Genomic DNA, 521,378 nt, shown 5'->3' on the forward strand with positions numbered 1-521,378 from the left:
AAAAGTCTATAGTATCCCTAAGGAAATTCACTTCCCATTTGGACTGATATAACAACAAAGCAAGAAAAGGTTATGTAAATGTGGGATGTACTGGAAAGTATTCATATGCTTAAGACATTGGATTATAAAACTCATTTGCATTGCAAAACAATGCATTTATCCACTTATTTGAACAGTTTTTTTTTTTTTTTTTGCTTTTGCTCCCCAAATCCCCCCAGTACATAGTTGTATATTTCAGTTGTGGGTCCCTCCAGCTGCGGCACGTGGGACGCCGTCTCAACATGGCCTGAGAGCGGTGCCACATCTGTGCCCAGGATCCAAACTGGTGAAACCCTGGCCGGCAGAAGCAGAGTGCGCAAACTTAACCGCTTGGCCACTGGGTGGCCCCTGAGCAGTTTTTTAAAGATACAATACACATACCATACAAGGGAACCCTGTAAGGTCTACAACTCACTGGTCTTCAGTATATTCACAGATACTGTGCAATTATCACTGCCGTCAATTTCAGAACATTTCCATCACCTAAAAACAAACGCCTCCACCCTTAACCTCTCGCTGCCCTGTCTTCCCACCTAGTTCCTCGGAGCACTAACCCCAGACAGCCACTAATCTATTGTCAGTCTCTATAAATTTCCAAATTTCTTGACTTTCAGATGAATGGAATTGTATAATACCTGGTCTTTGTGTTTAACTTCATTCACTTGGTATAATTTTTTTAGGGAATTCTACATTGTAGCATGCATCAATACTTCATTTTTCTTTTTCTTTTTCTTTTCTTTATTTTTATTAAAGATTTTTAAATTTTTTTCCTTTTTCTCCCCGAAGCCCCCCGGTACATAGTTGTATATTCTTAGTTTTGGGTCCTTCTAGTTGTGGCATGTGGGACACCGCCTCAGCGTGGCTCCATCAGTGGTGCCATGTCTGCGCCCAGGATTCGAACTGACGAAACACTGGGCCGCCTGCAGCAGAGCTCACGAACTTAACCATTCCGCCCTGGGGGCGGCCCCATTTCTTTCTTTTTAAAGTTGAGATATAATTGATTTATAACATTATATTTGTTTCACGTGTACCACAATAAGGTAACATCCATCACCACACAGTTACAATTTTTTTCTTGTGATAAGAACTTTTAAGATCTACTTTCTTAGCTAATTTTAAATATACAATTCAGTAGTATTAATTATGGTCACCTTGCTGTACATTACATCACCATGACTTAGTTTACAATGTGGAGTGTGCACCATTTGACCACCTTCTATATATTTTCCATAAAAGTTACATCTTATCCATATTTAAGTGTATAGTTCAGTAGTGTGAAGTACACTGACATTGTGAAACCAATCTCCAGAACTTTTCATCCTGCAAAACTGCAACTCTGTACACGTGAAACAGCAGCACCCTACTGCCCTGTACTCCAGCCCCTGACAACCATCATTCTGCTGTCTCTATGAATTTGACCACTCTAGGCACGTCACGTCAGTGGAATCATACACTTTTTGTCCTTTTTTTGACTGGCTTGTTACACTTAGACTAATGCCCTCAAGGTTCACCTGTGTTGTAGCATGTGTCAGAATTTCATTGCTTTTAAAAACTGAATAATAGGGGCTGGCCCCGTGGCCGAGTGGTTAAGTTCGCGCTCTCCGCTGCAGGCGGCCCAGTGTTTCGTCGGTTCGAATCCTGGGCGCGGACATGGCACTGCTCGTCAGACCACGCTGAGGCAGCGTCCCACATGCCACAACTAGAGGAACCCACAACGAAGAATACACAACTATGTACCGGGGGGCTTTGGGGAGAAAAAGGAAAAAATAAAAAAAAAAAATCTTAAAAAACAAAACAAAAGAACTGAATAATATTCCGTCATATGTGCATATCACATTTTGTTGATCCATTCATCTGTTGATGGATGCTTGAGTTGTTTTCACCTTTTGGCTACTGTGAATAATGCTCCAAGAACACAGGGGAACAAATATTTGTTTGGGACTGTGTTTTGAGTTCTTTGAGGTATATACTCAGAAATGGAATTGCTGCATCATAGGGTAACACTCTCTGTAATTTTTGAAAAAGTGCCATACTGTTTACCACAATGGGGACATGATTTTACATTCCCACCAGAAGTGAACAAGGATTCCCATGGGTGTTTTCACTTTCTTGATGGTGTCCTTTGAAGCAAAAAAAAGGTTTAATTTCGATGAAGTTCGAAACTTTTTTTTTTTTTTTACTGTTTTTGCCTTTATTGTCACATCTAATAATTCTTTGCCAAATCCAAGGTCATTTTTTCCCTTGTGTTTTTTCTAACAGTGTTATAGTTTTAACTCTGGTTTCAGTCTTCAATCCATTTTGGTAAATTATTGTATGTGGTGTAACGTAAGGGTCCAACTTCATTCTTTTGCATGTTGCTATCCAGTTGTCCCAGTACCAATTTTTGAAAAGAATGTTCTTTCCTCGTTCTTGGCACCTTTATTGAAAATCACTTGACCATAGATGAGTGGGTTTATATCTGGACTCTCAATCAAATCCATTGATCTGTGTGTCTGTCCTTGTGTCATTATCTCATTCCTTGGATTGAGTAGTCAGATCTGAAATCAGGAAATGTTAATCTTACTACTTTGTTTTGCTTTTGAAGATTTGTTTGGCTATTCTGATTTCCATATAATTCCATATGACTTATGAAACATTTGCCAATTTCTAATGTCAACTTAAAAAGCAAATTTGCCACTTATTTTATCTCAAAATGAGTTTATTCAAGAGTAGCCAAAAGAATTGCAATTTGGGATGTGAATGCTTTGCAAACCAGAGGCAAATCCAGAAAACAAAGAAAAGGAGCTGCTTTTATAGAGAAAAAGGGAGAGTAGGGAGGGGCTGTTCTAAATGAAAATACTTGGGGGAAATAACAGCTCAGGGCAGCAATGGCTCTTCATTGGCTGAGGTATGGAATTTCTCATTGGCTGGGGACATGCAATTCATTTATATTTCGATCTTGTATCCTACAACATTACATAATGCAAGTGTCAGTTCTAGTAGTTTTTTTGGTGGCCTTCTCAGAGTTTTTGATGTGCATTTGTAGGGGCAGAATAATTCCTCTTCTTCCCTCCCGGGTTCTTTGGTCTGATAATTAAAACGACCTAAGACAGATTAACAGAAGGAACACATATTTAATTACCTACGTATGGGAGCCCCATAAAAAATGGGACTCAAAGAAGTAACCAGAGCAGGAAGCTTTCATGCCTTTTAGGCAAAGAAACAATAAATTGGGGAAGAATTGACAAGGCAGAGTACTTTGGGCTAGTTGTAGTAAACGCTGAAGAAATAACAAGGTTTGTTTGTACAGCCTTCTCAGTCCTAATTCCCTGTCTCTGATCATAAAGTTGCCTTCTGCCCTTCTGATTCAAGGAGGATACTTTTCACATGGAAAATCCATCTCCAACTTTCTTGGGGACAAAGGAGGGCCAGAGTGTCGTTTATTTATTTATTTATTTATTTGGTGAGGAAGATTGGCCCTGAGCTAACATCTGTTGCCAATCATCCTTTTTTGCTTGAGGAAGGTTGTCCCTGAGCTAACATCTGTGCCAATCTTCCTCTATTTTGTGTATGGAGTGCTGCAAAAGCATGGCTTGATGAGTGGTGTGGAGGTCCACACCTGGGATCTGAAGCCACAAACCCCAGGCCACCGATGTGGAGTGCACAAACTCAACACCATGCCACCAGGCTGGCCCCCAGAACTTCTTTACTGAAATGTTTCTCAAGTACATTTAATTCAAAATAATCAATATGTCACTGTACCATATTTTGAGGTGACATATTCCAAATGCCCACACAAGATACCTCATCTGGAAGTAGAGAGTTTTACATCTTCCCAACCAACTTACTTGCATTTTATTTCCTTTTCTTGCCTAAGGGTTCTGGCTAAAATCTCCAATACATCCTAGAGAGACATCCTTCTTTGGTTCCTTATCTTCAGCAAAAAGCATTCCAGTCTTTCACTATTAAATATAATAATAGCTGGGGGTTTTGCATAGATGCTCACTATTAAGTAAGGAAATTCCCTTCCATTCCTGGTATGCTGAGTGTTTTAATCCTGAAAGTGTACTGATTTTGTCAATTATTTTCCTTGAGTCTATTGAAATGATCTTGCCATTTTTGATTTTTACTCTATTGATATCCTTTGGTACATTAATAGATTTTGAGATGTTAACCCAACCTTTCATCCTTGGAATAACCCCACTTGGTCATGGTATATAATTCTTTTTATACGTTGCTGATTGGCCTCACTAGTATTTGTTGAGATTTTTTGCATTCATATTCAGAAAAGAGAAGTGTAGTTTTTTTGGCAATACACTTGGTTTTGGTATCGGAGTAGTACTGTCTTCACAAAATGAGTGTGAAGTGTTGTCTCCATGCTATTATTTAGAAGAGCATGTGAGGAATCTGTAATAAATCTTCACTTAGTGTTTTTGGAGAATTCTGAGTTGAACCCATCTGAGCCTACACTTACTTAGAGGGTTTTTTCTTTACTGATTTAACTACTTCACTTTTCAAGTTCTGTTCAAATTTTCCATTCCTTCTTGAATTAATTTCAGTACTTTCTGTCTTTTGAGGAACTTATCCATTTCATCTGAGTTACCTAATTTGTGACCATATGATTGTTCTTTGAATTCCTTTATAATTCTTTTTATTTCTGAAATATCAGCCATAGTATTCTCTTTTCTCTTGATTGTATTGATTTGAATCTTCCTTCATTTTCTCTGGTTCAATTTAGGTGAAGATTTGTGGATTTTGTTAATCTTTCCATAGAACCCACTTTTGGTTTCATTGATTTTTCTCTTCTTTATTTCATTAATTCCTGCTCTGCTTTTATCATCTCCTTTTCCCCTTGCTGTGGGTTTGGTGCTTTGTCTTTTCAAGTCTGTTTAGGTGAGAAGTTACATCATTGATTTGAGATCTCTCTTCTTTGCTGGTACAGGCATTGATGCCTATAGATCATTTTCTATATTGGTTTTGAGAGGCCACCCATAAACGTTGACCCTTTCAGTATGATATAATGTTCCTCAGTATCACTAGTGACATTTTTTTGTTATCAAGTCTCTTTGACTGGATATATGTATTATCTCCAGCTACCTTGAGGGTGCTGTTTTCCAATGTATATTTCCCATGCTTTTACCTTCAATCTCTTTGTATCTTTGAATCTGAAAAGTGCTTACTGTACACAGCATATACTTAGATCATGATTTCATTTCTTTTTTAAATCTGAGGTGACAATCTCCTTCTCCTGTTTGGATAATGTAATCCATTCACATTTAGTACTATTGACATACTTACAGTTACATCTGCCACCCAGTCTTGAGATGGAACGAGGGTGATCAGCGCCTAAGTATTGTCAGCTCACCACTCCAAAGGCATCACCTCACTTCCACGGTAGGGACTGAAACAATGGTGTCCCCACTTCTCAAGCACACTCCCCCAGCACTTATTTACTCTCAGCAACAGGTAGCTGGGCACAAGGTTTGAAATGTTGATGTCCTGTTCTTTCCAGGAAGATAACCCTGTCAGTGGGAGCTGTGGTGACAGGGTGCCCCATGTTCTAGACTGCAGGGGTCTGGAGTGGAGTCTCCACCAATGTGAGCTGGGAGGGGTTAGGGAGGCAGTGCTCTTGGTTCCAATAGCACAGACTCTCATGTTTCTTACAAAACTTCATAGCTTTTCTTGAATAAGTGTTCATCATTTCCTGTTTGCCTTTAGGACCATTTCCAGTGGCTTTAAATGTTTATTAAAATAATTTTCACCAGTTTTATTGGGGAGTAAGTCAGCAGAGCTCCTCTAACAGTTATGCCACCCTAATACCTTTAGAGTGGAGCCCATTCCTCTCAATATTTACAAGTGTGAAATAGGATGGAAGAAGCTCCAATATCACTTGTCATTTTATATGTGAACAAAACAGAAAACTTATTTTTTATGGTTTGCAAAAATGTATTGAACACTTCATAAAAATTATTGTTTAGAGAATTAAACAAAATGGCTTCCCTTTTAAAATTAATGACTCTTTCAACTTATAAAATACTAAAAATAAAACATAGTGTTAGTCAGGGTTCATCAGGGAAACAGAACCAACATGACATGTGTATGTAAGTGCCTGTGTGATCATACATATATGTCATTTTTTCTTTTCTTTTAAGGAAGTGATTCATATGAATATAAAGACTTGGTAAAGTGAAAAATCTGTAGTCTAGATGAGCAAGCCGGGAACCCAGGGGAAGACCTGCAGCTCAAGTACAAATGCAGTTTACTGGCAGAATTCCTTCCTGTTGTGGGAAGGTCAGTCTGTGTTGTATTAAGCACTGGAGTTGACTGGATGAGGCACATCCACATTGGGAGGGGGCTGATTTACTCAGCCTCTATCCGTTGAAATGGTAATCTCTTGAAAAAAAAAAAAAAAACCTTGCACAGAAACATCCAGTAGAATGTTTGAACTAATATCTTGGCGCTATGATTGAACCAAGTTGACACAGAGATATTGGCTTGTAGTTTCCTTTTCTTCTAGTGTCTTTGTCTGACTTTGATAATCAGGGAGATGCTGGCCTCTAAAATGAGTTTGGAAGTATTGCTTCTACTTCCAGTTTCTGGAAGACTTTAACAAGGATCGCTATTTATTCTTTGAATTTGTTGTTATTTGGTGTTCATATGCTCAGGTTTCCTAATGTTTAATTCTTTCTTGGTAGGTCACATTTTTCTAGGAACTTATCCATTTCTTCTAAATTATCCAATTTGGTTGCATATAAATTTTCATAATGGTCTCTTTTGATCCTTTTTATTTTTTTGAGGAATCTGTTGTAATATGTCCTTCCTTTCCGATTTTAGGTCCTTGAGTCTTCGCTCTGCATTGTTAGTCTATTTAAGGGTTTGTTGATTTTGTTTACCTTTTCAAAAAATCAAAACTGCTGTTTTTCTATTCTGTATTTCTCCTTTAAGATGTATTATATCCTAGGGCCAGCCCCGGTTGCCTAGTAGTTAAGTTTGGCGTGTTCCGCTAGGTGGCCCGGGTTCAGTTCCCAGGCACAGACCTGCACCACTCATCTTTTAGCAGCCATGCTGTGGCAGTGGCCCACATAAAAGGAGAAAAAGGGGAAGACTGGCAACAGATGTTTCCTCATCTGTGAATCTTGCTCACCAAAAAATATGTATATTTATTATTTCCTAACTTTAAGCTAATGTTGGGTTTATTTTGTGCTTCCTTTTCTAGTTCCTTTGTGTGTGTGTGTGAGGAAGATTGGCCCTGAGCTAACATCTGTTGCCAAATCTTCCTCTTTTTGCTTGAGGAAGATTGTCACTGAACTAACATCTGTGCCAATCTCCCTCTATTTTATGTGGGATGCTGCCACAGCATGGCTTGATGAGCGGTGCTAGGTCTGTGCTCACCATCCAAACCTGTGAACCACAGGCTGCTGAAGCAGAATGCATGAACTTAACCACTTCATGACTGGGCTGGCTCTCTTTTCTAGTTCCTTAAGGTGTAAATTTAGGTTGTTAATTTTAGAACTCTTTTCTTAATATAGGCGTTTTTCACTACAAATGTTCCTTTTAATACTCCTTATGCTGCATCCCACAAGTCTTTCATCTTTGTGTCTTAAGATATTTTTTAAATTTCCTTTTGCTTGCTTTGGCAGCAGATATATTAAATTCCCTTCTGATTTTGTCTTTGACTCAGTGGTTTGTCCAAGAGTGTGTTATTTAATTTCCACATAATTGTGAAATTTCACAATAATTTTTGAGATAAATAGGCCTTTAGTGTAATGTGTCATTACTTCTTGAACAGATGTCAGACTATGTTTCGTGTTTGCTGCAGCTGGAGGGGTCAGGGGCTTCATGGTCTGCAGTGTCCTTGCACTTATCTCCCTGGTGTGTTGGGTTTCCCTAGAAACTCATTCTTAAGTAGAGTCTGTGTCTTGCAGCTCTGTTTTCATCCACTGTTTTTATCTTGGGACCTGCGATATGGTGTCAGGTATCTGAAAGGGAAATGTCCTCTTCTGTTACGATGAAACCTGCAATGTTGGCGGTAAAGAATCCCTGGACTGTGAACTTCAGAACAGGTTCTTAGCACTTATATTTCCTCCACTTTGCTCAGAGAGGAACCTGAAGTGACTGTAGGTGTCTGTTTGCACTTTCCCAATCAGAGAAGACTTTGCACATTAGTTTCCTCTGAGGGATGGTCTATGTTACAGACAACAAAAAGCTTTTTGTGTACATCAAGATGTTTTCCTCCATGTCCTGCACGAAGCAGGAGGCAATTTCTCCTGATCTTCACCATGAGAACTGGGTTGGGCTGCTGAAGGGAACATTCATGAATTTTGAGGGCCCCCTAAGACTGGCTCCTCCTAGAGTTTTTCACTCTTAAGATTATCCATACTGTGTCTCCAGCAGTTCATCTGTTAGTTTATGTGTCCATAGAGAGTGGCTGACTCCAGCTATTTCTCCTCCCAGTACCCAGTAATTCTCTATGTTTGCCTCTCATTTTGGAGGCATTGCTTGCCATGTAACCTCAAATTTCTCATATATCTAAGAAGAGTTGTTTCTTTTCAGAGTTTAGTATTTTTATTTTTGTGAAGATGAGCGTCATCACTCAGCAGAACAGAACAGAAACTATCGATTCACATCTGTTGCCCTGTATTTTCCCTTGTGAGACTACACCATTTTCATGTATTAATTCCACTGCTAGAGCCATGTGGGCAGTTTCAGAGTTTTTCTTTTTTTTTTCTGCTTTATCTCCCCAAACCCCCTGTACACAGTTGTATATCTTAGTTGCACGTCCCTCCAGCTGTGGGATGTGGGACGCCGCCTCAACGTGGCCTGACGAGCGGTGCCATGTCCGCGCCCAGGATCCAAACCCTGGGCCGCTGCAGCAGAGCACGTGAACTCAACCACCCGGCCATGGAGCCGGCCCCTCAGAGTTTTTCTTTTGTGTTCAATACATGTAAAAATATTATCACACAGGGATCTCTGCATTTGGATTCTTTTTCCTCATCTTATAAAAATTCCCTACACTGAATACTTGTGTATCAACCAAAAGATTTTCAATGGGTTACATTCTGTTGTATCATTGCCCTTTGGGGGGCAGGATTGACACCTCGCCTAAAATGGGACTGGATGGCAAGACTATGTCACCGCATATAGCAAGTGAATAGAAATATGTTTATTATTCACGGGTACTTTTAAAGGCAAATATTGCAAAAGTAAGTGGATTGAGGTGGCTCGCACAAAAACACTGGGTTGGTTCGTTAAGGCAGGAGAATAGGCTGCAGGTCTTTGAGTTTTTACCCTCCTACCCACTGACACAAAGAAAAGTGGCATGTGAACCTTCCTGACTTGTTCACCATTGTGGACCAGGCAGGGTGAGCAGGTGTCTAAGGCTGATTGAGAGGCAAATATCAAAGATGATGTCAGTGTCTTTATTAGACTCCTGAGGTTTGTTGACTGAATAATGACACAACTCATTTAAATGAAATTGATTTGAATATTAATTAAAAAGCCATGTGAAAAACACAAGAAAGTAAACAAGATGAAAAAGCCTCAGAAAAACATTTGAATCCAGTCATTTCAAAGTATTGGAGAGACCCAGAAAACTGTGTCAATATTGCTTCAGAACTCTGTTCAAATATACTGGTAATGTTATTGTTTATTTTAATGTAGTGTCTCATTTGTTGTGTTATTGGTGGCACCTTGCCGGTATAGCCTGCCCACATGCAGCGAGCAGCCCTTTTAGGGCTGTTCAATGGGCTTGAGGAGTTTGGAGGGAGCATGACCAAAATGAAATACTGACACGCAGGGCACACAGACTACAGGTGATGTTAGGAGGAAGACCCAGGAGTGGAATATAAGAGTGGTGGTCAGGGGGCACTATTACAGTAAACCAAAGACCCGTAGGAGTGACCATTCTGACAGAGATGTCTAATATAGAAAGGCTGTACTTACAGGTGCCAGTAAGTCTGATGATCAGGACCAAGTAATAGATCCTAAAGACTGGGGATTAATCTAACTAATGACTCAAACAGCAGGAAGATCTATTTAGAAGAAAGCAAGGCCGCCTAAGTGACCTATTAGGCCAGCTTATGAGGCGGGCCCAGGGTTGTAAGAGAGGTATGAGGTTCATTGAATACTTTTTCAGGAGCCCAGTGTTTTGTATGTTGATAAATGAGTTGATATGATCGATAACTTCTAGACTCTCTTGATCAGTCTGTGCATTTTGGTTTCAGGAGTTTCTATATGATAGCATGAGTAATTTTTCTATATAAGTTTCTACCATGGTCTCTGCATAACGAGTGCGCCAGCACAGAGGGTAAGGGTCCCTACAATGTCTATTCACCATCAGTTGTAGGGATCCCCTCCTTGGCCTGCAAGGTATGTCACTTGATTGTATTACCAGTGACTTGTTTTTTCACATTAGCTGCTTTGGTCAGTCACGAAGGTAGCTATGGCAAAGGAGGGAAGTCCCTTGAATTCTGCCTAAGCTTTTAGCTTAGAAATGTCCAAGTGGTTTCATATTCTGTGGGATCAGAGGGTCAACGTCAATACCATCAGGTCTGAGGTGTCAGTCTGTGTCTCAGAAATTTGGGTCAATTTATCACCCTGAGCAATGACATGAGCCTCTGCAGATTGAGGTTTAAATGTGCAGAGTAGAGTGAATGATTTGTACTTGGCTATCATGAGGCAAGATATTCCCAGAATCCTTTATGTGACCATAAATAAGATGTTGTTAGTGATGGGACGAGACAGCTAGATTATTGGCAATTTCCAAAGGATCTGTAAAAATGTGCACATAAGTTCAATTCTCGGCCAAGGACTTTTCTATTTTTAGCATGACTGTCTGGAGTTTGACTAATTTACCTGATGCTTGGGTCCAATCTTTGATCAAAGATGGCCTGTTTGATCTAGGAGAAGAATGCAGCATCTCTACACTGGATGCCATCACGTGTGGTGGCAGCACACTGTCTATAAAGGAAATGAACACCCTGGTTACTCCTGTGCCCCCAAGTGACTATCTGAGTGGCCATTGTGCCTGAAAAGGGAGTGACCTCCTTCAAAGGGATTATGTCAAATAAAGAGCAGAACGCACTTTCTACTTTTCTAAGTAGGATATTCCAGAAGCACCATCTTTGGCTCTATTCTGTAGGTATCCAACTCTCTTCAATGAAAAAGCCTCTGATTAAGAAGCCTGAGGGCTTGTGCATTCCTGATCCAAGGCACAATGAGAAATGGCCTGTGGAAGACCATCAGCTCAGGCCCTGGGACAGCCTCCATTTACAAGAGACTATGCCAGTTGCCATTAGTGGTTTCCCTAATTGTGTGCAGCAATGGATGAGAATACCTCTGGCACAAGAATGCCTTGGGCAATTTATGTCCACTGTGAGAGGTTTAGAGCCTCTTTAATGCACACTGGAAGGCTGCTAAAACCTTTACGGTAAAGGGATGTGTCAAGGGCGGTGCTGACATAGGGACTGTCATTTTGAAAACTTCTACAGCTGTTTGTTGCCCAATTCAAAGACAGTCAATTTCTAAGTGTTGTATGAATAAGTAAGCAAGATCTCTGATAAATATGGGATGTCTGTGGTCATTGTGGCTGACAGAATGTGCTCACATCATGGGTTCTACCACTGCTTCTGTCACCCACTCAGCACAGAGCCCCCTTGAGTTGCCTTAGAGAAATCTTCCAGGGGGTCATGTGTTGATTTCGAAAGATGTTTCCAAGTCAACGGGCAGAGAGTAGGTTTGAGTTGGGAAACGAACAGCTGGAAAGAGTTTTTGGATGGCAATGAAATGATGCTGATGCACAAGAATAGGGATGTCCCCAGGCAGATCCCGCTTCAGATACACTTTCATGTTTTACAACCATAGTATTTCTCAAGATCTGTCCACAGAAGCTGTTTTGAACTCAAGGACAGATTCTGGGAGCCTTGTCACTTCGTTCTTGGTTATGAGTATGAGCTGAGGGCAGGTGCAACCCTAGAGGTTGTTTTTTCAATTAAGACAGGGTTGCAAGAAAGGCCTGTTGAGGACTGACTCCTTCTTGCCCAGTCCTTCAATTCTTCCTAAGAAGGATCCCACAGTACTAGAAAGAAGAGTTGAACATATAAAAACCAAGGCTCAAAAGAGCTTAACAATCTTCTAGCATATGAAAGCAAGTATGTTATTCGTTTTCTAATAATTATGTATTTAACATATATTTAAACATATAAAACAGTTGAAGAGCTCTCATGAGCTTTCACAAATGTATACTACCATCAAAAGATGAAAACCATACCTTCACTCCAAAAGAACACTCCTGTGGTGCCCATTTGAATGACACCCCTCCAATAGATAAGTTAACACTAAAAAAATGGAATACATTCCATTTCCTTTGCAGTTTTAAACCTGGAATCTGTTACTGCTGTTTCCCACTTTTCCATAACATGTGCTGGATGTCTAAGCATATGGAAATGAAACCTGCGAACAGCTAAAGGTGCTCCAGGGCTTTGTGGATCATTGACACAAGAGACTTCCAGGGACTCCTGTGATGAAAAGATGTTTGGAGTTTCCTATTTTTCCTTTTGTACTCAATCAGGATGTTACTCAAATTGATACCCTCTTTCTGGAGCTCACCTCAATTATTCCTTAGAAAATTCCCTCTAAACACCCACAGCTCTTTGTGGTGTTTCCACTGGGAGATCACAGTGCACTCACATAGATGTCACTCTACCTACAGAATACACTCAGGATGAGCTAGAACAGTGCAGATGAAGGCACGTACTTCTCTAAATGGGAACAACTCCATGGTTTTACTGAACCCAAATATGAAAATAATAATTCACAGGAAAGTATGCTCTGATAAACTTGCCATACATAAAAATTTATTCCAACTGTTGAACAGTACAGAAAACAAAAGAAGGCAGCTATACCCACCACCCCAAAATAGGACCTTTCTCTAAGAAAGGAACAATATATACAATGGATTAGGCATTTCCAGGATGGCAATGCAAAGCCAGTAAGAAAATTCCAACAAACAAAAACTATCATTTTTCAATGGTCCCTTAACACAGAACAATTAAAACATTATTAAAAAAATTAAAGAGAAAATATTATTAACTGATTTAAGGAAAAAGTACTCTAAGATGAAAGATGACTTGCAAAATTATCTCACCTCAATATTCATTTCTGAAAGTAATTAATAGAAATCTAGAATCCATTGTTGCAGTTTAAGAGGCTTGCTAAGCACAATATATTTACAACTTTTATAACAACTCTTTCATGTTGAAAGTTTTCTAGAATATTATACAAATTAATTTCCATCAAGCTTTCTCACATGACTTACATTTATATTTCTTTTTGGTGGGGATTTCACATAGAAGGATGTCGGCCAACTGAAATCTTTCCCATGGTATCTACATTCAAGAGGTTTTTGTCAAGTGAATCCTTCCATCCCTCAGAAAGAACTCAGATGACAAAAGGCTTTCCTACATTCTTTACATTTATATGGTTTTTCCTCTAGTGTCATTCTTGCATATCCTCAAAAGTTTTCATGAGAAATAAAGGCTTTCAGATTTTCCTGACATTCACAGGGTTTCTCTCCAGTATGAGTTCTTTCATGTAGTTGAAGAGAACTGGAAGAAATGAATGCTTTATTGCATTTTTTACATTTATAGGGTTTCTCTCCAGAGTGAGTTCTTTCATGTCTTTGAAATGATCTGGGAGAAATGAATGCTTTCTCACATTCCTTACAATTATAAGGTCCATCTCCAGTGTGAAAGATCATGTGCGATCGAAGACTTGAGGGAGCAGTAAAGATTCTCCCACATTCCTTACATTTATAGGGTTTCTCTCCAGTATGAATTCTTTCATGTATTTGAAGAGACCTGGAGGAAGTGAAGGCTTTACTGCATTTTTTACATTCATAGGGTTTGTCTCCAGGATGAGTTCCTTCATGTCTTCGAAGAGAACTGAGTCTACTGAACGCCTTACTGCATTGTTTACATTCATAGGGTTTCTCCCCAGTGTGATTTCTTTCATGTATTTGGAGAGCTTGAAGAGAAATAAAAGCCTTACTACATTCCTTACATACATGGGATGTTCTCTCTGTGTGAGTTCTTTGGTGTATTTTTAAGTTAGTGTACAAACTGAAGGCTTTCCCACATTCTTTACATTCATAGGGTTTCTCTCCAGTGTGACTTCTTTCATGTATTCGGAATGAACTGGGATAAATGAATACTTTGTCACATTTCTTGCATTTATAAGGTCCATCTCCAGTGTGAGTGACCATGTGTAATCGAAGGTTTGTGAGAGCAATAAAGGCTTTCCCACATTCCTTACATTCAAAGGGTTTCTCTCCAGTGTGGTGTCTCTCATGTGTTTGAAGAGTACTAAGACAACTAAATGCTTTACTACATTTTTTACATTCATATGGTTTCTCTCCAGTATGATTTCTTTCATGTATTTGGAAACCTTTAACAGAACTGAAGGCTTTCCTACATTCTTTACATTCATAGGGTTTCTCTCCAGTGTGCCTCTTTTCATGTTTTTGCAACGCACTGGGAGAAATGAATACTTTCTCACATTCCTTACATTTATAAGGTCCATCTCCAGTGTGAAAGATCATGTGTGACTGAAGACTTGAAAGAGATGTAAAGGCTTTCCCACATTCTTTACATACGTAGGGTTTCTCTCCAGTATGAATTCTTTCATGTATTTGAAGATAACTGGAAGACCTGAAGGCTTTACTGCATTTTTTACATTCATAGTGTTTCTCTCCAGTATGAGTTCCTTCATGTCTTTGAAGAGAACTGAATCTACTGAAGGCTTTACTGCATTTTTTACATTCATAAGGTTTCTCTCCAGTATGAGTTCTTTCATGTCTTTGAAGAACACTGGGAAAAGTGAAGGCTTTCCCACATTCCTTACATTTATATGGCTTCTCTCCATATTTTTGATAGTCATGTGTGTGTTCAGTGTGACATCTAACATGCCTACTAAGGGATGAATGATGCCCGAAGACTTTTCCACATGCACTGCATTTGCATGGTTTTGCTGCAGTAGTTTTCTTGTTCAGATTGAGATTTGGAATACGGCTGAAGTTTTCTCCACATTCACCGCCCTCTTCACTTTCACAGTCTCTCTCTACCATGTGATTTCTGTAAAAATGAGGAGCAAATTATTAATGATTTCTTTATAATGTTATTATATTTGTTATATTTATTATGATTTATAGGAAAAGTTTAGGTTTTCCATCTTATCTGAATTCTTTGAAATTGAATACACTGAACGCTTTGCAAGAGGCCTTCACCCTTCCTATTATCCAAACAGTGATACTCCTATATAGGGTTTATTAATACTTTGTCCAAGTGAATTATTTTCTAAAAGCTGAACCTCTATATTACATTTCAGAAGGTATGTTTTATGAACATTTTCTAAGAATAGCTAAACCTGAAGCAAAGGTTATTTGTTTTCTTTCTTTCTTTCTAAAATTTCATACTTACCAGGATTCTCACCTGAGACACTGCTTTCTATTGTGAGTGTGACTTACCTTAGCTTGCTCTCCTGGTTTTTGTACTGATCTTCAATACGAAGAATTTCCCTTGTTCGTCCTGAAATGCAGACTGAAAAGGTGACACCAAAGATATTAGTAATGATAGAAAAATTCTCAGATTCTAAGTCCATAATGAGCCATGACCTTTCTAATTTATTTACCAACATCCCCTCCTTTCCACATTCTACATCTTCAAACAATGTTGATGGGTGAGAAACACTTGTTTTCTAATTGACAAAGTGAAGAAATATCCTCATTCTTACCTATTGATTCAAGGTTCTTGAAGGTTTCCCACATCACTTCTCTGTAGAGTTTCTTCTGTGAAGAATCCAGTAAAGCCCACTCCTCTGGGGTGAAGCTCACAGCCACATCCTCAATGGCTACTGAGTCCTAAAATATCAGAAATACGTGCAGAGAAGGCTGAATAAGACTGACAGCACTGGAGATCTATATTCCATTTGTAGGAAGGTTACGTATGATTCTGTCATCGCTAAATATTTATTCTATTTTGTGATCATCAAAAACTCACTGCTTTTCTGTACATACTTCCTTATCAATTTAACAGCATCCTCAACACCACAAAATGGAAATTATTTACACATTTTTACTGTTATCACATTACATCATATTTCTGTGTAACAGCAGGGTCCAGAGTATCTTGGGAAATGACAGAAATGTCATACAGATGAAACAAGTATCATTTTAAGACTAATGATTCCTTATGAGAAAAATTCCTTCATCTTCTTCCTTCTTACCCACAAGTTACAGCAGTTCATAAGGCAGAGGATAAAATGTGCATGAGATTTCAATGGATAATGACATAGTGAAGAAGTGGAAGCTTTTTTGTCTACTCCCATCACCAAACAGAAAGTCCAGGAGACCTGTAGAAATCAAACTTTTAACAAAGCACAGCTGGCCACATTGTTTTAAGTACTCCAGGAAATCATTACAAGTAAGTAAGCAGATGCAGCTGGCTGAATGTAAATATTCTTGTGGGGAAGTATCACTTTTAATTTGAGTAAAATTTATCATAGACTCAGTTCTTTTCTCTACATGATTAGATGGGGCTAGAACATTATTTGGAACTTAGAGCTCAGAAACAAGGAAGAAGGCATGACAACTTAGACCATAAGATCTCTATACTCATGTGCCTCAAGGCTACTTCCAACCAATTTTTAGAACACATAGTGAGATAATAATGTGCCATAAGAGCTCTTTCCAGTCAGTTGCTAACAATGTACCCTGGGCGTTGCCGCCCTTGAGGAACAGGTTAAGAGCTGCAGATTGCATGGGAGTTCACTGACGTCCACAAAGCTTTGATGGTCAATTTGCCCATGATTATAAAAAATGTGAAGGATTGATTAGTGTTTTCCTCCAAAAAAAGAATCTCCATTCCTGAACTTCAAGAGGAAGTGTTTCCCATTCAGCCACTCTAGATGACGCCCTGCCAACTTCTGATCCTGCACTTAAGGAACTTAGAAGCTCTCATTCTTGATCTCACGAGAAGAAAAATGAACAAACTAGAAATAAACAACTCTTCTTAGATGCATGAGAGGCTTCAGGTCCTAGGGCAAACCAGTGTCTCCAAAATTAGGGAAAAGGAAAAAAATGGCATTTTGGACTATGTCTCAGATATTCTGTTTTCATCAAGGCCTGTACTAAACATAAAACCTATTTCAACGAGAGTCCAATGCAAGAACAAAAAGAAGACAATTTCCATGAAATTTATGACAACTCTCTTTAACAGAAAGTTTCAAATATACATAATGGGAATATCTGAAGTAAAAGGAAGACAGAAAGAAACAGAAGAAAGAAGTGAAGTATTAATCACCAAAATATCCTAAAATTAATGAGAGCTGGTAACTGCACATCCAGGAAGCTCAGAGGACACTAAACATGATAAATTACAAAAGGGCACGACCAAGAATATCATATTCAAAATAGAGAAAAATTAAAGACCGAGAATATATTGAGAAACACCAGAGAAGAAACACACTTTACGTATAAAGAAACAGATTTGAAATAAATTGGAGTTCTTCAAAAACCATGCAGGCAAGAACAGGGTAGAGCGAAATATTTAAAGTTTTGAAAATAAAAAAAAGTCTCCTAGAATTCTCTGTCAAGCAAAATTATCCTTCAAAAACAAAGGAGAAATAAGGATTTTATGAGAGAAAAATTGAGGAAATTTGTCATGAGTACATCTACATTGAATGAAATTTTCAAAAACTTAGAAAGAATGTAAATAATAAAGGTAGAGGATTAGAAAAAGAAAAAAATTAAAGTAAAATATCATTTATATTTCTTATAATTAATGTAACAGATGACTTTAAAATAATATTAGCAACAATATATTTGGTAATGCGAACCTTATGTACAAGTGATATAAATGATAGCAATGTGACAAGGGACATGGATGGGGAAATTGGGAAGAATGTGTTATGAGGTACTTGCACACAGAGAAGTGGTATACTATTATCTGGGAGAGAAGGTGGGTTACTTATAAATGTATGCTGAATACTCAAGGGCAATCATCAAAAAATTCCTTTCTAAAATGTGTGATATGTTAAGAGAGGAGAAAAAAACAATCAGAGAAAATGCTCAATTTCAACAGGAGAAGGTAGAAAAAAGATGGAAGACAAAAAGAAACAAAAATCAAGGGCAAAAAATAGAAAACACTAAAAAATTGGGTAAATATTAATCCAGCTATATCAATAACAATTTTAGTCATCAATAGTCTCAATACAACTGAAACATACAGTAACATCAGATTTCAAAAACCACAATTATATCTTGTCTACAAGAAACCCCACTTAAAAATAAAGACATAGATAGATGAAAGGTAAAGGGATGGAGAAAATTATACCATACCAATGCTGATCAAAAGAAATCTGCCCTGGGTATACAAATTATAGACGATGTGGATTCCAAACCAAGGAAAATTCAGAGATGGAGAGAGGCATCTATCAGTAGATAGAGGGGTCTATTCTCCCGGAAGGCACAGCAACCCTTAGTGTGTACATGCATAACAAGAGAGGGGCAAAACACATGAGGCAAGAACAGATAGAATACAAGGAGAAATAGATGAATCCAGTAGTATAGATGTAGAACTCAACACCTTCTGATCACGGATTATAAATTCCAGGAGGCAGGAAAAGAGGAAGACAGAGGTGACCCGAACAGCACTGTGGAACAACTGAATTTCACTGTAATCTATGGAATACTCACACACAACAGCAGAATATACACTTTTCTCAAGTTCACGTGGAAGATTCAGCAAGATAAACCACACTGTGGGATATAAAGCACACCTTAACAAATCAGAAAGAACAGAAATCATACAAAAGATGCTCTCACACCACCTAGACATTCATCTAGAACTCAATAACAACACGATAGCTGGAAAAACCCCATATATGTGGAGATTCAACAACACACTACTAAATAATACATAGGATCAACAAAGAAGTCTCAAGAAAAATAAAACCTCATTTTGAACAAAATGAAATAAAAACACAACATACCAAAGGTTCCTGGATGCAGCAAAAACAGTGCCTAGGGGGAAATTTATGTCATGGAACAAATATACTGGAAAACCAAAGATCCATAAACAATAATGTAAACATCTACCTTAGGAAACAAGAAAATCAACAGCAAATTAAACCCAAAGTAACGACAAAAAAGAAATAATAAAAATTAGAAAATAAATTAATATCATTGTGGAAATCACCAGAGAAAATTAAAACAAAAAAAGTCTGTTTTTTTGACAGACTAATAAAATTGATAAGCCTCTAGTCAAGATAAAGAAAAAAGGGAAGATGGAAATCACTAATATCAGAAAGGAAAGGAGGGGAAAATGAAAATAAAAAAGGATTTGATAAAATACAACATCCACTTATGATAAAAAAACAACTAATAGCGGGGAACTTCTACTTAAGAAAGAACATCTTTATGAACCCTGTAGCTAAATGTATAACATCTGATCCATATGGCATGATTGTCTCTGTGAAACCTCTGAAAGAATTTACAACACATCCTGGAATTAATGAGCGTATAGCAAGGTTGAAGGATATGTGAGTGAATTCATTTCCTTAGAGACACACACAAATAGAGTCAACCGATCTTTGACAAAGAAGGGAAGGCAATTCAAATGGAAAAGAAAGTCTTCTAAACAGACAGTGGTGGAAATGGATATCCACATACAAACACACAAAACAAATGTAGACACAGGCCTTACATCTTTCACAAAAATTAAGTCAAAACTCATCACAGATCTAAATGTAAAATGCCAAAGGAATACACTCCTGGAAGATAACAGCAGAGAAAATCTAGATGACACTGGGTTTGGAGATGACTTTTTAGATACAAAATCAAAAAGGAAGGTCCACAAAAGAAAAAAACAAAAAATTTACTTCATTAAAATGAAAAACTCCTGCTCTGAGAAAGAGTGTTAAGAGAATAAAAACATAATTTACAGAATAAGAGAAAATCTTCGTAAAACATCAGAAAAATGAGTGGTATTTGAAATGTCCAAAGAACTCTTAAAATTCAACACTCAGAAGACAAACAACCCAATTTAAAAACAGGGAAAAAAATCTGATCAGACAGCTCACCGAAGACCATACATAGATGGGAAGAAAGCAATATGAAAACATGCTCCTCTTCAAATGTCATTGGGAAATTGCAAATAAAACAACGAGGTATCATTAAAATCTTATTAAATGGGTTAAAACTCAAAACACTCACAACACCAAATATTGGTGAAGATGCAAAGCTACAGGTAATCCTCATTCATTGCTGGTGGAAATGGAAATGAAATTTCGTATGCCACAGCGGAAAACGGGGGGTTTCTCTCAAAACAAAATACATTGCTGGTACAGAGAGTAAGATCCAGCAGTATGGTTCCTTGGTATTCTTCCAAATAAGTTGAAACTTTATGTTCACACAAAACTGACATATGAGTGTTTATAGGTACTTTATTCATAATTGGCAAGAGAGAGAATTTTAAACAAGATGTCCTTCAAGTGTTGAATAGAGAATCAGTGGTGCCTCCATACAATGAAATACTGTTCAGTGATAAAAGAAATGAGGTATCAAGCCATGAAAACACATGGAGGCACCTTAAAAGCATACTGCTAAGGGAAAGAAGCCAATGTGACAAGGCTATGCAGTGTATGATTCCAAGTATATGACATTCTGGAAAAGACAAAAGCATGAGCCAGTAGAAAGACCTTTGGTTGTGAAGGGTTTGGAGGTTGGAGGGAGGGATGACTCAACAGGTGGAGCACAGGGGAGTTTCATGGAAGCGAAACTACACTCCATGATACAGAAACGATGGGTCCACGTTATTATACATTTGCCAAAACCCACACGTTGTACAACACAGAATCAATGCTAATGTGCACTGTGCACTGTAACGCATCAATATGGTTTGGAAATTGTAACTAATGTACCACAGTAATACAAAATGTGAAAAATAGTGCAAACTGTGTGGATGCAGAGAGAAGGGTTATTGTGGGAACTCTCTGTAAATTCTGGTCAATTTTTTCTGTAAACAACTGCTCTAAAAGAACTGAAGTCTTTCCAAAACAAGATGAAGACAGATGCATTACAATTCACCCCTGATAAGTGAAACAGGACATCTGTCATTCAACTGATCTCAACAAGCCAGTCTGGTGCTCTATGAGCCTGAGACCCATGAGGGAGGGGAAACTTCCATCGAATGCCTTTTTGGGGAGCACAGCACTGTATCCTCTGAGAAGCACCATGGTCACTATCAGTAGTGTCAGAACTCCAAGGTGGATGACAAGTGTCCTGGTGAGTCCTTGTATTGTAGACCTAGTAATGTACAGACAAGTGTTTCCTGGATTTCTATATTGGGTATCTCTGAGTCAAGAGATTCCTATAGTTCTTTTACCACAAACAGGCATCTCTCAGACAACCAACCAAGAGGTTATGAACATATGCAGATGAGGCCAATTTTTGGCCAGTAGTTAGATGACTGCCTGATGTTTGGTTAGCTCTTGCGACACCTGGGTTTAGTTCTTCATCTGGGATGTCCCAATTATGGGTTAAAGAGCAGCAACTCTCCACTGAGCTCCATCATGTATGAAGGTGTATTGTTGTCCTCAAAGTCCATGCACTCCCCAGTGCTGTGCATTCAGGTAATCCCACGGAACTACCCCGGGAACCAAGGTGTCTGGGAGATGGCTGACCTCCTCCATCACCCTCACGGCTTTTAACAACTGAAGAAAGGCCCTGCCCCTCCTGCAGGTGGCATAATCTGCAGGGCCAAGGTTAGCCTCTATCATATTATGAGGCTGTCCCCAGGGCCAAAGACATAATAGGCACCTCGGTAGAGGGTCACATGCTCAGTTCTTATGAGAGCCTCTATTTTCAAGAGATCTCATTACCTGGTGATAATAGCAGCTCTAATGACATATAGTGTGGGACGTGGGGCAGTTATTTGCATCAGAAGCCTATGGACAACTTAAGGTCCTCCTCTGAGAGCCTCACATCACTGCCGTCAGGGTCAGAGGCCTCCTCCATGACAAGTGGTTGCTTTATAGAGTGTAAGGAACCCAGGCCTAAGTTGGTTTTGAACTAATCCCTTTGTTGTGCCAAACTCAGACTCTGGGTGTCCTCCATTCTCACCCAGAGGGTCAGGATCTTTCTGGTAATAGATGTGGGGGCAGCAGCAGAGTTATTTAGGGGAACTGGTGAGCCCTCTGCAATCTTGCCACCTACTGGCTGCATTTTCCTGTCTCTTCTTTCTCTCTAAAACAATTGCTCTTTAACCAGTGACCACCTGATGGGCTCAGCTCATTCACAGGGTATGATCATCCTTGAAGCCCCAGACTCCTTGTACTGACAAAGTGACTCCAGCCTCAGTCTCACCTTCATTCTAAACACATAGATACTTTCCAGCAAAGACATAACCCAGGACCACGTTAAGGAGGGCTCCATCCCCAGACTCCTGCTCCCACGGGAACTTAAACTGCCAGCTCAGAGTCCTCTGTATATAGAACCCAGGCTTGGTGGGGTCAACAATGCCACACAGGGCAGCACAGCGCCCAGGAGGAGCTGCCCAGCAAGCAGCAGCCCACAGTACAGGAGCCTCCAGGCTTTCTTCATCAGCCTGTCCAGGGAAGAAGGCCCAGGAGGAAAGGGAGGGGGAGGCTTACATTTTCCGTGGTCAAACAGCAAATCTGTGAACCCTGGCTACTCATTACAAGAAAAAATGGCTAAGAAAAATAGGCATTCATACTGGCTTGTTTTTATATAAAGAAACACTAACAGGATGGTGAAGCAGTGAGCAAAACGGGTCACGTGAGGGAGGCTGGAGCAAGAACAGAGGAGCAGGGCAGGACGCGCAGGCGGGGAGTTAGTTCCTCAATTAGGAATTTTTTTAATCTCATGCATTATTTATTTAAAATAAAGAGAGAAATTTATATACACATATCTTCCTATGGTTGATTATTATTTTTAATTAACTTCTGCTTTTTAAAATTAACTTTTCTACATAAGAAACCACTCCAAGATATAATCCTTTAAAAACTAATATAAAACTGCAGAAAATAAAAACATTACAACCCCTTTCTAACTTATAGGACAAGGGGCATGATAGTTTGTCCCTCCACTATATTTACACTGGGGATATTTTCAGGAAGGAGCAGCATATTATATTACAGCAGGGGCTTGCAATTAAGCACTGAAATAAACTAGGAATTCCAAAGATTTACCTAAGCTTTTACCTGTTTCTTCAGATCAATGAAAAGAGAAATCTAAGTACTTTTCCTCACATCCATTAAAACAGGAATTCATTTTCCTTAGGAATAATACAGCCTTTTATTCTTTTTATTTCTTTTAATTACTTTATTGAAGTCATAGTGGTTTATAACTGTGAAATTTCAAGTGTAAGTTATTATTTATCAGTTGCTGTACAGACTGCACTGTGCTAACCACCAATAATCTAATTTTTATCCATCACCATATATTTGTGCCCATTGTCCATGTATTTGTTTATCTTCCACATGAGTGAAATCATGTAGTGTTTGTCTTTCACTTATTTCACTTAATATATCTCAAGGTCCATCCGTGAAGTCTCAAGTGGCACAATTTTGTCAGTTCCTAAAATGGCTGGAGACATCCTCACTGCTATAAATGCACCCAAAAAACCTACTTATCATGAATTGTCCCTTTGCTTTTCTATCGTGGGCTCAGTGAGGGGACCAAAGGTGAGCATCTCCTCGCTCAGCCCCCATGTCCCCTGCTCCAGGCTCCTTGGGAAACATCAGCTCTGCTGTGGACTCACATTCCTACAGACCTCACTCCGTCCTCCCACGGTGGCTCCACCTTCTTCACTGAACACTTTCTCCTCAGGATCAGTGTCCAATTTGTGCCCTTGAGATTTTAATTTATGGAAGTGACTAAGTGACAACATAGACTGTTCAATGACATTGAAAAATTTTGTTAGTTACACTTCTCTAGATAAGGAGCACACCGTGCCAGGCAGGTGACAGGGGCTGCATCAGGGTTGCTCAGGAGGCAGGATCAGGAGTGGGACACAAACCTAGGCCACAGCGTTCATTTGGGTCCCACAGGAAATGTGAGTCAGGGCAGAGTGAGCAGCTCAGGACTGGCTGCTTTGAACAATCCCAGCAGCCTCTGGGGCCTAGGGACGGTCCTCAGTCATCTGGCACCTGGCCCTGGGTGGGTTTAGGGCAGGGAATACTGTCTGGTGTGTGAGAGGCAGACAGGAGGTCTGTAGGGACAGGGCACTGGATCGGGCGGTATGCACGAGAGGCCTGCTCCAGACAAGCTGTCCACCGCCAATGTGGAATGAGGTGCCCCTGGGAGGGGCAGGGTCTCCCTATGTCTGAGAGGCCCCCCAAGATGTTAAAACATCTTAAGAGACAGAAAATAAAACACATGACTGATACAATCAGAAAGAAGACAAGGATTTGTCTGCTCACGTCAGTTCATTTCAACATGGTGAGGGAGGAGCTACCAGGGCAGTTAGGCACCAAATGACATAACAGCGTTCCAGATTTTAAGGACATACACACACAGCCCCCCAGACAGACAAAATCACACAGGCTTCCTCACTGGACACACATGTGCACACACCCACACACAGACACCCAAAGTTACAGATCCTCAGAGATAAAAGCCCAGAGACACACAGCCCAGGCCCTGAGAGGGAGAGTCAGGGCCCGCGATGGCTGCAGTGATCACTGTGTTCCAGACCCTCACGCTGCTATGATCCCTTCCAGAAATGCGCCCCTCACCACCTGCCCCTTCCTCACTTTGCTTTCCCAGTGGAAGTTCAGTGCGGACAACAAAGGTCTGTGTGTCCTCACCCAGCCACTGTATCCTCCACTGCAGTCTCTGAGGTCTGAGACCCAACACTCCGTGAGGTCTCACCTGCTCAAAAACCTCACAAGGGTCCTTACCAAGGCCTTGATCACTGCCCTCCCTGGAATGTTCACTCGTTGGGGTGGAGGCCTTGGGACCTCAGACCCCAGTTCTCTCAGCCACAGAGACATCACCTTGTGGATTCAGGAAAGTACTAGAAGTTGTTGCAAGAGCACATTGAGATGTGGCCTGGCTCATTTCTGCCTCTTCCCTTCAAGAAACAGTGGGCATGGTGTCCAACAAAGTAGGGGGCAACACCAGCGCACTTCAGGAAAGATGTAAATCCCCACCATTTGTGCCACATCTTTCGGCGTGGGATCCAAGTGAAGGGAGGGGGGCCCCCAACTGCAGAAAGTCTGGCCGAGATCACCATTCCCCACAGGCCTCAGGGCTGGAACTAATGAGGATGAGTCCTGTTCCCAAAAACAGAAAGCACCAGCCTTGGTGGGTGGGCTCCAAACTCTGGGGGCAGGTTCTGAGGTGAGGGAGCCGGGCATGGTCAGCACATGAGCCACTGAAACCACAGGGTGGAACGTGCCAGAGATCTCAGGAGAGTGATTTAGGTACAGCTGGGCACCTGAGGGACTCCCAGAGCTCGGACAAGGCAGGACATCACTTTGACATTATTGGTGGTATTGAGACTATACAAGAGTGAAACTGTGCTTGTTGGTGCAGAGGGGATGTGTATGTGACAGTGGGGAGTACTGTTCCAGGGGCCTGTGCCTCATGACATGGGTTCTGGGTTCTGCCATTGCCTCACTTCACAGTCACCTGGGGTTGCAAATGTGAAAACAAATACAGGAAATCTCATTTAAAATGGAGTCAGGAAGCCCTGAAGGGGGAGATCTTATGCACTGATATTCACCACACCTTGCAGGCCTCAAACGAAAGAAGTGAACCTCCCTTTCCCCAGCAAGAGGAAGCTTACTTTATAGACCTCAGCAGGAGGATGCAGAATTTCTCCTTGCCCAGCAACAGCCCAGCCAATGAGAAGCCACCACACTCAGCCACTCTCACCATGCTGAACTCTCATTCTCCTTCAATGGACTGCTGTTCCAAACAGCCCCTCCCAGCTTCCTCCTGTCCTCTATGAAAACAAGCCCATCTGTTCTGTTCTCCCTACCTGCCTATGATTCACCACAGTTTGCATGTCCTGAATTGTACCTCCTCTGCTATTCCCGAATAAACTCATTTTACTTGTAGAATAACTGGCTCTTTCAGCTTTAAGGTCAACACCACAGAGAACATTTGCGGAGTGGGACAGGTGTTGCATTTAAACATGTTCCCAGCAAGGAGGCACAGAGTAGGCTTGAGATGGGAAACTCAAGAGCTGGAAACGGCCTCAAGACCCGCTCTGGGAAGACATGAGGTTGATGCCCAAGGGTTAGATGAGGATGTACCCAGGCAGATCCTATGTGTGGAGACGTGTCAGATGCACCTTTATGTTTCAGACCACCGCATTCCCAGGATATGACCTGAGAAACCGGGTGTCAACTCAAAGATGGAGGCCAGGAGCCCTATCACTTTCTCACCAGTTATGTGAATGACACCAGGGCAGATGTAGCCCTAGAGGGAGCTTTCTAACTTCAGACTGGGCATCAGGAACAGTCTATAGTGGCCTATGTCCTTCTTCCCCAGTCCTTCCTCTTTTTCTGAAGAAGGAACCCAAGGTGGTGCAAGGAAGTGCGGCACACATAGCAAGCAAAGCTCAGGAGAGTTTAACATTCTCCTAGTATGTGAAAACATTTTTGTGTTGTTTTCTATTAATTGTTTTCATATATACACATACTATTTTAAGAGTAGTTGTGAGATTTCACACATGTATACTTATACCACCATCAGGATGGAGAACACTCCATCACCACAAAGGAATAGTCTCGTGGTGCCCCTTTGTACTGAACCCTCTCATGCTTAAGAATTGATCTGTTTAGGTTCCTATACCTTTGCTTTTTCCAGAATGTCATATAAGTAGAACACCATGTTGTCTTATGAGTCCTACTTGGAAACTCTGATGCCATATTTGGAAAACGGTATAATTATATAACCTTGTGCTGTTGTGAGTTTGAAGTTTTTTACATTGCCCAGGACAGGGCACACATTATGCCTTCAAAACTAAGAGATTCCACTATTATGAGCTATGTGAATTTGGGCAAGACCCCATGCTTAACATTCTTCGTTTGCATCAGGGGAGAAAGGATGGGGACAGGGGTCAAATGAGATACATAGCTATAAAAATACTACACTGCTAAGAAAACACAAATGAACACTAAAAAAGGAACAATTTTGGATTTTTGTTGTTGCTTAATAAAACAAAAGCTGGCATGTTTTACCCTGTCTTCTAAAACATCTCCTGGAAATGTAAACATATGGAAATGATTCCTGAAAATAGCAAAAATGGGCTTTGGGGGCTTTGTGAATCATTGAAACAAAAACCTCCCAGCTACTCCTCTTATAGAAAGGCATAGAAAATTTCCCAGTTTGAGGATGACAAATTCACCTCCTTTCCCAGCACATAGGACATTACTCAAAATGATACTGTGTGTCTGTCTACAGCTCGCCTCAGTTATTGCTTGGATCATTACCCTCTAAACACTCATAGCTCTTTTTAGCACTGTGACCAGACATCATATTGAACTTGCATATATGTCACTCTACTCATAGGAAAACGTAGGATGGGCTACCACTGTGCAGATGACCAGAACCCTTCCTGAAAACAGGAGAAACTCAAAGGTTTCATGGGGTTCAAATTGTGTCACCCAGTATGAATTGCAGCAAAATGATATGCTGTATCAAAAGGCAATTCAATCCATAGGTTATGTTAAACAGAAACATAAATATCACAAATATCCATGGGCCAAAGCAATTGGAAGTGTCAATTTGCAGATGACCATGTGTCTGGATCATGATCAAATAGCACATGTAGGGAAACGTTTAACTATGGCTAAAATGATGATGAACTATGTCTATCTCTTTATCTTTATGGGGAACCATTGCTTTTAATCCCAGAAATGCAGGACTTCCGGTATTGCTGTCCATTGTTTACATCTACACCTGAGCAGTTCCTCTCACAGTGTTTAAAATGTATTGGATGGTAGGAAAACAATGATCAATGATGAAATGGGTGACCTCCTTCAAAACGACCTGGCAGGAGAATGAGCACAGGGAAGACCACCCCCTCCTGTAGGTAGGATATCCCAGAGGGCCCAGGTTTGGCTCCATCCTTTCTCCAGGGGGTCTCAGTAGCCATGCTGAGCTCTTAGAGTGCTGCTTCTAAGTCCCAAGGCAAAGTGGGTTGCTGGATAGAAGGTCACAGCTCAGGGCCATCTACTTTCAGAATAACTTCATAAGTAGAGGTCACTGCGGCTCTAATGGCATATACAGTGTAGGGCCTACGGCAGGTTCTTGCACCAGAAGCTTATGGACAACTTAAGGCCACAATAGGGACCCCAGGAGGCATGACAGAGGGTCACTGAGGCCTTCATAGTGAAGGAGTCTCTGAGAGAACTAACAGGAGTGTTGGTTGTATGACAATTTGGAGAGAGTCTCCACACTTTCATGGTAGGGTGCCCATTCTAGGTGGGAAATTTGCAAGTAACAGCACAAATGGGCTCAAGTAAAATTTGTATATAATAAGTATGTTACCTCTGGAACAAAAGAACCTAGTAGATGTGGTTGCTTAGAGGAACAATACCTATTTCTTCATGGTGTCAGAGAAGGACTGAGTCTCACATCATCAAATGATTTCCAGAAATTTAACCAAGTTGTCAGGGCCTCACATTATATGAATGGCAACATGCCATCCAGTTTTCGTGACCTCCCTTTTTCAATATTTGTATGTTCTGAATGTCCTCAGAGGAGATGTCATTAATGTAATGTCATACCTGTGTTCTTGCAGAAAGCAGGATGCAGTTCAGATCCCTCCTGCAATGACTGTGGGAGGGCACAGGTGTGGAAGATCCATGAGAATAACCCAGTAAAGGGGCATCCTGTCCCTTCAGAGGGGAAGGCCAAGTGCAGCTGAGAGGCTGTGGACACAGGACTGGACAGAACAGACTTAGCCAGACCTGTGAGAGCAGGATATTTATCAATTGCTGATTGGCTGTGGTCAGTAATTTCCACACTGTGGGGACTGGGGACAGAGGTCTGTGTGGTGCAAACACAGCCTCGAGTTGAGGTAAACCACTCTGAGGGGTCATCCATTCTTTCCAGGTTTAATAATAGGACAAACTGGGCTGTAAAATAAGCACTAACCCTTCACTAACTAGATTTTCTTTTTCTTAAAGATTGGTCCTCCGCTAACATCTGTCGCCAATCTATTTTTTTTCTTCTTTTCCTCAAAGCCCCCCAGAATATAGTTGTATATTCTAGTTGTAGGTCCTTCTAGTTGTGCTATGTGGGATGCCACCTCAGCATGGCCTGATGAGCAATGGTAGGTCCATGCCCAGGATCCGAACCAATGAAACCCTGGGCCCCTGAGGTGGAACGTGTGAACTTAACCACTCGGCATGGGGCTGGCCCCAACTAACTAGGTTTTCTATACAGTTTTCAATCCTTCAAGGCCCTGTGTAATTTATATTGGGCCATATTAACTACTTTCTTTTGGGGGTAAGGTCACTGGAGTCCCAATTTGTCAAGCCAACTTATAAGTGGCAAAGACTTCATTTCATTGTGATTCTTGATCATTCATTCAGAGCTTCCCAGCTCACTATGGGATATTTTAGGACAATGGGTCTTAAGACCATGGAGAATTCAGGTGAGACCATAGTTCTGATGGCTAAAGATGAAATATTTCTATTTGTCCTCTATATCATATTCATTAATACCCCTAAGATCATCAGGGGCCCCTTCCTTAAATTTAGTGGGATCCCAGGTATAACTGTCATTTGACACCTAGTGTTGATTAACTGCTTGAAGGTTTCTGAATTGGTGCATCACATCAGAGAGCAAAATTCATTCAGAACCTAGGGTGTAGAGGCCCAAAAGCCACTCAGTGTACACTTATCTGTTTTGCTATGTAAATTCTTTCAGTTTATTCTGGATTTCCAACTAGGTCAAATTGTGGACCCTGTTTCAGTATTTTATCTCTTGTTTCCTTCCTCCTAATCTTTCCTGTTTTGTTTCCTTCGTCATGAGAAAAACCAGGGGAAGGATTGTCTCTCTACCCGGGTATATATAAATTTTTTCCCACCCAAGAGCCTCAAAGCAGTGCCATCAGGGTTAGGAGCATCCCCCGTGACAACCGGTTGCTTTATAAGGTTTAAACTCTGGGCTTAAGTCAGGTTCGAACTAATACCTTGTGCCAGAGAGGTGCCATGAGTGTGTCCCCTCTAACCCTGAAGGTCAGGATCTTTGCGGCAGTAGAGGCAGGGGCAGCAGCAGAGGTACTGAAGGGGCCTGGGGAGCCCTCTGGTGTTAGGAGTGTGGACTCAGCCTGCCACCTGCTGCCTGCCTTTCCCCCTCTTTTTTTTAAATGACAGCCCTCTCAGAAGTGACCCATCTCCTGCACAGGGTATAGTCCCTGTCTGCTACCCCCATCCCTGGGTATGTCAGGCCCACAAGCATCTGTCACAGACTCACCCTAACACACAGGTAAATCCCAGCAAAGACACTGACCCAGGACTCATTAAAGGAGGCCCCAATCCCATAGCTCTGCTCCCAAATGCTTATAAAGTCTTGAAACTGCCAACTCTGTTCAGCTGAACCTAGAAGTGAGCTTGGTGGGTCAACAATGCAACAAGGGGCAGCACAGCTCACAGCACAGGCTCCCCAGCAAACAGCAGCCCACAGTGCATGCCGCCACCAGGCAGCAGACCAGGGGAGCAAGTCAGAGCAAGAGAAGACAGACCCACAGGTGGAAGTCAAGTTTGAAAATGCTGCTCAGGGCGCCAGCTGTTATGGCCACCTGCAGAGTGGTGGTTCCCTTGTTGAGACTGATGCCAGCGTAGAACACACAGCCCCCCACACACAGGGTAGGAAGAGGCTTAGGACTCACATAATAGAGGTCTGAGGAGAGGGCAGGGCCGGCCTCTCACGCAGCTCCGACAGGGCTCAGACAGCAAAGAATGGAGCCTGGCCTGGGGGTGGGGCCGGGGCAAGAGCTCTGCACACAGGCAGGGGCTGGGGTGGTGGGAATCTCCTGCCTGCTCTAGAGGAGAGAGCACCCAGGCTTCTCCTCAGCTTGTCCAGGTGGGGGCACGAGGGGAACAGGGTGGGTGAGGCTTAAGCTGTGAGCAGTCACCCAAAATGTGGAGTCTGACTGCTCATTATGAGGACAAAGTGTGTAAGAAGAACATGCATTCTCAATTGGATTATATAAGCACTAACAGGATCTCAAGAAATGATCAAAACTGTGTATTTGGGGGTGGCTGGAGTAACAGCGCTGGAGGGGACCAGGATATGGCAGTGAGTCTTCTTAAGTTAGATTTTGCTGTCTTACAGATTTATTTCAAATAAACAAAGATATTTATAGTCTTTAATTTTAACTCATACCTAAGAAACCATTCTAAGATTTAACTCCTTTACACACTACCAGTTACAAAAGTGTAAACCATAGAAAACAAAATTTTTGGACCTCTTTTTACTAAAAGGATATGTAACATCCTAGTTTGTCCTTCTCCTATATCTCACACTGGGAGTATTTTCAGGACTAAGTAGCATGTTATAACACAATCAGGGATTGAGTTTAAAGTCTTAAATATATTCGATTTTCGAAGATTTACATAAGCTTTCAGAAGTTTTCCTCACATCAATTCAAATAGAATTTCAATTATTTTAGCCTTTTAAATTTCTGGAGTCTGTAGAGGCATGCACATAGAAAAGCTGACCTAAAACTGGAAAATATTCTTGCTTTCCTCACATCCTCTCTCTCATCAATTCGCAGTCTCAGGGCCCATGTGCTGAGGGAAACTAGAGCCAAAGGGCTGCCCTAGTCCATTGATAAAGGAATCCAAAGGGAAGAAACACAAATACTGGAATCAGCTCAGATGAGCAGCCTGCTTCCCACAGGACAGAAGGAAAGCCACACTCAGAAGGTCCCGTGTTCCTGACTCTCCTGGTGGAGACAGAGCCCTGGAGGGGGTCAGTCCCTGGAGAAGGAGGGGAGGGCACCTGAGCAGCCACAGGAAGGAGCTCTGGGAGCCCCACACACCCTCCTCTCCCCAGGGAACAGTGCACATGCTCCCTCTCTCAGGCTCCATTCTCACAGTGAGGAAACTCAGCTGGATCCAGTTTAAGGTTCTGACTCAGATGGACCCCCCAGATTAATGGGCCCTAATCCAGGACCCAGAGCTCCTGACTCTCACAGACTTTCTCAGTGTAAACAAATTACTCTGAGTGCACCTACACTGTGGATGCAAAACTCCAGTTATGTCTAGAAACAGGCCCAAGAGGACCACAGTGACAACCTCAGAAAGGGCGTCACTCCCCACCCCGTGAGCACGTACACCTCCAGCTTTCCAGGGCTCTGCAGCTCCTCTCAGGATAAAGGCTCCTTCCATGGGGGTGTGAGCAGTAGGACACCTGCAGGGGAGGCTCCCCAGGAAGAACAGCTGGGCCTTCAAGGCCTTCCCTCTGCAGGCTCAAGGGGGCCTCAGCTTAGAGACTCTGCTCTCAGGCCTCTGCCCCCACTGGAATTTTTTGGACCATCACTGATATTTTAAATACACAAACCCAGTGTTTGAACAATCCAGCTAAAACACTCAAACCAGTCTTTATGTGGAAATAAGGGAACAAAATTATATGGCACTTGGCTGACTCAACAGGAAACCCCACAAGAACATGTTGCATTTTGCGGAAAAAAGATGTTAATATAGTATTATTTCTATGACAAGAAATTTTTAATAAAAGATTAATCCTACTTGAACACTTTAGGTCTGCAAGTCTAAGCCCTGGAAATCCATTTGAACTCACCCAAAATGAAAGCACAGCACAACCAGAGGCACTCACAACTAGAATATACAACTATGTACTGGGGGGCTTTGGGGAGAAGAAGAAGAAAAAAAGAGAATACTGGCAACAGATGTTAGCTCAGGAGCCAATTTAAAAAAAAAATAAAGAATTGCTGATGCTGATTAAAAAAAAAGAAACAGAAGTCAGAATATTACTACCCACAATGGGAGGAAAAAAAGGAAAGAAGAATTTAGTACATGCAATGTAAAACTGGAATATTTTATTTTTTCCCAAATTCACCTCTTTCTTGCCTCTTTGGAAATATTTTACACTGTTTTTCAAACCATATTGATTACATAAATTTTTATTCATTGAAAAATTGAGACGAAAATAAATTCATTGTCATTTAAAGGAGACCAACTCAGGTAGGGACAGTGCTGACATGACAGATCATCCAGGAAACTTTCTCAAGAGGAACCTGCACCCAGAGGACTTCCCACAGGATGTCTGTGCCCAGGAAGATCCTGGGGGAGACGCACGAGGATTTCATGCAACGTACTTCCAGGCGGTTATAGGCTGCTTTTCTCTCATGTAAAGTATCCACACACACGAAATAAATCTCTTAAAAACAGCCATCCCTTGACCGTGACAAAATGATAAACAATTAAATGTTGGATCTGTTTCAAATCTGCCGAGGACTAACAGTTGATAATAATGCTGTGAATCGGAGGCAGAAACGTGGCATTTAGGAATGTAGGGAGAGACTGAGAATTCAGGCATTTGTTGTCAGCCCTGGGAAGACCTAGACTGGGGGGACAGGGTCGTGGATTGAGACCCTGCTCCCCAAACATATGGAAAATTCAGAAGAAAACGGTTGCCCCTTGGGAGAAAGGAAGCACTGGGGACCCACAGACCGCAGCCCCTCCGCGCACGGACCCGGAGACCGAGGCCCGACTGTCCTGCGGACCCTCCCGCGGGCCCCGCACCATCTGGGACACACGGGGCTGCGGGCGCACAGCGGCCCAGAGACGCTCCGGCCCCGGTCGCCGCTCTCAGGGACCACAGGACGCCCGGGGCCCGGCTGCCGGCCCCGTCCCCACACTGCGGCCGGAGGGGCCCGAGGGCCGAGCGGCGCCACCGCGGACTCGGGGCAGCAGACCCCGGAGGGGACCGCGGGAGGCCGGGCCCGCCCGGCCGCTTCCCACCAGCCCCTCCTCCCGCTCCTCACCCCGGGGCCGCACACTCACCATTTCTAGGGCTCCTGGGTCCCCTGAGTCCTTCCTACGACCCCCACGGCCAGTGCAGGTCACAGGGTGACAGGGGCTGCTGCAGAGCCACCAGGGACCGTTAACGGCAGGAGCGGGAAGGGAAGTCCACGTTGCACCAGACACGCCTCCCCCAAATCCTGACTCTGGGCCCGAACTCTCACCATTTCTAGGTTTCCTGGGTCCCCTGGCGTCCCTCCTATGACTCCCGCGGTCGGTGCAGGTCACAACTCAACACAACAGGCGACACAGCCAGGTAGAGCCTTTAATGGCGGGGAGACTCGGTGCCCAGCGTAGCTGGAGCGTCAGCAACTTCCGGGTGGTTGGAGCTTCGCCCCACCCACCTGCTCTGGCGCCGCCTCTGATTGGACAGTTCGCGAGACTCGCCCCCTTGTGTGTCCGTGACGCCCCCTGAGGTTAGGTGTCTGAGCAGAAAGCCAACCAGAAGTTATGCTATGCAGGGACATTTGCTTTGAAAGGTATTGTTGGGAGGCGACTTGTGCAACTGAGATCTTTCTCTATAAACACACACAACAGAAACTCATCTCACCGTATGCAATAATTAGTCTCTCTCCATGTTGATCTTTGTTGACAGCTGGAGTCTGACAGTTTTGCCAGATACGCACACAGGCACAGACACTGTGACCAGGGAACTAGGCAAAGAAAGAGTACAGAGGATCTTATCAAAACTATTATCCGTTGAGTGTTTTGCAGACAGAAAGTTTCAGGAAGAGCCTAACCACAGAAGGTTCCCACAAGCGAGCTAGCTGAAGCCAGTTCTAGCCGCCTCAAACTGCACTGTCCCTATTATAATGTCAATAACATTTTAAATTCTTCTCCTCTGAGAGGGACCAAGCGACCATTTCTAGATTATGCAATATACATAGTACCGTGTGTACATCTATGCATGAGGCTTAAAGGAACATGACTGTTAGGCAATAAACCCTGATCTCCTGCCTTTTCCTTAACTGAATATTCATGGACTGCACTAAGACTTAATAAAGGGACCCGCTTAAACCCTTGTTTGGGGAGACACTGCTTTGGCAGACATCCCTGGTGTTCTCCATTGCTTGTGCAAGTAATAAACCTTTCTTCACCTACTTCTGCCTTGGTTGTGCTTTTCTGCTCTGCTCTGGTCAAGAGGCAAACCCATTAGTTTTGGTAAAATACCAGGGGTGCATTAGGTGGGCATCCTTACAGCTCTTCAGTCAGATTCAGCATAAGAGCATTGAGAGCCAAAACAATCCCTCATTTCAGAAGAAAAGTGACTTCTGGGTACTCAGAATGGTTAACTTTAGAAAGTGTTTCTCACACGAAAATACTTGTATCCCATGGAAAATATAAGCAAAGACTCTTTCTCACTCATGGTTAAACCACTCTCCATGGTCGTGATCTACCCCCTACCTGTGGTTACGCTATTTAATCCACCTATAAAGACACTTATCAGAAGTCTGGGTTTTCTCTGGCTAATCATCTCCCTGATAGGTGAGTCTATGATACCAGAGAATAACGTTCATTCTGACAATGTTGGAATCACTCCGTGACATGCATCCTCTCCATATAGTCTGCACAGATACTATTTCTGACCATTTCCTGTCCCTATTCCCTGAGGAAGTACCCACCTTTGATGTCATCTGAGTCAAACAGCCCCACCCAAGTCCATCTGAACTTCAGCAATTACTCCACCACACCCAGGAACAGAAGCATCCCGGGAGGCCATCTGACAGAGGGAAACTGAGGGACAGAGCCAAAGAACCATGAGTGATCTCAGTGAAAACAGGAAAGAAGCACCCAGTTTACAACCAGTGGTCATGATACAAGGGGGAACACTGCTGGGCAGTAGCATCATCCGTCAGTCTCCCATCCAATGTAGGAAGAAAAGTTCTGTGGATATTCAGCCTCAAGCATTGAGAGATGGAGAAGATATTTCCATTTTGTTATCTGTTTTTCATCTTCCCTGTAAGAATGAATTGGAAAACAGTCAAGAAGCAAGTTTCCTGGAAATCACTCTCATTTCCTAAGTTAGGAAGGCCTGTTTTATTGGTTTTAACTCCTAATTCCTCATCTCCACCTCAAATAAAGGACACACCATACAAACAACGTGCTTTCAAATGGGAAGATGCTTAAGTCTGGCTCTCCTCTCACACTGTGGAGCCTCAGAAACATGGTACTGAGGAAACTACATTTCATCACTGCCCTTCCCCATGCTACTTTCATTTGCACCGGTGGGAATTGTACAGTTCCAGTAGAAGGCCACATCTGGGCAGAAAATAGGGATGTGCTTCCTGCGCTGATGAATTGCTAAATTGTTCTGCTTCTCACAGTTAGCAATAGGGACAGTCTACCTCTATGTGCAGTCACATCGTGGTGCTCTCAAGGGTCCTTTAGTCACTGTGTTTGGCACCGTAGACATGATATCTTAAGGCTGTGGTAGGTAAGATCTCGTGTTTCCTGTTAATCTCCATCATGGCAAACATGAGGGTCAGAATATACTTAGAGTGCTGGAGCATCCACCTGCACTGAGGGAAGCCCATGAGAGCTCAACTCATGCTACGACATGGTCTTCTAAGCCAAACAAACAGCTCCACTTAAGAAGTTCAGTGAATTCTTTGTACATATGAAGAAGGATATTTTTCCCATGACCTTGCAATATGCTTCTAATGGAATGAGTTACCCAAGGTTCAGGAAGCGGCTCTTAGCTCTGAATAAAAACAAGGAAGCAATAATCTTTCTTCTGCTGGGAATCATGAAGAATCTTTAAATGGCAGAACATCAAGATATATGTTTCCTCTTTAAAAAAATATTTTCTCTTCATGGTCTGATTGAAATGTTGACATGGTTTTGGAGGGAGTACTGGGAGGAAGAATCAACCAAATTGTTCTATCTAGTGGGGAAGGCATAAATTACCAAAAACTAATCAGCACGGCATTTATTTAGTGAAGATTTCAAAGTATGGGAAAGTAACCACCCACAGAAGAAATGAAAATAGTCATCACAGAACTTTATTAAAAGCATTGGTTCTCAGTGGATTTACAGGCCAGGTGCAACCTTACATGTCAAGGAACCATTGGGTCATCTGCAGTGTAAAATGTTGTAGATTCCACAGAGAGAATTCTGCTTTCTAAGTCGTTATGAAGATGATGATGACAATGACAGTGAGAATAGTAGCAGGAGTGCTGACACAGATAATAAAGGCACTTTAGGGAGGCTTACTGAGTGTGAGGGACGGCACTCAGCACCACAGGTGGACTGGCTCATTCCTTTTCATCTGCGCAGACTTCTAACAGGGAAGCGCTAGCATGATCCTGTTTGATAAGAGAGGAAACCGAGACTTAGGGGAGCTGAGTGACGGCTGTGACTTTACACAGGCAGTCAGGAGGGGGCTCGGATTCATCACCAGGCTGCCTGACTCAGACCAAGCTTTGCCTCTGAGCATTCTTTACCTCATCTTATGAAATTAGGGATAAATGTTCATTGACAAGGATGGACTTCTTTGTGCAAATCAGAAAAAAATTTTATTCTTCCCTGCTAGCCATATTAAAATCACCACTATGGAGTAGATGGCCCTTGCCCTTGTTTGAAATCTGAAGGATGCCACAGTATTTTTAGTCACTTTTTTGTTGTTGTTTGCTAGGGAGATTGGCCCTGAGTTAACACCTGTCACCTACCTACCTCTTTTTGCTTGAGGAAGATTGTCACTCAGCTAACATCTGTGCCAATCTTCCTCGATTTTAGAGCGGATGCTGCCACAGTGTGGCTTGACAAGTGGTACTAGGTCTGCACCTGGGATCTGAATCTGTGAACCCCAGGCCACTGAAGCAGAACATGCGAACCTAACCACTCTGCCACGGGACCAGCCCCTTTAGTCATTTCCTTCTATTCCCATCACCAAACATGAGAGTCCAAAAGGCCTGGGGAAATGAAGCTTTCATCAAAGGCAGGTGACCATATTTAAAGTATTCCAAGCCATTAGAAGTAATCAAATGCCACTGGTTAAATATAAATATTTTTGTCAAGAAGCATTGCTTTTAATGTGTGTAATATTTATCACAGATTCAGCTCTTCCTTTCTGTATGATTTGATCCAGCAAGAAGGTTGTTTGGAACTTAGAGCTCACACAAGAGGAGGAAAGCATAGCAACGTCAGACTAAAAAATTGCTATACTCATGTGCCACAGGATGGCTTCCAGCCAAATTTTAAGACACACAGTGAGATAATAATGTGCCATAAGAGCTCTTTCTGGTCTAATCCTAACAGTGCACCCTGGGCCTTGCTGTGCCTGAGGGACAGGTTAAGAGCTGCAGATTGCATGGGAGTTCACTGAAGTCCACAAAGGTCTGATGGTCCATTTAGCCTTGATTATAGAATAAGTAAAGGATTCAACAGTGCTTTCCTCCAAGAGAACATGAAATCTCCATTCCCCAACTTCAAGAGGAAGTCTTTCCCAACCAGCCACTCTAGATGATGCCCTGTCAACTTCTGATCCTGCACCTAAGGAACTTAGAAGCTGTCATTCTTGATCTCATGAGAAGAAAATGAACAAACTTGAAATGAACAACTCTTCTTACATCCATGAGAGCCCATAGGTCATAGGGCAAACCAGTGTCTCCAAAATTGGGAAAGAGAAAAGAAAGATGGCATTTTGCATTAAGTCCCAAATATTCTGTTCTTGACAAGGCCTGCCCTCAAATAAATCTATTTCACCAGAGTCTAATGCAAAGACAGAAAGAACGAAACGGAACCCAATATCCATGAATTCTAGAACAACCTTCTTTAACAGAAGGTTTAAAATACACATACTGGGAATACCGGAAGGAAAAGAAAGACAGAAAGAAACAGAAGAAGTAAGCACTAAGCACTGAAATTTCCTAAAATTAATAATAGATGACAACTATAGATCTAGGAAGCTAGAAAACACCAAACATAAAAAAAAACCCCTAAAAATGTGCACCCTAGTACATCCTATTGAAACTGGAGAAAAATCTAAGAAAAAGTGAACATACTGAAAGAAGTGAGAGGGGAAATCAGACCTCAGGTATAGAAAAACACAGATTAAAATGAAATTGGACTTCTTTTCACAGGAAAGACTGACAGGAAGATTCACGCCTCGGAACCAGACCTGGGCTGCCAACAGAGAGCACACCAAACTTAACCACGAGGCCACTGGGGCTGGCCCAAAATAGCTGAAGTTTTTAAGTTAAAACAAACACTCATAGAATTCTGTGTCAAGCAAAATTATCCTTCAAAGTAAAGGAAAAATCAGAACTTCCTGTGACAAAAATGTAGGGAATTTGTCTTTAGTACACCTACTATGACTAGAACATTCAAAAATTGATCAGAAAGAATGCAAATGATAAAGGTGGAGGATTAGAAAAGGAACAAATGAAGGTAAAATATCTTTCATATTTCTTATCATAATTAACATAACAAAACTCTTAGAAAATAATATTACTGTGGCTGGCCATGTGACTGAGTGGTTGAGTTCACTCATTCCACTTCAGCAGCCCAGGGTTTCATGGGTTCAGATCCCAGGGGCAGACCTAGCACCGCGCATCAAGCCAAGCTGAGGTGGCGTCCCACATAGCACAACTAGAATGACCTACAACTGGAATATACAACTATGTACTGGGGGGCTTTGGGGAGAAGAAGAAAAAACAAATGATTGGCAACAGATGTTAGCTCAGGGCCAATCTTTAAAAAAATAATAGTAATATTAGCAACAATGTATTTGGTAATGATAAGCTTATGGATGATTGAAATAAACAATGATGGCAGGAAGGGAGTGGCCTCCTGTTTCTCGAATAATTTTTTTAAATGTAACCAATGTGTCTGGACCTCATACTATGAGTAGGGCAATGGCCCATCAACTGATTGTGAACACGTTTATTCAAAATATGTGTACCCTGAATGTCAAATGAATGGCCACAAAGGAGAATGTGGTTAATGTGACATCATACGTGGGGCCTTGGTGCAAGGCAGATGCAGTTCAGGTTTTGCCCACAGGGACTGTGCAGTGGTGATGGTGCTGAGGCTCTCTGAGGGTAACCAGGTACAGGCACACCTCGGAGATACTGTGGGTTGAGTTCCAGTCCACCACAATAAAGCAAATATTACAATAAAGCAAGTCACACAAAGTTTTTGGTTTCCTAGTGCAAATGAAATCTGTGTTTAGGGACTAGAGTGTCAGGAAAGACTAAAGATTAGATTGTAAGAGGAGAAAATAGAATCCATGTTTCAAAGACCTGTATTGCAGGTTCTTCACCAGTTGGTAAGACATGAGTCTGAAACAGCTAGCAGCTCGATTCTCAGAGGATCTCTGAATCCTGTGCAGTCACTTGGACAAGTGGATCAGGACCCCGTCACGAGACAGGTGGAAGGAAAAGACCCAGTGACAATATCTTCTCTAGGAACAAATGAGATGTGGCGATCAGGGGAAAGTGAAGCACAGCAAATGGGTGATGTCGGTCAAGACAACATGGCACAGAATTTCAGTATCCGGCCAGGCCTCGGAGACGTGGCATATGTGAAAAAGGGTCTTGAATTGATGTGGAAGGGAGAGTAGACTATGGAGGATACAAGGATAAAAGCAATGTGAGGTGACAAGCAACAACAACCAGAGCTGAGAACATTCTATTTCTGAGAGACCAGACAAAAGAGAAGGCAAAGAGTGCACGATCTTCTTTGGCCCTTGTTTTGTGCAGTCTCGTATGCAAATCATGTGTAATCTTTATAGTTTCTAAGGACAAGAATTAAAATATACTTTTATATATAAAGAAGTTATTTTTACACTATCCTGTAGTCTATTATGTGTGCAATAACATTATCTCTAAAAAACCAATGTACATTCCTTAATTAAAAACTACATTATTGTTAAAAAAGGATAACCATCATCTGAGTGTTCAGTAAGTCAGAATCTTTTTGCTGGTGGAGGGTCTTGTAAAAATGAAATATCTGCAAAGTACAACAAAGCAAAGTGCAATAAGATGAAGTGCAGTAAGACAGGGCACGCCTGTGAAGGTGAGTCCCGTCCCCTCAGAGGGGAAGGCCAAGTGCAGCTGAGAGGCTGTGGACACAGGACTGGACAGAACAGACTCAGCCGAGTCTATGAGAGCAGAGTGTTTACCAGTTGCTGACTGGATGGAGTCAGTGATTTCCATGATGTTGGGGACTGGGTACAGGGCTGTGTTTGGTGTGACCACAGCCTCCAGGTTGCAGTAATGCACTGTGAGGTGTCATTCATTCTTTCCAGACTGAAGAACAAGCCAAATTCAGCTGTTCAAAGGAGAAACTCTGCGGATAATCACTTCTTCCTAAGCAGGTTTCTTACAACAGTGTTCAGTCCTTGAAGGCTCTGTTCAGTTTGCACTGGGCCATGTTAGCTAATTGAACTAAGGGGTAGGGACCATGGAGCCCCATTTTGGAAAGCTAATTTGAAAGGGGTGAAGACAATTTAACTGAATTTTAATTTGTGAATTATGGATCCAGAGCTTTCCTCCTCACTGTGGGATATTTTGGGACAATGGGTCCTGGCTTGGAGGCCTGGCAAAGAGTTCTGCTGGTTAAGGTGAAGTATAGCAATCCGTCCTCTGCGTTATACTCAGTAACTTCCGTAAGATCATGAGTCCTTTGCTTAAATTTACTGAGACCCCAGCCAGGTGTAGCCGTAACTTGAGACCCAGCATTGAGAAATTGCGTGAAGGGCTGTGAATTATTGCATCACGGGAGATGGTAAAACGAACTCAAAACCTATGTTTTAGAGGCTCAGAGAGCAAAAAGCACCCTTTTATCTTGGTTGTTGTGTAAATTCTTTTAGTATGTTTTGGATTTCCAGTTGGGTCACATTGTGGACCTTCTTTCAGTACATTTTTCCTCTTGTTCCCTCTCTGCTGTCCTTCCCTGTTCTGTATTTCAGGTCGCTGGATATACTTTGGGGGATGGGGTGTCCTCTGTACCCTGGTATTTCTACATTGTTCTTCCAGAGGGCCTCACATCAGTGCCATCAGTTAGGAGCCTCCAGCATAACAACCAGTTGGTTCATAGAGTTTAAGGACTCCAGTGTTAAATCAAGTTTGACTAATCCCTTGGCTGTGCCGCACAGGTGCCATGGCTGTTGTTCCCTCTAACCCTAAAGGTCAGGGTCTTTGTCACAGTAGAGGCAGGGGCAGCAGCAGAGGCACTGAAGGGGCCTGGGGAGCCCTCTGCTATCAGGAGTGTGGACGCCACCCTCCATCTACTGGCTCCTTTCCTGTCTCTCTTCTTCCTCACTTTCTCTCTGAAATAACTGCTCTTTGAGGAGTGACCGTCTGATGGGCTCACCTCACTCACAGGGTATAATCATCCTCCTACTCCCCTAAGACATGCCCCTAGTGTTGGGGTAAACTCAGCCTCAGTCACAGCTTCACTCTAGACACAGAGAGATTCCAGACAAGACATCGACCCAGGACCACTGTGCTGAGGGCCCATTCTCATACTCCTGCTTCCAAAGGATAAGGAGTTACAGAAACTGCCAGCTCAGAGTCCTCTATACACAGAACCCAGGCTTGGTGGGTCAACAACGCAACACAGGGCAGCACAGCGCCCAGGAGGAGCCACCCAGCAAGCAGCAGCCCACAGTGCAGGAGCCTCCAGGCTTTCTCATCAGCCTGTCCAGGTAAGAAGGCCCAGGGGAAAAGGGAGGGGGAGGCTTCAGTTTTTAGTACTCAAACATCAAATATGTGGACCTTGGCCACTCATTAGGTGACCATAGGCTTCCCAGGACCACTTCAACTGACCCTATCTTATCAACAGAGTAATTAAGAGTGGTTTTTCAGGAACTGAGATCCCTTGTCTTGTCCAGGCTGGTTGAGACCACCAGCCCACCACCTGGGTTTGCGCAAATGTGGGACAAGTAACTTTTTGATGTCAAAGAGCTATAAACCTCACATAGCAATGCTGCCATTTTGTGAACATGGGTCCTATGAAGAGGCATGGAGCTTGAATACCCTTGCCCAGATCATCAACTACCTCACTTCTCCTCACCTCCAATCACCTATTCCCAGACTTCAGACCACCTTGCCACCTACCCCATAAATATCAGTGAGTTTCCATTTTCAGGGAGCCAGATCCAAGATTTATTCTCCCACCTCCTCACTTGGCTGCCTTGTGATTAAATCCTTTCTCTTTGCAAACTCACTGTCACAGTGATTGACAAAATTGTGTGGTGGTCAAAACAAACCTGGTGTGGTAACAATTACAACAAACAGGGGTAAGAAAAATAGAAGTTTGCACTGGCTTGTTTTTACATAAAGAAGCACGAACAGGATGGTGAAGCAGTGATCAACACTGGTCACATAGGGAGGCTGGAGTCAGAGCAGAGGAGTGGGGCAGGACGTGCAGGCAGGGAGTCTCCTTAAGTGAGTTTCCTCTCTTAGGAATATTTTAATCCTTCCCATGCATTATTAATTTTAAATAAGGAGATAAATTTATATATACCATATTTTCCTATGCTCGATAATTATTTTTAATTAACTTTTGCATTTTAAAATTAATTTCATAGTAACTTTTCTACATAGGAAACCACTCAAAGATTTATTCCTTTAAACACTAATGTATATGGAACTGCAGACAATAAAAAATTTACAAATCCTTTATAACTAAAAGGACAGGGGCATTATCGTTTGTCCCTCCACTATATTTCACACTGGGGAGATTTTCAGGAAGTGGTAGCATATTATAATACATTAGGGGTTTCAAATTCAACCCTGAACTGGACTGAAAATTTCAAAGATTTCCATAAGCTTTGCAGTGTTTTGCTCATATCAATGAAAGTAGAAATTCAACTGCTTTTCCTCACATTCATTAAAATAGCAATTCATTTGCCTTAGAAATACTATAGCCTTTCAAATGTCAAAGTTCTCTAGGGACAGACACATAAAAAAACTGACTTAAAAATGGAAAAATCACCTGAAAACTCAAATGCACCCATCTCACATCTTGAGGTTCTCTTACACAATAAAAGAAAAATTCTATTTGGTTCTACAATTTTCTTGCCTTACATCGTATCTCTCAATTACCCTGTATTTTAAAAAGTCAAGCGCTAATGGAAACTAGAATCAAAGGGCTGCAATCTTCAATGAATAAAGGAATCCAAGGACAGAAACATGAATATTCCAATTAGCTCATAGAAGCAGCCTGCTTGCCTACAGTTCAGAAAGAAAACCCACGTTCAGAAAGTCACCATATTCCCAGACATGGGGTCTAGACATTTTCAGATGTGAGGTAATCCCTGGAGGGGGTCAGTCCCTGGAGAAGGAGGGGAGGGCACCTGAGCAGCCACAGGAATGAGCTCTGGGAGCCCCACACACTCTCCCTCTTCTGTGAGCATGGAAACGCTGCCTCCGCCTTGCTGTGAAGATGAGATGATCACTCAGAGCTCCTTACACATTGGAACACAAACCATCCATTCACTTCTGTGGCTGTATTTTCCCTTGTGAGACTATGCCATTTTCACTTGTTAATTCTACTGCTGGAGCTCATGTGAGTGATTTCAAAGTTTCTCTTTTGTGACTAACGCATCTAAAAACATTATCACACTGAAATTGCTGTATTTGGATTTTCCTCATCTCATAAAAATTCTCTAACCTGAATACCTGTTTGTCACTGGAATGTCACTTTCCATTGGTTACCTTCTGTTTTATCATTGCCATTTTGGGGGAAGAGTTAACACACTACCTAAAATGGGATTGGATGTCAAGACTATGTCACCATATACATCAAATTAACGGAACAATATTTATTAATCAAAGGTACTTTCTGAGGAGAGTAGGGTGAGGGTAAGTGGGTTGGGGTGGCCTCTGCAAAGGAGAATGGCTTTATCCTTTAAGGTGTATAGGGGTAGAGGTTTTCAAAATTTGACCCTCCTGTTAGCATAAAATGGACAAGGGTCAATCTTCCTAACTTATTTACCCACTGTGAGCCAGACAGGACGTGTAGGTATGTAAAGCCCATGAAGACTTGGATATTAAACATGCGGTCAGTGTCTTTATTAAAGTTCTCTCCTGAGGCTTCAGCAAATGGCACATCTCATTAAATGAATCTGATTTTGAACATTAATCGAAAAGCCATGTGAAAAGCATGAGAAATTATAATTAGGGTCACACAGCATCACATAGCCCTTTTAAGGGAACAGAACTCTCCTTGGCTGGTTAATAAAAAGTCCAAACTCACGTAGTCAGCAGCTACCACGGCTGCCAGGGAGTTTTCCTTCATGGAAAACATCTCAAACACTAGCTGTCTGCTACATGTATTTTGAGTGTTTGGGACATTTCCTGATTGGCAGTAATGATGATGTTGAATGACACGTGTGCCCAGGTCAGTACCAGTTGTAGCCGCCCCTGACACAGGAAGGGTTAATAATCACTGGAAAAAGCTTGCCAACAAACTGTGACCCGGAGGTGAGAAGGCCGGTTAGCCAATGACGGGTAAGACCCCCTGGGGGGGGCAACCTAAGCCAGGTGGCGGCCGCCCGGGGGCACAGATGGAGAAACAATATCAATATCGGGAGCAAGAGGGACCGTTGCCTAAGAGACCTTGGCTGCTCCGAGATAAAAATATAGGAGCACAGCAATAACATGTTAATATCAAAACAGAGGCCAAGGGAGGGCTCCTTGAGAAATCACTAAGAATTCTTGGCATTCGCTAATTACTTCATCCAGAACACCTGTGTATGTTTAACAGCTGCAAGCTATGTATATATTGAAACTGGTTATAATAAACTCAGAGTGGCCATCAGCCCTCTCTGCATCTATCCTGATGTGTACATTGGATTGCGACACCGACACCAGTCACTCCAGTGACAATGAGCACATGTGTGGAAATGGCAGGAAAAGAGCACATTTGTGTTGGATGGACAGGAGGGGCTTGGAGGGTGTCCAAAATGAAATATTACCACACAGGGCACAGACTAAAGGCAATGTTAGGAGGAAGACCCTGGAGTGGAATGAGTGGTGGCCAAGGGGGCACGATTACAGTAAACCAAAGACCTGAAGGACTCACCCATCAGACAGACGTCTAGTGTAGAAAGGCTCTACTTATCTATTGCCAGTAAGCCTGATGATCAAAACAAAATAACAAGCTTCGAAGACTGTGGATTGAATCTCATCACTCAAACAGGAGGAACATCCATTTAGAAGAAAGCAAGTTTTATCTAAGTAAGGCATTAATCCTAATAAGGTTGCAGCCTGCGTCATAAGAGGTATAAGATCCATTGAATACCATTTTTTTTTAAAGATTTTATTTTTTCCTTTTTCTCCCCAAAGCCCCCCAGTACATAGTTGTATATTCTTCGTTGTGGGTCCTTCTAGTTGTGGCATGTGGGACGCTGCCTCAGCGTGGTTTGATGAGCAGTGCCATGTCCGTTCCCAGGATTCGAACCAACGAAACACTGGGCTGCCTACAGCAGAGCACACGAACTTAACCACTTGGCCACGGGGCCAGGTCCCATTGAATACCATTTTTAAGAACCTAGTGTTTTATATTTTGAGACATTGGTTGATAATATTAATAATTTCTACAGTGTCTTCATGAGTAATTGATTCTGGCTGCAGGAGGATCATGTATGACAGGAGGAGTAATTTGTCTATAAAAGGGTCTACCGTGGTCTGAGCACAGCAAGCAGACCAGCAGAGGGGGTGAGCAGCCCGACAAAGTTTATCTGCCATCAGCTGTAGGGTCCCCTCCCCGACCTGCACTTAATGTGCATAGATTGTATTACCTGTGACACGTTTTTCACATCTGGTGTGTTAGTCACTGAGTTATCCAGGGTAGGGGAGGGAAATCCCTGGAATTCTGCCTAGACCTTTAGGTTTGAGGCCTCTTACTGGTTCCATATCACAGGGGCCCATGGGCCAAGCTTAATGCCATCAGGTCTGAGGTGGCAGTATGTGTCTCAGAAATTTGAGTGCATGTATCACCCTGAGCAATGAAATGAGCCTCTGCAGACTGAGGTTTAATATGTGCAGAGTAAGGAGTGACCTGACTTGTACTTGGGTGTGTGAGGCAAGGTATCCCAGAGTTCTTTTAGGCAGAGGGGCAACCTTGGGTAAGAAGGTGTTGCTATTGGTGGGATGGGACAGCTAGATCACTGGCAGTGGCCAAAGGATCTGTAACAATGTGCAGGTGAGGTTGACTCTTGGCCAGGGAATTCTCTATTGCTGGCACAATTATCTGGAATTTACTAATCAATCTGATGCAATGTGTGATCAGGGCTGGCCTGTGTGATCTGGGGAAAGGACAAAGTGACTCTGCAGTGGACCCATCAGGTGTGCTGGTGCACACGGTGCATAAGAACTCCATGGTCATGGGTCCCCAAGTCACTCCTTAAGTGCCAACGTGTCTGAAAAGGAGGGGACCTCCTCCAGAATGAATTACGTCAATTAGAGAAGAGGGGAACACACCTCCTCCTGTAGGTGATATGCCAGAAGCGCCGTTTATTGCTTTATCCTGTAAGTTCCCATATCTCCTCAAAAGGAGTTCTCTATTTGGCAAGCCTGAGGGGTGCTGCATTCAGGCCCAAAGGCAAAATAGGTGCTGGCTGTGAAAGACCATCAACTCAGGCCCTAAGAGGGCCTCCATTTACAAAAATAGTCTGTGGGTTGACAGCAGTGGCTTCTCTGTGTGCAGCACTGAATGAAGAGAAGTTTCTGGTACAAGAATGCCTGGGGCAATTTATGTCCACAGGGAGAGGTTTAGAGACTCTGGATGCAGAATGGGAGGCTGCTACAGCCTCTACGGGAGAGGGGTGTGTGGAGGAAGAGACTAATGGAGGGACAGTGATTTCAAAAACTTCTAGAATCATTTGTCACCCAATTCAAACTCTGTCAACTTGTAAGTGTTGTATGAATAAGTAAGCAAGCAGATCTGGTAATTATGTGATGTCTGTGGTCACTGTGAGCGACAGAATGTGCCCAGGACATGGTTTCTACCACTGCTTCTGTCACCCTCTCAGCTCACAGCCCCCTCCTGTTGCCTCAGAGAAATTGTCCAGAGGGGACTTGTGTGGATTTCTAAAGATGTTTCCAAGTCAGCAGGCACAGAGTAGGCTCGACTTGGGCAGTAAACAGCTGGAAATGGCCTACGGACGGCACTGAGAAGAAATGATGCTGATGCCTATGAATGAGGATGTCCACAGTTACGTCCCTCTTGGGATACACTTTATGTTTCAGAACCACAGTATTTCTACAGATCTGTCCACAGAACCTGATTTAAACTCAAGGACAGTTTCTAGGAGCCCTGTCACTTCACTCCTGTTATGAGTCCGAAATGAGGGCAGGCGCAACCCTAGGGGGTGTTTTCTCAGTTAAGACAGGGTTGCAAGAAAGGCCTGTTGAGCACTGAGTCCTTCTTGCCCAGTCCTTCATTCTTCCTAAGAAGGATCCCATAGTGCTAAAAAGAACTGTTGAATGCATAAAAACCAAGGTTCAGGAGAGTTGAACATTCTCCTAACACAGGAAATTGATTCTGTTTTTCATTTTCCATTAATTATATACATTTATGATATTTTAGGTATACTTATGAATTTCCACAAATGCATACTAATACAGCTGTCAAAAGATGGAAAACATGCCATCTCCAAGAAGAACTCTCATCGTGCCCATTTGAATGAAACCCCACCAATACGTAGGTTAACACTAAAAAAAGTTGAGCTTACTGGTTTCTTTTGCTCTTTATTAAACCTTGTAGCTTTTACTGTTGTTTGCCTCTTCTCCACAACACGTGCGTCTAAGCATATGGAAATAAAACGTATGAACAGCAAAATGGCTTGGAGGGGCTTTGTGGAACATTGAAACTAACAACTTTCAGGTACTCCTGGGATAAAAAGACCCTATTTTCTATTTCTCCTTTTATATTCAAGTAGGATATTACTCAAAGTGACACCCTCTCTCTCCAGCTCACTCAATTATTCCTGGGATGGTTGCCTCTAACCATCCAGAGCTCTTTGTGCTGTTTCCACGGAGAGATGACAGTGGACTCACAGAGATGTCACTCTACTCATAGAACTCACTCAGGATGAGCTAGAACAGGGCAGGTGAAGGCAACTGTCTCTCTAAGTGGGAGGAACTCCATGGTTTACTGGGGTGCATGTTGCACACTCCAGTCTGTAGAGCAGCAAAACGAAAATGCCAAAGACTGCAATATTTTAAGTATTTAAACGTAAAATAAAACTCCTTTCAAATGACATTTAAAACAAAGACACCACAAGTATCTGTGGCTTAAATCAGTAGGAAGTTTCAGGTCCCAGACACCAATAATAATGACATCCTCACTCACTCCTATCCTCATAGAAAAGATACATACACACCTCAGCCTCCCCATTAGCTCATATAGCTTTCTACTTTCCTTCAAAGCCGTTAATTCCATCTTATCAGATAAAGCTTTAAGATTTATTAATCACCTCTCTTTCCCCACAACATATAAGCACAAGGACTGCAAAAACTTGTTTGTTTCCTGCTGTTATATCCAAATCCCACTGGGCCTTATTTCTGCCACATTGGCTACATTGCCTCTCAAGTGCATGGCAGATGACGGATGCTGAAACACTAGCATCAAGAGCACAGTCTCTGAGCAAGAAAGGCTGGATTGGCACCATGGTCCTGTCTCTCTCCCTTGCTGGGTTTGTATTGTCTTATGATTTACCTAAACCCAAAGCCCTCGGGTGAGTCATAAAGATACTAAAGATATTATGTGGTATACTAAGAACTGAATTTATATAATGTCACTGAGGTACTTCACGGTCAACACTGTCTAACACACTCTAGGAAATACATCAGTGCTTTGATAAGTAGGAAAGGCAAAGCTGTTCCAGAGGACCAGGAGCTGGCTGCATCCACTGCAAGGCCCAGTCTTATTCTGCTGAAGAGAAAAATGTCCCACACCTTTTCATCAAAGGTACATGTTCACTAAGACTAAACTAAGGGTATTTTGTAACCATACCAGTAAAAATGGTAAAAGATAAAATTCTAAATCATAAAGATGACTAATAGTCCCTTTTTACTAAAATGACTGACTGGAACTTCTTACAATTTAACCTTAACTCCACTATGTTGCTTTTGCCTCCTAGAACACAATGATTAGATTTACCAAAGATAAAATGCTCACCAGAAACAAAAGTAAACCTCCTCACACACTTGATACAGAAAGTGACCTGCCTCCTTGAATAGCAATCACATCCACAAACACAGGCCACACTCTTGTAAGCAGTCCTTCTGAGCACCCTGCTGCTGTTACACCTCACCGTCCTCTACGGCCTGTGGTCATTCTTGCTAGAATCTGTTACAACCCCCTCTTTGAATACAGGTCCAATCCTGCAGGTCACAAGCAAGAAAGTACTGAAAACACAATGACTGTTAAGTTTTGGGTTAAGAATAAATGACAAATTAGTTTCATGACAGAAATTGTAACTATAAAAGAATAAAAAAGTTAGCCTGAGGAAAAAAACATTTGAATTTGTCTGCGTGTACTAAAACAGACTCATAATGAATAACAGTTACATGAAGAAGATTGCAAAAAGTCCATAATTAAGATGATTTTAATATATTCTGAGAAAATGAAAACCACAATATTTAGTAGCATATGATAGATTAGAACAGTTGATGAAATGTATCAATGAAACAACTACAGAACTGTTTATTTTTCAAGGAAATGTACCTAGTTTAATGACATACAATCAAACATTATTGAAAACAGATTGAGGGAATACATTCAGCTACAAGAAAGAGGAAATACATGTCCTTTTCCTTACGTGAGAAAGGTGATTGTTCTCACGTGGAAGAACTGGGTCCAGGCAGCTGCTGCACAAGGCAGCAGAGAAACAGACTCCTAAGTCCTGTTTATGCCCCATTGTACGTGTCATGGTGAATCAGGAAAACAAGCTCATTAGCACTATGAACAGCATAAGGTGTTTCCTATACACATTAGACCTGATTCAGGTATCATTTAAAGAGGGGAATCAGAGAATATTCTCCACCACAAAGGTCTGAATTAGTTTCATAGTGGACACAAGAGACCTCAGAGAAAACCCCGAACTGTAATGGATTTTTCATGTTAACCTTGTATAAACATCAGGGAAAAATACATGTGTAAGAAAATGAAAACCAAACAGTTGATGGTGGTTTTCAACTTGACTAGAAGGTCAAAGAATTCAGAAAATGGGATGTAAGATGGTGTCCTCAAAGCTCCTATGCAACTGTCCCTCTCCCTGTGTGGTGGCTCCAGAATCTGCCTAAGGCCTTGTGTGCTTCTGCCTTCCAAACCTCATGCAAGTGAGGCTATTGGGGAATTCCAACATGGAACCATAAAGGGGATGGATTCTTAAAGATCTAGCTCTTAATATTATCCTCATTTACATAACACAATACAGAGTTGGTATGTCCAGCAATAGATTTTGTTGCCCTATCAGAGGTCTCTACTGAATTCAGTCTACTCACCAAATATCAGTCAGAAGGAAAGACAAAGAACAAAGGCACAAATTTGAAAATAAGGATTTATAGGAAAGTATACCCATTGATAAACATCATACATAAAAACTTATTCCAACTGTTTAATAGTATAGAAAATAGAAACAGGCTCCAAAAAAGGAGCTTTCTCAAAGAAAGGAACAATACATACAGTGGATTAGGTATATTCAGGAACTGCAATACAAGGCCAGGAAGAAAATGCTGAGAAATACAAACAGCCATTTTTCAATGGTCCCTTAACACAGAGAAAATTATGAGAAAACATTAAGTGATTCGAGTGAAAAGCAATACCAATTAATCTTTATGTACTATTGAATAAGGATGACTTGCACAGTTATCTTACCTCAATATTCATTTCTGAAAGTAATTAATAGAAATTCACACTCCAAAGTTTCACTTTAAGACAGACACTTGGTAACCACAATATATTTACAACATTTAGGACAAGCCTTTCAAGTTGAAATTTTTGTAGAACATAATACACAAATTCCCATCAATCCTTCTCATATTACTTACATTTATATTTCTTTTTGGTGGAAGTTTCACCTAAATGGATGTGGGGAATTAAAGTCTTTCTCACACTGTTTACACTCCAGAGGTTTTTTATCAAGTGTGTCCTTTCATGCCTTCAGAAGAATTGAGATTAAAAAAGACTTTCCTGGGGCCGGCCCGGTGGTCGAGTAGTTAAGTTCACGCGCTCCACTGTGGCAGCCCAGGGTTTCGCTGGTTCGCATCCTGGGTGCGGACATGGCACCACTCATTAGGCCATGTTGAGGCAGTGTCCCAAATGCCACAACTAGAAGGACCCACAACTAAAATATACAACCACATACTGGGGGGATCTTGGGGAGAAAAAGCAGAAAACAAAAAAAAAAGGCTTTCCCACATTTAGAGTTACATGACTTTTCCACTAGTGTGCATTCTCCCATACCCTCAAAGTTTGCCTGACAAAGAAAGGCTTTCCCAGTTTTGACATTCATAGGATTTCTCTCCAGTGTGAGTTCTCTCATACCTTTGAAGAGAACTGGCAAACTAAACGGTTTACTGTAATTTTTCCATTAATACATTTTCTGTCCAGTAAGATTTCCTTTATGTATTTGGAAAACTAGATGTGAACTGAAGGCTTTCCCACATTCTTCACATTTACGTGGTTTTTCTTCTAGTCAACACTCTTCAATATCCTTGAAAGTTTTCATGAGAAATAAAGGTTTTCCCATTTTCCTGATATAGTGTTTCCCTCTGGTGAGAATTATGATGTCTTTGAAGTGATCCGAGAGAAGTGAATGCTTTACCGCATTTTTCCCATTCATATGGTTTCTCTCCAGTGTGAGTCCTTTCATGTACATGAACATGACTGAAAGACCTGAAGGCTTGACCACATATTTTATATTCATAGGGATTCTCTCCAGCATGAGTTCTTTCATGTTGTTGAAGAGAACTGCTGCAACTGGAGGCTTTACTGCATTCTTTACATTCATATGGATTCTCTCCAGTGTGACTCCTTTCATGTATTTGTAATGCAATGGGAGAAAAGATTACTTTCTCACATTCCTTCCATTTATAAGGTCCATCACCGGTGTGAAAGATTGTGTGTGACTGAAGGCTTGAGGGATCTGTAAAGGCTTTCCCACATTCCTTACGTTCATAGGGTTTCCCTCCAGTATGAATTCTTTCATGTACTCGAAGAGAACTGGAATAAACGTATGATTTACTGCATTTTTCACATTCATATGGTTTCTTTCCAGTATGAATTATTTCATGTATTTGAAGAGAACTGGAAGAAGTGAATGCTTTACTGCATTTTTTACATTCATAGGATTTCTCTCCAGTATGAGCTCTTTCATGTACATGAACATTACTGGAAAACCTGAAGGCTTTACCACATATTTTACATTTGTAGGGTTTCTCTCCAGTATGAGTTCTTTCATGTTTTCTAAGAGAACTGGTACAACTGAAGGTTCTACTGCATTCTTTACATTCATAGGGTTTCTCTCCAGTATGAGTCCTTTCATGTATTTGAACTGCAGTGGAAGAAATGAATATTTTCTCACATTCCTTACACTTATGGGGTCCATCTCCAGTGTGATAGACCATGTGTGATCGAAGGCTCGAGGGATGCATAAAGGCTTTGCCACATTCCTTACATTCATAGAGCTTCTCTCCAGTGTGAAATCTTTCATGTCTTTGAAGAGAACTGGAATAAGTGAATGCTTTACTGCATTTTTTACATTTATAGGGTTTCTCTCCAGTATGAGTTCTTTCATGTTCTTTAACCTTACTAGAAAAAATGAAGGCTTTACCACATATGTTACATACATAGGGTTTCACCCCACTATGAATTCTTTCATGTACCCGAAGAGAGCTGGAAGAAGTGAAGGCTTTACTGCATTTTTGACATTCATAGGGTTTCATTCCAGTATGAGTTCTTTCATGTATTTGAAGAAAACTGGGAAAAGGGAAGGCTTTTTCACATTCCCTACATTTGTATGGCTTCTGTCCATGTTTTTGATACTCATATGGTTTGCGTTCTGTATGACATCCAATGTATCTTGTAAGGGATGAATCGTGCATGGAGACTTTTTCACATGCACTGCATTCCCATGGTTTAGCTCCTGTAATTTCCTTGTACAGACTGAGATTTGGAATAAGGCTGAAGTTTTCTCCACATCGACTACCCTCTTCACTTTCACAGAGTCTGTCTACAATATGACTTCTGTAAAAAATGAGAACATTATTAATGTTTATTAATGATTTTATTTTCTTATATTTTCATGATTTACTGAAGAAGTTTAGGTTTTCTACATTGTCTGAAACAGAATATACTGAATGCTCTGCAATAGGAATTCACCCTTGCTATTATCCAAACAGTAGTATTCAGATACAGGGCTTATTAATACTATTTCCAAGTGACTATTTTGCAAAAACAATCTCTACATCAAAGTTCAGAAAATACATTTGGTAAAAATTTTCTAAAAATAGCTAAATATAAAGCAAGAGTTACTTGTCTTGTTTGCTTGTTTTTTTTTGAGGAAAATTAGCCCTAAGCTAACATTTGCCACCAATTCTCCCTTTTTTTTTTTTTTTTTCTGAGGGAAGACTGGCCCTGAGCTAACATCTGTGCCCATCTTCCTCTACTTTATGTGGGACGCCTACCACAGCATGGCTTGACAAGTGGTGCACAGGTCCGTACCCAGGATCCAAAGCAGCAAACCCTGGGCTGCCAAAGCAGAAAGTGCGAACTTAACTGCTTTGCCATCAGGCTTGGCCTCTTGTTTGCTTCTTTTTAAAATTTTATAACATACCAGGATTCTCACATGAGACACTGCTTTCTATTGTGCATGCAACTCACCTTAGTTTTTGCCCCTGGTTTTTGTACTGATCTTCAACACCATGATCTTTCCATGTTCTTCCTGAAATGCACACTCATAAAGTTGATTTCAAGGTATGAGAAATGATAAAAAAATTTTTAGATTCTAAGCTCATGATGAGCTATGACCATTTCTACCTCATATACCAACATCTCCCCCATCCACATTCTACATTTTAGAACAACGTTGAAGGGCAAGGAACACTTGTTCTCTCGTTGGTGAAGGGAAGGAATGTCCGCATTCTTACCTATCGAGGCCAGGATCCTGAACGTTTCCCACATCACATCTCTGTAGAGTCTCTTCTGTGAAGAATCCAGTAAAGCCCACTCCTCTGGGGTGAAGTTCACAGCCACATCCTCAATGGTCACTGAGTCCTAAAACACCACAAATATGCGAAGAGCAGGATGCATAAGAGTGAAAACACTGGACGTCCACGCTCCATTTGTAGGAAGGTTATGTACAAATCCCTCAGACCCAAACATGTTTTGTATGATTTGATCATCAAAAACTCACTGTTTTTCTATACAGTTTCTCTTCAATTTAACAGCATCATGAACACATGAAAATTATTTACATGTTTTATTGTGATTACATTACATCATGTTTCTCTCTAATGGCAGAGTCCAGGGTATACTGGGAAATGACAGAAATGCATACAAAGTAAACAAATATTGTCATTTTAAGAATGATTATTACTTGTGAGAAAAATTCCTTCATCTTCATCTTTATTACCCACCAGTTAACAGCACTCCATGAGGCAGAGGGACAAATCTTCATAAGGTTTCCATGAAGAAAAACAAAGAGAAGAACTGGAAGTTTTTTTTGTCTATTCCGTCACCATACAGAGTCCAGGAGGCTGTACAAGTCAAACTTCTAACAAAGCCCAGCGAGCCACATTGTCCTAAAGTATTCCACCTTATTACGAGATGCAGCTGGCTGAATGTAATGTTCTTGTGGTGAAGCATTGCTTTTTAACTTGTGTAATATTTATCATAGGCTCAGTTCTTCCCTTCTCTCTCTGTACAATTAGATGAGGCTAGAAAGTTATTTGGAACTTAAGAGCTCAGACACAAGGAAAAAGGCATGACAACTTAGACCACAAAATCCCTAAACTCATATGCCTCAAGGCTACTTCACATCAGTTTCAGATCAGAGTGAGATAATAATGTGCCATCACAGCCCTCTCCAGTCAACTGCCAACACTGTATCCTGGGCCTGGCTGGCCTTGAGGGGTAAGTTAAGAGCTGCAGATTGCAAGGGAGTTCACTGGAGTCCACAAAGGTTTGATGGTCAAATTGGCCAAGATTACAGAATACATAAAGGATTCAACAGTGCTTTCATACAACAGAACATAAAATTTCCATTCTACAACTTCAAGAGGAAGTGTTTCCTCACCAGCCAGTTTAGATGATGCCCTGCCAAATTCTGATATGACACTTAAGGAACTTAGAAAATATCATTCTTGATCTCAGAAGAGAAAAATGAACAAACTTGAAATGAAAGACTCTTCTTAGATCCATGAGTGCCTGGAGGTCACACGACAAATGAGTCTCTCCAAAAGTGAGAAAGAGAAAACAAACACAGTATTGTTTTTCCTTTTTGTTTTTTAAATTACTTTATTGAGGTCAAATGGTTTATAACTTGTAATTTCAGGTGTAATTATTATATATCAGTTTCTGTACAGACTACATTATGCTCCCCACCAATAGTCTAGTTTTAATCCGTTGCCATGTATATGTGCCACTTTACCCCTTTCGGCCACTCCCCTCTCCTTCCCCTGCAATAACCACTAATCCTTGCTCTCTCTCCATGTGTTGGTTTATCTTCCCCATATGAGTGAAAACATACAGTGTTTGTCTTTCTCTGGCTTATTTCACTCAACATAATATGCTCAAGGTCCATCCATGTTCTTGCAAATAGGATGATTTTGTCTTTTTTAATGGCTGAGTAGTATTCTATTGTATACATACACCATGTCTTCTTTATCCATGCCTCAGTCAATGGATACGTGGTTGCTTCCACGTCTTGGCTACTGTGAATAATACTGCAACGAACCTAGGGGTGCATAAGTCTCCTCGTATTGTTGATTTCATGTTCTTTGGATAAATAGTAATGGATTAGCTGGATTCTGTTATTTCTATTTTTATTTTTCTGAGAAATTTCCATACTGTTTTCCATGGTGACTGCACCTGTTTGCATTCCCACCAGCAGCGTATGAGGTTTCTCTTTTCTCCACATCCTCTCCAACCCTTGTTATTTCTTGTCTTGTTAATTATAGCCATTCTGACAGGCTTGATGTGGTATCTCACTGTAGTTTTTATTTGCATTTCCTAATAATTAGTGACAGAGAACATCTTTTCACGTGCCTGTTAGCCATCTGTATATCTTCTTTGGAAAAATGTTCATATCCTTTGCTTTTTTTTTTTTTTCTTTTTAAAGATTGGCACCTGAGCTAACATGTTTCCAATCTTCTTTTGTTTAGTTTTTTCTTCTTTTTCTCCCCAAAGCCCCACCAGTACATAGTTGTATATTCTAATTGTAGGTCCTCTAGTTGTACTATGTGGGACACTGCCTCTGCGGGGCCTGATGAGCAGTGCCATGTCTGCACCCAGGATCCCAACTGGCAAAACCCTGGGCTACCAAAGCAGAGTGTGTGAACTTAATCACTCGGCGATGGCCCCATTTGCCCCCTTTGCCCATTTCTTGATCAAGTTGTTTGTGTTTTTCTTGTTGAGTTGTGTGAGTTCTTTATCTATTTGGGAAACTAACCACTTTTCTGATATATGATTTGCAAATATTTTCTCACTGTTGGTGGGTTGTCTTTTCATTTTGTTCTTGGTTTCCTTTCTCTTGCAGAAGCTCTTTAGTCTGATGTAGTCCCATTTGTTTATTTTGTTTGTTTGTTTCTCTTGCCTGAGTAGACATGCTATTTGAAAAATAGCTGCTAGGGGCCAGCCCGGTGGCGCAGCAGTTAAGTGTGCATGTTCCGCTTTGGTGGCCTGGGTTTCACCGGTTCGGATCCTGGGTGCGGACATGGCACCACTTTGCAAGCTATGCTGTGGTAGGCGTCCCACATATAAAGTGGAGGAAGATGGGCATGGATGTTAGCTCAGGGCCAGGCTTCCTCAGCAAAAAGAGGAGGACTGGCAGTAGTTAGCTCAGGCCTGATCTTCCTCAAAAAAAAAAAAAAAAGAAAAAGAAAAAGAGCTGCTAAGACTGACATCAAAGGGTAAATTGCCTATATTGTCTTCCAGGAGTCATGGTTTCAGATCTTATGTTCAAGTCCTTAATACATTTTGAGTTAATTTTTGTGTATGGTGTCTGATAATGCTCTCTTTCATTCTTTGCCTGTGGCTGTCCAGTTTTCCCAATATCATACATTGAAGAGTGTTTCCTTTCTCCATTGTATGTTCTTGCCTCCTCTCTCAAAGATTACCTGTCCTTAGACATGTAGTTTTATTTCTTGGCTTTCACTTCTTCTTTTTTTTTTTTTTAGAAAGCACTTGATACATGGTGATCTCATTACCCTCTGTCATTTTTTTTTTTTAAAGATTGGCACCTGAGCTAACAACTGTTGCCAATCTTCTTTTCTTTTTCTGCTTTTTCTCCCCAAGTCCCCCGGTACATAGTTGTGTATTTTAGTTTTGGGTCCTTCTAGTGCTGGCATATGGGATGCCACCTCAGTGTGGCCTGACGAGTGGTGCCATGTCTGTGTCCAGGATCCGAACCAGCAAAACCCCGGGCCATGGAAGCGGAGCGCGTGAACTTAACCACTCAGCCAGGGGGCCAGCCCCCTGGGCTTTCACTTCTGCTCCATTGATCCGTGTGTATGTTTTTGTGTCAATAACATGCTGGTTTGATTACTATAGCTTTTTAGTATATTTTGAAGTCAAGGATTGAGATGCCTCCGGCTTTGTCCTTTTTTCTAAAGATTGCTTTGGCTATTCAAGGTCTTTTGGGTTTCATATTAAGTTTAGGATTCTTTGTTTTCTATTTCCATGAAGAATGTCATTGGGTTTCTGACTGGGATTGCACTGAATCTGTAGATGGCTTTAAGTAATATGGACATTTTAACTATGCTTATTCTTCAAATCCATGAGCATGGAATCTTTCCATTTCTTTATGTTATGTTCAATTTCTTTCAATAATTAATGTCTTCTAGTTTTCAGTGCATGTCTTTCACCTCCGTGGTTAAATTTATTCCTAGATACTTTGTTTCTTTTGTTGCAATTGTAAACGGGATTGCATTCTCGACTTCTCTTTCTGCTAGTTCACTATTAGTGTATAGAAATGCAACTGATTTTTCTAAGTTGATTTGGTACCCTGCAATGGTGCTGCAATTATTTCTAACAGTTTTCTGGGAGATTCTTAGAGTTTTCTCTATATTGAATCATGTCGTTCACAAACAGTGGGAGTTTTACTTCTTCGTTTCCAATTTGGATACATTTTATGTTTTTTCTTGCATAATGGCTCTGGCCAAAACCGCCAGTACTATGTTGAATAGGAATGACAAGAGTAGGCATGCTTATCTTGTTTCTGTCCCCTGACATATGGGTTTCAACTTTTCACAGTTTAGTATAATGTCGGCTGTAGGCTTCTCATATATGGCCTTTGCTTTGTTGAGGTGCTTTCCCTTTATACACATTTTATTGAGAGTTTTTTTTAATCAAAAATGGATGTTGGATGTTGTAAAATGCTTTCTCTGCATCTATTAAGATAATCATGTGATATAACACCTCATTTTGTTAATGTGGTGCATCACATTGATTGATTTGTGGATGTTGAACCATCCCTGACTCCCTGATATAAATCCTACTTGATCATGTGGTATGATCCTTTTAACATATTGCTTTATTTGGTTTGCAAATATTTTGTTGAGGATTTTGGCATCTACATTCATCAGCAATATTGGCATGTAACTTTCTTTTTGTTCTCCTTGTCTGGTTTCAGGATCAGTGTAATGTTGGCCTCATAGAATGAGTTAGGAAGCATTCTATCTTTTTCGATTTTTTCTAATAGTTTGAGAAGGACAGGTATTAAATCTTTTTTGAATGTTTGTTAGAAGTCTTCAGAGAAACTATCTGGTCCTGGACTTTTGTTTTGTGGGAGGTTTTTGACTACTATTTTAATCACTTTACTTGTGACTGGTGTATTTATATTCTCTATTTCTTCTTGATCCAGTTTTGGGAGCATGCATGAGTCTAAGAACATATCCATTTCTTCTAGTTTACCCAATTTGTTCATATCTAGTTTTTCATTGTATTCTCTTATAATCCTTTATCTTTCTGTGCTTCCTGTTTTAATTTTTCCTCCTTCATTTTTAATTCTGTTTATTTGAGCCCTCTCTTTTTTTCTGAGTCTGGTCAAGGGTTTGTGAATTTTGTTTATCTTCTCAAGGAACCAGTTACTAGTTTCATTGATCCTTTTCACTGTTTTTTTTTGTTTTTTTGGTCTGTATTTCATTTTTTTATGCTCTAATTTTTATTATTTCCCTCCTTTGGCTGAATTTACTCTTTCTTTTCTCTTCTCCTAGTTCTGTTAGGTGTAGTTTAATATTACTTATTTGAGACTTTCCTTCTTTGTTGAGGTGGGCATGGATAGCTATAAATTAGTCTCTTAGTTCTGCTTTTGCTGCATTCCATAAGAGTTGGTATGTTGTGTCTTCAATTTCATCTGTCTCTAGGTTTTAAAAGTTTCTCCTCTCATTTCTTAATTAATCCAATGGCTGAACAGTTGCATGAAGTTCAGTCTCGACAAATTACTGACTTTCCCAATTTTTTCTTTGTAGTTGATTTCTAGTTTCATAGCATTGTGATTGGAAAAGATGACTGATGTGATTTTAATCTTCTTAAATTTATTGAGACTTATCTTGTTTCCCAACATAATGTCTGTCTTTGAGAATGTACCATGTGAACTTGAGAAGAATGTGTATTCTGCTGTTTTTGGATGGAATAGTCCATAAATATCTATTCCATCTGGTCTAGTATTTCATTTAAGACTACTGTTTCCTTGTTGACTTTCTGTCTGGTTAATCTATCCATTGATGTAAGTGGGGTGTTGAGGTCCCCTACTATTATTGTATTGCTGTGAGTTTCTCCCTTTAAGTCTGTCAATAGTTACTTTAAATACTTTGATGCTACTGTGTTAGGTGTGTGTATATTCATAAGTTTTATGTCCTCTTGGTGGAATGTCCCTTTTATCATTATATATTGCCCTTCTTTGTCTCTTGTATTTTTATCTTTAAGTATGCTTTGTCTCATACAGACATGGGGAGACCTGCTTTTTTTTTTTTGCTTGCCATTTGCTTGTTGTATTGTCTTCCATCCCTTCACTCTAAGCCAATGTTTGTCTTTTAGCTGAGATGTCTTTCCTGGAGGCAGCATATTGCTGGGTCTCATGTGTTAATCCATCCAGACACTTTGCCTTTTCGTTGGTGAATTCAGTCCATTTACACCTAGAGTGATTATAGATATATGAGTACTTAATACTGCCATTTTATCTCTTGTTTTCTGGCTGTTCTGTATTTCTATTGTTTCTCTTCTCTTGTATTTCTGGCTGCCATTTCAGTCTGGTAGTTTTCTGTGATGGTTTTCTCAGTTTCCTCTTTGTTTATGATTTGTGGCTCTGCTCTGATTTTTTGTTTAGTGGTTACCATGAGGACTGTATAAAGATCTCATAGATGAGACAGACAAATTTCTGACAGTCTCTTATCTCCGTTACTGTGAGCAGGTTCCATCCCTTTGCCTCTTCCCCTTCTGAGTTATCATCACAAATTATTGTTTGTTTTCCTCATTAATTTAAAAAAATTTTTTTGAGAGTTTGTGTTAAAGTGAGGTATTTATGGTTATTTTTGATGCTTTTCTTTCCTTTATGATTTATGTTACAATTATTTGCTAACCTGTTCTGATAGAAAGCTGTGATTTTCTGATTTTGTCTATTTTCTTGATCAAAGCTTTGTTAAGCTTCGCCTTTTTGTTACAGGTAGGAGGGCTTCCTTAATTGTTTCTTGAAAGGGAGTTCTACTGGTGATAAACTCCTCAGCTTTTGTTTATCTGGGGAAGTTTTTATTTCCCCATCATATCTGAAGGATACTTGAAAGAGGAGCCTTGGCTGAAAGTTTTTGTCTTTAGTATTTTGAATATATCATACCATTCTTTCCTAGCCTGTAAGGTTTGTGCTGAGAAATCCATTGAAAGCCTGATAGGTGTTCCTTTGTAGATTATTTTCTTCTGCCTTGCTGTCCTTAGTATTTTTTCTTTGTTACAGTTCTATTGGATTCCTGTACTTGTAAGTACAGTTCCTTCCCCATGTTTGGGAAGTTCTCAGCTACTATTTCTTTGACAAGCTCTCTACTCCTTTCTCCTTCTCTTCTCCCACTGGAATAACTATAATCCTTATGTTGCCTTTCACAATTGAGTCAGATATTTCCCAAACTGTTTCATCATGTTTTAAAAACCTTAGTTCTCTCTCTTCCTCCACCTAAAGCATTTCTAGATTTCTATCTTTTACGTCACCCATTTTCTCCTCCATAAGGTCAGCTGTATGTTCTATGGTTTTTAGGATTTCTTTTATGTCATAAATTGTGTTCTTCATATATAGAATTTCTGTACAGCTTTTTTTGAGGGCTTCAGTCTCTTTGTTGACGTATTCCTTCTGTCGATTAATTTTATTCCTGAGATCGCTGAACTCTTTTTCTGATTTTTCTTATAACTCTGAGTATCTTTACTACAACTATTTTGAATTCTCTCATTTAGAATTGCAAACTTGTTTGGTTTCTGGAGCCTTGTCATTTTTCTTCTGCTCTGAAGTGTTACTGTAGTTCTTCACGGTTTGATGGATTGATGCTGTACTAGCACATTTGTGGTAGTATCAGGTCACAGATTGTACCAGCCACTGCTGCGGGGAGCAAGTGCTGTTTTCTGATCCCACCCTGTCTGCTGGAAGTTGTGTGGGTAGGGCTGCACTTCATTTGTTTGTGTGGGCAGGCCACAGCCATTCAGCAGGTTGTGCTCACATGGGAAGAGCCCCTGCACTGGGTGGCCAGGTCACACACTGTAGGAGGGGCATCTGTGCTTGCTCTTGCATGCGGGGGGGGACCACTATACTCAGCAGGGGACTGGCTGTGCTGCAGCACGAGGTGGAAGGGGCACCTATGTGAGCACTGAGCCACCACTCAGTGGGTCTCATGGGCTGCTGTGAACTGTGGGCCGAGCACCTTCTGAGTTGGTGGACACATTCTAGAATTTCCTGTGAAGCAAAATTATCCTTTAAAAATAAAAGAGAAATAAGGACAAAAATTGAGGAAATTTGTCATGAAAATACCTACTGTGAATGCACTGTTCAAAAGTTTATCAGAAAGAATGTAAATGATAAAGGTACAGGATTAGAAAAGAAAAAAATGAAGGTGGAATATCTTTTGTATTTCTTATAATTAACATAACAGGTGACACTTTCTTTAAAATACTATTCACAACAATGTATTTGGTAACGAGAAGTTTATGGACAAGAGAAATAAATGGCATTAGTGTGACAAGGGACAGGGGAAATTGGGAATACTGTGTTAAGAGGTACTTGCACACAGTGAAGTGGTATACTGCTATTTGGCAGAGAAGGTGGGTTAGTTGTAAATGTACACAGCAAACTCAAGGGCGACCACTAAAAAATGTTTTTCTAGAGAATGTGTAACTGATACACTAAAAGAGGAGACAAACAAGAATCAAAATAATTGCTAAATTTCCGCAAGAGAATGCAGGAAAAAGGTGGAAGATAAAAAGAAAAAAAAACAAAGGTAAAAATGGAAAACAGTAAACGCTTTGGAAAATATTAATTCAACAATATCAATAACCACTTTAATCATCAGTGGTCTCACTACAACTGAAAGATACAGTAATACCATATTTCAAGAAACAATTATATGTTGTCCAAAAGAAACCCACTTTAAGTATTAAGACACATATAGATGAAGGGTAAAGGGATAGAAAAAATAGACCATGTGAACACTAATCAAAAGAAAGCTGCCATAGGTATATGAGTTATAGACAGTGCAGATTCCAAACCAAGGGAAATTCAGATACAGACAGGGGCAGTAGATACTGATAAAGAGGTCTACTCTCCAAGAAGGCACAGCAGTCCTTTATCGGTACCTGCATAACAAGAGAGGAAGAAAATACATGAGGCAAGAACTGAAAGAATACAAGGAGAAACAGATGAATTTAGTGTTATAGCTGTAGAATTGAACACTTTTTACCATAAATTATAAATTTCAGTAGTCAGGAAAACAGCAAGAACACAGGTGAACTGAACACCACTGTGAAACAACTGGATTTCACTGTAATCTATGGAATATTTCACACAAGAAGAGCAGAATATACATTCTTCTCAATTCATACGGAACATTCACTGAGACAACCCACATTCTGCACCATAAAGCACTCTTTAACAAATTTGAAAAAACAGAATTCGTACTGAATTTGTTCTAAAATTAAATACGCATTCGTCCAGAAGTCAATAACAGCAAGATAGTTAGAAAATGTTCAAATACATGGAGACTCAATATCACATAGATAGGATCAATGAAGAAGTCTCAAGAGAAATAAAAAACTATTTTGAACTAAATAAAGTAAAATAAAGTAAATAAAGTAAAAACATGACATAAGAAAGGTTCTTGGATGCTGCAAAAACAGTACCTAGAGGGAAATTTATGCCATTGAACAAATATACTGGAAAAACCAAAGATCTATAATCAATAATGTAAGCATCTACCTGAGGAAACAATAAAAAGAAAAGCAAATTAAACCCAATATAAGCACAATAAGAGAAATAATAGGGGCTGGCCTGGTGGCACAGCAGTTAAGTGTACACTTTCTGTTTTGGTGGCCCAGGGTTCGCCGGTTCAGATCCCAGGTGCAGACATGGCACTGCTTGGCAAGCCATGCTGTGGCAGGCATCCCACATACAAAGGAGAGGAAGATGGGGCACGGATGTTAGCTTGGGGCCAGTCTTCCTCAGCAAAAAGAGGAGGATTGGCAGCAGATGTTACCTCAGGGTTAATCTTCCTCAAAAAAAAGAAAGAAAGAAAGAAAAAAGAAATAATAAAAATTAGAAAAGAAATCAATGTCTGTGGGAAATCAATGGAGAAAATTAAAACAAAAAATCTGGTTCTGTGACAAACCAATAAAATTGATAAACATCTATCAAGATAACAAAGAAAAGATGGAAGACAAACATTACTAATATCAAAAAGGAAAGAAAGGGGAAATAAAAATAAAGAGATTTGATAAAATATAGTATCTATTTATGATAAGAAACTAGTACTAGATAGGAACTTCTACTCCTTGATAAAGAACATCTTCATAAAACCTGTAGCTAAATATATAACATTTATTCCATATGACATGATTGTCTCTGTGAAACCTCTGAAAGAATTCATAGCAACAGAAAGAACTCCTGGAATTAATTACAGAATATAGCAAGGTTGAAAGATATGTGAGTCAATGCTTTCCTTATAGTTGCACACAAGTATTGACAAGGAAGGAAAGGCAATTCAAATGAAAAAGAAAGTCTTTTGAACAAGTAGTGGTAGAAATAATGGATATCCACATGCAAAAACACACAAATACATAATGAATGTAGACCTTACACCTTCTACAAAAATTAAGTCAAACCACATCACAGATTTAAATGTAAAATGCAAAAGGAATGAACTCCTAGAAGAAAACATAGCAGAAAATCTAGATGAGCTTGGATTTTGAGATGAAGTTTTAGATACAAAACCAAAAAGCAAGGTAAACAAAAGAAAAAAAGCAAAAATTTTACTTCATTAAAATGAAAAACTCCTGCTCAGAGAAACACAGTGTTAAGAGAATCAGAACACAATTCACAGAGTAAGAGAAAATCTTTGTAAGACACTTATCGGATGAATGATGTATCTGAAATATCCAAAGAACTCTTGAAACACAACAGTCAGAAGATAATAAAAATCCAATTAAAAAATGGCAAAAGATCCAAATAGACACCTCACCAAAGAAGATACACAGATGTGAAATAAGCGATATAAAACACGCTCCACATCAAATGTTATTGGGAAATTGCATATAAAACAATAATGAGGTATCACTAAACACTTATTAAATGGTTAGACCTCAAAATACTCAGAACACCAAATGTTGGTGAAGATGCAAAGCTACAGGTAAGCCTCATTCATTCGTGGTGGAAATGGAATATGAAATGCCTGCAATGGAAGACAGAAATTTTCTTTCAACACAAAACACACTATTGTTACATAAAGTAAGATCCAGCAATCACATTCCTTGGTATTTTTCCAAATGAATTGAAACCTATGTTCACAAAAACCCTACACACGAATGTTTATAGGTACTGTATTCATAACTGGCAAGAATTAGAGTTTTGCACAAGCTGTCCAAGAGTCGAATAGACTAAAACAATCAGTGGTGTATCCATACGAAGAAATATGTTCAGCGGTAAAAAGAAATGAGGTATCAAGCCATGAAAACACATGGAGGAAACTTAAAAGAATATTGCTAAGGGAAAGAAGCCAATGTGACAAAGCTATGCAGTGTATGATTTCAAGTAGATGACATTCTGGAAAAGACAAAAGCATGAGCCAGTAGAAAGATCTTCGGTTGTGAAGGATTTGGGGCTTGGGGGAAGGATGAGTCAATAGGTGGAGCACAGAGGAGTTTTAGGGAAGTGAAACTACACTCTATGACACAGAAATGATGGACACATGTCATTAGACACTTGGCAAAATCCATACATTGTGTAACACAAAGAGTCAATGCTAATGTGCACTGTGCAGTGTAATGCATCAATGTGGGTTTGCAAATTGTAACAAATGGGCCACAGGAATACAAAATGTGAAAAACAGTGCAAACTGTGTGGATGCAGAGAGAAGGGTTATGTGGAAACTATGTAAATTCTGATCAATTTTTCCGTAACTCTAAAACTACTCTTAAAAAACCTGAATTCTTTCAAAAAAAGATGAAGACAAACTCATTATAATTCACCCCTGATGACTGAAACAAGACATCATTCATTCGATTTCAATAAGCCTTATGGTGCTCTATGAGCCAGAGATCCCCAAAGGAGGTGAAACTTTCACCAAATGCCTTGTTGGGGAGCACGACACTGTATACTCTGGGAAATGTCATGGATACTTCAGTAGTGTCATATCGCCAAGGTGGATAAAGAGTGTCCTGGTGAGTCCTGTACTGCAGACATAGCCATGTACAGACAAGGATTACCTTAACTTCTGTTTTGAGTATCTCTGATTAAAGAGATTCCCAGAGCTCTTTTACCACAAAGGGGTGTCTCTTAGACAACTGTCTAAGAGTTTGCGAACATACGCAGATGAAGCCAATTTTGAGACAGTAGTAACATGACCGCCTCAAGTTTGCTTAGCTCTGGTGATCCCTGTGTTGGGTTCCTCCTCAGGGACACCCCAATCAGGGATGAAGAGCAGCAACTCTCCACTGAGCTACATCATGTACAAATGGGTATTGTTTGTAAAGTCTATGCACTCTCCAGGGCTGTGCATTCAGCTAGGCCCAAGGAACTACACAGGGAACCAAGGTGTCTGGGAGAGGGGTGACCTCCTTCATCACAATGGCTTCTTTCAATGAACTGAAGACAGGCCATGCCCCGCCTGCAGGTGACATAAGCTAGTAGGTGTCAGTAGCTGGGCTGAGCCAGCAGGGTGCTGTTTCCAGGGCCAAAGACATAAGAGGCACCTCGGTAGAGGGTCACATGCTCAGTGCTTGTGAGAGCCTCTATTTGCAAGAGATCTCAGGGGCCGGCCCTGTGGCTGAGTGGTTAAGTTCATGTGCCCCGCTACGGCGGCCCAGGGTTTCACTGGTTCGGATCCTGGGTGCGGACATGGCACCACACGTCAGGCCACGTTGAGGCGGCATCCCACATGCCACAACTAGAAGGACGAACAACTAAAATATATACAACTATGTGCCGTGGGGCTTTGGGGAGAAGAAGGAAAAATAAAATATTTTTTTTAAAAAAAGAGATCTCAGTACCTGATGACAGTAGCAGCTCTAACGACATATAGTGTGGGACGTGGGGCAGCTTCTTGCTTCAGAAGCCTATGGACAACTTAAGGTCCTCCTCCAGTGAGCCTCACATCACTGCCATCTGGGTCAGAGGACTGCCCCATGACAAGTGGTTGCTTTGTAGAGTTTAAGGAATTCAGGCTTTGGTCGCGTATGAACTAATCCCTTTGCTGTGACAAACTCACACTATGGATGTTGTCCACTATAAGCCAGAGGGTCAGGATCTTTGTTGCAACAGATGCAGGAGTGGCAACAGCAGCAGCGTTATTTAGCAATCCCGGTGAGCCACTGTAACCTCACCACCTACTGGCTGCATTTCCCTCTCTCTCTCTGAAATAACTGCTCTTTAAGGAGTGACCATCTGATGGGCTCACCTCATTCACATAGTCATCCTCATAACCCGAGACCTCTCCCAATGTCAAGGCAACCACAGCCTCAGTCTTGCCTTCACTCTAAACACACAGACAGATTTCACTCAAGACACTGACCCGGGACCACATTAAGGAGGGCTCCATTCTCATAATCCTGCTTCCAAAGGATAAACAATTATCAAACGTACCAACTATGAGGCCTTTGAACCCAGGCTTGGTGGGGTCAACAGTGCAGCACAGCGCCCAGGAGGAGCTGCCCAGCAAGCAGCAGCCCACAGTGCAGGAGCCTCCAGGCTTTCTCATCAGCCTGTCCAGGTCGGAAGGCCCAGGGGAAAAGGGAGGGTGAGGCTTAAGTTTTCAGAAGTCAAACAGCAAATATGTGCACCCTGGCCACTCATTACAAGAACAAGTATGGGTAAGAAAAATAAAATTTCACACTGGCTTGTTTTTACATAAAGAAACACTAAACGGATGATGAGCAGTAACCAAAACTGGTCACTTGAAGGTGGCTGGAGTCAGAGCAGAGGACCTGAATAAAATATGAGGGCAAGGAATCTTCTGAAGTTAGTTTCCTTTCAAGAATATTTGTAACTTTCACATGTGTTATTTACTTAAAATAAGGAGAGAAATTTATATACATCTTATTTTTCTATGCTTGATCATTATTTTTAATCATCTTTAGCTTTTAAAAGTTAACTTAATTTAAACATTTCTACATAGGAAACCACTCCAAGATTTAATCCTTTAAACACTAATGGATATAAAACTGTAAACCATAAAAAGGTTACAATCCCTATCTAACAAAAGGACAAAAGGCAGTATTGTTTGTCCCTTAACTATATTTACACCGGGGATATTTTCAGGAAGAAGTAGCATATTATAATACATTAGGGGTTTGCAATTAAGCCCTGAAATAAACTCGGAATTCCAAAGATTTACACAAGCTTTGACCTGTTTCTTCCTGTCAAATGAAGATAGAAATTCAAGTGCTTTCTCCTCACATCCATAAAAGTAAGAATTCATTTACCTTAGGAATAGTATAGTCTTTTAAATGTCAAAGTTCTCTAAGGACAGGGACACTCAAAAACTGACCTACACGTGGAAAAAGCACCTGACAACTTAAATACACTCATCTCACATCTTTAGTTTCTAACACCTAAATGCAACAAAAATTCTATTCGGTTCTGCTATTTTCTTGCTTTATTCACATCATCTCTCTCAATCAACCTACATCGTAAAACCTCAAGTGTGAACGGAGACTAGAATCAGAGGACTGCAATCTTCAACTGATAAAGGAATCCAAGGACACAAACAGGAACATTCAAATCAACCCATAGAAGCAGCCTGCTTGTCTACAGTTCAGGGGGAAAACCCACGTTCAGAAAGTGATCGTATTCCCAAATAGAGGGTCTAAACACTCCCAGTTGAGATGTAACCCCTAGAGTGGCCTTGTGCCTCACGAAGGAGGGAGGGGACCCCCGGGCAGCCATGGGAATGCACTCTGGGAGCCCCACACACACTCCCTCTCCTGTGAGCATGGAGGCACTGCCTCCCCCAGGCTCCCATCCTCACAAGTGAGGAAACTCTCAGCTGGATTCAGTTTAAGCTTCTGACCCACATGAACTCCAAATTCATGAACCCTTTGTCCACAGGACAGAAACTTTGATCTTCACAGACTTTCTCAATGTGCACAAATTGCTCTTGGTGTACCTACAGCGTAGACGCAAAACTCACACATGACATCTAAAAATGTCCAGGCCTAAGGAACCACAACCACAGCCTCAGAAAGGGCGTCACTCCCCACCCCATGAGCAGGTGCACTCCCAGCTTTCCAGGGCTCTGCAGCTCCTCTCAGGACAAAGGCTCCTTCCATGGGGGTGTGAGCAGTAGGACACCTGCAGGGGAGGCTCCCCAGGAAGGACAACTGGGCCTTCAAGGCCTTCCCTTTGCAGGCCCAAGGGGGCCTTAGCTTGGGTCTCTGACTTCAGGCCTCTGCCACCCACTGGAGATGCTTTGGAACATAATTATTCTAAATGACACAAATCCACTATATCCAATAATCCAAGAAAATCATTTAAACCCAGTGTTTCCGTGGAAAATAGGGAAGAAAATTATAAGGCACTTTTACTAGTTCAACTACAAAACCCCAAATTTCTATTCCTTTCAGAAAAAAATTGTCAGCTAATTTTTATATCCATGGCAAGAAATCACACTCGAACACGTGTGGTCTGCACGTCTAATCATTAGAATTTCATTTAATAACATCCAAAAGTAAAGGACAGGCCTCAGAAACTTACTACACACATTAAAGGGAACAGAGAGTGAAACAAGTATTCTTAACAAACTGCAGGTAATACAGGAATATTTTATTTTTTCTGAAATTCACCTCTTCGTTGTCTGTTTTCAACTATTCTATATGGTCTTCCAAGCTCCACTGACCAATATATTTACCCTTAAGGAAAAAGTGAGACTTAAGTAAGTGAATAAACCTTTTCAGGTCACAAACCTGGAGAAGGGCAATACTGACCGAGCAGATCACCCAGGAAAGTTTCTCTAGAAGAACCTTCACCCAAAGGACTTCCCATAGGATGTCTGTTCCTAGAATGATCCCTGGGGGAGACGCACAAGAGTTTCATGCAATGTAATTCCAAGTGTTTATTCTCTGCTTTCCACTCATGTAAAATATCCACAGACAAATATAATCTTTAAAAAAGAGCCATCCATTCCTCTGGGGAATAATGATAAATAGTTAAAATATTGCGTCTGAAATGCCCCATGGGGGATGAACAGTCGATATGAGTTGCTGTGAATCAGAGTTGGCGTTGGGAACGCAAAGAGGGATCTGAAAACTTAGAGACTTATTGGCAGACCTGGGCTGGGGGAACAGGGTTGTGTATTTCAGACCATGCTCTTCAAAGTGTTGGAAAAACCAGGAAAAAACAGATGCCCCCTGGGAAGAAAAAAGGCACCGAGAAACATACACACAGCTCCTCCCGCCCACGAACTATGGACACTGAGTCACGACTGTCCCTGATGACCCTCCCAGTGGTCACCGCACAATCTGGGCAGACACGGGGCTGCGGGCGCAGAGCTGCCCAGAGAGGTTCTTAGGCCGAAGTTGCCGTGCACATTGACATGCATGACGCCCGGGATCCTGGCTACTGGCCCAGCGCCTACACTGTGGGCCAGAGAGGACTGAGGTTTAAATGGGGCTATGGGTGGACTCAGGAGGTGATCATGGGGAGGACAGGTTCCCCCCGCCACGGACATTTCTGACCAGCCCCACCTCCTGCTCCTCTCCTCATCCTGGGGCCGCACACGCACCATTTGTAGGTCTCCTGGGTCCCCTTGGGTCCTTCCTATAACATCCACGGCCAGCACGCATCACAGTGCAAGAGAGGCTGCAGCACAGCCACCAGGTAACGTTAAGGGCAGGGAACAGTGCATCAAGAGCAGGCCATGAGCAATCCATCACTTTGACGTGGCGCATTGCCTCACCCACTTGACCTAGCGCCTCCCGATCGGACACTAGCAGTAGGCCCCACCCCTCACGCCTGACTGACAGTGGGCGGTAGGCTGCTGGCTCAGCAGAACCCGCCCAGGCTGGAAGACCAGAACCTGCGTCACCTGGCGTATTTGCATTTAAACAGAACTTTTCTGTACCTGGAACTGCCTCTATTGTTTTCACCGACTCTTTGTGAACACGTGGGCACCAGTCTGCAAAGGGAATTCCCAATTAACCTTCCAAATGGAGCAAGTAAGTACAGACCATGTGGGTGGCCCAGGCCAGAACACACCGAAACAGGGGCTTCAGTCCTCTAGGGGTCAAGGGCTTGGCAGAAGGCTCTGAGGTCAATCACGGAAACGTGACCCTTGTTTAGAAATGCAGACACTTAAATGTTTGAGTCAGGCTCCATTTTAACCTTTGACTCTTACTAGGGATGAGCCTTCTACCCATCCTTTCCCCACCCCCACTCATGTGGTACTCAAGATAAAAAATTCCCAGAGCTCTTGGCTCTGGTGGGAAGTTTGCATCCCACACCCCTAGCCTGGGCACAAGGACTCTTCTCAGTCTAATCACAGGATGGGATGTGTTATATATAATTCTGTATGTTTAAAGATTACAACGTGATGATTTAGTATACACATACAATTTGTATACTTGAAATTCGCTAAGTCGGTGGATTGAGATTTCTCACCCCCCACACACACACAAAGTATCGAAGTACCTAGGAGTGGAATTGATGGGTCATATGGTAATTTAAGGTTTTATATTTGAGGGACTCCCATTTTTCCACAGTAACTACAACATTTTATATTCTCACCACCCATGTATGAGTTTAAATTTCTAAATATATCAGCAACAGAACTTATTGTCTCACTTTTTGATTCTACCCATCCTAGTGGTTGGGAAGTGGTATCTCACAGTGGTTTTGATGTGCATTTCCTTGATGACTAATGATGTCCGACATCTTTTCATATGCTCTTGACCCTTTGTCTATCTTGCTTGCAATATAGTGTATTCACACTCTTGCCATGTTTAAATTGAGTTAACTTTTCATAATTAAGTTTTAAGACTTCTTTAGATTTATTTGATAAAAAGTCCTTAACAGATATGATTTGCAAAAATTTTTCATTCTGTCAGTTGTTTTCACTCGTCTTAAGAATTTTACTTTTAATTGTGGTACTATACACACGCCATAAAATATACATTTTCACCATTATGTAAGTGTATAGTTCAGTTATAGCACATGTCAGAATTTGCTTTTTTAAAACTGCATAATAAGCCCTTGTATGTATATGCCAGATTTTTTTTTGATCCATTCATCTGATGAGCACTTGTGTTTCTTCACCTTTTGGCTATCACGAATAATGCTAATGTAAACACGAGTGGATATGCATCTGTTTGTGTCCCTGCTTTCAATTCTACTTCAATTCCCAGAAGTAGAATTGCTAGTTCAGATGCTAACTCAGTTTACAATTTTTGGCAGAATCATCATGTTGTATTTCATATTGTCAACAAAATATTATATTCCTAGCAATAGTGCACACAGGTTCCAAAGGCTTTTTTCACTCTTGATGGTGTCCTTTGAAGTACAAAAGTCACTAATACTATGAAATCAAAATTACCTTTTTTCCCCCATTTTTGCTCTTGCTGCCTTATCTAATAATTCTTTGCCAAATCCAAGGTCTGGATTTTTTTCCTATGTTTTATCTAAGTGTGTTATAGTTTACTCTTATGTTTAGGTATTTACTCTTCCTGGTAAATTACTGTATATGGTGAAGGGTAAGGACAAAACCTCTTCCTTTTGCATATGGCTATCCCGTTTGCCTCCCACCAATGTATGGAAAGAATATTCTTGCCCCATACTTGGCAGTTTTTTTAAAACATCAGGTGACCACAGATATATGGGTTTATTTCTCAAATCTCAATCTATTCCACAGATCTGTATGTCTATCTTTGTGTCAGTACCACAGACTCTTGATTACCATTGCATATTGCATATTTTGAACATAGGAAATGTTAATCCTACCACTTTCTTATTCTTTTTCAAGATTGTATTCGCTATTCTGGTTCCCTTACAGTTCCACATAACTTTATGAAAGAGCCTGCCAGTTTCTATAAAGGAGTAAGCTGGGATCATGACAGGTATGTGCCGAATCTCAGATCATTTGGGGACTAGTGCCACTTTAAGAATAAGTCTTCAGATTCATAAAATTGGTATGTTTTCCAATTTATACATTTTTTGTTTCTTTTGACAATATTTTGCAGATTTCTGAGTATTCATTTTCTACTTCTGCTAAATTTATTCCTAAGTATTTTATTCCTTTTGATTTTATTGTCAATGCATTTCTTAATTTCATTCTCAGGTTGTCCATTGTATGTGTATGAAAATAGAATTGATTTTTATGTTTTGATCATAATTACCAGTTCTACTAGTATTTTTTAGTGGATTCCTTAGAGTTTTCTAAAATGAAGTTATCTCAGCTGGAAGGAGCGATACTTTTACATCCTTCTAACCAATCTTTATGCATTTTATTCCTCTTACATAACGGCTCTGGCTAAAATCTCCAGTAGATTCTAGAAGTGGCCAACTTCTTTGGATCTTTAGGGAAAAGCATCCAGTCCTTTACAATTAAATATAATATTAGCTGTGGCTTTTCCATAGATGTTAATTATGACATTAAGAAATTTCCTTCTGTTCCTGGTAATCTGAGCGCTTTAATCATGAAAGGGTACGGGATTTTCTCAGTCATTTTCCCTGAGTCTGTTGAAATGATCTCCCATTTTCCTTTTTATTCCATTGACATTCTTTATTACATAAATGGATTTTGGGATGTTACCTCAACCTTTCATCCCTGGAATAAATCCCACTTTGTCATAGTGTATAATTCTTTTATATACTGCTGGATTGTGTTTGCCGGTATTTGTTTTACTGGACTCACAAAATGAGTGCCAAGTTTTCTCTCCATTCTAAATTTTTAAATGAATGTGTGAATAATTGCTATTAAGGAATCTTTGAATGTTTCAGAGAATTCTGTGTTGAAGCTATCTGGGCCTAACTTTACTTTGTGGGTGGTTGTTCACTAATTCAATCCCTTCCCTTCTTATATTCAGATTTTCCACTGATTCTTCATTTATGTTCAGTAGTTTGTGTTTTTTAAGGAATTTGTCCATTTCATCTCAGTTATCGAATTTGTTGCCATACAGTTGTTCACTGAATTCTCTTATTAGGATTCCCTCTTTCTTTCTGATTCTATGAATTTGAATATTCTCCCTTTTGCTGTAGATCAGTCTAGCTAAAGATTTGTCAGTTTTGTTAATCTCTCCATTGAACCCACTTTTGGTTTCACTGATCTTTACTGTGGCTTCTCTAGTCCTCATTTCATTAATTTCTGCTCTAAATTTATTATTTCCTTTTCTCCTTGCTTTGGGTTTCAGATCTCATCATTTCAAATCTGTTAAAGTAAAAGGATAGGTTCTTGATTTGAGATGTCTCTATTTTGTTAGTATAGGTATTCATGGCTATAAATTTCTTTGTACTGTTGTAGCTGCAGGCCATAAAATTTCACCCTTCAATTATGATATAATCTTCCTCATTATCTGTAGTAATGTTTTTTGTTTTAAAGTCTACTTTGCTAGTTAATTGTATCATCTCTCCAGCTTTCCTGTGGGGAATATTTCCAGATGTATATTTTCCCATGCTTTTACTTTCAATCTGTTTGTGTCTCTGAATCTACAGTGTGCTCCCTGTATATAGCATATATTTGGGTCATGGTTTCTTTTTTTAATCTTAGGGAACAATCTATTCCTCCTGTTTGGATATTGTAATCCATTCACATTCAGCATTACTGACATAGTTGCAATTACACCTGCCATTTTACTTTTTTTATACAATTCTCATGATCTTTTTACTTTCTCCGCTCCTTCTTTTTGGCCTTCCACTACATTAACTGACTGTCTTCTAATGTAGCATTTTAATTTTTAAATGACTTCTACACTACATTTTTGAAGTTATTGTTTGTAGGGATCGCTCTACTATTTAACATATACTCCTAATTTATAAGGAGCTGTTTCAGATTCATACTAAGTTAATTCTAGTGATAAATGGAATCTTTACTCATATATAGCTCTATTCTCTCTTGCCCATTTTATGGCGTTATTGTCATGCAGATTAAATCTATTAATGATTTAACCAATAATATATTGTTACAGTTATTTCTTTACTATCTGTAGTCACTTCCTTAGCCCCACACAGCTTTGCTCCCACCCATGACCTTTATGCTTTTAATAAGAAATAAATTACACATATATTACATTTCTAGACAGAATAAGCAAAACAGAACATTAAATATAGTATTTTATAGAATTTCTTTGATATCATCTAAGAGAAGAAAGGAGAAAATAGGTATTTATTCTGCCTTTCATATTTACATAATTACTTACACTGGTGTTTTTGTTTCTTTATGTTGATATCAATTACCATCCTGGGTCATCTTGCTTTCAACCTGAAGAACTCCTTCAGTAATCTCCTAAGACAGTTGGCTATTAATGTACTTTCTCAGTTTTTGTTAATCTGGGGAAGTTATTATTTCATCTTTATATTTTACAAGGTAGTTTTAGCAAATACAGAATTTTTGCTTGACAGGTTTTTTTGTGCACTTTGAATATGTTATCCTTCTGCCTTCTAACCTCCCTTGTGTCTGCGGAGACATCACATACATATTACTTTTACTGGGGTTTCCTGTGCAAGTTGGGGAATTTTTTTCAATTGCTGTTTTTTCCCCAGTGTATAGTTCCTACTTTCCTGTATCTTTGCATATCTCATATTTTCATGCAAATCAGATGGTTAGGTAATATACCGTAGCAACTCTGGCTACTGATCCTCTTCCTATTGAGATTACTTATTGTTATTAGCTTATTTATTTGTTTAGTGACTGGGTGGATTATTTTAAGTCTATGTCCTCCATGGAGTGAAAACTCTGATGTAGCTCCTAGAATCGGGTATAGTTTTGTGTATGTCTACTGTCATGAGACAGTGGTAATGGTGGGATTCTACTCCTCTTTCATGGACACACCCTATGGTTAAACAAGATTAATTGGTGGCTGATTGCTCTACTGTTTTCACCAATGTCATGGGGCATAACTTGCTCTACCAAATACTCCAGTGAAATTCCTGCTCCTGTGTAGAAATGGTTTCTGAAGTCACTGTTGGATATTTGTTCTGATCCTTGGAAGCCTCCTCCCAGCAGTCTAATTTCCTGGTTCTTTCCAGAAAGCCAGTCAGGCTACAGTGTTAGCTATATGTTCATTAAATACACAAATCTACTACTTTCCTTTCACTTCATTCTCCACTTTGAGAGTGTCCTTAGAGTTGAACTTTTCATGTTTTTTTGCTGGCCAAGTTAATCCCTTTGGGAAGGAATTAAAAGCTGTGTTTTACGGCTGCCTTCTCCCTTGTGTTCAGGCAAAATTCTCTGTGCCCAGACTCTGGAGCTGTGGTGGGAACACCAGGAAGCCTCTCTCTGGGTGACAATCCCATTCTAGGGGCTGAGTGATCAGTGCAGTGGAGAGACAGCAGCCAGAGTCCTCTTGATTGTCTCATGTTACAGCCACCTCATGAGCTGGGGAAAGAGTGGTCAGTGCCCAGCATTCTCAGCACAGCAGGAGCACAGCAGAGCCTTTGTACCATGAGGAGGGGCTGGTGCAAGAAGGGTGTCCCCACTTTTCACATGAACCGACAATTGGCCGAAATTCAGCAATAGGTAGCTGAGGGCAGGAGAGGTAATGCTGAAGTCCTGCTCATCAGTAAAAAGCCCCCCTTCTGGAAGCTTAGGGAGAAGGAAACTTGCCTTCTGCTTCTCGGTTAAGCGCTCTGGAGAGGAGTGATCACTTGCTGAGCTGGGATCAGAGAGGAGGTGGACACAATTCAAATGCCACCAGTCTCCCCTTTCTCACAGAATTTCCACCGATTTTCGTGAATAGATGTTCCTCATTTGCTGTTTGCCTTTAGGACAATTTCCAGAAGCTTCAAATGGTTGTTTTAAAAGAATTCCCACCAGTTTCACTGGGGAGTGGGTCAGCGGAGCTCCTCATATTGTTTTATACCCCCTAGCGCATTGAATACAATGCCCACGTCAGCAAACCCTCTCCAGACTGATAGACAATGGCACTGCAGGCTGTAATATCATTTCTCATTTTATAGAGAAACAGAATTGACAAAATTAACTTTGAATGGTTTTAAAAATGTATTGCCTGCTTCAAAAAATTATTGTTTAGAGTATTAACAAACACAAGTGTGGCTTCCCATTAAAAATACCTTAGTCATTTGATTAGAAACTATTGTTAAAAAGAAAACCACAGGCCCAAAATGGAGTCACTTTTGCTAGTCCCACATCACCAAACTGGGGCTCAATACCTAACCTAACTGCAGCTTCAAACTTCCCCAGGAAAGTAGTCTTACATGGTCATTCTGTGATTTTCTGATCAGCACCAATGACGTAATCTGCCACATGGGCTCCCTCCATCCCCCAAAGGAAGATGAGGTGGTCCACATAATAAGACATTTTTGTTCCCAAGGGTGATAACCTTGTCTGAAATAATCCTTTTTGCCTGTTTATGACTTCCCCTCCTGCCTTTAAAATCCTTTCCCTGTCTGTAGCCCTTTAGAACTCCTCTCTACTTGCTAGATGGGATGCTGCCCGATTCTTGAACAGCTCAATAAAGCCAATTAGATCTTTAAAGTTTACTCAGTTGAATTTTTGTTATTTAACAGGTTTGATGGCAGTAACAGGATTCAAAGCAAACTTTGGAAAGCATTTGGGACAACGATGAACACAGGAGTGGGACCCATAAACCTCTTTTGAGTTCTCTTTCTCACCACTTCCAAAGGCTGTGGATAAATTCTTTCTGGGTTCTGAGGTCCACATTCTCACTTAAAGCCCCCAATCTAATTGGCTTTCCAGTCAGTTCCCCATTTTTCTGGATACACCAGTGCCACATTGGGAACTGCTGGTAGCTCAGACCACAATTCCCCATTTGATTGGAAGCCCCAGCTCTTGATTCTGTCCCCAGATACCATGCTGGGTACTGCCCGTGGCAGCTGCAGTTTCCCATCTACTATTTGGCATCAGTCTGCAGTCCCTATTTGTTGAGGTCTGCTGGTTCAATTCCCCACTCCCAGGTTCCACCTTGGGAATTGATGCTGTGCATAGTGCCTTTCCATGGTCAGTCTGCAGTAACATCTTTTGGTTATTGCTGGTATGTTAAGGTGCACATGTTTATTTTTCTTGTTTTATGTAAATAAAGGCTATTGCTAAAAAGGATCTGAGAGATCAAAAAGTTGCAAAAATTGGTAGGTAGAGGTGGGGCAATTAAAACCTGTTAGAGTGCTCACCACCTAAATAAAAGGCTCCCATGTTAGGATAAGTTGGTCATGGATTGGGTCAGAATGACTCTAGGTCACCCAACAACCTCAAGAAAATTTCCATGCAATGAGGTCCACTGTGAAATCACACAATCTCCAACCCAGCGGAACATCCCATTGAGTATAAGTTTGTCTCTGAGAAGCCTGAAAGTTTAGCTAAAAGAAACAGAGTCCTTAAAAATCTAAAGAGCTAAGTGTGCCACCTTCAGGCACACATGCTTATTTTATATCTAAGAACTATGGTGCCAGAAGCTATAAACCTGTACAAAAATGGCAAAATCGTACTAAGATTTTTTTTGTATCCTGAGAGCTTGGCTTGGTAACTATCAAGTTGTGACCCCCAAAACAAGGTTGGGTAGAAGTGTGAGCTGCCCCCCATTTGCAGCTAGATCAGGCTGGACAGAAATGTGAATGATGCTGCATTTGCAGCTACGAGTCCTGCCAAACTGCTATCCGTCTCAGGGAAATATCAATAGCTATTATGAGGAATGTCCCATTCAGTAAGATCATCTAAGAAAGGCACTTAAAAACACATATGCAACATTCCATAAATAGCTTCACTAAAACTTTCACTGCAAAAAGCTAATGAAAAATTAAAGCTATAAGATATACCGAAAATAAGACTACATGACCATAAGCAAAAGTTCACCAAGTTAATGGCCTTACAGACTCCCCATATCTACCTTCAAAGGTGGGCCACCATATATGCTCCTCTCAAAGTTAACTGGAATCTGAGGGATTTTTTGGTAAACTACTACATTGTTTCTTTAAAGAGTCAAGAGAAACTAAAATTAAAATTACTGAAAAACCTTGCCAAATTCTGCTAAATACCAGAGCTGCATGCTCTATTTTAAACACCTCTTGGAGCCTGCAGATGGGATCCTGGGAGAACTGGCAAAAACCTGCTTCTCCTAGATCACTGTCTGTAGCTAAGTTGAGAGGGAAATCAAATTCCACGTTGTCCCTTCCTTTCCAAATCCAAACTAATTGGTTACTGACCCTTTCTTTCCCGAGGACGGCTACTGCCTTCTGGCTTCTGTCCTTAGAACCTGGTTTGGCGTTCTGCCTGCCTCATTCATGCAAGTTGTCACTTACTTCTTTTGGCTATCTTTAAGAGGGACTCTAGAACTTGTGAAGACAGTATCTTTTGCACCCTCCTTGGGGATGACTCTTCAGTCCAAGAGGTTGTTCGATATTGCCAGAAGGATTCACTGCTTGTCCTGGCCTGTCCTGGCTGAAACCTGACAAGATGTTCCAAGGAGTTAACAACTTTATAACCAGAAATTTGGCCAAATTGCATTTGTACTCAGAGTCTGATGGAATTTTTTTCTTTTCCTTTTTCTCTAAGCTAAATTTACCCAGAGAGAAAGGAAAACATTCCAACACAGGTGGATGGGTGTGTCAGTCCTCTAGCATCTAGGCAACAACCCAATTCTTTTTTTTTTTTAAATTTTTTCCTTTTTCTCCCCAAAGCCCCCCAGTACATAGTTGTATATTCTTCGTTGTGGGTCCTTCTAGTTGTGGCATGTGGGACACTGCCTCAGCATGGTTTGATGAGCAGTGCCATGTCCGCGCCCAGGATTCGAACCAAGGAAACACTGGACCGCCTGCAGCGGAGCACGCAAACTTAACCACTCAGCCACGGGGCCAGCCCCCAACAACTCAATTCTTTGAGGAATTGAGAGCAACTGTCCTGGTCTCACAAATCCTTACAGAACTAGAAATACAGCTCTAGAGGAAGTTAAAAGTCCTTTACCAATCCCAAAACCTGCCCTATTCATCTCAAAAGGCTTATAAATTTTTGCTCTTAGGAAATCAAAGTCCTTCTTGGACAGATTTGCATCCCTTCCCTGTGCCTCTGAGATGTAAATGTTAAAGTATGAACTTCAGGGAGGTCATTTTTATCAGGAGAAAAACGAAATAGGGAAAGGTTGCTTGAAACTTGGGCAAATGAAAAAACCTTTTTTAGTGTCTCTCCACAGATATCAGTCAAACGCTTTAGCCATCTGAGTAGGTAAACTTAACTTATTCCATCTACCAGAAAAACAAATTAGATTCAACTTTCTAAAAACTAGTGGGTTTTAAATTATCATACCTGTCTCATGGCTAAAATTTTTAAATGAAAACTATAAAGTCTCTATTTGCATTCTTCTGAATGTGTTATAGATATGTAGGTATTTTTCCACCTGTGGATGGTATTACAAAAATTAATTTGTAAATAGTTCTATTTATTTGGCTTAAATAAACAAGCACTTAGTATTCAAAAAATTCTCAAAAATATAACAGAAACTAACACAAATGCTTTTCAGGTTGACATGATCTTGGAAAATATTCAGTATTAAAGCTAGTTGAAGTGTGTTGATTTAATTAAAATAGACGTGTTTAGAGTTATGAACATTCAATGTAACGCAGGCACACAATTCTTTATTCTACCTCGGTTTATTACTCATGAGTCCGTGTTATCTGTTACAAAATTTTTCAGCAAGAAAAATTAGTTTGGAATGATGGCTGACTTTTTCTACTGTCTAATGAAGTTTTTGTGGGTAATCTAAACTTAGTTGTTAAGAACAAGGAAAATAATAGGTGTAAGTAAGATAAAAAGTTCTAAGTGTACTTCTTAAATAGTCTCCCCAAATCTTTTTGGTAACCTGTAACCTTAAAGTTCTGCTGAGTTAAGTTACATGATGAGTTACGTTAAACTGACTATCCAGATCATTTCCAAATAAAAGAAAATACTGAAACATTAATTACTGAACACGCGTTTATCCACTTTGGCTTTCTTCTACAGAGGAATTAAAGATCTTTGTATCTATTAGTAAATATGTCTTGTGTCATGCTGAAAAATGTACCAAGAGGAAACACATGTTTCTAGAAACTATAAAAAATATTTGTGGGGCTGGCCCCGTGGCCGAGTGGTTAAGTTTGCGCGTTCTGCTGCAGGCGGCCCAGTGTTTCGTTGGTTCGAATCCTGGGCGCAGACATGGCACTGCTCATCAAACCACGCTGAGGCAGCGTCCCACATGCCACAACTAGAAGGACCCACAATGAAGAATATACAACTATGTACCAGGGGGCTTTGGGGAGAAAAAGGAAAAAATAAAATCTTTAAAAAAAAAATAACATTAAAAAAAAAATATTTGTAAGTCTGCCAATCCACACAATGCTAATGTAAAGACAGTTCAAACTTGTTTCCTTCTTGGTTTTCAATAGAAATTAAAAATTTCTGAGTTAAAATTCCTACTACATGTACTTAAAACTACTAAAGATAATAAGGAAATGGAATTTTATTTGTGCTCAGAAGTGCCTAAGATTGGAATAAATTTAATTAGGCAAATGAGTTTTAACATCAAAAGTTGCTGCTGCAAAATTAGTATCTGGTTTTCTCTCTATTTAAAGGACAAAGTTTTCTTGAATGATTGGTGTGCTCTTGCTAATCAGAGATTATAAAAAGTTTGTTTCTTTCCCTTTTTTAAGTAATCTGCCTAGAGAAAAAAAAACAAAGATCTTGTGTTTTGCCAAAATAATCACCTATGCCCCATGTTGTCTTCATCAGGTCTTTGATTACTTGAACTCAGTACTCTCCATATTAAAAGAGCTAAATTTTCCTCACAACTATGTAAACTTAGAAATCTTTATTGTCACTTTGGTCAAACAGATAATTAAGTGTTGGTTCATAATGCTCTGTGATCTTATTTAGGCAAGTATCTCAAACTTTTTGATATTTTGACAAAATTCTCCAAAATCCAATTCTAAATGAAGTCTTTCCAACTTTGAAATAACTGTGAGTTTTCCTAGAAATCCCCTGGAATAGATTTGTTCTCCCTCTTTATAAAAAGGGACATGTTAAACTAATTAGGCTTATTTGATAATGTGTAATTAGATGGGAAGCATTGGCAAATAAGAAGTAACACTAAGCCTCTTTATATTGTGTCTGCATAGGTAAATGTTCTAAGTGTTCCAGAAATTGTCTGAGAGTTCTGGAAATCTGATATGTCCTGCTATTATGTTATCAGTCAAAATTCCAGTTATTATCTTAAAATGTATGTTACAAAAATAACCAATTTTCCTTGTTAATTCCATTATAATAAACACTCATCGGATCTTTAAAAATGGGCATTTTTAAGTCTTTGTCATTTGCAGAGAGTTATTGTTTTACTCTGATGCTTTTACAAAAGTGTCCCAGCAAAAATGCTTCATCTTCAAGGAGATACAAGGAAAGGACTTTCTGACAAGTCTAACTTTCTAGTAACATTAAGATTGTAAAAATGAATTGCTAAGAATAAAGACTGCTCTTAAATCTCCTTGGAAGAAACTGTACCAAGATGTCATCACTACCCAGAAGACAACAAAGCTTGGGGGGCTCGAACCTTGGACGTGGCCCTCCCAGCTCAAGCAGGTTCCAGCTGTCTTCTGGTCCTGTGCATATATATCCTGGTGACCTCCGAAACAAATTGAAAAGGAAGAAAAGCAGCTGACATGGAAAAGAAAAGAAAAGACTGCTTCCTTCCAAGATGTCTGATCAAGGATTCTGACTGGCTAAATTCTTACTTATAAAACCCTCATTTTCTTTCTTTCCTTTAGCCTGGCATTGGCCTGGAGAGATAACACCATCAGTTCTATGTTCCAGGCCATTGCTAAGAGGTGTAACCTCTGGAATCGAGACCATTTTATTTCAAGGTAGGAGAAAAATGACTTCTGGTTTTAATGGGCAAATGCAACACTCCCTCAGAGTTGATGACTCAGAGACACACAGATGTTTCTTCCACAGACACACAGAGCCCAGGCCCTCTACACTCCTTCCCAGTTTTCTTTACTCTTTAGGGCCAGTCACCATCAGGCGCTTGGTATAATTTTACATATATATCTTCTGTCTTATCTCCTAAAAATGCCAGCTTTAATGTGAACAGGATAATTGCTCTGCTTTGTTCACCAAAGCACCCTACCACAAGACCTATCACACCAATACTTCTTGCATATCGGGGCTCACAGAGAGACAGACAGATGGACAGACACACACGCACACACACACACTCATATGGAAGCTTTAAACAAACCTCATCACAGGCCCAGATCTTCACAAACTGTGTTGTTCTCACTCCCATCCCTCCTGGTAGAGGGGTGTCTCCTGGCTCCCAAACCAATCCCCAAAGAGGGGGTCTCAGCCCCTCCAGATGGGGAAGGGATTTCACCCTTCCTGACACCACACAGTACAAACAGGACATCCCTACAAAAAACACAAAATGGGAGACTGGATGGCAGTCAGGGTCCAAAATGGCTGCAGTCATGATGTTCCAGCCCCTCTCACTGCTATAAAAGCATCCAGAAACTCCCTCATCATGAACTGTCCCTTTGTCACTTTGCTTTTCTATTGCGAGCTCAGTGAGGGGACCAAAGGTGAGCCTCTCCTCGCTCAGCCCCCATGTCCCCTGCTGCAGGCTCCTTGGGAAACATCAGCTCTGCTGTGGACTCACATTCCCACAGACCTCACTCCGTCCTCCCACGGTGGCGCCACCATCTTCACTGAACACTTTCTCCTGAGAATCAGCATCTAATTTGAGATTTTAATTTATAGATGTGAGTAAGTGACAACATGGACAGGCCAATGTCATTTAAAGATTATTATTACTTACATTTACCAAGACAAGGGGGCACGCCATGCCAGGCAGGGTCCCAGGGGCTGCATCAGGTTTGCTCAGGAGGCAGAATCAGGAGTGGGACACAAACCTAGGCCACAGCGTTCATTTGGGTCCCACAGGAAATGTGAGTCAGGGCAGAGTGAGCAGCTCAGGACTGGCTGCTTTGAACAATCCCAGCAGCCTCTGGGGCCTAGGGACAGTCCTGTCATCTGGTTCCTGGCCCTGCGTGGGTTTAGGGCAGGGAATACTGTCTGGTGTGTGAGAGGCAGATAGGAGGTCTGTAGGGACAGGGCACTGGATCAGGCAGCATGCACATGAGAGGCCTGCTCCAGTCAAGCTGTCCACCGCCAACGTGGAATGAGATGCCCCTAGAGGGGCAGGGTCTCCCTATGTCTGAGAGGCCCCCAAGATATCAAAACATCTTAAGTGACAGAAAATAAAACACATGATTAATACAATCAGAAAGAAGACGAGGATTTGTCTGCTCACGTCAGTTCAATTCAACATGGCGACGGAGGTGCTACCAGGGCAGTCAGGCACCAAATGACATAACAGTATTCCAGGTTTTAAGGACATACACACACAGCCCCCCACACAGACAGACAAAATCCATAGGCTTTCTCACTGGACACACATGTGCACACACCCACACACTGACACTTGAAGTCACAGACCCTCAGAGATAATGGCCCAGAGACACACAGCCCAGGCCCTGAAGAGGGAGAGTCAGGGCCCACGATGGCTGCAGTGATCACCGAGTCCCAGCCCCTCACACTGCTATGATCACTTCCAGAAACACGCCCCTCACCACGTGCTCCTTCCTCATTTTGCTTTCCCAGTGGAAGCTCAGTGAGGACAACAAAGGTCTGTGTCCTCACCCAGCCACCGTGTCCTCCACAGGGGTCTCCACAATCTGGGATCACCCCGTGAGGTTTCACCTGCATGCACACCTCGAGCAGGTCCACTCAAGACTGTCCTCAGTGAGGTCCTCATCACTGCCCTGCTCTGGAATGTTCACTGATTGCAGGTGGAGGCCTCAGGACCTCAGACACCAGGACTCCAGCCACAGAGCCATCACCTTGGGAACCTAGGAAAACACTGGAAGTTATTGCAAGAGCACATTGGGACATAGCTTGGTTCACTTCTGCCTCTTCCCTTCAAGAAACAGCGGGCCTGGCCTGCAACAAAAGTCGGGGTGTCACCTGTGCCTGCGCACTTCACAAAAGGTGGGAATCCTTGCAGTTTCTCACCACTTCCCTTGCCGTGGTGCCCACTGCATTCTGGGAGCCATGATTAGGGAGGGGGCCCTGGGACTGTGGAGGATCTGGCTGAGATCACCATTCCCCACAGGCCTTGCGGCTGGAACTCTGCAGGGTGAGTCCTGATCCAGAGAAAGTAAGCACTGGCCTTGGTGGGTGGGCTCCAAACTCACTCTGGAGGAGGGTTCTGAGGTGGGGGAACTGGGCGTGGTCAGCACATGAGCCACTGACACCATCGGGTGGAATGTGCCAGAGATCTCAGGGAGAGTGATTTAGGTACAGCCAGGCACCTGAGGGACTCACAGAGCTCAGACAAGGGAGGGCATCTCTTTGAGACTATTGTGGAACTGTGCTTGTTAGTGCAGAGATGATGTTCCTGTGACAGTGGGGAGTACTGTGTTCCAGGGGCCTGTGCCTCATGACATGGGTTCTGGGTTCTGCCACTGCCACACCTCACAGTCACCTAGGGTTGCAAATGTGAAAACAAATACAGGAAATCTCATTTTAAATGGAGTCAGGGAGCCCTGAAGGGCGAGCTCTCATGAACTACTACTCACCAAACCTTGCAGAGCCCAAACAGGAAGGAGTGTCCCTCCCATTCCACAACAGGAAGAAATTTACTTCACAGACCCCAGTAGGAGGAAGGAAGAATTTCTCCTTGCCCAGCAACAGCCCAGCCAATGAGAATCCACCACACTCAGCCACTGTCACCATCCTGATCTCTCCTCCTCCTTCCATGGACTTCTGTTGTGAACAGCCCCTCCCAGCTTCCTCCTGTCCTCTATAAGAGCAAGCTCCTTTGTCTGTTCAAACATTTTGCTCATTGGCTCATCAAATGTAACAAATGTACAACAGCAATATAAAATATACAATAAACCACAAACTGTGGAGGCAGAAGGTTTATGCAGGAGATCTCTGTGCTTTCTGAGCAAGTTTTCTGTAAACCTATTAACTGCTCTTAAAAGAACATACAGTCTAATAGGAATAAAATAAACACAGAGACATTAATATTTACCACTGATGACTGACTCATGACAGAAACAGACCACCTCTCATTCAATTAATTTGAACTTATTTCAATAAGCCATGATGGTGCTCTATGAGGCTAGCACCCTGAGACATGGAAGAGAGGAGAAACTTCCACTGAACGCCTTGTTAAGAGCCCAGTATATTCCCAGAAGTGAAATGAGTGCCTTCGTTACTATCAGTAGTGTCGGCAACTCCCAAGTGGATAAAGAGTGTCCTGGTGAGAGTTTGTGTGTGACCTTCATATGTGTAGAGACAAGTGTTACTTTGACTTATATTGAAGGTAACTGTGAAGCAAGAGACCCCTGGAGTTCTTTTTCCACAAAAGGGCAACTCTAAGGGAATCATCCATAGTCTATAATGTCTGCAGCTGGAGCCAGTTGTCCAGTGCTAAGATAACTGCTTAATGTACAGTCAGTTGTGATGACCCTTGGGTCTGGTCCTTCATCACAGATGTCCCAATAAAGACATGAAAGTCAACAACTCTGCCTAGGCACCATCATGTACAAGTGTGGTGCTGTTGTCCCTAAATTTTGTGAGCTTGCATTGCTTTTCACTCAAGGAGTCCTAAGGAGCTCCCCAGGGAGCCAGGGGGTGTCGGAAAGGAGTGACCTCCTTCTAAACCATGACGCCTGGCAAGAGACTGAGGTCAGGGAAGACCACCCCCTCAAGCAGGTAGGATATCCCAGAGGGCCCAGGTTTGGCTCCATCATGTCTCCTGGGGAATCTCAGTAGTCATGCTGAGCTCCTGGAGTGCTATTTCCAGGTCCCAAGTCAAAATGGACTGCTGGATAGAAGGTCCCATGCTCAGGGCCATCTACTGTCAGGGTAGCATTCTAAGTAGAGGTCATTGCAGCTCTAATGGCACCTGGTATGGGGCCTAGGGCAGGTTCTTGCACCAGAAGCCTACGGACAACTTAAGGCCATTATGGGTACCCCAGGAGGAGTGATAAAAGGTCACTGAGGCCTCTATAGTGAAGGAGTCTCTGAGGGCACTAACAGGGGTTATGGTTATATGACAATTTGAAGAAAGTCTCCAGACGTTTGCAGTTGGAGTGCCCATTCAAGGCGGCAAATTTGCAAGTAAATTAGCAGCACAAATAAGCTCAAGTAAGATTTGTATACAAGAAACAAGTTATGGGGCCAACCCCATGGCCAAGTGGACTCCGCTTCAGCGGCCCAGGGTTTCAACAGTTCAGATCCTGGGTGTGTACATGGCACTGCTCATCAAGCCATGCTGAGGTGGTGTCCCACATGCCACAACTAGAAGGACCCACAACTATGTACTGGGGCGGGGGGGGGGGGGCTTTGGGGAAAAAAAGGAAAAATAAAGTCTTTTAAAAAAAAGAAAGAAAGAAATATGTTACCTCTGGAACAACAAAAGAACCTAATAAATATTGTGGGTGCTGAGAGGAAGAAAAGCTATTTCTTCATGGTCTCAGAGAAGGAGCGGATCTCAGATTATCAAATAACTTTCAGAAATTTAACAAAATTGTCAGGGCCTCATATTATATGAGTAGTAAAGTCAACTCCACTTTTTGTGAGCTCCTTTTTTCAATATTTCTATATCCTAAATGTCCTCAGAGGAGATGTCATTAATTAACATCCTACCTGTGTTCTTGGAGAAACCAGGATGAGTTCAGACCCCACCTGCAGTGACTGTGGGAGGGCACAGCTGTGGAAGATCCATGAGAATAACCCAGTAAAGGGGCATCATGTCCCTTCAGAGGGGAAGGCCAAGTGCAGCTGAGAGGCTGTGGACACAGGACTGGACAGAACAGACTTAGCCAAACCTGTGAGAGCAGGATACTTATCAATTGCTGATTGGCTGTGGTCAGTAATTTCCATAATGTGGGGAGGTGCTATAGAGGTCTGTGTGGTGCAAACACAGCCTCAAGTTGAGGTAAACCACTCTGAGGTGTCAGTCCTTCTTTCCAGGTTTAATAACAGGACAAATCAGGCTGTTAAAAGAAGCACTGGGAATAATCAACCCCTCACTAACTAGGTTTTCTATACACACTGTAATCCTTCAAGGCCCTGGGTAATTTATGATGGGCCATATTAACTCCTTTCTTTGTGGAATAAGGTCCCTGGTGTCCCAATTTGTCAAGCCAGTTTGTAAGTGTCAAAGACTTGACTTAATTTTAACTCTTGCTCATTGGATCAGAGATTCCCAGGTCACTATGGGATATTTTAGGACAACGGGTGTTATAACCATGGAGAATCTAGGCAAGACTGCAGTTCTGAGGGCTAAAGATGAAACATTTGTCCTATTTTTCCTCTATATTATATTCCTCAACACCCCTAAGATCATCAGGGGCAGCTTCCTTAAATTTAGTGGGATCCCAGGTATAACTGTAATTTGACACCTGGTATTGATTAACTGCTGGAAGTTTCCTGAATTAGTGCATTACACCAGAGAGCAAAATTAATTCAGACCCTGTGTTGTAGAGGCCCAAAAGTAAAGCCGTGTACCTTTGTGATTTGTTAGGTAAACTGTTTCAGTTTATTCTGGAAGTCCAAGTGGGTCAAATTAAGGACCTTTGTCTCAGTATTTTATCTATTGTGTCCTTCCTCTTGATCTTTCCTGTTTTGTTTTCATCATGGGATACACTTCAGGGGAGGGAGTACTTCTCTTCCCTGGTATTTACAAATTTTTTCCCACCCGAGAGCCTCAAAACAGTGCCACCAGGGCTGGGAGCCTCCCCCATGACAACTGGCTGCTTTATAGGGTTAAACCCTGGGCTTAAGTCAGGTTTGAACTAATCCCTTGTGCCAGAGGGGTGCCATGGGTGTTGTCCCCTCTAACCCTGAAGGTCAGGGTCTTTGTAGCAGTAGAGGCAGGAACAGCAGCAGAGGTACTGAAGGGGCCTGGGGAGCCCTCTGGTGTTAGGAGCGTGGACTCACCCTGCCACCCACTGCCTGCCTTTCCCCATCTCTTCTCTTGACTGCTCTTTCAGGAGTGACCATCTGATGGACCCACCTCTTGCACAGGGTATAGTCCCTGTCCACCATCCCCTTCCCTGGGTTATGTGAGGCCAACCCAGCTTCTGTCACAGCTTCACTCTAACACACAGATAAAGCCTGACAAAGACATTGAACCAGGACTCATTTAAGGAGGCCCCAATCCCGCAGTCCTGCTCTGAAATGCCTATACATTCTTGAAACTGCCAACCCTGTTCATCTGTACATAGAACTGAGGCTAGGTAGGGTCAACAATGCAACACGGGGCAGCACAGCTCACAGCACAAGCTCCCCAGCAAGAAGCAGTCCACAGAGCATGCCGCCACCAGGCAGCAGAGAGGGGGAGCAAGTCAGAGCAAGAGAAGACAGACCCACGGGTGAGGTCATGTCTGGACATGCTGCTTAGGGCGCCAACTGTGATGGTCCCTGCAGAGGGGTGGTTCCGTGATGAGACTGATGCCAGGGACACACACAGGGTAGGAAAAGGCTTAGGACTCACATAATAGAGGTCTGAGGGGAGGGCAGGGCCGGCCTCTCAGGCAGCTCTGACAGGGCTCAGAAAGCAAGGAATGGAGCCTGGCCTGGGGCTTCAGTGGGCCTGGGGGTGGGGCCGGGGCAAGAGCTCTGCACACAGGCAGGGGCTGGGGTGGTGGGAATCTCCTGCCTGCTCTAGAGGAGAGAGCACCCAGGCTTCCTCCTCAGCTTGTCCAGGTCGGGGCACAAGGGGAGGAGGGTGGGTGGGGCTTAAGCTGTGAGCAGTCACCCAAAAATGTGGAGTCTGACTGCTCATTATGAGGACAAAGTGGGTAAGAAAAATATGCAGTCTCATTGATTTATATAAAGAAACATGAACAGGAGGCTCAGAAATGATCAAGACTGTGTATTTGGGGGTGACTTGAGCACTAGCGCAGGAGGGGACCAGGGTATGTTGGCCAGAAGTCTTCTTCAGTTAGTTCAATCAAACAAGGAATTTTATATTTTTTAATTTTAACTCTGGTATGTAGGAAACCATTCTAAGATTTAATTCCTTTAAACACTACAAGTTACAAAAGTGTAAACCATACAAAATAAAATTTTCAAATCTCCTCTTTCTGACTAAAAGGACATGCAGCATCCTAGTTTGTCCTTCCGCTATATCTCAATCTGAGAGTATTTTCAGTAACAAGTGGCATATTATAATGCAATCAGGGTTTGTGTTTAACCCCTTAAATGCATTGGATTTCCAAAGGTTTACATAAGCTTTCAGTCTCCCTGACATCAATTAAAATAGAAATTCAATTGCTTTAGACTTTTAAATTTCTATGTTCTGTAGAGAGATGCACAGCGAAAAACCTATCTAAAAATGAAAAAAATTTCTTGCTTTCTTCACATTGTCTCTCTCAATCAACTTAAGGACCCAAGCACTACGGGAAACTAGAGCCAAAGGGCTGCATTATTCCATCAATAAAGGAATCCAAAGGAAAGAAACACAAACACTGGAATCAGCTCAGATGAGCAGCCTGCTTCCCACTAGACAGAAGGAAAGCTACACTCAGAAGGTCCCGTGTTCCTGACTCTCCTGGTGGAGACAGAGCCCTGGAGGGGGTCAGTCCCTGGAGAAGGAGGGGAGGGCACCTGAGCAGCCACAAGAAGGAGCTCTGGGAGCCCCACACACCCTCCTCTCCCCAGGGAACAGTGCACATGCTCCCTCTCTCAGGCTCCATTCTCACAGTGAGGAAACTCAGCTGGATCCAGTTTAAGGTTCTGACCCAAATGGACCCCAGATTAACGGGCCCTAATCCAGGACACAGAGCTCCTGACTCTCATAGACTTTCTCAGTGTAAACAAATTACTCTCTGAGTGCACCTACACTGTGGATGCAAAACTGGAATTATGTCTAGAAACAGGCCCAAGGGAACCACAGCTACAACCTCAGAAAGGGCGTCACTCCCCACCCCATGAGCACGTGCACCCCCAGCTTTCCAGGGCTCTGCAGCTCCTCTCAGGATCAAGGCTCCTTCCATGGGGGTGTGAACAGTAGGACACCTGCAGGGGAGGCTCCCCAGGAAGCACAAGTGGGCCTTCAAGTCCTTTCCTTTGCAGTTTCAAGAGGGGCCTTAGATTCACTGGCCTCAGGCCTCTGCCCACACTGGAGTTATTTGGAGCACCACTGATATTTTAAATGACACAAACCCAGTGTTTGAACAATCCAGCTAAAACACTCAAACCAGTCTTTATGTGGAAATGAGGAAAGAAAATTGTATGGCACATTGCTGGCTCAACAAGAAACTTCATAAAAATGTATTGCATTCTGGAAAAAATGATGTTAATATACCCCTACCTCCATGACAAGAAAACTATTTATAAACTGTTAATCAGACTTGAACACTTAAACTCTGCAAATCTAAACACTGGAAATCCATTTGAACTCACACACACACACACACACACACAAAACAGACCTCAGAATATTACTACCCGCAATGGAAGGGAAAAAAGGAAAGAAGAATTAAGTACATGCAATGTAAAACCGGAATATTTTATTTTTTCTCAAATTCACCTCTTTCTTCTTCCTTTGGGAATATTTTGTGTTTTAAGTTCTATTGATTAAATAAGGTTTTATTCATTGAAAAACTGACACTAAAATAAAATGAATACATCTTTTAAAGGTGACTGACTCAGGGACAGCGCTGTCTGGACACATCATCCAAAAATTTCTCAAGAGGAGCCTCCACCCAAAGGACTTCCAATAGCATGTCTGCGCCCAGGAAAGATCCTGAGGGAGAGGCACAGGGATTTCACACAACATAGTTCCAGGTGGTTATAGGCTGCTTTTCAGTCAGGTAAAATATCCACGCACACAAAACAAATCTTTTAAAAACAGCCATCACTGGCCGTGAGAAAATGATAAACAATTAAAATATTGGATCTGTTTCAAAGCCACCAAGGAGAACAAAGACTTGATAATAATGCTGTTAATCAAAGGCAGGAATTTGGAATTTGGGAATTGGGTGAGAGATTGGACATTTAAGCAACTGTTGGCAGTCCTAGAAAGACGGAGACTGGGCAGACACGGTTGTGGATTTGAAACCCTTCTCCCCAGACATTTGGAAAACTCAGGGGAAAACGGAGGCCTCCTGGGGAGACAGAAAGGACTGGGGACCCCACAAACTGGGGGCCCCTCCGCGCACGGACCTCGGAGACCGAGGCCCGACTGTCCTGCGGGCCCTCCCGCGGGCCCCGCACGGTCTGGGACACGCGGGGCTGCGGGCGCACAGCGGCCCAGAGACGCTCCGGCCCAAGTCGCCGCGCGCAGGGACCACAGGACGCCCGGGGCCCGGCTGCCGGCCCCGCCCCCACGCTGCGGCCGGAGGGGCCTGAGGGCCGAGCGGCGCCACTGCGGACTCGGGGCTGCAGAGCCCGGAGGGGACCGCAGGAGGCCGGGCCCGCCCCGCCGCTTCCCACCAGCCCCTCCTCCCGCGTCCTACCCCTGGGGCCGCACACTCACCATTTCTAGGGCTCCTGGGTCTCCTGAGTCTTTCCTACGACCCCCACGGCCAGGGCAGGTCACAGCGGGACAGAGGCTGAGGCAGGGCCACCAGGGACCATTCCCTGCAGGGACAATGGATTCCAAGCATGGAAGGAGCGGGAAGAGACGTCCACTTTGGGCCAGACACGCCTCCCCCAAATCCTGACTCCGGGCCCCAAACTCTCACCATTTCTACGTTTCCTGGGTCCCCGGAGTCCTTCCTACGACTCTCAACGTCGGTACAGGTCGCAACTCGACAAGACAGGCGACAGAGTCACGTGGAGCCTTTAATGGCGGGGAGACGCGGTCCCCGGCGCAGCCGGAGCAGCAGCAACTTCCGGGGGGTCGGGGAGCTTCGCCCCACCCACCTGCCCCGGCGCCGTCTCTGATTGGACAGTTCGAAACACTCGCGACTTTGTGTCTGAGTGACAGCCCCTGAGTTTAGGTGTCTGAGCCGAAAGCCAGTCAGAACTCGTCCTCTGCGGGGATGTTTGTGTTGAAACCTAGTGGTAGGAGGTGACTTGTTGAACTGTGATCCCTCTTTACAGATGCACGCAATTGAAAGCCACCTCACCATCTGCAATAATTAGTTTCACTCTGTATAGATCTTTGTTGATAACTGGATCATGACATAGTTTGGCCAAATAGGTACACAGGCACAGATATTGTGACCAGGGAACTAGGCAAAGAAAGGGGTACCGAGGATCTGATAAAAACTAACGTTATCTGTTGCCTGTTTGCAGATGGAAAGTTACAGGAAGAGCCTAACCACAGAAGGTTCCCACAAGCAAGCTGGCTGAAGCCATTTCTAGCCGCCTCAAACTGCTCTTCAGTGAACAGAAGAGAAGTGTCCCCATTATAATCTCATTAACATTTTAAATTCTTCTCCTCTGGGAGGGACCAAGCAGCCATTTCTAGATCATGCGATGTATGTAATAGCATGTGTGCATCTACCCGTGAGCCTTAAAGGAACATGACTGTTAGGCAATAAACTCTGGTCTCCTGCCTTTTCCTCAACTGAATATTCATGAACTGTACTGTGATCTCACAATGAAAGGACCCTTCAAACCCTTGTTTGGGGAGACGCTACTTTGGCAGAGATCCCCAGTGTTCTCCATTGCTTGTGCGAGTACTAAAACTTTCTTCACCTACTCCTGCCTTGGTCGTGTTTTCAGCTCTGCACTCACCAAGACATGACCCCTTGTGTTCAGTTACGACACCAGGGATATTATATTAGATGGGCATCCTATCAACACTTCAGTCAGATTCAGAATAAGGGCATTGGCAGCCAAATCAAGTCGTCATTTCAGAAGAAAACTGACTTCTGGGTATTCAGAGTGGTTAACTTTAGAAAATCTTTCTGCCATTAAAATATTTTTAGTACATGGAAAATATAAGAAGGGAGTCTTTCTCACTGGTGGTCAAGCCACTCTTTGTGGTCATGATCCGTCCCTTACTTATGGTTACACTATTTAATCCACCTATAATGAGATTTATCAGAAAACCGAGTTTCGTCTAAATAATCATCGCACTGATTGGTGAGTCTATGATGCTAAAGAGGAACATTCACTCTGACAATGTAGGAATCACTTGCCTCTTTCAACCATACATGTCAAGGAACGGTTGAGTCACCTGCGTTGCGAAATGTTGTAGATTCCACTGAGAGAAATTCTGCTTTCAAAGTGCTTATAAAGATGATGATGACAATGACGGTGAGAATACTAACAGGAAGGCTGACACTCACAATAAAGGCACTTTAGGGAGGCTTACTGAGTGTGGGGCACTGCACTCAGCACCTTAGGTGGACTGGCTCATTCCTTTTCATCCGCACAGACTTCTAACAGGGAACCACCAGCATGATCCTATTTGATAAGAGAGGAAATTGAGACTTAGGGGAGCTGAGTGACGTGTCTGACTTTACACAGGCAGTCAGGAGGGTGCTCGATTCATCACCAGTCTACCTGACTCAGACCAAGCTTTGCCACTGAGTACACTTTATCTCTCATTATGAAATTAGTAATGATAGTTCATTAACCAGGACAGATCCTCTGTGGCAATCAGATACAACTTTGTTCTTCCACACTAGCCCTACTAAAATCTCCACTATGGAATAGATTGTTCTTGCTCTTGGTTGAAACCTGGAGATGGTGCCACAGTATTTATACTCACTTTTTGGTGCTAACATCCCATGGTCACTGTCAGGCATAGTGACTGCTAGGCCAGCCTAGTAGGCATAGAAGATGTTTGGGAACAGAGCACAAAGAGGAACTGCTGTGTGAGAGGCATCCTATTGAAAGGAGGAACCAATTCAAACAATAACCAAAGATGCTTCTTTTCCCTCCTAGTATTTATCATTGCTTTTGTGGGGGACTGGAACTGACCACCCCAAGATATGTCTCTTTGGCCTGAGGATTATTTTGGGCTGGTTACTTTTAAAAACTGCAGACAGGAAAGAAACTCTGAAAAGTAGAATTTACTTACCCTTTGTTAAGAGACATTTACATTTGTAAGGGAAATATCCATCTGTAAAGGTGTCTCCCTCTCTGTACCAGGAAGAAGGGCGGATGACCTTATCTCTAGAAACTCTTAATTAGTGTGGAAGGCAAGGACTTAAATCTGCAAAATAATCTTACTCTTGTTTACTGTACTTGTCTGATAACCTCCTGTAACTGACTCCCCCCACCCCCACCCCAACATCCTCCTTTGTCTTTAGCTGAAGATGATATTTAAACTGGTGACTTCAGCCATTTTGGCAAGTTGCTCAGTTTGCCTGAGCCTCCCTATGTATACATGTTATACAGCTTTGTTTGATTTTCTCCTATTATTCTGTCTCATGTGAATTTAATTCATTGTTCAGCCAGAAGGACCCAGAGCGGGTAGAGGAACCGTCTTTCTCCCCTTCACTTTCATCTATAACTTCATGTCAGAAAACACAATGATCAATATGACAAATAAGATGGAAGAAGCAAATATTGTTATTGGAGATGGTAGCATTATTTATTTGACAAGCAAAAGAAAAAATAGCTGGAAAATTACTACAAGGATGAAAGAGTCAATTTTTTGAACATTGTGTAAATATATACATTATACATACACATATTATTGAATTTAAATCACATGTCCTGCAAAATATAGATGAAATCTGGAGGTTTAGGGCAAATGCTATATTTAGATCTATATGCAAACAAGTCTGTTTCCTTTTTTTTATTTTTTTAATTTTTCTTTTTAAAGATTGGCACCTGAGCTAACAACTGTTGCCAATCTTTTTTTTCTTTCTGCTTTTTCTCCCCAAATCCCCCCAGTACATAGTTGTATATTTTAGTTGTGGGTCCTTCTAGTTGTGCTGTGTGGGATGCCACCTCAGCATGGCCTGATGAGTGGTGCCATGTCCGCACCCAGGATCTGAACCAGGGAAACCCTGGGCTGCCGAAGCAGAGTGTGCAAACTTAACCACTCAGCAATAGGGCTGGCCCCTGAGTGTTTCTTGATGAGGTGACAGAGGCATCAACTCCATGGATATATAATCGACTTTGGCTTATGGAAGACTCCTGAAGTCAAAGATACAGCTTTCTCCACACACAGCCACATCCTTGGAGATATTTCCACTCAAATTTGCATCAGGATCTTTGTTTCTGCCTTCATACAGTAATTCTAAAGTAAATCTCTGAAAATGAGTCCAAAGGCTATTCAGGATATTATCGCAAGTAAATAATGATGAAGAACAAGTTTCAGCAGATGAACCGGTTACAAAAATTAGTGAGAAGTGAGAATTTAATGGTCTGTTGCTATCATAAGAACTGACCAGTTGAAACTGCAGAGGTAAGTTCTATCATGGGGTGATTTTCCCTCTCAGGGAACATTTGGCAATATCTGGAGGCATTTCTGGCTGTCATGACTGTGGGAGGTGGGGAGCACTGCTACAGACATCTAGGCATCCTGTGATGCACGGAATCATCCCCTTGACAAAGAGTATATTATCTTGTCGAAAATGTCAGTAGTAACATTGTTGAGAAACCGGACTAGTCAGATGAACCCTTGATGGTCTATAAACAGACACCAGGATGTAACAAAATAGACGATGAATTGTAGTAATCTGTAACTCTCCTGCCTACTACATCAAAATAAATTCCCTACAGAGTAAAGTGTTAAACAATTAAAAAGATAAAATGAAAACACTGAAAGTAAACATCAGAAAGTATTTCTGGGGGCTGGCCCCACGGCTGAGTGGTTAAGTTCATGCACTCTGTTTTGGTGGACCAGGGTTCACTGGTTCGGATCCTGGGCATGGACAGGACATCACTCATTAGGCCACGCTGAGGTGGCATCCCACATAGCACAACCGGAAGGACCCACAACTAGGATATGCAACTATGTACTGGGGGACTTTGAGGAGAAGAAAAAAAAACGAAAGTACTTCTGCATACTTAGGCAGTGGAAGTTATGATATCCCAGGGAAAATGTGAAGAAAACTTTAATAGATTCGATAAACGAAAATATGTAAATATATCATGATAATAATAAAAAACATAGAAACATCATCAGGGAAAATGTTTTCAATAATAATATAGAGGAAAAGATAATATCATTAACAGCTTAAATAGCTCTTAGGAATCAAAAACAAATATGAATGTACCAATAAAGATTTTCAAAGGCCATGCACAAATCTTACAAAAATTATAAATTATAAATGCCTAACAAAGTTATAAATAGACTAGTTCATTAGGTTCAGGATATATAATAAAACTAGATGTACTTATTAATGTGCAAAATATATATGTTTGTTTCCTAACAGTGAGGCATATCCTGGTGGGAAAGGCCAAGTGGGTGCTTTTTGATCTGTTCCCCAAAAAAGACTGTAATCCAGAAGTAACACCTTATCCATGGAGGAACTGCAGAGATGAGTTCTATCATCAAAGAGTTGGGTTGGGCTGGCCCAGTGGTGCAGCAGTTAAGTGCACACGTTCCGCTTTAGCAGCCCGGGGTTTGCCGGTTCTGATCCTGGGTGTGGACATGGCACCACTTGGCAAGCCATGCTATGGTAGGTGTCCTACATATAAAGTAGAGAAAGATGGGCACAGATGTTAGCTCAGGGCCAGTCTTCCTCAGCAAAAAGAGGACAATTGGCAGCAGATGTTTGCTCAGAGCTAATCTTCCTCAAAAAAGAAAAAGAAAAAAGACGAGATATTTGGAGGCATTTTTTATTACCTTCTTTAATTTGCATGTTTGTTTCTTACAAAACTATGGAGAGTGAGTTTAGAATATTACAAATTTAAAGATGGGGGACCGGTCCCATGGCCGAGTGGTTAACAACGCGTGCTCTGCTGCGGTGGCCCAGGGTTTCGCCAGTTTGAATCCTGGGCATGGACATGGCACTGCTCATCAGGCCATGCTGAGGTGGTGTCCCACATGCCACAACTGGAAGGACCCACAACTAAAAATGCACAACTATGTACTGCGGGGCTTTGGGAGAAAAAGGAAAAATAAAATCTTAAAAAAAAAAAGAGGTTGGGACGTTAATTAAAGCTGTTTTCCAAAAGTGGAATCATTACTGGGGCATATGAACAAGGCTTGTGGCATCTGGTGTGCAACTTCTTACACAACACAATACATATTCTTCTCAACCAGACATCGACCTTTCTCTAGGGTAGATCAAATCTTTGCCATAAAAACAAATCTCGTAAGTTTAAAATGCTAAAAAATTTTTACAATTTAAAATACAAAATGAGGTCTCTGACCACAGTGGAATGAAATTAGAAATCAGTATGTTGGGAAAATTTGGGGAAACTCACAAATATAAAGAAATTAAACAAGACGCTCCTAAATAACCAATAGGTGAAAGAAATCAATAAGGAAATTAGAAATCACTTTTAATGAATGAAAACAAGGACCCAATAAGCGAAAGTTTATGCGCTATATTGAAACACCATACAGATAAAAATTATACCCATAAATGCCTAAACTAACAAAGAAGTTCTCAAATCAATAACCATCTTTTAACTAACTCATTTGAAATGATGAGATACCAAGCCAAAATTAAGGAGAAAAGAAAATAATAAAAATTAGAGCAGAAATTAAGAAAACAGAGGATAGAAAATCTGCAAAGAAAATCACTGAAGCCAAAAATGGGTTCTATGAAAAAGATCAAGATTAACAATTTAGCTAGATTGACCTGAAGAAAATGAGTCAACTCAATTCCTAGAATCAGAATGAGAGAGGGGATATTACTACTGAGATTATAGAAATAAAAAAGATTATAAGGAAATTCAATTAACAATTGCATGCAAACAAATTAGATAACTTGCATGAAATGGACAAATTCCTAGAAATACACAAACTACCAAAAGTGAATCAAGAAAAAACAGAAAATCTAATTAGAATTGTAAGATTTTATTTAGTTTTTATTTTTCCTTCTCCCCCAAACCCCCCAGTACATAGTTGTTATTCTTAGTTGTGGGTCCTTCTAGTTGTGGCATGTGGGACGCCGCCTCAGCATGGCCTGATGAGCGGTGCTGTGTCCATGCCCAGGATCTGAACTGATGAAACCCTGGGCCGCCAAAGCGGAGGACGCGAACTTAACCACTCGGCCACGGGGCAGGCCCCAGGAGTGAAGTCCTCTTGCAGTGCATTCCATATATTCAATTTCAAATGATTCAGATAAGGCAGAAAAACCTACACTGTTTCTATAAATCAAAATAAATATAAAATCATTAATAATGTGCTTTTTGTTGTTTATAGAAGTCGTATGGTCCAGAGACTCTACGAAAGCAAAGAAGGTAGTGATTGTGGAGAAAACTTCAGCCTTATTCCACTTCTCCATCTGAACAAGAAAACTACTGGAGTGAAACCACGTGAATGCAGTGCATGTGGAAAAGTCTCAATGCATCATTCATTCCTTAAGGGGCACAACAGATGTCACACTGGACACAAATCGTCTGAGAATCAAAAATATGGAGAGAAGCCATATAAATGTAAGGTATGTAGGAAAGCCCTTATTCATTTGCACATTTTTGAAAAACATGAAAGAAATCACAATGGAGAGAAAACATATAAATGTAAGGAATGTAGGAAAGCCTTTATGTGGCTCAAAACTCTACAAAGACATGAGAATGCACACTGGAGATGCTTCTTATAATGTAAGGATATGAGAAAGACTTCAGTTCTTCTGGTTCACTTTAAACACGTGAAAGAACCCACACTGGAGATAAACCATATGAATGTAAGGAACGTAGGAAAGCCTGCAGGTGTTGTAATTCCTTACAAACACATGTTAGGACTCACATAAGAAACACTATGAGGGAAACCCTATGAATGTAAGCAATGTGGTAAAGCTTTCATTTCTCATCTAGGTTTCCAAATTCATGAGAGAAATCACACTGGAGAGAAACCCTATGAATGTAAAGAATGTCAGAAAGCCTTTACTGCTCTCTCAAGACTTCGGGGACACGTGATCTCTCACGTTGGAGATGGACCTTATAAATGTAAGGAATGTGAGAAATCATTCATTTCTCCCAGTTCAAGTATATCAAAGGATTCCCACTGGAGAGAAAGAAAGAATGTGGTAAAACCTTCAGTTCTGTCACTTCCTTCCAAATACACAAAAGAACTCACAAGGAGAGAAATCCTATAAATGTAAAGAATGTGGGAAAGCCTTTAGTCTCGCAACTTCACTTAGAATACATGAAAAAACTCACACTATAGAGAAACCTTATCAATGTAAACAATGTGGAAAAGCCTTTAGACATCATCACAATTTTCAAAGACGTGAAGGGAGTCACAAAGGAGAGCAACTCTATGAATGCAAGCAATGTGGTAAAGCCTTCAGTTATTACAGTTCCTTCCAAGTACATGTAAGAAATCACACTGGAGAGAAACCCTATGAATGTAAAACATGTACTACAGCATTCAGTTGTCCCAGTTCTCTTTGAAAACACAAAAGAACTCATACTGGAGAGAAACCCTAGGAAAGTAAAGAATGTGGGAAAGCTTTCATTTGTCCCAGTTTATTTTCAATACATGAAAGAACTCACACGAGACAGAAGCCCTATGAATGTAAAATATGTGGCTAAGCCTTTGTTCTAATTATCTTCAAGTGTATGAAAGAACTCATACTGGAGAGAAAGCCTATGAATGTAAGGAATGTGGGAAAGCCTTCATTTGTTATACAAAGTTTCAGAGACAAATGAGAATGCATGCTGGAGAGAAACCATATAAGGTTTCACTGAATGAAACCTCTTGAATATAAACAGCATGAGAAAGATTTCAATTGGCCCACATTCTACAATGTGAAAACTCCCAACAAAAAGAAGTATAAATGTAAGTAATATGGGAAAGCTTGGTGGGAATTAATACATGCATAATGTTCCAGAAAACTTTTCAATATGAAAGAGTTCTTACCAAAGTTGTAAAGATACTCTTTTCACTAAGCCTCTTTCTTAAGGTACATCATTAGACTGTGGATTTCTACTAATTCCTTTCAGAAATGAATATCGAGGTGAGAGAATTCTACAGGTCATCTTTCTACTGTAGTACATAAAGTTAATAGTGATTTTTCCTTAAATCCGTTAATATTTTCTCTTTCCATTTTGAAGCCTATTGGATGCATGCATGAATTGACATGTATTTCTCACATGCAATTGGGTTTAATTTTTTTAAATAATGTTTTATTCTGTGTTGAGGGACCACTGGAAAGTGACAGTTTGATATTTGTTGGGATTTTCCTCATGGCCTTCTGTGGCAGTTCCTGGATATCCCTCTTCAATTATATATTGTGGAGGTTTTTTTACTGAAAAAGCTCCTTTTTTATGGTGGTGGGTATAGGAGCTTTATTCCATTTTTCATACATTTAACAGTTGGAATAAATATTTATATATGGCAAGATTATCAAACGGTATAGTTTCATGTGAATTATTATTTTCACATTTAGGCCTTTGCTCATTGTTCTTTCTTCTGACTGGTATTTGGTGAATAGACTTTGATTAATAAGAGAGACCTGTGATAGGACAAAAAAGCTAGAATTGGAGATATCCTTCCTGTGAGTAATGTTAGGAATTAGATTTTGCAGAATCCATCCCCTGTATATTTCCCAGTTAGAATTCACCAGTAGCCTCACTTGCATGATATTTGGAAGGCAGAAGAGAAGAAGACATTAGTGACATTTTGGAGCCACCATCCAGGGAGAGAGGCAGATACACAGGAGCTTTGAGGACACCATCTTCCAGCCAATTTTCTGGATTCTTTGCCCTTCCAGTCCAAGTATACTCAAAACCACCACCAACTCTGAATTCCATTTCATTCAGGGCGTAGACTTCCACAGGTGTCTTTACGTCAAAGATCCATCAGGGTTTGGATTTTTCTGTAAGGCCGCTTCTATCCACCAGAAAATTAATTCAAACTTGCATAACTAGGCATATTCTCTGATTCCCCTCTGCCCTAGATTATATCCATTTAAGGTCTAAGGTGTATAGGAAACACCTTATGCTGTTGACCTGCTACTGACTGTGTTTTCCTGATTCACCATGACATCCACAGTGGTGTATTCTTTTTTTTATTTTTAAAAGATTTTATTTTTCCTCTTTTTTCCCAAAGCCCCCCAGTACATAGTTGTGTATTTTTAGTTGTGAGTCCTTCTAGTTGTGGCACATGGGACACTGCCTCAGCATGGCTTGACGAGCGGTGCCATGTCCGTGCCCAGGATCCGAACTGGCGAAACCCTGAGCCACCAAAGTGGAGCACACGAACTCAACCACTCGGCCATGGGGCCATCCCCCACAGTGGTGAATTCTTAAAGAAGGACATGGGAGTTTGTGTCTCTGCTACATTCTGCAGTGGCTGCCTTGACCTGTTTCTTCCATGGGAGAAGAAGCTCCTTCCTCCTGTCGGGATGACTGAGTGTTAAATGTAACTTGTAGCTGAACATGATCTTTCAATATGTTTTTAATTATCATTGATTGTGTGTGTTTAAAAGTAGGGGCATTTTTTTTGTGTGTGAAACTAACAATTCTGTAGTTGTTTCATAGAAATACTTTATTGACTGTTTTTTAAGCCCTCATATGCTAATACTGTTTTTTTATTTCCTCAGAGGATATATTAAAATAGCCCATTATAATTATGGATTTTCAGATAAACTTTGCAGTTTTCTTTATTTAATCATTTTACATTGTGAGTCAGAATTATCATGTGCATGCAAGTTCAGATATATTTTCCTCAGGGGAATTTTACTTTTTATTCTTTTATACATATAATTTATGTCATGAGACTATTTCATTCATTCTTTTTTTTATTGAGTTAATGATAGGTTACAATCTTGTGTGATTTCAGTTGTACATTAATGTTTGTCATTCGTGTTGTGGGTGCACCCCTTCACCCTTTGTGCCCACCCCCCACCCCACCTTTCCCCTGGTAGCCACTAATCTGTTCTCTTTGTCCACATTTTTAAATTCCTCATATGAGTGGAGTCATACAGAGATTATCCCTCTCTATCTGGCTTATTTCACTTAACATAATTCCCTCAAGGTCCATCCATGTTATTGCAAATGGGATGATTTTGTTCTGTTTTGCAGCTGAGTAGTATTCCATTGTATATATGTACCACATCTTCTTTATCCATTTGTCTGTTGATGGGCACTTAGGTTGCTTCCATGTGTTGGCTATTGTAAATAATGCTGCAATGAACATTGGGGTGCATAGGACTTATTTCATTCATTCTTAATACCAAAAACTTAAATCATGCCCTCTTGCCAGTGACCTGCATGCTTGCACCTGTAGTCAATGACGTGAGTGTAATGAATTCTAATAAGAATTGCCACAGACCATAGAGGGCTGTGAAGCATATCAGCAACAGGGTGCTCGAGAGTCCTTAGATGATTTGGCTTGTTTAGATGATTTGTTTAGATGATTTGATTGCTATTCAAGGAAGCAGGACATTGTTCTTTATTAAATGCTGTGAGGATATAAACTTTACCCTCTCATCGGTAATCACTGTTTTCCAGAAGGCAATAAAAATGTAATGGAGCTAAACTTACTTTGTAAGAAGTTCCAGTCAGTCATTTTAGTAAGAAGAAGGAATATTAGTCATTTTTATGATTTGGAGTTTTATCTTTTATCATTTTACTAGTATGATTACAAAATACTTTAGTTTTGTCTTGGCAACTATACTTTTGATGAAAGAGGTATGTGACCCTTTTCTCTTCAGCAGGGTAAGACTTGGCCTTGCAGTGGATGCAGCCAGCTCCTGGTCCTCTGGAACAGCTTTGCCTTTCTTACTTATTATCAAATAGTGATGTATTTCCCATGGTGTATTAAACACTTTTGACCATGAAGTACCTCAGTGAAATTATATAAATTCACTTCTTAGTATACTACATAATATATTTACTCTCTCCTGTACGACTCAACTGAGGTCTTTGAGTTTAGGTAAATTGTGAGACAATACACAGCTAGCAAGGGACAGAGACAGGACCACTATGCCAATCCAGCCTTTGTTTCTCAGAGACTGTGCTCTTGATGCTAATGTTTCAATATCCCTTGTATGCCATGCACTGTAGAGTCAATGTACCCTATTTAGCAGAAATAAGGCATGATAGGATTTGGATATAGGGTCGTGAAACAAGTCCTTGCAGTCATGGTGTTTCTATGTTTGTGGGAAAAGAGATGGTTAAATGGTAAAGCTTTGGTTTGTAAGATGGATATAAGGGCTTTGCGGGAAATTAAAAAACAGCATGAGCTAATAGGGAGGCTGTGGTGTGTATATATCTTTTCTATGAGGATAGGAGTGATTGAGGATGTTGTCATTATTGTTATCTGGGACTTGAGACTGCCTACTGATTTAGGCCACAGATATTTATGGTATCTTTTTGTGTTTAATACTATAGGAGAGGATTTTCATTTACATTCATTTACATTTGTGTGTTACACAGCAATGGATAATTATGCACAAAATAAACAACTAAACAATAGAGAGCTAAATGCCAAAGTAGTAATAATGGGTTTTATAAATTTTTAATTTATATTTCCAATTTCTCTGTAATGAATATGTGTTATATACAGGCTAACCAACGTTTTGCAAAGAATCTCAAGAATAAATACAAAAATAGTCTGTAGGCCTACTCTCTCCAAGATTGGTTTCATACTTCTTATCCAAGTTCCGCAACCAAGAGAAACCCCAAAAAGAAATTCTGAAACTCCACACTAAGAATGGAAAAGAGCTAAAGTCAATCTGTGAATTACATAAATGGTCATGAAATTATTATTTTTGCCCACATTACATTTATTTTCTTTTATTTTAAGAACCCAAATGATAAAATTTGTTTCTGCACAAATTTTGAAAAATACCTCAGGCGTTGAGCTGGGTGACCCCTAGTACTTACACAGCAAGAAGAAAATTACAAAGGTACGTTTGGCATAGGACATGCCGCCAATTAATTATACAAACAAGTTGGAACAAGCTCAAATTATGTGAAGAATGTGTACAAGCTTGTAAACTGACTTTAAGTACTGTCCAAACCATCCAAAGTGGGGAATAGTGTAGCAGGCTTCGAGTAAGAGCTTGGTAGATTTTTTTATATTTAAAAATAACTGGGCCCGGCCCTGTGGTGCAGCGGTTAGGTGCGCATGTTCTGCTTTGGCGGCCTGGGGTTCGCCAGTTCGGATCCCAGGTGCGGACATGGCACCGCTTGGCACGCCATGCTGTGGTAGGCGTCCCACATAGAAAGTAGAGGAAGATGGGCACGGATGTTAGCTCAGGGCCAGTCTTCCTCAGCAAAAAGAGGAGGACTGGCAGCAGTTAGCTCAGGGCTAATCTTCCTCAAAACAAAACAAAACAAAAACTTAACACTTGTTAAGTACTTAACAACTTAAGGATCACTTTAACATATGCTATCACTTTTAAGACTCACACCAACCCTAGGTGCATGTATTGTAAGTGATATTTTAGAGACTTTAGAAACTGTGAGATGCCCAAGGTCATATAGCAAGTAAATAGCAGAAGACACCAAGTTCAAGTAATCTGACTCGAAGGAGGAAAATGCTTTTCATCAGATTCTCACATAAGCACATTCTTTCCACAGCATCTCCAGATGCAAGAATTCACCAAAACAAAGGATAGATTTTCTGTGCTTCAAATGTGTGGACTAAAATTAAAACCCATGTATCGCATGTCAGTCAGGGTCTCAGTCACAAGCATATAAAAACTACTTTGACTGTAATAACATACAACTGAAATTTCACTATTATGAACTCAATAAAAATAAAAAATACTGAAAAACTACTTTTGGCTGATTTAAGCAAGAAAGGAAATCTATTGAAAGATACTGGGCATCTCATGGAATCTTTGAGAGGCTGTGAACCAGACCTCTACTGACTAGTGCCATATTTGTTAGGACGCCTTCCAGTAGAAGATATAATAGGCTGCCCATCCCTGGCTTGTGAGGCACAACCTATGCTCACTATCATTTCTGGTTTTTTCTCATTGTGCAGGGGGCATTATTATTTTTTTAACGCACCCAGAAATAACCAGATATTCAGATCAATAAATAATTTCATTTTATTTACTGATAGAGGGAGGAAAAAAATGTTACTATCAGAGCTGATCTCAGAATTCCTCCTCAGGCAGCAAACTGTCTTTGTTAGAAACATCTTCAGTGGACTTTTTAGTTATTAGGATGGCCCTCTGGGCCAAGTCTGGATGCTTTGTGGCGAGAGGAAAACAGTTAAGTTGTTTTGCATCAGACACGCACAGTAGGGGCCGGCCCCATGGCTGAGTGGTTAAGTTCGTACACTCTGCTTCGCTGGCCCAGGCTTTCACTGGTTTGGATCCTGGGTGCAGACCCAGCACTGCTCATCAGGCCATGCTGAGGTGGCGCCCCACATAGCACAACCAGAAGGACCTATAGCTAGAATATACAACTATGTATTGAGGGGCTTTGGGGAGAAGAAGAAGGAAAAAAAAAACAAAAAAGAAGATTGCAACAGATGTTAGCTCAGGTGCCAATTTTCAAAAAAAAAAGAAACGCACAGTAATTTTTGGAGTTGTTGCTGAATGAACCAGGAGAAAGCAGGGAGAGGTCCAAGAAGAGGGTCAGAAGGGGTCCAGCAACATGGCAGGAGGCCAGGGGCAGAGATGATGTCAGGAGGTTCCCAAGAGGATGGAAAGGCTGAGGGACTTCTAAAACGGAGATGGTTAAATACTCAGTTGCAAGTGTTTTGCCCTTCTATTCTGTAACATAACCCCTCTGACGGTAACACACACACATATACACACACACACAGTAATGGGTTGATCTGTATTCCCCCAAAATTCATGTGTTGAAGACGTACCACACCGCATACCTCAGAATGTGTCCCTATTTGGAAATAGGGTTGTTGCAGATATAATTAAGATGATGTCATTGTCATACTGAAGAAGGGTAGGCCCCTAATCAAATATGACCAGTGTCATTTAAGAGGAAATTGGACATAGACACACACACAGCAAGAACACCATGTGGAGAATGGAGTTATGCTGCCACAAGCCAAGGAGCTACGAGGAGCTGGGAGAAAGGCCTGGAATGGATCCTTCTCTCCTGCCTTCAGAGGAAGCACAGCTCTGCCAACTTGATCTCAGCTTCTAGAACTGTGGAGCAATGAATGTCTGTTGTTTAAGGCACTCTGTTTGTATGACTTTGTTATGACAGCCCTAGGAAACTAAACACACACAGAGACACACACGCACACACACACTCCATTGCCCAAGACTTCAGTAAAGTCTGTAGCACACACACAGCTGTGAATAATGGCATCCTAGGGATGGTGGGTTTGTAAGGAGTCCAGGAAGTAGATACTGTATGAAAAGGAGCAGGGCCTGCAGGAGGCAGAGCACAGAGTGGAGGCCAGGAAGGCCACGGAAGCAGAGGCCAGTGGCAGATGGAGCGCAGGCTTCCTCCCTGTGCCCCTGCCAGCAGGAATGTTCAGAAAGATCAGGAATGTTCCTGGGTGACTTACTGCATAAGGGATGCGGACTTGAGAAAATTTTTACTAAATCATATTTAAAAAATTAATTTTAAAATCATAAAAATTTTTTCTAAATCAGATGAGCACAGCACACTGGGGAAGTTAGAAACCAATAGTGGCTGACATCTGGATCGCAGGATCACCATGTCACGTGGGCTCTCCGGTCCAGACCGTCAGTGAGTAGTGACAAGTCGTGAGCAGTCGAAGGCAAACGGCCCGCTGCACCATCCCCGAGGAAGGGCAGCCCCCGCAGCAGCCAGGCTGCTCCGTCCTTGGCCGGACGCTCACTCTCCCCCGCACAGCGAGAACGAGTTTGCTGCTTTGTGGGCTTTAGAGGGAAGCAGAGAGGAGCTTGGTTTAATGCCTACTCACTCACAAGACACAGGGGCCCGGCTGCTCTGATGCAATGTGCGCCTTTGAATCAGGAACGATTTCCGTCTCCTCCCCAGCAAAGGGAGATTGCTGAGGAAGGCCAGGTAAGCATCCAGAGATGAGACCTAGGAATCCAGGCTCTGCCGCAGGGAGGGGTGGAGAGAAGGGAGGAGCAGGTCCATCGCCGCCTGGCCCTCCTCCTTTAGCTCCTCTCCAAGCAAGCTGCTGCTAACAAGCGTTAGAGCTGCCGCTGCTTCCGAGCAGACGGGAACTACCCCTAGCACAGCCAGCCTCGGTAAAGGCTGCTGATCCTCTGTTAGGTGTTAACTGGCTGTAAAGGTGAACCAACAGCCTTCCACGCCTTCACGACTGTGCAGTCCAGAAGGGAGTGTCCACGATGAAATAGGGGACAGGGTTAAATGACATACAGGCCCGATTGCGCCAAAGTGACATGGCATGGGCATACGGAAGAAAACTGCATCCTAGCTGTGTTTTGGGAGATCAAGGAGGGCTCCACACAGAAGGTGGCATGTGAAGGCTGGGAAGAAGTTCCAGGGCCAGAGGATCCAGAAAGGATATTCCCAGCTGCAGGCATTAAAGGAACAGTGATAACTTAGGACTTTTTCAGAGCCTGGAAGCATAGTTTGGAAGCTGAAGACGGAGAGGTTTTATTTTTTGTTGGTTTTTTAAAAATTCCGTACTCAGGAACTTGCACTTTATTTTATCCACAGTGGGGAAAGCAATGCAGACTTCACAAGGTAATCCATGTTCTAGAAAGGTATCTGCAGTTTATGGACTCAATCAATAACTTGTGTTCTCCTGGTATGCCCAGCATTCTGCCAGGCACCATGGGGCCAAAAGGAAGACCACACTGCTTACTCTGAGGGGCTACAATCAACTAAAGAGCTAAGGCACAGACCCAGAATCAGAAAGAGAGCTGGGGAAGAGCACCATATAGGCCAACTGGCTGCAAGAACTCAGAAAACGAAAGCTGATCAGAAGAGGTTTAATGGAGGAAGCGAGCTGGGGCTGAGCCATGAACAAAGTTTAGGATTCAAAGTGCAGAAAGAAGGGAGAAGTACATTCTGGGATCAAGCAGGAGGAAATTGGGACAAAAGCAGCACAAACAAAGGCTGGTAGGTCAGTGGACTTGGGGTCCTGAGGATAGTGGGCTGGGTTCAGAAACTAGACGGAATGCATCCCAGGTTTTGCAGGCAGTACCGCCCACGACACTGTATCAAAGCTACTTCCTTTCCTCAAACCAGTGTAGAGATCAAGGCTAAAAAAGAGGACCCATATTTTTCACTCTTTCCAATACAATCGAACCTAGAGATGCAACCAGAAAACGTCAAGCTGCAACCTGATGCTGGAACATACTTTTGTTCCTTTGGGAAACAGCACAAATCCATCACTCTGGAAAGTTCTCAAATGTTCTTGAAGCTGATGTCCAGGATGTGCTAGCTCAGTGCCTGGGCTCTGGGAAGAACCATGGGAGAAATGATCGTACAAAATCATGGCACAACGTCAAAAGTAAGCATGAACCAGGCAAATCCTACACATATGCCAAAAACGGAATTCTACCGCTTTACTAGCACTGACAAAAAAAGCATCTCCTCTGTAGGAGGCAGTGTGGTATCTGGGAAAGTCCCAAGGTTGAATCCTGGCAGCACCACTGCTGTGTGACCTAACTGCTTTGAGCTTCAATTTCCTCATCTGTAAAATTAGGGCAATAGCACCCCCCTCATAGTCCTGATGAGAAGATGAAACAATGGAATATTTGCAAAGCGCCTCACATGATAACTGGCATTGAGCGAGCCCTGGAGAAACACTGGTTCCTCTTCTGTTCCCCATACTGGCCTCATAGTATAAAGCCACATCAAGAAGTTTCATGTGATTTTGGGAAACTAACCAAAGGAATATGATGCTAATGAGGCTTGAAACCTCAGAGCCCATTAAAGGTCTCCAGGGCACTGGTGATGTCTAACTTCTGACATGAATCTAAGATTTGCATCTGTTCCGGATGTCACAGCTTGATCAATGCCACCTTGACATCACACTTAGCATCAAATAAGACTGGATCTGTAATAGACTGCTGGAGTGAGGCCAGTGCAGCAGCCCTGAAACCCTGCCTCCTGCCCCCAGCTTGACAGAGAAGGCAAAAGAAATGTTCCTAAGATTCAGGAAAAGAAAGTCCGCAACATAGAACACAGCTTGACTGCCAGGAAGTCAGAATAAATTAATAATCCAACTCAACAGGCAGCCATAAGACTTGGGGGGTTCATTTTAAAGCATGGGCGTTATGCAGCCCAGAAGACAAAATGCATGAACGATAGCAGGTAAAATATGAATCAGGCTCCTTAGCAAGACAGAATGAGGATCTGTCAATTGCCAAGTCTCTTGGATTCAGACAAGAAACCTCCCTTCTGTTCTTCTCTTCCTTCCATGGCCCTTGCCTTAATTCAGGCCCATATGACCTCCTCACAGCTCAAGGACACCTGAATTTTCTCAATATACAACTCTCATCAAGTTCCTCATGCTTATCAAATAAAGTCTAGATTTCCTCACCTGCCCTTCAAAGCTGTCGGTCATATAACCTCCACCTTCATCAGCCTGCTCCCTTCCAGGGTCCTCAGGCTCCAGGCAAACCAAAACAGATGCACGGGAACCTCTGTCGTTTGCTCATCAGCATCTTAGCTTGAGCTGTTGTTTCCCCGTGAGTCTCACCTGCCCTTCAGATTTGCTTTCCAGGACGGTCATAATGAACTGCAACAAACTGTGGCTTAAAACAACAGAGATCGATTCTCTCACAGTCCTGGAAGCCGCACATCCAAAGTCAAGGTATTGGCAGGGTTGGTTCTTCCGGGAGCTGTGAGGGAGAGCTGTTCCAGCCTCTCTCCCAGCTCTGACGGCTGCCTGCATCCTTGACATTCCTTGGCTTAGGGCTGCCAGTCTCTGCCTTCATGTTCACGTGGTCTTCTTCTCTTTGTGCGTCTGTGTCTCCAATCTCCCTCTGCCCTTCTCTTATAAGGACATCTGTCATTGAATTCAGGGCCCACCTTAAATCCAGGATGATCGCATCTCCAGCTCCTTCACTTAATTACAACTGCAATAACTCTTTTTTCCAAATAAGCTCACATTCACAGGTTTTGGGAGAACATGGCTTTTGAAGGGGCCACAATTCAACTCCTGTACCCTTCAAGACTTTGCTCTATTGCCACCTCCTCTGTGAAGTATCCTCGGATGCCTATGCACAGGAAGTACTCTTTCCCTCCTATAAACTGCCAAGATATCTGCCTGCATCTACGCTGTATCTTTGTGTGTTTGCACGTAGGGCTTATCTTTGAGTGAGATGCCTAACTTCACAGGCCTCATCAAGTAAAAGTTTGTTTCCTCATCTTTAAAACTGAGATGATAATTCCATCTACTTATAGCATTGTTTTGATAAAAAGAAGTTTTAAGGGACTTAAAACAGTGCCTGGACACAGTAAGTCATCAATAAGTGCTATCAGTATCATTATTATTATTGTTGTTGTTGTCGTCTTCCCTACGATACTGTAAGCTCCCTAAAGGCAGGCACCTCTGTATCCTCTGTGGTATCTAAGGAGTATCTTGCACAGACTAACAGATGAGTGACCATGTCAGGGAAAAATGACATAAGTTGTCTTGAAATAAAATACTCAGCACAGGGCCCAGCCTGGTGGCATAGTGGCTAAGTTTGCTGGTGTCCTGGGGTTCATAGGTTCAGGTGCTGGGTGTGGACCTGCACATGGTTCATTAAACCATGCTGTGGCAGCATCCCACATACAAAATAGAGGAAAACTGGCACAGATCTTAGCTAAGTCACAATCTTCCTCACCAAAAAGAAAAAAAGAAAGAAAGAAAGAAAGAAAGAAAGAAAGAAAGACTGAGAAGCCGATTACTCAAAGAAAAAGAAAAGTTAACACAGAGATGTGTTTGGAAATGTTATGAAGGGAATGAGTCCTCTGTCCAACTCCCCAGCAACAGTGAAATGCTCAGGTCTTCCCCAGGGATGGAGAGTCTCTTCTTGGTAAGACATTTCTGCCAACAGTTACTCCCTTTGACTTACAAGAAGCACCACCTGGAGACCTGCCACTCAGGGGCCTTCTGAGTAAGTACAGCTTATCCAAAGGAGAATTCATTTTCATAAAGAACATCATTTCCGGGCTTGTCATCATGGTAATTGTATTATATTATATTATTCCCACTGTAACTCCTGGCACTGACTTGACTCCAAAATAGAAAGGGAAATTGGGTGGGGGAGGGGCCTGACTCCTGATTTAAGGGAAGAGTGACTCAGTGGCCCTAGGGAGCCATCTCATGTGAACTGGGTAGGGTGCTGACTCACCTTGACCTTGGCCTCCTCCCATAGGTTGCGCCCGGTGAGGGCCTCTCAGGAGTTTGGAAGCCTTTAGTGTTACTGCCAGTTCTTCTCTCTCCACACCATAATCTCCCCCACGTAACCCCATGGGCTATTTTGTAAAGTTGCCTTCTAAAGGGCCAAAGTTCTTGATGGATGGTTCTGTCCTTTGCTTTAGAATAGTCTGAAGATTTCTAGAAGATTTTCACTATTAGAACTGAGGGCTGGGGCTGGTCTGGTGGCGTAGTGGTTAAGTTCACGCACTCCGCTTTGGCGGCCCGGGGTTCACAGGTTCAGATCCTGGGTGCAGACCTAGCATTGCTCATCAAGCCACACTGTGGTGGCATCCCACATAAAATAGAGGAAGATTGGCACAGATGTTAACTCGGGGACACTCTTCCTCACCAAATTAAAAAAAAAGAGAGAGAGAGAATTGAGGGCTGGTAGTCACTCCCTCCTGGCTACAGATAATATTCCTAGCAACCCCACCGCCATTGACTAGGTGCTCATTATGTGCCAGACACTGTAATAAGTGCTCTACTGGTTATCCCACGTAATCCTTCCCACAGCTCTAGGAAGACCTATGATCGGCCCCATTTCACAGGGGAGAAAGTTAAGGCTTATAGATATTAAATAACTTACCTAAAATCACAATTCCTGCATGCGATTAAGCAAAGATTCAAGCTGAAATCTAACTCTCAGGTTCAGGTTCTTGATCCCTGTCCTCCACCGCCCCCTCACGGGCGTCCACACAGCGGGAAAGGCACACTTCCTCCCTCCACAGCTGCAGGTGGGAGGGCCACTTGATGTCGAAGGTGTGAATGAAAATAACGGCCTTCTTCTTGCATTTCTCAGGTGACAAACAGTGAGGCAGACCCTTCACGGGAAAACAGCTGCATTCCCAGAAGTTTACTTGATTTTAATAATAAATGTAAGCATATTTCAAGTTCCCAGAGCATGTCTGCCAGAATGACATTATTTTTCAATGTGAATTCTTGGAGGAAAAGGCAGTGTTGAGAGTCATTCCCCACTTGACGCTAATTATCCAGCATGCAAGTGCAAGCATGAGCAAAGATTCATATTTTGGCGAGGCGTGTATGAAGCAGAGTTCGGTGAGAAGACAGAAGCTGTGATCATTACATGCACTTCCCCAAGCAAAGGTCATCAAACCTCATCTGCTGGGCACGGCAAGGGCAGGTGGCTGTCATCCGGGTCAGACTTCCCTGTTCAGTCTGGGAAATAGTAAAGCAGTAGGCTATCCCATCTAGGTTTGTATAAGTGCACTCTGGGATGTTCGCACAATGACAAAATAGCCTAATGACGCATTTCTCAGAATGTATCCCCATGATTAAGTGATGCGTGACTGTAGAACAATTTACGATTTTGGATAAATTAACTCTCACCAAAACAACTGAAAACATCCACAAAAACAGTCGCTCATCTTTTGTTTTGAAACTTTTTACATGAAAATAAATTCAAATTTAAAAAACTTACAAAAATAAAAGCAGTACAAGGAACCACCAATGTACCCTTTACCCAGATTTGCTTATTGTTCACATTTTATTCATTTGCTTTATCATTTTCACTGCAGATCACTGAGAATCTGCGTCCCTATCTCTTACCCATAATCTGATGTCTTCATTTTCTATTTCAGGGTGACCAATTACCACAAGTTTAGTAGCTTAAAACCACAGCTATTTACAAGCTCCCAGTTCTACAGGTCAGAAGTCTGGGCCCAGCATGACTAAATTCCCTGCTGAGGGCATACAAGGCTGAAATGAAGGTATGGGCCAGGCCGACCTCCTTCCTGGGGCTCCTTTCCTTGTCACTGTTGGCCAAATTCAGCTCCTCACAGCTACAGGACTGAGGGCTCCATTTCCTTACTGGCTGTCAAATGGGGGCCACTCTCATCTCCTACAGGGCAGCCACCTTCCTTGCAACATGGCTCCATCCACCTCCAAAGCCGGGAATGGAGTCTCCCTCATGGGAAGTCCTCAAGCTTTGAATCTCCCTCCCAAGGAAGAGCTCAGTTCCTTTTAGGAGCTCACCTGATTAGCTCAGGCTCACCCAGGGTAATCTCTCTCTCTTTCTTAAAGTTGACTGATTTGGGACCTTCATTAGATCTGCAAAACCCCTTCAGAGCAGCACCTAGATTTGCGGTTGAATAAGTTGGAGAAGCTGTGTCTGCATCAGAGGGCGGGAATTCGGGGGGCCATCTCAGAGTTCTGCCTACCACATAAGACCATTACTAAGTCTGTGTATCAGTCGGCGAGGGCTGCCCTAGCAATATCACAGACTGAGTGGCTTCAACAACAGAAATCGATTTTTCCCTTTCTCTGTTTCTTCTGGAGGCCGGAAATTCAAGAGCAAGGAGTCAGCAGATGTGGTTTCTCCCGAGGCCCTTCTCTATGGCCTGCAGATGGCCAACCTCCCACTGTGTCCTCACATGGCACTTCTCTCTGTCCATAGACATCCCTGGTGTCTCTCTCTCTTCCTATAAGGACACCAGCCATATTGGATTCAAGCTTCAGCACATGAATTTGGCAGAAGGCGGACACAATTCAGTCCATAACTAATAACAAAACTAAGCTAATGTTGAAGCTACCAGCCAGGCACATTTTTTGTAGGCTATCTCATTTAACATAATTATATACCATTATAAACCATTATATACAACTCTAGCATTATCGGAATGTTTCCTATATTCTTGACTAGAAATTCTATAAGATTCCTCTTGTGACCTGATTGCTACAGCCATCTTCATCCCCCTCCACTGATGCGTGCTTCCCATTCTCCATTCTGAGAACAGTTTCACCCACCCATCAAGTTTTCTTGCTCATCCATGAGCTTGGTACAGAGACACACAGACAAGTCATCAAAATTCCTGCTCCCACTAGAGTCTAGTAGGAGAGACATTTTATGTGTGTGTCCACGTACATTTTGAAATATCTCACATAAAAAGTGTAGATTACATTTACGAACCATTCGGCACATTTAAGTTCTTAGGAAAGCTGAGACTTTGAAAGTTAAAATAATAATGTCAAGAAAGAGGCAGCTCTCTGAATATTTGGTTCTGCATTCTCTTCTCGAGCTGCCTCCACTCTAACTCTGCAGCAACACCCTCCTTTGAATGCGGCTTTAGCCGGAATTCTGTGACTGGAGGAGAACCACCTGGGCTTTGAAGGGGGGAAGTAATTAGAGCATAAAAGCACTACACCTGACTAGGTCAGGAGCCTCAAATTCCACTCGCCCTGCTCAGGATTAGAAATAAAAATTCACTTAGAAAAAAATCCTTTCTTTTCTCACTGTCCCACGCGTTCACTTTTTATGCTAACACCAGACCTCCTCTCCTTCAGGAGGCAAAGGCAGCATTTGCAGCTACTCCAGAAGGAAATCTCCAGATTTGCAGGTCCAGGGGCTTCTCAGGTGCTGTGATGTCACCCTGGTGAGGAGCCCTTCCCTCCCGCCCTCTTGCATCCTCCCGTGTCCTCCCCTCGCAGCCCCAGCCCTCCCTTTCCTAGTGCCCCGTGGGCCTGGCGCTAATTCCTCCATCTCCCTCCCTGGCTCATCTCTTCACCTGTGGACCAGGCCGGCCTGAGGCTCCAGGAGGGCCCGCCCCCGCCCGCCTCCCCGTGGGCTGTGGGCTGATAAATGGCAGCTCGACTCGCTAGGGCGCTTCCCTGTCCCTGCTCGCAGCCCTGCCCGTGGTGGGACCTCTGCCCATGGAGGAGGAGACGTACCTGGAGCTCTACCTGGACCAGCGCGCCGCACAGGTGAGCCTGGGAGGGTGGCCACTGTCTCAGAGACAGGACCCGCGTCCCTGCCCAGCTGCGGAGGGCCAAGTCCTGCGCCCAAGAGCTCTGCCTTTATTATCTCTTATAAAACTCCTAGCGACCTTAAGAGGGTCTTGATTCTCCCCAGCTTTCAGCTGAAAAGTAGAAGCTTAGAGGTGAAGTCATTTGCCCAAGGTTGCCAAGCAGAACTTGAACTTGGTCTTGTGTGAACTGAAAATGGGAATTGGAGGCACCTGTGGCTTCTTTCAGTTTGTGATTCTGAAGATTTTTTGGTTTTGTTTTTTGGCTTTTTTTATAATTCAAAACATCTTTAGCGTGAAGTATCGTAGAAAAGAGAGGAAGGATTCTTCAAAAACAAAAGCAAGAGAGCAACTTATTTGGGAATGGGGCCATTTTTTAAACAGACAAGGATTAGTGCTGACGTAGTGTCAAGGAGGGGGAATTCGGCTCCTTCTTGTGCTTTGTGGGCTGACTAATAATGAAATTGACACAGGACCAGATTAACAGGAAAACCCCAATTTAATTACATATCCATGGGAGAATCATGAAAATGATGCTTGGAGAGTCAACAAACCCGGCAGTATATGTACCTTTCACACAAAGAAACAAGTTTATGAGGAATGACAGGACAGAAACTTAGGGTTGAGGTACATAATTAGGAATTTAAACAGTTTGGGCCTGAGGTAGGAAATTAGTGAGGGGTGTTTACGCAGACTTCTGGACTCTGAATGCCCTGCCTCAGTGATAAGGATGCAGGGAGAGCACCCTTCACGCAGGAGATTCATTTCCTGCTTTCAGGGGAAACAGAAGCAGGACATGCCCTTTTTGCTTCTCAAGTAACTTTAATTCTGAATAGTCAGCATGCTATTGTGGGACATTTGGAGGCAGCCTGGATTGGGCCCCAGTAGCTCCCTCCTCTGAGACTTCCCTGGAAGCTTCACATATTAAAAGTTGACATGGTAGATTGTTCCATTATTTCATTGAGTTGATCTTTTAGTCTTGAATATAGGTCAGTTCAGGGACTGGCCCGAAGGCCAAGTGGTTAAGTTCATGTGCTCCACTTTGGCCGCCCAGGGTTTCACTGGTTTGGATCCTGGGTGCAGACCTACGCACTGCTCTTCAAGCCATGCTGAGGTGGCATCCCACATAGCACAACCAGAAGGACCTACAACTAGAATATACGACTATGTACTGGGGGGCTTTGGGGAGAAGAAGAAGAAGAAAATAAAAAAGATTAGAAACAGATGTTAGCTCAGGTGCCAATCTTTAAAAAAAAAAAAGTTCAGTTCAATTAAACAGTCGTGTCTCATTTTATGAGACAGTGAGGCAGGTGGGCTCCCAAAATTAGGTCTATGGTACAAGCAATCAGGTATTTAATAAGAGGCATTTCTATGGAAACAAAGAAAAATAATGATTAATGGTTACAGCAAATTATAAGCCAGTTTCTGAGCCCAGGAGGCAGCCAGTCAAGAAGGTTTCTAGATGTCAGGGCCAAAGCATCTTTTGCAGTTTGAAATGTCTCTGATAATGTCATCAGGGGTTCAGGTAAACTTCCTGAGATGCTCACTCAGCAACAGGCATGAAGGCTGTTTAAACACAGGCTGTGTGGTGGTCTCTCAAATTCATAGCAAGTCATTCAGCTTCAGTTTGCAAAGCTTCAGGGAAGAAGGGCAGCTTTAGTTCTCAATGATTCCAAGTCAAAAGCTGGAGAAAAATTGTAAATGTTAGTTTGGAGAGTTGTAGTCAAATATTGGAGGAAACCAGAAGGAAATTTAGGATCCACTCCAGTTTTTACGTAAATAACAAAACTTCAAAGAAAATTAACAGCACTAGAATCTAATATCCACAAGTATGTATTATGGTTTCTACTGAAACATAATTTTTCTCTATAAAATCACCCTCATTTTGATCAAAGATAGTCAAATTAAGACTAATTTGCTTGCAAAATAAGTTTAGTTTCAATAAACTTGTCTCAGTTATTTACATAACTACAGCACAAATAATGATTGATGCTATAGGCTTTTAAAAATTTGCTTTGATGGAACTTTTCGTAAGGAATCTCGAGATTGAACTTTTAATAGCCTCTCAAGGCTAAGAAGTCAAGCCAAATATTCCACCTGCAATACCTATAGATTTTGGTCAGTTCTTCTCTTCGTAAGGCTCCCAACATTTCTTGAGGTTCTTGTACCTGCCAGGAAGTGACCTTTTTACTTACCTGGTTAGGCTGTCAGGAACCCTGTAAGTAAGGTACCAGGGGTGTGTGGGTTTTTTTTTTTTTTTCCTCCAAGGCACTTTATTGGCTTCATAAAATCAACCTTAATTCCTTAAAGCTGTTTGGTCATAGCTAAGTTTATGCACATCTCTCTTAAACATGACATTCCAGACAAAGCCTTGGTAATATAACCATTGTTTCCAACTGTGTCCTGTTATAAGGAGAACAGATTCCTATTGAACTTAGGCAAATAAATATATTGCCATGAAAATAATAATACTGAGTTTCTGAATTCTGGAGGGATAAAGTAGAGAGGAAAAGTAATTGTTTCAATTCTGCTTACATTACAAAGGTATAATTCACCAAATTGCTGTAAGTCATAGATAGCTTAAGAGAAAAGAAGGAAAAAAATGTTCTTAGAACTGGAAAAACAAGAGATTAAAAAATAACATTTCAGACAAAAAGTCTCAAATTATAATCATCATCAGTTCATTTAGTCTGATGTAATTCTTGTTCTGTTTGAATCCAGTTTTTCTATTAGTTCTCTCAACTTTGCCTGATGATTGACGGTGATAGGGACAGTGATAATTCCAAGAAGTTTGTGAGGTTTTTGTTAAGGCTAGTATGGCTTGCCCAGTGAAGTGGGTGTCTCAGTCACTGGAGATTGTGGAAGGTACACCCCAAGTGGGAAACACATTTTCTAACAGTTTTCTTTTCCATTGTGAGGTCATCAGCTTTGTGACAAGGGAAGTCTTCAACCCATCCAGAAAACACACATATGACAACAAGAACATATTGACAACTCATACGAAATGGCAGTTGAATGAAGTCCAACTGAAAATGTTCAGAGGGCCCAGAGGGAGTTCTGAGGCCTCTGGGGACAGAAATAGCTTTTCCTATAGTGGGTGAAGGAATGTAAAAACTGAAAAATGGGGTTTTCCAGGAAGCTGGAAAGAACTAAGTGGCCATCTTGGGTTTCCCATAGCCCTGACTGTTCGTTTAGTTTACAGCTATTGTGTACTAATCTTAATTTTTCTGATTCAGCAGCCTGTTGCCATGTTACCAGGACATCAGGATGGCAAGAGTCTGGCAATGGCGGAGGGGTCAATTATTTTTGCAGAAGTATAATGAACTTCATCCACGTGTATCATAACCTTTCTAGAGTCTATTGTTGCTGCCTTTGCAGGAAAGTCAGCAAAGGTGCTTTTCTTATATTTAGATTCAGTCCTTTTGGTGAACCTCAATTTTGATGACAGCCAACATTTTATACCAGGACATATTGGACTTCCAGGAATTTCACATAATTTCTGGAACTCATAAAATAAACAGCTACGACATAAAGAAGGCTTAATGTAAATTTCTTATTTGATAATGCTTCCTGTGTAATTTAACATATCACATAAGCTTAATTAGTTTCATATCCCTCTCTTTATAAGAAGAAAGAGCAAATCTTTTGAAATGTTTCAGGAATCCTTGGAAAGAATCACAAAGTTAGCTAGAGGTCAAGACTGACTTCATTTAGAATTTGATTTTGGGAAGTTAGTCAAAAAATACCAAAGTGGGGCTGGCCAGATGGCACAGAGGTTAAGTTTGCATGTTCCACTTCAGCACCCGGGGTTCACCAGTTCGGATCCCGGTGTGGACATGGCACTGCTTGGTAAGCTTTGCTGTGGCAGGCATCCCAGATATAAAGTAGAGGAAGATGGGCACAGATGTTAGCTCAGGGCCAGTCTCCCTCAGCAAAAAGAGGAGGATTGGCAGCAGATGTTAGCTCAGGGCTAATCTTCCTCAAAAAAAATCAAGTTTGAAAACACTTGCCTAAATAGGATCACAGATTATTATGAAACTTAATATCTAATTAATCAAAATGACAAAAAGATTTCAAAGACAAACATAGAAGGTTACATTGCTGCAAAACCTTAGCTCTTTTTAATAGAAAAGACAGCTTTTAACATAAAGCACAAAATAGTTCTGATAAAACACAAAAAGGTAAAGAAGAACCTTTCATAATCTCTTATCAGCAGACTAATATTCTAAGAATATTTTGTTCTTTTAAGAAATGAAAAGAAAATTAAGTTCCAGTTTTATACAAATACATTATTGATATTAAAGCTTATTTTTAAAATTCTTAAGATATTTTAATTTTCGTTAACTTGAACACACAAGGTAAGACTTTCCTCTTTCTCTTTTTTGTTTTGTGTGTGTGTGTGTGTGTGTATGTGTGTGTGTGTGTATGTGTGTATGTGGAAGATTAGCCCTGAGCCAACATCCGTGCCAGTCTTCCTCTACTTTGTGTGTGGGACACCTCCACAGCATGGCTGATGAGTGGAGTGGGTCCATGCCTGGGATCTGAGCCTGGGAACCTGGGCTGCTGACATGGCGTGCATGGAACTTTAACTGCTCGGCCACAGGGCTGGCACCTCTTTCTCTCTCTCTTTTTTTTTTTTTAACAAGAAAACCGTATTTTAATTTTGTGCCAGATTACTTTTGATATTAAAACTCATTCACTTAATTAAATTCATTCCAATTTTAGTTAGCACTGACCACACATAAAAGCCCTTCCCAAAGATTTCTTTTCTATAAACCTTCCATAACTTTCTGCGTCCATTTTAGTTTGTCCCTTGTTCTTTTTTATTCAGAAATAACCAGCTTTATTTTGGGGCAATTAATTTTTTTTCCTCATCAAAAATGCATCTCCATTCCTCATACCTTTTTTTAACCAAAAACATAAGTATTATTTTCCTTGCATAGAGATTTTTAAATTATTTTTAGTAGCTTTAATTACATATATCAATTAGAATTCTTTTTTTTTTTTTAAGATTGGCCCTGAGCTAACATCTGTTGCCAATCTTCCTCCTTTTTTTTCCTCCCCAAAGGCCCAGTACATAGTTGTATATCCTAGTTATAAGTCATTCTAGTTCTGTGTGGGACACCGCCACAGCGTGGCTTGATGAGCAGTGTGTAGGTCCACGCCCAGGATGCAAATCGGTGAACTGCAGGCTGCGAAAGCTGAGCATGTGAACTTAACCACTCAGCCATGGGGCCAGCCCCTCCGTTAGAATTCTTAACCTTAGAAACCTTAATTTCTAGTAAAAACTAAGAAGTAAGCAATTGTGAACTGTATGTTATACCCATATTCTTTAGGCTGGCACATTTATGAATACATCTTATAATTTCTAGAAACATTTTTTCGTAGTGCAATCTTCCAGTAAAGCAGAAGACATATTTTTTAATAGACCCAAATTCATCTTTTAGTTTTTATGTAATAAGAAGCCAAAAGGAGATAAACCTCTGTTCAGTAATTAGTGTTTTATCATTTTATCTTACCTGGAAATGATCCAGATATTCAATGAACTTTTCATCATTCAACCTTAGCTAGTAAAATTCTAAAGTTTTAAGCCATCAAAAAGACTGGAAGTTATCTTTAAGTGCACATACCATTAAACATAATTGTTGCATCTAAAGATTCTTAGTGCATTAACATCTGTATAATTCATTTGTTCTTAACAATTAGATTATTCATAAACTTCATAAGACATCTTCTCAAGTTAATTTTTTTGTTGACAAATTTTGTAATGGAGATAATGTGAGCTTATTTGACTAATAGCCCAGGTAGAATGAAAGTTGCATGTAATACTGATAACTCTGAAGACATACCTATTTTAATTAGTCAACAAACTTAAACAAGCTTTCGTTTACCAAAAACTATTTTGTATCATGTTAACTTGGAAAACATTTGGATTAGTTTCTATTATATTTAGAAATAATTTATATAAGCACTTACTTTGTTACTTAGAGCTCTTTAGAAATTAATTTTGATAATACCATGGGGAGGTAGAAAAATGCTTTATCTATAACATACATAGAGAGACAGACACAACAGATCTTATAGCTTTTATTTTAAAATTTCAGCCATAGGTACAATACAAAACTCACTAGTTTATAAATAATTGTGTCTCTAGCAGATGGAACAAATTAAGGTTACCTATTTAGAAGTGTTTTTTTTTTTTTTTTGGTTAATATTTGTGGAGAAGACTTTTAAGATTTATATTTGCCTTAGACAAGGAGGCTGTGAGTTAGATTTGGGGCAAAAGAGCCTCTCCAGCAGCCTGCATTTAAAATGAAACATTTTTCCCTTTTTTTTTTTTTTTTTTTAAACTTCAGACTTTTCTGACTGAGCTGGCCTGGTAGTCTCAGGAAATTGTGGGCTGTTATCTTCTGGGGTGTTTACATTCTAGACAGGGTAAAATTTACAACTTTAAAGGACAGAGAAAATAATGCAAGTTTTTTTCCTAGGAGTTTTGGGGTAATTTTTCCTTCAGTCTTAGGAATTGGGGCTGATCTAAATAAGAGTTCCCAGAAATGTTTGTCTTTTGAGATAAATTGGAGAGGTTTTAGGATTGATGAAAAGGAATGGGTGGAATCTGAACTGCTTTTAGAGCTGCATTTTCCGTTTTGCAAAGATTTGTAAGATAAGGACAGTTGCTCTCAGTTCCTCAGAAATTGGGTTGTAACTTAAATGACATCATAGGTTGATCTACCCATCCAATTACATTATCCCTAATTTGTTTTTTTCCTCTGGGTACATAGTTTTATTTTAACTTAGGGAAGAAGGCCTTTAAAAAAATCCTATCAGGCTCCAAATATCAGCTTTCAATTTGGCCAATTTTTAACCACAGAACTCCTGGGGGAAAAAATCCTTGTAAATATCTTGTCAGTTTTCAACTGGGATAAACATTTCTGGTAGTGTTAAACAACTCCATGGACCTAAGAGGTGTCCATAAAGGTTATTACTTTTCCAAGATCCAGAGTCATTCCCAAAGATAACTCAAAGAAAGGACTGTCAGCTTGCATGTCCCAGGCAGGCAGAAAGTTAAGTCAAGCTCCTAGGACACAAAGTGAGACAGGCAGGAAGGTGATAGTTATCCCTGGGAGAGAAAGGGTCAGTAACCGGCGAGTCTGGGTTTGGAAAGGAAGGAACAACATGAAATGTTCTCCTCTCTTGACTGGGCGTCAGAGAATGGCCATTGAGTGGAGCTCAAAGGGCTGTTGTCCAGGGTGCCTGAATTCCCCAGCAAGGGGTTCTAGGATATATCAGCAAAGGATATTACACAGGAAGGCCTGAAGCTAGCAGACCCTGATTATAGAGCCCAGCAAAGCGAGCTTTACTGCCAGCCCTGGGTGCTTCTGTTAAATTCATTTTCTGGCTTTTTCTATTTACGTGAGTAACCTATGTACTCGTAGAGATTAGGCTGGGGTGCTCTCTGTAACTCTTGAAGGCAAAGGAAGCTAAAATAGGCAGATGGGCCCGGATTTTAAGAAAGAGATTTTACGTTGGGTTTTTGTAGTAAATATAAATGTTTTGTTCTCTCATCTTGTTAGGGTGCCCCAAAGTCTAGCTGTTATATACTTTCCCTTTTTCTGAAGTGATGGACAGTTGTACTTCCAATGTCCTGATGTGTTGTTTTGTTTGTTTGTTTTTTACAATATCTGTAAATGTCTGCAGGTAAATAAGGGGTCTGAGTGGACTTTGATTTCTGTCCTAATTTCTGTCTTTCCCTTTTAAGTGAGTCTCAGTGCTAGCCATTATACCAATATGAGTGCTCTCTAAAAAAATTTTTTTCCAACTTAGAAGTTTTTCTAGTTTAAAGGGTCCATCATTTGTCCATTGACAAGTAGGATTAGGATCTTAATAGTGACTCAAACCAATAAGCCTTTTTTTTTTTCCTACTGAAGGAATCTTTTTATTTATGGCACCAGCACAGGCCTGGCACACAGTATGATACTTAACAGATGCTGAATGTGTGAATGCTGTTTCATATACATTCTAAGAAAATGCATTAAAAGGCTTTTTTTTCCTTGTCCTTTGGCTTTAAAGAAAATGCACGTTATTTTCATTGGAATAAAACCTATTCAGAACTAAATATTTGCTATTTGAAAACTTTGAACAACAAAAATGTCATGTTTTTACAACTTATTACCAGATGCTGTGGTCCAGGCTACCTTATCATTAGAAAAAAGATAACATTTCAAAATACAAGGAAAACACTTAAGAGATGAAAGAACTCTTACAACTTACACAATCATTAGCCAAGGAAGGCTGGAGCCTTAACGTTTACAGCTCAGTTCTCCAAGGATCTGACCCAAAGTGAAGATCTCTAAAACTCATTATGTGCTCTCAGCTCTTCTATCAACAAGCCTTTTAATGGCTTAACCATGGAAGCAAGAGGTGTCCCCAAAGGAGAGCATGAAGGATGCCGTCCTCACCACATCCAGAGAGTCCCCTGCCAGAGTTAGCCTGAGAACCATGAGGGGCCCTATTTTAAGCAGCTATTCCAAAACACAGGAAAGCACATTTTTCCATTTTTGAACAGAATAGGGTGTTTAGCTTCCCCGAGCTTGGACCCACCGTCTACTTGGTTGCGTGCCAGATGCAGGTGCATCCTCCAGCTGTGGAGACTGAAGATCATCTCTGGAGAAGAAGATCAGCAAAATCAAGGGTACTCGTCCACAAAACGAGTTTCACAAATATTTTCTCCTGCTAATCTAAATTTAGAGAAAAAGAAATTCGCGCCCCTTTCATTCCCATCAGACTCTGCAGACAGAGATCTGGGAGGCTGACATGGTAAGAAGGCTTACCTTCTTGATGGCTTGTGTAGATGTCCAGGATCTTTTAGCTGCAGCAGCCTCGGGGAGAAAGCAGTTTCTCAGCTGGTGATTCTCCTGGCTGGGTCACCGAAACTGTCGGAGTGCGGGAAATTCTCCCCTTCTTGCGCTCTTACGGCTAGACTAGTAATAAAATTGATGCAAGACCAGATTAATAGGAGAAAAACTCAGTTTAATACGTATGTATTGGAGATCATAGAAAAATGATAGAGAATGAACAAAGGCAGTATATATATATATATATTTTACACAAAGAAGCAATAAATTTAAGGAATGACGGGACAGAAACTAAGGTTTGAGCTATGTAATTTGTGACGAATTTAAGCAGAGTTTAGGTTTGAGGTGTAAATTAGCAAGACTTGTTTATATAGGCTTCTCAACCCTGAATTTGTAGCTCGGTGATAAGGATGCAAGAAGAGTACGTTTCGTGTGGGAGATCTCAGAGGAACAGAGACAGGAGGGTCAGAATGCCCTTTTTGCTTTTCAAGTAACTTTAATTCAAAATAATCAATGCGCTCTTGTGGGATGTTTTGGGGTGGCCTGCCCTGGGCCCCAACGGTAGAAATAGTGACGTCCCATAGCATTTAATATAGCAAAGGAGAGCCCACGCAGGAGGGGGTTCTGGGAAAGATGAGTTGATGGTCCTGCAGTAAGAGTTTAACAAAAAGTTTCTTCAGATACAAGGCCAAAGATGCAGTCACTACTCGCAAGGGGGCTGCCAAGTTTCCATCACCACAGAACATCTCCCTTCAATATCTTGTTGCCCTTGCCTTAGAGTCCTTTCTGAAGTTTTGTTTCCTTGGGTGAGAGCTTTGTCCTCTGGTGTAATGTGGAGACAGAGGGGAGACACTGGTTGTTGCAGATATTAGTCGTTTAACGTAAATTGATGGCTGAAATCCTTTCCAGCTAGGACAGGAGAAGCCAAGGAAACAATGGAGAGGAATCAGGGCCACTGTCCCCACCGCACTTTTCTCAGGACCATACTGTAGCAGGGGAGATGGAGGCTAATTAATTCAAAATGAAATAAGCTCAAAAGTCTTATTTCTTTGAACAATCAGTCACCCCTGCCATCTGCTGGGCTTGTGGTAACAGAGCAATGCAATAGGATCTAGCCAGACATTTTCTCTCAGCTGAGGTAGCTTTGTCACTGAGAAGACGCAACACGAGGCATTCATGACTGTTCAGTTGTCAGGAGAAAGATCTTCTAAGGGATGAGGTCATCCTGCAGGCGGTGCTCAAAGTCTAGAATCTAGGCCTGCAACTTGGGTGCAGCAGGTGGTAATATATGTACAAAGGTAACCAGTTTTTTCTATAACAAAGCCCATGAATTTTACATTAGCTGCTTCCCTCAGTTACCGCCTCCTTCCCTCAGTGGATGGTAAGGAAAGTTGAGCAGCCTTCCCTGGACTGGACACTGATTTAAACTATTCTTGCCATTTAAGCTTCAATAACTTTTTTTCCTATCGTGAATCCGTGTAACTAGGATGTTTTCTTATCTCTTCTTGGACAGGAAGGAATAATGATGGCTCTTTAGTGGAATCTTGATGAGCACTCAGGACTGTATCTTAACCTTCCTTCACTTATTGTCCTTCTCTTTAAAATATGAATTTAAAACTCTAAAAAATATTTAAATCAAGTGGAGTTTATAATCAACTTAGAGAACAGTAAACTTATTCTCTTCAAAGTACACACAATTAAGAGCACCATGGCTCAATGGAGAGAGTTAGAAAAGTTACAAAAGCCACAGAGTTACAAAATTGGGTCCAGAGTGGTATCCTACTGTGGATCAACTAAAGTAGGACAAATATTTTATAAAAAATGCTTTCTTTCTGCATGTTAAGGTATGCGTTCTTGTTTCTTTTAAGTGTGCTTGCTATTACCCTAACACAGAGCTTCCGTGAGACTTCGTGCAAAGAGGTGGGGCCTGACTAGAAGCTCGAATGGCCTCTCACCCTGCACAGGGTGCCTGCCTGCCACCGTGTATCCCGTTGGTGTGATGTGACATTCTATTTGTTTTTTGTCTGTCTGTTTTGGGAACGGTCTAGGATGACCTCACCCAGCCCAGGTCACCCCTGCCCAGCTCAATTGTGCCTTTCGATGTGTTCATGCCTAATTCATCCACCCCGGAGACCGCATTTAGTTCACTTCTTGAGGAGGTCGAAGAAGCATCTGGTGATTTCTCATCGGTGGATCTTAGCTTCCTATCGGATGAACTTACCCAAGAAAATAAAGACCCAGCTGTCGCTAGAAGCAAGCATGAAATTGAAGAAAGTTGTAAAACTCCAAGTCAGCCATTACCCAGTGAACAGGATGCTGGCCCGGACCTAAACAGCAGGTTGTCAAATTCCCATTCTCATCTGCACCCTGGTGATGCTGACTCGGTCCAGCCCTCTCTTGAGAAATCAACCTTCTTGCCTCTGGCATCCATAACTCCCATGACACCAATGACCTCTGTTTCAGAATGTTCTGGAACTGTGCCTCAACTACAGTAAGTTTTGGGGTGTTGTAAAATTATGCGTCTGGGTGTGCATTTTATATTCCTGAATGTGATGACCACTAATTTCAGAATAGTGTAAGGGAGAGAATTTCGGATTCCATTCTTCTTTGTTTTATGAGTTCTTAACCAAACTGTCTAAAGCCATAATCCATTATCTGTAAAATGAAGTGCTAATACTTGATCTCCTAAGAGGGAGTTAAGAGTTGATACCCACATTCTCGAAGGATTGTATTGTTTATACTAAAGTACTGAAGCGGCTGAAAATTGTGGTTAGGGTTAGATGAACACAAAGAATAAAAAGATGGAAACTTGAATTTGATTTGCAAGTTGACATATGGCACTTTCTATTTTTGAGGCATAATTTTGAAACAGATGTCAAATGTAATTTTAAAAGTATTAAAATTTTAATTTTAGTCATCTAGTGAAATTTTAGAAACAGCTATTTTAGTGCTTTTGGATTTTTACATTTTGCTAGGGACCGTATTACTATGTATCCACATTTAGAATAATTCTCCCCCTAGGAAGTCACCAAGAAATAACCTAGGAAATGAGGAAGTTAATGTTTTAATTCTTTTTTACTTTTTATATCTGATATAGTTTTCTAAATTGACTTACTTCTTTAGGAATGTAGTTTCCACTGCAAACCTGGCCTGTAAACTGGATCTGAAGAAAATAGCTTTGCAAGCAAGAAATGCAGAATATAACCCAAAGGTAAGATTTCTCAGTTTTCCAACAATTAGCTGCTTTTTAGATTTACTTTCCTCATATGATCATGATATTGGCCCATTCCTTTGTTTACATATATTTTTTTAAAAATTTGTTAGTAAAAAGCTTTTGGCAACTCAAAAGGTTAATTGCCTCATTCTGTTTTGAAGTTTTGAAAAATATTCTCATTCTCGGTGCTGAATAAAGCAGTGACTGAGCAGCTCTTACAAGTGGAGATGTTCCCCTTGTCATCCCAAAAGAATTCCCCATATTATGATTTTCAGCCTGACTATGGAGATGCTAACTTTCTTAAAACGTTGTCATAATTCTGGAAATAATTTTTCCAAGTGTTGTCCCATCTAGCTGATGCTTGTTTCCACTTATAGTTTCTCTTATTTGAGAAAGATTAAGTGTAAAGTTCAAGCTTCTTTTTTTTTTTCCTGCTTTATCTCTCCAAATCCCCCCTGGTACATAGTTGTAGATCTTAGTTGCAGGTCCTTCTAGTTGTGGGATGTGGGACGCTGCCTCAACGCGGCCTGACGAGCAGTGCCATGTCCGCGCCCAGGATCCGAACCCTGGGCCACTGCAGCAGAGCTCGTGAACTTAACCACTCAGCCATGGGGCCGGCCCCTAAAGTTCAAGCTTCTACTTACTAATATAAGATTGTTTTCCCCCCAAAGTGAAATAAGATCTAGTCTATCTTGTGTCTTTCCAAGGCCAGGCATCCCATTTTCAGTGGTCTATTCACCTAGGAAGTAGACTTGTTAATTCGATCAACATTTCATGATTTGGTGGCTCTGTGCTTAGGAGTACAAAGATGAATAAGGTCTGGTCCTCACTGGGAAAAAGTTCACTGTCTTGGGTGATGTAGGGATTCATGAATTTAGATGACAAAGATCATATTAGTAGGCATCCAGAGGACTTTGCCAGTATCACCTATTTATGGATTAGGTGGCTGTTTTCCTGGTGTGGTAGTGTTGTTACTGACATCTGAATTTAAATCTTACCTGAATGTTACCCCAGTGCAATGTAGCTTTCCTTTTCGTATTTCCTATAGCTGCCTATGTTGAGAACAGGAACACAGTGATGAGCTAGGATTCTTATGGCTGCAGCAATGATTGACCACACTGCTGAGCAATCTGCATTTTACGTATATTTTATTCTGCATCATCCTTAGCTCTCCCCTCATTTTATTTTGATGTACTGGATATGTCCAAACTTGGACTTGACAGCCAAAGAAATTCTGGCTTGGCGCTTAACCTACCTTAAGAATTGGACAAAGTGATTACCAGGTGAGAGTGCTATCTTTTTAGGAAACACTTGGAAAACATTAAGAGGACTGGACCAACTCTGCAGGTTCTTTTACTGTCTGTTAATGCTTCAGATCTGAAATTACCAGCCTGTGGAGTGATCTATGGTCCTGTGGACTAGCTTTGGCCCAGGGAACTGGTGGTCTCGCACAGTGCCAACCCCAGTTTCCACCCCAGCTTTCTGGGGGAAAGAAGGGAAGGGAAAGGAAGTATCTGTGTAGGACCAGTAGGAGAAGCAGGTCATTCAGTCATATGTCAGTGTGGTGGGCCAGTAGCTCTCAGCCTTCCCCTGCTCAGCACCACCTGGAGGCCTTGCCGATGCTGCTGGTCTGAGGACCACACTTGGAGAACTACGGCAGGCAAGAACTTAACAAATCAACTTTTTGTCCTTCATCCTCAGCATGCCTATCAATATATATATTCTATTCTATATTTTGGCTGCTTTTTAGTACGCTCTAGAGTCTCGGTGAGCTTCTAGCAAACTTCATACTTTTTTTTTCCCCCAACGATTCTTTGAAAGAAAAAGGAAGTATTTCAAAGTAAAAAGCACAAAGTCAGGTTAGTGGTGATTTTAAATCTCAACTTTACCATTTCCTGTGTAGTGTGGGAGGTTAAATAACCACTTAGTCTCCCTGTGCACTAAGTGGGAATAGTACTGGACTAGACTTAGTCCTGGCGTGAGGATAAATGAGAGAAAACGTGTAACGCCCTTAGCATAGGGCCTGAAACATAACAGACACTCCTATTTCAGGTTTACTTTTATTATTCTTACCTGTTTTTTCTAAATACATTTTAGAATCACGATCATTTATGTTAATATTAATGTGGGGGAATAGACCCAGACATTTTCTAATTTTCCCATCCAATTTCAGTTTATTCAAGACTGTTTTCTTGTCCAGCTCAGCCTTTCAACTGGAATGGTATTAACTCCTGGCAGAGGCTAATTGTCTTTTTGGCTTCTGTGTGTAGAGATTTGCTGCTGTCATAATGAGGATCCGCGAGCCCAGGACAACAGCCCTCATATTTAGCTCCGGGAAAATAGTCTGCACGGGAGCCAGAAGGTACGAGGAACCCCCCTCCACCACCGCCAGACAAGTAATTCAGTATTAAAGCAAGGAAGGATAGCATTAATGTTCTAAAACACATGGTAGAAGCATAATATTTTCTTTACTGAAGAGTTAAATTCATGATATGCCAAATTTTGGCTTAAAAACATTCAGCCTTATAATACTTATATCCTACTTCACAGTCCCTCCCGTTAAACAGAGGAGGCTTCGCTAGGCTGGTACATCTTGTTTTGAAGGTATATTTTAAAAAGAAGCTACAGTGGGGATAAAGCCTGCTATAAACCTGGGGAAGCAGTTTTTGTGTACTTTCCTTATTGCAGATAAATGAGTAACAGAGTTTGAAGGAGGGCAATTAGACATTTCTTGACCATGGGCTTGAGCATTAGCTCAGGAGGCATCTCTTGAAAGGCTCTTCTTTCCTGGGTGTCATGCAGAGGTGCCCTGTGCTCATGTAGATCCTGTCACCTAAAGTGGTAGTGGAAGAGCAGCCCTTGCCTCTAGGTATTAAAAGGTGGGTAGCAAATTGTCCCCCTGAAAGGTTATACCAATTTCTTCTTGCTCTAGAGACGTATGAAGTGTTCATTTTCTCGGGACACTGGGTGTTCATATTCTTTTTTATATTTGCCAACTTGAATGGCAAAAAAGTTACGTTGTTCTACTGACATATCTTTGATTTACTAGTGACACTAACTTTTCATAAGCAGATAAACTGCCCATTGTGTCTTTTGCCCAATAATCTATGCAGATATTTGTCTTTTAATAGTTAAGTATTTCCACCATTTTGTACTGTAAATACTTTTCTCAGATTAATGTTAATAGTGTTACGATTTTTTTAACAAAATTAAACATTTGTGTGTAGTCAGTCTATCCAATTTTTTTCTTTATAATTTCAACATTTAGCTTCACGCTCAGGAAGGCATTCCCCATGCACAACATTACATAAACATTGACCTCCATATATTTTTCTGGCCTTTTTTAGGTCCTGCTTTGTGTTGAAGAAAGGAAATTGATGTTTTGATTTATCTAGAGTTTTCTCTAGACGATGGAAAAGTTCTCCATCTCTGCTGTCTATTGTGGTAGCCACTAGTCACATGTGGCTGAGCACAAATATAGCTAATACAACAGAGGAACTGAATAATTTATTTTAGTTAATTTAAATTTAAATCGCCACATGTGGGTAGTTCCTATCATATTGGGCAGAGCAGATCTAGAATTTTATTTCAATCGAAGAGAAATAATTTTTTTTCAAATGGCCAGTCAGTGCCCCAATACGTTTATGGAAGAATCTATTCTTACTCCCTTTTTCCCCTACCTGTTTTTACATGTTAGTTTCTTTACATGTGTCCGAGTAAATTTCTGGGCTCTTCTGTTGATCTGTGTGTCCTTTGACCTAGAAATCTCCATTTTTAATGGAGACAGCTCTGCAAGATATCTGCAAGGATGTTCATTTCAGCATTGTTTAAAATTGGGAAAACAAACATCTAGTAATAGGGTTTTGATTAGATCATAAAATAAACTTTTATTTAGCCATTAAAACACACACATATATTGAATTAGAAAGATGGTCCCATCGTGTTACATTCAGGGGGGCAGGCAATTAAATTGTAGGTTTATTATCCAACTTTCACTTTAAAATATGCTCATATTAGACACACGTTCATGGGTATCTTTCCCTGTCTGAATTTATTTGGTTCCTAAAATCTGGTCCTGAAAGCTTGGATAGTGAGTTCAGATAATAAGAGATAACAAGTATTTGGTTCTTGAGTTTTGGATAGAGAGTTGTGAAAGTTTGGTTAGCGTTAAGAGATGTCAGAATTATCTCCAAAAAGTTATCCAAACCTGTTCTCTTTAGTTGTAATAACCATGGTTTGCATAGTGAGGGATACCTGTGTTTGCATAGGAAAAGTGCAGAAGGGTCAAATTTACCAGTGGGAATCATCACTGGTGGTGACATTTCAAGGTTCTTTATTTTCTAATGTTTGTACAAAAGCATGTATGCAGACTTTAACTGTTAGTTGTTTGAATGGGAATTTCTGTGTGATAGTCACAGTTAATAGCCCAAGAAATTACAGGGCTATGCGAACTCTTGAAATTTGACCTTATAAACACTAACACTATCGGAAATGTAATGGTCATTTAGGGGAAATGTTTTTCAAAATGGAAACAATTTATTTCACTGCTAACTTGGCCTCAAGGCCTTGCTAGGGACATTTCAGGAGTTAGAAATAGATGAGGAGATTCAACGTGAAGTGAAGTATGTGAAATAATTAATACACATAAAAGGGGCAATTGAGAAGGATCTAGATGGAAAAGAGAATCAACCACTTCCGTTGGTCGGGAGACAAGTTTAATCTGGCTTTCCTTTCAGTTGCGTCTGATTTTCAACTGAAAGATGGGGACAACTTGTGAGAGAGGGCACAGTTGACATGATTTGCTCACCCTGTTTGGCAACCCCTATGACTCATTGCTTTGTTTTGGCAGTGACCATTGAAAAGTATCTAGTGAAATATAAAGCTCAAATCTCAGGGCTTCACATTTGCTGACATGGATTTAGGGTGGGAAGAACTTAGAAGAACATGGCCACAAAGTCAGGTTGAATTTCTTTCTCATATTGGATATGAGTTGAATGACAATTGTGTGAGAAAGACTGAGCAAAATTGGGCAGGTTTTGAAGTATATATTAAGGGGTTTTTTGTTTTACCATTTGTCTCATAAACACCCAAGTCCTGACATCCTGTCTATACTCCTCAGTTGGCACCTATCTTACGTCCTCATGTTGAGTTCTTCTGTATGCATGTGTCCTTATTTTTGTTGCTGCTGTTCCCATCTAAATGGCACACACTTGTAGACCAGACAGATGGTTCTCAAACTTTAGTGAGCATCACAATCATTGGAGGGCTTGTTAAAACACGGATGGAGGGCCCCATCTCCAGAGTGTCTGCACATCTGATGTGGGACCTGGGACTCTGCATTTCTAACAAGTTCTCAGGTACTGATGCTGCTGCTGATCTGAGCACACACTTTGAGACCCAGTGGAATAGTGAATTCTACCTATTAACATTTAAAACAAGTAAAAGAAGAAAAATACCTTGTATGTGAGAGATGACGAATTGAGACAAAAATCTGTTTATGATTCAGTTCCACAACTGTACGTTGTACTAGGTGCTAGGGACAAACGTAGAGGAGGTAGGTCCTTGTCCTCTGAGTCTACAGGTTAGCAGTGTCCACTGAAAGATAAGCGTGGTGCAGATGCTGAAAATACAATCAGAAGTGTGTGAACACAGGACAAGGAGTATAGAGGACGTGGTGATTAAGACTTCTTTCACGTGTTTGCCCCTCCCCAGTGAAGAGCAGTCTCGACTTGCAGCGAGAAAGTTTGCTCGTGTGATACAGAAGCTTGGGTTCCCTGCCAGATTCCTCGATTTTAAAATTCAGAACCTGGTTGGAAGCTGTGACGTGAGATTTCCCATCAGGCTGGAAGGTTTGGTGCTAACCCATCAGCAGTTCTGTAGGTATGAGTGTTATATAACTTAACTTTGAGTTTACCAAGATATTAAAGTTGTATTATGGGCTGCTGATATAATGTATCTTTCAGAGAAAGTATAATTTGTTTTTAAAGATACAGTAGGTGAAATAGTTGAGATGCTATGCCTAAGTCCTCATTGATTACCATATGTGTCCAATCTTTTGAAATATTGATTCTCAAAATTAAATCGCATAGTAATCACCTGGACAGCTTATTAAAACACATCACCAGAGACTGCTTGAATTTGCATTTCTAACGAGCTCACAGATGATGCCAGTGCTGCTGGCCAGAGGCCCACATGTCGAGACCCACTGATGTACAGATTTCTAAAACAGGCACACCTGGCTTGCTGGTGGCAATGGCAGGAGGAGAAGGGGTATGAGATGAAGTAGGCAAGTTTGAAGGAGCTGACAACAGGTGAGAAGAGAAAGGGTTGGAGAGAAGATGACAAAGAATGGCCACAGCACATTCTTTGAAGGCAATCCTATCCAGTTTTTGTCCTGCTGAGTTTGAGGCTTTTCTTTTTGTCTGTGTAGCTATAGCCCCCACCACAATATCTTCCTTAGCATATTTTTATTCCTCGGGGAGTATCTCCAGCCTGCCTGGCTTCTTCAGATGTCAGCTTCCCATCCCAACAGCAAATGCCCCTCCTCTTCCTCCCTCAACTGCTTTGGTAGTGAGGCCTGGAGAGCAGTGATGGACCTTGACTGATCAACAGCAAATCTCACCACCCCTTGGGATATACACTTGGGCCAAGGCCCTTGAACTGGCTTAGAATCACAGATGCTCTTCAATTCTCTTGATCTGGCTTGAACTTAATTCCTTTCACTCAGCATTTCTCCTTTTCTGTGCCTTTGAGCAATCATTCTGTTGAAGAGAGTAGATAGGGTTCCTACGGCTGTGCTTTGACACATGACCTGAATAGAAGTTTAAAATTGCTTTGTTTTTTCCTAACTTTTTAAAAACTTTAGTTCATTCTGAGATTTAGCTTTTATGATACTCTTCAGGCAGTGTTTATTTTCCCCTTGATTGTATGTTTTTTCCTCAGCATCAATTTTGTTTTCCCAACATAGGCTTATTGAGTGCCTATGAAGTAGCCATTGAATTCACTGGGAAGTCCCCATGCAAGACACATTGCCTCTGTAGGTATCTTTTTCTTTCTTTGATCTTGGGATAATTTGTAGATTTGTAGTAAAACCTTGATTTTTAAGAGTCTCTCAACACATGAGCTATCTCATCTTAAGATTCTCAGCTGTGGGCCTCCAGTGGATCTTTCTCTGAACCAACTTTTTCTGAACCTATGAAAGATCCTTGCCTGCATTCTAAGATACGTGTCTATATTAGATTTAGCATTCCCCTTTCTGGCCATTTAGGGCTCTAAAATGATGTGTGAATTCCTCCCAAGTATAATTTCATTTCTTTTTCGCCAACATTGTCATCTTTGCAGATCAGATTTAAATCAACAATAGTAGTGCCTCTTGTAAAGTGCCTTTACACTTTCTAAAAGATAAATTCTCATCTTGCCCTACTGGCAATTTTATCAGATGTGCTGCTTTTAGCCACTTGGAGTGGGCTCATCACTGTTCTGTCTTCCTTCTGAGCCCATTTTATGATCTCGCCCATCTTTTTAAATTTGGCCAGGAAGCTTGCTTTGTGTTCCCACAGCTATCTCCTTCTGGTCTCCTCCTTGCCTCCCCCAAATGCTCTCCCTTCAGCCTCCATCCTTAGATTACAACTCCAGTGTGTGTATTCATGGCACGGAGGTATTGAAACACCTCCTTCTCAGCAGGTTTTATCTTTAAAATGAGGCCTCCCTTTATTGTATGTCACCCTCTGGGGACCATGGCACACATCAGTTATAATTATCAGGTCACGTTTGTCTTACATTACAACCTCAAGTTCATTTAATTTCCCAAGTTTTACAAATTTGCATTTATCAGCATCTGATAATACAAATGTCTTCCTTGTTATCGGGCACCTTCTCCGTCAATCTTTCTCTGCCATAATTCTTTTCAGTTTTCCCTGAGCATTTTTCTCCCTTCCCTTCAAAGAATTTTAAAATCAAAGCTATCCTGATAATAAATATTTCTTAAGTTAGTAAAATCTAGGGGGCTACTGTGTAGCAGATGCTACAGTGATAGTGACAATCAGTACAGCCATGGTCCCTTGCCCTCTTGGAGGAAGGAAGACAGACAAGCCAAAAACAATAATGAAATATGGTAAGTATGAAGGTGAACACCCATTGGCGTGCCATGGTACCATCAAGCAGGATAGATACTTAATGTAATGGGGGAGGTGTGGGGGTCAAGGAAGACGTCTTCAGGAAAGTGACATTTAAGCTGAGACTTGAACAATGAGCTGAAGTTGGGTTGGCCAAGAGATTGGCAGGTGTTTGTTATTCTCCATCCTCATGAAGTGAGGCAGAGAAAAATAAAATGAAGTAAATCTCTAATCGAGAGATCATTATGCTGGTACCATAAAACCACGGTTCTGAAAGCCAAATGCAGTACATCATTTACATACTTTTGCTTTTTCTTTTCCCTCTTAAAGTCCTAAGATTCAGTTGGAAGATCAAACGAAAACATTCCTTCTGTGCCCCCAGCCTTCACTTTCTTGGCTCAAACCTCTTAGTTCCCAGAGGGGTTTTCCAGGGCTCCAGCTAGTATCGTGTCTCCCCAGTGTTAGGAAGTGGCTAGTGGGTAGAAGTCTTGACAGAAGTATTGACTTGACAGAGTGGTGTTCCACAAAGACAGGTCCACCTGCAGCAATCTCCATGTACTTTACAAGTACTCACCACTGTGATGCATCTTTCTGGTGCCAATAAGAGGTTTTACATCTGCTGGTGTGTGGGTCTTATTCACTGCAGAGTGGAGTGGAGCTTTTCCATGTGGCCTGGATTCACCCTTTCAGTGCAGACATTCATGTGTATTATAGTGTTCCGTCTCTGATTTCTTCTTTTTCTTATATCTGTTCTCCATTAGGGTTTTTTTTTTTTTTTGAGAATAGTTTTATTTTATCAGCTTCCTTTTATCTGCTGACTTCTTTTTTTGGAGGCTCCTTAAGCCTTTCCAGCTCTCTCTCCTCTTAGGTGGCGTGTGGAGAAGCAGTTGTTTGCCCTGTCCTCCTTTGTTCTCTGGAGAAGCCAGCTTCCATTTAGTAGTGAATATGAGTGAGTGACTATTTATAGGAACAAATTCTGAATTTTTAAAACTTGGGATAATTTAGTTTTCTTTATATAGCACCTGTCCAAAGACAAATGACAGTGGTCTAGAAAGTTGTTTAGGTTCTATCTGCTAAAAATGTTAACTTTAGCAGTTCATAAATGCATACAAAATATGCTTATTATTGGGGAACTTGGAAAATTTAGAAAATGTGTTTATATATTTTTACTGATAGGCGTTTTTGAAAGACGGTTAACATTTAACCAACAAGATCTTAATAAATTAAACCTGATGTCCAAATTTCTAATAGCGTAGCATGACTTGCACTTGAAAAAAATATTATGATCAAAAGTGAATTCTGTTTTGACTGCCATGAGAAACTACTTAGGACACTCAAGACTACTTTTATCAAGATGGCCAGAAGGTTTTTGGTAGAACAGCTTCTTAAAACTTCTTTAATACACAGTTTTAATATACTGGGTCTTCACTCATGGGAGAGGAGTTGAATGGTGCTATTTTTAACTTTTTCCTTTTATATCTTAACAGTTATGAACCTGAACTGTTTCCTGGCCTTATTTATAGAATGGTAAACCCACGAGTTGTGTTGCTTATCTTTGTATCTGGAAAAGTTGTGTTGACAGGTGAGTTCTAAGATTATTTTCTGACTTCCGTAAAATTGATTGCTATCAATTTATCTTTTTACACCTGCTGGTGCGTGGGTCTTATTCATTGCAGAGTGGAGTGGAGCTTTTCCATGTGGCCTGGATTCACCCTTTCAGTGCAGACATTCATGTGTATTATAGTGTTCCGTCTCTGATTTCTTCTTTTTCTTATATCTGTTCTCCATTAGGTTTTTTTTTTTTTTTTTGAGAATAGTTTTATTTTATCAGCTTCCTTTTATCTGCTGACTTCTTTTTTTGGAGGCTCCTTAAGCCTTTCCAGCTCTCTCTCCTCTTAGGTGGCGTGTGCTTTGCTACACATGTGCTTTGCTTTTTCCTTTAAATAGCTTGTTCACCATTTGAAAGTAATTTTTGCTATTATAGAATACCTGGAAAAAATGAAAAGTAGAAGGGAATGTATCATGCATCAGTCCCAAAACAATTTAACTTTTTTCATGTTCTTATGTCATTTTGATGTGTACATTCATCTTTACATCCTGCCTTTTTATCAACCGATATGACATGTAGCTTAACTCATTGTTACAACCTCTTCATGAAGGCTCTTAATGGCTGCACGATGTTCTAACAAGGGGTCAGCAAACCATTTTCTGTAAAGGGCCAAATACTAAATATTTTAGGCTTGGCAGGTCCTAGGGTCTCTGTCGCAACAACCGAAGTCTGCCGTTGTGTGTGAAAGTAGCTGGAGACACTGCATAGAGGAAAGGGCTCTGAAATGGGAATTTAATATAATTCATATAATTTACTTGTGTCGTGTAATATTCTTCTTCTTCTCCCCTTAGCCATTTAAAATATAAAAATCATTCATACCTCACAGGCTGCAACAGGCAGCCAACTGGATTTGGCCAGCTGGCCTGTTTCCTGACCTTTGTCCTAACACGTCACTGCATCTGATTCTCCCATTGTCAGGTGGTTAAATGTCCCTTTTTTGTTTGCTGCTTACAAATGGCACAAACCCTTGGCTATTTTCATGTGTGGAGAATTATTAGTGTGTATGCTCAGAGTGTGGAGCTTTAGTTCAAAGATGACCACTTTTAAGGTTCTTAGTACAAATTACCAAATTGGGGTTTTTTCCTGCTTTTTCTCCCCAAATCCCCCCAGTACATAGTTGTATATTTTTAGTTGTGGGTCCTTCCAATTGTGGCATGTGGGACGCCGCCTGAGCATGGCCTGAGGAGCAGTGCCATGTCCGCGCCCAGGATCTGAATCAGCGAAACCCTGGGCCACCGAAGTGGAGTGCCTGAACCCAACCACTTGGCCACGGGGCCGGCCCCCCAAATTGTTTTTTAAAGGCATATACAACACAGTTCTCCTATATGATCCATTCCTAGCAGCAATGCATCTAAATATCTTTTAAAATCTTCAGCGGCATTCAGACAAAATGGTACAAAAGAAAACTTTAACTGTGTGAGATGATCTCATTATTTAACTTCTCTGTAATCAGAAATAGAAATGGACTGCGGTCCAACACAGCCAATAAACAGCATTTTATCTTTTGTGAATAGTGTGTACATAACTTATTCCTTTCGTCTAGTTTTCATTAATTGTTTTTCCTCTAAGGATTTGTATGAATTCACCATAATATTAAAAATAATTACTCTTTGTTACATTTGTGGCTTTTTCCAGTTGCCTTATTTTTACATAAAGAAGGGTTTTAAAAATTCTTGAGGTAAATTGTTGCGATTCTTTTCCAAACAATTCTACTCAGTTTGCTATTTTTGTCTAACTTTGTCTGTTTTTACACATTTTACTGTTTTGTACCAAGCTGAATACCCAGGTTATATGGCATGAGCCATAAATTGATTATGCCCCACCCCCAAATAGCTAGCCAGCCGTCTTTTTTTTTTTTAAAGATTTTATTTTTCCTTTTTCTCCCAAATCCCCCCAGTACATAGTTGTGTATTTTTAGTTGTGGGTCCTTCTAGTTGTGGCATGTGGGATGCCGCCTCAGCATGGCCTGATGAGCAGTACCATGTCCGCGCCCAGGATCCGAACCAGTGAAACCCTGGGCCACCGAAGCGGAGCGCACAAACTTAACCACTTGGCCACAGGTCGGCCCCCAGCCAGCCATCTTAACATGACACATTCTTCTCATTATTAATTTGTCCTTTTGACCTTTATTTTTATACATAGGTCTGTTCTCCAGGTCTGTCTTTGCTCCAGAGTTACACTATGATAATCCTCTTGTATGGATCCTATTGCGGTATAAATGTGCTTTGATCCTCCTGGTCTCTATTATCTGATAGGACCAATTTCCCCTCATTGCTTCTCTTTTTATGTTTCTTAGCTCCTATCAAATATTTATTCTAAATAAACTTTAGAATTTTATAAAATCTTGCCCCATCCAGAAAAAATTGAGATTTTTACATTACCCGCATTAATTTGAGAAAAAATTTATAATTCAGCATCCAAAAACATGGAATGTTTGTTCTTAAGTCATCTTTTAGAATTCTCAGTAAAGTTTATCGTTTGTTTTCTCTCTAAGAAATAACTAATGTGTCTTCAAAGTGGGGAAAGCCTGTTGAGAATTCAAGAACTGTTTTAATACAACAAAGCTACAATTCCTCAGATGTCACCAGAGTCTCGAACAATTAAGAGCTCCTGGTGATGGACGAAGTTGACCTCTATATGTCTTGAAGGAAGCAGGAAAAGCCTGCCAAGGAACTTGAATAGTTATAGATATTGGAGGCAAATAGATGCCCTACTTAAGGAAACAAACTTTTCAAGACCTTTGGAAGGATATTCTCAAGTATATACTGTGTCATTACAAGTCAGTCTCATTAAAAGTTCAAACGGCCAGTAGGTGCTAAGTTCCCAATATAGGTACACAGAAACAAACTTCTTTAAATTCCTTAATTCCAACTAGCTTTCCCACTTACCCCAAAGTAAAAGGAAAAACAAAATGCTTTCGTGTACACATTTGCTGGAAGTTTCAAATCACAAAAGAATTGTCAACATGCAATACTGAAGACCATACAATACACTTCCCTTAAAATTTATTAGAACATAGAACAGACAAAACTAAATTTCTTGATTCTTGCAAGATATAGATCATCACTTTTGTGGAGGGGGGAATGAGATGCATTGACTGAAGTCTAAATTTCTGCTTATGTTATGAAATAAAAGTCAATGTCTTACTACTGAAGTAGGAGTAATTTTCATCTATTGGGATTTTTCCTATTCTTTTTTTTATTGAGGTGAGATTGGCTTATAACATTATATAAATTTCAGGTGTACATCACTATATTGATTTCTGTGTAGACTGCATCATGTTCGCCACCCAGAGACTAATTAAAATCCATCACCACACACATGTGCCTAATGACCCCTTTCACTCTCCTCCCTCTCCACTTCCCCTCGGGTAACCACCAATCTAATCTCTGGATCTATGTGTTTGGTTGGTGTTGTTTCTACTACTTATGAGTGAGCTCATTCAGCATTTGACTTTCTCCCTCTGACTTATTTCACTTAGTGTAATTCCCTCCAGGTCCATCCATGTTGTCACAAATAGCCGGATTTCCTCGTTTCTGATGGCTGAGTTGTATTCCATTGTGTATAAATACCACATCTTCTTTATCCATTCGTCCCTTGATGAGCACCTAGCTTGTTTCCAAGTCTTGGCTATTGTGAATGATGCTGCGATGAACATAGGGGTGCATGTATCTTTACACATTCGTGTTTTCATGTTCTTTGGATAAATACCCAGCAGTGGAATAGCTGGATCATATGGTAGTTTGACTCTTAATTTTTTGAGGGATCTCTATTCTGTTTTCCATAGTGGCTGCACCAGTTTGCATTCCCACCAGCAGTATATGAGGATTCCCTTCTCTCCACATCCTTTCCAACATTTGTTTCCTGTCTTGTTAATTATAGCCATTCTGATGGGAGTGAAGTGATATCTCATTGTAGTTTTGATTTGCATTTCCCTAGTATTTAGCGATGTTTAACATTTTTTCATGTGCCTGTTGGCCATCCGTATATTTTCTTTGGAAAAACGTCTGTCCAGATCTTTTGCCCATTTTTTAATTGAGTTGTTAGGGGTTTTTTTTGTTGTTGAGATGTATGAGTTTTCTATATATTTTGGGTATTAACCCCTTATCAGATATATGGTTTGCAAATATCTTCTCTGAATTGTTAGGTTTTCTTTTCATTTTGTTGACGAGAAGCTTTTTAGTTTGATGTAGTCCCATTTGGTTGTTTATTCTATTGTTTCTGTTGCCTGGTCAGACATGGTACTTGAAAATATGCTGCTAAGACCAATGTCAAAGAGCATGGTGCCTTTGTTTTGTTCTCGAAGTTTTATGGTTTCAGGTATTACATTCAAGTTTCTAATCCATTTTGAGTTCATTTTTGTGTACGTGTAAGAGAATGGTCTACTTTCATTCTTTTGTGTTTGGCTGTCCAGGTTCCCAACACCATTCACCGAAGAGACTTTCTTTTCTCCATTGTAGGTTCTTGGCTCCCATGGCAAAAATTAGCTGTCCATAGATGTGTGGGTTTATTTCTGGGCTCTTGATTCTGTTGCATTGATCTGTGTATCTGTTTTTGTGCCAGTACCATGTCGTTTTGATTATTACAGCCTTGTAGTATATTTTGAAATCAGAGAGTGTGATGCCTCCAGCTTTGTTCTTTTTTCTCAGGATTCCTTTAGCTTTTTGGGGTCTTTTGTTGTTCCATATAAATTGTAGGATTCTTTGTTCTATTTCTGTGAAAAATGTCATTGGAACTTTGATAGGGATTGAATTGAATCTACAGATTGCTTTAGGAAGTATGGACATTTTAACTATGTTAATTCTTCCAATCCAAGGGCACGGAATATCTTTCCATTTCTTTGTGTCTTGTTCAGTTTCTTTCAACAATGTTCTATAGTTTTCACTGTACCAGTCTTTCTTTGTAGTTTTCAGTGTACAGGTCTTTCATTCTTTTGGTTAAATTTATTCCTAGGTATTGTTTTCTTTCTGTCACAATTGTAAATGGGATTGTATTCTTGATTTCTCTTTCTGCTACTTCTTTGTTAGCGTGTAGAAATACAACTGATTTTTGTTTGTTAATTTTGTATCCTTCAACTTTACTGTATTCATTTATTATTTCTAAAAGTTTTTGGTGGATTCTTGAGGGTTTTCTATATATAAAATCATGTCATCTGCAAATAGTGACAGTTTCACTTCTTCCTTTCCAATTTGGATCCCTTTTATTTCTTTTTCTTGCCTGATTGCTTGGGCTAGGGCTTCAATGCTATGTTAAATAAGACTGGCTAAAGTAGGCACCCTTGTCAGGTTCCTGTTCTTAGAGGGATAGCTTTCAGTTTTTCTTGATTCAGAATATTAGCTGTGGGTTTGTCATATATGGCCTTTATTATGTTGAGGTACTTTCCTTCTATACTCATTTTATTCAGAGTTTTTATCATAAATGGATACTGTATCTTGTCAAATGCTTTCTCTGCATCTATTAAGATGATCACATGATTCTTATTCTTCATTTTGTTAATGTGGTGTATGACATTGGTTGATTTGCAGATGTTGAACCATGCCCACATCCCTGGAATAAATCGCACTTGATTATGGTATATGATCTTTTTTTTTTTTTTGGGTATATGATCTTTTTAATGTATTGTTATATTCAATTTGCTAGTATTTTGTTGAGGATTTTTGCATCGATGTTCATCAGTGAAATTGACCTGTAATTTTCTTTTTTCGTGTTGTCTTTGTCTGGTTTTGGTATCAGGGTAATGTTGGCCTCATAGAATGAGCTAGGAAGCTTCCTCTTCAATTTGTTGGAAGAGTTTGAGAAGGATAGGTATTAAGTCATCTTTGAATGTTTGGTAGAATTCACCAGGGAAGCCGTCTGGTCCTGGACTTTTATTTTTTGGGAGGTTTTTGATTACTGATTTGATCTCCTTACTGGTGATTGGTCTATTCAAATTCTCTATTTCTTCTTGATTCAGCTTTGGAAGGTTGTATGATTCTAAGAATTTATCTATTTCTTCTAGATTATCCAATTTGTTGGTGTATTTCCTAGTGTCCATTGTTTTTCTCCTCTTTCATTTCTGATTTTATTTATTTGATCCTTTTTTTTCTTGGTGAGTCTAGCTAAAGGCCTGTCACTTTTGTTTTATCTCTTCAAAGAACCAGTTCTTAGTTTCATTGACTTTTTTTCTATTGTTTTTTGAATGTCTATTTCATTTATTTCTGCTCTGGTTTTTATTATTTCCTTCCTTCTACTGATTTTGGGCTTTGTTTGTTCTTTTTCTAGTTCCTTTAGGTGCACTGCTAGATTTTTTATTTGAGATTTCTCTTGTTTGCTGAGGTAGGTCTGTATTGCTATAAACTTTCCTCTTAGAACTGCTTTTGCTGTATCCCATAAATTTTGACATGTCATACTTTCATTTTCATTTGTCTCCAGGAATTTTTAGATTTCTCCTTTGATTTCTTCATTGACCCAATAGTAGTTCAGTTTATTCAGTAAACTACAGCATTTTGTTTACTCTCCACATATTTATGGCTTTTCTAATTTTTATCCTGTAGTTGACTTCTAGTTTCATACTCTTTGTCATAAAATATGCTTGGTATTATTTCAATCTTCTTAAATTTATTGAGACTTGTTTGGTGGCCCAATATGTGATCTATCCTGGAGAATGTCCCATGTACATTCAAAAAGAATGTGTATTCTGTGGTTTTTGGATAGAATGTTCTGTATATATCTACTAGGTCCATCTAGTCTAATGTGTCATTTAAGGTCAGTGTTTCCTTATTGGTCTTCTGTTTGGATGATCTATCCATTGGTGTAAGAGGAGTGTTAAAGTCCCCTAGTATTATTGTGTTACTGTCTATTTCTCCTTTTTATGTCTGTTAATAATTGTTTTCTATATTTAGGTGCTCCTATGTTGGGCACATAGATATTTACAAGTGTTATATCCTCTTGTTGGATTGTTCCCTTTATCATTATGCAGTGTCCTTCTTTGTCTCTTGTTACAGTTTTTGTTTTAAAGTCTATTTTGTCTGATATAAGTATTGCTACCCCAGCTTTCTTTTCATTGCCAGTTGCATGGAGTATCTTTTTCCATCCCTTCACTTTCACTTTGTGAGTGTCCTTAGGTCTGAAGCATGTCACTTGTATGCAGCATATATATGCATCTTGTTTTTTTTTTTTTTCATCTAGTCAGCCACCTATGTCTTTTTTTGGAGCATTTAGTCCATTGACATTTAAAGAAACTATTGATAAGTATGTACTTCTTGCCATTTTGTTTTTTCTGGGTGTTTTAGTAGTTCTTCTCTGTTCCTTCTTCTCTTGCTCTCTTCTCATGTGGTTTCCTGTATGATGTATTGTCTTAAAGTACTTCACCTAGAACTATGTAGTTTAGGTTACTTTTTCTCCAACCTTAGAGACAAATGTTCCTTATTCTTTATCCCTTATCCTTAGGTATCTAGACTCTTTTCACCTGCAAAAGGATTAAAAACTCAAGGGCCCAATTTTGAGTATAAACCTGGGGAAAGAGACCAAGGAGGTTCCTTTGAACCTTACCTCTAGAGCTTCAGCTGGGGATGGTCATGTCAAGTGTCCAGTGGAGTCCTAGAGGCTCACATTGTCTACTCCAACATGGCAAAACTCTGCAGATCTGTTTTGAAAGCAAAGTCTCTACAAGGGTAAATAATTTTTGCCTAGAAAACATAAGAGTATTGAAATTAAAAATGCAGTTTGAATTTCACTGTATGAAGTAACGGATCCTGGCACTTCCCCAGGTAGGAACTGTAGAACACCAATACACATAATACAAAGAAGTGGCAATTTGAAACCATTGTATCATGTGCCATTTGCAGGGTCTTTGAAAACCCTTTATCCATGTAAAATTGTCTTACTCTTCTGAGGTACCAAAGCTGCAGCCACGATATCCAAGGCTACATCTGAATGTTCTAATTATAGTTAAGTGAGCCAAGGACAAACAGGACCTAGTATCCTACCTTGTCATGGTCCCTGACAGCAAAAAGCAGTGGGACCTGGGACAAGCTTAACACTGTTGTCCTAGGTCCATGGTGCTTTTCTACAGCTGGCATGACACCTAGGACCCATGTTTTTTTCTCAAACCACAGTAAAATTAATAATATAGCCAAGATCTGGAATAATATACAATGAACAGATATGTTAATTTTCACTTCTAAGATCAGACATAATAGAGTTGACATATTTGGTGCACTCACATGCCAGGCACTGTGATAAGATCTTTTATGTGGGTTCTAGTTAACTATGTGAGGTTGTACTTAATATCTGTTTCCTCACCTGTAAAGTGGGGACAATGGAGAGGTTAAGTAACCTTAGCAATGTCACACAGCTTTGTGTGCTGCAGCACAGGTGGTAACTTAAGCAGCTTGACTCCAGAGCCCATCCTCTTCACATACTTGCCCCATCCCCCAGCTCTCTGGAAGTCAGTGAAAACTCCTGTATGGTTGGTTGGACGTTTTCTCCCTAATCCTCCTCGTCAGCTGAAGGAGTGATGTGTACTCTGTTAGTGGGGAGAGGCAGCAGGTGTGGTGGCTAAGAGGCTGGGCTCTGGAAACCAGTTATCCAGTGTGATTCCAGCCTTTCCCACTTAGGCTGTATGAACGTGGGTGAGCTTGAGTTCCCCACCTTGATTTCCACATATGTATAGGGCAGGTGGCCATAGAAGCTACCTGCCACAAGTGTTGTGAGGAGGCAGAAAACCTGTGCCTGGTATATGCTGGCCATGGTATCAGTGTTAGTGGTTATTACCTCAGTGAAAGCCCACTCTTCATGTTTTTTCCCTGGCATTCAAAAAGACTGGAAATGTGCTGTGATGCCTTGCCCTGCCAATGGGAATATGAAGTCTAAAGAGGATTTAATAAAATGCTTCACATTTACTTATTTCTCTCCAGCATAAAGGACTAAGAAGCTGGGTCTTTGTTACTGAGGGTCACTCGCAATCAGCTAGACATCAGTGATTCTTGGAAATGTCTAGGTCAGAGGGCAGTATAAAAATGACCAGCCTGGGCCAGCCCCGTGGCTGAGTGGTTAAGTTTACGCATTCCGCTTTGGCGGCCCAGGGTTTTGCTGGGTTCGGATCCTGGGCACGGACATGGCACCGCTCATCAGGCCACAGTGAGGTGGCATCCCACATGACACAACTAGAAGGACCCACAACTAAAATATACAACTATATCCTGGGGGAATTTGGGGAGAGAAAAAGCAGAAAAAAAAAGTTTGGCAACAGTTATTAGCTCAGGTGCCAATCTTTAAAAAAAGAAACAAAACAGACTTCTTAGTGAGTGGGCCAGTGAGGGCAGAATATCCATGACAGTCATTACCAGGGATCCCCCACTAATAGCAAGTTTGTATATACTGCAAAACGTGTACCTTGAGGGGTTTCATGCTGTTTTTTCCCCTCACATTGCAAGATTTTCACTTGTGTGCACACATGTGGTATCACTTGAGGAAATATGATGTGTAGTTGTGACTTGGTTTAAGAATAGAATTGGCAAATCCAAGTAGTGTTGGAAATTAATATTTGGGCTGGCTGAGGGGTAGGGACGAGCTTACAAACCTTATTGACAGATGATAGATATTTCATAAACTTTAGCTGCCTACCAGGTACACATGATGTTTTAGGTGCTGAGGATGAAAAGCAAACACAGGGGCCGGTCCGGTGGTGCAGCGGTTAAGTTCTCACGTTCCACTTCTCTGTGGCCCGGGGTTCATGGGTTCAGATCCTGGGTGTGGACATGGCACCGCTTGGCACGCCATGCTGTGGTAGGCATCCCTCATGTAAAGTGGAGGATGATGGACACGGATGTGAGCTCAGGGCCAGTCTTCCTCAGCTAAAAGAGGAGGATTGGCAGAGATGTTAGCTCAGGGCTAATCTGCCTAAAAAAAAAAAAAAGTTAAAAAAACCCAAAAAGTGAACATAACACACACTCCATCTGGCAAGAATCCAGCCCTAGTGAAGGAGACAGATGTAAACAAATTGGCTCTTACAGAACCAAATGGCAAACCCTGTGTCCTTGGACTAGCCATCCTAACACCCTAATCCTGAAGCACATTTTCTAGGACAATAAAAACAGCTTAGGTTTTGACAAATGTTATGGTTGACAAAGGACTTTTTACAAACATTTGTTCACGTAACCCTTTATAGCATGCCCATGAGAAGGCTGTCATCTTGATTTTACAGGTAAGAAACAAACTCGGACATTAAGCAATTTGCCTGTGATTCAAACCTGGTTAGTGGAAGAGCTGGCATTTGAGCCAATATGCTTTGATCTCAGAGCCAGTCCTTTTTCCAATGCAGCAGCCACAGAATTTCCACCTCTGTCACCACAGAATGGTGTTTATCCCCCAAAGTGGTGGTCATTATTACCTGAAGGAAAGGGCTGATAAGTTTTGCTTAAAAGGCAAGGGTCACCTAATCTGAATCTGGTGCTGCAAATTAGGATGTTTGATTATAGATTGATTATTAATAGGACTATGGGACCAATTTAAGTTCCCTTAAAGTTTTGATGCCAATATTTCAGTGAGGAAATATTTGAGCAAATTGACTAAATCCCCTCATTGTAACACCAAGTTACAAATCCTGGCAATGTTTATTTGATGACTTTTGGTGTAAAGGAAGGAACTAGATACGTGAGGTCTTCTCCCATAGCTGCTACTCATAATTCAAGGGAACTTCAACTTCTTGGGCCTCATTTCCCCACAAAGGGAATGAAGAAATGTTCTAGATAATTTCCCTAAAGCCTTTTTGTGTCTAAAGTTTTTCTGATATAAAATAATCACTCTCAATGTCTGTTTCCCCTTGGGCAATGGGTGTTTTCTGCTCTCCAGAAGGTGCCAGATGCTGTACTCTTTGGGGCTTGAATGTAATGCTTAGGTATGATTTTTTTTAAGTGTTATGAAAAAACTAAAGTACATAGTTACCCAAAATGCTGGGCCTAGACACTCTATTCTTCAATTCAATATGAAAAGAACTTTGGTTTGTGGGGAGTGGAGGGGATGTGTGTGTTGCTATACCTACTATACTTCACTGTCTCCTAAGAAGATGGCTGCTGCATTCAAATGTATCCAGAAGCTGAAAAAGTTGGAGTGACATCAGTATCATGGTGGGGTGAGCTTGCTCAGAACTCTCTCCCCTCCAACATACAACAAAAAGGAGCAAACATATTCCAACAAAAAATATCCTAATAGCACAGGAATCCTCAGAGACCCACAGCAGCCAAACAATGGAGGGTGGAGAGGCTGGAGCCCCCCTCGGAGGAGCTGCAACAGGGTAAGAGAGATCTTAGCTCCCTCCCCTAAAACTGTGGTCGCTGCTTTGGGAGTCTCTGTGAGGGAAGGAGTGGGGGAGGGGCCGCACGTCTGTGGGATCACCCAGGACTACCTAGGGCCCTTGCAGCCTAGAGGGAAGTCCTCTAACACGGTGAAAGCTTTCGCATGGGGTGACCTCATCAAGCCAAGACCCCAGTAGACCAGATAGCAAGAGCTGGCGGGGAAACCTGGGTCGTGCACAAGAGAAGGTGACCCTCCTCCCCCAACCTGCGCTGTGCATGCTGTCTTGGCTGAAGGCAGAGGGCTCAGAATACACGGCTCTCGACCCCCATCTAGTGGTAACAGGCTGTAACTGCAACTGAATAATATCACTATGTGGAAAAACTCTTATGGCATCAAACAATTAGTAAAAACTCCAGACCAGAAGGAAAACAATAAAAACACAGAATTATGTCCTGAGGACTTGGAAATAAGTAAACTAAATGACAATGAATTCAGAATAGCTATCATCAGAAAACTCAATGAGGTAAAGGAAAATACAGAGAAACAAGTCAACAAGTTCTGGATTTACTTCACAAAAGAGTTTGAAACTATAAAGAAGAATCAACCAAATACTAGAGATGAAAAATACAATGGAACAGATAAAATACGGATTCCCTACATGCCTGTGTAGACACCACAGAGGAGAAAATTAGCATAATTGAAGATAGGTTGAATGGCTCCAGACAGCGGAAGAAAGAGAACTAAGAATAAAAAAAAACTGAAGAAAATCTCTGAGAAATAGCCGACTCAATGAGGAAATGCAACATAAGAATTATTGGAATCCCCAAAGGTGAAGAAAAGGAGAATGGAACAGAAAGCGTGCTCAAAGAAATAATAGCAGAGAACTTCCCAAATCTAGGGATTGAGAGAGAAATGTGTGTGGAGGAAGCTTTCAGATCTCCTAGATATGTCAATGTAAAAAAGACCTACTGCAAGGCATATAGTAGTAAAAATGGCAAAAATGAATGACAGAATACTCAGGGCAGCAAGGCAGAAGAAAATAACCTACAAAGGAACCCCCATCAGACTTTCAGCAGATTTCTCTGCAGAAACCTTACAAGCTAGGAGAGATTGAAATGACATATTCAAAACTTTAAAAGATAAAAGTCTTCAGCCAAGCATACTCTATCCAGCAAAAATATCCTTCCAATATGAGGGAGAAGTTAAATCTTTCCCAGACAAACAAAAGCAAAGAGACTTCATAGCCACGAGACCTCCCCCCACTACAAGAAATCTTCAAGAAGGCCCTCATACCTGAAAAAAGAAAAAAAGGGAGAAAGTTGTCATAAAACACAGAGTAAGGAGAAAGATAGAATTAGAATAGGATAGCAAATATTCAACTATAGCATTAGGACAAAGGGAAGGAAAACACCAAAAACAAAGACAAGCTTGTCACTTTGACCACAATCTCACAACACAAGTTGGAATAAGAGATGAAAATAATAACTTAGGAGGGGAGGAGGAAAGGGGCTGAATCAGTAGGCTAAGGAAATAAGAGGCCACCAGAAAATGTACTGTTATGCATGAGATTCTGAGTACAAACTTCAGGGTAGCCACTAAACTAAAAAACAGAACAGAGACAAAAAATAAGGAAAAAGCTAAGAAACCCAGCATAAGAAATTGCAGAAGTCAATGGGTAGGCCAAAACACACAGGACGAGAAACAAAGGAAATGCAGGAAAACTGGAAAATGAGTGACAGAATGACAGCATTAAGCCCTCATACATCAATAATCACCCTCAATGTAAACGGGTTGAACTCTCCAATAAAAAGACACAGAGTTCCAAGATGGATTAAAGAACAAGATCCAACAATTTGTGGCCTCCAGGAAACACACCTCAGCTCCAATGACAAACACAGGCTCAGAGTGAAGGGCTGGAAGACGATATTCCAAGCTAATGGCAAACAAAAGAAAGCAGGTGTCACAATACTTATATCAGACAGACATAGAGGGTCAATATATAATGATCAAAGGAACACTACATCCAGAAGAAATAATGCTTATAAATACCTATACACCCAACACAGGAGCACCAAAGCTCATAAAGCAACTATTAACAAACCTAAAAGAAGATATAAAAAATAACACAATAATAGTAGGGGATGCCTGCCACAGCATGTCTTGATGAGCAGTGCCATGTCTGCACCTGGGATCCGAACCAGAAAACCCTGGGCCCCTGAAGTGGAACGTGTGCACTTAACTGCTGCACCACCAGGCCGGCCCCCTCCATTTTTAAAAATATTATTACAGCTCTTCCTTGATTCTGAATCCTGATTTCTACCTGCTTCTCAAATCTGGTGATCCTCCTTTTGGTAATTCCCTCCCATTATTACTGTAATTGAACCAGATAACCACTTCCCACATGTTATTTCTGCCCTTATACTGAGCCTTTCTCCTCTCTTACTTTATAGCTCTCAAGGAAGAGTCTTTACTAACTTGAGCTATTTTCTTTTCCTCTTCATGCCAACAGTTTTTTATATTTTCATTAACATCTTTGTCTCCTGCCCAATAATATCAGATAATAGTTTCTTGATTAGCTGACAGCTCCAAATAACATAAGCGCTACCAGTCTATAACCCTTAGCACAATGTGCCTGCATAGTTTTAAGGTGGCAGAAGTTAGTGGTGAGTGATGGTGAGAGATGAGTAGGGACTGAGTGATAATATCTCTCAAGGGGTGAGGACTGCGTCTAACTCATGTTTTTATCCTTTTTAACTTGTAGGGCAGTAATGCTATAATTAAAGATGCCTTGAAACTTAAGACACTAAGGGTGACAATAGTACAGTTTTTCCCCTCTAATAACCCCTTCCCACACACTGAAATGTAAAACAGCTCCAGTTTGTCTCGTTCTGTTAGTCAATATTAGGGAATTGAGATGCTAACTAGAAATGAGCGGATCAAAGGAAGTCCCTTTTGCTGGTAGCTGAGTGCTCACAGGTGCTGCTGAAGGTCATGTTCTGTGGTGACGTTCACGGCAAAATGAGAGAGAACATTTCATATTTTATACTGTGCCCTGTGAGGCTAAAAAATGAGCTGATATGCCCACAGAGCAGAAGTACTAGAAAACTCTCCTCTAGGGTACGTGTTTGTGGCAATGTGACTGTAGTCACTAAATTCTTTTCTTTACCAGGAATAAACGTCACTTCTCAGGTACAACTAAAGGGATGTTATCGTATTAAAAGTAACTGGAGATGACAATGAAGTTTTAGTTTTAAGAAAACTTTGGTATTGTTTTTATATTAAAAATTATATAAACTTGGATTTCTTTACAGGTGCCAAAGAACGTTCTGAGATCTATGAAGCATTTAAAAACATCTATCCTATTCTAAAGAATTTTGAAAAAGCCTGAGTATATCATTCCACATCTCACAGTATATTGGTTTGAATATGTATGTAAGCCCAGCACAGAAATGGTGGATTGTAGACATTCCATGCATATTTTGACTTTACTTATTAAAGAGTGATTCTATGTGAGTAACCATGTCTAAGAAATGAAGAAACTTTGTTTTCAAAATGACTTTTTTGTTATTTTAAAAAGTGAACAAGTAGACTTATTTCAGAATTTGAGTTAGGACCTTGCCAGAATGGTATTGTAGATCATTAAAATTTAATGCTCTGCTCTTGCTAAAGATGTATGTTAATCTGTTTTCTGAAAATACACAGCAATATATACAAATTTCAAATAACTGAATAATATAGATAATATCTAATATTATCTAGCAGAATAGAAATTTGTCTCTTTTTTTTTGCCTTTTGAAATATGAAGTAGATGATCTTGGCCATTAGGTACAGGCACTGTGACTAATCCTATTAGAATACAAATGAAATGAAAATCTGAAACCTTAAGAAAAATTAAATATCTTTCTGTTTGAAATGATCAGTGAAAATTATTTCTCTCACTTATGAATCTTAAACTTTTAGGAACTGTTCAGTTTTAGTGTAAGCTCTATTTTGAAAACAGTTTAGGGTCTTCTTGCCTTTTTCATACTCTCATAATCCTATGTAATTGTATTAAAATAGACCTGATAAGACTAAGAGGATGGAGTAAAGAGTTCGGATTCAAGACCTAATTAGGTTGTGGAATCATCAGCATTTGATAGAGATGTGGAGGTTAACAGGGAAGGATGGGGCTGACATGACTCATGGTTCTTGTTCCCAAGTGGTCAGCGATTGTCATTCACCAGGAGGAGGAAACACATTTGTGCAGAGGGAGAGTTCAGTTTCCAGCACGCTGAGTTTGCGGTGGCCACCAGGTATAAAGTGGTACATCACTTGAGACCTAGTAGGCAGTTATGAATCTTTGGGTGTGGAACTTGGGAGAGAAGTCCTGGCTAGAGAGAGAATTTAGGGCAGTCATAACTGACAGTGTCAACTTAAAAAGCAAATTTGCCTCTTATTTTATCTCAATATTCAGGAATAGCCAAAAGAATTGCAATGTGGGATGTGCATGCTATGGCAAACCATAGGCAAATCCAGAAAACAGAGGAGGGAAGCTGCCTTTGTAGAGACAAGAGGGGGAGCGGCAAGGGGCTGTTCTAAAGGAAAGTCCGTTCGGGGAAAGTAGCAGTTCAGGGGGGTTAACCGCTTCTTATTGGCTGAGCTGTTGGCACCGGTGGGGGGAAAAGTCTTCCTTCAGTAGGAACCGACTTTTACCTCCTGGGAAGACATGCGCCTCCCTCTCAATCGCCCTCTCTTCCTATCGGGGGAAGTTGACCACGTGGAATAGGGTGTGAGACCTCCCGCTACAGGTCTTCCTGACTCCAATTTAGTTACGGTTTCTTGTATTGATTTCCACCGCAGCCTACCAAGATAATCCTTGAGAATCACTAATGTCGATAATTTGACCTACATGCCCACTTTTCTTTTTTCCTTTTGTAGTTTAGAGGCATGTTCAACACTAATTACTCTGATTTAATCCTCTGACTCATCCTATTTACCCCCACAGAAAAAAATTTGGAGGAAATCGACTTTCCAGGTTAAATTCCACCTAGTTCAGATTTTTTCTCAGAGCGTGGCCCAGAGTAGGAGAGGACATTAATTTAAAATTCATTTTTCAGAAAGCTACAACTTTGACTCCCAAGTCCAGCACAGTTTCCACTGGCTGCCTATCTTCGGTAAAGTACTATCAGATTACTATTAAACGTATTTACTTATTAATCATCACAATGTCAGGTGGGTACTGTAATGATCTCCATGAAACGGATAAGAACACAGGCCCAGAAAGGTTAGGAATTTGCCTCAAATCACACAGCTATTAAGGAGGTGGGTGGGCCAAAATTCAAACTCGCTCCGAGACCCAGCCCCTTCACCTGACTTTGTTGGCTGTGGTTTTAGACAAATTTAAAAGCATCCATAGCAGGGCTGGCCCCGTGGACGAGTGGTTAAGTTTGAGCCCTCTGCTGCAGGCGGCCCAGTATTTTGTTGGTTCCAATCCTGGGCGTGGACATGGCACTGCTCATCAAACCACACTGAGGCAGCGTCCCACATGCCACAACTAGAAGGACCCACAACGAAGAATATACAACTATGTACCGGGGGACTTTGGGGAGAAAAAGGAAAAAAATTGAAAGAAAAAAAAGCATCTGTAGCGAATTAGAAATTCCCTTATTTTGTTCCCAATGCGTTTTCCCAGAAGCCTTAGGGCATCGTAGTACTATCTCAGGCACAAGTTTGGAGCGTTCACTTGTAGCCTTGGCAGGATCCAGCGGAGACGACGTTTGTCGGGCTTACTCGCCCTCTAAGCTAACCCTCCTCCTTCGGGCCGCTGAGCTCAGCGGTCCTGCAGGGCACCAGGCCGAGCTCCCGGGGGCGGGGCCACGCACCCGCCCAGGCCCCGCCTCCTCGCCCGGCATGCACCTGGTTGAAGGCAAAAATCCCGCGGGACTGGCGCTGCTCCCGGCAGTCATGGCGTCTCCCTGTGGGCTGGGAGCCCGCACCGCAGGCCGCTCGCGCGGGTCCTGGTGCGAGCGGCCGACCGTGCAGAGGGGCCCCACGTGCCGCCGGCTGACCCGCGCCAAGTGCGTCCAGAGCGCCGGCTTCGTCTGCTTCCACGGCCGCGCCCGTGCGAGGGGCGGCAGGCGCCGCGGCGCGATGCTTTCTTCCCGGGCTGTCTCCTGGGCTGGGCGAGTGGAGGCGGGAGCCTGGGCCCCGGATTGGAGCTGGAGCCCGGCCAGCGGAGGGGAGGGGTGGTCGGTAGCTGCTTTGCTCCCGGGGACGGGGTCGGGGTGGGAGCCGAAGGAGGAAGGCCGCCGTTGCCCCATAACCCGCCGAGAGGAGCCTGCCCCACGGTGCCCCTGGATGCCAGGAGCCGACTCTGGAGACGCCTTCGCCTGTGGCTGCCATGGAGTTGATTCTGGGCTCTTTGCTGCGCTCGCGTTCAAAAGCGTGGTTGGACTTTTCTCAGCCTTCGAAAGCACGTTCCTCCTCTGGAGGAGAGACCAGAAGAGGATCAGATTGGTTCAGAGGGAGTCAGGCCCCGGATGGACCTCGTTGTCCGACGTGCTTTAATGTGTGAGCCGGGACTCGCTAGTTGCTCCCTTTTCCCTCTCTGCCTCCAAAGATTGTTTTGGATCCTAAGGACTTTGGGGATGTGTTTTGGCTTTGTTTTAAAATCCAGACTGGGACCTGCAAGCCCTTAGTTAAGAGAATTGAGTTTAGGAAACGTTCCGGCCTTGTTGTGAAATCTAAACAGAGCTACGAGTCCTTGGTTGAATTAATTGAAACATTAGTGTGATTAGTTGTTGGGTCTCTCACTTTTGTTCCCCCACAAAACCCCAACTTTTGTTTCAATAACTTAGTGTCAATGATAGTAAGATAGCTAAGTTTTTGGGTTTTTTTTAAAGGTTGGCACCTGAGCTAACATCTGTTGCCAGTCATCTTTTTTTTTCTTCTTCTTCTTCTTCTCCCCAAAGCCCTAGTACATAGTTGTATAGTTTAGTTGTAGGTCCTTCTATTTCTACTATGTGGGACGCTGCCTCTGCGTCGCCTGATGAGTAGTGCTGGGCCTTTGCCAGGGATCCAAACCGGCAAAACCCTGGGCTCCTGAAGCAGAGTGTGTGAACTTAACCAGATAGCTAACTTTTTGAGTCCAAAAGTTCAGGGATTAATGGGCCAGCCCTGATGGCCTTACAGTTAAAGTTCAGCAGGCTCTGCTTTGGCAGCCTGGGTTGTGTTTTGGCTGCGGAACCACACCACTCATGTCAGTAGCCATGCTGTGACAATGGCTCATGTAGAAGAACTAGAAGGACTTAAAACTAAAATATAAAACTATGTACTGGGGCTTTGGGGAGGAAAAAAAAAAAGAGAGAGAGAGGAAGACTGGCAACAGATGTTAAATCTGAGCAAATCTTTCCCAGCAAAAAAAAAAAAAAAGTATAGGTACTAATTCATTTCTAACAACCCAATAAATCATTATCCCCAACTTACTGCTGAGGAAACTGCACAGTAAGTGCCTTGCCCTAGGTCACACAGACGCTAAGTGTAGGGGCCAGAATTAAAATCCAGGCAGCCGGAACCCATGTACCATGCACTTCACCACAGGATTGTACAAACTCTATATTTGGAAATGTTTCGAGTTCCTAGTATTCCTCTTATAAGGTTGACTTTAAAACGGGGGCTTTGGGTTCATGCTGCATTGAATTGAATCCAAGCTCCACCACTTGCTGTGTGATTTTGAACAAGTTTCTTAACCTCTCCTGTGCTTGTTTATTTCATTTTGAAAATGGCGGGGTATCTAACTTCATAGGTTTCTTGTAATGGTAAGAGCTGGCAGTAAAGTACTCAGCATGAGGTCTAGCTCATGTTAAACACTCAAAAAATAAGGTCTTGCTGTGCTCCCTCATAGTCACTGCTCTATCGTCAGGGGCCTTCTCTCAAATCCTCAAACACATGAAACTTTTCCACCACTGGGCCTTTTTCCTTGCTGTTCCCTCTGCCAGGAACACTTTTCCTCATGATTGACACCTTGTCTTTCATGTCTCAACTTAAATGTCAGTTCCTCAGGGAGGCCTTCCCTGACCTTCATGTTGTAGATTCCCACTTGCATTTTCTGTCACAGTACTCAGTTGCTTCAAGGTGCTGAACGTGGTACGTGATGTTATTCATTTGAGGAAGATAGCTGCACCCAGAATGTAGGTCCATGAAGGTGCAAGTTCTGGTTTTGTTCGTCAGATCACTGGTGCTGAGTGCAGTGGCGGTGGGAGCACACAGTAGGCATGTTAAAAAGTAAGATGCTGGGGCTGGCCCCGTGGCTGAGTGGTTGGGTTCACGTGCTCCACTGCAGGCGGCCCAGTGTTTCGTTGGTTCGAATCCTGGGCGCAGACATGGCACTGCTCATCAAAACCACGCTGAGGCGGCATCCCACATGCCACAACTAGAAGGACCCACAATGAAGAATATACAACTATGCACTGGGGGGCTTTGGGGAGAAAAAAGGAAAAAAATTTTAAAAAATCTATTAAAAAAAAAAGTAAGATGCAAGTTCTTTGCTAAATCGGAGCATTAAAGTGAATTTTCAGAAGAGGGATGTGTCATAATGGATTTCTTTTTCTGACCAAGCAGAAAAGTGAGGAGCAAATACCAGAAGCATTCAAAATTTAGGAATAAAAGCAAAATTTTAGGGTCAGGATAATGGGACTGCCACAGTGGTCTGCTCAGCCTGCTTCACTTCACTTTCCAGCTTTCCCTTTTCTGAACTGTGTTTTCCTTAAGAAAAGGAGTCTGTCTGTCTGTTTTCCTTCATTTCCAGGACAGCACCCAGTATCTAGAAGGATGTGAGAATCTCTGGAGACCCAGGACCACTGTTGGAATAGCCAAATCATTTTTAATAAGTTCTCACTAGGTACAGTTATCTGCATAAAATCTGGCAAGATATAGAGGAGAAAGGCAGGTCTCTGCTCTCAGATTTACACTGACTACTAATAAGCCTTAAATTGCATGTGTCAAAGGTTGATCGTGACATGCTCTGCTGCCTTCAGTATTTATGAAGAATTTTGTATTCTCTGCTTTGCTTTCAGACTCTCTTTCCTTTTCCTTTCTGAAAAGGCCCTCAGTAATTGTGGGAAACCACTTGGAAATAAAATCTCGAGCTTATAGCACAGTTTAAAAACCCTTGTTTAGCCTGTGATTCTTTCTAGTAGATTAGCCAAATTCGCTGGGCCTACATGGATTTGGAATGTGATGATGCGTCTCGAAGTTCTTGTAAATGTATTTTTTCAGGTTTCATTAGTAGACTCGCTGAATATACAGGTTTTAATGGTTTAGCAGTTCAAGGAAATTAGATGTTAAAGAACAAATCTATCTCACAATAATTAGTTCCTTTGACTCTTAAGAAGGGAACGTGTCTTTATATAATTTTGTGGATGATATGAATATGGCAGATGGATCAATTACAAACTATCTGCACTGACTGCCCTGTTGTTCGGTGGGCAGACCTCCTCACAACCTTGGTCTCCTCGCCAGCAGCGTCCCTTCCTCATCTCCCACCTTGGCCCCCGTCCTAAAACAATACCCACTTTCTTCTCTGCTCTTTCATCCATCTTTAAACTTGTGTGCTGCTTTAAGAGATGAAGAGGAATGATATTAAGGAGTACTCTCAACACTGTCCTTTGGATCTTCTACTGGTGAACATTTTTAAATTACAGGTCTTTTAACAGGAGTATAATTTTCTGGATTACACATTGATGCCAAAAATAGCACTCTTACCCAATAGATAACGGAGAAGTTGAAGTAATCTTTCCATTGAAAACTGGAAAGAAATTGGTTACCAGCTTATGACAGATGTAGGAATAAGATGGAGAACAGAATCTGAGACTTGAGCACTCAGGAAAATCTGCTGCTGGTTTAGGAACTGGTTATTTTAAAGTGTGGATCAAAAAGAAAGACACACACACGAGGGGCTGGCCACATGGCATAGTGGTTAATTTCACACATTTTGCTTCGGTGGCTCAGGTTCATGGGTTCAGATCCCAGGCACGGACCTACACCACTCATCAGCCACACTGTGGCGGTGACCCATATATAAAGTAGAGCAAGATTGGCACAGATGTTAGCTCAGGGCTAATATTCCTGAAGAAAAAAAAGGAGGAAGATTGGCAATGGGCATTAGCTCAAAGCGAATCTTCCTCAGCAAAAAAAAAAAAAAAAAGAAAAAGACACTTTATGCACGTGGATATTGCTTTTGTAAGGAATGATGCAGCATTGCCTTCACTGTGAGTTTTAAGAATATATGATTACCTTTCTACCAGGAAACAGAAATATGGGTGCTAAACAAATTGAGAGATGGGCTAAAGATGGACTGAAGATTTCAAGAGGAAGACATAGCCAACATCCAAAAAATTACCCTTCAGACATTTATTTTCCCTCTCCAGTGTCTTTTTGGTTGTCAGTCACTATAGCCTATAAAAGTCTATTGTTCTGAGAATTCAGTCCTTGACCCGCATTTGTATACCTCACGCAGCAGAACTAAAGCTCTGCAGGAGCTGGACCCCCCCATCTTTAGACAAGAATTTGTCAGCCTTACTGCCATTTGATTGTCTTTCTGGAAGGGTCTCAACTCCCATCCCATGCAGCTTATTAGTTGTATTTACACCAAAGCATGTGGATCTGCTAAGAAAATATGGCTTTTGTTTTTAATCAGTATCACTGGCTACTCTTATCATTGTACCTTTTAGAATTTATAAAAGGGTTTTACAATTATTATCTCATTTGTTCCCTACCACAAAGCCGTAAGTTATTAACCTATTTTGAAAATGAGGCACCTCAGAGTAGTTGTGCCTTACTTAGTCCTGGGCTATGCTAATGCTTAACTTCACGTCCAGAGCTGAACTATATTTCTATATATAGTAAGATTAAGTCCAAAATTATCCATTGCAATGAGATAAAGGGAAATGAGTATATTATGTGCTAAGTGCCTCGATCTGATGCTTACACATTTATCTTATTTAATTCCTGTAACCAAGTAGGATAAGCATTATTCCCATTTTACAAGCGAGGAAACTAAAAATGCTCTGTTTCTATTTTCTATTAATGACTTAACCTTCATTCCTGACAGTGGAGTTGTTTTTACTATATTTTCTCATATTCTAAAAATTCTAACATAGGTTAAAAGAAGCATTCCAATAAGGCTTTTTTTTTTCATATTGCATTTGTCCGTAAACATCCTCTTGTATGCCTAAGGAATTAAGGAATAAAAGTTTAATAGCTAATAATTCCTACTGTGTTAGTATCCTAATTCAAAAATATTTAGCTCTGGGGAATCACTGCTTTAAGGGTACAGAGTTTCAATTTGGGAAGATGATAGTTTTAATGATGGATAGTGGTGATGGTTGCACAAGTGAATGTATTTAATGTCACTGTCCTGTACACTTAAAATGTTAGAATCCTAAATTTTATGTCATGTATATTTTATCACAATAAAAAATGAAGAAATGTAGGAACTGGGGAACATAAAAGATAAGTCATACCAAAACCAAATACCAAAACAGGAATAAATCATTCCTTGTATGTAATTACTTTAAACATAAATGGATTAAACACTCCTTTTAAAAAGCTAGAGATTGGCAGAATGGATTAAAAAATAAAAACTTGATACATCTAAAAAAATATTTAGCTCTTTAACCATCTCTATTTAAGTAAGAGAGTTTACTGGGCTCTCTTCCCTGGGCACCTCTGTGCTCTCACTTACTAGCTTGAGAAGCCTCACTGCCTTATTTCTAGAGCCAGGAATCGTCATTAATTCTTCTAGCAAACCTGTACCCACATCATAGATAGGGAAACTTCCCCACCACTGACCTAAAAAACCATTAGTGCTCATTTTCCCCCTTAGAATTAAGAAAACAAGGAATATAATCGATCTCAAGAGACCTAAGAACTTTAGATACTTTCAGAGGATTGTGTACATGTTTTTCTAGTGGATATGACCCTCAAAGCTGGAGTGTGAGAATTTTAATTGAATGACGTCTTTTTTTTTTCTAATTATAAAAGTATATGTGGTTATCGTAGAAAACTTGTACAGATATACCTAAATGAGGAAACAGATTTTACCCATATTCTCACAACTCTGTAAATATTTTGTTATATTTCCTTCCAGCCTTGTTTCTCTGTGTGTGTGCTTGTAAATACATTCTTTCATTTAGAATCGTACCATGTAGAGATAGTTTGTTCTTTGCTTTTTTTTAACCCAGCATCTCATAAACACATACTCACATCTTTGTCTACAATAATATTTGTCCTTCATGGCAATACAGTGTCATTAGATTAATCATTCTCCTGTGGAATGTTAAAGTTGTTTCCAATTTTTGTTATTGTGACTGATTTCATGATTGGTGCCTTCAAACAACAGTCTTCCTCCTCATCTCTGCTGTGTTTCCTTGAACAGCAATAAGTGGTTCAAAGGGTTTAGTATTTTTTAGGGCCCTCAATTACATATTTGAAAGGTCATTTTTGTCCCTTTCTTTTTTTTTTTTTTTTTTAAAGATTTTGGTTTTTTCCTTTTTCTCCGCAAAGCCCACCAGTACATAGTTGTATATTTTTAGCTGTGGGTCCTTATAGCTGTGGCATGTGGGACGCTGCCTCAGCATGGGCTGATGAGTGGTGCTATGTCCATGCCCAGGATTCGCACTGGAAAAACCCTGAGCTGCCGAAGCAGAGTGTGTGAACTTAACCACTTGGCCACGGGGCCGGCTCCAAAATTAGAATTCTTGATAAATGGAATGCAATACAGGATTATTTTATTTTTTAATTCACCTCTTTCTTGCCAGCTTGAAAATATTTTATACTGTCTTTCATACTGTATTGATTGAATACATTTTACTCCTATTGAAGAAAGGAGACTTAAATAAGTGAGTAAATCTTTTCAAGGTCACAAACCCAGAGAGGGGCAAGACTGACAGGACAATCATCCAGGAAAGTTTCTCAAGAGGCACCTGCACCCAAAGGACTTCCCATAGGATGTCTGTGCCTAGAAAGATCCTGGGGGGAGAGGCACAAGGATTTCATGCAATGTAGTTCTGTTACTGGCTACAAACATAGGTTCTTTCCCTGCCACACAAGAGGGGCCAAATAAAAACTGGAACGCCAGGGTTATGGCAAGGTAAGGTTTTCATTTCAGATGATATCAGCTGGGAGACGAGAGTGAGCCCAGAAATCTTTCTGTCTTGTCTCGTCTCTCGGAAAGATGGGAGGCCAGGGGTTTTAAAGTTTTGTGAGGAATGCGGCTGCTATAATTTCTTCAATGATCCATTGCTTGTTCAGTAGTGTGTTGTTTAGTCTCCACATCTTTGTGCCTTTCTCAGCTTTTTTCTTGTAATTAATTTCTAGCCTTATAGCACTATGATCTGAGAAGATGCTTGTTATTATCAATTTTTTTAAATTTGTAGAGGCTTGCCTTGTTTCCCAACATATGGTCTATCCTAGAGAATGTTCCATGTGCACTTGAGAAGAATGTGTATTCAGCTCTTTCAGGGTGAAGTGATCTATATATGTCTATTAAGCCCAATTGTTTTAGTTTTTCATTTAGCTCCACTATTTCTTTGTTGATTTTCTGTCTGGATGATCTATCCATTGATGTGAGTGGGGTGTTGAGGTCCCCTACTATTATTGTGTTGTTTTTAACATCTTCCTTTAGGTCTGTTAATAGTTGCTTTATGAATCTTGGTGCTCCTGTGTTGGGTGCATAGATATTCATAAGCGTTATTTCTTCTTGATGAAGTGTCCCTTTGATCATTATATATTGTCCCTCTGTGTCTCTCTTTACCTGTCTTATTTTGAAATCCACTTGGTCTGATATGAGAATTGCAACACCTGCCTTTTTTTCCTTGCTATTTGCTTGAAGTATTGTCCTCCACCCCTTCACCCTGAGTCTGTGTTTGTCCTTGGGGCTGAGGTGTGTTTCCTGGAGGCAACAAATTGTTGGATCTTGTTCTTTAATCCATTTTGCCACTCTGTGTCTTTTTATTGGAGAGTTCAATCCGTTCACATTGAGAGTGATTATTGATGCATGTGGACTTAGTGCTGTTAATCTGTCGCTCATTATCTTGTTTTCCTGTGTTTCTTTTCCTGTGTGCTTTAGATGACCCATTTAATACTGCAATTTCTTATGCTGGGTTTCTTAGATTTTTCCTTATTTATGATTTGTGACTCTGTTCTGTACTTTATTTTAGTGTCTACCTTGAAGTTTGTATTTAGAATCTCGTGTATAATATAGTCTATTCTCTGGTGGTCTCTTACTTACTTGACCAATACTGATTTAGACCCTTTGCTCTTCCCCTCCTAAATAATTATTTTCATTTTTTATTCCAACTCATCTTATTAATTGGTAGTTAGAGTGCTAAGATCGTCCTTGTTTTGGTAGTTTCCTTACCTTTACCCTAATACTATAATTGAATATTTGCTATCCTGTTCTGGTTCTATCCATTGGTCTCCCTAGTCTGTGGATTGTGTCCCCTTTCTCCCTTTTTTCTTTTTTCAGATATGAGAGCCTTCTTGAGGATTTCTTGTAATGGAGGGCTTTTAGTTACAAATTCCCTTAACTTTTGTTTGTCTGGAAAAGATTTAATTTCTCCCTCATATCTGAAGGAAATTCTTGCTGGATAGAGTATTCTTGGCTGAAGATTTTTATCCTTTAAAGCTTTGAATATGTCACTCCATTCTCTCCTAGCTTGTAGGGTTTCTGTAGAGAAATCCGCTGACAGTCTGATAGGGGCTCCTTTATAGGTTATTCTCTTTTTTTTTTCTTACTTCCCTGAGTATTCTTTCCTTATCTTTCCTTTTTGCCAACTTTACTACTATGTGCCGTGCGGTAGCTCTTTTTACATTGACAAATCTAGGAGATCTAAAACCCTCCTCTACACACATTTCTCCGCCGATCCCTAGATTTGGGAAGTTCTCTTCAATGATTTCGTTAAGCACACTTTCTGCTCTATTTTCCTTTTCCATATTCTCGGGAATTCCTATGATCCTTATGTTCTTACTCCTCATTGAATCCATTATCTCTCGGAGATTTTCCTCATTTTTTAAAATTCTTAGTTCTCTTTCTTCCTCTGTCTGGCGCCATTCAGCCTGTCTATCTTCGATTATGCTAATTTTCTCCTCTGTGTTGTCTACACGGGCATTCAGGGAATCCATATTCTGTTTTATCTGGTCCATTGTGTTTTTCATCTCAAGTAATTCTGTTTGATTCTTCTTTATGATTTCAATCTCTTTTGTGAAGTAACTCCAGAACTCGGCTTGTTTCTCTATCTTTCTCTCTACCTCATTGAGTTTTTTGATTATAGCTGCTCTGAACTCATTATCACTTAGTTTACCTAATTCCAAGTCCTCAGGACTTAATTCTATGTTTTTATTGTTTTCCTTCTGGTCCGGGGCTTTTATAAATTGCTGGATGGTAGAGGAGCGGTTTTTTCGCACGGTGGTAGAATTCAGTTGCAGTTGCAGCCTGTCGCCACTAGATGGGGGTCGAGAGCCACGTGTTATGAGCTCTCCGCCTTGGGGCAAGATCTGCGCCCACTGGCTTTGCCAGGGGGGAGGGGCTGTTACTCACACGCGCCGGTCTGGGTTCAGATCAGTTCTGTTCTCTGGTCTCCCAAGGCCCTTGATTTATGGGGTCCCCGTGGACGGAAGCTTTCCCCCCCGTCAGCGGGTCTCCACTGAATCAGCGGCAGGAGTCCTGGATGATCCCCTAGTCGCGCAGCCCTCCCCTGCTCCTTCCGGACCCGTGCCGCAGTGATCGCAGACTCTAGGGGAGGGAGCGATGTTCTCTCCTACCGTTCCAGCACCTCCGAGGATGTAAGCAAGGTTTATGATCTCCACCTTCTTGGTATTGTAGATCTCTAACGAGCTGGCATTATGTTTATTCTCTGAAATTCAGTTCTTCCAATCTTTTGTTGTATTTTGGAGGGGAGAGAATCCCGGGTCAGCTCACCCCGCCATTTTGCTTCGCCCCCTCGGAATGCAGCTGCTTGTAGAGAGGGGAAGATAAGGAATTCCACAGGTGGCTGCTCCTGGTTGTCTATCTTCGTGGTGGAGGGTGGGTTCCAGTGCCAGGAAGCTCTGGGAACCTTCAGTTTCTTGATATTCTCTGGACATCAATTTCCTTGTAATAAACTTCAAGGACCTGTGATTAGTCAGGACTTCAGTGGGAGCCCAGCTGAGGCCATCTGGGCGATTTGTAACTTCTTTTTGGTTGTAAATCTCAGGGGGTCAAAGGTTAAAGAAACAGATATTTACATATGAGGGCTTTTGGTTTTAACCCCATATATGCTGGGTTTAATGTAGGGGAACTGATATCAGGGTCAGTATCAGTTCCAGGTGATTATCTTCTTCTGTCTTCTAATGTAAAATATCCAGACAAATCTAATCTTTAAAAAAGAGTCATCCATGGCTCTAGGGAATAATGATAGTTAAAATATTGGGTGTGTTTGAAATGCATCACAGAGGATGAATAGTTAATTATGATGCTGTGAATTGGAGAGGGGAATCTGGCATTTGGGAATATGGGGAGGGCTCTTGAAATTTAGGGACTTTTTGTTAGTCCTATGAAGAGCTATGCTGGGGGGACAGGATCCTGGAATTGAAACCCTACTCCCCAAACATTTGGAAAACTCAGGAGAAAACATGTACCCCTTGGTGAGAATGGAGGCACTGGGGACCCCACAGACTACAGCTCCTCCCATGCAGGAACTCGAAGAGACTGAGTCATGATTGTCCCTCCCCATGGTCACCACCAATCTGGGGAGACACAGGGTAGTGGGCGCAGAGCTGCCCAGCGAGGCTCCAGGGTTGAAGTTACTGTGCCCAGTGACAGACAGAACATCTGGCGTCCTGGCCACTGGCCCAATCCCCATGCTGTGGGCTGGAGGGGACTGAGGTCCAAGCAGATCCATAAGGAGACTCAAATCCGCAGACACTAGAGGTGACGGTGAAGAGGCAGAGTCCCACCAAGAATGGTTCCGACCAGGTCCTCTTCCCCATCTCCTCACCCCGGGGTCGCACACTCACCATTTCTAGGTCTCCTGGGTCCCAAGTCCTTCCTAGGACTCCTACAGCCAGTGCAGATCACAGCGTGACAGGCTGCAGCAGAGCCACCAGGGACCATTTAGGGCAGGTGACCAGTCATCCCCAGTGAGGCCTGAGAGAGAAGGGACGTCCACACTGGTGTAGTGCATCACCCCACCCACCTGCCCCAGTGGCGCCCCTGATTGGACAGTTACCAAAGGCCTCGCCCCTTCAACCCGGAGTGTCAGAGGAACAGGAAGATGCTCGTTCAGCAGAACCAGCTTCTGACAGCGGGCCCTAACCTGTCCCCACCTGGCTCATTTACATTTAAACAGAACCTTTTCCAGGCCTGTGACTGACACTGTTACTTTCTCTATCTCTTTATGAATGCGTGGTCACAGGTGTGCGCAGGGCATTCCTGATTCAGTTTTAAGCTGGAGCAAGTACAGACGAGAGGGTGGCCCAGGCCAGGCCACACTGGAACAAGAGGGTCTTATGTCCTCTAGGGGTCAAGGGCTTGCGGTAAGACTGCAGTGCCACTCATGGAACCCTGCCCCTTATTTAGAAACACAGAGACTTAAATGTGACCTCACCATCTGTGATAGTCTGGTTCCATTTCAATCTTTAATCTTTGACAGTGTTCAGCCTTCCACCCAGCCCCGCTCCACCTCCACTCATTAGATTCTTAAAGAATCCCAGGGTACTCAGCTCTGGTGGGAAGTAGGAATCCCACCGCCCTGGCTGGACGCAGGGACTCTTCTCAGACCAACCACAAGGTATAAGATGTGTTCACCAAATTCTCAAGTTTCCATTTTACACTGGAGGGAAATTTATTTTAGATTAATTTTTGCCTTTGTCCCTAGAGAAGTTTGAAATGTAATGGTTATAATATCCCTAAGGGAACTGATTCCTAATTTCACAGATATAAGAAAACTATAAATCATTATGTAATCGTGGGATGTACCTGGAAACTTTTTTCTCCACCTTTCTCATGGTATAATTGGCTAAAAATATTGTCTATACTTAAAGATTACAACCTGATGGTTTGATATATGTATACTGTAGACGGTGGATGAAGCATTCTCACCACACACACACACAAAGTAACTATGTCAGGTGATGGATGTGTCAACTAACCTGGAAATTCTAATAAGCCTCAGAGAGGAGATTGCAAAACTCTTTTCATTCCAAAGCTCTTAATGGATTTATTTGCATATATGATCAGCTTTGAGATATAATCTGTATACAGTCATGAACCACATAATGACAATTGGGTCCACGACTGACAGCATATGCCACGGTGGTCCCATAAGATTACTACCATAGTACTGATCCATTGTACATGAATCCAGATTTCCCATTTTTTCCCCCATTATTGCACTTGGTGTCATATCTAACATGTTTGTGCCAAATCCAAGGTCAGGAATTTTTTCCTAAGTTTTATTACTTTTGTTACAGTTTTAGTCTCATCTTTAGGTCTTTGATCCTTTTTGGTAAGTCATTGTATGTTGTGGGTTTTAAGGGCACAATGTCTTCCTTTTGCATGTGCTTATCCAATTGGCCCAGCACCAATTTATGAAAAGAATATTATTTCCTCACTTTTGGTACCTTTGTCAAAGATCAGTTGCCAATAAATGTGGGGGTTTATTTCTCCAATCTCAATCTTCCACAGATCTCTATGTCCATCCTTGTGTCAGTACCACATGATCTTGGTTACCTTTCCTTAGTATGAAGTTTTAAAATCCAGAAGTGTTAATCCTACTACTTTGTTTTTCTGTTTCCAGATTGCTTTGGCTATTCTGATTCCCTTGCAATTCCATAGAATTTATTAAACAATTTTCCAATTTCTATGAAGGGTACAGCTGGGATTATGATGTACATTGCATTGAATCTTTAGATCATTTTGTGGAGTAATGACATTTCAACAATGTTAAGTCCTGAAAATCATGAAACTGAGATGTTTTTCTGTTTATTTATATATACTTCATTTCCTTAGGCCATGTTTTGTAGTTTTAGAGTATTCATTTTGTACTTTGGGTTTAGTTTGTTGTCCTTTTTCTATCTCCCTTGTTAACATCCTGGGATGTTTCTCCCCTGGTGTGTTTGGGCAACCCTAAAAGCTCAATCTTAAATTGTCTGTATCTTGCAATATTTTGTTTTAACCCACTGTTTTTACAAGGGAGCCTGTTGATAGGTGGGAAGGTATTAGGGGAGGAAAATGTTCTCATGTTATGATTAAACCTGTAAAGATTTGATGGGACAGAATCCCTGGACTGTGAACTTCAGAATAGGTTCTTAGCATTTATTCCTCCCCTATTGTCAGAGAGAAATCCTGAAGAGTCTGGGAGTTGTCTGACTTCTCTTTCCACAACCACATAAGGTTTTGGCAAATTAGTTTTCTCTGAGAGATGGACTAAGTTACAGAGCACAGAATGCTTTGTGTGTACATCAAAAAGTTTCCCCCCATTTCCTGCATGAAGCATGAGACAATTTTTTCCAGTCTCCACATGAACCTCCTTGGGTTCCTGATGGAAAAATACATAAATTTTGGGGGGTTCCCTAGGACTGGACTCTCTAACCCTTTTAACTCTCAAGCGAACTCAACCTATATCTCCAGCAAATTCATCATTAAGGGTATATTTGTTCCTAGAAGTTGCTGGCTCCAGTTGTTTCTCTTCCAAGTACGTGGTAATTCTCTATACTTGCTGGTCTCTCATTTGGGGAGCATTTGTTTGCCACGTAATCTCAAATCTCTCTTGGACCCAAGAAGAGATTTACTTTTCAAGTGGTTCAGTTTTTTTCTTGTTGTGGAAGATGAGATGATCTCTCAGAGCTCTTTACATATCGGAACAGAAACCATCCTTCACTTCTGTTGCTGTATTTTACTTTGTGAGACTATTCCATTTTCACTTGTTGATTCTACTGCTAGAGCCATGTGGGAGGCTTCAAAGTTTTTCTTTTATGACTAAGGCATCTAAAGACATTATCATACTGGAGTGTTTGTATTCAGGCTTCTTTTCATCATCTTGCAAAAACTCCCTACCCTGAATACCTGTTTGTCACTGAAAAGACACTTTCCATTGGTTACCTTCTGTTTTTTCCTTACCTTTTTGGGGGCAGGTTTAACACCCTACACAAAATGGGATTGAATGGCAGACTATGTCATCACATGCATCAAGTTAAGAGAAACACATTTATTACTCAAAGGTACTTTCTAAGGAGGGCAGGGCAAGGGTAAGCTGGTTGGGGAGTCTCATGCAAGGGAGAAAGGCGTATGCTTTAAGGTGTACAGGAGTAGAGTCTGCAGGTTTTCAAGATTTGACCTTCCTACCTGTTGGCACAAAAAGAAAATGGGCAAGTGTCACCCTTCCTGACTTATTTACCCATTGTGGGCCAGACAGGGTGAGCAGGTATCTAAAGCCGATGAAGATGCAGATAGCAACAGTGAGGTCAGTGTCTTTATTAAAGTTCACTCCTGAGGCTCATTGACTGAATGATGACATATCTCATTAAATGAATTTGAATTCCAATATTAACTGAAAAGCCATGTGAAAAACACAAGAAGTTATAATTAGGGTCACAAAGCCTCCAAAAATATTTGAATCCAGTCATCCCAGGGTGTTGGAGAGATCCAACAAAGTGTGTCAGTGTGGTTCCAGAACACTTTTCAAATATGTTAGTAATGCTGTTTAATTTGCTCCCTCATTTGTTGTGTTCTTGGTGGCACCCTGCCAGTGCAGCCTGCCCACATGCAGCGAGCAGCCCTTTTAGGGAACAGAGCTCTCCCTGGCTGGTTAATAAATAGTCCAACCCAAGGAGTCAGCAGCTACCATGGCTGCCAGGGGGGTTTTCTTTCATGCAAAACATCTCAAACATAAGCTGTCTGCTCTGTGTATTTTGAGTGTTTTGGACATTTCTTGATTGGCATTAAGGATATACTTGTTGAATGACATCATGTGTTCCCTGCTCAATACCAGTGACTCCCAGGACAATCAGCACATGAGTGCAAATGGTAGGTAAACAGCACATTTGTGTTCCATGGACTTAAGGGCTTTTGAAGGAAGGTGCCAGAATGAAATATTGACACACAGGGCACAGACTACAGGTGATGTTAGGAGGAAGACCTGGGAGTGGGATATGAATGGTGGCCAAGGGGTATGACTACAATAAACCAAAGACCTGTAGAAGTGACAGTTCTGACAGAAAAGCCTAGTATAGAAAGGCTCTACTTATAAGGTGCCAGTAATCCTGATGATCAGAACAAAGTAATAAGCCTGAAAGCCTGGGGATTGAATGTAACTCAAACAGCAGGCACATCTATTAGAAGAAAGCAGGTTTGTCTAAGTAAGGCATTAGGCCATCCTATGAGGGCTGCAGCCTGGGTCATAGAGAGGTACAAGATCCACTGAATACCTTCTTCAAGAGCCCAATGTTTCGTATTTTGAGACGTTGGTTGATAATATCAATAATTTCTAGATTGTCTTCATGAGTTATTGATTCTGGCTTCAGGAGGATCACGTATGACAGGATGAGTAATTTGTGTATAAAAGGTTCTACCGTGGTCTGAGCATAGCAAGCAGCCCAGCAGAGGGGGTGAGCAGCCTGACAAAGTCTATCTGCCACCAGCTGCAGGGACGCCTCCTCCCCAAAGACTTAATGTGCATGGATTCTATTAACTGTGACATGTTTTTCACATCAGGTGTGTTGGTCAGTCACTAAGTTGCCCAGGATAGGGGAGGGAAGTCCCTTGAACTTTGCCTAGATCTTTAGGTTAGAGGCCTCTTAACGGTTTCCTATCACTGGGGCCCAGGGGCCATCAGGTCTGAGATGTCAGTATATGTCTCAGAAATTTGAGTGAATTTACCACCCTGAGCAATGAAATGAGCCTCTGCAGACTGAGGTTTAATATGTGCAGAGTAAGGAGTGACTTTGATTTGTACCTGGATATTATGAGATAAGCTATCCCAGAGTTCTTTATGACAAAGGGGATGACCTTGGGTAAGGAATTGTTGCTATTGGTGGGATAGGACAGCTAGATCATTGGCAATGGGGAAAGAATCTGTAAAAATGTGCAGATGATTTTGATTCTTGCCCAGGCAATTCTCTGTTGCTAGCACGATTACCTGGAGTTTGACTCATCAATCTGATCCAGTCTGTCATCAGGGCTGGCCTGTTTGATCTGGGGGAAGAACAGAGAGTCTGAAGTGGACCCCAACAGGTGTGGTGGTGCACACTGTGCATAAAGTATATGAACTCCCTGGTCATTCATGTGTCCCCATGTCACTCCTGAAGTGCCAATGTGTCTAAAAAGGAGGGCACCTCCTCCTGAATGTATTACATCAATCAGAGAAGAGGGGAACACACGTCCTCCTGTAGGGTGATACGCCAGAAGCACTATTTTTGGCTCTATGCTGTAAGTACCAGTCTCTTCAATGAGGAGGCCTCTGGTTAGCAGGCCTTAGGGGTCCTGCACTTAAGACCCAAGGCAAATGGGAAGCTGGCTGTGGATGATCATCAGCTCAGGCCCTGGGAGGGCCTCCATTTACAAAAAGGCTCTGTCAGTTACCATCGGTGGCTTCTCTAATTGTGTGCAGCACTGGACGAGGAGAACAGTTTAAGTACAAGAATGCCTCGGGCAATTCATGTCAACCACAGGAAGTTTGGAGACTCCTAGATGCCTAATAGAGGCTGCTAAAGCCTCTATGGGAAAGGACAGTGTGGAGGGAAATGTTAATGAAGTGACTTATTTTGACAAATTCTAGAGCCATTTGTTCCCCCATTCAAAGTCAGTCATGATTAAGTATTTTTGAATAAGCAATCAGATCTGATAAATACGTAATTTTTCTGGTCTCTGTGGCTGACAGAATGTGCCCATGACATGGGTTCTACCACTGTTTCTGTCACCCTCTCAGCTCACAGGCCCCTGGCATTGTCTGGTGGGAATTTTCCAAAGTGGGATATACACAGATTTCTAAAAATATTTCCAAATACACAGGCACAAGTAGGCTTGAGTTGGGAAACAAAGAGCTGGAAAGGGTCTATGGATGATAATGGAAAGAAATGACGCTGATGCACATGAGTGAGGATATCTCCAGACTGATCCACTTTAGGAGACATCTTTTTGTTTCAGAACCACAGTATTTCTACAGATCTTTCCACAGAACCTGATTTAAACTCAGATTCTGGGAGCCCTCTCACTTCACTTAGTTGTGAGTATGAGATGAGGGCAGGTGCAATCCCAGGGGGTGTTTTCTCAACTAAGACAGGGTTGCAACAAAGGCCTGTTGAAGACTGAATTCTTCCTTTCAATACTTCAATTCTTCCAAAGAATCCCACAGTGCTAGAAAGAAGTGCTGAATGCACAAAAATCAGGGATCAGGAGAGTTTAACTTTCCCCTAACGTATGAAAGTGATGCTGTTATTCATTTTCTATTAATTATATAAATACACACTATTTCAAGTATAGTTCTGAATTTTCACAAATGTACAGTAATCCTGCCATCAAAAGATAGAAAATGTGCTATCATCAAAAAGAACACTCCTGTGGTTACCACTTGAATAACACCCCTCCAATATGTAAGTTAACAGTAGAAAAAAATGGAAATGATTAATAAATTATTTGGCTCTGTAGTAAACCTTGTAGTTGTTACTGTTGTTTGCAACTTTTCCATAACACAGGTGGACATCTAAGAATATGGAAATGAAAACTGTGAACAGCAAAATAGGCTAGGGGACTTTGTCCATTATTGCAACTAAAGACTTCCAGCTACTCCTGCTAAAAAGGACAAGTGACTATTTCCCATTTCTAATTGTATTCACAATTAGGATATTACTCAAAATGACACCCTCTCTCTGCAGCTCACCTCAATTATTCCTTGGATGATTGCTTCTAAACACCCAGGGCTCTTTTTGGTGTTTCCACTGGGAGATCACAGTGGACTTGCATAGATGTCACTCTACTCATAGAATTCACTCCGGATGAGCTAGAACAGTGCAGATGAAGGCAACTGTCTCTCTAAGTGGCAGGAACTCCATGGTTTAATGGGGTGTATGTTGCACACTCAGTCTCTACAGCTGCAAAATGAAAATGCCCAAGACTATAACATTTTAAATATTTAAAAGTAAATGCAAATCCTCTCAAATGATATTAAACACAAAAAGACATCACAAAATATCTGTGGCTTAAGTCGAGAAGTCTCAAGTCCCAGATAACAATAATAACAACATCCTCACTCACTCCTACCCTCATAGAAAAGATATACACAACCCAGCCTCCCTATTAGCTCAATGTTATTCTTTTTTTTTTCACTTTTCTTCAAAGCGCTTACTTCCATCTTATAATAGAAATCTTTACAACTTGTTAATACTTCTGTTTTCCCACAAACATATAAGAACAAGGATTGCAAGAACTTGTTTGTTTCATGCTGTTATATACAAATCCTACCATGCCTTATTTGTATAAAATTGTGTACCCTCACTCTAAAGTGCATGGCATGTGAGGGATGTTGAAACAGTAGCATCAAGAAAGAAAGAAGGCTTTCTTTCTAGTCTCTGAGAAAGAAAGCCTTGATTGGCATAGTGGTCCTGTCTCTCTCCCTTGCTAGGTTTGCATTGTCTCACAATTTACCTAAACTCAAAGGCCTCAGTTGACTCATAAAGAAGATACTAAAGATATTATATAGTATACTAAGAAGTGAATTTATATAATGTAACTGAGGTACTTCATGGTCAACACCGTCTAATACACCATAGGAAATACATCAGTGCTTTGATAATAAGTAGGAAAGGCAAAGCTGTTCCAGAGGGCCAGGAGCTGGCTGCATCCACTGCAAGGCCAAGTCTTATCCTACCGAAGAGAAAAATGTCACACACATCCTTTTGCAAAGGTACACAGTTACCAAGACAAAACTAAAATATTTTGTAACCACACCAGTGAAAATGACAAAAGATAAAATTCAAATTATAAAAATGACTAATATTCTCTTCTTCTTACTAAAAGGACTAACTGGAACGTCTTACAAATTAACTTTAGCTCCACTGCATTGTTTCTGCCTTCTAGAAAACAATGATTAGGATTATCAAAGATAGAATTAAGTTTACCTCCTCACAGCATTCAATACAGAAAATGACTTGCTTCCTTGAATGACAATCAAATCACCTCACACAAGCCAAAATCTTGTAAGAAGTTCTTCTGAGCACCCTGTTACTGTTACACCGCACAGTCCTCTATGGTCTGTGGTCCTTTTTACTAGAATTCACTAAACCTCTCTCTGACTACAGGTGCAATATTGCAGGTCACTGGCAAGTGGGCACTGAAAAAACATAATTTTTAAGTTTTGGGTTAAGAATAAATGAGAACTTACACTCATGACAAAGATTATAAGTATAAAAGAATAAAAAACAAGGTTTGCCTTTGGAAAATATATCTGAATTTGCATGCACATGATAAAATTGACTCATAATGTGATTAAGTGAAGAAAATTGGAAAATATATCTGAAAATCCATAATTAAAATTGATTTTAATATATTCTTTGAAGAAATGAAAACCAAAATAATAGTTATTAACATACCATGGCTTAGAAAACAGTTGATAAAATATATCAATGTAACAACTACAGAAATGTTCATTTCACTGAGAAATGCACATAGTTTTAATGACATACCATCAAACATTACTGAAAACATATTGAGGGAATACATTCAGCTACAACTAATGGGAAACACACATAGTCTTTGTGACATGAGAAATGTGACTGTTCTCACATGGAAGAACTGGGTCAAGGCAGCCACTGCACAATGCAGCAGAGAAATGAACTCCCGAGACTTTTTTATGCCCCATTGTAGATGCCACGGTGAATCAGGAAAACAGCCTCACTAGCACTATTAACAGCATAAGTGTTTCCTACACAAATTAGACCTTATACAGATATCATCTAGAGAAGAGGAGAGTCAGAGAATATTCCCAAGCATGAAAGTTTGAATTATTTCCTGGTGGACAGAAGAGGCCTTAAGAAAAAGTCCTAACTCTAATGTATCTTTGATGTGAAATGTGAAAACATCAGTGGAAAATACACCCAAAAAGGTGGTGGATTCTTAAAGTTCTAATTCTTATTATTACCCTCACTCACATAAGATAATACAGGGCTGATATGTCCAGCTCTAGATTTTATTGTCCTATCATAGGTTTCTATGTAATTCAAAGTCTATTCATCAAATACCAGTCAGAAGGAAGGACAAAGAGCAAACGTCCAAATATGAAAACAAGAATTCACATGAAACTATACTCTTTGATAAACTTGCCACACATAAAAATTTATTCCAACTGTTTAATAGTATGGAAAATAAAAATAGGCTCCTATACCCACCACCTGAAAAAGGAGTTTTCTCTAAGAAAAGAACAATATATACATGATATTAGGCATATCCAGGAACTGCAGTACAAGGCCTGTAGTAACATCCCAACCATCACAAACTGTCATTTTTCAATGGCCCCTTAACACAGAACAATTAAAACATTATAAAAAATTAAAGAGAAAATATAATTAATTGATTTAAGTAAAAAACACTAAGTACATGTACTTATGTACTTATAGTACAATCTTATGTACTATTGATGCATGATGACATGAAGAATTATCTCACCTCAGTATTCATTTCTGAAAGCGATTAATGGAAATCCACAATCCAATGTTGCACTTTAAGAGAGAGGCTTGGTAAACACAATATATTTACAACTTTTAAAACTACTCTTTCACGTTGAATGTTTTCTAGAACATCATACACAAGTAAAATTCCATCAAGCTTTCTCATATGACTTACACTTATGTTTCTTTTTGGTAGGAGTTTCACATTTAATGATGTAGGCCATTTGAAGTCTTTCTGACATTGTTTGCATTCAAGAGGTTTTTATCAAGTGATTCCTTTCATGCCTTCAGAAAGAACTCAGATGACGAAAGTCTCGCTCACATTCAACACATTTATGTGGTTTTCCCTCTAGTGTGTCTTCTTGATTATCCCTAAAAGTTTTCATGAGAAGTAAGTTTTCCCACTTTCCTGACATGCATAGGGTTTCTCTGCATTATGAGTTCTTTCATGTCTTCGAAGAGAACTGGGAAAACTAAATGCTTTACTACATTTTTCACATTCATATTTTTTCTCTCCACTATGATTTCCTTTATGTATTTGGAAACTTTGATGAGAGCTGAAGGCTTTCCCACATTCTTTACATTTATAGGGTTTCTCCCCAGTGTGACTTCTTTCATGTCTTTGAAGTAATCTGGGATAAATGAATGCTTTCTCACATTCCTTACATTTATAAGGTCTATCTTCTCTGTGAATCATCTTGTGTGATCGCAGGCTTGAGGGATCTATAAAGGCTTTCCCACATTCTTTACATTCATAGGGTTTCTCTCCTGTGTGAATTCTTTCATGTACTCGAAGAGAACTGGAAGAAGTAAAGGCTTTACTGCATTCTTTACATTTATAGGGTTTCTCTCCTGTATGAATTCTTTTATGTACTCGAAGAGAACTGGTACAACTGAATGCTTTATTGCATTCTTTACATTCATAGGGTTTCTCTCCAGTGTGACTTCTTTCATGTACTCGAAATGCACTGGGAGAAATAAATGCTTTCTGACATTCTTTACATTTATAAGGTCCATCTCCAGTGTGAAAGATCATGTGTGATCGAAGGCTTGAGGGGGTTATAAAGGCTTTCCCACATTCCTTACATTCATAGGGTTTCTCTCCTGTATGAATTCTTTCATGTACCTGGAGAGAACTGGGATAACAGAATGCTTTACTGCATTTTTTACATTCATAGGGTTTCTCTCTAGTGTGATTTCTTTCATGTCTTCGAAGAGAACTAGAAGAAGTGAGTGCTTTATTGCATTTTTTACATTCATAGAATTTCTCTCTAGTGTGATTTCTTTCATGTATTTGTAAAACACGAAGTGAAATAAAAGCATTACCACATTCCTTACATACAAAGGGTGTCCCTCCTGTGTGAGTTCTTTTGTGTTTTTTTAAGTTAGTGTACAGACTAAAGGCTTTCCCACATTCTTTACATTCATAGGGTTTCTCACCAGTGTGACTCCTTTCATGTATTTGAAATGAACTGGGATGAATGAAAACTTTCCCACATTCCTTACATTTGTAAGGTCCAACTCCAGTGTGAGTGATCATGTGTACTCGAAGGTTTGTGAGAGCAATAAAGGCTTTCCCACATTCCTTACATTTATAGGGTCTCTTTCCAGTGTGACGTCTTTCATGCATTCGAAGAGTACTCGGATGACTGAATGATTTGCCACAATTTTTACATTCATAGGGTTTCTCTCCAGTGTGACTTCTTTCATGAATTTGAAATGCACTGGGAGAAATGAATACTTTCTCACATTCCTTACATTTATAAGGTCCATCACCAGTGTGAAAAATCATGTGTGATCGAAGGCTTGAGGGAGCTGTAAAGGCTTTCCCACATTCCTTACATTCATAGGGTTTCTCTCCAGTATGAATTCTTTCATGTACTCGAAGAGAACTGGAAAAGGTGAATGCTTTACTGCATTTTTTACATTCATAGGGTTTCTCTCCAGTGTGAGTTCTTTCATGTATTCGAAGAGACCTGGAAGAAGTGAATGCTTTACTGCATTTTTTACATTCATAGGGTTTCTCTCCAGTATGAGTTCTTTCATGTATTCGAAGAACACTGGGAAAAGTGAAGGCTTTCCCACATTCCTTACATTTATATGGCTTTTCTCCATATTTTTGATAGTCATATGGTTTGTGTTCATTGTGACACCTTATGTGCCTATTAAGGGATGAATGATGCATGAAGACTTTTCCACATGCACTGCACTCACATGGTTTTGCTCCTGTAGTTTTCTTGTTCAGCTTGAGATTTGGAATGAGGCTGAAATTTTCTCCACATTGACTACCCTCTTCACTTGCACAGAGTCTCAATTCCATATGACTTCTGTAAAAAATGAGCAGATTAATAATGATTGCTTTATTAATGATCTTATATTTGTTATAATTATTATAATTTATAGGAAAAGCTTAGGTTTTCTGCTTTGTCTGAATTCTTGGAAACTGAATTCTCTGCAAGAGGACTTCAGCCCTGATATTATCCAAACAGTGATAGTCATATATAGGGATTACCAAAACTGTTCCCAACTGAACCATTTTGTAAAAGCTGAACTCCACATCACATTTCAGAAAGTATATTTGGTGAAAATTTTCTAAGACTAGCTAAATTTGAACCAAGGGTTTTTTATTTGTTTCATTCATTTTCAAATAACATACCAGGATTCTCACATGAGATACTACTTACTATTGTGAGTATGACTCACCTTAGTTTTCTCCCCTGGTTTTTGCACTGATCTTCAGTATCATAATCTTCCCATGTTTTTCCTGAAATGCAGGCCCAGAAAGTTGATTCCAAAGTATTAGAAATTACAGAAAAATTTTTAGATTCTAAGTCTATGATGAACTATGACCATTTCTAGTTTATTTAGCAACATCTCTCCTTTCCATTCATCTTGGAACAATGTTGAAGGCAAGAAACACTTGCTCTCTAATTGATGCAGTGAAGCAATGTCCTCATTCTTACCTATTGAGGCCAGGTTCCTAAAGGTTTCCAACATCACATCTCTGTAGAGTTTCTTCTGTGAAGGATCCAGTAAGGCCCACTCCTCCACGGTGAAGTTCACAGTCACATCCTCAATGGCTACTGAGTCCTAAAACATCACACATATATGTAGAGTAGGGTGCATAAGACTGACAGCAGTGGGGATCTATTTTGTAGGAATTTCCACGTTTTTACTGTGATCACATTTTATTGTATTACTCTGTAATGACAGGGTCAAGACCCTGTTGGCAAATGAGAGAAATGCCATGCAATGAAACAAATATTATCATTGAGTCAAAAAAGAAAAAAAAACCCACAAAAAATACAGAACACAATATCAATGAAGCCTAGGACAATCCTCTTTAATAGAAGGTTTAAAATATACATAATGGGAATACCTGAAGGAAAAGAAGAGAAAGTAAAAGAAGAAACAAGTGAAATAATAATCACCAAAATATCCTAAAATTAGTGATAGACAGCAAAGTGCACATTCTGGAAGCTCAGAGCACACTAAACATGATAAACTACAAAAGTGCACACTCAAGGATATCACACTCAAACTAGAGAGAAACCAATGACAAAGAATATATTGAAAAATGCCAGAGAAGAAACACACCTTGGGTACCAAATTGGACTTCTTTCCAAAAACCATGCAACAAGAACAGAGTAGAGTGAAATAATTAAAGTGTTGAAAATAGAAAACCACTCTCCTAGAATTCCAGTCGAGGGAAAACTATCCTTCAAAAGGAACACTAAGGACTTTTTGAGACAAAAATTGAGGAAATTTGTCATGAGTACACATACTTTGAATAAAATGTTCAAAAAACTATCAGATTGTAAATGATAAAGGTAGAGGAGTAGAATGGGAAAAAATGAACGTAAAATACCTTTTATATATCTGTAATTAATATAATAGATGACACTTAATATTACCAATAATGTATTTATTTGGTAATGAAAAAACTTATGGACAAGTGAAATAAATGTGACAATAAATGTGACAGCAATGTGACAAGGCACAGAGGGGAAATTAGGAATAGTGTTATGAAGTACTTGCACACAGTGACGTGGTATAGTGTTATTTGGCTGCAAAGGTCTGTTAGTTATAAACGTATTAAAAACTCAAGGGAAACCACTAAAAGAGAGTTTTAAAAAAAATGTGTAGTTGACTTGCTAAGAGAGGGGGGAAAGAATCAAATAAAATGCTCAATTTCACCCAGAGGATGTGGAAAACAGGTGGAAGACAAAAAGAACCAAACAACAAGAGCAAGATATAAAAAACAGCAAGAGGTGCTAAATATTAATTCAGCTGTATCAATAACCTATCTAGTCATCAAAGGTCTCAGTACTATTGAAAGATAATAATATCAGATTTCTAAAAAACTGAGTTATATACTGTCTACAAGAAGCTCAATTTCAATATAAAAACACAGACTGATGAAGCGTAAGGGACAGAGAAAAATATTCAATGCAAACATAGATCCAAAAAAAAAGCTGGCATAGGGATGTGAATTATAGACAATGCAGATTTCAAACGAAGGAAAATTCAGAGATAAGAGAGGGGCATTATATACTGATAAAGGGGTCTATTCTCCAAGAAGGCACAGCAATCCTTCACGTGTATACATGTAACAACAGAGGGACAAAATACATGAGGCAAGAACTGAGAGAATCCAAGTAGAAATCAATGAATTCAGTTCAATAGTTGGAGAATTCAAAACGCTCTTATCATAAATTATGAAGTCCAGCAGCCAGAAAATGAGGTAGGACAGAGGTGAACTGAATAACAACATGAAACAACTGGCTTTTACTGTACTCAAATATTGACTACTTCATACAACAGCAGCAGAATATACATTCTTCTCAAGCTCACATGGAACATTCACCAGGACAAACCACCTTCTGGGGAAAAAAAAGCACACCTTAACAAATTTGAAAGGACAGAAATTATACAAAATGTGGTTTAACACCACCTAGGCATTCATATAGAGGTCAATAACAGTAAGACAGTTGGAGAACCCCCAAATATATGGAGATTCAGCAATACATTTGTGAATATATGTAGAATCAAAGAAGTCTCCAGAGAAATGAAAAATAATTTTGAACTTAATGAAATGAAAACATAACCATACCAAAGGTTCTTGGATGAGCAAAAGCAGTCCCTACATAGACTAAGATCCAGCAATAAGGTTCCTTGGTATTTTTCCAAGTGAGATGAAACCTTACATTCACACGAAACCTACACGTGAATATTTATAGGCGCTTTATTCATAATTGACAAGACAGTTTTAAACAAGATGTCCTTCAAGTGTTGAATAGAGAAACACTGGAGTATCCATACAATGAAATTTTGTTCAGTGATAAAAAGAAATGAGGTACCAAGCCATGAAAACACACGGAGGAACTTTAAAAGTATATTGTTAAGTAAAGAAGCCAATGTGACAAGACTATGTAGTGTATGATTCCAAGTATATGACATTCTGGAAAAGACAAAAGCCTGAGCCACTAGAAAGATCTTGGTCGTGAAGGATTTGGGGGTTGGAAGGAGGGATGAGTTAACAGGTGGAGCACAGGGGAGTTTTAGGGAAGTGAAACTACACTCTATGACACAGAAATGATGGGGACACGTCATTACACATTTGCCAAAACCCATACAGTGTGTAACACACAGAGTCAACGCTAATGGGCACTGTGCACTGTAATGAATCAATAAGGGTTGGAAACCATAAAAAAATGTACAACAGTAATACAAAATGTGAAAGTGCAAACTGTGTGGATGCAGAGAGAAGGTATGTAGGAACTCTGTAAATTCTGATCAACTTTTCTGTAAACCTAAAACTACTCTGAAAAAAAATGAAGTCTTTCAAAGAAAAAGATGAAGACAGACTCATTACAATTCACCCCTGTTGACTGAAACAGGAATCTCTCACTCAACCTATTTCAATAAGCCAGTATGGTGCTCTATGAGCCTGAGACCCATAAAGGAGGGGAAACTTCCATCAACTGTCTTCTTGGAGAGCACAGTGCTGTATCCTCTGAGAAGTGCCATGGTCACTATCAGTAGTGTTGGAACTCCAAGGGGGATAACGAGTGTCCTGGTGAGTCCTTGTATTGTAGAACTAGTAATGTACAGACAAGTGTTACCTTGATTTCTATTTTGAGTATCTCTGAGTAAAGAGATTCCCGGAGTTCTTTTACTACAAAGGGGCATCTCTTAGACAATCAGCCAAGGTTTCTGAACATATCCAGATGAGGCCAATTTTTGGCCAGTAGTAAGATGACCGCCTGAAGTTTGGTTAGCTCTGCTGACCCTGGGATTTTGTTCTTCATCAGGGACATCCCAATAAAGGGATGAAGAGCAGCAACTCTCAACTGAGCTTCATCATGTACAAATGTGTGTTGTCCTTAAAAACTATGCACTCTCCAGTGCTGTGCACTCAGTTAATCCCAAGGAACTACCCAGGGAACCAAGGTGTTTGGGAGAGGGGTGACCTCCTTCATCATCATAGCATCTTTCAATGAACTGAAGAAAGAAAGGTCATTCCCATCCTGTAAGTGGCATAAGCTACAGGGCCAAGGTTAGCCTCCATCATATCACAAGTAGGTGTCAGTTGCTGGGCTGAGCTGGCAGGATGCTGTTTCCAGGACCTAAGGTATAATAGGCATCTTGGTAGAGGGTCACATGCTCAGTGCTTGTGAAAGCCTCTATTTTCAAGAGATCTCAGTACCTGGTGACAATAGCAGCTCTAATGGCATATAGTGTGGGGCCTAGGACAATTTCTTGCACCAGAAGCCTCTGGACAACTTAAGCCCCTCCTCCAGAGAGCCTCACACCACTGCCATCTGGGTCAGAGGCCTCCTCCATGACAACTGGTTGCTTTATAAAGTTTAAGGGACACAAGCTAACATTGGGTTTGAACTAATCCCTTTGCTGTGACAAACTCAGACTGTGGGTGTTGCGCACTATAACCCAGAGGGTCAAGATCTTTGAAGCAATAGACGCAGGGGTGGCAGCAGCAGCAGAGTTACTTAGGGATCCTGGTGAGCTTTCTGTAATCTCAACATCTACTGGCTAAATTTTCCTGTCTCTTATCTTTCTCTCTGAAATAATTGCTTTTTAAGGAGCGTCCATCTAATGGGCTCACTTCAGAGTATAGTCATCCTTGTAACCCCAGGCCTCCCCTAAACGTCAGGTGATCCCAGCCTCAGTCTCATCTTCATTCTACATACACAGATAGATTCCGCCCAAGACACAGGACCCAGGACGGCACTAAGGGTGACCCCATTCTCATACTCCTGCTTCCAAAGGACAAGGAATTATCAAATCTGTCAACTCAGTCCTCTCTATATAGAACCCAGGCTTAGTGGGGTCAGCAATGCAACACAGGGCAGCACAGCACCCAGGAGGAGCTGCCCAGCAAGCAGCAGCCTACAGTGCAGGAGCCTCCAGGCTTTCTCATCAGCCTGTCCAGGTAAGAAGGCCCAAGGGAAAGGGGAGGGGGCCGGCCTCATGGCCGAGTGGTTAGGTTCACATGCTCCACTTTGGGGGCCCACAGTTTTGCCAGTTCAGATCCTGGGCATGGACAGGGCACCACTCATCAGGCCATACTGAGGTATCATCCCACATAGCACAACCAGAAGGACCTACAACTAGAATATACAACTATGTACTGGGGGGCTTTGGGGAGAAGAAGAAGGCAAAAAAAAGATTGGTGACAGAGGTTAGCTCAGGCACCAATCTTAAAAAAAAAAAAACGAAGAAGAAGAAGAGTATCTAGGGTTAAAGGGAGGGATGATGCTTAAGTTTTCAGAAGTCAAACATCAAATATGTGGACCCTGGCCACTCATTACAAGAACAAACAAGGGTGAGAAAAAGAATCATTTGTACTTGCTTGTCTTTTTATAAAGAAACATTAACAGGATGATCAACTGGTAATCAACACCGGTCACGTGAGGGAGGCTGAAGTCAGGCAGAGGAGTGGGGCAGGACGTGCAGGCAGGGAGTCTCCTTAAGTGAGTTTCCTCTCTTAGGAATTTTTCTTTTTTGTTATTGAGTTCATAATAGTTTACATCAATGTGAGATTTCAGTTGTACATTACTTCTTAACTGTCACCACATAAGTGCTCTCCTTCACCCCTGTGCCTACCCCCCACCTTCCTTACCCTGGTGATCACTGAACTGTTTTCTTTGTCCCAGTACTTGTTGATATTCCACATATGAGTGAAATCATCTAATGTTTGTCTTTCTCGGTCTGGCTTATTTTGCTTGGCATAATTCCCTCTAGGTCCTTCCATGTTATTGCAAATAGGATGAATTTCTCTTTTTTCTGGCTGAATATTACTCCATTGTCTACATATACACCACATCTTCTTTATCCAATCATTGGTCGATGGGCACTTGGGTTGCTTCCATGTCTTGGCTATGGTGAACAGTGTTGCAATGAACATAGGGGTACATATGTTACTTTGGATTGTTGATTTCAAATTGTTTGGGTAGATACCCAGTAGTGGCATAGCTGGGTCATATGGTATTTCTATTTTTAGTTTTTTGAGGAATCTCCATACTGTTTTCCATAGTGGCTGCATCAGTTTGCATTCCCACCAGCAGTGTGTGAGGAGTCTCTTCTCTCCACACCCTCTCCAATATTTGTTATTTTTAGTCTTAGCCATTATAGCCATTGTAACAGGTGTAAGGTGGTATCTCAGTGTAGTTTGGATTTGCATTTCCCTGATGATTAGTGATGTTGAACATCTTTTCATGTGTTTACTGGCCATTTGTGTATTTTCTTTGGAAAAATGTCTGTTCATCTCCTCTGCCCACTTTTTGATTGGGTTGTTTGCTTTTTCATTGTTCATTTGTGTGAGCTCCTTATATATTATGGAGATTAACCTCTTCTCAGATACATGATTTACAAATATTTTCTCCCAATTGGTGGGATGTCTCTTTGTTTTGATCCTAGTTTCTTTTGCATTGCAGAAGTTCTTTAGTCTGATGAATTCCCACTTGTTTATTTTTTCTTTTGTTTCCCTTGTCCGAGAAGACATGGTATTTGAAAAGATCCTTTTAAGTTTGATGTCAAAAAGTGTACTGCCAATATTATCTTCCAGGAGTTATTTAGTTTCTGGTCATATCTTCAAGTCTTTGAAATATTTTCAGCTTATTTTGTGTATGGTGTGAGATAGTGGTCTACCTTCATTCTTTTGCATGTGGCTGTCCAGTTTTACAACAGCATCAATAGAAGACACTATCTCTTCTCCATTGTATGTTCTTGGCACCTTTGTCAAAGATTAGCTGACTGTAGATGTGTGGTTTTATTTCTGGGCTCTCAGTTCTGTCCCATTGATCTGTGTGCATGCTTTTGTAGCAGTACCAGGCTGTTTTGGTCACTATGGCTTTGTAGTACATTTTTAAGTGACAGGGGTATCACAGGGATTGTGATACCCAGCTTTATTCTTTTTTTTTCAGGATTGCTTTAGCAATTTGGGGTCTTTGATTGCCCCATATGAATTTTAGTATTCTTTGTTCTATTTCCGTGAAGAATGTCATTGGGATTCTGATAGGGATTGCATTGAATCTGTAGATTGCTTTGGGTAGTATGGACATTTTAACTATGTTTATTCTTCTAATCCATGAGCAAGGAATCTCTTTAAGTCATTATCAATTTCTCTCAGTAATGTCTTATAGTTTTCTTTATATAAGTCCTTCACCTCCTTGGTTAAATTTATTCCTAGGTACTTTTGATTTATTTAAAAAAAATTTTTTTTAGAGGAAGAGTAGCCCTGAGCTAACTGCTGCCAATCCTCCTCTTTTTGCTGAGGAAGACTGGCTCCGAGCTAACATCCGTGCCCATCTTCCTCTACTTTACCTGTGGGACGCCTACCACAGCATGGCTTGCCAGGAGGTGCCATGTCTGCACCCGGGATCCAAACCGGCGAACTCCAGGCCGCCAAAGTGGAACGTGTGCACTTAACTGCTGCGCCACTAGGTGGCCCCTAGGTACTTTATTTTTTTAGTTGTGATTGCAAATGGAATTATATTTTGAGTTCTCTTTCTGTAAGTTTGTTATTGGACTATAGAAAAGCAATTGATTTTTGTAGGTTGACTCTGTATCCTACAACTCTACTGTAGTTGTTAATTATTTCTATTAGTTTTCCAATGGATTTTTTGGGTATTCGAATGTAAGATTATGTCATTTGCAAACAGCGAGAGTTTCACTTCTTCACTCCCTATCTGGATTCCTTTTGTTCCTTTCTCTTCCCTAATTGCTCTTGCCAAAACCTCCAGTACTATGTTGAATAAGAGTGGTGATAGAGGGCATCCTTGTCTGGTTCCTGTTCTCAGGGGGATGGCACTCAGTTTTTGCCCATTGAGTATGACGTTGGCTGTGGGTTTGTCATATATGGCCTTCATGATGTTGAGGTAATTTCCTTCTATCCTCAGTTTGTTAACAGTTTTTTATCACAAATGGCTGTTGGATCTTCTCAAACATTCTCTCTGCATCTATTGAGATGATCATGTGGTTTTTATTCCTCAATTTGTTCATGTGATGTATCACGTTGATTGATTTGCAGATGTTGAACCATCCCTGTGTCCCTGGTATGAATCCCACTTGATTGTGATGTATGATCCTTTTGATGTATATTGCTGAATTCAGGTTGCCAAAATTTTGTTGAGAATTTTTACATCTATGTTCATCAGCAATATTGGCCTGTAGTTCTCCTTTTTTGTGCTGTCCTTGTCAGGCTTTGGTATCAGAGTGGTGTTGGCCTCACAGAAGGTGTTAGGAAGTGTTCCATCCTCCCTAACTTTTTGGAATAGCTTGCAAAGGATAGGCATTAAATCCTCTCTGAAAGTTTGGTAGAATTCCCCAGGAAAGCCATCTGGTCCTGGTGTTTTATTCTTTGGGATGTTTTTGATTGCTTTTTCAATCTCTTTCCTTGTGATTGATCTGTTCAGATTGTCTGTTTCTTCTTGACTCACCTTTGGGAGGTTGTAAGAGTCTAAGAATTTATCCATTTCCTCTTGGTTATCCATTTTGTTGGCATATACTTTTTGGTAGCATTCTCTTATAATCCATTGCATTTCTGTGGAGTCTGTTGTTATTTCTCCTCTTTCATTTCTGATTTTGTTTATTTGAGCTTTCTCTCTTTTTTTCTTTGTAAGTCTGGCTAGCAGTTTGTCAATTTTATTTATCTTCTCAAAGAACCAGCTCTTTGTTTCATTGATCCTTTGTACTGCCTTTTTTGTTTCAATAGCATTTATTTCTGCTCTGAGTTTTATTATTTCTCTCCTTCTGCTGACTTGGGCTTTGCTTGTTCTTTTTCTAATTAAGTTAGGTGTAGTTTGCAATTGCTTATTTGAGATTTTTCTTGTTTGTTAAGGTGTGCCTGTAGTGCGATGAATTTCCCTCTTAATATGGCTTTTGCTGCACCCATATGAGTTGGTATGGCATGTTATCATTTTCACTTGTCTCCAGATATTTTTTGATTTCTTCTTTAATTTCTGCCATGATCCACTGCTTGTTCAATAGCATATTGTTGAGTCTCCACATCTTTGTCTCCTCCTCAGCTTTTTTCTTGTAACTAACTTCTAGCTTTATAGCATTATGATTGGAGAAGATGCTTGTTATTATTTCAATTTTTTAAAATTTACAGAGGCTTGCCTTGTTTCCCAACATATGGTCTATCCCTGAGAATGTTCTGTGCGCACTTGAGAAGAATGTGTATTCTGCTGTTTTTGGATGGAGTGTTCTATATATGTCTATTAAGTCCAACTGGTTTAGCTTTTCATTTAATTCCACTGTTTCCTTGTTGATTTTCTGTCTGGATGATCTGTCCAATGATGTGAGTGGGGTGTTGAGGTCCCCTATTATTATTGTGTTGTTTTTAATATCTACTTTTAAGTTTGCTAATAGTTGCTTTATGAACTTTGTTGCTCCTGTGTTGGGTGTATAGATATTTATAAGTGTTATTTCTTCTTGATGGAGTGTCCCTTCGATCATTATATATTGCCCCTCTTTCTCTCTTTACCTGCCCTATCTTGAAGTCTACTTTGTCTGATATAAGTATTGTGACACCTGCTGTCTTTTGTTTGCCATAAGCTTGGAGTATGGTCTTCCACCCTTTCACTCTGAGCCTGTGTTTGTCATTGGAGCTGAGGTGTGTTTCCTGGAGGAAACAAATTGTTGGATCTTGTTCTTTTATCCACTTTGCCACTCTGTGTCTTTTTATTGGAGAGCTCAATCCGTCTACATTGAGCATGATTATTGATGTATGAGGGCTTAATGCTGTCATTATATCATTCATTTTCTGGTTTTCCTGCATTTCCTTTGTGTCTTGTCTTGTGTGTTTTTGTCTACCCATTGAATTATGCAGTTTTTTATGATGTGTTTCTTTGTTTTTTCCTTATTTATTTTTTGTGTCTCTGATCCACTTTTTAGTTTAGTGGCTACCCTGAAGTCTGTATTCAGAATCTTGTGCATAACATAGTCCATTTTCTGATGGCCTCTTATTTCCTTAGTCTAAACTGATTTAGTCCCTTTCTTCCTCTCCTCCTAAGTTATTATTCTCATATCTTATTCCAACTTGTGTTGTGAGTTTGTGGTTAAAGTGACAAGATTGTCTTTGTTTTTGGTGTTTTCTTCCCCTTTAGCCTGATGCTATAGTTGAATATTTGCTATCTTATTCTGATTCTATGCATGTGTCTCCTTACTGTGTGTTTTGTACCCCTTTCTCCCTTTTTTTCTTTTTCAGGTATGAGGGCCTTTTGGGGGATTTCTGGGGGGTGGGGGGGTCTCATGGCTATGAAGTTCCTTAGCTTTTGTTTGTCTGGGAAAGATTTAATTTCTCCCTCATATTGGAAGGACATTTTTGCTGGACACAGTATTCTTTGCTGAATATTTCTATCCTTTAAAGTTTTGAATATGTCATTCTATTCTCTCCTAGCTTGTAAGGTGTCTGCAGAGAAATCTGCTGAAAGCCTGATAGGGGTTCCTTTGTAGGTTATTTTCTTCTGCCTTGCTGCCCTGAGTATTCTTTCTTTGTCATCCATTTTTGCCAGTTTTATTACTATATGCCTTGCAGTAGATCTTTTTACATTGACAAATCTAGGAGATCTGAAAACTTCCTCCACACACATTCCCTTCATTCCCTAGATGTGGGAAGTTCTCTGCTGTTATTTCTTTGAGCATGCTTTCTGCTCTATTCTCCTTCTTGTCACTTTCTTGACTACCTATAATTCTTATGTTGCATTTCCTCATTGAGTTGGATACTTCTTGGAGACTTTCATCATTTCTTTTCAGTCTCAGTTCTCTCTCCTCCTCTGTCTGGAGCAATTCAACATGTCTATCTTTGATTATGCTGATTTTCTCCTCTATGGTGTCCACACAAGTATTCAGGGAATCCATACTTTGTTTTATCTCTTCCATTGTGTCTTTCATCACTAGTGTTTCTGATTGATTCTTCTTTATAGTTTCAATCTCTTTCATGAAGTAGCTCCTGAACTCGTTGAATTGTTTTTCTATATTCTCTTTTACCTCATTGAGTTTTTTGACAATAGCTATTTTGAACTCATTGTTTATTTCTGAGTCCTCAGGACTGAATTCTGGGTATTTATTGTTTTCTCTCTGTTCTGGAGATTTGATGAATTGCCTGATGCTGGAAGAATGGGGTTTTCCCATTGTGATATTATTCGGTTGCAGTTACAACCTATCAGCACTGGAAGGGGATTGAGAACCATGTATTCTGAGCCCTCCGCCTTCAGCCAAGATGGTGTGGCACGGTGCCAGTCGGAGGAGGGGTGCTTTCTCTAGCGTGCAGTCCCTGGTTTCCTGATCAGCTCTTGCCATCTGGTCTCCTGGGGCCTTGACTTGATGAGGTCACCCCATGTGAAAGCTTTTGCCCCATTAGAGGGCTTCCCTCTAGGCTTCAAGGGCCCTAGGGAGTTGTGGGTGATCCCATGGACACACAACCCCTCCACTGCTTCTTCCCTCACGGAGCCTCCCACGGCAGTGATTCCAGTCTTTAGGGGCGGGAGTGAAGTTCTCTCTTACCCTGTTCCAGCTCCTCTGAGGGGGGCTCCAGCCTCTCCACCCTCTGTCATGTGGCTGCCGTGACTCTCCATGGATTCCTGTGCTTTTACAGTATTTTCTGTTGGAATATTGTTGCTCCTTTTTGTTGTATGTTGGAGGGGAGAGAGTCCCGGGCAAGCTCACTCCGCCATGATGCTGATGTCACCTCTCTTAGGAATTGTTTAACCTTCTCATGCAAGTTTTATTTAAAATGAGATAAATTTATATACACTATATTTTCCTATGCTTAGTCATTGTTTTTAATTAACTTTTGCTTTTAAAATTAATTTAATTTTAATGTTTCTACATGGGAACTCACTCCAAGATTTAATCCTTTAGACACTAATGGATATAAAATTGAAGACAATAGAAAGATTACAAATCCTTTTCTAATGAAAAGGAAAAAGGGCACTATACTTTGTCCCTCCACTATATTTCACACTGGGGATATTTTCAGGAAGGAGTAGCACATTATTATACATTTGGGGTTTGCAATTAATTCCTGCAATAACCTTGGAGTTCTAAAGATTTACATAAGCTGTTACATGTTTCCTCATATCAATGAAAATAGAAATTCATGTGCTTTTTCCTCATGTCCTTTAAGACAGGAATTCATTTGCCTAGGAATAGTTTAGCCTTTTAAATGCCAAGGCTCTCTAGGGAAACGGACACACAAAACCTGACCTAAAATTGGAAAATGCATGTGAGAATTTACACCCATCTCACATTTTGAGGTTCTCTTGTCTAAATGGAACAAGAAATTCTATTTCTCACAACCAGCAGGACCTACAACTAAAATATACAACTATGTACTGGGGGGACTCTTGGGAGAAGAATGACGAAACAAAAAAGAAGATTGGCAAAAAAAAATCTATTTGGTTCCAGAATTTTCTTGCCTTCCTCACATAATATCACTCAGTCAAGTTACATTTTAAAATCCCAAGTGCAAATGGAAACTAGAATCAAAGGGCTTCAACCTTCAATTGATAAAGGAATCCAAGGACAGAAACATAAATACTTGAATCAGCTCATAGAAACAGCCTGTTTGCCTACAGTTCAGAAGGAAAACCCATTCAAAAAGTTGACCATATTCCCAAATTTATGGTCTAAACACTCCTGGTTTGAGATATCACTCCTAGAGTGGGTCAGTCCCTGGTGAAGAACAGAGGGGACACCTGAGCAGGAACAGGAATGAATTCTTGGGGGCCCTACATACCCTCCCCTCTCCTGTGAGCATGGAAGCACTTCCTCACCCCTGCTCCCATTCTCACAAGTGAGGGGACCTCAGCTGGATTCAGTTTAAGCTTATGACCCACATGAACTCCAAATTCATGAACACTTTGTCCACAGGATGGAACACCTGATCTTCACAGACTTTCTCAATGTGCACAGATTATAATCTCACTGCAACTACAGTGTGGGTGCAAAACTCAAACAATGTTTAAAATGTCCAGGCCTAAGGAACCACAGTTACAACCCCCAGACAGGGCATCACTCCCCAACCCCATGAGCATGTGCACCCCCATCTTTCCAGGGCTCTGCAGCTCCTCTCAGGATAAAGGCTCCTTCCACAGGGGTGTGAGCAGTAGGACATCTGCAGGGGGAGGCTCCCCAGGAAGAACAACTGGGCCTTCAAGGCCTTCCCTCTGCAGGCCCAAGGGGCCCTTAGCTTGAGCCTTTGACTGCAGGCCTCTGCTTCCCATTGGAGATGCTCTGGAACATCACTGTTACTTCAAATGACACAAAACCTGTGTTTGAATAATCCAGCAAAGTCACTTAAACCATCCTTTCTGTGGAAAATAGGAAGAAAATTATAAAACACTTTTACTATTTCCATTAGAAAACCCCAAACATCTACTCCTTTTAGGAAAAAGTCAGTAACTATTACTGTCACTGAGCAAGGGTTGCAACCTGATGTGCACAGAAGCCGACACCATGGCACACCCGTCTTTGAAAGAAGAAACAGTTTATTGTGCAATCAATTGGCAAGAAGAAAGACAGGCTCTCAACTCTGTCTCCCCCACCCAAAGTAGTGGGTAAGCTCTAAGGGAGCAGGGAGGGCCAGCTGCCATGCAGAAGCCCTGGCAGGATGAGGTCTGACTGGCAGATCAAAACATTGTCTTCTGCACAGGCTCCTGACTGGCTCACCTTCCCTGAAAAACAGCTTTAACCTCCTGTTGTTAAGATGGGGTTAGTGATGGGAGGTTACCAGGAAAAGCAGAGTAAACAAGGGTAAAGTTGTAATGCAGCTTTAAGTCACTGCGTTCTCCATTGATAGGAGTTTCTAGAGATCTAGAGTCATCCTGCCCTTCCTGGCACACAGAGGGAGGCACCCTTACAAAGGGACATTTCTCTTATAATGTAAATTTCCCTTACAAAAGGCTAACTTCTACTAGGTTTTCAGACCTTTTCCGGTGTCTGCTGTCTTTTAATAACCATCAGCTCAAAATACCCCTTATGCTAAAGATGCATATTTTGGGAAAATTCTATTCCTGGTCCTGTGGTGACATTATTTCCATGGCAAGAAATCACACTTCAACACTTGTGGTCTACATGTCTAAGCCCTGGAATTTCATTTAATAACATCCAAAAGTAAAGAACAGACCTCAGAAACTTACTACACATGTTCAGGGGAAGAAAGTGCAACTAGTATTCTTAACAAATGGGATGTAACATAGGAATATTATTTTTCTGAAATCCACCTCTTTGTTGCCTGTTTGGAAGTATTTTGTACTGTCTTCCAAGTCCTATTGATTAAGTATATTTACCCTTAATGAAAAATGTAGACTTAAATAAGGGAATAAATTTTTTCTGGGTCACAAAGCTAGGGAGGGGCAGTGCTAATGGGACAGATCATCCAGGAAAGTTCCTCAAGAGGAATCTCCACCCAAAGGTCTTCCCATAGGATGTCTGTGCACAGAAAGATCCTGGGGGAGAGGCACAAGGATTTCCTGCAGTGTAGTTCCAGGTGGTTATTCTCTGCTTTCCTCTCATGTAAAATATCCACAACAAATATAATGTTTAAAAAAGATCTATCCATGGCTCTGGGAAATGATAAACAGTTAAAATAATGGGACTGTTTGAAATACACCATGGAGGATGAAGATTTGATAACAATGCTGTGAATCAGGAGGGGAAGTTGGCTTTGGAAATGTGGGGAGAGATCTAAAACTTTAGACTTATTGTCAGCCCTAAGAAAAGTCAGGCTGGAAGAAGAGAGTAATGGATTTGAGACCCTGCTCCCCAAACATCTGGAAAACTCAGGAGAAAATGGGTGCCCTCTGGGGAGAAAAGGAGACACTGAAGACCCCACAGACCACAGCACTTCCTATACATGATCCCCGAAGACTGAGTTACAATTGCCCCTGATGAGCCTCCCAGTGGTCACCACACAATCTGGGTAGACATGAGGGTGAGGGGACAGAGCTGCCCAGAGAACCTCTGGAGCTGATGTCACCATCCACAGTGACAGACAGGACACCCCAGGTCCTGGATGCTGGCTCAGCCCCCAAGATGCAGTCCAGAGGGGGCTGAGGTCTGACCGGGGGCCACCTTCAGACTCGAGTCCACAGACTGTGGAGTTGACTGAAGGGAGGCTAAGTCCAACCATGGCTGGATCTGACCAGCCCCTCCTCCCCATCTCCTCACCCTGGAGCAGCACCCTCACCATTTCTAAGTCCCCTGAGTCCCCATGAGTCCTTCCAATGACTCCCATGGTCAGTGCAAATCACAGCATTACAGAGGCTTTGGCAGTCACCAAGGACTGTTAAGGCAGGTAACAGTCGATCTGGAGAATGGCAGGAGCTATAAGGGGTGTCTACATAGACATGGTGCATCACCCCACCCACCTGCTCCAGTGGCTCTCCTGATTGCACAGTTCAGAAGGCACCTCCCTGCCAGAGTGACAGTAGGTAGGTTACTGCAGGGCCCAGTGGAACCAGCCTAGGCTGGTGGCTGGAACCTGACTCAACTGGCATGTCTGCATTTACAGAGAACTTTTTTCTGGGCTGGGGGTGCCTCTTTTGTTTTCACTCAGGTCTTTGTGAACTCATGGGCATCTGGTGTGCACTGGGAACTCCTGATTGAGTTTCAAATGGAGCAAGTACAAATCATGAGAATCACCCAGGCCACACTGAAACAAGAGGGTCTACGTCCTCTAGGTGTCACTGGCTTGTCATAAGGCTGCCAGGCCACTCATGGAACTATGACCCTTGTTTAGAAATGCACTTGAATGTGACCTCACTGTCTGTAACAAAGAGTCAAGCTCCATTTTAATCTGTGATCCTTGCTAATGATGAGCCTTCCACCCATCCCTCCTTACCCCACTCATTTGGTACTTAAAGAATCAGAGAACAATCAGCCCTGGTGGGAAGTTTGAATGCCAAAGGCCTAGCCAGGACTCAGGGACTCTTCTCAGTCCTACAGGGTGTGACATGCACTCATCAAAGTCTCAGGACTTTAATTTTACACTGGAAGGAAATTTATTTTAGATTAGTTTTTGCCCATTTCCCTAGGACCTTTCAAATGTTAGTTGCTATAATATATGGATCTCAGGCAATTTATTCCTATTTTCACTGATATAAGGAAAGTAACGAGTTGTTATGTAAATGTGGGATGCACCTGGAAACTCTTCCCCCACACCCAGCTTTACTGAGATATAACTAATAAAATTGTCTATATTTAAAGATTACAATGTGAAGATTTGATATACATCTACAATTTGTATACCTGAAATTTGCTAAGACAAGGGATTAAGCTTTCTCACCACACACACACAAAAGTAAGTACCTAGGATTGGAATTGATGGTGATACCGGCTCATGATAAGATTGACATAATGGAAGCCATATTGTAGAAAAGAAACCATATTGTAACTTCAGATGACCTCTGACTAACCCAGCTGGATATATATGCACCCTCCAGATCTAACTGCTCTGGAGATTTTATGACCCCTGCTTATGCATATACCTCCCAGCTGTCATAAGATAATAACTTTCTTCTTTGAGTTCCTTAGGAATGTGATGACCCCCGAACAGAGAGTCTATGCTGACAGCCATCATCAATGGAAACGGAAAGATCTGGTGTGGCAACGCCCAGTCTGTAACACCAGAGGGTCTACATTCCTAAACCGCCGGCCGCCCCCCGCCCCCACTAGAACCCACTAGCCTATGTAACTGCTTCAAGATTCTGTGCCCCCTTAAGATGGTTCTTTCAGACATTAGCCATCTCCCCCCTTGCTAGCAAGCTGTAAGAAAACGCCCTTTCTCTGCCACCATCTCACCTCTTGACTATTGGCTTTTGTCTCATGGCGAGCAGATCACGCCCCTTGTGCGGCAACAGAAATCCGGCACCCTAGATGGGACTTTAAGTCCTGCTTGTGGCCAGTTGATGGGTGACCTGTTGGCTAAGTCTCTAGCAGCTGATAAGGCTCCCTTTGTCTTGGGGATCTGCCTTTCCTGTTCTCCTGTGCCAACCCTGGCTGCCTCCTAATGCTCCCTATCGTGGGAAGACAAACAGCTACTTCTGGTGGGTCAGTGGGCTCACATCTGGAGTAGGTTCCTGGATCAGATGTCTTTTGGATGAGTGGCCTCATTAAAACACACTTGTGCCTAAAATTGTCTACTATCTCATCAGGATAGTGGGTTAGAGGCCTCACTGGTGAGATTTGGTTGCTGGGTTAAAGTTCCAAGGCCAGGATTGTGAGAGACAATATAAAGGGGTTAAAGCCACTAGGGCACTCAAAACGATCAGGTTAGAGTCCTGATCTCTGGGTTAGAGCCCCAGAGTATCCTAGTTTAGAGTTGCAGAGTATTGGATTTTGGTGTCTGTTCATGTTTGTATATGTCTGACTGTTTTATTTGTTAAAATTACCTGTTTGGGGACTGAGTTTCTCAGTGATCATAACAAACTCCCTCTGGAAATTGCCTTGTTTGTTGTGGCCACTTTGGGAAAAGTCCCCTAAAACGGGGATAACTGTAAACAGCTGGCAAGATAACCTGGGATAATTTAAAATTACACTGGCCATTTGGGGCTCTTTTTGAGCCTCCAAACCAAAGAACAAGGAAAAATCTCTAATCTTTAAGGAGTCCAGGGCTCCACCTTTCGACTGAAAGTTTCCAGAGGCTGTAAATATTTACAGAGAACAGCAGAATCTTACCAAGCTTGTTTGTGTCCTGAGGGTTTGGCTTAATAACCATCAGGTTGGGGATGGGAGTCCCAAAATACGGTCAGACAAAAATATGATTACACCCCACATTTTGTGGTCAAAGATAGTAGAGCAGAAATGTGGGTTTCACTCGTTTGTGGCTAAGAGTCCTGCCAAACTGCCATCAGCCTCAGGGGAATCACATTGGCCATTAGAAGAAAGCCTTGGCTGGGCCTTCGTTGTTAGGGTCTTGATTTCAGGGATGCTTGAAATTTTCATGATCTGATTCTAGCTGCAGCATAAATATACTTTTGACCAGCTGTGTCTAAATTCTGAAACAACGGGAAATGCCAATTTGATCCTGACCTGTAGCCCCTTTGGCTGCATTCTCCCAAATTGGGCGACTTTCAGCTACAAGTAAGTAGTACAAGCTACTGAGTACTCATTAGTTTATTGATCTTTCTCCTCCCAGAGACAGTCACTATTTTTCCTTGTCTTTTGTTGTGTCATATGTCATAAAAAGGGAAAACCATAGAGCAAGATGCAGGCATCTCTATCAGTCTGTTGTCTGGGTGGGCCTAGAGTAAACCTTGCTGTAGGCCCCGCATATGAAGTATGCATGTAAGGTGGAAGCTGTTGCTACGGGATATCTTGGAAGCCAAAAAAGGCTGCAATATTGGTGGGTACAGGTTGAGCAGTTAAGATCTCACTCATCAAAGGTCAGAGCATGGATCTTTAAATTGTAAAAACTCCTAAATTTAAAAATGTAGCTGAAAGGGAAGGTCAACCTCTTTCCAGTTCTTTGGGGAGCTGGAAACAATCATTTCTGTCTTGCAAATCCCTGCAGGGCCAGGGTTATGGCTCTAGAAGGTGGTTCAAAGTTCACTTGTCCTTTTCCAATCCCAAAGCATACCCTGTTCCTCTCAAAATGCTTGTAGATATTGGGGTGTTAGAAACTGATAAGGCAAATATGCCCCAGAAACTCTATCTTGGAGAAAACTTCAGTGGTTTCTCTGTGCCTTTGCAATGTAGTTAGACAGGCAGATCAACCTAGAATGCCATTTGAGTTACAAGCCAATTTCTGAGAAATTAAGAGCAAGTATCCTTTAAAAAATCCTTGCAAGACTAGAAATGCAGCTCTAGAGGCAGTTCAGGTTCCACCCATTTCCCTTATCTCAAAGAGCTTGCAAACCCTCCAGGGAATATCTAACTCATCACTAATTTCTAGGATAAAGCAAAAAGAAGAAAAAGGAAAAAAGGCCATAAGAGGACACCAAAAATCTACCATCTTCAGTGTCTTCTCCATTAATATTAAAAGGCTTAAAACAAAATTTGGATTCATAACTAAGGAGCCTTGTACCTGGTTCATGGTGGTAATTTAAAAATGACAGCTGTGAGGTCCCTGTGTATAAGTGTCTATATGTGTGTCATGTGTGCTATTTTACCTACAGATACCTACCTAGAGAGCTCTATTTAATTGGCTTAAAGTAAGCAACTTATACAAATTATTTCTAAATGTAATAGAAACTAACCCAAATGTGTTGCAAGTTAACACGATATAAATTAATCTTTGGTAAATTAAAATTTACTTAAGATTGTTGGTTTGATTAAAATGGGCATGTCCTAAAGTTATCAGCGTTGGCTATGATGTAGACATGTAGCCTTTATTCTGTTTATTGGTCCAATAAACTTACGTTATCTCTATCACAAAACAGGTTAGCAAATATAATAACTTAAATTGATGGCTAATTTTGTCTAATGTCATGAAATTTTGTAGGCAATCTGAATAATTATCAGAAACAGGTAAACTAAATGAATGTAAAAAGGGTAAAAGTTTTTGGGAAAACTTAACAATTATGTGTTATGACGTACGTAATTAAAACAACTTAAGATGATGGCTAACTGCTTTAGTGTCACAAAGTTTTTGTGAGTAGTCTAAATATAATTGTTACAAATGGTCTAGATGTGAGATAAAGTTTATAGATAAACTTTTAACAATAATTATAATTTATGACATGACTACTTAAAATAACTTCCAAAATTTCTTTGGTAACTTGAAACACTGAAGTTTTGCTAGGTTAAACTGAATGACAAAAATTCTTTGAGTAGATACATTTTTTCTAAATAAGAATATTAGATGTTTGTTATTAAATCTGGTTTATCTACTTTTGGCTTCTTATTACAGAGAAATTAAAAAATGTTTCGGTCTTGTATTTTATTATATACTATGAAGTAACATGATTCTAGAAATTATGAAAAGTGTTTAGAATGCTAACATAAGAGGCAGCTCGTAATTACTTTTAGTTTTCACTAAAAATTCTACTAAAAATTAATGAGGAAAACATATTTGATTTCAAGAAAATTAAGATGCATGTTTTCAGTAAAAAAGGTATAAGGAATGGAAATATTTTTGTTTTGTTAAGAAAGATAAATTTGTCCTAAAGTACTAGAAGGGAAAAAGGAAGGCATGGGACAAATTCTCAATGTAAAGTTATAGAAGGTTTGTGGAAAAAGAACCCTAAAAAAGAGTTTCATGCATGGTCAAATTGGCTAAGATTGAAGTAAATATAATTAAGTAGATGAGTTTTAATGTCAAAAACAAGCAGGTGAAAAAAATTAAAATTTGGTTCTCTCTCTCTTAAAAGGATAATTTTCCTGGACTTTTAGTCTGCTCTTGATAAAGAGGTCATAGAAGTTTTTCTTTACCTCTGAATAAGTTAACCTAGCAAACAGAAGATCTCTGTTTCATTAAAATAATTTCCTATGTTCAAAAAGATTAAGTTCTCTCTCTTAGGTTTTTGTTTTAACTATTTGCCCTTGACTGTTTCTGTTGTCACTTTGATTGCATGGATAACTGAGCATTCTTTCACAGTGAGTGTCATTTCCTATTTGACCAAGTGTTTTAAACCCTTCTGATATTTCTGACAAGCTTTCCCCAAAATTCAAATCTTAAATGAAGTCTTTCTTTTAACCCCCCAAAATTTTTCTTTGAGAATTTTCAGAGGACTCCTGGGACTACTCAAAGAAATTCATTCTCTCTCTATAAAGAAAAAGATACTAATTAGGCTTATTTGGAATATTAAATTACATGAGGAGCATTGTCCAATAAGTGATGATAAACCTTCTTAGGTGGTGGTATGTGGGTAAATGTTCTTGATATGTTTTAAAAATTATATAACATTCCTAAACTTCTGATCTGTCCTGGCTGTCAGCCATAATTCTCGTCATTATGTTGAAGTGGTGTATGTCACAGATATAGCCATTTCTTTGTCAATTTCCCTTTTTAAGTCTTCTGTCATTTGCAGATAGTTGTTGTTTTACTCTGATGCCTTTGCAAATGTTTCATCTTCAGAAAGATTCATGGAAAGGATTCTGACACTCTATAACACAGGTTTCTGATAAACTTTCAGATAATAAAACTGAACTGGATAGGAAATTACAGAACTCTAATGGAGGAACTGATGGTCCCATAAAACTGCTAACAGAAGATTAAGGTCAAGAATTGATTACAAAGGACTAAAGGAACGGATAAGGATGGTTATAATTTTTATGACCTTTTGTTTGAGATATTCCTGATTTTTTGATGTTTTGTTTTTTTCTTCCAGATTTAAGGAAACCATTTACTCTTTCTCTTAAGCTAACTATGACTTACAGCAATTTGGTAAAATCATACCTTCATAAGCAGAATTGAAACATTTATCTTTTTCTCCTTACCTGATCCCTCCAGGATTTGGAAACTCTTAGCACTGTTTTCACAGCAATACAGTTATTTGCATAAGTCCAATAAGAATCTGTTATTCTTATAAGAAGACACAACTGGGAACATTGGTTATATTTCCAAGGCTTTGATTGGAATGTCATATTTAAGAGAAACATGAAGACTCAGACATGACAAGACAGCTTTTGAGGGACAAAGATTGGACTTTATAAAAGAAAGCCAGTTGGGAATGTCAGCTTGATACCTTGTTTACATTGTTCCCAGCACCTTACCAAGTGCCTGGATTTTCAGAATATGTTGGGGACCTCGAGAAGGGAGAAATCCTCCCAAATCTGTAGGTATTACAGGTGGAAGTCTGATGACAAATCCTTGGCTTGGCTTTCCTGGCCATGAGAGGCCTTTAACGTCCAATCCGAGATTCCTTATGAAAAGATCCAGCAAAACAGATTTAAATGAGCCTATATGATTAATTGCTATTCTTGCTGTACTTATGTAAACAATTGGGCCAAGTTTGTTGAAATTAGACTTATTTTGCAAACTAATGAGTCTTAATTGGTTATCTTTGGTAAAAATGAGAGTGACTTTTAGAGAGAAAAATTATGTTTCAATAGAAACTACAGTACACTAATTCATGGATATTAGGTTCTACTTCTGATAATTATCTTTGAGGTTTTTGTTTTCTATCTATAAACTGGACCGGATCCTGAATTCTTCCAGTGTCCTGAAATCTCTGGCTGCAAATCTCCAAACTAATGTTTTCAATTTTTTTCCATCATTTTCACTTGGAATCATTGAGAACCGAGTCTGTCATTTTTCCTGAAGCCTTGCAAATTGAAGCTGGACAATTTGATATAAACTTAAGAGAGATTCATATCTGTTGCTGTGGAAGACACTCAGAAAGATACCTGAACATCCAGTGACATCATCAGAGGCATTTCAAACTGCAAAAGATGCTTCAACTCTGACATCTAGAAATCCTTTGACTGGCTGCTCCCTGGGGTCAGAAACTGGTCTATAATTTGCTCCAATCACTTAACCTTTTCGTTTGTCTAGAAATGCTCATTAAATACCTGGCTACTTGTTTACATGATATAGGCCTATCTTTGGGAGCCCACCTTCATCACCATCTAAGGAACTGGTTCAATGAGATAGAACAACCTATGCCCCTCATCAGCAGGATATCCCTCAAGATTGAGGACTGAACAACAAAAGGGGGGAATTGATACCAGCTCAATACAAGGTTGACATAAGGGGAACCACATTGTAGGGAAAAAAAAACCCATATTGTAACTTTGACCTCTAACTATCCCAGCTTGATATGCACCCTCCAGGAGATCTAACTGCTCTGTACATTTTATGACCCCTGCTTGTGCATGTACCTCCCAGCTGCGATGAGACAATAATTGTGTTCTTTTCAGTTCCTTAGAATGTGAACATCCCCAAATAGTGAGGATATGCTGATAGATATCATCAATGAAAAATCTAGTGTGGCGACTCCCAGTCTGTAACACCAGAGGGTCAACATTCCTAACCCCCTTCCCTGTAACCCACTAGCCTATATAACTGCCTCAAGATTCTGTGCCCTCTTAAGATGGTTCTTTCAGACATTAGTCAGCCATCTTTACTCTTGCTAGCAAGCTATAAGAAAATACCCTTTCTCTGCCATCATCTTACTTCTTGACGATTGGCTTTTGTCTCATAGTCTCATGCCCTTTGTGCAGCAACAATGGGTCAGATGGTAATTTTAGGTTTTATATTTGAGGAACTCCCAGACCTTTTTCCAAAATGACACTTTATACTCTCACCACCCATGTGTGAGAGTTCAAATTTCTAAATACATCCTCAATGAAACTTATTACCCCACTTGTTAATTCCAACCATTCCAGTGGTTGTGAAGTGGTATTCCACTTCTGTTTTGATTTCCATTTCCTTGATGAATAACACTGTTCAGCATCTTTTCATATGCTCTTAACCATTTCTCTACCTTCCTTCAAAATACTGTATTCAGATCCTTTCCCTGAATTTAAACTGAGTTGACTTTTAAATATTAAGTTTTAAGAAGTTTAGATATTTTTGAAACCACTTCCTTATCAGATATATGATTTGCAAAATTTACTTCCATTCTGTGGGTTGTGTTTTCACTCTCCTGCCTTAAAAATTTAACTTTTAATTGTGGTAATATACACATACCCTAAAATTTACATTTTCATCATTTTCTAAGTGTATAGATCAGTTACAGCAGGTCAGAGCTTGCCTTCTTTTTAAAGCTGAATAATACACCATTGCATGTATGTGCCAATTTTTTTTGATCCATTCATCCGTTGAAGGGCACTTGGGTAACTTCCACCTTTTGGCTATTGTGAATAATACTAATATAAACATGAGTGCAAATATATATAAGTCCCTACTTTCAATTCTACTTCAATTCTCAGAAGTAGAATTGCTAGTTCAGATGGTAACTCAGTTTGTCATTTGTGGAAGAATCACCAAGCTGTTTTTCAGACCATCAACATAACTTTATATTCCCAGCAATAGTGCACAAGGGTTCCAAAGGGTGTTTTCACTCTCTAGATGGTGTCTTTTAAAGCACTAAAGTCATTAACTTGATGAAGTCCAAATTATTTTTTTCTGTTCTTGCTCTTGGTAACATCTAAAATTCTTTGCCAAATCCGAGGGCATAAATTTTTTCCTATGTTTTATCTAAGTGTGTTATACTTCACTCTTATATTTAGGTGTTTATCCTTTCCTGTAAATTTTTGTATGTCTTGTTGTCTAAGTACAAAATCTCTTTCTTTTGCATATGGCTATCCAGTTGGCCCATAACCAATACACAAAAGAATATTCTTGCCCCATACTTGGCACTTTTTCAAATATCAGTTTGCCACATATGTATGTGGTTATTTCTGAAATCTCAATCTATTCCATGGATCTGTATGTCTATCCTTATGTCAGGACCACTCTTGATTACCACTGCATATTACAAAGTTTGAAATCAGGAAATGTTAGTTCTACCCTTCTGTTTTTCTTTTTCCAGATTGCTTTGGCTGTCCTGGTTAACTTGCAATTCCACATAATTTTATGAAAAATCTTGCCAATTTGTATAAAGGACTAAGCTGGGATCATGATAGGTATGTGCTGCATCTCAGATCATGTGGAGAATAGCTTGCCATTTCAACAATGTTAAGATCCATGAAATTGGGATTTTCCCCATTTATACATTTTTTATTTCTTTTGACATGTTGCAGTTTTCTGAGTATTCATTTTGTACTTCTTTTGCTAAATTTATTCCTAGTTTATTCCTTTTGATTTCATCAATGCAGTTCTTAACTTCATTATCAGACTGCAAGTGTAAAGAAATACAACCGATTTTTATATTTTGATCTGGTATCCTACCATTTTGCTGACCTTAATTATCAGTTCGCCTAATTTATCTAGTGCACTCCATACAGTTTTATAAAAGAAAGATATCTCAGCTAGAAGTAGAGAGACAGTATTAAATGTTTCTAACCAAGCTTTATGCATTTTATTTCCTTTTCTTCCATAATGGTCTGGTTAAACTCTCCATCATATTCTAGAATAGAAGTGGCAAGAGCAGACATTCTTCTTTGGTTCCTATCTTCAGATGAAAGAATCCAGTCTTTTACAATTAAGTATAACACTAGTTGTGGGTTTTCCATACATGCTTATTATGACATCAGGAAATTTCCTTCTATTACTAGTAATCTGAGTGCTTTAATCATGAAAGGGTAGAGGATTTTGTCAATTACTTTCCCTGAGTTGACAAAAATGATCTACCCTTTCTGCTTATACTCTATTGATATCCTTTATTACACAAACGGATTTTGAGATGCTATCCCAACCTCCCATGCCTGGAATAAATCCCACTTATTTGGTCATCATGTGTAATTTTTTTTTTTATGTTGCTAGATTGGGTTTGCTGGAATTTGTTGTACTGGCCACACAATATGAGTATGAAGTGATCTTTCTACTGTAGTTTTTAAACAGTTTCTGATAAATTGGTGTTAAATAATCTTTGAAAGTTTTGGAGAATGCCATAATGAAGAAATCTGGGCCCGGCCTTAATTTGTGGGGGGTTGTTTGTTTTTTATTCTACCCCTTAACGTGTTATAGTTCTATTCAGATCCTCCATTTAGTCTTGATTTAGGTTCAGTAGTTTGTGTCTTTCAAGAAATTTGTCCATTTTATCTGAGTTATCTAATTTATTGCCATGCAACTGTTCATTGAATTCTTTTATAATCTTTTTCAGTAATGTCAGTAGTAATAGCCCTCTTTCTTTCTGATTGTATGAATTTGAATCTTCCCTCATTTTCTCTAGCTCAATCTAGCTCAAGATTTATCAATTTTGCTAATCTCTCCATAGAACACACTTTTGGTTTCATTGATTTTCTCTGTAATTTTTCTTTTCCTCATTTCATTAATTTCTGCTCTAATTTTTATTATTTCCTTTTATCCTTGCTTTGAGTTTGGTACCTCATCTTTTTAAATTTGTTACAGTGAAAAATTAGGTTATTCATTAGAGAGCTCTCTTCTTAGTACAGGCATTAATGGCTATAAATTTATTTCTTTCTACTATTTTAGATGCAGGCCATAAACAGTGACATTTTAGTTATAATGTTTTTCATTACCTCTAGTGATATTTTCTGTTTTCAAGTCAATTTTGCCAGACATTTTTATCATCTCTCCAGTTGTCTTTTGTGTGCTATTTACAGATGTACATTCCAGAGCTTTTACTTTCAACTTGTTTGTATCTTTGAATCTAAACTGTTTCCTGTACATAGCATATATTTAGATCATAGTTTTATTTTTTTATTCTCAGGTGACAATCTCTTCCTCCTGTTTGGATAATGTAATCCATTCATATTTAGTATTATTGACATACTTGCAATTACACCTGCCATTTTTTTCATTTATAATTCTCATTCTTTTTAGTTTGTCCTCTACTCCTTTATGGCTTTCTACTGCATTAACTGAATATGTTCTAATGGAGCTTTTTAATTTTTAAATAACTTCATTATATTTTTGAAAGTTCTTTTTTACCGGTTGCTCAACTATTTAACATATACACCTTAATGTATAAGAATAAATTTTGAATTTATACTAGCTTAGTTCCAGTGATATATGGAATTTTTACTCATATATACCTCTATTCCCTTTTGTCATTTTGGTCAAATTATTCTTATGCATATTATATGTATTAATGAAATAACTCAATAATATATTGTTACACTTATTTCTTTACCATCTGTAGTCACTTCTTTAGCCCAACACAGCTTTGACCCACCCAGAACTTTAGTGGGTTTTTTGGTAAGAGATTTTTCCATAATTCTTGAATGTTCACAGAACATTACAATGTGTGGCTACACTCTTTCTATAACTATGTCCCTGTTGTTGAATATTTAGTGCTTTCCTCCTCTAAATTTTCACTGGTAAACATAATAGTGTCTTACGAGTTTTTCTTTCAATTTTTTTCCTGAGGAAGATTTGCCTGGAGCTAACATCTGTTGCCAATCTTCCTCTTTTTTTTTTTTATGTCAGCCACTGCCACATCATGACCACTGACAAAGGAGTGGTGTGGTTCCACACCCAGAACAAAACCTGGGCTGCTGAAGTGGAGCATGCCAAACTTCAACCACTAAGCCATTGAGATTGGCCCCCTTTTGCTTTTAAAGAGAAAGGAATTACATATATATTACAATTCTATATGCAATAAGCACAACACATTAAATACAAAGTATTTTATATAATTCTTTTGATTATAGCTAAGAGAAGATATGAGAAAATGGATCTTTATTCTGTCCTTCATATTTACATAATTACTTATACTGTCATTTTTGTTTCTTTATGTTGATATCAATTACGATTTTGAGTCATTGCTTTCAACCTTAAGAATTCCTTTAACAGTCTCATAAGGCAGTTGACTATATTTTCTTAGCTTTTGCTAATCAGGGAAAGTCTTTTTTTCCACCTTCATATTTTACATGGAAGTTTTGGTGAACATAGGATTCTAGGTTGAGAGGTTTCTGCTTTGTGTGCTTTGAATATGTTATCCCTCTGCCTTCTCACCTTGGTTTTCTCTGCTGAGATATCACTTGTTAATTTTACTGAAGTTTCCTGTAAAAGTTAGGAAATTTTTTCAATTGCTTTTTTTTCTCAGTATATAGTTCATACTTTCCTATATCTTTCATGTTTCACAGTTTTGATGCAAACTAGACATTTTAGGTAATATGTTATAGCAACTCTAGGTTCTGGCTCCCCTCCTACTTGGACTTTTTATTGTTATTAGCTTATTTATTTGTTCAGTGACTGGGTAGATTATTTTATTTAAGTCTATCTCCTGCATACAGAATGAAACCTCTGACATGGCTCCTAAAATCAGGCATGGCTTTGGGTGAATCTACTGTCAAAAGACAGTGGCATTGGAGGGCTCTCTTCCTTTCATGGACACACCCAGTGGTTAAACTAGATTGACTGCTGGCTGATTAGTCCACTGTTTTCACCAATGTCATGGGGGCATTACTTGCTCTACCAAATACTCCACTGAAATTCTCACACCATGACAGAAATACTTGAAGCCACTGTTTGATATCTGCCGCAATACTTGAAAGTATCCTCTTAGCAGTCTAATTCCCTGGTTCTTTCCAGAAAACTAGTCAGCCTACTGTCTAAGCTATATCTTCATTAAATACACAAATCTCCTAATTGTCTTTCACCTCATTCTCCACTTTCTTGAGAGTGTCCTCTGACTTAAACTTTTTATGATCTTTTGCTCATCAAGTTAGTTCCTTTGGAAAGGAATTAAGAACTTTGTATTTTATGGTTCACTTCTCCCCCAGATTCATGCAAAATCTCTGTGCCAGGACTGTGGATCTGTGGTGGTGACAATAGGAAGCCTCTCTCTGGTGACAACTCCATTCTAGGGGCTGAGTGATCAGTGCAGTGGAGAGACAGCAGCCAGAGATCCTCTTGATTGTCCCAAGTTACAGCCACCTCACAAGCTGGAGAAAGAGTGGTCAGTGCCCAGCATTCTCAGTAAAGCATGAGCACAGCAGAGCCTCTGTACCATGAGGAGGGGCTGGGTGCAAGAAGGGTGTCCCCACTTTTCATGTGAACCAATAAGGGGTTTAAATTCAGCAACAGGTAGCTGCGGGCAGGATGGGTAATGTTGAAGTCCTGCTCCTGCTAGGAAACAGCCCTCCTTCTGGAAGCTTAGGGAGGGAGAACCTTGTCTTCTGACTGAGTGCAGCACTATGGAGAGGAGGGCTCACTTGCTGAGCTGAGAGCAGGGAGGGAGCGGACATGGTTCAAATACTACACACTCTCCCCTTTCTCATGGAAAGTTATTGTTTCTTGAATAGATGTTCCTCATTTGCTGCTTGTCCTTAGGACAATTTCCAGAGGCTCTAAACGACTGTTTTAAAATAATTTTCAAGAAGGTTACAGCAGCATGATGGTAGAGTGAGCTCTTCCATTAGTCTCTCCTCCCTAAGACACAACAAAAAAGACATTCATAAACCAAGAGAGGACATTCACAGAACACAACAGACACCCGAGAGATCAAAACAGCCATATGTCTGAAGGTGGAGGTGCTGCACCCCATGGGAGGTAGTGGAAGGAGGGAAGGGGATCTTCCCCCCCTCCCAAAATGGCAGGAATCTAGGGTGTGGGAGTGCATGTGGTGGCTGGCACACAACCCTGAAAGCAGAGGGGAGGAAAGGGCAGCCCCCCAAGGGAACATCTTCCCCTTTGGAGTTGCCTCCTAGCCTGTGGGAATGTTCTGCACTGAGGAGGCTAAGCAATCATGGGGGTGTCTTCACCAAGCTGAGCAGGCCAGGAAGGCAGACAGTGAGCGCAGAGTAGAAACACCCCCAGGATCATGCACATGAAAGAAAGCGCCCCTCTCCTCTTCCACCTGATGCACCAACTTGGCCACCAGGCCACAACAGGGGACTCTTGCGGGAGTGCCTGCAGGCCTATGTGTGCAAAGCAGTGGCAGCCAGTGGGCAAATGCAGATGGGCCACAGTCAGCACAGCTTCCAAAGGACAGGTGCAGCTACCAGGCATAGTGCTAAGCTCAGAATACACAGCTCCTGTTCCCCACTGGGGGTGGCAGGTGGAATTTGTGACCAGATACTACCATTAAGGAATGGCACAAGTCAACACCATCAAATAAAATGAAGAGGTATGTTAACACTCCAGACCAGAAGGAAAATGACAATCACCTAGAAATCAATCCTGAAGTCACAGAAATTTACAATCCAAATGACAGAGAATTCAAAATAGTTATCATAAAGAAACTCAATGAGATGCAAGGAAACTCTGAAAGACAGTTCAATGAAATCAGGAATAAATTAATAAACAGAGGGAATTCTTCACCAGAAATTGAAACTATAAAAAAGAAACAAGGGCTGGCCCATGCACAGTGGTTAAGTTCACACGTTCTGCTTCTGGGCAGCCCAGGGTTTGCCGGTTCAGATCCTGGGTGCAGACATGGCACCACTTGGCACGCCATGCTGTGGTAGGCGTCCCACATATAAAAAGTAGAGAAAGATGGGCACAGATGTTAGCTCAGGGCCAGGCTTCCTCAGCAAAAAGAGGACTGGCAGTAGTTAGCTCAGGGCTAATCTTCCTCAAAAAAAAAGAAAGAAAGAAAGAAACAGAAATGGAGACTAATATATAGAAAATCCTAAAGAATCCATCAGAAAACTATTAGAAATAATTAACAACTAGAGCAAAGTTGTGGGGTACAAAATCAACTTACAAAAATCAGTTGCATTTCCGTACTCTGATAATGAACTTAGAGAAAGAGAACTCAGGAATACAATTCCATTCACAATCACAACAAAAAGAATAAAGTACCTAGGAATAACTTTAACTAGGGAGGTGAAGGATTTATACAATGAAAACTATAAGATATTAATGAAAGAAATAGATAATGACATAAAGAGATGGAAAGAGATTCCATGCAAATGGATTAGAAGAATAAACATAGTTAAAATGTCCATACTACCCAAAGCAATCTACAGATTCAATGCAATCCCTATCAGAATCCCAATGACATTCTTGACAGAAATAGAACAAAGAATCCTAAAATTCATATGGGGCAACAAAAGACCCTGAATAGCTAAAGCAATCCTGAGAAAAAAGAACAAATCTGGAGGAATCACAATCCCTGACTTCAAAACGTACTACAAAGCCATACTGATCGAAACGGCATGGTACTGGTACAAAAACAGGCACACAGATCAATGGAATAGAAATGAAAGCCCAGAAATAAAACCACACATCTACAGACAGCTAATCTTTGACAAAGGTGTCAAGAACATACAATTGAGAAAAGAGAGTCTTTTCAAGGAATGGTGTGGGGAAATCTGGACAACCACATGCAAAAGAATGAAAGTAGACCATTATCTCATGCCATACACAAAAATAAACTCAAAATGGATCAAAGACTTGAAGATAAGTTCTGAAACCATAAAACTTCTGGAAGAAAATATAGGTAGTACACTCGACATCAACCTTAAAAGGTTCTTTTCGAATACCATGTCTTCTCAGACAAGGGAAACAAAAGAAAAAATAAACAAGTGGGACTTTATCAGATTAAAGAGCTTCTACAAGGCAAAAGAAACTAGGATCACAACAAAAAGATAACCCGCCAACTGGGAGAAAACATTTGCAAATCATATATCTGACAAGGGGTTAATCTCCATAATCTATAAAGAACTCACATAACTCAACAACAACAACAAAAACCCAATCAAAAAATAGGCAGAGGCCATGAACAGACAACTTTCCAAAGAAGATATACAGATGGGCAATAAGCACATGAAAAGATGTCCAACACCACTAATCATCAGGGAAATGCAAATCAAAACTAAGCTAAGATTCCACCTTACACTTGTTAACATGGCTATAATCAGTAAGACTAAAAACAACAAATGTTGGAGAGGCTGTGGAGAAAATGGAGCTCTCATATACTGCTGGTGGGAACGCAAACTGGTGCAGCCACTACGGAAAACAGTATGGAGATTCCTCAAAAAACTAAAAATAGAAATAGAATAGGACCCAGCTATCCACTACTGGGTATCTATCCAAACAACTTGAAATCAACAATCCAAAGTGACCTATGGACCCCTATGTTCATTGCAGCACTACTGACAACAGCCAAGACATGGAAGCAACCCAAGTGGCCATTGACCCAAGACTGGATAAAGAAGAGGTGGTGCATATATATATATATATATATATATATATATATATATATATATATATATATAGTATTCCATTGTGGGTGGGTGGGTGTGTGTGTGTGTGTGTGTGTGTATTCCATTGTATACTATTCAGCCACAGAAAAAGACAAAATCATCCCATTTGCAACAACATGGATAGACCTGCACGGACCTGGACAATATTATGTTAAGCAAAATGAGGCAGACAGAGAAAGACAAACAACACATGATTTCACTCATTGTGGAAGATAAACAAACAGATGGACAAACAGAATAGTTCAGTGGTTACTGGGGGGAGGGAATTGGGGGTGAGCACAAGGGTTAAAGGGACACATTTATATGATGTCTGACAAATAATGTACAACTGAAATCTTAATGTTATAAACTACTATGACCTCAATAAAAAAAAATAAAGTCTAGGAAAAAAAGATAAAAACAGACACATTAATATTCATCCCTGATGACTGACTAATGACAAAAATAGACCATCTTTCATTCCATTACTTTGAATTTATTTCAATACGCCATTATGGTGCTCTATGAGGCCTGCACCCCGAGATTTGGAAGAGAGGGGAAACTTCCCTTGAATGTCTTGTTAAGAGCCCAGCACTGTATATGCTGAGAAGTGAAGGGACTGCCTTCATTACTATCAGTAGTGTCTGGAACTCCCATGTGGATAAACAGTGTCCTGACAAGGCTGGTGTATAGCCTTCATATGTTTAGAGACAAGAGTTACTTCTATTTCTATTGCAGGTAAGTGTGAGGAAAGAAATTCCCAGAGTTCTTTTTCCACAAAGGGGCAACTCTCAGGGAATCATGCATGGTCTGTAACCTCTGCAGCTGGAGCCAATTCTTGGTCAGTGCTAAGATGACTGCTCGATGTATGGTCAGTGTGATGACCCTTGGGTTCAGTCCTTCATCAGAGATACCCCAATTAAGACATGAAAAGCAGCAACTCTGCCTGAGCTCCATCATGTACAAATGTGGTGATGTCATCCCTAAAGTCCATGAACTCCCAGAGCTCCCCAGGGAGCCTGGGAAATGGGTGACTTCATTCAACAGCATGACACCTGGCAAGAGACTGAGGACAGGGAAGGCCACCCCCTCCTGCAGACAGGATATCGCAGAGGGCCAAGATCTGGCTCCATCATGTCTCCAGAGGCTCTTGGTAACCTGCTGAGCTCCTGGAGGGCTATTTCCAGGTAGCAAGTAAAAATGGGACTGCTGGATAGGTGGTCCCATGATCAGGGCCATCTACGGCGAGGGTAGCCTCATAAGTAGAGATTATTGCAGCTCTAATGGCATATACTGTGGGCCTAGAGCAGGTTCTTGCATCAGAAGCCCATGGACAACCAAAGGCCATCATGGGTACCCCAGGAGACATGACAGAAGGTCACTGAGGCCTCTATAGTAAAGGAGTCTCTGAGGGCACTAACAGGAGTGTTGGTTGTATGACAATTTAAAGAGAGTCTCCAGACTTTTGTGTTGAGGATGCCCATTCAAGGTGGCAAATTTGCAAGTAACAGCACAAATAGAGTCAGGTAAAATTTATAAACAACATATATGTTACCTCTGGAACAACAAAAGAACCTAGCAGATGTTGTGGGTGCTGAGGGGAAAAATGCTATTTCTTCACGGTGTCAGAGAAGGAGCAGGCCTCAGATTATGAAATAATTTTCAGAAATTTAACAAAGTTGTCATGGCCTCACATTATGTTTGGAAATGTCCATTCCACTTTTTTGCGAGCTCCTTTTTTCATTACTTGTACATCTTGAATGTACTCAGAGAAGATGTCATTAATGTAATGTCATACCCATATATATACATTATTTTTGGTAAGGAAGATTGGCCCTGAGCTAACATCTGTGCCAATCCTCCTCTATTTTGTATGTGGGGTGCTGCCACAGGATGGCTTGATGAGCAGTGTGTAGGTCCATGCCCAGGATCCAAACCCATGAAACCCAAGCTGAAGCAGAGTGCATGAACTTAACCACTACACCACCAGGCCAGCCCCCATACCTGTGTTCTTGGAGAAGCCAGGATGTGGTTCAGATCCTGCCTGCAATGACTGTGGGAGGGCACAGCTGTGGAAGATCCATGAGGACAACTCAGTAAAGGGGCATCATGTCCCTTCACAGGGGAAGGCCAAGTGCAGCTGTGAGGCTGCTGACACAGGACTGGACAGAACAGACTTAGCCAAATCTCTGAGAGCAGGTTTATTTATTAATTGCTGATTAGATGGAATCCATAATTTCCACACTGTTGGGGGCTGGATATAGACGTCTGTGTGGTACAACCCTAGCCTCATGTTGAGGTAAACCACTCTGAGGTGTCATCCATTCTTTCCAGATTCAATAACAGGATAAACTGGGCTGTTAAAAAAAAGCACTGGGAATAATGAACTCGTCACTAACTAGGTTTTCTATACAGTTTTCAATCCTTCAAATACCTATGTAATTTATATTGGGTCATAGTAACTACTTGATTTGTGGTCTAAGGTCCCTGGGTCCCAATTTGTCAAGGCAATTTGTAACTGGCAGAGACTTCATTTAATTTTAATTCTTGATCAGTGGATCAGAGCTTCCCAGGTCACTGTGGGATATTTTAGGACAATGGGTGTTATGACCATACAGAATTTAGACAAGATCATAGTTCTGACGGCAAAAGATGAAACATTTGTCCCATTTGTCCTCCATATTATAGTGAGTAACACCCCTAAGATCATCAGGGGCACCTTCCTTAAATTTAGTGGGATCCCAGATATAACTGTAACTTGACACCTAGTGTTGATTAACTGCTTGAAAGTACCTGAATTAGTGCATTACATCAGATAACAAAATCAATTCTGAACCTACCTTGTAGAGGCCCAAAAGCCAAGCAATGTACCTTTATCTGTGTTGGTATGTAAATTCTTCAATATATCATGAATTTACAATTACATCAAATTGTGGACCTCTGTTTCAGTATTTTATGTATTGTCTCCTTCCTCCTGACCTGACCTTTCCTGTTTTGTTTTCTTCCTGATGGGATATATTTCAGGGGAAAGAGTATCTCTCTAACCTGGTATCTATAATTTTTTTTCCCACCAAAGAGCCTCAAAACAGTGCCATCAGGGTTAGGAGCCTCCTATGTGACAACTGGTGCTTAATAAGGTTTAAACCCTGGGCTTAAGTCAGGTTTAGACTAATAACTTGTGCCAGAGGGGTGCTATGGGTGTTGTCCCCTATAACCCTGAAGGTCAGGATCTTTGTGGCAGTAGGGGCAGGGGCAGCAGCAGAGGTACTGAAGGGGCCTGGGGAGCCCTCTGGTGTTAGGAGTGTGGACTCAGCCTGCCACCTGCTGCCTGCCTTTCCCCCTCTCACATCTTCCCTTAAAATGAGAGCTCTTTCAGGAGTGACCATCTGATGGACCCACCTCCTGCAAAGAGTATAGTCCCTTGTCTACCCCGCCCTGGGGTATGTCAGGGCCCATCGAGCCCCTGTCACAGCTTCACTCTAACACACAGATAAATCCTGACAAAGACACTGACCCAACACTCATTTAAGGAGGCCTCAATCCCACAGTCCTGCTCCCAGTGCCTATGCATTCTTCAAACTGTCAACTCGGGTGAGCTGAACCTAGAACTGAGGCTTGGTGTGCAACACGGGGCAGCGCACCTCACAGCACGAGCTCCCCAGCGAGCAGCAGCCCACAGCGCATGCCGCCACCAGGCAGCAGAGCAGGGGAGCAAGTCAGAGCAAGAGAAGACAGACCCACGGGTAGGGTCATGTCTGGACATGCTGCTCAGGGCGCCAACTGTTATGTTCACCTGCAGAGGGGTGGTTCCCTTGTTGAGGCTGATCCCAGGGTGGCACGCGCGTGCACACACACACACACACACACACTGGGTAGGAAAAGGCTTAGGACTCACATAATAGAGGTCTGAGGGGAGGGCAGGGCCGGCCTCTCAAGCAGCTCTGACAGGGCTCAGAAAGCAAGGAATGGAGCCTGGCCTGGGGCTTCACTGGGCCTGGGGGTGGGGCCGGGGCAAGAGCTCTGCACACAGGCAGGGGCTGGGGTGGCGGGAATCTCCTGCCTGCTCTAGAGGAGAGAGCACCCAGGCTTCCTCCTCAGCTTGTCCAGGTGGGGGCACAAGGGAAGAGGGTGAGTGAGGCTTAAGCTGTGAGCAGTCACCCAAAATGTGGAGTCTGACTGCTCCTTACAAGGACAAAGTGGGTAAGAAAAATATGCATTCCTGATTGATGTGTATAAAGAAACATTAACAGGAGCTCAAAAATGATCAAAACTGTATATTCGGGGTGACTTGAGTAATAGTGCAGGAGGGAACCAGGATATGTGGACAGTGAGTCTTCTTAAGTGAGACTTTGTCGTCTTACAGATTTATTTAAAATAAACAGAGCAATTGAGTCTTTAAATTTAATTCCTGTACAAAGGAAACCATTCTAAGTTTTAATTCCTTTAAATAATAACAGTGACAAAAGTGTAAACCACACAAAATAAAATTTTCAAATCTTTCTAACTAAAAGCACATGCAGCATCCTAGTTTGTCTTTCCCCTATAGCTCACACTGAAGGGGTTTTCAAAAGGAAGTGGCATATTTTAGTGCAATCATGTTCTGAGTTTAAACTCTTAAATGAATTGGATTTTCAAAGATTTATATAAGCTTTCAGAACCTTTCCTCATATCAATTAAAATAGAATCTCAATTGCTTTACCTTTTAAATTTCTATGTTCTCTAGAAACATGCACACAGAAAAACTGATGTGAAAATGAAAAAATTTTATTCCTTTCTCACCTCCTATCTCTCCATCAATTTACAGTTTCATAGCCCGAGTGCTAAGGGACACTAGAGCCAAAGGGCTGCACTAGTCCATCGATAAAGGAATCCAAAGGGAAGAAACACAAATACTGGAATCAGCTCAGATGAGCAGCCTGCTTCCCACAGGACAGAAGGAAAGCCACACTCAGAAGGTCCCATGTTCCCCACTCTCCTGGTGGAGACAGAGCCCTGGAGGGGGTCAGTCCCTGGAGAAGGAGGGGAGGGCACCTGAGCAGCCACAGGAAGGAGCTCTGGGAGCCCCACACACCCTCCTCTCCCCAGGGAACAGCGCACATGCTCCCTCTCTCAGGCTCCAGTCTCACAGTGAGGCAACTCAGCTGGATCCAGTTTAAGGTTCTGACCCAGATGGACCCCAGATTAACGGGCCCTAATCCAGGACACAGAGCTCCTGACTCTCACAGACTTTCTCAGTGTAAACAAATTACTCTCTGAGCACACCTACACTGTGGATGCAAAACTCCAATTATGTCTAGAAACAGGCCAAAGGAATCCACAGTGACAACCTCAGAAAGGGCGTCACTCCCCACCCCATCAGCAAGTGCACCCCCAGCTTTCCAGGGCTCTGCAGCTCCTCTCAGGATAAAGGCTCCTTCCACAGGGGTGTGAGTAGTAGGACACCTGCAGGGGAGGCTCCCCAGGAAGAGCAACTGGGCCTTCAAGGTCTTCCCTCTGCAGGTCCAAGGGGGCCTCAGCTTGGAGTCACTGCCCTCAGGCTCTGCTCCCACTGGAGTTTTTTTTGACCATCATTAATATTTTAAATACACAAACCCAGTGTTTGAACAATTCAGCTAGAACACTCAAACCAATCTCTTTGTGGAAATGAAGGAAGAAAATTGTATGGCAATTTGCTGGCTGAACAAGAAGCCCCACAAAAATGTACTGCTTTCTCAAAAAAAAAAAAAAAGATGTTAATATAGTATTATTTCCGTGACAAGAAATTGTTTTATAACCTATTAATCCTACATGAACACTTGAGGTCTGCAAGTTTAAGCCCTGGAAATCCATTTGAACTCACCCGAAATAAAAGAGCAGACCTCAGAACATAACTACTCACGATGGGAGGGAAAAAGGGAAAGAATAATTTGGTACATGTAATATTAACCCGGAATATTTTAGCCTTTCTGAAATTCACGTCTTTGTATCTTTGGAAATTTTTTTTTTATAAAGATTGGCACCTGAGCTAACAACTGTTGCCAATCTTTTGTGTGTGTGTGTGTCTGCTTTTTTTCCTCCCCAAAGTCCCCCGGTACATAGTTGTATATTTTAGTTGTGGATCCTTCTAGTTGTGGCATGTGGAACGCTGCCTCAGCATGGCCTGATGGGCAGTGCCATGTCCGCACCCAGGATCCCAACCGGCAAACCCTGGGCCGCCGAAGCAGAGCACGGGAACTCAACCACTCGGCCACGGGGCCGGCCCCTCCTTGGAAATATTTTATACTTTATGTCAAGTCGTCTTGATTAAATAAATTTTTATTCATTGAAAAACTGAGACTAAAATGAAGTGAATAAATCTTTTAAAGGTGACTAACCCAGGTGGGGACAGTGCTGACAGGACAGATCATCCAGGAAAGTTTCTCAAGAGGAACCTGCACCCAGAGGACTTCCCACAGGATGTCTGTGCCCAGAAAGATCCTGGGGGAGACGAACAAGGATTTCATGCAACCTGGTTCCAGGCGGTGAGAGGCTGCTTTTCACTCATGGAAAATATCCACACACACAAAATAAATCTTTTAAAATAAAACAGCCATCCACTGATTGTGAGAAAATGATGATTAACATATTGGGTCTGTTTTAAATCCAGCGACGAGAACAAATATTGGATAATAATGCTGTGAATTGGAGGTAGGAAGTTGGCATTTGGGATGTGGGGAGAGACTGGAAATTCAGGCATTTGTTGTCAGCCCGAGGAAGACCTAGACTGGGGGACACGGTCGTGGATTGAGACTCTGCTCCCTAAACATACAGAATATTCAGAAGGAAACAGGTGCCCTCCGGGAGAAAAGAAGGGGACCCCACAGACCACCGCCCGTCCGCGCACGGACCCCGGAGACCGACGCCCGACTGTCCTGCGGGCCCTCCCGCGGGCCCCGCACCGTCTGGGACACGCGGGGCTGCGGGCACACAGCGGCCCAGAGACGCTCCGGCCCAAGTCGCCGCGCGCAGAGACCACAGGACGCCCGGGGCCCGGCTGCCGGCCCCGCCCCCACGCTGCGGCCGGAGGGGCCTGAGGGCCGAGCGGCGCCACCGCGGACTCGGGGCCGCAGACCCCGGAGGGGACCGCGGGAGGCCGGGCCCGCCCCGCCGCTTCCCACCAGCCCCGCCTCCCGTGTCCTCGCCCCGGGGCCGCACACTCACCATTTCTAGGGCTCCCGGGACCCCCGAGTCCTTCCTACAACTCCCGCGGTCCCTGCAGGTCACACCGCGACAGAACAGGTGACAGAGCCACGTAGAGCCTTTAATGGCGCGGAGACGCGGTGCCCAGCGTGGCTGGAGCGTCACAACTTCCGGGTGGTTGGGGCTTCGCCCCACCCACCTGCGCCGGCGCCGCATCTGATTGAACAGTTCGCAAGACTCGCCCCCTTGTGTCTGAGTGACAGCCCCTGAGTTTAGGTGTCTGAGCAGAATGCCAGCCAGACCTCGTCCTCTGCAGGGACATTTGCGTTGAAAGGTAGTGCTGAGAGGTGACTCCTGGAACTGCAATCCTTCTTTACAAACACACACAACTCAAAGTCACCTCACCTTACGCAGTAATTAGTCTCTCTCCATGTTGATGTTTGCTGACAACTGGAGTCTGACATAGTTTTGCCATAGGTACACAGCCACGGATACTGTGACCAAAGAACTAGGCAAAAAAAGGGGTCTTGAGGATCTGATAAAAACATACATTATCTGTTGAGTGTTTGCAGAGGGAAAGTTCAGGAAGAGCCTAACCACGGAAAGTTCCCACAAGCAGGCGAGCTGAAGCCCGTTCTAGCCCCCTCAAATTGCTCTTAAGTGAAATGAAGTGAACTGTCCCCATTATAATCTCAACATTTTATTTTTTCTATTTTTTATTTTTTTGATGAGGAAGATTGGCTTTGAGCTAACATCTGTTGCCAATCTTCCTCTTTTTGCTTGAGGAAGAGTGTCCCTAAGATAACATCTGTACCAATCTTCTTCTATTTGTATGTGGGATGCCACTATAGCATGGCTTGATGAGCAGCATGAAGGTCCATGCCCATGATCCGAACCTGCGAAGCCTGGGACATGGAAGTGGAGCACATGAACTTAACCACTATGCCACTGGGCCTGCCCTTCATCAACATTTTAAGTTCTCCTCCCCTGGGAGGGACCAAGCAGCCCTTTCTAGATCATGTGATGTATGTAGTAGCACGTGTACATCTACCCATGAGACTTAAAGGAACATGACTGTTAGGCAATGGACCCTGATTTCCTGCCTTTTCCTCAACTGAATATTCATGAACTGTACTACTATCTCACAATAAAAGGACCCCTCCAACCCTTGTTTGGGGAAACGCTGTTTGGAAGACATCCTTAGCGTTCTCCATTGCTTGTGCAAATAATAAACCTTTCTTCACCTACTTCTGCCTTGGTTGTGCTTTTCACCTCCACAATCACCAAGAGGTGAACCCACTGCGTTCAGTTATGATATCAGGGATGCATTACGTGGGCATCCTTGCCAGACATCACAGATTCATAATAAGAGCATTGGGAGCAAAAACAAGCCATCATTTCACAAGAAAAGTGACTTCTGGGTATTCAGAATGGGTAATTTTAGAAACTTCTTCTGACATCAAAATATTTGTATCCCATGGAAAATATAAGCATGGACTCATTCTCACAGTGCTTAAATCACTCTCCGTGGTTACAACCCACCCCTTACTTGTGGTTACACTATTTAATCCATCTACAATGAGATTTATCAGAAAACTGGGTTTCATCTAAATAATCGTCTCACTGGTGAGTCTATGATACTAGAGAGTCATGCTCATTCTGACAGGAATCATTCCTTGACAGGCATCCTCTCCATATAGTCTGCACAGATACTATTTCTGGCAATTTCCTCTCCCAATTCCCTGAGGACATGCTAACCTTTGATATCATCTGAGATAAACAGCCCCACCCAAGTCCACCCAAATTTCAGCAATAACTCCACCACACCCAGGGACAGAAGCATCCCTGAAGGCCATCTGACAGATGGAAACTGAGAGGCAGAGCCAAAGAACCATAAGTGATCTCAATGAAGACAGAAAAGTAAGGCCCAGTTTGCAACCAGTGCTCATCATACAAGGGGAAACACAGTTGGGCAATAGCATCATCCATCAGTCACCATCCAACGTAGGAAGAAAAGTTCTGTGGGTCTTCAGCATCGAGCATTGAGAGATGGAGAAGATATTTCCATTTCACTACCTGTTTTTCATCTCCCTTTTAAGAACTGTCTGGAAAATAATGGTCTAGAAGCAGGTTTCCTGGAAATCACTCTCATTTCCTAAGTCAGGAATACCTCTGTTTTTTTGTTTTGTCTCCTAACTCCTCATCTCCACTTCAAATAAAGGAGACACCATCCTAAGAAGGTGCATTCACCCGGGTTGATGCATTAGTCTGGCTCCAGTCTCACACACTCTCAGAAACATGGTGCTGAGAAAACTACTTTTCATCACTGTACTTTCCCACCCTACTTTCATTTGCGCTGTGGGAACTGTACAGTTCGACTAGTGGCCCCATCTGGGCAGAAACTGGGAATGTGCTTCTGACACTGATGAACTGATAAATTGTTCTGCTTCTTACAGGTAACATTAGGGACAGTGTGGCTCTCTCTTAAAGTCACATCATGGTATTCTCAAAGGTCCTTGAATCACCGTAGTTGGCAAAATAGACATGATGTCTTAAGGTTGTCCTTGGTAAGAGCATGTGGTTCCTGTTAATCTCCATCATGGCAAACGTGAGGACCAGAATACACTTAGAGTGTTGGTGCATCCACCTGCACTGAGGGAAGCCCATGAGGACTCAAGGATACCCCACAAGGTGGTCTTCTAAGCCAAACCAAGCACTCCACTTAAGAAGCACAGGGAGTTATTTGTAGGTCTGGAGAGAGATACCTTCCCCAGGACTTTGAAAAATGGCCCTAATGGAATGAGTTACCCAAGATTCAACAAGCTGCTCTGTGAGAGGAGGTCACTGGTTGACCCTCCAGCTGGACTTGGGCAATTGAGGCCTCCTTACCCAATCCCTGTCCTGGGAATATACATTCTGCCCACTCTTCATGAACTAAGAGCCATTGCAAGGATGCAGCCTGGAGAGAATAATGCATTGTTGAGACCATTTGGACTGTAGATATTACTGAACCCCGTTAAAGCCTCTACATAAACTTTTAAGATTCTGGTGGGTGGGTGTGGAGAGCTACTCATCTTGCACCACCTAAGAGAAGCCTCATATATAAGTTTCCTTGCTTATTAAAACTGCCACCTCCCAATTGGGAGGGATCTGTTTCTTTCTTCACTCTCTCCTTGCCTTCCATGTATGGGAACCAGTTTCAGATGTCATCCAAACTCTCGAGGTTGTGAACCAACATGCTCTTAGCTCTGAATGAAAATAAGAGAGCAATTTATCCTTCTTGTGCTGGGAAGCATGAAGTACTTTTAAATGGCACAACATCAAGATGAATGTTTGCACTTTAAAACTATTTTTTCTTCATGGTCTGACTGAACTATGACAGGTTGTCTGAGGTAGTGGTGGGAGGAAGGATCAATCGAATTGTTCTGTCTAGTGGGGAGGCATGAATTGGCAGAAATGAATTATCACAGCATTTATTTAGTGAAGATTTCAAAGTATGGGAAAGTAAGCACTCATAGAAGAAATGAAAATAGTCATTACAAGACTCTAGTAAAGGCATTAGTTCTCAGTAGTTTTACAAGCCAGTTGCAACCTTAAATGTCAAGGAACCATTGGGTCATCTGCAGTGTAAAATGTCGTAGACTCCAGTGAGAGAATTCTGCTTTCTAAGTCATTATAAAGATGATAATGACAATGAGAGTGAGAATAGTAACAGGAATGCTGAAACTCACAATAAAGGCACTTTGGGGAGGCTTACTGAGTGTGGGGCACGGCACTCAGCACCATAGATGGACTGGCTCATTCCTTTTCATCTTCGCGGACTTCTAACAGGGAAGCGCCACCATGATCCTATTTGATAAGAGAGGAAACTGAGACTTGGGGTAGCTGAGTGACTTGGGTGTCTTTACACAGGCAGTCAGGAGGGGGCTCGGATTCATCACCAGGCTGCCCGACTCAGACCAAGCTTTGCCACTGAGCACTCTTTAACTCTTATGATTAAATTAAGAATAATGGTTCATTAACTAGGATGGACCCTGTGTGAGAATCAGAAACAACTTTGCTCTTCCCCACAGGCCTTACTAAAATCCCCACTATGGAATAGATTGCCCTTGCCGTCGGTTGAAATCTGCAGAGGGTGCCACAATATTTTTAGTTACCTTTTGGTGCTAAAATCTTGTAGGGATTCTCAGGCACAGTGACTGCCAGGCCAGCCTAGTACTCATAGAAGATGTTTGGGAGCAGAGGATGGAGAGGAACCGCTGTGTGAGAGGCAGCCCACTGAAAGGAGGAACCGATTTAAACAACCAAAGATGTTTCTTTTCACTCCCAGTATGTATCATTGCTTTCATCTCTAACATCATGTGAGAAAATGCAAAGATAAATATGATGACTAAGATGGAAGAAGCAAATATTGTTATTAGAGATGATAGCATTGTTTCCTTGACAAGGTAAAGATGAAATAGCTGGAAAATTAGTAGAACTTATGAAGGGTTCAATTTTCTGAACTTTGTGTAAATACACAGATTATACATAACAACTCATATTATGGAATTAAAATCACATATCCTGAAAAATATATAATACATTTGGAGGTTTAGGGTTAACAGCATGTGTGAGATGTATATGCAGACAAGTCTGAGTGATTCCTGATGAGGTGACAGAAGTGTCATCTCCATGGATATATAATCAACTTTGGTGCATGGAGGACTCCTGCAGTCCAAGATGCAGCTCTCTCTACACACAGCCACATTTCTAAAGACATTTCCCCTAAATTTGCATCAGGATCTTTGTTTCTGCCTCATAATACAGTAATTCAAAAGTTTATCTCTGAAATATGCCCAAAGGGTATTCAGGAAATGATGGCAAAAAAAGAATGAAGAAAAACATGTTTCTTCAGATGTACCAGTTACAAAAGTTAATGAGGAGTGATAATTTAATGGTCTGTTGCCACCATAAGAACTGACCAGATGTTTGTCATATGGGATGATTTTGCCTCTCAGGGAACAATTGGCAATATCTGGAGGCATTTCTGGCTGTCATGACTGTGGGAGGGGGGGAGCACTGCTACAGACATCTAGGGCCCCTATGATGCACAGAATAGTTCCCTTGACAAAGTGTCATCTTGTCAAAAATGTCAGTAGTGTCAATGTTGAGAAATCAGACTAGTCAGACGAACCCTTTATGGTGTTTAAACAGGGACAAGGATGTAACAAAATAGATGAATTACGTCAATACAACTCTCCTGTCCACTACATCCAAGTAAATTCCCTACGGAGTAAAGAGTTAAACATTTAGAAAGATAAAATGAAAATACTGAAAGTAAACATCACAAAGTATTTCCATATGCTTGGCCAGTGGAAGTCATGACATCCCAAGAAAAATGTAAAGAAAACTTACATAGATTTGGCAAACTAAAAAAGGTGAATATATCATTAATAATAATAAAAGATACAGAAACACCATCTGGGAAAATGTTTTCAATAATAATATAGAAAAAAAATAATGTCATTAACACTTTAAATAGCTCTTAGTAATCAAAAACAAAATATGCATGTTCCAATAAACATGTTCAAAGGCCATGCACAAATCTTATCAAAATTATACATTATAAATGCCTAACAACGTTATTAGAATAGATTAACTCATTAGGCCCCAGATATATAATGAAAATAGATGTACTTGTTAATGTGCAAGATACATATGCTGACTTCCTAACACGTTCAGTGAGGCATATTCTGGTGCGAAAGGCCAAGTGGGTGTTTCTTGATCTGTTCCCCAACAAAGACAGTAACCCAGAAGTAACACCTTATCCATAGATGAACTGCAAAGATAATTTCTATCACCAAAGACCTGAGATGTATGGGGGCATTTTTATCACCTTCTTTTTTAATTTGCACGTTTGTTTGTTATAAAACTATGGAGAGTGAGTTTAGGATATTACAAACTTAAAGAGCTTGGGATGTTAATTACAGCTGTCTTCCAAATGTGGAATCATTACTGGGGCACATGAACAAGGCTTGTGGCATCTGGTGTGCAACTTCTTACACATCCTTACACAACAGAATACATTTTCTTCTCAACCACACATGGACCTTTCTCTAGAATAGATCAAATCCTAACCATAAAAAAACCTCATAAATTCAAATGCTAGCTAGGTATTTTAAAATTTAAAATGCAATGTAAGACCTCTGACCACAATGGGTTGAAATTAGAAATGACTATCTTGGGAAAATTTGGGCAAACTCACATTTTGAGGAAATTAAACAAGACACTCTGAAATAACCAACGGCTGAAATAAATCAAAAGGAAATCAGAAAACATTTGTAATGAATGAAAACGAGGACCCAATATACCAAAGTTTATGGACTACATCAAACACACTATATAGATAAAAATTATACCCATAAATCCATAAACTAACAAAGAAAGATCTCAATCAATAACTTAACCTTTTACCTACCACGTTCAAAATGATGAGAAACCAAACCAAAAGTAAGGAGAAAGGAAATAAAAATTAGTGCAGAAATCAAGAAAATAGAGAACAGAAAACCCATAAAGAAAATCAATGAAACCAAAAGTGGTTTCTATGAAAAGTTCAACAAGATTAACAATAGGGAACTAATAGACAATTTAAGTAGATTGACCTAAAGAAATACAGTCAACTCAATTTCCTAGAATCAGAATGAGAGAGGGGATATGACTACTGAGATGATAGAAATAAAAAGGATTATAAAGAAATTCAATGAACAATTGCCTGCAAACAAACTAGATAACTTAGATGAAAGGGAGAAATTCCTAGAAATACACAAACTACCAAAAGTGATTAAGAAGAAACAGAAAATCTGGTTAGAAGTATAAGAAATGAAGTGGTTGAATTAGTAAAGAAAAAACTACCCATAAAGCAAAGCCCAGGCCCAGTGGGTTTCACAGCAGAATCCTCCAAAACATCCAGTTAAGGTTTAATAGTGATTCTTCACAAAATCTCCCCCAAAACAGAATCAACACAACACTTCAAACTCATTTGTGAAGCCAGTGTTATCCTGATATCAAAATCAGACAAAAGTATCATCAAAAAACCCTGTAGACCTATTTCTTTTGTGAATTTGGATCCAAGAAATCCTGAGTAAATACTACTACCTAATCCAGCAACAATCTAAATGATTTATACACCAAGACCAAGTGGGATTTACTCCAAGGTTACATGGTTGGGTTAATCTATCAAAACCCATTAATGTGATACATCATATTAATAGAGTGAAAGCAAAAATGATCTGCTCTTCTCAATAGACTCAGAGGAAATATTGGACAAAATTCAACATCCTTTCATGATAGAAACACTCACCAAACAGGATTTGAAGGAAATTTCCTGAACCTGATAATGAGCAAGTATGGGACACCTACAGCTAATATTATATTTAAAGTTGAAAGACTGGATATTTTCTCCCAGAAGTGAGAAATGAAACAAGAATGTCTGTTCTTGCCGCTTCTATTTGACAATGTATAGGATATTTTAGCCAGAACAGTTTTGCAAGAAAAGGAAATAAAAAGCATCCAGACTGGGTAGGAAGATGTAAAACTATCCTCACTTGCATATACTTATCTTGTAAATAGAAAATTCTAAGGAATCCACTTAGAAAACTATTAGAACTGATAATCGAGTATGGCAAATTTGTATAATAGAAGATAAGTATATAAAAATAAATTGTATTATATACACTGCAATGAACAATCTGATAATGAAATTAACAAAATAAATCTACTTACAATAGCATCAAAAGGATTAAAATAGGAATAAATTTAATAAAAGCAGAAAATACTCCAAAAACTGCAAAACGCCATTAAAAAATCCATAAAGATCTACAAGTGTGAAATGACCAATGTTGGCGAGGATATGAAGAAAAGGAAACCCTTGTCTACTGTCGGTGGGGCTATAAATTGGTGCAGCCACTATTGAAACAGTGTGGGGGTCCTTCAAATAATTAAAATAGACCCACCAGGTGAGTCAGCAATTCCGCTTCTGAGTAGTTATCCAAAGAAATGAAAAATGCTAACTCAAAAAGATATATGTACCTCGATATTCTCTGCACCATTATTTACAATAGCCAAGATATGGAAACCACCGAAGTGTCTACCAATAAATAAATGGGTATAAATGAACGCTTGGGTTCATCGGCGGATGAATGGATCAACAAAATGTGGTACACACACAGAACAGAAAATTATTCAGCTTTAAAAAGACATGAAATTCTGACACATGCTACAACATGGGTGAACCTTGAGGACATCATGCTAAGTGAAACAAGGCAGTTGGATTTTGAGGTTAACCCAGCCCTGCATCCTTGCAATAAATCCCACCTGGTCATGGTGTGTAGTTCTTTCAGGTTGTTGCTGGATTAGAGACTAGTATTAGTTGAGGTTCTTTGGATCCATACTCACAAAGGAAAGAAGCCTGTAGTTTTTCCTGTGATATTTCTGTCTGATTTTGGTATCAGGATAACACTGACTTCCCAAAAGAGCTTGAAGTGTTGTGTTGATTCTGTTTTGGGGGACAAAAACTGTATGATTCCACTGATAGGAGGTACCTAGAGTAGTCAGATTCATAGAGACATCAGGACACTGGTTGTCAGGGCCTGGTCGTCAAGGGCAAGTGGGCTGTTGTTTAACACAGAGAGTAGCAGTTTTGCAGGATGAAGAGTTCTGGAGATTGGTTTCACAATGTCAGTGTACTTCACACTACTGAACTATACACTTAAATAGGGATAAGATGTAGCTTTTTTTCCCTGCTTTTTTCTCCCCAAATCCCCCCAGTTCATAGTTGTCTATTTTTTAGTTGTGAGTCCTTCTCGTTGTAGCATGTGGGACACCACCTCAGCATGGCTTGCTGAGCGGTGCCATGTCCATGCCCAGGATCTGAACCAGTGAAACCCTGGGCCACCAAAGTGGAGTGCATGAACTTAACCACTCGGCCACGGGGCCGGCCCTAGATGTAACTTTTATGCAATAAATATAGAAGGTGATCAAAAGGTACACACTTCATGTTATAAAATAAAAAACTCAAGGAGATATAATGTACAGCGTGGTGACTATAGTTGATAATACTGAATTGTATATTTAAAAGCTGCTCAGAGAGTAGACCTTAAGAGTTCTCAGCACAAGAAAAGAAATTTATATCTCTGTGTGGTGATGGATGTTAACTAGATTTATTGTGGTACATCTGAAACAAATATAATGTTGCTTGTCAATTATATCTGAAAAAAAAAATGAAGTATTGATTCATGCTACATCATGGCATTCCCTGAAAAAATTATACCATGAATGAATTCAAACACAAAGACCACATATTATACAATTTCATTTATATGAAAGTCAACAAATACGGAAATTTATAGACACAAAACAGAGTAGTGGCTGTCTACGGCTGTTGCTTGGAGGAGGATGGTGGGAAGATAGGGTAGTGAAAGGTCAAGGGTAGAGGGATTTCTTTTTAATGGATGGAAATATTCTGAAATTGACTGCGGTTACGATTGCACAGTATCTGTCAATATACTGAAGACTAGTGAGTTATACACATTAAAGCGTTCCATTGTATGTGTATTGTTTCTCAAAAAAAAAAGTTCAGGTAAGTGGATAAATGCATTGAGTTTTGCAATTAAAAAAGAGTTTTACATCCCAAACTCTTACTCATATGAATATTTTCCAGCACATCCCACATTTACATACCCTTTTCTTGTTTTTTAGTTATAACAGTCCAAATAGAAATTGAATTACCTTAGGGATATTATAGCCTTTTACATTTCAAAGTTCTTTCAGGATACACTCAAAAAACGATCTAAAGTAAATTTCCCTCCAGGGTAAAACGTACACCTGAGACTTGAATGAACACACCTCACACCTTGTGGTAGACTGAGAAGAGACCCTGCGCCCAGCTAGGGCTGCGGGTTCCAACTTCCCACCAGGGCTGAGGGCTTGGGAGGCCACAGGATTCCTTAAAGTCTGACAGGAGAGGGTGGGGAAGCGCTGGGTGGAAGATCAAAGTTTAGAGTGGAGTCAGACTATTACATATGGGGAGGTGATTTTAAGTGTGTTTGCAAAGAACGGTCACAGTTCCCCGAGTGGCCTCGTAGCAACGCTTTTCAGTGGGAAAATCCCGAGAGATGACCACTTCCAGCTCTGGGTTGGCTCAGAGACTTTATCTCCATCCCCCTGTCACTCAGGACAGAGGGGCAGGTGGGCGGGGCGACGCCCCACAACCACTCCCGACTTCCTGTCGCTCTGTCCACCGGTCGCCTGCCTTTAAAGGCCCCACGTTGCTCTGCAGAGGACTCTGTCGTGCCGTAACCTGTACCGAGTCGTAGGGAGGACACCGGGGAACCCAGGAGCCCTAGAAATGGTGAGAGTTCAGCCCCGGGATGAGGACGCGGGAGGAGGGGCTGGTGGGAAGCGGCGGGGCGGGCCCGGCCTCCCGCGGTCCCCTCCGCGGTCTGCGGCCCCGAGTCCGCGGTGGCGCCGCTCGGCCCTCAGGCCCCTCCGGCCGCAGCGTGGGGGCGGGGCCGGCAGCCGGGCCCCGGGCGTCCTGTGGTCCCTGCGCGCGGCGACTTGGGCCGGAGCGTCTCTGGGCCGCTGTGCGCCCGCAGCCCCGCGTGTCCCAGACGGTGCGGGGCCCGCGGGAGGGTCCGCAGGACAGTCGGGCCTCGGGCTCCGGGGTCCGTGCTCGGAGGGGCTGCGGTCTGTGGGTCCCCAGGGCCTCCTTTCTCCTCGGAGGGGACCCGTTTCCTCCCGAGTTTTCTGAATGTTTGGGGAGCAGGGTCTCCAATCCGCGACCCTGTCCCCCCAGCTCTTCCAGGACCGACAATAAATCCCTAAATTTCCAGATCCCTCCTCGTTCGTTCCCGAACGCCAACTTCCTGTAGCCGATTCGCAGCATCGTCATCAACCACAAACAGACCCGATATTTTAGTTGTTTATCACTTTTCCGTAGTCAGTGGGCGGCTCTTTTAAGAGGGTTTATTCCTCGTTCGTGGACGTTTTTGTTGAGAGAAAGTAGCGCATCCCCCTGGAGGCGCGTGGTGCGAGCTCCTCCCGCCTCTCCTCCAGGCTGCGACCTGGGCGCGGACGCGCAGCTGGCAGTCCTTTGCTGCAGGTTCCTCTTGAGAAACTTCTCCGGGCGATCTGTCCTGTCAGTGCTGCCCCTCCCTGGGGTTGTCACCTGTAAAATATGTATTCACTTTATTTTAGTTGCAGTTTTTCTATGAATAAAATTTATTTAATAAATATAGCTTGACAGACAATATAAAATATCTCCAAAGAGGAAAGAAAGAGGTGAGTTTCAGAAACAATAAAACATTACAGGTTTACATTGCTTGATTTAAAAATTGTTTTTCTTTTTTTCCGCCCCGAGCATGTTACTAATATTCCGAGGTCTGTTCTCTTATTTTGGGTGAGTTCAAATGGATTTCAAGGGCCTAGACCTGAAGTGCTCAAGTGTGATTAACAGTTTATAAAACAATTTCTTGTCAAGGAAATAATTAACACCTCCCCCCGACCCCCTGTAGGAATGCAGTACATTCCTGTGGGGTTTCTTGTTGAGCCAGCAAAATGCAGTAAAATTTTCTTCCCTCATTTCCACATAAACATTGGTTTCAGTGTTTTAGCTGAATTGCTCAAACACTGGATTTGTGTCATTTGAGGTGTCATTCGTGGTCCAAGAAAACTCCAGTGGGGGCAGAGGCCTGAGGGCAGTGAGTCTAAGCTAAGGCCCCCTTGGGCCTGCAGAGGGAAGGCCTTGAAGGCCCAGTTGTCCTTCCTGGGGAGCCTCCCCTGCAGGTGTGCTACTGCTCACACCCCCATGGAAGGAGCCTTTATCCTGAGAGGAGCTGCAGAGCCCTGGAAAGCTGGGGGTGCTCCCCTGCTCTGCTGCCTGGTGGCGGCATGCACTGTGGGCTGCTGCTTGCTGGGGAGCTGGGCTGTGAGCTGTGCTGCCCAGTGTTGCATTGTTGACCCACCAAGCCACAGTTCCAGGTTCAGCTGAACAGGGTTGGCAGTTTCAAGAATTCACAGTCATTTCAGGGCAGGATTTTGGGATTGGGATCTCCTTATTTTATTTTTTAATCTTTTTCTCCTCCCCTGCCCCTCCTCCCCCCCTCCCCCTCCCCTCCTCCCTCTCCCCTTCCCCTTCTCCTCCTCCTCCCCCTCCCCCTCCTCCCCCTCCCCGTTCCCATCCTCCTCCTTCTCCTTCTCCTCCCCAGAACCCCCCAACACAGAGTTGTCTATTTTAGTTATGAGTGCCTCTGGTTGTGCTATGTGGGACACTGCCCCAGCGTGGCTTGAGATTGGTGCCACATCTGCCCCCAGGATCCAAAATGGCGAAACCCCAGGCCAGCAAAGTAGAGTGGTGAACTTAACCACTCGTCCATGGGGCTAGCCCCTGGGGTCTCCTCAAAGTGGTCCTGTTGATGCGGGGTCGGTGAGCCGAGGAGTCGAAAGAAAGATTTCTTAGACTCTCAAGATTTGGCAGTAGTGCTCTTTTATTTAGAGAATAGTATAGAATAGCATGGGGACAGGACCCATGGGCAGTCAGAGCTTCTGCTGCTGCTTCTGCTGCCCCCACTGGCATGGGGACAGGACCCATGGGCAGGCAGAGCTCCTGCTGCTGCCCCGAGTTGAGGGTTAGGGCTAAATTTAAGGCATGGGTATGTGAGTCATCTCTTTACAAGACAAAGGAAAAAAAGTTAAAATGGTACCAGTGCCGGTAGGGTCCGGCCATTAGGCAGTCCCACAACTTTTAGCTAAGAATCAAACCGGATTGAGTAAATGGCAGAAGTCACGGCTCAAATATTATCTTCAACTAAAGACAAAGGAGGATTTTGGGGTGGGGGGTCAGTTACATGAGGTTGCCAGACAGTAAACACCTTAAGTTCTTGCCTTCCCCATTAAGAGTTTCCAGAGATAAGGTCATCCCCCCTTCCTCCTGGCGCAGAGAGGGAGGCATGGAGATTTCCTTCACAAATGCAACTGTCTCTGATCAAAGGGCAAGCAAATTCCACTCCTCGGAGCCTGCTTCTTATCTGTAGTTTTAAAAGTAACCAGCCTAATTACCCTCATCACTGTTCCAGTGTCTTTGATGGGATTTATCTGTGTGTTAGAGTGAAGCTGTGACAGAGGCCGAGTTGGCCTGACATACCCCAGGGATGGGGTGGCACAGGGGGACTAAGCCCTGTGCAAGAGGAGGGCCATGGTCACCCCTGAAAGAACAGTCAGTTTAAAAAAGAAAAAGAAGAGAGGGGGAAGGGCAGCCAGTAGATAGAGGGTGAGTCCCTAGTTCTGATAGCAGAGGGCTCACCTGGATCCTTTAGTACCCCTGCTGCTGCCTCTACTGTGACAAAGATCCTGACCTTCAGGGCTACGGGGGACCATACCAACGGCACTTTCGTGACACAGCAAACGGATTTGTTCAATGCTGACTTGAGTCCAGGGACCTTAAACTCAGTGAAGCATCCAGTTGTCATCGGGGAGGCTCCTAAAACTTATGGCACTGTTTTGAGGCTCTTGGTAAGAAAAAAATATTTAAATACCAGGGTAGAGAGGATGTCGTTTCCCGCAAAGTATATCCAGTGACCAAGAAAACAAAACTTGGAAGGAGAAGAGGGAGGGAAGAAAAGAGAAAAATACTGAAAGAAAGGTCCACACTTTGAACCAATTGGAAATCCAAAATATACTAAAAGAATTTACACAACAAAACAGATCAAGGTACACTCCCTGGCTTTTGGGCCTCTACAACATAGTTCTGAATTACTTTTGCTCTCTGATGTAATGCACTAGTTCAGAAACCTTCAAGCAGTTAGTCAGTACTAGGTGTCAATTTACATTTACACCTGGGATCCCACTAAATTTAAGGAAGGTGCCCCTGATGATCTTAGGGGTGTTAATGAATATAATATTGAGGACAAATAGGACAAGTATTTAATCTTTAGCCATCAGAACTATGGTCTTGCCTAAATTCTCCATGGTCATAACACCCGTTGTCCTAAAATATCCCATAGTGACCTGAGAAGCTCTGATCCAATGAGCAAGAGTTTAAAATTCAGTGTAGTCTTTGCCACTTACACAGTGGCTTGACAAATTGGGACCCCAGGGACCTTACCCCCAAATCAAGTAGTTAATATGACCCAATGTAAATTATACAGGTCCTTGAAGGATTGAAAACTGTACAAAATCTAGTTAGCGAAGGGTTGGTTTTTCCCAGTGTTTAACAGCCCAATTTTTCCTGTTACTAAACCTGGAAACAATGATTGACACCTGAAAGTGGTTTACCTCAATCTTGCAGATATGTTTGCACCACAGAGACCTCTATATGCAGTCTGCAACATTATGGAAATTACTGACAACAACCAATCAGCAACTGATAAATATCCTGCTCTCACAGGTTTGGCTAAGTCTGTTCCGTCCAGTCCTGTGTCCACAGCCTCTCAGCTGCACTTGGCCTTCCCTCTGAAGGGACATGATGCCCCTTTACTGGGTTCTCCTCGTGGATCTTCCACAGCTGTGCCCTCCCACAGTCATTGCAGGCGGGGTCTGAACTGCATCCTAGTGTCTCCAAGAACACAGGGACGATGTTACATTACTGACATCTCTGAGGACATACAGGACATGTAAATATTGAAAAAAAGGAGCTCATAAAAAGTGGATGGACATTGCCACACATAATGTGAGGCCCTGACAACTTTTTTTAATTTCTGGAAATTATTTGATAATCCGTGACCTGCTCCTTCTCTGACACCATGAAGAAATAGCTATTGTTCCTCTCAGCACCCACAACATCTGCTAGGTTCTCTTGATGTTTTGGAGGCAGTATATTCCTTGTTTACCAATTTTACTTGAGCCTCTTTGTGCTGTAACTTGCTAATTTGCCACCTGAGTGGGCACTCCTACCACAAATGTCTGGAGACTCTCTTCAAATTGTCATACAGCAAACAGTCCTGTTAGTGCCATGAGAGGTAGAGCCATTAAAGAGGCCCCAGTGACCTTCTGTCACTCCTCCTGGGGTGCCCATGGTGGCCTTAAGTTGCCCATAGGCTTCTGATGCAAGAACCAGCCCTAGGCCCCACACTGTATGCCATTAGACCTGCAATGACCTTTACTTACAAGGCTCTCCTGACAGTAGATGGCCCTGAGCATGAGACCCTCTATCCAGCAGTCGATATTGCCTTGGAACTTGGAAACAGCACCCCAAGAGCTCAGCATGACTACTGAGACCTCCTCGAGATATGATGGAGCCAAACTTGGGCCCTCTGAGATATCCTCTGTGCAAAACTGTGCTCTCAGTCCCTTGGCAGGTACCTTGGTGTTGGAAAAGATCACCTCCCCCTTTGACCCCCAGGCTCCCTGGGGAGCTCCTTAGGACTCCCTGAGAGAAAAGCAATGAGAGTTCATGGACTTTAAGGACAACAGCACCTCATTCGTAGATGATGGAGCTCAGGCAGAGTTGGTTTTCATTTCCTAATTGTTATACCTCTGATGAAGGACTGGACACAGAGATCATCACACTGACCATACATCAAGCAGTCATCTTAGCACTGAGCAACAACTGGCTCCAGCTGCAGACGTTACAGACCATGGCTGACTCCCTGAGGAGCTCCTTTGTGGTAAAAGAACTCCGGGGATCTCTTGCCTCACAGTTACCTACAATAGAAGTCACAGTAACACTTGTCTCTACACTCACGAAGGCCACACACAAAGCCTCACCAGGACACTCCTTATCCATGTGGGAGTTGCAGACACTACTGATAGTAACGAAGGCACTCATATCACTTCTCAGAATATACAGTGCTGGGCTCTTAACAAGACATTCAATGGAAGTTTCTTCTCTCTTCCAAATCTCAGGCTGCAGGCCTCAGAGAGCACCATTATGGCCTTTCAAAAAATGTTCAAACTAATGGAACAAAAGATGGTCTGTTTCTGTCATCAGTCAATGATCAGGGATGAAGGTTAATATGCCTGTCTTTATCTTTTTTTTCCTAGTTGACTTTTCTTTTTATTAGGGTCAGTTTTAGGTTTACAGGAAACTTGATCAGAAAGTACAGAGATTTCCCACATAACCCTCTACCTCCATTCAGTTTGCCCTATGTTTTATATCTTGTATCACTGTCAAACAGTTGTCACACTTGTTAAACTAATTTGATGCATGAAAGTTCATAGCTTTCATTAGTGTTGACTGTGTTATACAATCCCTGGGCTTTGGCTAATATAAAATGACGTCTGCATCATTTCTGTGTCATATGGAACACTTGCACTGTCCTAAAAATCTCCTGTGCTCCACCATTCATTCATCCCTCCCTTCCACCCCTAGATCCCTGGAAACCAATGATCTTCCAGTGTCTTATGCTTTTATCTTTTCCAGAATGTCACATGCTTGGAATCACACAGTGTGTAGCCTTGTCATATTGGCTTCTTTCATTAGCAATACGATTTTAAAGTTTCTCCATGTCTTTTTTGCTTGATAACTTCATTTCTATTCATCACTGAAGGATATTTTATCCTATGGAAGTACCAGTGATTGTTTATCCATTCGGTTACTGAAATTACCTTGATTACATCTAGGTCTTGAAAATTAGACAGCTCCTAAAAACATTCACATGTAGGGATTTTTGTGAACATCAGTTTTCAACTCATTTGGGTAAGTTTGAAGAACATGATCGCTGTATCATATGCTAAAAGTAGGCTTTGTTTTTAGAAACTGCCTTTCTTCAAAAGTAGGCATCCCATTCTCCATTCCTACCAGCAACGAGTGAAGGTTCCTGTTGCTCTCCATTTCATCACTGTTCAGTGTTGAAAGTGTTTTTAATTTCAGCCATTGTAATAAGTGTCTGGTGATATCTCATTCTTCTTTTATTTGCAATTTCCTAGTGAGGTTTGATTTTGAGCATGTTTTTATGTGCTTATTTATCATCTATGTGTCTTTGGTGAAGTGTGTGTTCAGATCTTTTGCCGATTTTAACTTGGTTGTTTGTATTCTTTTTTGTCGAGTTTTAGGAGTTCTTTAGATGTTTGGGTACCAGTCCTTTATCAGATAAGTAATTTCCAAAGATTATCTGTAGTCTGTGCCTTGTATTTTCATTCATGTAACACTGTGTTTCACTGATCAAATGATTTTCATTTTACGGAAGTCAATCTAATTCTTTTCTATCTTGGATCTTGCTTTGTGTGTTGTATCTAAAAATTAATCACCAAACCCAAGGTCATCTAGATTTTCTCCTGTGTTATCTTTTAGGAGTGTTATGATTTTACATTTATACTAAGATCTATGATTCATTTTCTTTCTTTTTTTGTGTTAGGAAGATTGTCCCTGAGTTAACATCTGTGCCAGTCTTCCTCTAATTGTTTATGTGGGACACCACCACAGCATGGCTTAGTGAGTGATGCACAGGTCCAGACCCAGGATCTGAACCCACGAATCCTGGGCCACCAAAGTGGACCATGTGAATTTAACCACTATGCCACTGGGCAAGCCCGATTCATTTTCAACTAATTTTTGACAAAAGTGTAAAGTCTGTGTCTAGATTCTTTTTTTTTTTTTTGGCATGTGGGTGGCCAGTTTTTCTGGCATTATTTGTTGAAAAGGCTATGTTTTCCCATCGAATTGCCTTTGGTCCTTTGTGTGGATCTGTAGAGAATAAGATTTTGTATATTAACATTTTACCTTTTAACCTTCCTCTACTCTCTTCTTAGTTCAAGGGGTTTTCTTTGTTATTGGGGATTCTCTGAGATTTTCTCCATAGACAATCTTGTGCCACAAGGACAGTTTTATTTCCTGCTTCCCAATCTATGTACATTTTATTTCCTTTTTGTGTCTAGTTGCATTAACTAATTATTCCAGTACAAGGCTGACTAGGAGTGATGTGAAGGAACATCCTTGCCTTCCTCCTGATGTTAGTAAAAAGCATCTAGTTCTTTCAGTGCAGTTCACTAATAGTGAACAAGAGCCCAGCTGATGTAGAGGGAGGTGTGGGCAGAGGGGAAGCATTCTCCAGTCCAGTGATTGGGTCTCAATCTGTTAGTGAGCCTGTGTCCCTGGGCTTGACCTTCTGTGATGTAATAAGAAAGATGTTTGATCTTTGTCCTCAGTTCTTAACAAAAACCTCTTGAAGCCCTTGGAATTTCTTGAGTGATAAGGGTGATAGCTGGCTTCAGGATGGGGGTTGGACACAAGAAACACTAAGCCTTGATTAGAGGCTTAGAACTACTCCCAGCCCCTGTGTGAAGGACAGGGGCTAGAGACTGAGTTAATCACCAATGGCTGATGATTTAATAAATTGTGCCTATGTAGCAAAACCTCCATCAAATCCCTTAAAGACAGAATTCAGAGATTTTCTGGGTTGGTGAACACATGCAGGTGCTGGGAGGGTGGAGTGTCCAGAGAGGATGTGGAATCTCTGCAGCCCCCTCCACCTCCACTCCCCTCACCCATACCATGGCTCTACTTTGCCCTATGTATCAAAAGGCCTTTTCTTGAGTTGTATCCTTTATAGTAAACCAATCATAGTAATTAAAGCACTTTGCTGAGGTCTCAGAATTGTCCAGTAAATTACCAAACGTAATGAAGTGTTGAGAGAATCAATGAATTTGTAGACAGCTGAGTGGAAATGTTGGCAGCCTGGGCACCCCATCTGTGGTTGGCATCTAAAGAAGGGGCAGTTTGTGGGACTGAGGTCTTACCCCATGGAGTCTGATGTGAACTCTGGGTGGTTAGTGTTAGGATTGAACTGAACTGTTGGACACCTCTTTGGTGATGTAGAGTTGGAGAACTGGCATTGGAAAACCCACCAAATATTTGATGTCAGGAGGGGAAAAATCCCATCATCTTCACAATTGCTCCACCTTTGAGAAGAGAAAAATCTAGAAGAGGCTCAAGTTGGCTATGTCCCTCCCCCAAGGTCAGTTTGGCTCTTGGAAAATCCCAGTCAGTTATGCTCTTGTTAAATAGATTTTCAACAAATAATTGGGCATGCCACATTAAGAATAGACTATTTTGGGTATACTTTTAAATGGCTACTTTTTTGTGTCTCTCTCTGTCTAGTTGTGGAGACAGTGGTTTACCCTGTGACCTCAATTCTCTGATGGAAGAGTTGTCAATTTCAAGTTTCTTGGGTGTTTGCTTCTGAGGACTAGAACCTAGGTTTAAGCTCCTTACATGACAGACCAGAGACCTGAAGTCTCTGACTCTTTTTTTCTCCATTTTATTGAGAAAAAAACTGACACATATGACTGTATAAATTTAAGCTGTACCACATAATGGTTTGATTTACACATATGGTGAAATGCCTTCCACAGTAGGTCAGCTAACATCCATCTTCTCGGATAGATACAATAAAAGAAAGAAGAAAAGAATAATGTTCTTGTGATGAGCACCCTTAGGATTTACTCTCTTAACAGGTTTCCTGTGTATCTACAGCAGTGTTAGCTGTAGTTGTCATGTTGTACATTACATCCCTAGTTCTTATTATATAACTAGAAGTTTGTAGCTTTTGATTACGTTCCCCTAATTGCCTCCCCTCACCTCTGGTAAACAAAATCTGATTTCTTTTTCTATGAGTTTGTTGGGGTTTTTTTTAGATTCCATATATAAGTGGGATCATAATGTATTTGTCTTTCTCTGTCTGACTTATTTCACTAGCATAATGGCTTCGAGTTTCATCCATGTTTTCACAAATTGTAGGATTTCCTTGTTTTTTATGGCTGAATCATACTCCATGATCTATATAAATATACCACAACTTCTGTATCCATTCATCCATTGATGGATGCATATCTTCTCTATGGTAGGTAGGGGCCTCAGTGAGTGAGGATGTCAACACTGATCATCATTGTTTTCCCACCATTTACTACATGGATGTAAACACTGGACAGCAATACCAAAAGTCCTGCATTCTTGAGATTAACAGTAAAGATTCTGCATAAAGATAAAGGCATAGACAGAGTGCATCTTCATTTTAGCTGTGGTTAAACCTTTCACTGCATGTGCTATTTGATCACAATCCAGATACATGGGTATCTGGAACTCGAGACTGCCATTGCGTTGGGCCATGGGTATTGGTGGTATTTACGTTTCTGTTTAACATCAGTTGAAAGGATTTGAAATTGCCTTTTGATTCAGCATATCATTTTGCTGCTATTCAGACTGAGTGACACAATTTGTACCCCATGAAACCTCTGAGTTTCTCCCAGTTTGAGGAAGGGTTCTGGTCATCTGCATAGTTGTAGCCCATCATGGGTTTTCCTCTAAGAAGAATGATAGCTGTGCAAGTTCAATGTGACTTCCTGGTTAAAACACTAAAAAGCTATGAATGTTTAGAGGGTAATGATCCAAGCAATAACTGAGGTGAGCTGTAGACAGACACACAGTATCATTTTGAGTAATATCCCATATGCTGGCAAAGGAGGTAAATTTGACATCCTCAAACTGGGAAATTTCCAATGCCCCCCCCCCTCCTTTTTTTTGCTGAGGAAGATTGGCCCTGAGCTAACATCTGTTGCCAGTCTTCCTCTTTTTGCTTGAGGAAGACTGTCGCTGAGCTAACATCTGTGCCAATCTTCCTCTATTTTATGTAGGGTGCCACCAAAGGGTGGCTTATTGAGCTGCGTTAGTTCCATGCCTGGGATCCAAACCCAAGAATCAGGCTGCCTGAAGTGTAGCACATAAACTTAACCACTACGCCAGCAGGCCAGCCCTCCAATGCCTTTTTATAAGAGGAGTAGCTGGGAGGTTTTTGTTTCCATGATGCACAAAGACTCCAAATCCCATTTTTGCTGTTTTCAGGGATAATTTCCATATGTTTACATTTCCAGGAGATGTTATGGAAGACGGGGTAAAAAGTGACGGCTTTGGGGCTGGCCCCGTGGCCAAGTGGTTAAGTTCATGTGCTCCACTTCGATGGCCCAGGGTTTCACTGGTTCGGATCCTGGGTGTGGACAGGGCACCACTCCTCAAGCCATGGTGAGGTGGCATCCCACATAGCACAAGCAGAAGGACCTACAACTAGATTATACAACTATGTACTGGGGGACTTTGGGGAGAAGACGAAGAAGAAGAAAACAAAGAAGAGGACTGACAACAGATGTCAGCTCAGGTGCCAATCTTTAAAAAACAAACAAACAAACAAACAAAATGACAGCTTTTGTTTTACTAAACAAGGGAAATCCAAACGTGTTCCTTTTTTCAGTGCTATTTATGTTTTCCTAGGAGTGTAGAGATTATGTGATGTGATGATTATTAGTATCTCATTTGATCCCCTGCGCCCATCCTTCCTCTCATGATGCAAAGAAACAAAGTTAAGCAAAAGGTCTTACCCAAATTCACAGAACTCCTAATAGAGGAATCTCTTAGTTTTGAAGGCATAATGGGCAATGTCAAAAATTTCAAACTCACAAGAACACTACAAGGTTTATATAATCGTGCACTCTTACAAATGTGTCATCAAAGTTTCCAAACAGGACCCATAAGGGGACATGGTGTTCCACTTATAAAACATTCTAGAAAAGGCAAAGGCATAGAAACCTAAGAGATGAGTTCTTAAGGGTGGGAGGGTTCAGTACAAATGTGCACCATGAGAGTGTTCCTTTGGGGTGATGGAGTGTTCTCCATCCTGATGGTGGTGTAACTATACATTTGTGAAAACTCACAACTGCTCTTAAAATAGTGTCTATACTAAAATCAATTAATAGAAAACAACACAAATGTGTTCACATGGTAGGAGAATGTTAAACTCTCCTTAACTTTGCTACGTGTGCAACACTTCCTTCCACCACCTTGGGTTCCTTCTTACCAAGAACTGGCAGGACTGGGGAAGAAGGACATAGGCCACTATAGACTTTTCCTGGTACCCAGTCTGAATTAGAAAGCTCCCTCTAGGGCTACACCTGCCCTCGTGTCATTCACTTAACTGGTGAGAAAGTGATAGGGCTCCCGGCATCCATCTTTGAGTGACACCAGGTTTCTCAGTTTGTATCCTGGGAATGTGGTGGTCTGAAACATAAAGGTGCATCTGACACATCTCCATGTAGGATCTGCCTGGGCGCATCCTCATCTAACCCTTGGGCATCAACATCACGTCTTCCCAGAGCAGCTCTTGAGGCCATTTCCAGCTCTTGAGTTCCCCATTTCAAGCCTACTCTGTGCCTCCTTGCTGGGAAACATGTTTAAATGCAACACCTGTCCACTCTGGAAGTTTTCTCTGTTGTGTTGATCTTAGAATCAAAAGAGCCAGTTATTTTACCATTAAAATGAGTTTATGTGGGAATAGCAGAGGAAGTACAACTAAGGACATGCAAACTGTGATGAACCATAGGCAGATAGAAAGAACACAACAGACAAATTTGCTCTTATAGAGGACAGGAGGAGGCTGGGAGGGGCTGTTTGGAACAGAAGTCCATGGAAGGAGAATGAGAGATCAGGGTGATGACAGTGGTTGAATGTGGTGGTTTCTCATTGGCTGGGCTGTTGCTCTGTAAGGAGAAAATCTTCTTTCCTCTTACTGTGGTCTGTAATGTAAGCTTCCTGTTAGAAAATGGGACACTTCTTCCTGTTTGGGTCTGCAAGTTATGGTGAGTAGTAGTTCATAAGATCTCTCCCTTCAGGGCTTCTTGACTCCATTTTAAATGAGATTTCCTGAGTTTGTTTTCATATTTGCAACCCCAGATGACTGTGAGGTGAGGCAATGGCAGAATCCAGAACCCATGTCATGAGACACAGGCCCCTCAAACACAATACTCACCTCTGTCACATAAACTTCAGCTCTGCACCAACAAGCACAGTTCCACAATAGTCTCGATACCACCAATAACGTCAAAGAGATGCTCTGCCTTGTCCGAGCTCTGGGAGTCCCTCAGGCACCTGGCTGTACCTAAATCACTCTCCCTGAGATCTTTGGAACATTCCACCCTGTGGTTTCAGTGGCTCACGTGCTGACCATGCCTGGCTCCCTCACCTCAGAACCCGCCTCCAGAGTGAGTTTGGAGCCCACTCACCAAGGCTGGTGCTTATTTTTTCTGGATCAGGACTCACCCTGCAAAGTTCCAGCCCCAAGGTCTGTGGGAAATGGCGATCTCAGCCAGACTCTCTGCAGTCAGGGGACCCCTTGCTTCACATGGCTCCCAGAATGCAATGGGCACCCCTCCAAAGGAAATGGCAGAAATGGCAGTGGATTTCCACATCTCCTGAAGTGCGTAAGTACAGGAGGTTGTGCCCCTCTCTCCTTTGCTGGAGGCCATGCCTACTGTTTCTTTGAGGGAAGAGGCAGAAATGAGCTAAGCCATGTCCCAGTGTGCTCTTGCAACAACTTCCAGTGTTTTCGTGGGTCCCCATGGTGATGTCTCTGAGTCTAAGGTCCCCAGGCCTCCACCTTCTTGTCAGTGAATGTTTCAGGGCAGGACAGTGATCAAAGCCTCAATGAGGGTGGCATGTAGGGCAGACCTGTGTGTGGTTTGCACACAGGGGAGACCTCATGGGGTGATGGATCCCAGACCGTGGAGACCACAGCAGAGGACACGGCAGCTGGGTGAGGATGCACAGACCTTTGCTGTCCACACTGAGCTTCCACTGGGAAAGCAAAGTGAGGAAGGGGCACGTGGTGAGGGGCGTGTTCTTTTCAACAAATAATGCCAGAAAAACTAGCCATCCACCTGCAAAAAGAGAATCTAGTCACATTGAAAAACTGAGACTTTACATTTTTCACAAAATTTAATTCAAAATGAATCACAGATCTTAGTATAAAATGTAAAACTATAACACTCCTAAAAGATAAAAAACAAGAAAACCTAGGTGCCCTTGAGTTTGGTGATTAATTTCTAGATACACCACCAAAAGCAAGATCCGAGGTAGAAAAAGATAAGTTTGCCTTCATTAAAATGAAAATCTTCCACTTCGTGAAACACAGTGTTGAAAATAAAAACGGAAGCCACAAACTGGCAGAAAATCTTTGAAAATCACCTAACAAACGACTGGTACCCAAAACAAAAAGACAGACAACTCGGTTAAAACTGGGCAAAAGATTTGAACACTCACTTCATCAATGACATACAAATGCTAAATAAGCACACGAAAACATGCTCAAAATCATATGGAACTATGAAAGTGAAAATAAAAGAAGAATGAAATATCACCAGATACTTGTCACAATGGCTGAAATTAAAAACACTGAGAACACCAAAGGCTGGTGTAGGTGGAGAGCAAGAGCAACCCTCATTCGTTGCAGGAGGGAATGGAGAACGGTACGCCTGCTTTGAGAGAGGCAGTTTCTTAAAACTAACTCTACACTTAGCATACAATGCAGCAATCATGTTGTTGGAATTCACCCAAATGAGCTGAAACCTGATGATCACAAAATCCCTACACGTGAATGTTTATAGGAGCTTTATGCACAATGGTCAAGACCTAGATGTAACCAAGATAAGTTCAATAGGGAATGGATAAACAATCACTGGTTTCAGTGATGAGTAGAAAGGAGGTTACCAAGTGAAAAAGACATAGAGAAACTTTAAAATCATATTGCTACGTTAAAGAAGCCAGTATGACAAGGCTACACACTGTGTGATTACAAACATATGACATTCTGGAAAAAATGGAAGTATAAGACACTGAAAGATCATTGGTTGCCAGGGGCGTGCGGGGTGGAAGGGAGGGAAGAATGAATAGGAGATTTTTAGGACAGTGCAAGTGTTCCATATGATGCAGAAATGATGAAGACATGTCATCTGACATTAGCCAAAGCCCAGAGATTGTACAACACAGAGTCAACACTAATATAAACTATGAACTTTCATGCATCAAATTGGCTCATCAAATGTAACAAATATACCTCAGCAATACAAGATATAAAATATAGGGCAAACTGTGTGGAGGCAGAGGGATTATGGGGGAAATCTCTGTACTTCCCTATCAAGTTTTCTGCAAATGTGAAACTGCTCTTAAAAAAAAGTAAAGTTGGGCCAGCTCCGGCTGAGTGGTTAAGTTTGCACGCTTCACTTCGGCGGCCCCGGGTTTCGCCGGTTTCGATCCTGGGCACGGACATGGCACCGCTCATTAGGCCACATCGAGGCGGTGTCCCACGTGCCGCAACTAGAGGGACCCACAACTAGAATATACAACTATGTACTTGGGGGATTTGGGGACAAAAAGCAGAAAAAAAAAAATGAAGATTGGCAACAGGTGTTAGCTCAGGTGCCAATCTTTAATTAAAAAAGTAAAGTCTACTAGGAAAAAAAGATAAAGACAGACACACTAATATTCACCCCTGTTGACTGACTGATGACAGAAACAGACCATCTTTCATTCAATTAATTTGACCTTATTTCAACAAGCCATAACGCTGCTCTCTGAGGCCATCTGAGGCCAGGGTCTTGTACTTCCATTTTTTCCATCCTGAGACTTGGAAGAGAAGAGGAACTTCCATTGAACGCCCTGTTAAGAGCCCAGCACTGTATATTCTGAGAAGTGAAATGAGTGCCTTCATTACTATCAGTAGTGTCTGCAGCTCCCACGTGGAAGAATGTCCTGGAAAGGCTTTGTATGTGGCCTTTGTATGTGTAGAGACAAGTGTTACTTTGATTTCTATTGAAGGTAACTGTGAGGCAAGAGACCCCCAGAGTTCTTTTACCACAAAGGGGCAACTCTCAGGGAACTGTCCATAGTCTGTGATGTCTGCAGCTGGAACCCATTGTTGGTCGGTGCTAAGATGACTGCTTGATGTATGGTCAGTTATGATGACCCATGGGTCCAGTCCTTCATCAGAGATGTCCCAAGTAAGACATGAGAAGCAGCAACTCTGCCTGAGCTCCATCATGTACACATGTGGTGATGTCATCCCTAAAGCCTATGAACTCCCATTGCTTTTCTCTCAGGGAATCATAAAGATGTCCCCAGGGACCCTGGGGGTCTGGGAAAGGGGTGACCTACTTCAACACCATGGCACCTGGCAGGAAACTGAGGATAGGGTAGCCCACCCTATCCTGCAGGTAGGCTATCCCAGAGCGTCCAGGTTTGGCTCCGTCATGTCTCCAGGGGTTCTTATTAACCATGTTGAGCTCTTGGAGTGCTGTTCCCAGGTCCCAAGTTTAAATGGACTGCTTGATAGATGGTCCCATGTGCAGAGCCATCTACTGTCAGGAGAGCCTAATAAGTAGAGGTCTTTGCAGCTCTAATGGCATATAGTGTGGGGCCTGGGGCAGGTTCTTGCATCAGAAGCCTATGGACAACTTAAGGCAACCACAGGTACCCCAGGAGACATGACAGAAGGTCACTGAGGCCTCCATAGTGAAGGAGCCTCAGGATACTAACAGGATTATTTGCTGTAAGACAGTATGAAGAGAGTCTCCAGCTTTCTGTACTGGGGATGCCCACTCAAGGCGGCAAATTTGTAAGTATCAGCACAAATGTGGTCAAGTAAAACTTGTAAACAAGGAACATATTGCCTCCCAAACATTAAGAGAACCTAGTAGATGTTTTGAGTGCTGAGAGGAACAATAGCTATTTCTTCATGGTCTCAGAGAAAGAGTGGGTCTCAGATTAGGAAATGATTTCCAGAAATTTAACAAAGTTTTCAGGGCCTCACATCACATGTGTGGCAATGTCTCATCCAATTCTGTGAGCTCCTTTTTCCAATATTTGTATGTCCTGAATGTCCTCAGAGGAGATGTCATTAATGTAATGTCATACCTGTGTTCTTGGAGAAACCAGGATGTAGTTCAGACCCTGCCTACAGTGACTGTGGGAGGGCACAGCTGTGGAAGATCCACGAGGATAACCCAGTAAAGGGGCATCATGTTCCTTCAGAGGGAAGGCCAAATGCAGCTGAGACGCTGTGGACACAGGACTGGACGGAACAGACTCAGCCAAACCTGTGAGAGCAGGGTATTTATCAACTGCTGATTGGCTGTGGTCAGTAATTTCCAGACTGTGGGGACTGGGTACAGGGGTCTGTGTGGAGCAACCACAGCCTCAAGTTGAGGTGAACCACTCTGAGGTGTTAGTCATTCTTTCCAGGTTTCATAACAGGAAAAAATGGGCTGTTAAAAGAAGCACTGGGAAACAATAGCCAACACATGGAAGCAACCTAAGTGCCCATCAACAGACGAATGGATAAAGAAGATGTGGTACATATAGTCAATGGAATACTACTCAGCTGCAAAACAGAACAAAATCATTCCATTTGCAATAACATGGATGGCCCTTGAGGGAATTATGTTAAGTGAAATAAGCCAGCTAGAGAAGGAGAATCTGTGTATGACTCCACTCATATGAGGAATTTAAAAATGTGGACTAAGAACAGTTTAGTGGATACCAGGGGAAAGGTGGGGTGGGGGTTGGGCACAAAGGGTGAAGTGGTGCACCTACAACACGAATGACAAACATTAACGTACAACTGAAATTTCACAAGATTGTAACCTATCATTAACTCAATAAAAAAAAAAGAAAATCAACGCTACTTTCACATATAAAGCTGGTAAAAGATCTATTAACGTAATAAAGCTAACTTTCATATAAAAAAAAAAGAAAGAAAAGAAGCACTGGGAATAATCGACCCTTCACTAACTAGGGTTTCTGTACAGTTCTCAATCCTTCAAGGCCCTGGGTTATGTACATACTAACTACTTTCTCTGTCAGGTAAGGTCACTGGAGTTCCAATTTGTCAAGCCAATTTTTAAGTGGCAAAGACTTCATTTAATTTTTTTTTTTAATTTTTCTTTTTTCTCTCCAAAGCCCCCTGGTACATAGTTGTGTGTATTTAGTTGTGGGTCCTTCTAGTTGTGGCATGTGGAACGCCACCTCATCATGGGTTGACGAGAGGTGCCATGTCCAGGATTCGAAACCCTGGGCCTCGGAAGCGGAGCGCATGAACCTAACCACTCGGCCACGGGGCCAGCCCCGACTTCATTTAATTTTAATTCTTGCTCATTGGATCAGAGCTTCCCAGCTCACTACGAGATATCTTACAACAAATGGGTGTGATGATGATGGAGAATTTAGGCAAAACCATAGTTCTGATGGCTAAAGATGAAATATTTGTCCTATTGGTTCCCTTTGTTATATTCAGTAACACCCCTAAGATCATCAAGTACACCTCCCTCAAATTTAGTGGGATCCTAGGAATAACAGTAATATGACACCTAGCGTTGATTAACTGCTTGAAGGTTTCTGGATTAGTGCATTACATCAGAGAGCAAAATTAATTCAGAACTATGTTGTAGAGGCCCAAAAGCCAAGCAGTGTACCTCTATCTGTTTTGCTGTGTAAATTCCTTTAGTATATTTTGGATTTCCAATTGGGTCAAATTGTGGACCTTTGTTTGAGTATTTTATCTATGTTTCCTTCCTCCTGATCTTTCCTGTTTTCTCTTCTTCCTAATGGGATACACTTCAGGAGACGGAGTGCCTCTCTACCCTGGTATTTACAATTTTTTTTCTACACAAGAGCCTCAAAACAGTGGTATCAGGGTGAGGAGCCTGCTATGTGAGAAGTGGTTGCTTTATAGGGTTTAAACCCTGGGTTTAAGTCAAGTTTGAACTAACATCTTGTGCTAGAGGGGTGCCAGGGGTGTTGTCCCCTCTAAACCAGAAGGTCAAGGTCTTTGTGGGAGTAGAGGCAGGGGCAGCAGCAGAGGTACTGAAGGGGCCTGGGGAGCCCTCTGCTATTAGGAGTGTGAACTCACCCTGCCACCTACTGTCTCCCTTTCCTCCTCTCTTCTCCTTTTATAAATGACTGCTCTTTTAGGAGTGACCATCTGATGGGCCCTCCTCATGCACAGGGTATAGTCCCTGTCTACCCCCACCCCTGGGGTATATCAGGTCACACAGGTCCTGTCACAGCTTCACTCTAACACACAGATAAATCCTGACAAAGACACTGACCCAGGACTCATTTAAGGAGGCCCCAATAACATACTCCTGCTCCCAAATGCCTATAAATTCTTTTTTTTTTTAAAACATGGTCACCTGAGTTAACAACTGTTGCAAATCTTCTTCTTTTTTTTCTGCTTTATCTCCCCAAATCTACCCCCGCACACAGTTGTATATCTTAGATGCAGGTCCTTCTAGTTGTGGCATGTGGGACGCCACCTCAATGTGGCCTGACGAGCGACGCCCTGTCCGCGCCCAGAATCCGAACCAGTGAAACCCTGGGCCACCGCAGCGGAGCGCACAAAGTTAACCACTCGGCCACAAGACCAGCCCCTATAAATTCTTGAAACTGTTAACTTTGTTCCGCTCAACCTAGAACTGAGGTTGGTGGGTCAACAATGCAAGATGGGGCAGCACAGCTCACAGCCCAGCTCCCCAGTGGGCAGCAGCCCACAGCGCATGCCACCACCAGGCAGCAGAGCAGGGGAGCAAGTCAGAGCAAGAGAAGACAGACCCACGGGTGGGGTCATGTCTGGACATGCGGCTCAGGGCGCCAACTGTCATGGTCACCTGCAGAGGGGTGTTTCCCTTGTTGAGACTCAGACCCGTGTGGCACAGACACACATACACACACAGAGGGTAGGAAAAGGCTTAGGACTCACATAACAGAGGTCTGAGGGGAGGGCAGGGCCGGCCTCTCAAGCAGCTCTGACAGGGCTCAGAAAGCAAGGAATGGAGCCTGGCCTGGGGCTTCAGTGGGCCTGGGGGTGGGGCCGGGGCAAGAGCTCTGCACACAGGCAGGGGCTGGGGTGGTGGGAATGTCCTGCCTGCTCTAGAGGAGAGAGCACCCAGGCTTCCTCCTCAGCTTGTCCAGGTGGGGGCACAAGGGGAGGAGGGTGGGTGAGACCTAAGCTGTGAGCAGTCACCCAAAATGTGGAGTCTGACTGCTCCTTACAAGGACAGATGTGGGTAGGAAAATATGCACTTGCGATTACTTGTTTTTATATAAAGAAACACTAACAGCAGGCTCAGAACATAATCAAAACTGCATTTGGCAGTGGCTGGAGTAACAGTGTTGGAGGGGACCAGGATATGTTGGCAGTGAGTCTGCTTAGGTTAGACTTTGCTGTCTTACAGATTCATTTCAAATAAACAGAGAAATTTATATTCCTTAATTTTAACTCTTATACATAGGACACCATTCTAAGATTTAATTTCTGTAAAGACTAACATTTACAAAAGTGTAAACGATACAAAATAAAATTTTCAAATCTCTAACTAAAAGAACATGTGGTATCCTAGTTTGTCCTTCCTCTATCTTACACTGCGGGTATTTTCAAGATTGGCATATTACAACGCCATCATGTTCTGAGTTTGAATATTTAAGTGAATTGGATTCTGAAAGATTTACATAAGCTTTCAGAAGTTCTCCTCACATCACTTAATATAGAATTTCAACTGCTTTAACCTTTTAAATATCTACGTTCTCTAGAAACATGCACATAGAAAAACTGACAAAGATGAAAAAAACTTTCTTGCATTCCTCACATCCCATTGTCAATCAACTTACAGTCTCAGGGTCCAAGTGCTAAGGGAAACCAGAGCCAAAGGGCTGCACTAGTCCATCGATAAAGGAATCCAAAGGAAAGAAACACAAATACTGGAATCATCTCAAATGAGCAGCCTGCTTCCCACAGGACAGAAGGAAAGCCACGGTCAGAAGGTTCCGAGTTCCTGACTCTCCTGGTGGAGACAGAGCCCTGGAGGGGGTCAGTCCCTGGAGAAGGAGGGGAGGGCACCTGAGCAGCCACAGGAAGGAGCTCTGGGAGCCCCACACACCCTCCTCTCCCCAGGGAACAGTGCACATGCTCCCTCTCTCAGGCTCCATTCTCACAGTGAGGAAACTCAGCTGCATTCAGTTTAAGGTTCTGACCCAAATGGACCCCACATTAATGGGCCCTAATCCAGGACACAGAGCTCCTGACTCTCACAGACTTTCTCAGTGTAAACAAATTACTCTGAGTGCACCCACACTGTGGAGGCAAAACTCCAATTATGTCTAGAAACAGGCCAAAGGAATCCACAGTGACAACCTCAGAAAGGGCATCACTCCCCACCCCATGAGCACGTGCACCCCCAGCTTTCCAGGGCTCTGCAGCTCCTCTCAGGATAAAGGCTCCTTCCATGGGGGTGTGAGCAGTAGGACACCTGCAGGGAGAGGCTCCCCAGGAAGGACAACTGGGCCTTCAAGGCCTTCCCTCTGCAGGCCCAAGGGCCTTAGCTTAGATTCACTGCCCTCAGGCCTCTGCCCCCACTGGAGTTTTTTGGGGCCACCATGGATATTTTAAATACACAAACCCAGTGTCTGAACCATCCAGCTAAAGCATTCAAACTACCTTCTATGTGGAAATGAGAGAAGAAAATTGTATGGCAATTTACTGGCTTAACAAAAAACTCCACAAAAATGTATTGAATTCTGGGAAAAAAATGATGTTAATATGGTATTATTTACATGACAGCAAATTTTTCTTACAAGCTATTGATCATACTTGAACACTTTAGGTCTGCTAGTCTAAGCCCTAGAAATCTGTTTGAACTCACCCAAGATAAATAAATAGACCTCAGAATCTTACTCCCCACGATGGGAGGAAAAAAGTGAAAGAATTTAGTACATGCAATGTAGAACTGCTACTTCTTTTTCCTGAAATTCACCTCTTTCTTCCCTCTTTGGAAATATTTTATATTGTGTTTCAAGCCATATTGATTAAATAAATTTTTTTCATTGAAAAACTGACACCAAAATAAAGTGAATAAATCTTTTAAAGGTGACTAACCCAGGTAGGGACAGTGCTGACAGGACAGATCATCCAGGAAAGTTTCTCAAGAGGAACCTGCACCCAGAGGACTTCCCACAGGATGTCTGTGCCCAGGAAGATCCTGGGGGAGACGCACGAGGATTTCATACAACGTTCTTCAAGGTGGTTATAGGCTGGGTTTTCTCTCATGTAAAATATCCGCACGCACCAAATAAATCTTTTTTAAAAAGTCATCCATTGACGGTGAGAGAACGTTAAATTAAAATAATGAATGTTTCAAATCCAACAAGGAGGACAAACAGTCGATTATGATGCTGTGAATCAGAGGCAGGAAGCTGGCCTTTGGGAATTCGGGGAGAAGTTGGGAATTTAGGGATTTACTGGCAGCCCCAGGAAGACCTAGGCTGCGGGGAGAGTCGTGGATTTGAGATTCTGCTCCCCAAATACATGGAAAATTCAGAAGAAAATGGGTGTCCCCTGGGGAGAAAGGAGGCCCTGGGGACCCACAAACCGCAGCCCCTCCGAGCACGGACCCCGGAGCCCGAGGCCCGACTGTCCTGCGGACCCTCCCGCGGGCCCCCCCCCGCGGGTCCCGCACCGTCTGGGACTCGCGGGGCTGCGGGCGCGCAGGGACCACAGACGCTCCGGCCCCAAGTGGCCGCGCGCAGGGACCACAGGACGCCCGGCGCCCGGCTGCCGGCCCCGCCCCCACGCTGTGGCAGAAGGGGCCTGAGGGCCGAGCGGCGCCACCGCGCACTCAGGGCCGCAGACCCAGGAGGGGACCGCGAGAGGCCGGGCCCGCCCCGCCGCTTCCCACCAGCCCCTCCTGCCGCGTCCTACCCCCGGGGCCGCACACTCACCATTGCTAGGGCTCCTGGGTCCCCAGGTGTCATCCCTACGACTCCCGCAGTCCCTGCAAGTCACAACTCAACACAAGCACCTGGAGCGTTTAACGGCGGGAAGACGCAGTTCCCTGCGCGGCTGGAGCAGGAGCAACTTCCGGGGGGTTGGCGCTTTGCCCCACCCACCTGCCCCGGCGCCGCCTCTGATTGGACAGTTCGCAAGACTCACCCCCCCCCCTTGTGTCTGAGTGACAGCCCCTGAGTCTAGGTGTCTGAGCAGAACGCCAGCCAGAACTCGTCCTCTGCAGTGATATTTGCATTGAAAGGTAGTGCTGGCAGGGGACTCAGGGGACTGTGATCCTTCTTTACAAACACACAACGGGAGGTCACCTCACCATATGCAATAATTAGTGTCTTCATTTTGATCTTTGTTGACAACTGGAGTCTGACATAGTTTTGCCACACAGGTCCACAGACACAGATATTGTGACCAGGGAACTAGGCAAAGAAAAGGGTACAGAGGATCTGATAAAAATTAACATTGTCTGTTAAGTGTTTGCAGATGGAAAGGTTCAGGAAGAGCCTAACCACTGAAGGTTTCCACAAGCAAGCTGGCTGAAGCCAGTTCTAGCAGCTTCAAACCGTTCCTAAGTGAACTGAAGTGAACCGTCCCTACTATAATCTTATTAACATTTTAAATTCTCCTCCTCTGGGAGGGACCAAGCAGCCATTTCTAGATCATGTGATATATGTAGGTAGAAGCATGTGGCATCTACCCATAAGCCTTAAAGGAACATGACTGTTAGGCAACAAAACCTGATCTCCTGCTTCGTCCTTAACTGAATATTCATGAACTGTACTTTGATCTCACAATAAAAGGACCCCCAAACCCTTGTTTGAGGAGACACTTATTTGGGAGAAATCCGTGGTATTCTCCATTGCTTGTGCAAGTAATAGTTTCTTCACTACTTCTGCCTTTGTTGTGCTTTTTGGCTCTGCTCTCACCAGGAGGTGAGCCCATTGTGTTAAGTTACAATATCAGGGATGCATTAGGTGGGCATCCTTCCAACACTTCAGATTCCGAATAAGATCACTGAGAGTAAAAACAAGCCATTATTTCAAAAGAAAATGACTTCTGAGTATTCAGAATGGTTACCTTAAGAAAATGTTTCTGACATGAAAATATTTGTGTCTCATGGGAAATATACGGAGAGACTCCTTCTCACACTGGTTTAATCTCTGTCTGTGGTCAGAATGCACCCCTTACTTGTGGTTACACTATTTAACCCATGTATACTGAGACATCAGAAAACTGGTCTTCATCTAATAATCATCTCCCTGATTGGTGAGTCTATGATACTAGAGAGTAATGTTCATTCTGACAATGTTGGAATCACTACATGACAGACATCCTCTCTCTACAGGATGCAGAGATACCCTTTCTGACCATTTCCTCTCCCAGTTCCCTGAGGAAACTGTCACCTTTGATATCACCTGAGTCAAACAGCCCCACCCAAGTCCACCTGAACTTCAGCAATAACTTCACCACACCCAGGGACAGAGAGGCCATCTGACACATGGAAACTGAGGGGCAGAGCCAAAGAACCATAAGTGATCTCAATTAAGAGAGAAAAGAGCCCAGTTTGCAACCAGTGCTTATCATACCAGGGGGAACACTGATGGGCAGTAGCCTCACTCATCAGTCACCCGTCCAATGTAGGAAGAAAAGTTATGTGTATATTCAGCATCAAGCACTAAGAGATGCCCAGGGTTGTAAGAGAGGTACAAGGTCCATTAAATACTTTTTCCAAGAGCCCAGCGTTTTGTGTTTTAATAAATGTGCTGATATTATCAATTTCTAGAGTGTCTTGGAGAATCCTCACATTTTGGTTTCAGGAGTTTCTGTACGATAGCACGAGTAATTTTTCTGTTTCTACCGTAGTCTGAGCATAGCAAGTGCCCCAACGGAGGTGAGGGACACTACAGTGTCTATTCACCACCAGCTGTAGGGACCCCTTCCTCAGCCTGGAAAGTATGTCCTTCGATTATATTACCAGTGACTTGTTTTTTCACATTACCTTCTTTGTCAGTCACCAAGTTAGCCACAGCGGAGGAGGGAAGTCTCTTGAATTTTGCGTAAAACTTTAGTTTGGAGGCCTCCAAATGGTTTTGTATTTTGTGGGATCAGAGGGCCAAGGTTAATACCATCAGGTCTGAGGTGTTGGTATGTGTCTCAGAAATTTGGGTCCATTTATCACCCTAAGCAATGACATGAGCTGCTGCAAGTTAAGGTTTAATATGTGCAGAGTGAAGAGTGACCTGGTTTGTGCCTGAGTGTTGGGAGGCATGATATTCCCGGTGTCCTGTATACCATAAGGGCCACCTTAGCTAAGGAGTTGTTAGTGTTGGGATGAGACAGCTAGTGGTTGGTAATGACAAAGGATCTGTAAAAATATACACGAGCTCAATTCTTGTACAGGAAATTTTCTATTGTTAGCATGATTGTCTGTAGTTTGACTAATCGATCTCATGCTTGGGTCCAATCTTTGATTAAAGATAGCCTGTTTGATCTAGGAAAAGAATGCAGCATCTCTGCAGTGGACTCCTTCAGGTGTCATGGCAGCACACTCTCTATAAAGTATATGAACATGCTGGCTACTCTGTGCTACCAGGTGACTCCCCAAGTGGCCATTGTGCCTGAAAAGGAAGTGACTTCCTCCACATGGATTCTATCAATGAGAGGAGAGGGGAACACACTTCCTCCTCTAAGTAGGATATGCCAGAAGCACCAATTTTGGCTCCACCCTGTAAGTACCCACATTTCTTCAATGAAACGTCCTCTGATTAGCAAGCCTGAGGGGTCCTGCATTCATGGCCCAAGGCAACAGAAGTTGTTTGCAGTGGAAGAGGGTCAACTCCGTCCCTGGAAGAGCTTCTATTTACAAAAATTCTGTCAGTTCCCAGCAGTGGCTTCTCTAATGGTGTGCAGCACTAGACAAGAATAATTTCAGTGCAAGAATGCCTCGGGCAACTTACGTCCACTGTGAGAGGTTTAGAGACTCTGGATGCATAACAGGAGGCTACTACAGCCTTTATGGGAAAGGAGCGTGTGAAGGGAGACGCTAATGGAGGGACGGCTATCTCAAAAAAGTTCTAGAGCCCTTTGGTTCCCAATTAAATTCAATCAATTTCTAAGTGTTGTATGAATAAGTAAACAAGCAGATCTGATAAATATGGGATGTTGTGGTCACTGTGGCTGACAGAATGTGCCCATGACATGGGTTCTATCACTGCTTCTGTCACCCTCTCAGCTCACAGGCCCTTCATGTTGCCTCAGAGAAATTTTCCAGAGTGGGACATGCATAGATTTGTAAAGATGTTTCCCAGGAAGCAGGCACAGAGTAGTCTTGATGTGGGAAGTGAACAGCTGGAAGTGGTCCATTCACGGCAATGAGAAAAAATGATGCTGATGCATATGAATGAGGATGTCCCCAGGCAGATCCCTCCTGGACACACTTTTATGTTTTAGAAGCACAGTATTTCTACAGATGTGTCCACAGAACCTGATTTAAACTCAAAGATTCTGGGAGCCCTCTCACTTCACTCCTGTTATGAGTATGAGCTGAGGGCAGGTGCAACCCTAGGGGGTGTTTTCTCAATGAAGACAGGGTTGCAAGAAAGTCCTGTTGAGGTCTGAGTCCTTCTTGCCCAGTCCCTCAATTCTTCCTAAGAAGGATCCATAGTGGTGGAAAGAAGATTTGAGCACATAAAAATCAACATTCAAGAGAGCTTTACATTTTCCTAGCATATGAGAGCAGTTATATTATTCATTTCCCAGTAATTATGTACATAACATGTATATAAAATATTTTAAGTGCACTCATGAGTTTTCTCAAATGTATAGAAATTCTGCCATTAAAAGTTGAAAAACAGGGGCCAGCTCCGTGGCCGAGTGGTTAAGTTTGCACGCTCTGCTGCGGTGGCCCAGGGTTCAGATCCTGGGCGTGGACATGGCACCGCTTGTCAGGCCACATTGAGGCGGTGTCCCATATCCCACAATTAGAAGGACCTACAACTAAGATATACAACTATGTACTGGAGGGATTTGGGGAGAAAAAGCAGAAAAAGAAAAAAAAAAGGAAGAGGATAGGCAACAGTTGTTAGCTCAGATGCCAATCTTTAAAAAAAAAAAAGATGAAAAACACACTATCACTCTAAAAGAAAGCTCCTGTGGTCCCCATTTGAATGAAACCCCTCCAATACATAAGTTAACACTAAAAAGTACCATGGAAAACATTCCATTTCCTTCACTGTTTTAAACCTTGACGCTGTGACTACTGTTTCCCACCTTTCCACAGCATGTGCTGGACATCTAAGCACATGGAAAGGAAACCTGTGATCAGCTGCCTGGGCTCTGGGGCTTTGTAGATCATTGAAATTAAAGACTTCCAGCCACTCCTGTGATGAAAAGAGGTTGAAAATTTCCCATTTCTCCTTTTATACTTAATTAGGGTATTACTTAAAATAATATCCCTGCAGCTCACCTCAATTATTCCTGAGATGATCACCTCTAAACAACAGCAATGACATCCTCACTCACTCCTGCCCTCATAGAAAAGACAGATACACCTCAGCCTCCCTATTAACGCAATGTTATTTTTTACTTTCCTTCTTATCTCTAACTTATACACAAAGATTTACCACTTGTTAATCATCTCTCTTTTCCCACAAATATATAAGCACCAGGACTATAAAAACTCATTTGTTTCAAGCACTATACCCAAATCCAACCGTGTCTTATTTCTGCTAAGTTGGGTACACTGACTCTACAGTGCATGTCATGTGAGGGAAGTTGAAACATGAGCACCAACAGAATAGTCTCTGAGAAAGAAAAGCTTGATTGGCATAGTGGTCCTGTCTCTCTCCCTTGCTAGGTTTGTATTGTCTCACAATTTACCTAGACTCAAAGGCCTCAGCTAAGTCAAAAAGGAAACATTAAAAATACTATATAGGGTCCCGCCCAGTGGCACAGCAGTTAAGTGTGCATGTTCTGCTTCTCGGCAGCCCGGGGTTCACCTGTTCAGATCCCAGTGTGGACATGGCACCGCTTGGCACACCATGCTGTGGTAGGCGTCCCACATATAAAGTAGAGGAAGATGGGCACAGATGTTAGCTCAGGGCTAATCTTCCTCAAAAAAAAAAAAAATATATATATATATATAGGGGCCGGCCCAGTGGAGTTGTACTTAAGTGTGCGGCTCTACTTCAGCAGCCCGTGGTTCAGAGGTTTGGATCCCGGGTGTGGACCTACACACCACTTATCAATCCATGCTGTGGTGGCATCCGACATACAAGAGAGGAAGATTGGCACAGAGGTTAGCTCAGCAACAACCTTCCTCACCAAAAAATATATATGTATTATGTAGTATACTAAGAAGTGAATTTATGTATTTTACCTGAGGTGCTTTATAGTAAACAGTGTCTAATACACCACAGGAAATACGCCAGTGTTTTGATAATAAGTAGGAAAGGCAAAGCTGTTCCAGACGACCGGGAGCTGGCAGCATCCACTGCAAGGCCAAGTCTTACCCTGCTGAAGAGACAAATGTCACACACCTCCTTCATTAAATGAACACAGTCACCAAGAAAACACTAAAATATTTTGTAACCACACCAGTAAAAATGGTAAAAGATAAAATTCCAAATGATAAAAATGATTAATATTTCCTTCTTCTTCCTAAAATGATAGACTGGGACTGCTTATAAATTAACTTTAACTCCACTAGAGTGTTTTTGCCTTCTAGAAAACAATGATTAGGTTTACTAATGATAAAATGTTTACCAGAGATAGAATTAAGTTGACGACCTCACAGCATTCAATACAGAAAACAACTTGCTTCCTTGAATAACAACCAAATCCACAAACATAGGCCAAAATCTTGTAAGCAGTCCTTCGAGCAGCCTGTTACTGTTACAGCTCACAGTCCTCTGTGGTCTGTGGTCATTCTTACCAGAATTCCTTACACCCCTCTCTATGAGTATGAGTGCAATCCTACAGGTCAGTGGCAAGAGGACCCTGAGAAAAAGATGATTTTTAAGTTTTGGGTTAAGAATGAATGAGAAATTAGTTTCATGACAAAAATTGCAACTATAGAAAATAAAAAATAAAGTTAACCTGAGGAAAGAATACTTGAATTTATATGCAAAGGAAAAAATTAAATCATAATACAAAATGATTAAATGAAGAAAATTGCAAAGTATGTCTGAAAATCCATAACTAAAATGGATTTTAATATATTCTGAGAAAATAATAACAATAAAATTTATTAGCATATGATGGATTAGAAAAGAGTTGATAAAACACGTCAATGAAACAACTACAGATGTGTTCATTTCACAAGGAGATACAGTTTTAATGACATACAATCAAACATTATTGAAAACATATTGAGGGAATATGTTCAGCTACAAGTAACAGGAAACACAGTCTTCCTGATATGAGAAAGGCAACTGTTTTCACATGAAAGAACTGGGTCAAGGCAGCTGATGCACAATGCAGAAGAGAAACAAACTCCTATGTCCTTTTTGTGCCCCATTGTAGATGTCATGGTGAATCAGGAAAACAAGCTCACTAGCACTATTAACAGTATAAGGTGTTTCCTATACAAATTTGACCTATTTCAGATACCATCTAGAGAAGAGGGGAATCAGAGAATACTCACAAGCAAAAAAGTCTCAATTAGTTTCCTGGTGGACACAAGAGGTCTCACAGAATTATTCTAACTCTAATGGATATTTGGTGTGAAAATTGTGAAAACATCAGTGGAAAATACACCTCTGAGTAAATGGAAATCAAACAGTTGGTGGTGATTTTCAAGATACTCTTGACTAGAATAGCGAAGAATCCAGAGAATGGGATGTAAGATGGTGTCCCCAAAGCTCCCATGTAACTGTCTGTCTCCTTGTATGGTGGCTCCAGAATCTGCCTAATGCCTTGTTTGCTTCTGCCTTCCAAATCTCAAGCAAGTGAGGCTATTGGGGAATTCCAACATGGAACCATAAAGGGGGTGGATTCTTAAAGATTTAGTTCTTTATTTTACCCTCACTGACAGGGGTGATGTGTCCAGCTCTAGATTTTGTTGCCCTATCACAGGCCTCGACTCAATTCAGTCTCTTCACCAGATAACACTCAGAAGGAAGGAGAAAGAGCAAAGAACCACATTTGAAAATAAGAATTAACAGAAAAGTATACTCTTTGATAAACTTCCCATACATAAAAATTTATTCAACTATTTAATAGTATGGAAAATGAAAACAGGATCCTATACTCACCACCCCCAAAAAAGGAGCTTTCTCTAAGAAATGTACAATACATACAACAGATTAGGCATATTCTGGAACTGTAATACAATGCCAATAAAAAAATCCTGACAACTACAAACTACCATTTTTCAATGGCCCCTTAACACAGAACAATTAAAACATCTTAAAACAATTAAAGAGAAAATATTATTAACTGATTTAAGAAAAGAGCACCACATATTAATCTTTATGTAGTATTGATGAAGGATGACTTTCAGAATTTTCTCACCTCAATATTCATTTCTGAAATGTATTAATAGAACTCTACAATCCAATGTTGCACTTTAAGAAAGAAGCTTGGTAAACACAATATATTTACACCTTTTATAACAACTCTTTCATGTTGAAAGTTTTCTAGAACATCATATACAAATTAATTTCCATCAAGTTTTCTCATATGACTTACATTTATTATTTCTTTTTGGCGGGAGTTTCACATAGAAGGATGTAGGCCAATTGAAGTGTTTCCCATGATGTTTACATTCAAGAGGGTTTTATCAAGTGAGTCCTTTCATGCCTTCAGAAAGAGGTGGGATGACAAGAGCCTTTCCTACATTCTTTACATGATTTTTCCTCTAGTGTGCATTCTCACATATCTTCAAAAGTTTTCATGAGAAATAAATAAAGGCTTCCCCGTTTTACTGACATTCATAGTATTTCTCTCCATCGTGACTTCATTCATGTCTTGGAAACGAACTGGGAAAACTAAATGCTTTGTGACTTTTGTACATTCGTAGTTTCTATCTAGTATGCTTTCTTTCATGTTTTTGGAGAGAACTGGAAGAAGCAAATGCTCTACTGTATCTTTTAAACTCATAAGGTTTCACTCCAGCATGAGTTCTTTCATGTTTTCGAAGAGAACTGGAAGAAGTGAATGCTTTATTGCATTTATTACATTCATAGGGTTTCTCTCCGGTGTGATTTCTTTCATGTAGTCGAAGAGAACTGCAAGAACTGAATGCTTTACTGCATTTTTTACATTCATAGGGTTTCTCTCCAGTATGAGTTCTTCCGTGTTTTTGAAGAGAACAGGAAGAAGTGAATGCTTTAGTGCATTTTTTACATTCATAGGGTTTCTCTCCAGTGTGAGTTCTTTCATGCTTTCGAAGAGAATAGGAAAAACGGAAGGATTTACCACATATTTTACATTCAAATGGTTTCTCTCCAGTATGAATTCTTTCATGTATTCGAAATGCACTGGGAGAAATGAATGCTTTATTGCAGTCCTTGCATTTGTACGGTCCATCTCCAGTGTGAGAGATCATGTGTGATCGAAGGCTCGAGGGAGTTTTAAAGGCTTTCCCACATTCCTTACACTCATAGGGCTTCTCTCCAGTATGAATTCTTTCATGTACTTGAACACTGCAAGAAAAACTGAAGGCTTTACCACATATTTTACATTCATAAGGTTTCTCTCCAGTATGAGTTCTTTCATGTATTTGAACATTACTGGGAAAACTGAAGGCTTTACCACATATTTTACATTCAAAGGGTTTCTTTCCAGTATGAATTCTTTCATGCTTTTGGAGCGAACTGGGAGAAATGAATGCCTTACTGCAAGTTTTACATTCATAGGGTTTCTCTCCAGTATGAGTTCTTTCATGTATTCGAAGAGAACTGGGAAAAGTGAAGGCTTTCCCACATTCCTTACATTTATATGGCTTCTCTCCATAGTTTTGATACTCATATGGTTTGTAGTCAGTGTGACGTCTAATGTGCCTGTTAAGCGATGAATGATGCATGAAGACTTTTCCACATACACTGCACTCACATGGTTTTGCTCCTGTAGTTTTCTTGTTCAGATTCAGATTTGGAATAAGGCTGAAGTTTTCTCTACATTGACTATGCTCTTCATTTTCACAGAGTCTAACTACTATATGACTTCTGTAAAAAATTGGAAGCACATTATTAATGCTTTCTTCATTAATGATTTTATATATGTATTACAATTTACAGGAAAAGTTTAGGCTTTCTGTCTTGTCTGAATGCTCAGAAATTGAATATACTGAATGCTCTGCAAGAGGACTTCACCTTTGTTAGTATCCAAACAGTGATATTCAAATATAGGGTTTACTAATACATTTCCAAGTGAACTCTTTTATAAAAACTGAACCTCTAAATCACATTTCAGAAAGTTTATTTGGTGAAATCTTCTAAGAATAGCTAAATTTGAAGCAAGAATTGTTTTGCTTCTTTTTAAAATTTCATAAAATACCAGGATTCTCACAAGAGACACTGCCATCTATTGTGAGTGTGACTCACCTTAGTTTTCTCCCCTGGTTTTTGTACTCATCTTCAATATCATGATGTTCCCATGTTTTTGCTGAAACAAAGACCCAGAAAATTGATTCCAAAGTATTAGAAATTATAAAAAACAATCAGATTCTAAGTCCATAATGAGCTATGACCATTCCTAGTTTATTTACCTACATCTCCTGTTTTCACATTCTACATCTTGGAACCATGTTGAAGGCCAGAAACACTTGTTCTCTCATTGATGCAGTGAAGGAATGTCCTCGTTCTTACCTACTGAGGCCAGGTGCCTGAAGGTTTCCCACATCACGTCTCTGTAGAGTTTCTTCTGCAAAGGATCCAGTATAGCCCACTCCTCTGGGGTGAAGCTCACAGCCACGTCCTCAATGGCCACTGAGTCCTAAAACACCACAAATGTGTGTAGAGTAGGATGCATGAGCCTGACAGCAGTGAGGACCTATAGTCCATTTGTTTGAATGTTACATATGGTTCTGTCATCTCCTAACATTTATTCTATGACATCATCATAAAAAACTCATCATTTTCCTGCACATACTTCACCATCAATTTAACAGCATCAACACATGGAAATTATTTACACGTTTTTACTTGATCACATTACACGTTATTTCTCTCTCATAGCAGGGTGCAGAGCATGTTTGGAAATGAAAGAAATACTATACACATGAACCAAATATTATCCTTTTAAAACTGATTATTCCTTGTTAGAAAAATTCTTTCTTTGTCTTTCCTATTACCCACCAGTTACTGCACTCCATGAGGTGTTAAATCTGCATGAGGTTTGAATGGATAAAAGCATAGTGAAGAACTGGAAGCTTTTTTTTTCTGGTCCCATCATCAAAGAGAAGTCCAAGAGGCCTGTAGAAATCAAACTTTTAACAAAGCCCAGCTGGCCACATTGTCCTAAAGTACTCCAGGCCATCATTACAAGTAAGCAGGTGCAGCTGGCTAAATGTAAATACACTTGTGGGGAAGCACTGCTTTTCACTTGTGCAATATTTATCAGACTCTGCTCTTCCTTTCCCTCTTTGATTTGATGGGACTAGGAGGTTACTCGGAACTTAGAGCACAGACACAAGGGAGAAGTCATGACACCACTGACCAAAGAAATCCCTAAATTCATGTGCCTCAAGGCTACTTCTCACCAATTTTTAGAACACACAGTGAGATAATAATGTGCCATAAGAGCTCTTTCAGGTCAAACAATAACAGTGTACTCTGGGTCATCCTGGCCTTGAGGGGGAGGTTTATAGATGCAGATTGCAGAGTGTTCACAATGGTTTGATGGTAAATCTGCCCATGATTATAACATATGTGAAGGATTCAACTGTCCTTTCCTCCAAAAGAACATAAAACCTCCATTCTCCAACTTCAAGAGGAGGTGTTTCCCGACCAGCCACTCTAAATGATGCCTTGCCGACTTCTGATCCTGCACTTAAGACTCTTAGAAGCTGCCACTCTTGATCTCACAAGAAGAAAATGGACAAACTTCACACGAACAACCCTTCTTAGATCCAGGAGATCCTGGAGGTCACAAGGAAAGCTAGTGTCTCCACAATTAGGAAAGAGAAAAAAAGATGGCATTTTGAAATATGCCCCAAATATTCTGTTCTTAATAAGGCCTGTACTAAACAGAAAACCTATTTCACCAGAGTCTAATGCAAAGACACAAAGAACAAAAAAGAACCTAGTATTTATGAACCGGTTAAAACTAATCATAGCTGGCAAACTGTTCATTTAGGAAGCTCAGAGGACACTAAACTTGATAAAAAACAAGGGTATCACATTCAAACTACAGAAAATCAGAGACAAGAGAATATATTAGGAAATGACAGAGAAGAAACACATCTTAGGTATAAAGAAACAAAGATTTGAAGTAAATTGGACTTGTTTCCAAAAACCACACAAGCCAGAACAGAGTAGAGTGAAATATTTAGTTGTGAAAGTTAAAAAAACACTCTCCTGGAATTCTTTGTAAAGGATAATTATCCTTCAAAAATAAAGGAGAAATAAGGACTTCTTGAGACAAAAGTTGAGGAAATTTGTCACGATTATACCTACTTTGAATGAAATCCTCAAAAATTTAACAGAAAGACTGTAAATGATAAAAGTAGAGCATTATAAAAAGTAAAAATGAAGGTGAAATATCATTTACATTTCTTATAATTAATGTAATAAATGACACTTTAAAATAATATTAGCAACAATGTGTTTGGTAATGCAAAACTTATGGACAAATGAAATAAGTGACAGTACTGTGATGAGGGACAAGGAAGGGGAAATTGGGAATAGTGTGTTAAGAGCTACTTGCACAAATGAAGTGGTATAGTGTTATTTGGCAAAGGAGATGGCTTAGTTGTAAATGTATGCTGAAAACTGAAGGGCAACCACTACAAAATGTTTTTCAAAAAATGTGTAACTGACATGATAAGGAGAACAAAAGGATCTGAGTAAATGTTCAATATCAGCCAGAGAAGACAGAAGAAATGGTAGAAGACAAAAAGAAAAGAGCAACAAGGGTAGAAATGAAAAACAGGAAAAGGTTTGGTAAATATTAATCCAGCTGTATCAATAACCACTTTAATCCTCAATGGTCTCAATACAATTGAAAGACACAGTAATATCAGATATCAAAAAAGGGAATTATATGTTGTCTACAAGAAACCCACTTTACGTATAAAGACACAGATAGATGAAGGGTAAAGGGATGGAGAAAAGACCATGCCAACACTAATCAAAAGAAAGCTGCTATAGGTATATGAATTATAGACAATACAGAATTGAAACCAAGGAAAATTCAGAGATAGAGGGGGCATCAGACACTGATAAAGAGGTCTATGCTCCAAGAAGGCACAACAGCAATCCTTCATGTGTACCTGTGTAACAAGAGAGGAGCAAAATATATGAGGCTAGAACTGAGAGAATGACAAGAGAAACAGATGAATCTAGCACTATCGCTGAAGAATTCAACACCTCTTATCATGAATTATAATCTCCATTAGGCAAGAAATAAGGAAGGATGGAGGTGAACTGACCAGCACTGTGAAACAAACGGATTTCTTTGTAATCTACAGAATACTTCATGCAACAGCAGAAAATATATTCATCTCAAGTTCAAATGGAACATTCACCAAGACCAACCACATTTTGGATCCCCCATGAGTCCTTCCTACAACTCGTGCAGCCAGTGCAGATCACTGCATGACAGAGGCTATGGCAGAGCCATCAGGGACTGTTAGAGCAGGTGACAATCGATCTGGAATACTGCAGTAGCTAGAAGGGACATTCATGTAGGTGTCGTGCATCATCCCACCCACCTGCCCCAGCAGCTCGCCTGACTGGACAGTCCACAAGGCCCCACTCCCTTATGCCTTTGTGACAGTGGGTGGGTGGCTGCATGGTTCAGAGGAACCAGCCTATGCTGGTGGCTGAAACCTGACTCAACTGGCACCTTTGCATTTAAAGAGAACTTTTTCCAGGACTAGGGCTGCCTGTATGGTTTTAGCCAACTCTTTGGAAACTCAAGGGCACCACTGCGCACTGGGATCTCCTGATTGAGTTTCCAAATGGAGCAAGTACAGAAATTGAGGACGGTCCAGGCCAGGCCACACTGACACAAGAGGGTCTTATGTCCACTAGGTGTTAAGGGCTTGGCATAAGGCTGCGAGGCCAATTATGGAATAGTGACCCTTGTTTAGAAATGCAGACACTTGAATGTGACCTCACCATCCGTAATGAAGAGTCAGGCTCCATTTTAATCGGTGATCCTTGCTGGAGATGAGCCTTCCGCCCATCCCTCCCCACCCCACTCATGTGGTACTCAAGACAAAGAATCCCAGAGCTCTTGGCTCTGGTGGGAAGTTTGCATCTCACAGCCCTAGCCTGGGAGCAAGGACTCTTCTCAGTCTAACCACAGGGTGTCACATGTGCTCATTAAAGTCTTAGGTGTACATTTTACACTGGAAGGAAATTTATTTGAGATCAATTTGCCATGTCCCTGGAGACATTTTGAATCTCAACCACTATAATATCCAGATCTAAGGCAACTGATTCCTATTTTCACTGTTATAAGCAAATCAGTTAATCGCTATGTGAATGTTAGATGCACCTGGAAACTCTTCCCCCACCCCCAGCTTTATCAAGGGATAACTGAACAACACAATTGTCTGTATTTAAGGATTACAATATGATGATTTGATATAGGTATAAAGTGTGTACACTTGAAATTGGCTAAGAAAGCAGATTAAGCCTTCTCACCACATACACACACACAAAAGTGAACACCCAGGACCAGAATTGATAGGACATATGGTAATTTTAGAGGTTTTTTGCTTTTGTTTCTGTTTTTTGAGGAAGATTAACCCTGAGCTAACATCTGCTGCCAATCTTCCTTTGTTTGCTGAGGAAGACTGGCCCTGAGATAACATCCGTGTCCATCTTCGTCTACTGTATATGTGGGACGCCTACCACAGCATGACGTGCCAAGTGGTGCCATGTCCGCACCCAGGATCCGAACCTGCAAACCCTAGGCCACCAAAGCGGAATGTGTGCACTTAACCACTGTGGAACCAGGCCAGCCCAATTTTTTTTAGGTTTTATATCTGAGAACTTCCCAGACCTTTTTCCAAAGTAACTATACCATTTTATATTCTCACCACCCACGTATGAGCGTTCAAATTTCTAAATATATCGTCAACAAAACTTGTTATTATGTCAATTCCTGACTCTAGCCATCCTACTGATGGTGAAGTGGTATCTCACTGGGATTTTGATCTGCATTTGCTTGATGACTAACAATGTTCAGCATCTTTACATATGCTTTTGACCATTTCTCTACTTTTCTTGGAAAATAATGTATTCAGATCCTTTGCCCTATTTAAATAGAGTTATTTGACTTTTTATAACTAAGTTTTCAGAGGTCCTTAGGAATTTTTGATACAAGTTCTTTATCAGATAGACGATTTGCAAAATTTTCCTCCATTCTGTGGGTTGTGTTTTTACTCTCTTGCCTTAAAAATTTTATTTTTAATTGTGGTAATAAACCAAAAGCATAAAATTTACATTTTCACCATTTTGTAAGTGTATAGTTCAGTTGTAGCACGTCAGAATTTGCTTTCTTTTTAAAGCTGAATAATACACTATTGTATGTATATGCCCAAATTTTTCAATCCATTCGTCTGTCGACAGGTACTTGGGTTACTTCCACCTTTTGGCTATTATGAATAATGCTAATGTAAACACAAGGGGACAAATAGCTGTTTAAGTCCCTGCTTTCAATTCTACTTCAATTCTCAAAAGCAGAATTGCTAGTTCAGACGGTAATTCAGTTTGTACTTTCTGGAAGAATCGCCATGTTGTATTCCATACCATCAACGATTTCCAGCGATAGTCCACAAAGGTTCCAAAGGGTGTTTTCACTCTCTTGATGGTGTTCTTTGAAGCACAAAAGTGATTAATTTGATGAAGTCCAAATTACCTTTTTTTTTTTTTTTTTTCCTGTTTTTGCTCTTGGTCTCTTATTTAAGAATCTTTGCCAAATCAAAGGTGATGAATTTTTCCCTATATTTTATCAAACTGTGTTATCATTTACTCTTATGTTTAGGTTTTTATCCTTTCTGGTAAATTATTGTATGTGGTGTCACGTAAGGATAAAACCTCTTTCTTTTGCATATGGCAACATTCCCAGGATATGACCCAAGAAACCTGGTGTCAATTCAAAGACAGAGGTCAGGAGCCCTCTCACTTTCTCACCAATTGTCAAATGACATGAGAGCAGACCTAGAGGGAGTTTTCTAACTTCTGACTAGGTACCAGTGGCCTATGTCCTCCTTCCCCATCCTTCCTCGTTTCCAAAGAAGGAACCCAAGGTGGTAGAAGCAAGTGTTGCACATGTAGCAATCACAGTTAAGGAAAACTGCACACCTGCACAAGTGAAACTGCACAACGATGTAAACTATTATGAACGCAATAAAATAAATAAATAAGAGGGCCATTCAAGATTAAAAAAAAAAAACAGCACTGGGAAAAATCAACCCTTCACTAACTAGGTTTTCTATAGTTTTCAGTCCTTCAGGGCCCTGTGAAATTGACATTGGGCCATTTTAACTACTAGATTTGTGGGGCAGAGTCCCTGGGGTCCCAACTTGTCAAGCCAATTTGTAAGCGGCAAAGACTTCCTTTAACTCTAATTCTTGCTCATCGGATCAGAGCTTCCCAGCTCACTATGGGATATTTTAGGACAACGGGTACTAGGAACACAAGGAATTTAGGCAAAACCATAGTTCTGATGGGAAAAGAGTGAAACATTTGTCCTATTTGTCCTCTATATTATATTCATTAACACCCCTAAGATCATCAGGGGCACCTTCCTTAAATTTAGTGGAATCCCAAGTATTACTATAATTTGACATATATTGATCAACTGCTTGAATGGTTCTGAATTAGTGCATTACATCAGAGAGCAAAATTAATTCAGAACCGATGTTGTAGAGGCCCAAAAGTCAAGCAGTGTACCTCTATCTGTTTTGATATGTAAACTCTTTTAGTATATTCTGGATTCCCAATTGGGTCAAATTGTGGACCTTTGTTTCAGTATTTTATCTACTGTTTCCTTCCTCCTGAACTTTCCCGTTTTGTTTTCTTCCTCATGGATACACTGCAGGAGAGGGAGTGCCTCCCTACCCTGCTATTTATAAATTTTTTCCACCCAAGAGCCTCAAAACAGTGCCATCAGGGTTAGGAGCCTCCCCCATGACAACTGGTTGCTTTATAGAGTTTAAACTCTGGGCTTAAGTCAGGTTTGAACTAATCCCTTGTGCCAGAGAGGTGCCATGAGTGTGTCCCCTATAACCCTCTAGGTCAGGATCTTTGTGGCAGTAGAGGCAGCAGCAGCAGCAGAGGTACTGAAGGGGCCTGGGGAGCCCTCTGGTGTTAGGAGTGTGGACTCACCCCGCCACCCACTCCCTGCCTTTCCCCATCTCTTCCCTTTTTTTAAAATGACAGCTCTTTCAGGAGTGACCATCTGACGGACCCACCTCTGGCAAAGTGTACAGTCCCTGTCTACCACCTGTCAAATAAAAATGGCAAGTAATAGGGGCTGACCCCACGGCCGAGTGGTTAAGTTCGCGCGCTCCGCTGCAGGCGGCCCAGTGTTTCGTTGGTTCGAGTCCTGGGCGCGGACATGGCACTGCTCATCAAACCATGCTGAGGCAGCGTCCCACATGCCACAACTAGAAGGACCCACAACGAAGAATATACAACTATGTACTGGGGGGCTTTGGGGAGAAAAAGGAAAAAAATAAAATCTTAAAAAAAAAAAAAAGCAAGTAATAGGATATATTGGAATATATGAGGAAGCCATTTTGGTGTAAACCTAATTCAGCCTGACCTTGTCTTTCCAAAAGGGCCTGACCGAGGCCATTGAGCATGCCTTGTATATCTGCTTTAGAGATTCCCTATGGCAAGAGCAAAAGACCCTTGAGATAAAGGTGCAACTTCCCTCCCCCTCCCAACATTGGCGTCTCCTTAAGGATTAAGCAGCTTTCCTTAGGCTAGAAACTGATTGCTGCGCTCACCTGTGACCACGCCGAGCTCAAGACAACAGACTTGCCTCCTGCTACACCCACGAAGATAGCAGACCCCACTACCTGCTGTGTCCATCAAGCGCTGTGCAGACAGGGCAATCTTGTGACTGTTGTGGGAGGGACATTTCAATCATATGTGAAACACCCTCTTTGAGGGTATATAACCACCCTATGTACCCCCACTTCTTTGGAGTGCTCTGATCCTTTGTGGAAAGACTCTCCCGGGTTATAATGCTAAGATTTAAGCTCAGAATAAACTCACCCAAATTTTCATTTATAGATTGGTTATGGATTATTTTCGTCGACACACCCTATCCCTGGGGTATGTCAGGCTACCAGCTTTTGTCACAGTTTCACTCTGACACACAGATAAATCCTTGCAAAGACACTGACTCAGGACTCATTTAAGGAGGCCCCAATCCCACAGTCCTGCTCCCAAATGCCTATAAATTCTTGAAACTGCCCACTCTGCTCAGCTGAACCTAGAACTGAGGTTGGTGGGTCAACAATGCAACACGGGGCAGCACAGATCACCGCACGAGCTTCCCAGCAAACAGCAGCCCACAGTGCATGTCACCACCAGGCAGCAGAGCAGGGGAGCAAGTCAGAGCAAGGGAAGACAGACCCACGGGTGGGGTCATGTCTGGACATGCGGCTCAGGGCGCCAACTGTTATGGTCCCTGCAGGGGGTGGTTCCCTTGCTGAGAGTCACGCCAGGGTGGCGCGCGCACACACACACACACACACACACACAAGGTAGGAAAAGGCTTAGGACTCACATAACAGAGGTCTGAGGGGAGGGCAGGGCCAGCCTCTCAAGCAGCTCTCACAGGGCTCAGAAAGCAAGGAATGGAGCCTGGCCTGGGGCTTCACTGGGCCTGGGGGTGGGGCCGGGGCAAGAGCTCTGCACACAGGCAGGGGCTGGGGTGGTGGGAATCTCCTGCCTGCTCTAGAGGAGAGAGCACCCAGGCTTCCTCCTCAGCTTGTCCAGGTGGGGGCACAAGGGGAGGAGGGTGGGTGAGACCTAAGCTGTGAGCAGTCACCCAAAAATGTGGAGTCTGACTGCTCCTTACAAGGACAAAGTGGGTAAGAAAAATATATATTCTCGATGGATTTATACAAAGACACGAACAGGAGGCTCAAAAACGATCAAAACTGTATATTTGGGGGTGGCTGGAGTAAAAGTGCTGGAGGAGACTAGGACATGTCCACAGCAAGTCATCGTAAGTAAGACTTTGCTGTCTTATAGATTTATTTCAAATAAACAGAGATATTTATATTCTTTAATTTTAACTCTTGTACATAGGAAACCATTGTAAGATTTAATTCCTTTAAACACTAATAGATACAAAAGCGTAAACCATGCAAAATAAACTTTTCACATCTCTGAGTAACAGGACACGCTGCACCCTGGTCCGTCCTTCCCCTAGACCTCACACTCGGGATATCTGCAGGGACGAATGGCATAATATAAGGCAATCAGGTTTTGTGCTTAAACCCTTAAATGTATTGGATTTTCAAAGATTTACATCAGTTTTTAGAAGTTTCCCTCACATCAATTAAAATAGCACTTCAATTGTTTTAGCCTTTCAAATTTTTATGTTCTCTGCAGACATGCACATAGAAAAACTGATCTAAAATGAAAACATTTGCTTGCTTTCCTCAGATCCTCTCTCTCAATCAACTTACAGTCTCAGGGCCCGAGTGCTAAGGGAAACCAGAGCCAAAGGGCTGCACTAGTCCATCGATAAAGGAATCCAAGGGAAGAAACACAAACACTGGAATCAGCTCAGATGAGCAGCCTGCTTCCCACAGGACAGAAGGAAAGCCATGGTCAGAAGGTTCCGAGTTCCTGACTCTCCTGGTGGAGACAGAGCCCTGGAGGGGGTCAGTCCCTGGAGAAGGAGGGGAGGGCACCTGAGCAGCCACAGGAAGGAGCTCTGGGAGCCCCACACACCCTCCTCTCCCCAGGGAACAGTGCACATGCTCCCTCTCTCAGGCTCCATTCTCACAGTGAGGAAACTCAGCTGGATCCAGTTTAAGGTTCTAACCCAAATGGACCCCACATTAATGGGCCCTAATCCAGGACACAGAGCTCCTGACTCTCACAGACTTTCTCAGTGTAAACAAATCACTCTCTGAGTGCAGCTACACTATGGATGCAAAACTCCAATTATGTCTAGAAACAGGCCCAAGGAAACCAGTGACAACCTCAGAAAGGGCGTCACTCCCCACCCCATGAGCACGTGCACCCCCAGCTTTCCAGGGCTCTGCAGCTCCTCTCAGGATAAAGGCTCCTTCCATGGGGGTGTGAGCAGTAGGACACCTGCAGGGGAGGCTCCCCAGGAAGGACAACTGGGCCTTCAAGGCCTTCCCTCTGCAGGCCCAAGGGCCTTAGCTTAGATTCACTGCCCTCAGGCCTCTGCCCCCACCGGAGTTTTTTGGACCACCAGCAATATTTTAAATACACGAAACCCAGGGTTTGAGGCAATCCAGCTGAAACAGTCAAACCAGTCTTTATGTGGAAATGAGGGAAGAAAATTGTATGGCAATCTGCTAGCTCAAAAGGAAATCCCACAAGAATGTATTGCATTCTGGAAACAAAAATGATGCTAATATAGTATTACTTCCATGACAGTAAATTTTTAAATAAACTATTAATTCTACTTCACACTTCAGGTCTGCAAGTCTAAGCCCTGGAAATCCATTTGAACTCCCCCAAAATAAAAGAACAGACCTCAGAATATTACTGCCCTGGATGGGAGGAAAAGAAGGAAAGAAGAATCTAGTACATCCAGTGTAAAACTAGAATGTCTTATTTTTTCTGAAATTCACCTCTTCCTTCTTTGGAAATATTTTATATCATGTTTCAAGTCATGTTGATTAAGTTTACTTTTATTCATTGGAAAACTGAGACTAAAATAAAGTGAATAAATCTTTTAAAGGTGACTAATTCAGGTAGGGACAGTGCTGACAGGACAGATCATCCAGGAAACTTTCTCAAGAGGAACCTGCACCCAGAGGACTTCCCACAGGATGTCTGCGCCCAGGAAGATCCTGGGGAGACGCCCCAGGATTTCACATAACGTACTTCCAGGTGGTTAGAGGCTGCTTTTCACTCATGGAAAATATCCACACACACAAAATAAATCTTTTTAAAACAGCCATTCATTGACTGTGAGAAAATGATAATTAAAATATTGCGTCTGTTTCAAATACAACAAGGACAAATAGTTGATAGTAATGCTGTGAATCAGAGGCAGGACGCTGGCATCTGGGAATTTGGGGAGCGACTGGAAATTCAGGCATTTGTTGTCAGCTCGAGGAAGACCTAGACTGGCGGACACGGTCGTGGATTGAGCTCTGCTCCCCAAATCCATGGAAAGTTCAAGAGAAAAAGGGTTTCCCCTGGGGAGAAAGGAGGCCCTGGGGACCCCAAAACCGCAGCCCCTCCGCGCACGGACCCCGGAGACCGAAGCCCGACTGTCCTGCGGGCCCTCCCGCGGGCCCCGCACGGTCTGGGACACGCGGGGCTGCGGGCGCACAGCGGCCCAGAGACGCTCCGGCCCAAGTCGCCGCGCGCAGGGACCACAGGACGCCCGGGGCCCGGCTGCCGGCCCCGCTCCCACGCTGCGGCCGGAGGGGCCTGAGGGCCGAGCGGCGCCACCGCGGACTCGGGGCCGCAGACCCCGGAGGGGACCGCGGGAGGCTGGGCCCGCCCCGCCGCTTCCCACCAGCCGCTCCTCCCGCGTCCTCACCCCGGGGCCGCACACTCACCATTTCTAGGGCTCCTGGGTCCCCTGAGTCCTTCCTAGGACCCCCACGGCCAGTGCAGGTCACAGCGGGATAGAGGCTGCGGCAGAGCCACCAGGACCGTTAACAGCAGGAGACAAACGACCCGGAGCAGGGCAGAAGCGAGAAGGAGAGTCCACTTTGGGCCAGACACTCTTCCCCCAAATCCTGACTCCAGGCCCCAAGTCTCACCATTTCTACGTTTCCTGCGTCCCCTGGCGTCCTTCTTGCAACTCCTGAGGTCGGTACCGGTTACAACTGGACAGAACAGGCGGCAGAAGCACATAAAGCCCTTTACTGGCGGGGAGACGGGGTCCCCAGCGCTGCTTGAGCAGCAACTTCCGGGGGGGTCGGCGCTTCGCCCCACCCACCTGCCCCGGCGCCGCCTCTGATTGGACAGTTCGCAAGACTCGCCCCCTTGTGTCTGAGTGACAGCCCCTGAGTTTAGGTGTCTGAGCAGAATGCCAGCCAGACCTCGTCCTCTGCAGGGATATTTGCATTGAAAGGTAGTGTTGGGAGGGGACTCCTGGAACTGCGATCCTTCTTTACAAACACACAACTGAAAGTCACCTCACCACATGCAATGATTACTCTCTCTCTCTGTTGATCTTTGTTGACAACTGGTGTCTGACAAAGTTTTGCCAAAAAGGTACACAGGCGCAGATACTGTGACCAGGGAGTGTACTGAGAATCTGATACAGACTAACGTTATCTGTTGAGTGTTTGCAGACAGAAAGTTTCAGGAAGAGCCTAACCACCAAAGATTCCCACAAGCAGGCCAGCTGAAGCCAGTTCTAGCCCCCTCAAGTTGCTCTGAAGTAAAATGTCCCTATTATAATCTCGTCAACATGTTAAATTCTCCTCCTCTGGGAGGGACCAAGCAGTCATTTCTAGATCATGCTATATATGTAGTAGCGTGTGTACATGCTACCCTTGAGACTTAAAGGAACATGACTGTTAGGCAACAAACGTGAGCTCCTGCCTTTTCCGTAACTGAATATTCATGAACTGTGCTATGATCTCACAATAAACGGACTCCCAAACCCTTGTTTGGGGAGACACTGCTTGGGAGAGATGCCCGGAATTCTCCCCTGCCTGTGCAAGTAATAAACCTTTCTTCCCACTTTTGCATTGCTTGTGCTTTTTGGCTCGAGAATTGACGAAGAGGTGAACCCATTGAGTTCAGTTACAGTATCAGGGACGCATTAGGTGACTATCCTTACAACACTTCAGTCAGATTCAGAATAAGGGCATTGGGAGCAAAAATAAGCCATTATTTCAGAAGAAAAGTGACTTCTGGTTATTCAGAATGGATAAATTTAGAAAATGTCTCTGACATCAAAATATTTGTATCCCAAGGAAAATATAAACAGGAGCTCTTTCTCACGGTAGTTAAATCTCTCTGTGGTCATGACCCACCCTCACTTGTGGTTACACTGCTTAATCCAACTATAATGAGACTTGTTAGACTACTGGTTTCGTCTAAATAATCATCTCACTGATTGGTGAGTCTGTGATACTACAGAGTAACGTTCATTTTGACGATATTGTAATCACTACACGACAGGCATCCTCTCCACGTAGTCTGCACAAATACCATATCTGAACACTTCCTATCCCAATTCCCTGAGGAAATGCTCCCTTTCTATATAATCTGAGTCAAACAGCACCACTCAAGTCCACCTGAACTTCAGCAATAACTTCACCACGTACTTCACTTCACCCACGGACAAAAGTATTCCTGGAGGCCATCTGACAAATGCAAAGTGAGGGGCAGGGCCAAAGAGCTATACTGATCACAATGAAAACAGAAGAGGAAGGCCCAGGGGCAGGTCTGGTGCCTCAGCGGTTAAGTGTGCGTGTTCTGCTTCTGTGGCTCAGGGTTCAGATCCCAGGGGCGGACATGGCACCGCTTGGCAAGCCATGCTGTGGTAGGCGTCCCACATATAAAGTAGAGGAAAATGGGCACGGATGTTAGCTCAGGGCCAGGCTTCCTCAGCAAAAGAGGAGGATTGGCAGCAGTTAGCTCAGGGCTAATCTTTCTCAAAAAAAAAAAGTTAAAAGAAAAAGAATAGGAAGGCCCAATTTGCAACTAGTGCTCATCATACAAGGGGGAACATTGCTGGGCAGTGGCATCATCAATCAGTCATCCATAGAATGCAGAAAGAAAAGTTCTGTGGGTATTTAGCATCAGGCATTGAGAGATGCAGAAGATATTTCCATTTCATTATCTGTTTTTCATCTTCCCTTTAAGAACTATCTGGAAAATAATAGTCTAGAAGCAGATTTCCTGGAAATCACTCTGATTTCCTAAGTCAGGAACGCCTCTGTTTTGTTTTGGTTTTTTTTTTTGGATCCATTTTTTTGTGAGGAAGATTGGCCCTGAGCTAACATCTCTTGCCAGTCTTCCTCTTTTTCTTTTTCCTTCTTATCCCCAAAGCCCCAGGACATAGTTGTACATCCTAGTTGTAAATCATTCTAGTTCTTCTACATGGAATGTTGCGACAGCACGTGTTGATGAGCGGTGCATAGATCTGCACCCAGGATGCAAACCCCAGACTGCCGAAGCTGAGGATGTGAACTCAACCAATTGGCCCTGGGGCCAGTTGCCCAGCCTCTGTTTTTTGCTGCTAGCTCCTCGTCTTCACCTCAAATAAAGGGCACACTATACTAAGAATGTGCATTCGCCTGGGGAGATGCATGAGTCTGGCTCCACTCTCACACACTGTCAGAAACATGATGCTGAGGAAACTACATTTCATCACTGCCCCCCCCCCCCAACTTCATTTGCATCTGTGGGAACTGTACAGTTTCAGTAGTGGCCCCATCTGGGCAGAAACCGGGGATGTGCTTCCTGCACTGATGAATTGATAAATTGTTCTGCTTCTCAGAAGTAACATTAGGGCCAGTCTGGCTTTCTCTTGGTGTCACATCATGGTGCTCTCAAAGGTCCTTTAATCGCTGTGGTGGGCACAATAGGCATGACGCCTTAAGGTTGTCTTTGCTAATAGCATGTGGTTCCTGTCCGTCTCCATCATGGCAAACATGAGGGCCAGGATACACTTAGAGTGTTGGTGCATCCACCTGCACTGAGGGAAGCCCATGAGAATTCAACAATATCCTACAAGGTGGTCGTCTAAGCCAAACCAAGCGCTCCACTTAAGAAGCATAGGGAGTTATTTGTAGGTCTGGAGAGAGATATTTTCCATATGACCTTGAAAAATGACCCCAATGGAATGAGTTTACCCAAGATTCAAAAAGCAAAGGAGGTCACTGAGAGGATGTGACCACTGGTTGACACTCTAGCTGGACTGGGCAACTGGAGGCTCCTTACACACGCCCCTGTCCTGGGAATATACATTCCACCCACTGTTCCCAAACTAAGAGCCATTCCAAGGATGCAGCCTGGAGAGAATAATGTGCTGTTGAGACCATCTGGACCGTAGATATTACTGAACCCCATTAAAGCCTCTATATAAACTTTTAAGATTATTGTGGGTGGGTGTGGCAGTACTACTCTCATACCCAAACCAAGTGCATCACCAAAAAAACTACACCCCTATTTCTTTTGCAAATATTAATGTAAAAATCCTCAACAAATTCTAGAAAGCCCAAAACAGCAACATAAAAAGAGATTTATACACCATGACCAAGTGGGTTTATTATAGGGATGAAAGGTTGGGTTAAAATATCAAAATCTATTAATGTGATAAAGGATATCAAAAATCAAAAATTGCAAGATAGACTGAAATCTATCAATGAAATCAATAGACTCGGGAAAATAATTGACAAAAATCAGTACTCTTTCATAATTAAAACATTCAGCATAACAAAAATAGGAAGATATTTCCTTACTTCATAGTGAGCATGCGTTGAAATCCCACAGCCAATATTATATCTAGTGGTGGAAGACTGGAATGCTTTCCCCTGAAGAGGAGGAACCAAAGAAGGATGTCTCCTCTTGCCACTTTGATTCCAGAAAGTACTGGAGATTTTAGCCAGAACCATTAGGCAAGAAAAGAAATAAAATGGATGCAGATTGGTTGGGAAGATGTAAAACCGTCTCTACTTCCAAATGAGCTATCTTGTCTAGAGGTTCAGATTATGTCACCTCAGAATATGGCACATTGGCATATTGATTATTTTGAATTACAGGTGCTTGAGAAACAGCCATTGCAAGAAAGACACTCTGACTCTCCTTTGTCCCCTTGAGAGCAGGAGATGACTTTCCAGCTGATCTGTATGCTGCTTGAACCAGAAGGCAGCCTTATCATCTGAGACAGGGCATTTAGGGCTGAGAAGGCTGTGTAAACAAATCTTGTTGTTTCCTCACCATTTACTACCTCTAGCCCAAACCCCTCAGCCTTGTCAAGTCTTCCTCAATCTGTTTCTTGGTCTAAAGGGCATGAAATCTTCCTGCCGTGGTTACTTCTTTGAGTCTCACCTTTTTGGGGGCTCCCATACATAGGTAATTAAATTTGTTTTTCTTCTGTTAGTCTGTCTTATGTCACTTTAATTATTAGACCAGCCAAATAACCTAGAAGGGAAGAAGGGGAAATTTTTCCGCACCTACATTTGCATACAGAAAATTCTGAGAAGTATACCAAAAAACTGTTAGAACTGATCATTGAATTCTGCAGTGTTGTAGGATACAAGCTCAAAACATAAAAATGAATTGTATGGGGCCAGCCCGGTGGCGCAGAGGTTAAGTGCACACATTCTGCTTTGGTGGCCCAGGTTTCACCAGTTCAGATCCCGGGAGCGGACATGGCACTGCTTGACAAGCCATGCTGTGGTAGGCGTCCCACATATAAAGTAGAGGAAGATGGGCACAGATGTTAGCTCAGAGCCAGGCTTCCTCAGGAAAAAGAGGAGGATTGGCAGATGTTAGCTCAGGGCTAATCTCCCCCCCCCAAAAAAAGAATTGTATTTCTATATATTTGCAATGAACAATCTGATAATGAAATTAAGAAAATAAATGCATTTACAATAGTATTGGAAGGAATAGGATACATGGGAATATATTTAACACAAAGATTACAAAACAAATGCTATGAAAACTACCAACATTATCAAAAGAAATTAATAAAGGTATTAATAAACTGGAAAATGTTCCAATTACATGGATCAGAAAACTTACTGTTGAAATGTCACATCTCCCCAAAATTATCTGAAGAGTGAACATAGCACATAATCCCAGCTGATTTCTTTATCAAAATTGGGAAGTTGGTTCATAAATTTATACAGTATTGCAGGGAAACAGAATAGCCAAACCATTTTTTTTTTTCAGAAAGATTCACCCTTAGCTAACATCTGTTGCCAATCTTCCTCTTTTTTTATGCGAGCTGCCACCACAGCATGGCACTGACAGATAAGTGGTGTGGATCCACTCCCAGGAGCTGAACCTGGGCCACCTAAGTGGAGTGCCCTGAATTTAACCACTAGGCCACTGGGGCTGGCCTTAGCCAAACCATTCTTGATAAAGAAAAACAAGCTGATTGAACTAATATTTCCTGATATCACCACTTTGTACTAAGCAGTGGTCATCAAGATAATGTGGTGCTGACACAAGGTTAGACATACTGATCTCTGGAATAGATTGCTATTTGAGAAATAAACCCACTGTGCCCAATCTATGCTCAATTGATTTTTTAAAGCGCCAGGAATGGGGAAAGAACATTCTTTTCATAAATTGGTGGTGGACCAATTGTTAGCCACATGCAAAGAAATAGGTTGTACACATATCACACCACATACAATAATTTACCAAGAAGGATTAAAGACCTAAACATAAATGTAAAACTATCACAATTGATAAAACATAGGAAAAAGTTCCTGACTTTGAATTTGACAGAGAATGGTTAGATATAACACCAAGAGCAAAAAGGAGGGGGAAAAGGTGATTTAATGACTTTTGTGCTTCAAAAGACACCAACAAGCAAATGAAAACCGGGGTCGGCCCTGTGGCTGAGTGGTTAAGTTTGCGGGCTCCTCTTCAGCGGCCCAGGGTTTTGCTGGTTCGGATCCTGGGTGTGGACATGGCACCGCCCATCAGGCCATGCTGAGGCGGCATCCCACATAACACAACCAGAGACACTCACAAATAGAATACACAACTATGTACTCGGGAGCTTTGGGGAGAAGAAGAAGAAGAAGAAGAAGAAAGAAAATGAAAACACCCTTTGGGACTCTTGTGCACTTTTGCTGGGAATATAAAATCACGTTCGTGGGAAGAAAAACAACATGGCAGTTCCTCAAAGAATTGGGAACTGAGTTACCATCTGATCTAGCAATTCTACTTCTGGGTAAGTCCTCCACAGAATTGAAATCAGAGACACATGTTCACATAGCATTGTGACATGACAATCTGCTCACACCCAAACTCTGGACATTTAGATAAGGACCTGGGCCTAGATTTCCCACCATAAGTTCCCAGTTTATTTTCCCCAGGGCAACTTTTTAAATAAACATTTAGAGCTGAGCCAGTGAAAAATTACTAACCTCCGCTCCAACCCCCTTATAAGTAACGGGTGCTTGTTACCCGGCTCTCTATCTCCTACTGGCTCTTGACCTGGAACAGAGGACAGCCCTTCCCCTGGCTCATTGCACCCCTGCCCTCATTTCTACAATCGAAAAGTAACAAATCCTGTGACTTCACATGGGTGTATCATGCAGGGTCTTCAATCAAAAGACCCTGTGGTTTTCACTTCCCCAAAGTGGGAGCTCGGGTGCTGAGGGAGCTCCCTACTGACCCCATGTGCGTGGCCTGTGCTTCCCCATCCAGCAGGTCATAACCTGCCTACACTGAATTTAATACACCAGCTCCAGCTTCTCAACACAACATATTACACAGTGCACTCCATTAAAGTGTACAATTCAATGGTTCAGTATATTCACAGATGAAGTTAAGCTAAGTATTTGATGAGAAACTTGGGTGAGATTATGGGATCCTTGTACTTGTCGGCCCATCTTTTGTAAGTTTGTCTGAACTTGTCCAGAATTATTAACATACATGCAGCAGGTGGTGCCCCTTACAGGACATCCCCCTCCTCCCTTGGCCAATAAGTGATCTAAAGGTAAATGGTTATGGAAACCATCTACACTAAAGAATCCTGTTGTTGCATTAAGGCCTGGCTTTGATGTAATATCCCAGTGCATTCAGCCAGGGTGGCTGACAGGTTGGTGTTTGCCTTAGTAACGTGTTATGGCATGCCCCAGGTGCCCACTCCAGGTGAAGATAGTAGCAGATCTACTCCCAACATAATGGGGATGAACCCTGCATACTTTTGATGTGAAGGGGCAGGAAGAGAGATGAACTGGGGGTGCTGCTCAGTGTTTTATAAGGGTAGCCCCAGGGAAACTGTCACAAGTTCAGAAATAACAGATGTAAAACCAATGAATTACCGAAGTAGTAATTAATGAATGTGGATTGTGCAGATGTCTAAGACGGTTTGCAAACTAGGAGCACTCAAGCCAAAACATGGAAGGAGGCTCACGGGGGCATTGTTACAAAGCAGCTTATAGAGAGAGAAAGCAGCGACTGTTGATTCTTCACGGTGATTGGTTATAACATTAGAATTTTCTTGATTGGTAAAGAATTGGTCAGTGGTTATCTGATATCAACCTTTGGAAACAGTGTAAGTTTTCTTGTGATTTTCAGAGACTTGAGCAAGAAATGACCCAGGTCATACTCGTTTTGCAAAATAAGTTAAATTAAGCTTTGCTTGTGTGACTAAACTGGTTTTATCTGCTCAGGGAATTTTCAAAGTTGGTCTCTGTTTTCTATTTTAACAAGACTAAAGTAAATTGGTGCGAACAGACAGGATCCCCCAGGGGCCATCAAGGAGGCAAACACATGGGAGGATGAGGTATGGAGATGTGCACATCTGGAGAACCATGTATGTGTGATGGCCCCGGGGCACTGGACACACAGTGGACAGAAACTCTTTGATCAGGGAAGATGAAGTAAATGGAGGTTCTCCCCAGGTGGCTGGGCCTCACGGCCCAAGACCATAGGGATCGTGCCCCTTGCGAGGAGATGTAGGTCATATTCATCGATGTGGTGTTGGTCCTGGGCAGATAAGGGAGATTATAAAGGGCATGTTGGGGCTCCTGCCAGGTGGCACAGACTGTATTGCCAAGTGGCCTGCCTGACTGTGGTTGAGAACCGTAGAGAGCAGCCGGTCAAGCCACAGGGATGCAGGGGGTGCCTTCCATTGAGCAAACAATGAAGGGTCAACGAATCAGCCTGGTGGGCCACTAACTTTGGAAAAAGATTGGGCCTGGTAACATGCCTAGCAATTATGACAGCCCCAAAATAAGATCTGATTTCTGTGCATTGTATAAAAATACGAAGAATGTTGGAAGGCTTGAATGGGAGGATTGTGAAGCCTTGAGTGGTGACTGTGGGGTAGGGTCCTTTAGGGTGGTGTAGGGAGGTGACCATGCAGGTGTGGTCCTGGAGGGTGTAGGGGGGATGCTATGGTGGTAGCAGCATCTGAAGCTGGGGAGGGGTTCAGAAACTAAGTTCACTAACTCCAAGTGGGACTCATAATGTGGACCAATGTATAGGGTGTGGTGAAGGCAAGCAACTGAGTGATGTGTTTAAAGGGGCCCCTGTAAGGTTGTGAGACTCCACACATACCTTGGCCTTTCAAAGCTCAAAGGTGCAGAGGAGGGCAGCCCGGCAGGGAGAGTACCGCCTCACCTTTGAGCAGCAAGCATTGTAGTGCGCAGGAGGGCCTTGGAATAAACATATAGTTAGTTATGCAAAATGCCATTCAAGGGGGTCATAAGTAGGGAATTTAGATAAACAAGCATTCAGTTCAGCACCCAAGTCACAGGGAGTGCTTGCCATCATCTGGCATGTCTTCCTTGGTGTCATCTCCGGCATAGTGGAAAGTTGCTTAAGCAGAATTTGGCATGAATTTGTGTCCCACCATGTCATGTGCTGAGGATTGTCATCTTCAGCATTATTGCAGTTAAAGGGAGCCATTCCAGAGGAGGATGGTCCTGCCAAGTAGCCACCCAGGAGGGAAACTGAGGGGCCAAAAGACCAAACAGGGTTGTATAGATCTGAGAAGCCCTGATTAAGTTTTGCTTCCACCTTCAGGAGCACCTACTGGTATCAAGAATTCTTAGTAAATTTTAGGGGTTCTCAGTGGTGCACCTTCCAAACAATTGGATGGTGTTCTCTTTTGAGGCATAAGAGGTCTCCATCCATAAATAGTAAAGGTTGGAGGCACATGGGTAGCCTTGGTTTAAGGAAAACTTAGTTACATGCTCCAAACAGTTAAATATTTGGCCCTGTATCACCAGAGATGGTATATATTGGTGGACAGGCTTAAGCCTATCAGCTATTAGTGTTAAAATTTGAGTACGAATTGACCAGTGCCCAGAGGTCAGGATATTGGTGACCATTTTGGCAGCATTGGTGGCCTTTAAGCATTTGGGCCATTGGTCTCATTTTAGAAGGTTTGAATCAACCAACTAGTATCCATACCTGGCGGCATTTGCATTCTTGTATTGAATACATATAAAGACCTGTTATAACATAATAATAAAAAGTCAATTCAATTGAAAAGTGGTGAAGGACATGCATACATATTTTTCAAAGAGAGATAGGCAAATGGCCAAAAGCATATGAAAAAAATGCTGGACATCACTAGTCATCAAGGAAATGTAAATCAAGACCTCAGTGAGATACTGCTTCACAAAGACTAGGGTGGACAGAATCAAAACATGAGATAATATCAAATCTTGCCAAGGATGCATGGAGAAATTTCAACCCTCATACATGGGTGATACGAATATAAAATGGTGCAGCCACCCTGGAGAACAGTCTGGGAGCTCCTCAAAAATTAAACCTAGAATTACCATATGATCCATCAATTCCTTTCATAGGAATATGCCCAAGAAAAGTGAATAACATGTTGGAAGAAAACTCATACATGGGTTTTATAGCAACATTATCTCTAGTAGCCAAAAGGTGGAAGCAATCCAAATGTTCATGAACAGATGAATAAAATAAACACATTTTAACCATCCAATAGAATATTTGGCCACAGTAATGAATAAAGTATTGACACAAGGTCCAACATGGATGTACCTTGAAAACATTATGCTAAGTTACTGAAATCCATCCCAAAGGCCATATATTTAATTATTCCATTCACAGGAGAGACCTGAATAGGGAGATTTATAAAGACAGAATGTACATTAGTGGTTGTCTAGGGCTGGGATTGGAGAAGGAAGATGAGAAGGTTGGGAGTGATAGCTAAAGGGCAGAGCAGTTGCTTTTCGGGGTGATGAAAATGTTAAAAAATCAGCTATGATGGGGCCAGCCCCATGGCCAAGTGCTTGAGTGTGTGCACTCCTCTTTGGCAGCACAGGGTTTTGCCAGTTCAGAGCCTGGGCACGGACATGGCACTGCTCATCACGCCATGCTGAGGCAGTGACCCACATGCCACAACTAGAAGGACCCACAACTAAAAGTACACAACTATGTACCGGGGGGGGCTTTGGGGAGAAAAAGGAAAAATAAAATCTTAAAGAAAAAAAATCAACTGTGGTGATCATTTCACATTTCTACAAATATACTGAAAACTATGAAAACGTGCACTTTAATGAGATGCACTGTACAGTATGTAAATTACATCTCAACAAAGCTGTTCAAATAAATAAAGAAATGTCTTAAAAATTTTGCAATGTGAAAGAATTTTGCAATATGAACTTAGGCATATGAGTATCCAGGTTAATCAACACATCCATTACCTCACAATGCTATCATGAGTGTGCGTCTCTGTGTCTGTGTGTGGTGAGAAAGCTTAAGATCTACTCTCTTTGGGGCCAGACCTGTGGTCATGTGGTTAAGTTCACATGCTCCGCTTTGGCAGCCCAGGGTTTCGCCAGTTCGAATCCTGGGCACGGACATGGCACCGCTCATTACACCATGCTGAGGCAGCGTCCCACATGCCACAACTAGAAGGACCCACAACTAAAAATACATGACTATGTACCAGGGGGCTCTGAGGAGAAAAAGGAAAAATTAAAAAAAAAAAAAAGAAAGATCTACTCTCTTAACAAACTGTAATTACACAATACAGTGTATGTATAACAAATCATCATGTTGTAATTTTGAAATCAATTTTCTCAGTCAATTCAATAAAGCTGGAGGGAAAATAGTTGCCAAATGCATCCCGAGCTTATACAATGATTTATTGTTTTTCTTACATCAGTGAAAATAGGAATTCAGTTACCTTAGGGATCTTATCACATCCTTGTAGAGTTTCTTCGGGGATGGATCCAGAAAAGCCTACTCCTCCATGGTGAAGGTCACAGTCCCACCCTCACAGGCCACTCAGTCCTAAAACATGACACAGATGTATACAGGAGAATAACTAAGACGGACAGTGCTGGGGATTTGGATTCAATCCATAAGAAGTTCACATATGACTCTGTCGTCTCCCAACGTTTATTCCATGACTTGGTCATCAGAAGTATTACTCTCTGGCCACATTCACTTCCTCATGAATTGAACAGCATCGTGAAAACATAGAATGTACTGGTACATTTTCATCGTGATCACTTCAAGTCTTCATTGCTCTCTAATGTCAGGGTACAGAACATCTCAGAGAAATGCTATACAAATGAAAGAAATGTTTCTATTTTAAGCACATCAATTCCTTGTGAGAAAACTCATCTTCTTCTTAATACCACCATGTGATGCAGCACCCTATGAAGCACAGCCTCATATCTGCATGAAGTTTTAAAGAAACTTCCAGCGAAGAAGTGGAAGCTCTTTATTCTGTTCCCATCATCAAACATGATAGATCCAGCTGGCTGAATGAAAATGTTCTTGTGGAGGAGAATGGATTATAATTTGTTTGTATAATATTTATCACAGACTCAGTTTTACCTTCTTTTCTCTGTCTCACTTCATAGAGCAAGGAAATTATTCAGGTAGAGCTCAGGCATGAGGAAGAAGTCAGGACAACTCAGACCTCCACCAAATCCCTGTACTCATGAGCCTCAGGGTTACTTCCCACCAATGCTTAGGACACAGGTGCATGCAAACTGGGATGCTAAGATCACAGAAGAGCCCTTTCTGGCAGAATCCTAAAACTGTAACCTGGGCCACGATGACCTTGAGGAACAAGTTAACACTTGGAATATGCAAGGGGCTTCATTAAAATCCACAATGATTTCATGGTGAATTTGGACATGATTACAAAATACATAGAGAGTTCAATAGTGCTTTTCTCCAAAAAAAAGCATAAAATCTCCTTTCTCTAATTTTGCAGCAAGTGACTCCCTATCAATCACTCTAGAGGCTGTCCTCTCAATTTCTCTTTTCCAGGTTCCCCTGTGGGTCACAGCAGCATGACAGCCCATCCCAAGCATAGGAATCCCACAGGGGCATAAATCTCCTAAATGCTGGTTCATCAAAGAGATCAGTAACCCATTGATGCCCACATGCAGGGGAGTGAGAAAAGGTTCTCATCAGCAATTCTGATCCTAGATTGACATAGGCAGCAGAGCAACAGCAAAATAGAAACAGCCCTCCTGCCTGGGCAGTAAAATAAGCTGCTGGGGTCAATACTAATTACGATTTCTACATCAGATCTCTAGCACTTGCTCAGAACAAGTCCTACTAACTAATGTGCAGAGGAAAGTGAACATTAACAGACTAGAGATCCCTTATCCTTAGAAATGCTTGCTCACAAAGTTTGTCCTTCAGTGGTATCTGGGAAATGGGATTTTGGAAGTGTAGGGTAGGAAGACATTTCCTCTACCTGCTCTGGGTCCTTCTGGCCAAACAACGAATTAGATAGAATAACAGGAGAAAATTAAACAAAGCTTTATAACATGTATACATGGGAGAGGCTCAGGCAAACTGAGCAACTCACCAAAATGGCTGAAGCCACCTCCTTAAATATCACCTTGAGCTAAAGACAAAAGAAGAGGTCGGGGGTGGGGTGAGTCAGTTACAGGAGGTTAAACAAGAGTAAGATTATTATGCAGATTTAAGTCCTTGCCTTCCACATTGATTAAGAGTTTCTAGAGATAAGGTCATCCCCCCTTCTTCTGGTACAGAGAGGGAGACACCTTTACAGGCGAGAGATTTCCTTTACAAATGTACATGTCTCTTAACAAAGGGTAAGTAAATTCTACTTTTCAGAGTTTCTTTCCTGTCTGCAGTTTTTAAAAGTAACCAGCCCAAAATAATCCTTATGCCAAAGAGGCATATCTTGGGGTGGCCAATTCCAGTCCCCCACAGAAGTGACCCAGCCAACTTTACAGATAAGAGGGCCTCAGTGTGCCTAAAGTGTTTATGCACACAATATGGTATATAGTAAACTCTTGTTTTCTTTTTGAGAGTCTGTAAGTTTGTTACACGTTCGACAGATGATGCCTTTGTGCTCAGACCCCAAAACACACTCTGGCACTGAGTCTCTACTGAGTAAGCTTCCCTGGAAGACAATAATCCACATGCACACTTACAACTTGTTGCTTCAAGAACTGAGCCCAGCCTATGTGACTGCACTGAGAGACACCATTTGGAAGCTTGCTTCTGGTTTCCTTCAGATCAAATTTAATTCATTACCATACAAGACTAATAAAGGATATTTAATGATCCTCACAGAAAAATTTTTAAAAACTTATTGGGAAATATCAAAGTAGAGTGTAAAAAGTGGAAGGATGGCAAGTATTCTTAGATGGAATTCGGTGTCACCCAGATGTCACCTCTCCCAAATGATATCTTTATAACACTTCTTAAATCCCCAAACAGCCTCTTTAAGAGTCAGCAAAAACTACTCCTCCAAGTCTATTAGCGGAACAAACGTCCAAAAATGAACAGAAATGTTTTGAAGAACAAAGTGGCCGTCTAACACAGATCAAGAATTTTTAAGCCATAGTATTCCACACGATACAGTATTAGCAGAGAGACAAACAGAACAAGGGAAAGGAAAAGTGTCTTCCGTGGGTTGGGATTTAACATGGAAAGTTGGTCAAGGACAGAGCGGGCATTGTGGAGCAGTGGCAAATACCATGAGCACCTTAATACCCAGGTGCAGGGACACACTGTTATCTAAGTGGAAAAATGCATTGTATTCCCCTCTATTCCATGGACAATAGCCAATTTATTGTAGATTTAAATGTGAAAGGTAAGACTGGGCCACTTTTAGAAGTCACAGGTAAATGTTTTATTGACACAACAATAGGGAGAAAATTCTCCTACAAGAAAAAGAACAAGCCATAAAGCCAGAGACAGACAAATTCAAATATATTAAAATTAAGGTACTTAGGGCTGGCCCCGTGGCCTAGTAGTTAAGTTCGCCCGCTCCGCTGCAGGCGGCCCAGTGTTTCGTTGGTTCGAATCCTGGGCGCGGACATGGCACTGCTCATTGAGCCACACTGAGGCAGTGTCCCACATGTCACAACTAGAAGGACCCACAATGAAGAATATACAACTATGTACCTAGTGACTCTGGGGAGAAAAAGGAAAAAATAAAATCTTTAAAAAAAATAAAAAATAAAGTAAAAAATAAAATTAAGGTACTTAAAAGATAAACATCAAAGGGAAGAAAAATATCACCAATGCATACAACATGAAAGGGTTAGTTTCCAGAGTAAAAGTGAACAGACACAACTTAAAAATGAGAAAAAAGCAAAGTGTACTTAACAGAAGATGGAAGATCATATAGTTGGTCCCACATCTCTACCAGTTTTGGTTCACGGTTGGTTGATTCTGTGGATGCAAAACCTGTGGATGTGAAGGGCCAACTATATATACAAGGAAATGTCTAGCCCCTTGGCAATGAGGTAAATAGAAAATAAAACATCCAGTAGATCCCATTTCACAGTGATTAGAACAAAAATTTTTCAATTAAATAATCCCATAAACCCAAGTGTTGAAGACTATTGTGAACAAATCAATAAGTTATGCACAAATGGAGGAAGGGTCAAGTCATGTACTCCATTGCTATTTCCTGTAAATTCGAACTTGATCACCATCTACAGCCCAGCAAGTTTTCAACAATGTCCACAGAATGCACTTGGAGGCTCATACAAGGGTGGCATGTACTAATATCAAATGATCTGGAGGATTTGTCAACAGAACAATAAAGCAATGAGTACTGCAAAATATGCAGCATGTTACCTATTCTATAACCTTTATGGTCACCTGCACAAGCAGGTGGACCCCAACCCATGATTTGGTTCAGATGTCTACGCTGACGATAACACACACATGCCTAGAGGGTATGAAAGGGTTTACCACTCCCGTCATGGAACTGTCAGGGGAGGGCAGGGCAGGCCTCTCAGGCGGGTGGGAAATGCCCAGAGAGAGCAAGGAGAGGAGCCTGGCCTGGGTTTTTTATTGAAGGAGGCGGGCTAGGGGGAGAGTTTGGGTAAAGGGGCAGGGCCTTCTGTGGACTGAATCATTTGCCAGAACTAAAGGAAGGAGAACCCAGGCTTTCTTATCACCACGTTCAGATGTGGGGCACAAGGGAATGAAGGAGAGATGAAACTTTAAAGCTGTCAGTGGTCAAAAAAAAGGAATTAGAGACTTCTGATCTCTGGTCTGGCACGTCAAGAGCTTAGAAACCACCTTCCAGTCTGCAGAAGAGAAAAGCCAAGAAACCTAAAATCAACTCTTCCATCAGACAAATGAGTACATGGGGTAAACTAGCGTCCCCCAAATTAGAAAGAGAGACCAAAAAGTAGGTATTTTAAAATATGCCCAGAATATTCTATTCTTGGGGCTGGCCCCGTGGCCGAGTGGTTAAGTTCGCGTGCTCTGCTGCAGGCGGCCCAGGGTTTCGTTGGTTCGAATCCTGGGCGCGGACATGGCACTGCTCATCAAACCACGCTGAGGCAGTGTCCCACATGCCACAACTAGAAGGACCCACAAGGAAGAATATACAACTATGTACCAGGGGGCTTTGGGGAGAAAAAGGAAAAAATAAAATCTTAAAAAAAAAAAAGAATATTCTATTCTTATCAAAGCACATCCTCAAAACAATCTATTTCATAAGAGCATAACTGACTGGGATTTTCCCAGAGCCTAAGTGACCTGTGGGGAAGGAAAGAGCCAACTTGAGTCTCTTCTAGCATTTTCTGCTCTCAAAGGTGGGGCACTTGTGAGAATGATAAGGTTTTTCCCCTCCAGACACCAAATACATGGTGTTGGTTCCAATGTCACTTCTCCAACTCTATGTCACCAAATAGATTTGAATTGAACTGTTGGACATCTGACACTAACTACGCAGAGTTCTTGTCAGACTCCACAGGTTAAGAGCTCAGTCCCACACACTGACTGTTCTGCAGATGCCATCCACAAATGGGGTGGCCGGGCTGGTGACATTTCCACTCAGCCATCTACAAATTCATAGACTCCCTGGACACCCCATCAGGTTTGGTAATTTCAGGACAATTCTGAGAACAAAGCACTTTACTTACTATTATTGGTTTATATAAAGGATACAACTCAGGAACAGTCAAAAGGCAGAGATGCACAGGGCAAAGTAGGGCAGTGGTATGGGTGAGGGGAGTGGAGGCGGAGGGGGCTGCAGAGATTCCACATCCTCTCTGGACACTCCACCCTCCCAGCACCTGCATGTGTTCACCAACCCAGGAACTCTCTAAATTCTGTCTGTAAGGGTTCCAATGGAGGTTTCATTACATGGGCTCAATTTATTAAATCATTGCCCATTGGTGATCAACCCAGTCTCCAGCCCCTCTCCTCTCCACAGGAGCTGGGAGCTGGGGCTGAAAGTTCCAAGCCTCTAATCAAGGCTTTGTGTTTCTGGTGTCTGACCCCCATCCTGAAGCCATCTAGGAGCTGGCCAAGAGGTGCCTCATTAAAACAAAAGACACTCTATCACCCTTATCACCCAAGTATTCCAAGGACTTCAAGACCTTTTTGCTAGGAAGTGAGGACAGAGATCAAATATCTTTCTTATTATATCACAGGAGGTCAAACCCAGGGACACAGCCTCACTAAGAGATTGAGACCCAATTGCTAGACTAGAGAATGCTTCCCCTCTGCCCACACCTCCCTCTACATCAACTGGGCTCTTGTTTAATATTAGTGGACTACACTGAAGGAACTAGATGCTTTCCAGTAACATCAGGAGGAAGGCAAGGATGTGCCCTCTCATCACTCCTAGTCAACCCTTTACTGGAATTGTTAGCTAATGCAACTAGACACAGAAATAAGAGATATACAGACTGGGAAGCAAGAGATAAAAATGTCTTTGTGGCATATAACAATGTTGTCTGTGGAGAAAATCTCGAAGAATTCCCAATGACAAAGAAAATCTCTTGAACATTAGTTCAAGAAGGATAAAAGGTTAATATACAAAAGTCAACTGTTTCCTACAGAGCCACACAAATATAGTAAACTCATCTTTGACAAAGGAGCAAAGGCAATTCAATGGGGGAAACACAGTCTTTTCAACAAATAATGCCAGAAAAACTGGACATCCACATGCTAATGAAAAAAAGAATCTAGACACAGACTTCATACTTTCCATAAAGATTAACTCTAAGTGGGTCATAGATCTTAGTGTAAAACGTAGAACTGCAACACTCCTAAAAGAGAACACAGGAGAAAAAGTACTAATATTCTGTTCCCTGTGTAGACCACATTTTGTTGATCCAGTCTTCTGTTGATGGACACTTGGGTTGCTTCCACCTTTTGGCTTCTGTGAATACCACTCCTGTGAACACAGGTGTACAACTATCTGTTTGAGTCCATGTTTTTTATTCTTTTGGTTAAATATTCAGAAATGGAACTGCTGGATCATGTGGTAGCATTCTCTGTAATTTTTGAAAAAGCACGATATTGCTTTCCACAACGGAGACATGGTTTTACATTCCCACCAGAAGTGCACAGGGGTTCCAATGGGTGTTTTCATTGTCTTGACGGTGTCCCCTGAAGCACAAAAGGGATTACTTTCAGTGAAGTTCAAATTATCTGTTTTTTTTTCTACCGGTTTTGCTTTTAGTATCATATTTAATAATTCTTTGCCAAATCCAAGGTCATATTTGCTCCTACATTTTTTCTAAAAGTGTTGTAGTTTTATCTCAGATTTAAGTCTTCAATTTGTTTCGGTAAATTATTTTATGTGGTGTAATGTAAGGGTCCAACTTCCTTCTTCTGTATGTTGCTGCCCAGTTGTCCCAGTACTATTTTTTTTTTGAGGAAGATTAGCCCTGAGCTAACATCCACCACAAATCCTCCTCTTTTTTGTTGAGGAAGATTGGCCTTGGGCTAACATCTGTGCCCATCTTCCTCTATTTTATATGAGGGATGCCTGCCACAGCATGGCTTGGTAAGCTCTGCATAAGTCCATGCCCAGGATTTGAACTGGTGAACCCCAGGCTGCTGAAGTGGAGCACATGAACTTAACCACTATGCCACTGGGCCAGTACTGTTCCAGCACTAATTTTTGAAGGGAATATTCTTTCTTCATTCTTGGCACCTTTTTTGAAAATCAATTGACCATAGATGAATGGGTTTATATCTGGAATCTCAATCAAATCCACTGGTCTGTGTGTCTGTCCTTGTGTCATTACCACATACCTTGATTACCATGCTGACTAGTCAGGTTAGAAATCAGAAAATTTTAATCCTATTAATTTGTTTTACTTTTGAAGATTGGTTTGGCTGTCCTGGTTCCCCTGCAATTCCATATAATTTATGAAACAACTTGCCAATTTCTACTGTCAACTTAACAAGCAAATTTGCCTGTTATTTTATCTCAAAATGAATTTATTCAAGAGTAGCCAAGAGCCATTCCTGATGGCCTAGTGGTTAAAGTTCAGTGTGCTCCACTTCGGTGGACCAGGTATGGTTCCTAGGGGTGGAACCACATCCCTTGTCTGTCAGTAGCCGTGCTGTGGTGGTGGCTTACATAGGAGAACTAGAAGAACTTACCACTATCATACATAACCACTGGGCTTTAGGGAAAAGAAGAAGAAGAAAGAAGAAGATTGGCAACAGATGTTAGCTCAAGGTGAATCTTTAAAAATAAATCCATACTTTAAAAAAAAAGAATTGCAATTTGGGATGGCGTGCTATGACAAACCATGGGCAAATCCACCAAACTAAGAAAAGGAGCTGCTGTTATAGAGAAAAATGGGGTGTAGGGATTGGTGTTCTAAATGAAAATCTACTGGGGATGTTACCGGCACATTGGGTTGTTATTGTCCCCCAGGATAGAAATGAAGAGAGACAACAAATGGGAGTAGAAACGTAAAAGTCTATTAGCTTGTGCACAGGAGAGGCACAAGTGAGCTGGTGCAGAAGGGAAAGGGGCAGGTAACTGGGTCGTTAGTGAGCAGGATTGTGGGGCTTTCATCAGGCAAAGGCTGGGGAGGAGGTCCTTGTCATGGCATGTAGAGGTGGGGTTGTGCTTGTGCTCGCACTGTTGTTCAACATCCCTTTTCATGTGACATACGTATCACTAGCATGCTAGCTCTCCACCCTTAGGTGTGATTTTTATTATGCTAATGGGGCTAGGGTCACCTTCAGTGCACTCCTGGGTGCTAGGGCGCATGTGTAAACCCAGGAAAGTCCAAAGGCTGCAGAATGTGGATCTTGGTGGCCTCTATCTCATTCTCCTAGCTTGTCGATTGTTAGGGCCAATCTTGTTAGGGCTTTATCTTGTTAGGCCCAGGGCCTTGCAGATGGCCCTGTGTCTTTAGGATGGTTCCTGTCTCACTTGCACCCAGCTAGGGCTGTGGGTTCCAACTTCGCACCAGAGCTAAGGGCTTGGGAGGCCATAGGGTTCATTAAAGTATGATATCAACGGAGGTGGGAAAGCCCTGGGTAGGAGATCAACACTGTCAACAGAGATCAAAGGGAAGCCAGACATTAGTACATACGGCGAGGTGACTTTTAAGTGTGTGTGTTTGCAAAGAAGGGTCACAGTTCCTCGAGTGGCCTCACAGCACCGCGTTTCACTGGAAAAGTCGCTGGAGAGGACAATGTCCAGCTCCAACTCAACTCAGAGGTGTAATCTCCATCCCGCTGTCACTCAGGACTGAAGGGCCTTTCGAACTGTCCAATCAGGGTCGGTCCCGGGGCAGGTGGGCGGGGCGACACTCCGCAACCACCCCCGACTTCCTATAGCTCTACCCTCCTTCCGGTCAGGGGTCGTCTGCCCTTGAGCTCCTAACGGTTCTCCGCCGCGAACTCCGTTGCGTTGTGACCTGATCCGAAGCGTAGGGAGGACGCCGGGGGACCCACGAGCCTCAGCGATGGTGAGGGTTCAGCCCCGGAGGAGGCGGGGCTGGTGGGAAGCGGCGGGGAGGGCCCGGCCTCCCGCGGTCCCCTCCGGGGTCTGCGGCCCCGAGTCCGCGGTGGCGCCGCTCGGCCCTCAGGCCCCTCCGGCTGCAGCGTGGGGGCGGGGCCGGCAGCCGGGCCCCGGGCGTCCTGTGGTCCCTGCGCGCGGCGACTTGGGCCGGAGCGTCTCTGGGCCGCTGTGCGCCCGCAGCCCCGCGTGTCCCAGACGGTGCGGGGCCCGCGGGAGGGCCCGCAGGACAGTCGGGCCTCGGTCTCCAGGGTCCGTGCGCGGAGGGGCTGCGGTCTGTGGGTCCCCAGGGCCTCCTTTCTCCTCGGAGGGGACCCGTTTTCTCCTGAGTTTTCCAAATATTTGGGGATCAGTCTCGAATCCACAACCTTGTGCCCCCTGCCTAGCTCTTCCTAGGGCTAGCAACAAATACCTAAATTTCCAGATCCTTCCTTGCATTCCCAAACACCAGCTTCCCCTTTCTGATTCACAGCATCATCATCATTTCATTTCACGGTATTATTAGGTCAAACAGACCCAATATTTCAATTGTTTACCCTTTTTCCACCAAGCCATGCATGCCTTCTATTAAAGATGAATTTTTTGTCTGTGGATGTTTTACGTGAGTGGAAAGCTGAGAATAACCACCTGGAATATGGAGTATGAAATCCTTGTGCCGGTCCCTCAGGATCTTTCCAAGGTGTTGCATCCTGGTAGCACTGCCCCTCCCTGGGTCCATCATCCTGAAAAGATGTCTTGATTTACTTAAGTGTCCACTTTTCAATGGGAATTAAAATGTGTTTAAATAATAGGGCTCGAAAGACATTACAAAATGTTTCCAAAGAGACAAGAGAGGTGAATTTTAGAAAAGATAAAATATTCCAGTATTACGTTCCATTTGTTAAGAATTCTTCTCTCGTTTTTCTTCCCCTGAGTGTGTGCAGTAAGTTCTGAGGACTCTTCTTTACTTTTGGGTGGTTTCATGTGAAATTCCAGGGCTTAGACTTGCAGATGAGAAGTGTTCAAGTGTGATGAGTTATTTAGAAAACAAGCTTGCCCTGGAAATAATTATTAACTCTCTTTTTTTCCTGAACAGAATAGGTATTTGGGGTTTTCCAGTTGAAGTAGTAAAAGTGACTTAGAATTTTCTTCTCTCCTTAACACAGAAACACTGGGTTTGAGTGATTTTGCTGAATTGTTCACTGATTTTGCTGAATTGTTCAAACACTGGGTCTGTGTATTTAACGGATCAGTGGTGTTCAAAGCATCTCCAGTGGGGGCAGAACCTGAGGGTGGTGAGTCTAAGCTAAGGCCCCCTTGAACCTGCAGAGGGAAGGCCTTGCAGGCCCAGTTGTCCTCCCTGGGGAGCCTCCCCCTGCAGGTGTCCTACTGCTCACACCCCCATGGAAGGAGCCTTCATCCTGAGAGGAGGTGCAGAGCCCTGGAAAGCTGGGGGTGCACGTGCTCATGGGGTGGGGAGTGACGCCCTTTCTGAGGTTGTAACTGGATTCCCTGGACCTACACATTTTAAATATTATATTTGAGTGTTGCATCATAGTTATAAGTGAACTGGGATTGTAATTTGTGCACAGTGAGAAAGTCTGTGAAGATCAGATGTTCCGTCCTGTGGACAAAGGGTTCATGAATTTGGAGTTCGTGCGGGTCAGAAGCTTAATCTGAATCCGGCTGAGAGTTTCCTCACTTGTGAGAGTGGGAGCCTGGGGGAGGCAGTGCTTCCATGCTCACAGGAGAGGAAGGGTGTGTGGGGCTCCAGAGTTTATTCCTGTGGCTGCTCAGGTGTCCCTACCCTCCTTCACCAGGGTCTGACTTACTCTAGAGGTTGTATCTCAACCAGGAGTGTCTGGACCCCAAGTCTGGGAACATGCTCAGTTTCTGAGTGTGGGTTTTTCTTCTGAACTGCAGGCCAGCAGGCTGCTTCTCTGGGCTGATTGGAATATTCATGTTTCTGTCCTCGGATTCCTTTATCAGTTGAAGATTGTGGCCCTTTGATTCTGGTTTCTGTTCACATTTGGGGTTTTAAAATGTAGTTAATTGACTGATACCGTATAAGGCAGGAAAATTGTGGAACCAAATAGAATTTTTGTTTTTTTAGGCAAGAGAACCTCAGGACATGAGATCAATATATTAAGTTTTCAGGAGCATTTTCCACTTTTAGGTCAGTTTTTATAACTCCGTGTCCCTAGAGACTTTGACATTTAAAAGGCTATACTATTCCTAAAGCCAGTAAATTCCTATTTTAATGATTGTGAGGAAGAAACGTTTGAATTTTTGTTTTAATTGATATAACAAATCACTGCAAAGCTTATGTAAATTATGTAAATCTGTCAAATTCCTAATACATTTAAAGGCTTAATTGCGAACCTGTAATGTATTATAATATGCTATCTTTCCTGAAAATATCTCTGATGTTTACTATAATGGAGGGACAAACTTTGGTGGTCTTTTCCTTTTGGTTAGAAAGGGATTTGTTAGTTTTCATTTTTTAAGGTTTAGAATTTGATTTCCATCATTCTTTAAAGGATCAAATCTTGGAGTGGTTTCCTATGTAGAAAAGTTAATTAATAAAGCAAAAGTTAATAGTAATGATTAAGCATAGGAAAATACATTATATAAAAATTTCTTTTTATTTTAAATAAATCATGCATTGGAAGGATTAAAATATTCCTTTGAGAGGAAACTCCCTTAAGGAGACTCCCCGCCTGCACGTCCTGCCCTGCTCCTCTGCCTGACTCCAGCCTCCCTACATGACCAGTTTTTACAGTTTTTCTGTAAAAACAAGCCAGTGTGAATGCCTATTTTTCTTACCTGTGTTTGCTCTTATAACGAGTGGCCAGGGTCCACATCTTTGCTGTTTGATGGCTGAACACTTAAGCCTCACCCTCCCTTTTCCCCTGGGCCTTCTTACCTGGACAGGCTGATGAGAAAGCCTGGAGGCTCCTGCACTGTGGGCTGCTGCTTGCTGGGCAGCTCCTCCTGGGCGCCGTGCTGCCCTGTGCTGCACTGTTGACCCCACCAAGCCTGGGTTCTAACTACACAGGATTCTGAGTTGGCAGTTTTGGTAATTCCTTGTCCTTTGGGAGCAGGCATATGACAATGGGCCCTCATTACAGTGGTCCTGGGTCAGTGTCTTGGCTGGAATCTGTCTGTGTTTAGAGTGCAGATGTGACTAAGGTTGGGTTTACCCAGACATTGGGGAGGATATGGGGGGAATATTGAGGGGATAAAAGCATGGTTTTACCCTGTGAATGAAGTGAGCCCTTCATATGGTCACTCCTGAAAGAGGAGTTATTTCAGAGAGAAGAGACAAGGAAAGGCAGCCATTAGATGGCAAGATCACAGAGGGCTCACCAGGAACTCTAAGTAACTGGGCTCCTGCCACCCCTGCATCTATTGCAACAACAATCCTGGCCCTCTGGGTTATAGTGGGCCACACCACAGTCTGAGTTTGGCACAGCAAAGGGATTAGTTCAAACCAACTTAAGCCTGGGTTCCTTAAACTCTATAAAGCAAACAGTTGTCATGGAGGAGGCCTCTGACCCTGATGGCAGTGGTGTGAGGCTCTCTGGAGGAGGGCCTTAAGTTGTCCGTAGGCTTCTGATGAAGAAACTGCCTTGGTCCCCACACTATATGCCGTTAGAGCTGCTATTGTCACCAGGTACTGAGATCTCTTGAAAATAGAGGCTCTCACAGCACTGAGCATGAGACACTCTGCCGAGGTGCCTGTAATGTCTTTGGCCCTGGAGCCAGCCCCCACCAGCTCAGCCCAACTACTGACACTATTTGTAATAATGGAACCAAACCTTCGCCTTCTGGCTTATGCCACCTGCAGGAGGGATGACCTTTCTTTAGTTTCTTGGAAGATGCTAGGGTGCTGGAGGATACCTTGGTTCCCTGGGTAGTTCCTTGGGATTAACTGAATGCACAGCACTGGGGAGTGCATAGACTTTAAGGACAACACTACACTTGTATATGAGGGAGCTCAAGTGGAGAGTTGCTGCTCTTTACCCCTTAATTGGGACCTCTCTGATGAAATACCAAACCTGCAGGTCACCACAGTAACCAAACATCAGTCCATCATTTTATTACTGCCCCACAGTTTGTCCCATCTGCATATTTTTCAGACTCTTGGGACTATTGTCCAAAAGTTGCCCCTTTGTGAACTCTGGGAATCTCTTGACTCAGAGAAACCCAAAAGATAAATTGAGGTATTCCTTGTCTGTACATTACTAAGTCCACAGTATGAGGACTCACCAGGACACTTCTTATCCACGTTGGAATTCCAGACACTACTGATGGTAACCAGGGCACTTCTCAGAGTATACAGTGCCTCTCTTTCCAACAAGACTTTTGGGTCTCAGCTCATAGAACACCATACTGGCTTATTGAAAGATTCTACTTAGGACTTTTCAACTTTGCAATGCTGTAAAAGTGATACCCGTTCAGTAGAAACCATACCTTGAATTTTGAGCCTTTCCCAGGCTAGTGGTAAGCTGGACAATGCTCTCTCATGATGCTGGGCAGCTCCCAAGTCAGCCACGTGATCCTCTTACAACCATTCAGTACAGTATTCAATAAATTACTTGAGATATTTAACACTTTATTACAAAATAGGCTTTATGTTAGATGTGTTTGCCCAACTGTAGGCTAATCTAAGTGTTCTGAGCATGTTTAAGGTAGAGGAGAGTAAGCTATGTTTTTTGCCACATTAGGTGTATTAAATACATTTTCAACTTATGACGAGTTTCATTGCAAGTCAAGGAAGATCTGTAAGTTCAGTTGAATGAAAGATAGTCTGTTTCAGTCATCAGGGTTGAATTGTAATGAGTTTGTCTTCGTCTTTTTTTAAGAATAGACCCGTTATTTTAGAGCAGTTTAAAGGAAAAATTGATCAGAAAGTACAGGGAGTTCACACATAATCGCTCTGCATCCGCACAGTTTGCACTCTTTTTTGCTTCTTGTGTGATGGTGGTACATTTTTACATTGGTGAACTGCTATTGATGCAATAAAGGGCACAGTGTACATTAGCATTGACTCTTTGTGTTATATTATGTATGGCTTTTGGCAAAAGCATAACAACATGGATCCATCATTTCTGTGTCATATAATGTATTTTCACTTCCTGAATTTTCTGTGTTCCATCCTTCGAAACCAAAGCTCTTCTTACTGGCTTCTGCTTTTGTCTTTTCCAGAATGTCGTATACTTGTGATCACACAGTGTGTAGCCTTGTGAGATTGGCTTCTTTCACTTAGCCATATAAGCTTTAGGTTCCTCCATGTGTTTGCATGGCTTGATTCCTCATTTCTTTTTATCACTGAATAGTATTTCATCATATGGATACACCACCAATTATCTGTTTGAATCTTGAAGGACAACTTGTTTAACTCTGCCTCTTGCCAATTATGATTAAAGCGCCAACAAATTTCCATGTACAGGTTTTCTGTGAACAAAAGGTTTCAACTCAATTGGAAAAATACCAAGGAGTATGATTGCCGGCTCTCAGTATACATACTAACACTATATATTGCTTTGAAAAGTAAGTCCCTGTCTTCTGTCCTAGGGTTATCAAATTCCATTCCCACCAGCAGTGAATGAGATTAGCTTCACATCTTCTCCAATATGTGGTGTTCTGAGTGTTTCGAGTTTTACCCATTTAATAAGTGTTCAATGATACCCCACCGTTGTTTTATTTGCAAATTTCCAGTGACATTTGATGTGGAGCCTGTTTTCATATTGCCTGATTCCCAGCTTTCTATCTTCTTTGGTGAACTGTCTGTTCAGATCTTTTGCCCATTTTTAAATGGACTGTTTCTCTTATTACTGTGGAGTCTTAAGAGTTCTTTGGATATTTTGGATGCCAATCATTTATCAGACACAGGTTTTACAAAGATTTTCTCCTATTCTGTGACTTGTCTTTTCATTCTCTTAATACCGTCTTTCTCAGAGCAGTTTTTTTCATCTGAATGAAATGAAATTATCATAAAAGGAAAAACTTTTACAAACCTTGCTTTGGGGTTGTATCCAAAAATTTATCACCAAACCCGAGGTCATCTAGATTTTCTCCTATTTTTCTTGAAGGAATTTATTCCTTTTGTATTTCATATTTAGATCTATGATGTGTTTGTTAATTTTTGTGAAATATGTAAGGCTTGTGTCTGCATTCATTTTGTCTGTGTGTGTGTGTGTGTTCATTCGTATGTGAATATCCATTATTTCCAACACTATTTGTTTAAAAGACTTTCTTTTTCATTTGAATTACCTTTCCTCCTTTGTCAAAGATCAGTTGAGTATATTTGTGTAGGTCCATAGGAAAGTAGTGGACTTCTATACCCTTCAACTTTGCTATACTTTCTTATTAATTCCAGGAGTTAGTTCTGTTGTGAATTCTTTCAGATGTTTCACAGAACCAATCATGTCATATGGAACAAACCTTATGAATTTAGCTACAGGTTTTGTGAAGCTGGTCTTTCTCAAGAAGTGGAAGTTCTCTTTTACTAGTTTATTATCATAAATGGAAGTTGGATTTGTTCAAATCATTTTTGTTTTCACTACCCTTCCTTTCGTTTCTGATATTAGTAATTTTTGTCTTTCCTCTTTTCTTAGTTATCTTGATTAGATGTTTATCAGTTTTATTAGTCTTGTCAAAGAAACAGCTTTTTAAAAAAATTCTCCATTAATTTCTTACAAATGCATTACTTTATCTTCCAATTTTTATTATTTCTTTTATTGTGCTTACTTTGGGTTTAATTTGCTCTTCTTAATGTTTTCTAAGGTAGATGCTTACCTTATTGAGTATAGATCTTTCTTTTTTCCCAGTATATTTGTTCAATGGCATAAATTTTCCTGTAAGTACCGCTTTTGCTGCATTCCCTCATTCTTTGATACATTGGTTTTTAAATTTCCTTCAGTTCAAAATAGTTTTTAAGTTTTTTGAGACGACTTCTTTGATCCCATGTATTATTCAGAAGTGTGTTGTTGAATTTCCACATGTTTGGGCCTTTTCCAACTATCTTGCTGTTGTTGATTTATGAATTAATGTCTTTGTGGTCTAAGAGCATGTTTTGTGTGACTTCTGTTCTTTCACATTTGTTAAGGTGTGTTTTATGTCCCAGAATGTCGTTTTTCTTGGTGAATGTTCCATAAGAATGTGAGAAGAATGTATATTTTACTTTTGTTGCATGAAGTATTCCATAGATTACAATGAAATCCAGTGGCTGTACAGTGCTGTTCAGTCAACTCTGTCCTTCCTGACTTTTTTTTGCCTACTGGAATTTATGGTTCTGGGATGTTGAAGTCTACAGCTATAGTAATGGATTCATCTATTTCTTCTTGCATTCTGTCAGCCCTTGCCTTATGAATTTTACCCCTCTTTTGTTACAAGGTACAAATGGAGAATGGCTGTGCCTTCTTGCAGAATGCACCCCTTTCTCATTATGTAATGTCCCTCTTTATATCTGGGTTTTCCTTGGTTTGAAATCTGTATTGTTGATAATTCATATACCTGTGGCTTTCTTTTGATTTGTGTTCATGTGGTACATTTTCCTCAACCCTTCACCTTTTATCTATCTTTGGCTTTATATTTAAAGTGACTTTCTTGTAGACAACATATAATTAAATGTGATTTTAAAAATCTGATACTACTCTTATCCCTCAGTTGTATTGAGACCATTCATGGTTAAAGTAGCTATTGATACAGTTGGATTAATATTTATGAAACCTTTGAAGGTTTCCATTTTTAGCCTTGTTCTTTGTTTCTTTTTGTCTTCCACATTTTTCTGCCTTCTCTGGCTTTAGTTGAGCATTTTATGCTTTTTCCTCCTCTCTTAACATATCAATTAGATGTTTCTTATGACACTCTTTTAGTGGTTGCTCTTGAGTTTTCAGCATACATTTACAACTAACCCACCTCCTTTGTCAAGTGACACTGTGCCACTTCACTGTGTGCAAGTACCTCTTAACACACACTTCCCAATTTCCCCCTCCCTGTGCCTTGCCACATTGTTGTAATTTATTTCACTTGTCTATATAAGCTTCTCATTACCAAATGCATTGTTGCTAATAATATTTTAAACAAATTGCAATCTGTTATATAAATTATGTTAAGATATAAAAAATATAATTACACTTATTTATTCTATTTCTAATATTCCCCTCATTATTTACATTCTTTCTGAATTTTACACGGTTTTATTCGAAGTAGGTGTACTAATGACAAATTCCTTCAATTTTTGTCTCAGAAAGTCCTTATTTCTCCTTTATTTTTGAAGGATAATTTTGCTTGACACAGAATTCTAGGAGAGTGATTTTTTTCAATTTCAAAACATTAAATATTTCCCTCCACTCTGTTCTTTTTTTTTCATTTTTTAAAGATTTTATTTTTCCTTTTTCTCCCCAAAGTCCCCTGGTACATAGTTGTGTATTTTTAGTTGTGCGTCCTTCTACTTGTGGCATGTGCATGCAGACGTAACCATTCAGCCACAGGGCCGGCCCCCTCCACTCCGTTCTTGATTGCAGGGTTTCTAAAACGAAGTCCAGTTTAATTGGAATCTTTGTTTTTCTATATATAGTGTGTTTTCCCCTCTGCCTTCTTTCAGTATATTTTCTTTGTTTTGATTTTTGTCTATTGTGTATATGATATACTTGGGGTGCATTTTTGGTGTCTTTATACTTAGTGTTCTCTGAGCTTTCTGGATCTAGACTTTGCCATCTATGATTAATCTTACGAAATTGGTGGTTATTATTTTTCTGTTGCTTTCTTTTCCTTTAGATATTTCCATAAGGTATATTGTAAACCTCTGTTAAAAAAGGTTGTTCTAACAGGTTCATGGATACTGGTTTCTGTCTCTTTTGTTCTTTTTTGTCTTTGCATTAGACTCCAATGAAACAGATTTTTTTGAGTACAGGCCTTGTTAGGAACAGGCCACTTGTTGCATATTTCAAAGTGCCGTCTTTCTCTTCTCTTTCCCAATTTTGGAGACACTGTTTGCCCTGTCACTTCAGTGCTCTCATGACTCTAAGAAGAGTTGTTCATTTCACCTTTGTTCATTTTCCTCTTGTGAGATAGAGAATGACGGCTTCTAAATTCCCTCAATGCCAGGCAAGAAGTTGCAGGGCATCATCTAGAGTGTCTCTTTGGGAAAAATAGAGATTTTATGTTCTATTGGAAGGAAGCACTGTTGAATCCTTTACATATTTTATAATCATGGGCAAATTCAACTTCAAACTATTTTGGACTTCAGTGAGCACTCTTGCAACCTGCACCTGTCAATCTACCCCTCAAGGGCAACAAGGCCCAGGATACTCTGGGATTGACCAAAAAGAGCTCTTCTGGCACACTATTATCTCACTATCTGTTCTGAAATTGGCTGGAAGCAGCCCTGAGGCACAGAAGTGAGGGATTTTCTGGTGTAAGTTGTCATGCCTTCTTCCTCATGTCTGAACTCTAAGTTCCAAGTAACTTTTGAGCTCCATCAAATTGGATGGAGAAAGAAAGAAGTGAGTCTGATAAATATTACACACGTTAAAAGCAATGCTTCCCCCACAAGACTATTTACCTTCAGCCAGCTGCATCTCATTATTTGTAATGGCCTGGAGTACTTTAGGACAATGTGACCAGCTGGCTTTGTTAAAAGTTTGATTTTTACAGGCCTCCTGGACTCTCATGCTTGATGATAGGATGAGACAAAATAGCTTCCAGTTCTTCACTATGATTTTACTCATTGAAAGCTCATGCAGATTTCACCCTCTGCTTCCTGGAGTGCTCTAACTGGTGGGTAATAAGAGGAAGGAACTTTTCTCATAAGGAATCAACAGTCTTAAAATGATATTTGTGTCATTTGTATAGCATTTCTGTCGTTTCCCAACATGCTCTGTACCCTGCCATTAGAGAGAAATAAGATGTAACGTGATCACAGTAAAAGTGTGTAAGTAATTTCTATGTGTTTATGATGCTGTTAAATTGATGAGGAAGTTTGTACAGAGGAAGTTTCTGATGATCAAGTCATAGAATAAATGTTTGGAGATCATACATAAATACATAAATAAATGTTTAGAATCATACATAACCTTCCTACAGTGGGCATATGGGTGTCTTGTGCTGTCAGTCTCATGCACCTTACTGTACACATATTCGGGATGTTTTAGGACTCAGTGGCCATTGAGGATGTGTCTGTGACCTTCACCCTGGAGGAGTGGGCTTTACTGGATCATTTACAGAAGAAACTCTACAGAGATGTGATGCAGGAAACCTTCAGGAATCTGGCCTCAATTGGTAAGGATGAGGACATTCCTTCATTTAGTCAACGAGAGAACAAGTGTTTCTTGCCCATCAATGTTGCTCCAATATTTGGAATGTGGAAAGGGGGATGTTGGTAAATAAGCTGGGCATGGTCACAGCTCATCATGGATCTAGAATCAGTTTTTTAATAATTTCTAATATTTGGAATTATTTTTCTTGGTCTGCATTTTAGGAAAGAAATGGAAAGATCATGACACCCAAGATCAGTGCAGAAACCAGGGGAGAAAACTAAGGTGAGCCACACTTGCTATAGAAAGCAGTGTCTCAGGTGAGAATCCTGGTGTGTTATAAAGTTTTTTAAAGAAGCGAACAAAATAACCCCTGCTTCAAGTTTAGTTATTCCTAGAAATTTTTCACTAAAAATCCTTTATGAAATGTGACATAGTTGTTTAGTGTTTGCAAAAGAGTTTACTTGGAGGGGCCGGCCCCGTGGTCGAGTAGTTAAGTTCGCATGCTCTGCTTCAGCAGCCCAGGATTTCACTGGTTTGGATCCTGGGTTTGGACATGGCACTGCTCGTCAGGCCATGCTGAGGTGGTGTTCCATATGGCACAACTAGAGGTACTCACAACTAGAATAAACAACTATGTACTGGGGGCTTTGGGGAGAAGAAGAATTAAAAAAAAAAAAATTGGCACCAGATATTAGCTCACGTGCCAATCTTTAAAAAAAAAAAGTTTACTTGCAAATAGTATTAATAACCCTATATGATTTATGCATTTCACTGTTTAAATAATCACAAAGTAAAGTCTTCCTGTAGTGCATTCGGTATGTTGAATTTCAAACAATTCAGATGAGGCAGAAAAACCTACACAATAAATCATAATAAATTGTGAAATCACTAATAATGTGATTTTTGTTTTTTACAGAAGTCATATGGTAAAAACACTCTGTGAAAGTGAAGAGGGTAGTCAATGTGGAGAAAATGTCAGCCTTATTCCAAATCGCAATCTGAAGAAGAAAGCTACTGGTGTGAAACCACATGAATGCAGGGCATGTGGAAAAGTCTTCACACATCATTCATCCCTTAATAGGCACATAAGGTATCACAATGAACTCAAACCATCTGCCTATCAAAAATATGGAGAGAAGCCATATAAATGTAAGATATGTGGGAAAGCCTTTGTTTATTTCCACGTTTTTGAAAAACATGAAAGAAATCACAATGGAGAGGAAACCTATCAGTGTCAGGAATGTGGGAAAGCCTTTATGTGGCTCAAAACCCTACGAAGACACATGAGAATGCACACTGGAGATGCTCCTTATAAATGTAAAGAATGTGAGAAACACTTCAATTGTTCTAGTTCACTTCAAGTACATGAAAGAACCCACACTGGAGAGAAACCGTATGAATGTGCAAAATGCCGTAAAGCGTTCAGTTGTCCCAGTTCTCTTCAAAGACATGAAAAAACTCATACTGGGAAGAAACCCTATGAATGTAAGGAATGTGGGAGAGCCTACAGATATTATACTTCCTTACAGATGCACGAAACGACTCACACAGGAGAGAAACCCTATGAATGTAAGCAATGTGGTAAAGCTTTCATTTCTCATCTAGGTTTCCAAATACATGAAAGAAATCACAATGGAGAGAAACAGTATAAATGTAAAAAATGTAGTAAAGCATTCAGTTGTCTCAGTTCTCTTCAAAAACATGAAAGAGATCACACTGGAGAGAAACCCTATGAATGTAAAAAATGCAATAAAGCATTCAGTTTTCCCAGTTCTCTTCAAGTCCATGAAAGAACTCATACTGGAGAGAAACCTTATAAATGTAAGGAATGTTGGAAAGCCTTTACTGCTCTCTCAAGCCTTCGAGGGCACATGATCTCTCACACTGGAGATGGACCTTATAAATGTAAGGAATGTGAGAAAGCATTCATTTCTCCCAGTGCATTTCAAATACATCGAAGGATCCACACTGGAGAGAAACCCTATGAATGTAAAGAATGTGGTAAAGCCTTCAGTTATATCACTTCCTTCCAAATACACAGAAGAACTCACACAGGAGAGAAACCCTATGAGTGTAAAGAATGTGGGAAAGCCTTTAGTGTCGCAACTTCACTTAGAATACATGAAAAAACTCACACTATGGAGAAACCTTATCAATGTAAACAATGTGGAAAAGCCTTTAGATATCATCACAATTTTCAAAGACATGAAAGGAGTCACATAGGAGAGCAACTCTATGAGTGTAAGCAATGTGGTAAAGCCTTCAGTTATTACAGTTCCTTCCAAGTACACGTAAGAAGTCACACTGGAGAGAAACCCTATGAATGTAAAACATGTACTGCAGCATTCAGTTGTCCCAGGTCTCTTCAAAAACATGAAAGAATTCATACTGGAGAGAAACCCTATGAATGTAAGGAATGCAGGAAAGCCTTCGTTTGTCACACAAACTTTCAAAGACACATGAGAATGCACACTGGAGAGAAACCATATAAATGTGTAGAATGTGGGCAGGCCTTCTGTGATCCCAGTACTTTCCAAAAGCATGAAAGAACTCACTAGAGAAAACCTCTTGAAGGTGAACAGCATGGGAAGGACTTCAATTGGCCCACTTCCTAAAATGTGACAACTCCCACCAAAAAGAAATAAATGTAAATAACATGAGAAAGCTTAATGGGAATTAATACATGCATAATGCTCCAGAAACTTTTCAATATGAAAGAGTTGTGATACTGTGCTTACTAAGTGTGTTGTGTTATACTGTAAATATATTGTGTTTACTAAGCTTTTTTCCTAAGATACATGACTGGACTGAGGATTTCTACTAATTACTTTCAGAAATGAATATTGAGGTGAGAGAATTCTATGTCATTTTTCTACTGTAGTACATAAGATCATAAGATTAATAGGTAGTGATTTTTCCTTAACTCTGTTAATAATATTTTCTCTTTACTTTTTTTGAAGCCTCTTGGATCCAAGCATGAACTGACATGTATTTCTCCTATACAGTTAGGTTTATTCTTTTTATAATGTTTTATTTTTTCCATGTTAAGGGGCCATTGAAAAATGACAGTTTGGTATTTGTTGGGATTTTCTTCATGGCCTTGTTTGGCAATTCCTGGACATCCCTACCAAATGATATATATTGTGCTCATTCCCCACCCCCCCCGAAAAAGCTGTTTTGTGATGGAGGATATAGGATCTTTTTTCCATTTTTCATACTATTAAATGGAATAAATTTTTATGTATTGTATAGTTATCAAAGAGTATGGTTCCGTTTGAATTATTATGTTCACATTTAGGCGTTCATTCATTGTCCTTCTGACTGATATTTTGTGAATAGATTTTGATTAATAAGAGAGACCTGTGCTAGGACAAAAAAGCTAGAGTTGGAGATATCCTTCCTGTGAGTAATGTTAGGAAGCACATCTTCCAGAATCCATCCGTTTTATACTTCCCAGTTAGAATTCACCAGTAGCCTCACTTGCATGAGATTTGGAAGGCAGAAGAGAAGAAGACATTAGTGACATTTTGGAGCCACCATCCAGGGAGAGGGGCAGATACATAGGAGCTTCCAGGACACCATCTTCCAGCCAATTTCCTGGATTCTTTGCCCTTCCAGTCAAGAGTATCCTCAAAACCACCACCAACTGTTTGATTTCTAGTTTATTTGAGGTGTCGGTTTCCGCTGATGTCTTCACAAGTTCCACCTCAACAATCCATCAGAGTTTGGGTTTTTCTGTAAGGCCTCTTGCGTCCACCAGGAAACTAATTCAAACTTGCGTGACTGGGAGTATTCTCTGGTTCCCATCTTTTCTAGATTATATCCATGTAAGGTCTAGTGTGTATAGGAAACAACTTCCGCTGTTACTGCTGTTAGCCAGGATGTTTTCCTGATTCACCGTGACATCCACAGTGGCGTATTCAAAAAGAAGGACATGGGAGTTTGTTTCTCTGCTGCATTCTGCAGCGGCTGCCTTGACCTGGTTCTTCCGTGTGAGAAGGAGCACCTTCCTCCTGTCAGGAAGACTCTTAACTGTTACTTGTAGATGAACATGATTCTTCAAAAATATTTTTGATTGTGTTTGTGTTTAAAGGATATGAATTTTTTGTGAGACTAGTATTTCTGTAGTTTTATGGAAATATTTTATCAACTATCTTGTAATCCCTCATATGCTAACAAATATTATTGTTTTTTATTTTCTCAGAGGATATATTAAAATATTCTGTTAAAATTAATGGATTTTCAGATAAACTTGCAGTTTCCTTTATTTAATCATTGTACATTATGAGTCAGTATTATCATGTACACACAACTTCAGGTATTTTTCCCTCAGGCAAATTTTGTTTTTTATTCTTTTACAGTTCTTTTTCTCATGAAACTATTCTCAGATATTCTCAATACCAAAAACAAAAATCAGTTTTCTCAATGTCCTTTTCCAGTGACCCACAGGATTGCACCTGTTGTCAAAAGAGAGGTGTAATAAATTCTAGTAAGAATGACCATAAATGCTGAAGGACGGTGAGGCAGAAATGTAACAGGGTGCCCAAAAGGAATTCTTAGAAGGTTTTGATTTGTGTTGGATGATTTGATTGCTATTCAAGAAAGCAAGACATTTTTCTGTACTGACTGCTGTAAGGAGGTAAATTTTGTTCTATCATTGGTAATCATAATCATTTTTTTCTAGAAGGCAATAATTTAATGGAGCTAAACAATTTCAAGGAAGCTTCAGTCATATTAGTAAGAAGGGGGGAGTATTGGTCATTTTTACTATTTGGAATTTTATCTTTTTCCATTTTTAGAGATAGAGTTACGAAGTTCTCTTATAAATGTCTTGGTCATTATGGTTACCATTTACCTTTGATGAAGGAGGTGTGACATTTCTCTCTTCAGCAGGATAAGACTTGGCCTTGCAGTGAATGCAGGCCAGCTCCTGGCCCTCTGGAACAGCTTTTGCCTTTCTTATTTATTATCTAATCACTGATCTATTTCCTAAGGTGTGTTAGACACTTTTACCATAAAGTACCTCAGTTAAGTTATATAAATTCACTTCTTTAGTATACTACATAATATTTTAATATCTCCTTTATGACTCAACTGAAGCTTCTGAGTTTAGGTAAATTGTGAGACAATACAAACCTAGCAAGGGAGAGAGACAGGACCACTATGCCTGTCAAGCCTCTTTCTCAGAGACTATGCTCCTGATGCTAATATTTCAGCATCTCTCATATGCCATGCACTATAGGGTCACAACATACCTAATTTTGCACAAATAAGGCACAGTAGGATATGGATATAGTGGCATGAAACAAATGTTCTTACAATCATGGTGCTTATGTGTTTGTGGAAAAAGAGTGATGATTAACAAATGGTAAAGCTTTGGTTTGTAATACAGAAATAAGGGCTTTGAAGAAAAGTAAAAAAACAATGTGAGGTAATGGGAGGCTGAGGTGTGTGTATATCTGTTCTGTGAGGGTAGGAGTGAGTGAGGATGTCATTGTTGCCTGGGACTTCAGACTTCCTATTGATTTAGGCCACAGATAATTGCTTCCAATTAAACCTCAATTGTTAACTATTCAGCTTCCCATCAAGCTGTGAGAATCCCAACACATCTTGGATCTCTTCACATTTTTGGAGGCAATGCATACTGCACTTAGCCATCATTCTCAGACCCATTCACGCACTCACACGCAAATCTTCTACATTTCATTAGGGAGAATCTCAACAGCAAGACTTACAGCTGGTGCAAAGGTCAGTTCATCAAGCTCTCTTCCTGTGTCCTGGCTACTCCTTTGGGTTGAGGCCCTGGCCACCATGGGCTGAATCCTGGACCCTTGGACTAAACATGCCTCCTCCTGGTTGCCTATGGGCTTCTAGAACAGAGGGCTGCCTCCCCCAGCTGCCTGCTATACCCCATTGGAACATCAAATTCTGGCCACTCATTGGGCTTTGTTAGAAACGGGCCTTCCCAGGACAGGAGCCTGGTCTCCTGCATGCCCACATTCCTGTCACATCACGGATAGGGGTGCCTCCCAACAGTGGCTCGGCATGGGCACAAGTGCCTCTTTGCTAAAATGGAAATGGTACCTTCAGGAATGGGCTAAACCTGACATGGCAGGTCTTTCTAAATTATAGGAGGTTGTGACTTCCCCTGTTAGTCCCCTGCCCGTGGACATTGAGGAACTGGTGACAGCACCGATTTCCCAAGACTGATGACCTCGGGTAGCCCCTGGGAAGAGCTGATGGAATGACAACCGGAGTCTCTTTACTTCACAGAGAGCAATGCCACCACTGTACATGGGGGAGCCCCATGGAGAGCAGTAGTGTACCATCCCACCAGCGCTGCCACGCTTAGCAAAGATGGCAAGTCAGGGTTGGCTCACCTTGCTGAGCTGGTGGCAGTACAAATGGCTGTGCAGAACACTGTTGCTCATGACAAGTCTCTTGATTTTTTTTTTTTATTGAGTTCATAATAGTTTACAACATTGTGAAATCTCAGTTGTACATTATTACATGTCCATCACCATATCAGTGCTCCCCTTCACACCCTGTGCCCACCCCCAGCCCCCTTCCCCCAGTAACCACTGAAGTGTTCTCTTTGTCCATGTCTTCGTTTATCTTCCACACATGACGGAAATCATGTGTTTGTCTTTCTCTGGCTTATTTCACTTAACCTAATATCCTCCAGCTCCATCCATGTGGTTGTGAATGGGACGATTTTGTCTTTGTTATGGCTAAGTAGTATTCCATTGTGTGTATATATATCTCTCTCACATCTTCTTTATCCAATCATTAGTCACTGGGCGCATGAGTTGCTTCCACATCTTGGCTATTGTGAATAATGCTGCAATGAACATAGGGGTGTATAAGTTGCTTTGAATTGTTGATTTCAAGTTCATTGGATAGATCCCCAGCAGTGGAATAGCTGGGTCGTATCGTATTTCTATTTTTTTAGTTTTTTGAGGAATCTCCGTACTGTTTTCCATAGTGGTTGCACCAGTTTGCATTCCCACCAGCAGTGTATGAGGGTTCCTTTTTCTCCACAACTTCTCCAACATTTATTTTTTGTCTTAGTGATTATAACCAATTTAATGGGTGCAAAATGATATCTTAGTGTAACTTTGATTTACATTTCCCTGATGATTAATAATGAACATCTTTTCATATGTCTATTGGCCATTGATTCACGCTTCCGCCTGTCACCACTGGGTGGGGGTCAAGAGCTGTGTGTTCTGAGCCTGCTGTGATCTGCAGGGCCAACTCCCAGGTGCTGGCCTGGGGTTCCCGGGAAGGGGGAGGGAAGCTTGCTTTCTCCTGCATGATCTCAGGGCCTTCTTGCTCTGCCGTTGCTATCTGCTCTCCTGGGGTGTTTGCTTGATGAAGACACCCCAATGATAGCTAGTCACTTCGGGGGGGTGCTTTCCCCCAGGCTGTAAGGGACCTTGGAGATCTATGGTGCCCCCGTGGAGGGCTGCCACTCCCTCCCTGCTTTCCTCCTGGTGGCAGCACCATGGATGTGTGGTTTTATTTCTCAAATCTCCATCTTTTCCATTGATCTGTAGGTCTATTCTTGTGTCAGCACCACACTATCTCATGGACCATTGCTTAGTATAAACTTTTGAAATCTTAGTCCAGCCAATTTGTTATTTTCAAGTATGGTTTGACTAGTCTGACTCCCTGAATTCTATATAAATTTATACACCTTGACAATTTCTATAAAAAATCACTGGGAATATGATAAGCATTGTGTTGACTCCTGATCATTTTGGGAAGCAATGCTATTTCAACAATGTTAAGTCTTCTGATCTATGAAATTTGGATGTTTTCCAACTTACTGATACCTTTTTTTGTTTCTGTCAATGATGATTATACTTTTCATAGTATTTGTTTTGTACTTTTCTTGTTAAATTTATTCCTAAGTATCTTATTCTTTTGATGCTACTGTAAATGCATTTGTTTCTTAATTTTTACATTGTTCATTGCAAGTTAGAAATGCTTTTTTTTATATTTTGATCTTGTATCCTACAACATTGCAGAACACAATTAGAAATTCTAATAGTCTTTTTTTGTGGATTGATTAGAGTTCTCTATAAGCATATGTAAGGATGGAAAAATGTAGCTTCTTCCCCTGCTAGGTTTTTTGACGAGTCTAAAAATTAAATTGATGTAAGACATATTAACAGGAAAAGACAGATTTAATTTCCTACCTATGGGAGACTCAGAAAAATGAGACTCAAAGAAGTGACCAGAGCAGGAAGCTTTTATACCTTTTAGATAAAGGAACAATATATTTGGTAAGAATTAAGGCAGAGGAGTTTAAGCTGGTTGTAGTAAATGCAAATAACAAGGTTTGTTTATATAACCTCAGCCCTAAATTCCCTGTCTCTGATGATAAGGTTGCCTTCTCCCCTCCTGGTTCAAAGAGGGTACCTTTACATGAGAGACTCATCTCTTGCTTTCAAGGGGGACAAAGGAGGGTCAGAGTGTCCTTCTTGTGATGGCTGTTTCTCAGCCTTTAATTCAAAATAATCCATAGGCCAATGTGCCATATCTTGGGAGTACCATATTCTGAACTTCTACACAAGATACCTCATCCAGAATTAGAGTTTTACATCTTCCTATCTAATCTGCTTGTATTTTATTCCCTTTTCTTGTCTAATGGTTTTGGCTAAAATATCCAGTACATTCTAGAATAGAAGTGGCAAGATCAGACATCTTTTTGGGCCAAGCTGGTGGCGCAGTGGTTAAGTCCACACATTCTGCTTTGGTGGCCTGGGGTTCGCTGGGTTGGATCCTGGCTGCGGACCTATGCACTGCTTGACAAGCCATGCTGTGGTAGGCGTCCCACATATAAAGTAGAGGAAGATGGGCACGGATGTTAGCTCAGAGCCAGTCTTCCTCAGCAAAAAGAGGAGGATTAGTGGCAGATGTTACCTCAGGGCTAATCTTCCTCAGAAAAAAAAAGATCAGACATCTTTCTTTGGTTCCTTATCTTCACGCAAAAACATACCCGTCTTTCACCATTAAATATAATATTAGCTGTGGGTTTTCCATAGATGCTCATTATGAAGTAAGGAAATTTTCTTCTGTTTGTAGTAGCTGAGTGTTTTAATCATGAAAGGGTATTGGATTTTGTCAGTTATTTTCCCTGAGTCAATGAAATGATCTTGCCATTCTGGCTTTTTACTCTATTGATATCCTTTATTACATTAATGGATTTTGAGATGTTAACCTTTCATCTCTGAAATAAAGACACTTCATCATGGTATGTAATTTTTATATGTTTCAGATTGGGCTTCCTAGCAAGCTCAATTTTTTTCTGTTTTTTTGAGGTGTTTTTGGTTTGCGAGGTTTTTTTTTTCTATAAAGATTGGCCCTGAGCTAACATCTATTGCCAATCTTGTTTTTTCTTCTCCCCAAAGCCCCGTGGTACATAGCTGTATATTCTAGTTGTAGATCCCTCTAGTTTGCTTTGTGGGAGACCACCTCAGCACGGCTTGATGAGCAGTGTTAGTCCATGCCCAGGATCTGAACTGGTGAAACCCTGGGCCACTGAAGCAGAGCATGTGAACTTAACCACTCGACCACAGGACTGGCCCTGTTGAGGTTTTTTGCATTCATATTCACAAAAGAAATCGAGGTGTAGTTTTTTCTGAAATACACTTGTTGGTTTTGGTATCAGAGTAGTGCCTCAAAAAAAGCGTGAAGTGTTTTCTCCATTTTTTTAGAAGAGTTTGTAAAGAATCCATAATAATCCTTCTTTGAGTGTTTCGGGGAATTCTGAGTTGACGCCATCTGGGCCTAGACTTAATTTTTTTGTTTACTAATTCAACCACTTCACTTATTATAGTTCTATTCGGATTTTTCAGTTACTCTTGAGTTAGTTTCAGTAGTTGTTGTCTTTCAAGGAATGTATGCATTTCTTCAGTTGCCATACAATTGTTCATTGTATTCCTTAACATCCTTTTCATTTCTGAAGTCAGTAGTAATATCCCTCTTTCTTCCTGTTTGTATTAATTTGAATCTTCACCCTTTTTCTCTAGATCATTCTAGCTAAACATTTGTCAATTTGTTAATCTTTTTATAGAACCCACTTTTGGTTTCATTGATTTTTTCTGTGGTTTTTTTATTCCTCATTTCATTAATTTCTGCTCTAATTTTTATTATTTCCTTTTCTGCTTGCTTTGGGTTTCCTGCCTCATCCTTTCAAATATGTTAAGGTGAAAGAGTGGTTTATTGATTTGAGATCTCTCCTTTGCTATAGGCATTGATGGCTATAAATCTTTTTCTATATTGTGTCTGAGATGCAGCCCATAAACATTGACCCTTTTGGCATTGTATAATGTCCTTCAATATCTCTATTGATATTATTTGTTTTCAAGTCATTTGGCTGGAGATTAGGATCCTCTCTCTGGCTATCTTGTGGTGGCTGTTTACAGATGTATCTTTCCTGTGGTCTTACTTTCAATCTACTTGTATCTTTGAATCTAAAGTGTATATAGCATCTATTTAGATCATAATGTATGTTTTTAATCTGAGGTGACAGTCTCTTCCTCCTGTTTGGATAATGTAATCCATTCATATTTAGTACTATTGACATACTTACAATTACACCTGCCATTTTACTTTTTGTTTTTTGCAATTCTTACCTTTTTTTTAGTTTCTCTACTCTTCCTTATAGCTTTCTATTACATTAAATGAATATTTTCCAATGTAGCATTTTAATTTTTAAATGGCTTTTCCACTACATTCTTGAAGGTTTTTTTTAGGGGTCACTCTGCTGTTTAACATATACTTCTTAATTTGTAAGAATGAGCTTTGATTCCCGTGATACATAGAAATGTTACTCATGTATAGCTCTATTCTCTTATGCCATTTTTGTGGTATTGTTATGCAGATTATATCTATTAACAATATAACCAATAATACCTAGTTACACTAATTTCTTTACCATTTGTAGTCATTTCCTTAGCCCCATACAGCTTGGATCCCATCATGACTTTTGTGCATTTAGTGGTAAACACATTACACGTGTATTACAATTCTATACACTATAGTCCCAACAACACTTTACATACATAGTATTTTATATAATTCCTTTGATATCAGTTAAGATAGGAGAAAATGTGTACTTATTCTGTCTCTTATGATTACATAATTACTTATATTGGTGTTTGTTTCTCTGTATTGATATGATTTACCATCTGGGGTCATTTGCTGTCAGCCTATGAAACCCTTCAGTAATTCAGGCATGGCAGTTGGCTGTCAAAATAGTCTCTCAGTTTTGTTTATCTGGGAAAGCCTTTGTTTCATGTTCATTTTTTACATGATAGTTTTGGTGAATATAGGATTGTTTTGTGCACCTTGAATATGTTATCCCTCTACCTTTTGACCTCCCTTTTTTTCTGCTGAGAGGTCACCTGTTAATTTTACTGGGGTTTCCTGGAAGAGCTGGGTTGTTTTTTCAATTGTCTTTTCCTCGTGTATGGTTTCTACTTTCCTGTATCTTTGTATTTCTCATAATTTTGTTGCAAATCAGATATTACAAGTAAAATATTGTAGTAACCCTAGGTACTGGTCTCTTTTTCAGGGGTTTTATATTGTAATTTGCTTATTTATTTCTTCAGTGACTTCCTGGATTGTTTTAGTGAGGTCTGTTTCCCCCATACAGAGTGAAACCTCTGATACAGTTTCTAAGGTAGGGCACAGCTTTGGGTGAGCCCACTGTCATGAGACAATGGCATTGGTAGGGCTCTCTGCCTCTTTTATGGACCACACCCAGTGGTTAAACTCCATTAATTGCTGGCTGATTGCTCTATTGTTATCTCTGTAGATGAGGATACCAAAATGGAGTAACATATGTCAGGACTTCTAAAATGGAGCTGGAAGGCCATTAAGGAAGGGAGGCTTATGCACATCCACAGCCAGGTGTGGACTGAACTTTTGAAATTTGCCTGGCCACAGAAACCATATTCCGGAACAATTCTTCTTCCAGAAATGAGCAAACTGCTTAGGAACAACTTAAGAGTCAATCACTTACTAGCATGTTAGTTCTTTCTTTGCCAGAATTAATCATTAATTGTTCAAGACAACTTATGTAAGCTTGTGGTCTTGCTTTTATAAATATCTGCTGACTTCTTTGTCCACTTCAGGGCATGTTTGAGTTTCTACTCAAATGTGAGCTTCTTTTTTTTTCTGCTTTATCTCCCCAAATCCCCCCCGTACATAGTTGTATATCTTAGTTGCAGGTCCTTCTAGTTGTGGCATATGGGACGCCACCTCAGTGTGGCCTGACGAGTGGTGCCATGTCCGCACCCAGGATCCAAACTGGCAAAACCCTGGGCCGCCACAGCGGAGCACGCGAGCTTAACCACTTGGCCATGGGGCCGGCCCCAAATGTGAGCCTCTTGAATTGCAATTCCCAGGATACAATAAACTTCTTGCTTCTCTTGCAGTTCATCTCAACTTATTAATTCTCCTTTTATGATATCAGAATTGGGATCCAGAGTGACTGGACTCTGACTCTGGCACTGCTGTGTGAACATGAGCAAGGCCCTTAAAGAGTCCTTTGAACCCTTTCATCTCCTCCCAGCGGCCCCAGCTCTCTTGGTAAGTCCTCCTGGACTTGTACCTCCTGTCCATTGGTGGGGTTAAGTCTTTATTTGGGTGTGTTTTGTGCCAGCTTTGTAGGGAAATCTGTTCCCTTTTGTCTCTTAGGACTTTGTTTGATTAGTATGTACAAATGGGAAGTCCATCCTCTAAGGGAGTTGCCCTTGGGCAACTCCCCTCTGGGACTCCTGCTGGATTTATGTTTAAAGAATATGGTCCTTCGACATTTAGATTCTTGTCCCACTAGACCCACATCGGTTGGGATGATTTAAGGCTTCATTGGCCTAAATGGGGCTCCTTTGAAATTTCTGAATTGGTTTACTTGCACCCTTAATAGGAAAAAGCCTGTGGAACAGTAGGGAAGCAGAATTTGCCACCTCAGGATGTGTCTTTTTGCTATGAGGATTCTTTTTGGCTGGTTATTTTTTTAAAACTGCAGGCATGGAAGAAGCTCTGAAAACCAAGTAGAAGTTACCATTTGTAAGAGACATTTACATTTGTAAGGGAAATCTCCATTTGTAAAGGTGTCTCCCTCTCTGTACCAGGAAGAGGGGGAGATGACTTTATCTCTAGAAACTCTCATAGATGCAGAAGGCTAGGACTTAAATCTGCATAATAACCTTATCTTATTTACTGTCCTTTTCTGGTAATTTCCCATAACCAACTCCTCCCACCTCCAACATCCTCCTTTGTCTTTAGCTGAAGATGGTATTTAAGATGACAACCTCAGCCATTCCCGGAGTTACCCAGTTTTCCCGGGCTTCTCCCATGTATACATGTCATAAAGCTTTGTTTGATTTTCTCCTCTTACTGTGTTTCATGTCAATTTAATTCATAGCCCAGCCAGAAGGACCTAGAGGGTAGAGGATTTGTCTTCCTCCCCTACAGAACCAACAAATTGAAAGCTTATTTTAATTGGCCTCTCAAGACCAATAAATGAAACAGCAAATAAGTTGCTTCCCCGAAAGCTCTTAATTCTAAACTTACTGAAGCCAATTCAGATCTCTCTCAAAGACTTGCTGAGCTTGAAAAGTCAGCCAAGTCTTCCTCTGCTGCTACAACTGCTTCGGCTTCTTGTCCACGTCTTTCTCACCTCCTCTTCTTAGCTGGACTTCCTTTTTACAATGACCCTGAGGCTCCTCTTGATCACCTCCCATTTGCCCTTTTAAGGTTAAGATAGAAGACAGAAATAACCTCTTAGTCTCCTACAGCCCTTGGACAAAATCTGAGGAGTTAGCTCTAACTAAGGGATTCCCCAACCCCAAGGGAGACCCCCATTAAATTTACCAAATAATTCTTGTTAACTATTGAAAATTATCATCCCTGCCATTCAGACCCCTATCAGCTAATCCACATGCTTGTTGGAGAAGAGAGAGCCAAAGAATGCTTCTCTAAAGCAGGAAGGAACAGCCCCATGGAAGGTTTTTCTAAACAAGGTAAAGGAGCTCTATGGGATGTCCATAAATTAGCCAAGAGGCTTCATGACAAAATGCCTGCTGTTTTCCCCAAAATTATTGATTGGAAAAAGGATTCAACAATGTGTACAAAATCTGATGAATCCTTGTTTGATTATTTTTACAAATTTAAAAGGCATTTAAACAGTACTCTGGAATCGATCACATTAATTATGAAACTTTCTTCCTGTTTAACTCAACTTTTGTCAATGGGTTGGAGGATGAACTTGCTACCCTTGGAAAAAGACACCCTCTTCACTGGGCCACTATGGAAACACATGATTTAGTCAGACTGGCTGAACAGTTTTCTGAAACAATTGAGAAAGCAGCCAAAAAGAACGCAGCTCAAGCTTAGATGTTCGAATTCAGGCCACACAGTCTGCAAATTCAGATGCAACAACTAACTTGTTAGCCTCCTCAGACCAACAATACCCTTATAAAGGGTGTGTGTAATTACTGTAAAAAACCCAGTCAGGCCCCGTGGCTGAGTGGTTAAGTTTGTGCGCTCCACCTGAGCGGCCCAGGGTTTTGCCAGTTTGGATCCTGGGTGTGGACATGGCACCGCTCATCAAGCTATACTGAGGCGGTGTTCCCACATAGCATAACCGGAGGCACTCACAACCAGAATATACAACTATGTACTGGAAGAGCTTTGGGGGGATGAAGAAGGAGAAAAGAAAAAGAAGAAGATTGGCAACAAATGTTAGCTTAGGTGCCAATCTTTTTTTTTTAAAAAAAGACCCAGTCATTGAAGAAAAGATTCTTATAAGCTAAAGAAGAAAAATCAGGCCCCCTGGCAAGAACCTCAGTGTCAACCGTCCTTTCTCAATTGGAGAACCTTATGATCTTTTCAACAATAGGGCTGCTCCAAAGACTCAAAGGGGACATTCCCTTTTTCCCCTAACCAATTCTTTGCGGCAAACTGATCTGATTATTGGAGATGAGGTCAGCAAAGCCTTCATCAACACCAGGGCCACCTTATTGGTCCTCAACCCCACCAGCCTTTCTTGTCTTCTTCCTCAGAGTTCAGAAATTATACTCATGGTGAGTGTTTCAAATTACCCCATGACTGTCGTTAAGTCACTCCCAAGTCCTTTCTAATTAGGCCCAACGTCAGGATCTCACCCATTCTTATTAGTTCCTTCTGCTCCCATACATTTACTTCGGAAAGATCTCCTTGCAACTGCTAAGCCAGTATCTCTTTCTCTCCAGATGGGGAAATATTTCTTGAATTGAGAAACCTTAGGTACCCTAATCATTCTTTAAAAGATGATCCTGAGCTCATAATGGTTACCATCCCTATTTTACCCACTCAAGTCAATAGGCAAGAAAATCCTACCTTAGATGACATTCCTGATTATCTCTGGCCAAAAACCTACACAGACATTGGTCATACTCATTTTGCTGTTCCAATAAAGATTGAAGTGGATCCAAATAAGCCTTTACCTAATATTATATACCGAAACAACTCAAGGTTTTAAGGTTATAATTGAAGAATAACTGAAACAAGCGCTCATTATTCCCTGCATGAATGTTTGCAATACTCCCATCCTTCCTGTACATAAGCCTCATGGAAGAAGATGAAGATTAGTACACGATTTGAGAGTTATTAATAACACTGTAATACCTAGACAGCCTGTTGTCCCTAGCCCTCCTGCCTTACTGTCTCCTGTTCCTCCAGATAGCAAATCCTTTAAGGTTGTAGACCTTTCTAGTGCCTTCTGTGGCATCCCTATAGATCCTGATGGCCAATTTTTATTTTTTTACTTGGGATGGACAGCAATATGCATGCACCATCGTGCCCCAAGGTTAGACTGAAGGCCCCAACTACTCTCAGAGTTTAAAGGCAAATATAGCAGAGGTAACCTTTTCCAAAAATTCTACCTTATGACAATATGTGATCTCCTCCTTTGCTCAGCATCAAAGAAGGCGTGTAACAGATGGAGTACAGCTCCTAAGGGAACTTGCTTCCAAGGGACACAAAGTCTCTAAGCACAAAATAAATATTTATGGCATTTAATATCCAATCAACGATTGATCTTCAATCCAGATAGGATAAGAGGAATCCTTTCTTTCTCCATTCCCCAGAATAAAAGACAATTGGTTATTGTAGAAACTGGATTCCCAACTCTTCATGGTGGCTCAACCCTCACACTCTCTATTTAAATGTTAACCAACCAGGACCCCCCAAGTGGACTGAAGAAGATCAAAACACCTTTGAGACTATTAAGCAGAGTCTCCTTGACACCCCAGCCTTAGGGCATCCTAACTACAAATTGCCCTTTGTCCTTTTTGTCCATGAGAAAGAAGGAAATGCGTTAGCATCCTTTGTCAATAGGGTGGAGGGCAATATAGGCGAATAGTCTATTTCAGCCAACAACTAGGCCCTGTACCTAAAGGACCACCTGCCTTCATGAGGGCCTTTGCTGCAAGAGCACTTCTCTTTAAAATGGCTGAAAAAATTGTTATAGGTTCTCCTCTGACTATTTACGTACCCCACTCACTGGAAGCCCTTCTTAATTCTCAATATGCTCAGCACCTCTCTGCCAGCAGACTAACCCCCTATGAGCTTTTTCTTCTATCTTTGCCAAATGTCACTCTTGATGAGGATTTTTAGGCTGCTTAATTTTAAAATGGTTTATGATGAGGATTTTTAGGCTGGTTAGTTTTAAAACTACAGATGAGATTCAGGCTCCAAGGAGTGGAATTTGTTTGCCCCTTTGTTGGGAAATATTTACATTTCTAAGGGAAACCTCTATCTGTGAAGATGCCTCCCTCTCTGTGCCAGGAAGAAGGGGGATGGTCTTATCTCTAGAAGCTCTTAATCAATGCCAGAGGCAAGAACTTAAGTGGGTTACTGTCTGGCAACCTCATGTAACTGACCTCCCCCCCCCCCCAACAAATCCTCCTTTGTCTTTAGCTGAGTATAAAATTCAAGCGGTGACTTCTGCCATTTACTCAATCCGGTTTGATTCTTATCTAAAAGTGGGACCGCCAAATGGCCAGACCATACGGGCACTGATACCATTTTAACTTTTTTACATATTCTTTGTCTTGTAAAGAGATAACTCACATACCTATGCCTTAAATTTAGCCTTACTCTCCACCCAACTTTGCAGCAGCAGCAGCAGAGGCAGCAGAAGCGGCAGCAGCAACATGCCGGCAGCAGCTCTGCCTGCCCATGGGTCCTGTCTCCATGCCAGCAGCGGCAGCAGCAGCTCCCCATGCCAGCAGCATCTCTGACTGCCCGTGGGTCCTGTCCCCACGCAGCAGCCTGACTGCCCATGGGTCCTGTCCCCATGCCGGCAGCAGCAGGAGCTCTGACTGCCCGTGGGTCTTGTCCCCACGCACCAGCTCTGCCTGCCCATGGGTCCTGTCCCCATGCTATTCCACACTATTCTCTAAATAAAAGAGCACTCCTGCCAGACCTTGAGAGTCTAAGAAATCTTTCTTTCAACTACTCCTCGGCTCTTTCGACTCCTCGGCTCACCGACCCCACATCAACTCTTACTGCTGTTCCCTTAATCCAGCCACTCTCCTCCCATTGCATTTTTTTTTTTATTAAGATTATGATAGTTTACAACCTTGTGAAATTTCAGTTGTATATTATTGTTAGTCATGTTGTGGGTACACCACTTCACCCTTTGTGCCCTCCCCCCACACCCTCCTTTCCCCTCGTAACCACCGATCAGTTCTCCTTGTCTATATGTTAACTTCCACCTATGAGTGGAGTCATATAGAGTTTGTCTTTCTCTGTCTGGCTTATTTCACTTAACATAATACCCTCAAGGTCCATCCATGTTGATGTGAATGGGACGATTTTGTCCTTTTTTATGGCTGAGTAGTATTCCATTGTGTATATATACCATATCTTCTTTATCCAATCATCAGTTGCTGGGCACTTAGGTTGGTTCCACGTCTTGGCTATTGTAAATAATGCTGCAATGAACATAGGGGTGCTTGGGACTTTTGGAATTGCTGATTTCAGGTTCTTAGGATACCCAGTAGTGGGATGGCTGGGTCATAAGGTATTTCTATTTTTAACTTTTTGAGAAATCTCCATACTGTTTTCCATAGTGGCTGCACCAGTTTGCATTCCCACCAACAGTGTATGAGGATTCCTTTTTCTCTACAACCTCTGCAACATTTGTCACTCTTGGTTTTGGATATTTTTGCCAATCTAACGGGTGTAAGGTGATATCTTAGTGCAGTTTTGATTTGCATTTCCCTGATGATTAGTGATGATGAGCATCTTTTCATTGTCTATTGGCCATCGTTATATCTTCTTTGGAGAAATATCTGTTCATGTCCCCTGCCCATTTTTTTTTTTTTTTTAAGATTTTATTTTTTCCTTTTTCTCCCCAAAGCCCCCCGGTATATAGTTGTACACTCTTAGTTGTGGGTCCTTCTAGTTGTTGCATGTGGGACGCCGCCTCAGCGTGGCTTGATGAGCAGTGCCATGTCCGTGCCCAGGATTCGAACCGACGAAACACTGGGTCGCCTGCAGCGGAGCACGCGAACCTAACCACTCGGCCACGGGGCCAGCCCCCTGTCCCCTGCCCATTTTTTGATCAGGTTGTTTGATTTTTTTGTTGTTGAGCTGTGTGAGTTCTTTATATATTATGGAGATTAACCCTTTGTCAGATAAGTAGCTTGCAAATATTTTTTCCCAATTAGTGGGCTGTTTTTTTTGTTTCAATCCTGTTTCCCCTTGCCTTGAAGAAGCTCTTTAGTCTGATGCAGTCCCATTTGTTTATTCTTTCTATTGTTTCTCTCATGTGAGGGGTTATGGTATCCAAAAAGATTCTTTTGAAATTGATGTCAAAGAGTGTACTGCCTATCTTCTCTTCTAGAAGACTTATTGTTTCAGGCCTAATCTTTAGGTCTTTGATTCATTTTGAGTTTATTTTGGTGTGTGGTGAAAAAGAATGGTCAATTTTCAATCTTTTACATGTGGCTGTCCAATTTTCCCAGCACCATTTGTTAAAGAGACTTTCTTTTCTCCATTGTAGGCCCTCAGCTTCTTTGTCGAAGATTAGCTATCCATAGATGTGTGGTTTTATTTCTGGGCTTTTAATTCTGTTCCATTGGTCTGTGCACCTGTTTTTGTACCAGTACCATGCTGTTTTGATCACTGTAGCTTTGTAGTATGTTTTGAAATCAGGGATTGTGATGCCTCCGGCTTTGTTCTTCTTACTCAGGATTGCTTTAGCAATTCGGGGTCTTTTCTTGCCCCATATGAATTTTAGGATTCTTTGTTCAATTCTGTAAAGAATGTCATTTGGATTCTGATTGGGATAGTGTTGAATCTGTAGATTGCTTTAGGTAGTATGGACATTTTAACTATGTTTATTCTTCCAATCCATGTGCATGGAATGTCTTTCCATCTCTTTATGTCGTCATCAATTTCTTTCAAGAAAGTCTTGTAGTTTTCATTGTATAAATCTTTCACTTCCTTGGTTAAATTTATCCCAAGGTATTTTATTCTTTTCGTTGCCATTGTGAATGGGATTGAGTTCTTGAGTTCTTTTTCTGTTAGTTCATTGTTAGTGTATAGAAATGCTACTGATTTACGTATGTTGATTTTATACCCTGCAACTTTGCTGTAGCTGTTGATTGTTTCTAATAGTTTTCCTATGGATTCTTTGGGATTTTCTATATATAAGATCATGTCATCTGCAAACAGCGAGAGTTTTACTTCTTCATTGCCTATTTGGATTCCTTTTATTTCTTTTTCCTGCCGAATTGCTCTGGCCAACACCTCCAGTACTATGTTGAATAGGAGTGGTGAAAGTGGGCACCCTTCTCTTGTTCCTGTTCTCAGAGGGATCGTTTTCAGTTTTTGTCTGTTGAGTATGATGTTGGCTGTGGGTTCTCCCATTGCCTTTTGATGACACACCTCATGACTGTTTTACTTTGACAGACCAATAATTGGTCCCCAGGCTGGACTTATAAGAAATCCCACTGGAAAATGCTGACATAGTGTGGTTTACTAATGCATCTTCTCTGAAAGACGAAAATAGCAAATATAAGGTGGGCTTTGCAATTGTGTCTTTAATAGAAACAATAGACACTAGTCCTTTACCAATGGCCACCTCTACACAACTAGCTGAACTTATAGCCCTAACTCGAGCCTGTTATCCAGCCAAAGGGAAAACTGCCAATATCTATGCGGAGAGCAGATGTGCCTTTGGAGTAACTCATGACTGCGGCATGCTTTGGAAACAAAGAGGATTCCTAACCTCTACAGGTCAAAAGATGAAAAACAGCTCCTATATGTTAGATCTTTTAGAAGCCATTCAGAAACTGAAATCTTTAGGAACAATAAAGATTCCTGGACATTCTAAGGTGAACACAGAGGAAAGTAAAGGTAATCATTTTGCTGATTCAGCTGCAAAAAATGCAACTCTCTGAGATTACAAACCTCATTTGAATTTGCCCTAAAACCAACATTACTCTTAATCCTATCAGAGATTAAAAAAATAAATTAATGGAAGCCCAACATTTGGTTACCAAACAGGAAAAGAGAAAATGGACAGAAGAAGGTTTCATATGTGAAGGGAAGAAAAATTTATGGTACGCTCCTAATGGCTGTCTTCTCCTGCATGATCACCCCCAGGAACGCATCCTAAGCTCTGCTCATCATTTCACTCACTGGGATACTGATAAGATGGTGCTGTGGGGAAAACAATATTAGGAAACCAATACGTAAAATGCCTTTGAGGGTTTATCAAAGATGCCATATATGTCCTAAACAGAACCCTGGAGAGCCCAACCACAGTTCCATAGGCCATTTCCTTGACTTTCTGGATCCTTTGAGACATGGGAGTGGGACTTCATCCAACTACCACCATCTCCAGGATATGACTAGGTTTAGTAATGGTCTGCATGTTTTCCCACTGGACTGAAGCATTCCTATGCTGCAAGGCAACAGGTCACAGTGTAAGTAAAATTCTCCTGGAAAAGATGATACCTACCTGCAGTGTCCCCTCAGAGCCTCACAGCAGTCCAGGACCTCATTTTACAGGTCAAACCATACAATCTGTGTGTAAAATCTGGCCCATTTTACATTTTCATTGTGTGTATCATCCTCAATCCTCTTGTCTTGTTGAAAGAACTAATGGAATCATAAAAACTCAATTGGCCAAACTCAGAATCTTTTAATCTCCCATGGATGAAAGCCTTGCCTTTGGTATTATTTAACCTTAGGTCCACACTTTTTGGGAAGCACAAACTTTCCCTATTTTGAATCATCAAAGGGTGACATATGAGATTAGATCGAGGACTACATGAGCCTGTCCTGCTTAAAGTAGATATTCTGACCTACTGCAAGGAGCTCACAAGGCTCTTAAGGATAATACTGCTCTAGTAGAAAAATCTTTTCACAGGGTGATCCTGGGAGACAAAAAGGTACATCACCAGAGTCTTCACAAAGATACCTTCTCCAGGATGCCCTATAACCATGATGGAAAGCACCATACCACGTATTGTTGACCAATCCCTGTGCAGCCAAACTTCAGGGCATGGATTCATATTTCTCATAAAGGCACCCTCACCTCACTGGACCTCTCACCCACTGGAGACCTCAAATTAAAAATATCTCATGCTGCTCTTCACCTGGATGAGAAGCTGATGACATCTGAGGTAGACAGCTGTCCCCAGAATCTGGACCAGGCCAGTATTCATGCATCACCTATCTGAACTTTTTGGCATTCTTTTCCTCTTTGCTGGAATTCTAACGTTCCTTGTCCTCCTACACACCGTAGGCATTCTGTGTTGGTGGTAACATGTTTGCCTTATTACTGACCTCTGTGCTTTTCCCACCATCCATTTTCCCAGTCCCTAATTCCTGGGATAAAAATGCTGTAAAACAATTCTCCCAATCCCTAGCCTCCTCTAGCAACCTATCTGGTTGCTAGATCTGTCATCACCAACCTTCCAATAGTTTTAGGGGAATAAACGATCCTATTGCTGCACGAACTTACAATTTCACTTTTATCCCTAATTTTATCATAAATCAGACAACCTGGCCTTCCACCTTTACGTACAGAGTTCATCTTTGTCCCCTTAAACAGCAAGATCAGCCCTGCTTTTCTCTAACCCCTTTCAAGGAATGCTTGACTGCCTCTAAATATGCTCCATCCATGCCCCTCCATGAACTCCCACACTCATACATGTGGCTCTATAAAAAATGTCATCAGAGAGGCCATAATTGTTCCCCGATTAATATCATGATGTGCAACTCCTGTCTGGAAGACCTTCTTCCAGAAGACTGATGACATTGTAGACCGTCTAGAGAATGACACTCTTCCCATATGCACACACAAGACAGAGCTCTGGTTCACTCCTGTGCTACCTTCTTTATCTGTAAATGAGTCTTTGAGTAATCAAACATGGGCTGGTGTTCTTTGCCCCTTCAGGATATTTTGTGTGTGTGTGTGAGATTGGCCCTGAGCTAACATCTGTTGCCAATCTTCCTCCTTTTGCCTGAGGAAGATTGTTGCTGAGCTAACATCTGTGCCAATCTTCCTTTATTTTATGTGGGATGCCACCACAGCATGGCCTGACCAGCGGTGCTAGGTCCATGCCTGGGATCTGAACCTGTGAACCCTGGGCTGCTGAAGCAGAGCACACAAACTTAAGCACTATGCCACTGGGCCGGCCCCCAGGATATATTTTTATATGGGAATATCATAGAAAACCATGGGCATTTGACTGGCCAGATAGCTGACAAATGGGTGGTACCTGTCTCCCAGGCCAATTAACCACTCCTTTTATTAAACTGATCTCTGGACTGATTCTACGCAGAAAACTCAAAAGAAAAGGGCCCTCTCTATCTTAGAGGACTATCCTGATGAAGATCCCTCTTTTTTTTTCGAGGAAGATTAGCTCTGAGCTAACCTCTGCCACCAACACTCCTCTTTTTTGCTGAGGAAGACTGGCCCTGAGCTAACATCCATGCCCATCTTCCTCTACTTTACATGTGGGATGCCTGCCACAGCATGGCTTGACAAGCAGTGCATAGGTCTGCACCCTGGATCCTAACCAGCAAACCCCAGGCCGCTGAAGCGGAACGTGAGAACTTAACCGCTGTGCCACTGGGCTGGCCCCAAGATCCTTCTGAATATGAAGACAATAGTTGTGTTCTTACTCAAGGCTGTGACCTGCCTGCTGGTTATTCAGGACATATAGGACATTATTTCCTTAGGAGTCTTTTCTTGGTTAGGAGTTGGCATGTTCCAAATGGACCTGATGATGAGGAATCTTACCAGAATTGTCAGTGCAGCTGCTCCCTCTACGGCAAATCAATAAGAGCAGCATGGAGCCCTCAGGTGCTCTAGCTTGAGCAGTCCTGGACAGGAGGACAGCCCTGAACTCTCTCCTTGCTGCCCAAGGAGGAGTCTGTGCTCCTGCCGACACCTCCTGTGGCACCTGCATTAATAATTCTTAACCCGTTGAATTAGAGACACTGAAGCTCGTCCAACTCGCTGAATCTCTGAAGGGCCACTCTGATTTTACTCCAAGTGGTTTGAATTTCAAGTTAGCCGATATATTTAGGTGGCTCCTTTCTGGTCTTGAGACTCTCCTAAGGTCTGGATTACAAATTATTTTCTTATAATCCTAATTTGCTCTCTTTTTGTCATATTTACACTGTTCATAATGTGTACTTCTCACTGTTGGTGGCTTCCCAAAACATCAAGGTCATTGTTGTCCAGAGACTTGAGAGCATTCGAGAGACCTATCCATTGATGACCATTGAGAACAAGACCATTATCGACGTCTGGGGACTATAAATGATGCCTAAGACTCATTTTCTGACCTTCTACTTCTCGCTCAGATGTCACCTAAGCCTTTGACTAAGTTACTCCCATAAAGGACCTCAGTTTCCCCCCATGTGGGTTCGAACTTCACAAGAATGAGCCTTCCTGGAAAATAGGGAGACACCTAAACATATAACATCAAACAATTGATTCACAACTGCCAAAATATCTGGATCAAAAGGAAAATAATGTAGATGAGGATTCCAAAACATAATAACACATGTCAAGACTTCTCAAATGGAGCTGACATTAAGGGAGGTTTATGTGCGTCCACAGCCAGGTGTAGACTGAGGTTTGAACTTTGCCTGACCACAGAAACCATATCCTGGAACAATTCCTCACCCAGAAATGAACAAAATGCTTAGGACCAGCTTAGGAATCAATCACCTACTGGCATGCCAGCTCTCTCCTTGCCAGAACTGATCATTAATTGTTCAGGACAACTTACGGAAGCTTGTGGGTTTGCTTTTATAAACCCCTGTTGCCTCCTTGGTCCACTTCAGAGCACATCTGAGTTCCTACTCAAATCTGTGCCCCCTGAATTGCAACTCCCAGGACCCCAAATAAACCTCTTGCTTCTCTTGCCATTTAGGCCTTTTATTAATTGACATCACCAATGTCCTGGGAGCAAAACTTTCTTGACCAATTAATCCACTGAAAATCTCTGCTTTTTAGAAACAGTTTCTGAGGTTGTTGTTTGATATTTGTTCTGAGCTTTGGAATCCTCCTCCCAGCAGTCTAATTCCCTGGTTCTTTCCAGAAAAATAGTTGGTGTACAGTCTAGGCTGTATCTTCAATAAATACACAAATCTATTCCTGCCTTTCATCTTATTCTCTGCTTTTTTGTGTCCTCTGACTTGAACTTATCATGATCTTGTGCCAACCAAGTTAATTCTTTGGAAAGTAAAGTGCTTTGTCTCGCTTGGCCTCATGTAGAGGCAAAATCTCAGTGCCAGGACCCTCTAGCTGTTTTGGGGACAATGGAAAGCCTCTTTGAGTGACAATCCCATTATAGGAGCTGAGAGCTCACTTCTGTGGAGAGGCAGCAGCCAGAGGGATCTTGATTGTCTCCTGGCCCCTCAGGAATGGCTTACATTACAGCCACCTCATGAGCTAGAATAAGGGCAAGTGTCACCCCAGCATTCTCAGCTCATCACTCCAAACGTATCACCTCACTTCCATGTGTAGGGACTGAAACAACAGTGTCTTGACTTTTCAAGCACACTCACCCAGCGCTTGTTACCCCTCAGCAGCAGGTACTGGGGGCTGGGTTCCCGGTGTTGCATCCTGTTCTTCCTGGGCAGCCCTGTCAGTGGAGCTGAGTGACAAGGTGCCAGGAGCTCTCGGTTTCAGTGGTCTCAGGGGTAGTCTCCCCCAACATGAGCTGGGGGAGCTGAGGGTGGATTGTTCTTGGTTCAAGGACCAGACTCTCATGTTTCTTACAAAACTCCACAGATTTTCTTGAGTAAATGTTCTTCATTTGCTGTTTGCCTTTGGGACCATTTCCAGTGGCTTTAAATGCTTGTTATTAAGTAATTTTCACCAGTTTTATTGAGGAGTAGGTCAGCAGAGCTTCTGTCACGGTCACGCCATCCTAACGCATTTAGGAGGAAGCTCATTCCAGGAAATACGAGTTTCAAGTAGGAAGGAAGCAGAAGCTCTAACATCACTTGTGAACAAAATTGAGAAAATTTTTTTATGATTTGCAAAAAGCCATTTAACACTTCTTAAAAATTATTGTTTAGAGGATTACACAAAGAGAAATGGCTTCACATTCAAAACGAATCAATCATTTGAATTATAAAGTATTAAAAACCCAATACGGTGTTAGTGAGAGTTCTTTAGGGAAACAACCGACATGATGTGTCTGTGAAAGTGCGTGTGTGTTTATACATATATATTCTTTTATCTTGTCTTTTTTTTTTTTAAAAGGAAGTGGCTCATGTCATTATGGAGACATGGTTAAATCAAAAATCTGCAGTCTACCTGAGCAGGCTGGAAACCCAAGTGAAGAACTGTAGTTCAAGTCCCGAGACAGTCCAGTGGCCGAATTCCTTCTCGTTTGGGGAAGGTCCGTCTTTGTTCTATTAAGAACTACAATGGATCAGATGAGGCGCATCCACGTTAAGGAGGGCAATCTGATTTACTCAAACTCCACCCACTGAAATGGTGATCTCATGAAAAAAACCTGCACGGAAACATCCAGTAGAATGTTTGACTATAGCTGAGCCAAGTTGACACAGAGACATTGGCTTGTAGTTTACTTTTGTGGAGATGTCTTTATCTGGCTCTGGTATCAGGAGATCAGGGCCTCATAACATGAGTTTGGAAGTACCATAGTCCCCCCTTATCCAGAGTTTCACTTTGCACAGTTTCAGAACCATGGCCTAAAAATATTAAATGGAAAATTTGGAAAAAATGGTGAGACCACATTCACAATAACTGTTATTACAGCATAGTGTTATAATTGTTCTATTTTATTAGTAGTGGTTGTTGATCTCACTGTGCCAAATTTATAAAATAAACTTTGTCGTAGCTATGTATGTATAGGAAGAAACACAGTATATACAGGGTTTGGTACTGTCCACACTTTCAGGCACCCATGGAGGGTCTTAGAATGTATCCCCCATAGAGAAGGGGGGATTGTTCTATTTCTTCTACTTGTAGTTTTTGAAAGAGTTCAAGAAGAATTAGTATTAATTCTCTGAGTTTGTTGATGGTCTCTTCAGGTTATTTTAAAATTCTTTCTTGGTAGGTTGCGTGTTTCTAGGAATTTCTGCTTTTCTTCTACATTATTCAATTTGTTCACATATAAATGTTCATAACAGTCCATTTTCTCTCTTTTTTTTTCTTTTTTTGGGGAAGATTAGCCCTGCGCTAACATCTCCACCAGTCCTCCTCTTTTTGCTGAGGAAGGCTGGCCCTGAACTAACATCCGTGCCCATCTTCCTCTACTTCATATGTGGGACGCCTACCACAGCTGGCTTGCCAAGCGGTGCCATGTCTGCCCCCAGGATCCAAATCGGTGAACTCCGGGCCGCCGAAGCAGAATGTGCGCACTTAACCGCTGCCCCACCGGCTGGCCCCAATACAGCCCATTTTGATCCTTTTTATTTTGGAGGAATCTGCTATAATAGGTTCTCTTTCATTTCTTATTTTATATACTTGAATCATCACCCTTTTTTCATTGTTTCCTCCTAACTTTGGGTAACTTTGGGTTCACTTTGTTTTTTTTTTAGTTCCTTGAGGCATAAATTTAGGTTATCTTGACATCTGTTGTCTTAATATAGGCATTTATTGCTATAAACTCCCTTTTAGTACTCCTTATGCTGCATTTTATAAGTTTTTGAAAGTTGTGTTTTCATTTTTCTTTGTCTCAAGATATTTTTAAAATTCCCTCTTGATTTAGTCTTTGACCCAGAGGTTGTCCAAGAGTGTGTTGTTTAGTTTCCATGTATTTGTGAATTTTCACAATAATATTTGAGATAAATAGGCTGTTAGTGTGAGCTTATTTCTTGAACAAGTGTCAGATTATGTTTTTTATTTTTTTAATTTTTTAATTTTTATTTTATTTTATTTATTTATTTATTTTAAGTTTAAACGTTTTTTTTGGTATTAATATATTTTTTAATTATTTTTTTATTGAATTATTGATAGGTTACAATCTTGTGAAATTTCAGTTGTACATTAATGTTTGTCAGTCATGTTGTAGGTGCACCACTTCATCCTTTGTGCCCACCCCCCACCCCACCTTTCCCCTGGTATCCACTAAACTGTTCTTGGTCCATAGTTTTAAATTCCTCATATGAGTGGAGTCATACACAGATTATCTTTCTCTTGCTGGCTTATTTCACTTAACATAATTCTCTCAAGGTCCATCCATGTTATTGCAAATGGAATGATTTTGTTCTGTTTTGCAGCTGAGTAGTATTCCATTGTATATATGTACCACATCTTCTTTATCCATTCGTCTGTTGATGGGCACTTAGGTTGCTTCCACGTCTTGGCTATTGTAAACAGTGCTGCAATAAACATTGGGGTGCACAGGACTTTTGGGATTGCTGACTTCAGGCTCTTTGGATAAATACCCAGTTAGTGGGATGGCTGGATCATATGGTAGTTCTATTTTTAGTTTTTTGAGGAATCTCCATACTGTTTTCCATAGTGGCGGCACCAGTTTGCATTCCCACCAGCAGTGTAGGAGGGTTCCTTTTTCTCCGCAACCTCTCCAACATTTGTTGCTATTAGTTTTTTATTTTTATTTTTTGAGAAAGATTAGCCCTGAGCTAACTGCTGCCAATCCTCCTCTTTTTGCTGAGGAAGACTGGCCCTGAGCTCACATCCATGCCCATCTTCCTCCACTTTATATGTGGGACGCCTACCACGGCATGGCTTGTCAAGCAGTGCCATGTCCTCATCTGGGATCTGAACCAGCGAACCCTGGGCCGCCAAAGCGGAACGTGCGCACTTAACCACTGCGCCACCGGGCTGGCCCTAGATTATCTTTAATGTTTGCTGCAGCTGTGGGTGCTACAGGCTTCAATATCTTGTAGTGTCCTTGTGCTTTTCTCCCTGGTGTGTTTGGGTTTCCCTAGAAACTCATTCTTAAGCAGAGTCTGTGTCTTGAAGCTCTCTTTTTAATCCACTGTTTTTATCCTGGGGGCCATGCTGACATGGTGTCAAGCATTTGGGAGAGAAAACGTCCTATTACGTGAAGCTTATATTTCCTCTTGAGGAAATATAAAAGGTAAAAAACCTGTTCTGAATTCATAGTCCTGATAGTTAAAATACGAGTCTGTTTGATGCACCACGGAGGACGAATGCTTTGAATTGGAGAGCAGAAATTGGCTTTGGGAATTTGGGGAGGGATCTTCAAAGTTTGAGATTTATTGTCAGTGCCAGGAAGAGCAGCCTGTGGGGAAAGGACTGGATTTGAGACCCTGCTCTGCAAACCTTTGGAAAACTCAGGAGAAAATGGGTGCCCCCTGGGGAGAAAGGAGGCCCTGGGGACCCACAGACCGCAGCCCCTCCGCGCACGGACCCCGCAGACCGAGGCCCGACCGTCCTGCGGACCCTCCCGCGGGCCCCGCACCGTCTGGGACACGCGGGGCTGCGGGCGCACAGCGGCCCAGAGACGCTCCGGCCCAAGTCGCCGCGCGCAGGAACCACAGGTCGCCCGGGGCCCGGCTGCCGGCCCCGCCCCCACGCTGCGGCCGGAGGGGCCTGAGGGCCGAGCGGCGCCACCGCGGACTCGGGGGCCGCAGACTCCGGAGGGGACTGCGGGAGGCCGGGCCCGCCCCGCCGCTTCCCACCAGCCCCTCCTCCTGCGTCCTCACCCCGGGGCCGCACACTCACCATTTCTAGGGCTCCTGGGTCCCCTGAGTCCTTCCTACGACCCCCACGGCCAGGGCAGGTCACAGCAACAGAGGCTGCGGCAGAGCCACCAGAGACCACTTAGGGCAGGTGACGGGGGGTCCCCAGCGAAGCCTGAGAGACAAGGGACTTCCATGCAGGTGTGGTGAGTCACCCTACCCACCTGTCCCAGCGACTCCCCTGATTGGACAGTTCCAAAAGGCCCCTCAACCCTGAGTGGCAGCGGAGCAGGAAGACGCCTGGTTCAGCCAAACCGGCTTCTGCCAGTGGCCCTAACCTGTCCCTGCCTGGGTGATTTACATTTAATCAGAAATTTTTCCAGGCCTAGGACTAACGCCGTTGCTTTCCCCACCGTTATATGAACGCGTGGTCGCAGGTGTGCACAGGGAATGCCTGACTGAGTTTCAAGAAGGAACAAGTACAGACAAGGGGGTGGCCCAGGCCAGGTCGCACTGGAACAAAAGGGTTTTATCTCCTCCAAGGGCTTGGTGTAACGCTGTGAGGCTACTCATGGAACCTGTCCTTTGTCTAGAAACGCAGAGACTTAAATGTGACCTCACCAACCGTAATAAAGAGTCTGGCTCCATTTTGATCTTTCATCCTTACTGCACCCCACTGGATCAATTCTTAAGATAAACAATCACAGCGCCCTGGGCTCTGGCGGGAAGTAGGAACCCCGCAGCGCTAGCTGGGCACAGGGACTCTTCTCACCAACCACAAGCTGTGAGATGTGCTCACTAAATCCTCAATTTTACATTTTACACTGGAGATAAATTTATTTTAGGTCACTTTTGCCTTTGTCTCTAGAGAAGTTTGAAATGTAAATAGTTGTAATACCCCTAAGGCAATTGATTCCTACTATCACTGATCTAAGAAAACAAATAAATTATGTCAATATGGGATGCACCTGGAAACCTTCCCCCCCCAGCTTTATTGAGGTATAATTAATAGTACTGTCTGTAGTTAAAGATTACAACTTGATGGTGTGATATATGTATACTGCGGACAAGAGATTAAGACATTGTCATCACACATACGCAAAGTTACTGTCAGGTGATGGATGTGTCAATGAATCTGGAAATTTAAATAAGCCTACGAGAGGGGACTGCAAAACTCTTTTCGTTGCAAAGCTCTGAATGCATTTATTTACTTATATGAACAGCTTTATTGAGATGTAATCCTTATATATATAGTCCACATAACAATGTTGGGGTCGATGACTGACCACATATATCACAGTGGTCCCATAAAATTAGTACCATAGTAGTAATCCATAGTGCATAAGTCCAAATGTCCAATTTTTTCCCATTATTGCTCCTGGTGTCATATCCAAAATATTTTTGCCAAATCCAAGGTCAGGAATTTTTTCCTGTGTTTTATATAATTTTGTTACACTTTTACTCTCATCTTTAGGTCTCTGATCCTTTTTGGGAAGTCAGTGTATGTTGTTTGTTTTAAGGGTACAATCTCTTCCTTTTGCATATGGCTGTCAGTTGGCCCAGTACAAATTTAGGAAAAGAATATTCTTTCCTCTCTTTTGATACTTTTGTCAAAGACCATAAATGTGGGGTTTACTTCTCTAATCTCAATCTTCCACTAATCTCAATCTTCCACAGATCTCTGTCTATCATTGTGTCACAACCACACTAGCTTGATTACCTTTGCTTAGTATAAAGTTTGGAAATCCAGAAATGTTAGTCCTGCTACTTTGTTTTTTCTTTTTCCAGATTAGTTGGCTATTCTGGTTTCCCTGCAATTCCATAGAATTTGTGAAACAGCTTGCCAATATCTATAAGGGGTACAGCTGGCTTACGATCGGTCTGGCACTGAATCTCTAGATCATGGTGTGCAGCAGTGCCATTTCAAAAATGTTAAGTCCTGAAAACCATGAAACTGGGATATTTTCCCATTTATTTATACATTTCTTCTTTGACCATGTTTTGTAGTTTTCAGAGTATTCATTTTGTACTTGGGGTTTAGTTTGTTCTTTTTCTAGTTCCCTTGTTAACTTGATATCTTTATAACATATGTATTTATTGCTATAAAATTCTCTCTTACTATGCCTTATGCCACATACAAGTGTCCTTGTGTTTTTCTCCCCTGGTGTTTGCGTGTCCCTAGAAACTCAATCTTAGGTCAGCCGTGTCTTGCAATTCTGTTTTCACTCACTGTTTCTACACTGGAGCCACGTTGATATGTGGGAAGGCATTAGGGTGAGAATATGTTGTCATGTATGATTAAACCTGTAATGTTTTGATGGGACAGAATCCCTGGACGGTGAACTTCAGAATATGTTCTTAGCATTTATTCCTCCCCTTTTGTCAGAGAGAAATCCTGAAGAGTCTGGGTGTGTCTGACTGCTCTTTCGCCAACCAGATGTTTTGGCAAATTAGTTTCCTTTGAGGGAGGGCCTAAGTCACAGAGCACAGAATTCTTTGTGTGTATATCGAGAAGGTTTCCCCCATTTCCTGAATGAAGCATGAGACAATTTCTTCCAGTCTTCACAACAAGAACCTCCTAGGGTTCCTGGTGGAAAAATACATAAATTTGGGGGGTTCTCTAACACAGGACTCCTTAAAGCTTTTGACTCTCAAGCTAGTCCAATCTGGGTCTCCAGCAAATTCATCAGTAAGAGAGTATGTGTTCCTAGAGGTTGTTGGCTCCAGTTGTTTCTCCTCCAGGTACGTAACAGTGCTCTCTATTTCTCAGTCTCTCATTTTGGGAGCATTGGTTTGCCATATAATCTCACATCACGCTTGGAAAAAGCAAGAGGTGTTGCTTTTCAGGTGGTTTAGTTTGTTTCTTGTGAAGATGAGATGATCACTCAGCGCTCTTTACATATCTGAACAGAAACCATCCTTCACTTGTGTTGCTGTATTTTCCCTTGTGAGGCTATACCATTTTCACTTGGTAATCCTACTGCTAGAGCCATATGGGTGGTTCCAAAATTTTTCTTTTGTGATTAATGCATCTAAAAACATTATCCCAGTGGGATCTCTGTATTCAGATTTCTTTTCCTCATCTTATAAAAATTCCCTAAACTTGGGACCAGCCTGGTGGAATAGTGGTTAAGTTCTCATGCTCCACTTTAGCAGTCCAGGAATCATGGGTTCAGATCCAAGGTATGCACCTACACACTGCTCATCAAGCCATGCTGTGGCAGCACCCCACATACAAAATAGAGGATGACTGACACAGATGTCATCGAGTACCATGGCTGCCAGGGAGTTTTCCTTCATGGAAAACATCTCAAACTTTGGCTGACTGCTACATGTATTTTGAGTGTTTGGGACATTGTGTGATTGGTATTAAGGACATGTTTGTTGAATGACATCATGATGCCCAGGTCAGTACCAGTGACTCCCATGTGAGTCATGAGCATGTGAGGGCAAATGGTAGGAAAGCAGAACATTTGCATCGGATGGACTGAAGGGATTCTGAAAGAAGGTGCCCAAAATGAAATGTTGACATGCAGGGCACTCAGACTACAGGTGACATTAGGAGGAAGACCTGGGAGTGGGATATAAGTGTGGTGGCCAGGGGGCACGATTACAAGAAACCAAAGACCTGTAGGAGTGACTGTTCTGACAGACATGTCTAGTATAGAAAGGCTCTACTTAGAAGGTGCTAGTAAGCCTGATGATCAGAGAAAAGTAATAAGCCCCAAAGCATGGAGATTGAATGTAACTCAGAGCAGGAACATCTATTTAGAAGAAAGCAAGCTTTGCCTATGTAAGCCTCAGCCACCCTAAGAGCATTGCAGCCTGAGTCATAAGAGAGGTACAAGATCCATTGAATAGCTTTGTCAAGAGCATAATGTTTTATATTTTGAGCATTAGTTGATAAAATCAATAATTTCTAGAGTGTCTTGGTGAGTCCTTGATTCTGGCTTCAGGAGGATCACGTAAGATAGGAGGGGTAATTTGTGTATAAAAGGTCCTACCGTGGTCTGAGCATAGCAAGCAGCCCAGCAGAGGGGGTGAGCAGCCTGACAAAGTCTATCTGCCATCAGCTATAGGGTCCCTTCCTCCACCTGGACTTAATGTGCATGGATTCTATTACCTGTGACATGTTTTTTTTCATATCAGGTTCATTGGTCAGTCACTAAGTTATATGGGAAAGGGGAGGGAAGTCCCTTGATTCTGCCTAGGCCTTTAGGTTAGAGGCCTCTTAATAGTTCCATATCACAGGGGCCCAGGGGCCATCAGGTCTGAGGAGTCAGTATGTGTCTCAGAAATTTGAGTGAATTTATCACCCTGAGCAATGAAATGAGCCTTGGATAAGCAGCTGTTGCTATTGGTGGGATGAGAAAGCTAGATCATTGGCAAAGGCCACAAATCTTTTATAAAAATGTGCAGATGAGTTTGATTCTTGGCCAGGGAATTCAACATTGCTGGCATGACTGCCTGGGGTTTGACTCATCAATCTGATCCAATCCGTGATCAGGGCTGGCCTGTTTGATCTGGGGAAGAACACAGCAACTCTGCCGTGGACCCATCAGGTGTGGTGGTACACACTGTGCATAAAGTATATGAACTCCCTGGTCATTCATGTGCCAAGTCACTCCTAAAGTGCCAATGTGTCTAAAAAGGAGGGCACCTCCTCCTGAATGTATTACATCAATCACAGAAGAGGGGAACACACTTCCTCCTGTAGGGTGATACGCCAGAACCGCCATTTTTGGCTCAGTGCTGTAAGTACCCATCTCTTCAATGAGGAGGCCTGCGGTTAGCAGGCCTGAGGGGTCCTGCATTCATGACCCAAAGGGAAGCTGGCTGTGGAGGATCATCAACTCAGGCCCTGGGAGGGCCTCCATTTACAAAAGGACTCTGTCAGTTGCCAGCAGTGGCTTCTCCAATTATGTGCAGCACTGGATGAGAATAGTTCCAGTACAAGAATGCCTTGGGCAATTTACATCCACCAGGAGAGGTTTGGAGACTCTTAGATGCATCACAGCAGGCTGCTGAAGCCTCTACGGGAAAGGAGTGTGTGGAGGGAGATAATGGAGGGACTTATTTTGACAAATTCTAGAGCTATGTTTCCCTGTTCAATGTCAGCCACGTTAAAGTACTGCTGAATAAGTAAGCAAGCAGATCTGATAAACGTGCTGTTTCTGGTCACGGTGACTGACAGAATGTGCCCATGACATGGGTTCTACCACTGCCTCTGTGATCCTCTCAGCTCACAGGCCCTCGGCATTGTCTGGTGGAAATTTTCCAAAGTGAGATCTGCATGGATTTCTAAAGCTGTTTCCATGTAAGCAGGCACAAGTAGGCTTGAGTTGGGAAATGAAGAGCTGGAAACAGTCTATGGATAATAATGGAAGGCAATGAGGCTGATGCACATGAGTGAGGACGTCCCCAGACAGATCCCACTTAGGAGACACCTTTTTGTTTCAGAACCACAGCATTTCTACACATCTGTCCACAGAACCTGATTTAAACTCAGATTCTGGGAGCCCTCTCACTTCACTCCTAGTTATGACTATGAGATGGGAGGAGGGCAAGTGCAACTCTAGGGGGTGTTTTCTCAATGAAGACAGGGTTGCAAGAAAGCCCTGTTGAAGAATGAATTCTTCTTTTCAATACTTCAATTCTTCCTAAGAAGAATCCCACAGTGCTAGAAAGAAGTGTTGAATGCACAAAAATCAAGGGTCAGGAGAATTTAACATTCTCCTAACATGTGAAAGTGATTCTGTTATTCATTTTCTATTAATTATATATAGTATTTCAGGCACGATTGTGAATTGTCACAAATGTATAGCAATCCTGTCATCAAAAAATGGAAAACATGCCATCATCAAAAAACACTCGTGTGCCCATATGAAAGACACTCCTCCAATATACAAGTTAACACTAAAGAAACATGGAAGAGTAACAATTTTTCTGTGCTTTATCAAACCTTGTCGCTGTTATTGTTGTTTCTGACTTTTCCGCAAGATAGCTGGACGTTTATGCACATGGAAATGAAACCTGTGAACAGCTTAAATGTGCTCTGGGGCATTGTGGATCATTGAAACTAAAGACTTCTGGCCACTCCTGCTAAAAAAGACAGTGATTATTTCCTATTTCTTCTTTTATACTCAATTAGGATGTTACTAAAAATGACACCCTCTCTCTGCAGCTCACTCAATTATTCCTGGGATGGTTGCCTCTAACCAGCTAGAGCTCTTTGTGCTGTTTCCACGGGGAGATCACAGCGGACTCACAGAGATGTCATTCTACTCAGAATTCACTCAGGATGAGCTAGAACAGGACAGATGAAGGCAACCGCTTCTCTACATGGGAGGAACTCCACGGTGAATGGGGTATATATTGCACATTCAAGTTTGTAGAGCAGAAAACTGAAAATGCAAAAGACCGTATTTTAAATATTTAAAGGTAAATAAAAATCCTCTCAAAAGATATTAAGCACAAAAAGACACCAGAATTATCTGTGGCCTAAATCAACAGGAAGTCTCCAGTCCCAGATAACAATAATAATGACATCCTCGCTCACTCCTACCCTCACAGAAAAGATACATATGCACCTCAGCCTCCCTATTGGCTCAATGCTATTCTTTAGTTTCCTTCAAAGCCCTTATTCCATCTTATAAAACAAAGCTTTACCACTTTTTAATCATCTTTCTTTTCCCACAAACATATAAGCACCTGACAGCAAGAACTTGTTTCATGCCACTATATCCACATCCTACCACGCCTTATTTCTGCTACACTGGGTACACTGACTCTACAGTGCATGGCTGGTGAGGGATGCTGAAACATTAGCATCAAGAGCACAGTCTCTGAGAAAGAAAGGCTGGATTGGCACCGTGGTCCTGTCTCTCTCCCTTGCTAGGTGTGTATTGTCTCACAATTTACCTAAACTCTAAGGCATAAAGGAGATATTAAAAAATATTACACAGTATACTGAAAAGTAAATTTATCTATTTTAACTGAGGTAGTTTATGGCAAAGAGTGTCTTACACACCATAGGAAGTTCATTAGTGTGTTGATAATAAGGAGGAAACCAAAGCTGTTCCAGAGGACTAGGACCTGGCCTGCAGCCACTGCAAGGGTAAGTCTTATCCTGCTGAAGAGACAAATGTCACACACCTCCTTCATCAAAGGTGCACAGTTACCAAGACAAAACTAAAATATTTCCTAACCACACCAGTAAAAATTGTAAGAGATAAAATTACAAATCACAAAAATCACTAATATTCCCTTCGTCTTACTAAAATGACTGACTAGAACTTCTTACAAAATAGCTTTATGCCTACTACATTGATTTTGCCTTGTGGAAAACAATGATTACATTTGCCAAAGATAAAATGTTTACCAAAGATAGAATTAAGTTGACCTCTTCACAGCATTCAATACAGAAAATGACCTGCTTCCTTGAATAGAAATCAAATCCACAAACACAGGCCATAATCTTGTAAGCAGTCCTTTGAGCACCGTGTTACTGTTACACCTCACAGTCCTTTATGGTCTGTGGTCATTCTTACTAGAATTCCTTACACCCCTCTCTTTGACTGCAGGTGCAATCCTGCAGGTCACTGGCAAGAGGGCACTGAAAAAACATGATTTTTAAGTTTTGTGTTAAGACTGAAGGACAAGTTAAATTTGTGGTAAAAGTTATCACTATAAAAGAATAAAAAACACAAAGGAAAAAATACCTGAATTTGAACACACATGATAAAACTGACTCATAATATATAATGATCAAATGAAGAAAATTGCAATGTATATTTTAAAATTCCTAGTTAAATGGATTTTAATATATTCTGAGGAAATGAAAACCACAATATTTATTAGCATACAGTGGGTTAGAACCGTTGATAAATCAATAAAACCACCAGAGAAGTGTTTACTTCACAAGGATAAATCTATGATGAATGTACTTTTAATGACATACAATCAAACATTATTGAAAATATATTGAGAGGACATGTGCAGCTACAAGTAACAGGAAACACACAGTCTTCCTGACATGAGAAAGATGATTGCTCTCATGTGAAAGAACTGGGTCAAGGCAGCCACTGCACAGTGCAGCAGAGAAACAAACTCCCATGTCCTTCTTTTTATGCCCCATTGTAGACGTCATGGTGAATCAGGGAAACAGGCTCACTAGCACTATTAACAGCATAAAGTGTTTCCCATACACATTAGACCTTATACAGATATCATCTAGAGAAGGGGGGATCAGAGAACACTCCCAACCACAAAAGTCTGAATTAGTTTCCTGGTGGACATAAGAGGCCTTACAGAAAAATCCTAACTCTAATGGATCTTTGATGTGAAACTTGGGAAAATATCAGTAGAAAATACACCTCTAGGAAAATGGGAATCAAACAGTTGGGAATGGTTTTCAAGATGATCTTGACTAGAAGGGGAAAGAACCCATAAAATGGAATGGAATGTGTTGTCCTCAAAGCTCCTACATAACTGTCTCTCTCCCTGTGTGGTGGCTTCAAAACTTGCCGAATGCCTTATTTGCTTCTGCTCCAAATCTCATGCAAGTGAGGCTACTGGGGAATTCCAACATGGAACCATAAAGGGGGTGGATTCTTAAAGATGTAGTTCTTCACATTACCCTCACTGACATAATGCAATACAGGGTGATGTGTCCAGCTCTAGATTTTGTTGCCCCATCACAGGCATCTACTTAATTCAAAGTCTATTCACCAAATACCAGTCAGAAGGAAGGACAAACAGCAAAGACCCAAATAGGAAAATAAGAATTCCCATGAAACTATAGTCTTTGATAAACTTGCCACACATAAAACTTTGTTCCAGCTGTTTAATAGTATGGAAAATAGAAACAGGCTCTTCTATACCAACCACCCCAAAAAAGTATCTTTCTCTAAGAAAAGAGCAATATATACAATGGATGAGGCATGACCAGGAACTGCAATACAAGGCCAGTAAGAAACTCCCAACAAATACAAACTGTCATTTTTCAGTGGCCCCTTAACACAGAACAATTAAAACCTTTTAAAAACAAAGAAAAAATATTATTCACTGACTTACGGAAAAAGCACTAGCCATTAATGTTATGTATTATTGATGAAGGATGAATTGCAGAATTATCTCACCTCAATATTCATTTCTGAAACAAATTAATAGAAATCCACAATCCAATGTTGGACTTTAGGAAAGAGGCTTGCTAAACACAATATATTTACAACTTTTATAACAACTCTTTTATACTGAAAGTTTTCTAGAACATCATACACAAGTTTCATACACAATTTCAATCAAGCTTTCTCATATTATTTTTGGTGAGAGTTTCACATATAAGGATGTAGGCCATTTGAAGTCTTTCCCACGCTGTTTACATTCAAGACATTTTTATTAAGTAACTCCTTTTATACATTAAGAAAGAACTGGGATGACAAAAGGCCTTCCCACATTCATAACGTATATATGGCTTTTCTTCTAGTGTGCATTCTCACATATCCTCAAAAGTCTGCATGAGAAACAAGGGCTTTCCAACTTTCTTGACATTCATAGGATTTCTCTCCAGTATGAGTTCTTTCATGTTTTCGAAGAGAACTGGGAAAACTAAATGCTTTACTACATTTTTTACATTTATAAGGTTTCTCCCCTATATGATTTCTTTTATGTATTTGGAAACTTTGATGGGAAATTAAGGCTTTCCCACATTCTTTACATTCATAGGGTTTCTCTCCAGTGTGAGTTCTTTCATGTCTTTGAAGTAATCTGGGATAAATAAATGCTTTCTCACATTCCTTACATTTATAAGGTCTAGATTCCATGTGATACATCATGTGTGATCGAAGGCTTGAGGAATCTATAAAGGCTTTCCCACATTCCTTACATTCATAGGGCTTCTCACCTGTGTGAATTCTTTCATGTACTCGAAGAGAACTGGAAGAAGTGAAGGATTTACTGCATTTTTGACATTCATAGGGTTTCTCTCCAGTATGAGTTCTTTCATGTTTTCGAAGAGAACTGGTATAACTGAATACTTTACTGCATTCTTTACATCCATATGGTTTCTCTCCAGTGTGTCTCCTTTCATGTTTTTGACGTGAACTCTCAGAAATGAATACTTTCTCACATTTGTTACATTTATAAGGTCCAACCCCAGTGTGAAGGATCATGTGTGATCGAAGACTTGAGGGAGTTATAAAGGCTTTCCCACATTCCTTACATTCATATGGTTTCTCTCCAGTATGAATTCTTTCATGTACCCGAAGAGAACTGGGAAAACAGAATATTCTATTGCACTTTTTACACTCATAAGGTTTTTCTCCAGTATGATTTCTTTCATGTCTTCGAAGAGAACTGGAAGAACTGAGTGCTTTGTTGCATTTTTTACATTCATAGGGTTTCTCTCTAGTGTGATTTCTTTCATGTATTTGGAAAACTTGAAGAGAATTAAAAGCATTACCACATTCCTTACATACAAAGGGTGTCCCTCCTGTGTGAGTTCTTTTGTGTTTTTTCAAGTTAGTGGACAAACTGAACGCTTTCCCACATTCTTTACATTCATAGGGTTTCTCTCCAGTGTGACTCCTTTCATGTATTCGAAATGAACTGGGATGAATGAAAACTTTCCCACACTCCTTACATTTATAAGGTCCACCTCCAGTGTGAGTGATCATGTGTACTCGAAGGTTTGTGAGAGCAATAAAGGCTTTCCCACATTCCTCACATTGATAGGGTCTCTTTCCAGTGTGACGTCTTTCATGTATCTGAAGAGTACTGGGATGACTGAATGATTTGCCACAATTTTTACATTCATAGGGTTTCTCTCCAGTGTGTCTCCTTTCATGTATTTGAAAAGCACTGGGAGAAATGAATACTTTCTGACATTCCTTACATTTATAAGGTCCATCTCCAGTGTGAGAGATCATGTGTGATCGCAGGCTTGAGGGAGCTGTAAAGGCTTTCCCACATTCCTTACATTCATAGGGTTTCTCTCCTGTGTGAGTTCTTTCATGTATTCGAAGAGAACTGGAAGCAGTGAATGCTTTATTGCATTTTTTACATTCATACGGTTTCTCTCTAGTCTGAGTTCTTTTACGTATTTGGAGAGAAGTGGGAAAAGTGAAGGCTTTCTCATATTCCTTACATTTATATGGTTTCTCTCCATATTTGTGATAGTCATATGCTTTGTGTTCAGTATGACATTGAATGAGCCTATTAAGGGATGAATGATGCATGAAGACTTTTCTGCATGCACTATATTTACATGGTTTTGCTGCAGTTTTCTCATTCAGATTGAGATTTGGAATAAGGCTGAAGTTTTCTCTACTTTGACTACCCTCTTCACTTTCACAGACTCTCACCACCATATGACTTCTGTAAAAGATGAGAATCACATTATTAATGATTTCTTTATTAATGATTTCAAATTTGTTATATTTATTCTAATTTATAGGAAAAGTTTAGGTTTTCTACCTTGTCTGAATTCTCAGAAATTCAATATACTGAATTCTTTGCAAGAGGACTTCAGCCCTGCTATTATCCAAACAGTGATATTCATATATAGGGTTTATTAAAACTGTTTCCAAGTGAACTATTTTGCAAAACTGAACCTCTACATCACATTTCAGAAAGTGTATGTGGTGAAAATTTTCTAAGAATCACTAAATTTGAACCAAGGGTTATTTGTCTTGTTTATATCTTTTTAAAATTTCATAACATAACAGGATTCTCACACGAGACATTGCTTTCTATTGTGAGTGTGACTCACCTTTGTCTTCTCCCCTGGTTTTTATACTGATCTTCAATATCATGATCTTCCCATGTTTTTCCTGAAATGCAGATCCAGAAAGTTGGTTCCAAAATCTTAGAAATTGTAGAAGAATGTTTAGATTCTAAGACCATGATGAGCTATGACCATTTCTCAGCTTATTTTTCAACATCTCGCCTTTCTACATTCTACATCTTGGAACAACTTTGATGGTCAAGAAACACTTGTTCTCTCAGTGATGCAGTGAAGGAGTGTCCTCATTCTTACCTACTGAGGCCAGGTTCCTGAAGGTTTCCTCCATCACATCTCTGTAGAGTCTCTTCTGTGAAGGATCCAGTAAAGCCCACTCCTCAGGGGTGAAGTTCACAGCCACGTCCCCAATGGCCACTGAGTCCTAAAACACCACAAATATGTGTAAAGTAGGATACATGAGCCTGACAGCAGTGGACATCCATACTCCATTTTCAGGAAGGTTACATATGATTCTGTCTTCTCCAAACATTTATTCTATGATGTGATCATCAAAAACTCACAATTTTTCTGTACACACTTCCCTATCAATTTAACAGCATCATGAACACATGGAAATTGTTTACAGATATTTACTCTGATCACATCTCATCATATTTCTCTATAATGGCAGGTTCAAGGGCATGTTCTGAAATGACAGAAATGCTATACAATGGAACAAATATTATCATTATTAGACAAAAAGAAATAAAAAGATTGAAGACAATATCCATGAATCCTAGAACAACCCTCTTTAACAGGTATAAAATATACATAATGGGAATACCTGAAAGAACAAAAAGAAAGTAATAGAAGAAACTAGTGAAGTAATAGTCAATAAATATCTTAAAATTAATGATAGCCAGCAAACTGTACATCCAGGAAGCTCAGAGAACAGTAAGTATGTTAAACTACAAACTGCACACCTAAGGATATCATATTCAAACTAGAGAAAAATGAAAGACAGAGAATATATTGAGAAATGCAACAGAAGAAACACACCTTAGACATAAAGAAACAAATATTTGAATTAAATTGGGCTTCTTTTCAAAAACTATGCAACAAGAACAGAGTAGACTGAAATATTTAAAGTGTTGGAAATAAAAAACCACTCTCTTAGAATTCCAGTCAAGGAAAATTATCCTTAAAAAATAAAGGATAAATAAGGACTTCCTGAGACAAAAATTGAGTAAATTCGTCATGAGTACCCTTACTCTGAATGAAATGTTCAAAAATTTATCAGAAATAATATAAATGATAAAGGCAGACAATTAGAAAAGGAAAAAATGAAGGTAAAATATTTGTATATTTATAATTAATATAACAGATGACACTGTGTTTAAAATAATATTACCCAACAATGGACTTGGTACTGAGAAGCTTATTGACAAGTGAAATAAATGACAGCAATGTGACAAGGCATAGCGAGGGGAAACTGGAAATAGTGTGTTGAGGTACTTACACACAGTGAAGTGGTATAGTGTCATTTGGCAGAATAAGTGGGTTACTTGTAAATGTGAACTGAAAACTCAAGGGCAACCACCAAAAGAGTTTTTTAAAAAATGAGTAATTGATATGCTAAAGGCAGAGAAAAAAATCAAATAAAATGCTCAATTCAGCCAGAGAAGCTGGAAAAAAGCTGGAAGAAAAAAAGAAACAAACAACAAGAGAAAGATATAAAAAACAGTAAAAGAGGTACTCAATATTAATCCAACTGTGTCAATAACAACTTTAATCATCAATGGTCTCAATATAATTGAATGATATAGTAATATCATATTTTTAAAAAACAAACTGTTATATACTGTCTACAAGAAACCCACTTTCAATATAAAAACACAGATAGATGAAAGGTAAAGGGATAGAGAAAAATACCCATGCTAACACAGAGTAAAAGAAAGCTGCCAGAGGTATGTGATTTATAGACAATGCAGATTTCAAACCAAGGAAGTGCCAGAGATAAAGACGGGCATTACATACTGATAAATGGGTCCATTCTCCAAGAAGGCACAGGAATCCTTCACGTGTATGTGCACAACAACAGAGGGGTGAAACACATAAGGCAAGAGCTGATTGAACACAAGTAGAAATAGATGAATCTAGTACAATAGTTGGGGAATTCAACATCCTCTTACCATGAATTATAAATCCCAGTAGGAAGAAAATGAGCAAGGACAGAGGTGAACTGAACAGCACTGTGAAACAAGTGGATTTCATTGTAATCTATGGAATACTTCATGCAACAGCAGCAGAATATACATTCTTCCCAAGTTTACATCCAACATTCAGCAAGACAAACCACATTCTGGGACATAAAGCAAACCTTAACAAATTTGAAACAACAGAAATCACACAAAACATGCTCTCACACCACGTAGGCATTCATCCAGAAGTCAATAACAGCAAGATAGCTGGGAAACCCCCATACATGTGGAGATTCAACAACACACCTCTAAATAATACATAGGATAAAACAAGAACTCTCCAGAGAAATAAAAAATTATTTTGAACTAAATGAAATGAAAAAACAATATACCAAAGGTTCTTGATGCAGCAAAAGCAGTGTCTAGAGGGAAATTTATGACATTGAACAAATACACTAGAAAAACCAAAGATCTATAATCAATAATGAAAGCATCTACTTTAGGAAACAATAAAAGGAAGAGTAAATTAAACCCAAAGTAAGCACAATAAAAGAAATAATAAAAATTAGAAAATAAATCAATGTCATCTTGGGAATCAATGGAGAAAATTTTTTAAAGCTTTTTCTTTGACAAGACTAATAAAATTGATAAACATCTAGTCAGGATAACAAAGAAAAGATGAAAGACAGAAATTACTAATATCAGAAAGGACTGGGAAATGAAAATGACATTGAACCTGAAGGGAGTTCACTCACCCGTTGCGCAGCAAGCCAATCTCTGACACCCAGTGTGGTGGAAGAAAGTAGCACTTTATTATTGCACAGTGCTGAGCAAGGAGCGAGGGCAGCTAATGCTGAAATCCCAAGCTCCTTGAAAAGCGAAAAGGAAGGGTTTGTCTTTGGGGTTTTAGGTAGGGGGAGGCGAGTGTATGGCCTTGCTGGTCAGAGCTTTCCCACCAGCCTGTATCTCTTTGCTGGGAGGAGATAATGAATCCAGGTGCTTGTCCTTGGCGGTGTCTGTCTCCATGGAGGATAGTGGATTCTGGAGCCAGGAAGCCAGGGAGTAAGCAGGGAATGAGTGTTTTGGTTTTAACCCCATATATGCTGGGTTTAATGTAGGGAAACTGATACCAGGATTGGTATCAAAAATAAAAAAGGATTTGACAAAATCCAACATCCATTTATGATAACAAACTAGTAATAGAGGGGAACTTCCACTTCTTGAGAAGGAACAACTTTATGAATCTTGTAGCTAAATTCATAACATTTGTTCTATATGGCATGATTGTCTCTGTGAAACATCTGAAGGAATTCCCACCATTGGAAACAAATCCCGGAATTAATAAGCAAATAAAGCAAAGTTGAAGGAGACATGAGTTAATTGCTTTCCTTATAGACCCACACAGATATAGTCAACTGATCTTTGACAAAGAAAGAACTGCACTCAAAATGGAAATGAAAGTCTTTTAGACTTAACGGTAAGACCTGAAACCGTAAACCATCTAAAAGAAAATACCAGCAGTACACTTTGACATCAGTCTTAAAAGGATCTTTTTGAATACCATGTCCACTCAGACAAGGGAAACAAAAGAAAAAATAAACAAGTTGGACTTCATCAGACTAAAGAGCTTCTGGAAGGCAAAGGAAATCAGGAACAAAATGAAAAGACAACCCACTAACTGGGAGAAAATATTTATAAATCATGTATCTGACAAGGGGTTAATCTCCATAACATATAAAGAACTCACACAACTGAACTACAAAAAAACAAACAACCCAATCAAAAAATGTGCAGAGGATATGAACAGACATTTATCCAAAGAAGATATACAAACGGCCAATAGTCACATGAAAAGATGTTCAACATCACTAATCATCAGGGAAATGCAAATCAAAAGTACACTTAGATATCACCTTACACCAATTAGAATGGTTATAATCACCAAGACAAAAAAATAGCAAATGTTGAAGAGGTTGTGGAGAAAAGAGAATGCTCATACACTGCTGGTAGGAATGCAAATTGGTGCAGTCACTATGGAAAACAGAATGGAGACTTCTCAAAAAATTAAAAATAGAAATACCATATGAGCCAGCTATCCCACGATGGGGTATTTACCCAAAGAACTTGAAATCAACAATACAAAGATTTATGCACTCCTATGTTCACTGCAGCACTATTCACAAGAGCCAAGAGGGTGAAGCAATCCAAGTGCCCACCGACTGATGATTGGATAAAGAAGATGTGGTATATATGTGCAATGGAATACTACTCAGCCATAAAAAAAGGACAAAAATGTCCCATTTGCAACAACATGGATGGACCTTGAGGGTATGATGTTAAGTGAAATAAGCCAGACAGAGAAAGACAAACACCATATAATTTCACTCATATGTAGGTGATAAACACACAAAGAGAACAGATTAGTGGTTACCAGGTGAAAGGGTATTAGGTGGTGGGCACAAGGGGTGAAGGGGCACATTTTTATGGTGACTGAAAAAATGATGTACAACTGAAATTTCACAATGTTGTAAACTTTTATGACCCCAATAAAAAAATGGAAGCGAAAATCTTTTAAACAGATAGTGGTGGAAATAACGGATATCCACACACACACACACACACACACACACAAAACGAATGTAGATACAGGCCTTACACCTTTCACAAATATTAAGTCAAAATACATCACAGATCTAAAGGTAAAACACCAAAGGAATAAACTCTGAGAAGATAACACAGGAGAAAATCTAGAAGACCTTGTGTTTGGAGATGAATTTTTAGACACAAAACCAAAACTCAGGCTCCACAAAAGAAAAAACCCAGAATTTTCTTCATCAAAATGAAAAACTACTGCTCTGAGAAATACAATCTTAAGAGAATAAAAACTCAATTTACAGAGTAAGAGAAAAATCTTTGTAAAGCACTTATCTGATAAATGAGTGGTTTCAGAAATATCCAAAGAACTCTTAAAACTCAACAAGCAGAAGACAAACAACCAATTAGAAAATGGGCAAAAGATCTGAACAGAAGGCTCACTGAAGATATGCAGATGGAAAATAAGCAATATGAACACATGCTCCTCATCAAATGTTATTAGGAAACTGCAAATAAGGCAAGAACGAGGTATCATTAAACTCTTCTTAAATGGATAAACCTCAAAACACTCAGAACACCAAATATTGGTGAATGTGTGAAGCTACATGAAATCCTCATTCATTGCCGGTGGAAATGGAATTTGGTACACCTTTGGAGCACAGAAGATTTTTAGGGAAGTGAAACTATACTATATGATACAGAAATGATGGGTCCATATCATTATACATTTGCCAAAACCCATACATTGTCTAACAGAGTCAATGCTAATGTACACTGCACACTGTAATGCATCAATATGGGTCAGAAATTGTAAAAATATACCACAGTAATACAAAACGTAAACAAGAGTGCAAATTGTGTGGATGGAGAGAGAAGGGTTATGTGGAAACTATATAACTTCTGATCAATTTTCTGTAAACCTAAAACAGCTCTAAAACTGAAGTCTTTCCAAAAAAAGATGAAGAAAGACTCATAATAATTCACCCCTGAGTAGTGAAACAAGACACCTTTTATTCAACTGATTTCAATAAGCCAGTACGGTGCTCTACGAGCCTGAGACCCATAAGGAAGGGGAAACTTCCATCGAACGCCTTGTTGGAGAGCACAGCACTGTATCCTCTGAGAAGCGCCATGGTCACTATCAGTAGTGTCAGAACCCCAAGGTGGATGACAAGTGTCCTCCTGAGACCTTGTATTGCAGACCTAGTAATGTACAGACAAGTGTTACTTTGATTTCTATTTTGAGTATCTCTGAGTGAAGAGATTCCCAGAGTTCTTTTACACAAAAGGCATCTCTTAAATAATCATTCAACAGTTTAAACATATGCAGATGAGGCCAATATTTGGCCACTAATAAGATGACTCCCTGATGTTTGGTTAAGCTCTGGTGAGACGAGTTTGGTTCTTCTTCAGAGACGTCCCAATTAAGGGATGAAGGGCAGCAACTCTCCACTGAGCTCTGTCATGTACAAGTGTAGTGTTGTCCTTAAAGTCTATGCACTCCCCAGTGCTGTGCATTCAGTTCATCCCAAGGAACTACCCCGGGAACCAAGGTATCTGGGAGAGGGGTGACCTCCTCCAGCACCCCAGCATCTTTCAAGGAACTGAAGAAAGGCCATCCCCTCCTGTAGGTGGCATAAGCTGCAGGACCAAGGTTAGGCTCCATCATATCACAAGTAGGTGTCAGCAACCAGGCTGAGCAGGCAGGGTGCTGTTTCCAAGGCCAAAGGCATAACAGGCACCTCAGTAGAGGGTCTCATGCTCAGTGTTTGTGAGAGCCTCTATTTCAAGAGATCTCAGTACCTGGTGATAATAGCAGCTCTAATGGCAGATAGTGTGGGACCTGGGGCAGTTTCTTGCACCAGAAGCCTATGGACAACTTAAGTTCCTCCTCCAGAGCGCCTCACATCACTGCCATCAGGGTCAGGGGCCTCCTCCATGACAACTGGTTGCTTTATAGAGTGTAAGGACCCAGGTTTAAACTAATCCCTTTGCTGTGACAAACTCAGACTGGGAGTGTTGTCCACTATAACCCAGAGGGTCAGGATCTTTGTTGCAATAGATGCGGGGGGTGGGGGTGGGGGGCAGCAGCAGTTACTTAGGGGCCCTGGTGAGACCTCTGTGATCTTGCCAAAAACTGGCTACATTTTCCTGTCTCTTCTCTTTCTCTCGAAATTAATTGCTCTTTAAGGAGTGACCATCTGATGGGCTCACCTCATTCACAGGGTATAATCATCCTCGTAACCCCAGACCCACCCAACATCAAGGCAACTTCAGCCTCAGTTTCACCTTCACTCTAAACACACAGACAGATGCCACCCAAGACACTGACTGAGGACCACATTAAGGAGGGCCCCATTCCCAGACTCATGCTCCCAAAGGACAAGAAATTACCAAAACTGCCATCTCAGTCCTCTGTATGTAGAACCCAGGCTTGGTGGGGTCAACAGTGCAGCACAGGGCAGCACAGCGCCCAGGAGGAGCTGCCCAGCAAGCAGCAGCCCACAGTGCAGGAGCCTCCAGGCTTTCTCATCAGCCTGTCCAGGTAAGAAGGCCCGGGGAAAAGGGAGGGTGAGGCTTAAGTGTTCAGTCGTCAAACATCATCAGCATCAAACCCTGGCCACTCATTACAAGAACACAGGGTAAGGAAAACACACATTCACACTTGCCTGTTTTTACATAAAGAAGCACTAACAGGATGATGAAGCAGTGATCAAAACTGGTCATGTAGGGAGGCTGGAGTCAGAGCAGAGGAGCGGGGCAGGACGTGCAGGCAGGGAGTCTCCTTAAGTGAGTTTCCTCTCAGGAATATTTTTAACCTTCCCATGCATTATTTATTTAAAATAAAGAGAGAAATTTATAGACATCATATTTCCCTATGCTTGATCACTATTTTTAATTAACTTTTTCTTTTTAAAATTAATTTAACATTTCTACATAGGAAACCACTCCAAGATTTAATCCATTGAACACTAACGGATATAAAACTGTAAAGCATAAACAATTTACCAATCCCTTGATAACAGAAGGACAAGCGGCATGATAGTTTGTCCCTCCACTATATTTCACACTGGGGATATTTTCAGGAAGGAGTAGCATATTATAATACATTACGGGTTTACGATTAAGCCCTGTAATAAACTAGGAATTCCAAAGATTTACACAAGCTTTACATATTTCCTCATATCAATGGAAATAGAAATTCAAGTGCTTTTTCCTCACATCCATTAAAGTAGGAATTCATTTGCCTTAGGAATAGCATAGCCTTTTAAATGTCAAAGTTCCCTCAGAACATGGACACACAAAAACTGACCTAAAAATGGAAAATGTACCTGAGAACCTAAGTACACCCATCTCACATCATGAGGTTCTCTTGCCTAAATGGATCAAAAATTCTATTTGGTTCCAAATTTTCCTAACTCACATCATCTCTCTCAATCAACTTACATTTTAAAACCCAAGTGCTAATGGAACTAGAATCAAAGGGCTACAATCTTCAACTGATACAGGAATCCAAGGACAGAAACAAATGTTTGAATGAGCTCATAGAAGCAGCCTGCTTGTCTACAGTTCAGAAGGAAAACCCACGCTCAGAAAGTGACCATATTCCCAGACTTGAAGTCTAAACACTCCCAGCTGAGATGTCACCCCTAGAGTGCTTTGTGCCTGCTGAAAGAGGGTAGGGACGCCTGAGCAGAGTGCAGGAATGGACTCTGGGAGCCCCGCACACCCTCCCTTCTCCTGTGAGCATGGAAGTGCTGCCTCCCCCAGGCTCCCACTCTCACAAGTGAGGAAACTCTCAGCCGGATTCAGTTTAAGCTTCTGAGATCCACATGAACTCCAAATTCATGAACCCTTTGTCCACAGGACAGAACACCTGAGCTTCACAAACTTCCTCACTGTGCACAGATTACACTCTCAGTGTACCCACAGGGTCAATACAAAACTCAAATAACGTTTAAAATGTCCAGGCCTAAGAACCATAACCACAGCCTCAGAAAGGGCATCATTCCCCACCCCATGAGCACGTGCACCCCCAGCTTTCCAGGGCTCTGCAGCTCCTCTCAGGATAAAGGCTCCTTCCATGGGGTGTGAGCAGTAGGACACCTGCAGGGGAGGCTCCCCAGGAAGGACAACTGGGTCTGCAAGGCCTTCCCTCCGCAGGCTCGAGGGGGCCTTAGCTTGGGTCTCTGACTGCAGGCCTCCACTCCACCTGGAGATGCTTTGGAACATCATTGTTATTTCAAATGACACAAACCCATTGTTTGAATAATCCAGAAAAATCACTTAAACCCAGCCTTTCCATTCAAGATAGGGAAGAAAATTATAAGGCACTTTTACTAGCTCAACTAGAAAATCCCAAATATCTATTTCTTTCAAGAAAAAAAAAGACGTCAGTTTATTATTTCCACGGCAATAAATTACACTTGAACACTTGTAGTCTGCATGTCTAAGGCCTGGAATTTCATTCAAATGTAAAGAACAGACCTCAGAAACTTACTTCGCTTGCTCAGGAGGTGAAAAAGGGCAGTAAGTTTTATTAACAAATGGAACGTAACACAGGAATATTTTATTTTTTCTGAAGTTCACCTTTTTGTTGCCTGTTTCGAAGTACTTCATACTGTCTTCCAAGCTCTACTGATTAAATATATTTACCCATATTGAAAAATGGAGACTTAAATAAGTGAATAAATCTTTTCAAGGTCACAACCCCAGGGAGGGGCAGTCCCAACAGGACAGATCTCCCAGGAAAGTTTCTCAAGAGAAACCTCCACCCCAGGACTTCCCATAGGATGTTCTTGCCCAGAAAGATCCTGGGGGAAAGGCATAAGGGTTTTATCCAACATAGTTCCAGGTGATTATTCTCTGCTTTCATCCCATATAAAACATCTACAAATATATCCTTTAAAAAAGAAGCATCCACAGGGCTGGGGAAACATAGAGTCAAAATAGTGCATCGTTTTGAAATGCACCAGGGAGAACAAAGGGTTGATAACATTCCTGTGAATCTGAGAGGGGAAGCTGGCTTTGGGAATGTGGGGTGAGATCTGAAAATTCAGGGAATTACTGTCAGTCACAGAGATACCGGTCCTGATATCAGTTCCACTACACTGAACCCAGCATATATGGGATTAAAAGCAAGCACTTTGCCTGCTTACTCCTCAGAGTCCATCACAGAGACAGACAACCAAGAACACCCCTTATCTCGTCACCCTCCTCCCCTAAAGCAGCTGCAGGCTGGTGGGAAAGCTGCCAACCAGCAAGGTCACCGGCTCCCTCCTCCCTACAAGTAGTCTCAAGGCCAAACACAGGCTGGTGGGAAAGCTACAACCAGCAAGGCCATATGCTCGCCCTCCCCTCCCTAAAACCCCAAATAAAAACCCTTCCTTTTAGCTTTTCAGGGAATTTGGGATCTCAGCATTAGCTACCCTTTCTCCTTGCTCAGCGCTGTGCAATAACATTCCTACCCCCCGCCACTACCCCCCACCCCCTATGTCAGAGACTGGATTGCTGCCCAACAGGGGAGGAAACTCACTTCAGGTTCAACGTCAACAGAAAAAGCTAAGCTAGGATGTGGGGACAGGCGCATGGATTTGAGACACTGCTCCTCAAACTCCACTGCTCCATGGACAACTCAGGAGAAAATGGGGGCTGCCTAGGGATTAAGGAATCACTGGGGACCCTACAGACCACAGCTCCTCCCACAAATGACCCCCAGAAACTGTGTCTCAATTGTCCCTGATGACCCTCCCCATGGTCACCACACAATCTGGGGAGACGTAGGGCCATGGCACAGAACTGCTTGGAGAGGCTCTGGGGCCCAAGTCTCCACATGCAATGACACACAGGACACCCAAGTTTCCAGCTGCCAGCCCAGCCCCCATGCTGTGAGCCAGAGGGGACTGAGGTAACAGCTGTGCCACTGGGGGAATTGAGTCAGCAGACTCTGGAGGTGACTGGGTGGAGGCTGGGTCCTGCCGTAGTCAGTTCCAACCAGCCCCTCCTCCCCATCTCCTCACCCCGGGGCCACACACTCACCATCTCCAGGTCTCCTGGGTCCCCCTGAGTCCTTCCTCTGACCCCCATGGCCAGTGCAGATCACAGAGTGACAGAGACTATGGCAGAGCCACCAGGTAATGTTAAGGGCAGGTGATAAACCATCCTGAGCACAGCAGGAGTGAGGAGGGACCTCCAAGTGAGCGTGGCACATCATCTCACCCATCTCCCCAGAGGCTCCCCTGATTGGACAGTGTGGAATGCCCTCCTCACTCATGCCTGAGCGATGGGCTGCTTGGCTCAGATGAACCAGATACACTGGTTGGCTGGAACCTGACTCACCTGGCACATTTGCATTTAAACAGAACTTTTTCCTGGCCTGGGGCTGCCTCTACTCTTTTCACTCGGCTCGGCTCTTTATGAACCCGTGGGCACAGGTGTGCACAGAGAATTCCTGATTGAGTTTCAAATGGAGCAAGTAAGCGCAAAGCATGAGCATGGCCCAGGTCAGGCCACACTGAAACAAGAGGGTCTTATGTCCTCTAGAGGTCAAGGGCTTGGTGTAAGCCTACGAGGCCACTCATGAAACTACAACCCTTGTTTAGAAATGCAGACACTGAAATGTAACCTCACCATCTGTAATAAAGAGTCAGGCTCCATTTTAATCTTTGATTCTTGCCAGTAACGAGCCTTCCACCCATCCCTCTCCAAACCCACTCCCTTGGTACTTGATATAGAATCCCAGAGCACTGGGCTCTGGTGGGAAGTTTGAATCCCACAGCCCCAGCCTGGCAGCAAGGACTTTGTCTTGTAACCATGGGCCCAGTAGGACCAGTTCAAATTGACCCTATCTCTTATCAACAGTGTGATTAAGAGTTGTTTTTCAGAAAATTTTGAAAGTCATGTAGCCACAGCATGCAGAGAAGAGGAAATCTTGACCTGAAATGACATAGGAACCAAAGATTCTCCTCCCCGTGGAACCGAAGGACAGCGACATGCCTGGGATTTGAAAGTGGGACTATCTTCAGAGGTGAAAGGTCCATCACCCAGGAAGATTCGGTGTTAAAACCCTTTCCCCACCCTACGGTAAATGTTTCAAACCTCACCACAATGTTTAAAACCTTACTATAAAGGCTTAAATCAAAACCTGCCCCTCTAGTGTTTTCATGAGCCAGTCTGCTCTCCCTAACCTCTTAAATTTTGCCCCAAATCCTGAATCAGGGAAACAGATCTGAGAGCATATATGCCTCCCATCTCCTTGCAGATCAATCTAGCAAAAAACCTAGTTTCTTTTCCCAAAAGTGGAAGCCATAATATTTAGCTTTTTAATGCCCATCACATACGAGAACCCAATCTTTGTGCAGTAACAATCTAACTACAGCATGTGATGTGTGTTCACTAAAGTCCCAGGTGTACATTTCACACTGGAAGGAAATTTATTTTAGATCACTTTTTGCCTGTGTCCCTAGAGACCTCTCAAACGTTAACTGCTATAATATCCAGATCTAAGGCAACTGATTCCTATTTCACTGATATAAGAAAAACAATAAATCCTTATGTAAATGTGGGATGCACCTGGAAACTCTTTTCCCACCACCTCCCCAGCTTTATTGAGGTATAAGTGACTAATAAAACTGTCCATATTTAAAGATTACAATATGATTTGATAGATGTACAACTTGTATACTTGAAATTTGCTAAAACTGTGGATTAAGCCTTCTCACCATGCACACACACACACACACACACAAACACACACACACACAGTTACTAAGTACCTACAAGTGGAATTGATGGGTCTCATGGTACTTTTAGGTTTTATATTTGAAGAACTCCCCGACAACTTCCACAGTGATTACACCATTTTATATTCACACAACCAAAACAAAACTTACCTCACTTTTTGATTCTAGCCATACCAGTGGTTGTGAAGTGGTACCTCACTGGGGTTTTGATTTGCATTTCCTTGATGACTAACAAGGTTCAGTGTCTTCTCATATGCTCTTCGGCATCTTTCATATGCCAAAGAAGGTAGACAAGAAGATAGACCTTTTGTCTATCTTCTTTAGAAAATAGTGTATTGAGATACTTTGCCATATTTAAATGGTTAACATTTTATCATTAAGTTTAAGAGGTCTTTAGTTTGATATCACTTCCATAGCCGATATGTGATTTGCAAAATTTTCTTCCATTCTGTGGGTTGTGTTTTCACTCTCTTGCCTTAAAAATTTTACTTTTAATTGTGGTAACATACACAAACCATAAAATTTACATTTTCACCATTTTTTAAGTGTATAGGTCAGTTATAGCACAGGTCAAAATTTGCTTTTTCAAGCTGAATAACACACATTGTATGTATGTGCCAAATTTTTAAGATCCATTCATCTCTTGATGGGCACTTGGGTTACTTCCACCTTTTGGCTATAGTGAATAACGTTAATATTAACACGAGTGGAAACACAGCTGTTTAAGTCCCTGCTTTCAATTCTACTTCAATTCTCAGAAGTAGAATTGCTAGTTCAGATGGTAATTCTGTTTGCAATTTTTGGAAGAACCGCCACGTTGTATTTCATACCATCAACATAATTTTATATTCCCAGTGATAGTGCACAAGGGTTCCAAAGGGTGTTGTCACCCTCTTGATAGAGTCCTTTGAAGCACAGAAGTCATTAATTTGATGAAGTCCAAATTACCTATTTTTTTTCTGTTTTTGCTTTTGTCTTATCTAATAATTCTTTGCCAAATCCAAAGTGATGAATTTTTTCCTATGTTTTATCTAAGTTTGTTATAGTTTACTCTTATGTTTAGGTCTTTATCTTTCCTGGTAAATTACTATATGTGGTGTCATATAAGGATAAAACTTCTTTCTTCTGTATATGGCTATCCACTTGGCCACCACTAATTTATGAAAAGAATATTCTTGCCCCATACTTGCCACTTTTTTGAAGTATCAGTGGACCACAGATGTATGGCTTTATTTCTGAAATCTCAATCTATTCCACAGATCTGTATATCTATCCTTGTGTCAGTAGCAAACACTCTTTTTTTTTTTTTAAAGATTGGCACCTGAGCTAACATCTGTTGCCAATCTTCTTTTTTTTTCTTCTTCTTCTTCCCAAAGCTCCCCAATATATAGTTGTATATTCTAGTTGTAGGTCCTTCTGGTTGTGCTATGTGGGCCACCACCTCAGCATGGCTTGATGACTGATGCCATGTCCACACCCGGGATCAGAACTGGCGAAACCCTCAGCCACCGAAGTGGAGTGCACGAACTCAACCACTTTGCCATGGGGCTGGCCCCTCACACACTCTTGATTACCAGTGCATATTACAAAGTTTGAAATAAGGAAATGTTAGCCCTACAACTTTGTTTCCTTTTTCAAGATTATTTTTGCTAATCTGGTTCCCTTGCAATTCCACATAATTTTATGAAATATCTTAGATTTCAACAATGTTAAGTCTCCTGACCCACAATATGGGAATGTTTTCCCATTTATTTATACAATTTTTATTTCTTATGAAATAAAGAAAAGTTTTTATTTTATACTTTTTTTTATATTTTAAACTTTTTTTTGAAGAAGAAGATTAGCCCTGAGCTAACATCTGCTGCCAATCCTCTTTTTGATGAAGAAGGCTGGTCCTGAGCTAACATCCGTGCCCATCTTCTTCTACTTTATATGTGGGACACCTGCCACAGCATGGCTTGCCAAGCAGTGTGTAGGTCTGCACCTGGGACTCAAACTGGCGAACCCCGGGCTGCCGAAGTGGAACATGCGAACTTAACCACTATGCTACAGGGCCAACTCCCATATTTTATAGTTTTTGAGTATTTTCCTAAGTATTTTATTCCTTTTGATCTTATTCTCAATGCATTTCTTAGTTTCATCACCAGATTGTTCAATGTAACTGAGTTGAAATACAATTGATTTTTATATTTTGATCTTGTACGCTACCATTTTGCTGAACTTCATCAGTTCTAATAAATTTTTTAGGGGATTCCTCAGAGTTTTCTAAAAACAAGGTATCTCAGCTGGAAGTACAGACAGTTTTACATCTTTCTATCCAACTTTATGCATTTTATTTTCTTTTCTTGCATAATGGCTCTGGCTAAAATCTGCGGTATATTCTAGAATAGAAGTGGCAAGAGTAGACATCCTTGGCTCCTTCTCTTCAGGAGAAAGCATCTATTCTTTTACAATTAAATGTAATATTAGCTGTGTGTTTTCCATAAATGCTCATTACGATGTTAGGAAATTTCATTCTATTCCTGGTAATCTCAGTGCTTTAATTATGAAAGAGTAGTGGATTTTACCAATTATTTTTTCTGAATCTTTTGAAACCATGTGCCAGTTTTGCTTCTTATTCTATTGATATCCTTTATTCCATGAATGAATTTTGAGATGTTAAATGAACCTTTCACATCTGGAATAAATCCCACTTGGTCATGGTGCGTAATTCTTCTATACAGTGCTGGATTGAGTTTGCTGGTATTTATTGTACTGGCCTCACAAAATGAGTGCAACATATTTCTCTCCATTCTAATTTTTAAAAGAGTGTGTGAAGAACCAGTGTTAGGGGCCGGCCCTGTTGCTAAGTGGTTAAGTTCGTGTGCTCTGCTTTGGCGGCCCAGGGTTTCACCAGTTTGGATCCTGGGTGCGGACATGGCACCGATCATCAAGCCACGCTGAGGCAGTGTCCCACATGCCACAACTAGAAGGACCTACAACTAAAATATGCAACAATGTACTGGAGGGATTTGGGGAGAAAAAGCAGAAAAAAAAAAGATTGGCAAGTGTTGTTAGCTCAGGTGCCAATCTTTAAAAAAGGAAAAAATATCAAAAAAAAAAAAAAAAAAGAACCAGCATTAAAGAATCTTTTAATGTTTCAGAGAATCGTGGGTTGAAGACTTCTGGGCCTAGCCTTACACTGTGGGCGGTTGTTTACTAATTCAACCCCTTCACTTCCTATAGTTCTATTCAGATTTTCCATTTATTCTTGATTTAGGTTTAGCACTTTGGATCTTTTGAGGAATTTGTGCACTTTAACTCAGTTATCTATTTTTTGCCATAAAATTGCTCATTGAATTATTTTATAATCATTTTATTTCTACAATGTCAGTAGTGATATTCCTCTGCCTTTCAGATTCTCTGAATTTGAATCTTCCCCATTTTTCTGTAGAATTTTGTTAATCTCTCCAGAGAATCTACTTTTGGTTTCACTGATTTTCTCTGTGGCTTTTCTATTCCTCATTTCATTAATTTCTGCTCTAAATTTATTATTTTCTTTTCTCCTTGCTTTGCGTTTGGTACCTCATCTTTTCAAGCCTATTCAGGTAAAAGGTTAGGTTATTGATTTGAGATCTCTCTTCTTTTGTTAGTATAGGCATTGATGACTATAAATTTATTTCTTTGTACTGTTTTAGATGCAGGCTATAAACTTTCACCCTTCAGGTATGATATAATCTTCCTCATTATCTCTAGTAATATTTTTTGTTTTAAAGTCTACTTTGCTAGTTATTTGTATCATCTCTCCAGATTTCCTGTGGAGGCTATTTTCAGATGTATATTTTCCCATGCTTTTACTTTCAATCTGTTTGTATCTTTGAATCTACAGTGTGCTAGTGTACACAGCATATATTTGGATCATGGATTGTTTGTGTTTTTAATCTGAGGTGACAATCTCTTCCCTCTGTTTGGATAATGTAATCCATTCATATTTAGTATTACTGACATAGCTGCAATTACATCTGCTACTTTATTTTTTGTTTTCTAAAATTCTCACATACTTTTTAGTTTCTCTTTTTCTTTATGACTTTCTATTGCATTAATTGAATATCTTCTAATGTAGCATTCTAATTTAAATGAATGAAGTTATTTTTATAACAGTTGCTCTACTATTTATAAGAACGAGTTTCAGGGGGCTGGCCCCGTGGCTGAGTGGTTAAGTTCCACTTTGGCAGCCCAGGGTTTCGCTGGTTCAGATCCTGGGCATGGACCTAGCACTGCTCATCAAGCCATGCTGAGGCAGTGTCCCACATAGCAGAGCCAGAAAGATCTAAAACTAGAATATACAACTATGTACTGGGGGGCTTTGGGGAGAAAAAGGAAAAAAAAAAAAAGGATTGGCAACAGATGTTAGCTCAAGTGCCAATCTTTCAAAAAAAAAAAGGAGCTTGGGGCCGGCCCGGTGGTGCAGCAGTTAAGTGTACATGTTCTGCGTCAGCAGCCCGGGTTCACTGGTTTGGATCCCAGGTGCGGACATGGCACCACTTGGCAAGCCATGCTGTGGTAGGCGTCCCACATATAAAGTGGGGGAAGATGGGCATGATGTTAGCTCAGGGCCAGTCTTCCTCAGCAAAAAGAGGAGGACTGGCAGCAGTTAGCTCAGGGCTAATCTTCCTCGAAAAAAGAAAAAAAATAAATAAAGCTTCAGATTAATACTACCTTAATTCCAGTGAATCATTGCTAGTATATAGCTGCATTCGCTTTGGCCATTTTTGTGGTTTTATTGTTATGCAGATTATATCTATTAATGCATAACCAATAACATATTGTTACACTTATTTTTCTATCATCTGTAGTCACTTCATCAGCACAACATGGTTTTGCTCCCACCATGAATGTTGTGCTCTTAATGAGAAACAAATTACACACGTTACATTTCTATATGTAATAAGCACAACAGCACATTAAATACAGAGTATTTTATACAATTCCTTTGATATCAGCTAAGAGAAGAAAGGAGAAAAGAGGTAATTATTCTGTCTTTCATATTTCCATAATTACTTATACTGGTGTTTTCATTTCTTCATGTTGATATCAATTACCATCCTGGGTCACTTGATTTCAACCTGAAGTAATCTTGGAAGGTAGTTGGCTATCAATATACCTACACTGGTGTTTTTGTTTCTTTATGTTGCTATCAATTACATTATGGGTCACTTGCTTTCAACCTGAAGAACTCCTTCAGTAACCTCATAAGGTGGTCACATAGTAATACATTCTCTCAATTTTTGTTAATCTGGGAAAGTCTTTATTTCATCTTTATATTTTACAAGGTAGTTTTGGTGAATATAGGATTCTTGGCTGACAGGTTTTATCTTTGTGCACTTTGAATATGTTACCCCTCTTCCTTCTGACCTCCCTTTTCTCTGCTGAAACATCACTTGTTACTTTTACTGGGGTTTCCTGTAGAAGTTGGGTAATTTTTTCAATTGCTGTTACCCCCCCCCCCCCCACCCCAGTGTATAGTTCTTACTTTCCTGTATCTTTGTATGTGTCATATTTTTGATGCAAACCAGACATTTCAGGTAATATATTGTAGCACATCTGGGTACTGGTCCCCTTTATATTGTTATTAGCTTATTTATTTGTTCAGTGACTGAGTGGATTATTTTAGTTAAGTCTATGTCCTCCATACAGAGTGAAACCTCTAACACAGCTCCAACAATTGTGCATATCTTTGTATGTCTACACTCAAGAGACAGTGGTATTAGTAGGGCTCTCTTCCTCTTTCACATATACACCCAGGGGTTAAACTAGATTAATTGCTGGCTGATTGCTCTACTGTTTTTACCAATGTCCTGGGGATATAACTTGCTCTACCAAATACTCCAGTGAAATTCTGGCTCCTTTGCAGCAATACTTTCATTAACTAATTAATTAATTAATTTAGTTTTCTCCCCTGAAGTCCCAGTACATAGCTGTGTATCCTAGTTGTAAGTTGTTCTAGATTTTCTACGTGAGCCACTGCCACAGCATGGCATCTGACATAAAGGTGGTGTGGTTCCATGACCGGAAATGGAACCCAGGCAGCCTGAAACACTGAGCACCAGCTTTAACACTAGGCCATCAGGGCTGGCTCTGGGGCAATACTTTCTGAAGTCACTGTTTGATATTTGGTCTGACCCTAGGAAGTGTCCTCCCAGCAATGTAATTCCTTGGTTCTTTCCAGAAAACTAATCAGCCTCTAGTGTAAGCTCTATCTTCATTAAATACACAAATCTACTAATTGCCTTCCCACCTCATTCTCCACTTTCCTGAGAGTGTCCTCTGACTTGAACTTTTCATGATGTTTTGCTGGCCAAGTTAATTCCTTTGGGAGGAATTAAGAACTTTGTGTTTTATGGCTGGCTTTTCCCCAGGTTTGGGTAAAATCTCCGTGCCAGGACTCTGGAGCTGTGGTGGGGACATCAGGAAGCCTCTCTCTGGTGACAATCCCATTCTAGGGGCTGAGTGATCAGTGCAGTGGAGAGACAGCAGCCAGAGTCCTCTTGATTGTCTCATGTTACAGCCACCTCATGAGCTGGGGAAAGAGTGGTCAGTGCCCAGCATTCTCAGCACAGCATGAGCACAGCAGAGCCTCTGCACCATGAGGAGGGGCTGGGGCAAGAAGGGTGTCCCCACATTTCATGTGAACCAATAAGGGACTTAAATTCAGCAACAGGCAGCTGCAGGCAGGATGGGTAATGTTGAAGTCCTGCTCCTCCTGGGAAAAAGCCCCCCTTCTGGGAGCGTAGGGAGGGATAACCTTGTCTTCTGGTTTGGGGGGCAGCGCTGTGGAGAGGAGGGCTCACTTGCTGAGCTGAGAGCAGGGAGGGAGTGGACATGGTTCAAATCCCACACACTCTCCCCTTTCTCACGGAATTTCCATTGATTTTCTTGAATAGATGTTCCTCACTTGCTGTTTGCCTTTAGGATAATTTCCAGAGGCTTCAAAAGTTTGTTTTGAAATAATTTCCACTAGTTTCAGTGGGGAGTGGGTCAGCGGAGCTCCTCATATTATTATACCCCCCTAGTGCATTTATACACTGCCCATATCAGAAATCCTCTCCAGATTAATATACAATGTTACTACAGGCTGTAATATCACTTGTCTTTTTATAGAGAAACAGAATTGAGAAAATTAATTTTTTATGGTTTGTAAAAGTGTATTGCACACTTCAAAAAATTATTGTTTAGAGGATTAACACACAGAACTGTGGCTTCCCATTAAAAATAAATCAGTCATTTGATTTAAAAGATTCTTAAAAAGAAAATCAGGGGCCGGCCCAGTGGTGCAGCAGTTAAGTTCACACATTCTGCTTTGATGGCCTGGGGTTCACTGGTTTGGACCCTGGGTGCGGACATGGCACCACTTGGTAAGCCATACTGTGGTAGGTGTCCCGCATATAAAGTAGAGGAAGATGGGCATGGATGTTAGCTCAGGGCCAGTCTTCCTCAAGAAAAAGAGGAGGACTGGCAGCAGATGTTAGCTCAGGGCTAATCTTCCTTAAAAAAAAAAAAAAGAAAATCACAGGCCAAAAATGGAGTCACTTTTCCTAGTCCCACATCACCAAATCAGGGCTTAATACTTAACTGAAGCTTCAACCTTCCCCAGGAATGTAATGTAACTTGTCAGTCTAGGATATCCTGTAATAAGGTAATAATAAGGTAATTTGCCACATGGCCCTCTCCATCTCCCTGAGGAAGAAGAGGTAATCCACCTAATAAGACCTTTTTGTCCCCAAACGGAGATAACCTTGTCTGAAATAATCCTTTTATTTTGTTTATGACCTCCTTTGTCTGCCTTTAAAATCCTTTCCCTTTCTGAGGCCCTTTGGAGCTCCTCTCTATTTCCCAGATGGGATGCTGCCCAGTTCATGAATAGCTTGTTAAAGCCAATTCAATCTTTAAAATTTACCCAATTTAATTTTTTTTTTTTAAAGATTGGCACCTAGGCGAATAACTGTCGCCAATCTTCCTTTTTTTTTTTTTTTTAAAGCTTGGCACCTGGGCTAACAACTGTTGCCAATCTTTTTTTTTCTGCTTTATTTCCCAAACCTCCCAGTACATAGTTGTATATCTTAGTTGCAGGTCCTTCTAGTTGTGGGATATGGGATGCCGCTTCAACGTGGCCTGACGAGCGGTGCCACGTCCGCACCCAGGATCCGAACCCTGGGCCGCCACAGCGGAGCACATGAACTTAACCACTCCGCCACGGAGCCGGCCCCTCAATTTAATTTTTTTATTTAACATGTGTGATGGCAGCAACAGGATCCAAAGCAAACCACTGACAGCATTAGGGGAGAGTGAGAAACACAGGAGTGGTACCCATATAATCCTTTTGAGTTCTGTCTTTCTCACCATTTCTGAGGGCCATGAAAAAGTTCCATCTTGGTTCTGGGCTCCACTGTCTTGCCAAAACCTCTCAATCTAATTGGCTTTCAAGTCAGTTCCCCATTTGTCTGGAGTCACTTTGTTTCATGTTGGGAATTGCTGGTAGTTCAGACCACAATTCCCAATTTGATTGGAAGCCCTAGTTCTTGATTCTGTCCCCAAATTCCATGTTGGTAACGGATGGTGGCATCTGCAGTTTCCTATGTGTTTGGCATCAGTATGCAGTCCCTATTTCTTGAAGTCTGCTGGTTCAATAAATCCCCTAGCCCAGGTTCCATGTTAGGAATTGGTGGTGGACACAAGGCTTTTTCTTGGCCAGTTTGCAGTAACATCTTTTGGTTACTGCTGGCATGTTAAGGTGAAATGTACCTAAAACAAGACTGTACAACCATAAACAAAGTTCACCAAGTTTATAGCCTTACAAACACCCTGACAGGTGCCTTCAAAGGAAGGACCCCATGGAGGCCCCTCTCAAAGCTGACAGGGATTTTCTAGTAAGCTACTCTTTAAAGAGCTAACAGAAACTACAATTAAAATTAGTGAAAAACTTCCCCAAATTCTGACAGATACCAGAGCTATACCCCTGTTTTAAAGCCTGCTTTGGAGCCTGCAGCTGGGATCCTGGGAGAACTGGCAACAGCCGGCTTTGGGTGAGAATTCTTACAGAGCCAGCTCTCCTGGACCACTGGCTGCAGGGCCCAGTCAAGAGAGGGAAATAAGATTTCACACTGTCCTTTCCCTTCCAAATCCAAACCAACTGGTTTTTGATCCTTTCTTTCCCAAAGATAAGTACTGTCTCTTCCTTGTCTTGTTTTGTGTCCTAAAACATAGCTTGGTTTTGTACCTGCCTGGGACATGCAAGTTGTCAGTCCTTCCTTTTGGCTACCTTTGGGAGTGACTCTAGCTCTTGTGAGGATAACATATTTTGCACCCTCCTCGGGGACACCTCTTGAGTCCAAGAGGTTGTACAATATTACCAGAAGTATTCATTGCTTGTCCTGGCTGAAACCTGAAAAGATATTCCAAATAATTTAATAACTTTTAAACCAGAAATTTGGTCAAATTCTGAGCTGATATTCAGAGTCTGATAGAAAAAAAAATTTCCTTCTCCTCTAAGATAAATGTACCCAGAGGGCAAGAAAAACATTCCAATATTGGTGGATGGGTGTGTCAGTCCTTTATCTTCTAGGCTACAACCCAATTCTTTGAGGAATTGAGAGCAACTGTCCTAATCTCACAAATCCTTGCAAAACTAGAAATGCAGCTCTAGAGGCAGATAAATTCCTATTACCAATCTCAAAACCTGCCCTATTCAGCTCCAAAGGCTTATAAATGATTGGCCCTAGGGGATCAAAGTCCTTCTTGGACACATTTGCATCCCTTCCCTGTGCCTCTGAGATACAAACGTTAAAGTATGAACTCAGGGAGGTCATTCTTATCAGAAGAAAAATGAAAGGGGGAAGGTCATTTGAAACTTGGGCAAATAAATCTTTTTAGTGTTTCTCCACAGATACTAGTGAACGGCTCTAGTCATCTGAGAAGGTAAACTTAACTGATTCCATCTACCAGAAACACAACTTAGATCCAATTACTTAACAACTAGAAAGTTCTACATTATCATACCTGTCTCATGGCTAAAATTTTTAAATAAACACTATAAGGTTTTTGTTTGCATTTGTCACTATGTGTTGTATATATGTAGTATTTTTCCATCTGCAAATGGTATTACTAAAATTAATTTGTAAAAGAGTTCTATTTAATTGGCTTAAACAAACAAGTGCTTAGTATTCATAAAATTCTCAAAACTATAATAGAAACTAACCCAAATGCTTTTCAGGTGATCTGGGGAAATACTTGTATTAAACTAGTTACATTTGTGGATTTAATTAAAACAGACCTGTCTTTTGTGTTATCAACCTTGAATATAATGCAGACATACCACTCTTATTCCACCTAGGTTTATTAATCAAATGAATTCATGTTATCTTTTACAAAATTTGTCAGCAAGAAAAATTTGTTTGGGATGACGGCTGACTTTGTCTAATGTCTAGAGAAGTTTTTGTGGGTAATCTAAACATAGTTGTTAAGAACAAGCAAATTAAGTAGGTGCAAGGAAGATAAAACACTCGAAGGTGAACGTATTAAATAGCTCCCCAAATCTTTTTGGTCAACTGTAACCTTAAAGTTTTGCTGAGTTAAGTTACATGATGAGTTCAGCTAAAGTGACTGAATATCCACATCATTTCCAAAAGAGAGGAAATGCTGAAACATTAATTACTGAACATGGGTCTATCTACTTTATGTTTTCCTCTACAGAGGAATTAAAGATCTTTGTCTCTATTAGGAAACACCTCTTATGCCACGCTAAAAAATTTACTATGAGGAAGGACATGTTTCTAGAAATTATAAAATGTTTTTATAAAAGTCTGTCAATCCACAGAATACTAATGCAAAACAGTTCATAATTGCACACTTCTTAGTTTTCGCTAGAAATTAAAGATTTGAAGAATTAAAAATTATATATAATTAAAACTACTAAAAATAAAAGGAAAAGGAATTTCATGTGTGGTCAGGGCTGGCTGAGATTGGAATAAATTTAATTCAGTAAACGAGTTTTAATATGTAAAGTAAGCTGCTGTAAAATTACTACTGGTTTTCTCTCTATAAAGGACAAACATTTCCCGAACTATTGGTCTGCTCTTGAGAATCAGAGACTACAGAATGTTTGTTTCTTTACCTTTTTAAGTAATCTGCCTAGAGAAAAAAATGAAGATCCTGTGTGTTGTGAAATAATTACTTGTGTTCCAAGTTTTCTTCATCAGGTCTTTGATTACTTAAAATCCTGAATTCTGGATATTAAAATAATTAAATTTGCACATGACTATGTAAACCTCTGTATTTGCCTTTGAAATCGTTTATTGTCACTCTGGTCAAACAGATAATTAAGTATTGTTTCATGATGATCTGTGATCCTATTTAGGCAAGTATCTAAAAAACCTTTTGATACTTTTGACAAACTTCCCAAAAGTCAAATTCTAAGAGAAGTCTTTATGACTTTGAACTGACTTTGGATTTTTCCAGTGGGTCCCCAGAACATCTCAAAGGATTTGTTCTCTCTCCTTATTAAAAGGAAGTTGTTAAACTAATTAGACACTTGATATGCTATATCACACGGGAAGCATTGGCAGATACGAAGTAATATTAAGCCTTCTTTATTTTGTGTCTGTACTGATATATGTTCCATGAGTTCCAGTAAGTGTGTGAAATTCCTGGAAATCTGATATATGCTGGTATTATGTTATCAGTCAAATTTCCAGTTATTACCTTAAAATGTTGTATGTTACCAAAAAAAAGAGAGCAATTTTCCTTGTCAATTACATTGTAATGCACTCTCATCAGATCTTTAACCATGGGCATTTTTGTCTTCTCTCATTTACAGTTTTTGTTTTACTCTGAAGCTTTTACAAAAGGGTTCCTGCAAAAGTACTTCATCTTCAAGGAGATTCAAGGAAAGAACTTTCTGACAAGTACAAATTTCTGATAATTTTAAGATCATAAAAATAAACTAGTGAGCATAAAGACTGCTCTTAAATCTCCTTGGAAGAAACTATATGGGGTCCTCCTCACTACCCAGATGACAGCCAAACTTCAGGGGCTTGAACCTTGGACACACATCTCACAGGTGAAGAAGGCACCACCTGACATCTGGTCCTGTACAGATGCTAGAGACCTCCAAATCAAATTGACAAGGAAGGGGCTAGCCCAGTGGCACAGCGGTTAAGTTGGCACGTTCCGCTTCTCAGCAGCCCGGGGTTCGCCAGTTCGGATCCTGGGTGCAGACACGGCACTGCTTGGCAAGCCATGCTGTGGTAGGCATCTCATGTATAAAGCAGAGGAAGATGGGCATGGATGTTAGCTCAGGGCTAGTCTTCCTCAGCAAAAAGAGGAGGATTGGCAGCAGTTAGCTCAGGGTTAATCTTCCTCCAAAAAAAAAATTGACAAGGAAGAGAAGTAACTGACATTGATATAGACTGCATCCTCTAAGGATGCCAGACCAACTTCCTACTTAAGCTAAATATAAAGCCCTTACTTCTTTTCTTTCTTTCCTTTAGTCTGGCAATGGCCTGGATAGATAACACCATCATCCATACCCCCCAGACCACTGCTAAGAAGGGTAACCTCTGGAATTTAGATGAACTATTTATTTCTGGCTAGGAGACAATCTACCTGACCCCTGGCTTGAATGAGTAAATGCAAAAATCCCTGTGAATGAATTCATGAACAATGCCACTTTAGTGAGAGTGGTTATAGGATTTATCTTTGTCTGTAGTAGTTATTGAAACCAGCAAAGAATTAGCCATTGATGATTAAGTAGCTAGGAACTAAAGGTTCTGTCCTTTTGGCAATTACTGATTATAGCTTTCAGCTGTTGAACCTCCCCCCCTCCATTGTTAACTGTGCTGCTTAGGCAAAATGCTATCTGACTCCCACTAGGTTCCTATAGATAACATCTCCCTGGAGCCTGGGTCACCATGGTAATGGGTGGGCGAGCTGTTTTTCAGGAATTAGAATTCCTTGGTCACTTCAGGCCAGTTGAGACCACCAACCCATCAACTGGGCCCGTGCAGATGTCCGATAAGTGACCTTTTGACATCAAGAGGCTAAAAACTCCATGCCCAAATCATGCTAATGCCACCATTTTATGAACACGGGTCCTATGAGGAGGCATGAAGTCTGACTAAGCTTGCACAGATCACCAATTACCGCACCTCTCCCCCTCTCCAATCACCTGTCTCCACGTTTCAGATCACCTTACCCCCAATTCCATAAATATCCCTGAGTCCCTATTTTGGGGGAAGTGGATTTGAGGCTCACGCCCTCGCTTCGTCTCATGGCTGCCTTGTGAGTACACTCTCTCTCTGCTGCAATCTTGTCGTCTCGATGTTTGGCTCTCTGGGCGGTAGGCGAAAACAAACCTGGTTCGGTAACAGTTACGATTCTTGGGCCTATGAATCCCTAGAAAAATAGTGCATAACTGGGCAATGCCTCTTACATTATCTAACTGTGCCCCTAACTTTTCACAGGTGAACTCAGACATCTCACTGGTTGACTCCCCTGAATTTACATCACTGAGTTTGAAAGGACCTACCAGGAGGCATTCAGGACTCAGGATTCACTTTCTTTGACAGGGCCATACTTCCTTGGTTAGGAGTAAATGTAAATGAGAATATGATCAGAAAACCTCTCTTTAGCTCTTGAAGACATTGCAAAACCCATTGCTAAGACAAGAGACACCCAACAAAGATCCTTAGACTCTCTGGTCAAAGTTGTTCTTGGTACCAGGACAGCCCTGGATTCTCTTTTAGCTGAGCAGGGAGGTGTCTGTGCTGTGGCCAGCACCACCTGCTGCTCCTGAATGAACACTCCTGGGGAAGGTGAAACTCAGCAAGCCACTTGGCTTTTTTTAAAAGGTGACTCCTTCAATGGGGTCTTTTGTTGCCTTATATGATTTTGATTGATTAGGGTCTTGGGGATGATGACTTCAAAGTGCACTACAGATATTGAGAATTATCCTGATTATAATCATAATAAACCCCCTGGTGTGTTGTAAAATCTCAAAAGTTTAAATGCATGTTTGCAGCTGCTAACCACCAAGCAACTGATCTCCTTAAGACTGGAACATCAGGAAAGGAATGAAGAGATGACAGATTAAAGACTGTAAACCTGAAGCCTTGACCAATGAATGTCACAGAGGTTAAGAAAAAGGGTTCTGACTTCTGGATACCACCCAAAGGACCAACAAAAACGGAGAGAATTTCACAACAGTAGCTGAGAGTGGCTATAATGCCTTAAATTTTTATCACATCTCTCAATTATGCTGAGAATCTAATAAAAACGGAAGAAATTATAAAGAAGAAAACCACAGGTTCCAAATGGAGTCACTTTTGCTAGACTCACATCACCAAACCAGAGCTTAATACCCAACCTAACTGCAGGGGTAACCTTCCCTGGGAATGTAGCCTGACCGGTCAGTGTAGGATTCTCTGGTCAGCACCAATGAGGCAATGTGCCACACGGGCCTCTCCATCCCCCAAAGGAAGATGAGGAGGTGATCCATCTAATACTACCCTTGTGTCCCCAAGGGAGGTAAAATTGCCTAACATAATCATTTCTTCTGCTTATGACTTCCTTGTCCTGTCTTTAAAACCTTTCCCTTTCTGTACCCTCTGGAGCCCCTCTCTGCCTGCTAGATGGATGCTGCCCAACTGAGGAGTTGCTCAATAAAGCCAATTAGATCTTTACAACTTACTAGGCTCAATTTTTTATTCAACACTATTAAAAATAAAATATGGTTCACACACATTTTTTTGTGTGTCATGAATTGTTTATTATAAATATCAAGTTTCAAAATCTCAGTCTGAGATTTAAGTGTGCCTGAAGGCTGCTCCTAGCATGTCTTCTAAAATTGGCATCTAGAATCCCCATGTTCATGTAGATAATAATGCCATTCATTTCTGGTAAGTCTTTTCAGCATTTATGTAAAAAGAAGCAATTTAAAATATAGATTTTTCCTTGCCTTTGATATGCAAAGGTCACGTGGTGTACACTGTGAAATGTGCTCTGATTTCTTGTTCATGTATAAATGAATCCTGCACCTATTTTCATATCAACAGTGGTGTGCCACCAGCACATGTGATGGAGAACACTGGAGAGCTGCTGCTACTGTCCCTAACCAGGCCATCCCTGATGAAAATGGGACACAATGGTCAGTAGGATTAGTCAAACTCCAAGGAATCATGCTAGAGGATGCCCTGGCCAACAGTCCACCTCATCTTCACAGTTTTAGAGACTTGTAGATCACTGCCAATGGTCTAGCTGCCTGAAAACAAGATCAACATCAACTCCTTATCCCAGGTCACCCTATTAGGAGAAAACACTCTGGGAGAATCTTGCTCATAGTCACTCAAATACATAAGAAGGTCACACATGTCTCTGCACGTACTGAACATCAAACCGCAGAGCCTCACCTCAACCCTCAGGCTGATAAAATAGTTAAAATTTCTGAAGCCCACACTGCCACCTCAGTTTCACTTACAAGCAGAGAAGACAAACAGAGGGTGTGGGAGGCAGGCTTTGGAGGATCAAGACAGTGAGGTGTCCCTATGTTCCCAGGACAGGTTGTGAATGGCTTATTTGAATAATATGGTAGACAGACATGGCAATGATACCCACTATGCTACAGACTAAGACTGTAATACTATTCTGTAAAAGTATAACACTATAGCATATACTATAAGACTAATTATACATATATTAATTATATATTCTAATTATAGTATAAACTAATTACATATAATACTAAATTATATGCTACCTATACTATACACAGGTAATATACTAAATATACCATATATAAATATATATATACTGTATTCTACATCCTTTCTCTATATCTACACAGATACACACTGTATGCCGTATTAGATAATTTTATACATAGTAAATACAGTAAACAAATGTCTATTTTCAATATAGATGAAAAAAGCCTACACACAAAACTAATACACTGAATCCAGCAATATACTAAAATAACCTAAATACAATGACCACATAACCCAGGAAAGAAATGCTGGTTTTCCATTTGAAAATGAATTAACATAAGAAACAGTTAATAAAATCAATGTCAAAAACTACAGGATCATCTCGATAGGTACAAACAAGAATTAGACCAAGTTCAACTCCCCCTTCACAAGGAAAACACTCAATAAACCATGAGAACCTCCCTCAGTCAACTCCCTCACCCTGAAATAAAGCATCAGTGAGGAACCCACAGCTGACGTCACTCTTGATGGTGAAGGACTGCGGGCTTTCTCTCTCAGATCAGAGAAGACACAGATGTCTGCTCTCACCAGCTCTACCCACCGCGGTGAGAAAGGAGCTACCAGGGCAGTTAGGCAAGAACATGGGAAAACCAACCACTCCAGAATTCAAAGGACAGACACACAAAGCTCCACAGACAGACTTACAAAATCACACATGCTTTGTCATGGCACATATAGGAGGACACATGCAGACGCAGACATAAAACTCACAAACCCTCAGAGTTAATGGCTCAGAGACACACAGCTGTTTCCACAGACACACAGAGCCCAGGCCCTCTACACTCCTCCCCACTTTTCTTTACTCTTTAGGGCCAATCATCATGGTATAATTTTACTTACATATCTTCTTTTTCTCTCCTAAAATGTCAGGTTTAGAGCAAACAGGGATATTTGCTCTGCTCTGTTCACCAAAGACCCCACCAGAAGGCCTGTCACACCAATACTTCTTACATATCAGGGCTCATAGAGAGACAGACAGACACACACACACACACACGTAAACATGAAATCTTTACACAAACTTCATCACAGGCCCAGATCTTCACAAAGTGCATTGTTCTCACTCCCATCCCACCTGGTAGAGGGGTGTCTCCTGGCTCCCAAATCAATCCCCATTGATCTCAACAGAGTGAACAGTTCTCAGCTCATGCTGTGTGACAGAGGGGTGACTCCTGGCCCCAAACCAATCTCGACAGGAGGGTACATCTGCCCCTCCTGATGGCAAAGGGCCTTCCCACTTCCTGAGCCCACACAGTACAGTAAGGTCATATCTGTAAGAGTCACAGCTCAGGAGCCTGAACAGGGGAGAGTCGGCCCACAATGGCTGTAGCAATCACCGTGTTCCAGCCCCTCACGCTGCCAGGATCAGTTCCAGAAATGTGCCCATCACCACATGTCCCTTCCTCACTTTGCTTTCCCAATGGAAGCTCAGTGAGGACAACAAAGGTGTGTGGGTCCTCCACGAGCCACTGTGTCCTCTGCTGCAGTCACTGTGGTCTGGGATCCATCACCTGCATGCAGACCTCGAGTGGGTCAGTCCCACGGGCCATCCTCACTGAGGCGTTGACCCCTGCCCTGCCCTGGAACATTCCCTGATAGGGGGGTCAAGGCCTGGGGACCTCAGTCCCCAGGTCTCCCAGCCACAGAGACATCACCTTGGGGACCCAGGAAAGCACAGGATATTGTTGGAAGAGCACATAGGCATGTGGCTTGACCCATTTCTACCTCTTTCCTTCAAGAAACAGCGGGCGTGGCCTCCAACAAAGGAGAAGGGGGCACTACCTCCTGCACCTGTGCCCTTCAGGAGGGGTGGAGATCTCCACCATTTCCTGCCACTTCCTTTGGTGTGGTGCCCATTGCATTCTGGGAGCCATGTGAAGGGAGGGGGCCCCAGGAGCGCAGAGGGTCTGGCTGAGATCACCATTTCCCCCAGGCCTCAGGGCTAGAAGCCTGCAGTCTGAGTCCTGTTCCAGAAAAAGTAAGCATTGGCCTTGGTAGGTGGGAACCAAACTCACTCTGGAGCTGGGTTTTGAGGTGAGGGAACGGGGTGTGGCCAGTGCATGAGGCCACTGAAACCAGAGGGTGGGATGTGCCAGAGATAACAGGGAAAGTGATTTAGGTAGAGCTGGGTACCTGAGGGACTCCAAGAGCTAGGATAAAGCAGGATGTCTCTTTGACATTATTGGTGGTATTGAGACTATTGTGAAACTGTGCTTGTTGGTACAGAGGTGATGTTTATGTGACAGTGGGGAGTACTGTATTCAAGGGGCCTGTGCCTCACGACATGGGTTCTGGGTCTGCCACTGCCACACTTCACAGTCACCTGGGGTTGCAAATGTTAAAATAAGTACAGGAAATCCCATTTAAAATGGAATCAGGAAGCCCTGAATGGGGAGCTCTCATGCACTACTACTAGCCATACCTTGCAGAACCCAGAGAGGAAGAAGTGTCCCTCCCATTCCCCAACAGGAAGAAGCTAAATTTATAGACCCCAGCAGGAGGAAGGAAGAATTTCTCCTTGCCCAGCAACAACTCAGCCAATGAGAAACCAGCATATTAAGCCACTGTCACCACCCTAAACTCTCATTCCCCTTCAATGGACTTCTATTCCAAAGAGATCCTCCCAGGTTCCTAGCCAACGTGATAAGGCTACACACTGTATGATTCCAAGTATATGACATTCTGGAAAAGATACAGGTGTAGGACACTGAAGGATCATTGGTTGCCAGGGATTTGGGGGTGAATGAATGGTGGAGCACAGGAGATTTTTAGGACAGTGTAAGTGTTCCATACGATACAGAAATGATGGAGACATGCCATTTGACATTAGCCAAAGCCCAGAGATTGCACAACACTGAGTCAACACTAATGCAACCTATGAACTTTCATGCATCAAATTGGCTCATCAAATGTAACAACTGTATGACAGTAATACAAGATATAAAATATTAGGCAAACTGAGTGGAGGCAGAGTGGATATGCGAGAAGTCTCTGTACTTTCCAATCAAGTTTCCCGTAAACCTAAAACTGCTCCTAAAACAGTAAAGACTACTACAAAAAAAAGTAATGAGATACACTAATATTCACCTCTGATGACTAACTGATGACAGAAACAGACCATCTTCCATTCCTCTAATTTGAACTTACTTCAATAAGCCATAATGCTGCTCTATGAGGCCTGCACCCTGAGACATGGAAGAGAGGAGAAATTTCCATTGAACGCCTTGTTAAGAGTCCAGCACTGTGTATTCTGAGACGTGAAATGAGTGCCTTTGTTACCATCAGGTGTGTCCGGAACTCCCACGTGGATAGAGAGTGTCCTGGTGAGGCTTGCTGTGTGGCCTTCGTATGTTTATAGACAAGTGTTACTTTGATTTCTATTGTAGGTAACTGCGAGGCAAGAGATTCCCAGAGTCCTTTACCACAAAGGGGCAACTCTCAGGGAACTGCACATAGTCTGTAAGGTCTGCAGCTGGAGCCCATTGTTGGTCGGTGCTAAGATGACTCTTTGATGTATGGTCAGTGTGATGACCCTTATATCCAGTCCTTCATCAGAGATAGCCCAATTAAGACATGAAAAGCAACTCTGCCTGAGCTCCATCATGTACAAATGTGGTGATGTCATCCTTAAAGTCTATGAACTCCCATTACTTTTTGCTCAGGGAATCCTAAAGATGTTCCCAGGGAGCCTGGGGGTCTGGACAAAGGATGACCTCCTTCAACACCATGGCACCTGGCAGGAGACTGAGGACAGCAAAGACCACCCCCTCCTGCAGGTAGGCTATCCCAGAGGGCCCAGGTTTGCCTCCATCGTGTCTCTGGGGGGTCTCAGTAGCCATGCTGAGCTCCTGAAGGGCTGCTTCCAGGTCCCAAGGCAAAATGGGTTGCTGCAATATATGGTCACATGCTCAGGGCCATCTACTTTCATAATAGCCTCATAAGTAGAGGTCATAGCAGCTCTAATAACATATATCCTGGGGACTAGGGCAGGTTCTTGCATCAGAAGCCCATGGACAACTTAAGGCCACCTGGGTGCCCCAGGAGGCATGACAGAAGGTCACTGAGGCCTCTATAGTGAAGGAGTCTTTGAGGGCACTAACAGGAGTGTTGGCTCTAAGACAATTTGAGAGTCTCCAGCCTTTTGTACAGGGGGGGTGCCATTCAAGGTGGTAAATTTACAAGTAACAGCACAAATGGGCTCAAGTAAAATTCGTTGTAAGCAAAGAATAGATTCCCTCCCAAATATCAAGAGAAGCTAGTAGCTGTTGTGAGCGCTGAGAACAATAGCTATTTCTTCATGGTGTCAGAGGAGCGGGTCTAACATTATCAAATAATTTCCAGAAATTTAACAAAGTTGTCAAGGCTTCTCAATGTTTGAGTGGCAATGTCTATGCACTTTTTGTGAGCTCCTTTTTCCAATATTTCTATGTCCTGAATGTCCTCAGCGCATGTGTCAGTAATGTGACATCGTACCTGTGTTCTTGGAGGAACCAGGATGAGTTCAGACGCCGCCTGCAATGACTGTGGGAGGGCACAGCTGTAGAAGATCCATGAGGATAACCCAGTAAAGGGGCATCATGTCCCTTCAGAGGGGAAGGCCAAGTGCAGCTGAGAGGCTGTGGACACAGGACTGGACAGAACAGACTCAGCCAAACCTGTGAGAGCAGGATATTTATCAATTGCTGATTGGCTGTGGTCAGTAATTTCCACACTGTGGGGACTGGGGACAGAGGTCTGCATGATGCAGCCACAGCCTCGAGTTGAGGTGAACCACTCTGAGGGGTCAGTCGTTCTTTCCAGGTTTCATAACAGGACAAATTGGGCTGTTAAAAGAAGCACCGGGAATAACGAACCCTTCACTAACTAGGTTTTCTATACAGTTTTCAATCCTTCCAGGCCGTGGGTAATTTACATTGGGCCATACTAACTACTTTATTTGTGGGGTAAGGTCCCTGGGTCCCAATTTGTCAAGCCAATTTGTAAGTGGCAAAGACTTCATTTAATTTTAATTCTTGCTCATTGGTTCAGAGCTTCCCAGCTCACTATGGGATATTTCAGGACAATGGGTGTTATGACTATGGAGAATTTAGGCAAAACAATAGTTCTGAGGGCTAAAGATGAAACATTTGTCTTATTTGTCCTCTATATTATATTCATTAACACCCCTAAGATCATGAGGGGCACCTTCCTTAAATTTAGTGGGATCCTAGGTATAACTGTAATATGACACCTAGTAATGATCAACTGCTTGAAGGTTTCTGAATTAGTGCATTACATCAGAGAGCAAAATTAATTCAGACCCTGTGCAGTAGAGGCCCAAAAGCCCAGCAGTGTACCTCTATCTGTTTTGTTGTGTAAATCTGTTTAGTATATTCTAGACTTCTAATTGGGTCAAACTGTGGACCTTTCTTTCAGTATTTTTTTCTTTTGTTCCCTCCCTCTTATCCTTCTCTGTTTTGTCTTTTTGGTTACTGGATATACTTCAGAGGAAGGGGTGTCCTCTCTACCCTGGTATTTATACATTTTTTCTTCCCAAGAACCTCAAAACAGTGCCACCAGGGTTAGGAACCTCCTCCATGACAACTGGGTTCTTTAACGAGTTTAAGGTCCCTGGACTTAAGTCAAGTTTAAAGGAATCCCTTTGCTGTGCCACAGGGGTGCCGTGGGGATCGTCCCCTATAACCCCGAGGGTCAGGATCTTTGTGGCAGAAGAGGCAGGGGCAGCAGCAGAGGTACTTAAGCGTCCCGGTGAGCCCTCTGATCTTAGGAATGTGGAATCAGCCTGCCACCTGCTCCCTGCCTTTCCGCCCTCTTCACTTTCTCTTTTTAAATGACAGCTGTTTCAGGAGTGACCACCGATGTGCCCTCCTCTTGCACAGGGTATAGTCCCACTGTGCCACCCACATTCCTGGGGTATGTTGGAGCTAACCTAGCCTCTGTCACAGCTTCACTCTAACACACAGATAAATTATAGCAAAGACACTGAAACGGGACCACTTTAAAGAGGCCCCAATCCCAAAGCCATGCTCCAAAATGCCTATAAATTCTCAAAATTGCCCACTCTGGTTGGATGAACCTAGAAGTGAGGCTTGGTGGGTCAACAATGCAACACGGGGCAGCACAGCTCATAGCACGAGCTCACCAGCAAGCAGAAGCCCTCAGCCCACGCCACCACCAGGCAGCAGAGCGGCGGAGCAAGTCAGAGCAAGAGAAGACAGACCCATGGGTGCGGTGACATCTGGACATGCTGCTCAGGGCACCAGCTGTTATGGTCACCTGCAGAGGCGGGGCTCCCTTGTTGAGACTCAGACCCGTGTGGCACAGACACACATACACACACACAGGGTAGGAAAAGGCTTAGGATTCACATAACACAGGTCTGAGGGGAGGGCAGGGCCGGCCTCTCAAGCAGCTCTCACAGGGCTCAGAAAGCAAGGAATGGAGCCTGGCCTGGGGCTTCACTGGGCCTCGGGGTGGGGCCGGGGCAAGAGCTCTGCACACAGGCAGGGGCTGGGGTGGTGGGAATCTCCTGCCTGCTCTGGAGGAGAGAGCACCCAGGCTTCCTCCTCAGCTTGTCCAGGTGGGGGCACAAGGGGAAGAGGCTGGGTGAGGCTTAAGCTGTGAGCAGTCACCCAAAATGTGGAGTCTGACTGCTCACTACAAGGACAAAGTGGGTAAGAAAAATATGCCTTCTCAATTGCTTGTTTTTATATAAAGAAATACTAACAAGAGGCTCAAAAATGATACAACTGTGTATTTGGGGATGACTTGAGTAACAGCACTGGAGGGGACCAGGATATGTTGGCCGTGAGTCTTAAGTTAGACTTTGCAATCTTACAGATTTATTGTTAAAAAAACAGAGAAATTTATATATATTTTACTATTTAACAGTCTTTAATTTTAACTTTTGTACATAGGAAACCATCCTAGGATTTAATTCCTTTAAGCGCTGTTAGAAAACTGCAAACCACAAAATGAAAACTTTCAAATCTCTTCCTAACTAAAAGGACAAGCTGCATCCTAGTTTGTCCTTCCCCTGTATCTCACGCTAGGGTATTTTCAGGAATAAGGAGCATATTTTAATGCAATACTGGTTTGAGTCTTACTCCTTACATGTATTGAATTTTGAAAGATTTACATAGGCTTTCAGAAGTTTTTCTCACATCAATTAAAATAGAAATTCAATTGCTTTAGCCTTTTAAATTTCTATATTCTCTAGAACCACACACATATGAAAATTGATCTAAAAATACACAATGTGCTCAAAAACTTAATACATTTATCACACACCTTGAGGTTCTCTTGCCTAAAAGGAATGAAACTTCTATTTAGTTCCACAATTTTTTGGCTTCCCTAACATCCTCTCTCTCCATCAACTTACAGTCTCAGGACCCAACTGCTAAGGGAAACTGGAGCCAAAGGGCTGCCCTAGTTCATCGATAAAGGAATCCAAAGGGAAGAAACACAAACACTGGAATCAGCTCAGATGAGCAGCCTACTTCCCACAGGACAGAAGGAAAGCCACAGTCAGAAGGTGCCATGTTCCTGACTGTCCTGGTGGAGACAAAGCCCTGGAGGGGGTCAGTCCCTGGAGAAGGAGGGGAGGGCACCTGAGCAGCCACAGGAAGGAGCTCTGGGAGCCCCACACACCCTCCTCTCCCCAGGGAACAATGCACGTGCTCCCTCTCTCAGGCTCCATTCTCACAGTGAGGAAACTCAGCTGGATTCAGTTTAAGGTTCTGACCCAAATGGACCCCAGATTAATGGGTCCTAATCCAGGACACAGAGCTCCTGACTCTCACAGACTTTCTCAGTGTAAACAAATTACTCTCTGAGTGCAGCTCCACTGTGCATGCAAAACTCCAATTATGTCTAGAAACAGGCCCAAGGAATCCACAGTGACAACCTCAGAAAGGGCATCACTCCCCACCCCAGGAGCACGTGCACCCCCAGCTTTCCAGGGCTCTCAGGATAAAGGCTCCTTCCATGGGGTGTGAGCAGTAGGACACCTGCAAGGGAAGGCTCCCCAGGAAGAACAGCTGGGCCTTCAACGCCTTCCCTCTGCAGGCCCCGGGGGGCCTTAGCTTAAACTCACTGCCCTCAGACGTCTGCCCCCACTGGAGTTTTTGGGCGACACTGGTATTTTAAATGACACAAACCCAGTGTTTGAACAATCCAGTAAAAACAATCAAACGAGTCTTTATCAGGAAGAGAAGAAAGAAAATGGAAAGGCAGTTTGCTGGCTCAACAAAAAATCCCACAAGAATGTATTGCATTCTGGAAAAAAAAGATGTTAAATAATTGTTTCCATGAGAAGAATTGTTTTACAAACTATTAATCCTACTTCACACTTCAGGTCTGCAAGTCTAAGCCCTGGAAATCCATTTGAACTCACCCAAAATGAAAGAACAGACCTCAGAATATTACTATCATGTCCAGCAGAAGAAAAGAGAAAAAAAAATTTTAAATCATGCAATGTAACACTGGAATATTTTATTTTTCTGAAATTCACCTCTTTCTTGACTCTTTAGAAATATATTGTTTCGAGCTGTATTGATTAAATAAATTTTTATTCGTTGAAAAACTGACACTAAATTAAAGTGCAGTTAATTATCATTTTATTAGTTTATTAGTATTATTAAGACTGAATACACCCTTTTTTTTTTTAAAGATTGGTACCTGAGCTAACAACTGTTGCCAATCTTTTCCTTTTTTCTTCTCTCCAAAGCCCCCCAGTACATAGTTGTATATTTTAGTTGTGGGTCCTTCTGCTTGTGGCAAGTGGGACGCCGCCTCATCATGGCCTGATGAGCAGTGCCATGTCCACACCCAGGATCCGAACCAGCGAAACCCTGGGCCGCCAAAGCGGAGCGCGCGAACTTAACCGTTAGGCCACGCGGCTGGCTCCTAGATATGTCTTGTAAAGATGACAACCCCAGGGAAGGGCAGTGCTGACGGACAGATCGCGCAGGAAAGTTTGCCGAGAGGAACCTGCAGCAAAGGACTAACAGCTGCACGTCCGCGCCCAGGACGCAGCCTGGAGGAGAGGCGGGAGGAGCTCGCACCACGCGCCTCCAGGGGGATGCGCTACTTTCTCTCAAGAAAAACATCCACGAACGAGGAATAAACCCTCTTGAAAGAGCCGCCCACTGACTATGCAAAAGTGATAAACAATTAAGATATCGGGTCTGTTTGTAGCTGATGATAATGCTGTGAATCGGGGACCGGAAGTTGGCGTTCAGGAACGTGAGGAGGGATCTGGAAATTTAGGGATTTATTGTCGGCCCTGGAAGAGCTGGGGGGACAGGGTCGTGGATTTGAGACGCTGCTCCCCAAACGTTTAGAAAACTCAGGAGAAAACGGGTGCCATGTGGGGAGAAAGGAGGCCCTGGGGACCCACAGACCGCAGCCCCTCCGCGCACGGACCCCGGAGACCGAGGCCCGACTGTCCGGCGGACCCTCCCGCGGGCCCCGCACCGTCTGGGACACGCGGGGCTGCGGGCGCACAGCGGCCCAGAGACGCTCCGGCCCAAGTCGCCGCGCGCAGGGACCACAGGACGCCCGGGGCCCGGCTGCCGGCCCCGCCCCCCACGCTGCGGCCGGAGGGGCCTGAGGGCCGAGCGGCGCCACCGCGGACTCGGGGCCGCAGACCCTGGAGGGGACCGCGGGAGGCCGGGCCCGCCCCGCCGCTTCCCACCAGCCCCTCCTCCCGCGTCCTCACCGCGGGACCGCACACTCACCATTGCTGACTGTCCTGGGTCCCCTGGCATCCTTCATACGATTCATCACAGGTGACAGAGCAGCTCCAGGAGTTTAAGGACAGGCGACCCGTGACTGGAAAGCTTGTGGAGCAACGGGAAGTCGCGCGTGGTAGAGGAGCTTCGCCCCGCCCACCTGCCTTGGAGCCGACCCTGATTGGACAGGTTAAAATCCCCGCCCCCTCCCTCTTGAGTGACAGGGGGACAGAGATTACGTTTCTGACCAGCCGGAAGTGGACCTTCTCCTCTCTGGGGACCTTTCCGTTGAAATGCAATGCTGCGAGGCCACTTGGGGAACTGTGACCCTTCTTTGCAAACGCAGACATTTGAAATCACTTCACCATGCGTAATAATGTCTGGCTCCACTTTGATCTGACTGTTGACACTGACGAGTCTTCCACCCAGCGCTTCCCCACCCCACTCATGTCATGCTTGAACGAATCCTATGGCCTCCCAAGCCCTTCGCTCTGATGGGAAGTTGGAGCCCTCAGCCCTAGCTGGGCGCAAGGTCTCTTCTCAGTCTAACCACAAGGTCTGACGTGTTCATTCAATTCTCAGGTGTACGTTTTACCTGAATGGAACTTTATTTTAGATCATTGGTTGAATTATCCTCAGAGAACTTTGAAATGTCGAAGTCTATAATATCCCTAAGGTAATTCAATTCCTGTTTGGACTGATATAACAAAAAACAAGAAAAGGTTATATAAATGTGGGATGTACCCGGAAATGATTCGTATGCTTAAGAGATTGGGCTGCAAACTTATTTGCATTGCAAAAACTCAATGCATTTATCCACTTATTTAAACGGTTTTTTAAAGATACAGTACACATCCTATACAATGGACCCCTTTAAGGTCTACAGCTGATCGTCTTCAGTATATTCTCAGATACCTGCAATTATCACCACAGTCAAATTCAGAACATTTCCATCACCTGCAAAAAATGCCTCTGCCCTTAACCTACCACCTCCCTATCTGCCCACCTAGCTCCTCCAAGCGCCAGCCCCAGACAGCCACTAATCTATTTTCCGTCTGTATACATTTCCGAACTTGTTGACGTTCATATGAATGGAATTACATAATATGTTCTTTGTGATTGACATCATTCACTTCGTATAATTTTTTTCAGGGAATTCCATGTTGTGACATGAATCAATACTTGATTTTGGGGGGCTGGCCCGGTGGTGAGTGGTTAAGTTCTGCACTCCACTTTGGCAGCCCAGGGTTTTGCTTGTTTGGATCCTGGGCGTGGACATGGCACCGCTTGTCAGGCCATGCTGAGGCAGCGTCCCACATGCTACAACTAGAAGGACTCACAACTAAAATATACAGCTATGTACTGGGGGGATTTGGGGAGAAAAAGCAGAAAAGAAAAAAAAAAGAAGATTGGCAAAAGTTGTTAGCTCAGGCTCCAAACTTTTTTTTTTTTGAAAATTTGGGTGAGTTTATTCTGAACTGAAATCTGAGGACCACGGCCGGGGGCCTTTCTTCCCGAAGGAAGAAAGGGCACCAAAGAAGTGAGGTATAGAGAGTGGTTATATACCCCCATACAGGACATTTCACATATGATTGAAATGTCCCTCCCACAACAGTCACAAGATTGCCCTGTTGGCACTGTGCTTGATGGACACAGCAGGTAGTGGGTCTGCTCTCTCGGAGGGCGTCACAGGAGGCAAGTCTATTGTCTTGATCTGGGTGGTCACAGGTGAGCGCAGCAATCAGCTTCTAGCCTAAGGAAAGATGCTTAATCCTTAAAGAAATGCCACCGTTGGGAGGGGAGGGAAGCTGCACCTTTATCTCAAGGGCCTTTGTTCTTGCCATAGGGAATATCTAAAGCAGATATACAGTGCATGCTCAAGGGCTGTGGTCAGGCCCTTTTGGAAAGACAAGGTCAGGCCGAATTAGGTTTACACAAAATGGCTTCCTCATATACCCCAATATATCCTATTACTTGCCATTTTTATTTGTCATTTTCCCCTTTTGATCTATAATCTTTTGATAGAAAGCATTGATGGTCAAAATATTGTCCCTCGGCGCCAGGGTGGTTGCTGCCTGCCCTGGGTCCATCGTGTCCCTTGGTGCTAGGCTTTTATCTCATTATTTGCCTAGTTGTCCACATTGGGGAGAAATAGTGGACAAGCATAGAGGTATATGTATTAACAGAGGAAGCATTTCATATGTTATGTAATTAATTTAGATTGTTGCACAAACATTGTATATGTGATTTTTTATGACACTTCACATTTACGTTGCATATGATTATAGAACAAGTACAGTAACAATAATATTTTTGAAAGGATTAGTCTGAAATGAATTTAGTCATAGGCCCTATCAGAAAAGGAAATTTGCCCAGGGTTATAAGACAAATCGACCATCTCAAGCCATCGAGCAATCATTACTTTAGTTTGTATGCTATTTTTACAACACTGAGTAAAGAAAACAACAGTTAGTTTGAATATTATGATCAGTGCAAGGATTCCAATAAGTAATAGAAATAGGAATTGCAATCCAGATTGAAAAAGGGAACAGGTACTGAAAGGGAACCAATCAAGCAAATCAAACTGGGTGTAGGATCACTTAAGGCATCCACTTGCTTCTTCATGTGCTTTAGCAGAGATGACACATTGGAAGACTCATCACGTATAAAAACACAGCATTCAGTCTGAATGATTGCACATGTGCCACCTTGGGATGCTGTAAGAATATCTAAGGCCATTCTATTCTGAAGGACAGCCCTTCTCTTTAAAGACATTTCAGTATTTAAATAAGGGTATTCCTGCTTGACTATCATTAAGGGCTCCTTGAGTAAATTTAGTCAGAGATTCCATATGTAATAATGACATCTGTTAGCCCCAAAGAAGAAGCACATACAGTTGCTAATACAGCCATACCAGTGGAGGACTGAACAAGCCCATCCGGCCTTAAAGAGAGGGAGATTGGCAACAGGTTTTAACTCAGCCTGACTCCTTCCCTGCTTTTAAAGGAAACTCAGGGTGCAGTGTTTTAGCCATCCAGGCAGTAGCCAAGGCCAAAGATTTGTTCCACATAACCACTGAGTTCCATTAGGAGTCACTCGATAAATGCCTGGCCTTCAAGACCAGTCTGTTCCAAATTAATCCCTTTCTTTAAGTATGATAGTATTCCAAACAAATTATAAAATAGGTTTACAGTTTAAACATAACAAAGGTTTAAATGAGGAGATATAAGGTCAGGAATACAGGCCAGGTCCAGAGTCTTGGGACAGCTGTCTACAACAGATGCCGTCTTCTTCTCCTCCTAGTATAGTCCCTTCCAACAGGGCTGCAAACAGTCTTATTTGCTGTCTCTTTCAATAAATAAATTCTCCAGGTTATAGTCCAAGATCCTTAAGTTCTGGGAGCTCTCTGTGAAAGAATCAGCTACCAATCTTTCATTTCTTTAAGCACCTCAATAAGACCATGACAACAATTTAATATACCCCTTAAGCAAAGTTTGGTTCATATATTTCTTCATCTAAGTGCATAGGCTGTTTTATTATTATTTCAAAAGGAGACAGCTGATGTTTAAAAAAAGTGTACATCTAAGATTAAGGAGCACTAGCACAAGAGCTTTTGGCGGTGAGAGAGTAAATGCTTCTGAAACCTTGCCAATTAAGTTTTGGTTGTGTCATTAGTTCTTTCTACCAATCCTGAGGATTGAGGATGGTAAGCACAGTGGAAATGCTGCAATATTGGCCAAACATTACAAACAGATTTGACTTCCCCAGTCACTGTGTAACTCAGGAGGAATTCCTCAAACAGGAATTATTCTCTCTAATAGTAATTTACCTGCTGTTAAAGCCATTGCTCTTCTGCAAGGAAAGGCCTCAAAACAATGTGAGAACATACAGATCATTACAAGATGTATTTATCCTTGAGAAGGTGGCATTTGGACAAAGTCCAATTGTCATACCTCTAAGGATCCCTTAGGAAGGGAAAGTGGCTTTGTGACTCATGAAGTGACTTCTCTGGATTATACTTTGGGCATATAGCACAACAAGTAGAGGCTATATGAACCACTGGGAGAAAGTTGCCAAAAGTATTTTTCCCTTTTGCTGTAACCTATATACATATTTTTCTTCTTCCGTGGTGATTTCTTAAGCCTGCAGAAGGAACTGTTTTTACTGGATTAGCAGAGTTAACAGAAAGTAGCAGGCATTCTTGAGGCTGGACAGCATATCCAGCTTGATAACCATCCTTGTTTATCATTTAAGTAAGACCCATTTGTAAACCAAATTAAACAATAGAATGCAGTCGTGGTCTTCTCCCCTTGTGATGTTGGAAGCAACGTAGCTGATGCTGGGTCAGTGAGCTGAAGCCATAAAACTTCTAGAAGAAAATATAGATAGTTCTTTCTTTGACATTGGTCTTAAAAGGACTTTCTCAAATACCATGTCTAGTTGGACAAGGGAAATAAAAGAAAAAATAAATGGGACTTCATCAGACTAAAGAGCTTCTGCAACGCAAAGGAAACCAGGATCAAAACAAAAAGACAACGCACCAACTGGTAGAAAATATTTGCAAGTCATATATCCTACAAGGGGTTAATCTCTATAATATATAAAGAACTTATGCAACTCAACAACAAATAAACAAAAAACCCGATCAAAAATTGGCAGGGGATACGAACAGACATTTCTCCAAGGAAGATGTACAGATGGCCAATAGGCACATGAAAAGATGTTCATCACTAATCATCAGGGAAATGCAAATCAAAACTCCACTAAGGTATCACTTTACACCCATTAGAATGGCTATAATCACCAAGAGAAAAGTAATAAATGCTGGAGAGTTGTGGAGAAAAGGTAACCCTCAAACATGGTGGGAATGCAAACTGGTGCAGCCACTATGGAAAACAGTGTGGAGATTTCTCAAAAAATTAAAAAGAGAAATACCATATGACCCAGGTATCCCACTACTGGGTATTTATCTGAAGAACTTGAAATCAACAACTCAAAGAGACTTATGCACCCCCATGTTCATTGCAGCATTATTCAGCCAAGATGTGGAAGAAATCCAAGTGCCCACTGACTGATGATTGGATAAAGAAGATCTGGTATATATACAGTGGAAGACTACTGAGCCATAAAAAAAAGTAGAAAATCATCCCATTCACAACAACATGGATGGACCTTGAGGGCATTATGCTAAGTGAAATAAGCCAGACAGAGAAAGACAAACACCATATGATTTCACTCATATGTGGAAGATAAACACACGGAGAAAGAGAACAGTTCAGTGGTTACCACGGGGAGGGGGTTGGTGGTGGGCACAAAGTGTTTACGGGTGTTCTTATACAGTGGCTGACAAATAATAATGTATAAGTGAAATTTCACAATGTTTTAAACTATTATGACCTCAATTTAAAAAATTACTGTTTGGAAGATAACACATTCAGAAATTGCTTCTCATTTAAAATGAATTGCTCATTTGTTTTATAAAGATTGAAAAAGCCAGCCCTGATGGACTAGTAGTTAAAGTTCAGCACTCACCACTTAGGTGGCCCAGGTTCATTTCCTAGTCGTGAACCACACTACCTGTATGTCAGTTGCCATGCTTGGTGGAGGCTCACATGGAAGAATTAGAACAACTTATAACTAGCATATACAACCATGTACTGGGCCTCCGGGGAGCAAGGAAAAAAAAAAAGATGAGGAAGATTGGCAACAGATTGGCTCAGGGGAAATCTTTCCCTGCAAAAAAAAAAATTTTTTTAAATAAAATATGGCATCAGTTAAGGTTCTCCAGGGAAACAGAACCTACTTGATGTGTGTATGTGAGCACGTGTTTATACATGTGTAGTAATTTTTCTTTTTTATAGGTGATTTGTTAAATTGAGATAAAATTAGTTCATAACATATGTTTCAAGCATACCACATTATCACTTGACAGCTGTTTATGCTACAGCTTGCTCACCACCAAAAGTCTAGTTTCTATCCAACACCATACAATTGACTCCCTTTACCCATTCCACCCTTCCCTCACTCTCTTCCTTCTGGTAACCACCAATCTGTTGTCTACATCTGTGAGTTTATTTTTGGTTTTGTTTTATATTCCACATATGAGTGAAATTATGGTATTTTTCTTTCTCCCTCTGACTTATTTCACTTAGCATAATATTCTTGAGGTCCATCCATGTTGTCACAAATCACAAAATTTCATCCTTTTTTATGGCCAAGATGTATATATTCTTTATATATTTTGCACATTAACCCCCTATTGGATGTACAATTTGCAAATATTGTTTCCCAATTGGTAGGTTGCATTTTCCTTTTCTTGATGGTTTCCTTTGCTGTGCAGAAGCTTTTTTACTTTGTAGTACCTTTTCTTTATTTTTGCTTTTGTTTTCATTGCCATAGGAGTCAAATCCACAAAAACATTGCTAACACTGATGTCAAGGAGCTTACTACTTGTATTCTGCTATGTATTTTATGGTTTCAGGTCTTACATTCAAGTCTTTATTCTATTTTGAGTTAATTTTTGTATATAGTGGTCTAGTTTAATTCTTTTACATGTGGCTAGCTAGTTTTCCCCCATACCATTTATTGAAGTGACTTTCTCCGTTGTATATTCTTGGTTCCTTTGTCATAAGTTAGTTTTCCATATATGCTGTGTGGGTTTATTTCTGAGCTCTCAATACTGTTCCATTGATCTGTGTATCTGTTTTTCTATCAATAGCATACTGTTTTGGTTTCTATAGTTTGTAGTATAGTTTGAAATCAGAGAGTGTGATGCCTTGGTTTTGTTTTTTCTCTGGATTGCTTTGGCTGTTCTGGGGCTTTTGTGATTCCATACAAATTTTAGGATGTTTTTGTTCTATTTCTGTGAATACATTGATTCAAAAGTTGTTCAGCAGCATGTTGTTTAATCTCCACATACTTGTGACTCTTCCAGCCTTCTTCTTCTAGTTGATTTAACACCATTATGTTTCAGAACATATGATTGATATGACTTCAATCTTCTTAAATTTATTGAGACTGGTTTTGTGTCCCAACACAAAACAGGTACAGACTATCTTTGAAAATGTTCCATGTGCACTTGAGAAGAATGATATTCTGCAGCTTTGGACGGAATGGTCCATGTATATCTATTGTCTATCTGATCTAGTGTGTCATTTAAGGCCAATGTTTTCTTGTTGACTTTCTGTCTGGATGATCTATCCATTGATGTAAATGGGGTGTTGAAATCCTCTACTATTATTGTGTTGCTGTCAACTTCTCCCTGTAGGTCTCTTAATGGTTGCTTTATATATGTGGGTGATCCTATGTTGTTTGCATATATACATTAATAAACGTTATGTTTTCTTGATGGATTGTCCCCTTTGTCCTTACATAATATCCATCTTTCTCTCTTGTTACCTTTTTTGGCTTGAAGTCTATTTTGTCTGATATAAGTAAGCCTACACCCCCTTTCTTCTGGCTGCCATTTGTCTGGAGTATCATCTTCCACCCCTTCATTTTGAATCTATGTCTTTAGAGCTGAGATGAGTCTCCTGAAGTCAGCAGACAATTGAGTCTTGTTTTTTAATCCATGTAGTCATTGTGTGCCTTTTGATTGGTGATTTAAATTAATTTACATTTATGGTGATCATTGATCTATGAGGACTTACCAGTGCTATTTTACCTTTTGTTTTTCAATTGGTCTGTATCTCCATTGTTTCTTTTCCCTTGTGTTTCTGTCTGCCGTTTAAGTTTGGTAGTTTTCTATGATGTTTTTCTCAGTTTTCTCTTTTTTTGGGTTTCATGTCTCTGTTGTAATTTTTATTTTGTGGTTACCATGAGATTTGTATACAACATCTCATAGATAAAATTGTACTTTTTCTGCTGATAGCTTCTTATCATCATCTACCTATACAGGTTCCCTCTTTTTCCTCCTTACCTTTTATGTTTTTGTTGCCAAAAATTATCCCATTTTATGTTGTGAGTTCACTACCAAATTGAAGTAGTTTTAGTTATTTTTACTTTTTTTATCCTTTAACCTCTATTCTATAATTGCTTAACACATTATTCTGAAATAGACATGCAATTTTCTGGTTCTGCTTGTCTATTTTTCACCTTACTCAAAGTTTTGTGTACTTTTGCTTTTTCATTTCAGATAAAAGAGCTCCCTTCAACATTTCTTGTAAGGCAGGTCTAGTGGTGGTGAAGTCCTTTAGCTTTTGTTTGTCTGGGAAAGCCTTTATTTCTCCTTCATATCTGAAGGTAACTTTGCTGAATAGAGTATTCTTGGCTGGCAGTTTTTATCTTTCAATATTTTGAATGTTGTTCCACTCTCTCCTGGACTGTAGAGTCTCTGCTGAGAAATCTTCTGATAGCCTAATGGCTGTACCTTTGTAGGTTACTGTGTTTTTTTCTTTGGCTTCATTTTAAATTCTTTCTTTATCGTTTCCTTTTGATGGTTTTAATATAGAGTGTCTTGGAGAAGATCTTTTCGTATTGAGATAATTAGGCATTCTCTTAGCTTTGTGGACTTGTACATCCAGTTCCTTCCTCAGGTTGGGGAAGTCCTCAGCTATTATTTCTTTAAATAACCTCTCTGCTCCCTTCTCCCCCTCTTCTCTTTTTGGGATACCCATTATCCTTACGTCGCTTTTCTAATGGAGTTGGATAGTTCTCATACAGCTTCTTCATTTTTTAAAAATCTTACTTCTCTATCCTCTTCCACATGAATTTTTTCTAGATTTCTATCTTTGAACATTCTAATTCTCTTTTCCACATGATCTACTATTTCCAATGCTTTCTAACACATTCTTCATCTCATTTATTGAGTTCTTCAGCTCCAGAATTTCTCTTTGATTCTTCTTTTAGAGTTTCAATGTCTTTGGTAAAGTACTCCTTCTGTTCATTAATTATATTCCTGAGTTCATTGAACTGTATTTCCAAGTTTTCTTGTAACTTATTGAGTTTCTTCATGATGGATATTTTGAATTCTCTATCAGATAGATCACCGTCTTCTGAGAATTTAAGTTTGGTTTCTGGAGAATTGTCATTTTCTTTTTGTGATATCACGTTACCATGATGTTTCATCATGATGAGTTGTTCCTCTGCCATCACATTTGAAGTAGCAAACACCTTTCTTATTTAGGTAAAGCTTTGTTTACTTTGATTCTAACAGTTCAACTGATTGGTATTTGGAGGCCTCTTTTGTTTTCCAGTAGCTGGCACAATGGTATAAATTTTTGGTCCCTGTTAACATGAACTACCTCTGCCTATATTTGAGAGTCAGCACTTTCAACCTTCCACTGCCTCTGGTCAAGGTGAGGCTAGTGCACTCACTGTTGCTCCTTGTGCCTCTGAGATTGATGGTGCCTTGCTGCTTCCAGTGTTGCTGTGGTCACAGGCATCACCACCAGGGTCAATGGTATGCCAGGCACCACACTCCGTCCACAGATGCCTGGGTCACAGGCACTACTGCTGCCAGGGGGAGAGGGAGTGTGAGGTGGGACATGGGATTCCAGGCACCTCCACCTCATCTGGGGCTGTCAGGTTTGTAGGCACCTCAGCCATGGGTTGGGGGCTGGGCTCACAGGCCCACCCCTGCCACTGTACAATTCTCTGTGACCCTGGGTGCCATGGCAGCCAGGGATTGAAGTCATATATGTAATCTCCATTGCTGCTACCAGGTTCCCTTGGGGTATGGATACCACCTTGGGCGGCCATGATCATGGGTGCTGCCTCTGCCACTACTAACAGGTTTGCTGGTGCTGTGGGCTCAGCTGCTGTGCCCAGGGGACTGGGATTGTGGGTACTGCCTCTGCTGTTACCCCATTTCTGCCTCCTCTGTGTGTTCCAATTGACTCACCTTCAAATGTACAGATGTGTGGATCTCTCCAGCATCCTGGTGTGTTAAGCAGAGGAACCTCTGTTGAGTTATGAATGTCTTAGTAGGTATAGATTGAAAAGGAGAGACAAAAGAAGCATCTCACATTGCCATAATGCTGACATTACTTTTTTTTTTTTTTTTTTAAGAATGTGGCTCATGTGGTTATAGAGATTGGGTAAATTAAAAATCTGCAATCTAGATAGGCAGGTTGGAAATCCCAGGAAAGAAGTGTAGTCTAAGTCAAAAGACAATCTAGTGGCAGAATCCTTCTTGTTCAGGGAAGGTCAGTTTTTGTTCTATAAAGAACTGCAATTGATTGGATGAGGCACAACCACATTATAGAGGGTAATCTCATTTACTTAAACTCCACCCATTGAAATGGTAATCTCATGAGCAAAAGCCTGAACAGAAATATCCAGTGGAATGTTTGACTAAATATTTGGGCACTATGGCCAAGTCAAGATAAAACAGAGATATTGGCTTGCAGTTTTATTTTCTTGCAATGTCTTTGTCTGGCTTTGGTATCAGGGAGATGCTGGACTCAAAAAATGAGTTTGGAAGTATTCCTTATAGTTTTGGGGAGAGTTTAAGAAGGTATAAATTCTTTGAATTTGCTGTTGGTCTGTTTGGCTTTCTACTTCTTTTTTTTTTTTTAAAGATTTTATTATTTCCTTTTTCTCCCCAAAGCCCCCCGGTACATAGTTGTATATTTTTCGTTGTGGGTTCTTCTAGTTGCGGCATGTGGGATGCTGCCTCAGCGTGGTCTGATGAGCAGTGTCATGTCCGCGCCCAGGATTCGAACCAATGAAACACTGGGCCGCCTGCAGCGGAGCGCGCGAACCCAACCACTCGGCCACGGGGCCAGCCCCTGGCTTTCTACTTCTTAATTCTTCCTTGGTAGGTTGTATGTTTCTAGGAATTTATCCATTTCTTCTGGGTTATCCAATTTGTTCACATAAGTGTTCATAATAGTCCCTTTTGATTCTTTTTAGTTTTGATACTAAGCATTTTAATATGTCCTCTTTCACTTATGATTACATATACTTCATTCTTCTCGGTTCTTTTCATAGTCAGTTAAGGGTTTGTCAATTGTGTTTATTACTACAAAAAATTGGTAGTTTTCATGTTTTTCTGTTTTCTTATATTCTATTTATTTCTGCCCTAATATTTATTCTTTCCTAACTTTGCTAACTTAAAGTTAGGTTTGTTATTCTTTTACTAGTTCCTTGAAGTGTACTTTTTGGTTGTTATTTTGATATCTTTCTATCTTAACATAGGTGTTTATTGGTATGAACTTCTCTTTTATTACTCCTTATGCTGCATCCCACAAGTTTTCCTAAGTAGTTTTCATTTGTGTCTCAAGATACATTTTACATTTCTTATTAATTTCCTCTTTGGCTGAGTGGTTGTCCAAAAGTGTTTTATATAATTTCCATATAGTTTTGAATTTTCACAATAAGATTAAAGGTAATTAATCCTTTACTATGAGTTCTTAAATAGGCCTTAGACTGTTAATATTTGCTTTACCTGTTGGTGTCAGGAGCCTCGATATCCTCTACTGTTCTTTTATTTTTCTTCCCTAGTGTGTTTGGGTATCCCTAGATACTCAGTCTTACGTAGTGTCGGCATCTTATAACTCCATTTTAATCCACTGCTTTTATATTAAATCCCTGATGATATGGTTGGAAGTTATTAGGCTGGGAAAATACTCTCTTATGTTATGATTAAACCTGTAATGCTTTGGTGGGACAGAATCCCTGGACTGTGAACTTCAGAATGCATTCTTAGCATTTATTCTTCCCCTTATGTCAGAGAGGAAGCCTGAAGAGCCTGGGAGTTGTCTGACTGCTCTTTCCACAATCATAGATGGTTTTGACAAATTAGTTTTCTTTGAGGGATGGCCTAAGTTACGGAGCACAGAATGCTTTTGTGTTTGCCCCCCAAAACATTTTCCCCTCATTTCCTGCATGGAGAATGAAACATTTTTATTTTCTAGTCTCCAGAGTGAGAACCTAGTTGCTTCTGTAGGAAAAATTCAGGAATTTGGGAGAGTTTCCTAAGAATGGAGCCCCAAAGTTTTTAACTCTCAAGCTAGTCCACACTTTGGAAAATTCATCTCTAACAGTTTATGTGTTCCTAGACGTGGCTGGCTCAGTCTTTTCTTCTCCCAGTAAGCAATAATTCTCTATATTCACCTCTTGTTTTGGGGTATTGGTCCGCGAGGTAATTTCAAATCTCTCATGGATCTAAGAAGAGGTTTGCTTTTCAGCTTGTTCAGTTTTTTCTTGTTGTCAAGATGAGAATGAGCCATCCAACTCTGTACATATTGGAACAGAAAGCATTCATTCACGCCTGTTGCTCTGCATTTTTCCCTTGTGAGAGTATGCCACTTTCACTTATTGATTGTACTGCTAGAGCTCTTGTGGGTGGCTTCAAAATTTTTCTTTTCTGACCAACACATCTAAAAACATTATCAAACAGATATCTCTGCATTTGAATTTCTTATCCTCATCTTCTAAAAATTCACTACACTGATTCTGACCAAGATGGTGGCATGATTAGTCTTCTTTGTCTCTCCCACTTTGAATCTACAACTAATTGGACATTCATCGCTTAACAAAGGATATCTATATAGCATCTCAGGATGCTTGAGAGACCCGTGCTGCTATACATCGGAAGGCGGACAGACTTCCCCTTGGGAGGAGGAGGAGATAGGTGAAAACTCTCCAACCCTGATCCCCAAACAGCCTAGTACCTGCAAGTGGCTTTCTTCCAGCAGACGCCCCCAGAGCATCACCATACACCAAGGGCAGGAGGGTGCACACACCAGAGGAGCGACGGTGGAAACAGGTGACCACAGCCCTACCTAAGGCCACCGCGATTACACCTAAGCCCAGGCGGAAACTCCAGAGTCCCACACCGGAGGCGGCAGGGAAAAACCTCTACTCGCCATTAGCGGAGAGGCCCTTCCCAGCATCCACAACGCTGGGAGGCTCCCAGAGAGGATCCCGAATGGGGCAGCAGCCTGCCAGATGCCACTGCTGGTCTCACGGACTGTGGCTGTCGCCCGGTCAGGGCACGAGGCTACCAGAGATCTCCTGGGAGAGGACTGGGGCTGGGTGGAGTTCCAGCAGCCGGCTCTGCGGCCCAGGGGGAAACTCCAGGGTTCTGTCCTGGCAGCAGGTAAAGCCTCTACCCGCCATTAGCAGAGAGGCCCCGCCCAGTATCCACAATGCTGGGAGGCTCCTGGAGAGAATTCCAAACAGGGCAGCAGCCCACCAGCTGATGCCGCTGATCTCACGGACTGCAGCTGGTGCCCAGTTGGGGCACGGGGCTACCGGAGATCTCCTGGGAGAGGACTGGGGCTGGGTGGAGTTCCAGTGGCTGGCTCTGCTGCCCAGGGGGAAACTCCGGGGTCCCATTCTGGCAGCAGGGAAAGCCTCTACTCGCCATTAGTGGAGAGGCTCTTCCCAGCATTCAGAACGCCAGGAGGGTCCTGAAGAGAATCCCAGGCAGGGCAGCAGCTGGCCAGCTGCCACTGAACTCACAGTCTCCAGCTGTCCCCCAGACAGGGAAAGGGGCTCCCCGAGATCCTGGGGGAGAGGACTGGGGCTGGGTGGCATTCCAGTGGCCTGGCTCAGTGGCCCAGAGGGAAACTCTACAGTCTCACAGCAGCCTCAGTGAAAGCCTCTGCACAGTACTAGTAGAGAGCCCCTGCCCAGCAACCACAAGGCTAGAAGACCCTGGGACAAAACTAGCATAGCTAGGTGAGCTAACCACAGACTGCAGAAGATGCCCATAGCTCTGCTGTGACCTATAGTGGACAAGTGAGATTTTGTGGGCACCGACAGTGACAGAGCTGCAAATATAGGTGATCCTGCCCCTGGCCGCTGGGAAAGCCCATAACACCACTGCAGACCCTAAGGAGGGAGCACATCTAGGTGGTCTGCAACAGTAGGCACCAGCAGCCTGAAGCCCCCTTGTGACTGCCCCCACAGCTGAAGAGGGACCCCACAGGACCACTGTGACCACAAGGAGGGGCCCAGGCCCAGTTAGCAACAGCTGATAGGGTTCCTGGTCAGTGCACTATAAACAGTATTCCCCCACCATACCAGTAGAAACAAGTGGAAGCAGTAACTAAACTCTATCTCTATGCGGAGGCACAAATCTACACCATCAAGCAACATGAAAAAATATATTAAATCTCCAGAACAGAAGGAAAATGACAAATACCCAGAAAACAATCCCAAAGACAATGAAATATATAACCTAAATGACGATGACTTCAAAACAGCCATCATTTAAAAACTCAATGAGTTAAAAGAGAATTCAGATAGACAACTCAACGAGTTCAGGAGCTATGTCACAAAAGAGTTTGATACTATAAAGAAGAACCAAACAGAAATACTGGAAATGAAGAACACAATAGAAGAGATTAAGAAAAATCTAGACGCACTGAACAGTAGGGCAGATAATATGGGGGACAGAATTAGCAATTTGGAAGATGGGAATATAGAAATGCTGCAGGCAGAGGAGGAGAGACAACTAAGACTAAAAAGAAATGAAGAAACTCTCCGAGAATTATCTGACTCAATTAGGAGATGCAATGTAAGGATTATAGGTATACCAGAGGGAGAAGAGAAGGAGAAGGGGACAGAAAGCCTGTTCAAAGAAATAATGGCTGAGAAATTCCCAAACCTGGGGAGAGAGATGGAACTTCATGTGACAGAAGCCAATAGATCTCCAAACTTTATCAATGCAAGAAGACCAACCCCAAGGCATATAGTAGTGAAGCTAGCAAAAGTCAACGACAAGGAGAAAATACTAAGGGCAGCCAGGCAGAAGAAAATAACCTAAAAAGGAACCCCCATAAGGCTATCAGCAGATTTCTCAGCAGAAACTTTACAGGCTAGAAGAGAGTGGAATGATATATTCAAAACTCTGAAGGACAAAAACCTGCAGCTAAGAATACTCTACCCAGCGAAAATATCCTTCAAATATGATGGAGAAATAAAAACTTTCCCAGATAAACAAAAATTAAGGGAGTTCATTGCCACAAAACCTCCGCTTCAAGAAATGCTCAGGAAAACCCTCATACCTGAAAAATAAAAAAAAGGAAAGGGGCTACAAAACCAAGAGCAAAGGAGATAAGTAGAAGGACAATAACAGAAAGTAGCAGCTCTCCATCAGAACAGGTTAGCAAAAGTTAAATAAAACATTAAAGATAAAAGGAAGGGAAACACCAAGAATAAATACAACCCTGTCATTTTAACCACAAACTCACAACACAAGAAAGAAGGGGGAAAAAATCTGACAATAACAACCTAGAAGGGGAAGAGAAAAGGGGTAGAAGGTTTTAATTTAAGGAAATAAGAGGCTATCAGAAAATGGACTATCTCATCTATGAGATGTTTTATACTAACCATATGGTAACCACTAAACAAATAACAAGAATAAAGACACAAATTACAAATAAGAAGACACCCAATACAGAAATTTACATACCTGAATTAGTAATCCAAAAACCATGGGATGAGAAACAAAGGACATGCAAGAGAACCAGAAAACAAGAGATAAAATGGCAGCGGTAGGCCCCCACATTTCAATAATCACTCTAAATGTAAATGGATTGAACTCTCCAATCAAAAGACACAGAGTGGCAGGATGGATCAAAGAACAAGACCCAACAATATGCTGCCTCCAGGAAACACACCTCAGCCCCAAAGACAAACACAGACTCAGAGTGAAGGGATGGAAGACAATACTCCAAGCCAATAATGAACAAAAGAAAGCAGGTGTCGCTATACTAATATCAGACAAAGTAGACTTCAAAGCAAAACAGATAAAGAAAGACAAAGAGGGACACTATATATGATAAAAGGGACACTCCACCAAGATGACATAACACTTATAAATATATATGCACCCAACACAGGAGCACCAAAATTTGTAAAGCAACTCTTAACAGAACTAAAAGGAGATATCAACAACAATACAATAATAGTAGGGGACCTCAACACCCCATTAACACCAATGGATAGATCATCCAGACAGGAAATCAACAAGGAAATTATAGAATTAAATGAAAAATTAGACCAGATGGACTTAATAGATATATATAGAACACTTCATCCAAAAACAGCAGGTTACACATTCTTCTCCAGTGCGCATGGAACATTCTCAAGGATAGACCATATCTTGGGAAACAAAGCAAGCACCAATAAATACAAGAGAGTTGAAATAATATCAAGCATCTTTTCTGATCATAATGCCATGAAACTAGAAATCAACTACAAGAATAAAGCAGGGAAAGGTGCAAAAATGTGGAGACTAAACAACACACTACTGAACAAACAATGGATTATTGAGGAAATTAAAGAAGAAATCAAATATTATCTGGAGACAAATGAAAATGAAAACACGCCATACCAACTCATTGGGGACGCAGCAAAAGCAGTCCTAAGAGGGAAATTCATTGCAATGCAGGCTCACCTCACTAAACAAGAAAAATCTCACGTAAGCAACCTCAAACGACACCTAACAGAATTAGGAAAAGAACAAACAAAGCCCAAAGTCAGTAGAAGGAGGGAAATAATAAAAACTAGAGCAGAAATAAACAATATTGAAACAAAAAAGACAGTAGAAAGGATCAATGAAACAAAGAGTTGGTTCTTCGAAAAAATTAACAAAATCGACAAACCCTTAGCCAGACTCACTAAGAAAAGAAGAGAGAAATCTCAAATAAATAAAATTAGGAATGAGAGAGGAGAAATCACAATGGATACCAAAGAAATACAAGGGATCATAAGAGAATACTATGAAAAACTATATGCCAACAAATTGAACAACCTAGAAGAAACGGACAAATTCCTAGACTCTTACAACCTCCCCAAACTGAATCAGGAAGAAATAGAGAATCTGAATAGACCAATCACAAGTAAAGAAATAGAAACAGTAATCAAAAACCTCCCCAAAAATAAGAGTCCAGGACCAGACGGCTTCTCTGGAGAATTCTACCAAACATTCAAAGAAGATTTAATACCTATCCTTCTCAAACTATTCCAGAAAATTGAGGAAGATGGAGCACTCCCTAACACATTCTATGAAGCCATCATCACTCTGATCCCCAAACCTGACGAGGACAACACAAAGAAGGAAAACTACAGGCCGATATCACTGATGAACATAGATGCAAAAATCCTCAACAAAATTCTGGCAAACCAAATACAGCAATACATCAAAAAAATTATACACCATGATCAAGTGGGATTTATACCAGAGACACAGGGATGGTTCAACATCTGCAAGTCAATCAACGTGATATACTACATTAACAAAATGAGAAACAAAAACCACATGATCATCTCAATAGATGCAGAGAAAGCATTCAACAAGATCCAACATCCATTTATGATAAAAAACCTCAATAAAATGGGTATAGAAGGAAAGTACCTCAACATAATAAAGGCCATATATGACAAACCCACAGCCAACATCATACTCAACGGACAAAAACTGAAAGCCATCCCTCTGAGAACAGGAACAAGACAAGGGTGCCCACTTTCACCACTCCTATTCAACGTAGTACTGGAGGTGTTGGCCAGAGCAATTCGGCAGGAAAAAGAAATAAAAGGAATCCAAATAGGCAATGAAGAAGTAAAACTCTCGCTGTTTGCAGACGACATGATCTTCGAGAAAACTGCAAAGAATCCATGGGAAAACTATTAGAAACAATCAACAGCTACAGCACAGTTGCAGGGTATAAAATCAACATACATAAATCAGTAGCATTTCTATACACTAACAATGAACTAACAGAAAAAGAACTCAAGAACTCAATCCCATTCACAATCACCATGAAAAGAATAAAATACCTTGGGATAAATTTAACCAAGGAAGTGAAAGATTTATACAATGAAAACTACAAGACTTTCTTGAAAGAAATTGATGACGACATAAAGAGATGGAAAGACATTCCACGCACATGGATTGGAAGAATAAACATAGTTAAAATGTCCATACTACCTAAAGCAATCTACAGATTCAACATTATCCCAATCAGAATCCCAATGACATTCTTTACAGAAATTGAACAAAGGATCCTAAAATTCATATGGGGCGACAAAAGACAGAAAATTGCTAAAGCAATCCTGAGTAAGAAAAACAAAGCTGGAGGCATCACAATCCCTGATTTCAAAACATACTACAAAGCTACAGTGATCAAAACAGCATGGTACTGGTACAAAAACAGGTGCACAGATCAATGGAACAGAATTGAAAGCCCAGAAATAAAACCACATATCTATGGACAGCTAATCTTCGACAAAGAAGCTGAGGGCCTACAATGGAGCAAAGAAAGTCTCTTTAAAGATTTTATTTTTTTTCCTTTTTCTCCCCAAAGCCCCCCAGCACATAGTTGTGTATTCTTTGTTGTGGGTCCTTCTAGTTGTGGCATGTGGGACGCTGCCTCAGCGTGGCTTGACGAGCAGTGCCATGTCCGCGCCCAGGATCCAAACCAATGAAACACTGGGCCGCCTGCAGCGGAGCGCACAAACTCAACCACTCAGCCACGGGGCCAGCCCCAAAGAAAGTCTCTTTAACAAATGGTGCTGGGAAAACTGGACAGCCACATGTAAAAGAATGAAAATTGACCATTCTTTTTCATCACACAAAAATAAACTCAAAATGGATCAAAGACCTAAAGATTAGGCCTGAAACAATAAGTCTTCTAGAAGAGAAGATAGGCAGTACACTCTTTGACATCAGTTTCAAAAGAATCTTTTAGGACACCATAACTCCTCAGATGAGGGAAACAATAGAAAGAATAAACAAATAGGACTTCATCAGACTAAAGAGCTTCTTCAAGGCAAGGGAAAACAGGATTGAAACAAAAATACAGCCCACTAATTGGGAAAAAATATTTACAAGCTACTTATCTGACAAAGGGTTAATCTCCATAATATATAAAGAACTCACACAGCTCAACAACAAAAAAACAAACAACCCGATCAAAAAATGGGCAGGGGACATGAACAGACATTTCTCCAAAGAAGATACAAGGATGGCCAATAGACACATGAAAAGATGCTCATCATCACTAATCATTAGGGAAATGCAAATCAAAACTACACTAAGATATCACCTTACACCCGTTAGATTGGCAAAAATATCCAAAACCAAGAGTGACAAATGTTGGAAAGGTTGTGGAGAAAAAGGAACCCTCATACACTGTTGGTGGGAATGCAAACTGGTGCAGCCACTATGGAAAACAGTATGGAGATTTCTCAAAAAGATAAAAATAGAAATACCTTATGACCCAGCCATCCCACTACTGGGTATCTATCCTAAGAACCTGAAATCAGCAATTCCAAGAGTCCCATGCACCCCTATGTTCATCGCAGCATTATTCACAATAGCCAAGATGTGGAACCAACCCAAGTGCCCAGCAACTGATGATTGGATAAAAAAGATATGGTATATATACACAATGGAATACTACTCAGCCATAAAAAAGGACAAAATCGTCCCATTCGCATCAACATGGATAGACCTTGAGGGTATTATGTTAAGCGAAAAAAGCCAGACAGAGAAAGACGAACTCTATATGACTCCACTCATAGGTGGAAGTTAACATATAGATAAGGAGAAGTGATCGGTGGTTACCAGGAAAAAGGGGGGGGCAGGGGGAGGGCACAAAGGGTGAAGTGGTGTACCCACAACATGACTAACAATAATGTACAACTGAAATCTCACAAGGTTGTAATCTATCATAATCTTAATAAAAAAAAAGGAAAAAAAAAACCTAAAAGAAAAAAATTTCACTACACTGAGTTCCTGTGCATCACCTGAAAGACATTTTCCATGAGTTACCTTTTGTTTTAGGTAATAATCCTACTCCTGACTTTTAGGGCTAGGATTACTACCCTACCTTAACGACACGAGACATCAAGACCATGTTGCCACATACATCAAGTTAATAGAAATGTTTATGACTCAAAGATATTTCCTAAGGAGAGTAGGGCAAGGGAAACCTGGTTCAGGTGACAAGTTCAAAAGGACAATGTATTGGCCTTTTAAGGTGTATAGAGAGAGAGGCTTTAGGTCTTAAAGGTCTGAGCCTCCCATCTGCAGACACAAAAAGCAAGGGGGCACGTGACAACCTTCATAACTTGTTTACCATTGTGGGCCTGACGGGGTGCGCAGGTGTCTACAGCTGATTCAGAGTCCAATATCGAAAACAAGGTCGGTGTCTTTATTAGTGTTCACTCCTGAGGTTAGTTGACTGAGTGATGCCACTATTTAAATAAATCTCATTTGAATGTTAATTTTTAAAAAGCCATGTGAAAACCACAGCAACATATTATATTTAAGATGCCAAAGCCTGAAAAAAAACATTTGAATCTAGTTATCCAAAAGCGTTGGAGAGATCCAGGAAAGTGTGTCAGAATGGTTCTGGAATTCTGTTCAAATATTTAAGTAATATTATTGTATATTTTAACTTATGTCATTTGTTGTGTCATTGGTGGCACCTTGCCAAAGTAGCCTACCCATACACAACAAGCAGCCCTTTCAGAGGAACAGAACTCTCCCTGGCTGGTCAACCAATAGTCCCCAGCCAACTAATCATCAGGTCCCCTGGCTGCCAGGGAGTTTTCTTTCATGGAAAACATCTCAAACATTAGCTGACTGCTTCATGTATTTTGTAGCTGCGTAATAGTGAGGCAAGATATTCCCAGAGTTCTTTATGCCATAGTGGGCAACCTTGGATAAGGAGTTGTTGCTACTGGTGGGACCACACAGCTAGATCATTGTCAATGGCCACGGGATCTGTAAAAATGTACAGATGTGTTTGATTCTTGGCCAGAAATTTTCTATTGCTAGCATGACTTCTGTTTGACTAATTGATCTGATGCTTGGGTCCATTTTTTGATCATGGGTGACCTGTTTGATCTAGGGACAGAAGGCAGCATCTCTGCAGTGGACTCCATCAGGTGTGGTGGTGCATGCTGTCAATAAAGTATATGAAGACCCTGATCACCCATGTGCTCCTAGGTGGCTGTCCAAGTGGCCAATGTGTCTAAAAAGAAATGGCCTCCTCCAGAATGGATTACATCAGAGAAGAGGGAAACACACTTCCTAGTGTTCATGAGATATTTCAGAGGCACCATTTTGGCCCTATGCTGTAAGTACCCAACTCTTCAATGAAGAGGTCTTTGACTAGCAAGACTGAGGGGTCCTGCGTTCATGGCCTAAGGCAAAATGGGAAGCTGGTTGTGGAGGATAATCCACTCAGGCCCTGGGAGGACCTCCATTTTCGTAAGGACTCTGTCAGTTACTAGCAGTGGCTTTTCTAATTGTGTGCTGTACCCACTGAAGAGAAGAGTTTCCGGTACAAGAATGCCTTGGGCAATTTATGTCAACCACGGGAGGTTTAGAGACTCTTGGATGCAAGATGGGAGGCTACTAAAGCCTCTATGATAAAGGAGTGAGGGGAGGGGGACACTGATGGTATTGAGTGTTTTTACAAAAAATTCTAGAGCCCTTTGTTTCCCAATTCAATGTAAGTCAATTTTGAAATGTTGTGTAAATAAGCAAGCAAACAGATCTGACAAATATGGGATGTTTGTGGTTGCTGTGGCTGACAGAATGTCCCCACGACATAGTTTCTAACACTTGCTTCTGTCACTCTTTTAACACACAGCCCCCTGGTATTGCCTCAGAGAAATTTTGCAGAGCAGGACATGCATGGATTTCTAAAGACATTTCCAAGTAAGCAGGCATGGAGTAGGCTTGAGTTGGGCAATGAACAGCTGGAAATGGTCTATGGATGGCAGTGAAAAGAACATGCTGATGCACATGAATGAGGATGACAAATAAAAAAGACAAGTAATAGGATATATTGGAGTATATGAGGAAGCCATTTTGTGTAAACCTAATTCAGCCTGACCTTGTCTTTCCAAAAGGGCCTGACCGAGGCCGTTGAGCATGCATTGTATATCTGCTTTAGAGATTCCCTATGGCAAGAACAAAGGCCCTTGAGATAAAGGTGCAACTTCTCTCCCCCTCCCAACGTTGGCATCTCCTTAAAGATTAAGCATCTTTCTTTAGGCTGGAAGCCGATTGCAGCGCTCATCTGTGACCGCCCAGCCCGAGGCAACACACCTGCCACCCTGCGGCATTCACTGAGACAGCAGACCTATCTGCTGTTTCCATCAATTGCTGTGCTGACAGAGCAGCCTCGTGACTATTGTAAAAGGGACATTTCAATCATATGTGAAACATACTCTTTGAGGGTATATAACCACTCTGTGTAACCCCACTTCTTTGGAGTGCTCTGTTCCTTTGTGGAAAGACTCTCCCGGGTCATAATCCTAAGATTTAAGCTCAGAATAAACTCACCCAAATTTTCATTTATAGATTGGTTATGGATTATTTTCGTCAACAAGGATATCCCCGGGCAGATCCTGCTTGGGATACACTTTCAAGTTTTAGAGCCACAGTACTTCCAAGGAACCTGATTTAAACTCAAAGACATATTCTGGGAGCTTCTCACTAAGGTCATAGTATGTGTTTGAGATGAGGGCAGGTGCAGCTCTAGAGCATGATTTTTAAATTAAGACAGGGTTGTAAGAAAGGACTGTAGAGGACTGAGTCCTTCTTCCCCAGTCCTCCAATTCTTCCTATGAAGGATCCCCCAGTGGTGGAAAGAAGAGTTGAACACATAAAAATCAATGTTCAGGAGAACTTAACATTCTCCTAGCATCTGAAAGCAAGCAATTATGTTATGTGGTTTCTAATTATTACACACATGGAATATATAACATATATAAATATATAGAAAATATTTTTAATGTACTCATGAGTTTTCATGAATGTGTAGTAATATTGCCATGAAGACATGGAAAATATATTATCCCAAAAGAACACTCTTTGGTGCCCATGCAAACAAAACCCCTCCAGTACATAAGTTAACACCAAGAAAAGTGGAAAAGATTGAACTCCTTGCTCCTTTAAACTCCACAGTTGTTAATGTTGTTTCCCACTCTTCCACATGTGCTGGACATCTAAGCATATGGAAGAGAAATGTGAACAGCAATATGGACTATGGGGTTTTGTCCATCACTGAAACAAAAGACATCCAGCCACTCTTATGATGAAAAGATGTTGAAAATTTCCCATTTTGCTTTTTATACTCAATTACGGTATTACTCCAAATGATACCCTCTCTCTCTGCAGCTCACCTCAATTGTTCTTAGATGATTGTCTTTGAACTTTCATAGCTGTTTTGGGGGTTTCCACTGGGAGATCACAGTGGACTAGATATTAGTGGATAGATATTACTGTACTCACAGAATACACTCAGGATGAGCTGCAACAGTGCAGATGAATGTACCTGATTTTCTGAATAGAAGAAACCCGGTTCAATGGAATAAGGTGCATATTCTGTAAAGCAGCAAAAGGAAAATGCCAGACTATAACAATTAAAATATTTAAATGTAAATGAAAATCCTCTCCTATCATATTAAACACAAAAAGACCCCACAAATATCTGTGGCCTAAATCAATAGTAAGTCTCAAGTCCCAGCTAACAATAATAATGACATCCTTACTCACCCCTACCCTCATCGAAAAGATATGTATATACACCTCAGCCTCCCTATTAGCTCATATTGTATTTTACTTTTCTTCTAAGACCTTATTTCCATCTTACAAACCAAAGCTTTACCATTTGTTAATCACCTCTTTTCCTGCAAACATATAAGCACCATGATTGTAAGAACTGGTTTGTTTCATGCCACTATATCCACATCCTACTGTGCCTTCCTTGTGCTAAATTGGGTACACTGACTCTATAGCGCATGGCAGGTGAGGGATGTTGAAACATTAGCATCAAGAGCACAGTCTCTGAGAAAGAAAGGCTTGATTGGCACAGTGGTCCTGTCTCTCTCTCTTGCTAGGTTTGCATTGTCTCACAATTTACCTAAACTCACAGGCCTCAGTTGAGTCATAAAGAAGATATTAAAAATATTACATACTAAGAAGTGAATTTATATTTTTAACACAGGTACTTTAGAGTAAAGAGTGTCTAAAACACCTTAGGAAATATATCAGTGATTTGATAAGGAGGAAAGGAAAAAGCTGTTCTAGAGGACTGGGAGCTGGATGCCTTCACTGCAAGGCTGTCTTATCCTGTTGATGAGAAAAATGTCACGCACCTCATTCCTCTAAGGCAAATGGTAACCATAATGGACCAAGACATTTATCAGGGACCTTTGTAACTCTATCTCTAAAAACGGAAAAAGATAAAATTCCAAGTCAAAAAATGACCAATATTCCCCTCTTCTTACTAAAATGACTGACTGTAGCTTCTTAGAAATTAAGCTTAACTCCATTAAATTGTTACTGCCTTCTGGAAAAAAAATGATTATGATTACCAGTGACAGAATAAAGTTTACCTCCACACAGCATTCAATACAGAAAAATGTCTTGCTTCCTTGAATAGCAATCAAATCATCTAACACAAGTTAATATCCTAAAAGAATTACTTCTGAACCCCCTGTTACTGATATACCTCAGTCCTCTAAGGTTTGTGGTCATTCTTATTAGAATGCATTACACCTCTCTCATTGGCTACAGGGGTGATCCTGTGGGCCACTGGCAAAGGACTGAGAAAACCATGATTTAAGTTTTTGATATTGAGAATGAATGAGAATTGTTTCATGAGAAAAATTATAACTGTAAATGGATAAAAAATAAAATTTGCCTAAGGAAAAAAATAACTGAATTTTATGCATATGATGAGCCTGACTCATAATGTAAAATGATTAAATAAAGAAAACTGCAAATTTTATCTGAAAATCCATAATTATAATGGAATATTTTAATATATCCTCTGAGAAAATAAAAAACAATAATATTTGTTAGCATATGAGGGCTTATAAGACGCTTGATAAACTATTTCTATGAAACAACCACAGAAATTTCACAAAAAAATGCATGTACTTTTAAACACATACAATCAAACATAATTAAAAATATTTTGAGGAATCATGTTCATCTATAAGTAACAGTTAGTCTTCCTGACAGGGGGAAGGTAATTCTCACACGGAAGAACCAGGTCAAGGCAGCCGCTGCAGAATGCAGCAGAGAAACAAACTCCCATGTCCTTCTTTTTGAATACGCCACTGTGGATGTCACGGTGAATCAGGAAAACATCCTGGCTAACAGCAGTAACAGCGGAAGTTGTTTCCTATATACCCCAGACCTTACATGGATATAATCTAGAAAAGATGGGAACCAGAGGATACTCCCAGTCACGCAAGTGTGAATTAGTTTCCTGGTGGACGCAAGAGGCCTTACAGAAAAACCCAAACTCTGATGGATTGTTGAGGTGGAACTTGTGAAGACATCAGCGGAAACCTACATCTCAAATAAACTGGAAATCAAACAGTTGGTGGTGGTTTTGAGGATACTCTTGACTGGAAGGGCAAAGAATCCAGGAAATTGGCTGGAAGATGGTGTCCTGGAAGCTCCTATGTATCTGCCTCTCTCCCTTGATGGCTCCAAAATGTCACTAATGTCTTCTTCTCTTCTGCCTTCCAAATCTCATGCAAGTGAGGCTACTGGTTAATTCTAACTGGGAAGTATAAAACTGATGGATTCTGGAAAATGTGGTTCCTAACATTACTCACAGGAAGGATATCTCCAACTCTAGCTTTTTTTTCCTGTCACAGGTCTCTCTTATTAATCAGTCTGTTCACCAAAACCAGTCAGAAGGACAATGAGCAAAGGCCTAAATGTGAATAATTCACATGAAACTATATTCTTTGATAATCTTGTCATAAATAAAAATTTATTCCAACTGTTTAAAAGCATGAAAAATGATAAAAGTTTTCTATATCCTCCACTGCAAAAAAAGGAGCTTTTTCAATTAAAAAAAGAAGCACAATATATATAATTGAGTAGGGATATCCTGGAACTGCCACACAAGGCCATGAGGAAAATCCCAACAAATAAAACTGTCATTTTTCAATGGCCCCTTAACAAAAAAAAAAATAAAACACTACAAAAAATAAACCTAATTGCATATGAGAAATACATGTCAATTCATGCTTGGATCCAAGAGGCTTCAAGAAGAAAAAATATTATTAACAGATTTAAGGAAAAATCACCATCTATTAATCTTATGTACTACTTGTAGAATTATCTCACTTCAATATTCATTTCTAGAAGTAATTAGTAGAAATCCACAGTCCAGTCGTGTACCTTAAGAAAGAGGCTTAAACACTATATATTTACAACTTTGATAACAACTCTTTCACAATGAAAAGTTTTCTGGAACATTATGCATGCATTAATTCCCATCAAGCTATCTCAAGCTGTCTCATGTTATTTACATTTATTTCTTTTTGGTGGGAGTTGTCACATTTTAGGAAGGGCCAATTGAAGACCTTCCCATGCTGAAGTGTTCTCTAGTGTGTCCTTTCATGCCTTTGGAAAGTACCGGGATCACAGAAGGCCTTCCCGCATTCCGCACATTTATATGGTTTCTCTCCAGTGTGCGTTCTCAAGTGTCTTTGAAAGTTTGTGTGACAAATGAAGGCTTTCCTGCGTTGCTTACATTCATAGGGTTTCTCTCCTGTGTGAGTCCTTTCGTGCATCTGTAAGGAGGTATAATATCTGCAGGCTCTCCCATATTCCTTACATTCATAGGGTTTCTTCCCAGTATGAGTTTTTTCACGTCTTTGAAGAGAACTGGGACAACTGAACGCTTTACTGCATTTTGCACATTCATACGGTTTCTCTCCAGTGTGGGTTCTTTCATGTACTTGAAGTGAACTAGAACAATTGAAGTGTTTCTCACATTCTTTACATTTATAAGGAGCATCTCCAGTGTGCATTCTCATGTGTCTTCGTAGGGTTTTGAGCCACGTAAAGGCTTTCCCACATTCCTGACACTTATAGGTTTTCTCTCCATTGTGATTTCTTTCATGTTTTTCTAAAATGTAGAGATAAACAGAGGCTTTCCCACATATCTTACATTTCTATGGTTTCTCTCCATATTTTTTTACTCAGATGGTTTGTGTTCATTGTGACACCTTATTGCCTATTAAGGGATGAATGATGCGTGAAGACTTTTCCACACGCACTGCATTCATGTGGTTTCACTCTAGGAGTTTTCTTGTTCAAAACGAGATTTAGAGTAAGGCTGAAGTTTTCTCCACAATCACTACCCTCTTCACTTTCACAGAGTCTCTACCTTATGGCTTCTGTGAAAAACAAAAATCACATTATTAATGATTTTATATTTATTATGATTTATAGAAATAGTGTAGGTTTTTCTGCCTCTCTGAGTTGTTTGAAATTCAATATACTGAATGCACTGCAGGAGGACTTCACCTTGCTATTATTTAAACAGTGAAATTCATATAGTCGTATAGGGTTATTAATACTGTTTCCAAGCAAACTCTTTTGCAAACGCTAAACAACTATGTCACAATTCAGAAAGGATTTTTAGTGAAAAATTTCTAGGAATAAATAAACTTCAAGTAGGGATTATTTGTTTTGTTTGCTTCTTTAAAAAACTTTATAACATACTAAGATTCTCACCTGAGACACTGTTTTCCATAGCGAGTGTGACCCACCTTAGTTTTCTCCCCTGGTTTCTGTACAGATCTTTGGTGTCATGATCTTTCCTAAAATGCAGATCAAGAAAAATGATTCCAAAGTATTAGAAATTATAAAAAAATTGATTCTAGGTCCATGATGAGCTGTGACCATGCCTAGTTTATTTACCAACATCCCCCTTTCCACATTCCAAATATTGGAGCAACATTGATGGGCAAGAAACACTTGTTCTCTCATTGACTAAATGAAGGAATGTCCTCATCCTTACCAATTGAGGCCAGATTCCTGAAGGTTTCCTGCATCACATCTCTGTAGAGTTTCTTCTGTGAAGGATCCAGTAAAGCCCACTCCTCCAGGGTGAAGGTCACAGACACAAACTCAATGACCACCGAGTCCTAAAACATCCCAAATATGTGTACAGTAAGGTGCATGAGACTGACAGCACAAGACACCCATATGCCCACTGTAGGAAGGTTATGTACGATTCCAAACATTTGTTTATGTATTTATGTATAATCTCCAAACATTTATTCTATGACTTGATCATCAGAAACGTACTCTGTACAAACTTCCTCATCAATTTAACAGCATCATAAACGCATAGAAATTACTTACACACTTTTACTGTGATCACGTTACATCTTATTTCTCTCTAATGGCAGGCTACAGAGCATGTTGGGAAATGACAGAAATGCTATACAAATGACACAAATATCATTTTAAGACTGTTGATTCCTTATGAGAAAAATTCCTTCATCTTATTACCCACCAGTTAGAGCACTCCAGGAAGCAGAGGGTGAAATCTGCATGAGCTTTCAATGAGTAAAATCATAGTGAAGAACTGGAAGCTATTTTGTCTCATCCCATCACCAAGCATGAGAGTCCAGGAGGCCTGTAAAAATCAAACTTTTAACAAAGCCAGTTGGTCACATTGTCCTAAAGTACTCCAGGCCATTATGAGTAATGAGATGCAGCTGGTTGAATGTAAATATTCTTGTGGGGGAAGCACTGCTTTTAATGTGTGTAATATTTATCAGACTCACTTCTCCCTTTCTCCATCCAATTTGATGGAGCTCAAAAGTTACTTGGAACTTAGAGTTCAGACATGAGGAAGAAGGCATGACAACTTACACCACAAAATCCCTCACTCCTGTGCCTCAGGGCTGCTTCCAGCCAATTTTAGAACAGATAGTGAGATAATAGTGTGCCAGAAGAGCCCTTTTTGGTCAATCCCAAACGGAGTATCCTGGGCCTTGTTGCCCTTGAGGGACAGGTTAAGAGCTTCAGGTTGCAAGGGAGTTCATTGAAGTTCAAAATAGTGTGAAGTTGAATTTGCCCATGACTGTAAAACATATAAAGGATTCCACAGTGCTTCCCTCTAGTAGGACATAGAGTCTCCCTTCTCCAATTTTAAGACAAAGTGTTTCCCAAACAGCCACTCTAGATGATGCTGACAACTTCCGGTCTGGCATTTAGGGAATTTAGAAGCTGTCATTCTCTACCTCACAAGAGGAAAATGAACAAATGTGAAATGAACAACTCTTCTTAGATCCATGACAGCACTGAAGTCATAGCGCAAGCGAGAGTCTACAAATTTGGGACAAAGAAAAGAAAGAAGGCATATTTTGAAATATGCCCCAAATATTCTGTTCTTTTTATTAACTAATTAATTAATTAACTTATTTATTTATTATTTTTTAATTGCAGTAACATTGGAATATACCATTATATAGCTTTCAGATGTACATCGTAATATATTTCGAATTCTGTGTACATTAGGTCATGTTCACCACCCAAAAACTAATTATAGTCCATCCCCTCACATGTGTGCCTAATCACCCCTTTTGCCCTCCCCCACTTCCACCAGTCCAATCTCCATTGCTATGCGTTTGTTTGTCGTTGATCTCACTCATAAGTAGAAGATAAAAACAACACCAAATACTCTGTTCTCAACAAGGCCTGTACTCAAAAAAATCTATTTCCCTGAGGTCTAATGCAAAGACAAAAAAGAACAAGAGACAGAAACCAATATCCACGAACCCGTTAGGACAACCTTTTTAAACAGAAGTTTAAAATACACATTATGGAAATACCTAAAGGAAAACAGAGACAGAAAGAAACAGAAAGAATAAGTAATAACCACCAATTTCCTAAAATTAATCATAGATGGCAAAGTCTAGATCCAGAAAGCTCAGAGAACACTAAGTATAAAGACACCAAAAATGCACCCCAAGTATATCATATCCACAACAGACAAAAATCAAAACAAAGAGAACATATTGAAAGAAACCAGAGGGGAAAACACACCTTAGGCATAGAAAAACAAAGATTTGAGTTAAACTGGACTTCTTTTCAGAAACGATGCAATGAAAAACAGAGTGGAGGGAAATATTTAATGTTTTGAAATTTAAAAAAATGCTCTCCTAGACTTCTGTGTTAAGCATAATTATCCTTCAAAAAATAAAGGAGAAATAAGGACTTTCTGAGACAAACTTTGAAGGAATATGTCATTAATACACCCACTTTGAATAAAACATGGTAAAATTCAGAAAGAATGTAAGTAATGAAGGGGAATATTAGAAATGGAATAAGTGCAAATATCTTTTCTCCTTATCATAATTAATATAACAGATTACAATTTGTTTAAAATAATATTAGCAACAATGTATTTGTAATGAGAAGCCTCTGGACAAGTGAAATAAATGACAACAATGTGACAAGGGACAGGGAGGGGGAAATTGGAAATAGTGTGTTAAGGAACACCTGCACAAGAGTGAAGTGGTATAGTGTTACTTGACAGTGGCTTAGTTCTAAATGTGTACTGAAAACTCAAGGGCAACCACTAAAAGAGGGTTATAAAAAATGTGTAATTGATTTGCTAAGAGAGGAGGAAAAAGTCAGATAAAATGCTCAGTTAAACCCACAGAAGGTAGAAAAATGTGGAAGACAAAAAGAAACAAACAACGACGGTAAAAATGGAAAACAGTAAAAAAGTTTGGTAAATATTAATCCGACTGTATCAATAACTACTTTAATCATCCATGGTCTCAATATAACTGAGAGATACAGTAATATCAGATTTTTAAAATCACATTTAATTATATATGTATAAGAAAGCCACTTTAAATATAAAGCCACAGATAGATAAAAGGTGAAGGGATGAGAAAAACATACCATGCCAACACTAATCAAAGAAAGCTGCCATAGCTATATGAATTATTGACCATGCAGATTTCAAACCAAGGAAAACCCAGAGATAAAGACGGCCATTACATAATGATAAAGGGGCCCATTCTCCAAAAAGGCATAGCCATCCTTCATTTGTACATGCATAACATGCATAAAATCCATATGGCAAGAGCTGATAGAATGCAAGGAGAAATAAGTGAATCCATTACTATAGTTGTAGACTTCAACATCCCCTTATTGTGAACTATAAATCTTGGTAGGCAAAAAATCAGGAAGGACAGAGTTGAACTGAACAGCACCGTACAACCACTGGATTTCACTGTAATCTATGGAATGCTGCAGGCAACAACAGCAGAATACACGTTCTTCTCAAGTTCACAAGGAACATTCAGCAAGACAATACATACTCTGGGACATAAAACACTCCTTAAGAAATTCAAAAGAACAGAAATCATACCAAATATGCTACTAGACCACACAGGTATTAATCTAGAAATCAGTAATAGCAAGATAGTTGGAAAAGGCCCAAATATGTGGAGATTCAAAAATAGACTTCCAAGTAATACATGGCATCAAAGAATAAGTCTCAAAGGAAATTAAAAGTTATTTTGAACTCAGTGAAAGCAAAATCGCTCAAAGAATGAAGGATTCAGCAAAAGCGGTACTTACAGGAAAATTTATGCCGTTGAACAAATACACTGGAAAAAAGAAAGATCTATAATCAACAAAGTAAGCATCTTCCTTAGGGAAAAAAAAGAAGAGCAAATTAAACCCAAAGTATGCACAATAAATGAAATTTAAAAAGTTAGAAAAGAAATTAATGTAATTTTGATAAATTAATGGAGAAATTTTTTTAAAAAGCTGATTCTTTGAAAAGACTATTAAAATTGATAAACATCTAGGTCAGATAACTAAGAAAAAAGGAAATACAAAAATTACTAATATCAGAAATGAAAGGAGGGAAAATAAAAACAGAAAAGGATCTGATAAATCCAACATTCATTTATGATAATAAACTAGTAATAGAGGGGAACTTCCACTTCTCAAGAAAGAACATCTTCACAAATCCTGTGGCTAAATTCATAAGGTTTGTTCCATATGATGTTTGCCTCTGTGAAACATCTGAAAGGATTCACAACAGAAATAACTCCTGGAATTAATAAGAAAGTATAGCAAGGTTGAAGGGTATAGAAGTCAATTACTTTCCTCTAGACCCACCCAAATAGACTCAGCTGATCTTTGACAAAGGAAGAAAGGTAACTCAAATGAAAAAAAAGTCTTTTAAACAAACAGTGTTGTAAATAATGGATATCCACATACAAACACACACACACGCAAAATGAATGTAGACACAGGCCTTACATATTTCACAAAAATGAACTGAAAACACGTCATAGATCTAATGTGAAATGCAAAAGGAATAGATTCCTACAAGATAAAATAAGACAAACTCTAGATGACCTCGGTTTTGTGATGAATTTTTAGATACAACCGCAGAGCAAGATCCAGCAAAGAAAGAAATGATAATTTCCACTACATTCAAATGAAAAACTGCTCTGAGAAAGAGTGTTAAGAGCATGAAACGACAAGTCACAGAGTAAGAGAAAACTTTTGCAAAACATGTGTCTGATAAATGACCGGTATCCAAAATATCCAAAAAACTCTTAAGACTCAACAGTAAGAAGAAAACCCAATTAAAAACGGGCAAAAGATCTGAACAAACAGTTCACCAAAGAAGATAGATAACTGGGAATGAGGCAATATGAAAACATGCTCCATATCAAATGTCATTGGAAATTTGCAAATAAAACAATAATGAGGTATCATTAAACACTTATTAAATGGGTAAATCTCAAAACACACAGAACACCAAATGTTGGTGAAGATGTGAAGCTGCAGGTAGTTCTCATTCAGTGCTGGTGGAAATGGAATTTGATAGCACTGCAATGGAAGAGAAGGACTGACTTTTCAAAACAAAATATAGTCTTACTATGTACACTAAGATCCAGCAATCACATTCCTCGGTATTTTTCCAATTGAGTTAAAACCTTATGTTCAAAGAAAACCTGTACATGAACACTTGTTGGCACTTTATTCATAATTGGCAAGAGGTAGAGTTAAACAAGCTGTCCTTCAAGATGCAAATAGGGGGGCCAGCCCTATGGCATAGTGGTGGGATTTGGCATGCTCCGCTTCAGCAGCATACGTTTGTGGGTTCAGTTCCTGGGCACAAACCTACACCACTCATCAGCCATGCTGTGGCAGTGTCCCCCACACAAAATTGAAGAAGATTGGCATAGATGTTAGCTCAGGGCTAATCTTCCTCAGCAAAAAAAAAAAAAAAAAAAAGACAATCAGTGGCATATCCATATAATGAAATACTATTCAGTGATAAAAAGGAATGAGGAATCAAGCCATGCAAACACATGGAGGAAACTAAAGCTTATATGGCTAAGTGAAAGAAGCCAATCTCACAAGGCTACACACTGTGTGATCACAAGTATATGACATTCTGGAAAAGACAAAAGTAGAAGCCAGTAAGAAGAGCTTTGGTTTTGACAGATTTGGGGACTGGAGAGAGGGATGAATCAATAGATGGAATGCATAGAAAATTCAGGGAAGTGACATTACACTATATGACACAGACATAGTGGATCCATGTCATTACATCTTTGCCAAAGCACATATATTGTGTAAAACAAAGAGTCAATGCTAATGTGCACTGTGCACTTTATTCCATCAATATTGGCTCATCTATTGTAACAAATGTACCACCATCACACGGGATGTCAAAAATAATGCGAACTGTGTGGATGCAGAGGGATTATGTGGGAACTCCTTGTATTTTCTGGTCAATTTTTCTGTTAACCTTAAACTGCTGTAAACTAAGTGGTCTATTAAAAAGATGAAGACAAACTCATTACAATTCACCCCTGATGACTGACTGATGACTGAAAGACTGAAACAGGCCATCTTTCATTTAGCTGATTTGAACTCGCAGATCTTTCTTGACTTATGATGGGCTTTTGTCTGGAGAAACCCGTGGTAAATTGAAAATATCATAAGTTGAAAATGCACTTAATACACCTAACATGGCAAAAACCATAGCTTAGCCTCATCTACCTTAGACACTTGCATTAGCCTACAGTTGGGCAAACTCATCTAATATAAAGCCCATTTTATAATAAAGAGTTAAATATCTCATGTAATTTGTTGAATACTGTACTGAAAGTGAAAAATAGAGTGACTGTAAGGGGATCACGTGGCGGCCTGGAAGCTGTGGCTCACTGCTGCTGCCCAGCATCATGAGACAGTACTGTCCTGCTTGTGACTAGCCTGGGGAAGGACTGAAATTCAAAATTCAAAGCACAATTTCTACTGAATTTGTATCATTTTTACACCATTGTTAAGTGGAAAAAGTCATAAGTAGAACCACCATAAGTTGGAGACCGTCTGAATTTCAATAAGCCAGTGTGGTGCTCTATGAGCTGAGACCTGTAAAAAAGGCAAAATTTCCACTGAAGGCCTTGTTGGAAAGTGAGGCACTGTATACTCTGAGAAGTGCCTTGGACCATCAGTCGTGTCTGGAACTCCAACGTGGATAAGGAGTGTCCTGGTGAGCGCTCGTATTGTGGACTTAGTAATGTACAGACAAGTGTTACCTCGGTTTATCTTTTGGGTATCTCTGAGTCAAGAGATTCCTAGAGTCCTTTCACCACAAAGGGACAACTTTTGGACAATAATCCAAGAGTCTGAACATATGCAGATGGGGCCAGTTATGGGCCAGTAATAAAATGACTGATTGATATTAGGTTAGCTGTGGTGACTTGCAGGTTTGTTTTTTCATCAGGGACATCCCAATTAAGGGATGAAGAGCAGCAACTCTCCACTGAGCTCCATCATGTATGAATGTGTATTGTTGTTCTTAAAGACTATGCACTCCCCAGTGCTGTGCATTCAGTTAATCCCAAGGAACTACCCACGGAACCAACGTGTCTGGGAGAGGGGAGACCTCCTCCATCACCCTAGCATGTTTCAAGGAACTGAAGTAAAAAGGTCATCCCTCCTGCAGGTGGCATAAACTAGAGGGCCAAGATTTGTTCTGTCATTACAAATAAGTGTCGGTAGCCATGCTGAGCTGGCGGGGGTCTGTTTCCAGGGCCAAAGGAACAATATACACCTTAGAAGAGGATCACAGGCTCAGCACTTATGAGAGCTGCCATTTTCAAGAGCCCGGTAGGTGGTGAGAATAACAGCTCTGATGGCATACAGTGTGAGACGTGGGGCAGTGTCTTGCAGAAGCCTATGGACAACTTAAGACCCTCCTCCAGAGCGCCTCACACCACTGCCATCAGGGTCAGAGGCCTCCTCCATGGCAACTGGTTGCTTTACAGAGTGTAAGGAACCCAGGCTTAAGTTGGGTTTGAACTAATCCCTTTGCTGTGCCAAACTCAAACTGTGGGTGTGGTCCACTATAACCCAGAGGGCCAAGATCTTTGTAGCAATAGATGCAGGTGTGGCAGCAGCAGAGTGACTTAGGGATCCTGGTGAGCCCTCTGTGATCTTGCCGTCTACTGGCTGCCTTTCCCTGTCTCTTCTCTTTCTCTCTGCAACAACTGCTCTTTGAGTGACCGTCTGATGGGCTCACCTCACTCGCAGGGTATAATCACGCTTTCACCCCCACTCCCCACCCCCACCCCCACCACACTCCCCCTGCCTGCCACTATCCCCTCTAATGTCTGGGTAAACCCAGCCTTAGTCACATCTTCACTCTACACACAGATTCCAGCCAAGACACTTACCACAGACCACTGTAATGAGCGTCCATTCTCATACTCCTGCTCCCAAAGGACAAGGAGTTACCAAAACTGCCAACTCAGAGTCCTCTATACATAGAACCCAGGCTTGGTGGGGTCAACAGGGCAGCACAGGGCAGCACAGCGCCCGGGAGGAGCTGCCCAGCAAGCAGCAGCCCACAGTGCAGGAGCCTCCAGGCTTTCTCATCAGCCTGTCCAGGTAAGAAGGCCCAGGGGAAAGGGAGGGTGAGGCTTAAGTGTTCAGAAGTCAAATATCAAATATGTGGACCCTGGACACTCATTACAAGAACAAACAGGGAAGAAAAGAGGCATTCACACTGGCTTGTTTTTACATAAAGAAACACTAACAGGAGGATGAAGCAGCGACCAAAACTGGTCATGTAGGGAGGCTGGAGTCAGGCAGAGGAGCAGGGCAGGATGTGCAGGCGGGGAGTCTACTTAAGGGAGTTTCCTCTCAGGAATCTTTTTAACCTTACCATGTTTTGTTTACTTAAAATAAGCAGAGAAATTTATATATACCGTATTTTCCTATGCTTGATCATTATTTTTTATTAACTTATGCTTTTTAAAATTAAATTTTAACATTTATACATAGGAAAGCAAACCAAGATTTAATCCTTTAAACACTAATGGATATAAAACTGCAGACAATAAAAAATTTACAGATCCTTTTCTAACAAAAAAGACAAGGAGCATGATAATTTGTCCTTCCACTATATTTCACACTGGGAATATTTTCAGGAAGGAATAGTATAACACATTAGAGATTTATAATTGAAGCCCTGCAATAAACTAGGAATTCCAAATATGCTAGCTCTCCACCCCTGGGTGTGATTTTGACTATTGCAATGGGGCAAATGTCACCTGCAGCCAACTCTCAGGTGCTAGGGCATATGCATAAGTCCAGGAAAGTCCAGAGGCTGAGGAATGTGGATTTGGTGGTCTCTATCTGATTCTTCTAGCTTGCAAATTTGTTAGGGGCCTTATCTTGTTAGGCCAGGGGCCTGTGGATGACCCTATCTCATTAGACTAGTTCCTGCCTGAGGTGTGAACAGGCAGGACAGCTGCAGAGGGAGGCTCTCCAGGAACAACCAACTGGGCCTGCAAGGCCTTCCCTTTGCAGGTTCAAGGGGCCTTAGCTTGGGTCTCTGACTGCAGGCCTCTGCTCCCCACTGGAGATGCTCTGGAACATCACTGTTATTTTAAATCACAAAAACCCAGTGTTTGAATAATCCAGTATAATCACTTAAACTCAGGCTTTCAGTGGAAAATAGGGAAGGGCTCACCACCTGATGTGCACAGAAACCAACACCGTGGCACACCAGTCTTTGAAAGAAGAAACAGCTGATTGTGCAATCAGTTGGCAAGGAGTCAGAAGGACAGGCTCTCAACAATGTCTCCCTCATCCAAAGTTTGGGGTGAGTTTTAAAGAAGCAGAGGGTGCCGTCGGTATGCAGAAGCCCTGGCAGGAGGCGGTTTGATTGGCAGATCAAAACTTTCTCTTCGGCACAGGCTCCTGGCTGGTTCACCTCCCCTGAAAAATAGCTTTAATATCCTGTTGTTAAGATGGGGTTAGTGATGGGAGGTTACCAGGAAAAGCACAGTGAACAAGGGTCAAGTTGTCCTGCAGATTTAACTCACTGCCTTCTCCACTGATAAGAGTTTCTAGAGATCTAGAGTCATCCTGCCCTTCCTGGCACACAGAGGGAGGCACCCTTACAAAGGGACCTTTCTCTTAGAATGTAAATTTCCCTTACAAAAGGGTAACTTCTTCTAGGTTTTCAGAGCTTTGCCTGTGTCTGCTGCTTTTAAATCATCAGCCGCTCAAAATAGCCCAGCCAAAAATGCATAATTTGGGCTGGAAAATTATGTTCCTGGTCCTGTGGTTACATTATTTTTATGGCAAGAAGTCACACTTGAACACTTGTGGTTTGCATGTCCAAGCCCTGGAATTTCATTTCAAAAATATCCAAAAGTAAACAGGCCTCAGAAACTTACTATACACAGGGAAAGAACAAGTAGAGTACATATTCTTAACAAACAGAATGTAATACAGGAATATTATATTTTTTTCTGAAATTCACATCTTTGTTGCCTGTTTAGAACTATTTTATGTTGTCTTCCAAGCTCTATTGATTAAATATATTTACCCTTATTGAAAAACAGACAAACAAGTGAATACATTTTTTTCTAGGTCACAAATATAGGGAGGGGTAGTGCCAATGAAACAGATCACCCAGGAATGTTTCTCAACAGGAACCCCCACCCAAAGGACTTCCCAGAGGATGTCTGTGCCCAGAAAGATCCTGGGAGAGAAGCACAAGAATTTCCTGCAATGTAGTTCCAGGTGGTTATTCCCTGCTTGCTTCTCATGTAAAATATCCACAAATATAATCTTTAAAAAAGAGCCATCCATGGCCCTGGGGGATAATGATAAAGTTAAAATATTGAGTCTGTTTGAAATGCACCATGAAGGATGAATAGTTAATGATGCTGTGGATCAGGTGGGGAAGCTGGCTTTGGGAATGAGGGGAAGGATCTGAAAATTTAGAGATTATTGTCAGCCCTAAGAAGAGTCAGGATGGAGGGACAGGGTCATGGATTTGAGACAATGCTCCCCAAACATTTGGAAAACTCAGGAGAAAACGGGTACCCCCAGGGGAGAAAGGAAGGACTGAGGACCCCACAAACCACAGCACATCCCACGCATGAACCCGAGAGACTGAGTCATGATGGTCTCTGCTGACCCTCCCTGTGGTCACCACACAATCTGGGGAGAAGCAGGAGTGGAGTCACAGAGCTGCCCAGAGAGGCTCTGAGGCATATGTCACTGCACACATTGATGGACAGGACGCCTGGGGACCTGGTTGCCACCCCAGCCCCTGTGCTTTGGGAGAGGGGGGACCAAGCACTGCCACTTGTGGACTCAGGTCTGCAGACTCTGGAGGTGACCACGGGGAGGCAAGGTTCCCCCACGGCCAGTTCTGACCAGCCCCTCCTCTCCAGGCTCCTCACCCTGGGACAGCATATTCACCATTTCTAGGTCTCTTAGTTCTCTCTGAACCCTTCTGACTCCCACGGCCAATGTGATCACAGCGTGACAGAGGCTGTGGCAGAGCCACCAAGGAACTGTTAAGTTAGGCGACAGTCCATCCAGAGCCTGGCAGGAGCTAGAAGGGACTCCCAAGTCAGCGCTGTGGTTATCCCCTCCACCTGCCCCCAGCGGCTCCCCTGATTGGACAGCCCAAAAGGCCCCACCCCACATGCCTGAATGACAGTGAGTGAGCGGCTTCATGGCTCAGCGGAAGCAGCTTAGGCTGGTGGGCTGTGACCTGACTCCACTGGCACATTTGCATTGAAACAGAAAGTCTTCCTGGCCTGGGGCTGAGACTGTCATTTTCGCCCAGCTCTTTTTGAGCGTGTGGGCACCCTTGTGCACTGAGACCTCCTGATTGAGTTTCAAATGGGGCAAGTACAGACCAGGAGGGTGACCCAGGCCAGGCCACACTGGAACAAGAGGGTCTTATGTCCTCTAGGTGTCAAGGGCTTGTAATAAGGCTGCAAGGTCAAGCATGGAACCGTGACCCTTGTTTAGAAACGCTGACACTTAACTGTGACCTCACCATCTGTAATAAAGAGTCAGGCTCCATTTTAATCTTTGAATCTTGCCAGCAATTTTCATCCCTGGAATAAATCCCAGTTAGTCATGGTTTATAATTCTTTTATATATTGCTGGATTGGTTTTGCTGCTATTTGTCTTACTGGCCTCACAAAATGAGTGCAAAGTATTCTCCCAATTCTAATTTTTAAAAAAGCAAAGAATTGGTATTAAATAATCTTTGAACATTTTGGAGATCTCTGTGTTGAAAATTTGGGTGAATATCTTAAAATCCATTTATGTAATAAAGGATATCAGTAGAATAAAAAGCAAAAATGGCAGATCATTTCAATAGGCTCAGGGAAAATAAGTGATGAAATCCAGTACCCTTTCATGATTAAAGCACTCAGATTACCAGGAATAGAAGGAAATTTCATAACATCATAATGAGTATCTATGGAAAACCCACAACCAATATTATATTTAATTTTAAAAAATACTGAATGCTTTCCCCTGAAGAGAAGAAACCAAAGAAGAATGTCTGCTCTTGCCACTTCTATTCTAGAATATACTGGAGATTTTAGCCAGAACTGTTATGCAAGAAAAGGAAATAACATGCATAAAGATTGGTTACAAAAATGTAAAACGATCTCTACTTTCAGCTGAGGTATCTTGCTTTTAGAGAACTCTAAGAAATCCACTAAAAGAAGAATTTAAAGAAGAATTTAGCAACATGACTTCATTTATTTTATTTTATTGTCAATACATTTCTTAATTTCATTATCAGATTGTTAATTGCAAGACTAAAATAATTAGGAATAAATTTAGCAACAGAAGTACAAAATGAATACTCAGAAAACTTCAAAATATGGTCCAAAGAAATTAGAAATGTATAAATAAATGGGAAAACATCCCAACTTAACATTGTTGAAATGGCACTACTCCCCAAATGATCTGAGATTCAGCACACACCTGTCATGATCCCAGCTTATTCCTTATACAAACTGGCAAGCTCTTTCATACAATTATGTGGAATTGCAAGGGAACCAGAATAGCAAAAGCAATCTTTAAAAAGAAAAAACAAATGGTAGGACTAAAATTTCCTTATTTCAAACTTTGTAATATGGTAATGGTAAACACGAGTGTGTGGTAAGGACACGAAGGCAGACATACAGATCTATGGAATAGATTGAGATTTGAGAAATCAACCCATACATCTATTGTCAACTGACATTTGAAAAAAGTGCCAAGTGTGGGGCAAGAATATTCTTTGCCCATATTGGTGGTGGGCAACTGGATAGCCATATGCAAAAGAAAGAGGTTTTATCCTTACATGACACCACATACAATAATTTATCCCAAAAGGTAAAGACCTAAACATAAGAGTAAACTGTAACAAACTTAGATAAAACATAGGGAAAAAAATCCTGACCTTGGATTTGGCAAAGAATCGTTAGATAAGGTACCAAGAGCAAAAATGGGAAAAAAAATAGGTAATTTGGATTTCATCAAATTAACGACTTTTGTGCTTCAAAGAACACTACAAAGAGAGTGAAAACATCCTTTGGAACTCTTGTGCATTATTGCTGGGAATATAAAAATCATGTTGATGGTATGAAATACAACATGGTGATTCTTCCAAAAATTACAAGTTGAGTTATCATCTGAAATAGCAATTCTACTTCTGGGATTGAAGTAGAATTGAAAGCATGGACTTAAACAGACATATGTCCACTAGTGCTTATATTAGCATTACTCACAAGTGCCCATCAACAGATGAATGGATCAAAAGACTTTGGCACATACATACAGAGGCACGTTATCCAACTTTAAAAAGAAAGCAAACTCTGACATGTGCTGTAACTGAACTATACACTTCCAAAATGGTGAAAATGTAAATTTTATGGTATGTGTATATTCCCACAATTAAGAGTAATATTTTTAAGGCAAGAGAGTGAAAAAACAACCCACAGAATGGAAGAAAATTCTGCAAATCATATATCTGATACAGAAGCAACATTGAAAATATCTACAGACCTCTTAAAAGTTAATTTTAAATAATCAAATAACTCTATTTAAATATGGCAAAGGATCTGAATACACTGTTTTCCAAGGAAGATAGAGAAGTGATCAAAAGCATATGAAAAGATGCTGGACACCCTTGGGTGTCAAGGACATGCAAATCAGAACCCCAGTGAGATACCACTTCACAACCACTAGGATGGCTAGAGTCAAGAAGTGAGATAATAACAACTTTTGTTGAGGATATATTTAGAAATTTGAACTCTCTTAGATGGGTGGTGCGTATATAAAATGGTGTTGTCACTGTTGAAAAAGGTCTGGGAGTTCCTCAAATATGAAAACTAAAACTACCATATGACCCATCAGTTCCACTCCCGGGTACTTAGGTACTTTGTATGTTTGTGTGCGCGCACGTGTGTGTGCGCCCGTGCATGTGTGTGTAGTGAGAAGGCTTAAGCCCCTGTCTTAGCAAATTTCAAGCATACAAATTATATACATATATCAAGTCATCACTTGTTATCTTTAAATACAGACAATTTTATTAGTCAATTATACCTTGATAAAGCTGGGGCACGGAGAGGAGTTTCCTGGTCATCTCACATTTACATAATGATTTATTTTTTCTTACATCAGTGAAAATTGGAATCAATTTCCTTAGATCTGGATATTATAGAGGCTAACATGTGAAAGGTTTCTAGGGACATGGGCAAAAATTGATCTAAATTTCCTTCTAGTGTAATATGTACTCCTGAGACTTTAATGAGCACGTGTGACACCCTGTGGTCAGACTGAGAAGAGTCCTTGCTCCCAGGCTGGGGCTGTGGGACTCAAACTTCCCACCAGAGCCAAGAGCTCTGGGATTCTTTATGTCAAGTACCAAAGAAGTGGGGGTGGGGAGGGATGGGTGGAATATGAGGCATGCAAAGATTGAGGAATGTGGGAACCAAACAACGGGAAAAAAACCCAGCAACTGAAAATATTAGCCAACTCTTACAGGAAACCCTAGTAAAATTAACAGGTCTTGTCTGAGCAGAGAAAGTGGAGGTAAGAAGGCAGAGGGATAACATATTCAAAGTGCACAGAGAAAAAACTTAACCAAGAATCCTATATTCACCAAAACTACTTTGCAAAATAGAAAGATGAAATAAAGACTTTCCCAGATAAACAAAAACTGAGAAAATATATTAATAGCCAACTGTCTTATGAGATTATCGAAGGAGTTCTTCAGGTTGAAAGCAGGTGGCCCACGATGGTAATTGATATCAACATAAAAAAACAAAAACACCAGTATAAGTAATTATGTAAATATGAAAGACAGAATAAATACCTATTTTCTCCTTTCTTCTCTTAGCTAATATCAAAGAACTCTATAAAATGCTATGTATTTAATGTGCTGTTGCTCTTATTTCATATAGAAATGTAATATATATGTAACTTGTTTCTCATTAAAAGCACAAAGGTCACGGGTGAGAGCAAAGCTGTGTTGGGCTAAAGTGACTATAGATGGTAAGGAAATAAGTGTAACAAGATATTATTGGTTATATTATTAATAGATATAATCTGCATAACAATAAAACCACTAGAGGCTGGCCCCGTGGCCAAGTGGTTAAGTTCCCATGCTCCTCTTCGGCAGCCCAGGTTTTCACCAGGTTCGGATCCTGGGTGCGGACGTAGCACTGCTCATCAAGCCATGCCTAGGTGGTGTCCCACACAGCACAGCTAGAAGGACCTACAACTACTACTGGTACTATACAACTAGGGACTGGGGGGCTTTTGGGAGAAGGAAAAAAAATATGGCATTCCAGTCAAAGCTTTGGTAATACAAACAATGTTTCCAATTGTGTCCCGTTATAAGGAAAACAGATTCTTATTGAACTTAGGCAAACAACTACATTACCATGAAAATAAGAAGATTTACTCACTAAGAGTTTCCAAATTCTGGAGAGATCAGGTGGGGAGAAAAAGATAAACGTTTCAATTCCACTTACAAAGCTATAACTTACCACATTGGTATAAGTTATAGTTAGCTTAAGAGAAAAAGGGAAGTACACACATAAGCAGGGGTCATAAAACCTGAAGAGCAGGTGGATCTCCTGCTCTTTATGTATAGACACTGCATACCTAGATGGATTAGTCAGTCAGAGGTCATCCACAGTTACAATATGGTTTCTTTTCTACAATATGACTTCCCCTTATGTCAACCTTGAGTTGAGCCAGTTTAATTTTCACCAGTTTCATTGGAGAGTGGGTCAGTGGAGCTCCTGATATTATTATACCACCCTAGTACATTTACTACACTGCCTATATCAGAAAATGCTCTCCAGATTGATATAAAATGGCACTACAGGGGGGCCGGCCCCGTGGCCAAGTGGTTAAGTTTGCATGCTCCGCTTCGGTGGCCCAGGGTTTCGCCGGTTCAGATCCTGGGCGCAGACATGGCACCACTCATCAAGCCATGCTGAGGCGGCGTACCACATGCCACAACTAGAAGGACTCACAACTAAAATATACAACTATGTACTTGGGGGATTTGGGGAGAAAAAGCAGAAAAAGAAAAAAAGAAGATTGACAACAGTTGTTAGCTCAGATGCCAATCTTTAAAAAAAAATGGCACTACAGACTGTAACATCACTTGCCATTTTATAGAGAAACAGAATTGAGAAAATCAATTTTTTATGGCTTTTAGAAATGTATTGCACATTTCAAAAATTTTTTAGAGGATTGTACAACTGTAATTTCACAAGGATGTTAACTTTTATAACCTTAATAAAAAAAAATTTTTTAGAGGATTAATACGTAGAGATGTGGCTTCCCATCAAAAATGCGTTAGTCATTTGATTATTAGCTATTGTTAAAAACTAAACCACAGGCCCAAAATGGAGTCCTTTTGCTGGGCTCACATCACCAAACTGGGGCTTAATCACTAACCTAACTGCAACTTCAACTTTCCCAAGGAATATAGTCTAGCCAGTGAGTCTGGGATTTTTTGTTCATTACCAATGAGGTAATCTGCCACATGGGCCTTCTCCATCCCCGAGAAGAAGATGAGATCATCCACCTAATAAGACCCTTGTGTCCCCAGATGGAGGTTAACCTTGCCTAAAATAATCCTTCTTTCTGTTTATGACTTCCTTGCCCTGCCTTTAAAACCTTTCCCTTTCTGTAGCCCTTTGGAGCTCCTCTCTACTTGCTGAATAGGATCCCCCAATTTATAAATTGCTTAAAAAATCCAATTAGATCTTTAAAGTTTACTCTGTTGAATTTTTGATATTCAACACTATTAAAATAAAATTGGTTCATACACATTTTTTGGCTTATCATGTATTGTTTATTGTTAATATCAAGGTTCAAAAACTCAGCCTGAGATTTCAAAGTATGCCTAAAGGCTGCTCCTAGCATGTCTTCTAGCCTTGGCATCTAGATTCCCCATGCTCATGTAGATAACAATGTAATTCATTTCTTGCAAGTCTTTTCAGCATTTATGTAAAGAGAAGCCATTTAAAATACATATTTTTCTCTCTCTGCTTTGATACGCAAAGCCCAAGTGGCTGACATTGTGAAATATTCTTTGCTTTTTGTACATGTAAAAAGAAATCCTGCACCTATTTTCATATCAACAGTAGTCATATGACCATTATATGATGGTCCCTAACCAGGCCATCCCTGATCAAGGATGGGACCCAATGGTCAGCAGGATTAGTCAGACTCCAGGCAATCATGCTAGAAGACTCCCTGGCCAACACTCAACCTCATCTTCATAGTTTTACACACTCATAGTTTATTGCCAATCATCTAGCTGCCTGGCAACAAGAACAACATGAGCTCTGTATCCAAGGTCACTCTTTTGGGAGAAAGCACTCTGGGAGAATCTTGCTCATAATCACTCAAATACATAAGAAGGTCACACACGTCTCTGAATGTACTAAACACCAAACCGCAGAGCCTCACTTCAACCCTCAGGCTGATAAATTAATTACAATTTCTGAAACACACACGACCCTCAGTTTCACTCAGAAGCAGAGAAAACAAACAAGGGTGTGGGGAGGCAGGCTTTGGGGTATCAGGACAGTGAGGTGCCCCTATGTTCCCATGGGAGGATGTGAATGGCTTATCTGAATAATTCTGTGGACAGACATAGTAATGATACCCACTATGCTACAGACTGATAAGAATGTGATAATATTCTGTAAAATCATAACACTATACTATACACTACAAAACTAATTGTACATATGTTAATTATATACTATATTCTACTTATATATAATATATACTAATTACGTAAAATACTATACTATATGCTACCTATACTATATACAGGTAATATACTACATATACCACATAAAATATATATATACTGTATTCTACATTATCTTTAATATATACACACATACACACAGATACACACTATATGCAGCATGAGATAATGTCATACTATATACATTATACTACAGTATACAATACCTCTTTTTAATATAGATGAAAAAAGCCACCACAAAATACTAGTGCACTGAATCCAGCAATATATAAAATGACCTAAACACTATGACCACATGGAATTTAACTCAGGAAGGAAATGTTGGTTTTATATCTGAAAATGAATTTTAAGAAACCATTAATAGAATCAACATCAAAAACTACAGGATCATCTCAATAGACACAAACAAGCATTAGACCAAGTTCAACACCCCTTCACAAGGAAAACGCAATAAACTAGCGTAAACTCCCTCACCCTGAAATAAAGCATCAGTGAAGAACTCACAGCTGACATCATTCTTGATGGTGAAGGACTGCAGGCTTTCTCTCTCAGATCAGAGAGAAGACAGAGATGTCTGCTCTCGCCAGCTCTACCCAACGTGGTAAGAAAGGCGCTACCAGGGCAGTTAGGCAAGAACATGGGAAAACCGAACCATTCCAGATTTCAAAGGACACACACACAGCTCCACAGAAAGACATGCAAAATCACACAGACTTTGTCATGGCACATATAGGACACACAAACTCACAAACCCTCAGAGTTAACGGCTCAGAGACACAGATGTTCCCACAGACACACAGAACCCAGGCCCTCCCCACTCCTCCCCACTCTTCTTTACTCTTTAGGGCCAATCATCAGACACATGGTATAATTTTACTAATATATCTTCCTTCTTCTCTCCTGAAATGTCAGCTTTAGAGCAAACAGGGATATTTGTTCTCTTTGTTCACCAAAGCACCTACCAGAAGGCCTGTCACACCAGTACTTCTTGCATATTGGGGCTCACAGAGAGACAGACACACACACACACACGGAAGCTTTACACAAACCTCATCACAGGCCCAGGTCTTCACAAAGCCAATTGTTCTCACTCCCATCCCACCTGGTAGAGGGGTGTCTCCTGGCACCCAAACCAATCCCCAAAGAGGGGGTCTCAGCCCTTCCAGATGGGGAAGGGATTTCACCCTTCCTGCCACTACACAGTACAAACAGGACACTCTACAAAAAACACAAAATGGGAGACTGGATGGCAGTCAAGGCCCAAAATGGCTGCAGTCACAATGTTCCAGCCCCTCTCACTGCTATAGATGCATCCAGAAACCCCCTCATCATGAACTGTCCCTTTGTCACTTTGCTTTTCTATTGTGAGCTCAGTGAGGGGACCAAAGGTGAGCATCTCCTTGCTCAGCCCCCATGTCCCCTGCTGCAGGCTCCTTGGGAAACATCAGCTCTGCTGTGGACTCACATTCCCACAGACCTCACTCCGTCCTCCCACGGTGGCTCCACCATCTTCACTGAACACTTTCTCCTCAGGATTAGTGTCCAATTTTTACCCTTGAGATTGTAATTTACAGAGGTGACTAAGTGACAACATGGACAGGCCAATGTCACTGAAACACTTTTGTTACTAACATTTCCCAAGATAAGGGCACACCAGGCCAGGCAAGATCCCAGGGGCTGCCTCAGGGTTGCTCAGGAGGCAGAATCAGGAGGGGGAGACAAACCTAGGCCACAGCCTTCATTTGGGTCCACAGGAAATACGAGTCAGGGCAGAATGAGCAGCTCAGGACTGGCTGCTTTGAACAATCCCAGCAGCCTCTGGGGCAGAGGGACGGCCCTCAGTCATCTGGTTCCTGGCCCTGGGTGGGTTTAGGGCAGGGAATACTGTCTGGCGTGTGAGAGGCAGATAAGGAGGTCTGTAGGGACAGGGCACTGGATCGGGCAGGATGCACATGAGAGGCCTGCTCCAGACAAGCTGTCCACTGCCAACATGGAATGAGGTGCCCCTGGGAGGTGCAGGGTCTCCCTACGTCTGAGAGGCCCCCCAAGATGTCAAAACATCTTAAGAGACAGAAAATAAAACACACAATTAATAGAATCAGAAAGAAGACAAGGATTTGTCTGCTCACGTCAGTTCAATTCAACATGGTGAGGAGGTGCTACCCGGGCAGTTAGACACCAAATGACATAACAGCATTCCAGATTTTAAGGACATACACACACAGCCCCCCAGACAGGCAGACAAAATCACACAGGCTTTCTCACTGGACACATATGTGCACACACCCACACACAGACACCCAAAGTCACAAACCCTCAGAGATAACGTCCCAGAGACCCACCACCCAGGCCCTGGAGAGGGAGAGTCAGGGCCCATGATGGCTGCAGTGATCACCATGTTCCAGCCCCTCACGCTGCTATGATCCCTTCCAGAAACACGCCCCTCACCACGTGCCCCTTCCTCACTTTGCTTTCCCATTGGAAGCTCAGTGCGGACAACAAAGGTCTGTGTGTCCTCACCGAGCCACTGTATCCTCCACTGGGGTCTCCACAGTCTGGGATCCATCACCCCCTGAGGTCTCACCTGTGTGCAGACCTCAGTTCATCCCTGCGGGCCATCCTCATGGAGGCCTTTATCACTGCCCTGCCCTGGAACGTTCACTGCTGGGGGTCAAGCCAAGAGCATCTCAGATCCCAGGTCCACCAGCCACAGAGACATCACCTTGGGGACCCAGGAAAGCAGTGGAAGTTGTTGCATTAGCACGTGGGGACCTGGCTTGGCTCATGTCCACCATTTCCCTTCAACAAACTGTGGGTGTGGCCTCCAGCAAAGGGGAGACACCACCTCCTGCACCTGCTTACTTCAGGAAAAGGAGAAAATCCTGCCTTTTCTCGTCACTTCCTTTGGCGTGGTGACTGTTGCATTCTGGAAGCCATGTGAAGGGAGGGGGCCCTGTGACTGCGGAAGGTCTGGCTGAGATCACCATTCCCCACAGACCTTGGGGCTGGAACTCTGCAGGGTGAGTCCTGATCCAAAAATGTAAGCATAGGCCTTAGTGGGAGGGCTCCAAACTCACTCAGGAGGTGGATTCTGGGGTGAGGGAGCCGGGCATGGTCAGCACATGAGCCACTGAAACCACAAGGTGGAATGTTCCAGAGATCTCAGGGAGAGTGATATAGGTATAACTGGGCACCTAAGGGACTCCCAGAGCTCGGACAAGTCAGGGCATCTCTTTGACATTATTGGTGGTATTGAGACTACCGTGAAACTGTGCTTGTTGGTGCAGAGGGGATGTCTATGTGACAGCGGGGAGTACTGCATTCAAGGGGCCTGTGCTGGGGCTGGCCCGGTGGCACAGTGGTTAAGTTCACACATTCCACTTCAGCGGCCTGGAGTTCACAGGTTCAGATCCCGGGTGCAGACCTACACACCAGTTGTCAAGCCAAGCTGTGGCAGGCGTCCCATGTATAAAGTAGAGGAAGATGGGCATGGATGTTAGCTCAGGGCCAGTCTTCCTCAGCAAAAAGAGGAGGATTGGTGGCAGATGTTAGCTCAGGGCTAACCTTCCTCGAAACAAAACAAAATAAAACAATACAACAACAACAACAACAACAGCAAAAGGGGCCTGTGCCTCATGTTATGTGTTCTGGGTTCTGCAACTGCCTCGCTTCACAGACGTGTGGGGTTGCAAATGTGAAAACAAATACAGGAAATGTCATTTAGAATGGAGTCAAGAAGCCCTGAAGGGGGAGCTCTCATGCACTACTTCTGGCTGTACCTTGCAGACTCAAATAGGAAGTGTCCCTCCCATCCCCCAACAGGAAAAAGCTTACTTTACAAACCCCAGCAGCAAGAGGGAAGAATTTCTCCATGACCAGCAACAGCCCAGCCAATGAGAAACCACTACTGTCACCAACTTGAACTCTCATTTTCATCCAATAGACTTCTGTTCCAAACAACCCATCACAGCTTCCTTCTTTCCTCTATAAAAGCAAGCTCATCTGTTCTGTTCTCCCTACCTGCCTATGTACCACCAATTTTCATGTCCTGAATTGTACTTCCTCTGATGGTCATGAATAAATTCATCTTACTGGTAAAATAACTAGCTCTTTGATTTTGATCTCAACACAGTAGAGGACATTTCCAGAGTGGACAGGTGTTGCATTTAAACACGTTTCCCAGCAAGGAGGCACAGAGTAGGCTTGAGATGGGAAACTCAAGAGCTGGAAATGGTCTCAAGACCTGCTCCGGGAAGATGGGATGTTGATGCCCAAGGGTTAGACGAGGATGCGCCCAGGCAGATCCTATGTGTGGAGATGTGTCAGATGCACCTTTATGTTTCAGACCACTGCATTCCCAGGATACAAACTGAGAAACCTGGTGTCAACTCAAAGATGGAGGCTGGGAGCCCTATCACTTTCTCACCAGTTATGTGAAGGACACGAGGGCAGATGTAGCCCTAGAGGGAGCTTTCTAACTTCAGACTCGGTACCAGGCACAGTCTGTAGTGGCCGATGTCCTTCTTCCACAGTCCTGCCACTTCTTCCTAAGAAGGATCCCAAGGTGGTGGAAGGAAGTGTTGCACATGTAGCAATCAAAGTTCAGGAGAGTTCAAAATTATCCTAGCATGTGAAAACATTTTTGTTACTTTCTATTAACTGTTTTTATATATACAAATACTACTTTGAGTAGTTGTGAATTTTCACAAGCGTATAGTTACACCACCATCAGGATGGAGAACAGTCCATCACCCTAAAGGAACACTCTAGTGGTGCCCATTTGTAGTGAACCCTCCTGCCCTTAAGAATAGATCTGTTTTAGGTTCCTATACCTTTGCCTTTTCCAGAATGTCATATAGGTGGAACACCATGTTGACTTATGGGTCCTGTTTGGAAACTCTGATGCCACATTTGTAAACCGGCATAATTATGAAAACCTTGCAGTGTTTTTGTGAGCTTGAAGTTTTTGATATTGCCCAGGAGAGGGGCACAAATTACGCCTTCAAAACTAAGAGATTCCACTGTTATGAGCTATGTGAATTTGGGTAAAACCTCGAGCTTAACTTTCTTCATTTGCATCACAGGAGAGGATCAAATGAAATACTCATACTTATAAGATCATATAATCACTACAGTGCTAAGAAAACATTAATTAGTGCTGAATTAAAAAGGGAAAAGTTTGGATTTCTGTTGCTGTTAAATGAAACAAAAGCTGTCAAGTTTTACCCGATCTTCCATAACATCTCCTGGAAATGTAAACATATGGAAATGATCCCTGAAAACAGCAAAAATGGCCTTCGGGGCTTTGTGCCTCATTGAAACAAAAACCTCCCAGCTACTCTTCTTACAAAAAGGCATCGAAAACTTCCCAGTTTGAGGATGACTAATTCACCTCCTTTGCCACCACACAGGATATTACTCAAAATGATACTGTGTGTCTGTCTACAGCTCACCTCAGTTATTGCTTGGATCAATACTGTTACTGCACTAAGGGCATGATTTGCTTGCCGCAAGACAAAAGCCAATCGTCAAGAGGCAAGATGGTCGCAGAGAATGGGCATTTTATTACAGCTTGCTAGCAAGAGGGAAGATGGCTGACTAATGTCCAAAAGAACCATCTTAAAGGGGGCACAGAATCTTGAAGCAGTTATATAGGCTGGTGGGTTATAGGGGAGGGGGTTAGGAATGTTGATCTACTGGTGTTACAGACTGGGAGTTGCCACACTAGATCTTTCAGTTTCCATTGACAATGGCAGTCAGCACAGATTCTCTGTTGGGGGGTCATCACATTCCTAAGGAACTCAAAGGAATAAAGTTATTGTCTTATTGCAGCTGGGAGGTATATATACTAGCAGGGGTCATAAAATCTACAGAGCAGGCGGATCTCCTGGAGGGTGCAAATCCAGCTGGGTTAGTTAGTCAGAGGTCATTCAAAGTTACAACATAGTCTCTTTTCTACAATATGGCTTCCCTTATGTCAACCTTGTGTCGAGCTGGTTTCAATACCCTCTAAACATTCATAGCTCTTTTCAGTGTGTTAGCCAGGAAATCACATTGAACTTGCACAGATATCATTCTACTCATAGGAAAACCCATGGTAGGCTACAGCTGTGCAGATGACCAGATGCCCCCCGCCCCCCCCCCCCCCCGCCTCCTCAAACTGGGAGAAACTCGAAGGTTTCATGGGGTACAAATTGTGTCACTCACGCTGAAGAGCAGGGAAATGATATGCTGCATCAAAAGACAATTTCAAATTCTTTCAACTGATATTAAACAAAAACATTAATACCACAACTTCCCATTGCCCAAAGCAATGGAAGTCTCAAGTCTAGATACCCATATATTTGGATCATGGTCAAATAGCACATGCAGGAAAACATTTGACCATGGCTAAAATGAAGACAAACTCTATCTATGTATTTATCTTTATGGGGACCCATTGCTCTTAATCCCAAGAATGCAGGACTTTCGGTGTTGCTGTCCACTGTTCACATCTACACTCGAGCAGTACCTCCAAGAGTGCTTAAGATGTACTAGATGGTGGGAAGACAATGATCGATGATGACATCCTCACTCACTGAGGCCCCTACCTACCATGAATAGATGAATGGACACAGAAGTTGTAGTATATATATATATATATATATATCATATATATATACACACACAATGGAGTATACATTGGCCTATTATTCAGCCATAAAAAAACAAGGAAATCTTGCCGTTTGTGAAAACATGGATGAAAGTTGAAGGCATTAGGCCAAGTGAAATAAGTCAGAGAAAGACAAGTGTTTTATGATCTCAATTATATGTAGAGTCTAAAAAAACCAAACTCATATAAAAAGAGATCAGGCTTGTGGTTAGCAGAGGTGTGGGGTGGGGGCAGGGAAAGTGGCAACTGGAGGAAGGTGGTCAAAAGGTACAAAGTTCCAGTTATAAATATATAACTCCTAGGCATGTAATGTACAACATGACAACTAGAGCTAACGCTGCTGTATGATATATAGGAAATCTATAAAGAATGTAAATCCTAAGACTTTTCATCACAAGGAGAAAATTCATTTTCTTTATTCTTTTCTTATTTCTTTTCTTTCCTTTTTACCTATATGAGAAGATGGATGTTAGCTGACCTATTGTGGTAATCATTTCATAACATGTGTAAATCAAACCATCATGTTGGACACCTTAAATATATACAGTCATGTATGTCCATTTTTTCTTAATAAAACTGGGAAAAAAGGGTCAGAGATTTCTGGTCTCAAGTGTGTCAGGCAAGGAACTCATAAGCCAGATTCCAGTTCTCAAAAGAAAAAAGGCAAAAAACTTGAAATCAACAACTCTTCCATGAGAGAATTGAGGTCACAGGGTAAACCACTGTCTCCACAATTAGAAAGAGAGAAAAAAAAGGTAGCAATTTAAAAAATTCCTGAAAGTATTTTGTTCTTAACAAGGCATGACCTAAAAACAATCTGTTTCACAAGAGTGTAACTGACTGGGATTTTCCCAGAGCCTAACTGACCAGAAGGCACTGAAATAGCCAACTTGAGCCTCTTCCAGCATTTTCTGATCTCAAAGGTGAGGCAATCATGAAGACGATAGGGTTTTATTCCCCTCCTGTCACCAAACATTTGGTGTGTGTTCCAATGTCACTTCTCCAACTCCACACCACCAAAGAGGTGTCCCACAGTTCAATTCAATTCTAACACTAACCACCCAGACTTCACATCAGACTCCACGAATTAAGAGTGCAGATCTGCAAACTGCACCTTCCTTAGATGCCAACCACAAATGGGGTGCCCAGTCTCCCAAGATTTCTACACAACCATCTACAGGTTCACAGATTCTCTCAACACCTCATTACCTTTGGTAATTTACTGAAACAATTCTGAGAACTCAGCAAATGGCTTTACTTACTATTATTGGTTTACTACAAAGTACACAACTCAGGATCAGAAAAAAGGCAGAGATGCATATGGCAAAGTAGGGCAGTGGTATGGGTGAGGGGAGTGGAGGTGGAGGGGGCTGCAGAGATTCCACACCCTCTCTGGACACTCCATCCTCCCAGCACCTGCATGTGTTCACCAGCCCAGAAACCCTCTGAATCGTGTCTTTAAGCACCCTGATGGAGGTTTCATTACATGCACACAATTTATTAAATTATTGGTTATTGGCCATTTGTGAACTCAGGCTCCAGCCTCTGTCCTCTTCACAGATGCTGGGAGTTGGGGCAGTGATTTCCAACCTCTCATCAAGGCTTGCTATTTTTGGTGTGCAACCCCCATCCTGAAGCCATCTAGGAGCTGGCCCAGAGTTGCCTCATTAAAACAAAAGACACTCTATCATCCTTATCAATCAAGTAATTCCAAGGGCTTCAAGAGGTTTTTGCTAGGAACTAAGGACAAAGGCTACATATCTTTCTTATTATATCACAGAAGGTCAAATCCAGGGGCACAGGCTCACTAAAAGATTGAGATCAAATCACTGGACTAGAGAATGCTTCCCCTCTGCCCACACCTCCCTCTACATAAACTGGGCTCTTGTTCAATATTACTGGACTACAATGAAAGAACTAGATACTTTCAGATAACGTCAGGAGGAAGGCAAGGATGTCCCCTCCCACCACTCCTAGACAACCTTGTACTGGAATTCATATCTAATACACACAAATGAGACACAAAAAGATAATAAAAGGTACATAGATTTGGAAGCAGGAAATAAAACTATCCTTCTGACACAAGACTGTCTATGGAGAATATCTCAAAGAATCCCCAATAACAAAGAAAATCTCTTGAACTAAGAAGAGTGTAGAGAAAGGCTGAAAGGTAAAATGTTAATATGCAAAAGCTGGGAGTGATGTCAGCATCATGGCAGAGTGAGTTTTTCCAGTAATCTTTCCCCTGCAATATACAATGAAAAGGACACTCATACTCCCACGGAGGACATCCAAACACAACACAAAAAATGTTGGAGAGACCCATGCAGCCATATCACAGAGGGCAGAGAGGCTGGAGAACCCCTCAGAGGCAGAATGGGGTAAGAGAAAACTTCACTCCCTCCCCTAAAGACTGCAATCTGAGACTGCGGGTGGCCTCCAAGAGGGACAGAGTTGGGGAGGGGAGGTTCATTCGTAGGAACATCAAGGACTCCCGAGGGCCCTTGCAGCCTATAGGGAAGCCCTCTACTGGGGTGAAAGCTTTTGCAGGGGGTGACTTTATCAAACCAACACCCCCGGAGAGCAGATAGTGAGAGCAGAGGGAGAAAACCCTGAGAGCACACAGGAGAAAGTGCCCCTCCCGCCACCTGCTCAGCACAGCTCCAGCCCCTGGGATTTTGGCAGGAAGCAGAGGGCTCAGAATACATGGCTCTTGACGCCCCGCCAGTGGCAATAGGTGGTAACTGTGACTAAATAACACCAGGATGCAAAAAAACAGAGCCACTCCCTCTAGCAATATCAAACATTATTTTAGATCTCCACACCAGAGAGAAAACGACAAGCACCCAGAAATCAGTCCTGAGGACGCAGAAATCTAAATGACAAAGAATTCAAAACAACTATCATCAAAAAACTTAATGAGGTAAAAGAGAATGTAGAGAAACAATTCAACGAGTTCAGGAGCTACTTCACAAAAGAGATTGAAACTATAAAGAAGAATCAATCAGAAATATTATAGATTAAAGACACCATGGAAGAAATAAAACAAAATATGGATTCCTGGAATGCTCAAGTAGACACCATAGAGGAACGTATCAGCATAATCGAAGATAGACATGTTGAAATGCTCCAGATAGAGGAGGAGAGAGAACTAAGACTAAAAAGAAATGAAGAAAGTCTCCAGGAAATATACAACTCAATTAGGAAATGCAATATAAGAATTATAGGTATTCAAGAAGAAGAAGAGAAGGAGTAGAAAGTTTGTTCAAAGAAATAATAGCAGAGAACTCCCCAAACCTAGGGAAGGAAATCCATGTGGAAGAGGCTACCAGATCTCCTAGATTTGTCAAGGTAAAAACACCTACTGCAAGGCATATAGTAGAGAAACTGGCAAAACTGAATGACAAAGAAAGAATACTAAGGGCAGCAAGGCAGAAGAAAATAACCTACAAAGGAACCCCCATCAGACTTTCAGAGGCTTTCTCTGCAGAAACCTTACAGGATAGAAGAGACTGCAATGAATATTCAAATCTTTGAAGGACAAAAACTTTCAGCCAAGAATACTCTATCCAGAAAAAACATCCTTCAGATATGATGGAGAAATAAAAACTTTCCCAGACAAACATAAGCTAAAGGAGCTCGTAGCCATGAGACCGGCCCCTACAAGAAATCCTCAAGAAGGCCCTCATACCTAAAAAAAACAAAGTGGCGGGGGGAGAGAGAAGGGTTACAAAGCACGGAATAAGGAGATAAATAGGTAGACAGAATCAGAGGAGGATAGCAAATACTCAAGTATAGCATTAAAGACAAAGAGAAGGAAAACATCAAAAACAAAAATAATCTTGTCGTTTTAACCACAAACTCATAACACAAGATGGAATAAGATGTAAGAAAAACAACTTCGGAGGGGAAGAGAAAAGGGACTGAATCAGTTTAGTCTAAGGAAATGAGAGGCCATCAGAAAAGGGACTATCTTATCCACAACATTAGGAATACAAACCTCAGGGTAACCACTAAACAAAAAAGCAGAACAGAGACACAAATAATAAATAAGGAGAAAGCAAAGAAACACATCATAAAAAACTACATAACTCGATTGGTAGACCAAAATACATAGGACAAGAAACAATAGAAATGAAGGAGAACTTGAAAACGAGTGATAAAATGACAGCATTAAGCCCTCATATATCGATAATCACCCTAAACATAAACGGATTGAGTTCTCCAATAAAAAGACAGAGTGGCAAGATGGATTAAAGAACAAAACCCAACAATATGCTGCCTTCATGAAAAACATCTCAGCTCCATTGACAAACACAGACTCAGAGTAAAGGGATGGAAGACAATACTCCAAGCCAATGGCAAACAAAAGAAAGCAGGTGTTGCAATACTTATATCAGACAAAGTAGACTTCAAGATAAGGCAGGTAAAGAGAGACAAAGAGGGGCAGTATATAATGACCAAAGGGACATTCCATCAAGAAGAAATAACACTTATTAATATCTATGCACCAAACACAGGAGCACCAAAGTACATAAAGCAAGTATTAACAAACCTAAAAGAAGACATTAATAATAACGCGATAATAGTAGGGGACCTTAACACTCCACTTACATCAATGGATAGATCATCCACCAGAAAATCAACAAGGAAACAGTGGAGTTAAATGAAAAGCTGGAACAGTTGGACTTAATAGACATATATAGCACACTCCATCCCAAAACAGCAGAATACACATTCTTCTCAAGTGCACATGGAACATTCTCAAGAATAGACCATATGTCGGGAAACATGGCAAGCTTCAATAAATTTAAGAAGATGGAAATAATAACAAGCATCTTTTCTGATCACAATGCTATAAAGGTAGAAATTAATTACAAGGAAAAAACTGAGAAAAGGACAAAGATATGGAGACTAAACAACATGCTACTGAACAAGCAATGGATCACTGAAGAAATTAAAGAAATCAAAAAATATCTGGAGACAAAAGAAAATGAAAACATACCATACCAACTCATATGGGATGCAGCAAAAGCTGTATTAAGAGGGAAATTCATCACAATACAGGCACACCATAACAAACAAGAAAAATCCTAAATAAGCTATCTCAAACCACACTAATTGAATTAGAAAAAGAACAAACAAAGCCCAAAGTCAGCAGAAGGAGAGAAATAATAAAAATCAGAGCAGAAACAAATGCTATTGAAACAAAAACGGGAGTAGAAAGGATCAATGAAAGTGTTAATATGCAAAAGTCAATTGTTTTCCTATAGATCTACACAAAGTAAACTCATCTTTGACAAATGACCAAAGGCAATTCAATGGGAAAAGTCTTTTCAACAAATAATTCCAGAAAAACTAGCCATCCACATATAAATAAAAGAATCTAGACACAGACTTTACATTTTTCACAAAAATTAATTCAAAATGAATCATGGATATTAGTGTAAAACATAAAAGTACCATGCTCCTAAAAGATAAAATAGGAGAAAATCTAGGTGACCCTGGGTTTGGTGATTAATTTTTATATACAACACCAAAAACAAGATCCAAGATAGAAAAAAAGAGGTTTGCCTTCTTTAAAATGAAAAACTTCTGCTCAATGAAACAGTGTGAAGAGAATGAAAACAGAAGCCACTAACTGGCAGAAAATCTTTGAGGACAATAACTGGAGTTTGGTCGAATGCCACTTTGTAGAGAGTTTCCAGACTTCTGTGCTGAGAGTGCCTATTCAAGGTGGCAAATTCGCAACTAACAGCACAAATGCGGTCAAGTAAAACTTGTAAACAAGGAATATATTGCCTCCCAAACATCAAAAGAACCTACCAGATGTAGTGGGTGCCGAGAGGAACAACAGCTACTTCTTCATGGTGTCAGAGAAGAAGCGGGTCTCAGATTATCAAATAATTTACAGAAATTTAACAAAGTTATCAGAGCCACACATTATATGTGTGGCAATGTCCCATCCACTTTTTGTGAGCTCCTTTGTATGTCCTGAATGTCCTCAGAGCATGTGTCGTTAATGGAACATCGTCCCTGTGTTCTTGGAGGAACCAGGATGCAGTTCAGACCCCGCCTGCAGTGACTGTGAGAGGGTGCAGCTGTGGAAGATCCATGAGGATAACCCAGTAAAGGGGCATCATGTCCCTTCAGAGGGGAAGGCCAAGTGCAGCTGAGAGGCTGTGGACACAGGACTGCACAGAACAGACTTAGCCAAATCTGTGACAGCAGGATATTTATCAATTGCTGATTGGCTGTGGCCAGTAATTTCCATTCTGTGGGGACGGGAACAGGGGTCTGTGTGGAGCAACCACAGCCTCGAGTTGAGGTAAATCACTCTGAGGTGTTAGTCATTCTTTCCAGTTTAATAACAGGACAAATTCGGATGTTAAAAGAAGCACTGGGAATAAACAACCCTTCACTAAGTAGGTTTCCTATACATTTTTCAATCCTTCAAGTCCTTGTGTAATTTACATTGGGCCATATTAACTACTTGATTTGTGGGGTAAGGTCCCAATTTGTCAAGCCAATTTGTAATTGGCAAAGACTCACTTAATTTTAATTCTGGATCACTGGATCACAGTAGGACAACAGGTTTTATGACCATGGAGAATTTAGGCAAGACCATAGTTCTGATGGCTAAAGAGGAAATACTTGTTTGATTTGTCCTCTATATTGTTCATTAACACCCCTAAGATCATGAGGGACACCTTCCTTAAATTTGGTGGGATCCCAGGTAAAACTGTAGTTTGACACATAGTATTGATTAACTGCTTGAAGGTTTCTGAATTAGTGCATTGTATCAGATAGGAAAACTAATTCAGACCCTATGTTTTACAGGTCAAAAAGCCAAGCAGTGTACCTTTACCTGTTTTGTTATGTAAATTCTTCAGTATATTTTGGATTTACAATGGGGCAAATTGCGGACCTTAGTTTCAGTATTTTATCTATTGTTTCCTTCCTCCTGATCTTTCCTGTTTATTTCCCCAAGTGATATAATCCAGGGGAGGGAGTGCCTCTCTACCCTGGTATTTATAAACTTTTTTTTAGCAAAGAGCCTCAACACAGTGCTATCAGGGTTAGGAGCCTCCTATGTGACAACTGCTTGCTTTATAGGGTTAATCCCTGGGCTTAAGTCAACTTTGAACAAATACCTTGTGCCACAGGGGTGCCATGGGTGTTGTCCTCTATAACCCTGAAGGTCAGGATCTTTGTGGCAGTAGAGGCAGCGGCAGCAGCAGAGGTACTGAAGGGGCCTGGGGAGCCCTCTGGTGTTAAGGAGTGTGGACTCAGCCTGCCACCTTCTGTCTGCCTTTCCCCTCATTTCTCTTTTTTCAAAATGAAACCTCTTTCAGGAGTGACCTTCTGATGGACTCACCTCTTGCAAAGGGTATAGTCCTGTCCACCCCCATCCATTTGGTATATAAAGCGAGGACAGCTTCTGTTTCATCTTCACTCTAACAGAGATAAATCTCAGCAAAGACACTCACCCAGGACCATTTAAGGAGGCCCCAATCCCACAGTCCTGCTCCCAAATGCCTATAAATTCTCAAAATTGCCCACTCTGGTCAGCTGATCCTAGAACTGATTCTTGGTAGGGTCAACAATGCCACAGGGAGCAGCACAGCTCCCAGCACGCGCTCCCCAGCAAGCAGCAGCCCACAGTGCATGCCACCACCAGGCAGCAGAGCAGGGGAGCAAGTCAGAGCAAGAGAAGACAGACCCATGGGTGGGGGTCATGTCTGGACATGCGGCTCAGGGCACCAACTGTTATGGTCCCTGCAGAGGGGTGGTTCCCTTGTTGAGAGTCACGCCAGGGTGGCACGCGCACACACACACACTGGGTAGGAAAAGGCTTAGGACTCACATAACAGAGGTCTGAGGGGAGGGCAGGGCCAGCCTCTCAAGCAGCTCTCACAGGGCTCAGAAAGCAAGGAATGGAGCCTGGCCTGGGGGTTCACTGGGCCTGGGGGTGGGGCCGGGGCAAGAGCTCTGCACACAGGCAGGGGCTGGGGTGGTGGAATCTCCTGCCTGCTCTAGAGGAGAGAGCACCCAGGCTTCCTTCTCAGCTTGTCCAGGTTGGGGCACAAGGGGAAGAGGCTGGGTGAGGCTTAAGCTGTGAGCAGGCACCCAAAAATGTGGAGTCTGACTGCTCATTACAAGGACAAAGTGGGTAACAAAAATATGCATTCTCAACTGACTTATATAAAGAAACACAAACAAGAGGCTGAAAAATGATCAAAACTGTGTATTAGGGGGTGACTTGAGTAACAGTGCCGGAGGGGACCAGGATGTGTTGGTAGTGAATATTCTTAAGTTTAAATTTTCTGTCTTACAGATTTATTTCAAATAAAGAGAAATTTATGTTCTTTAATTTTAACTCTAGTACATGGGAAACCAGTCTATGATTTACTTCCTCTAAACACAAATAGTTACAGAAATATAAACCACACAATATAAAATTCTCAAATCTCTTTCTAACTAAAAGCACATGCAGCATCCTAGTTTGTCCTTCCCCTATGTCTCACACTGGGGTATTTTCAGGAGTAAGCAGTGTATAATAATGCAATAGAGGTTTGAGTTTAGCCCCTTAAATGTATTGGATTTTTAAGGATTTACATAAAGCTCACATCAGTTAAAACAGAAATTCATTTGCTTTAGCATTTTTAATTTCTATGCTCTCTAAAGACATGCACATAGAAAAACCGGTCTAAAAATGAAAAACAGATTGTCTTCCTTTCCTCGCATCCTCTCTCAATCAACTTGCAGTTTCAGAGTCCAAATGTTAAGGGAAACTGGACCCAACTGTCTGCACTATTCCATCGATAAAGGAATCCAAAGGAAAGAAACACAAATACGGAATCAGCTCAGATGAGCAGCATGCTTCCCACAGGACAGAAGGAAAGCCACAGTCAGAAGGTCCCATGTTCCTGACTCTCCTGGTGGAGTCAGAGCCCTGGAGGGGGTCAGTTCCTGGAGAAGGAGGGGAGGGCACCTGAGCAGCCACAGGAAGGAGCTCTGGGAGCCCCACACACCCTCCTCTCCCCAGGGAACAGTGCACATGCTCCCTCTCTCAGGCTCCATTCTCACAGTGAGGAAACTCAGCTGGATTCAGTTTAAGGTTCTGACCCAAATGGACCCCCAGATTAATGGGCCCTAATCCAGGACACAGAGCTCCTGACTCTCACAGACTTTCTCAGTGTAAACAAATTACTCTCTGAGTGCACCTACACTGTGCTTGCACAACTCCAATTATGTCTAGAAACAGGCCCAAGGGAACCACAGTGACAACCTCAGAAAGGGCGTCACTCCTCACCCCAGGAGCACATGCACCCCCAGCTCTCCAGGGCTCTGCAGCTCCTCTGAGGATCAAGGCTCCTTCCATGGGGGTGTGAGCAGTAGGACACCTGCAGGGGAGGGTCCCCAGGAAGGACAACTGGGCCTTCAAGGCCTTCCCTCTGCAGGCTCCAGGGGGCCTCAACTTAGATTGACTGCCCTCAGGCCTCTGCCCAGACCAGGGGTTTTTTGGACCACTACTGATATTTTAAATACACAAATCTGGTGTTTGAACAATCCAGCTAAATCACTCAAACCAGTCTTCATGTGGAAATGAGGGAAAAACATTGTGTGGCACTTTGCTGCCTCAACAAGAAATCCCAGAAGAACGTATTGCTTTCTGGGGAAAAAAGAAAAAAAGATGTTAATATAGTATTCTTATTCTTTCCATGACAGTAAATTTTTTTATAAACTATTAATCCTACTTGAACACTGCAGGTCTGCAAGTCTAAGCCCTGGAAATCCATTTGAACTCACCCAAAATAAAAGAACAGACCTCAGAATATTACTACCCACGATGGGAGGAAAATAAGGAGAGAAGAATTTAGCATGCAATGTAAAACTGGAATATTTTAATTTTTTCTGAAATGCACCTTTCTTGCCTCTTTGGAAATATTTTATATTGTGTTTCAATTTGTGTTGATTAAATAAACTTTTATTCACTGAAAAACTGAGACTAAAATAAAGTGAATAAATCTTTTAAAGGTGACTAACTCAGGTAGGGACAGTGCTGACAGGACAGATCACCCAGGGAAGTTTCTCAAGAGGAACCTGCACCCAGAGGATTTCCCACAGGATGTCTGTGCCCAGAAAGATCCTGGGAGAGAGTCACAGAATTTCATACAAGGTAGTTCCAGGTAGTTATAGGCTGCTTTTCACTCATGAAAATATCCACACACACAAAGTAAATCTCTTAATAACAGTCATCCATTGATTGTGAGAAAACGATAAACAATTATCACATTGGGTCTGTTTCAAATCAAACACGGAGGACAAAGAGTTCACAATAATGCTGTGCATCCGAGGCAGGAAGTTGGCATTTCGGAATTCAGGGAGAGACTGGAAATTAAGGCATTTATTCCAAACCCTGGGAAGGGCCAGGCTGGGGAGGCAGGGTCATGGATTGAGACTCTGCTGCAAATATATGTGGAAAATTCAGAAAAAACACGTGTCCTCTAGGAAGAAAGGACGGACTGAGGACCCACAGACCACAGGTCCTCCGCGCACGGACCCCGGAGACCGAGGCCCGACTGTCCTGCGGGCCCTCCCGCGGGCCCCGCACCGTCTGGGACACGCGGGGCTGCGGGCGCACAGCGGCCCAGAGACGCTCCGGCCCAAGTCGCCGCGCTCAGGGACCACAGGACGCCCGGGGCCCGGCTGCCCGCCCCCACGCTGCGGCCGGAGGGGCCTGAGGGCCGAGCGGCGCCACCGCGGACTCGGGGCCGCAGAGCCCGGAGGGGACCGCGGGAGGCCGGGCCCTCCCCGCCGCTTCCCACCAGCCCCTCCTCCCGCGTCCTGCCCCCGGGGCTGAACTCTCACCATTTCTAGGGCTCCTGGGTCCCCCTGAGTCCTTCTTATGACCCCCCCGCCCAGTGCAGGTCACAGTGGCTGCGGCAGAGCCACCAGGACCGTTAAGTGTGGGCAACAATGGACCACAAACATGGAAGGAGCGGGGAGGGAAGTCCATGTTGGGCCAGACACGCGTCCCTCCCATGCTGCCTCTGCCCAGAACCTCACCATTTCTAGGTTTCCTGGGCCCCCCTGTGTCCTTCCTACAACTCCTGAGGTCGGTACAGGTCACAACTGGACAGAACAGGTGACAGAGCCACGTAGAGCCCTCAATGGAGGGGAGACGCGGTCCCCAGCGCGGCCGGAGCAGCACCTGCCGGGGGGTTAGGGGAGCTTCGCACCACCCACCTGTCCCGGCGCCGCCTCTGATTGGACAGTTCGCGAGACTCGCCCCCTTGTGTCTGAGTGACAGCCCCCTGCAGTTTAGGTGTGCAGGCAGAAAGTCAGCCAGAAGTCCTCCGTCCTCTGCAGGGACATTTGCATTGAAAGGTAGTGTTGGCAGGAGATTCTTTGCAACTGTGATCGTTCTTTATAAACACACACAACTGAAACTCACCTCACCCTATGCAATAATTAGTCTCACTTCATTTTGATCTTTGTTGACAACTGGAGTCTGACGTAGTTTTGCCAGATAGGCACACAGGCACAGATACTGTGACCAGGGAACTAGGCAAAGAAAGCGTACAGAGGATCTGATAGAAACTAACGATCTATTGAGTGTTTACAGATGGAAAGTTACAGGAAGAGCCTAACCGCAGAAGGTTCCCACAAGCAAGCTGGCTGAAGCCATTTCTAGCCGCCTCAAACTGCTCTTCAGTGAACTGAAGTGAACTGTCCCCATTGTAATCTCAATAAGGTTTTAAATTCTCCTCCTCTGGGAGGGAGCAAGCAGCCATTTCTAGATCATGTGACGTGTGTAGTAGCATGTGTACATCTACCCACGAGACTTAAATGCCCATGACCACTAGGCAGTAAACCCTGATCTCTTGCCTTTTCCTTAACTGAATATTCATGAACTGTACTATGATCTCACAATTAAAGGACCCCTCAAACCCTTGTTTGGGGAGACACAGCTTTGGGAGAGACCCGCAGTGTTGTCCATTGCTTGTGCAAGTAATAAACCTTTCTTCACCTACTTCTGCCTTGGGTGTGCTTTTTGGTGCTACACTCACCAAGAGGTGAAGCCATTGAGTTCAGTTACAGCACCAGCGATGCATTAGGTGTGCATCCTTCCAACACTTCAGTCAGAGTCAGAATAAGAGTATTGTGAGCAAAAACAAGTCATTATTTCAGAAGAAAAGTGCCTTCTGCGTATTCAGAATGGTTAACTTTAGAAAATATTTGTATTCTGTGGGAAGTACAAACAGGGCCTCTTTATCATTGGTGGTTAAATTACTCTCTATGATCTTGATCTGGCCCTTACTTGTGCTTACACTATTTAATCAATCATAATAAGACATTGGAAAACTGGGTTTCATCTAAACAATCAGCTCACTGATTCATGAGTCTATGATACTAGAGTATCGTTCATTTTGACAATGTTGGAATCACTCCGGGACAGGCATCCTCTCAAAATAGTATGCACAGATACAATCTCTGATCATTTCCTCTCAGAATTCCCTGAGGAAATGCTCACCTTTTATATCACCCTCCCAAGTCCACCTGAACTTCAGCAATAACTCCACCAGACCCAGGGACAGAAGTCCCTGGAGGCTATCTGACAGATGGAAACTGAGGGGCAGAGCCAAAGAACCATGAGTGATCTCAATGAAAAGAAGGTTGCAGTTTGCAACAAGATCTCATCAAACAAGGGGGAACACTGCTGGGCAGTAGCATCATCCAATGTAGGAAGAAAAGTTCGTGGATATTCAGCAGCAAGCCTTGAGAGGTGGAGAAGATATTTCCATTTCATTATCTGTTTTTCATTTATCCATTAAGCTCTCTGAAAAATAATAGTCCAGAAGCAGGTTTCCTGGAAATCACTCGAATTTCCTAAGTCAGGAATGCCTCTGGTTTTTTCGTTTTATCTCCTAACTCCTCATCTCCACATCAAATAAAGGGCATACTATACTAAGAATGTGCATTCACTGGGCAAGATGCATGAGTATGGCTCCACTCCCACACATTGTGAGAAACACAGTGCTGAGGAAACTACATTTCAGCACTACCCTTCCCCAACCTACCTTCATTTGCACCTGTGGGAATTGTACAGTTCCAGTAGTGGCGCCATCTGGGCAGAATCTGGGGATGTACTTCCCACACTGATGAATTGATTAATTGTTCTGCTTCTCACAGGTAGCATTAGGGACAGTCTGGCTCTTTCCTGAGGTCACTTCATGGTGCTCTCAAAGGTCCTTTAATCACTTTGGTCAGCACAATAGACAAGATGTCTTAAGGTTGTCTTTGGTAAGAGCAGATGGATGTTGTTGATCTCCATCATGGCAAACATGAGGGCCAGGATACACTTAGAGTGCTGGTGCATCCACCTGCACTGAGGGACGCCCATGAGAACTCAAGACTATCCTACAAGGTGGTCTTCTAAGCCAAACAAAGGGCTCCACTTAAGCAGCACAGGGAGTTGTTTGTAGGTATGGAGAGAGACATTCTCCCTAAGACTTTGAAAAATGGCCCTAATAGAAGAGTTACCCAAAATACATGAAGCAGCTCTCTTGGAGGAGGTCATTGAGAGGACATGACCACTGGGTGACCCTCCAGCTGGACTCCAGTAATCAGAGGCTCCTTACCCACTCCCTGTTCTGGGAATATACATCCTACTCATTGTTCCCAAAGTAAGAGCCATTTGAAGGATGCAGTTTGGAGAGAATAATGTGTTATTGAGACCATTTGTACTGTAGACATTACTGAACCCCATTACAGCCTCTATAAATTTTTAAGATTCTGGCTGGCAGGTGTGGAGTTTTACTCATCTTGTACCACCTAAGACAAGCCTCATATATAAGTTCCCCTTCTTATTAAAACTGCCACCAATGAACCTGGAGTGATCTGCCTCATTCTTTGGTCTTTCCTTGCCCTCCAGGTACATGAACCAGTTTCAGATGGCACCTGGAGAACTCTTGAGGTTGGGAACCAACATGCTCTTAGACCTGAATGAAGATAAGAGAGCAACTGATCCTTCTTGTGCTGGGAAGCATGAAATACTTCTAAATGGCACAACATCAGGACATGTGTTTGCACTTTTAAAACTATTTTTTTCTTCATGGTCTGATCAAAATATGACATGATGTTTGAGGTAGTAGTGGGAAGAAGGATAAACCAAATTGTTCTATCTAGTGGGGAAACCATGATTTACCAAAAACTAATTATCACAGCATTTATTTAGTGAAGATTTCAATGCATTGGGAAAGTAAACACCCATAGAAGAACTCAAAAGAGTCACCACAGGACTTTATTAAAAGTATTAGTTCTCAGTAGGCTTACAGGCCAGTTGCAACCTTACATGTCAAGGAACCATTGGGTCATCTGCAGTGTAAAATGTTGTAGATTCCGCTTTCTACGTCGTTATAAAGCTGATGATGACAATGACAGTGAGATAGTAACAGGAACACTGACACTAATAATAAAGGCACTTTGGGGAGGCTTACTGAGTGTGAGACTCTGCACTCAGCACCTTAGGGGGACTGGCTCATTCCTTTTCATCTGCACAGACTTCTAACAGGGAAGCACCAGCATGATCCTATTTGATAAGAGAGGAAACTGAGACTTAGGGGAGCTGAGTGACTTGTGTGACTTTACACAGGCGGTCAGGAGGGCGCTTGGATTCATCACCAGGCTGCCTGACACAGAAAAGCTTTGCCACTGAGCACACGTTACTTTTTATTATGAAATTAGGGATAATTGTTCATTAACTAGGACAGACCTTTAGTGAGAATCAGAAACAACTTTGACCTTCCCCATAGGCCTTAGTAAAATCCCCACTATGGACTTCATCAGACTAAAGAGCTTCTACAAGGCAAGGGAAAACAGGATTGAAATGAAAAGACAACCCACCAACTGAGAAAAATATTTGCAAATCATTTATCTGACAAAGGGTTAATCTCCATAATATATAAAGAATTCACATAACAACAAAAAATCAAACAACCTGATCAAAAGATGGGAGGGGGAGGGCAGCCTGGTGACACAGTGGTTAAGTTCTCACGTTCTGCTTTGGTGGCCCAGGGTTTGCCAGTTCGGATCCCAGGTGTAGACCTATGCACCTCTTGTCAGGCCATGCTGTGGCAGGCCTCCCACATAAAATAGAAGATGGGCACCGATGTTAGCTCAGGGCCAGTGTTCCTCAGCAAAAAGGGGAGAATAGGTGGCAGATATTAGCTCAGGGCTAATCTTCCTGAAAAAAAAAAGGGCAGGGGATACAAACAGACATTTCTCCAAAGAAGGTATACAGATGGCCAATAGGCACATGAAAAGATGCTCATCATCATTGATCATCAGGGAAATGCAAATCAAAACTACACTAAGATATCACCTTACACCTATTAGAAGGGCTATAATAATGAAGACAAAAACTAACAAATGTCAGAGAGGTTGTGGAGAAAAAGGAACCCTCGTACACTGCTGGTGGGAATGCAAACTGGCAGCCACTATGGAAAACAGTATGAAGATTTCTCAAAAAGTTAAAAATTGAACTACCATACGATCCAGCCATCCCACTACTGGGTATCTATCCAAAGAGCTTGAAATCAGCAATTCAAAGAGACTCATGCACCCTTAGGTCCACTGTAGCATTATTCACAGTAGCCAAGACATGGAAGCAACCTAAGGTCTAATCGACTGATGACTGGATAAAGAAGATATGGTATATATACAAAATGGAATACTACTCAGCCATAAAAATGGATAAAATCGTCCCATTCACAACAACATGGATGGACCTTGAGGGTACTATGTTAAGCAAAATAAGCCAAATAGAGAAAGACAAACTCTGTATGATTTCACTTATATGTGGAAAATAAACAAACAAGTGGACAGAGCAGATTAGTGGTTACCAGGGGTAAGGGGAGCAGTGGGCACCTAGGGTGCAGTGATGCACCTATAATATGACTGACAATAATGTACAACCGAAATTTCACAATGCTGTAAACTATCATAACTTCAATAAAAAAACTTCAAAAAATCCCTACTATGTAATAGATCGCCCTTGCCCTTGGGTGAAATCTGAAGAGGGTGCCACAGTAATTTTAGTCTTTTTGGTGCTAAAATCCCATCGTCATGCTCAGCACAATGACTGCCAGGCCAGCCTAGTACTCACAGAAGATGTTTGGGAGCAGAGCATGGAGAGGAACTGCTGTGTGAGAGGCATCCCATTGAAAGGAGGAAGCAATCCAAATGACAACCAAAGATGTTTCTTCTCACTCCAAGTATTTATCATTGCTTTCATCTACAGCTTCACGTTAGAAAACACAATGATCGATCTGATGAATAAGATGGAAGAAGCAAATATTGTTATTGGAGATGAGAGCATTGTTTATTTGAGAAGCTAAAGATAAAATAACTGGAAAATTACTACAAATGACAAAGGAGTCAATTTTCTGAACATTGATTAAGAACATACATTTTACATGACAACACATACTAGTGAATTAAAATCACATGTCCTGCAAAATATATATGAAATTTGGAGGTTTAAGGCTAATGCCATGTTGAGATCTGTGTGCCAAGTCTGAGTATTCCTTGATGAGGTGACAGAGGGCTCACCTCCATCGAAATATAATCACCTTCAATGTATGGAAGACTCCTGAAGTCAAAGACGTAGATCTCTCTATGCACAGTCACATTTTTAAAGACATTTCCACTCAAATTTGCATCAGGATATTTGTTTCTGCCTCATAATACAGTAATTCTAAAGTATACCTCTGAAAATAAGTCCAAAGGGTATTCAGGAAAGTATTGCAAAGAAAGAACATCAGATGCACCAGTTACTAAAATTAACGAGGAGTGATAATTTAATGGTCTGTTGCCACCACAAGAACTGACTAGATGTTTGTCATATGGGTGATTTTGCCTCTCAGGGAACATTTGGCAACATCTGGAGGCATTTCTGGCTGTCATGACTGCGGGAGGTGGGGAGCACGGCTACAGACATCTAGGGATCCTGTGATGCACGGAATAGTCCCCTTGAGAAAGAGTATTATCATGTCAAAAATGTCAGTAGTGTCAATGCTGAGAAACTGTGGACTAGTCAGATGACGCCTTAAGGGTCTATAAACAGACAGAAGGATGTAACAAAATAGATGATGAATTGTGGCAATCTACAACTTTCCTACTCTGTCTACTATATCCAAATAAATTCTACATGGAGTAAGGAGTTAAATATTTTAAAAGATAAAATGAAAATACTGAAAGTAAACATCAGAAAGTGTTTCTGTAGACCTAGGAAGTACAAGTCATGATAACCCAAGAAAAATATAAATAAAAGTTAAATAGATTTGGTAAATTTAAAAATGTGAATATATCATTCATAATAACAAATGCTATGGAAACACCACCTGGGAAAATGCTTTTTTTATTTTTTTTTTATTTTTTGAGGAAGATCAGCCCTGAGCTAACGGCTGCTGCAAATCCTCCTCTTTTTGCTGAGGAAGACTGGCCCTGAGCTCACATCCGTGCCCATCTTCCTCTACTTTATACGTGGGACGCCTAACACAGCATGGCGTGCCAATCGGTGCCATGTCCGCACTCAGGATCCAAACTGGCGAACCCCGGGCCACCGAGAAGCAGAACGTGAGAACTTAACCGCTGTGCCACTGGGCTGGCCCCTGGGAAAATGGCTTTAATAAGAATACAGAGAAAAAGATAATATCATTAGCAGTTCAAATAACTCTTAATAAAGAAAAACAAAATATGAATATTCCAATAAAGATGTTCAAATGCCATGCACAAGCCTTACAAAATTATAAAGGCTTAACAAAATTATAAAAACAGATTAACTTCTTAGGCTGAAGATATATAATAAAAATGGATGTACTTATTAATGTGCAAAATACATATATCGCGTTCCTGACCCTTTTAGTGAGTCATATTCTGGTGGGAAAGGCCAAGCAGGTCCTTCTTGATCTTTTCTCCAACAAAGATAGTAGCCTGGAAGTAACACGATAAAGTTCTCTCATCGAAGACCTGAGATATATGGGGGGTAATTTTTACCATCTTCCTCTTTAGTCTGCACGCTTGTTTGTTCCAAAACTATGGAGAGTGAGTTTAGAATATCACAAACCTAAAGGAGTTGGGATGTCAATTATAGCTGTTTTCCAAATGTGGAATCATATGAACAAAGCCTGTGGCATCTGGTATGCAACTTCTTACACATTTTTACACAATAGGATGCATGTTCTTCTCAATCACACATGGACTTTTCTCTAGAGTAGATTAAATTCTCGCCATGAAAAACACCCCACAATTAAAAAATTCTAGGAAATTTAAAATACAAAGTAAGATGTCTGACCATAAAGGAATAAAATGAGAAATCAACATCTTGGCAAAATTGGGGGAAAGTGACAAATACTAGGAAATTAAACAAGACACTCCTAAATAACCTATGAGTCAATGAAATCAATAAGGAAATTAGAAAACATTTTTAATGAATGAAAAGGAGAAGCCAATATACTTAAGTTTATGGGCTGCATTGAAAACACTATATAGATGAAAATTATACCCATAAATGCCTAAATTAACAAACAAAAAGGACTCAAATCAATAATTTAACCTTTTACCTAACACACTCAAAAGGATGAGGAATCAAACCAAAAGTAAGGAGAAAGGGAATAATAAAAAATAGAGCAGAAATTAAGAAAATAGAGAATTGACCCCATAAATAAAATCAATGACACCAAAAGTGGGTTTTATGAAAAGATCAACAAGATTGACAATAGAGAGCTAATAGACAATTTAGGTAGATTCACCTAAAGAAAATAGAGCCAACTCAAATTCCTAGAATCAGAATGAGAGAGGGGATATTACTACTGAGATTATAGGAATAAAAGGCATTATAAAGGAATTTCATGAACAACTGCATGCAAAACAAACTAGATATTTTAGATGAAATGGACAAATTCCTAGAAATACACAAACTACAAAAAGTGATTCAAGAAGAAACAGAAAATCTGATTAGAATTATAAGAAGTGAGGTGGTTGAATTAGTAACCAAAGCTACCCATAAAGCAAAGGCCAGACCCAGAGGGATTCACGGCAGAATGCTCCAAAACATCCAATTAAGGTTTAACAGTGATTCTTCACAAAATCTCACCCAAAACAGAATCAACACATTTCAAACTCATTTGCAAAGCCAGTGTTATCTTGATACCAAAATCAGACAAAAGTACCACAAAAAAGCTACAAACCTCTTTCCTTTGCAAATATGGACCCAAAAAAGCCTCAACTAATACTAGTACCTAATCCAGCAACAACCTAAAAGAATTACACCCCATGACCAGGTGGGATTAATTCCAGGGATGCAGGGCTGGGTTAACCTCTCAAAATCCATGAATGAAGTACATCATGTTAATAGAGTAAAAAGGTAAAATAATCTGATCATCTCAATAGACTCAGAGGAAATACTTGACAAAATCCAGCATCCTTTCACGATAGAAACACTCAGCAAACCAGGACTTGAAGGAAATCTCCTGAACCTGATAATGAGCGAGTATAGGACACCCACAGCTAATATTGTATTTAAAGGTGAAAGGCTGGATATTTTCTCCCCCAAATTAGAAACAAAACAAGAATACCTGCTCTTGCCACTTCTATTTGACAATGCACTGGATATTTTAGCTAGGACAGTTTTACAAGAAAAGGAAATGAAAAGCATCCAGACTAGGTAGGAAGACGTAAAACTATCTTCACTTGCATATGACTTATATATAGAAAACTCTAAGCAATTGACTAAAAAAAAACCTATTAGAATTGATAATCGAGTGCAGTAAATTTGTATTATACAAGTATACAGAAACAAATTGTATTTGGTACACTGCAATGAATAATCTGATAATACAGTTAACAAAAGAAATTTAGTTATAATAGCATCAAAAAGAATAAAATGGGAATAAATTTAATAAAAGGAGTAGAAAATACTCTGAAAACTGCAAAAGATCATTAAAAAACTAATAAAGATCTACAAGTGTGAAATAACAATGTTGGTGAGGATGTGAAGAAAAGGGAACCCTTGTCTATTGTTGGCAATATAAGTTGGTGCAGCTTCTATGGAAAACAGTCTGTAAGTTCATCAAAAAATTAAAACAGACCTACCATATCATTTAGCCATTCCACTTCTGGGTATTTATCCAAAGAAAACAAAAATGCTAACTCAAAAAGATATACGCACTGCCACGTTCACTGTGCCATTATTTACAATGGTCTAGATATGGAAACAACTAAAGCATCCTTCAAGAAATAAATGGATAAAGAAATTGTGGTATACATGTACAAAGAAAATAATTCAGGGGTAAAAAGAATGAAATCTTGCCATTTGTGACAACATGGATGGATCTTTATGGCATTATGCTAAGTGAAATGTCAGATGGAGAAAAATATTGTATGACGTCTCTTATATATGGAATCTAAAACAAACAAACAAATACAACAAGCTCATGGATACAGATAACAGAGTGGTGACTGCCAGAGACAGAGGTGGCAGAAATGGGTGAAGGGGGTCAAAAAGGTAAAATGAAAAAAAGGGATTTGCACAAACAAATGGAATATTTATGATAATTGCATAGTGAGAGAAAAATGATGATATATTTTTATATATTTAAGATATACAAATGACAAACCATTGCTATTGGATGGTCATTACCAAACGGACAGACACGCAAAGAGATGTCAGTTACAGAGCTGCAAGCATTCTGAGAGTAGGTGGAGAAAAACCCTCTTCTTGCCATATTTTCCCTGAAACTAACTGCTAGTAATAAAAACCATTAAAAAATTTTTTGTGTCAAAAATTTGATTTGCATTTTTGGAAATTAAAAGGAATCCGGTGATGTTGGGAGTGGATTGGATGTTTGGACATTGCAAATCTTTAATAAAATGAGCAAAGACCTTGGAGTGATGCTGTCTTTTTCCTTGCTCTTTATTAATCCCTAACAAATAGAGGCAAGAAAAAAACGGGGAACCTAAAAATAAATAAATAAATAAACAAATAAATAAAAGGGAAAATAGCCCATGTCCATGGGTCCTTAGATTTAACACTGTTGAGATGGCAATACTTCCTAGAATGATCTAGATTTTCAACACAATCCCTATCAGAATCTCGGCTGACTTCTTCATAGAAATTGGCAAGCTTTTGATAAATTATATGGGACTGCAGGTGAACCGGGACCACTAAACTAATCTTGAAAAAGTAACACAAAGTAATAAGACTAAAATTTCCTGATTTCAAATCTAACTACTCAGCACGATAATCCAGGTACTGTGATAATGACACAAGGACAGACACAGATCAACGGATTTGACTGAGAATCCAGATACAAACCCGTTCATCTGTGGTCAACTGGTTGTCAAAAAAGTTGCCAAGAATGAGGAAAGAATATTCTTTTCAAAACTTCATGCTGGGACAACTGGATAGTAACATGCAGAAGAATGAAGTTGGACCCTTAAATTACGCCATCCACAATAATTTACCAAAATGGATCAAAGATCTAAACCTAAAACAATAATACTTTTAGAAAAAAACATAGGGGAAAATATTGACCTTGGATTTGTCAAAGAATTATGTGATATGACACCAAAAGTAAAAACACTAAAAAAGGTAGATAATTTGAACTTCATCAAAATTCATCACTTTTGTGCTTCAAAGAACACTATCAAGAAAGTGAAAACACCCATGGGAACCCCCGTGCACTTCTGGTGGGAATGTAAAATCACGCTGCTATTGTGGAAAACAGTATGTCAGTTTTTAGAATGTTACAGAGTGTTACCATATCATCCAGCATTTCCATTTCTGAGTATATACCCAAAAGAATTCAAAACATGGACTCTGGCAGATATTTGCACACCTGTGATCATAGGAGCGTTATTCACAGTAGCCAAAAAGGGGAAGAAACCAAAGTTTTCATCAATGGAAGAATGGATCAGCAAAATGTGGTACACACATAGAGCAGAATATTATTTAGCTTTAAAAAGAAATGAAATTCTGACACATGCTACAACATGAGTGAACCTCGAGGACTTTACGCTATGTGAAACAAGCCAGTCAAAAAAGGACAAGAACTGGATGATTCCACTGACAGGAGGTACCTAGAGTAGTTAAATTCATAGAGACAGCAGAATGGTGGTTGTCAGGGGCTGAGGGGCAAGGGCAATGGGCTGTTGGTGTTTAATTTGGGTAGAGTTGCACTTTTGCATGATGAAGTGTTCTGGAGGTTGGTCTCACAATGTCAGTGTACTTCATACTATGAACTATACTCTTAAATATGGCTAAGATGTAACTTGTATGGAATAAATACAGAAGGTGGTCAAAAGGTACACACTTTGTATTATAAAATAAATAAGTCAAGGGGATGTCATGCATAGTATGGTGACCATAGTTAATAATACTGAATTGTATATTAAAAATTTGCTAAGAGAGTAGATCTTAAAAGTTCTCAACACAAGAAAGAAATTTATAACTATGTACTGATGGATGTTAAGTAGACTTATTGTGGTATACCTAAAACAAACATAATGTTGCTTGTGAATTATATCTCAATTTTGAAAAAAATGAATAAGTATTGATACATGCTACAACATGGAATTCCCTGAAAAAATTTTACCAGGAATGAAGTCAAACACCACATATCATACATCTGTCAAAGACCACATATTATATAATTCCATTCATATGAAAGTCAACAGATGTGGAAATTTATAGACAGAAAATAGATCGGTGGTTGTCTGGGGCTGGCACTCAGAGGAGCAAGGTGGGAAGATAGGGCAGTGGTAGGTTAAGGGTAGAGGGGTTTCTTTTTAGGTGACGGAAATGTCCTGAAATTGACTGTGGTGATAATTGCACGGATCTGTGAATATACTGAAAACCAGTGAGTTGTAGACATTAAAGGGCTCCATTGTATAGTATGTGTATTGTATCTTAAGAAAACTGTTCAAATTAAGTGGATAAATGCATTGAGTTTTGCAGTGCAAATGAGTTTTGCAATCCAATCTCTTAAACAAATACTTTCCAGGTACATCCCACGTTCACATAACCTTTCTTATTTTTTGTTCTATCAGTCCAAATAGGAATTGAACTACCTTGGGGATATTATAGCCTTTACATTTCAAAGTTCTCTGAGGATACATTCAAACAATGATCTAGAATAAATTGCCCAAGCCAACCCTGATGGCCTAGTGGTTAAAATTCGGTGTTCTCATTGCTTTGGCAGCCAGGATTCAGTTCCCAGGTGCAGAACACCACTCATCTGTCAGTTGCCACGTTGTAGGGCAGCTCACAGAGAATAACTAGAAAGACTTAACTAGAATATACAACTATACACTGGGGTTTTGAGGAGAAAGAAAAGACGAGAAAGATTGGCAACAGATGTTAGCTCAGGGCAACTCTTTCCCAGTAAAAGAAAAAAAAAAAGAAAGAGGAAGATTGGCAACAGATGTTAGCTCAGGGAGACTGTTCCCCAGTAAAAAAAAAAAAAAAAAGAAAGAAAGAAGAAGATTGGCAACAGATAACAGATGTTAGCTTAGGGCGAATCATTCCCAGTAACAAATAAAATAAAATAAATTTCCTTCCAGGGTAAAACAGACATCTGAGCATTGAATGACCACACCTCAATACCTTGTGGTTAGACTGACAAGTCCTTGCACCCAGTTGGGGCTGCGGGTTCCAATTTCCCAGCAGAGCTAAGCGCCTGGGAGGCCATAGGATTCTTCAAAGTGTGACATGAGTGGGGGTGGGGAAGCGCTGGGTGGGAGACTCAACACTGTCAACAGTCAGAGATCAAAGTGGAGCCAGACATTATTACATATGGCGAGGTGACTTTTAAGTATCTGTGTTTATAAAGAAGGGTCACAGTTCCTCGAGTGGTCTCGCAACATTGCATTTCAATGAAAAAGTCCCCGGAGAGGACAAGGTCGAGTCCCCAGTCAGCTCAGACACAGAACCTCCGTCCCGCTGTCACTCAGGAGCGAGGGGGAGGGGCGTTTAGAACTGTCCAATCAGGATCGGCTCTAGGGCAGGTGGGCGGGCCGATGCTCGGTAACCACCCCCGACTTCCTGTCGCTCCACAGTCCTTCCGAACCTGGGTCGCTTGTCCTTAAAGGCCCCACGTTGCTCTGCACGGACTCTGTCGCGCTGTGACCTGTACCGAGTCGTAGGGAAGACGCCGGGGGACCCAGGAGCCCTAGAAATGGTGAGAGTGCAGCCCCGGGGAGAGGAAGCGGGAGGAGGGGCTGGTCGGAAGCGGCGGGGCGGGCCCGGCCTCTCGCAGTCCCCTCCCGGGTCTGCGGCCCCGAGTCCGCGGTGGCGCCGCTCGGCCCTCAGGCCCCTCCGGCCGCAGCGTGGGGGCGGGGCCGGCAGCCGGGCCCCGGGCGTCCTGTGGTCCCTGCGCGCGGCTACTTGGGCCGGAGCGTCTCTGGGCGGCTGTGCGCCCGCAGCCCCGCGTGTCCCAGACGGTGCGGGGCCCGCGGGAGGGCCCGCAGGACAGTCGGGCCTCGGTCTGCGGGGTCCGTGCGCGGAGGGGCTGCGGTCTGTGGGGTCCCCAGGGCCTCCTTTCTCCTCGGGGGACTCGTTTCCTCCCGAGTTTTCTATTCTGTTCTGGGAGCCTCATGCTGAGCGAACATCTGTTGCCAATCTTCCTCTTTTTTCTTCTCCTTTTGCCCGCGGCCCCGGTGCAGGGGGTGTGGGGGGGCACCTCAGTTCCCCCCGTTCGTCTGTGAGCCGCCGCCGCAGCTCAGCGGTGACAGCCGGGCGCTGTGTTTCCGCCTCGGGAGCCGAACCGCGGCGCCGAGCTTGTAACCGCTAGGCCGTCAGGGCTGCCTCCTGAGTTTCCTAAACGTTTGGGGAGCAGGGTCTCAAGTCCACGACCCTGTCCCCCCAGCTCTTCCAGGGCCGACAGTAAATCCCTAAATTTCCAGATCCCTCCTCACGTTCCCAAACGCCAACTTCCTGTATCCGATTCACAGCATCATTTTCAACTACAAACAGAACCAATATTTTAATTGTTTATCATTTTTCCATAGTCAGTGGGTGGCTCTTTAAGAGGGTTTATTCCTCGTTCGTAGATGTTTTTCTTGAGAGAAAGTAGCGCATCCCCCTGGAGGCGCGTGGTGCGAGCTCCTCCCGCCTCTCCTCCAGGCTGTCCTGGGTGCAGACGTGCAGTTGTCAGTCCTTTGCTGCAGGTTCCTCTTGAGAAACTTTTCTGGGTGATCTGTCCTGGCAGCCCTACCACTTCCTGGATTTGTCATCTTGAAAAGATAGATTGACTTAAATTTAGTCTTAGTTTTTCAATGAATAAAACTTTATTTAATCAATACAGCTTGAAAGACAATATAAAATATCTCTAAAGAGGGAAGAAAGAGGTGAATTTCAGAAAAAATAAAATATTCCAGTTTTACATTGCATGATTTAAAAATTTGCCTTTATTTTTTTCCTCCTCTAGTGTGATGGTAGCATTCTGACATTCTTTTTGTTGTTGCAGTAACAATTGGATTATAACATTATATAGCTTTCAGATGTACATCCTAATATATTTCGAATTCTGTGTAGATTACATCATGTTCCCCACCCAAAAACTAAAGTCCATCACCTCACTGTGAGCCTAATCCCCCCTTTTACCCTCCTCCTCTCCCCGCTTCCCCTATGGTAACCTCCAATCCAGTCTCTGTTCTATGTGTGTGTTTGTGGTTGTTTTTATCTTCTACTTATGAGTGAGGTCATATGGTATTTGACTTTCTCCCTCTGACTTATTTCACTTAGCATAAGACCCTCAGGGTCCATCCATGTTGTCACAAATGGCTGGATTTCATAATTTCTTATGGCTGAGTAGTATTCCATTGTGTATATATACATCTTCTTTATCCATTCGTCCCTTGACGGGCAGCTAGGTTGCTTCCAAGTCTTGGCTATTGTGAATGATGCTGCAATGAACATAGGGGTGCATGTATCTTTATGCATTTGTGTTTTCAAGTTCTTTGGATAAATACCCAGCAGTGGGATAGCTGGATCATATGGTAGATCTATTCTTAATTTTCTGAGGAAACTCCATACTGCTTTCCATAGTGGCTGCACCAGTTTGCACTCCCACCAGCAGTGAACAAGGGTTCCCTTCTCTCCACACCCTCTCCAACACTTATTTCCTGTCTTGTTAATTATAGCTTCTGACCAGAGTGAGGTGATACCTCATTGTAGTTTTGATTTGCATTTCCCTGACAGCTAATGATGTTGAGCATCTTTTCATATGCCTGTTGGCCATCCGTATATCTTCTTTGGAGAAATCTCTGTTCAGATCTTTTGCCCATTTTTTAATTAGGTTGTTGTTTTTTGTTGTTGTTGAGATGTATGAGTTCTTTATATAGTTTTGAGATTAACCCCTTATCTGATATATGGTTTGCAGAATATCTCCTCCCAATTGTTAGGTTGTCTGTTCGTTTTGTTGATGGTTTCCTTTGCTGTGCAGTAGCTTTTTAGTTTGATGTAGTCCTATTTGTTCACTTTTTCTGTTGTTTCCCTTGTCCAGTCAGACATGGTACTTGAAAATATGCTGCTAAGACCAATATCAAAGAGCATACTGCCTATGTTTTCTTCTAGAAGTTTCATGGTTTCAGATCTTACATTCAAGTCTTTAATCTATTTTGAGTTTATTTTTGTGCATGGTGTAAAGTAATGGTCTACTTCATTCTTTTGCATGTGGCTGTCCAGTTTTCCCAACACCATTTATTGAAGAGACTCTCCTTTCTCCATTGTATGCTCTTGGCTCCCTCGTTGAATATTAGCTGTCCATAAATGTGTGGGTTTATTTCTGGGCTCTCGATTCTGCTCCATTGATCTGTGTGTCTGTTTTTGTGCCAGTACTACGCTGTTTTGGTTACTTCTGACATCTTCTTTAATTTTGGGTGAGTTCAAATGGGTTTCCAGGGCTTAGACTTGCAAATCTGAAGTGCTCAAATAGGATTAATAATTTAAATTTTTCTTGTCATGGAAATAATACTTAATTAACATCTTTTTTCCCAGAATGCACTACATTCTTGTTGGTTTCTTGTTGAGCCAGCAAAGTGCCATACAGTTTTCTTCCCTCATTTTCACATAAAGACTGGTTCGAGTGTTTCAGCTGGATTGTTCAAACACTGGGTTTGTGTCATTTAAAATATCACTGGTGGTCCAAAAAGACTCTGGTAAGGGCAGAAGCCTGAGGTCATTGTCTCCATGCTAAGGCCCCCTCGGGTGGCAGAGGGAAGGCCTTGAAGGCCCAGCTGTTCTTCCTGGGGAGCCTCCCCCTGCAGGTGTCCTACTGCTCACAGCTCCGTGGAAGGAGCCTTTATCCTGAGAGGAGCTGCAGAGCCCTGGAAAGCTGGGGGTGCACGTGCTCATGGGGGTGGGGAGTGACGTCCTTTCTGAGGTTGTAAATGTGGTTTCCTTGGGCCTGTTTCTAGACATAATTGGAGTTTTGCAAGCACAGTGTAGGTGCACTCAGAGAGTAATTTGTTTACATTAAGAAAGTGTGAAAGTTACAGTTCTGTGTCCTGGATTAGGGCCTATTAATTAGGGACCTCATTTAGGTTGGAATCTTAAACTGAATGCGGCTGAGAGTTTCCTCGCTTGTGAGAATGGAGCCTGAGAGAGGGAGCATGTGCACTGTTCCCTGGGGAGAGGAAGGTGTGTGGGGCTCCCAGAGCTCCTTCCTGTGGCTGCTCAGGTGCCCTCCCCTCTTTCACCAGGAACTGACCCCCTCCAGGGCTCTGTCTCCACCAGGAGAGTCAGGAACATGGGACCTTCTGACTGTGGCTTTCCTTCTGTCCAGTGGGAAGCAGGCTGCTTATCTGTGCTGACTCCAATATTTGTGTTTCTTTCCTTTGGATATCGATGGACTAGTGCAGCCCTTTGGCTCTAGTTTACCTTAGCACTTGGCCCCTGAATTGTAAGTTGACAGAGAGGATGTGAGGCAAGCAAGAAAATTCTGGAAACAAACAGTATTTTTGTTCCTTTTAGGCAACAGCGTCTTGAGATGTGAGATGAATGTATTGAGGTTCTCAGGTGCATATTTCATTTTTAGATAAGATTTTCTATGTGCATATTCCTAGAAGACATAGAAGTTCAGAAGGCTAAAACAATTGAATTCCTATTTTAATTGATATGAGGGAAACTTCTGAAAGCTTATGTAAATCTTTCAAAATGCAATACATTTAAGGGGCTAAACTCATACCCCTATTGCATTATAATATGCTGCTTATTCCTGAGAACACCCGAGTGTGAGACATAGGGGAAGGACAAACTAGGATGCCACATGTCCTTGTAGTTAGAAAGAGATTTGAAAATTTTCATTTTCAATGTTTTACACTTTTCTAACTGATAGTGTTTAAAGGAATTAAATCTTAGAATGGTTTCCTATGTACAAAAGTTAAAATTAAAGACTGTTAAATAGTAAAATATAGTTTACATAAATTGCTCTATTTGAAATAAATCTGTAAGAGGGCAAAGTCTAACTTAAAAAGACTCACTACTGACAGATCCTGGTTGCTGCCAGCACTGTTACTCCAGACTCCCCCACATACACAGTTTTGAGCCTCTTGTTAGTTACTGTTTCTTTGTATAAATGAATTGAGAATGCATACTTTTCTTATCCATGTTTGTCCTTGTAGTGAGCAGTCAGACTCCACATTTTTGGGTGACTGCTCACAGCTTAAGCCTCACCCACCCTCTTCCCTTGTGCCCCCACCTGGACAAGCTGAGGAGGAAGCCTGGGTGCTCTCTCCTCTAGAGCAGGCAGGAGATTCCTGCCACCCCAGCCCCTGCCTGTGTGCAGAGCTCTTGCCCCGGCCCCACTCCCAGCCCCAGTGAAGCCCCAGGCCAGGCTCCCTTCCTTGCTTTCCGAGTCCTGTCAGAGCTGCTTGAGAGGCCGGCCCTGCTGTTCCCTAAGACATGTATTATGTGAGTCCTAAGCCTTTTCCTACCTTGTGTGTATGTATTTATGTGTGTGCGTGCATGTGCCACCCTGGCATCAGTCTCAACAAGGGAACCACCCCTCTGCGGGGACCATAACAGCTGCTGCCCTGAGCAGCATGTCTAGACATGACCCCACCCGTGGATCTGTCTTCTCTTGCTCTGACTTGCTCCCCTGCTCTGCTGCCTTGTGGTGGAATGCACTGTGGGCTGCTGCTTGCTGGGGAGCTGGACTGTGATCTGGGCTGCCTGCCCTGTGTGGCGTTGTTGACCCACCAACCTCAGTTCTAGGCTCATCTGACCAGGTTGGCAATTTCAAGAATATAGGCATTTAGGAGCAGGACTATGGGATTGGGGCCACCTTAAGTGATTCCGGGGTCAGTGTCATTGGTAGGATTTCTCTGTGTGTTAGAGTGAAGCTGGGACAGAGGCTATGTTGGCCTGACGTGGTCCAGGGATGGGGGGATAGACAGGGACTATACCCTTTGCAAGAGATGAGTCCACAGATGATTGCTCCTAAAAGAGCAGTCATCAGATAAGAAAAGTGGAGTGGGGAAAGGCAGACGGTAAGTGCTGGGCTGAGTCCACACTCCTAGAAGCAGAGGGATTGCCAGGACATCTCCTGCTGCTGCTGCCCCTGCATCTACTGTGACAAAGATCCTGACCTTCAGGGTTATAGGGGACAACACCCATGGCACCCCTGTGGCACAAGGTAGTAGTTCAAACCTGACTTGAGCCCAGGGTTAAACCCTATAAAGCAACCAGTTGTCAAGGTGAAGGCTCCTAATCCTGATAGCACTGTGTTGAGACTCTTGAGTGGAAAAAAATTTATAAATACCAGGATAAAGAGGCACTCCCTCCCCTGAAGTGTATCCCACAGTGAAGAAAACAAAACAGGAAAAATCAGGAGGAAGGAAACAATAGATAAAATACTGAAACAAAGGCCCACAGTTTCCCCCAATTGTAAATCCAAAATATACTGAATAATTTACATAACAAAACAGATAAAGTTACACTGCCTGGCTTTTGGACCTGTAAAACAGGTTCTGAATTAATTTTGCTATCTAATGTAGTACACTAATTTGCAAACATTCAAGCACTTATTCAAGTCAAATTACAGTTATACCTGGGGTCCCACTAAATTTAAGGAAGATGCCCCTGATGATTGTAGGGGTGTTAATGAATATAATATAGGGGACAAATTGGACAAATCTTTCATCTTTATCCATCAAAACTGTAATCTTGCCTAAATCCTCCGTGGTCATAACACTCGTTGTCCTAAAATATCCCACAGTGAGCTGGGAAGCTCTGAACCAGTGGTTAAGAATTAAAATTAAATGAAGTCTTTGCCACTTAGAAATTGGCTTGGTAAATTGAGACCCCAGGGACCTTACCCCACAAATAAAGTAGTTAATATGGTACATTGTAAATTACTCAGAGCCTTGAAGGATTCAAAAATGTATAGAAAACCTAGTAGTGGAGAGTTGATTATTCCCAGTGCTTCTTTTTTTTTTTTTATTGAGTTATTGATAGGTTACAATCTTGTGAAATTTCAATTGTACATTAATGTTTGTCAGTCATGTTGTAGGTGCCCCACTTCATCCTTTGTGCCCACCCCCCACCCCACCTTTCCCCTGGTATCCACTAAACTGTTCTTGGTCCATAGTTTTAAATTCCTCATATGAGTGGAGTCATACACAGATTATCTTTCTCTTGCTGGCTTATTTCACTTAACATAATTCTCTCAAGGTCCATCCATGTTATTGCAAATGGAATGATTTTGTTCTGTTTTGCAGCTGAGTAGTATTCCATTGTATATATGTACCACATCTTCTGTATCCATTCGTCTGTTGATGGGCACTTAGGTTGCTTCCACGTCTTGGCTATTGTAAACAGTGCTGCAATAAACATTGGGGTGCACAGGACTTTTGGGATTGCTGACTTCAGGCTCTTTGGATAAATACCCAGTAGTGGGATGGCTGGATCGTATGGTAGTTCTATTTTTAGTTTGTTTTTTTTTTTTAAAGATTTTATTTTTTCCTTTTTCTCCCCAAAGCCCCCCGGTACATGGTTGTGTATTCTTCGTTGTGGGTTCTTCTAGTTGTGGCATGTGGGACGCTGCCTCAGCGTGGTCCGATGAGCAGTGCCATGTCCGCGCCCAGGATTCGAACTAACGAAACACTGGGCCGCCTGCAGCGGAGCGCGCGAACTTAACCACTCGGCCACGGGGCCAGCCCTCTATTTTTAGTTTTTTGAGGAATCTCCATACTGTTTTCCATAGTGGCTGCACCAGTTTGCATTCCCAAGAGCAGTGTAGGAGGGTTCCTTTTTCTCCGCAACCTCTCCAACATTTGTTGCTATTAGTTTTAGATATTTTTGTCATTCTAACGGGTGTAAGGTGATATCTTAATGTAGTTTTGATTTGCATTTCCCTGATGATCAGCGATGATGAGCATCTTTTCATGTGCCTATTGGCCATCAGTATATCTTCTTTGGAGAAATGTCTGTTCATGTCTCCAGCCCATTTTTTGATTGGGTTGTTTGATGTTTTGTGGTTGAGTTGCGAGAGTTCTTTATATATTAAGGATATTAAGCCTTTGTCAGATATATGACTTGCAAATATTTTTTCCCAGTTAGTGAGTTGTTTTTTTGTTTCAATCCTGTTTTCCTTTGCCTTGAAGAAGCTCTTTAATCTGATGAAGTCCCATTTGTTTATTCTTTCTATTGTTTCCCTTCTCTGAGAAGGCATGGTGTCCGAAAAGATCCTTTTAATACTGATGTCAAAGAGTGTACTGCCTACGTTTTCTTCCAGAAGCCTTATGGTTTCAGGTCTCACCTTTAGGTCTTTAATCCATTTTGAGTTTATTTTGGTGAATGGTGAAAAAGAATGGTCAATTTTCATTCTTTTACATGTAGCTTTCCAGTTTTCCCAGCACCATTTGTTGAAAAGACTTTCTTTTCTCCATTGTATGCCCTCAGCTCCTTTGTCAAAGATAAACTGTCCATAGATGTGTTGTTTGATTTCTGGGCTTTCAATTCTGTTCCATTGATCTGTGCACCTGTTTTTGTACCAGTACCATGCTGTTTTGATTACTGTAGCTTTGTAGTATGTTTTGAAGTCAGGGATTGTGATGCCTCCCGTTTTGTTCTTTTTTCTCAGGATTGCTTTAGAAATTCGGGGTCTTTTGTTGCCCCATATGAATTTTAGGATTCTTTGTTCTAATTCTGTAAAGAATGTCATTGGGATTCTGATTGGGATGGCGTTGAATCTGTAGATTGCTTTAGGTAGAATGGACATTTTAACTATGTTTATTCTTCCAATCCATGTACATGGAATGTCTTTCCATCTCCTTATGTCGTCATCCAATTCTCTCAGAAAGGCCTTGTAATTTTCATTATATAGGTCCTTCACTTCCTTAGTTAAATTTACCCCAAGGTATTTTATTCTTTTTGTTGTGATTGTGAATGGTATTGTATTCTTGAGTTCTTTTTCTGTTGGTTCATTACTGGAGTATAGAAATGCTACTGATTTATGCAAATTATTTTGTACCCTGCAACTTTGCTGTAGTTGTTGATTACTTCTAAGAGTTTCCCAATGGATTCTTTGGGGTTTTCTGTATATAAGATCATGTCGTCTGCAAACAGCGAGAGTTTCACTTCTTCCCTCCCTATTTGGATTCCTTTTATTCCTTTTTCCTGCCTGATTGCTCTGGCCAGGACCTCCAGTACTATGTTAAATAAGAGTGGTGATAGAGGGCATCCTTGTCTCGTTCCTGTTTTCAGGGGGATGGGGTTCAGTTTTTGCCCATTGAGTATGATGTTGGCTATGGGTTTGTCGTATATGGCCTTTATTATGTTGAGGTAGTTTCCTTCTATGCCCATTTTGTTCAGGGTTTTTATCATAAATGGCTGTTGGATCTTGTCAAATGCCTTCTCTGCATCTATTGAGATGATCATGTGGTTTTTATTCCTCAGTTTGTTGATGTGGTGTATCACGTTGATTGATTTGCGGATGTTGAAGCATCCCTGTGTCCCTGGTATGAATCCCACCTGATCCTGATGTATGATTCTTTTGATGAATTGCTGAATTCTGGTTGCCAAAATTTTGTTTAGAATTTTTGCATCTATGTTCATCAGTGATATTGGCCTGTAGTTCTCTTTTTTCGTGGTGTCCTTGTCAGGTTTTGGGATCAGCGTGATGTTGGCCTCATAGAATGTGTTAGGAAGTGTTCCATCTTGCCTAATTTTTTGGAATAGCTTGAAAAGGATAGGTATTAAATCCTCTCTGAAAGTTTGGTAGAATTCCCCAGGAAAGCCATCTGGTCCTGGGGTTTTATTCTTTGGGATGTTTTTGATTGCTGTTTCAATCTCTTTCCTTGTGATTGGTCTGTTCAAATTGTCTGCCTCTTCTTGAGTGAGCTTTGGGAGATTGTAGGAGTCCAAGAATTTATCCATTTCCTCTAGGTTATCCATTCTGTTGCCATATAGTTTTTTGTAGTATTCTCTTATAATCTGTTGTATTTCTGCAGAGTCTGTTGTTATTTCTCCTCGCTCATTTCTGATTTTGTTTATTTGAGCTTTCTCCCTTTTTTTCTTTGTAAGTCTGGCTAGTGGTTTGTCAATTTTACTTATCTTCTCAAAAAACCAGCTCTTTGTCTCATTAATCCTTTCTACTGCCTTTTTCGTTTCAATAGTATTTATTTCTGCTCTGATTTTTATTATTTCTCTCCTTCTGCTGAGTTTGGGCTTCATTTGTTCTTTTTTCTCTAGTTCAGTTAGGTGTGCTTTAAGGTTGCTTATTTGGGATTTTTCTTGTTTGTTAAGATGTGCCTGTATTGCAATGAATTTTCCTCTTAATACAGCTTTTGCTGTATCCCATATGAGTTGGTATGGCATGCTATCATTTTCATTTGTTTCCAGGTATTTTTTGATTTCTTCTTTAATTTCTTCAAGGATCCATTGCTTGTTCAGTAGTGTGTTGTTTAGTCTGCACATCTTTGTGCCTTTCTCAGCTTTTTTCTTGTAATTAATTTCTAGCCTTATAGCACTATGGTCTGAGAAGATGCTTGTTATTATTTCAATTTTTTTAAATTTGTAGAGGCTTGCCTTGTTTCCCAACATATGGTCTATCCTAGAGAATGTTCCATGTGCACTTGAGAAGAATGTGTATTCAGCTCCTTCAGGGTGGAGTGATCTATATATGTCTATTAAGTCCAATTGTTTTAGTTTTTCATTCAGTTCCACTATTTCCTTGTTGATTTTCTGTCTGGATGATCTGTCCATTGATGTGAGTGGGGTGTTGAGGTCCCCTACTATTATTGTGTTATTTTTAACATCTTCCTTTAGGTCTGTTAATAGTTGCTTTATGAATCTTGGTGCTCCTGTGTTGGGTGCATAGATATTCATAAGCGTTATTTCTTCTTGATGAAGTGTCCCTTTGATCATTATATATTGTCCCTCTGTGTCTCTCTTTACCTGTCTTATTTTGAAATCCACTTGGTCTGATATGAGAATTGCAACACCTGCCTTTTTTTCCTTGCTATTTGCTTGAAGTATTGTCCTCCACCCCTTCACCCTGAGTCTGTGTTTGTCCTTGGGGCTGAGGTGTGTTTCCTGGAGGCAACAAATTGTTGGATCTTGTTCTTTAATCCATTTTGCCACTCTGTGTCTTTTTATTGGAGAGTTCAGTCCATTCACATTGAGAGTGATTATTGATGCATGTGGACTTAATGCTGTCAATCTGTCGCTCATTATCTTGTTTTCCTGTGTTTCTTTTCCTGTGTGCTTTAGACTACCCATTTAATACTGCAATTTCTTATGCTGGGTTTCTTAGATTTTTCGTTATTTATGATTTGTGACTCTGTTCTGTACTTTATTTTAGTGTCTACCTTGAAGTTTGTATTTAGAATCTCGTGTATAATATAGTCTATTCTCTGGTGGTCTCTTACTTACTCGACCAGTACTGATTTAGACCCTTTGCTCTTCCCCTCCTAAATAATTATTTTCATTTTTTATTCCAACTCCTCTTATTAATTTGTAGTTAGAGTGCTAAGATCGTCCTTGTTTTGGTAGTTTCCTTATTTTTACCCTAATGCTATAGTTGAATATTTGCTATCCTGTTCTGGTTCTATCCCTCGGTCTCCCTAGTCTGTGGATTTTGTCCCCTTTCTCCCTTTTTTCTTTTTTCAAGTATGAGAGCCTTCTTGAGGATTTCTTGTAATGGAGGGCTTTTAGTTACAAATTCCCTTAACTTTTGTTTGTCTGGAAAAGATTTAATTTCTCCCTCATATCTGAAGGAAATTCTTGCTGGATAGAGTATTCTTGGCTGAAGGTTTTTATCCTTTAAAGCTTTGAATATATCACTCCATTCTCTCCTAGCTTGTAGGGTTTCTGTAGAAAAATCCGCTGACAGTCTGATAGGGGCTCCTTTATAGGTTATTCTCTTTTTTTTCCTTACTTCCCTGTGTATTCTCTCCTTATCATTCCTATTTGCTAAGTTTACTATTATGTGCCTTGTGGTGGGTCTTTTTACATCGACAAATCTAGGAGATCTAAAACCCTCCTCTACACACATTTCTCCGCTGATCCCTAGATTTGGGAAGTTCTCTTCAATAATTTCGTTAAGCACACTTTCTGCTCCATTTTCCTTTTCCATATTCTCGGGAATTCCTAGGATCCTTATGTTCTTACTCCTCATTGAATCCATTATCTCTCGGAGATTTTCCTCATTTTTTTTAATTCTTAGTTCTCTTTCTTCCTCTGTCTGGCGCCATTCAGCCTGTCTGTCCTCGATTATGCTGATTTGCTCCTCTGTGTTGTCTACACGGGCATTCAGGGAATCCATATTCTGTTTTATCTGGTCCATTGTGTTTTTCATCTCAAGTAATTCTGTTTGATTCTTCTTTATGATTTCAATCTCTTTTGTAAAGTAACTCCAGAACTCAGCTTGTTTCTCTATCTTTCTCTCTACCTCATTGAGTTTTTTGATTATAGCTGCTCTGAATTCATTATCACTTAGTTTACCTAATTCCAAGTCCTCAGGACTTAATTCTGTGTTTTTATTGTTTTCCTTCTGGTCTGGGGCTTTTATAAATTGCTGGATGGTAGAAGAGCGGTTTTTTCTCATGGTGGTAGAATTCAGTTGCAGTTACAGCCTGTCGCCACTAGATGGGGGTCAAGAGCGGCGTGTTAGCTCTCCGCCTTGGGGCAAGATGGCTGCGCCCACTGGCTTTGCTGGGGGGAAGGGGCTGTTACTCACACGCACTGGTCTGGGTTCAGATCAGTTCTGTTCTCTGGTCTCCCAAGGCCCTTGATTTATAGGGTCCCCGCGGACGGAAGCTTTCCCCCCGTCAGCGGGTCTCCACTGAATCAGCGGCAGGAGTCCTGGATGATCCCCCGGTCGCGCGGCCCCTCCCCCGCTCCTTTCCGACCCGCACCGCAGTGATCGCAGACTCTAGGGGAGGGAGCGATGTTCTCTCCTACCGTTCCAGCGCCTCCCAGGCTGTCTGCAAGGTTTATGATCTCCGCCTTCTTGGTATTGTAGGTCTCTAACGAGCTGGCGTTATGTTTATCCTCTCAAATTCAGTTCTTCCAATCTTTTGTTGTATTTTGGAGGGGAGAGAATCCCGGGTCAGCTCACCCTGCCATTTTGCTCCGCCCACTCTCCTGAAATTGCATTTTGATTGAGCGTATCATTTTGCTGCTCTTCAGAGTGAGTGATATAATTTGTACCCCATGAAACCTTCCAGTTTCTCCCAGTGTGGGGAAGGGTTTTGGCCATCTGCACAGTTGTAGCCCATCATGGGTTTTCCTATGAGTAGAATGATATCTGTGCAAGTTCAGTGTGATTTCCTGGTTAACACACTAAAAAGAGCTATGAATGTTTAGAGGGTATTGATCTAAACAATAACTGAGGTGAGCTATAGACAGACACACAGTATCATTTTGAGTAATATCCATCCCCTGTGGTGGCAAAGGAGGTGAATTTGTCATCCTCAAGCTGGAAGTTTTCTATGCCTTTTTATAATAAGAGTAGCTGGGAGGTTTTTGTCTGAATGAGGCACAAAGCCCCCAAAGGCTGTTTTTACTGTTTTCAGGGATCATTTCCGTATGTTTACATTTCCAGGAGATGTTATGGAAGATAGGGTGAAATGTGACAGCTTCTGTTTCATTAAACAACAAGGGAAATCCAAACTTGTTCCTGTTTTTTTCGCATGTGATCTTCTTATGTATTTGAGTAATTATGAGGAAGATTATCTCCAAGTGCTTTCTTCCAAAAAGGTGCCCTTGGATAAGGAGTTGATATTGTTCTTGTTGCCAGGCAGTCAAACCATTGGCAATGACCTACAAGTCTCTAAAAATGTGAAGAAGATGTGGACTGTTGGCCAGGGCATCCTCTAGCATGATGGCCTAGAGTTTGGCTTATCCTGCTTTGGGTCCCATCTTTGGTGAGGGATGGCCTGGTTAGGGACAGTAGCAGCAGCTCTCCAGTGTTCTCCATCACATGTGCTGATGGCACACTACTTTGTTGATATGAAAATAGATGCAGAATTCATTTTTACATGACAAGAAAGCCAAGCTTATTTCACAGTATGATCACGTGATCTTTGCATATTAAAAGGAAGAAAAAGATGTACTTTAAATTCCTTCTTTTTACATAGATGCTGAGAAGACTTATAAGAAGTGAATTACAGTGTTATCTACATGGGCATGGGGAGTCTAGATGCCAAGGCTAGAAGCCATGCTAGGAGCAGCCTTTAGGCACACTTTGAAATCTCAGGCTGAGTGTTTGAAACTTGATTTTCACAATAAACATTTTATGATAAGCAAATGTGTATGAACCATGTTATTTTTAATAGTGTTGAATAACAAAAATTCCACCGAGTAAATTTTCTAGATCTAATTGGCTTTATTGAGCAATTCCTCAATTGGGCAGCATCCCATCTAGCAAGTAGAGAGGAGCTCCAAATGGCTGCAGAAAGGGAAAGTTTTTAAAGGCAGAACAAGAAAGTTATAAACAGTAAAAGGGATTATTTCAGGCAAGTTACCTCCATGGGGGGGCACAAGGGTCTTATTAGGTGGGTGACCTCATTTTCCTTTGGGGGATGGAGAGGCCCATGTGGCAGATTGCCTCATTGGTGCTGACCAGAAAATCCTGGACTGACGGGTTAGACTGTGTTCCTGGGGAAGGTCGAAGCTGCAGGTAGGTTAGGTGTTAAGGCCTGGTTTCATAACCTGGGCTTAGAAGAGCAAATCCATTTTGGACCTGTGGTTTTCTTTTTGAAGAATAATTTATAATCAAATGACTAATATGTTTTTATTGGGAAGCCACATCTCTATGTGTTAATCTTCAAGAAAAGTTTTTTTTTTATTTCTTTTTTTAAAATTTTTATAGCAGTAACATTGGATTATAACATTATATAACTTTCAGATGTACATCATAATATATTTTGAATTCTCTGTAGATTACATCATATTCACCACCCAAAGACTAATTATAATCCATCACCACACATGTGTGCCTAATCACCCCTTTTACCCTCCTCCCTCCCCTCTTCCCCTCTGGTAACTATCAATCCAATCTCTGTTGCTGTGTGTTTGTTTATCATTGTTTTTATCTTCTACTTATGAGTGAGGTCATATGGTATTTGACTTTCTCCCTCTGACTTATTTCACTTATAGCATAATACCCTCAAGGTCCATCCATGTTGTCACAAATGGCTGGATTTCATAATTTCTTATGGCTGAGTAGTATTCCATTGTGTATATATACATCTTCTTTATCTATTCGTCCCTTGATGGGCACCTAGGTAGCTTCCAGCCTTGGTTATTGTGAATAATGCTGCAATGGACATGGGGGTGCGTGTATCTTTATGCATTTGTGTTTTCAAGTTCTTTGGATAAATACCCAGCAGTGGAATAGCTGGATCATACGGTAGATCTATTCTTAATTTTCTGAGGAAACTCCATACTCCTTTCCATAGTGGCTGCACCAGTTTGCACTCCCACCAGCAGTGAACAAGCGTTCCCTTCTCTCCACACCCTCTCCAACACTTGTTGTTTCCTGTCTTGTTAATTATAGCCATTCTGACCGGAGTGAGGTGACATCTCATTGTAATTTTGATTTGCATTTCCTTGATAGCTAATGATGTTGAGCATCGTTTCATGTGCCTATTGGCCATCCGTATATCTTCTTTGGAGAAATCTCTGTTCAGATCTTTTGCCCATTTTTTAAATAGGTTGTAGGTTTTTTTGTTGTTGTCAAGAATAGTTTTTGAAGTATGCAATAAATTTTTACAAAGCATGAAAATTAATTTTCTCCATTCTGTTTCTCTGTACTATGACAAGTGATATTACGGCCTGTAGTGCCATTGTATATCAATCTGGAGAGGGTTTGCTGATATGGGCAGTGTATAAATGCACTAGGGTGGTATAATAATATGAGGAGCTCCACTGACCCACTCCCCAGTGAAAGTGGTAGAAATTATTTTAAAACTCATTTAAAACCTCTGGAAATTGTCCTAAAGACAACCAGAAAATGAGGAACATCTATTCAAGATAATCAATAGAATTTCTGTTAGAAAGGGGAGAGTGTGTGGGATTTGAACCATATCCGCTCCTTCCCTGCTCTCAGCTCAGCAGGTGAGCCCTCCTCTCCGTAGTGCTGCCCGCCCCCCCAAACCAGAAGACAAGGTTCTCCCTCCCTAAGCTTCCAGAAGGGGGGCTATTTCCCAGGAGGAGCAGGACTTCAACATTACCCATCCTGCCCGCAGCTACCTGTTGCTGAGTTTCAGTCCCTCATTGATTCATAGGAAATGTGGGGACACCCTTCTTGCCCCAGCCCCTCCTCATGGTGCAGAGGCTCTGCTATGCTCATACTGTGCTGAGAATGCTGGGCACTGACCACTCTGTCCCCAGCTCATGAGATGGCTGTAACATGAGACAATCAAGAGGACTCTGGCTGCTGTCTCTCCACTGCACTGATCACTCAGCCCCTAGAATGGGATTGTCACCAGAGAGAGGCTTCCTGATGTCCCCACCACAGCTCCAGAGTCCTGGCACAGAGATTTTGCCTGAACATGAGGGGGAGAATTGAGCCATAAAACACAGAGCTCTTAATTCCCAAAGGAATTAACTTGGCCAGCAAAACATCATGAAAAGTCAGGTCAGAGGACACTCTCAGGAAAGTGGAGAATGAGGTGAAAGGCAATTAGTAGATATGTGTATTTAATGAAGATACAGCTTAGACCATAGGCTGACTAGTTTTGTGGAAAGAACCAGGGAATTAGACAGCTGGGAGGAGGCTTCCAAGGGTCAGAACAAATATCTAACAGTGACATCAAGTATTTCTACGAAGGAGCCAGAATTTCACTGGAGTATTTGGTAGAGCAGCTTATGCCCCCCCAGGTCATTGTTGAAAAAAGTAGAACAAGCAGCCCACAATTAATCTAGTTTAACCATGGGTTGTGTCCGTGAAAGAGGAAGACAGCCCTGTCATTATTAATCTCTCATGACAGTTTATGTACCCAAAGCCACATCTGATTCTAGGAGCTATATCAGAAGTTTCACTCTGTGTGGAGGACACAGACTCAACTAAAGTAATCCGTCCAGTTATTGAACAAATGAATAAGCTAATAACAATAAAAAGTCTCAGTAGGAAGGGGCTCAGTACTCAGAGTTGCTACAATGTATTATCAGAAATGTCTGGTCATAAGTATGGGACATGCAAAGATGCAAGAAAGTAGGAACCATACACTGGGAAAGAAACAGCAATTGAAAAAATTACTCTTACAGGTAACCCTCGTAAATTAACAAGTGATGTCTCAGCAGAGAAAAGGAAAGTTAGAAGACGGAGGGATGACATATTCAAAGTGCACAAAGAAAAAACCTGTGAACCAAGAATCCTATGTTCACCAAGACTACCTTGTAAAATATAAAGATGGAATAAAGGCTTTCCTAGATTAACAAAAACTGAGAAGATATATTAATAGCCACCTGCCTTACAAGGTTACTGAAAGAGTTCTTCAGGTTGAAAGCGAGTGACCCAGGATGGTAATTGATATCAACATAAATAAACAAAAACATCAGTGTAAGTAATTATGTAAATATGTAAGATAGAATAAATACCTGTTTTCTTCTTTCTTCTCTTAGCTGATATCAAAGGAAATGTATAAAATACTACATACTTAATATGCTCTTGTGCTTATTCCATAGAAATATAACATGTGTAATTTGTTTCTCATTAAAAGCACAAAGGTCCTGGGTGGGAGCAAAGCTGTATTGGGCTAATGAAGTGACTGCAGATGGTAAAGAAATAAGTGTAACAATATACTATTTGTCATATCATTAATAGATATAACCTGCATAATAATAGCACAAAACTGGCAAAAGGGAATAGACCTGTATATGAATAAAAATTCCATTGTCACTGGAATTAAGGTAGTATAAATTCAAAGTTTATTCTTATATATTAACATATATATTAAATAGTAGAGCAGCCCCTAAAAAAAACTTTAAAATATGGTGACGAAGTCATTTAAGAATTAAAGTGCTACATTAGAACATATTCAATTAATGCAATATAAAGCCATAAAAGAGGACAAGAGAACTGAAAATAACGTGAGAATTGTAGAAAACAAAAAGTGAAATGGCAGGTGTAATTGCAGCTATGTTAGTAATACTAAATGTGAATGGATTACATTATCCATACAGGAGGAAGAGGTTGTCACCTCAGAGCAGAAAGTAAATAAAACCATGATCTAAACATATGCTGTGTACAGGAAACACACTTTAAATTCAAAGATACCAACAGATTGAGAGTAAAAGCTCTGGAAAGTTACATCTGTAAACAGCACCGACAAGATAGCTGAAGAGATGATACAAATTTCTAGGAAAATGGACTTTAAAACAAAAACTGTCAGTAGAGATAATGAGGAAGATTATATCACACCTGAAGGGTCAAAGCTTATGACCTACATCTTAGAAAGAAAGAAATTTATAGCCATTAAGGCCTATACTAACCAGGAAGAGAGATCTCAAATGAGTAACATAAACTTTCCCCTTAACAGACTTAAAAAGATAAGGTACCAAACCCAAGACAAGGAGAAAAGGAAATAATAGAAAGTAGAGCAGAAATTGATGAAATGTGGAATAGAAAATACAGAGAAAATCAGTGAAAGCAAATTTGACAAATTTGACAAATCTTTGCCTGCAATGATCTACAGAAAAATGGGGAAGATTCAAATTCATACAATTAGAAAGAAAACGGGATATTACTATGACATCACCAAAATAAAAATTATTATAAAAGAATTCAGTGAACAATGGTATGGCAACAAATCAGATATCTCAGATGAACTGGACAAATTCCTCAAAAGACACAAACTGCTGAACCTGAATCAAGAATTAGTGGAATATCTGAATACTAGTATAAGAAGTGAAGGGGTTGAATTAGTAAACAAACAACCACCCATAAAGTAAGTCTAGCCTGGGATGGCTTCAACACAGAATTTCTCCAAAACATTTAAAAATTATTTAATACTGATTCTTCACACAATCTTCTAAAAATTAGAATGGAGAGAATACTTCACATCCATTTTGTGAGGCCAGTGCAACAAATACCAGCAAACCCAATCCAGCAATATATAAAAGAATTATACACCATGACCAAGTGGGATTTATCCCAGGGATGAAAAGTTGGGTTAACATCTCAAAATCCAATTATGTGATAAAAGATATCGATAGAAGGGCCGGCTCTGTGGCGGAATGGTTAAGTTCGCGCGCTCTGCTGTGGCAGCCCAGGGTTCGGATCCTGGGTGCGGACGTGGCACCACTCGTCAGGCCACGTTGAGGCGGCGTCCCACATCCCACAACTAGAAGGACCTGCAACTAAGATATACAACTGTGTATGGGGTGGGGGTGGGGGTTGGGGAAATAAAAAGCAGGGGAAAAAAGAAGATTGGCAACAGTTGTTTGCTCAGGTACCAATCTTTAAAAAAAAAAAAGATATCGATAGAGTAAAAATAAAAGATGGCAAGATCATTTCAGTAGACCCAGGGAAAACAATTCACAAAATCCGGTATCATTTCATAATTAAAGCCCTCAGATCCCCAGGAGTGGAAGGCAATTTCCTAACCTCATAATGAGCATCTATGGAAAACACATAGCTAATGTTATATTTAATAGTAAAAGGCTAGATGCTTTCCCCTGAACATAAGGAATCAAAGAAGGATGTCTGCTCTTGCCACATCCATTCTAGAATATACTGGAGATTTTAGCCAGAACCATTATGCAAGAAAAGGAAATAACATGCATAAAGATTGGATAGAAAGATGTAAAATGATCCTTACTTCCAGCTGAGATATCTTGTTTTCAGAAAACTCAAAGGAAACCACTAAAAAAATTATTAGAACTGATAATTAAGGTCAGCAAAATGGTAGGATACAAGATCAAAATATAAAAATCAGTTGTATTTCTATATACTTGCAATGAACAATCCAATAATGAAATTAAGAAATTTATTGACAAAATCAAAAGGAAGAAAATAACAAATTTGGGAAAGAAGTATAAAATGAATACTCAAAAAACTGAAAATAGAGTCAAGGGAACCAAAAAATGTATAAATAAATGGGAAACATCTCAATTTCAAGAACCAGAAGACTTAACATTGTTGAAATGGCAGTATTCTCCAAGTGAGCTGAGATTGAGCACATGCCTGACATGATCCCAGTTTATTCCTTTATATAAACTGGCAAGCTCTTTAATAAAATTATGTGGAATTGCCAGGGAATCAGAATAGCCAAAGCAGTCTTGAAAAAGAAAAACAAAATGGTAGGACAAACATTTTCTGATTTCAAACTTTGTAATATGTAATGGTAATCAAGAGTGGGTGGTACTGGGGCTGGCCTCCGTGGCTGAGTGGTTGAGTTCGCTCACTCCGCTGCAGGCGGCCCAGTGTTTCCTTGGTTCGAATCTTGGGCGCGGACATGGCACTGCTCATCAAACCACGCTGAGGCAGCGTTCCACATGCCACAACTAGAAGGACCCACAACGAAGAATATACAACTGTGTACTGGGGGGCTTTGGGGAGAAAAAGGAAAAAAAAATATTAAAAAAAAAAAGTGGGTGGTACTGACGCAAGGATATATATACAGATCTACGGAATAGATTGACATTTGAGAAACAAACCCATATATCTGTGGTCTACTGGTATTTGAAAAAAGTGCCAAGTATCGGGCAAGAATGTTCTTTGCATATATTGGTGGTGGGCCAACTGAATAGCCATATGCAAAAGAAAGAGGTTTAATCTTTACATGATACCACATACAATAATTTACCAGAAAGGATAAAGACCTAAACTTAAGAGTAAGCTATAATACACTTAGATAGAAGATGGGAAAAAAATCCTGACCTTGGATTTGGCAAAGAATTGTTAGATAAGGCACCAAGAGCAAAACTGGAAAAAGAAGTAGGTAATTTGGACTGCATCAAATTAATGACTTTTGTGCTTCAAAGGACTATCAAGAGAGTGAACACACCCTTTGGAGCCCTTGTGCACTATCACTGGGAATATAAAATTATCTTGATGGTATAAAATACAACATGGCCATTCTTCCACAAATTACAAACTGAGTTACCACCTGAACTGGCAATTCTGCTTCTGAGAATTGAAGTAGAATTGAAAGCAGGGACTTAGATATATGTCCACTTGTGTTTATATTAGCATTATTCGCAATAGCCAAAGGTGGAAGTAAGCCAAGTGCCCATCAACAGATGAATGGATCAAAAAAAATAGGGCACATACATACAATGGTGTATTATTCAGCTTGAAAAAGAAAGAAAATTCTGACATGTGCTACAACTGAACTATACACTTAAAAATGGTGAAAATATAATGATGTGTATATTACTACAATTAAAATTTAAATTTTTATGGCAAGAGAGTGAAAACATCACATACAGAATGGAAGAAAATTTTGCATATCATATATCTGATAAGGAACTTGTATCAAAAATATCTAAAGATCTCTTAAAACTTAATTATAAAAAAGTCAAATAACTCAATATAAATATGGCAAAAGATCTGAACACTGTTTTCCAAGGAAGATAGATAAATGGTCAAGAGTATATGAAAAGATGCTGGGCATCGTTAGTTATCAACAAAATGCAAATCAAAAGTCCATTGAGATACCACTTTATAACCGCTGGGATGGCTAGAGTCAAGAAATGAGGTAATAACAAGTTTTATTGAGGATATATTTAGAAACTTGAACTCTCATACATGGGTGGTGTGAATATAAAATAGTGTAGCCACTGTAGACAAAGGTTTGGGAGTTCCTCAAATATAAAACCTAAAATTACCATATAAGCCATCAATTCCACTCCTAGGTCTTTAGTTACTTTTTGTGTGTATAAGGTGAGAACTCTTCATTCTGTCTTCACAAATTTCAAGTATAAATATTGTATAGGTATATCAAATCATCATGTTTTAAAGAGAAGGCCTTGAAGGCCCAGTTGTCCTTCCTGGGGAGCCTCCCCCTGCAGGTCTCCTACTGCTCACACCCCCATGGAAGGAGCCTTTATCCTGAGAGGAGCTGCAGAGCCCTGGAAAGCTGGGGGTGCCTGTGCTCATGGGGTGGCGAGTGATGCCCTTTCTGAGGTTGTGGTCATGTTTCCTTAGATTTAGACATTTTAGACATTGTTTGAGTTTTGCACCACACTGTGGGGGCACTGAGAGAGTAATCTGTGCACAGTGAGAAAGTCTGTGAAGATCAGGTGTTCCGTCCTGTGGACAAAGGGTTCATAAATTTGGAGTTCATGTGGGTTGGAAGCTTAAACTGAATCTGGCTGAGAGTTTCCTCACTTGTGAGAGTGGGAGCCTGGGAGAGGTAGTGCTTCCATGCTCACAGGAGAGGGAGGGTGTGTGGGGCTCCAGAGTTCATCCCTGTGGCTGCTCAGGGGTCGCCACTCTCCTTCACCAGGGACGAGACACTGTAGGGGTGACATCTCAACTGGGAGTGGTTAGACCCTAAATTTGGGAATATGGTCAACTTTCTGAATGTGGATTTTCCTTCTGAACTGTAGGCAAGCAGCCTGCTTCTATGAGCTCATTCAAATATTTGCGTTTGTGTCCTTGGATTTCTTTATCACTTGAAAATTGAAGCCCTTTGATTCTAGTTTATATTTGCATTTCATATTTTAAAATGAAAGTTGATTGGGAGATATGATATAAATTAAGAAAATTGTGGAACCAAATAGAATTTTTGTTTCCTATACCCAAGGCATCCTCAAGATATGAAACATTTATGTAAATTCTCAGGTGCATTTTCCAATTTTAGGTCAGTTTTTGTGTGTCCACGTCCCTAGAGAACTTTGAAATTTAAAAGGCTATAATGTTGCTAAGGTAAATGAATTCCTATTTTAATGGATATGAGGAAAAAGTACTTGAATTTCTATTTTCATTGGATGTGGAAACAGGTCAAAGCTTATGTAAATAATTGGAATTCCTAGTTTATTTCAGCACTTTAATTGCAAACCCCTAATGTATTATAATATGCTACTTCTTCCTGAAAATATCCTCAGTGTGAAAAATAGTGGAGGGACAAACTGTCATGCCCCTTGTCCTTTTAGTTAGAAAGGGGTTTGTAATTTTTTTTATGGCTTACAGTTTTATGTTTATTGGTGTTTAAAGGATTAAACCTTAGAGTGATGTCCTACGTAGAAAAATTAAAATTAATTTTAAAATGCCAAATCCATGATCAACCATGAGAAAATTTGTGTATATAAATTTCTCTCCTATTTTAAGTAAATAATGCATAGAAAGGTTAAAAACAATTCCTATGAGAGTCACTTAAGACTCCCTGCCTGCGCGTCCTGCCCCACTCCTCTGCTCTGACTCCGGCCTCCCTCCCATGACCAGTGTTGATCACTGCTTCACCATCCTGTTAGTGTTTCTTTATATAAAAACAAGTCAGTGTGAATAGCTATTTCCTTCCCTGTTTGTTCTTGTAATGAGTGGCCAGGGTGCACATATTTACTATTGGACTGCTGACAACTTAAGCCTCACCCTCCCTTTTCCCCCCTGGGCCTTCTTACCTGGACAGGCTGATGAGAAAGCTTGGAGGCTCCTGTACTGTAGGCTGCTGCTTGCTGGGCAGCTCCTCCTGGGCGCTGTGCTGCCCTGTGTTGCATTGTTGACCCCAGCAAGGCTGGGTTCTATATACAGAGGACTCTGAGTTGGCAGTTTCAGTTCCTTTTAGAGCAGGAGTCTGGGAATGGGGCCCTCCTTAACGTGGTCCTCAGTTGATGTCTTGGGTGGAAATTATCTGTGTGTTTAGAGTGAAAATGAGACTGAGGGTGTGATCGCCTCCACATTAGAGGGAGTCTGGGCATTTGAGGATGACTATACCTGTGAATGAGCTGAGCCCATCAGATGGTCACTGATTAAGGAGCAATTATTTCAGAGAGAAAGAAGAGAGAGAAAAATGTAGCCAGCTGGTATCAAGATTACAGAGGGCTCACCAGCATCCCTAAGTAATTCTGCTGCTGCCATCCCTGCGTCTTTTACAACAAAGGTCCTGACCCTCTGGGTTATAGTGGACCACACCCGCAGTCTGAGTTTGGCACAACAAAGGAATTAGTTCAAACCCATCTTAAGCCTGTGTTCCTTGCACTCTGTAAAGCAACCAGTTGTCATGGAGGAGGCCTGTGACCCTGATGGCAGTGATTTGAGGCTCTCAGAGGAGGGCCTTAAGTTGTCTATAGGCTTCTGATGAAGAAACTGCCCCACATCCCACGTTAGATGCCGTTAGAGCTGCTATTGTCACCAGGTACTGAGATCTCTTGAAAATAGAGGCACTGAGTAAGTGACCCTCTATTGAGGTGCCTATTATGCCTTTAGCCCTGGAAACAACCTCCTACCAGCTCAGCCCAGTTACTGAAACCTCCTTTTGATATGATGGAGACTAAGCTTGGCCCTCTAGCTTATGCGACCTACAGGAGGGGCATGACCTTTGTTTCTTCAGTTTGTTGAATGATGCTAGAGTGTGATGGAGGAGGTCACCCCTCTCCCTGATACCTTGGTTCCCTGGGTAGTTCCTTGAGATTAACTGAGTGCACAGCACTGGAGAGTGCATAGATGTTTAGGACAATGATACATTTGTTGACGATGGAGCTCAGTGGAGAGTTGCTGCTCTTCATCCCTTAATTGGGACATCCCTGATGAAGAACCAAACCCAAGAGGTGATCAAACATCAGGCAGTCATCTTCCTGCTGGCCAAAAATTGACCTCGTCTGTGTATTTTCACAAACTCTTGGATGATTGTCTAAGAGATGCCCCTTTGTGGTCAAAGAACTCTGGGAATCTCTTAACTTGGAAATATCCAAAATAGAATTCTAGGTAACCCTTGTCTGTACATTACTATGTCTACAATACAAGGACTCACCAGGACACTCATTATCCACCTTGGGGTTCTGACACTACTGATGGTGACCATGGCACTTCTCAGAGGATACAGTGCTGTGCTCTCCAACAAGGCATTCGATGGAAGTTTCCCCTCCCTTGTGGGTCTCAGCTCATAGAGCACCATACTGGCTTACTGAAATCAGTTGAATGAGAGATTCCTGTTTCAGTCATCAGGGGTGAATTGTAATGAGTCTGCCTTCATCTTTTGTTTTGAAAGACTTAGGTTTTTTTAGAGCAGATTTAGGTTGACAGAAAAATTGATCAGAATTTAGAGTTCCCACATAACCCTTGTCTCTGCATCCATCGTTTGCATTCTTTTTCACATTTTGTATTACTGTGGTACGTTTTTTACCATTTCCATATGGATGCATTACAGTGCATGGAGCACGTTAGCATTGACTATTTATGTATACAATGTATGGGTTTTGGCAAATGTATAATGACATGTATCCATCATTTCTGTGTCATATAGTGTAGTTTCAGTTCCCTAAAAATCCTGTGTATTTCACGTATTGACTCATCCCTCCCTCCAACCCTCTAAACTTTCACAACCAAAGTGGCTCATACTTTTGTCTTTTCCAGAATGTCATATACTTGGAATCATACACTACATAGCCTTGTCACATTGGCTTCTTTACTTAGGAGTATACTTTTAAGGATCCTCCATGTGTTTTCATGGCTTGATACCTCATTTCTGTTTATTACTGAACAGTATTTCATTGTATGGCTACACCACTGTTTGTTTTGGTCTATTTTATTCTTGAAGGACATCTTGCTTAAAACTCTAACTTTTGCCATTTATGAATAAAGCATTTATAAACATTCGTCTGTAAGTCTTGTGTGAACATAAGGTTTCAATTCATTTGGAAAAATACCAAGGAGTGTAATTGCTGGATCTTATACTCCATGTAGTAAGAATGTATTTTGTTTTGAAAGAAAGCTCTTCTCTTCTGTTGTAGGTGCACCAAATTCCACCAGCAATGAATGAGGATTACCTGTAGCTTCACATCTTCCCCATATTTGGTGTTCTGAGTGTTTTGTCTTTACCCATTTAATAAGCATTTAATGACACCTCAGTTTTTCTCTCAGAAAGTTCTTATTTCTCCTTTATGTTTGAAGAATAATTTTGGTTGACAGAATTCTAGTGGAGTGCATTTTTACTTTCAAAACTTCAGATATTTCACTGTGCTCTGTTCATGCTCGCATGGTTTTTGAAAAGAAGTCCACTTAATTCAATAGTTTGTTTCCTTTTACTGAATATCTGTTTCTTCTCTGGCATTTCTCAGTATATCCTTTGTCTTTGATTTTTCTCTAGTTTGAATATGATATCCTTGGGTGTGCGTTTTTGTAGGTAATCATGTTTAGCTTCTCTGAGATTCCTGGATGTAGAGTTTGCTGGCTGTGATTAATTTTAGGATACATTGGTGATTATTACTTCACTTGTGTCTTCTGTTTCTTTCTGTCTTCCTTTTCCTTCAGGTATTCCCATTATGTGTATTTTAAACCTTCTGTTAAAGAAGGTTGTCCTAGCTTCATGGATATTGTATTCTGTCTTTTTGTTCTCTTTGTCTTTGCATTAAACTCTGGTGAAACAGATTTTTGTTTAGTACAATCCTTGTTAAGAACAGAATATCTGGGGCATATTTCAAAATGCCCTCTTTTCTCCTCCCTAATTTTGGAGATACTGGTTTGCTCTATGCCTTCAAGGCTGCTATGAATCTAAGAAGAGTTGTTCACTTCAAGTTTGTTTGTTTTCTTCTTGTGAGGTTAAGAATGAGAGCTTCTAAGTTCCTTCAGTGTGGAATCAGCTGTTGGCAGGACATCGTCTAGAGTGGCTGGTCAGGAAACACTTCCTCTTGAAGTTGGAGAATGGAGATTTTCATTCTTTTGGAGGAAAACACTCTTAAATCCTTCACACATTTTATAATCATGGGCAAATTTATCATCCAGCCATTGTGGACTTCAATGAACTCCCTTGCAATCTGCTCCTCTTAACCTTTTCCTCAAGGACAGCAAGGCCCAGGGTACACTGTGGCTTTTGACAAGAAAGAACTCTTGTTGCACATTCTTATCTCACTATGTGTCCTAAACATTGGCAGGAAGTAACCTTGAGGCACATGAGTATCGGGATTTTATGGTGTAACTTGTCACGCCTTTTTCTTTGTGTCTGAGCTCTAAGATCCAAATAATTTTCTGGTCCCATCAAATCATGCAAAGAGAGACAGGCAGAACTGAGTCTGTGATAAATGTTACACAAATTAAAAGCAATGCTTCCCCACAAGAATATTTACATTCACCCAGCTCCATCTGATTATTTGTAATGGCCTGGAGTACTTTAGGACAATGTGGCCAGCTGGGCTTTGTTAGACATTTGATTTCTACAGGCCTCCTGGACTCTCTGTTTGGTGATAGGACTAGACAAAGGAGCTCCCAGTTCTTCACTTCAATGTTTTTATCCATTGAAACCTCATGCAGATTTGACCCTCTGCCTCATGGAGTGGTGTAACTCATGGGTAATAAGGAAGAAGACAAAAGAATTTTTCTCATGTGGAGGTCTGGTCTTAAAATGATAATATTTGTTTCATTAGTATGGCATTCTGTCATTTCCCTAGATGCTCTGAGCCCTACTGTTAGAGAGAAATATGATGTAATGGGATCACAGTAGAAATGTCCAAACAATTTCCATGTGTTCATGATGCTGTTCAATTGATGAGGAAGTGAGTACAGAACAACTGAGTTTTTGATAATCAAATCATAGAATTAATGTTTGGAGATGACACAATCATGTGTAACCTTCATACAAAGGGAGTATGGGTTTCCAGCGCTGTTACACTTATGCATCCTACTCTACACTTATTTGTGATGTTTTAGGACTCAGTGGACATTGAAGATGTGGCTGTGAACTTCACCCCAGAGGAGTGGACTTTACTGGATCCTTCACAGAAGAAACTCTACATAGATGTTATGTGGGAAACTTTCTGGAATGTGATCTCAATAGGTAAGAATGAGGACATTCCTTCACTTCATCAATTAGAGAAAAAGTGTCTATCACTTTTTTTTCCTGCCTATCAATGTTATTCCAAAATGTAGAATGTAGAAAGGGGAGGATGTTGGTAAATAAACTAGAAATGGTCACAGCTCATCATGGACTTAGAATCTAAAAAATTTTCTGTAATTGCTAATATGTTGGAATAAACTTTCTGGGTCTACATTTCAGGAAAAACATGGGAAGATCATGATGCTGAAGATCAGTACAAAGACCAGGGGAGAGAACTAAGGTGAGTCACTCTTACTATAGAAAGCAATGTCTCATATGAGTATCCTGGTATGTTAGAAATTTTCAAAAGAAGTAAACAAAACTAATAACCCTTGCTTCAAATTTAGATGTTCTTAGAAAATTTTCACCAAATATGCTTTCTGAAATATAAAGTAGAGGTTTAGTTTTTATAAAACAGTTCACTTGGAAACAGTATTAATAAACCCTATGTATGAATGCCATTGTTTTGACAATAGCAAGTATAAAGTCCTTGCGCAGCATTTAGTATGTATTCAATTTCAGAGAATTCAGACCAGGCAGGAAACATAAACTTTTCCTATAAATCATAACAAACATAAAATCATTAGTAAAGAAATCATTAATAATGTGCTTCTCATTTTTCACAGAACTCATATGGTAGGGGGTCTCTATGAAAGTGAAGACAGTAGTCAATATGGAGAAAACTTCAGCCTTATTCCAAACCTAAACCTGAATGAGAAGACTACTGGAGATGAACTATGCAAATGCAGTGCATGTGGACAACTCTTCATGTATCATTCATTCCTTTATGGTCACGTTATATGTCCCATTGAACACAAACCATATGCCTATCAAAAATATGGAGAGAAGCCATATAAATGTAAGGAATGTGGGAAAGGCTTCACTTTTCCCAGTCTTCTTCGAATACATGAAAGAACTCATACTGGAGAGAAACCCTATGAATGTAAAGAATGCAGTAAAGCCTTCACTTTTTACAGTTCTCTTCGAGTACATGAAAGAACTCATACTGGAGAGAAACCTTATGAATGTAAAAGATGTAGTAAAGCATTCAATTCTTCCAGTTTTCTTCGAATACATGAAAGAAATCACACTGGAGAGAAACCCTATGAATGTAAAGAATGCGGTAAAGCATTCACTTCTTCCAGTTCTCTTCGAAAACATGAAAGAATTCATACTGGAGAGAGACCCTATGAATGTATGGAGTGTGGGAAAGCCTTTGTAGCTCCTTATAAGCTTCGCTCACACATGATCTTTCACACCGGAGATGGACCTTATAAATGTAAGGAATGTGAGCAAGCATTCATTTCTCTCGGTTCACTTCAAAGACATGAGAGAACTCACACTGGAGAGAGACCATATGAATGTAAAGAATGCAGGAAGGCATTCAGTCGTACCAGCATTCTTCGAATACATGAAAGAACTCATACTGGAGAGAAACCCTATGGATGTAAAATATGCACTAAAGCATTTACTTCTTCCAGTTCTCTTCAACTACATGAAAGAATTCATACTGGAGAGAAACCCTATGAATGTAAGGAATGTGGGAAAGCCTTTGTAGCTTCCTATACACTTCGATCACACATGATCTTTCATACCGGAGATGGACCTTATAAATGTAAGGAATGTGAACAAGCATTCATTTCTCCCAGTGCGTTTCAAAGACATCAAAGGAGCCACACTGGAGAGAAACCATATGAATGTAAAGAATGTAGTAAAGCATTCAGTCGTACCAGTTTTCTTCGAAAACATGAAAGAACTCATACAGGAGAGAAACCTTATGGATGTAAAATATGCAATAAAGCATTCACTTCTTCCAGTTCTCTTCGAGTCCATGAAAGAATTCATACTGGAGAGAAACCCTATGAATGTAAGGAATGTGGGAAAGCCTTTATAGCTCCCTCAAGCCTTCGATCACACATGATCTCTCACACTGGAGATGGACCTTATAAATGTAAGGCATGTGAGAAGGCATTCATTTCTCCCAGTTCATGTAAAAGACATGAAAGAAACCACACTAGAGACAAACGCTATGATTGTGAAGAATCTATGAAAGTCTTCAGTTCTCCTCAAAGTTTCCAAATATATAAATGAAATCATACTGGAGAGTACATGTATGAATGTAAAAAATGTAGTAAAGCGTTCAGTTTTTCCAGTTCTCTTCAAAGACATGAAAGAACTCATACTGAAGAGAAATCCTGAAATGTCAGGAAGGTGGGAAAGACATTATTTCTCATGCAAATTTTCAAGGATATGTGAAAAGCCACATTAGAAGGAAAGCCATATAAATGTAAAGAATGCGGGAAAGTCTTTTGTCATCCCAGTTCTTTCTGAAGGCATGAAAGGACTCACTTGATAAAACCTCCTTAATGTAAACAGTGTAGGAAAAGCTTCAATAGGCCTACATTCTTATATGTCAAACTCCCACCAAAAATAAATATAAATGGAAGTCATGAGAAACCTTGATGGAAATTAATTTGTGTACAATGTTCTAGAAAACTTTGAACATGAAAGAGTCATTATAAAAGTTGTAAATATATTGTTTACCAAGCCTCTTTCTTAAAGTGTAACATTGGATTGTGAATTTGTATTAATTACTTTCAGAAATGAATATTGAAGTGAGATATTTCTGAAAGTAATCCTTTATCAATGGTACAGAAGCATAATAGGTAGTTCCTTTCTCTTAAATCAATTAATATTTTCTCTTTACTTTTTATAATGTTTTAATTGTTCTATGTTAAGGGGCCATTGGAAAATGACAGTGTGTAGTTTTTGGGATTTTCTTACTGCCTTGTATTGCAGTTCCTGGATGTCCCTAATCCTGTGTATATATTGTTCCTTTCTTAGAGAAAGCTCCTTTTTTGGGGAGGTGGGGGGTGGGTATAGGACCCTTTTTTAATTTTCCATTCTATTAAACAGTTGGAATAAATTTTTATGGATAGCAAGTTTATCAAAGAGTATACTTTCCAGTGAATTCTTATTTTCCTATTTGAGCCTTTGCTCTTTGTCCTTGCTTCTGGCTGGTATTTGGTGAATAGACCTTGAATTAAGTAGAGGCCTGTGAGAGGGCAACAAATGCTAGAGCTGGACATATCACCCTTGTGTTGTGTTATGTAAATGGGAGTAATATTAAGAACTAGATCTTTAAGAACCCATCCCCTTTATGATTCCATGTTAGAATTCACCAATAGCCTCACTTTCATAACATTTGGAAGGCAGAGGCAGATAAGGCATTAATCAGATTTTGGAGCCACCATACAGGGAGAAATACAGTTGCATAGGAGCTTCAAGGAAACCATCTTCCAGCCCATTCTCTGGATTCCTTGCCCTTTTAGTCAAGAGGACCTTGGAAACCACCACCAATTGTTTGATTTCCATTTTCTTAGAGGTGTATTTTCCACTGATGTTTTCGCAAGTTTCACATCAAAGATCCATTAGAGTTAGGATTTTTCTGTAAGGCCTCTTGTGTCCACTAGGAAACTAATTCAGACTTTCTTCCCCTCTTCTCTAGATGATAATTGAATGAGGTCTAATGTGTATAGGAAACAACTTACGCTGTTAATAGTGCTAGTGAGCCTGTTTCCCTGATTCAATATGACATCTACAATGGGGCATAAAAAGAAGAACGTGGGAGTTTGTTTCTCTGCTGCATTGTGCAGTGGCTGCCTTGACCCAGTTCTTCCATGGGAGAACAATCACCTTGCTCATGTCAGGAAGACTGTTTCCTGTTACTTGTAGCTGAACATAGTCCCTCAATATGTTTTCAATAATGTTTGTATGTCATTAAAACTAGGTACATTTCTTTGTGAAATGAATGCTTCTGTAGTTGTTTCATTGATGTACTGTGTCAACTGTTCTAATCTATTGTGTGCTAATAAATATAATTGGTTTCATTTCCTCAGAATATATTAAAATCCATTTTAGTTATGGATTTTCAGATATGCTTTGCAATTTTCTCTATTCATTGAACATTATGAATCAATTTTGTCTTGTGCATACAAATTCAGGTATTTTTTTCCTCAAACTTTATTTTTTGTTCTTTTACAGTTATGATTTTTATCATGAAACTAATTTCTCATTCATTCTTAACCCAAAACATAAAAATCTTGGCTTTTTCAGTGCCCTCTTGTCAGTAACCTGCAGGATTGCACCTGTAGTGAGAGGGGTGTAATGAATTCTAGGAAGAATGACCACAGACCATAGAGGACTGTGAGGAATAACAGTAACGTGCTGCTCCAAAGGACTTCTTACAAGATTTTGCCATGAGTTTGTGGATGTGATTGCTGTTCACGGAAGCAAGTCACTTTCTGTATTGAATGATGTGAGGAGGTAAACTTAATTCTATCTTTCGTAAATATTTTGTTTTTGTTAATTACTGTTTTCTAGAAGGCAATACCAATGTAGTGGAGCTAAAGTTTATTTTTAAGAAGTTCCAGTCATTTTAGTAAGAAGGAGGGAATGTTAGTCATTTTTTATTTAGAATTTTGTTTTTTCCCATTTTTACTGATATGGTTACCAAATACTGCCAGTTCTGTTAAAATATGTAAATTCAACTCTTAGTATATTACACAATATTTTTAATATCTCTCATGCCACAACTGAGGCCTTTGAGTTTAGGCAAATTTTTGAGATAACACAAGCCTAGCAAAGGAGAGAGACAGGACCACTATGCCAAGTAAGCATTTCTTTCTCAGAGACTGTGCTTTTGATGATAATATTTCAACATCTCTCACGTGCCATGCACTTTAAAGTAAACAGACCCAATATAGCAGAAATAAGGCATGGTGGGATTTTGGTACAGTGGCATGAAACAAACAAGTTCTTGTGGTCCTGATACTTACATGTTTGAAGGAAAATAGAGATGATTAAATGGTAAAGCTTTGTCTGATAAGATGGAAATAGGAACTGTGAAGGAAAGTAAAAAATAACATTGAGCTAATAGGGAGGCTGAAGTGTGTGTGTCTTTTGAATGAGGGTAGGAGCCTCAGTAAGTGAGGATGTCATTGTTATCTGGGCCTGGAGACTTCCTATTGACTCAAGCCACAGATATTTGTGGTGTCTTTTTGTATTTAATATAATTTGAGAGGATCTTTATTTTACCTTTAACATTTTTAAATGCTATAGTCTTTGGCATTTTTATTTTGCTGCTGTACAGACTTGAATGTGCAATACATACTTCACTAAACCATGGAGTTCCTCCCATTTAGAGAAACAGGTACAGTCATGCACACTCTTCTAGCTCATCCTGAGTGTACTGTGAGTAGAGTGATGTCTATGCAAGTCCACTGTGATCCCCCAGTGGAAACACCAAAAACCTATGGGTGTTTAGAGGCAATCGTCCAAGCAATAATTGAGGTGAGCTGCAGAGAGAGGGAATCATTTTGAGTAATATCCGAATGGAGTACAGGGAGAAATGCGAAATAGTGTCTTCTTATTGCAGGAGTGGCTGGAAGTCTTTCATTTCACTGATCCACAAAGCTCTGTAGCCCACCTTGCTGTTCACAGGTTTTATTTCTGTAGGCTTAGATATTGAACATGCATTGTTGAAAAGTGGGAGACAGTAGTAACAGCTGCAAGGTTTAATAAAAAGCAAAAGAAAGCCTTAATCTTTGCCATTTTATTTTAGTGTTAACTTACATATTGGAGGAGTTTTGTTCAAATGAGCACCACAAGAGTGTTCTTGGAGATGGCATGTTTCCCATGTTTTAAAGGCAATATTACTATACATTTGTGAGAATTCACGAGTACACCTAAAATATATATTCATATAATTAGTGGAAAATTAATAATAGAATCACTTGCATATGTTAGGAGAATGTTAAACTCTCTTGATCCCTGGTTTTTATGCATTCAGTACTTCTGTCTAACACTGTGGGATCTTTCTTAGGAAGAACCGAAAGATTGAGAAGAAGGACTCAGTCCTCAACGGGCCTTTCTTGCAACCCTGTCTTAAATGAGGAAACACGCCCTAGGGTGGGACCTGCCCTCAGCTCATACTCATAACAGGAGTGAAGTGAGAGGGCTCCCAGAATCACTGAGTTTAAATCAGGTTCTGTGTACAGATCTGTAGAAATACTGTGCTTCTGAAACAAAAAGCTGTCTCCTAAGTGGGACCTATCTGAGGACATCCTCACTCATGTGCATCAGCTTCGTTTCCTTCCATTGTCGTGCACAGACCATTTCCAGCTCTTTGTTTCCCAACTAAAGCCTACTAGTGTCTGCTTATTTGGAAACAACTTAGAAATTTTGGAAATGTCCCTCACTTTGGAAAATGTCCCTCAAACAATGCTGGGGGCCTGTGAACTGAGAGGGTGACAGAAGGAGTGGTAGAACCCATGTCATGGGAACATTGTCAGCCACAGCTGTCCCAGCTGTTGTATATTTATCAGATTTGCTTTCTTACTCACACAACACTTAAAAGTGAATGCCTTTGAATGGAGAAACAAATGGCTCTAGAATTTGTCAAAATAACAGTCACACCATTAGCATCTCCCTCCACACACTGCTCTCCCATAGAGGCTGTAGCAGCCTCCCATTATGCATACGTGAGTCTCTAAACATCTCACAGTGGACAAAGTTTGCCCAAGGCATTCTTGTGCCAAAATCATTCTCCTTACCCAGTGCTGCACACAGAGAAGATGCCGATGGCAACTGACAGAGTCTTTATGTACATGGAGGCTCTCGTAGGGCCTGAGTTGATGGTCCTCCACAGCCAGCTTCCCATTTTCCCTTGGGTCATGAATGCAGGACCCCTCAGGCTGACTAAATAGAGACCTGCTCATTGAAGAGAGATGGGACATCCTCAGAGTCCTAAAACATCACACATGTATAGAGCAAGATGATAAGACTGACAGTAGTGGGGATCTATACTCTATTTGTAGGAGAGTTACATATGATTCTGTCATCTCCAAACATTTATTCTATGTTGTGATCATTAAAAACTCATTGCTTTTCTGTACACACTTCCTCATCAGTGTAGCAGCATCATGAACACGTGGAAAATATTTACACATTTTTACTGTGATCATATTACATCATATTTCTCTCTACCAGCAGGGTCCAGAGCATGTTGGGAAATGACAGAAATGCTGTACAAATGAAAAACAAATTATCATTTTAAGACCAACAATTGCTTGTACGAAAAATTCTTTCATCTTCCTTATTACGTACCAGTTACAGCACTCCATGAGGCAGAGAGTCAAATCTGCATGAGGTTTCAGTGGATTAAAACCTGGTGAAGAACTGGATGCTTTTTTGTCTAGTCCCAGCGTTAAACAGAGAGTCCAGGAGGCCTGTAGAAATCAGACTTTTCTCAAAGCCCACTGGCCACACTGTCCTAAAGTACCCCAGGCCATTACAAGGAGTCAGATGCAGCTGAGTGAACATAAATATTCTTGTGGGGAAGCGTTGCTTTTAACTTGTGTAGTATTTATCCTAGACTCAGTTCTTCCTTTCTCTGTCTGTATGATTGGATGGGGCTAGAAAGTTATTTGGAATTTAGAGCTCAGACGTGAGGAATAAGTCATGACAAGTTACACCATAAAAATCCCTGTACTCACTTGCCTCAAGCCTCCTTCCTGCCAACTTTTAGAACACATAGTGAGATGATAATCTGCCATGAGGGCTCTTTCCAGTCAAAGAGTAACAGCACACCATCAGCCTTGGTGCCCTTGAGGGGCAGATTAGGAGCTACAGATTGCAAGGGAGTTCATTGATGTCCACAAAGGTAAGGTGTGATGGTAAATTTGCCCATGATTATCACATATGTAATAGATGCAACAGTGCTTTCCTCCAAAAGAATATAAAGTGTCCATTCTCCAATTTCAAGAGGCAATGTTTCCGACCAACCACTCCAGGTGACACTGTCAACTTATGGTCCAGCACTTAAGAACTAAGAAGTTGTCATTCTCAATCTCACAAGAAGAAAATGAACAGACTTGAAATAAACAACTCTTCTTAGATCCATGAGAGCCTTGAGGTCATAGGGCAAACCAGTGGCTCCATTGTTGGGAAAGAGAAAAAAAGATGTCATTTTGAAATATGCCCCAAATATTCTGTTCTTAACAAAGCCTGTACTCAAAAAAATCTATTCCACCAGAGTCTAATGCAAAGACAAAAAGAACAAAAAAGACAGTGTGTAATATCCATGAAGCCTAAGACAACCCTCTTTAACTGAAGGTTTAAAACATACATAATAGGAATTCCATAAGGAAAAGAAAGACAGAAAAAAGCAGAAGAAACAAGTGAAGTAATAATCACCAAAATATCCTAAAATTAAACATAGCTATCACACTGTATATCCAGGAAGCTCAGAGAACACTAAACATAATAAACTACAAAAGCACACACCCAACTGTATCACATTCAAACTAGAGAAAAATCAGACAGAGAATATATATATAAATGCCAGAGAAGAAACAAAGATTTGAATTAAATTAGACTTCTTTTCGAAAACCAGGCAAGCAAGAGCAGAGTAGAGTGAAATATTTAAAGTGTTGAAAATAAAAAGCCACTCTCCTAGAATTCTCCATTAAGCAAAATTGTCCTTCAAAAATAAAGGACAGATAAAGACTTTCTGAGACAAAAATTGAGGAAATTTGTCATGAGTACACCTACTTTGAAAGAAATGTTCAAAAATTTATCAGAAAGAATGTAGATGATAAAGGTAGTGGATTAGAAAAATATTTTTTACATTTCTTATAAGTAATATAACAGATGATATTTAAAATATTAGCAACAATGTATTTGGTAATGAGAAGCTTACAGATAAGTGAAATAAATGACAGCAATGTGACAAGGGACAGGAAAGGGGAATTTATGAATAGTGTGTGAAGAAGTACTTACACAACATGAAGTGGTACAGTTATTTGACAGAGGATGTGGGTTGGTTGTAAAAGTATGCTGAAACCTCAAAAGCAACCTCTAAAAAATACTTTTTAAAAAATATGTAGCTGATATGCTAAGAAAAGGGAAAAAACAATGAGAGAAAATGCTCAATTTCAGCCAGAAAAAGAAAAAGTGAAAAACAAAAAAACAAGGGTAAAAATGGAAAACAGTAAAAGGTTTGGTAAATATTAATCCAACTGTATCAATAACCATTTTAATCATCAATGGTCTTAACACAATTGAAAGACACAGTATTATCAGATTTCAAAAACTCAATTATCTTGTCTAAAGAAACCCACTTTAAGTATAAAGACACAGATAGAGGAGGGGTAAAGGGATGGAGAAAAACAGACCATGCCAACACTAATCATAGGAAAACTGCTTTAGACATATGAATTATAGACAATGTGATTTCAAACCAAGGAAAATTAAGAGATAAAGAGGGGCATTAGATACTGATAAAGGAGTCCATTCTCCAAGAAGGCACAGCAGTCTTTCATGACTATGTGCACCAGAAGAGAGGGGCAAAACACATGAGGCAAGAACTGATAGAATGCAAGGAGGAAAAGATGAATCCAGTACTATAGCTGTAGAACTCAACATCCCTTATCACAAATTATAAATTCCATTAGGCAGGAAATGAGGAAGGACAGAGGAGAACTGGATAGCACTGTGAAACAACTGGATTTCATTATAATCTGTGGAATAGTTCACACAACAACAGCAGAAGATACATTCTTCTCAAGTTCTCAGTGGAACATTCACCAGGACAAACCACATTCTGGGACATAAAGCACACCTTAACAAATTTGAAACAACAGAAATCATACAAAATATGCTCTCACACCACACAGGCATTCATCCAGAAATCAGTAACAACAAGATAGTTAGAAAACCCCCAATATGTGGAGATTTGACACTTATAACTAATACATAGGATAAAAGAAGTCTCAAGAGAAATAAAAAAATTATTTTGAACTAAATGAAATAAAAACACAACATACCAGAGGTTCTTGGATGCAGCAAAAGCAGTGTCTAGAGGGAAATTTATGCCACTGGACAAATACACTGGAAAAACCAAAGATCTATAATCAATAATGTAAGCATCTACCTTAGGAAACAATAAAGAGTAAATTAAACCCAAAGTAAGCACAATGAAAAAAATAATAAAAGTCAGAAAAGAAATCAAGGGCTGGCCCCCTAGCTGAGTGGTTAAGTACGCATGCTCCACTTTGGTGGCCCAGGGTTTTGCTGGTTTGGATCCTGGGCATGGACATAGCACCGCTCATCAGGCCGTGCTGAGGTGGTGTCTCACATAGCACAACCAGAAGTACCTACAGCTAGAATAAACAACTATGTACTGGGGGCTTTGGGGAGAAGAAGAAGAAGGAAGAAAAAAAGATTGGCAACAGATGTTAGCTCAGGTGACAATCTTAAGAAAAAGAAAAGAAGAAAAGAAAAGAACTCAATGTCATTTTGGAAATCAATGGAGAAAATTAAAACAAAAATGGTTCTTTGACAAGACTAATAAAATTGATAAACATCTAGTCAAGATAACAAAGAAAAGATGGAAGACAGAAATTACTAACATCAGAAATGAAGGAAGGGGAAATGAAATTTAAAAAGGATTTGATAAAATACATCCATTTAAGATAAATTAGTACTAGATAGGAACTTCCATCTCTTGAGAAAGAACATCTTTATGAATCCTGTAGCTAAATTTACAACATTTGTTCCGTATGGCACGATTGCCTCTGTGAAACATCTGAAAGCATTTACAACAACAAATAACTCCTGGAATTAATAAGAGAGTATAGCAAGGTTGAAGGGTATGTGAGTCAATTGCTTTCCTTACAGACCCACATAAATACAGTCAACTGACCTTTGACAATGAAGGAAAGGCAATCCAAATGAAAAGGAAGTCTTTTAAACAAATACTGGTGGAAATAATGGAAATTCACATGCAAACACAAACAAAAACAGATGTAGACAAAGGCCTTACACCTTTCACAAAAAATCCAGTCAAGACACATCACAGATCTAAATGTAAAATGCCAAAGGAATAAACTCCTAAAAGATAATGTAGGAGAAAATCTAGATGACCTTGGAATTGGAGATGAATTTTTAGATACAAAACCAAAAAGCAAGGTCCACAAAAGACAAAAACAAAAATTTTACTTCATTAAAATGAGAAACTCCTGCTCTGAGAAAGATACTGTTAAGAGAATAAAAACAGAAACACACCTCAGCCCCAAAGACAAACACAGACTCAGAGTGAAGGGATGGAGAACAATACTCCAAGCTAATAATGAACAAAAGAAAGCAGGTGTCACTATACTAATATCAGACAAGGTAGATTTCAAAGCAAAACAGATAAAGAAAGATAAAGAGGGACAGTATATAATGATAAAAGGGACTCTCCACCAAGAAGACATAACACTTATAAATATATACGCACCCAACACAGGAGCACCAAAATTTGTAAAGAAACTCTTAATAGAACTAAAAGAAGACATCAACAACAATACAATAATAGTAGGGGACCTCAACACACCATTAACACCAATGGACAGAACATCCAGACAGAAAATCAACAAGGAAATAATAGAATTAAATGAAAAATTAGACCAGATGGACTTAATAGATATATATAGAACACTTCATCCAAAAACAGCAGATTACACATTCTTCTCAAGTGCACATGGAACATTCTCAAGGATTGACCATATTTTGGGAACCAAAGCAAACATCAATAAATACAAGAGAGTTGAAATAATATCAAGCATCTTTTCTGATCATAACGCTATTAAACTAGAAATCAACTACAAGAAAAAAGCAGAGAAAGGTGCAAAAATGTGGAGACTAAACAACACGCTTCTCAACAAACAATGGATCATTGAAGAAATTAAAGAAGAAATCAAGTATTATCTGAAGACAAATGAAAATGAGAACACGACATACCAAATCATTTGGGATGCAGCAAAAGCAGTCCTAAGAGGGAAATTCATCGCAATACAGGCTCACCTCACTAAACAAGAAAAAGCTCACATAAGCAACCTCAAACGACACCTAACGGAACTAGAAAAAGAAGAACAAACAAAGCCCAGAGTCAGTAGAAGGAGGGAAATAATAAAAATAAGAGCAGAAATAAACGATATTGAAACAAAAAAGACAATAGAAAGGATCAATGAAACAAAGAGTTGGTTCTTCGAAAGAATTAACAAAATTGACAAACCCCTAGCCAGACTCACCAAGAAAAGAAGAGAGAAAGTGCAAATTAATAAAATCAGGAATGACAGAGGAGAAATCACAACAGATACCAATGAAATACAAGAGATCATAAGAGAATACTATGAAAAACTATATGCCAACAAATTGAACAACTTGGAAGAAATGGACAAATTCCTAGACTCCTACAATCTCCCCAAACTGAATCAGGAAGAAATGGAGAATCTGAATAGACCAATCACAAGTAAGGAAATAGAAACGGTAATCAAAAACCTCCCCAAAAACAAGAGTCCAGGACCAGACGGCTTCTCTGGAGAATTCTACCAAACATTCAAAGAAGACTTAATACCTATTCTCCTCAAACTGTTCCAGAAAATTGAGAAAGATGGAGAACTCCCTAACACATTCTATGAAGCCAACATCACTCTGATCCCCAAACCTGACAAGGACAACACAAAGAAGGAGAACTACAGGCCGATATCACTGATGAACATAGATGCAAAAATCCTCAACAAAATTTTGGCAAACCGATTACAGCAATACATCAAAAAGATTATACACCAGGATCAAGTGGGATTTATACCAGGGACACAGGGATGGTTCAACATCCGCAAGTCAATCAACGTGATACACTACATCAACAAAATGAAAAACAAAAACCACATGATCATCTCAATAGACACAGAGAAAGCATTCGACAAGATCCAACACCCATTTATGATAAAAACCCTCAGTAAAATGGGTATAGAAGGAAAGTACCTCAACATAATAAAGGCCATATATGATAGACCCACAGCCAACATCATACTCAATGGACAAAAGCTGAAAGCCATCCCTCTGAGGACAGGAACAAGACAAGGGTGCCCACTTTCACCACTCCTATTCAACATAGTACTGGAGGTGCTGGCCAGAGCAATTCGGCAGGAAAAAAAAATAAAAGGAATCCAAATAGGTAACGAAGAAGTAAAACTCGCGTTGTTTGCAGATGACATGATCTTATACATAGAAAACCCCAAAGAATCCACAGAAAAACTATTAGAAATAATCAACAACTACAGCAAAGTAGCAGGGTATAAAATTAACGTGCATAAATCAGTAGCATTTCTATACACTAACAATAAACTAACAGAAAAAGAACTCAAGAACTCTATCCCATTCACAATCGCAACGAAAAGAATAAAATACCTTGGGATAAACTTAAGCAAGGAAGTGAAGGATCTATACAATGAAAACTACAAGACTTTCTTGAAAGAAATAGGCGATGACATAAAGAGATGGAAAAACATTCCTTGCACATGGATTGGAAGAATAAACATAGTTAAAATGTCCATACTGCCTAAAGCAATATACAGATTCAATGCTATCCCAATCAGAATCCCAAGAACATTCTTCACAGAAATTGAACAAACAATCCTAAAATTCATATGGGGGAACAAAAGACCACGAATTGCTAAAGCAATCCTGAGCAAGAAAAACAAAGCCGGCGGAATCACAATCCCCGATTTCAAAACATACTACAAAGCTACAGTGATCAAAACAGCATGGTACTGGTACAAAAACAGGTCCACAGATCAATGGAACAGAATTGAAAGCCCAGAGATAAAACCACACATCTATGGACAGCTAATCTTCGACAAAGGAGCAGAGGGCCTACAATGGAGAAAAGAAAGTCTCTTCAACAAATGGTGCTGGGAAAACTGGACAGCCACATGCAAAAGATTGAAAATTGACCATTCTTTTTCACCACACACCAAAATAAACTCAAAATGGATCAAAGACCTAAAGATTAGGCCTGAGACAATAAGTCTTTTGGAAGAGAATATAGGCAGTACACTCTTTGACATCAGTTTCAAAAGAATCTTTTCGGACACTGTAACTCCTCAGTTGAGGGAAACAATAGAAAGAATAAACAAATGGGACTTCATCAGACTAAAGAGCTTCTTCAAGGCAAGGGAAAAAAGAATTGAAACAAAAAAACAGCTCACTAATTGGGAAAAAATATTTACAAGCCACTTATCCGACAAAGGGTTAATCTCCATAATATACAAAGAACTCACACTGCTTAACAACAAAAAAACAAACAACCCGATCAAAAAATGGGCAGAGGACATGAACAGACATTTCTCAAAAGAAGATATGAATATGGCCAATAGACACATGAAAAGATGTTCATCATCGCTAATCATCAGGGAAATGCAAATCAAAACTACACTAAGATATCACCTTACCCCCGTTAGATTGGCAAAAACATCCAAAACCAAGAACGACAAATGTTGGAGAGGTTGTGGAGAAAGAGGAACCCTCATACACTGTTGGTGGGAATGCAAACTGGTACAGCCACTATGGAAAACAGTATGGAGATTTCTCAAAAAGTTAAAAATAGAAATACCCTATGACCCAGCCATCCCATTACTGGGTATCCATCCTAAGAACCTGATATCAGATATCTCAAGAGTCCGTTGCACCCCTATGTTCATCGCAGCATTATTTACAATAGCCAAGACGTGGAACCAGCCTACATGCCCAGAAACTGATGATTGGATAAAGAAGATGTGGTATATATACACAATGGAATACTACTCAGCCATAAAAAAAGATGAAATTGGCCCATTCACAACAATGTGGCTGGACCTCGAGGGCATTATGTTAAGCGAAATAAGTCAGTCAGAGAAAGACGAACTCTATATGACTCCACTCATAGGTGGAAATTAGTATATTGAGAAGGAGATCTGATCGGTGGTTACCAGGGAAAAGGGGGGGTAGGGGGAGGGTACAGAGGGGGAAGTGGTGTACCCACAACATGACTAACAAAAATGTACAACTGAAATCTCACAAGCTTGTAATCCATCATAACATTAATAAAAAAAAAAACAACAACAACAACAACAAAACACACACACACACACAAAAAAAAAGAGAATAAAAACATACTTTACAGAGTAAGAGAAAATCTTTGTAAAACGTATCAGATAAATGAGAGCTATCTGAAATACCAAAAGAACTCTTAAAACTCAACAGTCAGAAGACAAACAGCCCAATAAAAAAAAATGGGCAAAAGATCTGAACAAACAGCTCACTGAAGAAGATAAATAGATGGGAAATAAGAAGTGAACACATGCTCCACATCAAATGTCACTAGGAAATTGCAAATAAAACAACGAGGTATCACTGAAATATTATTAAATGGGTAAAACACCCAGAGCACCAAATATTGGTAAAGATGTGAAGCTTACCAATAATCCTCATTCGTTCTGGGGGGAATGGATTTGGTGCACCTACAATGGAAGACAGGATCTTTCTTTCAAAACAAAATACACTATTACTACAGGGGCTGGCCCCGTGGCCGAGTGGTTAAGTTTGCCTGCTCCGCTGCAGGTGGCCCAGTGTTTCGTTGGTTCGAATCCTGGGCGCGGACATGGCACTGCTCATCAAACCACGCTGAGGCAGCGTCCCACATGCCACAACTAGAAGAACCCACAACGAAGAATATACAACTATGTACCGGGGGGCTTTGGGGAGAAAAAGGAAAAAATAAAATCTTTAAAAAAAATACACTATTACTACATAAAGAGCCAGCAATCACACTCCTTAGTATTTTTTCAAATGAGTTGAAACCTTATGTTCACACAAAACCTACACATGAGTGTTTACAGGCACTTTACTCACAATTGGCAAGAATTAGAGTTTTAAGCAAAATGTCCTTCACGAGTCAAACAGACAAAAACAATCAGTGGTCCATCCATACAATGAAATACTATTCAGTGATAAGAAGAAATGAGGCATCAAGCCATGAAAACATATGGAGGAATATTGAAAGTATATTACTAAGGGAAAGAAGCTAATGTGACAAGGCTATGCAGTGTACGATTCCGAGTATATGACATTCTGGAAAAGACAAAAGCATGACCCACTAGAAAGATCTTTGGTTGTGAAGGATTTGAGGGCTGGAGGGAGGGATGAGTCAATAGGTGGAGAACAGAGGAGTTTTAGGGAAGTGAAACTACACTCTATGACCCAGAAATGATGGACACAGGTCATTATACATTTGCCAAAACCCATACATTGTATAACACAGAGTCAATGCTAATGTGCACTGTGCACTGTAATGCATCAATATGGGTCAGAAGTTGTAAAAAATGTACGATGGTAATACAAAATGTGAACAATTGTGCAAACTATGTGGATGCAGAGAGGAGTTATCTGGGAACTCTCTGTAAATTCTGAACAATTTTTCTGTCAACCTAAAACTGCTCAAAAAATCCCTGAAATCTTTAAAATAAAAGATGAAGACAGACTCGTTACAATTCACCCCTGAGGAGTGAAACAGGACATCTTTCATTGAACTGAATTCAACTTATTTCAATAAGCCAGTACGGTGCTCTATGAGCCTGAGACCCACAGGGGAGGGGAAACTTCCATCGAATGCCTTGTTGGGGAGCACGGCACTGTATCCTCTGAGAAGCGCCATGGTCACTATCAGTAGTGTCAGAACTCCAAGGTGGATGACGAGTGTCCTAGTGGGTCCTTGTATTGTAGACCTAGCAATGTACAGACAAGGGTTACTTTGATTTCTATTTTGAGTGTCTCTGAGTCAAGAGATTCCCCAAGTTCTTTTACCACAAATGGGCCTCTCTTAGACAACTGTCAAAGAGTTTGTGAACATGTGCAGATGAGGCCAATTTTTGGCGAGTAGTAAGATGACTGCCTGGTATTTGGTTAGCTCTGGTGACACTTGGGTTTGGTTCTTCATCAGGGATGTCCCAATTATGGGATGAAAAACAGTGACTCTCCACTGAGCTCCATCATATATAAATGTGTATTGTCCTTAAAATCTATGCACTCCCCAGTGCTGTGCACTTAGTTAATCCCAAGGAACTACCCAGGGAAGCAACGTATCTGGGAGAGGGGTGACCTCCTCCATCACCCTAACATCTTTGAATGAACTGAGGAAACAATGGCCATGTCCCTCCCGCAGTTCACATATGCTACAGGGCCAAGATTAGGCTCCATCATATTAGAAGTAGGTGTCAGTCGCTGGGCTGAGCCGGCAGGGTGCTGTCTCCAGGGCCAAAGGCATAATAGGCACATTAGTAGAGGGTCACATGCTCAGTGCTTGTGAGAGCCTCTGTTTTCAAGAGATCTCAGTACCTGGTGACAATAGCAGCTCTAATGACATATAGTGTGTTACGTGGGGCAGTTATTTGCATCAGAAGCCTATGGACAACTTAAGGCCCTCCTCCAGAGAGCCTCACATCACTGCCATCAGGGTCAGAGGCCTCCTCCGTGACAACTGGTTGCTTTACAGAGTGTAAGAAACCCAGGCTTAAGTCAGGTTTGAACTAATCCCTTTGTTGTGCCAAACTCAGACTGTGGGTGTGGTCCACTATAGCCCAGAGGGTCAGGATCTTCGTTGCAATAGATGCAGGGGTGGCAGCAGCAGAGTGGCTTAGGGGCCCTGATGAGACCTCTGTGATCTTGCTTCCTACTGGCTGCATTTTCAATCTTCTTTCTCTCTGAAATACCTGCTGTTTAATGAGTGGCCATCTGATGGGTTCAGCTCATTCACAGGTATAATCATCCACAAATCCTCAGACTCTCCCTGATGTGGAGGCGATCACAGCCTCAGTCTCATTTTCACCCTAAGCACACAGATAATTTCCATGATGAAGCAGTGAGCAACACTGGTCATGGGAATGACATATAAAAATGGCAAGCAATAGGATATATTGGAGTATATGAGGAAGCCATTTGGTTTAAACCTAATTCAGCCTGACTTTTTTTTCCAAAAGGGCCTGACTGTGGCCATTGAGCATGCATTGTATATCTGCTTAGACATTTTGAGATAAAGGTGCAACTTCCCTCCCCCTCCCAACCTTGGCATCGCCTTAAAGACTAAGCATCTTTCCTTAGGCTGGGAACTGATTGCAGCACTCATCTGTGACCGCTCAGCTCGAGGCAACAGACCTGCCACCCTGCGGGGTTCACTGAGACAGCAGACCTATCTGCTGTTTCCATCAGTTGCTGTGCCAACAGAGCAGCCTCGTGACTATTGTAAAAGGGACATTTCAATCATATATGAAACATACTCTTTGAGAGTGTATAACCACCCTGTGTACCCCCACTTCTTTGGAGTGCTCTGTTCCTTTGTGGAAAGACTCTCCCAGGTTATAATCCTCAGACTTAAGCTCAGAATAAACTCACCCAAATTTTCATTTATAGATTGGTCATGGATTATTTTCGTCGACAGGAGGGAGGCTGGAGTCAGGCAGAGGAGTGGGGCGGGACGTGCAGGCGGGGAGTCTCCTTAAGGGAGTTTCCTCTCTTAGGAATTTTTTAACCTTCCCATGCATTATTTATTTAAAATGAAGAGAGAAATTTATACACACTTATTTTCCTATGGTTGATGATTATTTTTAATTAACTTTTGCATTTTAAAAGAAATTTAATTTTAACTCCTCTACATAGGAAGCTACTCCAAGATTTAATTCTTGAAATACTAATAAACATAAAACTGCAAACCATGAAAAGAATTACAAACCCCTTTCTACCTAAAAGGACAAGGGGCATGATGGTTTGTCCCTCGATATTTCACACTGGGGAGATTTTCAGGAAGGAGGAGCATATTATAATACATTAGGGGTTTGAAATTATGCCCTGAAATAAACTAGGAATTCTAAAGACTTACACAAGATTTCACGTGTCCTCATATCAATGAAAATAGAAATTCAAGTGCTTTTTCCTCACATCCATTAAAATAGGAATTCATTTGCCTTAGGAATAGAATAGCCTTTTAAATGTTAAAGATCTCTGGGGACAGGGACACACAAAAACTGACCGAAAAATGGAAAATGCATCTGAGAACTTAAGTACACTCATACATGTTGAGGTTCTCTTACCTAAATGGAACAAAATTCTTTGTTTCCACAATTTTCTTGCCTTACTCACATCCTATCTCTCAATCAACTTACATTTTAAAGCCCCAACTCTGAATGGAGACTAGAATCAGAGGATTGCAGTCTTCAATTGATAAGGGAATCCGGGACAGAAACACAAATGTTTGAATCAGCTCATAGAAGCAGCCTGCTTGCCTACCGTTCAGAAGGAAAACCCACATTCAGAAAGCGATCATATCCCAAATTTAGGGTCTAAGTACTATTGGTTGAGATGTCACCCCTAGAGTGGCTTTGTGCCTGGTGAAGGAGGGTGGGGACACCTGAGCAGCCACAGGAATGCACTCTGGGAGCCCCACGCACCCTCCCTCTCCTTTGAGCATGGAGGCACTGCCTCCCCCAGGCTCCCACCCTCACAAGTGGGGAAACTCTCAGTTGGATTCAGTTTAAGCTTCTGACCCACATGAACTCCAAATTCATGAACCCTTTGTCCACAGGACGGAACACCTGAGCTTCACAGACTTCTCAATATGCACAAATGACACATTCAGTGCACCTACAGTGTGGGTGCAAAACTCAATGTTTAAAATGCTTAGGCCTAAGGAACCACAGTTACAACCTCAGAAAGGGCGCCACTCCCCACCCCAGGAGCACGTGCACCCCCAGCTTTCCAGGGCTCTGCAGCTCCTCTCAGGATAAAGGCTCCTTCCATGGGGGTGTGAGCAGTAGGACACCTGCAGGGGAGGCTCCCCAGGAAGGACAACTGGGCCTTCAAGGCCTTCCCTCTGCAGGTTCAAGTGGGCCTTAGCTTGGGTCTTGGACTGAGGGCCTCTGCTCCCCACTGGAGATGCTCTGGAACATCACTGTGATTTTAAATCACACAAACCCAGTTTTTTAATAATTCAGCAAAATCACTTAAACCCAGCCTTTCCATGGAAAATAGGGAAGAAAATTATAAGGTACTTTTACTCATTCAAATAGAAAACCTCAAATATCTATTCCATTCAGCAAAATAATGCCAGTTGATTATTACTATTGCTGAACAAGGGCTCGCTACCTGATGCGCACAGAAGCTGAGACCACGGCACACCAGGCTTTCAAAGAAGAAACAGTTGACTGTGCCATCAATTGGCAAGGATACAGGAGGACAGGCTCTCGATTCCGTCTCCCTCATCCAAAGCGTGGGCTGAGGCTTAAGGGAGCAGGGAGGGCCGGCTGGGATGCAAAGACCTGGCAGGGTGAGGTCTGACTGGCAGATCAAAACCTTCTCTTCCGCACAGGCTCCTGGCTGGCTGCCTCCTGTGACAAAGAGCTCTAACGTCCTGCTGTTAAGATGGGGTTAGTGACGGGAGGTCAGCAGGAAAAGCACAGTGAACAAGGGTCAAGCTGTCATGTAGATTTAACTCATTGCCTTCTCCACTGATAAAGAGTTTCTAGAGATCTAGAGTCATCCTGCCCTTCCTGGCACGAGAGGGAGGCACCCTTACAAAGGGCCGTTTCTCTTAAATGTAAATTTCCCTTACAAAAGGGTAACTTCTAGTTTCAAGAACTTTTCCTGTGTCTGCTCTTTTTAAAATAATCATCAGTTCAAAGCAGCCCTTATGCCAAAGACACATATTTTGGGCAAATTCCGTTCCTGGTCCTGTGGTTACATTATTTCCATGGCAAAAAATCACAGTTGACACTTGTGGTCAGCATGTCCAAGCCCTGGAATTTCATTTGAAAAACATCCAAAAGTAAAGAACAGGCCTCAGAAACTTACTACACACATTCAGGGGAAGAGAGTGAAACAAGTATTTTTAACAAATGGAATGTAACACGGGAATATTATATCTTTTCTGAAATTCACCTCTTTGTTGTCTGTTCTGTTTGGAACTATTTTATATTGTCTTCAAAGCTCTGTTGATTTACTCTTATTGAAAAATGGATACTTAAATAACTGAATGATTCTTTTCTGGGTCACAAGCCTAGGGAGGAGCAGTGCCAATGGGACAGATCACAGAAAGGAAACTTTCTCAAGAGGAAAATCCACCCAAAGGACTTCCCATTGGATGCTGGGCCCAGAAAGATCCTGGAGGGAGAGGCACAAAGGATTTTTTGCAATGTAGTTCCAGGTGGTTATTCTCTGCTTTCCTCTCTTGTAAAATATCCACAGACAAATTTATATTTTAAAAAAAGAGTCATCCATGGCTCTGGGGAATGATAAAGTTAAAATATCGGGTCTGTTTGAAATGCATTGCAGAGGATAAATAGTTGATAATGATGCTGTGAATCAGAGAGGGGAAGCTGGCTTTGGGATTGCAGAAAGGGATCTGTCAGTCCTAGGAAGAGCCAGCCTGGGGTGACAGGATTGTGGATTTGAGACAATGCTTCCCAAACATTCGGAAAACTCAGAGAAAATGTGTGTCCCCTGGAGAAAAAAGAGGCACAGGGGACCCCACAGACCACAGCCACCTCCCAAGCACGAACCCCAGAGACCGAGTCACGATTGTCCCTGATGACAATTCCCGTGGTCATCGAACAGTCTGGGGAGACGTAGGGCTGCAGGCACAGAGCTGCCAAGAGGCTCCAGGGCCGAAGTCACTGTGCGCAGTGATGACGGGACGCCCAGGGTCCCGGCGGCCGGCCCAGCTCCCACGGTACAGGTCAGAGCGCACTGAGGTCAGAGCGGCGCCACCTATGGACTAGGTCCGCAGATTCAGAGGAGCGAAAAGGGATGTCCACGCATGCGTGGTGGATCTCCCTACCCACCTGCCACAGCAGCTCCCCTGATTGGACAGTCCAGAAGTCCACCCCCTCCTGCCTGAGTGACAGAGGGTGGGAGCCTTTATGACTCAGGGGAACCAGCCCAGGCTGGTGGGCTTGAACATGAACCCAGTGGCACTTTTGCATTTAAACAGCACTTTTTCCTGGGCTGGGGCTGCCTTTACTCTTCACTCAACTCTTTATGAGCACGTGGGTGCCCGTGTGCACAGGGTCCTGATTGAGTTTGCAAATGGAGCAAGTACAGACCATGAGGGTGACCCAGGCCAGGCCACACTGGAGCAAGAGGGTCTTATGTTCTCTAGGTGTGGAGAGCTTGGCGTAAGGCTGCCAGGCCGATCATGGAACTGTGACCCTTGTTTAGAAATGCAGACACTTGAATGTGACCTCACCATCTGTAATGAAGAGTCAGGCTCCATTTTAATCAGTGATCCTTGCTGGAGATGAGCCTTCCGCCCATCCCTCCCCACCCCACTCATGTGGTACTCAAGACAAAGAATCCCAGAGCTCTTGGCTCTGGTGGGAAGTTTGCATCCCACAGCCCTAGCCTGGGAGCAAGGACTCTTCTCAGTGTAACCACAGGGTGTCACATGTGCTCATTAAAGTCTCAGGTGTACATTTTACTTTGGAAGGAAATTTATTTTGTATCAGTTTTTGCCGGTGTCCCTGGAGACATTTCAAATGTTAACCGCTACAATATCCGGATCTAAGGCAATTGATTCCTATTTTCACTGATAGAAGAAAAACAATAAATTGTTATGTAACTGTGGGATGCACCTGGAAACTCTTCCCCGAGCCCTAGCTTTATAGAGATATAACTGACTAATAATAATGTTTGTCCACATTTAAAGATTACAACATGATAATTTGATATATGTATACAATATTTATACTTGAAATTTGTGAAGACAGTCGATTAAGTGTTCTTGCCACAAACAAGAAGTAACTCAGTACCCAGGAGTGGAATTGATGGTTTTATATTTGAGGAACTCCCAGACCTTTTTCCACAGTGACTACACCATTTTATATTCACACCACCCATGTATGAGAGTTCAAATTTGTAAATATACCCTCAACAAAACTTACTACTTCACTTCTTGATTCTAGCCATCTTAGTGGTTGTGAAGGGCTGTCTCCCTGGGGTTTTGATTGGCATTTCCTTGATGACTAACAATGTTTGGCATCTTTTCATATGCTCTTGACCATTTCCCTATCTTCCTTGGAAAATAATGTATTCAAATCCTTTGCCATATTTAAATTAAGTTTTTGACTTTTTATAAAATGTTAAGAGGTTTTTAGATATTTTCAATACCAATTCCTTATCAGATATACGATTTACAAAATTTTCTTCCATTCTGTGGGTTGTGTTTTCACTCTCTTGCCTTAAAATTTTTAGTTTTAATTGTAGTAGTATCCACATACCATAAAATCTAGATTTTCACCATTTTTTGGTGTATAGTTCAGTTAGAGCACATGTCAGAATTTGCTTTCTTTTTAAAGCTGAATAATACACCACTGTATGTATGTGCCAAATTCTTTTGATCCATTCATCTGTTGAAGGACACTTGGGTTACTTCCACCATTTGGCTCTTGTGAATAATGCTAATATAAACACGAGTGGACATATATCTAAGTCCCTACTTTCAATTCTACTTCAATTCCCAGAAGTAGAATTGCTAGTTCAGATGGTACTCAGTTTGTAATTTTTGGAAGAATGGCCATGTTGTATTTCATGCCATTAAAGTAACTATATTCCCAGCGATAGTGCACAAGGGCTCCAAAGGGTGTTTTCACTCTCCTGATAGTGTCCTTTGAAGTCCAAGTGTCATTAATTTGATGTAGTCCAAGTTACCTATTTTTCTGTTTTTGCTCTCTGTGCCTTATCTAACAATTCTTTGCCAAATCCAAGGTCAGGAATTTTTTCCTATGTTTCATCTAAGTGTGTCATAGTTTACTCATGTTTAGGTCTTTCTCCTTTCTGATAAATTATTGTATGTATTGTCACATAAGGATAAAACCCCTTTCTTTTGCATATGACTATCCACTTGGCTCAGCACCAATATATGCAAAGAATATTCTTGCCCCATACTGGGCGCTTTCTTCAAATATCAGTTGACCACAGATGTATGGGTTTATTTCTCAGATGTCGATCTGTTCCATAGATCTGTAGGTCTAGCCTTGTGTCAGTACCACATACTCTTGATTACCACTGCATATTACAAAGTTTGAAATCAGGAAATGTTAGTCCTACCATTTTCTTTTTGTTTTCCTAGTTTGCTTTGGCTCTTCTGGTTCCCTTGCAACTCCACATAACTTTATGAAAGAGCTTGTCACTTTGTATAAAGGAATAAGCTGAGACCATGACAGATATATGCTAAATTTCAGATCATTTGTGGAATAGTGCCATTTCAACAATATTGTCTTCTGATTACTGAAATTGGGATGTTTTCCCATTTCTTTGCACATTTTTTATTTCTTTTGATCATATTTTGCAGTTTTCTGAGTATTTATTTTGTACCTTTTTGATTTTGTTGTCAATGCATTTTAATTTCATTATCAGATTGTTCATGGCAAGTGTAGAGAAATACAATTGATTTTTATATTTTAATCTTGTATTCTACCATTTTGCTGACCTTAATTATCAGTTCTAATCATTTTTTTACTGGATTTCTTAGAGTTCTCTAAAAACAAGATATCTCAGCTGCAAGTAGACATAGTATTACATCTTTCTAACCAATGTTTATGCATTTTATTCCATTTTCTTCATAATGGCTCCTGCTAAAATCTCCAATATATTCTAGAATAGAAGTGGCAAGACCCAACATGCTTCTTTGGTTCCTTATCTTCAGGGGAAAGCATCAAATATTTTACAATTAAATATAATATTAGCTGTGGGTTTTCCATAGATGCTCATTGTGACATTAGGAAATTTCCTTCTATTCCTGGTAATCTGAGTGCTTTAATCATGAAAGGGTACTGGATTTTGTCAGTTATTTTCCCTGAGTCTACTGAAATGATCTGTGATTTTCGCTTTTACTCTACTGATATCTTTTATTACATAAATGGATTTTGAGATATTAACCCAACCGTTCATCCCTGGAATAAATCCCCCTTGGTCATGGTGTTTCATAATTTTATATATTGCTAGATTGGGTTTGCTGGCATTTGTTTTACTGGGCTCACAATATGAGTGCGAAGTGTTCTCTCCATTTTAATTTTTTAAAGAGTTTGAGAAGCATCAGTATTAAATAATCTCCGAATGTTTTCGAGAATTCTGTGTTGAAGCCACCTGAGCCTAGAAGTACTTTGTGGGTGGTTCTTTGTTTACTATTTCAACCCTTTCACTTGTTATAATTCTATTCAGATTCTCCATTTATTCTTGATTTAGTTTCAGTCATTTGTGTCTTTTGAGGAATTCGTCCATTTCCTCTGAATTATCTAATTTGTTGCCATACTATTGTTCTTTGAATTCTTTTATAATCCTTCTATTTCTGTAACATCAGCAGTTATATCCCTCTTTCTGATACTATGAATTTGAATCTTCCCTCTTTTTCTCTAGATCAATCTAGCTAAAGTTTTGTCAATGTCGTTAATATCTCCATGGATCCCACTTTCATTGATTTTCTCTGTGGTTCTCCTACTCCTTATTTCATTAATTTCCGCTCTAATTTTTATTATTTCCTTTTCTCCTTGCTTTGGTTTTGGTATGTCATTTTTCCAATCTGTTAATGTGAAAGTTCAGGGTATTGATTTGAGATCTCTCTTCTTTGTTAGTATAGACATTGATGGCAATAAATTTATTGCTTTCTACTATTTTAGATGCAAGCCATAAACTTTGACACTTTAGTTATGATATAATGTTTTTCATTATCTCTAGTGATGTTTTTAGTTTTAAAGTCTATTTTGCTAGAAATACATGTCAACTCTCTACTCATCTTATGTGTGCTGTTTACAGATGTATCTTTCCAGAGCTTTTACTTTCAATCTGTTTGTATCTTTGAATCTAAAGTGTGCTTCCTGTACACAGCATATATTTAGATCATAGTTTATTTTTTTAATCTGAGATGACAATCTCTTCCTCATGTTGGATAATGTATTTTATTCACATTTAGTATTACTGACACAGTTGCAATTACACCTGTCACTTTACTTTCCATTTTCTACAATTCTCATGTTCTTTTTAGTTTCTCTACTCATCCTTCATGGCTTTCTATTGCATTAATTGAATATGTTCTAATATGGCATTTTAATCTTTAAATGACTTCTTCACTATATTTTTGAAGTTCTTTTTTATGGATTGCTCAACTATTTAAAATATACATCTTAATATAGAAGAATAAACTTCAAAATTATACTAGCTTAAATCCAGCGTTACATGGAATTTTTACTCATATATAGCTCTATTCCCTTTTGCCATTGTCGTGTTATTACTGTTATGCAGATTATATCTATTAATGCTAGAATCCAATAATATATTGTTACATTTATTTCTTTACCATCTCTAGTCACTTCCTTTGCCCAACAGAGCTTTGCTCCCATCCAGGACCTTTGCGCTTTTAATGAGAATCAAATTACATACATATTACATTTCTAAATGGAATAAGCACAACAGCACATTAAATACATAGTATTTTATACAGTTCCTTTGATAATAGCTAAGAGAAGAAAGGAGAAAATAGGTACTTATTCTGTCTTTCAGAGTCACATGATTACTGACATTTTTGTTTCTTTATATTGATATCAGTTACTGTCGTGGGTCACTTGCTTTCAACCTGAAGAACTCCTTCAATGATCTCATAAGGCAGTAGGCTATTAATATATTTTCTAAGTTTTTGTTAGTCTGGGAAAGTCTTTATTTCATCTTTGTATTTTACAAGGCAGTTTTGGTGAATATAGTATTCTTGGTTGACAGGTTTTTTCTTTGTGCACTTTGAATATGTTATCCGTCTGCCTTCTGACCTCTGTTTTCTCTGCTGAGACATCACTTGTTAATTTGACTGGGGTTACTTGTAGGAGTCAGGTAATTTGGTCAATTGCTTTTTTTCCCCAGTGTATGGTTCATATTTTCCTGTATCTTTGCATGTCTCATATTTTTGATGCAAACCAGACATTTTAAGCAATCTGTCAGAGCAACTCTGGGCACTGGTCCCTTTGTACTGGGGCTTTTTATCGTTATTTGCTTATTTATTTGTTCAGTGAATGGGTGTATTATTTTAGTTACATCTATGTCCTCCACACAGAGTGAAACCTCTGATGTAGTTCCTAGAATGGGGCACGGCTTTGGGTTTGTCTACTGTCATGAGACAGTGGTATTACTAGGGCTGTCTTCCTCTTTCATGGACACACCCCATGGTTAAGCTAGATTAACTGCTGGCTGATTGCTCTAGTGTTTTCACCAATGTCTAGGGCAGGGGGAATAACTTGCCCTACCAAATGCTCCAGTGAAATTCTGGCTTCTTTATAGACCTACACTCTGAAGTCACCACTTGACATTTGTTCTGACACTTGGAAGCCTCTTCCTAGCAATCTAATTCCCAGGATTTTTCCACAAAACTAGTCAGCCTACAGTCTAAGCTGTATCTTCATTAAATACACACATCTACTAATTCCCTTTCACCTCATTCTCCACTTTCCTGAGAGTGTCCTTTGACTTGAACTTTTCATGATTTTTTGCTGGCCATGTTAACTCCTTTGGGAAGGAATTAAGAGCTTTGTGTTTTATGGCTCAATGCACCTTTGTGTCGAGGCAAAACCTCTGTGCCAGGACTCTGGAGATGCTGGGGGACATCAGGAAGCCTCTCTCTGGTGACAATCCCATTCTAGGGGCTGAGTGATCAGTGCAGTGGAGAGACAGCAGCCAGAGTCCTCTTGATTGTCTCATGTTACAGCCATCTCATGAGCTGGGGACAGAGTGGTCAGTGCCCAGCATTCTCAGCACAGTATGAGCATAGCAGAGCCTCTGCACCATGAGGAGGGGCTGGGGCAAGAAGGGTGTCCCCACATTTCCTATGAATCAATGAGGGACTGAAATTCAGCAACAGGTAGCTGTGGGCAGGATGGGTAATGTTGAAGCCCTGCTTCTCCTGGAAAAAGCCCCCCTTCTGGAAGCTTAGGGAGGGAGAACCTTGTCTTCTGGTTCGGGGGGGGCAGCGCTGTGGAGAGGAGGGCTCACCTGCTGAGCTGAGAGCAGGGAGGGAGCAGACATGGTTCAAATCCCACACACTCTATCCTTTCTCAGAGAATTTCCATTGGTTTTCTTGAATAGATGTTCCTCGTTTGCTGTTTGCCTTTAGGTCAATTTCCAGAGGCTTTAAATGATTCTTTCAAAAATAATTTTCACAGTTTCACTGGGGAGTGGGTCAGCGGAGCTCCTCATATTATTATACCACCCTAGTGCATTCACTACACTGCCCGTATCAGCAAACCCTCTCCAGATTGATAGACAATGGCACCACACGCTGTAATATCACTTGTCATTGCATACAGAAACAGAATTGAGGAAATTAATTTTTTATGCTTTGTAAAAACGTACTTCAAAGTTCAAAAAGCTACTGATTAAAAGATGAATACATAGAGCTGTGGCTTCCCATGAAAAATACATTAGTCATTTGCTTATAAACTATTGTTAAAAAGAAAACCACAGGCCCAAAATGGGGTCGCTTGTACTAGTCCCACATCACCAAACCAGGGCTTAATACCTCACCTAACTGCAGCTTTAACCTTCCTCCAGAATATAGTCTTAACTGGTCAGTCTAGGGTTTTCTGGACAGGACCCATGAGGTAACCTGCCACATGGGCCTCTCCATCTCCCAGAGGAAGATGAAGTCATCCACCTAATAAGACCTTTTTGTCCCCAAAGGGAGATAACCTTGTCTGAAATAATGCTTTTTTTCTGTTTATGACTTCTTTGTCCTGCTTTTACAATCCTTTCCCTTTCTGTGGCCATTTGGAGTTCCTCTCTACTTGCTAGATGGGATGCTGCCCGATTCATGAATTGCTCAATAAAACCAACTAGATCTTTAAAATTGACTCAGTTGAATTTTTATTTAAGAGGTTTGATGGCAGCAACAGGATCCAAAGCAAACTTCTGGCAGCATTTGGGACAATGATCAACACAGGAGTGGTACCCATAAACTCTTTTTGAGTTTTCTGTCTTTCTTGCCATTTCTGAGGGCCACAGACAAGTTCCCTTTCAATTCCGAGCTCTGTCTTCTTGCCTCAAGCTCCCAATCCAATTGGCTTTCCAGTCAGTTCCCCATCTTCCTGGAATTGCTAGTGCCACATTGGGAACTGCTGGTAGTTCAGACCACAATTCCCTGTTTCACTGGAAGCCCCAGCTCTTGGCTCTGTCCCTAGATTTCATATTGGGAACTGTTGGCACTTTAGTCTGCAATTCCCCTATGTTTAGAATCCTTCCCAGATTCCATGTTGGGAACTGCTAGTGGCAGCTGCAGTTTCCCATCTGTTTGGCATCAGTCCACAGTCCCTGTGTGTTGAGGTCCGTTGGAGCAATTCATTCCCCGCTCCTGGGTTCCATGTTGGAAACTGATGGTGCACATTGGGCCTTTTCTTGGCCTGTTTGCAGTAAGATCTTTTGGTTACTGCTGGTATGTAAAGGTACACATGTTTGCTTTTCTTCTTTTATGTAAATAACGGCTATGGCTAATGGGCATCTCAGAGACTAAAAACTGCAAAAATTGGTAGGCATGGGTGTGGCATTTAAAGGCAGTTAGAGCACTGGCCACAAAACTCAAAGGCTCCCATGTTAGAATAAGTTGGTCACGGAATGGGTTAGGGTGACTCTGGGTCACCCACAAACCTCAAGAAAATTTCCATGCAATGAAGTACTCTGAAATATTACACAATCTCCAACCCAGTGGCACATGCCTTTGACTTAACTAAAAGGCTTATTAACTAAAAGAAACAGAATCCTTAAAATCTAAAGAGTTAAATGTGCCACCTTCAGATATACCTGCTTATTTTATGTCTAAGAACTATAGTCCAAGAAGCTATAAATATCTACAAAAATGGCAAAAGCTTACTAAAATTTTTTTGTGTCCTGAGAGCTTGGCTTGGCAATTAGGTTGGGGCCCCCAAAACCAGGCTGGGCAGAAGTGTGAGTTGCACCCCATTTGCAGTTAGACAAGGCTGGACAGAAATGTGGGTGATGCTCCATTTGCAGCTAAGGGTCCTGCCAAACTGCTGTCAGCTTTCCGGGAAATAACAATGTTATTTTTTTAACAATTAACAGGAATGCTCCATTAGATAAGATCATTTAAGAAATACACTGAAAAACAAATATTCAAAATTCCATAGATAGCTTCACTGCAAAAAGTTAATAAAAAATTAAAGATATAAGATGCACCTAAAATAAGACTAGATGACCATAAAGAAAGGCTCACCAAGTTAATGGCCTTACACACAGCCCCCATCTCTACCTTCTAAGGAGGGCCTTCATATAGGCCCCTCTCAAGTTGACAGAACTCTGAGGGGTTTCTTGTTAAATTACTACATCATTTCCTTAAAGAGCCAACAGAAACTATAATTAAAATTACTGAAAAACCTTGCCAAATTCGAGCCAATACCAGAGCTACACCCTCTACTCTACACCCCACGTTGAGCAGCTGGGATCCTGGGAGAACTGGCAAAACTCACTTTGGGTGAGAATTCTTACAGATGTAGCTTTCCTGGATCACTGTCTGCAGGGCCCAGTTGAGAGAGATTTCACACTGTCCTTTCCTTTCCACATCCAAACCAAATGGTTATTGATCCTTTCTTTTCCAAAGACAGCTATTGCTTTTCTGCTTCTCTTGGATTATGTCCTAAAAATGTGGCTTGGCTTTCTGCCTCCTGGAGGCATGCTAGTGGCCAGTTCTTTCCTTTGGCTATCTTTGAGAGGGACTCTGGATCTTGTGAAGATAATATCTTTTGCACCCTCTTTGGGGACACCTCTCGAGTCCAAGAGGTTGTCCAATATTGCCAGAAGTATTTACTGCTTGTCGTGGCTTGTCCTGGCTGAAACCTGACAAGATAGCTCAAAGGATTTAATAATTTTCTAACCAGAAATTTGGCGAAATTGGAAGCTGATATTCAGAGCTTGATAGAAAAAAAGTTTTTGCCTTCTCCTCTAAGCTAAACGTACCCAGATGGAAAGGAAAGCACTCCAACGTAGGCGGATGGGTGCAGTCCTTTAGCATCTAGACTCCAGCCCAGTTATTTGAGGAATTGAGAGTAACTGTCCTTAACTCACAAATCCTTGCAGAACTAGAAATGAAACTCTACAGACAGTTAAAATTCCTTTTACCAATCCCCAAACCTTCCATATTCATCTCCAAAGGCTTATAAATTATTGGCCTTACGAAATCAAAGTCCTTTTCGGACAAACTTGCATTCCTTCCCGATGCCTCTGAGATGTTAAAGTAGGAACTTCAGGGAGGTAATTCTTAGAAGAAAAAAGAAAAGAGAGAAAGGTCATTTGAAACTTGGGCAAATAAAAATCTTTTAAGTGCTTCTCCATAGATATTAGTGAAAGGCTTTATTCATCTGAGCAGATAACCTTAACTTACTCCATCCACCAGAAAAACAACTCAGATCCACCTACTTAATAAATAATGAGATTTACATTATTGTATGTGTCTCGTGGCTAAGATTTTAAAATAAAAACTATAAGTAAGATAAAATTTCTGTTTGATTTGTCTGTATGTGTTGTAGATAGGTGGTATTTTTCTACTTGCAGACGGTATTTTTAAAATTAATTTATAAAAAGTTCTATTTAATTGGCTTACCCAAGCAAGTGTTTAGTATTCACAAAATTCTCAAAAATATAATAGAAACCAACCCAATTGCATTTCGAGTTCACATGATCTGAGAAAATATTCGGTATTAAAGCTAGTGTACATTTGGTGATTTAATTAAAATGGACCTGTCTTTACAGTTATCAACATAGAATGTAATGCAGATACACGATTCTTATTCCACCTATGTTTATTAATCAAATGAGTTCATGTTCTCTCTTACAAAATTTGTCAGCAAGAAAAATTAGTTTGGGAGGATATCTGACTTTGTCTAATGAAGCTTTTGTGGGTAATCTACACATAGTTGTTAAGAACAAGCAAATTAACTAGTTGCAAGTAAGATAAAAAGTTCAAAGGTGAACTTTTGAAATAGTCTCCCAAATCTTTTTGGTAACCTGTAACCTTAAAGTTTTGCTGAGTTAAATTACGTGATGTGTTCCATTAAATTCATGGAATATCCAATCATTGCCAAAAAAGAGGATATCCTGAAACAAGTACTGAACATAGATTTATCCACATTTTCCTTCCTTTTACAGAAGCATTAAAGATCTTTGGATCTATTAGTAAACATGTCTTGTGCCACACTGGAAATTTTACTATGAGGAAGCATATTTCTAGAAATTATATAAAATATTTATAAGTTTGCCAATTCACAGAATGCTAATGTAACAGACAGCTCATAATTGCTTGCTTGTTAGTTTTCACTAGAAACGAAAAATTTCTAAGGGTTAAAAATTCTAACATATTGGGGCCAGCCCCGTGGCTGAGTGGTTGGGTTCGTGCACTCTGCTTCAATGGCCCAGGGTTTTGCCGGTTCGGATCCTGGTCGCGGACATGGCACTGCTCATCAGGCCACGCTGAGGCAGCGTCCCACATGCCACAACTAGAAGGACCTACAACTAAAAATACACAACTATGTACCAGGGATCTTTGAGGAGAAAAATGAAAAATGAAATCTTTAAAAAAAAAATTCTAATATATGCAATTAAAACTGCTAAAAATAATAAGAAAAGGGAATTTTATGTGTGGTCAGGGCTGGTTAAGATTGGAATAAATTTAATTAAGTAAATGGTTTTTAATATGAAAAGTAAGCTGATGCAAAATTAGTATTTGCTTTTCTCTCTGTTTCAAGGGTAAAGTTTTCTTGAACTATTGGTCTGCCCTTGATAATCAGAGATTATAAAAGATTTGTTTCTTTACCTTTTTACATAATCTGCCTACAACAAAAAATACAAAGATCTTGTGTTTTTTCAAAATAATCACCTGTGTTCCAAGTGGACTCCGTCAGTTCTTTGATTACTTAAACCCAGTACTCTTTATATTAAAAGAGCTAAGTTTTGCTCACAATGACGTAAACTTCTGTATCTGCCTTTGAAGTCTTTTATTGTCGCTTTGGTTAAATAGATAATTAAATATTGTTTCATAATGAACTGTGATCCTATTTAGGCAAGTATCTCAAAGCTTTTGATATTTTTGACAAACTTCCCAAAAATCCAGTTCTAAATGAAGTCTTTTTGACTTTGGACTAACTTTGGGTTTTTCCAGAGGGGCCCTGGAACATCTCGAAGGATTTGTTCTCTCTTCTTATAAAAAGAGAGATGTTAAACGAAGTAGGTATATTTGAAATGTTAAATTACATGGGAAGCGTTGTCAAACAAGAAGTAATACTAAGCCTTCTTTGTGTTGTGTTCATATAGGTAAATGTTGTAAGTGTTCCAGAAATTGTGTGAAATTCCTGGAAATCTGATATGTCCTGGTATTATGTTATCAGTCAAAATTCAACTTATCTTAAAATGTCGCATGTTCCAAAAGTAACCAATTTTCCATGTCAGTTCCTTTATATTGAACTCTCATTAGATCTTTAACCAAAGGCATTTTTAACTCTTGTCATTTACAGAGTCATTGTTTTACTCTGATGCTTTTACAAAAGTGCTGCTGCAAAAATGCTTCATCTTCAAAGAGATTCAAGGAAAAGATTTTTTGATAAGTACAAATTTCTGATAACTTTAAGATCATAAAAATGAACTGGTAAGAATGAAGACTGCCCTTAAATCTCTTTGGAAGAAACTACACCAGGTGCTCCTCACCACCCAGATGACAGCCAAACTGCAGGGACTTGAACCTTGGACATACCCCTCTCAGCTGAAGAGGCTCCACCTGACATCTGGGCCTGTGCAGATGCCGGAGAGCTCCACATCAGACTGACAAGGGAGGGAAGTAGCTGACATGGAGGTAGACTGCTTCCTCCTCAGATGCCAGATCAGGACTTCGTACTTTAGCTAAACATAAATCCCTCATTTCTTCTCTTTCTTTGCATTAGTCTGGCATTGGCCTGGAAAGATAATGCCAACATCTGGATCCCACAGACGGTTGGTAAGAAGGGTAACCTCTGGAATCGAGACCAACTTTTGATTCCAAGCTGGAAGAAAATCTAACTGCCCCCTGGCTTGAATGGGCAAATGCAACAATCCCCATGAGTGAATCGATGAACAATGTCAGCTTAGCGAGAGTGCTTTGTGCTCTTACAGGATTTATCTTTGTCTGTAGTGGTGATCCTTCTCCTCAGTCCTATGAATGCCTGGATGGCTGGTACATAACTGGGCAAGGCCTCTTAGCTTATCTAACTGACCCCTAACTTTTCACAAGGGAACTAAGACATACCACTGGTTGACTCCCCCAAATTTACATTGTTTTGTTTTAAAGGACCTACCAGGAGGCATTCAGGACTCAGGATTCACCTCCTTTGACAGGGCCATACTGCCCTGGTTAGGAGGAAATGTAAACGAGAATATGATCAGAAAACCTCTCCTTAGTTCTTGAATATACTGCAAAATCCATTGCTAAGACAAGAGCTGCCCAAGAAAAATCCTTGGACTCTCTGGTCAAAGTTGTTCTTGGTAACAGGACAGCCCTTGATTATCTCTTAGCCGAGCAAAGAGATGTCTGTGCTGTGGCCAACACGGCCTGCTGCTCCTGAATGAACGCTTCTGGGGAAGTTGACTCAATTACACAAGATCACTCAGCAAGCCACTTGGCTTTTTTAAAAAGGTGACTCCTTCAATGGGGTCTTTCTTTGACGCATTTGATTGTGATTGGTTTGGGTCCTGAGGACCATGGCTCCTAGGTGCACTCCAGATATTGAGAACTGTCCTGCTTATTATAATCAAATAATATCCCAGGTGCACTGTATTCCCTAAAAAGCTTTAAATGCATGTTTGCAGCCACTAACCACCAGCAACTGGTCTCCCTAAGACTGGAACCTCAGAAAAGGAATGAAGAGATGACTGATTTAGAGATTGGGAACCTGAAGCCTTGATCTGTGAATGTCACAGGGGTCAAGGAAAACTGTCATGACTTCTAGATACCACCCAAGGGAACAGCAAAACTGAGAGAATTTCACAATGGTAGCTAAGAGTGGTGCTAATGCCTTAAATTTTGATTGCATATCTCAGTTAAGCTGGGAGTCTGATGAAAAAGGGAGAATTTGTGAAAATGGAAACCACAGGTCCCAAATAGGGTCACTTTTCCTAGGCTCACATCACCAAACCAGGCTTCACACCTCAGCTACCTTCAGCTTCAACCTTCCCCAGCAAAATAGTCTTAACCCGTCATTCTGTGATTTTTCTGGTCAGCACCAATGAAGTAATCTACCACATGGGCCCTCTCCATCCCCCAAAGGAAGATGAGGTCATCCACCTAATAAGACCCTTTTGTCCCCAAACGGAGGTAACCTTCCAAAAAGAATCTTTTTTCCTGTTTACAACTTCCTTGTGCTGCCTTTAAAACATTTCCCTTTCTGGACCCTTTGGAGCTCCTCTCTACTTGCTAGACAGGATGCTGCCCAATTGAGGAATTGCTCAAGAAAGCCAATTAGATCTTTAAAACTTACAGGGTTGAATTTTTGTTACTAAACACTAATAAAAATAAAATATGGTTCCTACAAATTTTTTTGTTTATCATGAATTGTTTATTTGTAAATATCAAGTTTCAAAAACTCAGCCTGAGATTTCAAAGTGTGCCTGAAGGCTGCTCCTAGCACGTCTTCTAGCCTTGGCATCTAGACTCCCCATGCCCATGTAGATAGCAATGTAATTCATTTCTTGTAAGTTTTTTCAGCATTTATGGAAAAAGAAGCAATTTAAAGTACATTTTTCATCCCACCCACCTGCCCCAGTGCTGCCTCTGATTGGACAGTTCACAAGGCCTTGCCCCCTCCTGCCTGAGTGACAGTCCCCTGAGGTTAGATGTGTGAGCAGAAAGCCAGGCAGAACTTGTTCTCTGCAGGGACATTTGTATTGAAACATAATGTTGCCAGGCCACTCCTGGAACTGTGATCCTTCCTTATAAACACAAATAATTAAAAGTCACCTCACCATTTGCAATAATTAGTCTCTCTCCATTTTGATCTTTGTTGACAACTGGAGTCTGACATAGTTTTGCCAAACAGGTACACAGGCACAGTTACCAGGGACGCATTAGGTGGGCATCCTTCCAACACTTCAGTCAGATTCAGAAAAAGAGCATTCGAAGAAAAACAAGCCATTGTTTCGGAAGGAAAATGACTTCTGGGTATTCAGAATAGTTAAATTTAGAAAATGTTTCTGACATGAAAATATGTGTATCCCATGGAAAATACCAGCAGGAATTCTTTCTCATCCGTGGTTAAATTACTCTCTGTGGTCATAACCCACTCCTTACTTGTGGCTACACTATTTATCCCATCTATAATGAGATGTCTGAAACTGGCTTTTATCTAAATAATCATCTCACTAATTAGTGAGGCTATGATACTAGAGAGTAACATTCATTCTGACATGTTGGAATCACTCCATGA

General features: G+C 41.2%; 8 protein-coding genes, 2 long non-coding RNA genes and 1 pseudogene across 29 annotated transcripts; 4 read left to right on the forward strand and 7 right to left on the reverse strand.

Annotated features, from left to right (window-relative positions):
* Positions 1 to 12,744: 12,744 nt before the first annotated feature.
* On the reverse strand, positions 12,745 to 37,413 carry LOC106824403 (zinc finger protein 709-like). 4 transcript variants are annotated; one of them, XM_044751813.2, is made up of 5 exons: positions 34,272 to 34,454; positions 34,090 to 34,168; positions 15,805 to 15,931; positions 15,539 to 15,611; positions 12,752 to 15,146 (listed from the first exon to the last, which is right to left on the reverse strand). In XM_044751813.2, exons 2-5 carry the CDS (start codon positions 34,090 to 34,092, stop codon positions 13,529 to 13,531), a joined length of 1,821 nt encoding a protein of 606 aa, XP_044607748.1. In that variant the 5' UTR covers positions 34,093 to 34,168; positions 34,272 to 34,454; the 3' UTR covers positions 12,752 to 13,528. The 4 variants fall into 4 exon arrangements, with proteins under 4 accessions (XP_070348232.1, XP_044607748.1, XP_070348231.1 ...); XM_070492130.1 differs by lacking the exons at positions 34,090 to 34,168; positions 34,272 to 34,454 and adding exons at positions 34,658 to 36,064; positions 37,321 to 37,413 and having other exon boundaries at positions 12,753 to 15,146; XM_070492131.1 differs by having other exon boundaries at positions 12,745 to 15,146; positions 34,090 to 34,332.
* Positions 37,414 to 39,185: 1,772 nt separating this feature from the next.
* LOC106824398 (single-stranded DNA-binding protein, mitochondrial pseudogene) lies at positions 39,186 to 42,998 on the forward strand (annotated as a pseudogene).
* Positions 42,999 to 44,957: 1,959 nt separating this feature from the next.
* LOC106824405 (zinc finger protein 709-like) lies at positions 44,958 to 93,921 on the reverse strand. Its single transcript, XM_044751799.2, has 4 exons — positions 93,718 to 93,921; positions 55,215 to 55,341; positions 54,949 to 55,009; positions 44,958 to 54,312 (listed from the first exon to the last, which is right to left on the reverse strand). The coding sequence occupies exons 1-4, from the start codon at positions 93,718 to 93,720 to the stop codon at positions 52,773 to 52,775; spliced, it is 1,731 nt and encodes a 576-aa protein (XP_044607734.1). The 5' UTR covers positions 93,721 to 93,921; the 3' UTR covers positions 44,958 to 52,772.
* A 20,616-nt stretch (positions 93,922 to 114,537) lies between these two features.
* LOC106824399 (TATA box-binding protein-like 2) lies at positions 114,538 to 138,423 on the forward strand. Its single transcript, XM_044751792.2, has 7 exons — positions 114,538 to 114,585; positions 117,145 to 117,246; positions 128,191 to 128,633; positions 129,266 to 129,353; positions 131,627 to 131,718; positions 135,069 to 135,236; positions 138,339 to 138,423. Exons 1-7 carry the CDS (start codon positions 114,538 to 114,540, stop codon positions 138,421 to 138,423), a joined length of 1,026 nt encoding a protein of 341 aa, XP_044607727.2.
* On the reverse strand, positions 117,768 to 271,932 carry LOC123278616 (zinc finger protein 709-like). 11 transcript variants are annotated; one of them, XM_070492134.1, is made up of 11 exons: positions 218,385 to 218,563; positions 179,996 to 180,122; positions 179,736 to 179,796; positions 175,488 to 179,359; positions 174,251 to 174,461; positions 148,686 to 148,915; positions 146,610 to 146,746; positions 134,813 to 139,459; positions 126,119 to 126,268; positions 125,889 to 125,951; positions 117,768 to 118,971 (listed from the first exon to the last, which is right to left on the reverse strand). In XM_070492134.1, exons 1-4 carry the CDS (start codon positions 218,385 to 218,387, stop codon positions 177,415 to 177,417), a joined length of 2,136 nt encoding a protein of 711 aa, XP_070348235.1. In that variant the 5' UTR covers positions 218,388 to 218,563; the 3' UTR covers positions 117,768 to 118,971; positions 125,889 to 125,951; positions 126,119 to 126,268; positions 134,813 to 139,459; positions 146,610 to 146,746; positions 148,686 to 148,915; positions 174,251 to 174,461; positions 175,488 to 177,414. The 11 variants fall into 11 exon arrangements, with proteins under 11 accessions (XP_070348235.1, XP_070348241.1, XP_070348240.1 ...); XM_070492140.1 differs by lacking the exons at positions 125,889 to 125,951; positions 218,385 to 218,563 and adding an exon at positions 271,902 to 271,932; XM_070492139.1 differs by lacking the exon at positions 125,889 to 125,951 and having other exon boundaries at positions 134,813 to 134,951; positions 146,610 to 146,703.
* Positions 227,528 to 254,822, reverse strand: LOC139041301 (uncharacterized). Its single transcript, XR_011496195.1, has 2 exons — positions 250,924 to 254,822; positions 227,528 to 229,569 (listed from the first exon to the last, which is right to left on the reverse strand). It is a non-coding gene; the product is annotated as an uncharacterized lncRNA (long non-coding RNA).
* LOC106824407 (zinc finger protein 709-like) lies at positions 257,174 to 343,795 on the reverse strand. 3 transcript variants are annotated; one of them, XM_070492146.1, is made up of 6 exons: positions 343,718 to 343,795; positions 343,451 to 343,511; positions 283,175 to 283,281; positions 260,794 to 260,920; positions 260,530 to 260,590; positions 257,174 to 260,151 (listed from the first exon to the last, which is right to left on the reverse strand). In XM_070492146.1, the coding sequence occupies exons 4-6, from the start codon at positions 260,825 to 260,827 to the stop codon at positions 259,008 to 259,010; spliced, it is 1,239 nt and encodes a 412-aa protein (XP_070348247.1). In that variant the 5' UTR covers positions 260,828 to 260,920; positions 283,175 to 283,281; positions 343,451 to 343,511; positions 343,718 to 343,795; the 3' UTR covers positions 257,174 to 259,007. The 3 variants fall into 3 exon arrangements, with proteins under 3 accessions (XP_070348247.1, XP_044607724.1, XP_044607725.1); XM_044751789.2 differs by lacking the exons at positions 283,175 to 283,281; positions 343,451 to 343,511; positions 343,718 to 343,795 and adding exons at positions 271,902 to 271,977; positions 272,109 to 272,172; XM_044751790.2 differs by lacking the exons at positions 283,175 to 283,281; positions 343,451 to 343,511; positions 343,718 to 343,795 and adding an exon at positions 272,109 to 272,247.
* On the forward strand, positions 292,035 to 305,736 carry LOC123278615 (zinc finger protein 709-like). 2 transcript variants are annotated; one of them, XM_044751788.2, is made up of 4 exons: positions 292,035 to 292,190; positions 302,383 to 302,509; positions 302,709 to 302,769; positions 303,404 to 305,736. In XM_044751788.2, exons 1-4 carry the CDS (start codon positions 292,188 to 292,190, stop codon positions 305,043 to 305,045), a joined length of 1,833 nt encoding a protein of 610 aa, XP_044607723.1. In that variant the 5' UTR covers positions 292,035 to 292,187; the 3' UTR covers positions 305,046 to 305,736. The 2 variants fall into 2 exon arrangements, with proteins under 2 accessions (XP_044607723.1, XP_070348246.1); XM_070492145.1 differs by lacking the exon at positions 292,035 to 292,190 and having other exon boundaries at positions 302,426 to 302,509; positions 302,709 to 302,804.
* Positions 330,131 to 381,638, reverse strand: LOC106822857 (zinc finger protein 709-like). 2 transcript variants are annotated; one of them, XM_070492144.1, is made up of 5 exons: positions 381,475 to 381,614; positions 376,208 to 376,389; positions 343,718 to 343,844; positions 343,451 to 343,511; positions 330,131 to 343,056 (listed from the first exon to the last, which is right to left on the reverse strand). In XM_070492144.1, exons 3-5 carry the CDS (start codon positions 343,749 to 343,751, stop codon positions 341,187 to 341,189), a joined length of 1,965 nt encoding a protein of 654 aa, XP_070348245.1. In that variant the 5' UTR covers positions 343,752 to 343,844; positions 376,208 to 376,389; positions 381,475 to 381,614; the 3' UTR covers positions 330,131 to 341,186. The 2 variants fall into 2 exon arrangements, with proteins under 2 accessions (XP_070348245.1, XP_044607721.2); XM_044751786.2 differs by lacking the exon at positions 376,208 to 376,389 and having other exon boundaries at positions 381,475 to 381,638.
* Positions 381,639 to 382,940: 1,302 nt separating this feature from the next.
* LOC106826957 (uncharacterized) lies at positions 382,941 to 444,730 on the reverse strand. Of its 3 annotated transcripts, none has more exons than XR_011496196.1 (5): positions 444,568 to 444,705; positions 409,728 to 409,850; positions 409,227 to 409,353; positions 408,941 to 409,026; positions 382,941 to 385,837 (listed from the first exon to the last, which is right to left on the reverse strand). It is a non-coding gene; the product is annotated as an uncharacterized lncRNA (long non-coding RNA). The 3 variants fall into 3 exon arrangements; XR_006516074.2 differs by lacking the exon at positions 382,941 to 385,837 and adding an exon at positions 406,186 to 408,600 and having other exon boundaries at positions 444,568 to 444,730; XR_011496197.1 differs by lacking the exon at positions 382,941 to 385,837 and adding an exon at positions 406,186 to 408,600 and having other exon boundaries at positions 408,976 to 409,026; positions 444,568 to 444,718.
* Positions 444,731 to 457,580: 12,850 nt separating this feature from the next.
* On the forward strand, positions 457,581 to 487,739 carry LOC106826952 (zinc finger protein 709-like). The gene is made up of 4 exons (XM_014834542.3): positions 457,581 to 457,742; positions 484,821 to 484,947; positions 485,167 to 485,227; positions 485,613 to 487,739. Exons 1-4 carry the CDS (start codon positions 457,740 to 457,742, stop codon positions 487,075 to 487,077), a joined length of 1,656 nt encoding a protein of 551 aa, XP_014690028.1. The 5' UTR covers positions 457,581 to 457,739; the 3' UTR covers positions 487,078 to 487,739.
* The last annotated feature ends 33,639 nt before the right edge of the window (positions 487,740 to 521,378 follow it).

This window comes from Equus asinus, chromosome 20, assembly GCF_041296235.1.
Source record: "Equus asinus isolate D_3611 breed Donkey chromosome 20, EquAss-T2T_v2, whole genome shotgun sequence".
NCBI classification, from domain to species: domain Eukaryota; kingdom Metazoa; phylum Chordata; class Mammalia; order Perissodactyla; family Equidae; genus Equus; species Equus asinus.

Coding starts and splice junctions, on each gene's coding strand:
- LOC106824399 (XM_044751792.2), top strand. CDS start 114,538: ATGAGCAAAGATTCATATTTTGGCGAGGCGTGTATGAAGCAGAGTTCG. Junction 131,719..135,068: donor GTCTGCACGGGAGCCAGAAG/GTACGAGGAACC, acceptor GCCCCTCCCCAG/TGAAGAGCAGTCTCGACTTG. Junction 135,237..138,338: donor ACCCATCAGCAGTTCTGTAG/GTATGAGTGTTA, acceptor CTCTCCTCTTAG/GTGGCGTGTGGAGAAGCAGT.
- LOC123278615 (XM_044751788.2), top strand. Junction 302,510..302,708: donor CAGGAATCTGGCCTCAATTG/GTAAGGATGAGG, acceptor TCTGCATTTTAG/GAAAGAAATGGAAAGATCAT. Junction 302,770..303,403: donor AACCAGGGGAGAAAACTAAG/GTGAGCCACACT, acceptor TGTTTTTTACAG/AAGTCATATGGTAAAAACAC.
- LOC106824403 (XM_070492131.1), bottom strand. Junction 15,612..15,804: donor CAAGAACCTTGAATCAATAG/GTAAGAATGAGG, acceptor TCACCTTTTCAG/TCTGCATTTCAGGACGAACA. Junction 15,147..15,538: donor AACCAGGAGAGCAAGCTAAG/GTAAGTCACACT, acceptor TCATTTTTACAG/AAATCACATGGTAGAGAGAG.
- LOC106824405 (XM_044751799.2), bottom strand. Junction 55,010..55,214: donor CAGGATCCTGGCCTCGATAG/GTAAGAATGCGG, acceptor TGTGCATTTCAG/GAAGAACATGGAAAGATCAT. Junction 54,313..54,948: donor AACCAGGGGCAAAAACTAAG/GTGAGTTGCATG, acceptor CATTTTTTACAG/AAGTCATATTGTAGACAGAC.
- LOC106824407 (XM_044751790.2), bottom strand. Junction 260,591..260,793: donor CAGGCACCTGGCCTCAGTAG/GTAAGAACGAGG, acceptor TCTTTGTTTCAG/CAAAAACATGGGAACATCAT. Junction 260,152..260,529: donor AACCAGGGGAGAAAACTAAG/GTGAGTCACACT, acceptor AATTTTTTACAG/AAGTCATATAGTAGTTAGAC.
- LOC106826952 (XM_014834542.3), top strand. Junction 484,948..485,166: donor CTGGAATGTGATCTCAATAG/GTAAGAATGAGG, acceptor TCTACATTTCAG/GAAAAACATGGGAAGATCAT. Junction 485,228..485,612: donor GACCAGGGGAGAGAACTAAG/GTGAGTCACTCT, acceptor CATTTTTCACAG/AACTCATATGGTAGGGGGTC.
- LOC106822857 (XM_044751786.2), bottom strand. CDS start 381,504: ATGCCAGGGGACCCAGGACAGTCAGCAATG. Junction 343,845..381,474: donor ACCCAGGACAGTCAGCAATG/GTGAGTGTGCGG, acceptor GTGGTGTTTTAG/GACTCAGTGGCCATTGGGGA. Junction 343,057..343,450: donor AACCAGGGGAGAAGACAAAG/GTGAGTCACACT, acceptor CATCTTTTACAG/AAGTCATATGGTGGTGAGAG.
- LOC123278616 (XM_070492140.1), bottom strand. Junction 179,797..179,995: donor TAGGAACCTGGCCTCAATAG/GTAAGAATGAGG, acceptor CCTGCATTTCAG/GAAAAACATGGGAAGATTAT. Junction 179,360..179,735: donor AACCAGGGGAGAAAACTAAG/GTGAGTCATACT, acceptor CATTTTTTACAG/AAGTCATATGGAATTGAGAC.